At 39.4% G+C, this 576,716-nt stretch overlaps 17 protein-coding genes and 1 long non-coding RNA gene across 28 annotated transcripts in view; 8 read left to right on the top strand and 10 right to left on the bottom strand.

The window, feature by feature from the left end:
* The first annotated feature begins 2,414 nt into the window (after nucleotides 1–2,414).
* Nucleotides 2,415–129,203, top strand: srcin1b (SRC kinase signaling inhibitor 1b). 7 transcript variants are annotated; one of them, XM_067575962.1, is made up of 21 exons: nucleotides 2,415–2,636; nucleotides 11,403–11,555; nucleotides 56,997–57,307; nucleotides 70,652–70,678; nucleotides 88,268–88,469; nucleotides 92,900–93,029; nucleotides 93,789–93,960; nucleotides 99,696–100,621; nucleotides 101,867–101,956; nucleotides 103,307–103,347; nucleotides 105,345–105,505; nucleotides 106,211–106,386; nucleotides 107,437–107,567; nucleotides 109,676–109,823; nucleotides 112,756–113,080; nucleotides 113,424–113,757; nucleotides 114,233–114,375; nucleotides 116,278–116,427; nucleotides 116,569–116,676; nucleotides 118,913–119,050; nucleotides 125,734–129,203. In XM_067575962.1, exons 3-21 carry the CDS (start codon nucleotides 57,020–57,022, stop codon nucleotides 125,737–125,739), a joined length of 3,696 nt encoding a protein of 1,231 aa, XP_067432063.1. In that variant the 5' UTR covers nucleotides 2,415–2,636; nucleotides 11,403–11,555; nucleotides 56,997–57,019; the 3' UTR covers nucleotides 125,740–129,203. The 7 variants fall into 7 exon arrangements, with proteins under 7 accessions (XP_067432063.1, XP_067432065.1, XP_067432066.1 ...); XM_067575964.1 differs by having other exon boundaries at nucleotides 112,783–113,080; XM_067575965.1 differs by lacking the exon at nucleotides 70,652–70,678.
* Nucleotides 129,204–137,733: 8,530 nt separating this feature from the next.
* Nucleotides 137,734–141,212, top strand: LOC137171892 (uncharacterized). The gene is made up of 2 exons (XM_067576078.1): nucleotides 137,734–138,139; nucleotides 139,608–141,212. Exon 2 carries the CDS (start codon nucleotides 139,782–139,784, stop codon nucleotides 140,781–140,783), a length of 1,002 nt encoding a protein of 333 aa, XP_067432179.1. The 5' UTR covers nucleotides 137,734–138,139; nucleotides 139,608–139,781; the 3' UTR covers nucleotides 140,784–141,212.
* A 4,196-nt stretch (nucleotides 141,213–145,408) lies between these two features.
* On the bottom strand, nucleotides 145,409–193,317 carry LOC137172101 (formin-like protein 1). The gene is made up of 26 exons (XM_067576363.1): nucleotides 192,435–193,317; nucleotides 177,600–177,683; nucleotides 176,554–176,637; nucleotides 174,204–174,277; nucleotides 173,741–173,824; nucleotides 173,405–173,548; nucleotides 170,728–170,815; nucleotides 169,568–169,644; nucleotides 169,362–169,455; nucleotides 165,647–165,721; nucleotides 164,194–164,304; nucleotides 163,692–163,841; nucleotides 163,489–163,590; nucleotides 161,209–161,452; nucleotides 159,994–160,269; nucleotides 159,094–159,218; nucleotides 157,842–158,044; nucleotides 157,496–157,730; nucleotides 155,994–156,062; nucleotides 154,918–154,998; nucleotides 154,674–154,803; nucleotides 152,504–152,667; nucleotides 150,900–151,001; nucleotides 150,591–150,683; nucleotides 149,278–149,392; nucleotides 145,409–146,233 (listed from the first exon to the last, which is right to left on the bottom strand). Exons 1-26 carry the CDS (start codon nucleotides 192,591–192,593, stop codon nucleotides 146,133–146,135), a joined length of 3,264 nt encoding a protein of 1,087 aa, XP_067432464.1. The 5' UTR covers nucleotides 192,594–193,317; the 3' UTR covers nucleotides 145,409–146,132.
* An 8,440-nt stretch (nucleotides 193,318–201,757) lies between these two features.
* ccr10 (chemokine (C-C motif) receptor 10) lies at nucleotides 201,758–203,967 on the bottom strand. Its single transcript, XM_067576091.1, has one exon. The coding sequence runs from the start codon at nucleotides 203,962–203,964 to the stop codon at nucleotides 202,828–202,830; it is 1,137 nt and encodes a 378-aa protein (XP_067432192.1). The 5' UTR covers nucleotides 203,965–203,967; the 3' UTR covers nucleotides 201,758–202,827.
* Nucleotides 203,968–219,012: 15,045 nt separating this feature from the next.
* On the top strand, nucleotides 219,013–224,803 carry LOC137172231 (receptor activity-modifying protein 3-like). The gene is made up of 5 exons (XM_067576532.1): nucleotides 219,013–219,221; nucleotides 219,495–219,587; nucleotides 219,973–220,074; nucleotides 220,444–220,597; nucleotides 223,042–224,803. The coding sequence occupies exons 1-5, from the start codon at nucleotides 219,107–219,109 to the stop codon at nucleotides 223,286–223,288; spliced, it is 711 nt and encodes a 236-aa protein (XP_067432633.1). The 5' UTR covers nucleotides 219,013–219,106; the 3' UTR covers nucleotides 223,289–224,803.
* An 11,459-nt stretch (nucleotides 224,804–236,262) lies between these two features.
* Nucleotides 236,263–243,132, bottom strand: LOC137172151 (UDP-glucuronosyltransferase 1A5-like). Its single transcript, XM_067576438.1, has 2 exons — nucleotides 242,916–243,132; nucleotides 236,263–240,590 (listed from the first exon to the last, which is right to left on the bottom strand). The coding sequence occupies exons 1-2, from the start codon at nucleotides 242,964–242,966 to the stop codon at nucleotides 238,977–238,979; spliced, it is 1,665 nt and encodes a 554-aa protein (XP_067432539.1). The 5' UTR covers nucleotides 242,967–243,132; the 3' UTR covers nucleotides 236,263–238,976.
* A 1,700-nt stretch (nucleotides 243,133–244,832) lies between these two features.
* Nucleotides 244,833–248,350, top strand: LOC137172160 (endonuclease domain-containing 1 protein-like). The gene is made up of 2 exons (XM_067576449.1): nucleotides 244,833–245,181; nucleotides 246,891–248,350. The coding sequence occupies exons 1-2, from the start codon at nucleotides 244,906–244,908 to the stop codon at nucleotides 247,506–247,508; spliced, it is 894 nt and encodes a 297-aa protein (XP_067432550.1). The 5' UTR covers nucleotides 244,833–244,905; the 3' UTR covers nucleotides 247,509–248,350.
* A 960-nt stretch (nucleotides 248,351–249,310) lies between these two features.
* Nucleotides 249,311–250,258, bottom strand: LOC137172600 (DELTA-actitoxin-Afr1a-like). Its single transcript, XM_067577106.1, has 3 exons — nucleotides 250,203–250,258; nucleotides 249,933–250,053; nucleotides 249,311–249,764 (listed from the first exon to the last, which is right to left on the bottom strand). The coding sequence occupies exons 2-3, from the start codon at nucleotides 250,034–250,036 to the stop codon at nucleotides 249,311–249,313; spliced, it is 558 nt and encodes a 185-aa protein (XP_067433207.1). The 5' UTR covers nucleotides 250,037–250,053; nucleotides 250,203–250,258.
* A 484-nt stretch (nucleotides 250,259–250,742) lies between these two features.
* LOC137172161 (DELTA-sagatoxin-Srs1a-like) lies at nucleotides 250,743–256,378 on the bottom strand. 2 transcript variants are annotated; one of them, XM_067576450.1, is made up of 4 exons: nucleotides 256,049–256,378; nucleotides 251,986–252,149; nucleotides 251,469–251,583; nucleotides 250,743–251,315 (listed from the first exon to the last, which is right to left on the bottom strand). In XM_067576450.1, the coding sequence occupies exons 3-4, from the start codon at nucleotides 251,570–251,572 to the stop codon at nucleotides 250,886–250,888; spliced, it is 534 nt and encodes a 177-aa protein (XP_067432551.1). In that variant the 5' UTR covers nucleotides 251,573–251,583; nucleotides 251,986–252,149; nucleotides 256,049–256,378; the 3' UTR covers nucleotides 250,743–250,885. The 2 variants fall into 2 exon arrangements, with proteins under 2 accessions (XP_067432551.1, XP_067432552.1); XM_067576451.1 differs by having other exon boundaries at nucleotides 251,469–251,611.
* Nucleotides 256,379–259,602: 3,224 nt separating this feature from the next.
* psmd11b (proteasome 26S subunit, non-ATPase 11b) lies at nucleotides 259,603–271,162 on the bottom strand. 2 transcript variants are annotated; one of them, XM_067576040.1, is made up of 13 exons: nucleotides 271,028–271,162; nucleotides 268,084–268,185; nucleotides 267,756–267,952; nucleotides 265,540–265,597; nucleotides 264,987–265,181; nucleotides 263,188–263,332; nucleotides 263,042–263,102; nucleotides 262,547–262,609; nucleotides 262,316–262,441; nucleotides 261,257–261,292; nucleotides 261,119–261,170; nucleotides 260,865–261,007; nucleotides 259,603–260,697 (listed from the first exon to the last, which is right to left on the bottom strand). In XM_067576040.1, the coding sequence occupies exons 1-12, from the start codon at nucleotides 271,116–271,118 to the stop codon at nucleotides 260,865–260,867; spliced, it is 1,269 nt and encodes a 422-aa protein (XP_067432141.1). In that variant the 5' UTR covers nucleotides 271,119–271,162; the 3' UTR covers nucleotides 259,603–260,697. The 2 variants fall into 2 exon arrangements, with proteins under 2 accessions (XP_067432141.1, XP_067432139.1); XM_067576038.1 differs by having other exon boundaries at nucleotides 259,603–260,702.
* Nucleotides 271,163–272,643: 1,481 nt separating this feature from the next.
* Nucleotides 272,644–275,539, top strand: cdk5r1b (cyclin dependent kinase 5, regulatory subunit 1b (p35)). The gene is made up of 2 exons (XM_067576719.1): nucleotides 272,644–273,089; nucleotides 274,369–275,539. The coding sequence occupies exon 2, from the start codon at nucleotides 274,611–274,613 to the stop codon at nucleotides 275,517–275,519; it is 909 nt and encodes a 302-aa protein (XP_067432820.1). The 5' UTR covers nucleotides 272,644–273,089; nucleotides 274,369–274,610; the 3' UTR covers nucleotides 275,520–275,539.
* Nucleotides 275,540–280,562: 5,023 nt separating this feature from the next.
* Nucleotides 280,563–390,978, bottom strand: myo1d (myosin 1D). Its single transcript, XM_067575533.1, has 22 exons — nucleotides 390,395–390,978; nucleotides 368,643–368,851; nucleotides 367,876–367,969; nucleotides 364,516–364,681; nucleotides 363,819–363,872; nucleotides 363,370–363,465; nucleotides 361,914–362,030; nucleotides 360,734–360,937; nucleotides 360,170–360,315; nucleotides 359,856–359,970; nucleotides 359,493–359,663; nucleotides 343,672–343,742; nucleotides 342,362–342,436; nucleotides 341,501–341,633; nucleotides 340,320–340,486; nucleotides 335,112–335,319; nucleotides 323,425–323,648; nucleotides 322,443–322,581; nucleotides 321,838–321,942; nucleotides 321,524–321,637; nucleotides 310,399–310,553; nucleotides 280,563–284,626 (listed from the first exon to the last, which is right to left on the bottom strand). The coding sequence occupies exons 1-22, from the start codon at nucleotides 390,487–390,489 to the stop codon at nucleotides 284,470–284,472; spliced, it is 3,015 nt and encodes a 1,004-aa protein (XP_067431634.1). The 5' UTR covers nucleotides 390,490–390,978; the 3' UTR covers nucleotides 280,563–284,469.
* On the bottom strand, nucleotides 390,824–395,797 carry LOC137172601 (uncharacterized). The gene is given in 5 exon segments (XM_067577107.1): nucleotides 390,824–390,994; nucleotides 394,440–394,479; nucleotides 394,481–394,640; nucleotides 395,444–395,560; nucleotides 395,563–395,797. Coding segments are annotated over 5 exon segments (684 nt in total). The 5' UTR covers nucleotides 395,759–395,797.
* A 6,377-nt stretch (nucleotides 395,798–402,174) lies between these two features.
* On the bottom strand, nucleotides 402,175–409,952 carry pdk2a (pyruvate dehydrogenase kinase 2a). Its single transcript, XM_067576067.1, has 11 exons — nucleotides 409,757–409,952; nucleotides 408,691–408,832; nucleotides 408,112–408,183; nucleotides 407,693–407,877; nucleotides 406,435–406,524; nucleotides 406,159–406,236; nucleotides 405,672–405,748; nucleotides 405,480–405,578; nucleotides 404,267–404,377; nucleotides 403,796–403,909; nucleotides 402,175–403,629 (listed from the first exon to the last, which is right to left on the bottom strand). Exons 1-11 carry the CDS (start codon nucleotides 409,872–409,874, stop codon nucleotides 403,486–403,488), a joined length of 1,230 nt encoding a protein of 409 aa, XP_067432168.1. The 5' UTR covers nucleotides 409,875–409,952; the 3' UTR covers nucleotides 402,175–403,485.
* A 48,320-nt stretch (nucleotides 409,953–458,272) lies between these two features.
* Nucleotides 458,273–494,267, top strand: tbkbp1 (TBK1 binding protein 1). The gene is made up of 9 exons (XM_067576251.1): nucleotides 458,273–459,709; nucleotides 465,372–465,497; nucleotides 469,662–469,766; nucleotides 473,258–473,405; nucleotides 475,178–475,380; nucleotides 476,717–476,778; nucleotides 482,431–482,546; nucleotides 485,809–486,593; nucleotides 488,992–494,267. Exons 1-9 carry the CDS (start codon nucleotides 459,467–459,469, stop codon nucleotides 489,118–489,120), a joined length of 1,917 nt encoding a protein of 638 aa, XP_067432352.1. The 5' UTR covers nucleotides 458,273–459,466; the 3' UTR covers nucleotides 489,121–494,267.
* A 39,941-nt stretch (nucleotides 494,268–534,208) lies between these two features.
* On the top strand, nucleotides 534,209–536,287 carry LOC137172038 (uncharacterized). 2 transcript variants are annotated; one of them, XR_010924866.1, is made up of 2 exons: nucleotides 534,209–534,614; nucleotides 535,754–536,287. It is a non-coding gene; the product is annotated as an uncharacterized lncRNA (long non-coding RNA). The 2 variants fall into 2 exon arrangements; XR_010924865.1 differs by having other exon boundaries at nucleotides 535,757–536,287.
* A 1,004-nt stretch (nucleotides 536,288–537,291) lies between these two features.
* tbx21 (T-box transcription factor 21) lies at nucleotides 537,292–557,080 on the top strand. Its single transcript, XM_067575615.1, has 6 exons — nucleotides 537,292–538,413; nucleotides 549,775–549,929; nucleotides 553,880–554,001; nucleotides 554,246–554,404; nucleotides 555,233–555,294; nucleotides 555,628–557,080. The coding sequence occupies exons 1-6, from the start codon at nucleotides 537,866–537,868 to the stop codon at nucleotides 556,439–556,441; spliced, it is 1,860 nt and encodes a 619-aa protein (XP_067431716.1). The 5' UTR covers nucleotides 537,292–537,865; the 3' UTR covers nucleotides 556,442–557,080.
* Nucleotides 557,081–563,626: 6,546 nt separating this feature from the next.
* Nucleotides 563,627–576,716, bottom strand: part of osbpl7 (oxysterol binding protein-like 7) — an 18,728-nt gene continuing 5,638 nt past the window's right edge. For both annotated transcript variants that reach the window (XM_067575695.1, XM_067575696.1), the window contains 13 exons: nucleotides 575,646–575,796; nucleotides 575,338–575,441; nucleotides 575,071–575,239; nucleotides 571,959–572,105; nucleotides 571,651–571,787; nucleotides 570,845–570,982; nucleotides 569,796–569,859; nucleotides 569,556–569,634; nucleotides 568,719–568,863; nucleotides 568,430–568,580; nucleotides 567,373–567,499; nucleotides 567,132–567,254; nucleotides 563,627–565,626 (listed from right to left, as the gene is read on the bottom strand). In XM_067575695.1, the coding sequence (XP_067431796.1) occupies nucleotides 565,518–565,626; nucleotides 567,132–567,254; nucleotides 567,373–567,499; nucleotides 568,430–568,580; nucleotides 568,719–568,863; nucleotides 569,556–569,634; nucleotides 569,796–569,859; nucleotides 570,845–570,982; nucleotides 571,651–571,787; nucleotides 571,959–572,105; nucleotides 575,071–575,239; nucleotides 575,338–575,441; nucleotides 575,646–575,796 (1,644 nt within the window). In that variant the 3' untranslated portion in view covers nucleotides 563,627–565,517. The remainder of the gene's footprint in view (nucleotides 565,627–567,131; nucleotides 567,255–567,372; nucleotides 567,500–568,429; nucleotides 568,581–568,718; nucleotides 568,864–569,555; nucleotides 569,635–569,795; nucleotides 569,860–570,844; nucleotides 570,983–571,650; nucleotides 571,788–571,958; nucleotides 572,106–575,070; nucleotides 575,240–575,337; nucleotides 575,442–575,645; nucleotides 575,797–576,716) is intronic.

The raw sequence follows: 576,716 nt of genomic DNA on the forward strand, positions 1-576,716 counted from the left end.
AACACGATAAGCTTATAAATTATCGCACATTTTTTTGACTTTTTGGCTTGTGAGCACAACAACACGGACGTCTTGTCATGTTTCAAATGCCTTCGAGTTGTTTGCAGTTCCACTGAACACATTCACTTTCTAAACTTCTCACATGGTTTTGTTTAAATACATTTTTTTGAATTGAGGCCCAAAGAGGTAAAACTCTCCAATATTTCTCAAAAAGTCTAAAGACGGAGTGCATATGTAAGAAACAAGACTTTGTTTTTTCTTCTTTTCTCCTTTTCTCTCCCATGAATCATCTCACGACCCCTCAGATTTATCGTGTGACCCTTCAAGGGGGCTGACCCCTATGTTGGGAACCACCTGACTTGCTACCAAACTGTGTATAAAGTAGTTAAACTGGCTGTATCAGTCACAGGGGCTATTTTAGTTTTACTTTTGATCCTTTAAGTACATTTTGGTGATAATACATCTGTACTTTTACTTAAATAGTATTTTGCAGTACTTTTACTTGTTATGGAGATTTTTTTTATATTGTTGTATTGGTGCTTTTACTTTAATACAGAATCTGAATATTGCTGTAACATAAATCCAGTGAGGTAAAAAGTAAAATCATTTCCTCTTTCTGAAATGTGAATAAGTTTAAAGTAGAATAAAATGCAAATACTCAAGTGAAGTATAAGTACCTTAAAACCATACATATGTGCATTACTTGAGTACCTGCTTGAGTTTTCAAACATTTTTATGGAATTATTCACTCAACACAGCGTCTAGCCGAGCAGACAGAGTGAAGCTTTTCCTGATTGAAACTGAATTTGGAACGAAATTATTTAAAAACCTTTATCAGCCCCAAAACTAGATCAACTGGAAAAAAAGAAAAAAAGAGAGAAACCTGGATTGAGTCCCGACGAAACCATTGGTGGAGCAACATAAAAGGCTGCCTCAAGGTTATTGTGGAGTTCCTGGCAGCCTGCACAGATCACAGATCCTCTGCTGGAAGGCTCCGAGCTCTGCAATGTGGCTTCAGAAGCTAAAGAGCTGATTTCTGCCCTGACCCACTCTGTCTGTTAGCGTGTGTGTGTCTGTGTGTGTCTGTGTGTGTAGTTAAATACCAGTGTGCTCTGGTAACCCTTCCTCTCCACTGCAGCCCTCCTGAGGGGTTGCTATGGTAACAAATTTTTCCTCTGTTGGCCTAGATGGGCAGGTAAATTAAGGGGTAAAAAAGAGCGAGCAGAGATGGGTCAGGAAACGGCTTCAAAGAGAACTCGTAAACGTGCGTCACAATTAGGGATGTCTGATCATTGATCACTGATTTAATTTCTTTGGGTGCAGGAGCGGAAAGACTGAGCCATCCGAATATGACCGTCCTCTGTTAAATGTGATAAAAATTCAACCCTTCTTCAAACAGAGAGGGCAGAGTAGGTTTTGTTAATCTTTGAGGGTTTTTTTCATGAAGTGAAAATATTTGATATAAAAGCAGAATGGTTCTTTCATTTTGTAGATCACATGTCCTGTCCCCAGTAATATTTCAATTATCACTCTATTTTAACATATAAATAGTGTCCCCACACCCACTACACCCATCTCTGGAATAAAAGATATTATAATACACACAGACATGAGGAAAAGCAAAACAGAGTGAAGCATTTAAAGAAAAGAAGAAAAAGAATTACAGTGTTTCTGGGAATTTGGGGAGATTTGATGATATGAAAAGCTATTTTAGAAACAGGTTGCATTATTATTTTTTATTCCTAAGTAAAATACCCCATCATTTTATTATCACCAGTGATGAAACAATCTCACTGATGATGAAACACTGACTGATGTTACAAGGAAATGTGGCTTTTGTAATATAGAAACTGAGTTTCATAAGAGATATTTAGGCGACTATTTGTCAGAGAAAGAAGTCAGTATCTTATTCTGCTGCTGTCTAAACAACTCCAGACTTCATTTCTTTGTATATTTTTACATTATTCTCCAAATAAATTCTACATTAATAAGATCAGATGCTTCAAACAGGGTCTATTATGATAATTCTTCTGAAGGACGTGGCTTATCTTACCTCTAAACATTTCAGAAAATGACAAAATATGGATGGATGCATGAGATATTCACTTTAATAGTCAGTTAGAATCATCTTTTATTGCAAATGAAAATCTGGCTTAAAAAACAAACCAAAACGAATAGTACTATTTTTTGTATGAGTTTCCCATCTTTATTTTTTTTAATTTACATTAATTATTTTTTATTTTCACTTATTTTTACTATAGTATATTATAGCATAATATTTGCTCTCATTTGCGATTTAAATAACAAAACAAACGAACAAACAAGCAAAATAAAACTTTATTCATCAGTAAATTTAAACACCGCCCGGCTAGACGTACAAGTGAGACAAATCGAACACTCCCCCAACAGCCATAATTGCGCGGCAGACAGGTGTTTGGAAGAAAATGTGTAGGTTAAATGTGATACAGTTTAATAACCATTAACGTGGCGCTGAAAAACGGAGAGAAGGGCAAGAATTGGTGCAAAAAGTTCCAAAGTCAAGACATTTGTTTGTTTTGTTGTTTCTGCGTCATAGTCTGGATGGAAGATGAACGAGCTAACAACAGGATCCAACGGCTAACGGCTAACAGCTAACGGTAAAATGAGTAAAACATCCCGCCTTCTATTCTGTGAGCTTGTTGTCAGTCAGCACTTTTTTTAGACATATAACATAAATGATTACTCAGTTATCATTTGTTGCTGATTGCTTTTATTTTTCAGTTGACTAATTGATTAATTGACAAATTGCTTTTGTATGTTTTGTATGTTGATGGCTGTTGGCTGCCAACAAGTGCCCATCTAGCCCCAGTTTGTGCCTCCAATTTTTTTAAAATCACATTCATAGGGGTGTGTTTATCTTCATTAATACTGCTATCAATTTTCTTCTATTTTCATATATAATAATCTTTTAATCTTCTGTAGTACAAGACAAAGAAAGAGTCTTGATATGTCATTTCCTGCTATATCTTTGTTTGGATAAGAAAGTAAGATTAGAAACTCAATTAACTTTTCATCTGATGACTTCTCAACCTTTTGTAACTTAAGGCTCATTTCTGATTGTTAATAAATTCCTAAGGACCAACTTCTCAAATAAATGGGAAAAAAAACATGAGAAAAAAAGCAGAAAAATAAACCGTAAATATGTGATATGCCACTGACAGCTGTAATAACCAAAATAAATATTGTGTTCACCCTCAGTGAGACACTTAGGTTTGCTTCTGGGAAATAATGAGATCAAGTCAGATGAAAGGCTGACACGCAGAGTAGCATTCAAAGTTGCGTTCAGTTTGTTCCTTGCCTTTGATTTTGTGACAGTCACAATGGAAAAAACCTGACTCACATAAATAGGTGGTGGTGAAAGTCAACAGAAATTGATTGCCCGTTTTGACAGAGAGGCATATTGACTGGCAGGCGGCATCCAGCATCCAGAATGAAGCAAGGTCAACTTGTGTGAACTGAAGCTTCAGGCTGTTGTCTGCTCGTTGTTCCATTAGCTCATTTTCCAACACAGTGGACAGAGCCGTGTCTTCTGAAGCAGGATCCACAGAGAAAGTGTCCAAAATCCAAAAGGTTTCAGAGTTGAGGGTCCTCTGGGAAGTAGTCTGCAAACTTTCATGACAACTGAGTCAGATGTTGAGTTATAGCACCAGATATTTTGACATGAGGAGAAGCTTCCAAAGTTTCACTTAGGAGTGAAAACATGTCAAATCGTCCGTCCTTGACTCTTCTGTTCCAAAAAAGTTTTTTCTTGAAGCCTTCAGTTTCATCTGAAACCAAAAACCCTGTTTCTGCCTTGCATTGATATACTGAGCTGATTAAACTAGTCAAACATATCTGATAAGTAGGCCAGTTTTGCATAAAAGTTACCATTAGTGTAATGCTCAGCAAGAGGGGAGTGCTTCTCTTCCAGAAATATGTGCATTTCTTTTATCAGTTCAAAAAGGTGATTAAGTGCGCGTCCTCTTGAAAGACACTTTACTTCACTGTGGTACAAGAGCTGCAAATGATCTACATCAAGTCTTTCACACAGAGCAGCAAAACACCTTGAGTTGAGTGCATTTTTCTTAATATGTTGAATAGTTTTCACAGCCATGCAGTTGTGGTGACATCTGCTTTGTTGCTAGACTTTCCCTGTGTAAGGAACAGCGTGTCCACTTGGCGTCTGGCGCCCTCTCTTGCATCTGTTTGACAACACCACGATGTATTCCTGTCATTGATGCAAACACTTGTCCAATCAAGACCTTTTTTTGTTGAAGTAATCATCAAGGCAGCGCATTACATAATCTGCCATTGTTCTTGTGAGAAGCTTTTTGCAGAATAGTAGATCCTTGTGAAGATTACTGTCCCTGCTGTACAATAAAGCAGTGTTGCTAACGTCAGTCAACTCATCCAGCTGTATGGCAAAGTGTGGGCTCGCCTTTATTCTCTCCACAAGTTGGCATTCAATATCATCACTCATGTCAACAATTCTTCTGCTCACGGTGTTATTGCAGAGTGGTGTTGACTGAATTTTTTTTGCAGCTGCCTCCTCCAGTAACTCTCGGCACATATCCACAGCAATAGGCAAAAAAAGCTCCTCTGTGATCATAAAGAAATTCTTGCTATGAGCTACATGAGCAGCAATCATATAGCTAGCTTTCAAAGTGGCTTTTGACTGAGTTGTTAATGTTGCAATGACTTTCTGTTGTGACTGAAGCTCGTCCCTTTTCCTTAGGAAATATTCTTCTGGCTTCCCAACACATCATGGTTGCTTTGTGTTTAAGTGTCTCTGGAGCTTTGATGGTTTTAATGCCTCATTTGACAGGATTTCACCACATTCAACTGCCTGACATCATAAATCCAAATTTTATGTATTTAGGATCATATTTCCTTGCCACATACTTTGGAGTTTTTACTGGGGCAGGCTTGTCTCCCACATCACTTTTTTGCTTCAAAAACCGATCCAGTTTGTGTCACTGCGTCTGAGGGAACGTTAGCTAGCGTGGTGATTATCAAATGTAACTGGTCATTAAACTTATGCATTTTAATATGACGTTTGTTATTTATGTGAATTCTTGAGCACATTTAGATATAAAAATAACTAGCTTTGTAAATTACAATTAATTAATTGAGAAAATATTTAACACATTAATTGACAATGAAAATAATCGTTAGTTGCAGCCCTAATCACAACTCATAACACCAGAAAGTGGCAAAGTGAAATTCCTCAACACATCTTTGTAAAATATTTGGTTTTAGGATCTTGATGGTGTAGCTGGTGAGCTAACGCTAACATGCTAGCCAGCCAGGAAAATGCCAACGCTAACCAGTCACAATAGCTCCCTGAGCTTCTTTCTGTTTTCTCTGCACTGTGTCCTTCTCAGGATTGAACATAATTTAATTTAATAAAAATTCATTGAAGAGGGGCAAAGGCTCTTAAATGCCAACAGGTCATTATGTTCACACAGCCATCGACTTCTGTCTCGCAACTGTCTGAAAACCATGTGGAGCAGTTCATACTCTGACAGAGGATGTTAAATAGAAACGGATGGTGACACACAGATAATGAATGATGATAGCTTCTTCCTTCTTGGACCCTCTGGCGCTCTGTTCCGCCAAAGGTCAGCTCTGTCACAACAGCTTGCATGTCATAGTTCATCAAATTTGACTGCAAAAAAATGCACAGATTTATCCCTGCGAGCACCTTGTATACTGCCAACTGTTTGAACAACAACAAAGAAGAAGAAAAATGAGCTTTTAAATGATAGTTAGCAATCTCCAACTTTTCTTTCATGTGGATCGAAGGGTTATTAAGATGTCAGGAAAGACAGACTTCACATTTAAGCAATGCAAAACCATTGCAGCACCAGCTGTGTCTGAACATATTTTAGCAAACATTAATACTAGTCCTAAATGTTTGACTTCAGATGTGTAGACAGGGAGAACTGAATAAACAGTTTATTTTTCATTGGCAGCCTAATGAGAAATTCTACCTCCGCAATCAGGAGCAACATCTTCAGCACACTTGCAGTCTCTAAGCTAACTGGGGCACTTTTGGCAGTTACTGGAAACTAGAGTTGCAACTAACAATTATTTTCATTATCAATGAATCTGTCAATTATTTTCTTGTTTAATCAATTTGATCCATAAAATGTCAAAAAATGGTGAAAAATGTCGATCACTGTTTCCCAGTGCACAAGATGACGCCCCCATTGTTTTTCCACAACAGAAGATATTCAGTTTACTGTCATAGAAGACTAAAGAAACCAGAAAATATTCACATTTAAGAAGCTGGAACTCAAAACGATAAATCGATTATCAAAATAGCTGCAGATTTTCTCTTGAGCGACTAATTGATTGTTTGACTAATCATTGTGGCTCTACATGCAATGAATACATCTTTGGCCTTTAATGTTCCTTAATAAGTCTGGACCCTTAGTTCATTATTCAACAATAATAACTCTGATCAGTGCATTACAGTATGTTTCTGGAATCAGAGATTTTGGACATTTTCTTCTTAAAAAAATGTCTCAAACAATGAATCGATTATCTAACTGGGTGGCAGTTAATTCAAGTAAGTACTTGATTACTTAATACTACAAGTGTAGGTATTCAGACAAACCCTAATAGTGTTTAAAATAAGTGGTCGGTGTCTATGTTGATGGCTGTTTCTCTTATGTTTAGTAGTGACCAGTTGAACAGAACATTACATTACTGGGCTCTGTGGAGTAAAAGTGCATCTTTCCAGGTTGTTTGAGTTTTTTCTGGTTTGTGGCCACCTTTATCCAACCAACCGGGAACAAAATGTGATGATATTATGCCTTTGACAACTTATCTAGGCTGCTTATGAACTTTTCTTTGGACCAAAAATGTAAAATTGATAATGGCATACTGTCAGATGATTACTGTTGAAAACAAAGCACACAGAGCAATCAGTTACCAACAAATGCCTAAATCATTTATGTGGTTCATATTGACTTTTTGTTTTTTACCCTCGGGGGGCATTTCAACAACCCATCATGAACAGTAAGAGGAAAACTTTTAACAATCATGTCAAACATGTTTGGAAAGATGGCCAAAAATAAAGAAATGGATACCATTAAACATGATAAAGTCACAGTCCTTTCAAGTTTATATTCCAGTGAAAATGAGGATGCTGGATTTTTAGTAGAGAAGCAATATTTCAGTTTCACTTGCATAGCAGAACTTGTAGATAATGACATTACTGCTTTGAGTCCTTTGAAAGAAAAAGTCAGAATATTGCAATGAACGTGTCTCTCCCAACAATGATGAAACCAACAGAAACAAGCATAATCCACAAACCACTGACATTTATTTTTGTGGAACAACAATAGTTTAATAAAATAAAAATTGTAATAAAAATATAAAGAGCTGCAATGATTTAGTCGATTAATTGATTAGTTGGTGGGCAGAAAATGAATCGCGAACTACTCTGATAATCGAGTAATCATCTAAGTCTTTTTTTTTAAAGCAGAAATGACAAACATTACCCAAATGTGATGATTTAGTGCTTTTCTTTGTCATACAGGACAGTAAACTGAATATTTTGGGGTTTTGGACTGTTGGTTAGATAGGCTATATGAAGACATCACCTTTGGCTCTGGGTAATTATAACAGACTTTTTGACTATTTTTGGATATTTTACAGACAAAACGAATCATCTATTATTGAGCAAATGTTCAGCAGATCAATCAATAATGAAAATAAGCGTTAATTGCAGCCCCAGCTGAAACAGTGTCCCTGGCTGAAAGTGTTTTAAAGTAGTGTCAATAAGTTAGTCGAGAACATAAATACAAAGAAACAGTACAGCAGCTTTCAGCTCATCACTCAAGGAACTCCTTCATCTTTTGTGCCAGCATCTTTCCAGTCCTGATTGATCGGAGAGTCAATATATAACCTCTGCTGCGGCTCTGTACTTTCCAGCGTTACTGTGACTACAAAGTGCTTGGTCATCTCTTGTACATCTTGTCGAATCGTCTTTTTAAATAATGTCCAGCGGCGCCATTCAGAAATCTGTCCGCTCAGTCCAGAACTCGATTGAAAATAGCAGCGAGGACTGTTTACCTGACCCATTTTGTTGGCATGATAATTCACATTCAGGCAAAGATCAAAGTGTCTGTCTGGATCTAAATATAGTTCTGCTTAATTAAAACCAAACCAATGACAAACAATAGGTGTGTTGAGCCACTTAACAGAAGAATCCAGGCAAACAACAGCTAATTTAAAGGCAGTCGGAGCCCAGGTCACTTCTTTCATCTTGTATGAAAGGGTTGATGCCCAAAAAACAATATGTTGTTAACAGACTGATATGATAATATGAGTTTAATGTTTTAATGACAAGGTGTGCTTCCTTAAGTCTGGCTGCATATTGTTTTTCAGCAAGAGATCAAGGCTTTAGATGCTGTACTGTCAAAGTAATTAAACCCATCAAGCTGTGAATTCAATTACTATGAAACATGCTTTAATTTGTGTTACTTTGATGTGCTCTGCTCCTCTGTTGCGCTCTATCTACAGTATCTATCCAACTGTCTGTGCAGAAATGCTTTAAGTCTATTAGACACTTATCCCGGTCCTTTATTCCTCTTTTTTCCCACCACAAAAGTCCTGCATGTCTTCCTTCTGCCAAGCTAATTGGGAGATGGAAACCCTTTAGTGAATCCTCGCTCTACTTCGGGGTCTCCTGAGTCCAGCACACAAGTCCAGTTTTGCAAACCTGTACCCACCCCTGCACCGGCAAACAAGCATTAAAGATTGATTGAAATCTGATCACTTGAACCACCTCCATGTTCTAGCCAGATGTTAAAAAGGTGTAAATGCATCCATCTCTCCCTCCTCAAGATGCTTACGTAATCTTTACTCCTTCCAACTGTAACTATGTAAGCGATCTGTGGTTAATAGCTAATAAAAGGTCAGTCCTCTGTGATAGTGGCAGCTGAAATTACACTGAAGTCATCCGATGTGATATGTTTGGGTGTGAAGATGATTAAATTTTCGTCTCGCTCTTACTCCATTGTGAGGATTCATCCATGTGTTGGTGCTAGATCATGGATGGCTGTTTGCTGCTTGTCCTGCTAAACTGTTATTGTTGTAACTAAATGGCTAATATGTGCAATTTATTCTTATTCTGGTGCTTTTTGCAGTTACCAAACAGATTGAGGTGCATTATGTAATTAGATTTGTGGCTAATTGTAAATGGAAGCGTCTTAAATCTCATCTGGATTTGATCCGGACACTGGAAAATGACGATCGTAAGTGAATCTTCTGAACTGATCCCAGATCCGACCCCTTAATGTAAGACCTGTGACCTGATCTGTACCTATAATCAAACTGAGCTGGCTGCTGGCACAGACAGTAAAAGGCGAGGGCAAGGGGCACATAATGGCCAAGGGAAATGAATAAATGGAAAAAAAAATCGATGCGGTGCTCCATGCAAATTGCAAATTGTGGAGGCTGATGTGCCCTCCGTTGTTCACTCGCGTTCACCAGTGCTCAGACCAGCTAGTTGGCAGACCTCTCCAAAATTAATCAAAAGCAGCGCTCAGGTCAAGTAGCACCAAAACTGAATTTTAATGGCCATCTAGATTTATTCTAATATCAGCTACTACTTTTACCAGAGCTGTCTGCACATTGATAAAACCAGAAAACCAGACTGAAAAATTGTGAACCTGTCCTACAAGCAGAGTCTTAAATGCTGAGAGCGTTATTAATAAATGTTAGGATACTGAATTAAAAATGTTTTTGAAGGGGAGGTAGGAATTGGGTCAAGTGTGCGAGTGTAAGACTTTCATTTTAGTTAAGACCTTCCCGAGCATTTCAGCATCAACCTGGTCAAAGAGTTCCAGCGAGGCATCTTACTGTCTACTGGATGTTTGTGCAACTGTTGTGGCATTATATAGCTGACGGATACTAGACCTAATGGAGGTGCTCCTCTTTCTGGAGTGGTCTAGTAGTAGTAGAAGCATTTTAATCAAAAACTGAACCTCCATGTAGGTAGGATTTATTGGATAAAATGGCCACTGAGTGTCTATTACAAGTCCTTTTTGGTGGTTACCCAGGATTCCCTTTCAGTCAGTTGTGCCCTGAACTCCTCATCTCAACTACTTGTGTTTATGATCTCATCTTTTGCTTCACAATCTGAAACTTAATTACCAGAAGTGAGGGAATGGGAAGGGCGACCCCTGCTGGTTTTGTTTTGAGTGCAGAAGAGACATTAATCAGAACATAAAACATTAGTCAGGAGCCCAAATGAATATTGAAACAGGTTTTGCTTGCAGTTATCATTCCTCCTGTTCATATTGACCATAAGAAGATCCCTTCTCCAGCTGCCATAGAAGGTTAATAACAAAAACAAGGAAATTTGTACTAAAATGGTGGCAACTTTGATTTGACTAATTTGGACGACTGAAGCCTCATATTAGCTTTAGATGACATTTTTGGTACATTTTTGTGGATTTTGTCCCCCATCAAATTTGAACTAACAATTCGTTCGAACAAATTACTGAATGAATTAATTGGAACTCAACCCATATACTTTAATGTGTCTCTGATACAATTTCCTGTGACTTTTGTAAGCATATATGGCCAGTGATGTCCATCCGTCAGCAGTCAGAGAGAGCATCTCACCGTTCAGTATAGTCTTATATATATATATATATATATATATATAGTCTTATATATTTTTCCGTGTGGTGTCGCACAACTGCACCATATGTCTTGAGACTGACAGATTTCTTGAGCAGGCAGTCAGATGAAGTTGTGGATGCCTTCATCACAAATCCTCAGATTTGTTATGGTTGTAGAGTAAAGCAGCCGCAACAAACTGCTTCTCAGATACTTTCTGACAGGTTAAAGAACGTGCAATAGGCTAAGCTGATAGTGAATTTTAAGATCATCCTCTGCTAGATCACAAAGCAAAACTACTTCAAACGGTCTGTTGCACTTATAGACTGTAAATTTTGGATTCAAACAGGTCATTACAGTTCCAATATGTTTAGACTAAAAAGTGACGGCCCTACATCACTTTCATTATAAGTGCATTAGGAAGGGATCTTTTAATAGCCAGTATTAAAGGCTATGGCGCTTGAAAAACCATCCTTTAATCTTATCAGGATGTGTCTATGCTGTAGTTGGACTCCATTTTTGCCCTAATGTGACACATAAATGGGAGCCTGAAAGTTGAACAGTGATCATGACGGGGTTCCCCCCTTGTTATTGTCGCCCCCTGACCCTCGAGAGTCTACGCACGTCTCTGCTGTCACCTAACGTGAACTTGTGCTTCTCTTTCTGACATCTGTCAGTCTTCAGGAACACCGCATCAGTCTGTTTGAAGTGCTCTACACCTGTCTTCTCCTCTCCGTCTGTAGGTAATTGCTGCGGCTCTATGTGATGTATGCGGTGTTACCGTATGTGTCTGCAACATCGGCGGCACCCCGATTCATTATTCAGCTCCCCTGGCCAGACGTAGCGAGAAAGCAGCTGCTCCTGCTGTCACCGGTCAAGCAGGAATCCATGAATCTGTAATTATCCTGTCATCTCTGTTCGTCCAACCCCCCCCCCCCCCCCCCCCTCCACCCCTCCTTTCCCCCCTTCATGCTCTGTATTTATTTCTTCTATCTCCATCTGTCTTTCTACTGTCTGTTTCTCTGCTTAGTCTGTCATTCACTCTCTCACTTGTCCACCTGTCACCTCTCAGTCTCCCGTCCTACTCCTGGTGTTTCCACATTGTTTTTATTTATCTCCGTCTTCTCCTTTATGTCCTCTCTGTTTTTCCATGTTAGTGCTCCACATCTGAAAGGGAGATGAATATTTAGATTCCGTGTTTATGAGGTTAAAACATATGAAAGATTTATGTAAATTCAGGTAATTATACAGCAAATTCTTCTTTTCTCCTTCCCGTCACCTGTCCCACATCTCTGTAATTACATTACCTCTCTTCTATCTCTTCAGCGTGCAGTTTGTCTCTCGCTGAACTGTGACTTAGTGTGTTAATTACTTCAGCGTCTACAGGAGGGTGCCGTGGATGTCGCGGTCACAAAACGGTTCTTGATGAGATTTCAGGAGAGAGAGAAACCAAGGCTGAGCATACATCATACTGATATATTTTTCTATTACCTACCTGTAGCATGGCGCGTGTGTGTGTGTGTGTGTGTGTGTGTGTGCGTGTGTGGGTAGCAAAGTGAGGGCAAGTAACTCAAGGGCAAAGAGAAAACACTCAAGAGCAATATGACGAACATGGGAAGCTTCAGCGTTCAAGGTCCAGCAAGCGCTATCTTTAATTTAACGCTATGTTTTATTTACTAGCAAGTCAATTCAGGCCACCAAGCAACAAACAAGGTGTGCAGCTGCCACTTTTCTCTTGTGTTTCAGTATGCAGAGCTGAACTCCATTTTATTTATTTTTATTTATTTATACAGGATAGTTTGATGAGATGAGATTTTCTTTCTCGCTTCTTCTCTTCGATGCTGTTTCGTGGTGGCCAAACATTTCCTTCCTCCCCTCCCCGGAGATGTTATTATCAGATGTCATAGCGTTCATGACATACAGCCCTTCTGACCCTGAACACACACACACACACACACACACACACACACACACACTCCGTCTCATTAATTCATGGCCTTCAACTCAGGATTGAATTACAGCCGGTGCTAGAGTAGAATTTACTTTGACAGTATCCTTTTGTTGCAGGCACACCCATGCACACACACACACACACACACACACACACACTCTGCATCTGCAGCGTTTCATCACAAACACAAGCATACACATCATGATATGCTATCAGTGTTTGCTATGCCACACTACGCTTGCTTGTATTCATTATTCATTGGCACCATTAGTCTGCTGAAAGTGTCAGAAAACATCTGCAGTCACTTTTTTTCCTTTACCTGGATCCCCTTGATCAATCGCTTCCTCTTCTTCTTCTTCTTCTTCTTCTTCTTCTTCAGCAGCACAGGAAAAAAAGTGTGAAACCCTCGCAGTGATATTGAATCACTTATACACACTATATTCCCACAGACACATACGAGCACATGATTCAAATCAAATGCGTTATGATGACAGCGCTAAGATCAAAGGCACCTAGAAATGGGGTGCAGGCCCTTTAAGAGAGACAGAACGGGGAGGGCTCAGCATCCATAAAACATGAGTTTATTCAGTGGCCATGCTAAGACATGGTTAGGAGCGCCTCTGCACTCCACAGCATGCTCTCATACCCATCACACACACACACAGACACACATGCACAGAGGGAGCACCCCGGTCCTACCGAACACCCTCGCGCACACACACTCATGCTGACACAGCTCCTCCAGAAGCCGAGAGATGGACGCGCAGAGAAGAAAGGGATAAAACCGGAGCGCGAGAAACAACTACAGTAGAAGAAGAGAGCGGATGGGGGAAGAAAGAAGAGGTTAGAAGATAAGAAAGGAAAAAAAAAAAAGAAGATAAGAGACAAAGTGAACGGCGCGGTAGAGGACGCTGAACAGGTGCATCGAGGCGGAGAATGGGCAATTCCTCCTTCCCAGGCATGTCCCCTCTCTCTCCGTCCATTCTGTAGTTGCAGGTATTTCTAACTTGAGTGCCTTTCTCTGATGCGCTGGGGGTGCTGGGAAAACTACCGCTGTTTACCTCCCGCTTCTTCAGTGTCATGTTGTCTTGTCTTTGCCGCACATCTTTCTCTACCTGCATGTGTTTTTTTTTTTAAGAAGATGGTTTTTACTTTAAGGAGTTTAAAGTACATCTTTTCTTACTCGGTACTTCATCTTCAGTAGTACTGCAGCGTATGGATGTGATGTTAAATCTGGGACACTGGTGAAGCGTTTGTGTTGAAGTTATTTTATTCGAGTAAAGCTTCTTGATTTGATCAGCTGTATCTTGTTCTAATAATCAGTTTTGAAATACATTAGAAATGCATTTCAGAGCAGATATTGACAGCGCTGAGTGTCTGAGAGGATGGGGGGGGGGGGGGGTTGTGTGAGTGTCTGCTGGTGTCGGTTGCGTCTGGCATCAGTACTTGTTTACCGCCTGTGCGGATGGGAGACTGTTGATGTTCTGGCTCTCTGTGGTTGGCATCTGGAGCGAGCCTGAAAGAGGGCTATTGATGGTTTTCCACTGGCTGCTGTTAGTCAGAGATGGAAAGTGCGATACAGACAACGCTGCTAGTTTGTGGGCAAATTGCTGGATGTTAATGCGGCGGTTTCAAAAATATAGAAGCAGTGATCTCTCACTTGGAGAGCTTTCTAAGACACACAGCCAGCTGGAAAGACAAAAAAACTCATTTGCATCCAGAACATGTTTGCCTCGAAATGAGCTCCTGTTTTTATTCTTCCAAATATGAAAGTGGGAACAACATTCAGCTGGCTTTACCCTCCTTCACATCTGCTGCTGACTTAGCTCCAGTTTGTGCCTCTGATGCGTTGTCATTACATTCAAGTCATGGAGCAAAGCATCAGTTTTTTTCTGACATAGAAATCCCAGACTCAGGCTTTGGTGATATGGCCAAAATACCAAATCTGTTCCCCTCAAAGATGTAATTAGATTCACAAGCCTTCAGCAGTCACAACAGTCCTGTAAACTGTGTTTGATGCAAATGTAGTGTAACTGTTAATCACAGTTTATGGGAATGTCACGACTCAAGACAACATATCTACTAATGGGCATGTTGTAACATTTGATTCCTGCTGTATCTCAACCCAGAACATCGGCTGATACAGATTCTGGACCTGATGCCTGAGCTCTTTTTTCTCCCCAAATTTAAAATCAGAAAACCTCACTCTGCGTGGAGCTGATTGGGGTGATTTTTATGTAAGTTAACATGGGTCCAGGGATTGCTGTGGCAGTCGGAAGCCCGCCGTGACTGAATGTCACTGAGAGCAGAAACACTATGACACTGACAAAGAAACCATGTTTAATTTAGGATGAGACAAAAACTGGAGCACGCTGATTGATTTGCTGCCTTTTAATAGTGCAAACAGACCAATGTTTCAACATCAGTCATCAGTCAAAGGAGGACAAAGAGCAAAAGACAAAAACATATATAGTCAACAATGACAGGTGTACTAGGTTAGAGAACTATATTTAATGTGGACCAATATGTGTTTCTGATCACAGCTGCATGCATAATTTTCACGTTGTTTCCACAAATATTGTGATGAGTAAGCTGTTTAAGATGCATAACTTATCACATTAACATTTCCAGTAGGGCTACATCTAACAGTTATTTAGTCTGTCGATCACTTTCAACGACTTTGATTAGTCGTTTAGTCAATAAAATGTCAGTAAAAGGTGAATAATGTGGATCACTGTTTCCCAAAGCCCTTTTGTCCCGACCAACACATTCAGTTTATCAAAGAAGACTAAAGAAACCAGAAAATATTGACATTTAGGAATCTGGAACCAGAGAAATTTGACATATTTTGTTAGAAGAAAAAGACTCAAAATGATCAAAATAGATGGTGAATAATTTGCTGATGACTAATCGTTGCTGCTCTCTGGTCTGATTCCTTTGCCTTGTGATGTTATCAGCCTCTCTCTCTCTCTCTCTCTCTCTCTCTCTCTCTCTCTCTCTCTCTCTCTCTCTCTCTCTCTCTCTCTCTCAGTGTTTCCTGACTCTTTATACTGTCCTAGTTTTAAATCAAAGCTATAACACCATAGAAACTGCATGAAAAACCGCAGGAACCTTCCAAAGTTGAAGTTAATTCCTAAATCTCTCTCTAAATTTACCAACACTTGCTGGGCTTTAAATATTTAATTAATATTCTGCTAAATATCTAATAAATATTTGGTCCATTGCATGATTAAAAATAAATTTTTGTTGCATTTATTTGTCAATAACCGCTACTTTTTATGTCTCTCTTGTCATACATAATTAGAAAGGATAAATGTGTTTATCAGCTACCCTCTTTGTTTGGATTAAAAATTAGTTTTCATTTTCATATCTATTTAATCGGACGGTTTCAAGAGTCTTTAAGGATTCAGTGAATATTTTCAAAGCGGTAAATGTTGCTGGACGACCTTGTAGGTTTTTTACATCATCAAGTATTTATCTTCTAGAAAAAACAAAACAACAAACCTTATCTCCGTGATTTGAATCTAATGATAACACATGAGAGGCAGGAACTTAGCCGACTGTAGGCTGGTAGAGTGCAAAATGAAGGTCTTCACTATCTTTAATCAGTATTGATTTACATGATACACTCCTCTCTTTGCACCCTCTTACTGCACAAATCCTTGTCAGAGCAAGAAAAGACTCCAGTCTCTTGAACGTGTCGGGGAGCTGGGACTGGAAAAATACCAGCTATCTTCAAATTTTAACGCGGTTTAACATAAGGCCCGTCAGAGCATCTCGAAACAGACTATATATTCACCTCAAACTTATCTCTTTGTGCCGCAAAGACTATGTGAGTCATGTCACCTCAATGACATCGCAGAGCCCTCCTCAACTCCCCAGGAGGGTTGAGGAGGGGCGGGGGTGGGCGGATGGTGGTGGTGGTGGTGGTGGGTAGCAGATCAAGCGTGTTGGAATCACAAGTGACTGGGGGGAAGCAAAAAGAGAAGAGACGGCGTAGAGGATCTGTCAGAGAACCGAGGAGCGGCAGCCAAACAGCAGTTTTCCCATGTCAGCCTGATCAAACTTGTTGACATCTGGAAGGAGATGGAAGAGAGACAGAAAGAGAGAGAGATAGATAGAGAGAGAGAGAGAGAGAGAGAGAGAGAGAGAGAGAGAGAGAGAGAGAGAGAGAGAGAGAGAGAGAGAGAGAGAAGATGAAGGGCAGAGAGAGGAAGAAGCAGAGCAGAGGGTGTCGACATCATAGGGACTGATTGATGCGGTTGCCACGGAGCCACCAGGTGAGGGTGAGCTGACTGTAATATTGACTCAGGGATGTCTGTTCTCCCAAGAGCTGATTTGCACTCAGACATTTAGAGACTCTGTTGCTGTTTCATCCTTGATGCTGCTGCACCCTTTGACTTCTTTTATGAGTCAAAACAACATTTTTGAGACTACAAATACCAAAAATGCAACTTTCAACACCAGAGACTTCATCATGTTAGTAAGAATATGGTGAAGCTGATGTCTTCAGCATATTAGAAAAGTTGAATGTCTGCTAGAAGCTGATACTGACACACGAAGAGGACATAACATGTTTGTCGTGATTTTATATACTATTATAATGCTTCATGTTAAACAATGTAAAAATGCTCCTTTGTCTGTGATGTGTTGTCTTTAACTGGTTTGTAATCTTTGTTGTTGAGGTCGTTTCGTTGTCCGCTCTCATATTTCAGATCTTATTTCGGCTCCAGTATGTACGCATGTATTTGAGAAGCCGTTTCGAGTAAAGAACGAGGAAATTAAGTGAATTCGTGCTACTATCGTTTGCTCACGTAGCTTCCTGAGCCGGCCAATCAGAACAGAGTGGGCTCATCGGGAGGCGGGCCTTAAAGAGACAGCCTGTTTCAGACGGAGGCTGAACTGAGCGGCTGCATAAAGGGCCAGTATGAGATAAAAAAGTTTTTTTTTTAACTGTAATTCATGCAAAGATATTCCAGTAGAGCCCCAGAATATAAATATAGATCTGGAAATGTGCAGCATATGTCTCCTTTAATCCGCTGACAGTTAAGATATCATCCATATCCTTGGATAAAATCTAACTCACACAGCAGATATAGATTATTTACATCATCAGGTATTACAATTAATTAATCATGTTATCTACAAAATGTCCAAAAATGATTACAGATGCCCACACCGTAGATTAACATTGTAATTAAAAAATGGCCAGTGCTCATTCCTTTCTATAATCAGAGCATAATTGTGTAATTTCAGCCCATTATAGAAATATAGAAATGATACAATATGGGCGCTGTCAATCAAACTGCATCAAATAATTGCAATTATTGTTGTAATTGTTTTCTGAGATCTGTCTGTAGCTGTTTCATCTCCATCTTTAATTAAGCTATGAGTAGAGTCTCCATTTGCATTGTGGAAGAACAGTATCTATCAAGAGCACGATTACAATTAAAACATTTTAGCATGCATACTAACTTTTTAAAATATACTTAATCGTGTCACTTTTCCAGTGTGAACCCGCTACAGACTGAAAACCTGCTTCAGGATGAGTATGCAGTATCTCCTAATGTCTTCATGAAGTAAAGCCTCTTGTGTGATTTGAAGGGGACGTAACACGGCTGCCTCGTGAGCGGAGTGCAGGCTGAGAGCAGCACCTGTGGAGCTGGCAGACAGTCAGATTCACTGTTCAAGGACATTTCCTTCATTTGAAAGGCTGCAACTCTGCTCGCCGCCCATTCATGTTGCCTCTTTAGCAAAGACTGTTCAAATGTGATGACAAGGAAACTCACTGATATAAAATGAGTGATACTGCAGAAGTAGTTCTTTTTTTTTTGGACAATATTGTCAGAGAGGACTATGAGGGCTGCTTTGTTGCTGCAGCCTCAGGTGAGAGCTGAGAGCTTTTAACCTACAAAAGTGTATAATTGAACAACTCTGGCCTTCCCTTTCAGAGGAGGCAATAAAATATTGACCACATATCACAGCCCAGAGAGTTATTAACAATAAATCTCAGTTAATTTGGCTCTGCCGCCTCTGTAAAGCTGACCCAGGATAGATTTGGCAGTCTGTCTGCACATGTCCTGTAATTTATGCGGTGGAGCTTTAGAAAATGAAAGAAATTAATCAAAAGCTCCACTGCAAGGTGCAAGATGTTTGAGTATCGCACTTATAATAAAAAAATGCACTCCCGGTTTTGCAAGTTGTGTGTCGGGTAAAAAGCATGTAAGAATCTCTCCACACTTATTTTCTGGGACACACTCAGAACATCTTTCCATCCACTTTACAATTCAATTACTCACTCTACCTGCTGCAGCCCCGCGGCACATCTGACTTTTATCTCTTCTCCTGTAAATTGCCACCACCTTTTTCCCTTAAACTCAAAATTCCTTTGGGAGATTCAAGCATTAGACAAACTCACTGACACAGAGAAAGAGAGAGAGAGAGAGAGAGATATGTGAGGACTTTGGAGAGATAATTTGTATTGGAGAATGTGTCTATTATTGTTGCAGGACACATGCTGATAACTCTCATAGAGCATCTCTTGCCACAGGGAGATACATTTAAAATAAGAAAAAGGTTTCTATATTGGCAAATCCCCCCTTTATATGAACACAAATGGATGGAAAAAAAGATGAAAAAGGCTAAAAAAAAAAAAACTATGAAAACTGGTGATGAAAAGTAGGAAAGTGAAGTAAGAAAAGTGAAGCAGCCTTTTATATTTTTTGTCAGGTTTTATGTCATCAGTATATTTGCATTTCCAGCCTCCAGAAGCTGTGTACAAGTGGAAGAAAAATGGAGGAATAATCAGTGAGAAACCCTCACTGGCAGGGACGGCGGTTGCTTTTCAGTGATAAATCAGCTTAATTGCAAACTACCGCTTCACATTTTTCTCTGTAGCTGTCATTTCCATTTTTCCTCAACGATTGACAGTCACTGGACACAAAGTGCTGATAATGACCTGTTATGTTCCCTATTAAACTCCTCCGCACACCACACAACATATCTATCACAGTGTTCACACCAATTATACGTTATTTTGTATGGTTCGACTTTTTAAAATGATTAACACACACATGGAGTCCACATCGTCGGCCAGTAGGATGCATCATAGATCCCTGCAGTGGTGCGTGTGTGACCCTGAGCTGAGCAGATGTGGTGCAGCTTTCTGATGGTTCTCCACATGTATGTTTATATCGCTGAGTGTTCTGTGTTCATATTTTTTATTTTTCAACACATTAGAGTAGGCGTCTTTGTCCGCTGACATGTAACGTTACTGCATTTCTGCTTTATTTGGCAGAAAGAATGAATAAGGGAAAATTCTGACATCTCACGTATAATTAAAAGGTCAAGTGTAGCAGACAGAAGAAGTAATTAAGGTACGGTAGCCAGGATGTGCCAATCTTAGGGGTGACTTTGATAAAATTTTGGCTTTCTTGGAGATTTGATGCGAGTTGATGCTGGGAAATAGGACAGTGGCATATATTAGGGCTGCAACTACCAATTGATTTTCTGGATTAATCGATCGTTTTGTCTATAAAATGTCAGAAAATAGTGAAAATGCCCGTTATAACTTCCCAGAGTCAATGGTTACATCTTTAAATGTCTCATTTTGTCAGAACAACAGTCCAAAACCAAAAGATATTCAGTTTACTATCATATATGACAAATAAAAGCATTAAATCCTCACATTTGAGAAGCTAAAACCAGCAGATTTTTGGCTTTCCTGCTTAAAAAAAATTACTGAAATGATTATTCGGTGATGATTTGGGTTAAATGAGAAAAAACATTGGGCCCCAACTTTCTGGGGACATATTTTGGCAGGAAGAAATTAAATACATTTCACTCATATGCTCAGCATCAACATTTTTGTGACTTGCCAGATATGTTAATTAAGTAAATTTTCTCATCATGCTGACAGGAGACATAATTTGGGTACCTTGCTTTTCCTTTAGCTGTTACAAACTAGTCATGTATTAGTAGTATAGAAACATAATATCTGGGATTCAGGTTAATGCAAGACGTAGCTGGTGTGTGTTGCTTTGTAGTCCATTGATGTTTGTGTTATTTATTTTCATGGTGTTTCTGCTTTATCGGGTAGAAACGATGGGTTAGAGAGAGGCTTAGAGGTGTGAGATGTGACAAAGGTGACAGGTTAAACTCTACCGCAGGACATGATAAGTACATGTTGTGCCCTGCAGGCTCGCTGCTGCCGGGAGACATAAAGGATATTTAAAGGATATTTAAAGGTGCAGTGTGCAGAATTTAGTGGCATCTAGCATAATGGACTTGGCAGAAATGGAATATAATACTCATAAGTGTGTTTTAATTAGTGTATAATCACCTGAAAATAAGAATCGTTGTGTTTTCGTTATCTTAAAATGAGCCTTGAGCCATGTTTCTACAGTAGCCCAGAACGGACAAACCAAACACTGGCTCTACAGAGGGGCTTTTGCATTTTTCACGAGTTTTGCGGTGACCATAGGTTGTCCTACATGCTTGGAAGGGGAGGGTGAGGGGTATTCAGTTGGCTGCAACCTCAAAGCTAGATGCCACTAAATCCTACACACTGGTCCTTTAATTTAAAGTCCTCTAAATACTACTCCAGCGATTTCGTAATGCCTCTGAGATATTTAGTCCCTAAATCCAACACTTTCTATAATCAAAGCCTCCAACACATAGAATCTCTGGTATACGTGTGCAGTCGTTCAAACTCTACACATCCTGTTTGTAACTCAGCAGAAACAACCCCGCTCACATCACTACGTTAAGTTATTTTCTCAGACATGACAAAGCTCCTTCAGAACCACGGAGGATATATTTAAACTGTTTTCACAGTCTGAGTAGCACTCATCATCACGAGTAAATTGACTTTGACGTGTCAAATTGTTGAAGTGCCCCTTAAGTCCCTCCAGGAATGTGTTAAAATTGTAAAACCAACAGAGCTTTCTCACCACAGAGAGTTTAAATTGTCAAACACAGGTGTAACTAATAACATTAATAATGGCCCGCTTTCCCTTTCAGTTCAGAGCTCTGCTATTGTGCACGCTGGCTTACTGCAGCAGCTTAGTAATTGGGACAGAGTCATCGTTAATGATATTAATTACACCTGTGATTTTCCTGCTTTGTAAGGTCAAACTGTCTTCACTGAAAAAAGGTCCGTTAGTTTAACAGATCAGTGAACCTGAATGAAGATATCCATGATTTTCTGGTTACTTTTGTTTGTATTAAAGCTCATTAAAATGTTCTATGTATCTTGTCTAAAATGAACAGTTGTTACTGCGGACAGTCTGCAAGAGACGCCTTTATAGTTAAAAGGTTCCTCTGAAGCAGGGGTGTGCCCGAATACAAATACATTATTCGGCAAAGCACAAATAATGTTTTTTTTATGAATATTTGTTTCATACAAATATTTTTAAAAATATTTGTTAGTCAGAGGTCTGTCTGCAATGAAGCTATGAGTAAAGTTTTAGCTCAGTAGTCAGCGCAGTCGTCTATGACTTTAATTTTCTAAAATTAAAAGCGTAATAAAAACAAAAACAGAATACAAATACAAATAATTTTGCTGCCTCAACAAATACAGATACAAATACAAATACTGGGATCTCTGCACATCTCTACTCTGAAGCAGGTTCTTGGTCCCAGTTTTGTATGTTCGTTGAAGTTATGTCAAAAATTCTTTGCTTTCTGTCTCAGTCAGACTCTGAAATGCTTGTTTATGCTTTTGTCACCAGCAGAATAGATTATTATAATTTCCTTTTTGCTTGCTTTTGCTTCCTCTAAAAGCCAATCAAACGGCTTTAGCTCATTCAACATGCTCAACTCAACAACAGCTCCGCTTGCCACCTGTTCATTACAGGATTGACTTTTAAGACTTTGCTCCTAGTCGAAAGAACTAAATGTTCTGTTTCCAGACTGTCCAACATGCTGCCTGTTAATCAACCGGGCAGATTTCTCAGATCACAGAACAGACGTTTACTCGTTTATGCGTCTAAAGCTTGGAACGTCCTACCTGCTGAATCGAGTTTTGCACCAACACAAAATAAGCTGAAGATATTTTTATGTAATTCAGCTTTTAATTAATTTTGTGTGTGTGTGTGTGTGTGTGTTTCTGTATGCATGCTGTATTTATGCTATAACTTATTTTCTACTGTCTTATCACTCAGTAAAGCACTTGTGAAGTTTGATTCCCAGTTAGTTGGAAACACCAGTAAATGTTCCCTCCCCCTCAACAGACTGGAGTTGCTATGACCTTTACTAAGGCTGCTTTCATCATCGATACCCCGTTTTGTATTCCCATTTCAGAAGTTTCTTTAAATTACATCTTTATTGAACATAGAAACTCAGGACTCTCCTGGATAATGTAATGATCCTGTAGGTTTATATTATGACCACCAGTAAAGAATACTTCAGTACCCATGATCCTTGGCGGCCGTTGCTATGGAGAAGAAGCCGGTCAGAGACTCAAATCACAGTTGCTGAAATTGTAAACAAAACATTGCGCCATAGTAGCTGAATTCTCTCAGAAGTGGCCCAGAAATTAAAAGTAAACTGATTTAATCTGCAAATTGTAAAATCAGTTTTCCCAGCATTGTAATCTTTAGCTTCTGCCTGCTGTTAACGACGCACATGACTAAATTTTAAACTCTGTTTCTTGCAAAAAGGCACCCTGGGAGTCGTAGTTAACTTCTACCCTGAAATCTTTACACAGTCGACTTTGAACCAGATATTTTCTAAAGCAGCTGTTCATCTTTTGTACTGATGGTTTAATTGGGGGAATTTCATGTTGATCGAAGCCGTAGAAAACCTCAAACTGTGAGTCACGTAACATCGTCTGTAGGAAGAATGAATGAGTCTGGAACCAGGGGAGCCCAAAATGTCTCCTCTTACTTTGAAACTCTATAAAACCTCAAAAAAAGGTAAAAACGTGCATCAAATTTCCCTTGTTTTGTCTGATCCTGAAGATATTCTATTTGCTACACATTTGAAAACCTGGAGCCATCAAATGTTAAATGACCACCAATTAATCAATTATCAAAGCAGTCGTCGATTCATTTACCGCCAGTTGATGCATGTGTCCGTCAGCTTCCTGAGCTTGTTTGATGTCATAAGAAGAAGTCTCCGGATGACTTTTATGGTTGTGCAACATAAAAGCAGGGATTGATTTTTTTTTACACTTTTTATCACAAAAGGAATATATCAAATGTAGCCTTTGAGACACGACAGGAAAGGCATTTATAAATCGTCATGGGGATGTGGATTTTTACAGTGTGTACTTGTGTGTGTGTGTGTAATGTGTGAGAAGAGGTTACTTCAAGGTCTTCCTGCTGCTGCCATCATATATTCTGGCATTTCTAATGCAGCGTGAAATACATTCAGAGTCTTTGACAACTTTACCTGAAAAGACTGAATCACAGATTTTCATCTCTAGAGTTTTTTTTTTTTGTCTAACAGCTGTAACGTTTTGTCCTTGATAAGAGGTTGCTATTTCAGTGACATCTCTGATAGAGGACAGACTATCAGATAGTATTACTGTCACACATCAGGGCACAAAAAGCAAGAGAGGGAATCAACCTCCAGAGCGCAACCTGTCATAGGTAAAAAAAAAAAAAAAAAAAAAAAGGGGGTATTCTGGTGACACAGGAAGAGAGCTGCAGGATGGAAACCTCTGTGCATGTGTTTGTGGTGTTTAGTTTGTTTTAGTCAGACGAATTTCATAATGTCTGCAGATTTAATGGTGTGTGATCGGTTTTAGGCTGCAGGCACAGCAACACACATTGTTTCACCTATTCTTTTTTCATTTTTTATTGTGAATTGTGCATTCTGGATGTGTAGCTCCAACAACTCCACACACCAGCGGGGACATCAAGTCTTATTTGCTTATATTACAGGATTATATTGCACGGATGGGACTACAGGTTGTAACTTGAATCATGTACAAATCGACTTCAGACATGACATTGAGTCTAGATTCGTGACCCAGGACCAATAAGTTTCTATAAAGCAGCGGTATACCTGAGCTGAATGAAATGATTGGATTTTTCTCTTTTTCAGAACTTGGTAGAGGTTCAACTTGTACGCGATGTTATAGAGAGAAATAGTGAGTGTGAACAGAACAAAAGGTTAAAAGTGTTTCGCTGCCCTCTCGCTGGAAGTTAAACAAGTTCTCCAGATTAAATGTCAAAATACAGTGTGTTGTTATTGATCCACGTACTCCTGAATGACTCATAGTTAGAGTTTTCTGATCCGACAGTTATCAGCAGGACGACATCTGTCTGTCGTCCAAAACAGCTGCATTACTTGATTAATCGATCAGTTGCTAACTACTAAGTAAGGAAGCATCAAGTGGAGCTTCTTCACCTTTATTCTTCATCTTTATTCTTCATCAAAAGTGACATTGGACAAGAGTACAAGAATTTCTCCATCAATCATCAACTATTTTGATAATCCATTAATCGTTAATCGTCCAAATTCTCTCTCAGCTTCTCAAATGTGAATATTTTCTTTATTCTCATTTGACAGTAAACTGAATATCTTTATGTTGTGGATTGTTGGTCGGGACAAACCAGATATTTGAGGAGGTAACTTTGTGCTGTGGGAAACATGTTTCAGTATTTTATAAACCAAACAACTAATAGTTTAATCAAGAAAGATCAATCAATAATGAGAAGGATGGTTAATCGCAGCCCTACTGTGGTGAAGGTTTACTGCTTGGTGAGGTTTAGGATGGCGCAATGAGATGTCCAACAGTCCAAAACCCAAAGTTATTCAATTAACTATCATATATAAGAGAAAAAAACATCCAACCCTCATATTCGAGATGATAGAATCATTTTCCCTCAAAAGTAGTCGACCACTAATTTCCTGTTAATCGTCTTAATTAATTGACGTCTTGTTCTCCTGCCGGGTGGATTAAGTGACTTGTGAGAACGTCATATGGTCGTCTATTGTTTGAGGAAATCTTTATCACTCTCAGGCTAAACTTATTGTGAAATGTGTTGCTCTAAATATAAAATTCTCCTTCTTCTGAGAGTTTTACAGTCTGAGCTCCTGCATCGTGCATCGTGTGTGTCGGCTGCTTGTATTTCTACATATGCTGTGTGACAGCTCTGATCTCCCCCCCCCCCCCCCCCCCTTTGTTCTTTGTTATCTCTGGAGCTGGCGTGACAGCTCTGACACGTGTCCTCTGAGAAGCAAAACACAACAAACGCCGCTTGACCGCGTTGATGAGTAAAGTGCAGTGAGCAACATTTAAACAAGCTCCTCATTTGCTGATTACACACAGCACGGCCCTTCTGAAACCCTGATCAAATGAAAAGCTCCCGTCCAGAGGAATAAGAGGTTATCTGAAATGAGGAGAGAGGAGGCAGAGAGAGAGAGAGGAGGAAATAATTGTATTACTGTTGTTGTAGATCTGCAAAACTTTTATCAATAGTTTTTTTTCCCCTCCATATCAGTCAATATTAACATAATGTATCTTATTATAAGTCCATTCAATATTTCTGATTTCCTAGAAGTGGATTCAGAAGGTGAAAAAATGGCTGCAAACAGATAAAAACTTAAATTTTATGATTCCTTAAAAATCCCACAATATGGGATTTCAACAACTAGTGAGCTCATATTACAGCAACTACATTCATCAGTTTATTTTCCTCGTTTTCTATCGTTTACATCGGCACATCATTTCTTCTGGAGTATAAAAATCAACAGCATGTGTGTTTCCTTTAGTGTTCATGGGTTGTAAAACCGTAACAGTTTATTGCTGTTGTTTGTCAGAGTGCCTCTCTGCTGAGACTGTAAGCGTCTGCACTCTCTGTGTTTTAGTGGATGGTGACGTTTCAGGTAATAAACTGAAGTTTGTGGTGTTTAGTAGTAAACATTACTGATCTGTGGCCTGTGCAACAAAACCACTGAATTCTTGTTTCCTTGTTTACTCACAACTGTAGTTCAAGTTACTGTTGCTCTGAGCTTTTTCTGAGGGATCAATCATCTCTAGAGCTGCAACTAACAGTTATTTTCATTATTTAACCAAATGATCTTCTCGATTAGTCGTTTGATCTATGAAATGTCAGAAAATAATGAAAAATGTTTCCCAGAGCTCAAGTTGACGTCCTCAAATATCTTGTTTAGTCCCGACGAACAGTCCATAACTCAAAGATATTCAGTTTATTGTCATAAAAGAATAAAAAAATTTGAAAATATTCAGATTTGAGAGGCTGAAATCAGAGAATTTGTACATTTTTTCTTAGAAATTTACTTAAAACAATCAATTCAACTAATCGTTGCAGCTCTACTCATCTCCCATCTTTCGTTCAAACTTTTGATCCCGAAACAAAAGCACATGGTTTGATCAGCTGTGCAGTTTTTGAAAAAGTATACTGTCTGTTTTTCTGTGCTGTGGTCAGAATTGCAGGTCACATGACACCAACTGGCCCTAAAAGCCTTGCCCCCCCCCCCATAAACCATTATTATAAAAGGAAAAATGATTTATAACGTCTGTGATGTGCATCTGCGTCACTATGATTAGATGTTACCAGTGATTATGAATCATACTGGAAACAGCTGTTGCCAATCAGCTAATACAAGCACGACTTTAGTGAACAATATGCTAGTTTTTCTTTTCTTTTTTTTTTTTTAAGCACTTTGAGCTGAACTTTTTGTATGAAAGCTGCCTTATAAATCAAGTTTATTAAGTGTATTATTAGTATATGATTGATTGGAACATAATGGTCACTATATTGAGCATGAATTTACACAATAATAACTAATAAATAAGGAGTGATTTCAGACACAACTAAAGACTTTAATGCTTTATGATCCTCAAACCTGGAAGCTTGAAAAACCTTTTGGACGGATGTGCCCACTGTGAGCGTCTTTATAATTTGGATAAGTATAGACTGTATATCTCCGCTGTGACCCAGCTCTTTATTCTAGAAATCGCTTTTCACAAATGGCTTCTAACATAAAGAATCTATTCATCAAATGTCATTTTCCCTTTTAGACTCGATGAAAGCTACTTTGGATAAAAACCTTAGATTTTGACCACGTAATAACAGATTTCACTGTAATGAAATGATTGATTTCAATGGATCAGCGGAGCAAACGTTGACATTATATGACGACAGGAATCATGTCGTGCTGTTTGTGCTGTTGAGAGAAGAGAAAGCAGATTTTTGGAAGAAGATAAAAAAGTCTTGTGTAGAAAAGACACAGAAGCATAATCAGCAAACAGAATTGTTTTGGGTCGTACATCTCTTTCAGTCGTCTCGCTTTTATTTCACACACACAGACATACACACAGTTGCATTCCCTCCCCTCCACAACACAAACACACACACACACACACACACACACACACACTGTAGGATCTCATCTCTGTGCGGCTCTCGCTTCCCTCAGCAGCCTTGGAGAATGATTTCATTGGGATGACAAGTGTGCCTCTCCCTCCATATTTCTACCACCCGGGCCCTCAGCCTGGATCCAAAGACAGTCTGCAATAATACAGGCCCTATTTTTTGCCTCTCTCCTCCTTCTATCTCCGTCTACCCGATCTGATTTTAGCTGTGCTGAAAGTAGCATTTTCTTCCTATCATAACATAGCTAATGCTTTCTTTTCCTTTCTCCCCTCTTCTCTTCCCTCCTCCTTTCTTTTTTTTTCATTCCTCTCTGTCCACTAAGCGGAAAATGGGTCCGAGCGCCGTTTCGGGCTATTATCTGTTTGAGCTATCTATCTTGATAATTGACTAGCGAGGGTAAATGTGTCGGTGATCGGTGTGTGACGCTAATACATTCTGCCAATTTGACACGCTCATAATCCGCCGGGGCTCGCCGCGTTTTTTCCCCAACCCCGCAGCCATCAGGAAAGGGGAGGCGAGAGGGTTTGACGTGTCGGAGAGTACTGTAGATCATGGATATAACATCGCAGTAGGCCTGAGCGTGTGGGTGGGGAGAAACACTCGGGCTAAATTAGGAATCGGGAGCATTTGAGTGGGCATGTAAGGATGCATAGACGCACACCTTATAGAAACAGACATACAGATGGATATAACTGTCACAATCTGGATACCAAGCTGCAGGCTAAAAACGCATCTCAACATCCAAACCAATTTGCTCTGTATGCTGCTGATCGCTCTCGCAGCAGTGAGAGTGAATGACATGAATAGAAGGAATACTGTATATCCGGAGCACGAGGGGAGGGATGAGATCTCAAACTAATTCCACCTGGCATGACATCCTATTTTGGCGACTGTAACAAATAACATCCTGGTATATATTTATAGGAATACCTGAGGACCTTACAAGGTTAGTTTGAAATATTCTTTTTTTTTTTCTTTTGAAACTTCTGCTGCTTCTCAAGTACAAAGGAGGTCAACGGAAATCTGGAACTGATGAAGCAAAAAAATCACTGTTTCCAGTTTCTCAAGTATGAATATTTTATGGTTTTCCTTGTCTTCCATGACAGTAAAACTGAACATCTTTTGGGTTTTGGGGCTGCTAATCAAACAAGATAAAACAAGTAATTTGAAGACTTCACAATGGATTCTGGGAAAAATGTGATGAGCATTTTATACATAAAGCAATTAGACAGTTTCAATTAATTGATTAGTTGTGTTCTCTATAAAATATAAGATCAAAAGTCCAAACAGGATATTCAGTTGATTGTCATGTATGACACAAAAAAGCTTCAAATCATCCCGAGAACCTGGTCTCCTAGAAATCACATTTATATCAAGGCTGCAACTACTGATTACTTTCTGGATTAAATTATAAAAAGATAAATCGTTTTGTCTATAAAATGTAATAAAATAGTGAAAACGCCAAATCAGATGTCTTATTTTGTCCTAACAACAGTCCAGAATCAAAAGAGAATCCGTTTATTATCATGCATTAAATCCTCACAGCAAACGTTTGGCATTTTTGCTTAAAAAATGACTAATACGGTTACGACTAACCGATAAATTGACTAACTGTTGCTGCTTTAAATGATAATAATTCTTAGTTGCAGCTCTACTGACATTAATTTAAAAAATGTATCTATGGATGCTGTACTGAGCTCGCTGTGGTCTCTTTCCTTGGTAGAAACTAGTTCCACTCCAGTGAAAAACCGCCTTTACGCTTCTGGTTTCAGGCTTTGCAACCAGGCTGCAGGGATTTTCTCCCTTTCTGCCACATGAGCATTAGTGTGATCCAGCATCCACCATATAGCTCAAAACCTCAGCAGATAAAACCAAAACTATCTGCACTAAAAGAGTTAACTGGGAAAATATACCCTTTCTATAATTTGAGTTAACTTTTTGGGGAGTACTACTGCATATGTTTAAAAAAAAAAAGTAACATAATGCCTTTTAGGTCTCCAGAGGCAGCTGCTGTGTCAAAACTGATAAATTGCCTCGAGTGATGTCACTTGAGTCAGCATCGGTTGAAGACTACAAGTTTGAAAATGTTAAACATCTGGGGATGTGTGCAGTTAGAGAGAAGTGAGGTCTGCTGGAAGCTAACAGCTCCAGGCTACATTAGCCGCTACTAGCATAACACACCACAATCTCTGACCAAACTGTTCACAGTTAAGTTGCATTATGGGTAATGTAGGCATGTAGTTGTTATCACAAAAAGACATTATCTCTAGTAGCAATGCTAAATCGGTGGAGAACTCTTTAAACATTAGACAACTGAACACTTTATCAGAAATATTCAGTTAAATACATAATATGCAAAACGCCAGGCAGCCGAGTTCTTTCTGACTTCAACTTAAAGAGAATCACAGTCTCTTCAAAACATGCAGCATACGGGCTGTTTTGATGTATTTCCAGACATTTCCAGATGGGATAAAGGACAGTCTGAGTCACTGACAACATTTGCATAGTGCATCTTAAAAGTGTTACCAGAAACGAGCACACAACTTCAAATGAGGCTGAAGCCGCCGCACAAACAAGCCCGACTTAAAGCCGGCGTCAGCGTGGATATGACACCGAGGTATTATCGCATCCTAAGTGCTTGTGTAAACAATAAACACGCATGTCTAAATAGTACAGCTGGAGTGACGGTCTAATCGCACAGAGGCGTCACTGCGACACGAGTGTGGACGCGATGGCGTTTTTTTTTTTTTTTTTTTTAGACCTTTAGTGGAGGGGAAAAAAGAGAGGTGGGGGAAAAAAGGGGGTGATAGAGTTGTAGCAGTCATTAAGGGCAAGACTGCTCTCTGCAATTCTGGCTTATCTACTGCAAGGTGGAAGCACGGGGAGGGTAATTCTGCTCGGGGCTCATGTGCAAAGCTGAGATACAGAACAAGAGGGAAGTGGAGGGAGAGAGGGAGAGATAGAGCTGGTTCATTTGCAGCTCGTCCCCGTAGACTGTGGAAAGGATTATACTCACACACTGAGAGAGAGAGAGAGAGAGAGAGAGAGGAGAAGAGGGAGGAAGAGAGGGAGGGAGATGCACAGGCTCTGTCTTAGCACACACTGAGTACCCAGCCTCCAATCTTCTACACTGCACTGTGCACTCTCCCCGTCTCCTCAATAGGACTCTCTCTTTTTCTCCTTCACACACACACACACACACACACACACACACACGTGCAGACACAAACACACCAGTGCCATGTAGAATCTCGGCCAGAGGGGGACACCAACCTGCTCAGGACCACGAGAGCCAGGTACGCTTCATTCATTCATTCATTCCTTCCTTTTCTGCTCAAAGTGCCACATTATGCACCAGCAGATTTTTCTTTTTTTTTGGAGGGGGGGCGGGGGGGGGGGGGGGGGATGTTTGTCGCTGTAGTGATCCAGCCACTCATTCACTCTCTGCAGAAGACTCTTGCACACTGCATGCACCAAGATTATCCGGCTTCTTTGCATAGCCCCAAGAGAACCAAAAAAATAAAAAGAAGAAGAAGAAGATAGCAGAGAGAGGGAGAGGAGCCAGAGAAGAGAGAGAAGCCAAACTGAGCAGTGTTTTCTCATGTAGGGCAAAGAAAAGTATACAGCAGGCAGCCAGTCTAACCTGTCTTGACCTTCACGTGCTTCAACTTGAGAGCTCCTTACTCAACAGTATGTGGGACACTGTCCACAAAGACTTTATCAAAAACCTGTTCTTAAAAGGCACATTTATCACTCCCAACTCCTTCTACTGTATCCTCTCTCTCTCTCTCCTGAGGGCCGTATTAATAATCATATGTGCTGAGCATGCTCAGGGGACTTGCTGCAGTTGGTTGAAATTTAAATGCAAATGGACATGCACGCTGATTATTCATTCTAGTGAAATTAATTTGTATTTGTCACAGAACCAGCGTGCAGAAGAGAGAGGGGGGGGCAAATCACAGTGTGGCTGCAGCTGACTGTCTGTTCTCTGGTGGTAACACATGCTGTCAGTGCTTTTCTGGGCTTTCATCTAAGAGAATAGTGTTTTTTTTTTGTTTTTTTTTAAGGTGTGTCAAGTTTGTACTCTAACCTCCCATGAGAGCAACATCACTGACTCGCAATCAATTTCAGGCTTTTTGAAGTGGATGTAGCACTCTTTTTTTTTTTTTCTGGAGGATCTAGTGACTCAGAATCTGGGGGCTTCAGAATTCACTTTGATGCCGGCTTGATATCGGTTTGTACATCTCGAGACTGCAGGGGCCTTTCTCTTTCTGGAATATGTTGGAATGAAGTTGTGCTGGCCTGGAGAGAAAAAGCAAAGCAGCTCCGAATGAAGTTTTTAATCTGAGTCACTGCTGACATTTTCCCTCCTAGTTCTTTGATCTAGCTCACACTTTGCCAAAGAGGCAGGGCTGCCTTAATAGCTTCAAGATCAGAAACAAATCCCTGTGTTCTTATGGAGCCTTAAAAAACAACTGCAATATTATTTTGTCCTTGCATTACAGTTATATCACCGGTCTTGTTAGCATCATAGGATTGCCAAAAATGTAGATTGGCAGCACACCAAAAAAGTTATTGTAGTTTAGACTGAAGTTGACCATGTCCTTCATTGGGATTTTGTTTTGTTTATAAGGCCAACAAACCATAAACCTGCAGTATAACCTCCTCTAGTTGCTAAGACACCACCCAGCATCATCACTTTTATATAAAACAAAGTGCTAGCTCGATATATATTCTTTAGAGTTAAGATAGGACTGTGCAATATGACGATATATATCATGTGACGATAGAAAAACATCTATTGTTTCATAGTAGTGTTGCAAATCACACTCTTTACAGCAATATTTTTCATCATTTGGACTCGATGGACAGACGGACCAGCAAACCGTCCTTTGCAAATTATGCAATTTTATTGAATTTAGAGAAATGTGCTATATTGTGCTATATATCGTTATCTGGATATGAAATGACCTATCGGGATATGAGACACACAGCCCTAAGTTAAGGTATTTGTGCATGTTCTGCATGCCTTTTACCCAGACTATTAATGACTTTTTTGATCTTTTTAGAATCACAATCATTTAATTGGAAATAGACCATTGATGCAGATAATCACGACCACAGCAAGACCTTCTTCCTGCCCGCAATAAGAATCTATGTAAAGAGCACAACCCACACAAATGACGTCACATAATTATATAATTTTCAGTCAATCAGTTTATCAGTCAAAACATCCACCTCATCGCCAGATAAGAATAGATCGACCACCAACTCAGTAAAGTCAGTACCAGACAGAATAATCAGAAACCACATACACACCTGCACAGACGCTCGGTGATACATTAGAGGCTCTTTAAACAAACAAAGTAATGCAATCAACCATAAAGCACGTTAGATCACGACGATAATCAACAGCTACAATTATGGGCTCAGTCACCACGGTGTCGGCAGCGCTGATGTCTCGGTGAGAGAGAGAGAGAGAAAATTGTTTAACAAGCATTTCCTTCGGCTAATTAGGTCAAAATGACCAGTTCGCAGGATGATGCAAGGTGATGCACTTTGTATCACAGTATGAAACCACTGAGTGTTCACAACGTGTAGAGGCAGAGGCGTCAAACTCAATTTCATCCCGCGCCACATCAGCATTAACGGTTGCCCTCAAAGGGCCTGCTGTAAATGAGGACTATATAAATGTGTCTAGTTATCATGTTACATAATTGCCTCTGCATTGCATTATTATTGGTTTTAGTAATAAATTAATAATTGATAACTAGCTCTGCAAGCAGAATTCTAGGAAAAATAATGGCAAGCAGACACTCAAGTGTACAACTATTATACAGTTTATTTAAAAAATGAAATATACAAAGTAGTTTAAGTTATAAATAAATAATAAGGGTTGTTTCAGTTTATGAACTTGCATTAAAGGCCTACACATCTGGTAAAGTAAAAGCAACAATAAGGTTTGTTTCAGCCTTATTAAATCGCCTGTTGAAATTGTTATTTTAACGTGTACATAAGGATACTGGTCAGGTTCTGGTTCAGGTTACTCAAACACGATGTGGATGAAGTTGGATGTGAGAGTGATGCTCTCCAGGTGATCACACACCATCCTAATCAATGGATCAATCCCTGCACATAATAACAAATACAAAACATACAAAACACAAGCACGACCATTAGAATGAACGCATATAACATTGTACCTAGCTTGATTGAAAATGATTTCATGATATTGTCTTTGTGAAGGTTTTTGAAACGCTCACCAGTTTGTTTCTGTCCAGATGACAGACGTTGTTTCCCTGAGGTCAGTAGGTCTGTGAAACAGCGTGGAAGTTGCTAATGCCTGATCTGTTCTCGGTCTTGTAGATTCATGATTGAAAACATTTGTTCGCACAGGTTGGTGCTTCCAGGACACAAGCTGCTTGAAGGTGAAGCCGTGGCATCAAAGCAGGCGGGAGGAGGGGACGGTAAAAGTCCCCCCGACCGCAGCATCCTGGAACTTTGCTCTCAGGCTACTGTTGAATTGCAGCTGAAGGTGATGTGGTGCACTGTGGTGAAGAGGATTGGCAAAGATGGCAAAGGTTGAGTGCTTTGCTTTGAAGTCAGGGAAGCGCTGATCTGATTCATTAATCAGCAAGTTTACTTTGGTAGCCGATCAAGTACATTAAAAAAGCACCTTGGACTGAAGTTGAGATGCTTTGACAGACAGGAAAGTGGGCGAGACTGTCCTGTTGGAGTTGAGACTTCCATAGACTGCGACTGCGTCGTACATCCTCGTTATGACATGTTTGCGGCCCTGCAGCCTCTGGTTCAGTTGGGCGAGATGCTCTGTGATGTTGCACAACAAGGTAAAATCACACAGCCAGTGTGGATCTGACAGTTCAGGCAAGGATTTTCCTTTACTTTGCATGAAAAGAGAAATTTCTTCCCGAAGCTCAAAAAAATCGCTTGAGGACTGCGCTCCGACTCAGTCAACTTTCTTCTGTATGTTACGGCACATCTCCATGTTCTGTGTCCTTCAAAAATAGTTGGAAGTGACGATGGTTCAGCTCCGTGCCCAGATGAAGTTCACTGTTTTCGTGACTGTGGTCGTTACGTTATTCAGTTCCAGGATCTTGCCCACAGAGCTTCTTGGTGGACAATGTGTGGATAACAAGATCAACATTATGGACACCATACTTCCATAATGCAGACTAAAATTGTGCACAAATTATATTATTTGCAAGCTCTCATTGGCCACATAAATTGAGGTGCCTGTCCAGATTCGGGGCAAGTTATGAATTATTCAGAGATGGACAAACACATTGTTAGTTTTGGTCTTTTTCATGGGATTTGTTGACAGTAAGAAAAACAGAGAATAACACCATCCTTAAAATCTAGGAATGGACGCTGTGTCGACACACTGACCAATACAAATACAATAAATATTTATCTGTATTGGATGACGTTACTATTCTAACGATACCCTCACAATATAATATGATTTTCCTGTCTGTGTTGGTGCATACACTGCAACAAACACTGCAATATACCTCATACACAGTACAGATTACATATTTAATATAGCTGCTCTGCGTGCATTTAAGCAGCATTGCACACACTGCAGTAGATGAATTTTTAGTAACCACTAGTGCATCTGTTGAGTGTGTTTTATTAGCTGTACACCGTGGCAGGGAGGTTGTGAGGGGGAGAGAAAGAGGAAGACATATGACACCCACAGTGCTGCAAGAACATGACCCTCAGAGCCACCAGGGCACGGCCTCGTGTTAACCGTATTGTGATTGTGTGTTTGCCCCCCCCCCAGAGGGAGACTGACCTACAACAGAGAGTAGTATCAGCTCTGGCTGGGAGCCCACTGAGCTGTCAAGCTCACATGCCAAGGGCTAAGAGGAGACGGGGGACATGAACAGTACGGAGGAGATCAGGGATAACGAGCAGAGAAGGAGGTAGACTGCAGTCTGTCTGAGTCTGGCTCCATTAGTGATGCTAGAGGGAGCTGAGAAGTCACTGATCTGAATCTTTGGGTTGGAGATGGTAAAGTGAGAGGAGCTGAGCATTTAGAGTTTGCAACACATGAAACGGTGAGAAGGTTTCCTCTCATGTAGGGCTGTTGCAGTGAAGGAATTTCCCTTGCAGTGATTCAGGTTGGCTCAACAGCGCGGTATGTGGTTTATGTGTTTTGTTTTGTTTTTTTTGGTGAAAATCAAGGTATGTTCATCTGATTATGTGTTGGCTGGATGGAGCAGCAGTGCCTGATGAACACGTTGGGATTTATGAATGGAGTCTGGCTGGACACACCTTTAGGTTGTATGATTGGTGGAAAACTACTTTACCTCGCAGGTTAAATGACAGCCTGCTCAGCCGCGTGGTGGTGAGTTTAGACATATAACCAAGAAAAAATGTTCACACAGATGTGTTTATAACTACCAACCCCCGGTCTGCTCACCCCGAGCCTGGTTCTACTATAAGAGGCTGCACACCAGGGAAGCTGGAGCTCAGCATGCAAGATGCTGCGCACGGCAGGTGGGATCCTCTGGAGCTGGCGGACTAGACCGGGAGAGCCGCTGAACATTGAGTACATAGTCATTGAAGTGGTAAACAAGAAGGGGCCTAGCCTCATGAAAAGAAAGAAAAAACGAGAACATAGCATGGTTGTGATGATTGTGGCGGTTGTGATGATTGTGGCGGTTGTGACGATTGTGGTGGTTGTGACGATTGTGGCGGTTGTGACGATTGTGGTGGTTGTGGTGGTTGTAATGATTGTGATGATTGTGGTTGTTGTGGTGATTGTGGTGGTTGTGGCGGTTGTGATGATTGTGATGATTGTGGTTGTTGTGGTGATTATGGCGGTTGTGACGATTGTGGCGGTTGTGACGATTGTGGCGGTTGTGACGATTGTGGTGGTTGTGGTGGTTGTAATGATTGTGATGATTGTGGTTGTTGTGGTGATTGTGGTGGTTGTGGCGGTTGTGGAGGTTGTGATGACTGTGGTGGTTGTGACGGTTGTGATGATTGTGATGATTGTGGTTGTTGTGGTGATTATGGCGGTTGTGACGATTGTGGTGGTTGTGGTGATTGTGGTGGTTGTGGCAGTTGTGATGATTGTGGTGGTTGTGATGATTGTGATGATTGTGGTGGTTGTGATGATTGTGATGATTGTGGCAGCTGTGATGATTGTGGAGGTTGTGATGATCATGGTGGTTGTGGAGGTTGTGATGATTGTGGTGGTTGTGATGATTGTGGTGGTTGTGGCAGTTGTGATGATCATGGTGGTTTTGGAGGTTGTGATGATCATGGTGGTTGTGGAGGTTGTGATGATTGTGGTCGTTGTGGAGGTTGTGATGATCATGGTGGTTGTGGCGGTTGCTTGCTATCCACCGCGGTTGGCTTTTCTATAACGCGGTATTACAATATTGCGGTTATTGTGACAATATCCCTGCTAGACCCTGCGAGGCTGTAGCATGGGCCGATTTCAGGAAGGAAGTTGTTGTTCTGTAAATTGACATCACACATCCGTTGGGTCACACTTCCCGGGTTTAAATTGACTCTACGCATTACGTACAGGGTTTGACAGATGAAAGGCTTTTTGAAATGCCAGGTAGAGAATTCCCAGTAAGTATCGGAATGAGTTTTCAGATATCAGGGCTCATGGTTATTTCTGGATTTGTGTATTATTTGTACAAGCAGTCATGGTGGTGGGATTTCGTTATCAGCAAGGCAACTTTGAGCTTTGAAATTCTGAAATATGCATATATACAGACAGACAAGCAGAGGCAGACACACACTCCTTTGAAACTGCCTTCTAAGCTGAGTGGATTTCCCTCCTGCTTTACTTTTCCTCCGAGCACATCAGTCTCGTTAATTGCTTGGCCCACTCCGTTTTTCCCACACCGGTTGACTTATGACCATTAATGTAACGTGCTGCCAGTTAGGAACTGGCTAATGTGCAAATCATGCTAGCACATCATCATCAGACAAAGCATATTTTTCAATAGCATGCTGGGAAACAACCAGTTAAAATGATTTGATGGAGAATATCAACATATTCATACAGTCAAAAGTTCACACTGCTTTAATTTAATATTATTTATGTATTTAATTATTGGTTTATTACTATTATAACAGTGGCGTAAATGTGCCAGAGTTTAAGGCTGCAACTAACAAGCAGTTTTCAGTTTAGATTTATCTGTCAGTTATTTCCTCGATGAATCGTCTTTTATAAAATGTCAGAAAATGGTGAAAAAAATGTCGATCACTGTACCGTTTTTTCCACAACCCAAAGATATTCAGTTTACTATCACGGAGGACTAAATAAAGAAGAAAATATTCACATTTGAGATGCTGAAATCAGAGAATTTGGACATTTTTTCTTAAAAAATAGTTGGCGATTAATTTTCTGTTAATCAGCTAATCGATTAATGGACTGATCATTGCAGCTCTACCAGACTTGGCCTCAAGTCAAGTCAATTTTATTTGTATAGCATCTTTTATACACAATAATAACTCAAAGTGCTGAACATCAGGATAAAAACCACTGATCAACATAAAATACAGCCATCCTTAAAAACTTAAATCTAACATGATAATACAATGGAATATAAGCAGAATCATACAACACACAGCATGCAGTACAACCAATATTCATGTACAGAAATATACAAGATGATGCTAATATTTAACATATTAAAATCATGTTTTCCTCAATTATTTCCCCTTAAGTAGCTTTAAAATCACTTTTCGTCCTATCTGACAGTGTTAGTATTAAGGCTGTTTTCATTATCGATTAATCTGCACACTATTATTTTCTCAATTAATCAGTTTTTCCATAAAAAGTCTGGAAAAATACCTGCTTATAATTTCCTAGAATCAAAAATAATGTTTTCAAATGTAAAAAAGATCATCAGTTTACCATCCAGTATGACAAAGTAAAGCATTGAATCATCCCATTTAGAAGCATTTTTATTTTAAAAAATGACTAAAACAATTATTCGATCATTAATCGACTAATCGTTACAGCTCTGATTTAGTGTATCCAGCTCTTCATTGAAGCTGTTTTTACACTGAGTGAAATATTCAAACATGAGACTCACAAGTTGTTGTTTTTTATCTAATGTACACATTTCATCAAAATTCAGCCTGACATATTTGGCATCTTTGAAAACTTTGAGTTCTCTGTTAGATAGAATTTGAAATAAAGTTCTGTGACCTTAAAAACCAGTTATGCTGCACAGCATGAGCTCATAACGACAGACAGAGGTTAAAACATGCGAGACAGAAGCATCTGATACACAGAGTGAGCAACATATGCATAAAGAAACATGAATCTAAATGAGTGTATATATATTACTGCAGTCTGCCAACTAAATGTCAACAGTAAAAAGTGTAACTTCAAGTCATCCATCCTCAGATCTGTTTATTCTGTCTGAGTCAATGAGTCAAATCGACGTATCACCTTCCTGCAGAACGACAACTTTTAAGTCGGCATGTCGTGTTGTGTCTGAAAAGAGACCCCCCCCCCCCAAAGGATTTTTTTTTTCCTCCTCTCTACCTGAATATTGAACACAACAGTTATGCAGTAGTTCATTTAATCTTTCTTTGCAGCAGTGATTTGGCGCCTTCATTGATATTTATACACAAGCTGCTGATGTTCTGTTCCAGTATTTATTTCATAAATGAATCATTGCTCGTCAGATTTCAAAGAGTCAGACTTGCCCCAGTTGCGGCTCAAATGTTTCGTGTTGCATATATTAATACTGAGGAGTTTCTTTTTTAAAAAAAAATGTGATTCCACGATTTTGAGAAGAATGACAGTTAAGAGTTGCGACATTTAAACATTTCCACACCAGACTGTCTTGACTTTACACACACACAATCTTACAGTACAGTACAGTCAGTGCTGATGCAAGGATTACTGTCTTACCAGCGTTGTGACGCAGCACAAAGCAGTGCCAACAGTCACCCAGATGGCTGACTCCCAGAGCCCACTGTGAGACACTGATTAGTGGCCACTAATAGATCTCGATCCCTGACTCATCTCGTCCCCACTGTTCACTCAATGATACCAATTACTCACCTTCAGGACGTTTCCTGGGCCTCAGACAAGCTGAAATATCACTTTCTAATTACCAGAACTTCCTCTCTGAGTTGAAATTGATGTCTGGCCTCAAACCAGGTTTTCGTCCTGTCGTTGGCTGAGAAGTTGGGGGAAAGGATAAGCCTGAGTAGGTGCAGCAATTTAGTTGTGTAACTAAAAAAAAAAGGAGGATGTATTAGCTACACTTGAGGGGCTGAATTCAATCATACACCGGTGATGGTAGGTGGCTGCCTGATAACCTCGCTCGCACCCTCTTTTCATCTAACATCCTAATCAGACAGCCTCTCATCCTGGTTTAATGGGCACTGGAGATGGACCACATCTTGAGTGTTGGTAAATTGATGCACTGAGTGTCGTACAGAAATGATCTGATGTGAAGTTTTTGAAAAAAAACGAGCAGATTCACTGAGTATAGATCCAGTTAGAGGATCAGAGAGGAGGGTAAAGTGAGAGTCCCCCACTCCTCGTCATGAAGGCATGTCACTTTTTTTTTCCCTCACTGACTGCCCTAAATTCTCTTTGAAGATGGATCTTGAGATTGAAGATCTTCTCCCAGTGATGTTAGGGATATCTGCATGGCGGTTTGTTCTCGGGTTGGCACAGATTCTCAGTGATGACACCCGAAAGAAAGCGGCGTGACGTGCGTTAGGCTAATGTTGATACAGTGATAAATGTCAATGTTTACTGACCGTGTAACAGCATCTACGGTGGATAAATGTCACATGGATGTATCATGTGGGATTATTTATGCTATAAATGTACCTGGCTTTATTAAAGCTTTCCCTTCTCATCACGTCAGTCCTCAGCATGCAAGAAGACGCAAATACACTCAGAAAAACTTTAATAAATAGCTTCAGATCAGAAGTTAATTAACTGTTTGAAGAGGAAGCACGTCATTTATTTCCCTTCCACCATATTTAAAAAAAGTTTAGCTTATAGTGGCTACGTGGTGTATGATGACTGTAACCGCTCGGTGTAGTTAGCGTGCACAGTGACGTACATGTCTGCAGTCGGAGGCTGGCCAGCTGTGAGCAGCCGCTTACAGGCTTTCTGAGTCACTGCTGGAAAGACACACAGGCTGGCGGGGCTTTGGCAGCAAATGAAAGCATGTTAATGACCCGCTGCTGAGTTGAAAGAGCAACAAAGATGGTAAAGGGACTGATACAGGTTCAGCCTGGACAGTTTAAAAGGAAAATATTAGTGATTTTCTAAATGGGTCTTAATATTCTCCTAATTGTGTCCATTCTGGGGTCATATAACAACTCTGTCTCCTAGAAATCATGTTTATATACTAAGAAATTGCAACATTAAATATGTTTAGTTGGAAATGTGATGTTGCCAGAATGTTTTCTATCAACATAATGAGAAAATGTTGATACTCACCATACAAATAAAATGTTCAGTGACATTTCTTTTTCCTCCAAAATATCCAATTTTGTTTTACAATACGTCCACTCGTGATGACTAAAGCATTTTTATTATTTTTTATGGTTATGTTTAGACTCTGGCAGCACCTGGTTAAGTAGTTTTGCTTTAATACAGAAACAAGTCTGCAAGGATTTGCAGCCCAACATGTTTATTAACAGTTAACTGAAACCTAAATATGTCACCAACCTAAACAAAAGTGCTTTTGTCGCTTCAACGTGACCACAAATGGGTCTCATGATGTGAACCTTCAGTGGCTTCAGTGATGTCAATAAATGTGAAGGTCATTCATTCAAAAAAAGGTCGCCTGTGAACAGAAGTGAGGCAGTTATTATGTTTGTCAAATCAACTTACATGAGAAAACAATTTAGACGTAACATATAAATCATTTTCTAGGAGAAACGGTTGAAAATAAGCTTCAGTCTGACCTATTCTAAAAAAATGTATCTGAATCCGACCTGAAGTAAACACAGTAATTAACCTGCTGGATTAGCTGCTGTAGCTAAATGCACAGGGGTCTACTTCTGGGGCAATTTGCTAGCTAACCAAACTAGTTGCCTATTAATCTGCAGTAATAACAAATTACTGATGCAATGTTCTCAACAGGAAGTCAGCCAGAGAGGAACCTAATGTGCCTGATCTATAGGCCCAAAGCCTGAGGAAGCTTGAATGACTTCTTCGGTGTATGTGGTAGTGTTTTCTGTAGTTGTTTCATGTGTATGTTGAAAGTGCCTGTCTGTAGTCATAGTCTAAATGTCTACAGAAGTTTGGGATACAGCAACACAATTATCAGTCGAGCGATGTGTACAAAACTCTTGTTGAGAGTGTTTTGACTTTTCATCTTCCCTTAACTTAAATTGCAAACCTGAGAATAATCTCTCCAGGATCGTCCTAATGTTTAGCAGAATAGTTGGCAAACCCAGAAAGTTATTGATTCAACTTTTTCCAGAAAGGATGAAGAAGAAAGCGAGGAGTATCCTAGCAGAGAGCTGCCATCCTCTATTTTGAGCTCCAGGAGGCGCTACAGAGTGACTCTGACACCCAAAAATATATTTAAGAATATAATATTATTAACTCTGCTGAGTGACTGATGAGATTTAAACCACAGACATGAACTGATTTTAATCCAGATGTGTGTTATACTGACTGCCTCACTGTCTCTTATAAGAATCAGGTGAAGTGCATCTTCATGTGTTTGGTGAGCCGAAGACAATTTTCCACCCTGGTGCACATTAAAGAACTCTTATATTTGATTCTATTTGATTCTATTGCTCTAAAAGAGTAATAAATCTCTTAAAATGTCTGTAAAGGCTTAATATTACCAGATACAAGCCAGGTTATATTAAATTATCTTAAAGAGGGTCACCAGCACCACCAGCACCACTTTTTGAGTCACAGTTCTGGGAATCTAAGAGAATATAAACCCCACTGGAAAGCTTCTAGTGTTTTCCATAAATCATTTACCGTTTACTGACGCTTTAGGCTCTCCTGCTCAAAACCTGATCCCACTCACTGTGAAAATTAAAAACCAGAGCAGATCATGATCTCATCAATCTGAGCACACAACGTTCTCCCCTAAAAGACGAAGATCCATACTGTCGCTCTATAGACACAAGCGTCTCAAAATGACCTTTTGCTCGTTGACCAGATTGCGCAACGAGCCAGACTGAATATTTCTATACCATCAAATATTGTATTTGCTCATCTGACATTTTTTTGCTTTGCTCTCTCTTTGTTTTGTAGCTTTCAAAGATAAGAAACCTTGAAAGCTGAAGACACTCAGGCGCTCTGGGAAACTATCAAACCTCAGTATTGTCATCAAGGTTATTTTTCCGCTCAAATTCACATGTGAGTGGTCATTGAATGAGTCATTTATTCCTATAGGAACAGAAATGTAACGCTTAAAACATCCAAGCGTGCTTTCACACCATTGTGTCATCTCATTCACTCCCTCGTGATTCACGCTAACGCTGTATGTATGTCGGCTCCAGGCTCGGGATTTTAACCACGGGGAGTTGAATATTTATGCCATAATTAGCTCTGTATTGAAATTCATATGTAGTGTTATGTAAGACGTAGTGGCGGTTATACACATTGTGCTTTTTTTTTTTGCGGGTAGAAGAGGGACGGGGAAGCGGAGGCGTGGGAGGAGAGAGAGAGAGAGAGAGAGAGAGAGAGAGAGAGATATATGAGAGGATGGAGTGATGAACTGGGCATGCTTTCCCAGAAGAGCAGAGGACATTAAGTTTCCATGGTGCACTGATGTTTATCCAGTGTGTCTGGGATGCACACACACTGGGTTGAGAGGGTGGGAGCACTTTAAATAATCTGACTCCAGCATTGAATCCATTTATTGATTCTAAATCCTTATCAAATCCACATCATTCGACATCTTTCAGTCACTAAACTTGAACTAAAACTCGCCTGTAATCAGCTTTTGTTTGCTGATAAACTAGAAAAACTACAGTTTTTTTTTTGTGGCAACTTAAATGATCAGAGCTGCAACAATTAGTCGGTTAATCCATCCAACTATTCAACTATTTTTTAATCAATTAATCGTTTTGAGTCATTTTTAAAGAAAATTCTCTGATTGATTTAATCTTCCTTGTTAATAAACTGAATATCTTTGCATCAGGACATCATCCTGGGCTTTGAGAGACAGTGATCAACATTTTTCACCATTTCCTAACATTTTCTAGACCGAATGACTAATTGATTAAAAGAGAAAATAATCGTTAGCTCTATAATTGATGACCACAACCCATTGATTCAACCTGAAAATGAGATGAGCAGCATAAGACATGAAATAAATATACTGAGATGACCGCTGCAGCCTGCTTACTTCTGAATAATTTACTCTTCATGAGCTGCTTGTTCTAAATACTGCAGGTTTTGATGCAGAACAGTTTATTTGGAAAGTTTAAAGTCTTGGTATGATATGCATGGAAGTCTTGGACCACTAAAAAATGACAAGACTCACCACTGTTGGTCCTTCTGAATTGCAAAAACACCGTCACGCTCACTATAGTCGAATGACATCAGAGATTTGTTTTATCCTTCAACAAACGATCTTCACCTGACATCAACTCTACAGAGCAGTCAGACATTAGCTGAGCTTTAAGTTACTTTTAGAATTAGTGTTAATTACAGCTCATATAACCTGTGACTGCTGACATTTCTCATTTCAACTAGGCTGCATTTACAGTTATTTTCATTATCGATTAATCGGTTGATTGTTTTCTCAATTTATCGATTAGTCTATAAAATGTCAGAAAATGGTGAAAAATATTGATCCCTGTTTCCCAAAGTCCAAGATGACGTCCTCAAATGTCTGGTTTTGTCCGACAAACAGTCCACAACCCAAAGATATTCAGTTTACTATCAGAGAGGACTAAAGACACCAGAAAATCTAATTACTAACTGATTAAATGACTAATTTTTGCAGCTCTAATTTCAACCAATGAGCAAGGCAGTCAGTACTGGATAAAACCAAGACGTCGTCTTTTGCTAATAAAAAAGAGAAATAAAAGATTCAGTATGAGATTTGTTGACCAATAGAAGCAGAATCAACTGAGAAATACAGATCAAATAGTTTTATATTGTCATATTGTACATAGAAACTGTTAATGGATCACACTGGAAGGGCTCTTTTTGTCATATACGTACAACACAGTGAATAAAATAGCAGACAAATTGAGAAATGTGTCACATTAATGCTAATTTCCTATTATACTCAAATATCACCCACAATCATTTGCAATTTTTATTGGCCACAATTACCTGATAGACCAGGAAATATTAAAAGATGCAGCTATCACAGAATAGATGAAATGGAAAAATCTCAGACACCTTTACATTGTATCATCTCGCGCTATAAACTGTACACTTAATCAAGTACTTCAGTACAAATTTGAGGTACTTGTACTTTGTATTTCTACGCCACTACATTTCAGAGGGAAATGTTGTACTTTTTACTCCACTACATTTATTTATTTGCCACTTAGTTACTTTTCAGATGAAGATTTTACATAAAATAATATATTTTAATATTCTAACACTTTTCTTTTTAAAAATGCGTTTTGCACTTTGAGCTGCGTTATTGTGTGAAAGGTGCTGTACATTTTATAAATAGTGTATTATTATTATTTTTATAATAAAAAAACGATACACCTATATAACATGATGCACCATTAATCTACCCCACGTATATAAAATTGGCTCTACATTGATGAACTATGATATTAAAAGGCTCTTACATGGATTTGTTAGTTATTAAAAACAAACACTAGAATATACTAGAATAATAAAACACTGTAAAAGAAGCCAATCTGCATAATGAGAACTTTTGATACTTTTAAGTACAAATTGCTGATTGACTTCTTCCACTGCTGGTTATGCATCATCATCACGTACATGTAGACATGGATAAGATAAATACTTTTTATATTCTGACATATTCTGACTGTTACTCAGTATTCAGACTCGCTCTGACTTTTTCCCTAACCTCTTACCCTCCCCCTCGATCGGCGCTTATCACTGGATCAGTGAGAGCCGACGTTGCCCGAGGCTTTTTGAGAAGACAAGATGTCGGGAGTTAAGTGTCCTTCAGGCCTGTTTATGCTGCAGCTGTAGGCTGAAGATTGACAACACACTCTTGAGCCGGACAAAGCAGAACCGGCTGGTGTTATGAGCTCAAAACTATGGACTGACCCTGGTATTTTGAGACGGGCTATAACTTTTTCTTTTTTTTTAATCAATCTTCCAGCTATAAATTAATTATGAAGCTCTCAAAAATTGAACTAGAGGTCAAAGAGAGATAAGAATTCTACATCCAAGAGTTAAATCAGTATCATTACACAACATATTACAGGGATACTACTGCTATTACTACTAGGGGTGTGCCCGAATACAAATATGTTATTCGGCAAAGCACAAATAGTGTTTTTTTTTTTTTTTTTTTTACAAATATTTGTTTCATACAAATATTTTAAAAATTATTTGTTTTCGGGAAGGGGAAAAAAAACCATGTTAAATACCAGCGCACAGGTAGGTTGCATCACTATCTCAGTGTCTCTCCTCTGCTCCGCTGTTACGTCTATTAGCAGGTCTCAACGAGGGGAGTCACATCCACCTGCTACATGACGCACATTTCCTAATTTGGACATCACTCCCACAGTTGGGGGTGTTCCCCAGAGATAAAGCTAAAACTACTGACACAAATGAAGTGCTCCTAAAGGAACACTTCATGAACACTTATTGTAACATTTTAATTTTCTAAAATTAAAAGCGTTATAAAAACAAAAACAGGATTTTTAAACCTCTTTCCACTTTTATTCAAATACAAATACAAATAATTTTGCTGCCTCAACAAATACAAATACAGATACAAATACAAATACTGAGCCCTCTGCACATCGCTAGTCCAAACGTTCATGAAAAACGAGTCTTGTGGTCTATAAAATGTCAAAAAATGGTGAAAAGTGTCGATCACTGTTTCCCAAAGACGAAGATGCAACCTAAAACGTTTTGTTTTGTGTCAATCAACAATCTATAGCCCAAAGATATCCAGTTTACTATCACAGAGAACTAAGGAAACATGAAAATATTCATGAACACTTATTGTAACTCTTTAATTTTCTAAAATTAAAAGCGTAATAAAAACAAAAACAGGATTTTTAAGCCTCCACTTTTATTGAAATACAAATACAAATAATTTTGCTGCCTCAACAAATATAGATACAAATACAAATACTGAGCCCTCTGCACATCCCTAATTACTACCAATAATCACTGTAATTATAAATCTGTGCTCCAAGAGATACAACCATGTGAATAGTGAGGCTGTTAAACGTAGGAGAGGCTGATGTGCATGTTATCTAAAGGGAAGGAACAGGCTGTTCTTAATATGGTTGATTGTAGGGTTGATGTATGAGGCTTTTTAAGTATAACAACAGCACGCCGCTTCTCTGTGATCCTCAACCAGCGTCTCCCTGCCGGCAACAGTTTGGAGAAATTTTGTATTCAGCAAAGGCAGACCTTGTTCCAAATATAGCCCCGCTCGGCGTTGGTGTTCTGATCTTGTTTGGGTTTTATTTTAATTTTCGAGTGCCCCGGAGAGCTGGATATTATAATTTGTGGATGGAGGAGCACCGTTTTTTTTTTTATTTCATTTATTTTTTTTGTATTCCTTTCACTCACTCCTACCGCAGTGCCTTGCTTCGTAATTAGCGGTCTCTGGTGAATAGAGAATCTATGATGGAGAGGCTGAGAGAGAGAGAAGAGAGAGAAGGCAGTGATAGAATTGGAGTCAGTTCCAGCTGGTGGGAGGACGCCGCTGACTGGAACTTGGAATATGATTGAGATCATGAAAAAAATGAAAGCATGAATAAATGGATGATTCAGTGGCAACAGGAGGGGGGGGGGGGCAGAGGAGGCAGAGGGACAGGGAGGCATATAGGAGGACAGAAGGGAGGAAATCTTTAAAAAAAAAAAACTTCACATTTCAGGACAGAAATATCAATAACAGAAGGGCTGCAGATGATGATTATTTTAACTGTTTATCTTATGATTATTTTCTCAACTAATTGTAAAATGACAATAAACGTTTCCAAGATTCCAAGGTGATGTCTTCAAATTTTTAGTTTTGACTAAGAAAACCAGAATATATACACATTTATGAAGCTGAAACTGGATTAATCGATTATCAAAATTGCTGCTAATTAACTTTAATTGATTTTATTTAAGCAGATAAGTCCCACTGAGGTGGGAAACCAAGTTTTGCAAGGGAGACCTGACCAGGACCGAAGCAGACAGGACAGTAAAACATCAGACACACAAATAAAATGCAGTCAGGACACTCATATCCAGATTTTAACCGTTACTGTAACAAAATGCATCTTAGTTTAGGGGTTTGACTCTGCTCATGTGAGGCTCAAGCTGAACAAGCTTGACACAGACTGTCGCTGAGCTCACAAACACTCCTATGAGCAGAAATATATCACTAGAAACTGAATTTGAATTGCATTAAAAAGCTGAATTTGAAACACATAGTTTGAATTTGTATTGTTTAACTTGAGTAATTGCATTGAAAAACTCTGAGTCTGAATAGCATCATTTGAAATGTATTAGTTTGGAACTGAATTCCAATAAACTTGAATCTGAATCTAATATTATTACGTTGAATTATTTGCTCTGAAACTGTATTTGATCCTCACTGAAAATTCAACTCTATATATACTTCCACATTCAGTTCTTGCAATTCAAATTTCAATATAAATGATTCAGATTCTGTTTCTAGTGGCACATATTTCTGCCCTAAACCCTCCCAGCAGAGCCTTAGATACTCAACAATTGACGAACGTGAACACATATTAAATAGAAACATTCAACATCACAAACAACTGAATGCTAATATAGGAGGAGGCTGGGGAGGCGGAGGAGGTTAAATTGTGATGCAGGCAGCTGTGTGTGTAGCAGCGAGGGCAGAGCTCAGTGTTGATGCAGGCAGATTAAATTGAGCACTAGATGTTTATAAAGACCGTCTATTAAGAGAGGTGGATACTGATGATTGGAGGGTGTATGGAACATGTGATGAGACTATTAACTGACCGCCTGAAATACAACGAGGCTCCATCAATGCTGAAAAACCAGGTAACAATGTTATGAAAGTCAAAATAAGATAAGAATAGAAAAAAAATCATTGATAAATAGTACTTAGAAGGCTGAAATGAGTGAAAAACAATGAAATAGTTAATCATTGCAGGTCTAAAAAACATTATTAATAAGCAAACTGAGGACTGATGAACTGTATAACCAGACTGATACTGAGGTTTTGATCACTATCAATATCAGTATATGAGTTTAAAAAATACAATAACAGTATATCAGCTGATATCCTTGTTTTATAATAATGTTTTATAATTTATGATACAACATTAAAGGGGACATATTATGCTTTTTGTGGTTTTCTGTTATTTACTGTATATACTGTCATGAATTCAGATGTTAAACATGGTCAAAGTTACTTATAACTTGAGGTTAACGTATGTAAAAATGCTCCCTGCAAGTCAAAAGTAAGGGCTTCAGCCTGCTTTGAACATTTTGTTGCAACGTTTTTTCTATGTCATCGCACATGCCCATAAATGGCCGTCCGTTGTTGCTAAGGTTGTTGCTAAGGTTGTTGCTAAGGTTGTTGCTAGGGTTTTTCCCTGTGTTGTTCACATTGTCCACTCTCATATTTCGGATTGTATTTCAGCTCAAAAATGTCCAGATGTATTTGAGAAGTTGACATTTTGAGTAAAAAATTAGATAAAGTTGTGAAATCCAACTACTGTAGTTTGTTTAATGGTTTGTTGATGTAGCCTCTCGAGCCGCCGGAAGTCGGCTGAGATGCAGCTTCCAAAAGTTGGCCAATCAGAACAGAGTGGGCTCATCAGGAGGCGGGTCTTAAAGAGACAGGAGCTAAAATAGCCTGTTTCAGACAGAGGTTGAACTGAGGGGCTGCATAAAGGGCCAGTATATGATAAATAAAGAGTTTGTTTGAGCAGTAAATCATGCAAAAATATTCCAGTAGAGCCCCAGGATATAAATATAGACCTGGAAATGTACAGAATATGTGCTTGTTAACCTCTTCCACTCCCCAAGGACATGGTGTCTGCGGGTGACATTACTGTATTTCAGAGGCTGTAGTGGGCTCACTTTTAAAGCTACAGTGATACTGGTATCTCATGAAACTAGGCGACCTAAGGAATCAACTGGTACCAGCCATGTCATGCTATCTTGTTGGGAAAGGGGCTAAATAACACCCCAAAGGCGAGGGAAAAACTGGCACAGCCATTTTCAAAGGGGACCCTTGACCTCTGACCTCAAGATATCTGAACATAAATGGGTTTTATGCTTACCAACAAGTCTCCCCTTTACACACATGCTCACTTTATGCTAATCCTATGCAGTTTTGTGCAAAAAACATGCAGTTTTTTCCATGCAGTATGAATGTGTTATTTTCGCCTATTCTAAAAATGGTGTACTTGAATATTTCTGCACACTGGGGTCCCTAAACAGTCGTGGAATTGCATAAATTTGGTCTGACTGGAAAGCTGAGGCTCTTGTGGATTCAATGAGCCCATTGTATTCATGTGTGATGATGTTAGTCCCCACAGTAGCCATTTCATTGTAGTGAGACTGTTTTCTGAGACTTGACCTCGCTGTTTAAAATGACCTATTGTGACCTCTAGGATAATCACAGCCTTATGAAACTTTACAACCACAAACTAGAGACTGAGGGCATTCAGAGGATGTATATTGAGGTATATTGACAATAAGGAGGTTTCTGAGCAGAAGTGCTTGCTATCCAGTCGCTGAAAATGCAATTATTACAGAAATCTTCAAAGTTAAAAGTTTTTGATACCAAATCACAGCATGACTTTTTCCATCCTAATGTTCTAAGCCTTTATACACACCAAAACACAATGTTCATTACAGATTTATTACTAGAAATACTTGACACACACGGCATCTCAAATTAATCTTCAGGCTCCCAGCTTTCAGATGATGTTTCAGTATATCTCACTTCTATGTGAGATATACTGTTGACCTCTTATTTCCCCCTAAACATCCCCTGTCCCCCCCCAAAAATGGGTCTATGGTAGGCGGGCAGGAGTGGAAGAGATTAAGGAACGTTTTTAATGAAGTAGTTTCAGCATTAAATACAATAAATTTACATGAATTTGTCTAAGTAATTCTGCAGCCAGCATGTTGGGGACTATCTGGATTCACAATGTGTTGTAACATTGGACCACAGCTTCTGTCTCATGGTTAATTCAAGGACCACTATAGAAAGGACGATATACACTATGCAGTATCATACATGCAGCCATCAGCAGTGTGCGTACTCTGTTCTCCTGCATCCACCCTCCGACAAACCACCTTCGCTTCCAAATCAAACACTCAAGAAGAAAATAATTTGAAGTCAATCTGAGTTGAGGCACAGACGAGTATAAATGATTAGACCTCAGCCCGATGAAACCATAAAACTAACAAATGGCCTCTGTCAGACCCTGGCCAACAGTGGCTGGGGTTGTACCACCATCACACACACACACACACACACACTCTCAGCCTTGTAATGAGAAATGTTTGGACGTGGTCGTCAGCAGCCTTTTGGACTGTGTCCCGGACAGCTGAAATATGGTATCAGTGGCACAATGACCATCACTCACTTGGTTTTTAGTCTCCCCTCAGCTATAATGAACACAGAATAATGAATCATGTGGATAGGCCAGCGTGGTGCATTTTACAAGTGTGTGTGACTGTGAGAGGGACGAACACACATTTTATTTTATGTGTTTGAGTTATTAACACCTGGAGGCAGTGATTGAAACTGCAGATTTTTTCCGCATTAGATTCAGGTTATAATTTTGATACAAGTCTGCAATTAAATTGTTTCATTATGCCTGAGTTTTAGCCACCATATGACCCTTACAAGTAGTCTAGAGTAGCATTATTCAGGCTTATTCACATGTTTGCAGGCGGTATTCGTGTGCAAAAGTGCCCACGTACACACGAGTGAAGCTGAAATCTTCCTGATGGCGACAACATCACGGTTAAAGATTCAACAGTGCGAGTTAAATATGAAAATTAAAAGGTAATTCATCAGCTGGACTAGTAGCGCTGTTAGCAGTGGCAGAGCTATAATAACAGAGGGGGAGCCAGGAGCAAACTGGGAGGAGGTGGCAGCCCATTAACTACCACCAGGAGCAATAATGACATGGTGGAGTTAAGAGGAAAAAAAAAACACACACAAGACATGTAATATTCGCTGGTTTGGGCTTTGTGTGCAGTAAGAGCCTCAAGTCGAGTATATACAAAGAAGATTAGAGTAGACATTCAAGGCCAGAATAGGTTAGTATGAAATAAACAGATTTAAGTATGTAAAGTGTTACATGTCAGGAGACGCTATTATTTTAAAAAAGTGACTCTAGGAGCAAAGTTGAATTATTTAAATCTGTGATCAAAAAATGTCCCAAAAACATAGGAAGCAACATCCTCTTTATACACAAGCCACAGGTCTAAACAACCAATCAAAAAAAAGGGTTCAAATCACACCTGACACAGTTAGAGAAGGATTTATTTTAAGGGTCAGTCCTCTATAATTTGCTGAACAACAACTAGTCCAAACTAGGGGTGTACCCCAATACAAATACGTTATTCAGCAAAGCACAAATAGTGGTTTTTTTTTTACGAATATTTGTTTCATTCAAATATTTTAAAAATGATTTGTTTTCGGGAAGAAAAAAAAAACATGTTAAATACCAGCGCACAGGTCGGTTACATCGCTATCTCAGTGTCTCTCCTCTGCTCCGCTGTTACATCTATCAGCAGGTCTCAACGAGGGGAGTCACATCCACCTGCTACATGACGCACATTTGGACATCATCACTCCCACAGTTGGGGGTGTTCCCCAGAGATAAAGCTAAAACTACTGACACAAATGAAGTGCTCCTAAAGGAACACTTCATGAACACTTATTGTAACACTTTAATTTTCCAAAATTAAAAGCATAATAAAAACAAAAACAGGATTTTTAAACCTCTTTCCACTTTTATTCGAATACAAATACAAATAATTTTGCTGCCTCAACAAATACAGATACAAATACAAATACTGAGCCCTCTGCTCATCCCTAGTCCAAACGTCCGTGAAAAACGAGTCTTGTTGTCTATAAAATGTCAGAAAATGGTGAAAAGTATCAACCTCTGTTTCCCAAAGATGAGGATACCACCTAAAATGTTTTGTTTTGTGTCAGTCAACAATCTATAACCCAAAGATATCCAGTTTACTATCATAGAGAACTAAGGAAATGCGAGAATATTCACATGTAAGAAGCTGGAACCAAAAAATTTTAGCATTTTTTTTCTTTAAAAGATTATAAATAATCAAAATAGTGGCCGATTAAGTTCCCATTGATCGAGTAATGGATTAATCAACTAATCTTTGCAGCTCTAATGAAGACAAATACTAAAGCAATGGATTTATTAAGGAAATATTGAGTAGATACCCCAATATTACACAATATATTGGGCCAATATTTCATAGTTTAGTAATAAAGTCAAATGAAGAATATCTCCGCTAGACAAAAAGGTAATAATCTATCAATTATTAGGGAGCTCCCACTGAGCAAGATGTCATTTAGTTCATAGTTGAGGGAAAATCTAATGAGACTGTAGGATGGATGTTTTTTGCAGACATCATCACAGTAGTTTTTAAGAAGACCTGAACAGTAAAACCCAGCAGGTATTGCATCAGATGACCAGCAGCGCTTCTCATGGTAAAATATAGCTTCTCTTTGTCCCACATACATACTCGCCCACCCCCCCCCCCCCTCCCACATTGTAGGGGTTTGCTTGAGGCTTCACATAAATTAAAGTGACAAGCCCTTGTCTAGATGTTCCTTCCGTCTGTCCCAGTCCCCCTCTTCTGTTTTATAACTCTCCTTTTTTTTTTACCCCCCCCCTACCATGGATACACACCAGCATGCAGCTTCACTCCTTTCAGAATATTTACATCTGTGACCAACTCAAACACCTCTTCTTCTATCGCTGAGCGAGACTTTGCCGCCGCCGCAAATATTGCTGTTGTTAGGCTGAATCCTCAAAGGAGCAACATTTCAGCTTCTCGGGAGCGAATAAAAACGAATGTATGTTGTTCATGCTGCTGTTTTTTAAAATGAAATGAATGAAACTCTGGTTGGTGAAAAACCTTTGATTTCATTTCGCACCCCCGCACATCTGAAAACAAAGCTACTCTCTTGCTTTTTATAAATATACCGTATAAATGTATCCACATATACATGCAATTCAAGAACCAGTTTCTCATTAGATAATTAAATATATCAATGGCAATAAAGACTAGTGCTCATCCAGTGCAGTGTGCTGTTATTATATGCTGACTTTGATAAATTTCTAATAAAAAATATAGTGTATTCTGTAACTTGTTGTGCACATTTTATAAAGTTTCTTAACTGCAAACTAATGAGTTTAAGGTCTTGCTTCAGTGCTCCTTATAGGACCTTTACTGCACAGATCAATAATGACTGTAGACTCTTTCTGCCGAACACTACAGGTCATGTAATTTATAGTTTGCAACTAAAAGAAACAACCAACAGAAATGTGAACGGGAAATAAGAAGCTTGTTGTACACAGCATGTGAGAGTATACGCTATATGTACTGTGTCTGGGTGTCTATATGTACATTATTTCTATTCTAGTTATAACTGTGTAGTGAAGGTTAAGTACCTGAGAAGTGTCTCTGATGTCAGTGTCTTATCTGCTGTATTCTAGACCGAGAAAATTAAGTTAGAGACACTGATGATGTCAAAAAAAGTAATTAAATATATAGGTATAGTGACATATCTTTTCTCATATCATCTGCTTACTTTTTATACTGCAACATAGAAAGTACAAACCTTCAGAAAGTTCTTCAAAAATTACTTTTATATCAGAAACTTGTTCAGAAACAATTAAAGATATTAATGCTTTCCAAAAGTCTACTTTAATCTACAAGATAGAATTCAGTCTTATTTTCAACCAGATTCAACAGTCAGTCGTCTAATCTGCATCCTCAGCATCTCACTAACAATATGGAATATTACAGGGTTCAGAAAGCTGTGCTTGAAAACAGGGTTTTTTTATGTCTTACTGTATGTTTGTACCTCTAAATTCTGTGCTGCAACCTTGCACATATTCATACTTACAGGCTGAACATTTCAGTGTCTGCCTGCAAATCTGTTTTGCAGGTCTGTGCATTCAATTACAGGCTACAAGCCTGTATTCACAACCTGTGAGGCAAAAATACCAGAGCGGGTCTGTGTGTGCACGCATACACTGTTGACATATTACCTTCTTTATATGAAGAAGGTAATAAAGTCCTACAGAGCATGTAAAAAACACAAATAAGTTAGTGATTTTTATGTTTTAACCTATAGAACAGAAAGCTCTTCAGGGGGTTTTATCCTCTCGCTGCAGGTTCCTTTCCACTGTTATTTCTATCTGTCATTTGTATGATTTTAATTTGTGCAAATAAGTAAAGCTTTTTCTGTAACTTGATCACATTTCCTGATGCACCTTCACCAAGTTGGCTGTGCTTTATGTGTCAGTGGTCACAAGGGGGCAGTAAACCATTCCCCATACAAGAGGACATCTTTTCAGTTCATGTCACTGCTCCTTGAATGATTTTGACACATATGTGAGACAGCTCTGCTGTCATAAGCTGTAACAACAGGGGATGTTGCTGTTCAACTGTTTTTTTTTCTTTCCTCAGGGTTTCCAGAGTAGTTGCAATTGTTGGAATAGACAGATGTTACAGCTGTTCTCACAGGGGGTTTATTGCTAGAGGTGTGTTTGTGTTTTTGTATTGTCCTCATATGCGTGTGTGTTTGTGTAGAGAACAATAGGACTGTGTCACTGTGCGTATGCGTGTTTAGGGAGAAACAAGAGACAAACAAGGAGAACAGTGTTCTTTCTAGACATTAATATACTGTGCAAGGATGCTCAAGGACAGAATCAGTGCAGGGATGTTACTGCTGGAGCATTGTTGTCACACTCTCACTGCTGCTCACTTCACATGCCTCAAGGTCTAACCTATTAACTCCTGTGTGTTTACACAATACAGTGTGCTGTATTAGCACTCAACCTATCTCTTATTTACAGTGTAATGAACAAGTTAAAGCACCACAACACATCTGGTTATCCATTCTATCTCCTGTTGACTATAAATCATGTATACTTAACATTATTGCTGACCATTTTTTTATGTTTCTACATTGATTTTCCATCTTTCAGGCGGCCATTGCTTCTGTTTGTTTCAGTAAGCTATGGAAATGAACTTGCAGTGACTTGAAGCATACTGATATGTGTAATCCATCACAATGAACAATTTGTTGCCTTGAGTGTTTATTCGGGAGACTTTAAATTGTCGTGGTTGCAAGCAGGAACCATTTCCACTCCTCGGAGGTGCATTTTATGATGCTTTGAGAATTTATATTTATCTGTCAAAAAGTTCTGCATTGAATCAAATCTAAGAGACAAACAATAAGCAAACAAGGTTGTTAAAAAGATATAATGTGAGTTTGGTTGTATCTTGGATTAAAAATGTTGCTGTTCGCCAGTCGATTTTAATCTTAAGGTGATATTTAACTATTCTCATAAACTTCTTCTCTTGAAAGTCCTGCTCTGACTATAACTAAATGTTATTTTTTAGTTGTTGGAATATTGTCTAATGTTGTGTGTCCTCCTGTAACTGTTACTGTTAATGTAAAACAGGCACAATGCTATTTTCCAATAAACTCACTATAATAAACCTGCTATAAACTCAAATATTTTAATATTTGATCATCTGATATGACATAGTTGATATATGTTATAGTTATCTCACTGCTAACTCCTCCACTTCTTATCCGGCCCTCTCTCTTGTCTTTAAATCCTCCCCCCCGCCCCCCGTCCCTACACCCCCACTGCAGGTCGAGAGAAGAGAAAGGGTCCCATGATCTCTGCCGGTGATGCCGAGTTCCCGCGGGATTACCACACCCTGGCTGCCGGCGGCGGCGGCCGCGGGGCCCGGCGGTTCCCCGACAACAGCAACGGGGGGTTCACGTCATCCTCGCTGGACCGCCGGCACAACTCCGTGGCTGCCAAGAGCCTGGAGGCCCTGAACAGCATCCACAAGGCCGACATCGAGCGCCAACGAGACGCCCTCATGGATCTCCAGAAAAACAAGTACTCCAACAGCCCCGGCAGCATGTCGCAAGGCTCGGCCGCTGCTGGACGACAGGTAACTTCACAGTCCTGCAGCCGAGATGCTCTAATGTTTTGATATGGTAACATGAGTATTATTACAACTGAACCACTGGTGGTCGACTCCACACAACAAGCAACATACAGTATCTCACACTCAGTCAGTTAATTTACATAAAAACAGATCAAGGTTGGATTATTTTGATTATTTCCTCTCTTGAGAGCCAGCAGATATGTAGGACACCCCTGCAGCATTCCTTAATGTATGTATGTATGATGATATTGTTTATCATGGTGAGCACAAAGATTAGTTATTATTCATTATCAAAAATAAACTATAGTTTATGCATGGTTTGTTTGACAGTTAGTCACTACACAGTCCTTTGGGAATATAAAGAGAAAAAAAACGATGCACACTGATGGTTTTATCATTTAAACTGGCAACAAGGTGTCAGTCTGAACTGGCAATATACAGGATAATACATCATATAAGCTGTTATCATCATAGAAATACTGACGCTAAAACAAATAAAATATAAACTGTGTGTATAACAGACACACTAAGACAGTAAAGGATCAAACTAAGTCTTTTTATGCTTCATTATCCTGACTTTATGATGGAGTTTCATCATTCAGATATTAGCTTCGTTGGCAGCGAGGTGATGCTTTTTGTCGTTGTTTGTCTGTCTGGTTTTTTTTATGTTTCTCTCCACCAGTTTTTAAGTGAATTTTGAATATGTGCATAACAAGAGCTGAGTGGAAGTGTCTGAAAAGAAGGAAAAACATTGCAAAAAAAAAAAATGTTTATACTTGGATGTGATAAAGGCTGTTGTGAAACAAATGTCTTAAATACAGACAATCGCACATTCCTGGTGGATTACTCTGTAACTTGAACACTGAATTTCTACTGTCTATGCTGCAATCATCAGAAAAAAAGATAAAACGATTACTGCGGTGAAAACTTTCCACATTTCGATTCCAGATTAGGGTCCTTGTTGCACGTCAGACTTTCACAATCACAGTAGTGACTGAGTAAAAAGCACAATAGTGCTGGTTGTAGGTAGGAGATTTTACTCCTCCGTTCATAACGTGGTAACTCTCCTTTAATATCTCAGACCATTGTGGGTATGAAGTTAAATAAATAAATCAGGACATTTATGGGTATTAGTTGGAGTTTTTATGATTTCTTCACCAGTTTTATAAAGTATCTTGATTTGTCAGGTATTTAATTTGTTGGATTAGCTGAAAAAACACATCTGTATGTTTATTCTATCCATCCCAAAATGTTTTAAATTGACTTTCCAGAAAATGTACCTCATCAGGATATAAAACAATATTGCAATATAAAATCACATATACTGTAATAGATGATTTTATCCATGTTGTCCACTCCTACACTGGACACATGTGGATCAGAGGAGACAAATTAATTCATTAAAAAACACAAATTGATTTGTGGTTGGAAGCAACAATAAAAGTTTGTGATGTACCTGAATAACTGATGTTTAATTCTTGAATATATTTGCATAAAGGTTGTTAATGGAAAGCTCAGAAATTCACTTAAAACCTGTAAAACATTCAAATGGAAACGTAACTATTGTTAGCAGGATATATCAAAAACCTCAATAGAATTCAATCCTCTGTAAAGAGCCACACTGTTAGCTAAATCCTAATGGTGTGAAAATGGGTATTTTTTGAAAATGCACTCTCATATTTGAATAATCTTGCAGATACTCAAAGATGGTCTATAACTAGATGTGGTTAGATGCGGATCCAGACACACATTTCTATACAATAACAAATCTAGATGAGAGTGCAGCCTTGAGGGAGATATGAGCTCTCTGAGTGCTTTTTATTTCCACATGTGAACATTTTCTTCCTGGGGTACAATAACAGCACATTGGTAGACTTGGAAACCCACACAAGCACATTATGTGGCGAGATGCCTCCGGGGCATTACACAAACACACACACACACACACACACACACACACACACACACACACACACAGACACACACACACACACAGGCACAGTGGAGGTATTTTCACAACCAGCTCGCTGGGTCAGTAATGGGCACTTTTTTTATTGTTTATTCTCTGGCATACGGAGGAAAGGATTTAACCGAGACAGTGAGAAAAATGTCAGAATGTGAAATATTAAACTCTTCACTCCATCAAATCCTTTACCTCTCTGCTGTCTCTGCTGTTCATATTCTCTCTTTCATTCTGCCATCAATCACCACAGGCTCTGACTTGATACCTGAGACAGATGGTCACAACAGAACAGGCTGCTTCAGCTTCTCTCTGTGTTGCTCAAAGGAATAGTTTTGGAAAAAAATATGTTTATTTGCTTTCTTTTACCAGAGTGAGGCGAACTCATGTCTGTGCATTTTTAATTATGAAGCTGAGTCAGGATGTGTTTAGCTTAGCTTAGCATGAAGACTGCGGAAAAAGACACCTACTAATACCTCTGAGGCTGCATCTCAGCAGCAACAGTAAGCTGTAAGCATCAATAGGTTTCATCCGAGTGATTAACTGATATTTAATCAATACACAAACTAGAACTCATTGGTAGACAACAGTTTATCCCTCCATGGCGAGTCCCTGAACACAGGTTTTGGTCTCTGATGTTAGAGTTGTAATCAGACTCAATTTCCATTTTGTTTTCATTATTTAGTCTGAAGTTCAGTTTTCCTCTGAAAACAGCTGCCTGCTTCTGGAAATGATGCTGATGAGAGCGGCGAGAGTGAAAACAGTGAAGATGCTGCCAACAATGAGCTGAAAGATGTTAAAATGCTCAGTAGAGCTGAAGGGAAACTGCAGAGTCAGCTGATAATTCTGTTGGTTTGTCATTACAAGCTAAATCTTTCACATACATGTGATCATTGGATCCTTTTTTATGATGAAAAATATAGATCTTGAGCTTTAACATTTTTGGTTGGTCAAAGAAATATTGTTTACCGATTTCAAGAGCTTTAATTTCTATAAGTACAACAACCTGAACAGCTGCATTGATCTCATTCATGCTTGTTCCCAGTTATTTTGAAGACGACTCCATTCTTAATAGGTCAAAACTCCAGCAACACTTGTAGAATAATCTCTCTCTAGTGTTTTTAAAGTATGCCACATCAAATATAGTAATCAGTGACACCTCTTAGTTGCACTTTTCCGGTTTATGGACCAGATATGGTGTCACCCATGTCCCTTACTGGACACTCCCCTCACCTCTCTGCCAGTATGAAGCCACATGATCATATACTAGGGTTGTGACCGAATACAAATACGTTATTCAGCAAAGCACGAATAGGGTTTTTTTTTTTTTTTTTTTACAAATATTTGTTTCATACAAATATTTTAAAAATTATTTGTTTTTGGGAAAGAAAAAAAAACATGTCAAATAACAGCACACAGGTCAGTTACATCACTATCTCAGTCTCTCTGTTACGTCCATCAGCAGTTCTCAACGAGGGGAGTCACATCCATCTGCTACATGACGCACATTTCCTAATTTGGACATCACTTCCGGAGTTGGGGGTGTTCCCCAGAGGTAAAGCTGAGCTACTGACACATGCAAAGTCCTCCCGAGGGATAACCTGTTGTTCCACTTCTCCTTTCCACAAAGTTAGGTTGCAAAAAATAGGCAATAAATGAAAATTGTAAAGCAATAATCGCCTTTAATGTTCTTCCCTACACATTAAACGGTGTGCTTTTCATTTTTAAGCCTGTTTGTTCAAATACAAATACAAATACAAATAATTTTCCTGCCTTAACAAATACAGATACAAATACAAATAATACTGGGCCCTCTGCATCCCTATAACCTACCCATTTCTGTTGGTGCCCCACTGGCTGATATGTGTGTAGATGTATATGATTGGTTGTCCTTTATATTTTTTTTACCTTTTTGAATTTTTTTCTGCGTCATACCTACCCTATTTAAACCCTGATGAAGGCCACGAGCCGAAACACTTTGGTCTAAAAAATAAAGTTGTTCTATATTCTACAAGTGTTGCTGGAGTTTTGACCTCTTTAGACTTTCTTCCCTTCTCCGTGCACTTTGGAAGTAGGTGCCAGAGTTGTGCCAGAAACCCTTTCTCTGACCCCATTCTTGATGCCATAAAGTTCTGATTGGGTCGGTTGTTTTCCCAGCCAGGGACCCAGCGGTCAGTGAGCACAACGCCAGAACTATTTTAATCAACGGAAGAAACTGTGATTTGGGCATCGATTTAGAGGTCTGGAACCAGGAGAACATGACATTTCTGTCCATGTACAGATAAATCAAACAAAATATGTGCTAGAGATTTTAGAGGTGTTGGTCGGTATTACTTTTTACTTTAAAGAGTCAGACTAGCTGCTTCCACTCTTTATGCTGAGACTCCAGCTCTGTACTTAACACAGACATGACATTAATATTTATCTTCTCATCTCGCCAAAGGAAAGAAAGCAAACACATTCCCCCAAAATGTTGAGCTATTCCTTTAAGTCTGTCTCCCTTCTTGGTTCTCCCTCCAAACATTAGTCAGCTCTCTCTCTCTCTCTCTCTCCCCTCTCATCTCACCCGTCAAACTCCTCCTTCCTCTCCTCCCACTCTTTGCTTTCCATGTGCTGTGTCTATTTACCCACACGAGACCATCTATCTCCTGATGGAAAAGGGTGGACATAGAGAGAGAGAGAGAGCGAGAGAGAGAGATAGATAGAAACAGGTGGAGTCTGCTGTCGTCATGGTAACCCACCGTTTCCCATATAAGGCAACTGAGTGATATCATATGGTTGGCAATTTGGGCTTCGGAGGGAGGCACACGCTGTACTGAGTGAGAGGCAACAGCAGCGGGAGAGAGAACGAGCGACAGGGAGAGAGAGAAGGAAGGAGGGAGGTTTTTTTTTTTTAGCGTTTATGTCAGGGACGAGGGGCGAGAGAGAGTGGCAGAGGAAGTGAGAGAGAGAGAGAGAGAGAGAGAGAGAGAGGGAACAGGAGGAAGAGGAGGAGGGGCAGGAAGAGATGCTAACTGCCTCTTAGGCGCTACTACGGGTACCAGCGAGGGGGGACTCTAGCAGATCCTCAGGGCGCGGGAAAGACACCGAGCCGCAGTGAAAAAAAAGAAAAAAAAAAAAAAAAAAATGGACAGGGGGGAGGAGGAAGAGGGAGGCGTGTGGAGCGGGAGGATGCACCAGGCGGCCGATGTGCTCATTAAGTAGCAACGGTAAACTCTCTCTATCTCCCTGTCCTTGCATCCTCAGCTGAGACATTTCGCCGTCGCTCTGTGACTCTGCCATGACTGCGTGTGATGCTTCTGTCGCTGTGTGAGAGATGAACGAGCAGAGGCTGATGGAGTGATGTAAAGTGCAGGATTGTGTGTGTGTGTGTGTGTGTGTGTGTGTGTGTCTTCTTAATGTATGTAGAGTTTAGTACATATGATGTAAAGACAAGTAGACCTGATGAGCACACAACTCATCTCATCCTCTGTTTCTGTTTTAATGTGAGTGTGTATAACTAAGTGTGTGTGTGTGTGTGTGTGGTTTTTTTTTTAGGGGAGGGTCTGTTTCCTCCCGTGCAGTCAGGTGTTGTCCAGGTGTGTCTGTGCTGCCGCAGTGATGTGTGTTGTTCACGCACTGCATGTATGTGAGTGGTGCACATGTATGTGTGTGACAGCCTGTGTCAGGGTGAGAGGAAACACGGGGAGAAAAAAAAATGTTTGTGAACGCAATTAAAACTGTGTGAGTGAATGCACATGTGTTGGTGTGTGTTTGTGTGTGTGTGTTTTGGGGGGCTGGAGAGGAAGGAAGACAGACTCTGTAAGTGAGAGGAAAGGGAAAAAAAAAAAAAAGAGGGTGGGTACAAAGATGGCTACTTGGCATGCAGGTCAGGCATGCATGTCTCTCTGCTCATCCCTCTCTCTCTCTTGCTTTTTCTCTTTTTCTTTCCCCTTCTTTCTCCCCCTCTTCTCTCATAAGCCCTGTCTGTATCTGTGCATATGTGCACCTTGGGATTTCAGCTCAAGTGATTGAGAAATATTGCAGGCAGTAATCACTGAGTCACGGTGCATAGGGGGCCTGTTTGTGTTAGATGAGACAGGTTTTATGTTCTAAAAAATGTCCGCTTGTTGGTGCATTAAATTATTTGTGGAGTGACTTGGCGGTAGATTTTGCCATTTCCAATTTAAGGTGAATAAATGAAGCGGGTGGGTGATTACACAGTGCGCAGCGCTGTGAATGGTGAGATATATTAGGGATTATAACACAGTGGGTGCTTGACGTTCAGAATTATCAGCTGTTTGTTTCTGTCTCAACAGTTCTGACAGGAACCTGTGAGAAGGGTGATAATATAAACGCATTTTTCCCAGCTGTCAACTCAGAATGACAAAGCCGCAGCTTGCGAGTGCTTCAAATTTACAGGAGGTTACAGAGGTTGTTGGCTCTGTATCTTGAGAAATTATTACTGACGGGATTCTTATTCTTTTGCAAGGTTTAGGCAAAAAACTAAACTGGTGAGAAATTAATGCAAATAGGGCATTTATTTATTGGAAACTGTCAATTATAGGAAGGCAAATGGACAGTCTGCAGAAGTTCAGACAAATGTCAAACCTCGTGCGTCAAAATCTTTTCCAATATGTCAGAAAGCAGAATATGATGACAAATTAAAGGAAAAAACAACTATAATTGTCTTAGTGTGATGTTGGACCACCAGAACAGCTTAAGTGCTCCTTGGCATTGATACTACAGCCTCTGAACTCTTCTAGAGGGATGAACACCAGTCTTCCAAAAGATATTCCCTCATTTGGTGTTTTGATGATGGTGGTGGAGAGCGCTGTCTAAGACGTCGGTCCAAAATCTCCCATAGGTGTTCAACTGGGTTGAGATCTGGTGACTGTGAAGGCCATAGCATATGATTCATTTTCATACTCATCAAACCATTCAGTGAATTGGGGAATTGTCATCCTGCAGGAGACCACTTCCATCAGGATAGAAATGTTTCATCATAGGATAAAGGTGATCACTCAGAACTACTTGGCATTGATTTGTAGTGACCCTTCCCTCTAAGGGGACAAGTGGACCCAGACCATGCCAGTAAAATGCCCCCCAGAGCATAACAGATCCCCCACTGTAGGGGTCAAGCATTCAGACCTGTATTGTTCTCTTGGCATTCGCCTCACATCCACTCGCCCACTTGTAGAGAATATGGTGAAGGATGACTCATCTGACTATATCACTTTTTTTTCTCTGTAGACTAATGCTTATGGTTTTTGTACCACTGAACTCTCAAATGTGCACTCATCTTTGTAATGAGGGGTTTTTGCACTGCAATGCTACTATAATATTCCTACATAATTGTTGACAGACTGTTGTTGCTGACAGTCTGATCACGTCCTGCATTGACATTCTCAGTCACCTGAGGAAGAGTTGCTCTTAAGTTTGTCCTTACATATCACACTAATTGATCATGGCCATCAAATGTGCGCTGTTGTCCATGATTTCCAACCCTATTTGCTAACGTCTTCCCCATAGATCTAAATGCAGATTTCACTTTAGTCACTGGTCCTATTGTGACTGAAGCTCCTGCCTTCCGAGCCCCAACAATGAAACCTCTTTCAAAGTCATTTAGATATTTCTCTCTTGCCTTCTTGATACAAAATCAGAATAAACTGCGCCCGCTCAGCATTTAAATACATGCCACAGAGCGTGATTGGATGTTAATTGCTTAATTGTACCATGCAGTGCACCTGTGTAGAAGCATCTGCATTCGTTATGTTTCTCCACTCATTTATTCAGGTTTTTGCTTTAATCTGTAATCCGTCTGTTTATTTCTTTTGCCCTTCTGTCTGTAATTTACCTGTTGCAGACTAATGCATAGACTTTCATAACTACACCATAGCTAGAAGCACTTGTACAAACAGATTTGTTCTTAAGTGGCACATATGAGTTATTTAAGAGAATTTGTGGTATTTGTTAATTTCTCGCAATTAGAATTATGTTAGTATGAACAAAATTTATTCCAGAGCTGTCGTACGAGTCATGAACAGATGATCTGACTTTCTTAATCTGAGTAAATTTAGTTTAAATATGATATGATACTCTGTTCAGCATATTATCATCATCATGGCTGCCAATTTGAGTTTTGTTAGTTTTCGATTTGAAATGTTACAGATTCAGAGGCGTTGATTATGCTAATTATCTAATCTCAGGAACGTTGACTTCCTGGTGCAGATAAGAAAGTTTATTGAATCTCAGTTGGAATATTTGTTTGAGCAAATCTGACAGAAGCAAGAACGAGAAGTTTAGGATGAGAATACGGAAATGTTCTTGCATGAGGCTCAATCTCCGTTAAAGAGAGGGAGACATTGAGGAAGAGAAAAAGAAAACAAAACAGTGTCACACATCCTCGTTCGGCTTTATCAACAAATTGCCAATTTTCATTAGAGTCATCAAACCCTCCTAATTAAACTCTCTTTAATGAATCATTTCTTCAGTGTCGTTCTGCAGGGATTTCAACGCAAGATCAGCCAGAATTATCTATAACCTGCACATCTGTGTCAGAACAGACAGTCAAAAGTCACAAAAATAGTTAAAAAAAAAGGCCTGAATAGATTGAAATATGGCTCAGTATTATTGTTATGTAGCATGATGGTGTAAGATGTTAAGGAAACTGTAACATAAACGTAAAATAAACAGAAGCTTGATTATTTTGTTTCAGTTGTAGCGCAGTCGAGGTTAGTTTGGACACCGGTCTTTGGACGGGGGCCTACAAACCACACGGAGCTCCAAAATCTGGGTCACATCAGCCCACAGGGTTGTCGGTCTTTCTTTCCCAAAGTGTGTTTCTTCTATCCTGCTTCCTCTACTCCATATTCAAAAGAAAGTGAGATGAATTTCAGAAGTTTCTACTGAGATTTCCGGAGAGAGAGAGCGGAGGAAATATTGGGGATCCAGGCAGCTCCCAGAACAGCTGCTCAGACACATTAATTAAGAGTTCCACCTATGCCTTAGTTTAATTATGGAGGGAATATGTATTTTCAGAAGCTCTCACAGCGTATGTGGTGGAATTTAAGCAACATTAAGACACCTATGCTCTCCTTTTAAGAGCGAGACTTAAAAGTGCAAGTCAGTGTTTGACAGTGGTTTGACACTTTTTGCTTAAATGGTTGCGAAGCATTTGTTGTGACATTTATTTGAGGATTTGTTGACGCTCTTTGGTTCAAGACACTGCAACCAAATAACAGCTGCGAGTGAAACGGTGGCTTGCAAACAATCCACTCGCATCCCTTCAACATTTTTTTATATGAGTTTTACATGATAAATGTTTTTTGGTTGCCACAAGAAAAAAAAAGTGTTGCGAAACTATGATTCTTAGTATGGAAAGCATCAGTTCTCTCTGTGATGTGATGGGTCAGACTCAGAGGTTTCTTTGTGATAATGTAGACTGTAGTTGGTGGTTGGAGAACTTCTCAGCTGCTCCTCACTTCTGTCCCTTCCTTTTCATACCGATAAGCTCACGATGGAGCTTCATCGTTTGTTCCTTTAACCTTTTATTTGTCATCATGTGTCAGATGTGATATCAGACTCTGCTACGAGGCAAATTGGCCGCGATGAGATCTATACATCATTCGATTACCGTTGACTCAACCTCTAACAGATGTCTGCGTTCATTCAAATACTGTAGACAGATCTGTTGTCAGGCTATCGACAGTACATAAGTTATATTCATACCTGACATAAGCTGTGATGTATAGAAGCAGCCATCTTGTTATAAATAGGAGCAGCCAGATCCAAACATCCTCTTCTTTCTAGAGGCAAATCCTGCACCATCATGTCTGGTTAATTGATTGGTTTTAAGATTACTGTTGCCTCTTGTTTTGAAGCATAGATCTTTAATAAAAACAGACTCGGGGTGTTTTTATTTGTCAATAGCAGGCTAGTTTTGTATTTTAGCTTTGCACGTCTTCAACTAGATCATGAAATTATGATGTGCCTACAACATCAGACGTTACTGACATGATTTGAACAGGCAGTAATGATGAGTGGTGTAGAGTTATTACTGCTGTTGATAATGAAACTTTAAAGGGGACATATTATGCTATTTTCATCCTGTTATGATGTCAGATGTTAAACATGGTTAAAGTCCTAAAACTTGAGGTGACAGTTTGTAAAAATGAAAAGTCAAAAGGCCAAGTTTCAGCCTGTTCTGAACGCTTCGTTTGCAGTGGGTTTTTTTATACTTTCCCATCTCGTCAAGCATAAACAGCTGTCTGTTTTACAATCTTTGTTGCTGAGGTTACTGGTATTGTTTACTCTGATATTTCAGATCTGATTCTGGCTCGAACATGTACGGATGTATATGACAAGTTGACATTTCAAGCAAAGAATGAGACTGCTGCTGTAGTTTGTTTATGTAGCCTCTGAAGCTTCCTGAGGCTGACCAATCAGAACAGAGGGGGCTCATCGGGAGGCGGGTCTTAAAGAGACAGGAGCTAAAACAGCCTGTTTCAGACAGAGGCTGAACCGAGGGGCTGCTTAAAGCCAGGTTAAGATAAATAAGGAGTTTTTCACTGTAAATCATGCAAAGATATTCTAGTTGACCCCCAGAATATAAATATGGACCTGGAAATGTGCATGATATGTCCCCTTTAACTACAAAATCAAATTTTTAATAGAAGTGTCAGTTGTCATTGACGGTATCATCTTGCTGCTTTAACATGAAGGACCACAATGGAAACAATTTGACCAATAGTTTGGTTCATGGCCATACCTAGATACAGTCTCACTGAGCTGCAGGCATGGCTGTAGATTCACAGTCTTTAGTCTTTTTATAATGCATCTGGATCTGCATCAAAGTACACATAGTGAAGAGAATCATAGGACGCAATTATTTTTTTTTATTCAAATGGTGCAGTAAGTTCAGTAGTTCACAAAACTGTGAAATATCTTTTAATGATAATTAAACCGTTGACAGGTCTTAGAGATATTTTGCTAAATAAACAAATGGGGCTGAAAACTAAACTAAACTAAAGTAGAAAGAAATCTGAAGAATAACTGCATTGCACACTACAATAAAGCCTTGTATGGGCCACGCAAGGCCACCTCTCTTGGAGTACAGCCGTCCATTATGTCTCTTTCACACCTTTTTTTTCTCACTGGTGTCAGGATTTAAAGACTCTGAATGGAAGCATGCAGAGACCTTGTGTTCAGATCCGCTTCAATACATTCATCGAAGATGAGTGGAAATCACTCAGGAAATAGTGTTGCTGTTTTCAGTTTTACACAAGATAACCTTTCATTCAGGAGAAATTGAAAGAATCTGGAGCAGGTTGCAAACCAGTCATGACTAAAGGTGAACCTGAAAGTGCAACATAGTTTAAGAGTATGTGGATGAAACCACAAGCATTAATCTGCTGCTCTAACAGCCTCCACTCCTCCAGTTTCAGACTTTCCACCAGATCTCTGAATCTGGCTGCAGGGATTTGCTCTTGTTCAGCCACAAGAGCATTAGTGAGATCCAACACTGATGTCGGGTGATGAGTCCTGACTCGTAATCGGTGTTCCGTTTCATCCCAAAGGTGGTGGATTGGATTGAGGTCAGGACTCTGTCTGTGCAGGCCAGTCAAGTTGGGGAAAAAACATTCCCTTTGAACCTGGCTGTCACAAAATATCATTGTACTGTCTGCTGAAGCATTAAGATTTACCTTCATTGACCGATTATAAGCGTTACTTTCCTAGCTACCACAGTCAATAATTGGTGATTTCTTTAAATCAGGGAAAGTGTCACAAGGACTTCAGGATGGTGAGACTTTATTTGAAGATAATTGATAAGTATGTGAGAAGCCCAATCATCTCACAGTGAAGGCTGTTCAGCTTCCTGCTGCATGATAAACTTACAAAACAACACTGCTCCTGCTCCTCTCTATAGCTTATAATGTTTGTAAGCATTAAAAAATTCACTCTATATTTAAGAATTTCCATTAAAAGACCAAAAAACAACAATGAACTGATCCACTAACAAGTATTGTCTGTATATCCAAAGCCTGATACATGTTATTCCTCTGTTGTTGTCCAAAAACAAATCAATCAAAAACATGATGGCATGACATATTACCATAAACACACACTGTAGTTTTTATTCTGACTCAATCCCACACACACCGTCCTGCTGTTGCACATAATCACTGGTTCACCGAATGTGGATTAATCTGCAACTGAAAACAGTCTCAAACAAATGCACTTTTTCCTCCTGTTTGAGTAACGTTTGCTAAAATCTACAGTGCCCAGCTGTTGTATGACACTATATATTTGTGACCTGTTTTTCAAAGATTTACATCTGGCTGAAAGCCACAGGCTGGATAAGTTGGAAATATAGAGAGAATGGCAAACTCATTGTCGGTTTTGGCGTTTTTTATGGGATTTGCATATTGCCAGCTTTATCCTTTAATGTAGGCATTTGGCAGCTGAGGCATTAGAAGGGAAATAAGTTTGAGTTTATGCTGAGTATATTAAGGAAAAGGGTCAGTGCTTTGAATCAGTCAATCATAACAAACCAAACCATGAAAAACAGCCCCAAACCAAAAGTATACAAGTATATGAATAGTGTTGTCCACATACTTTTGGCCACAAAGTGGATGAACATATTAATTACGGGGCATCAACTGAATGTCACGGATGAGCACGCATGCAGCTTCAGTAGCTGTATCTTAAAGAATCAGAGGAACATTGACCTGAATGTTGGCTTCCTCCCAGATAAAGTGAAAATGGCAGCGTCTTAATCCAGTGTCTGTGCATCGCTTTAATCCCGCTGCTGGGTCCACGCCAGCCAACTCTGCATTTAGGGAGAGTGTGAGGCTGAATTTAGGAGGCTGCCTGCATCATTAGTGTGTTAGAAGTCACTGTAAACATTTGATTAACTGCCGAGAAGCAATTACAAGCAATTAAAGTCCTATTATGATGGCAGTGAAGGACAACGTAAATTAATCTGGCTATCATCACAATAATTATCATCAATTATCATTTTCTCACCGAGCTTAATGTATAAAAAAGTAGACCATTCATTGGTTTGTTTGCTTAAGCTTTGCTATGATTTGTGGGTCATTTTAAGCATAGTAGTGTAGACGTTTTGGGGCGTACCGCACTTGCTGCTTAAAATAACGTAAGCATTAAAGCTCTTAAACTTTATTAGTCACACTTTGTGGTATCGCTTACATATCTCCACATGGGAGTTCAGTGACAAAGCATTTTCCTCTCAGTGCTGTTTCTATCCAGTCTTTTATACTGTGGTGTTTTGCAGCTTAACACATGAGCAAAATGTCTCACACTCGGTCTTTTTTCCCCTTCTTTTACCCTCCCCGTCCCTTTTCTGTCTCCTTTGCTCTTTGTTTTTCTCCCCCCACCCCTCCTAGCAACAACCAAACTACTGGAGCTTCAAGGTCAGTGCCAATATTGTGTTTGTGTTTCAGCGTAAATCTGTGCCTCTGTGTGGATTTGTCTCTAATAGGATAACTCTCCATTGTGTCTTTGCATGCCCGCTTGCCTCTTCTCCATTGCATTTAGTGTTGGTCACATGTTGGCACACACATTTTGTGTTTAACTCTGCACCAAGGTTGGATTGCTCTTGTACTGCATGCTGTGACATTTCTGTCTCAGCAAGTTAACCGAATTCTTGACTACAAATGGAGATTAACCAGTGGCAGGCAGGAAAATCCCCCTTTTTTTCTGTCTTGGGGTTAGTGTAAATGCTGTTTGAATTGGGTAACATTTCTGTCCAACTGACTACTGTTACAGTACTAATAACTCAGTACAGCCACTTTCTAATGACTGTACTCATAGTGTGGTTATTGTAATTATTGAACAAAATATGCTGGTTTCCTGCACAAAGTTCAGTTTAGCCAGAAAGCTGCTGGTTGGAGCTCAGATTTCTGTTGCTGTTTCCAAAATCCTCTGTCTATAAAGAAGCTGCACAGAGCTCATCATAACCTGTTTCCAGACCTCTGGATCACTGCCCACATCTCCAATCTTGTCAGTGATTCAAATAGGTCTGATATTGTGCTCATTGACTACTGTTTCCCTGGTTGTAAAAAGTATACTAAGCTAATCAGAGCTTTGTAGGCAGGATGCACAGTGGGAACATTATCTTCATGTGCCATAGTGAGATTGATGCAGGTGTGCAGGTTGTTACAAGTCAACTTACATAAAACAACAATTCTTAAATTGGCATATTTCTTTGATTGCTGAGGAAAAAGTTAATCGCTCCTTGCAATCACTACCACAGCTTCTGTGTCGACTCTATAATTACGCTGTTGCGATGAATATGTCACTCATGATTGATTGTTTGGATGACTGAAACAAGATTAAATAATGCTCTCTTACCAAACAGAAATGTGCTAACATCAATATGAACTGAATAAAAAAAGAAATGGCCAAGTCTGATTATCAGGCTGAGCTCAGCAAGTGTTCAGTCATGCTAGCAGCAATGGTCATTGGGTTGTTTGGTCCACCATTTGAGTCCAGACTCAAATATCTCAACAACTCTCAGACATATTTCCATTAAACTTAGCACAGACTTTCATGGCCCTGAGAAGCTGAAATACTAGTGACTTTGGTGATTTTGTGTCTTTTCCTCTAGCGCCACCACTAGCTCAAATGTTTCACTTATCCTGTGAAATATCTCAAAATGTTCTTGATAAGTAGGATCAAAGTTTTGTACACACAAATTCACATTCATGGTTCCCAGACGACGAATCCTAAAGACTTTGATGATCTGCTGACATTTCCTCCAGTGCTACCATGAGGTTGACATTTTTGGTTTTGAGTGATCTGTCTCAACAACTGTTGGTTGAATTGCCATGAAATTTGGTACAGATGTTCATTTCTCTCACAGGATGAATTGTGATGCCTGACGTTTCATCTAGCGCCATCATCCATTTCTTCCCCCAAGTACTGCATATGCTTGCTGTGCAATATGTACATTTTTTACTCCAATTCAAGCACAGCAGAGGTGTTAAGTTGTACTTACTTTGCTTCACTTGCAAGTTTGACTGCTTTCAGCCTTCAGGGCAGTTACACCTGGTTTATTTGATTAGCTAAAGAAGAGCTTCTGAGCAGTCCCAAGTGTAGTTATGGAGACAGCTGTGAAAGTGATGTGTGTGTCAGTGGTGAAAGATTATCCATGCCCTCTTATTTCTTACGGTAATATTAATGTAATCCATACTGTATGACAACGTTTACTTTACCTAGTGACAGAAAATACGGGAGATGGGATTAGCTGACGTGAAGCAAACAAACCTGAGCCAAATTTTAAGCCCACGTTGTTGCAAACACATGGTCTGCCTCCAGGATTTTTTTTGAACCACTCGGGTACCTCTGATGGTGTGCCCACATTGAATCAAAATGAAACCTAATTTTCAGTTGGAGTCAGATTTTTTTTTACTAAGCACTGGCAAGGCTGGGATGTAAATAGTGTGAAATGTGAAATGCACAAGTTAATCTGAAAATGGGGCCATTAGTGGTCATCAGTCAGTGCCAGCTTCAAGTTATCTCTTTTTAATAGTTTGTGGTTACAGCTTTAGCTCTACTGACTGGTTTCAAGTTTCCAAATTGCAGAGCTTGAATCTATTTATGTGAAAATAGTAACGCAAACAGAAATTGCTGAGTGAGTCCACACCAGGTGTGCTTGGACTACATTTAGTAAAGTCAGGAGTGTTTACTCCTTCAGTTGTGTTATTTGGGCATGTGAGAGATTTTGAGTGTGAACCAATTAACGGGCAAGCTGCTGTGTGGTTTATTACGAGTGAGAATGTAATCCTACCAATTACAGGGAGGAATGTATGTTTGTTTGTCATGGCTGGTCTGTGTGGTTTTATGGGTATACGGAGTATAATGAGCATCTGAGCTCATGTGAATTTGTTTATGGAGTCGGTTCATCCAACTGATGAGAAAATACATATTTTCTCATTTACTGCTGGTTGTGTCTTGCCGTGCAGATTGTCGCCATCACAGTACAATGGAGGTAAATGGAATCTTGTTTGGTGTCCTCGCAGCGTTGAAAAGTTACATTTAAAGAACAGAAACGATGTACTTGTTACTCTGGAGGATCCACAGTCCTAACTATCAACCATTTTCATGGGGACTATTTCTTTGCTAGAAAGTAGTTCCTGTGAAAATTTATAATTCAAAACCAGAGCAAATGAAACCAAAAGTATCTGTGTGGCTAAATACCACTACAGGTATGTGAGAATTTATGTAATCTGTATTCAACAATCCTTTAAAATAAAAAAAAAAATTAAATATTTTCAACTGGCTCAGTTAAGAGAAGCAAAACGTGGATTTCAACCTAAAATGTAATATCAGTGTTTCCCTCTCAGCTTAACAAACTAATACCAAGGCTCAGTTGTGAGCAACAAATTGCCACACTGCATCATTAGACTTTAGTACATTAAGCTCATTGAACAGACCCTTCTGACCCTTACCTCACTGTAGCGTGAGGAAGATTGTAGTGTTGTGCATCTGCAGACCTTGAGCACTTACCACAGCTTACATCATCTTAAACCATAAAATTACTTGATATTCTGGATCCTTGCATGCTCATTGCTGATGCAGCGAATATAAACACTGCCAAGGATTCTCTGAAACGGAACAATAGAAGTGCTGCTTCTGTAGAAGCAAATGAAACACAACATGATTCATAGATATTTTACAGTTTGCACTATTAAAATGTTAAAATATTAACATATATTGGATACAGTGATGTATCTTATTCCTCTGTGCCATAGAGCTCCATTAGAAACACATCAATGAGTCACACTGTTCCACTGGGTGACATGTTCCTTCATTACCATGAACATAGACTGTAGTTTATTTATAACATATAAGCATCTCGCTGAATAAGGTTACAAATTTAAACATTTAAGCATTTTAACAGCTATCCAAATAAAAGGCTAGTGACTAAGTAAACTAAGTAAAAATGTAAGATGACGCTACACCAATAAAAAATCTATGCAGTTAAATTTAAAAGAACATTAAATATACATGCAAGGATGAAAAGTATCAATTAAAAAAAAATTTTATACTATGGGTTTTCAAAAAACAGTTACAGAGCTGGCTAACCTGTAAAACTAGCACCCTAAATGTGTATTAATCCACAGCTGAAAATAGTCCCAGTTTCCTCTTGTTTGAGTAACACCTACTAAAAACTACAGTGACAAGCTGCTGTAGGAAATCACTGAGCCCTTTTTAAAAAATTAAATAACATATTTGACAACTATTTTATTTTTTCAGTAGGAACAAATGAATTCTGACTGAGCTTCACATACAGAGAAGAGAAGTTATAATGTATTGAGAGACGGACTAACATATTGTTGTCGTTGGTCTTTTCATCGGATTTTTTAACGATTTACAGGTTTATATTTTTAATCTGGGACTCTCTAATATCTTTGCATGATTTACAGTTTAAAAAACTAAATTTTAACTCATACTGGGAACATATTCTGCACATTTCCAGGTCCATATTTATATTCTGGGGGTCAACTAGAATATCTTTGCATGATTTACAGTTAAAAACTCCTTATTTATCTTATACTGGTTCTTTATGCAGCCCCTCAGTTCAGCCTCCGTCTGAAACAGGCCGGTTTAGCTCCTGTCTCTTTTAGGCCCCCCTCCTGATGAACCCACTCTGTTCTGATTGGCCAGCTTCAGGAAGCTGCCCCTCAGGAAACAACTTCAACAAACCCTGAAACAAACTAGTATCAGGATTTCACTACTTTTTCTTGTTCTTTACTAGAAATGTCAACCTCTCTAATCCAGTACCAGTTTGAGCCAAAATCCAAGAGTGGACAAGGCAACCAAAACAAAAACATTAGCAACAAAGGCTACGAAACAGACTGCTGTTTATGGGCATGTGAGCCGACATCAGCTCACCAGCAAGGTAGAAAAAACCATTGCAAACGAAGCGTGCAGAGCAGGATGAAGCCCTGAGTTTTGACTTGCAGGGAACATTTCTACATACAGATGGGTGACAAATTCAAGGAAAAACCAACATGATGTGTTTCAGTAAAGAGTCAGTCCAGCCTCCAGAACAGCTTCAGCACTCCTCGCCAAGTCTGTGGAACTCTATTGGAGGGATGAACAACATTCCTCCACAAGATATTTTTGCATTTATATATACAACCTTTATTTTATCAGCTACTCTCACTGAGATTGCAAGAGAGACCTGAGTACAGCAGATAGAAAAAAAAACAAACATAGCCAGACGTAACAAAGGTCATGTGTTCCTTTTTGTTATATACAGTAGCAGCAATTTTCTCAGTACCTTCTCAGTTTAGCTGGTGACAGACACACACACACACACGCTGGCTTTTTTTCAATTCACCCCATTTGTTGCTGGTCTGCAGCTCGTACAGGATTGGTTATCGCTCCCCTTCCTCTCAGGGAGTCGGGGAGTCTCGCCTCCTCTTCTGATGCAATAGAAACCCCTGCAGCAGTGCACTGCTGTGCTCATGTGTGTGAGGGTGTGTGTGTGTTTAATACCGTAGTCCCCCCGCTGCTCCACTTTGATGTTTCATTGGTTTGCCAGCTCACTAAATGCACACACAGGCATGGCTGATACCCACATTGCAAAAACACATCATAGATTAGCAAACAATTATGTTAGACACAGGCACGCAGGCATTTTCATGCACACATGGACTTCCAATGCAGTGGTCATGGAAACTGTAAATATGGATGAAATGTGTGTGTGTGTATATTTACTCACATTTCCCTCTCGCATGTTCCCCAACATCCTCAAACCAAACAAAAAGAAGGGATTGTGCGCTTGCCCATGGGGGTGAACATAGATTCATACACCAGCCTGCTGCTGCTGCTGTTGCCACTGACAGTGTCAAAAATACAATGGAGCCGAGTGCTGCATAATTATCTCCTTTTCATTGCTCCCAGCCTCACTTATACAAATATTAATACTCCATTTTTGCGTCTCTTGTGCTCTTGTCTTTTTGTCTGGAGTGGCCAAAGTAATCACGGTCTATTGTCTTCGCTGTTCGCCTCAGTGCTGAATTTGGATGAATGTACCATACTGTGGGTTTAGACTTGGGAAAGGGGATCCTATTGAAGTTGTCTCCAGTTTTCCAATTATTCACCAGCCATCTTCATTTCCGAGGGCATTATAATGGAGCCTATTGCTTGTAGGATTTTTTCTTGTTTGTTAATGTAACCATAGTGACAAAGCAGATAGAGGGTTAATTAAAGGGGGGTATCACTGGGTTGTAGTTTGTAAGGGGTATCCCCTCTCCTTATAATGTAATATACCACCATACACAGCACTGCTTTACATTACACATTAACATATTATATCATAGCCAGGATAAGAGCTTTGTCTTCTTGACATGTAATGACACAGAGGTGTGATGACTTAGAAATATGAGACAGATGATTGAGCAGTGGCAGATTTAGAATGAGTATAATAGTTTTTTAAAGCAAAAAAGCCAAATATTTTGTAGCTTCAGCTTTCCAATTAAGAGGATTTGCAGCTTTCCTTTGTCTTTTGTAATAATAAACTTTACTTTATTGGCTCGAACATAAGACAACTCTGACCATAAGATGAGCTCCGTACTTTCTGTACGGCTCAAACGACATGTTTTAAAAGGCTCAGTTATTTCCTTAAACAGCTGGGCACTGTAGCTTTTTACAGACATTACTCAAACAAGAGGAAACTATTCATTTGTTAGTGACTATTTTCAGCTGTTGGGAAAGTTTCCCTAAGATACTATTTATTCAAGGAGAAGCAAGTCCTCATCATTGAAACATTTTCTCTTGTAAAAGTACATAAATGTAAGTGTGTAGCTGTATCAGTCACACACTCTCAGCAGTAATTCTTGACATATCGGTCCGCAATTTATTTCTGCAGTAAAGATGTCGAGAAACATTTCGGCATCATTCTCACCCATTATGAATTTATTTCCTCAGTGGCAGGAAAAACACGATAAACAAGCCTTCAGAAACTGCAGGTTAAACTGAGCTAACCAAACAAGTTAGTGCTGACTGCCTCTAACAGACTCACTATAAACAGACTTGAAGAAACTCACTAGCCTAGCAATATTAAGGCTACAAACAACCCATAATGCATCACTCTCTGTAGGAGCTGGTGTTACAGCACTACTCACATAACATGTAAACACGTAATTGTCTCCTCCTCGAATATACTAAGGTGATATCTTTAGTCTGGAAGTGTTGATCGGACAAAACAAGCAATCTCATACCATCATGGTCACTACTTTCTTACATTTTATGGACAAAACAGTTGATTAATTAATCAAGAAGATGCTGTGAATGAAAGTAATCATTAGCTGCAGCCTAAAGAGGATTGATTTTCCTGGTTCATAACACAGTTGTATGCAAAAGTTTGGGCACCCCTTGACAAATAACATATTTGGTGATTTTTTAACTGGAGAGATGTATCAGCTCATTAGGCCTGAGGCATGTCAACAGTTGTCATTAGGAAATGTCAGCCGGTGCCAATTTCAAAACTTTACAAATACTCTGACTCTTCAAACCGTGTGCAAACACTCAGCAACCGTGAGTTCCTCTAAATAGATAAGAATCTGAAAATTAAAGTTATTGATGCTCACAATGCAGGGGAAGGGTACAAGAAGATAGCAAAGCGTTGTCAGCCTGCGGTTTCCACAGGACGAAATTTAATGAAGAGACGGCAGTTTAGGGGAACTGTAGAGGTCAAGATGAGATCTGGAAGACCAAGAAACCTCTCGGAGAGAACTGCTCATATGCTGGTCAGAAAGGTAAATCAAAACCTCCGTTTGACTGTAAAAAACCTGCAGGACTCAGGAGTGAGGGTGCAGCGTTCCACTGTGCAGCGATGTTCCCACAAACAAGACGTTCATTGAAGAGTCAGTAGAAGAAAACCTTACGTGCGTCCTCATCATAAAATCCAACGTCAGAAGTTTGCAACGGAACATCTGCAGAAGCCTGACGGGTTTTGGAAACAAGCGCTGTGGGTGATGAAGTTAAAATAGAATCTTTGGCCACAATCAGCAAAGGTATGTTGTTTGTAGAAAAAAGGAGCAGCATTTCATGATAAGAACACCTTGCCAACTGTTAAACATAGAGGTGGATCTATCATGCTTTGGGGTTGTTTTGCAGTCAGTGGCACAGGAAATTTCGCGCGGGTGGAGGGAAGAATGGATTCCACTAAATACCAGCAAATTCTGGAAGCAAACATCACACCGTTTGTAAAAAAAAAAAAAAAAAAAAAAAAAGCTGAAGCTGAAAAGAGGATGGCTTCTATAACAGGATAATGATCCTAAACATACCTCGAAATTCACCATGGACTACCTCAAGAGACAAAGGTTTTGGAATGGCCCTCACAGTCCCCCCTGACTTTAGCATAATTGAAAATCTGTGGGTAGATCTTAAAAGAGCTGTGCATTAAAGTCGACCCAATATTATTGCAGAAATAGAAGCCTCTTGAAAAGAGGAATGGGAGAAAATCCCAAATACAAGAACTGAAAGACTTCTAGCTGGCAACAGAATGTGTTTATAAGCTGATATCTGCCAGAGGGGATGTTACTAAGTACCAACTATGTAGGCTGCCCAATTTTTTTCACATGCCATAATGATGTTTTTATTTAATTTTTTTTTTGTTCAGTACATGACATAAAAAGTATCTATTCATTAATGTTTGCTGAAAATATTGTTTTTTCCCCCCATATCCTAGAGAAGCTGTGTTTACAGTTTTTCAATTAAAAAAATCACCAAAATATGTTATTTGTCAAGGGGTTGCATACAACTACATGTATATAGTTATGTATATATGTATATATCTTTATATATTTATCAGTCTGACTCTAGTCCAACTCTAAAACAACAGTTTTTTATATGTGCGCTGTTGCTGCAGGAAAATTAACAAAATTAAAGTTTCTTTATGACAGTGAAGACAAAATCAAAGTACTGTTTTATGTTTATGGATCAAACAATCTACCAAAAATCAGTGTCCTAGTCATTTATTCCTAAAATGCTTGAGATCTATTGAATGACAGATTAATCATTTGATTAGAGCCTGATTGATAATACATTTTTGGGGCCGATACCGATATATCAGCTAATAATCTTTTATATACAGAATATATTTATAAACACACATTTTTGCAATGATCCTTCAAATGTGGATATCAAACACTTGTTTGATATGAGATGTAATGGAGGCATCATATTTTACAGTTTAAAAATAAACTATCGTATAAAAAGAAATCAGTGCACTGAAACAGTAAACTTCACTGGGAATTTAATAATAAATATAAAAAGAAGAAGAAGGAAAAGGATCAAATATACATAATATGCTTCCTATATAACATGTATATATTGGCACATATCAGACAACATATACGCCAATACTGATAAATCTCTGATAGGCCAATATCGGCTGATAATATCAGCTGACCGATATATTAGTCGGGCTCTACATTTGATAAAATGATACATTTTTGCTCCAATTTTGGGATCTTGTATGTTACAATTAACTCTTTTCTCTAAACTTTACAGTAAAAACTGTTACTATGTGATTCTTTACTCAGCTATCTTGGACAGGATGGAAAGATGATGATGATGATGATGAAAAGAGTTATCTGCAAATATCCATGACAAAACTTTTTTCAGAAAGGATTATTATTATTTTTTTATTTTATTTTACTTTTACAAAGGATTTGTGTCACATCAGGGAGCCTTTAAGCTCTGCAAGGCACTCATCTGTGGTTCACGTGTCTCACGTCCAGACTGTGACCAGGACATTTTCTATACAGAGCGGCTTCCCCAGACTTCCCCCGCCATATTTGTCCCAGTGAGCTAGCTCAACTCTAACCCATTCAGACAGCTGCTTTTGTCGCCCTTGTGCTGTTTGGCTGTTGATATGATGCACGGTGGAAAATCGCTATTCCCCAATCTGACTGGGAGAATAGCCCGAGTGTTTTTCACCACTAAAAGGCTTAGGAGGACGACTGCTGCAGTGGTCCCCCGACTGGCTAGTCGGGCTGGCACTGCGCTTAGGCACGTGCCCAGAATCACTTATTGACATTTCACTGCCATCTGCCAAGACTGCAAGGTTTGCTTGGCAGGCTACACGTTAATAAGGTTGAATTTGGTGAAAACCAATAATAGAAAGAAGAGTTCCCACTTGATTTCATGTGAGAGACAATTATCTTTCACTGGAGGCTGTATTTACACTGTGGACTTGGCTTTAATGGTCTGTGGTGGTTTTCTTTGTGTTTTTTCTTTAAATAAATACAGTTAAAAAAAAAAAAAAAAACAGGAGGTCACAGAGGTCACACACACTGCCTGGAGATATCAAGGTCAAAACCCATCATTGCACAGTGACCCACAAGTGTAAGACGACATCTTATCAAAATACTCCAACTCTGCCTGACACCAGTTCAGCAGGGACTGTTTGGGCAGGAAAGTGAACAAGAGGGTTCCCTCCTTTCTTTCTAAAACAAGTGCCCTTGTTCAAGACAATTAACCCCCAGCTGTTCCTCTGGAGCTGCTCAGTGGGAAATGGAACAAGACTGTGGCTATATCGGGCAGCTCCCGAGCGAACGTGTCATGTGCTCCTCACCTCCCTCACCTGCCTCTCCTCCCTCAGGTTATTGTTGTCTGTTGACGTTTCTCATTCAGTGACGGCTGTGTTGTCGATGCCAATTCATATTATGTAACACAGGATTTTATAAGCGAAATATGTCTATAAACAGATGCTCTCTCAATTTTAAGTCTCACTGGAAAGGAATGCCACGGTTTTGTCGTGATAATGCCCATGAAATCTCACAGTTCAGGGGGGTGTGGCAGCTGTGTGAGTGGGGGGGGGGGGCGTATACAGCTGCGCACAGCTGCCTCATCAGTCAAGACCCTGTGTGTTATCTGGTGGGAAATCAGCGTCGAAGTAGCCAATCGGTGCTTGAAAGGTGGAGTCATAACACTCAGCGAAGGACGAGTCTGCTGTCGAAGATTTGAAAGAGAGATGTGAAAGATGCAGGTTTGAGTTAAAAAAGCAATAGAGAGAGCTGTGGATTTATACGCAACAAGCCTCTAAAGATGTTTCATATCACGGTGTCAAGCAGAGGAGCTAATGGAACCAAAGAGTAAATGAAGCTGTTTTCATGCTTCTAAATAAGATCCAGGAGGTAGAGGTAAGGGTCAACTGTACATAATGGAAGATGATATTTAATATTAATCTGCAGAATCTCCTCAAAGGCATCAGCTGTTCATAATTCACTGCCGCTTTCTAATGGATTCAGCCAGAGGATATTTATATCATTTATTTATATTATTAAACAATATTAATAATAATATCACCTTGTCTGACTTCATGGTGGTTTATCCGTTAGCTACATGTGACATTGTTTATGATTATTCTCACTATGTATTAATCTGTTGAATATTTGTTTGTGTAATTAATTAATCTTTTTATTCTGTACAATTTCAGAAAATAGTGAAAACGCCCATCACAATGTCTCCAAATCTGATGTCTTCAAGATATTCATTTATTTAAGATTATATAAAACAGAGAAAAGCAGCAAATCATCACATCTGAGAAGCTGGAATAAGAGCATTTTTGGCACTTTTACTTCATAAATGACTGCGTAAATTTAATGGATTGTCAAAAAAGTCAATTTTATTTTTGTTGAACGGCTGTGGTTATGCTCTCATTTTAGTGCCTCCACTTCACCAACCCTCTCCACATAATGTGTCCGTACTCCAGTAGCCGCCACTCACTCATGACACATCTGCCAGATGTTAGAAGCTACTTATAATGATGTAATTAGAACCGAGGTGTTTTCCAGTCTCCCGTTTAAAAAAAGGATTGTGCTGCTTTGTTGGCTCAAGGTTGTTGCTGTTGAGGTTGTTTGCACTGATTATCATCAGTGCAGCAGCAGCTCTGCCAGACTGGATGATATTTGAACTGCTCTCTGTGTTTGTTCTAGGAAGAGGCCGCTAATGTATGCAGCCATCTGTTTAATTGTTACGGTTAAAAAAAAAAAAAAGACTAGTTGAGTAAAATCTCATTTGAATTATTATATCGAATTTCATGTACATAATAAAACCGCATTTGATTCGGTGTCGCACTCAGCAGAAGCATTCTTGGCTATCTGTTTGAATCTTGTAATTACAGTCTGTGATGTTGAAATGAAAAAACAGAAATTGAATGCGTTTTTCACTTTTCACATCTTACCAAAACAATATTGCAATTACTGTACAACACCATCTCGGTTGTGATGATTTTGTGAGATAGGACGCTGCTTATGTACTCAAATATATAAAAGGATGGGAGTCAGGAGCCCAAATAAACATTGAAACATGTTTTTCTTGCTGTAATCATTCCTCCTGTTCATACTGACCATTAGAAGATCCCTTCATAATACACTTACAATGGAAGTGATGGGGGACAAAATCCACAGTCCTCCTTCTCTTAAAAATGTATTTAAAAGTTTATCTGAAGCTAATATGAAGCTTCAGCGTCCAAATGAGTCAAATCAAGTAGATATCTTTCAACGTTACAGTCTTTTTAGTGCCAAAGTCCCTCTTTTTGTTACTATACTTCCACCTGCAGCTCAACAGGGAAACACAAAGAGGGAATTTGATGCTAAAAAGACTGTAAATGTGTCAGATAATCACTTGATATGACTAACTCAGACTGCTGAAGCCTCATATAAGCTTCACATAAACTTTTAAATGACTTTGTGGACACACTATGGATTTTGACCTCCATCACTTACATTGAAAGTAGGGGTGTGCCTGAATACAAATACATTATTCGACAAAGCACAAATGTGTGTTTTACAAATATTTGTTTCATACAAATATGTAGAGGTCTGTCTGCAATGAGGCGATGAATAAAGTTTTAGCTCAGTAATCAGCGCAGTCGTCTATGATCTGGGAGACTCCAGTTCAAGACCCAGTGTGGGGACCTCCTTCATAAGGTAGTTTACTTATGAACACTTATTGTAACACTTTAATTTTCTAAAATTAAAAGTGTAATAAAAACAAAAATAGGATTTTTAAACCTTTTTCCACTTTTCTTCAAATACAAATACAAATAATTTCGCTGCCTCAACAAATACAGATACAAATACAAATACTGGGCTCTCTGCACATCTCTAATTGAAAGCACATTTAAAGGATCTTTTAATAGCCAGTGTGAACAGGAGGAATGACCACAGCGAGGAAAACCTCTTTCACTGTTCATATGGACACCTGACTGATGTTTTAAGACTCACTTGAAAAATTGTGAACTTGTCCTTTAAAATAAAAACATGAAATCACACTCAATGATGAACCCAACAAACAAAATAAATGTTTGTTGGCAGTACAATGTAATAATGCCAAATGGACTCATGCATGTTTTCTATATTAATGGAAACTTTCAGTTCTATTGTTGAACAATCAGACAGAAAGCTGGAACAAGTGATTTTATACAATTATACACCTCTTTTCATTGCCATCCACTGATTACAATTCAATTTCAAGCCTCAGAATTCAATGGGATGTAGATTTTTTATTTTTTTATCACAGTCTTTCATGACTGTTCAGCCCTCATGAAATTCACTGAAGCTTTTATGCAAGAAAATATAAATAGACATTTTCCAGAGTGAATTTACTCAGCACTTCCCAATTGCAGAGGAAACTGATGTTTTATGCACACTTTGTAGCAGTTGGTTCAACTTCAGAGACCTTTGTGGCATCCATTATTTGGTATGATGACTGCATGAGTGTGCTTTGTGCTGTAGACACACACATTCCCTCGAGATATTAAAATCAAACACAGGTGTGATGCTTTGCACTGAAAAGAATAGAAATTTGTCACTTTGGACTCAGAGATTCCTTTATGTTTGGATATGTACTTATTTTACTGAGTTGTCACATGTTGCTATGATGCATCTAAGTTGACTGTACAATACATGTTGTCTGGAGCTGAAATGTTTAGTGTATATAATGATATAAATAATTGGCTACTATTTTTGTAATTGAGTAATTGCTTGTCATTTTTCTTTGTCACTGCCTCTCAAAAGTGAGAATTAGCTGCTTTTCTTGGTCTGATAGTAAATTGGGTCAGTTTATGGTTTATGGGTCAGTTTTGGTCAGAATAAACATTAGACTCATGCTGTAGGGATTTGTGATACACATTTATCACTGTTTTCTGACGTTTTTAAAGACTATATGATTAATTGATTGAGAAAATTATTGGCAGATTAATCAATAATGACAATAATAGTTAGTTGAAGCCTTAATTTTGACTCTACTGATGTATGATGTTAAAGTAATCCAGACATTTGTAGGTTTGCTTTACAGTATAATATTAATGGTCACATCATAAAGTTCCTTCCCCTTTAATTAATTTGCTGCGTCTGTCAAGCTTTGCATTTTAGCGTCACATTTAGATTTATCACTTGAATATTGTAGAAAACAGGTCCTGGGTTTTTGCTGCTAAAATGACAACTCTAGCTGACAGATTTTATCAGCTGTAGCTTATTAACGTTACCTCTCATGGGTTGGTTAGAAACTCATCCTGTAGCTGACTTTTTAAATGCTCTCCGGCTGACTGACTCATTTTAAAATGAGAAGCATGCAAAAGGATCTTGGCCACATTCATGATATCATACTGACTCAGCGTGAGTCACCCTCACGCAAAAACACTGAGACTCCCTCTTTATCCTCACCCACTGGATACTTGTTTACCAATGGAAATTATATTTTTAGCCTCTAAATGCGACCTAAAGATCATGGTTTGACCTAACACCTCTGTAGTTTGTGTTCCAGGGTTGAGCTAGTTAGCACAAACCCCACATTAGGGTTGAATACTGGGGATTGAGATCATCCGGGTTTCTCACCAAAACCTGCTCCTGTTTCCTGGGAACAGTACTGGCAGTATGCTGGGATTTTAGGCATCTGTGTGTCTGTGAGACACTTTCTCCAAACCTCATTGATGTCATAGCGCTATAACCCGACCTATAATGCTTTTATTAGCCCAAAGTAATATAAATGGATCAACCTTTCACCTGCAACTTTCACTGATTTTCTAATTACTTTCCATTCTATAGTGAGAGGAGCATCAAGTGTGGAAGATCTCCCTCACATTAAATCTGTTCCTCAAATCTAAATAATTACACTGAAATGACCGCTGGCACTGCAAAGTAATAACATGAGGTCAACTTTATAAAGATGGTCAGACGCTCACACATAAATCATAACAGAAATATGCTGAAAAATTAGAATCAAATGAAGGTGTTGGCATAGTGTTTTGTTTTTTACCCCAGAGACAGTGTATTTATACTACATGATATGGAAAGACAGCATCAGAAAATTAGATTGATGTATATTCGTAGGAAGTAATACTTTGAAAATCATGAGAAGAGCAAACACACCTTCATAAAAAAATAATAAAAAGATCATTAGCTTCATGTCTTTCTAACGTTAATTAATTGGGATGATTGCTATCGGAAAAACTTTGACAAGCAACAAGACTAACCATCTAACTCAGGTAAACTTACCGAATCCAATAAAGAGCAGAACACAGATAACAACAGATAAAATATCTAATTTCAACAGCAGTAGTGTTGGACGTGATTAGAGGTGGGGTCTCACATCGATAACAACAAGGCTGTTGTATAAAATAATCGACTCCTCCGGGATACCGTCTGATGAATTTACCACAACCAGAACATCTCACTTCATTAGCAACAGTGACATTGTAATGTGGAGGGTTTCCACAGTCTGCTCTCATTAAAACTCCCTCTGATGTTATCTCTCAGTATTCAGACAGCACCTTTTCCTTCAGGACTTAAAGATGATTATTGAGTGTTTGATGCTACGTTTATACGCCAGAAATCATTTTTCTATCAGTCAAATAAGGTAAGATGAATGGAGTAGGGAAGATATAGCATTACTGAACTTTTACACGGATGCAATGCAAACAATACAAACCTCTTTGACATTTTCTAGCTTTCATGAGACTTTGACGTTACTCAAAATCAATTTCATTTACTTCAGTCATCACATATTCACACTATATTCCATTAAATTTATGAATTAAATCAATGTACGAGTGTTCTCGTGGTGATTTTTATTGACTATTTCCCTGCAACCCAAGTCTCTTATAATATGATAACTGCAATGACCGACTTCTGAATGATCGCTTGGAGAGAGTGTGAGACGAAGGAGGTCCACCGAGAGATTCTGTGGGAAGGTTTATTGACCGTTTCTGTGGAAAATAAAATAGTCTCGTTAAGCGTGCAGCCAACTTTGCCTCCTCTCTCTCTCTCTCTCTCTCTCTCTCTCTCTCTCTCTCTCTCTCTCTCTCTCTTTTAACATCCTGCAGCAGATCTGAGAGAAAATGGAAACTAGTTAGAGAATCTGTTCCTTCATCCATCTTTGAGCTGCTCTCCTCTGTCCTGCCCTGTTTATCTCTTCTTCCTCCATGTTTCATTTCTCCTGCGTGTATGAGCTTCTCTTCCTAACTCTCTGTCTGCTCTCTCTTTCTTTTTTTTTTTCCTCCTTTTCTTCACAGTCCACTAAACACAAACCTTTTAATTCCTGGTTTCTGCATCCTTTTCTCTTCAGTAGCTCGGTTCTCGCTTCTTCTTCTTCGCGGTTGAAAGGCAGAAGGTGTGTGGCTTCTGGCTGACAGGCGCGCTCCGAGGCATAAATCTCCAAACATATGAGAGGCAGCACACATAATCTTTCAGGCTGTTGTGAGCATTGAGAGATGTGTGTGTGTGTGTGTGTGTGTGTGGGTGCATGTGTATGTTTTCAAAACAACTATTAATGTAGAAGGAGCAAAAAAAAACCCCGAGAGATAAGTAAGTGCGACAGATTGTATGCGTGCATGCATGTGTGTCTGCTGTGCAATTTTATCCCTCATATTTATCTGTCTTTTGACGTGAACGTTAGCGTTTCTTACATGTTTGCGTACACATGCATGGCTGAGTGCCGTGCCTGCATGCTCTCGGCTTGTCGTAGCCTCAAGAAATCAAACGGCAGCGATATATAGCGTTTGTGAGGACTAAGCAAAGACCACAGATGCATAAGGCAATCGGAGCTGGCTTCACATAGCACTGTGGGAGCTCATTACTGTATTCTTTGGGCTGGAAAATGTCTGTCAGTAAGGATTCATTAAAAGCTAACCTGTTGCAGCAGCTCCTGCTAGAGCTGTAATGAGAGGTCCTTTGCAATTTGGGCTCCCCAGCGGTTCAAATTGGACAGGTGAAATATCAGTGGTAATCTGCATTTACAGAGACAGAGACTGTCGAGATTGAGATTGAGGCTTTATTGTGGTCATTAGCATCACAGCGCTCGCATTTGCTCAATTTACGGAACAGTTGAAACCAGCTCGTTGTCGTCTGCTCGGGCCACTGCGCTTCCTCCACGCTGCAGGATAACAACCGTTTATTTTATCTTTCTTCAGAGACGTTTCCCTCTGCAGCCGCTGCCGCTTGCCCACTTTCTGTCATCGCTTCTACACACTCCACTCTCCACTTCTGAAAATTTAATTAAACCATTGTTCGATAGTTTTTGTGTCTCCGTCAGTGTTAATGCAGGTGGACATTCTGAGGACATTCAGAGCTTATTTTGACTCTGATGTTGGTTGGAGTTGCTTTGTTTAACCTGGCGGGCTGTGCTGCTCTGCTCTGTCTGCAGTGCTCTTATTTTATTCTCGGGACTCAGCTTCCTTTTTCTTGAGCTTCTGTTGGTAAAGGAAGATGGTAAAGGCTGCTTCGTCTGAGGTAAACTGTGTATTTTGTCTGTGCCCGTGTGCAAAAGCTTTCTTTTTTAGTCGCTTTGTCTCTTTCATTGATTTCCCGAAGCCATTTTCTTTGCCTTTGTTTATGTGTTCTATGTTTTTTTTATGTGCCAGCTCATTGATTACTGTATTGTCATCACAGTAAAGATAAATGTTTGTTTTCTTTCTTTATCAGTGCCTCTACCTGTTTGTTTTTCTCCCCTCTAACTTCTAATCTTGTGTCTCACAGACTCGCACGCCACGTGTGACACGACTCAGCCCAACACAGCCGGCTCTTGCTGACCAGGCCAGCAGGGTATCCTTTGCGTCAGCTGAAAATCTGGAGACCATGTCAGAGCCTGATATCCCCATCGGCTTTAACCGGATGAACCGGCTTCGCCAGAGCCTGCCTCTGGCCCGTTCGTCCAGCCAGGCCAAGCTGCGGGCGCCAGGTCAGACCACTGTCTCTATAGTCCATTTATTTTTTTGCCCTGTTCACATAATCACTTTGATTGTTGTTGGCATGGGTTAGCTGAATCTTCCTGCCCTCCCTGATGGCAATGTAATAGGGAAGACCCAAGATGTATATCGTACCATTGATCCCCCCCCCCACACACACCTCCACCCTCACCACAACTGCAGTAGCGGCTGCTGCAGTACAGAGCAGTAACATTACCTTAACTGTGATAAAGCAGCAGGGCTATAACTACGTGTGACACCAAACACATCAGGAGATCGTAGCCCAGCTGCAACACAGAAACTCTCTCAAATAGACATAAATGTGCTTCTAGTGAGTCTGACAGTAGCTCGCTGACTACCAGCACCGCAGAAATACACACTATCAATTGTACACTGTGCAGTGGTCAGTCAGTGTCCCCACAACCCCAACATCATCACACGGTGCAAAAACTACTTAAAACTGGTTAACTACTGGCCTGCTGCAGGGTGCCCAGTAAGAACTTAACCAGAGATGTCTGACTTTACCATCCACAGGAATGTTTATTGAATGTGTATGTGGTTGTTCTGGCGGTATCTCCTCTTCTGCTGCCAGAGAGCATGTGATGAGCTCGAGGGCCCGATGCATCGACTCTCGACTCTGACAGGCGTCTCAAGAGGGAGAGACTGATTGATTCAGCGAAAGGAACACATGTACATCAGTATTCATAAAAGCTTTTGCATCGACCATTTATGGTTGAATGTTGGCGTGTGGAGGGCGGCATATGAGGCTAATTCATGTGTGCACATTTTGGACTGTGATTTATAAAGAGAAAAATACATACATTCATGCATACACATGTGCAGTCTGGATCCTACGCACTGTTTTATAAATGAGACCTCAGGTTTGTCGTTGATATGTCAGTTAAGAAATCAGCTCACTGTAGAAAGCATGTAAACACACTGACACAGCTCTGAGGGAGGTTCCAGCAGAATTTGAGTGTATATCAGCTACAGTAGGACTGCCAGGATTTGATTCATAAGTTGAGCGGTCTTGGCTAGAATTTAGGACCAGAGCAGAAATGAAGATGGAGGAACAGGATGCACATCACAACTGCTCTGCCTTCCTTTTCCATCAACCTTCTATATCTGTCAAAATTAGGATGTAGTCAGGTTGTTCTTACACAAAGCTTAGTTTGTTTTCAATCAGTCAATCAAGTATATTTGTCACATGTAATCATATAAGGTACAGAGTGAAATGTAATCCTGCCAGTTCCTTCAATTTGTGCAATAAAAAGAGTTTAAATAGAACAGAAGCTGTTTAAGTAGATGATCCTTGTGGCCTGAGGGTAGAAGCTCTTCTTGAGCCTCTCAGGGGAGGGAGAAAAGGCCATTATCCAGGTGTTTTGGATATTTTGCCTTATTCTTGCAGCGCCTGGTGTAAATATGCTTTAGGCAGGGTAGAACACCTCCTATTGTATGTTTGGCCAAATGAACCACTCTCTGCAGGGCTTTGTGGTCCTGTTTGGTGCTGTGATGTTCCCCGTCAAGACGCTCTCAATGATGTGAACAGCAAGGTACTTGAAGCTGTCCACCCTCTCCACAGAGGAGACGTTGATGTTAAGGGGGCGTTGTTCCTTCCCTGTTTCTTCCCAAAGTCCACCCTCTTAAGGTTGATTGAAGTCTCCAGCAACAATGAGCGCAGCATCAGGATTACCAGTCTGTGAGCAGTTCAGGTCTTTTCAAAGATCCGACAGGGCAGCCTCTGTACTCGCCTGCAGCGGGATTTAGACCGCTGTGATAATGACCAGAACTCCAGATCAGCTGAGCAGGGACTGGATAGCATTTTAACATTCCCACTGTCACGCCAATCCTTATTCACCATAAAGCACCTCCTCCTTCTTTCTTGCCAGAGTCCTCTGTGCTGTCAGATTGGGATACAGAAAAATACGGGATTTAGGCAAAGGACATACTGATACTGATATCCCGTCGGAAACTGATGCGGGCAGGGAGGTCTTCCAGTTTATTATCCAGTGCCTGTACGTTAGCTAGCAGGATGCTTGGCAGAGAAGATCAATGTCACCGGGATGGCAGCTTGTGTTTAATCCCTCCACGTTTACCTTGGATTTATCCTCCGATGTTGAGATGGACACAGATGGTCTTGCTTGCTTGCTTGCTTGTCTTGGTTGGGATCATAGCTTGTTTCCTCGATGTCTACTCCAATTTTTACTCCAGCGTTTACTCCAATGTTTACATTTGACCTCGACCAGCCAGGTAGCGGACTTGGCAGGAGGAGGGTTTTCAAAACGGCAGTGTGGGAAAAAGACGGGAGGATCATACGATTGACAACATCGGAGACTCTTGGACTGAAGTTTTGAATCAAATGTAAGCTCATTTTTCAGTCTGCCTATAGAAAAGTCTGATCAGTTCACAACATTGCTTTGATTGACAAGTGGAGAGCAAATCACATGCTGGACGTGTCCATACATGTAATTTATTAATCTTGTCCGATGTTTCTGACAGGAAGTAGCAAACATCTGGTGTCTTGATCGCTGTGTCTTCTTACAGGGAATCACTTACTTACTCGAGTTGCCTGAAGGTATCAAGCGTTAATCTAGTAAACCTGCCACAGTCCTCCAAGTGTCACGTCAAAGTCAGACTTCAGCTCACTTCCTATAGGAGCTCTGAATATAAACAGAGCTCTCTAATGCTTCCAGATGATGGTGCCAAGCTACCTTTCATGTTTCATTAATGGTTTTGGCAGGAAGCAAAATCATCTGCTCTTTTTAGAAGCAGCTCTCTAGGATATGGAAGGAGGCTGATGCATTTGAGTGAGAAAAGGTGGGACAAAATGCAACTAAGGATTAGCTATAAGCCTTGAACATATGTGAAGAATTTCACCTTTTTCAAAGCCAATTCTGTAACTAATAGGAAGCTGTTGAGACTTTGGCAATAATCTATTAATCTACAATAATACAAACCTGATGTCTACTCATGACAAATACATTTTAACCATATAAAAAGATTAAAATACATATATTTATTCCAATGGAAAGGGTTTTAAGCGCCATGCAACAGACTTGCTTCGGTGTTTAAACTGTTCTCCAACATAAAACCTTCTATAACACATCTATCACCAAGCTGGTGAGATTTTTCACTTTGTTTACATCTCTGTTGCAGCTTCCAGCTAATGAGAGGATGATAATGATGCGTTGTCTCGCAGGACTTTATTTGTTTCGATGCAATATTTATCAAGGCACAGAAGAGACTACATGTTCGAAGCTGTAGATAGCAGAAGATAGAAGAAATATTTACAGTCTGATGTTGTTTTTTTTATTTTACATGCTAATGACTCAAAATGTAGATACATTTATGCAAATCTGAGGTAAACAATGTGGCCTGAAATAGTGTCTTAAAGAGTGACTTAACAATAAATCCCCTTTGAGTCATTGACTGATATAGATTCAGGTCCTAGTCTATAGTCCTAGTCCTAGCAGTTTGCCTCTTACGCCTGGCTGAGATGGAAAAGTTGATGTATTGATAAAAGCAAAATGAATGAAAACAGATTTATCAAATTAATAATGAAGTATCTCCATTCAAAGCATTCTCCTTGAGATGTGATACACTTATCCCAGAGCTTCTTCCATTCCTGGAAACATTTCCTGTGGTCATCTTTTGTCACCGTGTCCAGAGACTCCCGCGTTTTCTTCCCGGATTTCTACCATGGTGGCGAATCTTCTCCGTTTCACTCCCAATTTTGATTGGATTTTGTCACCAAGCTGTAGGCAGTCCTGTAATTGCACCCTGTGCTATCACTGGCATCAGGGAATGAAGCATACATGACTTAATCGTCCACTGAATCTTCAGCTGCAATGAAGAGACTAAACATGGTGGCAGACGAAGAATGAATACATGAAACTAACAGAAACATCATATATTTCCATCATGTTATCTACATTGTTTTAGGTTTAACTGGCGCTCTTTTAATGATGCCTTCTTGTTGTGACTGCTTCTTCTGCAATTGTTTAAATGGTCCAGAGTGTTTCTATGACTTCTAGATGACCACCAGGGATCAATGCGGCTGAAATACATCAGTGTTGACAATCCAAGTAAAGATAAAGGGATGCTCCTGCAACTGTCTGACAGCTATAAAGGGGGCTGAGGGTCATTGGGTTGACCGTGGGTCGAGATGTGTCAGGGTTTGAATGTTTTTAATATGTGATGGAGCATGTTCAAGCTAAAATGGGTGTCAAGTTGCTTCTCTTGCACTCTCAACAGGCACAAAAGAAACAATATTTTGAGGTGAAAATTGTCCCTTCACTTTCTCTCTCTCTCTATCTCCATCCCTGACTCTAAACATCATCACACCCCCCTCCCCTCCCCTTCTACCCAACCCTTTAAACCATCTCGGCTCTCCCTCATTGATCCTCTCCATCCATAAATACAGGGATCTTGTTCCTCCAGCTTGGGGAGGAGACTCGCAGGGTGCACCTGACCCACGAGCTCACCAGCCTGGATACTCTGAGGGCCCTCATTGTGCACATGTTCCCCCAGAGGCTCACCATGGCCATGCTCAGGTACACTTGGATCACATTTAATTGACTCTAAACAAAAAAAAATGTATGAGTGTGTGTATGTATGTGTGTGCTGTGGCTATATTTTAATTGGTTTATCTGTTGATTGGTTTTTACGATTCATCATTTAGCCAATTAAATCCAAGGCGACGTCTTTAACTGTCTGATTTGCAGCGCTGCATTTACTCTTCATTTAGTTTTAAGTTTTAGAAATGAATCACAAAGATGAGCAGTGTGAGTGATGTTGCTACTTCAACCTCAGACACAAAAGTAAACAGATGGAAGAAGGAAAGCCTCGATGTTACATGCTTAAATAAAATCTCATCTTTTGGGTCAAAGCTCATAAAAATCACATTGCAATGATAAATTTCAGACCTGGTGTTACATTACAAAGTGTCTATGAAAGCATATTTTTCCACAGTTGGTTCAAAAAATTCAGTTTCCATCAAACTGTTGTCGAGTCTTAATAATAGATTACTGTATAATCTGCTCTGAAACTACTGTCAATACAAACAGTTCACGTTGCTGCTCCAAACTCACTGAATAATAGATTCATGATGAGTTCAATATCAAACTGCGTCCAGTTGATTCTCTCATTATAGGCGCCTCACGCAGTTAAAGATCCTCCAATTCTCCTCCGCGTCTGTAAATGACTTTACATCTCTGCTTATTATCGAGTAATAGGAGCTGAAATTATCTTTATATGGACTATCTTGTTCTCTTTTTTTTGTTGTTTTTGTTTTGATGACTATTGATGTTCAGGTCTCCCAGCACGGCTCTGCTGATCAAAGATGAGACCCGTAACGTCTTCTATGAGCTGGAGGACCCGCGGGACGTTCAGGACCGCTGCGTTATTAAGATTTACTGCAAAGAGCCCGTCTACGGCACCTACCCCGGACACCACAACCCACACCTGGCTAACGGAGACCTGCGGGTAAGTGTGTGTGTGTAAATAATGTAGAAAGGTCCGACTGCGGTTCCTCAGAGAAGAAGATAATGATTGAGACGTTATACAGTATTTGTGACTTTCATCCATATTAGCTTTGTATTATCGTGGTGCCAAAATGTAAACTGATGCCAAGAAAATGATCCTTCTTCAGTCACAGTCACCTTTTTCTTTCATTACCAATTCATTTTCGGTGCAGCTGGCTTATGATTCATAGATTAGGGAGCGAGACAAACACTCGTCTCATTCTGGCAGTGGAAGATAGCAGCAAACCAAATAATGCTACGAATAATACATTTTGTAATTCCCCTGGAAAATTGTTATTTATTTACCCCCACGCCAATATCCATCTCCCACGTAACTCTGATATTATGTCTCGTGTGTTTACAAACATTAATTTGTGTTACATAATGTGTCCAAGCATAAGTTACTTTCATCTACTCTCTGAGAGGGTTTGAGTGAGTCATGTGACCTTAACTCCAGCGCTCCAGTCCTTCACATCAGCGCTGCTGACGAGGCTGGATGTAGACAGACTGTAAAATTGCATAAACACTGTTCCAAGATGATGGACCGCCGCGGTCCGGTTCATCTGAGGACCGGGTCATGGATGCAGACTCGTGTTTAGGCGTATCGTAAATTTCACTCAATAGCGGAACAAAACGCTTCACGGTGACTCGACGTGGCGCTAATGCACACTCAGGAGGAGCCGCCAACGCTGTGACTACCACCTCAGTCTTATTTTGAACGGGTAAAAATAAAAAAAACAGATAAAAAGAAAACAAGAATAACAATAAAATGAAATGAAACCTATACAACAAACTCAATAAACAAAATCTCATAAACAACAAAAATTAAATGTTACATGTTTGAAAAGGAGTAGGAGGAAGTATACAGTTATTTATATACATAAACCCCATAAACTCATATATACAATTTTATAAAAAAATATCCAAATTCTATGTACAATCTGATACTAATATCACCATCACATGCAGTGTTACCTCTAACAAACTGATCAAGAGCTCTAAACATGAGCTCATACAGACTGTAGAAGATGGATGCAGCGAGGTGTGATGTCACCGTCGGTTTGAGTCGCTGCTTATGGTCCGCGTCATCTTTTCCATTTGGTGACGGGATCTTCCAACTAAGGCGTGCAGGGTGTTTCCTCTCATGTTGCCTCGAGCACAGTAATAGTTTCCGCTTGATAGGGACTGACAGGTTTCTCATTGATTGGACTGTTTTGGCAACTGTCGTCCTGTATTATCATTTACTACATGGACCCACGTGGGGGAAATCCAAGTTTTTTGTGACTGACAGCATCATGCAGCACTTTCATCCTGCTGCGTGTGTGTATATTTATGTTCTCTGGAGTCACAAAGAGCTCACTAATAAATAACTGATGATGCAACATTATTATCAGTTATTTATTAGACTGTAAATCAACCATGTGTTATGAATAATGGAAAACAGGTGTCTTGTACTAAGATATCATTGTGGGATCACTATGACGCACAGTTTTTAATGGATTTAATGAACTGTAAAAGTACATGGAGGAGGATACAAGCGATACAGTCTTTGAATGTCAGATTGATGGGGGGAAATCCCGGCACTCCCCTGCTGCTGTGCACACATGTATGTTACCATGGTTATCAAATGATTTGTGTAAATATATGCAGATCAGTAATGAAACCGCCCTGAACAGTTTGCAATCAGCTGATAGATTTAATAGAAGTTAAGGTTTAGAAACACATTTCTACTGTCATATAATCCTGTAGTTGTTCACTTTCAGACCACAAACCAATTGCATCAGTCTGCTTCAAAGTGAACGAAAACCCTCTTTTCAAGTTGTTTCCTTCTGCACCTGAGTGTGACTGACAGTTTATACACCAGCTCAAATGGACTGTACCCAACCGGAGAACACACCAGAGTTTGTTTTAACTGAACCAAACAGGTTAGGTGTGAAATCCCCTTATGGGCGTTCTCTCATGTGGACCAAAACAACCGTACCGAGGTTAACCTCAGTTATTTTTGGGGTGGAAACATGATCCAACCTGAACTAGCACAATGAAGTTTGTGCCTAGTTTATAAAGTTTTAAATGGATTTGGCTCTTCCTCCACTATGTGACTTTGTGTACACTCGCTCAAATTAGCTTTGGGCTAACAGTGCATCTTTAATGTTGAAAACTGTACACCGTCCCAATAAATAAATACAATCAAAATTGAATTTAGAATTTAGCTTCTTCAGGACCTTCTTCCTGTGTTCACGTTCTTGCTCCCGCCCCAGACACAACCGACCAATGAGCGCTCTTTCATGGCTTGTAGTGAAACATTTTGGTTTGACTTGATTATTTTCTGTGTGAAAAGAAACTGAACCAAGTGGAAAAAGCACAAAAGTTTGCCAACTCATCCATAGATTTGGACCAAACTATAGGTTTGAAGACAGAGAGCCTGACGGTTTCTCTGCAGGAGATAAAATGTGTTTGATGTATCCGAACATCCTTAGAGTCCAACCTTTATTTTGGCTGTGAAACCACCACCTGCTAGCTGACTCACACCCAAGTTATCCGTATAAAAACTGTCTGTGTTGCAAAAACAGGTTTGAAACTTCTCATTCAAACAACTCAAATAGTCTCATCTTAGTCACAGCGAATGGATACATGTAGCTGCAACGTTTGAAAATGACTTACAGCTGTGTTCTTTCCCTCCTCGTTACCCTCGCTGTATCCCCAATACCTGTAACATCCCTCCTGCTCAGTAGCTCTGCTCTTATTGATGAGCCACAATGGGATTTATCTTAATTCATCAGTCAGCTGCTGGCAAAATAAATGTGGCATCAGCCTGATTAGCATGATTACTAATCCTTTATGCATTTGGTTACAGCTGGAGCAAAATAAACCATTGCCAACAGATAGACAGACAGAGCGCCTGATGTCATTCAATTCTGCAACGTTAGTGTTTTCTGTTATGAGGCCTTGTCTTTTTTTTTTGTCTCTGTCTAATTACGCTCTGATTATGGAAATGAGAAATCGGTAATTCAGAATGCTGCTTTTATAGAATAAAACAAACTATAAACTTGATAAATTACATTTCAGAGAAGCGGGCACTGAAAAATGAATCTGCATATTAAACAGTTGAAGTGAAGTGAGTGTTGGAGACAGCGGGGCATTTTTGACACATTTGTTGCTGTCAATCAAACACCTCTGGGGCAATTATTGTTTACACGCTCGTGTGTATGACTCACAGCTGATGTTTTGGAGGTCAACCGCTCCGGGATCGGTCACCGTCTCCAGTTTCTGTGTGCCTCTGAAACCTTCCTAGCGTTTTAAAGCCTTATCAAACCAGCCGGCTAACCTTGAGTTTTATGTGTGTGTGTGTGTGTGTGTGTGGGCTGCATCTACCGTTGCCAAGGTGAGTGACTAGGACGTTTTTGTGTGTTTGTGTGTTTGTGTGTATGTGTGTGTGTGAGCTTATTGAACCCTACCCCAGCAGAGCCAAGATTATTCCCTGATTGCAGATCACAAAAGCATGACCAGGATTACTGGACTCCATCCAAGTCAGAGTCAGGAGCACAGAATATGGTTAAGGATGAGATTGATTGGCAGATTTTCCACAGCGGGAGAACGGTCAGTTATGAACGGCGCAGACAGGACGAATCTTTCAGGAGTTTACCTGCCATTGACATCTGGTGACTTCAGGGAGTCTTAAAGGGGGGAATGAAACGATTGTGTGCCTTCAGGAAAATGATGGTGTCGATACAAGGCTGTTGCTAAGATACAAGATGGAAGATGATGGCACTAGAGTCATTAGTCTGCTGTGAGGATGTCCACAGGGTGTTGTTCTAAAAGGCCTAAGGGTTACTGTGGGGAAATATTGGTTTTTCAATTTGCATCATCTCCAGGAGATAGCCTTGTGCATCGTAAGCAATTACATAGTTGTCTTTTTTTGTGTCTCCTCGCTATATATCTGATACTCCTGACTGGCACCCTCCTGATGCAGGGCTTTCGCTTACACCACGCTCCGCTGCTCTGCATTCTGCTCCACTTTGTGTCGCCTTTCTCTGTGACATTTAGGATTGATGATAACAGATAATCTTTTCATGCTGAGTCCGTCAATAAGCTATCAAGTGCAACTTAAAACACACTTAAGGGAACTTAGAGTGTTTCCAGTCAGTTTTGAAGCAGCATCTGAATTGTTGTAAAATGTTACGGTAAACAGCACCGGTGTACTGTCACATAAAGATTCTTATAATCACGAGTTTCCAGGCCGTTTCTCACTGCTTAAAAATATAAAATAGACGAAATTGGATACAATTTCAAAGATAAAGTGAAGCTTCCTGCTCTGACTTCCAGCAAGGAGAAGAATAACTCCTGGTAGAGATGATGTTGTTGTTCTATGACACTCAGAGCAGCAAAGTACAGCTGCAGGTTAAAATATTTGATAATCATCTCCATTAATCATATGTATATATGAAAATATGCCATTTTAAAAAAATATATACTTAGACAAAGATATAAAAGCACAAACAACAGAATAATAGGTACAAAGATTAACAAAGAAGAACAATAACAAAAACCAAACTATAAAAAGTCATTGTTTCCATAGATACTTCATTTGACATTTAGTCAGAAAAAACATTAAAATAAGGATGACACTCTGTGTGTATATGGTTATAATAAAATATAAATACATTTCCCAGTAGAAACTTCACTTAATTATGACGATGCCAGATTTAATAAGCAGCTTAAATCTCACAATGATATTTTCCAATAAGCCATTAGGCTGTGGGTAAACATTGTTTACACTGCTAGTGGAGCTTAAACAAAAATTGTATGTTCAGTTTTAAAAATACGGTAGTATAATTTTAACCCAGGTGACATTTCCTAGTCAACTCTATCCAATCACATTGTCTTACAGTGTCTATATTAGCACCACATCTTGCTTGTATTGACAAATGACAAACACCATCGAAAACACATCATTTATCTTTTCTTCCACTGTCCAGTTTCCCCTCTAAAGTTTCTGTTTACATTCAGCAAACGTCATGTGTATTTCCTAAGCCTAAAAAATGTCCTGTAAACATTAACTTCTTCATAAAATGTTTAATAAATAAATAAAATGTGAGCTGATTTTTGATCATTTTGAAACCTGTATGTTTACTTGTTTACTAGATATCATCTTCTCTGCTGTCTTTTGCTGGATTGTGTGAGATCCACTCATAATATACTCCTCCATAGTCAAAAATGACTCAATATTAATTTATGTGTTCTTACAGGTGGGGAAATTACTTCTGTAATGTCACCCAGTGTTAGAAAAAACACCATAAAATATATATATATAGCTCCTCCATCATTTATTTAAAATCTGAGTCATTACTGCTGAAGTTATTGGCTCTAACAGTCTCAAATAATCACTGTTGCAAAGCTACATTTTCCTTAGAGAGCGTTTGTTCTCTTTCGCATCCTGCACAAAGTTTGAAATTCCAATAACAATCTTTTAATAAGTTTATTGTCATCAATTAATATTTCTCCTCCCACAGAATATGAAACAAGAGAGAGAGAGAGAGAGAGAGAGAGAGAGAGAGAAGTCATTTTCTAGGTTAAGAAAGTCAATAAAACCCTTTTACTCCGGGCCTAAAAGCCAGTTGAGACTTATTTCCTGCTCTGAAATGCTGGGGATATATACGGGCTCAGTTGTGTATCTCTTCTTCTTTTATTTATTCATAGAGGGAGATGGTTTATGCACCTCAGGACTCTTCACCTAACCGCCGCCTCAGCAACCCGCCCATGTCATCCCAGCATTCATCTGCCTCTGCCTCGCCTCCCCAAGGCTCACCATCCCGCGCCCGCCTCCTCTACAGCGGCGGCAGGCCTTCCTCTTACGCGGGGCCGCCCCACCACACCCACTCCCTGCCGCACCCGCACTCCCAGTCCCACCACTCCTCTCCCCACCAGCAACCGCAGCTCCACCAGCCCCCTCAACCTCAGCAGGCCTTCTGCGCCTCCTCCAGCGCCATCCTGGAGCGCAGGGATGTGAAGCCCGACGACGAAGTGGGGGGATCCAGGAGCATAATGCTGCTACGGGGAGACGACCGCGGGGGAGGGGGGATCTACGCGGACCCCTACTCTCTGGGTCCCGAGACGAGCCGGCTGAGTCTTGCTGGAGGGCCTCACTCCCCTCTTCCATCCAGAGCAGACCCCTACGGCTCCTTATACCGGCGTGGAGGGGGAGGTGGAGGAGGAGCTGGATCAGTGCGTTCACTCACCTCCTATTCAGCAGCCGCTTTACAAGGAGAGCTGATCGAAAGCGGCGCTCTCTACAGACCAGGAGGACCGCTCTATAACGACGCCTACGCCGCGTCTATGTTGGCCATGGGGCTGCGGGTGCCGCCGCCCTCCTCCCCGCAAAAGATACCCGACATGAGGGATTCCTACGGGGGCACCATGCCCGGTCGGGGCTCCCCCGGGAGGCAGAGTTTGCGAAGGGACTCCGTGACCTCCTCTGTGTTTGGGGACAGTCCCAAAGCCAGGGGCCAGGGCTCAGGGTTGGGTCTCACCTCAGAGCAGCTCTGCTTGATGGCCATGCCTGGAGGGGAGGGAGGGAGCTCCGGAGGCTTCGGGTCACCTCTGCTGGGGAACGAGACGGAGACCAGGTAGGACACTCTCACCTCATATTTCTTTATACATGCTGGTGTTCACAGGAGGTGAGCTGTGATATACATATTCAGCTCACATCTACTGTAGTTACAAGTACAGAATATACTTATTTAGTATGCTAGATGTTTAGCACTTTACAGTATTTAACCATTAAATTAAACTATGTAACTGTTAAAGGAAATAGCTCATTTATTCTCTTATGAATGAAAAGCTGAACTCATTGAACATGCAGTACTCTTCCTTACACCAAGTAAGACTGAAGGTGACTGATGTTCACAAACTTTACTGATATGAACTTTAAAAAATGCATGCTCGCAAACCAGGAGGTTACGGACGCTTGGTGACAGAAACATATTTGTATCATCAGTTCCAGCTCGCGACTGGCTGCAGACCATGTTGAAGCAGTTTACACTCCAGTAGAGCCGGTTTATATAAAATTAGATGTTTTGACACAGTGAACATGGTGAACACAAATTTTCCTGTTTATAAATGTTGTTGTGACCGAGCTCTAATACAAATGTTGAATGGGCTGCATTTATACATCACCTCGCTAGTCCTCTGACCACTCGATGCGCTTTACACTACATGCCAACATTCATACACCGATGGCAGACGCTGCCATTGCAAGGAGCCAATCTGCTCATCAGGAGGAGCTTCTAGTGCTCACATACACTCACACACCGATGGCGCAGCCTTCGGGAGCAATTTGGGGTTCAGTATCTTGCCAAAGGACAATCTGACACGCGGACTGGAGGAGCCGGGGATCAAACTAACCTTCCGATTGGTGGAACACTTGCTTTACCCCATAAAACAACTATTGAGAGTAAAACTATAATTTTGCTTGATTCTTCAGTGCTGGCCGGTGTTTAAAACTGTTATTAAAAGGGGAAACTGGTAGCCTGCTGATTAAGATGCATATAATGTAACTGCAGTGTCCGCTGTTTGATTCTGGCTGTGGACCTTTATTGCATTTCTCACCTCTTTTTGCCGCTGTTTTCTGTCTCTCTGCAAATTCAGCTTTTGAATAAAGGCAAAAATGCAAAAAATGTTATAACAATAACTGATTGTTCATGAACAGTTTTATCAATACAGACTTTCACCTACAAATGCGGCAAAAAAGAGGGAAATTATGGTAAAAAATAACAAAAAAAAGATGCAGTATGTTTTAAAAATGTGTAAAACAGTTATCAGTTATGGTATTAAGACTAACTGTACAGTTAATCTTTGGTGTGTGAATCCAGGGAGCGTATGGAGGCGATGGAGAAGCAGATAGCCAGCCTGACCGGGCTGCTGCAGAGAGTACTGAGCAGAGCTCCTGAGGCAGAAAGCCCGTAAGACACACACACACACACACACACACATTTATCTTTCTATAGCTGTTTGACATAATGCATTCCCTACTCCCCATACCTTAACATAAACATGCTTGTCATTTATATACTCTTATGATTTTGAACAAGGTTTAGTTGCAAAACTATGTAAAAATGCTCCCTGAAAGTCAAAAGCCAGGGCTTCAACCTGCTCTGAACACGCCGTTTGCAAAGTCACCTCTACTTCCTCCTGGTGATGATGTCAGATTGTTCGCAGATGCGTTGTCCACTTGCATATTTCAGATCGGATTCGGGCTCCAACATATACGGATGTATTTGAGAAGTTTCCATCTGAGTAAAGAATGAGAAAAAGAAGTGAAATCCTACTACTACTGTTTGTTGACGTAGCCTCCATAGCTGGCTGAAGCTGACCAATCAGAACAGAGTGGCGGTCATTGGGAGGCGGGCCTTAAAGAGACAGGAGCTAAAATGGTCTGATTCAGACAGAAGCTGTACTGAGGGGCTGCATAAAGAATCAGTAAAAGCTAAATAAGGAGTTTTTAACTATAAATGATGCAAAGATATTCCAGTAGAGCCCCAGAATATAAATATAGACCTGGAAATGTGCATGATGTCCTCTTTAAAACCAAATCTTAACCCTCATACAGACCTTTGAGGTAGTGAGCCAGAATGCACTCACAATGCAGAAATGTCCTCATTACGATGCTTTCAAAATAAAATTCCTCCTCAAAAAGATAGAAAAGAGGAGCCCAAACATACAATCTTGTTTCCATCACTTTAGAGGACATTACACTGACATGCATTGATTTCCTGGAGACTAACCCGAACCTTAGCCAGCAATTAGCTGACCCCACAACATGAGTAATACAATTAAACACAAAGACATGTACATGTATGCTAAAAAGAGACACACAGGCTTTGTCTGAAATCACTTCCGATTTCCTACATTATATATATATTTATACGCTTTATGCTTTAATATTTATGAGTCCAAAATCCAAGTTCATTATTTATTCCCTGTATACATTGCGCCCTCAAAAACCGAAGTGTCAATAACAAGTACATCACTCGTAATTTAATGACAGCATCTGTCAGCGATGGCAGTAAACGACGATGATTCACGTCCGAAAACGTCCTCGCAGCAGTTTATTATTTTGAGAATAATGAATGAGCGAACGAGGAAGTGATTTCAGGCACATCCTCCGTACGCAGCAGAAAGCACATTCTTTGAACGCAGCAGCAAGCAGCACATATATTTTCCACATTTCCCATCATATATCAATAGCTTCTCAGTAGCTAAGTCGATAGTGTGTTCTGGCTTGTAAGTACTTTAACGCTTGCCTCTTCCAGGGAGAAGATTGAGTCAGCCAGTGACTGCTCAGCAACTGACAGTAAGTGCTCTCACTACCCCAAAAAAAAAAAAAAAAAAAAAAAAAGAGACAAACTATTCCCTATCACTGCCTGTCACTGCTCCCCTCTGCTGCTTGTTTGATAGCCACATAAATTGCCTCCTCTTCCTCTCACAGAGCTGCCGCTATTTCATTTTTTTCTGCATAATTCTTAAAGTGCCTCATACGTGATGGTAATGGCCGACTCTGCAGGCTTCTTCATACTGTATGCGCCGGCTTTTTGCTGCTGCTCCTGCTGCTGCTGCTGCTGTGTAACTGGTTGTCCGTGCTTCTTGTTTTAGCTGGACGAACTAAAAAAAAGAAAGGTAGCTATGTGTTCCTGAAGTGTCTGGTAACCTGTTCCCTCGTCTACCCCTCTGTGTTCTTTATTCTTTATTTGGATCCCCCTTCACTTTTCCCTTCCCTTGTTTCTTTTTTATGAGTTAGAAACCATGTGAGTTGCATTAAAATCAGAATGAGAAAATGTTGGTTTTCTTCTTTTCGTTGCTCTGAGTGAAGCGTTGGTGGGAGCTAGAAATATCTCATGTTCAAAATAAAAAAACGTCTGGTGAGCAATTTGTCTGCGCTCTGGGAAAATAATCTTCCGTGTGTGCACACCTCTGCAATCATGAAACATCAAACTGCTGCGGCGACAGCGAGCGCTCATGAAACTGCACGTTTTGGAGGCAAAATGGATAGATTTCTTTTGATAAAAGTGCTGCTGGTTTTTTTGATGTGAATTAGCCAAAGAGGAAGAGATTTTAACGATTTAAATGAATGTCTTCTTATCTGATATCATATAAAAATACAGATAAGCCTGAATATTTTTGAATCTGTTGCAACTTAAAACAGATTTTTTTCTTGAGTTGTTTTTGTTTTTTTTGACCATTAATTCCTATTTAAATTACAGTGAAGCTTCACAGATCCTCTTCTCAACTTTAAAACCTGTGACCTCAGCGCTTTCAACATTTTCTATCTCTCCTCTGTAAAGATCTGTCAGATACTTATCTGTCTGACTGCCAGAATGATGAAAGTGTGTATTTTTCCCTCAGTCAGTAATAGTCTAATTGACTCACGCTGTTATCTGCACCGGTCCGTCTTTGTGCTTGCAGTTAAAAATCTTATTCTTCTAAACTGGTGAAGCTGCAGAAAAGACATTCGGGTAACAACGGCTGCAGAGAGTTTCAGAGGTGCTGCTCGGTCATATATAGGACTCGCTTTGCAGCTAAAGTTGGAAGTCGTCACCTCGTCTGTAGAGGTGTTGACGCTGGGGTGTTGGAGATATTACTGGAGCAAATGTGTTGGTCTGGCGGCGCTGCTTTTTCACAGCTCTCAGTTTTTTTAGTGGGTGAAAATAGCTTTAAAATGCAACCAAATCACTATCTGTTATCAATCGATTGTCTTCTAGTTACTCTCCCTTTTGTCTTGTTCTGCATGATGCGTGTGACTCAACACCCTAATTATTCTCAGAACATAGCATTCGTTATCATTTCAAAGGAGTTGGAAACACTCATACATTCGGGCTGCCTGGGGTTTTTTTTAATTTATTTTTTTGTATAATGAGAAACTTGGATTTAGTGAAAATGCTGTTTTCACTCCTGACCCTGTTTGTCCTCAAAGCCTTCCCATGCTGTTTATCATTAAGTCTATGTAAGACTGTAATCTCCACCCTTGACCCCTTACAGCACAGATAGAACTTGTCCTGAATTACTGTTGCCAAATCCTCATAACCTGAAAAAATTAATATTCTGCATCCAGTCAGACAAATTGTTGTTTCACTGGATGAAGATTTTTTTGAGGGCATGAGAGATAAACCTTTGAGGATTTGGCTACCCAAGAGTCATAGTTTCTCTCAGGCTCTATGCACAGTTTACTTTTTCTTTGATTTGCTCACAGTGTTTTGAGACAACTTCTATCACTTCCCGTGTGCTCTAAAGGAAGCCAAAACCAAGCGTAGAGAAAATCTCCTGTATTAAAATCCTGTTTTTTGTGATGGGCAGCTTTGACACCGTCTGCTCCCTTGGCCCTGATGCCACCTCCACCCTCAGGGGGCAATCAGCCGGTGACGGTGTCCAGACTGCAGATGCAGCTCCACCTACAAGGCCTGCAGCAAAACACCAACGCACTGCGCAAACAACTCTCTCAGCTGCGCAACATGCAGGTGTGTACACATGGTCACGTTATGCAGTTTAACTTTGTTGTTTGGCTTTGTTTTATGTGTGTATTTATGACTGTATCTGTGTGTGTGTGCAGTGTACAAGTGTACTATATACTGTGCACTCAGTCGGCAGCTTAAACGAATGCAACAGCCCTGCAGTAAACTCTGAATGTATGGAGGTTATAATCAGGTTTTGTTGACTCTAAACCTTTTTTATGAACAATTATATATTAAGTTTAGATCACAGAGCCTCCTGTCAGACAAACATTTTGAGAATATCAATAAGAATGTCAGAAAAACAAACAAATAGATAAATAAAATAATAATGACAAGCAACAGCAGCAATAATGATAATAATTACTGTAATAATAATAATTGAAAATGTTTTTAGAGAGGTTTTGATTCAACTTCATGGTGATTTTATTTAAAGCATTTTGAGCTGCATCCTATGTATGAAAGATGCTGTACAAGTAGAGATTATTATTATTATATGAACACCTCTTTTAAACACTTTCAACAAAAACTGAACATTATAATCTTCATAAAAGTAGGAATTATTGCAGGGCTGTTGAACTGGACTGCATTAGTTTAACTACAGCAGGTAAACTGAGTGTATTATTCAACGTTTGTGCTCATACATCAGTGTAAAAACAGTGTAAAATGTAAATGAACGACAGGTAAAAATAACCGTGTGACTCGGTGTCCCAGCTGGAGAACCAGGACTCAGTCCTGTCCCTGCTGAAGCAGACGGAGTCGGAGCTGAGCCTCATGATGCTGGACGCCACGCGTACCCAGGAGGACCCGCTCCAGAGACAGCGCCTCCTAGTGGAGGAGGAGAGACTCAAGTACCTCAACCAGGAGGAGCTGCTTATCCAGCAGCTGCAGTGAGTTCACAGAACAATTGATTTATTCGACAAGGACGAGCCTTACAGGGAGTAATCTGTCTCGGTTGCACTGATGTAAGTGGAACACACAGGGACTGCAGGACCTCACACGGTGACAGTGGACATCGAAAGACTGAGGCTGGGTATCGAAACCCAATACTTTTGGTATCTACCAGAATGTGGCTGTAGCAGCACTGGAAGTTGCCATCAGTCCAGTCAGATGTGTAGTCTTATTTACTTAATATTTAATTATTTAGTTCCCGGTTTAAATCAGATTTGTGCAAGTTTTACTTTGACAACTTAACATGTTTCTTTTGTCAAATGAAACATAATTTGTTGTTATCTGTTCTGAAACTCAAGTACTGCAATATGCCAAAAAGTACCCAGACCTACAGACAACAGATGTACAGAAGAGTAGCTTCTTGTAACTATAGTCACCGTCCAAAAACGAGTTTTGTTGCAGCTGCAATCAGAGGTTGTATTCAGAAAGGACTTTGGTATTGGAGTGCAGATCTAGAAAATTAGGAAAATATATGTTTTGTAAATGTAATGTTTGTAATGTTTATGGTAAAATTTATCAGCCTAGTTGTTTTCTTAGAGTCTATATAGATGCTCCATAGTGCCGACAGTGCATGTGATTCCCAAAATTGCAGATATTCACTTTTAGATAATGTTTACTCACAGACTCTGTTTACAGTTATGATTTATTCATGGATTATTCCACAAAAACAAAATCCAATAGATAAAACGTTAAAGTGAAAACTCTTATTTCCAACATTGTCCTACGAAGTTAAAAAACAACATAAAACCAAACAATAAAATCCTGAAATTCAAAAACACATCAATGCAATTTAAATAAAACATAAAAACACCTCCATTAAAGTGCTGAAAGCTCTGCAACAGACCCCAAAAGAAAGTTCCAGTGGTTTGACAAGCAGTCATACAACATGGTGATAATGATGTATTTAAACAGCATGAAGGTGCTGGATGTAACGTTGTTTGGCTCCTGTGGTGTTGAGTGATGTGAATCCGTGACCTGGTCCTCCACAGTGACCTGGAGAAGTCAGTGGAGGAGCTGCAGAGGAACTCTTCAGTCAACCACGGCCTGGTGACCGAGCAGGACGTGGAGCAGAAGAGCAAAGAGCTGAGGATGCTGGGAGAGACGCTCACTGAGCTCAAAAGTAGGTATTCTGTTAATGAGCACCTGTATGTGTTGTTTGGAGGTGCGCTGTGACTGCTGCGGCGTTTCAAGTGTTCATGTAGTTCCCTGAAACACTCACTGGTGTCTCCTGCAGTGCGGTCGGTGTGCTTCCTCCTTATCTGCAGTCCATGAGTAGCCTTCCCTGCTGTCTCAGCCGTAGCTTTAACTGCTTTTACTCTTAAATCACAATAAATGTAAGGATAATTAGTTTCAAAAAGTACCACTACTGTCAGGCTTCCTGTCAGTTTCCAACCCTGCAGCTGCACCTCAGCATACCAAAGCATGTTCCTTTCTATACTGTGTATTTTTATTATTGTAACAAATCCCACAAAAAGACCGAAAACCAACCAAGAACTGATCATACAAACAAGTTGATCCAAAGCCAAAGATATATCACAGAGCTCCACCGCTGTCCAAAAACTATTTAGTAGCTCCCTAAAGTAAAAAATATCAAAAACTTCTCCACATACAGGAAAGCTGAATCCTAATATCCTCTGTAATACTCGACTGAACATGATGTTGAAATCTCTGAAGTATTTCACAGGTGACTTACTGCACATTACTGGTTATCCAGCACTCTATAGCAATGCTTCCCCTCTTCTCCCTGCAACCATAGACTGTATATAAAGATGGATGTAGCGAGGTGTGACGTCATCCATTAGTTTCACTGTAGCCGGTTTGAAGCGAGCTGTCAATCAACGCCAACATACACAATAAGTTCCAAAATGACCACCTGCACACTTATTAGAAGGCCTGAAATTAGCGATTGACACCATAATGATTGACTTGGTATTTCTAGAGAGATGTTGAGGCTTGTTGAATAACAGTTGGAAACAGTACCTAGAGGCTGTCGATGGCGTTGCTCTTAAAGGTGCTTTTACATCAGCTTCAAGCTCAAGTCGTGGTAGTCGCCGCTTGCTTGCCACCACATGTCGAAGTTTGATTTTCCCTTCTCAGATTGTTTCATTTCAATAATGTTACAAATTCTGATACAAAGAGAGCAAACTATAAAGTATTTCACAAAAAAGAAGCAAAGATTAGAGAAAAATCAAAAACATAAAGACAATTTCTGTATCAGAATTGATTTGTTTCTTATTTCTTACCCAGCAATCATCTCATGACCCACTAGATTTATCTTGTGACCCCTTGTGGGGGTCTCGATCCCCAGGTTGGGAACCCCTGCTCTAAGTACATACTATACCTTAAAGTAATGAACGATATTTCAGTTTTTGAACACAAGATATAAAACTCCATTATCCTTTTTATTGGTTGTACATTTTCATCCATGTGGTCTTTTTGCTGCATATCTTCTAAAGAACTTTCTAAAGTAAAGCTACTGAATGGTGTAAATATTTATCTCTATATCTTCAATCTCTCAAATACCAACAATAACACATTTGTATTACTCATGAAACCAGCAGCTGTTTGTGTGGTCGCAGGTCACAGTTCAAGTACTTGAACTGCAACAACAGAATATGAACCGTATGTCAAGGTGATGTTATACAAAATCTCAGATGAATATTCATGAACCGTCTTTGACTTGAATCTATATTCATGAAGTTGTAGTTGTAGCCTCTTGTCCTGCTACTCTGACCTGTGCACCTCTTCTCTCCATCTTGAATATTAATGGATAAACCCTAAACTCTGGTGGGGGGGGGGGGCCTCATTGTAATAATGTGAAGAATGACAATTATTAGTTTACACGTCCAGCTACATGTAGAGCCTACAAATGCAAAAACTGTGCTGTGATTCAGTATTTGAGTGGCAGGTAACATTTAAAGTAGTGGCTATAGTTTAACATCTAGCGCGTCCTTTCCTTTCATTTGAACGACCTTCGCTGATCCTCCTCACTGAAGCCGTCTCTATATGACAGGAAAATCCAGTTCCTTCAAAATAGCAGCATTCTGTTTTCCCTTTATATCTTCTTTCCTGTAATCTCCCCTTTCCTCCGTCACTCTCCACCTCCATTCTTCCTCATATATCAACAACTCAACACATCCCTCTCGACACGCCACTTTCTCTATTCATCCGTCTGTCTCCTCCCCTCCTGATCCCCTTTTCCTCTCTCTCTCTCTGCCTCCCATACAGACCAGTTCCCCAGCCTGCAGAGTAAGATGCGAGTGGTGCTGAGGGTGGAGGTGGAGGCTGTTAAGTTCCTGAAAGAGGAGCCTCACCGCCTGGACGCCCTGCTGAAGCGCTGCAACACCATGACTGATGCGCTCAGCACTCTCCGCAGGTACGCATATCAAACGCTTCTCAGTTAGCTCACATAACACTTCTTATTACCGTATTTCCTCAAATAAAAGATCATTTAAAAGCCAGGAAAAAAAACAAAGGTGTATAAACTCCTGGTGGTAGCAAGGTAGAGAGGGGAGGGGGATGGAGGAGACGTGATATTGTTTAATTACTGGATATAACGTTGCATATTTTAATCATAATGATGACAGCGACGCTACATTAACATGGGTAACCAGGGTAACTTGGCTAAGCCAGTGAGCATACATCCATGAGCATGTTATCTGCATGCTACGGCTAAGTGGTGCACTGCCAAAACGTTCCGGGTGGAACTCAAGTGCTGGAATAATCGCTCCGCATGTCGGAGTAAGTGGATTACTGGTAATGAAGTAGCAAACATTTTACAGAGCAAACAGAAGCAGATGAGAAAACAAAAAGGCTTCGTACTAATATATGAGCAAATATACCTTACAAACAGAGAGAATTAGAAATAAAAGCCTCTCTCTGATATAAGCCTGCTTCGATAAAGGCCTGGTTCACGCTGCAGCTGAGGTAAATAAAGGCCTCGGTCACTATTTGAGGAAATACAAAAAACCAGCCCAGCTCATACATTGTAGAGCCGTCGCAGCTTCACTGTGCTTCGCTTTTTATTGTGATTTTCTGTTAGTCTGCTGTTAGATTTAAGATTCAAACTTGTGCCAAACAATAAACTCAATGGGCCTCGTGCAAGAAACAATCATTTTAACAGATTTGTTGTTCAGAAAATTTGTGGCACTCATCAATTTTCTCTCATTCTTAGAATTTTCTCTACAAATACGGACGAATGAAATTTACGAGTTCAGAGTGGAGAAACAGTTGGTTGTCTAAGAATTATAAAGTCTTAATCTGGATGAATTTGGAGTTTAAATATGATTCTGAAATCAACTAAAATAAAATATATAACTTGAACAAAGTTAATGCAGAATTAACATTCTGTTCATTATTATCATCATGGCTGACACTTTACTGACAGGTTTTTTAGAGGTTTTTTATTGGAATATTTTGGCACAGCAGCTTCTGTTTCTGTTTCAAACTCTATTTTACTGGAATTTACTGACTCTGGATATGAGTGACAACATGACAGGCTGCAAACTTTTACAATCTTGTCTCTAAATTACCTAAATACATCACTGTGAGGGAAACAGAGGACACACAGAGTGACTGTTTCCTGCTCCGACCTCTCAGCTCCGGTGTTAAATACAGTGAATTCGGCTAAACTCCTGTTTAAACAGACGCGTAGCAACGTCTCTGCGTCTCCTCCTCTACCGCCAGTGTGATCGACTCTCCGGCTGGCAGCGCTGTCAGCAGCCGGCGGGAGAGGCGCCCCGCGGTGTGTGTTTGGGTTTTATAACTGAACTAATACCAGGACACACACTTTTTATTTCTTTTGATTTTTTCACATCACAAACGATGGGCAACAGCATTAAAACACGAGTCTTGCAGGTAGAATATGAGACTCGTGTATAGTTTAGGTGCACTTGTAACTGCAGTAACTGGATAGATATGAGCCTCCTGAATTTGCACCCAATGCTGTTAAAACTTTCATTGATAATTTCCACCGCAGCCTCCAGATGAACATTTAATAAGCAGGAATTCACATTATAGACACAATCACTGACTATCCCTGTAACATATTGGCCACAGTTTTGTCCAGCCATATAGAAGGTTTCCACCTTGTTGTAAATGAAACTCACCCACAAACAGAGCAGAACAGGTCACCTTATATGGTCATTTTAGGGGTGTTGATTATGTTAATGATGAACTTTGAGGAACGTTCACCTCCTCATGAACAGCTGACGTTCATCAGACTGAAACGAGCGCAAGTTTGTTGAATCCGACTTGGAACTTTTTAGTTTTTGTAGATTTAGCACAAGAATACGAAAATGTTCTTGCATGAGGCCCAGTACACTGAATAACAGGTCTCGGTATTGTTTCACTATTATGGACACTATAGGCAATATAATATTTGAGTTTCAGTACAGATACCAAAACAATATTTCTTTTGAAACATAAACATGTTTTTCTCTGTAAAACTATTTCCTTCATGTCTTATCTGAAATAAAGATCTCTCAAAACAAATTCTTAAGGATAAATTTCACATTAAAGAGATTGAAAGCAGACATTTTGCTCTTCCGTACTCTACTCAACTTCTCTTTTATTTGACTGATGATATAATCATGACCTACTGTAAATAATCATCTTGAAAGTCCTGAAGGAGGAGGTTTCGTCTGAATACTGAGAGATAAAATCAGAGGAGCTTTACCAAGAGCAAACCGGAGCGACGCTGCCTCCATAATAACACGGCTGATGCTGTTAATGTTGAGGTGTTCTGGTCAGGATGAGTTCAGTTCTCAGAAGAGATGATTATTTCATCAACGCAGGTTAACAGTGTTGTTGAGAATCCATTTCTGTGTCTATACTTTACAGTTTTCTGTTTTCTTTTTCACTGTATTGTTTGCATTATGTATATTATTATGTCTCACAATGTAGTAGCCTGTGGATAAAGTACTTTTGTATAAGTTTTGGCATTGAAATAATTAGTTGTTTGATTAATTGATTAGTTTATTTAAAAAAAAATATATCAACAATGACTTGGATAATTGTCATTTATCAAACAAAAACACTGAACATTTGCTGGTTCAAGCCTCTATAATGCAGCAATGTCCCGCTCTATTTTATATTATTTTGAATTGTATATATTTGGGTTTTGGACTGTTGGTCAAACAAGACATTTGAAGACGTCACTTTGGGCTCCGGGAAATATTCTTCACTATTTCCTGACCATTAAAAGTAATTGTCAGATTAACTGACACCCAAACTTGAACTTGTTGTAGTTTCCTGATTGTTTCTGTAACGCAGTCTAGGAACTTCATGGTGTCCTGTGTGTATTGTAGTCTTTTGTATCCCTCCTACATGTGCAGACAAGTCACCGAGGGCGTCTGGAAAGGCCCTGAAGACGTCTCCGGCCAACCGCAGAAGAGAGCGGAGGACCTGAGCCGCAGCTCTGACCTGGATATCCTCAACAGTCCTCCTCTTAGTCTCACTGACCTGAACACCAGCGCCGGCCTGGCCAACTGGATGCCCGTGTCCGCCGGTGACGTGGACGCCTCGGGCCCCGAGCAGGACATCCAGCCTTCGATGACCTTCAGAAACCGGGTTCTCGATGATCTGCCAAGCCGGCGTCCTGCAGATAAAGCTGTGTCGGCTGAAGTCAGACTGGTAATCAGCTGATGATTAAGGACGGTGTTTGATTGTGTTTTAAATGTTTTTTCTTCATTTTTTAATGCTCAATGCTCATTATGCAACACTGTGTGGGAATATTTCAGGGAAAGCCAGATGGCAAACATCCATTTACATTTGAAATTGCATCTGAAGGTAGTTACATTTCTTACTGAGACCCTGTGCACACACTAGCAGCAGCAGTCGCCTGATAATCCCATTTGTCCATGTAATATTAGTAAACACAATGCATGAATGTGTCTCCATTATGTTTTTGCAGCTGCGCCTGTTAGCAGTTTGCATGTCACAGCCCGTTATTTGTCTATATCTGTTTATATGTTAGGCGGCAGAGCGGGACTGGGAGGAGAAGCGTGCCAGCTTGACCCAGTTCAGCGCCCAGGACATCAATCGCTTGCTGGAAGAGACCCAGGCTGAGCTGATGAAGGCCATCCCGGACCTCGACTACGCTGCCAGGCACATCAACAAACCGGCGGTGCCCCCCAAGCCCCATATCACCATCCCAATAACCTCCACCACAGTCACTTCTCCTGCAGCTGGGACCACTGGGACCACAGCCACTACCACCACACCCAGCGGGGACCAGCAGCCCAGTAAAGTGCAGCTGGCTGCCCAGAAGCTCAACAGCATGGAGGGGGGTGGTTCACATCGAGGGTCTGGTGAGAAATAGCTTGCAGATTTATGGATAATTTAGATGAATCATAACAAAACTCTGGTCAGTCTCTGTTGTCTTAAAAGTACTTAAATTCTGGGTCCAGGAAGCAGTTGTACACTGAATGCTGTAGATACAAATCTGTTTAAAGATAAACATCCAAAGTCTTCTCTTATTTCCTGATGCTGAGAACAACAAGGTCATGAACTGACGCAAACAGCTGCCCCACTTATCTCTTGGCCGGTCGCCCCATGCACACTCTAAAGAGACGAGCGTAACAAGGTCCTCTCTAATCTTAACGACTGCTTAATCAGGCATGTCTGAGCGGGACGGGGGGTATCAACGCATCCTAGACATTCTTGACCTAACGATAATTCAGCGTTTCAGTACAAATTATCTGTACGTTTCTACAACACAAGACTGTGTTCATGTTGCAGTGATTTAGTTCTTAAGTTCTGAGGTGTTGTTCTTTCCGTTTACAGTCGACCTCAACGTGGCCAGGTACCGTACGGAAAAGCCCTCCAAGTCTCCGCCTCCGCCGCCACCTCGCCGAAGCTTCCCGTCGGTACACGGCATCACCACCAACCGCACCGGGGAGGTCATAGTCACCAATAAGAATCTGAAGGTGAGACGCCATTTTTTTATAATGGATTTCAGACGCTCAGTGTTCTTTTATGTGCATCTCATGGTTAAATAAAGCTCAACCGGAGTCACGTCGAGGTTAATCGAAAATAAGAAATACTGATGAATGATGAAATCAGAGATCAGGGCCAAGTCAGACGTCAACTCTGACTACAAAGCCAGATGTTTGCTGCTGGAATGACAGCTGACAAAACCCCCCACTGTGCTCCGTTGAAACACTGACCAGGTTCATAAGCAACAAAATAAACAAGCAGCCAGTAATTTCAATGTATACGACAGCGAGTTGGTTGAAATCTTCACTCTTTCATTAGGTTGTAGTGTGTCTCTCTATGGATTTTATACAATATACTACAAGGCATTATATAGAATATAATAGGAAGCCAGTACAGAATGTTTTGAACCCTGGATATTTTCAGCAGAGCCTCTCGGAGCCTCTGGACTATGCAGCTTCTTGAAGGAACATTTTTCGGGAGACAAATTGGATTCTGACCCACATAAATAAGAAAGCAGACACACTCTCATGTACGACAGAGTGAGATTCCTGTCGTCTAGGGGCAGTTTTAGGTTTGGTTGTCAGGCAAGAACAGGCTAGCGCTGCTCTAAACCCCCACTGATCTCTCTCTGTGGAGAAACTCGCCGAGCAGAATTCACATTTCTTCTCTCCAGAAGAGTCTGAATTCTTCAAAGCACTGATTCAACAAGGTGCTGAAAACCTCCACAGAGACCTTTTGATTGAAGGCAGGGCAAGTTTATTTGTATAGCACCTTTCAACTACAAGGCATTTTCAAAGTGCTTTACATAAAACATGGAACACATGTTGAAACATTTCAACAGCATTTAAGAGTCAGATAAAATAGAAAAGATAAAACAAGTGGATATAAAAGTGTTGTGTCGTCCTTCTTGCAGATAATTCATACAAAAATCAGTATCTCTTGGCCGTGAACCAACACGCTACCATCTTGATTGAAGTATTCTGTTAAAATTACACATTTAATCTCAAAGAAAACATACTGGTGGTGGGATGGATGGATGTTTGGATGGATAATTCTCATTCCTGCGATTCATATCTTTTATTTTTGTTTGTTAAACCCCAGTATTGTCATTTACTGAGAGATTATGGTTGTTTTAGCCATGCTTGCACAATGTCAGTCGGTTGGTCCTCCCCTTTGGTTCAGACTGAAACTGTCAACAACTATCGGATGGATTCACATGAACTTTAGCACACAACATTCTTGTCTCCCCCCAGGAGGATTTATAATAACTTCAATGATCCCTTGACTTTTTTTGTAGCACCATGAACTCGTCAAATTTAGTTAAGTACAGCCTCTCAGAGCCGCTAGCATGGCTCTTTGTCTTATTAGTAGTTGCTTCATGTCTCACCGTTCATGACCTCGATGTTGAAGTTGTGCTTTTTTCAGCCGTCATTCTGCACGTTGTCGCTACAATAATCTCTTCTTGTTTACTTCTCTGTCAGCTCAAATAAGCCAGTCCATTGTCCTGTGACCTTTATCGTTAATACACCCACAGTGAGTGCACTGATTGAAGTTTCTGTTGTTATTGTTGAGCCGTTCTTGGTAAACTAGGGACACTGAAGTACATGAAAACTCTACAAGAGGCTGTCAGCCATCTGCACAATCTTTGAACAGAGATGGAAAAACAGTGCAATTTGCTTTTAGTTTGACATTTTACCAAAAATATTAAAGATAACTGACTCTCTTGGCTCGGTCTGCATGGAGTCACAGGAAACATGAGTCACCAGAAAGGTTTTTCTGATACAAGTTTGGTGCTGCAAACTTTCCTTTACTTGTAACCATGAAATATGATCCCTGATGTACTGTAACAGCTCGGTCTGTAGAGGCGTAATGTCTTTATTTTGTCTTTCAAGATGGAAGAAGATGGTGACATGCCTAAAACTCTTGTGAAGCTGAGGCGGACCCCCTCTGACACCCCTCGACCCGCCTCGACCCCGCCTGTGATCGCAGCGTCGGCCATTCAAGACGAGGACGACGAAGAGAAGATTATCGCTGAGCTAGAGGTATGACAGTTTGGACGTAGTAGTGAAACAGCGCCGTACATTCCTGATTTTTGTTTTTATGTACATTTATCATCATCATCATCATCATCAGTGTGATAACATGTCTTTGTCACACTCTTCCACAACAACCGTGGATCAAAGATATTTCAGAGAACGCCTGTAAAAGATTCCCCTTGTAATAAACGGTACTGCACCCTACAAAAGGCCACCCCCGACCCTCCCTGCGTCTTGGGGTCCTTGGGCAGAAAGGTAAATTTAAAAGTCCTCTGCCTCTGCCACACCTGTGGACTGTGCTTTTATTTCTTCTACCTGTCCCTTTGCCGATCTCTTCCCCTTTTTTTATTCACAACTTTGCTTACCGTAAAGCTTTATACCTACTAACACAGTGTTATCACCTCTATTCAGGGTAAAAATCAAATGAAAAACTCTCAACAAAAGTGTTCTGACCTTGATTTATCAAAGACCAGCATATCCGACACATACAAACCTTTTCATACACATTCCTTCATTCACAACGTCAGAGCGTAAAGTTCAGTTTGTCATTTTGAGAAACATGTCATTTTAAAATGTGCTCCATTTCAGTTCATCAGATGTCACTGACTTTAATGAAAATAACCCAAAACACCAAATACATTAAACGGTTGAATCTTAGTAGTTAGGTTAAATATTTTGAGCCTGTCCGACATGGAATTTCAAGACGCTATTTATGAAACACCAAAAAATATGTACAAGTGGGAGCCCAAAAGTTTCCTAGGACTGTTAAAATAAACTGTATCTGTATGTATCTATACATCTGTCAGTATTACCTTTCTAATCCCCTTCAAAGTTCTCTCCTTGAGATGTGATACACTTGTCCTGCCACTGGAAACGTTGTTTCCTGTGGTCATCTTTTGTCACCGTATCCAGAGCTTCCTGCGTTTCTTCTTGGATTTCTTCCACGGTGGTGAATCTTCTCCCTTTCTGCCCCAAATTTCAGTTTCACAAAGCTGTAGGCATGTACACTTCCTGGCAGCAAATCCAATACCTGCATCGTGCTCTTGTGCTATCGATTGCTTCCTGGAATTTTTGGGCTCCCCCTCGTATCTTCTAGGATCTCATATACAAAAAAAATACATGCACTTCTATATACTTTCAAATAACATATTGATTTCAAGTAAATTCTGCACCAAATAAGCAGGAGAAAGAAAGAAAAACATACAAATAATGTATATTAGATCACATAGCAAGCAGCGTGATCGCAGCTGTACTGAACTTCTATTTCTAACCTTGTTAATAGTTCCTCTCTGCTGACTCAGCCTCCTGCTTCCTCTCAACACTTCACATATGATCTTTGTTTGTGAAACTTTTTTTCTTTTCTTTGTTTCATTTTCTCAGTTAACCACTGCTGTAGCTTTGTAAACACACAACCTTGTAATTGATGGTGTGAGTTGCGGTGAGTCAGCGCGGACTGAGGCGGATGATTAGTTTTGCCTCGCAGACTGTGAGCGGCGAGGGCACATCTTGACAGCTCCGGCGACACATTTAGCTGAGTACAGAGGTCTTGTTTTTGTTGGAATTATCTCACAACGGCACTAAGCAGGTACCTGTCAAAACAAAGGAGAGCGATGGGGGGGAGGGAGGGTTAGAGTGGGGACTTCAGGTTCAGAGCTGCAGACAGAAAATGTTTCTCAGAGACAATCTATTTAAATTCAGATCCTTTTTATACTCACTGAAGGCATTTAGGGCACCGCGCTATCTTTAAAGTTCCTGCCAACAGTAATTAATGTCAGCAGAATGAAGAGGAAAGATAAGATCCTAATGTTGGTCATTAAAATGATATTTGCCGTGGTAGAGCATTTTTATTTTCAGTGCACAAGCTGATTAAGAATTCATGAGTGGTTAAAAGCTAAAACTGGACACTATAGAGATTGTCTGTGACATTTATTCACTTTGTTTATTTGCTTGACATAAACTTAAACTTTAAAAAAACAACAAATGTGGAAAATAAAGAGCACAATTTAAATCACACAGTAACAAAAGAAACGCAGGTTGAACCATAAAGCCAAGAGGTTTATTGAAGAAAATACATCATATTTCAAAAGCAACAAACAACAATCATGTGCAAACCTGATTGTACGATACTGTTATGGATGTAAAAACAGTTGGCAATGAGGAACCTTTTACAAAGTTTTTAAAAAGCTCTACAGAAACATTATCAAAATTCTCAGAATTTGGCATTTGAGTCCTTGCAGGCCAAAGCTGATGACTGTTCCTAGAGTGTTATTCAGATACATTGATTTTGAAAACATATCTACAAACATTCAACGCATATCTAGCAGGTGTTTCCCTCAACTGGAACTGGTTTTAGAAGTCAACAATCACGTATACTTGGGCGTCCACATACTTTTGTACCATGTAGTGACCATTTACAGTACTGGTTACTGTAAAATAACTCATATTCTGAAGGCAGTTCTGTTAATTTCTGTTAATCTTTTTGCTCCTACAGAACAGCAGTAACTCTCCGGGGCCGACGAAGGGTCCCACCGTGGCAGCCAGGCTCAAACACCTTCAACAAGGCAGCCTGGAGAGGCCCAAAACCCGCAAACAGAAAGAGGATTTCCCCAAAGTCCAGGGCCAGCAGCAGGTATTCCACTTCTAAAACCTCCACCTCTGATGCTTCGTCTGCCTCTGACTCTCCTCTCTGCTGTCACTTCAAAGGAGGTTCCCCCCCACCCCCATCCCCCACCCCCTGCGACTTGGCCCTACCAGCAGACAATATGAGATTACACAAAACCAGAAGGGGGAACTATCTACAAAAACCTTGATTTTTACCAGTTCTTGATGTGTGTTTTGACATTTGAGTTACTGGATCTAAACTAGCTTGCTTAGAGAACAAGTTTTTGTCGTGCGAGTTATGTCGATGTTTTGATTTCCCCGAGGAAGGTCTTGGTGGTGCTTGTGACTGATTGAACAAGCTTTATTATGATAATAATAATAGTCAGATCACTTCGGATACATCCTTTGCCTCCAATGTGTGACATAATCTTCAATAATGCCACGGAACGATTTCATATCTCAAGGTCGAAGTGATATTTCACCATGATCCAGCCATGTATTCTCTCCCTCTCATCTCTCTCTCTCTCTCTCTCTGTTCATCCGGTAATTACCTCATGCTGCTCTTTTTGTATCACCCATCTTTTAAATATGGAGGTTAGCAGGCGCTGCTGCAGCAGTTGCACAGTATTTTATTATGACGATGTGGCTCGTATTCAACAGCCTGAAAGGTTCACATTCCAGCCAAGAGGCCAATCCATTAAGCTACAGTAGCTCTCTTAGAATTGCCTTTTAATAGCTCTGATGCTACAACTTATTATGCAAAATGACAAGAGTGAAGCACAAAGTGCAAGGTTACCTGAAAAAGCTGTTTTTTTTGTTTTTTTTTAAATTCTTTTTAGACAAGCGTCTCAGTTTGTGATAAACTATAAATTTAAAGGAAAAAGAGACAAAAGGAGACGGACTCAGTTTGTGGATGGAAAAGGAAAAACTAAATGGAAGCAATGAAACGCAGAAGAGTTGAATCTTTTAAGCAACTAAGGTTCATTTTTTTTTAATTGTCATTATACAATATAGGACTGCAGTATGAAATTCAGTTGTAGCCCCGTTAACGCTACACACATAGACGCAAATATTAAAATATTTTAAAGTAGAATAGACTAGAACAAAGAATATAAAAGTAGCACTAAAGAAGAAATTAAAAAGGAAAAACTATATTTTATATACAGGGAATATACAGTTATGTGTATACATACAAATATGTACAAAATAAACATAATATGCAAGTTGTAATGCAAAGAAATCTTGAGATAACACGAGTGCAGGAAGTGCAAATGTGTGTAATGTGCATGAGAAGACAAAAAGTTACTATTTATATAGTTATATTTCAATGTAAATTTCAAAGATGTTTATCTAGTTGTGCAATTTAGAACTTAATGGATTTATAGCGTTGAAATATTTAATATTTTCTTTATTTATGTTGTTTCAATTCCCCTCTTTGATATTTCCAGTAATTTCAGGTTGTTGTACAAAATTTGAGCGTCTTGGCTCTGAGGATAAATAGTCGAATCAAACATCTGTCATTTCTATCTGACTTTGTGAACCTGAAATTACACAATTCTCACCACACAAATTCAGACAGATGGTTTTCATTTATTTATTCCAACATTAAGTATTCAGGAGTGATTACATTTCAGAATTAGGCATTCAGTTGCTTATAAAATTCAAATTTATGACCTTTCTTTGCTTCCGAACCCGCGTCCACACATACAAATTCAAATACTGGATGCTATTCTTTGTGGATTTAATCTCATGACATCTCGGTGCTGACGACCTCGACTTGAGACGTGTGGAGGTTGAGAAAAGTTTGATTCAAGGCGAATGTACACCTTGAGAAAATCAATTGTTTTCTACGTAAAAGTGCGAAGCTGCTTCTTCATTCAATATGATAAAACTTCAACTAGCTACTTGGAGAATAAATAAGAAAAAACACATCCAGACATCTCTCAGGAAAAAGAACTACTTTGTACGCTAGTCTGATGGCAAAGGGAGAAAATAAACGCCCAATCAGAGCTCAGTATGTAAATTACCGGCTCAACTCTAAATGCCTGCAAGCTTCAGGCTGATGAGAGGCGAGAGAGAGTCTGAATGTGTGAACAGGAGGTTAAACTCAGTACTTGGCCGATGAACTCTGAGGCACAGCCTTTAAATGTGAAGCTCCACTCGTCTTATCTGTTCCTGCAGACACTCCAAGCTGCCCCTGACCTGCTGAGTGGAGCAGCCTTGACCCATCCTTGGCCACGGTCCTCTTAAAAAAGCGCTTTCAGAAAACGATAACAGTCAGTCAGTCAGTCTCAGCCAGAGAGCACCTCAGCCGCTCACACAATGCACGTCTTCTCATCCTCTCTCCGTTACTTATCTCCGAGACTGCATTTGGGGCAGATGCAGGAATCTGTTCTGATTAATTGATAAACTGAAAGGGGTTATTTTTCTTTTTTTTACCCATTAAAAATGCATTACCTCATCTTTATGAAATGCGTATAAATATGCCTTTTTAAGAGTTTATTTTTCCAAACACACTCTGTAAGCAGCTTCTCCACAGCAGCTCAGACTTCACTCTGTATCAGGTTATAACTTCCCAGAGAGGACGGTGTCTTTGACAATACCTCCCATTAGCAGTTACACCAATTAGCGCATTGCTAACATGGTTGACCTGGACTTGACACGGAGACACAATCCGGGCGAACGTGGCACTCCTTCTGCAAAGAGACGGCCAGCATTAGTATTCACAGCCGGTCGTATCTTGTGCTGATCTGAATATCAACTCTAATGTGCGGTATTATTTTTTTTTTTTGCACCATTTCCCTTGGTGCTTTTTAAATATTAATTATATTTTATACCTACAGTACAGGAAGTGAACTTGTGGCTTTAGATAATGTCATTCAGTGTTATCTAACACGGTGCAGAACTGTCTATACAAACAATTACCTGCAGAGTATCTGTTGTAATTTAACAAATGGATAAAGTGTTACTTTTTGCTTCAGCATCAGTAGATGTAAATGCATCTCTGTCACCCTGATGAAGGATGCTGTAAACTTCACATGATGCCTGTTTGAAAATCAGCAGAAGGGGTTTAATTAGTGACCTTGACTTTGATTGTGAAAAGTGTTTGTTAACCAGCTGCTATTAGAGGACGACATCAATCGCTAAGAGCTGTCAAAAGTCTGAACAAATGTGACATATTCTATCTGAAAAAACAACACTTTTTTTTTTTTTTTGACATGTGTAGGCATTTTTCTTTCCATCAGTAAGTAGCATTTGCTGCATTTGCAGAACGCCTCCAGTTTATTCCCGAGGTTGATGGAAATGTAGCTGCTCCTCTGCATAAAAAGAGGCGGTGCACTTTCTAATACCTTTTCAAGCCTGGGTGGTGCACCTGTCTTTGCTAGTCCTTTTGTTCCTGAGAGCAGTGAGAGCACCACAGATGCACCGGTGTCCCTCCTGAGGCACCGAGCAGCACCACAGCACTGCAAACTGTTTTTCTTTCATTGTTGAACTTAAGCTGTTGTCAAGCTTGGATTCTTCCCCCGTGTAGTCCCTGTTCTAACACAGTTACACACAATATGTGCATTCATGAGATGTGAAAAGCTGTTTAAGAGTATTTTATTCAGCCAGCCGTTTCTCCTGTTATCGCAGGCGGGTGTTTATCCTCATGAGGACAGGAAGAATCTGTTTTCATCTGAATACTTGCAGACAAAACTGTGGTTTTACTTTGACTTTGTCCCCTTGAGGATTCTATACTTTAAATGATAATTCTGGTTTATTACAACTTCAGTCCTGTTTTTGTAGCTTCGGTCATAATTCCTTGGGTAATAATAAGTTGCACTGATGAAATTAATTGCTAAAATCTAAAAACCATGACCTACTGACTTACCATAACTGTGTGCACATAGTTTTCATTTATAGTGAGGGATTATTACAGATAATTTTGAAGTTTTCATCCAAATAAAGTGGTTTAGATAATCTGATTAAAAATTTTCTGTTCAAAAAAAAAAAAATTAAAATAACTTTTTAAAAAAAGAGTGAGGAGAGACAACAAGGTCATTGGCGCTTAAAGCAGCATTCATTTATTTATGTTTTTGCCACTTTTGCAGCGGAACAAGCTGAAAAAACACATATTATCATCTTATAAAGTTATGGAAAACATGTTCATTCATTATCATTCATTCTGAGTCATGTTTCTGTCCTCCTCATGAACAGAAGTCCAATATTCACTCTCCTTTTAGCTCCGTTTTTGGTCTCCACCACCTCCCCTAGGGAAATATCTGGCTCTTTACCTTCCTAGAAGCTCTTCTCTCTCTACTAAACTGTGTCTGCTGTTTGATGGGTTCATCAGAGCTTTTCCCACTGAAAACAGCTGCATTTTGCCCACTGGAAACACAGTTGATGAGAGCTGCAAGACTGAACCAAAGTTTCGGGAGGTAAAACCAAAACAATGAGCTGAAAGACACTAAAACACTCTGTAGAGCTGAAGGCGGCTGCAGAGCGACTCCTTTCACATTACAACAGTCAGTTGATTGGTTGTTAATATAACATTTTGATCAGTGCAACTTTAATGAAGCTCCTGTCAACCCGGAGCTGCTGATGTCTCTGTGTTTCCAGATCTCTACAGTGTCATAACTGAAAGAAATGACGGACTAAACAAGATGTAATAAACCAGATTTATCCTTCAAGCTTTCTTGGCAGCCTGTAGGCGGACATTCCCGCAGTGGCACGTCTGTCTCTACACGCTCGTTGCAGTAAATGTTGTCACTCATTAATCTCGCTAAATGAAACTTGTTTGTTCTCGCACACCCTTTTGCCTCACTGAACATTTGGATGGACGAACCGTCACCGGCCATGTGTGTGTGTGTGGCCCCCCCCCCCCGTTCACATCTAATCGTAGGGAAAACTTCTGTTCCGCTAATGTGCGGAGCCGTTCATTAACGCTGGCAGCAGAGGGAGACGAGGGGACGGCCAGGTTCTGGTTGTTTTTTCCAGTCGGTTTATTTATTTGGCACATAAAGGAGCCTCTGAGACTCCTGCTGCTGCTGAGCTGTTAAAGAAGGATCAGTTCAGATAGAAGCAAATGTTTTCTCAGCAGCACCCAAGAGCCTCGGCTGATAGAGAGGTGCAGTCAGGGAAGCGATCCTCTGCTCCTCCCCTCTCCTCTCCTTTCATTCCCTCTCTTCTCCTGTCTTTTCACACAGTCTTCTTCCTCCTCCACATCTCCTTTTCTTGTCTCCTCTTTTAATCTCCTTTCCTAATTTGTCCTCTTAATTTCCTCCACCTACTCTCTTCTTCTCTCCTTAGTTTCCTCTCCTCTTCTTGTATCCTTTCTCTCTTCCACCTCCTCTTCTCTCCTTGTCTTCTCTCCTCTTCTGCATCCTCCCCATCCTTCTCTACCTCCTCTCTTTGATTCCTCTCCTAACCTTTACTTTCCTTCCCTCTCTTTTCCTCTCCTCTTCCTCCTCCTCTACCTCCTCTTCTTTCCTTGTCTCCTCCTTTTCTGATCTCCTACTGTCTTCTCCATCTTTCCAATCCTTGTTTCTTTCCCTCTCTTCTCCTTTCTGCTCCACTTCCTCTCCTTTTCTCACCTCCTCTCCTCTTTTGTGCCTCCTTTCCTCTCCTCTTCCTGAATTCTCTCCTCTCTTAGTTTTCTCTCCTCTTCTTCCTCCACCACCTCCTCCTCTCTCCTTGTCTCTTCTCATCTCCTCGCCTCTCTTCTTCCTTCCTCATCTTCCCTCTCCGCCTCCTCTCCTCAATTCCTATCCTCACCTTTACTTTCCTTGTCTTTTCGTCTCCTCTCCTTGTTTCCTCTCATCTGCTCATCTCTCCTTTCTTGTCTCCTCTCCTTGTTTCCTTGCTTCACTCATCTCTCCTTTCCTCCCCTCTCCTTCTCTCCCCTTTCATGTTTCCTCTCCTCTCCTTGTTTCTACACCTCATTTCCTTTCCTCCTCCCTTGATTTCCTTCCTTCCCCTCTCCTCTGCCTCTCCTCTCGCCTCCTCACCTCTCTCTTCTCTCCTCTCCTTCTTTCCACACCTCACAGTTCCTTCCTCTCCTCTCTTTTTTTCCTCTCCTCTCCTCTCTTCTTCTTTTTCTCATCTGGTTTCCCATCTCTCATTTTCTCTCCTCTCTTCTCCTCCCATCAAACTTGTCCTCTGTCCTCTCTGACATCTCCTATTGTGCATGACATTTATTATCCCACCTCTCCTGCCTTATATTTCATCCCTCTCTCCATCCATCCCCTCCTCCCTGCGTCACACAGAGAAGAAGGAGCTGAATAAGGACACATTTTCAGTCCCAGAGTCCCTGACAGCAGAGCAGCTCTGATCACAGCGTCATGTCTGCCTGTGCGCACATCTCTCCTCGCTCTCTGATCTACACACAAGCACGAGGACTGTCACGCTGATGCACCAAAACCTGACGTCCCCGGCGGCCAATCAGGAAATCGAAGCAGAGAGTAGCGGTAGCGCTGGAGGAAGGAGGGGGGGGGCTGGCGGGCGGGATGGGGGTGGAGGGCGGAGGGATGGAGGGAGGGAGGGAGGGTGGAGTGTTCACACAGCTGATCACAGATGAAAGATTTAAGAAAAAAAACTTGAATTACATTTGTCTGTTTGTAAATTTTGATTTTTTGTCTTTTTTTTCCCTCCCTTTCACTGCTTCTTGTTTCCATTCAAAATTTTTCTTGTTTTTTGTCTTTTTTTGCCCTTCTCGCTTGCTTGGTGGGGCAGCGCTGAGCTTTTGTGATTGACTCGCTGCTTCTTGTGCTACAGCAGACAACGCCGCTCTCATCCCTCTGGCCAATCATCAACAAAGCCTCTCTGACGTTTTCTCCCCTTCTCGCTGCTTTTTCTCGCATCAGTTTGGTCTGTGAGCCAGTTCTTCCTTTCTTTTTTTCGCTCTTCTTCTTCTTTTGCTTTCTTTCCATTCTCTGTCTGCTTCTCAGGTCTCAGCCGGACTAATTACGTGAGGAGTGAGTACTCGGATCGTTCTGGTTTTGGACTCAATCCTAGTTAAGATCGTGAAGGCGTGAGATTTTGTCATTTGAACAATTTGTCCGACTCGATCAGCTAGAGGTCACCAAATTACAGTATTACACAAAGGGGGACGTTCATAACACACCATTAGATAAAGGTTTATATACATCAGGAGGTAAATCTGCTCTGGACCTGCAGTATGAAGCAGCGAGGAGACGTCACGTCTAACATCGATGTTGTTAATCCATCTTCCACCACATCTAACAACCAAACACAATATCTGTGTCCCAATTCCATATTACACACAAATACTCAGCAGGTTTAGAGTCTGATGTGTGTGAAAGAAAATATGAATACACTGACATTTATAAGCAATATATTAACATTTAATAAATTATTAAAAATGCATTATAATGTAGCTGTAAACAGATATGAGTATTAATGTATTTCCTGTGGGCTGGTATATAAACAGATAATGAATGACAATATAGTAAAAAACAGTTGTAATAATGTTCACAGGAGAAGCTGTACATTAATAAACACTTATATCTGCTCATAACTACATTATAATGTTATAAACTATTAAATGTTTATATGCTGCTTATAATATCTAAATTGGGGGACTTAAAGTGAAGTATTAATGAAAAAATTAAAGATTCCTTCAGTGTTTTAGTACGAAGCTTTCATAAAGTTGTTTGACTCACAAGAGAGATTTTTTTTTAAAGTCAAAATGAAAGCAGCCGTGGTCGAGCCATCTTGACTTTTAGTCTTTTAGAGTAAAGTTGTCAAGCTCCAAAAATGATGCTTCCTCTGGAAAGTTACCACAGCGACAAATATTTTATGTTTTGTCACAACAATTGGGAGATAAAGGGTAGAAATACTGCGTTCACAGATCAAAGTGATCTACCGGAAACCTGCCATGATTGCTGTGGCCTAGACACTTTCATCCGGCCCACATACCGCGTGGAAGGATGACACATGGGCTCCCGTTTCCCAGATCTGGGCCACAAGCAAACCGTATGTCAACCAAGAACAAACCAGATAAACTAGAACTGGCCCACATCCAGAATACACACACCTGAGAGCGCCGCATCTTTACCAAAAAACGCCCACATTTGATTTATTTGGGCCGTATTTACTATTTTACATGTGGGACATGTCAGGCTCACATCCATTTTGTGCCGCATCATTGCCTGAAGTGGCGCACCTCTGTGTGGTATCTGGGATTTGATTGGCCAACGCCAAATGATGTCACATTGCAGTGTGACCTTGCATCTGAGAATCTGTTGAATTAGGGAGCTGCGTTTGTTTTGTTTTATTTTGAACATGTCTGGGCTCCTCACGACAAGTAAACTGATCTCTTTGTCCAAAATCGGGGAAGTTCTCCTTTAAAACAAACTGCGGATGGTGATGAGACAGTTCAGGAAGAACTTGGAAAACAAAAAATGTCAAATCTTTGGAAAATTTGCTTCTTTTTTTTGGTAAAATTTACTTAACAAAGCTACAGTTTGATTTCCTTGTATTTCATTATTTCTTGTTTGTACAAAATGTTAAAGTACATTGATTACTGCGTACTAACAGCACTAACATTAACAGTATATTATAAAGGACATAATGTGTACAACTAGTGTGTTATATGGAATTGGGACATGGCTGAGTTTTACCCCTCTAACATTGCTGTGTTGAAGAATCAAAGCATCGAAGTATTAAACCCTGATGTGACATGTTACACAGGCTAAATCTTACAAATGTGGAGAGTTGAGATGAAAGATTTTTTTTAGGGTGAAACATTAAAAACTGTGAAACAAATCTAAAATAACAAGATAAATAACCCTGCACACACAGGCTCTGTGCCGCTTGACATTTCGCTGGAGGGAAATCTGAATCTCACACTGAGAGTGTGTATTTATACCACTGGCAAAAATCAAATTACAAGATGTTTCAGTATATAGTTAATACATTTATGGGATGTATTAGTATTCAGAAATAGCATTTAAAAGCTAGCACGAAAAAGAGGAATACACAGTTCAAATATAACCTAAACCACTTCAGATATATTGTATGTATATTATATGACCATTTAGTTTTTGTTTGGAGAGATCGCTTTATTAACATGTAAAAAAGAAAAAAGTGTCATCTATGTTTTATATAATCAAGCTTTTTTTGTATTTTTATACTTGAAGAGGATTCATAAGCATGTAACACATTGATTCTGTAAATTATTATTTTTCTGTTTTTGAAGATTTTTTATTTTTTCTGCTATAACCATGACCACACTTTGTTGTAGAAATCACAGAGACGCAGTACGCAGTGGTGGGAGAGAGAGGGGGGGGGGTGACGGTTGTGATGGACTGAACGGTGTAGTACCACCACATTTATTTTGAAAAAAAAAAAAAGCCAAAAAAAAAAAAAAAGCACATATCCTCCTCCTTCGTCTAAAACGATCACCTCACTGATAGGACGCCCCATTTTGTAGCTGTTTTCCTCTATTATAACCAACAGTTGTACGTACACTACACACACTATACAGTTTAAACTCTATCGATGGTTTCTTGATGAATGTGTGATTGTTCAAAACATTTGTGGATGTTGGAATCATGTATATAAACCCAAAATAATATATATTACAAAACTGATTTTATGTGGATTTTTTTTTTTTTTTTTTTTTTTTTAAAATCGGAAAAAAAAATAATAATCCAAAATGGCATGCATACTGTATACATTCCTGAAAATCTGCACGCTGGGTCAACAGAGGTCTCATTTTATTGTCAATAATTCTGTGTATACTTGTGAGTGTATGATAGGATAAACAAATTGTACAGTAACATAGATTTTTTGTATTATGTTCAAAATGGGTAGGTAAAGCCCCTTTTACTGTCAGAATAAAGAAAAAAAAAGATAATTATACCTACTTGAGAAAGATATTTGAATGATATTGTATATCAACTAAAATACTGTTTCTCCAGTCTGAGAGTGATGCTTGCTGTGTGGGGTAAGTGTTGTTTGTGACTCGTGAAGAAGAATGAATAACCTACTACAAAGTCAGTATAACTAAAGACCAAGTTTAACAGTGCAAAAACAACACGCAACTTTGTGTATGGAAAGTAAAAGTTGCTGCTTCGTGTGAGAAAAATTATCAACCGAACAAAAAAAAAAAAAAAGGTTGCTGCTTTTGTACGTTCCTGTTGTGTTTTTGTGACAATAAAAGTGACCCTCTTATACATGACGGTTGTAAACGTCTCATCTGTTCACGGTTCGGTCGTTCGGTACATTTTCAAGAACATTTTCTTCTCTGAATTTCTTTTATTGTTTTCTGTTTGTTAAATTGTTTATTCCAAATTTTTCCCCCAAAACCTAACTGCATAAACTTGTCATAAAGTGCTACTTTCAAATTGATGGTGGGATATGATCGTTAGCATAATTAACACCCAAGCAAACCTGCCAACCTTTATGCATTTTGACATCAAAATATGCTGGTGCAAGTTGTTACTTTAAGGTACACAAAAAGAGGCTAGTTGTCTTTTTTTTACACCTAGTAATGGATAAATATAGCCGAGCCAATAGAGACATTAAGCTGGTATGATTGTTTCTTCTCCTACCAATAAAAAAAAGATGGTTTATCTTGTATAATAGTTTAAATGTCAGTCGTGCTACACAGTGTAGACCTAGAAGTTGCTGCAGGAAACCTCTCAAATCAGTAAAGTTCATGTATTTCTGTTTCACCTGCTATGCCCTCAGATATGTCTGCTTACTTATGAGATTATATTAACTGGAAAGTCCTGATTTTTTTTTAAGGAAATGAGCTGTAACACTCACAGACTGATATAACGTGTTGCTGTCTTTTCAACCGCTGAACTGCTGACACAGATGTTTTCATTATTTTAACTTCACCAGTATGCTGAGTAGGCTGCACAATAGCCAGCAGTAAACTCAGGGAAAACTAAAAGCTTCTCTAGCCTGACTTACATTACCCGTTGCCCCTGGTTACATGTACACACGAGAGGTAAACTGGCCCAACTTTTCACTGAGGACACTTTGAAGTGAGGAGAGGAAGAAAAGAAAAAGTCACCGTGAGATACTGAGGCAGAATGGGCCTGTGGCCAACTAGGTGTGTGTGTGTGTGTGTGTGTGTGTGTGTGTGTGTGTGTTGGCACTGTGTAGTCTATAACTTTGCCTACTCTAGGAAAACTTCAAGGAAGAGAAACACGCCCCGTACAATAATTCATTGTGTGAACAGCAGTGATCCACGTCTCACACATCCAGGTCACTGAAGATGTACTCAGAAAATTCATCCAGGTTTAGCAGGTCTGAGTCTGGTCACGCTGGCGTTTAAAATGATGAAATTCTGCAGCAAATCAATTCGTTTCTATGGATTTACTGTGATCAGAGGTGAAGTAAATGCTTGCAAATTTTTCACGTCGTGTTGAACTTTTGTGAACTATGACAAATGAAATTGAAAGCTTTCTTTACAGAGCTGGAGAGTCCAGAATGGAGGAAACTATCGCTGTTCATTAGCTGTGTAATTATCCGGTTTTATTTAACCTTCTCTGTCTGAGTATAAACTGCTCCAATAAAGAGACAGTAATGAGACAGGAGTAAACTGGAATAATCTGTGTGAATTTATTGTTCCTTTAGCATCAGAGCTAACGCTGCTAAGGCTGCAACCAACAATTATTGTCATTAATAAGTCAATAGGACCGTTGTTTTCTTTAATAGCCTAATCGATTTACAGTGAAATGTCAGGAAATGCTGAAAAATGATGTTGATTATTCCCTGAAGCTCAAGTTAACATATTAATATGATTTGATTTGTCTGAACAACAGTCAAAAACCCCAAAGATGTTTATTATCATGGAAAACTGATGTTGAGTTTATTATGGGGAAACTAGCAAACGTTATTATATAAGAAAGAAGCTGGTACTTAGGGGTTTTTTTCTTTTTTTGCTTGAAGAAAAATTACTAAAATAATTAATCAATTATCAAACATGAGTACAACCATGAATAATGGAGCCCCAGACAAACTCCAGGGCCCCATAGGAGGTTAATCTAATATATATCTATCTCATTATAAGTGATGTTACACTGTTGGGCAGAGCTACATAAAGACTGACACCAACAATATCTAAAAAAGTCAAACATCTCAGTAAATTTGCAGCTATTATGCACATCTGACACACTAACAGAATATTAATTTTTGTAAGTTTTAGTTTCATTTTAATTGCTTGAAAACATTGAGAAGAACTCCCGCACACTGTCTCAGTTACTGCTCAGGTGACATTAATTCTAATAACCGCTCGTTACAACCGAGGTTTGAAGAAGAGCATCTCTGACACGTAACACTTCAAACCTTGAAGCAGATGTGCTACAGCAGCAGAAGACCACACTGAGCACCGCTCCTGTCAGCTAAGAACAGGAAACTGAGGCTGTAATTGGCACTGACTCACCAAAATTGTACAATAAAAGATTTGAAAAATGATTTCTGATACAACATTCAGGTAGTCGGGTCAGAATTTGGCGTAAACAACATGACAGCATAGATCCATCCTGCCTTGTATCAGCGCCTCAGGCTGCTGGTGATGTAATGGCGTGGGCGATATTTTCTTGGCACAGTTTGGGCTCCTTAGTACCAACTGAGCATCGTTTAAACGCCACAGCCTACCTGAGTATTATTGCTGATCATGTCCATCCCTTTATGACCACACTGTACCCACCTTTTAATGGCTACTTCCAGCAGGATAACACACCAAGTCACAAAGCTCAAATCATCTCAAACTGGTCTCAACGGCCTCAACAGTCACCAGATCTCAGTCCGATGGGATGTGATGCAACAGGAGATTCACATCATGGATCAACTGTGTGATGTTATCATGTCAATATGGACCAAAATCTCTGAGGAACATTATTAACCCATTATTTTTATTGGATGTATGCCAAAGAATTAGCAGCCAACATGAAAGTTTGAGGTTTATAATAGTTGAAATAAAAGAATCTCTCAGCAGCGATGCTTTATAACCTTCCTTAATAAATCAGAAATGTATCATCATTTAATACTGAGTGCATCAGTTTTAATCATGTTGACTCTGAAGCCCTCCCCACAGACAAATAAATGTCACAGATTAGTTTGAACCAGGCAACGCTGAAATTAAGCAAATATGGGCTCAATTAGATTCAAACTGCGGTGTGATGAGGTCGGGCATCATTCATTTAGACGAGATGAAAGTTTAATGATTCATGAGGAGAAGAGGATTCGTTGCATTTAGCAGGAGGAGAGAAGAAGAGAAGACCAGGAGAAAGGTACGGAGAAGTATAAATAAATGTTTCCCTGCAGATAATATATGGCTGTGGCCTTCACAGTCACCATATCTCAACCCAAACAAACACCTGTGGGACATTTTGGAGCTTCGTCTCAATCAACATCATTAAAATCCCAAATGAGGGAGAATCTTTTGGAGAAACGTGTTCATCCCTCCAGTAGAGTTCAGGCTTGTTGTGAAACACCGTACAAAGACACTTTTTATTGGGTTTTATTATGATAGAAAGTTACTGAAAACATATTTATGTTTAGAAACGGGAGGATCTTTTCTGAAATTGAGGTGAGAGTGCAGTCCAGTTCTGTTTAACGTAATATTTCAGCATTTTGGGAAATACTTATTTGCTTTCTTTGTGAAAAGAGATCAATATCAGCCACATGTGTTAAGTATAGAGTAACTCCCATGAAGCAATAGCTCTAGCTTAGCATAAAGACAGGAAGCAGTGCCTGACTCTTTCTGAAGTTCAAGAATCCAAGTGTCCAAGTGTAAAATCACAAACGTCTCAGTTCACGTTATAGATAAATAGATCAGTTCTATGCTTCTGTTGTGGCACCAGAGGAAGGTGACTGGCCGGGCATTTGGTTTTTATGGGTGAGTGTAACAAGTGTAACCGGTTGACTCTTGCATTGTGTCGTAAGGATGAGGCTCAGACGAGTGTTTCATTGGAGGCCACCATTTATTCCGGCAACTGACAGAAGTAAACGAAAAGAAAATATCCTCCAGTCAATTATGACGCTAACTCAGGCTCCTACACAAATTAAATAACAGAATTGTGTTACCATACTGTACAATAAGTCCAAACTGATAAACAAACTTCAAAATGGAGTGCACAATATCGCTTACCTCCCCCATGAAGTATGACAACAAAAGGGGAGAGGTAAAGGCGGGGGACATCATTTATAGGCGGGGGGTAGCAGTTCAGGATTTAACTATTTACAAATTTTGTGTAATTATAATACATACACTGCACAGTTGACCCTGATACACGGGCCCGCAGCCACATTGAAGGCTTGTAGGAGGACACCTACATGTTCTGTTCGTGGTTTCAACAGCTGCTGTCACAACTACGACATGTTCCCCTGAAAGTCACCAGATAACACGGTCAGTGGTTAAACTGAAACAGTTTCAGTTTAACCACTGATTGTGTTAACTGGTGACTTTCAGCTGAAAGCATCGTGGTTGCTTGTAGTGATGGCAGCAGGCTCCTAAACGCCTTATCAATTTTACTTTAATCAATCAGTCCATCAATGTGTTTATTATTTAACCATTTACAGAAGTTAAACTGTGCTCAGCAAGAAGCATTCAGCTCATAACGTTTCTTATAATGTGGGAAACAAAACGTAGCTTATAAATTGGCGGTGCAGCTGTTGTCCATCTTGCGATTTTATATTCTTATCTTCAATTGGAAAGTGGCTCATATTCAAGCAAGTAACCTGCTTTGTCATTGAGCACACACCAAAAGTAGAATTTGTGGCTAAAGATTGTGTAAACTTTAGTCACACAGCCAGTGTTCACCAGGTTTGACCAGCCTACCGTCTGTTTAAGTTGTGACCATCAGTGTGATACTGCAACATGATTCAGCATTTCATCTCGAGCAAGCCATTTAAAAAGATTAATTTCAGAAAAATAAGTGAGGAAATGTGAATGCTTTTTGTTGGCAACACCATTTAATTTACATAATGTAACACAAAAAGTACCGGACGATTATATACTGTGTTGAACATACGATAATTTAAGGCTTGTAGGAGGACACCTACATGTTCTGTTCGTGTTTTCAACAGCTGCAGTCACCACGACAACCACAACACATTCACCTGAAAGTCACCACATAACACGGTCACTGGTTAAACCGAAACACCAGCCAGCATGCTAACCTCAGCTATCCGTTTTAACATCCCGCTCCTGCGTCACACACCAACAAAAACTCTAATAACAGTAACTGCCGCGACCTGAAGTTCAGAAGGTTAAACAAGCTTCTTAGAAACAGAAAGATAAAAAAAAAGAATGAAACTAAAATTATAAATGTGACAACTGTTGTTGACAACAACACCAACACACTCATACATTAAAACCATAAAACATCTTTTTTTCTCTGGTAAATTAACAGGACGTTTTGGGATGCTTTTCAATATTGGATAAGCTATAATAATATTAATAATAGTATTCTGATTCTAACTTATGAAAACATAAAGTTTGGTCTCCAGCTGGAGGACAAGAAAACAGAATTTGGGAATAATAATTTAATTATTTTGGCAAAATATTTCATACACAAATGTCGATTTTGTGTGTCATGCTAACTGTGACTGCTATGCTAAGCTAAAATAGTGGTTGCTCCCAGTTCCTCTTTAGTCCCACTTAAAAAACAGACATGATCACGTGGTATCGATCTTCTCATCTAATTCTTGGAAAGAAAGTCAATAAGTGTAAAAATTACCAATTTTTATTTTGGATGTAGTATTGTGTTAGTTTATTATAATTAGCATTTATTCATACCTAGTTTGCACAACTGTAACTTGTGGCATAGTTGTTATATCTATGCTTGCAGCTCAGGCATCAGCAAGAAATACACCGTAATAAATTGCTGTAAAAATACAGCCAAATTCTAACAGCAAGTTACTGTTCTTTCTAAATACGGTAAAATACTGTAAATTTTGATGCTTTTTGGAGCCAAAACCAAGAACAGACAGTAGGCTACTGTAAGATTTGACGGTAAAATACAGTATTTTCATTTTTACTGCTGCAGTAATGGAGGGACAGAAGCAACATGTAACCATCAATATCATCCAGATCAAAATCAAACAGAATTACATTTGTGAATCTTGTTACTCAATTAGTGATTACATTTAATTGTAGCTAACATCAAACTGATATAATCCTAGCAAACACCTGGCAGGCACAAGAGAGCATTTTCAGATAGTTTTCTTCGGTTGGAAGTTTGAATTACTGGTATTTAAACATTATTCTCACTGCTGCTTGCGAGTCTAGTTTAAAGATTATTTTTGGATGACTGTTTTCTCTTGAACTACACGTCTGTGAATGCTAACGATAGTCCAGCCTGGTCTATACCTACACCTTGTTTATCCCACTTGCATTTCATAATTAATAATATCCTTCTATGTAAAGTACATAACAATTGAAGTTCATTCAAATATGTAGCCAAATTGATTAAGATAATGTTTGCTGCTGAGACCCAAAAGACAGAATATTGGTTATTTTAGCTCAGGTTGCTACAAATATACTGTAGTTTGTTGGCAAGCTGTACTAAAACCTGGGACATAATGGGTGATTTTTTTACATGTTGTTTTCATTGTGACTAATCCCGAGAGGGAAACGAAGGCCAGCCGGGGAAAATAATTCCTAAGAAGACAGACAAGCTCACAGTGAATCTTCATCATCACTTTTCTGAAGGACTTGACGCCACTTCATAAAGGGAAGTCAGGTTTCTCTCTTGTGTAAAAGATTTCTTTCTGCCTTTCACTTGTTTCATTTTTCTTTCTCTCACTCTGTATTTGATTTTCATTCTTGTTTCTTTCTCGCTCAGTGAGCTGTGAGCCTGGAGGCCGACTATCTGCCAGTTATAACAGAGGACATTTAAAGGTATTATAAATTGTTTATCCTTCTGTTTATTTGTGCTTTTATATTTTTTTAAACAGTAGTTTGACTCATGACTAAGTTTTGTTGACAACTCAGGATATTATAAATAACAGATTTACATTGACCCGCTTTTAAAGGGCATGAACCTTGAGAATTACTTTTTCAAACATACTTGAATATACATATTTGAAAGCCTTTGAATAAATGTTCAGTTCCATAAAGCTGCATTGTCCTCTTTTATGCTATAATTGTTAAGGTTTATGTGTTTTTAAATGTAAAACTGAGCTGATTTCAATACTGGATCATTATGGTTGACGACACATTGTTATTTGCAGTATATGTCTGCAATTTATAGTTGTTTTTATTAATATGAATAAGAAGAAAACTTTTCATTTGTTTACTGTAACATTTACAGTAAAAAACTGTTCATCACATTCTACAGCAGAATACTGTTATAATTTTTACAGCAATTAACTATTAAAGTAAATTACGTTAGTGACACTGTAAAAAAACAGTAAAATGCTGGCAACTACAGCTGCCAGTAGTTTCCTATAATTTTACAGAGAAATTTGTGACAGTGTACTGTATTAGTTGCCTGTTGACTTTGAGATTTTTAGACATCCTAAATGTTAATTAAGAGGTCTGAGACCTGCTGTATTTTGCACACAAGCCTGATCAAGTTTATACATATGATCTATACACTTGAACATGCAGAAATGTTCTGTGCAGCAAGAAATCAAACTGCAAATGTTCTTCATTAACATTTACATTTAAATGACCAGTCTGTAGGATTTAGTTGTATCTAGCAGTGAGGTTGCAGATTGAAACCAACTGAATACCTACCCCCCCCCCCCCCCTTCCAAGCCTCTAGGAGATCCTACGGTGGTCATGAAACTTGTGAAAAAGGTGAAAGGCCCTCTCTAGAACCAGTGTTTGGTTTGTTCATTCTGGGCTACTGTAGAAAAACACAGCAATTCTTATTTTCAGGTGATTATACACTAATTAAAACATTTTATGAATATTATATTCCATTTCTGTCAAATCCGTTCCACTAGATGGCACTAAATTCTGCACACTGCACCTTTGATGTCAAATGTTCCCAATTTATAAACCTGCTCACATACTGTATATGTTTAAATCACACCCCAGGATGAAGATCAGATGAGGGCATGTGAACAGAGCATTGCATCAGTGAGCGAACTACAACCAGACATCAGCAGCTCTCTCATTAACTCAGGCTTGGATCACCATGGCAATGGACAATAATTAGTGTTAAAGTGCTCCTTTGTTTACCTTGGGGAAATAAGCCAGAGGCTAAAGGTGATCCACGGCTGAATCAGCTCTTAAATGGAAGAGTGTGAGTTGTTACGCAAAATAGAGTTCAGGTTGACCCTCACCCTCTCCTCTGCTCTGAAGCTTTGTCATTTTTTTTTTGTTGTTTGTTTTGTTTGTTTTACTTCCTTAAAGCTGTGTTGATTGTTTTTTGGCCACTAGGGGGCAAAGAAACATCGCAACTATAGACTGTATATCAAGATGGATGTAGCAAGGTGTGAGGTCACCTACTGGTTTCATTGAAGCTGGTTTGAAGCCCAGAGTTGTAGCTTATGGTCGGCAATATCTTTTCCGTTTGAAGCCAGGATCTTCATAATAAGGAGTGTTGCCTTTCACAATCTGGAAACATATCTCGCTACGTCGGACCGAAGCCTCCACTCACACTTGAGCTAGAAACACCCTCAAACTGTCATTTTAGTATTTATTTTATATTTACTTGAGTCTGGGTCTTAACATCTTTTAAAATAGACATAAAACACATGAAGGTGAAGACTAACCTTCTGAAGTTTAATTAATTATCCAAGTCCAACATTTGCTGTGAAAGTGCTGTTCTCCGTGATGCATGTGGTTTTTAGCATTTTGGCATGAGCAGTATAAATTTAAAAATGTGACTGATGAACAGATGGGAGCGTCTTAAATGGCTTAAATCAGGATACTTTTTAAGTTGTGATTCTAATACAAATCAGGCAGTTTAACAGTTGTTTGATGCGCCCTTTTTTTCCCCTCAAGGCACCTGGAAGTGAAACAGAGTTTTACTGTCAGCAGCTCCGCCCTCCACTGCTCCACTTCCTGCTCTTTCTCCACTAAACACATCAGCCTCACACTCTACAGATGTCTTTACTTACTTCTGTGTGAACATGTGCAAACCATCTACAGAGAAAATGAGACCAAAGGCATTCGAACAAGCAGAACAGACGACAGACTGTAAGTACAAATGAAACTCTCAGACGCTGAATCTGCCGCAACAAGTTCAAACAGCAGCTTTACTTACTTTTAACAAAGTAAGGATCTATCTGATACAGAGTTTTTCATAACATGATCTTGTTCTACTTAAAAATTCTTGTTGACAGTAGTGTCACAGCAGCTTGTCGGCTCACTGCCACAGATTGACACAGAAACAGATTTTGATGTCATCATTGGTATGTTAAAACTTGTTACGGCAAAAGACAGAATTAGGATAAAGAAATGATCACTGCCGTCTTTACTTTGGATTACGACCTACCCAGATCAGAACTACAGGTGGCTGCAGGCAAAAATAAGAGCACAGCAGCACCCATTTCAGAACCTGCCCTACCACAAATTGTATGGAGTGTCTAATGTGCCAAAAAATGATTGACTTTTATAGTTACTTTTTAGAGCTGCTACGATTTGTCCATTAATTGATTAGTTGCCAACTATTTTTATAATCAATTAATCACTTTGAGTCTTTTTGTTTTTTGAAAGTTAATGTAAGAAATGTAAAAAAAAAAAAAAAAAAGTTAAATTCTTTGATTCCAGCCTCTCAGATGTGAATATTTTCTGGTTTCTTTAGTCCTCTATGACAGTAAACTGAATATCTTTGGGTTGTGGATAAAACAAAACATTTGAGGATGTTGTCACCTTGGGCTTTGGGAAACAGTGATCAACATTTTTTACCATTTTACTGACATTAAGTGAACCAATCAAGAAAACAATCAACAGATTAATCGGTAATGATAATATTGTTAGTTGCACCCCTGAGACTTTTATAGTGTTCAATTGTGATGCATGAAAAAGTCATACTTTAAAAAAAATCCATTAGGTATTAATTATTTAAATTAGCATTTAAGGTTATAATCCTTAAGATTTTATAAAATCAAACCCCATTTTTTTATACTATTTACGGACTGTATTTTTTCAGTGGCAGCCATTGATTCAGTAGATTTCATTGTTTGTGGCAGAGTCCAGCATTCCCCAGCTCATTGCTATCATCCTCATATAGCTCCTGTATCACAGCCGTATTAAGTCACTGCTAATGCTAAACCAACATTTCCCATTGCTGCTGCTGCTTCACACATGTATTCAACTGGCAAACCAACAAGTGTGTTTACAGCTTGTTTCTTCTGCCCTCTAAGTGTCCAAAAAAATCTGTTGATGCAGGTTTAAGTTTATTAATGCAAATTAAATTAATACACCCACATGACATTCAAATGAGCTTTTTAAAATTGATCCAATGACAGTTCAGCCTCCATAAATTTGAAGCTACTCTATTGCTTTTACTACTTTAGTAAAAGCGATTAAAAAAAAGTGACAAATAGAGGATGTTTTTTCTTTCTATGCACATTTCTCGTCAGGAGTTGTTTTTTTTCCTAATATCTCTAGCATATGCAGAATGTCCTTGGCAAGTTTCAAATCCTTTGTTTTTCATTCGCAGGAAGAAAAATAAGAACCTCAGCTTCTTCAAGGACAAGCACTCCTGGTTCTGTGTTTGAAAATTCTCCATTGATTTATGGATCCTAAGCTGCTTCAAACACTTGAATGCTCAACTTTCAAGTAGACTTCTCATAAATATCAGTTGCATTATTGTGAAGAAGGAGAAAAAAGAAAAATGGAAAATTTATTTGATTTTGAAGGGGGCTATGTGGACTACAGACTATTTACCACTCCTACTGACCTAAAAGATGAACTCATAACACATTTAACATCTTACATCCCGCTCTACGATCAACACCGAGACCGTCTACAAAGAACTTCAGAGAACTTCACTCAGGCAGCTGTCCGAGTTCATGAAATGGACGACGACAGCTCTGAGAACACGGTGGTCCAAGGTCTGCTCTGTGTGTTTGGGGGAGTGCTTGGTGCATCTTGTGGGGCTGTTGCTGGTGGCATCATTGGGGCCTTGGGGGCAGTTAGCGCAGCAACTTGCAGCAGGTTTTGCGGAAATGTTAATGCACTTGGTGCAACTGTCGGCTTTGTTGGCGGTGTATTCGGTGGTGCAGTTGGGGGCTCATTTTCTGGCGTTGTTGGTGGTGCAGCCAGCGCTGTAGCTGCAGCAACAGGATGTTCAATTAATGGTATAGTCAGTGATGTAACATGGTTCACCATTGGCTTTGCAACTGGTGGTGCAATTGGAGGTATTTTTGGTGGGACAGTTGGAGCAGCAGGAGGTGCAGTTGGTGGTGCTTTTGGTGGGTTGTACGCTACAAGATTTGCAGTTAGTGTAGTTGGATTTGTAATTCATCATTTCTGTGACAACAAAGATTCAAAAGAACAGAAAAAGGAGACAAAGAAAGTGGACATTATACAGAAAGCTGGACGAGATTTCCATGAAGTGATCGAACCGCTGGTGATGGAGCTAAAAACAATCAAAATGATTAGTGACAAAATGGCCTCCAGTGATGCTGTTCTCGGTGTGTCTGAACAAACTGCAAAGACTCTGACTGCTGTGACGGTGATGGAGAGAGCAGAGATCAGTGAGTCTCTCAAAGATCTGACAAACTGTGTGTCCAGTGCTGAAGAGGTAGCGATGCAATGCAGGCAAGTCACTGTGGAACTGGAGAAAACGAGAGCAGAAGTGGAAAAACTTTTGGTTTCATTGAGGAAACCTTGAGGCTTCCTGATGTGAAACTGCTAATACATCAGAATTGCTTAAAACAGAATATTTACTTGTGTTCTTCCAACTTCAAAGGAACAGTTTTATAGTTTGGGCAATATACTTATTCACTTCCTTCCCGAAAGAGCTACAGTTATTTGTCAGACTACTTCTTAAGAAATAGTGTGGCACATAATGTCCCATAAAACCAAAAATTTTCATTTTTAAACTTCACTTTTTGTACAACTAAACAAACAAGATAAAACATGTTATTTACTGAGCTTTAGAGGTGCTAGTAGGTGGGTTCCGTTACCATTGGACAGAGCCAGGCTAGCTGTTTCCTCCCAGCGGCAACCTCCAGGGCTGAAAAATGAAGCCAATGCGGAAGTGCCAAAAACTGCAGTTCCTTGAATGGCCACTTGAGGCTCCAAAAGCGAGTCAATCCCCATAGACCCCCATGTTACAGTTTGTGATAATTAAATAAAAAAGACCCAAGGAAGAACAAGTCCAAATACAAGTTCTACCGTCAAAAACACTGTGGATCTACACTGTTCTTAAAAGTGTTTTGATTATTAGTCCAGGATGAAATCAAGTGTAAATTAGAATATATTTGACATATTTTTTATTGTAAATTTATTTTTCTTTTTTATATTATTCACGATTACTTCATTTTGTCTATATTTTGACTGTTAAGGCTAGTAGGTTTACACACACAAGGAATTTCCTAGTACTGTATGTGTGAAAGTACTTGACAATAAACCCGTTTTTGATTTTCATTATCGATTGTCTGTAAAATGCCCAACTTCACAGCAGAAATAAACATGTTAACAGCCTGGTACAAAAAACGGTTTTGGTCTCTATAGCTAATTCCCTCTTTCATGACAACTGTACGGGGGTGAATTTTTTTATAACTCACCCGTTTAAATTTTATTAAGTCATAAAGTTATGCATAATGAATGACTTGGCTGCTTTGAGTGACAGGTCTGCCAGCCGCTAGGTGGCCTGTTTCAGCCATTCGGCCCGCCTCTTAGCCCATTTTTGATTGGCTGGGAGTTAGGCAGTCATGTACTGCCAAGATGGCGACGGCCAAAGTGGCTTGAGCTTCAAAACCGCTCTTCAGAAACCAACGGGTGACGTCATAGTAACTACGTCCATATTTTTATGCAGTCTATGGTTTCCCACTGTTTCCAGTCTTTATGCTAAGCTAAGCTAATCAGCTGCTGGCTGTAGCTTCATATTTACTGTACAGACAATCAATCTTATTTTTGGCAAGAATGCGATATTTATATATATATATACATATATATATTTGTGTATTCCCTAATATGTTGAACTGTTCCTTAAATAATACAAAGAAACACAGCTAAATTATCAGGACATTTACAGATTTCAGGATAAAGTCATAAACAGGCAGTAATCATTTAACTGGATGGATGTTAACGAGGATATTTGATTGATAGTTACTCCAGTAGATTTTATTATTCACATATGTTGATTACTTCTGATTTTTTGTTGTTGTTGTTGTTGTTGTTGATCTTTGGTCTCTGTTCAGTATTTGGAGTGATTAATGTTTTATCATTTCCTTTCGCATGATATGAAATCTGATATGAAAGCCATTTTAGATAGATCAGTGTCTTACTGATATCCTTATGTAGTTCATTTATGTGAAAATTCTTTTTTTACATTCCTGATTTTTCCTGATTTTATCCATTTACCAATATTTATACTTTTCCTTATCTTCTTTTAATTGATATTAAAGTTGAGTTAACTGTATTAATGTATGTTGTCGTGTTTTGTTATTAAATGTGTTGTAGATCATTGTATGCTTGCAGGACAGAAAGACAGTTGAACTATTTATTGTATTACTTTGTGTGTGTTCTGTTCAGTTGTGTCCCTGTGATCTATGACAGCAGCCATGGTTGCAATAATTATCTTTTTTAATTAACATTATCTCAAGATCACAAATTATGTTTTCATTATCATCTCATAACAGGAAAAGACCACAGGACAGTGGGTTAGTTGAGTCTGCATTACATTACATTACATACATTTGGCATCTTTGTCCAAAACAATTTACATTTGGTAGTAATTTGGGGTTCAGTGTGTAGTTCAAGGGCACTGCAGCATGTATCCAGGAGGGGAGAGGAATGGTAATCTCAGCTGTAATAGCCGACCTGCTCGACAGCTACAGCTGCCTTTTGTTATGCTGAAAATGAGATATTCAACCTGGCCTCACGAGAAAATTACTTGTTATCTTCTATATCTATATCTATAGTAGAGATATCAGGAAAATTATTGCACAGTCTCAAGATCTCAAGGAATTAACAAGAATAACTGAGTGGTCTTTTTTATTTGTTATTTAGCACTGGATAGATAACATCATAACCCATGAGGACACAATGACACAGTGGGTCCTGTCTTTTAAGGATGAAACAGCTAAATGAAACCTGCTCACACCTACAGTTTGTGATAATTAAATAAAAAAGACCCAAGGAAGAACAAGTCCAAATACAAGTTCTACCGTCAAAAACACTGTGGATCTACACTGTTCTTAAAAGTGTTTTGATTATTAGTCCAGGATGAAATCAAGTGTAAATTAGAATATATTTGACATATTTTTTATTGTAAATTTATTTTTCTTTTTTATATTATTCACGATTACTTCATTTTGTCTATATTTTGACTGTTAAGGCTAGTAGGTTTACACACACAAGGAATTTCCTAGTACTGTATGTGTGAAAGTACTTGACAATAAACCCGTTTTTGATTTTCATTATCGATTGTCTGTAAAATGTTTGTAAAAACTATGAAAAATTCACTTATTTATCACATAACATTCACAAGTCCATGATGATGTATTTTAAATGTCTTAATGTCTGAAACCACAAAATCATCTCTTAACTATAATGTATGACTAAGAAAAGGAGCAACTCATCACATTTTCTTAGAAAAGAGAGAAATTATTCATTATCATCATAGTTATCCCTTCTGAATCATCTGTGATAACTTTCAAGTTAGATTTGAGTAGCTGGGGAAAATATCTTCAGTACAAACTGATAAAGCAAGTACTCAGAGTCCAGAGTTTAACAGTAAGCGGTTGGATAAACCAGATTAATTGGCCACATAAGAGTAGCTCTCGGGAGAAAAACTCAACCCTTCTGCCTGTCTGTTGTTTTTTTTTTTTTTCATCTTCGATCGATTACAGATCTGCAAAGAGCAAAGGTCACGAGTAGAGAAGCACACACTGTTCTCCTACCACATTTTCCAACCTCTAAGCTCCCTGAAAGAGGCAGAACATCACAGAAAACCTTTTATATTCTGTGCTCTCAGAAAGTCTTCCTCTCCTCCTCTGCATCTGTTACACTCTATTTAATCATCTACTACAGTAATAATGTTATGGAAATAAAAGTGTTTTTTTCTTCACTGCTGCAGTTCTTGTGGTTGTCGTTCGTTATGTATAATGGCGTGTGTGTGCTCAACTGCATCTGTTGCCTTTATTAGAAGAAAGAAGTACATTTAGGCTCCTTTCAACAAACGGTAACATCTGGCAGCTTTAAACATTTTCAGTGCAAATTAACTCTAAAACTGGAAATTGCAACAGATGGCCATTTAAAACACAAACAGGAGAATAACTCAGAAACTGCAGCGAGTCATATAATAGACCAAAATATATTTACAACATTTATCCCACCATTCAAATTTACAACAAATTTAAAAAAGTATAGTATTATTAGTATTAGTAAAAGTAAGCCCACTGCTGGGATTTTGAGAAGACAATAAATTTGTAATATCATATAAAAAAAGTAAAATTAAAATTAAATTAAATTAAAATAAAGAAAAAAGTTATACATTATGGGAAAGGATTGTGATTTTACCAGCAAGATTTAACATTTTAAGAAAAATATGCAATTTTGAAGAGAAAAGTTGTGATTTTACAAGAAAAAGTTGAAAAGTCTTCATTTTACAACTTAAGATATAATTTATGTTTGAGGATTGAGAATTTACAAGAAAATTTTAATATTTGATAATACTTCTCAAAATAAAGATGAAAAAGTTGTAATTTTATTGGAAACTATTTGTAGATGCAGTTTTAATATTTTGAGAAAACATTGTTTTCTTAGTAAACTTGTAACATTTGAATAAAAATATGTAATTTTCATGAGAAAAGTTGTAATGTTTTTCAGGATAAAATCATAATTTTATGAGAAAAATGTAAATGTATGGCAGCATATTGCATTTTCTCAGTTTCTTGTTATAACAAGAAACTTTTTGTTTTAATGAGATTGATCTTTCATGTTTTTCTGAGATATTTTTCTTATTATTACTAGAATAATTACCAAATTATTCTGTTTTTACAAGAAACTTGTCTTGTAATAACATATCATTTTCTAGTTATATTACAGAACTTCACAAAATGAACTTATGTCATTAAAACAAACTTTTCTCATTATAACGTGATAGGTTGGTATGTCAAAACAAGGAAAAGACACTCAGTGCCTAAACAGACAATATTGGCACCTAAAAAAGCTAAAAATAAAAAAGTGAAAATTGCAACGTTCTCGTGAACAGATCAGGGCGGCAGTGTGATGCAGTTGGGATTAACTGAGACCTTTATACTCTGCAAAAACACACTTTAGCAAGAATAATATAGGTATAAAATGCTTTATTTGTTGAAATGCAGAAGCAAAGTAGAAGTTACTCATTCGTACACTTCAGTATTAAAAATAATTTAAATATATTACAAATCTTGAGTGTAATTGTTGAGACCTACTAAAAGACAGAAAGATGGACAGAGGCAATTAATGTTCTATTTAAACGATAACCAATTAAAAAATCATGTCTGCAGCTTTTTTTAAGAGAACTATCAAAATGATTTATGTGTTCTGTCTGTCAGAGTTTCTTTTAATGCCTTTGAAGAGTCACTTTTAGCAGAGACCCTGATGTCTGAGCAATATTAAATGAAGAGCTCTTGTCTCATATTAGCTGAATGGCTCACTCTTCCATGTAATCGTTTTAATTAGCTCATGACATCCAGTGTCATTAGCATCAAGTACAGCTAATATTCACTCTCTTTAACATTTTTCTTATTCAAATCACAGAACATCTCTGAAATCATCCAGGTTTTTCTATTCAGAAAGGTCTTAATGTTATAAAATAGTGTGTGTGTGTGTTGTGTAAATATAGTGTAATCTATGAAATGATGTTAAGTGTGACAGATGTGAACAGGACGTGTTTGTGCTGTTGATCTCTCTCTCTGGGAAACATGCAACATCACCTCTGCAGCCTTAAACATGCAGTGGAGGATAAGATTGTGGCCACAGTGAGTTATAAATCTGATCTCTTGTGCTTTTGTAGCTGTAGTGTTTTTCACAGGGAGATGTCTGAGGAGACGTGGAGCTGTTGTCCTGGTTTCCACTTGGCGCTGCGCCGGCCGCTGTCTGCCCGTCTGTAGGGCTGATTCCTCAAGTCTGAGGAGAAGGAACAAACAGGAGCATGATCAGAGACATGACTGGTGAGCATTTGATAAAATTCACTTCATTTGAGCAGCAGATCAAAAGCTCTGGAGTTACAATACTTCATCTTTGTCTCTGGTACTTAATTATCAAAGTTTAAATGTCCTCGGTGTGTAGAAGCAGTTTATAAGATGAAGCCAAAGATTTATATGCACTCTTATATCACAGTCAGACTCACGATGGACATTTTTATTTAAAAGGATCTAAATTTATGCAGCAGAACCAGAGATATACTTTTTTTTTATTATTACATGCATTCTTCCTTGTTAAAACCTGGCGCCTACATTACCCACAATGCAACTCTACAGCTCACAGTTTTGTTGGAGATTCCGGTGTGTTACCGTATGCTAGTAGCGGCTAATGTAGCCTGGAGCTGCTGCGGCGGCGTATCGCTGCTGTGTGACAAAAAATGTTTTGCTCAGTTTCTTGTTATAACATGATCCTTTTCTCGTTATTACTGGATACTAAATTATTCTGTTTTTACAAGAAACTTTTCTTGTAATAACTAATGATATAAAGTGATGTCTTATTTTTTGACAAAATTAAATTATTGTCTCTTTAGGTACTGACTGGATCATTTTCTTTTTTTTTTTTTTAGAGCTGTAGCTAATGATCATTTTCATTATCAATTAATCTGCCGATTACTTCCTTGATTAATCGATTAATCGTTTTGTCTATAAGATGTCAGAAAATAGTGAAAAATGCGTGTTATAATGTCTTAGAGGCTCATGGTGACGTCTTCAAATGTCGTTTTGTCTGATCAACAGTTCAAACCTCAGATATTTAGTTTACTATCATATATGACAGAAAAGCTTTAAATCGTCATATTTGAGAAGCTGCAACCAGCAAATATTTGGCATTTCTCGTTAAGAAAATAACTAAAATGATTATTCAATTAGCAAAATGCCGATCATTTTTCTGCTGATTGACAAATTGATTAATCGACTAATCTGAAGTTTCTTGATATAACAAAAATGTAATAACGAAAAAGTTTGTTTTAATGACACATATGCAGTATACACAGTAGTACTCCTTCCCTCAGTGGAGTTCTCCTTTAAGGCATCAACACAGTGTGATAATAATCTTGCATGTTCTTTTTATGTCACGATGTGCAAGACGTGTCAAATAAAACTTATAACTTGCAAAATATTCTTTCAAGGGCAGACAATGTCCTGTTCTAAGTTTTAAATGTATATTTCAGGGTAAAAACACAATATTTGTGCATCTCTGTGTTATCTAGAGACATGCTGTTTTAACTTCATGCTGTGGTAAAACACTCTGATGATAAAAATACTGCCAACCATTTCAATTATCATCATTACTGTGATTATCGCTGTTTTCAGAGCAGACTGTGAACACAGAGCAGTGTGTTTATTAGCTATGTGATTTTGATAAACCACAAGACAAAAACCTTTTTACCAGTCAGACAGAGACACAGCAAGACCAGAGAACCAGTCTGGTTCACGTCAGTTCCTGTGGCCGTGATTTGATACGCTAACAAGCAAGAAGTTGCACAACAGCAGGATGTTTGTGTACTGTCACAACTATTAAAACCAAAACAAATCAGAATATGCAAAGAATCTATAGGAAGAGACACTGAGCTGCATTTAAGATAATTTCCAGTCAACTGTCTTAAACTTTAAACTGCTTTTGTTTGTGGTGTTTTTAGTGTTTTAGCTTAGTTTTAGTTTTAGTTTTAGTTTTAGGTAGTTTGGATTTCAGGATTTCAGGTCGAATTTGCAGGATACAGCGATAAACACCGTTCAGTTTGTTCGGTTTGATTAAAACCAAGACGATCATGATGTGAGGTAATTTTACGATATGATAGTATTTCAGAAAGGTTTGATAATACCATTAATTAATCAATAATTACTGTGATATTTTGGGCCACAATAATTCCAGAATGAAAATATGATACCAGTACATCCTAGTGTTATATACAACAGTAAAGTAATTTTACTATAATAAAATATTTTCATTATTACTTGTGTGTTCCCTGTAATGTTGTTGTTTTAAGTTCAGTCATTTCTGGGTAAATTTAAATGTCTGCAGCAGACAAAAAGAATACTGCACTACATTCAACATTAGTAATCATATCTTATGTTTCTCATAACACTTCCTCTAACCAGAGCGGTTCATATTTTGTGCATAAATTACTTGATAATACTGTGAAAGTCTCATCCTGTAATATCACATTAACACGGCCAGTGAGTCTTATTAATAACCTCTATAATTAAAGCAGCACTGTTGTGAGATGTCCCATAAAAGATGAAGCGTATGTTATAGGAGCACTGAGAGGAGAAGAAGAGCTCTGTTCCTGCTTAGAAAACACAACATTAGCACAGCCAGCAGAGCGGAAGAGAGACACAGACCCACAGAGCACCAGGGGATCTAAGAAGGACTGTCGTCACTGAAGACGGAGTCGCAGAGGAGACGAGAGGAGCGCTTGCCAGAGCGAGCCGTGAAGGGCACGGACTTTAGAGCTGAAGACACCAGAGAGACAGAGGAGAGGAAGAGAGGAGGGACAAACAAGTGAAAAAGAGAGAGCAAGGACAAATAAAAGTGAGATAAGCCTCAAAGAAACTGTCATATTGAGAACAAACAGCTGAAAGAGTGAACAGGATGAAAGGTTTAGTAATGCAGACGTATAAAATTGACTGCAGATTGAATATGAAAGAGTGAAAAGACTGAGTCAGGAAGATTAAGGTGCAACACAGGTAATAAATATACTCATGTGGTTTACAGCCAGGATGTTTAGCCTGGAAAAAAGTATTGAATTCGGAGAAATTCAATACAGTTCCTTTCATTTTCCCCTTAAAGGAATAGTTCAACATTTTCCAAAATGCTGAACTATTCCTTTAATCCAGAGGAAAAAAAAAAAATATATGCAAACTGTTTTCTTTGATAGTTATCTCTGACTTATCTCTCTTGAACTGACTCCAACCATCAAGCTTTGACTATTAAAGCTGCAGTTAATGATACATTCAGTGTTCGTGTACCTGTGATGATGTCCTCGATCGCCCCGTCCTTCCCCTCTCTCACCAGAGGAGACACCTGCCTCTTCTTCAGCTCCGCTATCAGGTCCACCTGTTGCACTTTGGACGTCACGGGAGCCTGAAACATGGAATGTAGGTTAAACATCGATCAATTAATAGATATAATCTTGACAGATATTGGATGCATTTCCATGAAGTTTTGTAGAAACATTCATGTTCCTCAGAGGATGAATCCTGCTGAGTTTGATGGTCGTCACACTTTTCTTCTAGCGCCAGCAGCAGGTTTGTGATTCAGAGTGAATCTGCAGAGTGTATCAAATCCATACTAATTGTTTAGAGAATGTACTATATACTAATTATCTTAGTACAGTGTTTTTGCAGTTAGTTACAGTTAGCATACTTAGCTGTTTTATACTAAGAGGAAATGATACAAACATGCTGATTCATGTCAATCAAACTGTGACTTTGGGATGTTTCTGCCAAATAAACTTCACAAACAAACAGCAAATGTTTTTTTTTTTTATGATTTGATAGTATTTTGTGTTCACAAAGCTGTTTTATCACTATTCAAACTTAGTTAGAGCAGCACATCCATTTTCTTTGTGCAGCTATCGTAGGGAAAGTCTCCATTCTCCATCACGCTCATAATTATGTTTTTATGGTCTTATTTTTAACTCTTATTCCTGTGAAGCACTTTGTGAATTTCATTTCTGTGAAAGGTGCTATACTAAATACACTTATTATTATTATTATTATCATTAAATCAAGTGCCTTTTAGTCTGCATACTGACTTTTTTGAGTATATTTCTCCAGTGTCGACACACTACAAACTCAAAGTCTGCTCAGAGTTAATGTGTAGTTTGTAATATTAAGACGCAGCTTTAGTCTTGTTGTAGTTTTGTCCATCATTCCTATCAATAATAAAAAACATTGTACTCTTCATCTTAATTGCTGAGATGTGGGAACATGGTGACATTAACAGAAGATCATCACTTAAACTGTAGTCTAGTTATTTAACATAGTTGTGCTCTTTTAAATTTTGGTGGTTTAGATAATTTGCATAAACTGTTGGCTTCTTTACAACTTCTCTGATCATCTGACTGCTCACAGATTTCACCAATAAACTCGACGAGCACAAAGTTATCAAAACTGATATAATGATGGTCGAAATACAAAATTAAGAAATAAATCTGAATTATCCTCTTGAGTGGGAGGCACCCACTCAGAGAACGATTCAGTTTTCCTGCTCAAGTTGTGTCAACATGAATTATATTCTGGCTGTTTAGATTATATTAAAGAGGACACTTGGAAACGACCTTGTTCCCCATGAGATCAGACTTGTTTGGAGTCGATGGAGCTTCACATCTCAGCAGGTGTGTCCTCCTCTGCCTGTTCTCCTGCTCAGCTTGCTGTCACAGAACAAAAACAAAAAGTATTTTAACAGTATTTACTGTACTAAGTAATATTTCTGGGTATCATGAGAGTCCATTTACATCTGAAGGTCAAATAACGTCAGCTCACTGCAGCAGAGTGATGCGGCTGCTTCACTGATAATGAAAAAAACAGATATCTGCCCTGTCAGTTCATTCATTGGAGGAACTGATAGAAGTAATGTTTTATCTGACCTTGTACGCTTTGATGAATCTGACAAAAACGGGGAAGAACACGGAGGGTGGAGTGATTTTAGGGTTCTCGCCAAAGTACTCCACAGCTGAGTCGTACACGTCCTGTAAAACAGACAGAAAACAAGCATCAGCTCATGACCCAAATACTTCTGTGAATACTATAAATATATACGGCCATCAGGGTTTCAGCAAGTTTCATTTAAGACCATTTTAAGACCATATAGACCACAATGATATACATTTATCACAGTAACAGTAGCTAAAAACAATAAGGACAATAAGGCTTATAATTATTTATTAAATAGATGAATTTACTGTAATTTATATCACATTTTTGTCATTTTCCAGCTTTTTATAACAACATTCCCTAGAAATATAATTAATCAATTAACGAGATATGGACTTGGATAAGTTGCAGAAAATGTTTGGATGGATTAACCAATTAAGAATGATAAATTAATTTAAGTTTTTGTTAAAGCCTTAAAAGGGAGAAGTTGTGTCCTGGTTCCCAACATTACCAGTGATTTGTGTTAAGTCCACTAATTTCAGTCCAATGTTTCTGTTAATTGATCAGTCCTGTTACACTAATAATGGGATAAAGGTTCCAGTTGAGTAGTTTGTTTCACAATGTTATATTTTGTCGAACGGCTGCTGTGATGTTTGTTCTTTTGAGAGTTTTGTGATGGTGGGCAGATCGTCAGTGCTATAATGACAACAGTTGTGCATCATTAGCTGCAATAAGCAGTGAGTCACTCGGTTCTGTCAAGTTGAGGGAGGAAGAATAAAACTGTTCTGTAGTAAATGACATTCTGTATAATTTGATGCATTCGTGGCTGTACGTGTGTGACCAGAGGAAACTGGGGTTGTCAGCAGTAACAGAGAAATTCTACAGAGAAATTCTGTTGTTTTATATTTTACATATTTTGAAAGTTTTGCATCAGTCCAGTTCACCCTGCGGTAACCTGAGTAGATGGTACGTTCCAGTTAGGTGATGCTGGGAAGGTAAAAGGTCAGTCACTGGTCAACTTTAATGAGTAGGGAAGACAACAGGCTTGTTGTGAGGCTGCAGATTTTATTTGTTTGCTTCAGCTTAAGTTATTTTGTTGAATTTCCTCTTGGATCTTTTTTTTTTGCCTTTGTCCTTAATATGTTTAGCAATAAATATCCCCTTTTGTTTTGCACATACTCCTCCTTGTTGACCTGCTTCTTTAACGTCCCTTTTAAAGTTTCCAGTGCTGAATAACATCATCTGCCCTTAATATCACCTGCCCATTACGAGACAATGAGCTTCCTAGTTACTGTAGCTAGCAACAGTGTTTGCTGACTGAAACCCCACAAAAAAAGGATTAAACAGCCTCCTGCAGCACAATCAAATCAATCGCCAGAGTGAACCAAAGTAGTCAGACAGCTAAACAATGAGCTGAAACTCACTATAAAGCTCCGTAAAGCCGAGGGGAGCTGCAGAGTCACTGATAGTTCTCAGTAGGTTCATCACTACGAGCCACAACCAACACATTACACACACTGACAGCTCATATGTTGTTATTATAGAAATATTGATTCCAGCCACTTTAAGGTTTATTTTGGGGGTAATTAAAGCGGACCTGTGCAGTTTTTCCATCAGCTATAAGAGAGTTGAGCAGCTCTGCGTTGTTGGTGAGAAAAGTCTGCAGAACAGGATTATCTTTTTCTACGGAGAACTCCCTCCTGGTCAGCTCCATGCCTCTCTCCAGACCTCGCACATCCTGCAGAATGCTGTCAAGCGAAACTGAAAGACACAAGAGACGAAGATAAAGCACAGAAAAAAAAAAAGAGTTCATTCAGTTTCAAGTCAGGACTTTAAATTTTACGTTCCTATCATTGGTGATAGTATGGTAATTAGATTATATGGTATTAGTGCTGATTTAGGGGTCAAACTGTGCGGTCAGGGTGAACGGAAAGATAAAATTATGAATCAAGGGATCATAGAGTTGAACAACAGTCGTACTGTCATTACTTCCTATTTAAAGATGACATTTAACACACTCAAATCTGCTAAAGTGTCTTACCGCCTTTAATTTTACTTTACAAACCACTGATCCATTCATATCAACACAAAAGTATATTAAGAGTAAAAGAAGCTGTTAAACCCTCTTAAGGGAAGAAATATTTGTATTATCACTGTTCTTGAAAAACCAATTAATCAGATCAAATTAGGAAACATATTTTAAAAACATCCTCTAATCTGGGCCCTGCAGTGTGTGAACGGTGTAATCAGCTTCTTGTACTATTAAGACAAGAGCTAGTTTTATGTTGTCACAATAATGTTTAAGCTGAAATGTTCCTACAGTCGTCACTACATGACAGAAAATATGTCACAGAACTATGACCAGATAGAGCTGAAAACCTCCTGCAAATGTGGGCAAAACAAGGAATAATCAAATCTAATGTCATCTATATGTTTAGATTAAATGTATGTGTAAAATATAGGATAGTATTTGTTGAAAAATGCTGATGTTACAGAACGTTTATACTATGATTACCAGCAACATATTGTGCTTTTGGTATTTTGGAAGAGATTCATGAATCGTAGTTCTTTGAAGTCCTACAGAAAATTCCTCATGTGGTCCATATTGCCATTAAAGGATGAGGCTGAGACTCTCTTATTGTCAACACATCTCAAGAAACCAACAATAAATTGATCTGCTAACAAGTATTGTGTGTGTGTGTGTGTGTCCAAAGACTGATATATCTTTGTTCTCTGTGCGGTAGAGCTCCATTATTGTCCAAAAACTGTTAAAAACACGTCAATGAGCCGCACCGCTGCACTGGCTGACATGTTCCTTCATCATCATGAACACACACACACACACTGTAGTTTACTTTGACTCAATCACACACACACACACACACACACACACACACACACACACACACACACACACCGTCCCGCTGCCAGAAATACTCACCAGAGCATCAGATGCAGATTCATCCACCACTGAAAATAGTGCTGAACATATGCAGTATTTCCTCCTGTTCTAAATACTACAGCAACCAGCTGTTTTAGTGAAATACTGACTAAAAAACAAGAGACTATATATCTGTGAGCTGTTCTTAAAAACATCTTACAGCTTTAAACCAGTGGAGCCACTGACAGAGTAGAGAAGTCAGAAAGTACTGAGAGATTAAATAACACATTGTTGGTTTTGGTCTTTTCATGACGTTTGTTAATAATAATAACATATAGATTATTGACAGACTTATCATTTCTCTCCTTGTAAGAGTTTTGGTGACATGGAAAAGGATGCAAATGCAGACACAGACAGAGCAGGTAGAATTAAAAGGATTTAAATCACTGATCGACACACAGCTGACAGTCTGAACGGAGAAACAAACCCAACAGAGCAAAGACAGGAAGAAGATGTGAAAGACAACGGTGAGAAACTCTCTGAAGGCGACTGAGAGACAGATGGAAAATGACAAGTTCAGGAACTTGAAGGAAGAAGAAAGTCTGAGGCTGAAGAAGGAGACGATGTTATCATGACAACCCTCCTGCTATAAACTACTGCTGCTACAACGCTGATCACCACTTCAGTTCTGTAATCTTATGCACTTTTCTCCTGCTTGTATTTTATATATTTGAAAAAAAATCAGTCTAGCGCTCGTTCTCATCGCACTTGTACTCGGTCAGCTACTTGAGATTTGGAACCCCGGTTCTTTCAGAGTCACTCTCCTCTAACGCTTGATTGTCTGCCAAATGACAAATACTGTTAAATGTAGTGACAGCGTGCATACCGAGCGCCGCCTTATCCAGGAAGTGAAGTTCTGTGTGGAAGCTCTGGACTTCTGGGTATTTCTCCTGGATGATGTTGACGATGAAGTGGAGCAACGTCTGCTTGCGGTCTGTAGATTTAGTGTCTAACAGCTTGGAGAACGAAAAAGAAAGAGTCAATAATGAGACTTTTGTGTTCATATTTTGGTTGTAATTTCATAAAGGAAATACTGATCGATCGTAGGATTTTAAATTTGTTTCGCTCACCAAATCTAAACTCTGCAGGCGGAAGCCGTACGCCGCCCCTCGCTTGCTGCTGTTCATGTAGTTTCCGAACGCTAAGATGATCTTTATACCAGAAACAGAGACAAAAAACTTTATTGTGTCAAATGTGCAACAGTCAAAATCATTTGTAACAAGGCAACAATTACAAGATGATGTGATGCAACAAGCACACGTGGATTCATAAAAACTAGTTGGAACAGTTGGAAGTGTTGAAACTGTAGAAAGCACAGAAACACTCGTTGAAAAAAAAACTCATAACATTAAATTGCAACTAAAGAATGTGTCTCATAAAAAAAATGCTCCTTTCCTTTAAAAGAAACAACTCAAGTCTGTTAAAATATTCCAACAAGTATTTAGAAAGGAAGGACATTTTCAAAAAAGTATATTCCTTAAATTACAATATAATGAGCAATAAAACATAAAATTTGATGTATTATATTGTATAATATTGATGATACAGCTGCCTGTTTTTATAGCTTTAGTTTTTAAATAATGTGCCTGACTGTAACTGTGAAGACAGAAATCTTTGACTTTTGGTCAAATCTTCCTCTACTAAAAGTTCTACACTACAGTCATCTTTTATCACACAATATGTTTGTGATTTAGCTTTTGTAAACATCTTCAGACTGTGTTTCCTTATATATGAGGAATAATTGACTATTACTTATATAATTTGAACTGAACAAATCTGATTCTTTCATGTTTATCACTGCAGAATCAAATTGATAAAATAATATTTACTTTTAAAGAAATAAGACTGAAAAGACTGAAAACAACTTGAAACTGACATCTTAACTATAAAGTACATTTTCTCCTTTCAGGTTCCTGCTAAAAGGATTATTCAACCTCAAGCAGATGCAATTAGTATCCAACTGTGCAATTTTATTCCACAATTAACTCTGCATCCAGCACAGCGCCGAGACACAAAAACACAATATAAAATCAAGAGAACGCATGAAGTGCAAAGACGAGAAAAAGTACCACAGCAGTCGTTAATGTTGACCATTATTCAGTCATTTCTCCGTGTGCTATTTTTATGACAATGAAAAAGCACTTACCTCAAGGATTTTCCTCAGCTTGCTGGAGGATTTGATTGACATTGAGGCGGCGATGATTGCATTGAGTTGCTGTCAGAAACATTGTTGGAATTATTATTTGTTTCCATATCCGAGCTGTAGAGGACTACATGGTAATAACATCCTGCCACAATTAACTTGCACATACTTATTTTTAAATCTGTTTTAAAGAACTGTTTGACACTTTTGGGAAACACGCTTATTCGCTTTCTTGCAGTGATGAGACAGAACTCTCATGTCTGTACGATAAATATGAAGCTACAACCAGCAGCTAATTAGCTTAGCTTAGCATAAAGACTGGAAACAAGGGGAAACAGCATTTTGGCGCTAGCGTCATATTTACCATACAGACGTGAGAGCGGTGTCAGTCTTCACATCTAACTCTTGACAGGTAAGTGTATTTTGCAAAGTTTGAAGTATGAAACTGCAGTAATTATTGTCAAAACAGATGCAGTTTTACAAAAAGACGCATCAGAATTTGCTTGAGAATCGTCACATTATTAACCCATAAGAACCCACAGTGACACAGGTGTCATCCACCCTTTCAATGTTCTGGAAAATTGCTTATAACAGCTTTATCCTTGATTTTAACTCATGAAGTCCCTCAGTGACATCTACTGAACATCCTGGTCATGTGACAATGTGTGAATCTGTGTACCCATGACATCACTTCCAAAATGGCGGCGGTGTGCCTGGTCAGCAAATGTGACAGAACTAGCTAATTTTAAAAAGCTTGTTTTTTTGTTACTAAAGGTAGATTTCAACCCATTTAACAATTCTGATGCTTTAATAAGATGTCCTGTATTACATTTAACCTGTTCTGACCACATTTCTTCAACAAATTGATATAAAACAAGTTATGACATATATGTTACATTACAGATCTTTGACACTGAAGGTAGAATTTAAAAAAAAAGTTCAGAAATGTGTTCCTTGTGGTCTGTTGGTCTGTTTTATATTCCCCATAATTTTCCTTTAAGGAGAACTGGGTTCTTATGGGTTAAGTTTTCTTCAGTATCAGTGATAGTTGTCTGTACATCAATGGCTGCATTGCAAACAGGAGCTGCTAATAGCTAATTCTTCATACTTTTAATGGTGCCAATTTGCTAAAATGTAAACAAATATAAGCAAGTTGTAGCCCACAGCTAACTCACTGAATCCATACACTTCTGTTAACATCATAAAAAACATTATGGAGGCTGTATTTCCAAAACTGAGAGCCTGATTATCCCCCAAAACGAAGTAATACTTCAATATTTTTATGACATTACTGATCAGAATCTTATATTTCTAAACCCTGTTACTCTCCTCCATCTGCTCATATACAGATATTATACTGTGTTGAAAGCCAGAGCACACACAAGCCCACAGTGTCAGACTTGCTGTGAACTAGCAGACAGGGTGCTTCCTGACTTATTGCGGTCTCGTCTGTGAAATACAGTTCAGGTTATATAAAGCCAAAGATCCCTCCCTTGTGAACTCACAGGCTGTATTAGCTGGACACTGTCGGGGAAATTGCCCATGAAGGTGAGAGTGCTGATACGCTGGGAAAGCCGCGGGATCTTGCTGAAGCGCACCATGAAGCGGTCCTCCTCGCTGAGCTCGTCCAGGGGCCTGCCCTCACATTCATAGTTGTGGATGAGCTTCATTTCATACTCTGTGGGGATGAAACGCTCCAGGAGCTCGAGGAAGTCCAGGCTCAGAGCTTTCTGGTCGTACCTGTGGGGGATGGCAAAGAGTTCAACTCAAAGTTTGTCACTTTTATAATGTAATATAATCCATTCCAGTCATTTTATTTAGATGATGACAGACTACAGGTTTGATACGTACGTCTCAATGGTGCGGCAAATATCAGATGCAGCCATTCCTTCTTTGCGCAGGGTGATAGCCAGGTTTTTGGCCCTGTTGGGCTCCATTAGGGACACTTTACTGGGGATCTTGTGGGCCAGTTTCATCTTGAGGGTACCTATTTCTACAGGGGGGGACTGAGCCTTCGTCTTGAACTTCTCCTCAAATGCAGCCATGTTTAGTTCCTGATAAAAAATGACAAATGAAGAAATGAAGATAAATATGGAACTGAAACCCCTGGATGTCTTTTTTTTTTTGGTGGTAAAATGAGAGATTCACACACTAATTAGGGAAATGATCCTTTCAGACAAACAAACTCTGGATAAACAAAGTGCTAAGTGAAATAAAAGATCTGTTATTTCCTTTCAAACTACTTTTGAACCCCCGCTGTCTTCCACCGAACAACATACTTATGATTCTCCTGCATGACAGAGATTAATTATCTGTGTTTTATGATGTATTACAAAAAGGATCTGAAGAAAACTCTCTTTCATATGATGAGACTGTCACGGTACCAGTGGTTGCTGAGGATTTACATCACACCTGTTTAATTACTCTATTTTAATCCTAATATTCCTGATAACTGTGTTAAATATAACAAAGAAATTAGAATCAGAGGCTTCAAATATTTTCAAAAGACTTTCTCAAATAGATTTTTTCAAATAAATAAATAGATGTTCCTTTAGATGTTTATCACATACAGTATATTCTGCAAACTGCACACAGATAATCTTCCAGTAAATTAAAGTAAATGTAAATTAATTGATTTTTGATTGCTGCAGGCCGATATGGAACAATTTTCAAAGACCTAATTCTAGTCAATAGATTAAAGAAATGTCTCTTGAAAAAATAACAGTTGAGGATTTCTAGAAGATATAAGCTTAAAGTTTCACGACAAACCTGATTATGTATGTTCAGATAACTGCTGGAGCTGCTGCTTTTATTATAAAGTTGTCACTAACGCAGCAGAGGAACATGGTTTCTTTTTTGTCATGAACATATTGTATTATTTGGGAATAAGAGAAGGTTTTTCTGTTGAACATAGTGTTGAAAAAACAAACATATAAATACATTTGGAGACAAAACTGATCTAGGAGAAGAGATTCATGTGCAGTGGACTCTCTGATGACAGGTTTACTGTATGTTACTGAAACAGAGACATCTAGAGGCCGTGACAGAAACTAACAGCTGCTGTAGACGGTGAACAGCACAAAGAACATAAAACTGGTCAAACCTCCAACACGTGTTCGTCGTCTAGCTCGTTGAAGACGGTTCCTGCCACCTGGTTGGATTTGAGAGCCTGCCAGTTGAGCAGCGGCATCCGGTACTTGGTCTGAATAGGCTTCTTTTTTTTACAACCTAGAAGAAAGAATGAAAAAAAAACCCAACATTTTCCTTTCCTGAGATGGATTTCCTTCTATTGAATGTGACTCATTATGACTGCAAAATATCAAGAGAAGTTCTTGCTTTTTGCAAGAAGCAGAGGTACTTTTAGTAGCACAGTAATAGCAGTATAGTGGGCATCTTTTGTGGAGTAGCTCAGCCAATATGAAAAAATTGAAATTTCATGATTTGATTACAAAAAACCCAACATATTTGAAGTTGCTGTGATTCTAATCTTTATATTTATGGTCACAGTAACCAGTAAACTACCAGCTGAGAGTTTCCTACTGACATGAGTTAGAACAAGAGCAGTAAAGTGAAAATATATATATATATGAAAGTGATGAGTAAATGGTTGAAAGTTGTGGTGCAAACCTGAACCTATTGAAAAAACAAACCGATTCTACCCACAAAACATTCACAAACATTGTTTATTTTTCAGACTTTTTTCTAATCTTTGCTTTTTGTTTGTGAATAGTATATGTTTAGTTTCATTACATAATGTGTTTATTGTTATTTTCTGTCACTTATATATGGTTTTAATGTTGGATGTTTATGTTAAACATAGTAAAAGTATGAAAATGTCGCCTTCAAGTCAAAACCCAGGGCTTCAGCCTGCTTTTAACACTTCGTTTTGCAAAGTTGCCTCTACTCCCCATCGACCAGCACTGGCATGCCTGATGTGCACATTTCCAGTTCTGTCACAGCAGCACCAGTATTCCTGCTCAGCCTGTTCTACTGGTGAACTCACCCGAGCTCCCGTCAGACACACTCCCCAAAGGCGTGGATGTCCCACCTCCAGGAGGCAGCAGGGGTGGTGGAGGGGCCGCTGGTGGTGGTGGTGGAGGAGGAGGAGGAGGAGGAGCTCCGGTTGTGCTTGGAGGTGGAGGTGGAGGAGGAGGAGGAGGAGGAGGAGGAGGAGGAGGAGGGGGAGGAGGTGCTTGTACTGACTGCGCAGGACCCTCAGAGAGGTGAGGGAGGGACTCTGAGGCCTCACAGTCTTTACTTGTACTTTCTTCTTCTTTAGCTATCAGGGAAAGAATGATATTTATGATATTTATATTGATGATATTTATTTTCCTGCAGTTTCTCAAATAGTTTCATTTAGTGGACATTTTTCACTCAGACAGACCTGCATTTGTATTTGCACTGCTCTCTACCAACTCCTGAGGGAAATATCTGGCTCTTTAGCTGCTAAATGCTCCACTATGTTCACCAGCTAGTCTACAGCTACAGTTTGGTGCTGAGCAGGTAGTGTACAGTGGCTTTTTAAGAGCTTCTCTGAAAACAGCTGCCTGCTGTCACCGAAAACAACGCTATGAACAGGAAAACAGTAAAGTCGCAGCCGGACAGATAAACAATGAGATGAAACTCACTATAGAGCTCCGTAAAGCAGAGAGGAGCTGCAGAGTCTCTGATTACTCTCTGTAGGTTCATCACTACGAGCCACAACCAACACATTACACACACTGACAGCTCAAACATTGTTATTATACAAAATACCAATTATAGCCACTTTAAAGTCTGTTCCACATGTAAACAAAACCAACAGTGATGTCACAGTGCACTCACATATCCTGGAGTACATTTCTCCATTGTTGCGTTAAGGTGAGGTCAACAAAAACAAGCTGAGTTTAAATTTAACATCATCCTGAATACTTTTGGCCAGTTGATGACACTTAATTTAACTGATCATAGTTGAGAGATGCAGAATGATACACTGATCAGGGTGCAATACAGTTTCATAATGCCATGAACATTTAGAGAATTTAATGTTAAATCCTGCTTTTTAAAAAAAAAATGTTTTCGCTTTTAGACTTCTCCCAGTTTTTATCATTCATTTCTCTAGGAAGGCTCTAAAATCAGCTTTTTATTTCACATTTAACATTTATCAATAAGAATGTAAAAACTGAAGTTTGAGACCTCTGCTGAAATTCAGATGTGTCACCAGACACCAGACTCTGACCTTTCTGTATCTCCTGCTGGACGACGGGGACCACCTGGACGTCCAGCTGTCCAGAGGGGGAGCGCTCCATCCGGACCAGACCCTGCTCCACCAGAGCCTGAACTTTGACCTCGAGCTCCTTCAGGGCCTGGGTGGCTCTGTCCTTGTCTCTCTCTCTTTCTCTCTCCCTCTCTCGTTCAAGCTCGCTCTCTCGTTCCCGCTGCTGCAGCAGGGTCACCTGGGAGCAAGATTCACGTAGACTCTCCTACAATCAGAGACAGTCAGGAAACGTCAGCGTGAGACGATTCTGTACTGGAAGACTTTGCACTTAATATACAAACATGTACTTTAAACATCAGAAGGACGTCGTTTGATCAATTACATCGTATCGTATTGTATCATATTATGTTGTATGTGTGTGTGATTCAAACTAGATACAATAAAATAAGATAAAAAAGAACTTTATTCATCTTGAAGGAAATTTTTGTGCCCAAAATGCTCATCATACATAATAAAATAAATACATAAATATTATAAATATACCAAATACAGTAGAACCAAACACATAGTATAATCCAGGTGATATGTGAAAATTATGTTCACTTTTTCATAAAAGCATGAAACTTGGCACACTTGTACAGTTTGTGAACATTTTCAGAAATGGAGCCATTGCAAAAACACCTTGTGGTGGCCATGGCGACCAATTTACTTTCCACCATAACCGAATTATGTATATTGCATCATATCTCCTGAACCAAACATGATAACGCAGAAAAAGTGATGTCTACCCCTATGTTTTGATGGCCAAGGATTACAATGATACCATATACAACATCATAAACTGTTCAGGTTAATAGTTAATGGTGAATTCATTAATGCTGTGAGAAGGAAATCACAGTATAGGAATACCTAGGCTAGACTTTATAATATCATGTCTGTTGCATGCATAGTGTGTAAAGTTTTAAAAGCTTGAATGTCCAATATATGACAATTTGAACATCAATATAGCAGCAAACAAGTATTTGCTATGTAAAGATATAATGGAGTGAAGGCGTCCTGAGCAGAGAATGAAGTCACACTCCCTCTGTATGTGTTGTTATTCGAGCTTCTATGTTCTTTGTTCAGATAGCCGGTCCTGCTGCACGTGCATGTTAGCGCATGTGAGTGTGCATGTTAGTGCATGTGAGTGTGCATGTCAGTGCATTTGAGTCCGTCCGTGTCCTCCCCGTGTTCAAAATGGCAGCTGGGTTACAAACTTTCTCATAGTACAGCTTTGTATTAGGTTAATGCAGATGTACGGCTGTACATTTGAGATAAGTCAGAAGAAATATAAAATATGTTTGAGGTCATTTAGAAATAGCATCTCTATTACATTGTGTATCTTCTTGAGAGCAATGATGAGATCTTTTACAAATGTAGATTGTTGCATGAATATTTAAGGCCTTGATGTTTGTTGTATTTAGTGGAGGCTTCTAAGTAAATGTATCATTAGTGTTGACTTTTTCTAAATGCTGTTAGGTTCATCCACACATAACCTGCTAAATATGTGCATTTTTTGACTGCAGGTACCCCTTGTGAACTGTAGGATCTATTTATAGGGACCTGCTTAATTTAATGTATGCAGTCTTGACAGGGTAGAGGTAAATCCGATTATTGTTACTTCAAATATTTATGTATTGTCATAGTGTTTGTGAGGCATTGTTGTATTTATTATGAAGGGTTCTATTTATTTATTGATGCTGTTTTTTTTCCACATGACATGTAAATGTGTCCCTACAGGTTCATCTACAAATGTAACCTGCAACACACTTTACTGGCCACTTTATTAGGAACACCTGTTCAATCTAATGTAAACCAACACAACAGCTCTGCCATAAATTCTACTTTATGTTTATTATTGAGGATGTAGTGGGTGTATATATTGAAAAGTGTTCCCATTTCCATTCCCATTTTGCCTCCCTCATGTGTGTTAATGGAGTGGACAAAATATTAGGAACACCATTCAGTCTAATGCACCCCAGAACATACAGATGTTTTAAAGATGAAACAACTAATCGATTAATGGAGAAAATAATCGTCAGATACTGTAATGAACAATAATGAAAACAACCCTTGACAAAACTGCACACAAATGGGGACCTGTGTTGTGAATGTCACAATTAAAAGCATAGAGATATAAAGTTTTAATACATAGTGAAAAAAGAAAAGAAATGCATGAAGTGATTTTGAGGTATATGATAACTGTGCATCATATCATAAGATCGGTGTAGCACCCACACTTTAGAGAATGGTGTATTTTACCTTTAGCAGCTCCACTTCTTTCGTGGTCTGAATCAGCTTCTTTTCCAACTCTGACACTTTCTCCACTGCTTCCTTCTCACTCTCCTGAAGCCTGGTGTTCAGCTGTGACACCAAAACAAAAGCCTCAATGTCTTAATGAAGTACATATATATATTTCTTTAAACCTGTGTGCACGGCTGGGTAGAGCGTGTCGGTCTATGCACCTGTGTGTTGTGTTCCTGCAGCTCCTCCATGTGCTCCAGCAGAGCGTTCTTGGTCTCTGCATCCTCCAGCAGAGCTCCGACATCAAACACGTTGTCAAGATAGGCCTGAATCTGCACCAGCAGCCTGTCGCTCTCTGTGAACTTCAGCTGCTACACGCAGACAGAAGAGATTTAAAAGAATCAATCAGTCATCATCTTACAACTCATAAAAAGGTTAGAAAATCCCAAACTGAATGTTACATTTTGTCAAATTTAGATAAAACAAATGTTTTCTTTCTTTTTAATTGTATACTGAGTCTAAACTGCATGATAACTGCTTTCATCTGTAGACTATATACTACATACACATAGCATCTATAGTTACTCTAATGTTGATGCACAAATGACTGATAAAGTTATAAATGATAAATAACTACAAACAAATGTAAACATCTACATTTTATGATCTACTTTTAGAGGTCAAACTGTGGGGTCAAAGGTCATAATGTATCCTAGGACTTGCCTCGAGGTAGTCATCCAGCCCGTGACGAGTGAACTCGTACTGGAGGTGGACTCTGAAGTTCATGTTTTCCACCGAGTGGACCACGATGTTGATGAACTGCATACAGGCCACCTGACGGGCGAACAGTATAGAAACTTATTATTCATTTTTTACATGAAGCTGCTGTCTGAAAGAACTTCTACAAAAGGAACAAATGTCCAACTGAAGGTGTGATTATTATGAGCTGTAATTATTACGTGAGTCAGATCAGGATGTGTGGGAGAGCTGAGAAGGATTTAACTGCAGGGTGCTGAATAGAACATAAAGAACCAGACGATCATTTCTACTTTTGACAGAAAAACGAACTGAATTTGTCAAAACTTGATTCTCTAACGAGCGTTTCTTCTTACATGTGACCTGAGCAGCTTCACCTCTTCTGTAGCTGTATGTTTATGATTGATCTGACAGCTCAGAAACAACAACCTTGAAATGCTGGTTTGAAACCATTAAACGTAAAGCTGTAAGTTTTCTGTGGACGTTGGTTTATTGTGATTGTTATTCTAAACTTCTTCACACAGAAACACGTTCGCTTACAGCTGTGATCTCAGTTAAAGCAAACATTAAAAATATTCAGTTGTGTGTCTCTTACTCACTGCACTCTGCCTATTTTACATAATTACACACAATCTGCTTAATGAAAAGGAAGACTGCCATTTTGTTAATGGCCTCGTCTAAGTGCTTTCTATTATGAGAGCTAATTACTCCTGTTCTTTCCTCTTTTTATTTTTTTATTATTTTTAAATATTTTTTACAAACAGGCAAAATTAAAATGTTCATGATGTGTTTTTCACATTTTTCACAGAACAATTTATTTTCAGACAAGAATCAAACACATGAACACACAATAGTCATGAAATAAATATTCATTATTTTAAATAATAGATAATAAGTTGGTCATTATATAGAATTCCTCATCTACGGCTTTATAATGTTACATTACAATATGATTTTAGTATTAGATTAAACTCCTTTCTTTAATATTATTCACATAAAATCAAATGCAGTCTATTGGATGGTTGATTAAAGACACATCTACCAGCATCACAGCTGTATAACACTTTATTTAAACCTCTCCTTATTTAGCATTTATAAACAGCATATATATATATATGTTTATAAATCTATATCTAAGAACACTAATGTAGTTGTAAGCAGATATAAGGATTTTCTTTAGTATTTTGAATGTATTGTATGGACAATAATGTGCTTTCAAATTTGTGTCAACAGTTTAGGGAACGTGAACCTGTTCACAAAGCCACGTCTGTAAAGACATTATTCTCCCTCATGACGAAAAGCCTTCACAGATTCATGCGTGTAATGTTTAGGTGTCCACATACTTTTGGTCACGTGTAACCGGAGAGGCAATGAGGGGCATTTTCTGTGCATATGTCAGTACACTCAGTCACAGCTTTACCATGAAGTCGATGTTGCTGTCTTCATTGCGGAAATACTCCATGAGCTTCTCAAATCGACTTTTCTCTCCACAAACCTGAAAAAAAAAAACAATAAAAGAGGTGAAAATTAACGTCAGATCACAGCAGAGTGGGACTGCAGATGATTATTCCTTCTGCTCTTTTTTATTGTGTTTTGTAATTAATTATTGCTGAGTTAAATCTAGGTAAAGACCTTTGAGACGAGCCTCTGATGACAGGATAAACAGACTTTGAAATATTCCTGCAACATGCAGTCTGAACACACATGGGGGCAGTGTGCTCACACACAAACTATCCATCTCAGTTTGTAGATGACTTTGTATTCCATTATATTCATTATGCGTACGGATACTGATCAATGTATAAATGTTAATCAATAAAACATTCATTCCAAACATACAATAATGTACTACTGTCTACTTAGAAAGTTAGACTACTTTATTAATCCTAAAGGGAAATAACATATGTTATGTTATTTACATATGTTAATATGTTACAGCAGCAACTTAACATAAATCACTAAACACGAAAATAATGATATAGGTAAAAAAACAAATACAATTAGAGGCTAAATTATATACAATAACTAACTCAAATATACAAATAAATAAAATAAAATAGAATAGAGACTGTTCAGTTATATAAATATACTATAATACACTGTACATTAGTAAATCAGGTGGATATCATGAAGGCATTTATCTATTGTACCACTTTGATCTGGATTTAAGAAATTTGCATGATTGGATTTGCACATACTGTACATGTATGTTCACTTTTTAGGATAATATACTGTATATAGTGCCTTAATTTGATATTTTTTGTCATATGCAGTACCAGTATCATTCACCTGTATGTGAAAATGTGTCCAAACTTTTGACGGGTACTGTATTTATTATTGTTATCACTTTTTTCCCCCCCTCTATTTATCTGTGTTGTGTTCCTATCTATCTCTTTAGTTTCCTCTTGTGCTGCAATAAAAATTCAATCTGATCTTATCTTATTCTTCTGCACACAAAACATGCAGCATGTCAGTTTCTCCAATCTAATTAAACAGCACAGTTCTGAATAGACAGAGGAGGAGAATTAGTTTTTCTGGGTGTGGAGAATCTGTTGTCGTGAATTTAATTTGAGATTCAGGCCAGTTTGGGGCAAACAGTTGAAATAATGGCGATACTAAAACCAGTGTGATGCTTTGCATTGTGCAGGATAATTGTTGGTTTCAGTTTGTTGCACCATAGGGAAACTATTATATAAACAAGGCCTGAGTGTGTCTGTGTGTGTTGCATGTTTGTTTGGAAGAGAAAGAGAGAGAAAAATGTGGCTAAATTATAATTGTGTTTTCTTACAGCTCAGCAGATTCCCTATCTCGTCCATTAGCTGCAGTCTGTGCATGTGTGTGTGTGTGTGCAGTCCTTTACTCTGCCTCCCCCTTTTTGCCCACTCATGTCTGCTAAATAATGCAGCACGCCAACCTGACAGCCTGCACCACCCAAAACAAAGCCCACGTTCTGCTACTAAGGGACACACAAGCCAGCTCCTGGCTCGGTGCCCACCTGCCTCTACTTTACGACTACAAGCGCTCTATCGCTTTCTCCATCTTTGTCTGTCCCCCTCACCCCCCCTCACCCCCCCCCCCCCCCTCCCCGCTCTGGCTCTCGCCCACACACACACGCCGGCACTGCTGCAACACCACAACAAGTGCCACTCACTGTGATACTTGAGTTGCTGCTGCGGTAACTGACGCTGTGCTGATCAGCCAGGCGAAGGGATGGCTGATGTTGACAGAGGATTTTACAAATTTTACAGGTTTTTAGTTTGATCACTTGATTGTTTTCTTTTTTTTCTCAGTTAAAGGATAAGTCTGGCGATATTCTATCAGCAAATCCCATGAAAAGACCAAAAATAGAGGACTAAAGAAAGCAGAAAATACCAGAACTTTAGCATTTGTGTATTAATCCACCACTGAAAATAGTCCCCCCCAAAAATGCTCTATTTCCTCCTGTTTGAATAACATTCTCTAAAACCTACAGTGCCCAGATCTTTCATCTTGTTGCAGGGCAGGTTTCTACCATCCGTGACATCCACTAATAATAGACGTTCCTGGTTCAGGTTCACGCTCCGTTCTGTCTGCGTTGTTGTAGCCACGGGAGGCGATCTGTTGGCAACAGTTGCTGCTTTCTCAGGCAAAGATGAGAGAAGGCCAAGGAGAGGTCAGAGGCAGCTCGACAAGTGTTTCACATATTTACGTCTCTTCAGTCAGTTTCGTCTGGCGGCGGGACAACTGGACAGAACAGCTGACGGAGGAGGGGGGAGGGAGAGGGGGGGCAGGTGGGTCTGGGGTTCCCCTTAACCTGCTTTTCAAAGTAAAGGACAGACTGGTATGTGGGTGCTGTAACACTAATAGCACCTCTATGTTGAGCTTCAGATCAGTTTAAAATAATACGTGAATGTGGGTTGAGTCATCTCTGCTGATGCTTTTAAAAAATTAGGTCAATCTTGGAAACTAACTGAAGCATAAAAAGGAGATAGTGAACTTTGAGGATGATGATGGACAATGTGTTTGTGTCCTTCCTGGTTAAAGCTAGTGTTGAACCTCAATATTGTTTTGGTTTTGACTAATTCAGCTCAATTCAAAGAGTTTATTGTCATACGCAGAGCGACAGGTTACACCAAGTGATGAAATTCTTCTGACTTTGCAGTCTCTCTGTATTGCCATTAAAGTATATTAAAGAGAGGAAGTAACATAATATCTGGGAAGTCACAGGTTAAGAAGTTTGAAAGCAGTTATACACAAAAAAATAGATATATAATGATAAAGATGTATTCTGACTGTTCAGGTAATATGTGCAAAGAAAGAGCGATCTGTGCAAACTTGCCATGTAAAAGTATTAAAGGAGCAGTGTGTAGAATTTAGTGCCATCTAGTTGAACAGACTTGACATTAATGGAATATAATATTCATAAGTATGTTTTCATTAGTGTATAATCCCATGAAAATAAGAATCTGTGTGTTTTTGTTACCTTATAATGAGCCCTTTATATCTACATAGAGAGCGAGTCCTCTTCCACGGAGCCCGCCATTTTACACCGCCATGTTTCTACGGTAGCCCAGAATGGACAAACCAAACACTGGCTCTAGAGAGGTCCTTTCACATTTTTTGTGGCCACTGTAGGTTCTCCTACACGCGACTAGATGCTACTAAATCCTACACACTATATAGTATACATACCATACTGTACTGTATACTGTATATATACTATACAGTACAGCACAATACAAGTGAGGTATAGACCGAAAATATCTGTAGAATTGAGTATCAAATGCTTTCAAGTACCAAAACTTGGCGTTAAATGTCTGATCAGATTCATAATCTTCTTTACTTATTTGATCTTCTTTCTTTGATTTAATATTACTTCCTTCAGATAGAAAATGTGCCAGTTTTTCACTATTTTATGTCGACAAAATTCTTGTAAGGTTGCTTTTATTTAACATTTGACAACTTTGCTAAGAATGTAGAGAAAAACATTGTTTATATCTCTCAAAGTAAGGTATCAAAATAGGTAACAAAACTCTCTATATATTTGGATTTGGATACCAGAGCTCCAGGTAAACATGAGTAACAACCGTTGTTTTTGACTGAATCGACAGTATCTCATCTCACATATTTCTTTAGAAAGCTGTGACCTTTCTGACCTCTTTGAAGTTGTCAAACGCAGACAGGATGATGTCATGGCCTCCTCTCACCAAACACACGGCAGCCAGAAGCTCCAGCACCAGAGCCTTGGTCCTGAGAAGTAGAATATACACAAACATGCGTCTATTCTTGGTATTTTGTCATGATTAAATCATGATATCAGAGGTCAGTCTGTATGCAGCTTGTTAGCTTGCAGTAAACACACCTCGGGTTTCTGTTGTTGAGGCTGAGCGTGATCTCGTTGACACAGCAGGGATGCTTCATCACCAGGTTGAACCCAGACTGACACACACAGAAACACACACACACACACACACACACACACACACACACACACACACACACACACACACACACACACACTACAGTGAGCTACAAGACTGACTGTAATCACGTTTAATTTCCTCTTCTTATCATTATTAATTTAACCTCATCAAATGTTTTATATTATATGGAAGCCCATTTCTACCACAAAAAGAAGACATGAAATGTTAGAAAACGACACGTCACATTTTTTGACTTACTTAAACCAGATTTGAAGATCTGCTGTACAAAGTCAAGATTATGAGACAGTAAATCAAAATAATGACACACAAAGTCAATATTTAGACTTTTGAAGTCAGAATTATGAGCTACAATAGAAAGAAAGTCAAAATTTTGATCTTATAACTTCTATTAATGTTGATCAGGAAAGTCAAAACACTGAATGTGTATCTCATAATCTTGACTCATAATTATGACTCATTATCTCTTAGATGTGACTTGACTTTGACTTAGAATAAAACATTTTGATTTAGTATTTCTTCATTTTGATTGAGAAAGTAAAAATTGTGAATTTGGATCTCATAATCTTGATTTTGAAAGCCAATTTTTGTCTTCTCATAATGTTGAGTTAAACTGGGTTATAACACACTATGATGTGGTTTTAATCAGATATAAGAACATTTTTAAGGGTTTATTAAGGTACAGCATTTGTCAACAATAATAACTTATGCTATGAAGACTTATTTTATATTATTACAACTGTGTTTTACTATATTTTCATTCACGTTTATACACCAGCCTCCACTATGGATGCCCACAGGAGGAATTATATTTAACAAATACATTAATAAACACTTTTATCTGGTTATAGTGTGTTATAATAAATATTCAATGTTAATATACTGTTTATAAATGCTAAAACTGTTCCCAAAAGTCAAAAGTTTGACTTAATATCTCATTAGATTTCCATTTTTTTTCTTCTCCCGGCAGAAATGGGCTTCCATACATTTCTGTCAAACATGACAAATAAATTATAGGCTATGACAATAAAAACATTTAAAAAAAAAAGATTACATAATGAGTAGGTGGTTGTAAAAATACCTGGTAGTTCATGATGGCACGTAAACACATGATGCCGAGATGAACGTCGTCTTTCTGGCTCACGGCACGTGAGTGTCTCAGGGCCTTCCTGTTTTTTTTTGGACATTTACAGTCAGTTACAGTTGTGTTGTCTGTAAATCTACACTAAAATATCAACCTCAGGGCACTTTTCACATAGAGCAGGTCTACACTGTACTCTTTAATTTACAGAGACCCGACATTCCCCCATGAACAAGCGCTTGGCGACAGCAGCGAGGAAGAAAACTCCCCTTTAATGGGAAGAAACCTCAAGCAGAACTGAGCTCTAGGTGGGCGGCCATCTGCCTTGACCGGTTGGGTTGAGAGAGAAAGAAGGAGGGGGAGACATATCTACAGTATCAGTCGGCTTGCACATTATCTTGTATAACTATATCTGTTTGTCGCAAAGTGGTGGCTGCAAAGATTGTAAGTGCTTAAATTAGATTACATACATATATCAATAATCAATTCACTGATTGCAATATGGCAACTGGGAAGTTGTAGATCAAATAAGTGCTGCAGGGCTAAATATAGACGCCCAGGTGTGTAATGATAGGTTTGAGTGTCTGTTGATTTGTTTCAGTCAGACATTTCTCACATTCATGCTTAAACAAGTCATACTTAAACACACACACACTTAGTCTGTGAGCATCACGTTACTGAACGAGAGGCCGCCGCACACACACACACAGACACACACACAGAAGTATTCGCTATGACAAGAATGCAGTCGCTTCAGATGAGGAAGATTAAGTGTCTGAGTCTGTGAGCTACATGTTCATTTGCAGCGTGACGTCAACACAAGAGCTCGTTTTCCCTCGAGAGTTCGTTTCAACGAACTGCATGTTCTTAGAGCGTCTTGACGACTGCGACGCTGCTGTCAGAAATTATTCAGTGATTGTCAGACTGAAAGCAGAGCTCAGGGCTAAACAGCTCTGCAAAACAACATTTTTTTCTTTGACAGTTCAGACATCAAATTTGTAAAATTTGACATGATGCACCATAATAACAATATATTAACAGGAGTGCATCAATATTAATATCACATATAAATCTTTTATAAATCATACTATTTTTTATAATTTAGTAAATTATGTAGTAAGGTAATAAATATTTTTATGTGCTCAGGTCTCCCTCTTAGTCTCAATGGGACCTGTTTAAATAAAAGTTATGAATAAAGTTATACCCGATTTTTGTTTATTTGATTTATTATTTGTTGAACGTTAATTAAAAAAATATCTGTATACATGTGTGTGTGAGCAACATGAGCCACTACTTAATTTTGTGTGTCTGTCTGCTCTCTGTATTGATCCTATTGTATTTGAATATCAAATACAAACCACTATACTGTACAACTGTGTAATCTGTCGAGAGTGATGAAGAGTGGTTTGTCAGAAACAATATTTGTTTGCACTGAACTTAATCTTTGCAGCAGAGGAAGGATTTGTGTGCGTGTGTGCATGTCTGTGAAACATAAGTGTGTGTGTGAGTGAAGACAGAAGGTCACATATATGCACTAAATGTCCAGTATTTCATATTAAAGTACCAGCTTTATTAATGGTTTAATATAATATATTCATGTTTTTGTTTGCTTAAAACGATTTTAGCAATTGGCCTAATCAATAATTGTATGTTTTTATACTTGACGTCTCATATAGTTTTATACACTGTACATCTTTTCAGGTTATGACTGTTATTGATGTGCTACTGACAGCTGACATATTATTCTGGTTTTCTGTTATTTATATACTGTTATGATGTTGGATGTTAAACATGGTTCCAAATCTTGAGGTGAATTTATGTAGAAATGCTGCCTGTAAGTCAAAAGTCAGGGCTTCAACCTGCTCTGAAAGCTTAGTTTGCAAGGGTTTTTTCTACCTTTTTTCTGCTGATGTCAGCTGCCCATTCTGTAGCCTTGGTTGCTAAGGTTGTTGCTAAGGCTTTTCCATGTGTTGTTTGCATTTTCCACTCTCATATTTCAGATCGGATTTCAGCTTAAACTTGTACAGATGTATTTGAGAGGGTGACATTTCAGGTAAAGAACGAATACAGAAGTCAGCCGTGTCGCAGCTTCCTAAAGCTGACCAATCAGAACAGAGTTAGCTCATTGGGAGGCGGGCCTTTAAGAGACAGGAGCTAAAATGGCCTGTTTCAGACAGAGGCTGAACTGAGGGGCTGCATAAAGGGGACAGTATAAGATAAATAAGGAGTTTTTTAATTGTAAATCATGCAAAGATATTCCAGTTGAGCCACAGATTAAAAATGTAGATCTGGAGATGTGCAGAATCCGTCCCCTTCATTTGTTATTATTATCATCACAGAACAGTGATAAGATATTTAATAAGAGCAAGTTTTGGGTTCCTCGTCTGGCATTACTACCTCTGTCTTTTTAGCTACTTCTTTAAAAGACATTGGTGGCGTATTAGAAAGTAAGAAACCAATAACCCTTCAATTAATGACTTTCTAACATTAAATTTTTAGAACTTAATTAGCTAATTATTAAAAACTGAGTGAGCCCTTTCTCAGTTTTGACCTTAGAAAAGAAAGTTAGAGAGTGGAACCTACATTATATACCTGTAAATATTGATATGTGCAGTATCTGCATAGAAACATCAGTGGTCATTATCGTACTGGGACATTCAGTCCACAGCGTCCTCACCTGACCGTGAAGGCCTTACTGGCCTTCGAGACACCGTGAGTCGGTGAGTTACTGGCACTTCTGCTCAGATCTTCCACTGACATGTCCATAGTTCTGCTTTTGTCTGCGGGCAGCGTGCCGTTGTCCAGACTGTCGGCATCATACCTGCGAGTCACAACCATGCAGGCAGATGTAATAAACTTTCATGACTTTCTTTATATAGACTAGAATGTTAAACTGATAAAGTGTCCTCACTTTATCAATTGGCTTGTGTGAGGGAGATAAGACAAACATACCTAAGCAGTGACTATTAGAGGAATGAAAATACCGGTAATAGTATTTCAAGCTGATACCTACACGACAGCACTGTGGGCAAAGGACAGATAATCCACAAGAACATCTAAGCCTTGATTCTCCTCGTTGAGGAACTCCTGAGCCCAGCTGGAAGGAGGAAAATATGTTTAAAGTTATTGATGCAGCTGTAAATGGTAACAGATTCTACATCTCTAATATTATACCATTTCAAAATTGTGCTAATATATTAGCAAAACAATAATGTGAATGGATAAAACATGTGGTTCGCTAAACTTCCTCCAAACAACAATTGTACACTCATAGTAACCCAGAGTCTGAAGTATTGAAAGTGAATATAGAAAAAGTTGTCTGTCCGTTGATAGAATGGAATAAAATACTTTATTTTAAGCTTTTGTCAGAATTTATTGGCTCAAGGTATTTTACTTCTAATTTGTAGGATACATTCGTCCATGTTTTAAACAATACGAAACATTTTTCCTCACATGGGAACTAGAGTGAAACTCACCCGATATGATTGGTCCTCAGGGAGATCTCCAGCTCTCTCAGGACCTGCGTGGATTCCTGGACGCGTCTCTTAAACTGACAAAACACATGCAAGGTGGTAAATGCTTAATTAATTAGAAAATGTAAAAAAAAAATACCATGATATTTCAGTGTAATGACTTGTAACATGGACTTAATAAGCAAGCAAGATTTCTGCCGGTGAAACAAGCTGTATATTCATAAAACACACTGATTTAATAGTGCAACACATCCCAATAAATAAATATAAATACTATCTTATCTTCTGATTCAAATCAGTCACACACATACATGGATTAATTGCAGGGAGGGAAATTAAAAAGTGAACCATCAGGCCAGGATGTAAAATTACACTTTTCACTGTAATCTTTATTTAATATTTCTGCTAAAATCAATGTTTCCATCAGCAAAGTATCTTTTAGAAACAACTATAAACATTTGAACACTGTAGTGATGTCTGAATGTAGGAACAGTAAGAGTTTTTCACAGAATACAGTTTGGACTCCTGAATGACATTATTTATATATTTTACTATTTATGTATTTTTGTTTTGATGCTTTGCTCTGATTGTGTAGAAAGAGCGATGATAAACCAGTTGTACATTTATAATTTTTAAAATTCTATTCTAAACAGTCCTTTCCATGACAAACAGGACATAAAACATAGCTGAGGGTAGAAAGGCAAAATCAGTGAAGTTGAGAGAGAAAGGTGGAAAGTTTTCAGGCTAGCTAGCTTGAAATTAACATCTCTGTCTTGCTTTAGTTGTCTAGCTGACTGTCCGTTTTGTAGTTTTTACAAATATGTGGTCTGCATCTGGCTGTTTTACTTCTTGACAAGTGTAAAAGGCACCACCAGTTAGTGTGTGCTCCTTGCCATTAGCAACCAATGCTAATAGGCTAACTGGACAGGTTCACATATTTGAAGTCTTCTTAAAACAACAGTCAGGAGCCAAAATAAACACTGAAACAGGTTTTTCTTGCTGTAATCATTCCTCCTGTTCATACTGACCATTAGAAGATCCCTTCATAATGTACTTATAATGTAAGTGATGGAGGACAAAATCCACAGTCCTCCTTCTGTCAAAAATGTATTTAAAAGTTTGTCTGAAGCTAATATGAAGCTTCAGTGTCCAAATGAGTCAAATCAAGTAGATATCTTTCAACGTTACAGTCTTTTTAGTGCCAAAGTCCCTCTTTTTGTTACTATACTTCCACCACAGCTCAACAGGGAAACACAAAGAGGGAATTTGATGCTAAAAAGACTGTAAATGTGTCAGATATCCACTTGATATGACTAACTCAGACTGTTGAAGCCTCATATAAGCTTCACATCTACTTTTAAATGACTGTGTGGACACTGGGGATGTGCAGAGAGCCCAGTATTTGTATTTGTATTTGTTGAGGCAGCAAAATTATTTGTATTTGTATTTGAATAAAAGTGGAAAGGGGCTTATAAATCCTGTTTTTGTATTTATTATGCTTTTAATTTTAGAAAATTAAAGTGTTACAATGAATGTTCATGAATAAACTACCTTACGAAGGAGGTCCCCACACCGGGTCTCAAACTGGAGTCTCCCAGATCATAGACGACTGCGTTGATTACTGAGCTAAAACTTTATTCATCGACTCATTGCAGGCAGACCTCTACCTATTTATACACCCATAACACAGAGACAGCACAGCGTGTAACATGTAGAAGAACTTCAAAGGTGATTCTTGCTTTGCACTTTTCATTTATTGCCTATTTTTTACAACCTAACTTTGTGGAAAGAAGAAGGGGAACAACAGGTTATGGCGAGTCCCTTGGGAACTGGCATTTGACATGTTTTTGTTTTTTTTTCTTCCCAAAAACAAATAATTTTTAAAATATTTGTAAGAAACAAATATTCGTATAAAACCCACTATTTGTGCTTTGCCGAATAATGTATTTGTATTCGGGCACACCCCTAGTGGACACACAGTGGATTTTGGCCTCCATCACTTACATTGAAAGCACATTTGAAGGGGATCTTTTAATATCCAGTATGAACAGGAGGAATGATTACAGCGAGGAAAACCTCTTTCACTGTTCATATAGACACCTGACTGCTGTTTTAAGACACACTTGAAAAATTGTGAAACTGTCCTTTAATCTCTTTCAAATATTTGTGTAAACAGTAAATCTCAAAGATCAGATTTGACAGGTTGAAATATTTCCAGTATTTATTTTTCTGCCACAAAAAGCTAAAGAATTTTATCAACTACATTTTTCAGGAAATAAGATGATAAAAGTCTTTTTAATAATGAGTTTTTATATCAAAACTTATCAAACTGAAGGCGGATGTGAGTTTGTACCTTTCGACTGACACCTCCGTGGTCAAGGTGACTTTTCAGTTTCTCCAAATAAGCAGATGGAGGATTCTTCACTTGGAACCGCTCCTGTGGATGAAACACACACACACACACACACACACACACACACACAGAGAGACCTCTAATTATATCTGATTGCAGTACTGCAGCGTGGGGAAAGGGGACCAGAGTGCAGTTTGATTGCACAGCTTCTCTTATGCAAATGGGTTTGATCTTAACAAGCCTAACGAAATTATTCCACAGTGTGCAGCAGTTATATTCACACACACATCAGCTGTACCAGTCCCACTTGTGTCCTTTAGTTAAACAATCTGACAAATCTTTACATTAATATTTATAGTTAATTGCATTTTATCCATCTTTGAAATTGGTCAGGGCTTCCATTTTTGTCCAGTTATAATTATCTTTCAATTAGGAAAAGCTGTATGAGTCACTGTATCACAGAGGCAGGTGTCCTCTGTCACTCTCCCATCGGGACGCAGGTTGTTATGGACCTCCCTGTGGTTGCTATGGTGATGTACAATATTGATGAGCTTTCCCGTATGTGTTCGGGAGAACTGAGGTGCTTGGCATTATATGTTTATGTTACATGTATCATTAGCTGCAGAGCTGTAATGATTAGTCGATTGATAGAACATGAATCAGCATCTACAGTATTTTGATAATCAATTAATTTTTTAAGTCAATTTACAAGTGAAAATGCCAAACACTTAATGGTTCTAGCTTCTCAAATGTGAAAACTTGCTGCATTTTCTTGTCTTACAAGACAGTAAACTGAATATTTTTGGGGTTTTTGGATGGTTAATTGGACAAAACAAGATTTTGCCTTGAGTTCTAGGAAACCGTGATGGGAATTTTTCACAATTTTCTTATGTTTTATATAACAAATAATTAAACAAGAAAAAAAATGGAATAATCGTCATTTGCAACCCTAATTAACTGCACTCATTCAAAATACCCACAGAGATAAACTTATGACAAGTTGGGATGCATCAGTAGTTTCGGTGGAAAACATAATTGTGACCCACCTGGTCACAGATCAGGTCCCACTTCTTCTCGTTGTCATACTGACTGAGGATCTTCACCTTGTCGGGAGGAAGATTCATCGTGTTCTGGAAGTAGAAATGAAGAAAGCTTTTGTGTAAAAGGGCAGAATGTTTATTATGGAAAATACCAAACTGCTGCATGACAGAAGAAGATAATTTAGCAAAACAATTTAGCTTTTTGCAATTTCTGGAAAGCTTCTTATTTTGCAAAAAGAAATGAGAGGCTCAGTTTCCTAAAATGTTGTGTCAGTAAATAATGTTATGCATCCAAACCTACTTTTTGTGGCCAAAACTATATGGACACCTTAGTCACCTTAGTATGTGGATTAGACTGATATCTGATTGTTGTATCATGAGCATTAAACTGCTGCTGTAACAGCCTTCATTCATCTGGGAAAACTTCCCAGCAGATATTTGAACCTGTCTGCAGAGATTTGATCTCATTCAGCCTCAAGAACATTAGTGATGTCCAACACTGATGCTGGGTGATAAAACCTGGATCCCAGTCGGTGTTCCAGTTCATCCCAAACGTGGATGGGGTCAGGATCAGAGCTCTTCCACACCAAACTGGGGAAAACTATAAGTATACACTTTATTTTTATTCATTTTATACAAATTTCATGTTCTGGAAATTAGTATGAAATGTAAAACAAAGTGTTACCAAAATTGTTCAAAGATGTGTTTAAGCAAAAACCAAATACACTAAAATATCATTCAACACATAAAACTAGACACTGACAGGTATGTTTTTTTTGTGTGTGAAAGGATTGGTAGGAATCAAATTTACTAAGAATTGCAAAAAAACATATGAATCCACATATAAACCGACTTTTTAAAAACATTTTTCTTATAATTTGGACCAAATTGCACCACAATGTTTTGCAAAAATGAACAGTTACATACCTGCTAATTAGTACTAAAAATGTCCATGAAATTAGTATAAAATGAATCGACCGTATAAACATAAAGTATTACGAAACTATTTCTTTATGAATCTGGCTTTGTGCAGGGGGGTATTGTTGAAACAGGAAAGTGCAAACTTTCCCCCAAAAAGTTGGAAGAACACTATTGTCTAAAATATCATCGTATGTTGCAGCATTAAGATTTCCCTTCACAACAAACACTGGACCCCCTCAAGGCCCCTGGACGCTTCTTCAATCATTCATGGCTCCAGCGTAAATGATTACATGTCACTCAGAGGGACATCGCCATCCTCTTTGACTCACTAGTCCTGTACTGAGTCACTCTGTGAGTCAGAGGTCTTTGTCTGTGCTCCTTGGTGCATCATTATGACTGATAAGTTACTATTGTCACAACAGACCTGCTGCTACTGATGCACCAAGTTGTCACATTAGCATTTTTTGCATGCTTTATCTATATTTAAGCCAGGATTTGCAAAATACAAGCAGATACTGTACTTTGATAACAATGCTCACTAACAAACCAGTCATCCTGAACTCTTGGTGTCAGCTGTTTTTTAAATCGAGCTGATGTGGTCGCAGACAAGTTTCTTTATGCGGATGATAGCATACATACAGCAGACTGCAAAATCTCCCCGCTGTACATAAAGTTTCGGAAGCTGCACCGCACACATGCACCAATTTTCACACCCGTTAATGCACTGTTGGTGTCCCATATAATAAACAGATTCCAGCTCTCAGACACGTCAGCCGCACTAATTATAACTCACACACATGAAACTGGGCTAGTCGACAGGAGACTCACACAGCTACACCATCTCCCCTCTTTGCTTAAATGCTTATTATCCTCCTCATATGACTTATCTGCTGCAGCTTATTGTTCGACCTCACACCTCCTGTGTGACTGACGCTGAGCAACTTGAGCTTCCGTCACAAGGTCACCGAGAGTGTGGAGTCATCAACACTGACTCAGTCTGCTGAGGAATGTCCAGCAGTAGTTACTTACTGGTGATTTGCTGCGTGCCTCAGAGCTCAGACTTAAGCCTCAGTTGCAACAGATTCACAGTTTGTGAATATAAGTTTTGTTGTTTTATAGTATGGAATAATTAGATTATACATTATTTTTGTATCATTGTTTTTAAAGGACATGGCTGGCGGTGACAAGTTCCTTCATTATGAAGAGTTAAGTCAAGTTAGTTTGTTTAGGGCTCCAAAGACTAATAACAGCAATCACGTTTTCAGTCTCCAGAGAGTAGTTCTGTGTAACAGCCGATCCACATAGAAAGTGTTTTTAGAAGCGTTTTTGATGTCCATCATTCACACGTCTCACAGAACAGATACTGTACACTTTCATGTTGAAAGCTACTGTGTAGACGTCATGCGTGCCATGCTGAAAAACAGGGGCACAGCAGATAGCAAACAGCACAGTAAATCAATGGCGTCGTGCGCTGGGTGTGAATCTGATAAATGAGGCTTGATGAATTCTGCTGGTGGGTCAATAAGTGCAGGTTAGATTTGGCCGTCTGGATTGCTCTTAAACAGCACAAACTGATAAACTGAGAAAACAACTGTACTGTTAGTTCACTACACAAAATCAACAATATTACTGAGTAATTTTATTCTTTGTGTTGTTTTGTTCTTGGGAGATATCACTCTTTAAAATTGATCAACAAGAAATGCAACACACATGTTACTGTGAGAAAGTGACTGAGCCTTATTCTACACCAATAACACCAATTCTTAGTATCAAATTTATCTGTCTTTGTGTAAACCTGCATAGTAAGCAGACAGCATGCACAGAGAGAGGGAGATGTGTGCACCAACACATGTACAAACTGTAGAAAAAAAACCACTTGCATCCAGCCAAGAAACCACAAGGTTTAACTCAATCCTGCAGCTTTGACCTTTAGACTGAGACTATTTTGTTGCAGTTTGAAATTTCTTCACAAAACTTGATAATCTGTATCTTCATTAATCACACTACTGGAGAGATTTGACATTTGATTTTTGAGTATCAGCTGGTTTATTTGTGTGTTAAGCACAGAATGTTCTTCATGTTTATCTTAATACTTAAAGGGGAAGTAACATGCACATTTCAAGGTGTATATTTATATTCTGGGGCTCTACTGGAATATCTTTGAATGATTTACAGTTAAAAACTCCTTATTTATCTCGTACTGCTTCTTTATGCAGCCCCTCAGTTCAGCCTCTGTCTGAAACAGGCCGTTTTAGCTCCTGTCTCTTTAAGGCCCGCCTCCCTCCTGATTGGTCAGCTTTAAGAAACTTCCTCCTGCGTAAACAAACTATAGTTACAAGATTTCACCTCTTTTTTCTCATTTTTTACTCAAAATATAAACTTCTCAAATACATTCATACGTGTTGGAGCCTGAATCAGTTCCAAAATATGCGAGTGGACAACGTGAACAACACATGGAACAACCATAGCAACAACCATAGCAACAAACACTACGGAACATTTGTGGGCATGTGTGAAAAATCGGAACCCCCTCACGAGGAGGAAGTAGAGGTAACTTTGGAAACAGAGCGTTCAGAGCATAGACTATATAAAAATATGGACGTAGTTACCGTGACGTCACCCGTTGGTTTCTGAAGAGCGGTTTTGAAGCTCAAAGCAAGCCGGCCGTCACCATCTTGGCAGTGTGTGACGAAGCCTAACTCCCAGCCAATGAAAAATGGGCAAAGAGGCAGGCTGAATGGCTGAAACAAGACACCTAGCAGCTGGAGGACCTGTCACTCAAAGCAGCCATGTCCTTCATTATACATAACTTTACAGCTTAATAAAATTTAAATGGGTGAGTTATGAAAAAAATTCACCCCCCTGTACAGTTGTCATGATAGAGGAAATTAGCTACAGAGACCAAAACTGTTTTTTGTACCAGGCCGTAAACATGTTTATTTCTGCTGTAAAGTTGGGCATTTTAACATGGGAGTCTATGGAGATTGACTCGCTTTTGGAGCCTCAAGTGGCCATTCAAGGAACTGCAGTTTTTGACACTTCCGCATTGGCTTCATTTTACGGCCCCAGAGGTTGCCACTTGGTTCAGAGCAGGCTGAAGCCCTGATTTTTGAATTTCAGGAAATGTTTTTACGTATGTTCCTTTCAAGTTTTGGACCATGTTTAGCATAGACATCCAACATCATATGAGTATATAAATGACAGAAAATCACAACAAGCAGGATATGTCCCATTTAAACTTTTATCGCTTAATGATTTGAGATAATCAAATCAAAATAAGGACGCGGTTTAGATGTACAGGTCAATACATTTACTATGTAGTCAGGTCAGTCAGCAGTATACGGTATGTGATCTTTCATCCATCTCATAATAGATTTTTGGGCATTTAATTGTAAGTATTGTACCATTAAAATACCTGCTTGTAACTTTACCTAAAAAGGCACAATGGAAAAACACAAGTAAACTATGAAACCATTATAGAAAATGATTTGTATTGTATATTCAGAAAGCAGTGTGACAGGTGTGTTTCATGTTTATAAATAAACATGATGTGTAAATGTGCACTGTTTGTTCTTCAGAAGGCTACAGATGGACATACATATGTATGAAAAGTTTGACCATGAAAGCATCCTTAAGAATATGTCACATTATGTTGGGATAATACAAACAGCAGAGATCAAGCTTCCTGCTAACGTCCACCAACATGGATGATACATTTAATCACTTTCTTTAAAAGATACGGCTGATGTTATACTATATTTGTCTTTTTGCCCTTGTCAGCAAAAGATCAAGCCAACAATGCCGTAGTTTCTCTGTCAATACTTTAAGACTTTCCTGCCCTCTCTGTGTCACTTGTCAGATATAAATGTTTAAAAATGGCTCAAAAATGTATATTGTTTTATTTTTTAAAAACACAGTTTGGTGCTGTAGTTTTAACGTGACTGAAACAGGAGGAAATAGTGTATTTGCTTTGTGGACTATTTTCAGTGGTGGATTAATACACACTTGTTGCTCTAGTGAGTATTTCTGGCAGCAGGATGGTGTGTGTTTGGAACTGAATCAAAATGGTGATGAAGAAACATGCCATCCAGTGTCACATGTGGCTAATTGTGTTTTTAATAGTTTTTGGACAACAATGGAGCTTTATGGCACAGAGGAATTAAATATATGAGGCTTTGAATTCACGTACAACATTTGGTAGTAGGATCAATTTGTTGACAAGAAGAGAAGTAAAATATAATTGCGTTATTCAACAATATCAGCACCAGCAGATTAGCCCAGCTGGCAGCTGGCACTAAGCTCAGCTAGTTTGCTAAAAAAACATTTTTGTGTGTTCTCCACTGAATGTTGTTTTTTTTCACATGAACCTTGACAGGAAGAGTGTGCTTCAGTGTCAAATGTCAGCGTCTAATCAGATAATCATTCACTGAACTGTTGAGGATAGATACACCGGAAGGTAATGTGGTCAGCAGGGAGTTGTCTTCGTGACATTACTGTAAAACACAACCTGTGAGGCACAAGTTTCAAATTCTGATGATTTTCTATTTTTTTTATTATCATCAACAAATCTCGTGTGCAGAGCCAAACCAACAATGAATTGATCTACTAACAAGTTTTGTGTCTGTATCCAAAGCTTGAATATATCTTATCCTGTGTGCTGTAGATCTCCGTCCTAAAACTGTTAAAAACAAGTCAGTGAGCCACACTGCTGCACTGGGTGACATGTTCCTTCATTATGAAGAGTTTGATCACGTAAGTTTGTTTAGAAATAACCCCAAAGACTAATAACAGCGATCATGTTTTCGGTCTCCAGAGAGTAGTTCTGTGTAAGACACCACTGAGCATGTGCAGGAACACGGTTCTGTTTACAGCTTTACTAGCTTGTTGTGCTACATATCACAACCTCTTGACTTTGTCCTCAAGTTCTTTGAGAAAGTAACAATGTAGTGTACACTGATGTGTTTTTAATAGTTTTGGTACAACAGCAGAGGTCTACGGCACAGAGGAATGGGATATGACAGACTATGGATACACACACAATATTTGTTAGTAGATCAGTTCATTGGTGGTTTGGCTCTGCACATGATATTTGTTGACAATAAGCAAAATATAGAAAATTGCCAGCCTTATCCTTTAATGAGCCTTAATCACCTCAAACTTGCTGATGGTTGTGTGTCCTTCTTCGGACCATTTTATTCACACTAAGTCATGTGAAGTGTGAAAGTATGCAGATGCTCTTGTCACACTCAAATTGGCAACTCCTCCTTGGCAACCTGCACGGTTTTCTGTGCTTACAAATCCATCTAACTCTTTTTGCTTTAATTATGCAGATTCAAGAGGCATTAATTAGTAAATTCAATGACCTTTACACCTGGTATTAGCATGCATGCTGAGTGACTGGACAGTATAAGGCACAAGGTTAATTTCAACAAGAAGTATAATGTGATGCATTTCCAAATCCATGTAAAACTGGAAACAGGAGCAGGAGGAGTAACAGTGGGTTAAATTCAGCAGACAGAAGAAGGCTTTTTCATGAATCATGCATGATGATGCATTGCTGAATTTGCTGATTACCTCAAAAGGATGGATCAATGAAATGATCATGTTCATAGAAACAAGCTGTGTTGTATACTGCTAAATCTATGATCTTCTAAATCACCCCGTTTCCACTCTCTCATAGAAGGCTGCCATTGTTTTGCATGTAATCTGATTACACTGAATCATATGTAATCTCATGAAGCAATGTGTCATTTAATTAATAACATTATAGGATCAATTCATTAATTTGAGAGGAAATAGTTTTGAATAGTTAGTCACTTTAACTTTTATGATTCCCAGCCGTTGTTAAACGCACTATGACGTTTGTGAAAGGAAAACCAGTGAGACACTTTCTTATTAAAATGGTGACTGGTGACCATATGTGACTGGTGAGCATGTCATTCCAGTACCATGGGCATTAATTGCTGCTATAACAGCCTCCACTCTTCTGGTTTCAAACTGGGGAGCAAGGGGTGTCCACATACTTTTGGACATATAGTTCACTCAGTAGAGGAGATATAAATCACTCTCTGGTGTAAATGTAATCCTAATAAATCATGCAAAAAAAATTAAACGTAGTATAAAAACAGAGAATATGGCAAGAAACAACTTAAGTGGATTGTGTCCCTTATATTCTGTTCATTCAGACCAGGTTGAATATGAAATTTGCAAATAAACTATTAAATAATGTTAAAATGTCAACCTGCTAAAAATACAGATCTGCCAACAAGATGGTAAATGTTATCTCCCCTCTTCTTTCTCCATCTTTCTCCATCTCTGTCTGTAAATACAGTACACAAATCCACAGATGTACATTTACAATTCCACCCACTGCCGCATTCCCTGTTGGGAAATATGCAAAGTGTTATGTAAAACACTGAGGAACAAGTACTCAACGTAAATTTGGATAGGAGATGAGTGAGTGGCGCCACTATCAGAATCACAAAGTGTGCAGATTTCTGCGGCTTTAATGTTGATTCTTTCAGTCTTTGAAAACACTGCAGTGACATCAGACGCAGACATCATAATATGATGAATAAAGCATCAATAAAAGCTGCCCGCAGAGAAGGACTGGCTTATATCACACAGAGATGCTGCCAGCAAACATGTGAATGTGTAAACACGCTGGCTCTCTACCATTATCCACAGTTTAAATCCACACCTATGAAGAAAGTCTGACACTTTTTCTCCCTCTTGCCCCTTTGAGCCTCTGCAAAATGAGAGTGTTTGAAGCATCCCTCACTTCCACCTCTTCACACACACACACACAGGCTGGCCGCATGAAGCCGACTGGTTTGTATGCAGACAGAGTATCTTCTCCAGTTAGCACACTCAGCAGAAGATATGGAGGGAGATATAGGATATGGCTGAGACGTGATCTATATTTGGTGTGATACAAAAGCAAATGTGTTCAGCACAGGAAGTGGAAGTGATTTTAGATGCAGCGTACAGTTCAACTGCTGCAGAGTGATGCCTTTTTGGGTTTTTTTTTTTTTCCACATGAAACATTCATACAAACACACACTGCTGCAGCTATACACATGCACAAGCAACAAAACCTGCAGCAGTTGTCACATTAATTCATTGCAGTGGACACCACACGACCCCGCCGCATCCATCACACACTAATCCTTCCACTGCAACACAGATTAAAGATGTGTACAACATGGATACACACTGTAAATAAGAACATCATATGCAAACATCCAACTCCAGTCCATGCAAAACAAGAGAGTCTGCAGTCTCTGTACTAGATTTGAAGATACAGTGTATGGTTCTGGATCATAGAAAGTGATAAGAGATGAGATCATTCAAAAGATAGTTTATCACTTATTCAATATGTCTAATAAAAATGGTTTGCTAACCACATGTGGAAAGTTATATAAATGCAGCCCATTTACTGATTAGCAGTCTGATGACTCAACAGATCTCTACAGCAGAGGACTGTATGTGAGGTCTCGCTTTCCTGGTTTTGTAACTTAGGTATAATTCATGTAGAGTACCTCTACTTTGCTAATGTTAAGTAAGTTTTAACAATTCACTATTGAAGTTTTACTAATGTTAATGTTAACTAGATATCTCAAGATGCAGCTTTGAGAAGAAGCTTGTCATTTTAAGGAAAACCAGAGATTCTGCTTTCTTTCATGTCCAGAAACTAGAGCGGTATCATCTGTAAAAGCTCTAAAATGAGATGTTGGCATCGGCAAATTCTGGCAAATTCTGCCAAATTCTGCCAAATTCTGCCAAATTCTGCCAAATTCTGCAGAGTATGAGAGGCCGATATGACGCCATCTCCTCCGCCACCTGACTGTGCTTCCCTTGATGGACTGTTTCACCCTGACGGTCCCGGTGCTTCCTCCGCAGGCTCCACTTCACTCAAGCTGCCCGTCAGACCCACTGCTTCTTCCCACTTTTACCTGAATAACAAACCGGGACTCGGTGGTCCAGTTGGATCCACATAGAGAGCCGGGACTGCGGAGGAAGCACCAGGACCGTCAAGGAGAAACAGTCCTTCGAGGTGCTGTGGTGTTCGGCTGCACAGATAGGAAATCCCTCGGCTAACAGGATGTACCACTCTGTTTGAAAAATAAAAAAACTTTTTCTTCTTCTTTTTGGTTCATAGCAGTTGGCAACCAGCGTATTAGGTACATTACCGCCACCTTCTGCTCTGGAGTGTGGACCAGAGATTAAATCCTACACATTAATCCTGTCTGTCTAATGAACTCAAAGAAAACTCTACTGCTCCTCCCACTTGGCAGGTTCATTTTTAACACTGAGCTCCTGAACTCCAGTCTTCCTAAGTTCTTCCTTCATATATTGTCTTTCTTGATCACACTTAGTACAATCTATGCTTGCAGGCATAATACTCTCCTCAGCCAGCTGGAAAAAAATATGTGCATATATCGGCATCGGCAATCAGCCACAATGAGTTGGAAATATCGGCGTATCGGATATCAGCAAAAAATCCAATATCGTGCATCCCTATAATATACCATAATATTAATACACAACTGATGTACCTGCACATACAGAATGACTGGGATGAATTGTCAGAGAGAGCAGTTGTAACTGGGAGATTAAAAGAAAGATAATTCTCAGTATTTTCAGCTCCAAGTTGTGCATTATTATAACTCTGTAAACTAAAAATCTCTCTTGGAGAACATAAACCTCTTTCAGAGCTGAACTATTGTCAACCTCAACGCTAAAGCTACCAGTGACGCAGCCCTTCCTCAAAAGAAAAATGACAGTAGAGGTCGACCTATGCTTATGTTTGAGTGACAGACGCCATCCAGTGGCCATAGTAATTATGACCTGCAGAGGTGACGGAGTTCAGATGACGTCAATATAAGGTGACAAATTTCTATAATCAGAGATGGCGGGCTGGGTGGCTGGTTAGATAGATAGATGGCAAAAAATGTCCGCAGACCTGTTCGATATTCAATCTGAAAAGGAATAATGATAAAACGAATCGGCAAAAACCAAAAACGGACTGGGTTTGATTGGTTTTTCATTATTTGATTCTGACATCAAAAACGGTTTTCCGTTTTTTGTTTTGAAACAAATAACAGATTTACCGTTTTTTGGTTTTTGAATCACAAATGAATTACGAATTATCCGATGATACCCGGACCTGTTTGCTTCCTGTTTCCAACTGCGAGTCAGGACAATTTTTTTTAAAAACGTAACTACGATTGTTGTGGTGTTTTTACTGAAATAGTAACTTTAACCAATACCATGTTTCAAGTGATCATTTTAACCCAAACCATGATCTTTCTCTAACCCTAACCAAGTGGATTTTGTGCCTAAACTTAACCAGACCTCAACCGCAGCGCTGTCACACCATAAAACATCATTATATTATAAACCGGTCCTGTGGGTCATTCGTCTGGTCCCCATCCCTCCTCTAGAGGAAAAATGCTTCCATGAGTCGTTGTGGAGTTCATGGAACAATCGACCTATGGGGTTGTTTAATTATGAGTGTTGATTGACGAAACTGACGTCATGTCTTCTGTGTCGTGTTGTTTTGGAACTTTTTAATTACCTGCGGAGGAGCTTACAGCCCACAATTACTCACAAATTACACACATGACAGGGTTTGTAAGTGTAGTTCATGATGACGTTATATTTTTATACTCAACATATTCAGAGTTTGAGTTATATTCCTGGAAGTGTGGCCCTCCAAAAAGCACATCTGAAATTCATGTTTTTACATGTAAAAACTGATATTTCATACGTGAGGTGACCACGTGCGCTTATGTGAATTTATCACATCTGGAGTGCTGTTTCACATGTGATTTCTAGCTTTCTACATGTGAAATATCTGAAAATCTTCAACATTTTTAGGTCATTATAGAGAAGGATACAAATACACCTATACAGGAAATATACTGTAATTTAATGGTTAAATGAATCATTAAATGTGATGTGACTTTCTTGGTCGCAAGTCAAACATTTCTTAAAGAAGTTTTGCTCAGTATTTGCAAAAATATAAGTATAAATACTCAGTACTCTATATAGCATAAAGTATAATAGTATAAATACTGAGCAAAACCCCGGGTGGACCAGTATAAATCCTGGCAATTGCTCTGCTCCAACTTGCTGACATAAATCCTAAAATTAGATTTTACGGTAAGCTAATTTGAACATAATTCTAGTAATTAAATCTCTCTTTCTGTTAAGTTTCATTATGGTGGCTGAAAAATCAATAATAGTACCTTAGTTCACCCTGCAGATTTTATAACTTTATCTTTAATCCTAACAGGTTCAGCAAATATCATAAAAATCGGCATTAATGTTTCGACCGAAAAGAAAGAACAGAGGGGTTTCGCCCTCACAGCGAGTGTTTTATGCTCACACACATTGATTAAACCGCCTCAGTGGAAGGGAAAAGCATTTATCAGGACTTTAATTGATCACCATTCACCTTCAGGAGGATAAGAAGGAAGGCCGTTTCTGTAAGTATGCTCACTGACAACAAGCCTCGGGCCTGTTTGTTTATGTTTCATGCTATCAAATCACAGTTCAGCTCAACATGATGTCACACATCATTATGCACCTCAGAGATTGAGATGATAAGACTGAGAGGAGAATAAACAAAGGAATGCAGCTAATCACACAGCAAGCCGTCTGGCCACATATCGAACATAGCTGCGCTGTCAGACTCAAATCTATCTCTCCCTTGTTTTATTGTTTTTTTTGGGTTTTTTTTGCAACTGTCACTGCATAGGCATGAGTTCAACATGCCACTGCTCGTATTCTTGTAAACAGGAGACAACTAACAGCTCAGTGAAGGAAGTAATGAAAAGAAAATTGAGTTACGGTCGAGGAATGCAGGTTGTCGAAGGAGTTGAGATAATGATTTTGTCGTAGTGGCTTTGACTCTAAGTGGTAGGGAAAGCCAAGCAATTAAAAGAATGTGTATCCAGTTACACTACATGGCCATATGTAGTAACCCAAACATTGCACTCATATATTTTTGTTGAAAATCTTTTTCCAAAACCATGAGCTTTAATCTGCTGCTATAACTGCCTCTACTCTTCTGGGAAGGTTTCCCAGCAGATTTTGGAAGCTGGCTGCAGGGATTTGCTCACATTCAGCCACAAGAGCATTAGTGAGGTTGGGCACGAGACTTCCCGTCTAGGGACGAAGGTCGAAGTAGTGTGAAGTTGTTATTAGCATTGCAAAGCTGACATGGATGAATGGGGACAACAAAATGTGTGACTTGGACACATGAGGCTGAGTCTATGTTTTTTAACCATTAACCTTAACCAAATCTTAAAGGACAAGTTCACAATTTTTCAAGTCTGTTTGTGTCCATATGAACAGAGGTTTTCCTTGCTGTAATCATTCCTCCTGATCATACTGGATATTAAAAGATCCCCTTCAAATGTGCTTTCAATGTTAGTGATGGAGGCCAAAATCCACAGTGTGTCCACACAGTCATAAAGTTGATGTGAAGCTTATATGAGGCTTCATCAGTCCGAGTTAGTCATATCAAGTGGATATCTGACACATTTACAGTCTTTTTAAGCATCAAATTCCCTCTTTGTGTTTCCTCAGACAGTGTTTCCCCGTTGAGCTGCAGTGGAAGTATAGTAACAAAAAGATGGACCTTGGCACTAAAAAGACTGTAAAGTTGAAAGATATCTACTTGATTTGATTCATTTTGATGGCGAAAGTTTCATACTAGCTTCAGATAAACTTTTAAATACATTCTTGCACGGAGCGAGGACTGCTGATTTTGTTTGAAGTTGTGTTGATGTTGTCTTAAGACGGACTTGAAAAACTGTGAACTCGTCCTTTAACCATGGCTGTAGAAGCTCAGCTTTGGAAGACACTGACAGATAAAGTCTTACTGCTGACAGCGGCATCAGATCGGAAAACGCTCATGTATGGCGTATTGGAAGACAATGAAACCCTATTCATATTTTGTTTAGTTTGGAGGACGAGTTGTCAGCCACTGATGTTAAGTGATAAGATCTGAGTCAAAGTCGGCTTTCCAGTTCATCTCAAAGGCGTTGGATGGGGTTGAGGTCAGGGTTCTTTTCAGGCCAGTCAGGTTATTCCACACCAAACCGGAAAAAACATTTCTTTATGGAGATGACTTTGTGCACAAAGAAAATGTCATGTTGAAAGAGAAAAGGCTCTTCACCAAACAGCTGTAAGCTGACTGTTGTCTAAACTATCATTGTATGCTGTAGCATTAAGATTTCTGTTAACTGGACTGATGGTTATGCTAGAGAAGAAGTAGTTTATGTGTCCGTTAACGTCAGAAATCAGTCATCAATCAGTGTTTATGGCTGGTCCGAACAGTCAGCCATCATAGACGAGGGGGAGATGCAATAATTGTTAAAGATCCCCTCCAGACATGTTTAAAGACATATAAAAAATACTCTGCTTTTCATAATAATTTGTGTCTGAGATGGTTTCTCCATAAAGTTCAACTAGAAATTGGAAATGCTTAAAATGAGATGTACTCTTTCTACCTCATTAAATATAATATTAAATATTAAATATCATTTCAATAGTTTAACTACTGGATACAAGACACAAGACTGGAACATGACTGACGCCAAACTAGTTGTGATGTCACAAATCATGCTCATAGGTACATCCCTTAAACTCAGATTTTCTGTAAATATGGAGGAACTTTCCCACTTTCAGCATGCATGGATGTGAAAACTCTGCACATGCATCATTCTGAAGTACAGTGAAGCTCAAACATTCAAGGGAAGTAACAATGAGCAAAACGAGAATGAAGGATAGTCATGTCAAGAATGAAAAAAGAGAGCGAGAGAGAGAAGTTTAAACCCTGGCTCCTTCTCATCTCCCCACTACCAGCCAGACAGTGTGAAGTGGGTGTGAACGTCTGGTTATTGGTTATGGACAATCGCAGACAATGGTCGGAAATCTGACGTCGGAAAAGGTGTGGGAGGGGGAGGAGCTTTTCAAACATCTGACAAGCACTTCTTTGATGCATAAAGGCAGCTTGTGGGGCCAAACCCAAACCATAAAAAGCAAAAATTTCCACTAAAGTATGCGGTCGGGGGTGTCCACATAGTTTTGACTGAGACTCAGACTGGTGTATAACTCTTTGTGACATTTAACCTTCACTGACAGGTAAATTAAAGGTGCAGTATGTAGAATTTAGTGGCATCTAGCAGAATGGGCCTAGCATTAATTCAATATAATATTCATAAGTATGTTTTAATTAGTGTATAATCACCTGAAAATAAGAACTGTTGTGTTTTTGTTCCCTCAGAATGAGCCCTTTATATCTACAGAGGGAGCAGGTCCTCTTCCATGGAGGCCACCATGTTGCACCGCCATGTTTCTACAGTAGCCCAGAGTGGACAAACCAAACACTGGAGAGGGCCTTTGACGTTTTTTGCAAGTTTTGCGGCCACCTTAGTTTGTCCTAAATGCCTGGAAGGGGGAGGGGGAGGTGAGGGGACGGGGGTATTGCATTGGTTGCAATCTGCAGCCTCACCACTAGATGCCACTACATCTTACACACTGGTCCTTTAATGAAACATAAGAGTGATTCTTTGTAAATGAGATTTTCTAAATAGATTTCAACATGTGAAGATGAGAAAGTAAAGTTTATTTGCACCTTTTATTAACCTGTAAACAGATCTGACCTGCTCCAGCAGAGCATGGAGGGAGCCTAATGCTGCAGTAAGCCCCAGTATAAAGGACCTCTTATGTATCTTTCCACAGTGGCATTGTGTACCTGGCACTGTGATAAGCTTGTTCTGAGGACGTGCACATTTCCAACATATTCCAAATTCTTTGTTTCTTTACATTGTTTGGCTGCTGCTCACTTCTGCGTGAAACATGTGCCCTGACCTGCTGCACGACGCCGTGCACATCACAACTCACCAGCACCGCACTGAAGCGCTCCTCCAGCTCTTCTTCAGGTGGCATGGGAAGTTTCAGTCCGGTGGATTGTTTCTGACAGGCTGCGGGGCCCGGAGGGGCCGACACCGTCTTGCCCTCCTTCCCCTGTGGTACGTCTATGCTCCCTGCTGCGTTTCCCATGATTGTATATCCAATTAGATCCGAAAGACACACACATACACAAAAACCCTTCTGCTACAGCAAAAGACAGTACTAGAGGGTTGACAATAAAAAAAAAAACAGGCTGGATCTAGTTATTCAAACTTATGTTCAAGGCTGTGTGTGGCTCTGGCCTGTGACCTCTATTTATTTCCATGACCCCCGTCTGTTGAACCATGCTGAAGCAGCATTCATTACTCGTCCATATTCTCAAACGAGGAGAAAACAGCAGGATGAAATCCACCCCTGCCTCTGAATGAGAGTCAGACCTCGCACAGATCCCGATGCATTATGAAACCCTAGAAAGAGGGAAGGGGATATCCTGAGAGTGACAGACAGAGTGACAGCTGAGCGAGTGAAAGAGAAAAGGGGAGGAGAGAGAGAGAGAGCAGTGGCTGTAGCTACGGCACAGGTCCAGGCTGCAATAAGAAAAAGAAAAGAAGTGTCAGTTCTGTAGTTCCCCTCTACACAGGTGAGGAGGAAACTACTCCAAAAGCTGCAGTGCTCGCAGGTAAAGAGACTTAGTTGGGCTTGCAGGTAATCTATGGAAGCCCTCCATCTGCCGTTGGATGCTGGGAGTCTCTGGGCCTTTGATGTTTATATCCAGAGGAAAAAAAAAGAGGAGAAGAGAAGGGAGGCAGAGATCCAGCAGGCAGCTACTCTGTTTAACTGAGACAGGGACACAGAGAGACAGACGGCAGCAGTGGCATTAGTTCTAACAGCAAGGCAGAGAGGAGAGCAGAGGGATCCCTGGGTCCTAATGCCTCCAGGTAACAGGTTTTGTTGACACTGATGGTGAGGAACAAATGTAGGGCTCCAACTAGTAATTATTTCCATTATTGATTCATCATCTTCAGCATTTTCAAATGTCTTGTTTTGTCTGATCAGCTGTCCATATTCCAAAGATACTCAGTTTATTATCATATATGACAAATAAAAGCTTCAAATCCTCACATTTGAGAGGCATTTTTTTGTGTTTTATGATGATTTTTATTGATTAATCTGATAATTATTTCCTTGATTAATTGTTTGGTCTATGAAAAAATTTTAGAGCCCTCTACGATGCCTTCAATTCAGTTGTTTTGTCTGAATGAGAATCCAGAACATCAAGATTTTGAAATTACTTTCATACATCCAGTGTATGTTGAAAGGAAAAACAGCAAATCCTCACATATAAGAAGCTGTAAGCAGAGAATTTTTGGCATTTTTCCTAAAAAATAAATGACTTAAATGAATAACTGATTATCAAAATAGATTAATTTTCTTTCTATCAACTAATCATTGCAGCGCTAAACAGAATTAGACCTTGTAGATTATGGGTAAAAAACACATATTTCTCCAGTAATCAACAGAAAGCTATTCAGGAGTTAAAAGTCTAAGGCTAGTGACATTTTTATTACTGTTTAATTAATTAATGACTCTATCTACTAATAAGTATTGTCTGGTATAATTAATAAAAATAATGATGGCTGAACAGGGTCCTGGTGTTGCACATACTGGCTCACTGTTATGGTTTACTGGGACACAGAACACAGAACAGAACTTTTCCTACGATGACGAGTCAAAATGTGAAAAATGGCCATTACATTTATGTATTGAATATGGAATACTGTAGGGCTGCAACTAACTATTATTTTCATTTACGATGAACTCTTTGTCAATAAAATGTTAGAAAATAGTGAAAACTGTCACATCATCACATTTTCCTGTATGCTAGGAGATGACATCATTTTGACTGACTAACCATCCAAACCAAAAAGATATTCAGTTTACAATTAGAGCTGTGATGATTAGTTGATTAATCGATTACTTGCCGACCAATAAATTAATCGCCAACTATTTTAATAATCAATTTGTTGTTTGAAGTCATTCTTTAAGAAAAAATGTCCAAATTCTCTGATTCCAGCTTCTCCAATGTAAATATTTTCTGGTTTCTTTAGTCCTCTATGACAGTAAACTGAATATCTTAAGGTCTGGACTGGACTGGACTGTTGGTTGGGACAAAACAAGACATTTGAGGACGTCATCTTGGGCTTTGCGAAACAGTGATCAACATTTTTCACCATTTTCTGACATTTTGTTGAGAAAAAAACAGATTAATCGATAATGAAAATAACCGGTAGTCTCAGTCCTATTTACAGTGATATAAAATAAAGAAAAGCAGCAAGTCCTGACATTGGAGATGCTCGAACCAAAGGATGTTTGATTTTTTAGTTTAAAAATAAATTGAACAAATAATCAAGCCAATAATCAACCAAAATAGTTGCTGATTAATTTTCTGGAATATTTTCTGGAACCTAATATTTGTATTTCATCATATTATCAGTTATTTTATACATTTGTATTGTTTATACACAGCTTTAAGTTAGAGACACTCGTTCCTCTGAATGACTTTAAAGTTTGTTTTAATGGAATTATTATATCTAAAGTTCAGGAACAAGACCACACCCCTCTCTCTCTCACTAATCCATCATCTGTGTATACCTATATAAGTGTGTCTTACCCTTTTCTCTCCCATTTGTCTCAGTTCTCACGACACCTCACCCCCCAAACCACCATTCTTCTCCTCTCTCTCCTCTCAGTGGGTGGTTCAGTGGTTAATACTGTAGCCTCAGAAGCAAGAAGGCCCTGGGTTCGAACTCCTGCTGTCTCAGTTTCTCTCTGTGGAACCACTGGGGGATGATGAAGCAGAAGGCTCACTTAGACGTGCCCCCACCCTGAGTCTCAACCCCCGGATTTCTAGATGCTCACATCACAACTCCAACTGGCCTCGTTCATCCCCAGTCAATCAACCCCTTTCATCCCACGACCTCAACCAACCTTCAGCTCCTGTTCATCCCCCCCGGCAATCAACCCTCTTCATCCCTCTCCTCTACCCCAATCATCCCACTGCAATCGACCCTCATCCAATTCTTCCGAATCTTCTGGCCAATCCCTATAAACTATTCTTTTTATAAACTGCAAAAATGGCGTCATCTTTGTTGGTGAAGTGGCTGATGGATTAAAAATATTCATGTTTGTGACTGTTTCAATTAGTGTGTCTGTGAGTGTTCATGATGGTGACGTCTAGTTGTGATCCTGTGTTTATCACTTGTTGTCAGGTGTCTTTTGCAGAAGAGATCTTGATCTCAACTAGCTAACTAACTAACTATAGTGATATTTAAGTCAATAAACAAACGAAGTGTCCTTGGGTTCCGAGAAAGTTAACGTTTCAAATGTATCATTGTTATCCGTCTTCAGCTCAACACACAAAGTATTAGATGTGCATTTTCATTTAGTTACATTATAAAAAGCACTGAGCTGCAGTTACAATGTGTAAATGGAAGCCTGAGTGGGTGTTTCACATTCTTCCGAAGGATAGATTTGCCTTTCCAAAAGAAACAAACAGGCAAACGTTGGCAACTCACTGAACCAGATCAAAGCCTCATTCATACTAACATCTTGCATCATCGAACATTCTCATAACACCCTGGGTGCTAACAAACAATAGTCCTAATGCGGCTGCCAAAGAGGATCACACACTTAATCACAATCATAAGTTGTGCAGCAGAGATGACATAACTTTTTACTCAGACGGGGTCAAAGGACTCTGCTAGTAAGCAAGTTGTTGGCTGTAATGTTACTGGAAGGTGGAAGCGGGTGTTAATAAATAATGAGCGTCACACTGATACCTGTGTGTCTGGCTGCACCTGGTCAGCAGCTCACAGGACAGAAGGTATATGACAGGTAACGAAGCGCAACTTTGTTCACTGCGTTAACTAAGTTTAAAATTTAGCTAAAAGTGATTTTCATATGGAACAGAATGAACAACTACTTTTCCCCACAGGCCATTAGACTCCTCAACTCCCTTTAATATTCACACTCACTTTAATGGTCAGTGATTCTTTCACATACAAACACTTTTGTTAACTTTGCAATAATGCTATTTTTATATACAGTATGTGCAATAACTCAGTCTTCTTTGATGCTATTCTTGTTGCACTTTATGTCATGTTTACTTACTGTTTGTTACACTTTTTATTCCTTTTCATTGTTGCACATTGAGCTGTGAGAAACACTCTGAACGGCCTGCTTGAATGACAATAAAAATCACTTGAACTTTTCTGAACTTGAAACTGGTTTCAAGTCACTGTGAGTGAAATCTTCTGAAGTCTTGCATGCTCTTTTCTGACTTCCTGACAATAAATAATTTTATACACACATTAAGGAATTCTATTTTCCCTAACCCTAACCCCTAACCCTAACCCCTAACCCTAAACCCTAAACCCTAACCACTAACCCCTAACCCTAAACCCTAACCTTAACCCTAACCCTAAACCCTAACCACTAACCCCTAACCCTAAACCCTAACCTTAACCCTAACCCTAACCACTAACCCTAAACCCTAACCACTAACCCTAAACCCTAACCTTAACCCTAACCCCTAACCCTAAACCCTAACCACTAACCCCTAACCCTAAACCCTAACCTTAACCCTAACCCCTAACCCTAAACCCTAACCCCTAACCCTAAACCCTAACCTTAACCCTAACCCCTAACCCTAAACCCTAACCACTAACCCTAAACCCTAACCACTAACCCTAACCCTAATTCCTAACCCTAATCCTAACCCCTAACCCTGAACCCTAACCACTAACCCTAAACCCTAACCCTAACTCTAATTCCTAACCCTAATCCTAACCCCTAACCACTAACCCTAAACCCTAACCTCTAACCCCTAACCCTAATTCCTAACCCTAAACCCTAACCCTAACCCCTAACCCTAAATCCTAACCACTAATCCTAAACCCTAACCCCTAACCCTAAACCCTAATCCTAATTCCTAACCCTAAACCCTAACCACTAACCCTAACCCTAAACCCTAACCCTAATTCCTAACCCTGAACCCTAACCACTAACCCTAACCCCTAACCCTAACCACTAACCCCTAACCCTAAACCCTAACCCTAATTCCTAACCCTGAACCCTAACCACTAACCCCTAACCCTAACCACTAACCCCTAACCCTAAACCCTAACCCCTAACCCTAAACCCTAACCCCTAACCCTAATCCCTAACCCCTAACCCTAAACCCTAACCACTAACCCTAAACCCTAATCCTAATTCCTAACCCTAACCCTAAACCCTAACCACTAACCCTAATTCCTAACCCTAATCCTAACCCCTAACCCTAAACCCTAACCACTAACCCTAACCCCTAACCCTAAACCCTAACCCTAATTCCTAACCCTAACCCCTAACCCTAACCCCTAACCCTAATTCCTAACCCTAATCCTAACCCCTAACCCTAACCCCTAACCCTTCGTCTGATATATTTTATCATACAGCCATGCAGTCAATTTACATTCCCTAATTGCAAAACCTAAAAGGATATAATAAGAGCTGAAATGCCAATTAATTGATTAGTCAATCAACAGAAAATGAATCAGAAGCTATTTTGATAATTTCCTAATTGTTGACCTAGTTTCAACCTTTCAATTGTGAGGATTTCCTGCTTTTCTTTGTCTTATATATTAAATTGAATATCTTTGGACTCTCAGTCGGACAAAACAAACAGCTTGACTCTCTGGGAAAGTGTTATGGGCAATTTTCACTATTTTCTGACTTTTTTTTTTTTGGACAAAACAACTCATCAGTTAATTGAGAAAAGAATCAGCAGATGAATCAATAATGAAAATAATCATTTAGTTGCAGCCCTATCTCAAAAGTGTTGATTCAGGTTTGTACCATGTGTCAGAATGGAAGTGAGAGTGTGTGTTGGTACAGTTTATGTGGATGGAAAGCAGAAGTGTGTTCTGCTGTCTTTACAACTGTAAAATGATTAAAAAGCATGTTATAGATGTACAACTTGCTGTGAAGTCAAACTGTATTACTGTTTCTGTGAACTTCAAAGAATAGAGTCCTATCATAAGGACGGACTAGTAAACAGGGCCTCTGCATCAGGCTGACCTCTAGTGGTCAAAACATCACAATACAGCTGGAGAGCCCAGTCATTTCATCCCTGATCTCATTCTTGACCTTTTTGCATTAAAAACAATAAACAGGTTACAAAATCCTTTAAATTGTTTAAAATGTTATGATCATAAACTAAAAAACAAGAGAGTCACTTTTCTTGGTTCACAATTCATCTCACTCTACTCTAAGGCCAAATGTCAAATGTTGTATTTAAAAATTGTGCTTAATTGTACAGATTTTTTTCACATTTTGTACATTTTTTTATGTCTGAAAACTTCTGTTGCGTGTGAGAACTATGTGTGGGTACATCTGATTTTCATGCAAATCTTTGTCTGCATTTTCAAGTGGAGAGAGGCAGCGCAAGAGTGAGACCACAACACACACTCTATTTGTCTTTGCTGGAGAGAGACGCCTCAGAAGCTGCCCAACAACTCTCTGCGAAAACCTCTGCATTGCTATATAACACATGGTGACAGATACAGAGGTGGCAATACCACATAAGCCTGAGAGTCTAACAACGTCTACACGTGCTGTTTTGTGCGGCAAGTTTATTACAGATGCAGAGTTATTGGAAATTTAAGTACCAAAGTGTGGAAGTTCAATACCACCAAGTAGCAATACCACAATGTAAAAATACTCCATCACAAGTAAAAGTCCTGCATTTAAAATACAATGTAAGTAAAAGTACAGAAGTATTATGAACTAAATTTACTTAAAAGTATTCAAAGTAACAGTACTCATTTTGCAGAAAAAACATCTGACTTTATTAGATTATTAATAGTGAAGCATCAGTGTTAGAGCAGCATGTTACTGTTGTAGCTGCTGGAGGTGGAGCTAGTTTCAACTACTTTATATACAGTTAGCTAGTTTAGTCCAGTGGTTCCCAACTTAGGGGTCGGGCCCCTCCTAAGGGTCACCAGATAAATCTGAGGGGTCGTGAGATGATTAATGGGAGAGGAAAGAAGAAAAAACAAAGTTCTGATACACAAATCTGTTTTCAGTTTATGGATTTTGCTCTAATCTTTGTTTTTGTTTTGTTTGTTTTTTTTTGTTTGTTTTTTTAACAGTTTCTGGAAAGAAACCATATGAGAAGTTTAGAGGGGAAATGTCTGCTAACAACTCATAAACATCTGAAATGTGACCAAGAGACAACCGCACAGATTTCATGTAAGATATCAGCACTAAATGTTTGGGGACTACTGCTTTAATCTTTAATACTGAAAAGTTAAAAGTAACTAAAACTGTCAAGTAAATGTAGTAGAGTAAAAAATACAATATTTCTCTCCGAAGAGTAGTGGAGAAGCATAAAAAGCCTCAAAATTGTTCTTAAGTACAGTAGTTGAATAGATGGATGTACAGTAATATTCCACCACTTCATTCTCAGTTGAGAAAACAATCTGACCTTAAAGCCCATTTAAAAAGATTTATGGAGCTACAGACAGTAGGCAAATTTTTTAAAATGCTGTGAGGAAAACTGTCTTCATAAACAACGGCCAAACTCCATTTCATCATGTGATATGATCAAATGATATGAAACAGGAAGTGGATGGACCTTGAGGTGCGATTGTTTTGCCAAGTGAAAGAGATCAGTTTGCATTGATGTTAAAGACATGCGTCACATGACTGTGCTGCTGGTTTGACATTTCTGTGGGTAACTCATCGCCTACGCAAGCCTAGATCACTGCCGGGATAGTGTGTGTGTGTGTGTGTGTGTGTGTGTGTATGTGTGTGTGTATGTGTGGGTTTATGAAATGCATTTTGGTTGCCACTTGTTAAAGAAAATCTCAAGTGTGATACGATAATCAAAATGCAAGTCTAAAAAGTAAGTCTTTTAAAATATTATATGCATCAAAGTTTAATCACACAAACAAGTGAGTGGAGAAAAATATACAAACAATCCTTATTTAAGTCTTTGAGAAAACAATAAGCAATTGAACAAAAAAAACAAATAAATACCAGAAATGTAATGTATCTACACAATATATAGTTTCAAGTGATACAAAAGTGTGGAGAGCATTCTAGTTGTGTTTGTGGGTCAGGGTTAAGGTTAGAGTTTGGTTAGAATGAAGGTCAGGTTATGGTTGAGGTTAAAGTCTCTCTTAAAATAACAATCAGGAGCCCAAATGAATACTAAAACAGGTTTTTCTTGCTGTAATCATTCCTCCTGTTCATACTGCATATCAGTCTTTTTAGTGCCAAAATCTTTTTGTTACTTTACTTCCACCACTGCAACACTGTCCGAGGAAACACAAAGAGGGAATTTGATGGTAAAAAGACTGTAAATGTGTCAGATATCCACTTGATATGACTAACTCAGACTGCTGAAGCCTCATATAAGCTTCACATCAACTTTTAAATGACTGTGTGGACACATTGTGGATTTTGGCCTCCGTCACTTACATTTAAAGCACATTTGAAGGGTCTTTTAATATCCAGTATGATCAGGAGGAATGATTACAATGAGGAAAACCTCTTTCACTGTTCATATGGACACCTGACTGTTGTTTTAAGACACACTTGAAAAATTATGAACCTATCCTTTAAGATTTAAAATATAGTTAGCCCACTAGAAATTCAGAGATACAGCAAAAAGCCATGTGGAACATCTGTTGTTTATAAGCTGATAGTATAGACACTCAAACACTGGTTAAATAAAGTAGTATCCAATTAAAGATATGTACTTCAACTATACTATCTACTCTAACTCTGAGCCTCTCAGCCCCTTATCAAAGTTGTCAAAGTGTGAAATATTTCTATAAACTCTCAGTTCCGTGAAATAAACATATAGTGCTGCTGTCTTCATGACCACATATGAGGTTGTGGTTAGAGTTGCGAAAAGCTGAGATGCGTCAAAAGCTGAAGGGACTCTTGACTTGACCATCTGCTTTTTGTCATCTGATTGTTCAAAACCACCCTGGACTTGCCAGAGTGTGACCACATACTGCCTATGTGACTATTTTTGGCTCCGTTGGCATTGTGACTGACCATAACTCGAGATGGGTATCAAACCTCAAGACTTTTTGAGGATCTGCTAGTGTGTCAATAGCAATAAGTATTAAAAAAAACTGACAACTACTGCAAGTTTACATTTTGTTTGCTCTGATATTTCCTGATTTAAGCCAAAACATGTGAAAAGAGGATGACTGCACACTAAGGTTAAATGATTTTATTGTCAAGATTTTCACCACAACATTAATTTTGACAACAAGAGAAACAACATGAGAACCACACCATCCTACAAAGCCAAAAATGCAGCAACAACATATTTATTCAAAACTGAGTAAAGATCACATTCTGACTTTTTGACATTTTGTTTTACCATTTTTAAAAAAAAGAAAATATTATAAAAATGTATCATTTCTACCTTGACAGCTAAAGCAAGAGAACTATGTTTATTTAAAGCCAGCAAGGAAGATGGCCATGGCTAGCCTTTGCTGAAGGTAAATGTACTTATTCCATCAGAAAGACCAGAATCAGACTCTTTTTTTAACCATATGAAAAAAAAGAAAACAGCTCTACACAGCTAAATCAAGACAGCTGCAGTATGTAGGAGTCCAACATCTATACAATCATCAAAAAGGCCAAGCAGAGGATTTACATCCTGCCTAACTCAGGAAGTTCAACCTGCCTCCGGAGCTGCTGATCCAGTTGTACACTGCAGTCACGGAGTCTGTTTTCTGCATGTCTATCACTTTCTGGTTTGGGTCGGCCACCAAACAGGACAGGAAGAGACTACAACGGACAGTCAGGTCTGTAGAAAAGATTAACAGTGCAGACCAGGACCTGTACACCTCCAGAGTCAGGAAACAGGCAGACCTCTCACACCCTGGACATTACCTATTCCAACTTCTCCTCTCTGGTAGGCGTTACAGAGCACTTTACACCAAAACCACCGGACACAGGAACACTTTCTTCACCCTCGCTGTCACACTAATGAACAGTTAACTCACTGTGTCACCGTGCGATGACACTAAAATACCAACTGCACCTACAAATCATACATATTTATTTAGTTTAAAATACAAAATGTGCAATACATTTCACTCATGACTGTATATTTGAACAGGCTATATGTACTGTACACAACCACCTACATATATTGTATAATGAATTTAACCATTCAGTATTTATCTCAGCACTCTGTGCATTCTTTGCACCATTTTATGCACTATTTGATTGATTTGATTTGCATGAGTCTGATTTTAATGTATGTGTTTGTACCATTTTGTAAAAAAAACAAAACAAAACGTATAATTTCTCTTTAGAAAGCAAAGGCTGGAGTGTTGGGGAATGTCGGCGAGCAGGCTGAGAGCATGGTGAGCGCAGGTGAGGAGGGGGAGATGGAGGTGGAGCTCACAGTTTGTGGTACCAGATGCCGCTCACAGGGGCAGCCTGAATCATGGATGAGCCTCAGCACGTCGTTCCTGAAGCGCACACCTACCAGGGCGTACAGGATTGGGTTAAGGCAACAACGGGTGTACGCCAAGGTGCAGGTGATGTACTCCAACAGGAGGCCACAGAACTGCCCCGCCATTTTACGTGACAGCACCACGGTGTACGGCAACTGGAAGATCAGAAATATCAGCACCAGAGCCACCATCAGCTTCAAAGTACGCTGCCGATGCCACTGCTTCCCCCGCCGATGTGCATTTCCTTCCCACAGCACTTGAGCGATCAAAGAGTAGCATGTCGCCATCACTAGGAAGGACAGGCAGAAGACAGCAATGATGGTGCCATTGGTGGCCATTTTGACATTTCTAGGCGCTAGCATGCCACAGTATGCATTAATTCCTGATACCGAAACCCCTGAGAAGAGGATTTCAGGCAGGCTGAGGAGCACTGCAACAAACCACACACCTACAGCAGAGATCTTCCCCGCTGTCAAGATCTGGCTGCGCAGCCTAAGCATCACTTGGGCTTGTGCCACCACCATGTAGCGGTCAACACTGATGCAGGCCAGCAGCAGCAGTCCACTATATGTGTTGATAGCATAGCATGCACGCGTGGCCTTGCAGAGGGGAGTGGAGAAGATCCAACCCAGGTTAGTGTCCACCGCCTGTAATGGGAGCGTGAGGAGCAAGAGGAGGTCAGCCAGCGCCAGGTGGAACAGGAAGACATCGGTCATGGAGCGAAGCCTGAGGCGGCGGTAGAGAGCGAAGGTGGCGATCACCAGGCAGTTTCCCATCACACCCAGCAGGAAGATCAGGCAGAAAACACAGGTCTGGAACATTTTGATGGTGAACTCCTGCTCACCAGCCTCACACCAGTCAGAAGTGTGGTAGTAATCACTGAGGTCTGTGATGTTACTTGAGTAGTTTGAGTAGTTTGGGTAGTTTGGGTAGTCATCGTAATCAACGTTGCCCTGGTAGCTGGAACCCATTGCTGGTGGAGAATACATGAAGACCAGTCAGTTTTATGTGTAAACAAGTGAGCGTACATTTTGTGAGTCCAGGAAAAATTATAATGTTACAGCTAAGGTCAGTGTTAAAGGACAGGTCTGTCTCAAAACAACAGTCAGATGTCCATATAAACACTGAAAGAGGTTTTCCTCACTGCAATCATTCCTCCTGTTCATAATAACAATTAAAAGATCCCCTTCAAATGTGCTTTCAGTGTGAGTGATGGGGGCCCAAAAGCCACAGTGTGTCATTAAGTGCTTTCAACACACAGTCACAGTCATTTTGTGTGCACACAAAATGACTGTGTCCCCATCATGCGATGACACGCACTGTCTGAGTTAGTCATATCAAGTGGATATCTGATCCATTTACAGTCTTTTTAGCATGAAATTCCCTCTTTGTGTTTCCTCAGACAGCGTTTCCCTGTTGAGCTGCGGTGGAAGTATAGTAACAAAAAGAGGGACTTTGGCATTAAAAAGACTGTAATAATGAAAGATATCTACTTGATTTGACTCATTTGGATGGCTGAAGCTTCCAATCCAATAATTCTCTAATAATTTGTATAATGAGTGTGTTCAGATTAGTTTTTTAAACTTTCTAGTACATTTAAAGGAGAAACATGTGATGCAGTCTACCTGAAATAAACAGTTGATTAAAACTCAATTTTCATACTGCACATACTGCATGGCATGTTTTTTAATCAGTTTACAACTTATTGTCATTAAATGTAGTCAGTTCGGGCCAAATGAAGCCTAGTTTGCATGTTAAGAGTTTCTGTAGCGTGTATTAGATGTTATGCTGAGAATATTCTGAGTCATTCTGGAAAATGGCATAGGCAGACTAACTTGGGTGAGAACCAGTTATTGCTCCAAAACATGTTGTGCACTCTGGGTTGATTTAGAGCAGAATACTGTACTTCACATCATTATATCAGGAAATACTTACTCTTCTACAATCAGGTTGAAAGTGACAAACCCGCAGTTATGTTCCTCAGTCTGAGTGAGCACCTGTGATATTTTAGTCATTTTGCACCAGGTTGCGTGACACTGGCACCAGGTCGTTGGCACAAGGGAAGTCGTGGGTACCGAGAAGGTCTACAGATCAGTCACTGTCGCGTGCTAACAGCTCTTATAGGCAGTTTCCACAATCATCCTTTATCATTTCATCTTTCACTGTGTTACTCTGTTACTGCTGTGACTACTCACAATATTAAATTATGCTCCTTCCTTCTCATATGCTTTTAAATTCCTCTCTAACTTCTTTATTTAATGTTGGATACAGACATTAAGGAGTTTCCCTTAAAGGTAAGAGGAACAACAGTCTAGAAAGTCTCATGAGCAGAGCAGCGTAGTATGTCTGAGAGCTGTAAAACTTACATCTTTGAAATTGATGTTCTGGACAAACAGCGAGGTGTGAGAGTAATTGTGATTAAGTGTGATTGTAATGTTTTAGTCTAAGTGCAGTAATGAACAGAAATGATCTGCAGTAATTTAGTTTGCAGTTCCATGTAGACTCCAAAATGAAAGCCATATTATACAGGTTGTGTTCATTTCAATGTACACTATGCCGCTTTACACAGTCAAACAATAAAGTTGAAAATTAACAAATTTAACCAAAAAAAGGTGGGAGATTTGTTGGTTTATTGTTCAGGCAGCTGAAGGACATGTCTCCTCACAGAGAATATATATTCGAGTGATAGTTGGTTTATGATTTCTAATGAGCCACAACCCAAACTACCAAAAAGTTTTCATGTTATAGTTACACTGAAAAGCTGCTTTATGTGCATTACGAGTTACAACAAGGCAATATTTTTACAGTGAAATTTCAACAAAAACTACCAGAATCTTCAATTAGTTCACAACTCTGCACCTTGCATGTTGCAGCTGCAGTTTGCGTAAAATATGATACCATCTCCTAGCATAGCAGCACTTTCTCAACCGGCCTCTCAAAACTTAAACCTCGCTCTCTTATGATCAGTAAAGGAGTGCCACAAGGATCTATTATTGGTCCACTATTATTTGAACAATTGCAAATAAGCATTACAAACTAAAATAACTAAGACTATGTATTTTAATGTCCATTATTATGTTGATGACAATGTCTTTTACGCGGCTGCCTCTACGCCTTCTCAGGCTCTGACTCATCTTCCGTGTGCCTTTGATGATTTCCATCACACACTCTTCCGAAATAGAGAAAGATAAAATATATGGTCTTCTCCACATATATCTCTGACTATCGTGAAAATTTAAATTGTCACAAATCGCACCCCTTCTTCTCGGATTCATAACTTAGTCAAACCGGACTTCAAACTTCAAAAGAAACGGGCGGCGGAGTACGGCACGAAGACTGTCATTCAAGATTCAGCATTTAACCTCAAAATACTTACTCAAAATATTTTCTGTCTTTTGATAGTTGTAAAACTATTACTTAGTCTACTGTTATATTTGCTCTTGACCATAAAAACATTGGGCTCTATTTTCGAAAATAGAGCCCAAGGCATACTTTCACACCCTCCCATCTTCACTCAAGTTGTTAAGTCTATTATTATCGCTTTTATCACTAACACCAAGTTTCACAACCAATTGCTCTCTGTATTGCAATATCAGATCACTATAATTACTTACAAGACAGTATACACATCTCATGATATTTACTGCATATTAAAAGCTTTCAACGTTCCCAAACTACTAGGCCTGCACATTTCAACGTTAAATCATTACTTTACATTTGATATTCCTAATCATGTCAAGACTGGATGCGGCTATTGTGCACTTTTTTAAATGGAATAACCTGCGAACAGCTCTGTATGTAGATTTTTAAACTTTATTATCAATTTAATTCCATTCAATTTTATTTATATAGTGCCAAATCACACCAGAAGTTGTCTCAGGGCACTTTCCACATAGAACAGGTCTAGACTGTACTCTTTAATTTTCCCAACATCCCCCCATGAACGAGCACTTGTCGACAGCGGCAAGAAAAAACTTAAAGACAGATTTCTAACTCTTTTGATTGTTACCATTAATTATTTTTTTTTAAAATTTAATGTTGGTTGTCTGACTTTGTATTTGTTAGGCTGTTATTGTTTCTTGTATGCAGGCAGTCTGGCTGTTTTTAAGAATATTAAGAGTTGCAAATGTTATTTGTTCTCAGGTCTCTCTTGAAAAGACCTACATCTGATACCCTTTTTAAAAAAAAATATTAGTTATTAATCAATTAGCATTTATTACATTTAGTGCATTTAATGAGTTATCACAGCCCACAGTTCTGCATATTTCCCATTCCATATTATTTATTAAAAACTACACAGCACTTTACATCACTGTACCAGGAAATATTAACTCAGTTACAACCAAGTTGAAAATGAGATCCTCCTGAGCAACCACACTTGTATTTTTACAGTTTGAGTAGGCAGCAGTTATAGATTTCAGTCATGTCAGGTTGTTGGTATGTGGGATCTGTGTCACATGCCATCACAGCATAATGACAATATTTCTTTTTTCTTGTGACACACATGGCTTTATGCCAGATGAGGCTTTTGTTTAGTGACAGTAGTCAGAAAAAATATAATGTGTTATGTCTGAAAGTTTGAGATTTATTCTCTACAGAATGTCAAAGAAATTTCATTATTTTATTTTCTGTCAACATTCAAAGTCTGCAAATCCCAGGTTGTACACTTTGCAATTTACAGTCGTTACTTGACACTATAATTTGAAATAAATTGAAAGAATTTTGACAAATGTATAAAGAATTTGTAAGTGTGGCACTCAGGCAGCTGAAAGGATAGTTGCATAATATAACACAAATCATATGATTATGAGTCACATGTGGGCTTTGATTTGTGATGATCTACAACACACTGCCAGACAGTTTGTGCGAAGCACAAATGCCATAACTTATAATCAGTTATTTATGTTATAATAGTCAATTAAATATGTGCAAATGCATATGAATGTAGAGGTACATGTAAGCTCAGTCATGGTTATAAAAAGGTATAAAACATGATTAATTTAAGGAAAATTAGCTCAGTTTTTGAATTTTTCTATTTATACAATATATATATTTTCTATTTTATTTAATTAATTAATTTATTTATTTATTTTTAATTTCAACACGTATGCAGACTTTATTGTACTCCATATCATACTCAGTATATCTCCTAATCTAGAAACATTCAAATCATATCTGACATTTTTAAAATCTTAAATTATATTATATAACTGCCCAGATTTTCTGAAATGACCTTACCAGTGCTGTTTGAGGTGTTAAACATGTCACAAGTTGTCCTCCTGTGTCTGTAGTAGAGACCTGAGAAGCTGGCACTCTAAGAAAACAAAAAAGCCTGCAAGCTCAACCTAAACCTCCTCCAGCCAATGAAATTAGCTCTATGCTTTGCTGACCTTGCCATACCCGTGTGAAGTCACTCAAGAATCTGAAACTTTGCTGCTCCAGATTTGGCTCTTTCATTTTCCTGAGACATACTCTGTGGGTGATATGTAATCTCACACCTATTAATTCAAAAAAGAAAAGGTTCAGCTGCATCCTGCAAAATGTTCCCTCCAGCCAACAGACAGTTATATATCACCATCACTGCATATATCTGCCACTCTAACTGCACATAGATATTCTCTATTAAATATGTACATTTTTAAATTCATCGCATTTTTGACATACTGTATATTTGCCAATATTTTCTTTTTTGACAAATCCAATCTTTGTCTTGATAAACTCAGTGAAATGCACTGGCATCAAGCTGTAGGTTCAACAGGCGGGCAAAATGTGCAAACACACATTTGGGTGTAACTGACTCGTGCAAATCCAACTCACAACCTTTGCCTGACCTCCTTTGAGGTTATGGTTGTTTGTGGAGTAATCTAGCCACATGAGGGTCTAACCGAAAAACCTAACGCCTCCAGCAGAGCCATAGCCTGAGAAGGCGTGCATTACCAAGTTAGGAAGTATTATTGAGATTAAGATATTTTTTTACAAGAGAGACCTGACAACAAATTACATAGAAACATCAAACCAAGACAAGTCAGTCATAAAGTTACAGCAGTCATCACACATAAAGACAAGTCCCTCCGAATAATGATCATCTAATTTCAGTTTATCTGTTTTGTAGTAAAGTGCAAAGTACGTCTTCTCCAGTTCAGAACTGATATGAGGAACTTTCTGGTGTTATCGTTGTTTTTTCACTTAGAACTCAGTAAAGGTTGTTAAATATGTACTTATCAATGAAAAGGCAAGTACGCTGATGCTTTCTAGATGTCAGTGACAACCATCTTGTAAGGACCATATCTGTCTCATGTGATGAATCGCAGGGCACTGTGATAAAATGGCGGTCAATGGTTAAATGGCAGTGATGCCACCTGAGAATGCAGTATATCTCCATAATCCAGTGTAGATAGTATGGTGGATTGTATATATTGCATGTATGTATTCTTCAGCGAGATTTTCAGTGTGAGTTTTGTAGAACTAAGCATTCCTAAGCATATATAATGCAGCACTAATTTCATTTTATTTCCTGTGTATTATATTGTTATATTTCCTGTGAGAGCATGGATTGGAGCGGGAACATCTGAGCTTTTGCATGCATTTTGTCTTTTAGTAATTTAAAACAAGCTTTAAATTATCAGGAGAGATCTGTAGGTTGTCAAAAGCACACTGTAATCTGGAGAAGGCCCGGTTTGCCGATGGCATGCACGATGGTATTGTCAACATTAAAATGGAAATTGCAATGAAAATAAATATTATTATATTATTATAGAGTAAAAAGCAGGGGGCCCAATACTGATCCTTGTGGGACACCTTTATCGACCATCTGCTGACTTGATTTGAAACTATTGGCAGCAACAATCTGAACTCTAGCAGAAATATTTGACCTGACTAATATGTAAGCATACTCACAAAAACCAATGGAAAACCTCTTAATTACCAAAATTTGTGTTCAAAAGCCCCAGACATATCTACAATGATTGTAGCACAATGTTGCATTTTATTTATAACAAAAATGTATACAAAGATGAAAGGAATCATACAGTTCTTGGTAATAGTGGGTTGGGGGGACAACCCACTATTAATAAACTAGTGTTCAAAAAGGGCCTGTTCGGAACAGGCCGATTGCTTATTATTTATCAAGAACCACATATGTATGTATATCAATTGACAAATGTATCAATTAAAATGATAAGGAATTAATAAATTAAATGGTTTAAATCCAGACAGAAACTTCACCAGTGAGACTAAACTGAGGTTGAACCATAGTAGCAGTTTATGGCCTTCAATTGGTCGATTCAGCTGCCAATCAAACGTGTCTGTGTTCCTTTTGGCTAGTTTTACTGCCTCTGCTTCTGTTTTTTTCTCCTGTGTGTGCTGGTTCTTCACTCTCAGGCAGTTTAACTGAGCATGGCATGTGTCTTTATCACACTCGGTGTTTATGTCAAACAGTCCCCGCTGCACTCAGACACAGAGCTGAGCGGCTCGCTGTTCGCTTGTTTATTCATAGTTTATTAATATTAAACATGTCGTCCATGAGTGTCCAAATTGCACCAAATTCGACACTGCACATTCTTGGGTTCCCAGCAATACACCGGCCAAGTGTGAAGCAAATCAGATGAACGGTTCTCGAGATACGCAAAGGACAAACATACAGAGAGACAGACAGAGATTACTGGCTTTTTAATTAGTTGAACTGCAGTGCCATTGAAAACGTGTCTGAGACATCCTGCAGTTAGTCTTGAATGTATATGCCAACTTTCGTTCACAGTAGACATTTCAACAGTAGAGCTTAAGTCTCTTTAACTTTTTCAAGTCATTAACATTATGGATTTAATCCCACCTCTGACCACAATGTGGGTTGTAATGGCAGAGTGGCACTGTCTGTATTTCAGGTCATTGACGCCACAGGCAGAAGACGAAGCAGACTGCAATTGTTTATGAGGTATTTTTATATATGTCTCGAAAACCACTCATCCAAACAAATTCACATTTCGTTTCCTTGAGTCCCCAGCAATGCTTCCACCTGGTATGAAGCAGATCGGATGAGCGATTCTCGAGATATGCAAAGGTCGGACATACATACAGACAGACAGACAGACAGCCAGACAGAGATTGCTTGCTTTATAATTAGATAAGCGCGGTGAAAGTGGGGGTTAATGTCTGATTAGCCCAGTTGCACTATTTTGCAAACGTGCAGTCTGATCACTGCAGCGACGATGGTGAGCATCAAACCACAATGTTTCACATCAGAGCATGAGAAAAATGAACAATGGGACGATGTAAACTGATTCTGTTGATGGGAACTGTTTGGCAGATTGAAAGCTGGGCTGAGGTGTTGACAATTCTTTATCCACAGTGTGGTTTTGTTAACCTATGATTTCTACCCTACATACTTGTTTATATATGTGGTTTTAGCAAACTTATGTGAAACTGGTGACCTGCTATTCAACCTGTGAACACATGTTCAAGTAAAATAGTGATTGGCTCCTTGGCATGACAGCTACTGACAAGATGGTTCCTCTTACTCACATCTAGCTTGTCTTATTAGAGTGATCTACTTTGTTTTTAAAAATGAATTACTTAAAAAACACTGGATTTTGTAGATATCTATTTCACAAACACCTTAATGACATACAGTGAACTCATCTTAAATATATTCTGTTCACATTAAGATGCTTATTTTATAAAAGGTTTAAATAGTTGTAAATAATGTGTTTTTAAAGGTTAAAGGTCAGTAAATAATTCATCAATGCTTTACAGATGGCTCAAAGGCCATTAATCACTTTTGGATCATAATAAGACAGCTATAGATTCAAAGGGTTATTGCACTACGATCATACATTAAATCTGAATTTGTGTTCTTAAGTTGTTAAAAGGGGTATAAATCATTAAAAATGATTTGTTAACCATTAATAACACTATTAATTACAACTAACATGTATAAAGTTAGTTATTTAAGTTGTTAGACTTTGGCATTTACCTTTCAATTCCAAAAACTCCAAAAAAGTGTCAAAGCTCGAGCCCCAAAAATCTGAATCGTCTTTTAAATATGTTTGAAAAAAAAAAAAGCAAAAAAAACCCAAAACACCGATCAAACAAAAGACATTTCTTTCAAAATGCACAGTTCTGTAAGTGTCACCGTAGTTTGAATTGTCTTTTTTAGTCAGTTTCATATTTTTAGTTTTTTTATGTTTCCTGTTTTTTGACATTTTTGTGCAATTCTAATTAATGAATTCAATTTTGCTCTTCATATTTTGACCATTTAGTACATTCTGACATACCTTTTAACATACTACTACTGTATGTTTAACAGATTTGTAATTTATTATATAATATATTATTATGTGGTATAATACAAATTTACCATTATTATTATATTATTATAAGTAGTAGTGGTAAGTATCAACAGTTTAAGTATTGATATGTAAAATTTTGAAATATGGAAAGGTAATGGTTCTTTAATGAGCTATTACAGGGCTGAACATATATACTCCACTACTTTAATCACTTAAGTGGCTCCCAGTAAAACACAGCATTCAATGGTTTGTCTTCCCAGTTCACTTCTGGCCTGCTCGCTGACTTTAGGTGCTGGTTTTCTATCTGTGCCTCAAAAAAGATCCAGATCTGGTGAGGATGCTTTTAGTTACTTTGGTCCTGTTCTCTGCAGAGCTGCAAGGATTACTTGATTAACTGATCATTCTGACTGACAGAAAATTATTAGTAGTAATTTTTAAAGCAAAAGTGCAAAAAAAATTTCTGGTTCAAAGCTCTCAAATATGAGAATTTGTTGCTTTTCTTGATGTTACATCAGTGTAAATGGAATATTTTGGGGTTTTGGACTGTCGGTTTGACACATTAATACACTTGAGGACGTTAGGGCTCATTAGTTGCAGCGCTCGTTCTCTGGAAACTACCTGATGACGTGAGATCAGTCACCACTGTGTCTATATTCAAAAGCACCTGACAGCGTTTCTATTTTCTCAGGTTTATAATCACTTACTTGTATGCACGTGTGTGTGAGGTAGATGCACCGTTTGTCAGTTGTTTGTTTGTTCTTCTTCTTTTTCTCTTTGTCTCTGTTCCTTGTATTTTATTTATTGTATATTCTTCTGTACAAGTTACTTGTTGCTTTATGTATGAATGAATTGAGCTATATGAATAAAACTGCTTTGCATTTACATTCCCTTTATACAATCAGTATAACTGATAATATTCAAGAGAGGGTCATATATTATTCATTTAGTTTTTTATTTCTTAGAATAAAATATTAATTTTCAAAATATTCATAGTGAGTTATATCATAATCCTTTGCTGATTTTTTTATTTAGCATTGTAATGTAGAGAGTAATGTAATAACAATTATGTACCATAATTGTTGTTTTATGTACCATAGTACCAATTATTTACCATAATTGTTGTTTTATGTACCATAGTACCAATTATTTACCATAATTGTTGTTTTATGTACCATAGTACCAATTATTTACCATAATTGTTGCTTAAATAAAACTATATGTGCAAGGATCATTGTAATTTTTTTTTTTAAGTAAAAGTAAAGTTTAAAAACAAAACCATTTTTGTTACTCATCAAACTTAAAGTCTTGCATATTACAAAACAAATTTTTTAAAAAACAGTAATTAGGTGATTGAACACGACAGATTCTGTCTGTTGCTGGAAAGTTGACAGAGGCTTTTTCTAAGATGTCATGTGTAATGTAGGTAAAGGGACACAGTTATAACAGATTCATTATAGTTTATTTTATTTCTGAAATTTAAAACAAATAAAATCTTTCTTACAGGAGCCGTTTTTCTTCAGGACAGCTTGTTCAGAGCATTACGGGCGTTTACAAATGTGGCAAATGAACGTAAAACCAACAGGTGAGACCAGACGAGACAAGGTTTTACAACATGTATTCTTCATCAGAAAGAAACTTTGCAGTGAGGTTGAGCCTCTTACACATGTCCTAATGTGTGATTGCGAAACAAGAGATACTGAAAGTGTGACGAGAGGCAGGTAGTTTGTGTTTAGGCAGAGAAAGTGAGAAAACAAAGTGTGTGAATTTTGAGATCTTGTGGAGTGGGCGATATACACACACACACACACACACACACACACACAGACAACATATATGTATATATATGTATGTACGTAAATATTATATGTATATAAATATATATGTATATATATATATATACTTACCTACACAGGCCTCGTAATTCAACCTACATACTGAAATACTTACAAAATTGTAATATTATGATATTTATATTCAGTCATATTTTATAATTCTGTCACACTGTATTGTCTTTTTTCTTGTAGTTTCAAATGCTTGCAATCTATTTAATGGTCCAGTGTGTAGAATTTAGTGGCTTCTAGTGGAACGGATGTGGTAGAAATGGAATATAATATTCATAAGTATGTTTTAATTACTGTATAATCACCTGTAAATAAGATTTGTTGTGTTTTTGTTACCTTAGAATGAGCCCTTTATATCTACATGGGAAGTGGGTCCTCTTTCATGGAGACCACCATGTTGCACTGCCATGTTTCTACAGTAGCCCAGAATGGACAAACCAAACACTGGCTGTAGAGAGGGCCTCCAGCGTTTTTTGTGAGTTTTGTGGTCACCGTAGGTTCTCCCACATGCTTGGAGGGGGAGGAGGAGGGATATTCAGCTGGTTGCAATCTGCGACCTCACCACTAGATGCCACTAAATCCTACACACTGGTCCTTTAAGGAAGCTTTCTTTCTTAGTATGTCACATCTGCGTTTGCAGTGGAGTAAGTAATTTTGGTTTTTGTTCTTTCATCCGTGTGTTATAAATCAGCCTGTCTCTCAAGTCTCCTACAGTCTTTCTCTGGCAGGAGCAGTGGAGGAAATGTGTTTGTAAAATTGTAATTGATTTTATTCTAACTGGAAATGAGATTACTGGATTTAATCACATGTCTAACACTAAAAAGCATAATAAAGGAAGTTTCAAGACAAAGAACAGTGTCTGTCCTAAATTCTTAAAACAAACAAAATTGGGAATTTTACGACGTCGAGGTCTTACTTGTGTAGAAATGCAAAACTGACATTTCTATGTGAACAGTTCAGGGACTGATTGGCTTGGTTGATTGCGATTAGGAAATATAACAACAACTTACTGTAAGAATTCATTGTCACTCTTGTATTTAGGGCTGCAACAATCTAACTTATTTTATCGACTGACCTGTCAGTTACTTTGTCGATTAAGCGATTTGTTGTTTGGTCCATAAAATGTCAGAAAATGGTGAAACATGTTGATCACTGTTTCCAAAAGCACAAGGTGACATCTTCAAATGTCTTCTTTGTCCCGACCAACAGTTCATAACACAAAAGTATTTTGTTTAATATCATAGAGGACTAAAGAAACCAGAAAACATTCACACTTGAGAAGCTGGAATCAGAGAATTTGAACATTTTTTCTTAAAATATGACTCAAAATGATTAATCAATTATCAAAATAGTTGGTGATTAATTTATAACACAGCAGAAAACACAGAACCTCTTAATAACAAACCAACATACATAAACCACTCCAAGAATATACATGAATATAAACTTAATTACACAACACTATAAGCTAAATTATTATGCCAGACAGTCCTTTAAAGACACAACCCAAATCATATGAACAAGCAAAACCATATGATCAAAAGGACAGAACTGCACAGAAGTGTTTAACCTTTATATATTCAGGGAAACTTCACTGAGAGTAATGCTCTCTTTTTCAACCCTGGTTGCGGAAGCTACCCAATATAACCACAGTCTGATCTGCTGGCCACTGAGCAGCTCCACTGGAGCAGTTGGGGTTTAGGGCCTTGGACCTCAGTGGTGGTAATGAGGGAGGGTCAAGCTGCTTCTTCACTTTCCCCACCCAGATTTATCCTGCAGGTCCAGAGGATTGAACCGGCTACCCTCCGGTCACGAGCTCGCATCTCTAACCTTTAGGCCACCACTGCCCCAAAGTGTTTCCCCAAGTGTAACCAAGCAGCAACCCCTGGGGCTGAAAAATTAAGGTAACATGGAAGTGCCAAAACCTACAGTTCCTCAAATGGCCACTTGAGGCTCTAAAAGCAAGTCAATCCCTATAGACCCCCATGTTAAAATGCCCAACTTTACAACAGAAATAAACATGTTTACAGCCTGGTAAAAAAAAAAAACAGTGTTGGTCTCTATAGCTAATTTCCCCTGTCATGACAACTGTATAACTCACCTGTTTAAATTTCATTAAGCTGTAAAGTTATGCATAATGAAGGACGCGGCTGCTTTGAGTAACAGGTCGCTAGTTGTTTCAGCAGCCAGGCGTCATTCGGCCGTCTCAGCTCCACCTCTTTGCCATTTTGGATTAGCCGGGAGTTAGGCAGAGTCAGGCACTGCCAAGATGGCGACAGCCGGAGTGGCTCACTTTGAGCTTCAAAACTGCTCTTCAGAAACCAGTGGCTGACGCCATGGTGGCTACATCCATATTTTTTTTACAGTCTATGAGTGTAACACAGGAAACAAAAAGAACAAAAACACAGAGTCCAAAAGCTCTGAGTCCATGACAACTATATCTCCTTTATACAGAAACAGCAGTCAGTGTAGTAGACAGCATCATGGCTTTATCATTATACATCCTTTACTGGCATCCCAGTAATCCCAACAATGTTCCTAAATTCTTTCAACATGCAGTAAGCCCCTGAATACCAGAACATGGCTTCCTGCCTCTGCTGGCAAAGGTGTAGACAGAAGGCATTACAAAAGTCTCTGACATCCTGTACATTAAAAAACCACAAAGCACAGGAAGTTGTTGCTTTTTAGTGGTGTGTGTGTGTTTGTGTGTGTGTGTGTGTGTGTGTGTGTTACTTTTCTGTCACATTTTTGCACAAAATACAGGACAACTTGGCTGTTTCAGAGGCTATTGTGTCTGCATGGTTATAGCTGCAGACATGTCAGAGTGTTCTGTGAGCCAACTGAGATATTGTTTATGTGTTTTTGAGGGTCTGCCTATCAGCTCCTGCGTCTGTCCAGGCAGCCGCCTTTGCTGCCGCTAAATGAAGGAGGAAATCCCTTAAGAGCTTTTTCACCGTCTATCTGAAGAACAGCAGGAAACTGGTCCCCTTCGCTCACTTCACCACTAACATCAGGACAGTCCCTCTCCAATTAGGAGACATGTATCACTGTGTGTTTATGTCAGTCTGCCCACAGGAGAGAAGTGAGAACATACCAGAACTTCCCCTTATTTACTACATACTGATGGAATCATAGCTTTCTCTGGTAAACATGAAGTTGTACTTTGACTCATGAAATGTGCATAAACCTGGCCTATACCTTATACAAACAGGTGCCCTCCATGAGTAACGAGCAGAGGAAACAAAGGTCAAGGCAGGTGTTATTCTATAATTTTCTTATTGTCAACAAATCTGACAAAAAGGACCAAAACTAACAATGTGTTAGTCTCTTAATACTCTCTGGTTTCTCTACCCTGCCTGTGGCTCTCAGCCCCAACTACTGAAGACAGATATTTTTACAAATGGGTCACAAATACATTTTTTTTTAAAAAGCTCAGTCGTTTCATAGAACAACTGGCCACCGTACATTTGGGGGACCATTTTAAGCTGTGGATTAACACATATTTGACGCTCTTGTGCTCTTACCAGAAACCAGAAAAACATCACACACTTCACTCCAAAAATGTTTAATATTAGGACATTAAAAAACATGTGGACACAAAGAGGAAGCATACTGGACTTCATACTGGAGATTAAGCATAAATGTGTGCAACAATTAGTTGATTAACTGTTTAGTCGACCGGCATATAACTGATCTGCAAATACTTTGATAACCAATTCATTAATTCAGTCATTTATAAAGAAAAATCCAAAACATTCTCTGGCTCCAGCTTCCCAGATGTTATCTAACTTGTCATGACGTGATCAGCTTGATCATTTCTTTCAGTCTGTCGGTCGCTGTTAAGGCACCTTTAGACTGTGTGATGACAATCGTGTAACGAGAGACGCCTGTGATAAATTCTTGGTCAGAGGAAACATGTCATCACCTTCATTGTTTTAGTTTTTGTGTGCCGTTTTAAGGAGAGTGAGTGTGTTTTCCCTGTAATACTAATTTAAGAAATGTCACGCCAGCTGGTGTATTCTGCATAATTTCATGTCATATTCTCTTAAATTTCTGACATGGTCAGAATTTTGCCTCAGGCTGTTTTGGTCTCAAATCTGCACAGTGAGATCTAGAGGCACCTTTTTTGGATCGATGACCAAAGATTTCACCACGTTTGTCTCACAACTGTCAGCTTTTGCCTCAGACAGCCCAAATATGGTACAGAGTAAAGGGGCCTTTAAAAAACAACACAGTCGTCCAGTACAGTCATACAGAGTTTTGTTTCTTCACTCACAAACAATCTTTGTCTGTATACAGACACCAGCTGCAGAAAACAGACAAAGTTTTAGCAGTTACAGAATTAACGTTAATTAGCTCCAGCTGATCTTATCTGTTGCTTGTGATTACAAGCATTTTAAGCAGAGACAGTTAAATAATAACAGGAACCTTCTATATTTATGTTTTCCATTGCTTTTGCTAATAAAAAGAATGAGAATAGATGGTTTGATAAGAGTTTTGTTAGCATCAGCAACTACCTTGATAATGTACTAAATGTCCCAGTTTAAGCAAAAATACCACAACATACTCTAGTTTCAGTCTCTCTATAATGGTTTAAGTTTCAGACAAATATTGTCTAATAATAGTAAAATCTGCTCAGTAATATAGAGCAGGTTTATGGGGCAGGTTCCACCTCAGTACCAGCAACTTTTCAGCAGCTGTCAGACCTAAAAGTCTTTTCTAAGATAAAATAAGGCTAATTGGTGTAAAGTAAAACATTAAAAGTGAAACAGATAAAATGTTTTTCTCAAGTACTTTTATTCCTCCCTGTTTATCTCAATCTTCACACATGAACTCCTGATAAGATAATTATCCCTCCTTCATCCGCTGCCCCTCTCTCACTCTGGATTTATCGAGCATGCTTCAGCGTGACACACTCACATACTCATGGACATACCCGCACACACCGGTCAGCTGTGCTAAGATAAAGAGGGCTGGGCTTCTTCCTTAACCCCCTCAGCTCTCAGATGTTGAGCTTAAGAATGACACCTCAGGTCACCGACCGGCCTCGCAGGTTACCGCTGCTCCCCTCACCGCTCTCCACCATGATCCTGTACCTGCTCTTCTCTGCTCTGATCATCGGTATGTATCCATCTTCACACACACATTTCATTTCGTGTTTTCTGTGGGTTTTAGGTTAGTGAATGATGTTTTACTCTATTGGTATTTCCTGTTTTTTTTGGCTTTACTGCATGTTTCCACCAGTGTCTATTGTTTTCCCCGTGTGTGGGATTGATGGAGGAAAAGGCTGGAGACATGTTTGTCTTACAGGCTGGTGTGACAGTATTTTAAAACATGCGGGAACTGTTCATGTGATGTTTAATATAATATATAGTATTGAATCTGTGTTTGCAGGTATTGTTGAATCACAATTAGCCAACAGGACAGAGGAAGAGTTCAGCAAAGTTGATGTGAACCAAACATTCAGTGTATCCACCAAGAATCACAGTAAGACCTCTTGTTTTTTCACTTTTTGCATACGAGCTGAGCTAAAACCAACAATTGTTTTCAATACTGATTAATCTGCAGATTTTTTTCTCTATTAAATGATGAATCTTTGGTCAGTAAAATGTTGAATAGTAGAAAATGTCCACCATAGTTTCCCTGAACCCAAGTTGACGTCTTCAAATTGCCTGTTTTGTTTGACCAACAGTCCAAAATATTCAATTTATTATCACAGAAGACGAAGAGGGAATGACTTTAGTCAAATCAGTCATGATAGATTATCAAAATATGTGGTTCTTACACTCGTATTGGTATCAATGTATGATTCTGACATGGCAGCAGTCGAAATACCAGTATGTGTGTGGATAAATAAAACATTCGTCTGCAGGTGTGATTAAATCAGAAAATGGGACATCCAGCTGGGACAAACACAAGCTGAGGACAATTGAGGATGAACTGCAAAATCAAACTGTTATCACAGAGGATGATGGTGAGTTTTTCTACTTATTCTGCATGAGGAAAGGAAACTCCCGTTCTTATCAGTGTCGTTACATTTCCTGCACTTGAATAAATGCTTACTAACAAGCTGAAACACTACCAAACTCTGTGGCGAGTGATCAGCAATTTAGTTTCATGTGTGGGCAGGAACCAAGATAAAGAAACATGCTCTACTGAGTTACTTTATAAGTAGGCAGTTTAATGAAACTGGAGGAAATTCAAACAAAGACACTGCATAATAATATAAGTTAATAATATAATGTAATAATATATCTCAACATTTGTCTGCCTTGGTGTATGTGTTACTGGTGTTGTGTCCCTAGTCGATGTTCGTCAGAAGTGTTTTGTTGTTACGCTGCAGAGAGTTTCCAGGACCAGGAAAAGATGTTTCCCATGAGGGAGTGCCATGAGGGAGAACTGATAAAATACATTCGCCAAATTTGTGGGGAAGATTTTCACCAGAAAATGCTGACAATCAGCACAGAAGACTGGTGTGTCCTGGAGAATATCATCAGGTATTTTTTAAGCAAAAATGCCAAAAAAAAAAAAAAAGTGCTAGTTTCAGCTTCTAAAATGCGATGATGTAATGCTTTTCTTTGTCATACATGATAGTAAACTGATTATTTTTCGGTTTTGGACGGTTGGTCAGATAAAACATGACATGTAAAGATGTAACCTTTGACCTTTGTGGGAACATGTAACAGTAATTTTTCAGTAATTTTACAGACAAAACGATCAGTTGAGAAAAGATCTAGAAAATAATCAGCAGATTAACTGAAAGGGCCACATAAATTAAGTTTATGCTAAAATTAGTAGTAGTAATACCAGTAGTAGTAGTAGTATTGAGAAATGAGTAATTACTTCTCACATATTCTCATCTCAAAGAAAAATGAATCCTGCATAATTATACTTAACAATTAACTAACTACAGTTGGTTATTTACACTCACTGAGCACTTTATTAGGAACACCTGTGTAATCTAATGCAATCTGATACAACAGCTCTGCCATAAATTCTCCTTTTTGAAATCTTTTATACATTTCCAGTTTTAGGCTACTTGTGTAAAGTTTAATATGTAAAAACTACAATTTTATATTTAATTCCACTGGCAGCCAATGGACAGAAGTCAAGTATTAAATGTTTTTATATGTTTTGCCTTAGTTCCTGAAAAAAAACCACCGCTGCATTTTTGACGAGCCACAAGGGGGTCCAGGCTTGTTACCACAAGACCACTGGCCCCCTTTGTGCCTCCCCAAAGCGTTGGTAGGAGACAGAATGCAAACCACAATCTTCGGTGTTTCTCTCATACTTTATATGTCCAACCGTCTTTTTCTTCGTTTTGCAGCAGTGTAACATCACGCCACTTCCATCTTTGCAGTATAGACATAACAGTCATTATTTGCATGACCACAAGAGATCACTAAAGCACCAAATGAACCATTTACTCATGTGCTCAAGTGCCCAGCTGTTGCTTTTTTTTTTTGGAAAAAATGTGTGTTTGTGACTGTTTTTTTAAAAATTTTCTCTGGTCTGAGTACCACAGACAGGTTAGAGAAGTCAGGAAGTATTGAGATATGGTCTAACACATTGTTGGTATTGGGATGTGTTAATACAGTATAATACCAGCTTTGTCCTTTAATCAGCAGTAAACCTCTAAATAGCCATGTCAAAAGTATTTTATGTGAAATGTCGAATGTTAAACTCAATAATAATTGTAAGCAGCACTGGGAAATATCCATCATCAAGCCTGAGCTCTACAGATGGCTGCACTCTAAAATCTGTGCCGAGAAACTTCAGGTTTAAATGTGACCGATGGCAGCTTCCTTCGACCCACCCTTCCATAGCTTCAATCATCTCTGCTCTGTTAATGTTCAAACAGGAAGTAGTTTAACCACAAACACTCTCAGTTTTAGTTAGAGTGCATCTCACTTTTCGGGCTGCTTCATGGTCCAACTGAAGAGCTTTGTTTCAAAAGTGAGGTATCCAGTTTCACAAAAACAAAATCCCCTCCAACGAAATCATACCCGGTTTCACATAAAGTATCACGTGAATGATGTTACCTTACCTTGCTTAACCATATTAATGTCAAAATATGGGAAAATATCAGATGAAACCCAGAATACTGTAAATTAAAATTTATGAAACATGTCAACTATGTATTTTAATGATTAAATGACAGTTATTTTCATAATTAATCGATTAATCAGTTGGTCAAAAGGGAGTAAAAATATACCCCAGGTGTATTCATTGTACAGTGATATAAAACCGAGAAAAACAGCAAATCCTCACATTTTATGGGCTGGAATAAGCAAGTTTTGTTACAAATTCAACTCTTGACAGGTTTTCCATCCTCCATCCTCTGGTCCTGGTCTTGAAGACGGACTCTGTTTCAGAATCTAGTTTGAAGACATTCATTGTTTTAGTTTACATCGAGGTCATTTGTTGTAAAGTCACGTTTTATCAAATTGAGCAAAACTTAGGTCAAGGTACAAATAATCCATCACTGTAAGGTTGCAAATGACAATTATTTAAATGATCAATTATTTTCTTTTAGAATCAATTGATTGTTCAGTGTATAAAATGTCAGAAAATAGTGAAATATGCAGATCATTATTCCCTTAAGTCCAAGTTAATATATTCAGACGACTTGTATTGTCTGACTAACAGTCAAAAACCCAAACATGTTGAGTTTACTATCATGGAAAACTGGGGAAACTAGAAAATATTCACATTTGAGAAGCTGCTACCAGTGAATTTTTGGCATTTTTTCTGTAAAAAAGGCATCAATATGGGCCCAACGACAAACCTTTGCCCCATAGGAGGTTAATCCAGCAGTAAATAAAATTACTTGGTTATCAAATCAATCAACTTTTAATCAACTAACTGTTTAATCTCTATAAACTGTTAAATTCCCTCAGTGTGTTCTTCATGACACAATTATCTATCCATCTTTTTGCAGACCGTACAATGGTATGACATTATGCGTGGAGGCACTGTCCAGAATGCTCGGCTGCTACTACCCGAGCTATGACATTCAAGACTTCTTCATACAAATCCACTCGTACTACTTCAGCAACTGTTCTAAAGAGGAGCTGTTTTTCGAGGATGCACCTCACGGGCTGGTGGTCGTCCTCACTCTCATCCCTGTCAGCCTCATCCCCGTCCTGGTTTATCTGGTGGTGTGGAAAAGTAAGTTTCAAGACTGAGCCGGAGCCGCTACAGCAAACCTCATAATAAACCTAAACTCACAGTACATATCGTATCCGAGAATATCCACCAGAAACCGCTATATAAATAGTTATATAAATAAGGACATAAACTACCAATCTACTGTAAATGTAATTCACTAAATCTCAATTAGGAATGTGTTTCAATACAGTACACTCAGAAATTATGACATATTTATGTAGTTTTGGCTCTGTACTGTCAGTGTTTTTCCTCATTCTGTGTTCTCATTTCAATTTTCTCTTTAAACTATATCCAGAATATGACTAAACATAGAAACACAGGACTCTCCAGGCTAATGTAACGATCCTTTATCTTTATATTATGACCACCAGTTTCAATTATTTGAACTGTGTTTCTGATTGATGTTGCTATGGAGCAGAAGCGCCAGGCAACACCGTAGCTGCTGAATTCAACTCAAAGGTGACTCAAAGGGAGAGTCGGCGTATTTTGAATGCTAAAAAAAATTGTAAGCATTGTTTTATTTTATTAGTATTACAAAGGTTTCAACCTCTAGAACATGCAAAGTAAACTGATGACAGAAATGCTGACTGAGAGATTTCATTGAACACTGAGTTACAGAAGCTTGTGGAACAGAGACTAAACAGGATTTGACGTCATGACTTCGGCTCTGTATGTGATTGTCCAACATTTTATTTCAAAACTATGGGCATTAATCTGCAGCTATATGTAACAGTGGTTAAATTCAGGTCTTTGTTCTTTACGGAGCTGATTTTGTGCAAAGGGGGCATTAACATTTAGAAACAAGAAAGACAAAAACACAAACTGTTGCCATAAAGTTAAAAGCACTCTATTGTCTAACATGTCTTTGTACACTGTAGCATTATTTCCTTTCACTGGAACATCACAGACACAGCTTTTCAAATCACAGTACGCTGGAGAAAAAGAGACTAAACAGGGTGAAATACGTCATTGTCCCTGCTGAATAGAATATACTGTAAATGTACTGGAGACTGACTGGTTCAATCACCTCATTAAAATACTTATTGATACTGTATGATTATTGTGAATTGCTGATTTTAGTTAATAAAGTCTGGAATATGCCGCGTGGTGTTGATTTCACATTACAGCATGTTTAAAAGGCTGATAATACCGACACAGTCTCAAAGTTCTTTCTTTACATCTGTGAATGAGGTCCTTTTATTGATATCTACACACACAATACTCTGCACGTGAGATTTGTTGATGAAGATGGTTAAGGTTGGTGTTAGGTTTGGGGTCCTCACATGTAAAGAAGCACAGACTGATCTTCTGTCACAAAGACCCTGTGTGATGCTTCCTGCCGGGTCGTAAAAGACGCTGAAGATAAGAAGAGGAGGGATCGTTGAGTCGAACCAACGGCAGCTCTGCTCAACCTCTGTATGCACTCGAGGTAAATAAGAGGTGAACAACTTGATCCAGGTTAACCGAACGCAAAATCAAAATTTCCTACTTCACACCTACACCACCCAACGCCGCGCACCCGATGAGCCCTCCAGTTTCAGATCAACCAAAACGGATTTTTCCATCCTGTGTGCCACAGTGAAACTTGGTTGCAATTATAACAGACGTTACTGACCCTCAACAGAAACTTCCTCTCAAAAAAATACCTCTTTTTACTCATATTTGCACCAGATTTCTATTCTTATTTTGTGTTATCATGTTATTTGATGTTTTTACTTATTTATTTGTTACTTTTTCTCAATTTATCTGTACGTAGGTCTCTGTGTTTGTGCTGAATGTCTCCCCTGCAGATCAATAAAGTCATATCTTATCTTATGATGACTGTGCTTTCTTTATCGGTAGATTAACTGCAGCAGCATAAATCAATAATTACCAGATGAGTCACACAGAATGTATTAGCTGTGCACACTTTTAACACACTGAGGACAAACTGTTTGTTTATCTGTGATTTAAAGGTAATATTTGTGATTTAATTCAGTAGTTTAAGTTAAAACTGTGTTGTGAAGGGTCAGTTTATGTACAAAGGGACCAAGATGCATATTTAGTTCTAGAAAAGTTCATTATTGTCTTTTTTATCTTTATGCTTTTACTGTTTTTGTGGATGTCAATCCCCTTTGTGCTATACCTATAAAATAATCTCTTTAGAACAAGATGATAGATTAAACACCTGATTGCAAAGTGTCACTGAAGATGGAAAAAGAGAAGGTGGTAAAGTTTGTCTCGTGGAACTGTAAGGGCTTAAACGTAGCAGTAAAACGAAACAATATATTAACACACGTTGAACGTTTGGGGTGGATAGCGTGTTCCTATTGGAGACACACCTTAAAAGATCATAGTCACTTGAACGAGAGTTGGGTAGGGCATGTATTTCGTTCCAAATCAGTTTGAATCTGAAACCGCAAGGAGCAGCTGTTTACGAGCTAAAACAAAAATACACCTTTTATAGATCCATCTGGCTGATATATCATAGTTACTGGGAGGTGTAAACATCTGTTCTCCTAACCACAACGATGAGGGATTTATATTCTCAGTATTATACTCTATACCAAACCCTCCGTGGGGACATCTGCATCCATCTCAATGCAAATACTCTTCTATTTGTCACAAGTGCACAATTAATTTTCCAGGACTGATTATTACTACTAATTACTAATAGACTCTAAGTTACTACCAGCAGTAAAAAGTGTCCAAGTGTCCACCATCTTCACTTCTAGTTTCCCACTTTGTCTTTAGTCACATTTGATTATACTTGATTATAGAAACAGGATACAAACAGACTCTCTATAGATACACCAATTTGTTCATTGACAAGGGTTATAGACATCCACCATTTTTACTTTATTTATTTTTTACATTTCATTTTATTTTTTTACTCTGTTGTAAGACTCAAAAACTCTTCTTTGGCCTCTCATGTGGAGAATTGTGTTTTACAAACTGTTAAAAAAAAACTATGTGCTGTTAGACTGTGGAGGAGATTACGGCCGTTAAAACAATGATGGTCTGCATTTCCTTTCACACAGATATCAGTGACAGTATGTTTGTTTAGTGCGAGCTCTGTGCAACTTCCCGGGAATGATTCTCCCTGCAGAGAAAGAGCATTGTTTCTCTTATCTCTACTGTTGTCACTAGATAACCTGCTGATAGGAGCATTTTTTGGAACTTTTAATGTATCAAAAAATGTTGAGTCATACAATTAGATGTAGTAAACATTCACAATTTTAGGAACTTCTTGTGAACACCGCCTGCACATTTGGGTTGGTTTTTTTTTAATCCTTACATACTGATCAGGTCAAATTTGACCCATATTTTCATTTGAGACCAGTAAAAACACCCTTAACAACTTTCTTTTAACTTAAAATCTCTGATGTTTTCCATAGTGAATCAGTATATACAAAAATGTTTAAACTTTTTCTTTATTTTTGTGCAGCTGATACACATTTTTATACTGTATATAGCGAATGTTTCAGGTTCAAAAGTTCAAAAATATAGGGTAAAACCTGAAGAATACACTCTCTGCTCTCTGATAATCACTTAATCACATATTTATTTATGATTGATGCAGTATTTATGGATAAAAAAATAGATTTGTGGTTCAGAAATTTCATATCGACTAATTATAAGGGGATACTGTAAAAGGCCCATTTAGCTTCTTGATATATTCATACAATAGATGGCAACAAACATAAGTAAAGTGTTTTGTGGACGATCAAACATTACACATAAATGTGATTTTTGAACATTTTATTCCTGCTGCTTCTACTCTTCTGGGAAGACTTTACAGCAGATGTTGGAACCTGGTTGCAGAGGTTTGCTCCCATTCAGCCATGAGAGCATTATTGAGGTCCAACACTGATGTTGGTTGATGAGGTCGGACTCACAGTTCATCCCAAAGGTGTTGGATGGGGTTGAGGTCAGGGTTCTGTGAAAACCAGTCAAGTTGGAGTGGGAAAACCATTTCTTTATGGAGCTGGCTTTGCGTACAGGGCAAACTGTTGCCACAAAGTTTTAAAAAACTGGCTGTTCACTAAATATCAGCATCGGTCATTGAAAAACCCATATCGGTCGACCACTACCCCAGACCAAAAGTTCACAAAAGTAGGCTCCTGTATGACGACACCTCTGTCCACATACTTTTGGCCACTTAGGATATGTGCCACTTTAAACAAGCAGCAAACTGCATTGTGCAAAGGGAAATATTGCCACCTGCTGGCGCAAAGAGGGAAAAGGAAATTATTGCTCTTTATGTGAACAATAACAGACTTTTTCTCCTTCTGTTCAACTAGTTGTTGAAACTTTTAACTCTTACACACTGTTCATATTCTGACCTTTCATGGTATCCCCTTATAATTAGTCTCTATATCAAATTTCTGCACCACAAATATATATTTTTTTATCCATAAAAACCTCTTCAATCATTAATAAATGGGTGATTAATCCTTAATTAGGCTTTCAGAGAGCAGAGAGTGTATTCTTTAGGTAAGGAGAAAAAAAAACACTCACAATCACACTATATTATGATCTTATGTTACATCAAACAGGAGAACATAACAGCCATCATGATTTCAAAGAATTTTATTGAATGTAAAGAATGAAATAACATTTTTGAGTGCTGATTTTTGAATTACGACGGGTCAAATTTAACCTGGGACACGCTCTATAAACAAAAAAGTGTAACAGCTGAACAAAAATAAAGAACTTTGGGAATTTAAATTTTAAGTTAAATTATTATTGAATTAAATGTCAAGCTAATAGAACGGTGTTCAGGGTTTTACTGCTCTTTACTAGGTTAAATGTGCCACATAGGAGCATCCAACAAGTCAGGAAAGTAAGTAAGAAATCCAGCTTGTTGTTTAAAAGCCAAACAATGACACACACACACAGTCGAACCCTCAGTGACTATTGTTACGTGAGAGATAAGGTAACATCAAACACAAGTGGTCATTAGAGTTTCTCCTCTGTGTTATTTGAAGTTAAACAACAGGAGGTGAGGATGCTATAAATGAGTTTCAACCAGAATCTTCACAACAGTCCTGCTGCTTCTTCTATCAAACCAGAAACAGAGGTTTTACAGATAGTTTGAGCTCCCGTTTATCTTTACAGACAACACAACTGACTGAGAGACATTAACTGAGGTAAGTGTGATCATTTTATGGTTATATGTGCAGTAACACTAACAGTAAAATGCTGCTTATACATTCATTCATCAGTATTTCATTATATCAGTCACAGGGGCTGATTTTCTGGAAAAACATGTGCTTCCATCTGCTTTTAATACTTTTAATTAAAATTTAGCTGACAATTCTTAAGCATGATTTTAAATGCATGGCTTTGACTTGTAACAGAGTTTGTTTTTTTTTTACATTGTGATATTGCCACTGTTGCTTGAGAGATTAATGTCTTTGATGATGCATAACAGGAAAACCACAGAAAAATGTCAGTTTTAAAAAAATAAGCCTTTATAATGTGTGTTTCTTTCTGTATTCTGTCTGTGTTTGATGTTCAGACACACAATCTGTCTCAGGATGTGTGGGCTGATTTAGAATGAGTGGGGGTATTTAAGGTTTCTGAATAAACCTGACAAAGAAAATCACTACACCTGAGGTCCAAACATACATCAGACACAATGCATCCTTATTTTAATTCTTTGTTTCTCTCGTCCCTGACATTAGGAAGCTTTTTTTTCTCCTGTTGTTGTCCCTCTCTGAAGGTTCTGATTCTGTGCAGGTAAAATGGTTGGGCATCAGTGGCTGCCGTGGATCAATAACCCAACATCAGGAACAATCTCAATGACTTCAATCAAGCAGGAGCAGGAAATATGTGAGTAATGCAACAAATAGATTCATCCTTACTTGGGCATACAGTACTGTGCAAAAGTTTTAGGCACCAAAATTAAAGTGAGGACGGTTTCAAAAATAATGCTATATATAGTTTTTATTTATCACTTATAACTAAATCAAATCAGTATTTGGTGTGATCACACCAGTTCTCCTCGGTTCGCTTGTGCACAATATTTCAAGGTTCTTGGCAGGTCGGTTGTTCCGAGCATCTTGGAGAAGAAGTTTCTGTTCTTCTGTGGATTTAGGTGTCTCAATTGGTTCTATCTTCATGTAATCCCGGACAGACTCGTTGATGTGGGGGGGGGGCATACCATCTGTTGCAGGACTCCTTGCTCTTCTTGTCACTGCAAATAGTTCTTTATGACTCTGGCTGTATGTTTGGGGTCGATGTCACGCTGCAGAATAAATTCAGAAGTGATCAGACGCCTCTCTGATGGCATTTCATGATGGACAAGAATTTAAACATCTAAAGTGCCTAAAACTTTTGCACAGTACTTTACATAAACTCTCAATATTATCAAGTTATTTTGACCTTATCAAGTCCTAAAGTCTTATTTTCAAGTGAGAAAAAAATCAGCCAGCGAGGTAGAAAAATTTTAACTTTAAAGGAGACATAATATGCTTTCTGTGATTTTCTGTCATTTATATACTGTTATAATGTCGGATATCTATTTTAAACATGGTCAAAGTTCCTCCAAGTTCTTCCAGAGCCTGAGGAAGCTTCCTGAAGCTGTCCAATCAGAACAGAGTGGGCTCATCGAGAGGAAGGTCTTAAAGAAACAGGAGCTAAAAATGTGCATGATACGTCCCCTTTAACTGCATTAACCAAAGAAATAAATAACTTTCTATCTTGGAGCAGCTAACAGTAGGATACGGGATGCTTCACTGATACAAAGTCACGCATCTGAAATGCATCCAAGCTATCAAAATGTGTGACCCTCTCTAAAAACGGTGGTACCATTTGGTAAAAGTTCTCAAAATAAAGCATGAGATTAAGTATGATAGAAATGTTTGTAATGACTGAAGTTACTGATCAGGTCACACAATCTGATGGGTCATAAGATATGGTGTAACAACTGTTAACTCTTAATTATGAGATCCGGATCCCATAGTTATGAGATATTCAGTCATAATTAGGAGATAAAATCTTTTTCTTTGGTGAATGCGCTTCAGCAGAAATAATAAAGAATAAGAATAAAGAATAATAATTTAGAAAAATGAGACTTGGAATTAGAAAATACCTGATGTGCATTGGAAATAAGTTATCATGTAATCTTACAGCAAGAAAATATAAGATGTAGGATTTAAAGCTAAATCCTGAATTACTCCTGATATCTGTATGTCACTTTGGATAAATAATCTACTGGACATAATAAATCTTGAATTAACTTTATATCTCAGAGGAACTGAAAATTTAAATTTATCTGTAGAATAAACAGTTTTCAGCAAGAACATCTGTTAATAATCCGTATCCATGTGAAATGTACAACATCTACTACTACTAAAAGTAATATGAATACATCTGTTTGTTATTTGTTTGTTTCAGCTTCAGATTTCCTCAGTACGAGAAAGAAAGTGACCTGTCATTGTCTTTGTCCAGTGGTCGGACTCTCAACACTCTGTTTGTTGCTGCTTGTGACCTGTGTAGCGCTTTCTATCTTGTGTAAGTATGGATGGGTAACTCAAAGTGGAGTCCACTCTCAAATTAGTTACCACAAAAAAAAAGAAAAATCTCTTCAAAAAGTTTAAGGTAAATGGTTAAAAAATAAAACAGGAAGTAAAAAAAAACATTGTGCTCAACCAAAAAGACTTAGATTGTTCCCTTTTCCTTTGCACTTCCAACATTAAATCCCCAAATACAAAACCATACATACATTTACAGAACTATATACAGATACACAATAAACATTAATGTGGGTCATATCGCCAATTCCTTAACAACTTCCAACCACCATAGATTACAAAAAAAACCCCAAAATAACTACATAATGTCATGAGTTATTGTAGTTTCAAACAAAAAAAGGTTTAAGAAAATGTCCTACAAGTTGTTACGATAGTTAGTTTGACAGAGAAAACTAAATAAAAGGAACAATCTAACTGATTTGGATGTGTTAACGCTTTTAAACACTACCTTAAACAGCAAACAGACACAGTTAGCTGTAGACTAGCTGGTGAACATAGTGGAGCATTTAGCAGCTAAAGAGCCAGAAAACTGTCTCCAGTTTTTATGCTAAGCTAAGCTAAGCTAACCACACCAACCTCGATCTTCTCATATCACTCCTATAAAATGTCGAACTATTCCTGAAGGTCCCTTTATAACCAATAATCTGTGCTGAAATTAGCTTAAGAAGAATGTTGTGTTGTCTTTTTATCTAACAAAAGTAACGATTGTTAATCTTTATCTTTCAGATAACGAGTCAGAAAGCAAACCAGAGTGGAAAAGCCTCCTGTTTGACAACCAGAACATCAGTGACAGCTACCTCACTCTCTCTAAAGCAAACAATGAGCTGAAAGGAGACAATGAAATCTTAAACAAGCGCAGCGTCTGGCTGCAAGAACAGACCGAACTCCTCAACAGGACTTCAGCTGAACTCATGTCCATGAATCTTGCTTTGAGTTTGGAAAACAACCGGCAGATGGAGCAAATTGTGAATCTAACGTCTACAAACTTACAACTCACACAAGAGCGTGACCAGCTGGTTCAGTACACATCTGAGGTGGAGGAAAAGAAGCTCAACATGTCTCAAACCATCAAACATCTGCTCAGCTCTAGCACTCAGCTACAGGAGGAGAAACAGCGACTCTCTGAGATGAGCAGCCTTCTGACGGACGAGCTGTTTCAAGTGAAGGAAAGGAATCAAGAACTTCTGGAGATCAACGACAGGTTTCAAAGAGAAATCCAAAATCTGAGTGAGAAAGTGGGGGCGTTTCTGAGAGACGACTGCGAGAAGGAGTCAAAACACAACATGCAGCTGCAGGAGGCAGTGAGAGAGCTGCAAGAAGAGAAGCAGAACCTGAGCGTGATGCTGGTAGCAGAGAGGCAGGAGGCAGCAGAGCGGCAGAGAAACAGGAGAAAGGAGATGGACCAGATGGTGGCAGATATGCATTCAGTGAACGAGGCGTACCGGTCTTTAGACCTGTACTGTCCGGTGGTTAATCAGAAGACGGAAGGTACAGCAGCAGTTTATTTTCAGTCTTAAAAGTAGCTTTGATGAGGTAAAAACTCCAGAAACACTTATAGTAGTATAAAGAACAACTTCATTGTTAGATCAAGGCAATGAATGAATGGAGGGATTCTGCAGATTTGTAGATTTCAAGTTCAATTTTATTTTTTAAAAATGTAGTTCAAAGTGCTTTACAGGGTCATTTTTACAAGGTAAGATAAAAAAAAAAGATAACATTGGCATCGTTGTTTTTTTGTTTTTTTTTTCCTGGTGAACTAATCCCAACAGTCCATCTTTCAATACTTTCAGACTTCCCTATCCTGTCTGCGGCTGTCAGTCCCAAACTTATTGGGTCCTACTGAAGATAAATTACTCAGTAATTTCTTAAAACAGCTGTGTACTATAGATTTTAGCAAATATTAATCAAACACAAGGACATAATGCATTTTTAGGGACTATTTTCAGCTGTGGATTAATATACTTTTGGTGCTCAAGTGAGTATTTCCCACAGCAGTGTGTTGAAGGTGATGAAGGAACATGTCACATGCACAGAACATCTAGAATATTTCCATTTGATGAATGCATGATGCAGCCATAAAAATGCCTTAGATTTGAATATTTCACTCAGTGTAAACATCATAAAGCCTCAATAAAGAGCTTGAACAATATGAAGAATATATATGACAGTCAGTGTTGGATAAGATGAATTTTTCAAACTTGAAGCTGCTGAAGTGTAAATTGAACTTATTGCAGTAACATGATGACTGAAAAATAAAGAATAATTTCTCATTTTTAATCATTTTTCCATAGAGCGGATTTGCAAAAAATGTCCCGACAGCTGGAGACTATTTCAGACTAAATGCTACTACTTCTCCTCTCGCCTGCTCTCCTGGAGCTCCAGCAGAGCCTGGTGCCAGACACACGGAGGTGACCTGCTCGTTATTAACAGTGAGCCAGAACAGGTGGGACACTAAAAGAGGAGAAAAATGTGACGACTGCAGCACAAAGTTTCAAAATTCTTATTGGAAATAATCTCTCTTTGTCTTTTTAGACGTTTATTTTTGATACGAGCCAGGCGGTGGAGCAGGACGGCAGGCTGTGGATCGGTATGACAGATGCGGAGAAGGAGGGTGAATGGCGCTGGGTGGACGGCAGCACAGTCACTTTAGATGTACAGTAAGTCACAGCACAGGAGCACTGTGATAGTGGTTGACATCTGGAAAAAATGCTTATCAGGTTGATTTGATTTGACTCACTGTTGTCACTATATTATTAGTAATGTTTCAGCATCAGCATCCAGCTTGAATCAACCCACCTCATGCCCACAAGTGTCATGATTGATGACCAACTAACCTTTAAGGTTCACGTGGCCTCAGTCGCTCGATCATGTCGATTCACCCTGTACAACATCAGGAAGATCAGACCCTACCTGTCTGAGCAAGCAGCACAACTCCTGGTACAGGCTTTCGTTATATCACGCATCGACTACTGCAACTCCTTACTGGCAGGCCTCCCTGCATGTACACTTAAACCTCTGCAGATGATCCAGAACGCAGCAGCGCATCTGGTCTTCAATCAGCCCAAAACAGCACATGTCACCCCGCTGTTGATATCCCTCCACTGGCTTCCAGTTGCTGCCCGCATCAAATTCAAAACCCTGACACTTGCTTACAAAATAGCAACTAAAACAGCTCCTGCCTACCTGAACTCTCTCATTCAGGTCTACGCTCCCTCCCGCCCACTACGTTCTGCCGATGCAAGACGCCTGGTACCACCACCACAACAGGGCCCTAAGTCACTAGCTAGACTCTTCTCCTCTGGAGTTCCTCTGTGTGGTGGAATGAGTTACCAAACTCTGTTCAATCTGCAGAGTCCCTCTAAATCTTTAAGAAAACACCATGAAACACCTCTGCACTTGATGAACTGCAGGGAGAGAAAAAAAAACAAACATACTTCTATGCACGCTATGCACTCTAATCATTGCCTCGTTGCACTGCCTGTTGGCATCTACGTCCTATCAGGCCCAAACTTAAGCTTTATGGCACTTACTGACTAGATCCTTGCTTGTGTTGTATCAGTCTCATATGTACGTCGTTTGGATAAAAGCGTCTGCTAAATGAAAAATGTAATGTATGTAATTTCTATTATTAGTATTGTTTTTATTATTGTTGTTGTTGCTGTGCTTCTGTGTCTCTCTCTGCCCTCTCCCCCTCCTTCTCTCTCTCCCACCTGGAGCCCAGTTCTGCTCAGTTAAGTTCAGATCTTTATTGTCCCTCGAGGGGAAATTTGATTTGCAGTAGAAGATAAAAACACAATCACAACATACAAGAGGACATAGGACATTAATCACGACAGTTACAGCAGACCATCAAAAGATAAATAAATAAATAAAGTGCTGCTTAGCACAGCTGCTTTTTGCTTTTTACCCATGAGTACCTGTATCTCCGCCCAGAAGGGAGAAGAACGAAGGGTGGACGGTCAGAGCTGCAGCCAAGATCAACTGTGCCTTCTGTAAAACTTGTCTGTCATAGATATCTACTAAAGAAAGCAGTGGTGTGCCAATTATTTTACTGGCTTCTTTAACAATATTCAACAAGCTCAAGGTTTCTTCCCATTAAAGGGGAGTTTTTTTTCTTGCTGCTCGAGGGGGAATGTAAGTCTCTGTAAAACAAAGAGTACAGTCTAGATCTGCTCTATGTGAAAAGTGCTCTGAGATAACTGTTGTGACTAGGTGCTATATAAATAAAATTGACTTGACTTGACAACTTAGTTGGCAACCAAGCTTGACAATACAAGGTTTTGTTGCCACCACTAAGGGAATTTCTCTTAGCAGTTTTGAGTGGTAACTAATAGAGGGGATAACTAGCTAGATATGTCAATATATTAAGCAGCTTATTTTCATGTTATTTCTTTGAAAATGAGTTATATTTCCAAAGTACTCTAAAAATTTATAAGGATTAAGAGTGGTTTGGATTTAGAAATATAAATGATTTGCATTTCTAAGATAGTTTAGTAAATTCATAAAGATAAATTACAAATTACTTGAAAAGTCAAGTCACCTGAACCTAAAGTGGCTATAATAGATATTTTTTATAATAACTATGCTTGATCTGTCAGTGTGTAATATGTTGGTTGTGGCTCATAGTGATGAAGCTACAGAGAATTATCAGCGACTCTGCAGCTCCTCTCAGCTTTACGGAGCTTTATAGTGAGTTTCAGCTCTTTGTTTATCTGTCCGGCTGCAACTTTACTGTTTTGGTTCACTCTCAGTGCTCTCATAGCGACGTTTTCGGCCACAGCAGGCAGCTGTTTTCACAGAAAAATCTCTAAAAAGCCACTGTACACTACCTGCTCAGCATCAAACGGCAAACAGACACAATTATCTGTAGACTAGCTGGTGAACATAGTGGAGCATTTAGCAGCTAAAGAGCCAGATATTTCACTCAGGAGCTGATAGAGAGCAAAAACAGAGCTAAAAGAGAGTGAATATTGGACTTACATTCACCAGGTGGACAGAAACATGACTCCAAATGAATGATAAGGTTCCTCCATAACTGCTGGATGTGGAAATAAGCAACTGTTTGCTTATTTCTTGCTTATTATTTATTTATGCTAAGGTGATGATGTGTCAATGTTGTGTTCACAACTTGTTTCTGCTGCCCCCAAGTGGCCAAAATAAAAAGTTAATTCAAGTTTAAGATAATAAGTAAACTAATAAGACAAACTCAAAATAAACAAAGTAGAAGATAATTGAGTAGAAAACTAGTGGGCATGCAATTTTTGACACTTAATTAATTAATTCAATTAGGAGAAGACTGTAGTGGATGTAAAATCTTTTATAGGACGCTGTTGTAAAACCAAGACAGCATGTACGCTCACCAACCCACAGTAACTGTTTAATTAATGTACTACAGTTTTAAGAATTATTGTGTTTTAATTCACCCAACTTCTCATAAGAAAATAAATGTTATTAATGTGTAATTTTTTGAAAAGTTATATGAAAGTAAGCACATAGTATTCTGCTTCACACCATACATAAAACAGTTCAACCAAAGAACAAACTGTGTCTTACAAGACAATGTGAAGATTATATAACACAGCTGCTTCAACTCTCTCTCCAGATACTGGCTGAGCAGACCAGGAATGGTTAGTGAGCCTGATGACTGGAAGATGGATGACCCTCTGGGAGAAGACTGCGGACACATTGATACAAGTGAAAACACACTCAAGTCCTGGATGGATGGTTCCTGTAAGATTCCTTATAGATGGATCTGTGAAAAGAATGTTTAGACTATCCAAGAACATTTTTAGTTCTCATTTCATGATGTAAATATGCTGACAAATTTTACATTTTTATATATACTGTAGGAAATTACAGGAATATACAGTGGTTGAAGATGTTTTCAGATCTCCCACTCAAGTAAAAGTACCAATAGAGCAATGTAAAAATACTCCATTACAATTAAAAGTCCTGCATAAAAAATCCTACTGGAGTAAAAGTACATAAGTATTATGAGCTTGATGTAGTTAAAGTATTGCAGCAAAAGTAGTGGTTTGGTCCCTCTGACTGATATATTATTATATATGACATCATTAGATTATTAATACTGAAGAATCAGTGTTAGAGCAGCATGTTACTGTTGTAGCTGCTGGAGGTGGAGCTAGTTTCAACTACTTTATATACAGTTAGCTTGTTTAGTCCAGTGGTTCCCAACCTAGGGGTCAGGCCCCTCCAAAGGGTCAGCAGATAAATCTGAGGGGTTGTGAGATGATTAATGGGAGAGGAAACACAAATGATACAAAAATCTGTTTTCAGTTTTTGGAATTTTTCTCTAATCTTTGATTTTTGGTGAAATATTGGATCTCTTGAACATTTATTGAAATGAAACCATCTGAGCTAAAGCTGTCAAATAAATGTAGTGGAGTGGAAGTATAAAGTAGCATAAAATGAAGAGGTACTTGTAAAGAACAAGTACCTCAAAACTGTAATGTGCTTGAGTAAATGTATTTAGTTACTGTCCACCACTGGGAATATATATGATGTTATCAGTTACTGCCATGTATTGAAATGACATATTATCTTTCAGAATAAAACATTATTAGCTCTTCAGAGTACTACATTTCATTGCTCTATTGCAGGAAATAAAGATATTTGTGAATTTATTATCGATTTATTTACATTACTTATACATTTAAAAAAAAACATATTCATTGAATGGTTGAAATGTTAATCTTAATATTACAAAAATATAAATGTAAATGAAATAAGGCACATTGTTAAATTTCAGATCCATTTCAGAGAATTTCCTCTTGCCATTGTATGGGACTGGCAGCTCCAAGTCGACCTAGGAAGGCAGCTAGAGTTCCCAGAAGACATTGCAACCACACCGCTCTGCCCAGACATGGTGTTCACATCGAACTCTACAAAACAAGTGGTCCTGTTGGAACTTGCTGTCCTCTGGGAAGACCAGTTTGAAGAAGTCAACGAGTGCAAAAGGGCTAAATATGCAGATCTTGTTACAGAGTACTGGAGCAATGGCTGGAGAGCCCGCTGTGAGCCAGTTGTAGGGCGCCAGGGCTTTGCTGGCCATTCATTACAGCAAACTCTCAAACTCCTTGAAGTAAAAGGACTGCAGTGCAGAAGATCCACCAAGAACATTCTGGAGGCTGTTGAGAAGGCCTTGCGGTGGCTGTGGATCCGTGGAGCTGGGTCGCCCTGGCGAGGGTGTCTGATGATTACAGATCTGAAATACCCTATGACCCGGAGTTCATCACTGAAGATGTGCTCAGGTAGCATCAGAAGGTGTATTCTCAAACCAGATGCACACCATAATTAGCATTCAAATATTTTTTAACAGCCAGTGCAACTAAAAATAGGCTCAGTGTTGGAAATAACTATGGACACAGAAATTAGAGTATCCACCTATATTTTTTTCCATTTGGTGTATGCTAAAAGTTTGGATTTATTTGCACCTTCAAGATTCTGATATTGAGAAGCTCCCAAAATTTTCACATTTTGTCTACTGAAAATATTGAGCATCTTGAGCTTAGTCACATTTTTCTTTGTGTGTATGTGTGTCAGGATGCATTAGCTGTAAGGCTAGTGTTATTCTATATTTTTCCTACTGTCAACAAATCCCATAAAAGACCAAAAACAACAATGTCTTTAGTCCATCTGTCAGTACTCTCTGACTACTCCACCCTGTCTGTGGCACTCAGCCCCAGGCTTATAGTTTCATTTTTTTAAGAGGCTCAGTAATTTCCTAAAACATCTGGGCACTGTAGTTTTTGGCAAATTTTACTCAAACAGGAGGAAATTGTGCATTTGTTGGGGACTTCTATTCGTCATGGATTAATACACATTTGGTGCTCTAGTGAGTATTTCTGACTGTAGGCAATGTGGGATTGAATCAAATTAAACCACAGTGTGTGTGTTCACAGTAATGAATGTCACCCAGTGCAGCAGTGTGGCTCATTGACGCGTTTTTAATAGTTTTTGGACAGCAATGAGTGTCTATGGCACAGAGGAATAAAATATATCAGGCTTTGAATACACACACAATACTTGTAAGCAAGATCAAAGATTTTTTGTTCTTGTCATGGGATTTGTTGACAATCAGAAATAATATACATAAGAATATCACCTGCCTTTTCTTTTAAGATGACATTTTAATGAGCACTAATCTCATTTGAGGAGACAGTAACTATTCCTGCTTGGTTTTTCTCCTCCTGCACAGTCGAAAGCACACAAACCGTATTGATCCCACTACAATGGCTGTCAGCATCAACATGACTGCTAACAAAAAGCATATAACATCCACAGAATGATAGGTGTACCACGGCATCTTATAAGACTCAGTGCATAAATGTGAAGCTCCTCTGTGCCTTATAACATACTCAATCCAGTAGAGGGCAGTGTCCAGAGGATGCATTGGCTTATCCCGATGGAGAGCAGAAAGATGCTCCATGTTAGCTCTGTAGGATGGGTTGTGAAGAACTTCTTGTATTGCTTCCAGAAAGTTCTGGCGGGTGAGTTTTGTTGCATCCAGCACTTTAGCAGCTCCCCGTATTTCCAATCTTAAAACGTTCTCAAACTGGTCAAACAGAAGGGGAATGCCGATTATTGGCACTCCATGGTAAATTGACTCATAGATCCCATTAGTGCCACCATGAGCTACAAAGGCTTTGATCTTTGGGTGACCCAAGAGATCATTCTGGGGTATCCACTTCAACAGTAGTGTGTTGTTGCCCAAATTGTTGGGGCGCTCACCTGCATGCCTCCATATGACCTTTTGAGGAATTTGGGCAAAGGCAGCTGCGATTTCCGAAGTAATTTCTATAGGTAGGCCTTCCACTAGCGTACCCAGAGACATCAGGATGCACCCATGCTCTCCTGAACTTTGGACAAACTCCTCCAGCTCTGATGATAAAGGCTCAGAAGGCTTACACTGAAATCCACCAATGTAGACAATGTTTGGCATGGTGGGCCTGGGGAATTCAAAAACAAAGTCCACCCTCATCAGCCAGATGTCTGCTCCTTGTAGGAGGTGATAAAAGTTCACATCTGGACCAAAGTACCTGTCTACCAGTCTATCATAGTGACAGCAAACAATAAACTTATCAATGAACGTGTTCATGAGATAGTGGAATAAGTTCTTGACCCTTTGCCAAAAGGTCATTTTATCGGACACAGCATATCCATCGGTTGGAACATAGGATGGTGGAGATGGAGCTACCACAAAATGGCCTTCTCCGCTGGTGACCCATCTCACGTTAAAAACAGTTGGTAGGTTAAGTTTGTGGGCCACCAGAACCCCCACAGGCAATCCAGGGTCCAAAAGAACCATGTCAAACTGAGAATCATGAAGACTCTGCATCAGAGTCTTGTTCTCAAATATTTCTACCCCCAACAGGCTGGCTTGTTGGTGAATTTTTGATAGTGCACCAAGCATTTCCCAGTAGAATTGCACAAAGCCCACAAAAGATGCCCCCTGTTTCTGGATCGCTAGCATCTTCACCAGGAAAGTTACAAAGAAGTCCTGCTCCTCTATGTCGATGGCCTCTGGTAGGGTGACAGTGATGGAGCGGTAATGTGGTGAATTTTCTTTGATGTACCAGCTAGTGGCTGTGCGGACCACAGTGACCTCGTGACCCCTGGTATGGAGGCTCTGGATCAGCAGGTTCATGTTGACCCAGTGGCTGCCATCCACTGGAAACACCAGGATCTTTCCACCCTGGACGCTGAGATTTGCCATGAGGGACAAACTCACCACCAGAAGCAGAAGAGAAACTCCTGGGATGCTCCCCATGGATAAAATCTGAGGAAAGAACATTACATGTCAATTTTCATGTTTGACGTTAATTATCTCTATTATCTCAAAGTTATTCAACCCAATAGGGATCGCAACCTGCCCTAACAAATATTGACATAGACCTAAGGCTGTAGGTATGAGGACACTGAAGTCATGTCCAATATTTGTTGGGGAATTTGGGGGGTTACACATAAGGACTCAAACATTGGAGATGCGACAAGATGCAATTAATTGCAAAGTGATGCTCAAAAAGTATGCTAGCACTATAGTCAAGTCAATTTTATTCATATAGCCTCATATCACAAATCACAAATTTGCCTCATAGGGCTTTACAGTCTGTACAGCATATGACACCCATTATGTTTAGATTCTTGATTCAAATAAGAAAAAACTACCCCCAAAAAACCCTTTAATGGGGAAAAAGTGGAAGAAACCTCAGCAACAGAGGAGGATGGACAAAGAGACCAAGAAAGGAACAGTACAGGGAAGTTGAGAAAGGTTCTTCTTAATAGGATATTCCACTGATTTAGCATTGCCAGACTCACACTGGACAGTTTTTTTTTTTTAATTATCAAAATTGATGCAGCAGAACCCTAGATATTGTGTTTTTAATTCTTTATCCTTTTTTAATTGCTTTTCAAAACCTGATACCTACTTTATCTTCGATACAACTTGACTTGATTACTTGACTGAATGGATTTGTGTGTGTTAGGCTAGTAGCAGCTAATGTAGCCTGGAGCTGTTAGCCTCCAGCAGAGATGAGGAGCGGGCTACAGAGGTCTGGTAACCTCACTTCTTTCTAACTCCATACCCCCAGATTTTTTTCATTGTCAAACTTGTAGTCTTCAGCTCCAACCAAAGCTCACTCAAGTGACATCACTTCAGGCAATTAATCAGATTTCACACAGCAGCTCCCTCTGGAGACACAAAAGATTTTATACTTTTTTTACACATATGCAGTGGTACTCCCCAACACCTGCAAACACACTTTGATGTGTAAAATCAGTGGAGTTCCCCTTTGATACAAATGTTCTCTGATGCACAGGAGGCCCATTTTGATTCACAGTCAACTGCATAAAAGTACTTCAAACTAAAGGGATGAAAGTTGATTGTCAACAGCTTCTCAATCTCAACAATAGAACTTTAAGGAGCAAGTCACATTTGAATAGGAAAAACACTTTAGCTGAAATGATGGTTTCCACGTCCGCGAGGGTCCGCCAGGGTCCATGTGATGTCATCAGAGGGTGTACGCATAGGCTGTGTGCGGACATCCACGTACCTGCAATTTGTTGTGTCCATGCGGACCTGTCCACACCAGTCCGCATGGTCACAATGCTGTCTTCCTGTAGACAGCGATCTACTGTGCATATGTGGAAAGCATCATCCAAGCGGACCCCAGAAGGTGGTATAAACAGAACAACTACTGTGTTGTCCGCAGCTGTCCGTGTACGTGTCCACTCGGGAGTATAAATGAAGCTTTAGAAACACATCACTTAGGAAATAAACTACTATGTGAGAAAACAATTGTCCAACAATCAGAGCTATGAAAGGTTAATCAAGTGCACGACTCGCCCACAAACTTCAGGCACATGAGATACAACAGAAAGAATAAATAAACTGTAAGAAAAATCCAAATGTTTTTTGAAATTTTACAGCCCTTTTCATGCATGGCCATGGGGTGATGGTGCAATGGAAGGACTTTGAGTCATGACCTCTATTTCTAAACTCTTGGCTACAGGCCTGTGTGGACTTTTCCAGCATGACCATTGCAATAGGTTTCAAAAACACATTTGATCATTTGATGTAATGAAGAAACACTTCAATGAGAAGTTCTTCAATTTTAAAAAGAACGAGTTTGTCCCATTCTGCTTCTTCTTCTTCTAAAACCTCATTTCCCTCATTTGCAAATTCCAGACCTGTGTTTAGGATTTACAGATGAATACCCAGAGTGCCTGTCCTAAAACAAACCCTGAAGTGTTGCTTTAACAAATCACAGTCCAGAGGAATGCATGTACTTACCAAAGCCTGGTGTTACTATGGTCTCTAATCTCACCAGCTGCATTGAGCAGGGCTAACAAGCTAAAACACAGCAGAGTTTCCATTCATAACATACAGAAGAGCATGCCCTCGAGTGTCTACTTTCCTTTCTGCATGTTTATTGTTGAGAACACCATGCAGTCTTTCCTGCAAATGAGCCACTTGCTAGAATTACAATGAGTTATTTAAAGTCCTGCACAAGTTTGCCCCAGAAAAACAGCCTCATCTTTTCAGTAATGCAGTCTAACAGAGTTGGTTTATGTATTGTAGGAAAAGGAAAAGTGTTTTACTCACCTTAAATCCCTGAAACACTGGAGAAATATACTTTGAGCTCTCTCTGGACATGTGAAGTCCAGTGTCTGCAGGCAAAAGAACTCAAACTCCAAACCCGATTACCGTGTTACATAAGGAAAAAAGTGGGGGAGGGAGAGTGGAATAGGGGATAGCAAACGGACTTCAGATGTATGTGAGTGTGAGGGGAGGAGAAGAAGGAAAACAATTTTCCCACAAAGCCCACCCTCTGTCTCTGTGCTGCATATAGACAGGAAAGCACAGGGACATGCACACACACACACATACTGCAGTAACATAATATTTTCCTAAAATAGTTTTACTTTTCTCTGTCATTATAAAGAGTAAGAAAATGTGGCCTGCTGTGACTCACTCCATGAGGTTTTCTAGACAAAATTTTTTTCCATGAAGAGAGTACTTTATATTTTCATGTTAAGACCATTAAAGAAATGTTGTACAAGACAAGAAAAAGCTTCAGATTTTCACTCATATGAAGTTTAAATTTACATTTGTTCCTTGTTTCTGTCACTTGGGGGCAACACAAGAGGCTGTAAACACAGCATTGACATATTTTCACCATATAAAATTGTTATGGTGAACATGTTAGCAAACTGTTTCCTATTTACACATCCAGCAGACAAAGAGCAATATAAGCATTAATTTTGGAGTCGTGTTTGTGGTTACATGGTTTCTTCACCAGCTCGCTGCTTTGCCTGTCTGCTGTTTGGTGCTGGGCAGGCAGTGCACAGTGGGTTTATCTAAGCTTTCTCACTGAAAACTGGAAAAGCTGCTGGAAACGACACGGACCAGAGCGCTAGACTGAAGTAAAGCAGTAACCATCATCATCATCATCATCATCATCATCATCATATCATATACTTTTCACAACCCTTCCTAATGTGGAGCTTATTTTCTAGACTCCACCTCGTTTAACCTTGTAATAATCCAAGTATGATTTATCTCAGGAACAATGGTGTCTCAAACTTCTCTAACATGTATCAATTGCACCCGGCTTAGAAATAACACTGTCTCAGCATTTTCCACATTTCTCACAATAAAAATGGGCCTAGCTGCCTTCAATCATCGAAAGTGGCAAAGTGGTCCTGTGGCCTCTGTTATTTTCTATATTTTCTATATTTTCATTTTCTATGCCTATGAAAGGCAACATCCCGCACTCCTTATTTGGAAGATCCTGGCTCCAAATGGAAAAGTGGACACCGACCATAAGCTGCAACTCTGGGCTTCACACCATCTTTATTACAGTCTATGGATAATACCATAAAGTGCCATAAAGTCACTGAACTGATTCTGTAATGTTATCTAGACAGCAATAACTATATAAAAACTTTGCTAACACCATAACTTGTCACACCAGACCAAGAAAGCTAGTTGCAAAATGCCTGAGTGTTTTGAAATACATAAGGAGGAAGGTTTTTCTCAATTATTTTCTCAATTAGTTGATTAATTGTTTAGTCTATGAAATGTTAAAAAATAGTGACACAGTTTCTCAGAGTCCGTGGTGATGTACTCAGTTTGCTTATTTTGTCTGACTAACAGTCTAAAATGTTAAAATATTCAATTATCTGTCAAATATGGCAAAGAAAAACACTGAATCTTCATTTTTGAGAGGCTGGAACCATCAAATGTTTGAAATTTTTGCTTGAAAAATGATTTAAACCAATAATTAATTATCAAAATAGTGGCAATTAATTTTCTCACAACTGACTAATCACTGCAGCTCTGTGTAAGAGGAACAATGAGTTTAAGTAGTTTCTCGAAAGTCACATTGTCAGGTTTGAAGTGAACTGCGCTGAAAGGCAACAGTAAGCAAATTCAGTGTATTTGTTTCCTGTAATGTGACACGCCGCTGAAACTAATGTTGAAACTGCTTCCACTTTCACACAAAAGTCATGTGTTAATGAAAAGGGAACAGCTCTAAATTAACTCACACTCACTTGACTGCTGGATTTAACTGTTATAGTCGCTTATCAAAATGTCAGTTTTCTATGCTGTGGCTCTCTTGGTGTTTACTGCAGGATGGTGTCCTTGTGCAGCTGATGTTGGAGATTTCACTTCATGCTTGCAGTTCTTCTACAAGTCTTGGCCTCCTAAAGGTTTGGCAGGGACTCCGATCTGCCAGCGTTATTACAACCAGTACCGCTTCGCCACATTGTACAGTCGACCCCGCCGCTCTCCTTGGTTCTCAGCCTATATGTACGGTGTACCGACAGGAAAGAGGCCCACAGCATCTTGGAAGTTTGAACCACAGGTAAGGATATTTTAAAATATGGTGTAGTCTGATTGATAAATTTGAAGCATGATTTTATATAAAGTGATGGCAAACTCAGCATCATATAAAATGAGTGTTAGTTGAATGGCGAGAGGTCTGATTTCTCTTTCTATTTAGAGGTTGAGTTTAACTTGCTGGTTTATTCAAATGTGGTTTTAACTGCACATTGGCTTTCTCACTTTTTCTTAACTTAACTGAAACACTTGACACTGTGATAGGCACAGCTGTGGTGTTCTCAGTAAATAACAAGAAAATGAGGAAATGAGCCCCAGTATAGAAGAACTGTCCTGTGTATTCATGATGTGTCAGCTCTACATAGTGCAAAACATGCTTTCACATTTAGCCAGCAGTCTGTCACACTACACGGCCAAACGCATGAAGACACTGAAATTTTACACCGATATATGATTGTTAAACATCTCCCTCTAAAATATAACGGTGTTCCAGTTCATCCCAAAAGTGTTGGATAGGGCTTGTTCTTGGGAATACAGGGGTTTCACATCACACATTAAACATGATTTTGAAGACTGCTTTTTACACTCAGCGTGGATGATTTTTACCAAAAAATTCATTCATTAAATTACAATAAAATAGATTGATTTGGTATTTGTCCCACCAGAATGATATTACTGGCAGTTAATCAGTTGAATAAATAAGTACATGTGGAAAAAAATAAAAGTAAATTTCACTTCTTTGGTGCCTAGTTTAAATTTACTAGAGGGTTGAAGTTTCATGCTATGCTAGCTGCATCCAGACTGATATATTTCAACAACTAGTGGTTTTCTTGTGCTGGTTTTCTGTTATTTATATACTGTTATGATGTCAGATATCAGCCAGGGCTTCAACCTGCTCTAAATGCTTTGTTTGTTTGCTCTACCTCACACATAACAACAAATGGCCATCCGTTCTGTAGCCTTTATCCCTAAGGTTGTTGTTAAGGTTTTTCCATGGGTTGTTCGAATTGTCCACTCTCATATTTCGTATCGGATTCCAGCTCAAACTTGTGTGGATGTATTCGAGAAGAACAAAAAAAAGTAGTGAAACCCTACTGCTACTGTTTGCTTCATGGTTTGTTCATACATGGCCTCCTGAGCGGCCGGAAGTCGACCGTGAAGCAGCTTCCTGAAGCTAACCAATCAGAACAGAGGGGGCCTTAAAGAGACGGGAGCTAAAACAGCCTGTTTCTGACAAATGCTGGACTGAGGTTCATAAAGAGTCAGTCTAAGATAAATAAGGAGTTTTTAACTGTTAATCATGCAAAGATGTTCCAGTAGAGCACCAGAATATGAATATAGACCTGGAAATGTTATAAGTCCCCCTTAGAGTTAGAACAGATATTCATAGAGCGTAGACAATGAATGCTTAAGGTTTTGGTGATCTCCAGACTTTTCCTCAAGCCAAAGTTATCTCTTATCCAGTGAAATAGCTCAACATCTTCCAGATGGATCAGCAAAAAGCTTTGTACAGACATTTATGGTTGCCAAACAATGTATAAATGATTTTGGTGATCTGCTGAGTTTTCATCTAATGCTGTACTTTATGTTAAGTGCAAGTGTGTGTTGGCATGAAAGACTCTTAAGCAGTTTAATTTATTCTTCCTCTGATTAAATAATGAAGCATAAAGTCTGTAAGACATGATATCAACTTTAAAACTACATTAATGTTTTCTTCCACCCTCCAATGAACAGTTAGCGTACCCAGGAGCTGATGGCAACATGATCCCCTTCCCTCCGGGCCCTCTGGACCAGAACGTGGTGGACAGCCAGGCAGTGGAGCCAGACTACATTAACTCCACCTACGGTCGCGGCCACTTGAACCCCAGCCTTCACCACAACACCCGTGAGGACCGCTACTCCACCTTCACCCTCACAAATGTGGTTCCTCAGAAGAAAGGCTCTAATAGCGGGCCCTGGGAAGTCCTGGAGTGGAATGTCAACAAAACCTTGGGGGACTACTGTCTCGGAGAGGCTCATGTAGTGACCGGCATCATCCCTTACCAGAAAGACGATCGCTGGCTCAGAAATCGTGTCGCTGTGCCTGAGTACCTTTGGTCAGCTTACTGCTGCCCAAAGTACAACAACAGTCTTCCAGAGGAACTGAAGGATGCCTTCCCCACATATGCAGCGATCGGCCGCAATGACCGCACCAGCACTGAGGAGATTGTGCCTATTAACCAGACGGCAAAGAAACAGTTCAGGGGATATGATGTAAGACAAATGCCACTGGCAACACTTGAGATGTATCTGAAGGACAGGTTCAGCACTGTTGTCAGTGTTTTTTATGAGCAATGCTCTGGATCGGACTGATCCTGCACAGATGCTTTGCTAAAGTTATTCAGTTATGTTGATGCTGATTTCATTTGATTCAGACTAAGTAAAAGTACAAACCTTTTCAGTAAGTCCTCCAAATTTAAATGACAAAATACATAATTTGTAATTGCCCTCCAAAATGACTGATAGGCTGATAGATTTTCTGATCTGAGGCCTCTATCGAAAGGACGACGTTGCTCGTCAGTGCCTTACAAAACTATTAAAAATTACCATTACAAAAGATATCCATATGATAAGTGAGGTGAAGGTCTGGTATGACTTAGGCACAGTAACTACTTGGTTAATATTGAAAAAGATTGTGGTCATGGTTAATAGAAACCAACATTAACTTCATAAGAGGAAACAGGTGCACTTCTGCACTGAACTTCTGTTGGATGCTTTGCCTTAAAGGGGACATATCATGCTTTTGTGATTTTCTGTCATTTATATACTGTTATAATGTCAGATATTAAACATGGTTAAAGACTTGAGGTGAATATATATAGAAATGCTCCCTGAAAGTCAAAGCCTGGGCTTCAGCCTGCTCTGAACGCAGGCTGAATTGTAAATCAGGCAAAGATATTCCAGTAGAGCCCCAGAATAAAAATATAGACCTGGAAATATGCATGATACGTCCCCTTTAGGAATGGGAAAGATTGTGGTTATGGTTTAAAGAGACCAACATTGACTTCAAAAGAGGAAACAGGTGCACTTCTCATGTACTGACCTTCTATTGGATGCTCTGCCTTCAAAAAAAAGGACAGCAATGTGTTTCCTCAAAAGAAACTTAAAAAAAAGGCGGTACTCAAGTGGTAAAAAAAAAAAAAAAAAAAGCAAAAGACTCAGCTAATGTCTTGATCATTTTGGTGAATTTAATTTACAACTGACTAACAAAACTTTCTTTTCTGAATTTCTTTTGTGGAAACACATTGCAAACAAACACTGACTGTTGATAGGAGATCGAATGGAAAACGTGGTCTCTTTTGTCAAAGTCACACAGTTTTTACTCAGCTTAGTAAAAACTCAGCCACATACAGAAAAGTGATCTATATATCTCCACATATAAAGAATCAATTGATTTAAGAGTAGAATTGATCATGTTAGTCTAAAAACTGACCTTGTAAAAATATAGATATAATGGTTCTCTTTTTGTTAATTTACTGTCATTGTTTGAAAATCAATCAGCTGCAGATTTTCAGCCGTACATGCACCAAATACTTTTGACCACTAGATGGTGTCCTTGTGCAATATATGTAGCTGCTGAGTGACGGCCAGCCTCTGTTGCCTGAACTCTGCAGCTGGAGGGATTTTACCATCAAGTTTCAGCTTTTCAGATATGTTGTTGCCTCCGAGAAACACCGGACCTCATTATCTTGTAATTTATTGTATATCAGCATGTATTTTATCTTATGATTCACTAAATAATGTCAATAATCTTTCTTTTGATTTATATACAAAACAGAAACCTCACTAAAATCTATTTTCTATCGCAATAATTTGCATAAGGCACTGGTTGTGGAGTCTGAACAAGTAGAAAATAAGTAAAAATTATATCAGTGGTTCATATCAAGAACAAATACAAGTTCAGACAAACATTAACTTGTTCTGAAGCTTTACCAAGACGCTTATTTTTTGTAAGGATCACTAAGACACATGTTTTGTCATATCAGACTTGTTAAGGATTTATTCAGTGAACAGATGGCACAAAAGCACTAGTGTTCAAAGGTTTAAACATATCAACACTACACATCGGTGTGTCAGGCAGGATTATGTTGGCAAAGATGAATCTGCATAACAGCTCAGTAATGGCTTTGTGTCATTTGTGGGGTGAAGAGCTTGTCCCACAGCTCCACCTTCATAATGGCCCTGCCCATCGGGGACATGGTGGCCTTGATGTCCAGCTGCCTGCCCTCAAACGTGAGCCCGGAGCCATGGGCCTCCTCTCGAATGAAACCCTTCTGCTCTTTGTTGTAATACATCTCTTTGAACAGGCTCTCGTCGCACTCTTTGCCCTTGGCATAGATCCCCACGGCGAACCAGTTCTTGTACATGTTATAGTCGTAGGGCACAGAGAACATTATCGCTACTGTCTCTTTAGCAGAGTTGCTTTGCCTCTCAAACAGGTCGTAGGTCAGAACACCCACTGCACCGGATGCTTTGGCGCTGGTTTTGCTGAAGTTGCACACCTCGGTTTTCAGTGGTCGCACGGTGGGTTGGGGCGGGCTGTGGCAGTTGCCATTGTCCAGGAAAACCCTTTTGTTTAAAAAAAAAAAAGGCAAAAACACAAAAAAGATTAAAAGTAAGAGCAAAGATTTAATAATAGAAAGGTACACTTATTTGGATAAAGATTTAGTTAAGCTGCACAAGTTATTTCTTACAGCCCTCCACTGTTGGGTCTTCTCATTTAAATTTTGCACTTACTTGGGGTCAATCAGGCAGTAGTTATTAGTGAGGTTGGTGATCTCGATGATGACATTTCTTCGGCTTGTGAGGTTAGCCGCCAAAGCCTCTGCTGATTCACTCATGTTGTTGCTCGTAAAGGCTGTGACAGCACAAGAGGTGTAAAGAAGTGTTAACTGTAGATCTTTATCACAATGCAGACAGTGCCTATAATAATCAGAGATGCACAGTTTTAAATCAGTTGAATCACCCAGTAAAACCCAAATACAGCACAGGAACAAAGTGGCTTACCTGCCCGGATCACAGATGTGTTGCTCGCTCGGGTGATGCCTGAATTGAGACACTGAGTTCTCTCTTGTCGGGGAATGTGTGACACCTAAATTCCACCCAAACCTGTACCCGCCCACATCCACACACCCTGTCGCTCATGCCTCAAACTTTTTGTCCTGTCTTCACATCAGGTATGTTCTGTATGACGAGGCATGAAGATAGGGTGTAGCCAACAATAACAACATTTTTTTTGTTGTTTTCATACTATTATTTGCCAAGCTTGAAGCAAGTTTGTTCACCTTTATGTAACGTTTTCTCATACCTCAGTGCTTCCTTATGCACCACACCTTCTGTCTCTGTGATTGTGACATTGCTTTTGCTGTCTGCATGTGGAAACGAACATGCAATACCTCCATATAACATGCTGTTGGTAATTTTAACCAAAGTATGATTCATGTTATGTACACTGAAAAGATGTACAACTTGATTTTGTTTTACACTGTCATGATAATTTGTGATGTTTTCTGCTCAAATTAAATAAAAAACGTCAAAGACAAGAAATCAATTATATTGTTTATTTGTTTAAAGCACCCATATATGACATGAATGACAGACATTGTAAGTTTTCAGGAATATCTGCATCAACTGTGTTCTCACAACAACAACAATGCATCCATTTTTATTGTCACTCAGTACAAACAGATTCATCTGCCCATCTTATCATACACCTCCAGTTTAACAATAGCCCTGCCCTCATCAGACATGCAGGCCCTCACGTCCACCACCCTTCCCTTGTAAGCCACACCTGAGCCATCGGCCTCGTGGCGCTCAAAGTTGGTGAAATCCTTATCATTGTACATTAGCTTATACAGCTTCTCGTCGCAGGCTCGCGTGTGCTCAAAGACGCCCACCCCCAACCAGTTCTTGTAGAAGTTATAATCAAACGGCACCGAGAACATGACGGCAATCAGCTCGTTGCAGTGGCGCCTGTGCATGTCAAACAGCTCGTAGGTCAAGACACCCACAGCACCCGATGCCGTGTTGTCGTCCTTGGTGAAGGAACACACCTCGGTCTTGTTGGTGCGCACGGTGGGTTGAGGAGGGCTGAAGCAGAAGCCACTTTCCATGTAGACCCTGGAGGGTAGAGGAGAGTAGATGCAGTCATGCTTTTATGGATTCAAGAATATTTCAGTTTTTATTGGTTCAGACACAAAAAAAGAAAATCAATATGTCATCAAGCAAAGCAGCTTTGCATTTGAATAAAGTCCCACATTGTCTGAATCTTACTTTGGGTTGACGAGACAGTAGGTAGTGCTGACATTAGTGATCTCTATGGTGCAGTTGCGGTTGGTGGTAAGGATGACGGCATGCGACTCTGCAGTCTCAGGCATGGTGATGGCAGCTGGAAGTGACAGAGGGAAAGGAAAGAGCTGTGAACAACAGAAATTGATCAAAGTCTGTTATCATTATCGTAGATTTTATAGTTTCAGTAGAAACTGCTATGAAGGTTCTTCATTAAATAGCATCAGGTAGAATTATATCTCATCTTGTCGACATATGATGTGAAAAGGCATGCAGACAACCTTTCTAGACACATGTACGATACATCCAGGACACCAAACATTACATCATTACATAGCTGCAGCACAGTATTTAATCTCAACACAAAATAAAGTGCTAAAGACATCTCTACTGTCAGTTATTACACACAATTATCCTCTATATAACTATTAGATGTTTGTTTTTCAAAATGATTCTAGCTTTGATGAATCCTGCCTGATTAGCTCAAAATAAATGCACTTACTTTGCTTTATGTCACACACACACAGGAAGGCAGATAGTCCTCTGAAACCAGCTCGGAGTTTGGTTTGGAGACAAGTATGAAGTCACACCCTCCCAGAGACACACCGTCACACCTCACTGAGGAGGTTACAGTAGGTGTGTCTGTGCTCTGTTTTCAAGAGTTACCTGCAGGAAGATGTAATGTCATAGTTTTCACTTTTAATTTGATAGTTACAGTAAAATAAACTGAGATACAGAAATATTTTTGTTTAATGTGATGTTAAAATGTGAAGTTCTGATGATCACTTTGGCAGAAGATGGAAAAGTACTCCTTGCACCCACAGTTGGGTGTTGTTGGGTGAAATACCTGAATATCTGGTAAGATCTGAAAAGTAAAGAATAGCAGCCACAGACACCTGTCAGACAGTCCATATGTCTTCTGATCATGACTCATTTTAGATGAAGCCCAAACCTCCCACACTTGTTCATCTGAAAGAACTCTTCATGGCAGTTGGTAATAAATATCCAATTCATTACACAGTCTTTTCACTATAGGCTTAAGAGAGACCTTTTGAGTTATGATGTATGATGTCTGAGCACATTTAAAATGTGACAAATGAGCACAACTTGATGAAACAGGCTTTCTTTTTATGGTCTGGATGTATTAACCCTTAACATACATTAACACATAAGAGAAATCTGTCATGACAGAATATACAAATAAAGACTGCAGGAAAAAACTGTGAACAATAAAGCAGTGTCTGGTATTTGTGTACAAAATGAAGTGACAGAATGCTGTTGGCGGGTGATTATTTTTAATCTTATACTATTTTATTGTACTTCATTTTAATTGTCTGAATTTACTTCCTAATTGTAGTACTTACTGTATAAATAAAGTTAGTTATTATTATTGTACTGATTTTTAAAAATGTATTTACTCATTTTTCATTTTTAATAACAAAATATAACAATAATAATAATAATAACAATCAAAAGCTGGCCATCCTGAACAGCCTTCATGTGGGACGGAGCCTGTTCATTTGAGGTTACAATAAAATCAGTTTTGGATAATCCCCAAATTTCTTTGGGTGCCAGTAGCTGGAGGCCGGTATGCCAAGTCAACGCATCCAGAATCCCATCAGATTTCTTAGCAGAAAACAATTAGTAGATAATTAAATGAAAAATGATAGAAAATGATATTAGTAAGTTAAATATCCATCAAAGGGAACAGCTTTAGCAGCATTTTATACTTCTACTCCACTACACTGCAGAGGGAAATGTACTTTTTTACATTTATCTTACAGCTTTAGTTATTAGTTACTTTTCAGATTAAGATTTTACATAAAAAACACAAGTTTATAAAATGTAATATATTGTATCTGTCAGTAGTTCCCAACCTTGACAGATGGAGAAAGTTATTCATTCCTTTATTTCATCCCGTGTAGATTACTGTCTCTCTACCAACAGACACCAACACTAAATTATCTGTAATTGGTCCGAAATGCAGCTGCCCAGATCTTAACTGGAACCACAAACACACATTAACCCTGATTTTAGCATCTGTTTATTAGCTTCCCGTTGCTTCCAGAGTACACACACAAAATTTGTTAAATGGATTAGCTTCAAGTTAATTTTCTGACCTGCTAAGCCTATTAGGTCAGCAGAACAAGCTCTTCTCACAAGTCAAGACTTGTTACAAAGGTAACTCTGCATTTGCTGTCATGGCACTGAAACTGTGGAATGAATGACCGTTAACAATCACAGATACTTGTGTCTTTTCTTTTAACAGTCAGTTAAAAACCACACCTTTTTAAACCTGATTTTAACTGACTTGTGTGATTTTATCTCTCCTAGACTATAATTATATTACTTTCTTTATTATCTTTATGTCATTACACTACAGCTCAACCTGTTTCACTGCAACAGAACTTAAACACTTTGTTGAGTATTTCAGTGCTTCATTTCCATCTCAATCAAGGGAGGTGACTCAATTTCACAGTTTCATCCAATGTCAGAACGAATATCCATAATGTGCAGTATCTCTTGCTTTATTTTTTTTGGAGAGTCACCATCATATTTGCAGTCAAAGACCAGTAGAGGGAACTCTAGGTCCAGTAAGTACAGTTCAAGCCTGGTCACAGACTGACAGAATGGAAACAGATAAATTATCATGCTTGCCAACTTCCTTTCTGGTATCAAAATGTTTATAATGTGTAACTTTTATACCACACGTTATATGAAAAGTAGTTATGATCCTAGAGGCCTTCGCCGATACGTGCATGAAGTATAATTAATTTGCAGTTGTTCACGTTGTATAATGAAAAACCCCATTTTTCGGGGTATTTCCAGATTTCATTGTCTTAAGAAGTAAAATACAATTCAGCGCGCTAAAGTGTCCGCTTTCTCCATTGTCCAACTTGTACAAAGAAAATTGAAACAAGAGAGTCGAGAGCCGGAAACAGAGACAGCGCGCCTTCAAAGTAAAAGTTACGTGTTTTGTATGGTTTTGAAGCGTGTTGGCCGCAGCTCAATTTAAGGAGAGCCATACTAAATAAATAAACAAATAGCCGGCCTAAATAATGAACATAACTCATAACTTCTTTTACACACTTTCGAGATAAAACTATGTTAAAAGAAAAACGGAAAGGCAGCGGAACCAACCCAGGGATTTTCAAAGTAAACGCAGCGTGTGTTACAGAGACGCACTGAGCCGCTGCAGACATCGACGTCATGTACAGGTGAGTCCAACTTCATTTCAAAGCCAATGTGCTGAAGTACAGATAAATTACAACACAACTAACAAATATAGTCTTTTTTGAACAGTTTTAGCAGCCGTATTACAGTTCTCTTATTTAACCTTTGCTGGTGCACAATCTAGCATTACATATGTGGCTCTACTAGACTAGACAGACAATATTTTTGGGACTTTTTCAGGGAATTTTGCCTCAGTGTTTTTCAGGTTTACTCACTCGCACCACCACACCGGCTTCTGTGAAGGATGTGTAGCAAAAGTTTAAGTTAATAGATTCATACTGAATTTACTTAATTTATTTAAGACATCTGTTTTAAACTTAACAAAACATTTTCTTTTATTACAGAGTTTCCAGAGGACCAGAGTAGAGAGCTTGTGAGACAGCAGGGAAGACAGCTGTGGATGGAGTGTCGCTCACCTCGAATGCTTTTGCTGGGTTTCATGTCTGCTGTCTGAGCCACTAACTGTACCAAGACACACATGGAGCTGGGTCTTTACAGTTATTGGAAATTTAAAAATAAATGAATTTGAGAATTTATATTAATCAGTGATTACATACACAGTCTGGCCTAATTCATCTGTTTGAAAGAATGCAGCGATCAACAGAGACACCACGCGGTTAAATGCCAGATGTCTGATCAAAGCATGACAAGATATGTGTACTTATAGTAAACAATAAGTTAAAAAAAAATCCAAGACATTTTGAGACCTGAGTGTATTAAATACATGTTTTCCTGTGGATGATTAGAAGAGATGGTTAATCTTTGTACAGTGCACACATGAAACATGTACAGTAGCTCATACTGGTCCCATAAATTGAATTCTACATCATAAATCATTGTGGTATTGTTTTGTTGGATTTGTATTCACCAGTGATGACGTACACAACATGATCAAATTCTGTCAGTAAAAAATGCAACAATTCATGAAATAAAGTTAATTTTACTTGTGTATTGTGCCTCCTTTCTGCCATTTTTAAAAGTCTATTAAAATGCTAAATGTCTGGGAGTTATAAAAACCCGCTAACTTAAAGAAATAATGTGTTAAATGATATTTTTCCCCCTTAAAATCAAATAAGGGATGTGTATTGTTATCATGTTATCATGGGTGGTAATTAAATGCAACACATTTGCAATAAGTACACAAATTATTTATTGTAATTTGTAATTTTCACTAAATTAGCTCAGTATCACATTAAGGCATTTTGAAACTCTTGTAAAGGAACTTTAGGTTATCAATGTGCTTTCTAATATTTCATTTTGAGGCGACACTCACAATATGAAACCATATCTAGGTCTTCAATTCACAGTACAGTCACAGTGAGGTTGTTTACCTGCTTTCAGCATTCCTTGTATCACATGTCATCACGTTGTTTAGGTGTTATCAAACTGGTCATTTATAAATACAACTCAATGAAAATGACCAGAAGTAAGATTTAAAGTATTTTCATGTATAACAATAAGTGATAAGATGCTAAGAATTTGAATTTGGTCAGTCTTTATTATTAAAATTCTAGTTTTATAACTCTGTTTCTCCCCTTGTCTACTCATCTTTGACTACTTGCCCATCAACATTTCGAATTGCAAGGCTCTCGGGGACACCATTTGGTTTGATATGTAGCCCCAACACCAATATGTTGTGCATCAAGACCTACAGTGGTGTGAAAAAGTGTTTGTTAGAACATAACTGGTTTATCACACCTGAGTTCAATTTCTCTAGCCACATCCAGGCCTGATTACTGCCACACCTGCTCTCAATCAAGAAATCACTTAAATAGGACCTGCCTGACAAAGTGAAGTAGACCAAAAGATCCTCAAAAGCTGGACATCATGCCGAGATCCAAAGAAATTCAGGAACAAATGAGAAAGAAAGTAATTGAGATCTATCAGTCTGGAAAAGGTTATAAAGCCATTTCTAAAGCTTTGGGACTCCAGCGAACCACAGTGAGAGCCATTATCCACATATGGCGAAAACATGAGTGGTGAACCTTCCCAGGAGTGGCCGGCCGACCAAAATTACCCCAAAAACGCAGCAACAACTCATCCAAGAGGTCCCAAAAGACCCCACAACAACATCCAAATAACTGCAGGCCTCACTTGCCTCAGTTAAGGTCAGTGTTCATGACTCCACCATAAGAAAGAGACTGGGCAAAAATGGCCTGCATGGCAGAGTTCCAAGACGAAAACCACTGCTGAGCAAAAAGAACATAAAGGCTCGTCTCATTTTTGCCAGAAAACATCTTGATGATCCCCAAGACTTTTGGGAAAATACTCTGTGGACTGACGAGACAAAAGTTGAACTTTTTGGAAGATGTGTGTCCCATTACATCTGGTGTAAAAGTAACATCATACCAACAGTAAAATATGGTGGTGGTAGTGTGATGGTCTGGGGCTGTTTTGCTGCTTCAGGACCTGGAAGATAAATGGAACCATGAATTCTGCTGTCTACCAAAAAAATCCTGAAGGAAAATGTCCGGCCATCTGTTCGTGACCTCAAGCTGAAGCGATCGTTGGTTCTGCAGCAGAACAATGATCCAAAACACACCAGCAAGTCCACCACTTCTGAATGGCTGAAGGAAAAACAAGATGAAGACTTTGGAGTGGCTTAGTCAAAGTCCTGACCTGAATCCTATTAAGATGCTGTGGCATGACCTTTTTTAAAAAGGCGATTCATGCTCGAAAACCCTCCAATGTGGCTGAATTACAACAATTCTGCAAAGATGAGTGGGCCAAAATTCCTCCACAGCGCTGTAAAAAAAACTCATTGCAAGTTATCGCAAACGCTTGATTGCAGTTGTTGCTGCTAAGGGAGGCCCAACCAGTTATTAGGTTTAGGGGGCAATCACTTTTTCACACAGGGTCATGTAGGTTTAGATTTTGTTTTTCCCTTAATGATAAAAACCTTCATTTAAAAACAGCATTTTGTGTTGTCTTTGTCTTATATTTAAATTTGTTTTGATCTTAAACATTTAGGTGACAAACATGCAAAAAAAATAAAATCAGAAAGGGGGCAAACATTTTTTCATACCATTGTAAATACAATAGCTGTTTTTAGCCTCAAAAAGCCTATAAGTGGCAGGTTCTGAAGAATGATGGCAGTGTACACACAATATATAAAAAATATCCCTCTGTAGAAGAGTGTCAGACAGATATATTTCATAGTTGCTTGCAATTACCATCAAATACTGTTAATATACAGTAAATCTCATACATTAATTGGAAAAGTCTGTAGATATATTGGATAGTTGCGTGTAATTACTTTGAAATGTTTATATGAAGTAAGATTATGAAATTCTGTTTTTAAGCCATTTTTACATGATCCTATTTTTTTTGTACGGTATAAAACCAATATTTACCAGAAATTTACTGTAAATAGATAAGATAATCACATACAATTAAAGCTCTCAAGATATGTTTAATGGGTGTTGAAGGAGGGTAATTTGAACATAATTTTATGTAATTTTTCTGTGTTTTACATCCAGAAATCTGTGCTTTGATTGGGTAGCCTTAAAGATAAACTGAATAATTCTATAAATTTACACAAGAATACTGTATAAAACAAGCCTTTATTTAAATTAGGTAATTTTAAGGTATTTCCGCAATGTTTTTCATGTTTTTGTGCAGATTTATATATTTGTTTAACATTCTAGCAATATTTTATATATTTTTTTATTTTTATTTTACAACCGTTGGACTGTAAAAATCCAGATAATGTCTACAGTAAATATCTTTTTTTTTTGTTTTTTTTAAATTTTCGTAGAAAGGTGTCAAGACATGTGTCTTTTTTACCTAACACATGAACACATACAGTAGGCCTCTGTTTCTGTTTTCATAGTCAAATTAGATGAGATGCTTAAAAGAAACATTTTAACTCAGTTGAACATCAGATAACGATACCAGTCTGTCAGCAATGAACATTTGCACATTTGATATTAATCTATACTGAAAAAATGAAGCATGTGAATGGCTGAGATCTATATTGAAATGTTTTTTTAAAAAGGAACATGCAATTATAATAATAGAAAAACATTTAGTTTGAATTAGAGACAAATTAATCTCTTTATTGTGGATGTTGAAAGAGTCACAGTAAAAGCTGTACCTCTGTAAACAAGTGAAGGTCATGAAATCTAAAAAGTTCCTCTTCGTGATAGAATATTTAGATTTGAATATTTGGAAATGCTTCTTCTTCTTCTTCTGCACGAGCACGGCAGCTACAGTTAAAATGACACAATTGTGCTTATCATAAAAAAAAATCTTGAGAGGAAAAGAAGGAGAAATCCTGCAGATGTGGTTGTTCTTTGAACACTGATATGAGGAAATCTGATAAATGGGAAGGAAAGAGGGTTGTAAAACTAAACCTTCCTTGTATCTCTTGTGATGAGACCCAACCCAAACCAGAGAAAGTGTTTCACAGTAAAAATCATGTCTGCACCCAAGGCTGACACATCAAGTAAACATTACACCGCTTGTGTAAAAAATAAAAAAATAAAAAAAACAATCCAAAGCTGTCAGTTAAACTGATTTAATGCCCTTTGATGTGAAGTTGGTTTTTTTTCCAAATTAGTCACAAATATAGCAGCAGAAGGAAGAGACTCATGTGGGTATTTTCTGTATTTTATAGCGTTAACATCCATATACCTGTTGGCCAATTTCCAGGTTAAAAGAACTACTGCTGACTGCCTGAACACCCACACTTTCTCCTAAATAGTGTTTACATTTTCTGGGCCACATTCTCATTATTTAAGTGCATTTCAAATACCCGTCTTCTCACCCTGATACTGTAAAACTGAAATACTATAACTGACCAATGAAACAGTTGCCAGGTCAAATCTGATTTTTTTTTGTTTGTTTGTTTTTGGGTTTTTTTGCAAGAGACAAGACAAAATCCTTAAAATACAAAATATTTATTTTTGAAAATGTCTTTATAAGAGTAAAACAAAACAAAACAAAACAAAACAAAAAAAATCAAAAAACCCAAATCAAAACCATACAAATTGTTTGGTTACTAGCATACCACACTAGTGCTAGGAACTAACAATGGATCAATGCTCACTCAGGGATAGTTCACAGACGCTCAGAGGCAATGAATACATCTCCGTCTCTGCCTTCTGGTTTCATATTGCACCCAAATGCTGAGGCAAACAAGCGCCGAAAAAAGTGGCACTGGTGGTGAAATGGCATCCTGTCTGTTCTATAAACGTACATAAGCAGGGAAGTGTGGGGGAGAGGAGGGGGGGGGCAGACATGTGGCAACCATCTGATTCTTTTTTTTTTTTTTTTTTTCTTAAAACAAAAACACAAAACCAAAACCAAATAAAGTGAGTTTAATACATATCTGAAATACAGTGGGGACTTAACTGTTGGCATTGATATGGTGAAGAAAAAAAAAAAAAAAGTAAAAGAAAAAAAAAGAGCTAGAGGGAGCTCTTTGACCAAAATTCAGAATCCCAAGGAGCATCCCAACCTTCCAAAAACTGAACAGTGTGCTTCTGAAAGATATGGACAAGAAGAAGGAGAACGCCTCTTTTCTGCGTACGCGGTTCGGTAGCAGAGTCCGAGGCTGCAGAGGTCAATGTTGCACCTTTGAGGTTGCAGTGGAGAGACAGCTTAAGGCTCGGTAAGCCCAACCTTATAGCAGATATAAACATATATGTATTCTAAATCCTTTTAATCTTTTTATTGTGGTTGTACAATATTCCCTGATGGCCTGATTTGGCCGCTGAGTGTTATACAGAATCCTGAAGAGATATCAAAATTAAGAGGAAAAAAGAAAAACAAACAAAAAAAAAAAAGAAGAAGAGAGAGAAGTGATTAAATTGTCCGTTGAGGGAGAGAAGGAGGGGGGGGATGGGGGGAGTTTGATGGGGGAATCCTGTTTGTTGCAGTTTGTGGGACTATTCTTTGCTCTCCCTTGTCCCCTTCTTAAAATGTTACACACGCTGGTCAAACACACACAGTTCCTCCATCGCACTGCCGTGGCAATCTGTTCTGAGGATGAACAAAGACAAAAAAAAGGAGCATGAAAGCCATGTTTCAAAATAAATTACATACTGTACATATAAGCTAATAGGCCAACTAGAAGAATCTCATTAATCTTGACCTCTGAGTAGCTAAAAGGCAGTTTGTGTTCACTTCCTAAAGTATTCTCACCTATGTCAGCTTCTTGGCTTTGTTGTAAAGTGAATCCACGACTTTGCTCATGTTCTGAATTGTTTCCAAGGCTGCTTCGTATGTTTTGTCCACTGGAGGCTCTTCAAAAATGATCAAGACACCTTCACCCTGGTCAAGGATTCCTGCAGCAGAGTCAGAAAAATACATTTCAGTTTACACTTCAGGCTTTTGTTCTTCCCCATACAGCTCGTATTTCTGATATCTGTTTTACAGGAGGAGATGATTCCACTGACCGTGAAACTTTTTGTCCAGAATCATCTGTGATAATTTCCTCTCAACATCCCCCTGCAAAGAAAAACACATTTGTAAAGAACACGCGTTTTAAGAGATGATGGTGATTTTAACACTCATAATACACTCTAAATACATACCTTTGAGAGTTTGATTAGACCTGATATGTGTTCTATCTGAAAACAGAAAGAGAGGGAAATTAAAAAGTTTCAAACCACACATTAACAAAGTTGTCCAGTCCTGCTTTCTCCACATCAGAACCATCTCCAGAATTAAGCCGATGCTCCACCATTCAAACCTTGAAAAAAATCATCCACACTTTTATTTTCTCGAGATTAGATTACTGCAACTCCCTCCTTTCCGGTACAACACAAAAATCCCTGTTCCGCCTCCAACTAGTCCAGAACGCAGCAGTTCGGCTTCTTACTGGTTTTAACAGACAACATCACATCACCCTGATCCTGGCTTCTCTCCGTTGGCTCCCTGTTGGTTTTAGAATTGATTTTAAGATTTTACTGATCACGTTTAAAGCACGTCTGGGTCTGAAGCTCCAAGCTACAACCCGCCTGAGGAGATGAGGCTCCGCAGAATCAGTAGCTTCTTTTAAATCACTTCTTAAAACCCATTCTTACAGACTTGCTTTTATGTAACGTTGTCTTTAGATCATCTTTCTTTTAAACTTTTTATCATCTCTTTATTGTCTTTCTTCGCCTTTGGCCACCATCTTTTGAAAGGTCAGATCTGTTATTGTTTTCTGTTTCATGTCTTTGCTTTGCGTTGTACTGCTTTTTGCTTTGTCTGTCAAAGCACTTTGTAAACTTTGTTTTTAAAAAGGTGTTATATCAATAAAGATATTATAAAAAAAAATACAAGATATAAAAATTATTTTATCTTACTAAAACTTGAGCGCCATCATTTCAACAAACAAGTACAGTAGTAGATACACATTTAACTTAGAATATGGACATAATGCAACACTGTTATGTTTCACCTTTTCAAAAACCATACAAGGTAAAATACGGTGTGGACCAAAACACATTAATGGTAACAGCAAGTAAACACTGATTAGCCAACGTTTAAATTACTGACTGAATAATATGGTTGTCTTAAGGACAAGGTCACAAAACAACTGACACCACACTGAGGTACAAGAAAAGATTGTGGTAAGTTCCGTACAATAAGCCTCGGAGCTCCTTTACCTGTACTCTGGAAAAAGGTTCAATGACTCGGATGAGGTTTTGTTCCAGCAGGCTGTCGTACAGCTTGGCCAGGTGAGTGTTGATAATCGGGTCGTCCCTCAGCTCCGCTCTGTACTCTGTGAGGGCCTGGAAGACGCAAAACTTTCACTTAAAAAAAACAACAACAAACAACAAAAAAACTCAACAGCGAAGCAATCTGTGCAGAAAAAATACTGCAAAAAGGGTTCGTACCTTTTCAAAGTCTGCTAATGATCTGTTCTTGCTGGCCTGGGCAACACATTTCAGTGCATCTGTCTGGAGGGATAAACACAAAAAAAGAAGTGTCATAAAAAAGCTTAATTGTTTACCTGTCCAACACAGAGATGTCTATCAAATAGTTGTTTTACTTCTTGAATGATTTAGTCAGTTTTAAATATTGATACTGATATTCCTAAACATTGAAATACCTACAAAAATCTTTCAATGTTCACAAAATGTCAACCAAACTGCAAGACGCAGTAGTTTATTTACTATCACAGGGTGTTTCAGGAGGTCTTCTAAACAAACCAGGGCTGTTAAACACTAGAAGCTGCTCATTTACTTCAAACAAAACTAATAGTTTGAACAGTCATTTGGGTTTCAACCACTTTCAACAGCAGCATTTTCCAGGAAAAAAAAAAATGTTGTCAATATTTAACACTGCTGCTCTGCCCGATCTGCTACCAGTAGAAAATGACTGGTCCTTGCCTGGCGGCCGGCGTATCGCAGGGCCAGTTTACCGCTGATCAGGGCTTGTACCTCCTCTGGTCTGAAAGAGAAATGAACAATGCCAGGCCATGCTATAGAAGTTCAAACTGTAAAACATTGTACACCGAGTTTTGAGTGCTACTTACAAGTTGAGAACAATTTTGCAGAGAAGCATGTATTTGAGCGCTGTGATGGCTCGGGGGCTGTCAATGGAGTCGTAGCCCTCAAAGGCCTCGAAGAAGTAGGAGTAGGCCGTCTTCCAGTCCTTCTCTTCTGCTGCATGGATGATCCCTGCAACAACAGAGACGACACGGCGTGATAGTTACCGTCTACGGCCAAAAACAAACTGTGTCAGTCACCTTGAAAGCTGAAAGCGTCGACACAAACTGGAGAAACTTGCAGGGCTGAAATTAAAACACTGTAGCTATAGAGTGTTCAGTCTATTAAACGTCTCGCTTATCTACACAACAGTCATTTAGAAACTTTGGTGCTGTGTTGATTTCATTGAGCGTTGCCTGACAAGGACAACTTACTCATAATAAAATTGAACATTACTGCAGTATTAAACATAAGCTTGTGTTTCCAGTTCATGCTGTTGTTAAGTCACTACAAGATTCTATCAAAGCCTCACAGCTCTTCCACCTCCAGACTGGTGAACACAAACTGTGTGACTTTGAGATGGTTATCATTGTGAAATGAGCTGAGTCACACTCACTGTTGAGGAAAGTTACTTTATGAATGGTTCTGACTGAGTTGTATGAATCATAATGTTATTATACGGTTTTTTTGTAAAGGTAAGACCTACTGATGGTGCAGCAATGTGTCACATGATGGCCACAAAAATGTGATAATTAACCGCCATAAAACTGATCATAAGTTTAAATCAGATTAACCAAAAGATCACAACACTGAGATCAAACTCTTTAAACAGTAAAACGCCATTATCCAGTGTGTAATGCTATGTGTGTATTTCACACTTTAGCACCCCCCAGTGGTAGCATTAAAAACCTACTGTGGCAGATAATACATGCACACACACACACCACCAGTTTTCACTGGGATTTTCTACTTTTTCTGCCGACATAAATGCAAGCAATCAGAATAATGTGAAAGAAGTCATCGCATGAATATTCTACACAGATAATCCTCTCTGTTCTTCTGCTCTGACTGCTGGTAGATGGTAAAGACAACGCGGTCTGGCAGATTCAGGGGTGAAGACAGGCGTTTGGGTGTCGACTGTACAGTTCTCTCCTCAACTAAGACAGGAAAATGAACCCTTGGATGAATACGCCGCTCTCTCTCTCTGTTGTTCAGTACAGGATGTCTTTGTTTTAATAGTTGTTAACAAGGTTAAGATGTTTGGAGTGGTAGCGAATAATCTCTGCAGAGTCGATGCTTCATAAACTACACGTACGACCAAGCTGAATTAAATCATTTCCAGACGAGTCTTGTATCAAAAACGGAGACCGTAAGACGAGTCATTGCTACTTCCCTGACCCATGAACCTGGGAAGCATAACTTGACCCAGCAGTAGCACAAACCTAATAAGACTTTTTCACACAGAAGACATTTTGACATGTCATAAAAAAGAGAAGCACAGGTGTAACTAATAACAGTAACAATGCCTGTATTCCTTTTAAGGGAGCCAGTTGCAGGTCTGTGTTACTGTGAACGCTCGTCGCTCACTGGACAATGGAACTGAGCCATCGTTAAGTTTATTAATCACATCTGTCGGCCTTTTAAATGCATTGTGTGGTTTCTTTTATCCTACTAAGGTGTCTGATGGTAGAGCTTCTCAAACGGCAATAAAGTCAATGCAAAAACTGAGAATCACTGTATCTGAAAGTTATTTTTACTCTGTTTTAATATGCTCTGTGATACTACTAAACCCCAGCTATCTGGTAACGCACGCATCATGTGAGTACAGACAGTGAAGACCTCTGACCTGACTGCATGTCCAGCGCTGCCTGGAGTTTTGGAGGACAGTAGATGGCGTTGGCGGTGGTCCTGGCTGAGGTGAGGGCTGCGCGGGCCTTGGGCAGGTTACTGAGAGCGTGGTACGTCTTACTTTCAAGCAACTGAACCTCTACCAGCAGAGCTTTGTCATCCATCTTTTTCAGTTCCTGGAGCAACTGGGAGCCTGAGGGAAAGAGTTATGAGGGAGAGTTAACGACATGCGTGTTAACTGTTGCAATAACGGTTTGTAAACAGCTAGAAGGTAAATGTACAATTATAGTCCTGATGTGTGCCGTTATTTCTCACCAGGCGGCACAAATGTCCATAAAAGCAACTTGGCATGAGATTGCAAGAATAAAATACATCTCTTGAAAGTGTTGTGCTGCGTGGACTAGAAGACATCTGTGTGGTATTCATGTTTGATAAACAAGTCGGGGGCCAATAGTCGTGTCAGCCTTTTTGTTATGTCTGTGAAGTTAGAACACAGATGCTGAAATATACCAAAAGAAAAAAAAAAAGTCTCTCAGTCTCTAAGCACTCACCGAGCGCCAAGGCCTCCTGGTATCTTTTGGTGTCAAAATAGAGTGAAATCAGTCGTGCCTGAGGGAGAGAGAAGAGTGCTGTTAGACAGTCGGAGAGCAGCTGTGCTTCATCTTTTGCCTTATACAAGAGCTCCTACAGGTATCAGAGACAGGATATAAATTATGATCATATAATCAATAAAATCAAAAGGACATAAACCTTAGATTGGACTTATTCCGTTGTATTGACCTATTTCAACTGCATTTCTGATCATGAAGCCGTCTGATGGAAGACATGTGTGACATGTGTGTGACAGATGCATTTCTGTGCTTTAGAGTTTTACAGTCAGCATTAGCAAGCTCGGCCACGGCTCTTTGTTTCAGGTTTCTTACACAATAACTGTGACAAAACATAACGTATATTATAACTTTCATGAACAATCTTTGCAGGAAACTTTCCACCTTTATGAAATCTGGCTTAATATCCCATAAACTTCTATTTTTGTAATCGTTTTCCAGGTATGATGGAACATTGGGTTATTAGTCCCGATACAATGAATGTAGATGAGGTCATTTAATAAATACAGTGTGAAAAGGTGACGCCATTTAACTGGTTACATGGTTCTTTAAAATGTCAGTCATCATGAGCAATTCATGGCAAACAGCGAGATGTTGAAACACCACCCACACACGTCTTGGAAGAACACGCCAAATTACAGAGAAAGCTTCTTCATTTCCTAGAAATACTTGTTGACATTAAGTGCCAGATAGAGGAGGTGAACTAACTGTTCTCAAAGGTGGAATTTAACTCTAAAGCTTCATTTATACTCCCAAGCGGTCGCGCACACGGACGGCTTCGGACACCACAGACCGGGTAGTTGATGTGTTTATACTACCTTCTGGGGTCCGCTCGGGGAATGTGTTCCACACAGGCGCAGTAGATCGCCGTCTACAGGAACACAACTAATTGCAGATACACGGATGTCCGCAAAGAGCCCACGCGCACACCCTCTAATGACGAACTATAATTTCAGCTTAACACACATCAAAATGCAGTATCCTGGAGCATTGCGTTATTACAATATAAGACATCTTCAACATGATGTTATGTTGTCTAAATTGTCAAAGACGGATTTAACACAAACATGGGCCTAGAAATACAAAGTACATTCTTAATAGCTGCTCCTAAAAATGGTGTTTGAGTGTTTTCAGGTTGATCTCGTCTGCATACATCAGGTCTCCTCTCACAGCTTGAGCTCATAGTGCACACAGTCCTGTGATGAGCGTCTCAGAGCAAACTAGGGCCTGTCAGAAGAGCGTCTGTCTTCTCAGCTTTCACTCCAGTTCACGCCAGTTTCATTATGATGATTTTTGTTGTCTGAGTTCTCAGAGCCAATATGAAATCTTGTGTTGATCCTGTATATTGTAATTCTGCCAAAATCTCCAGATATTCCTGGCTGTGAGTGTGAACCTGCTGGCAGTTCTTTGGCCACAAAGCAGCATTTTGGCTGCAATAGCAGGGTGATGTCATCATAGATCTCAGCATGTGGAGGATCATCAGTATTAGCATTATTATTATTATTATTATTAGCATTAGCACCTCGTTTTGTCACTTTCTTCAGGCAAACTACACACATTTGCTCCATTATATTTATCAAGCTTCCTATTTTCATTTGGTTTTAACCCAAAGTACGGCCACAGTGCTACACTGTGTTATATATCTCCTGGCATGTGGATCAAATCACAGCATCTCCCACTTCATGAGTCACAACTTGTTAAATTTGATACGACTCCCTTGAAGCAACTATTTATGTTTAACGATATCGCTTTTGTTTCCACTATCATTAATCACAAACTGTGCTGATGAGTGGGGTTCTGTGAGAGGACGGGTGCATCAGCTGTTGGCCATGTGGATAATTATTGGCTGATTTAACCCTAACCCTAACCCTCTTCAGCAATCAAGGTGTCGAACATAATGCAATAATTCACCTCTAAAAGCACAATGGTGCTATAAGTTACTGCAATGGATCCAGCAATATGGGGCTCTATTCTATTTACAAACAGGCTGTTGCCAGTTGATGATAGTGACCAGTAAAAATGCTGCCATGTTGCCGAATCCCAGCAGTGAAGCTTGCTGATATTTAAGTCTTTTCAGAAAACACTGATGGAATTAATTATATTCTGCAGTCTTAATGCTGCTGCAAAAGCACCCACAAGCCTGTTCTAATCCTCCTTACCTCCAGAGCCTGTCGTAGGAAGGTCCTCTTCTCAGCCTTGGCCCACTCAATGCATTCAAGACACAGCTCGACCTCCTGCCCTGTTGCTGCCTCCATGTCGAGGAAGAGGTCCAGCAGAGAACGGACCAGCCGGGCCGCCTTAGCCTTGCTGATAGAGATCAGGAAAGGCCTGACGAATTTCAGCAGACCCCCCAGCTCTGGAAACAGCCATGAAAGGAAATGTATCAGAAATACTTCAGAGATTTATAGTATAAGTAGTAAGAGACGGTTCAAGTAGATCTGGGGCTTAGATGAAAACTTCATTTATACTGTTGAGTTGAAACGTTACCTGCTGCCTGTCCTGTCTTGGCCAGGAGAGTCCCGAGCTCCAGGATGCTCTGTTCTTTAACCCTGACAGCTTCCTCATCGTTCTCTTGAACATCTCTCCTCACTGTTACAGAAAGACAACAAGTTCACATTAGAAACTTTTTATTCTTCTAAATCCTCCAATATGATGCAACCTGTGAATTTTATACTTGGCAGAGAACTATAGTGAGACATTAATTCAACATACCAAGTATGGTTTCTGGACTTTTAAACTTTGGAAACCATTATTTTACTTCTCATATTTATTTTTAAACCCACACATAAATATTACAGCTACAGATTAGAGCTGCAATGATTACTTTATAAAGCAATTAGTCAACTGACAGATAATTAATCATCAAATATCTTAATAATTGTTTAATCATTTTTAGTCATTTTTAAAGAAAAAGTTCTCTGATTCCAGCTTCTCAAATGTTAATTTAGTCTTCTATGATAGTAAACTAAATATCAGGGTTGTGGACTGTCAGTCGGGACAAAAGAAGACATTTGAGGATGTCATGTTGGGCTTTGGGAAACAGTGATCAACACTTTTCACCATTTTCTGATATTCTACAGACCAGGTGACTAATCGTGTAATTGAGAAAATAACCAACAAATTCATTGCTAATGAAAATAATCATTAGTTGTAGCCGTACTAAGGCTTATTCACATTATTGATGAATCATATGCCTTACTTTATAAAATGCCAGGAAACGGGTGAATGATGGCAATAACAATGTCCCAAAGTCCAAAGTTAGGTCTTAAAATAGCTTTTTAGTCAAACAAACAGTCCAAAACCCAAATATGTTCAATTTACAAGACTGTAAAACAGAGTGAAGCAGCTAATCCTCACATCTGAGAGGCTAGAAGCAGTGAATGTTTGGCTTTATGCCTGATAAATGATCTACACCACTTAAAATTTTTGTGGAGTGACTTTCTGTCGAATGTCTCATAAAAGTGTGTTTTTTTGGCACACACACGGTTTTATCATTTCAATATGTATAAACATAGTCCACTCCACAGAATCTTTGTCATTTTCTGTCCCTTTCTTACTGTTATGTTTGTGTTTATTGCTTAAAGTTCATGTTTATCTTGCTCTCTGTTGACATCTGGACCACACTGAATTCCTTATACTTGCTACTTACCCAATAAATATAATAAATAAATCTGATTTAAAAAATAGATTTATCAAATAATCACTGTGACAAAGAACTAAATGTTAGGTTAAAGATTATTTACATCTGGGAGAAAAAACCGTGTAGCAGGACCAGCGATGGAAAGTAACTAAGTACATTTATTCAAGTACAATTTTGAGGTACTTGTACTTGATGCTACTACCACTTCACTACATTTCAGAGGGAAATATTGTACTTTCTCCACTACATGTATTTGACAGCTTTAGTTAAAATTCAGATTAACATTTTACATAAAATAATATCTTCTAATAGTCTAACTTATCTTCTCTTTTCTGTTTTAAAAATTGTTTGGGCAGTTTGTGTGAAAGGTGCTATATAAATAAAGTATGATACTCTTATATAATATGATGCAGTACTATTACTATAAATCTACCCAAAGTATCTAAAATTGGCTCCACATTGATAAACTACAACATTAAAATACTCTCACATGTGTTTGTTAGTGATAAAAACAAACAATATAATATACTGGAATAATATAACACTCTAAAATAAGCCATTCTGCATAAACAGTACTTTTACTTTTGATACTTTAAGTACATTTTTCTGATAATACTTCTGTCCTTTTACTTAAAGTAACATTTTAAATTCAGGAATTTTACTTATAATGGAGATTTTGTTAGATGACAGTATTTCTGATTTTACTTGAAGTGAAACTTTTTTAAAAATGTTTTTCTTCTCATTCCTACAGTTGGATGTTTTTGAGGCTCCCTGTGTAGAGTTTGACACTTTAAGGCTGTTTTCATGTTCAACTGCTGGAAGTGGAAAGTTTCTTGTTGCTCGTTGAAAATCTGACTTTAAAGCTTGTGTCTACAGGAAGGATTTGTGATATCATAACTAGTTTGAAAGCCAATCCTGGTCCAATATTCAACTTGGACAAGTGTGATGTGGAAACTCGAAGCCTCCAGTGTACAAAACACTAAGAATTGACTTTACAGTGAAGTAGGAGACATCTTGAGTCCAGCTGTTAAACTTTTGAAATGAAACATATTCATAGCGAGAAGCGGCAGATATAATTTTAAAGGATTTTTATATTGTAATTGTCCTTTTTTGTGTCTGTGGGGAAAAAAACATTGTTGTTCCACGCAGAGTATTTCTATATTTCCTAATAAATGTCTGGAGGGGATCTTTAAGTAAAGGGTCAGAATACTTCTTCCACCACTGACAGCTACTGGACTAGTGTGACAAGGCAGTTTGAGGACAGTGATGTCTGTGGGAACTGTTTACAGTTCATAGTAAGGAAATTCTCATTTGTCATTAGTATACGCAGACATAAACACACGAGAAAACCTTGGCCAACCACTTATATTTTGTCCCGTTGTCAGTAAAACATAAAGTTTTCTTCGCTTTTCTCACTGTGGTACTAAGATGGTTAGAGGCTTTTGACAACAAGCTAATGACGTTAGCCACAATAGTAACTATGCTAACGTGAGTGTCTCGAGTAGAGCTAATAGCAGTTAGCTATTACAAAGACACAGCATCACAAGATCCAAATACATTGTCCAAAACATAATATTACTGATAGCTGTAACACATTTCACGGCCCGGCCTAAAGTTAGCACAGGAGCTAACGAGCTAACAAGCTAACATCCAGTTACCGTTACATTCAACAGTGAGTCAGCACGGAGCACCGCCGGCTCCGGCTAGCACGCACACCTCGCCAGCTAGCACCGACCGAGAAATAACAAACCCCGGTGGACAGAGGAAAAATGTCCGTTTCAAAACACCTACCTATTGAGTGGAGAATGTCGATAGAGGCGTTGCGGTCCGTGCTAATGAGAGACTGAGCTCTCTGAAACTCAACCACTGCTGCAGCCGCCATCTTCCTTATTCAAATGCTGCTTGAATGAGAATTACGTGCGGGCACTACGTTACTTAGCGTATGTGACGTCACTGTGCCGCTTGCATGTCGGGATTGAGGCTTTTGGGGAAATGTAGTCCTACCGAAAATAGGTCGTTCAAATTAGACTCTCTTTATTGTCAGTCCATCCACATGCAAGTATTACATATGGGATGTATGATTGCCTGCATGTTAAACAGGTAGACAGTGCGAGACATAAAACACACGACATAAAACGTTAAGGACATAAACTGAACAATCTGTGCATAACAAAATTGTGCAAGAGATGAAGACTGTAGTGCAAAAAACAATATAGACTATAAGACAGGACATTAGTGCAAAGACACCGTAAAATGCAGGTAAAACAGAGTAAACAGATTTAAAATGTATCAAAAGTCCCCTTTTCTACGCATCTGATTACAGAGTTTGTATCATGGAAGTATTAAGAGAGTAAAATGTATTCTTCTTCTTCTTCTTCTTCTTCTTCTTCTTATTATTATTATTATTATTATCATTATTATTATTATTATTATTATTATTAGTAGTAGTAGTAGTAGTAGTAGTAGTAGTAGTAACATATTTTATTGTTAGAAGTAGTAGTAGTAGAGGTAGTAGTAGTATTGTTATTATTATCCCATGCAATGTTATTCATCGCAGAAGATGTAGGCTATTTAAAAACACCAATTTAGTTGTACTGAATCTACGTAGGCTAATACACCAAGAATCACCACATTAAAACAATTGTTTCTAATATTCTTTTTTTAAAAAAACCCAGCTAGAATCGACACATAAATTCTCTACTTGGACGGATGGAATCAAAATCATAGTCCTCAAAGCTTTATCTAACAGCACAAACATGCCAGCACAACTCATAATAAAAAACCCCAAATGTGACTAAAATAAGGTTGTAAATATCAGCATCACTATTGCACAGATCATACTGTAGCCTGTGACTCATATAGGTTACAGGTAGAGGCTGTTATCATAGAGCAGGTCACCCACGCGTTCCCACAGCCAATATTTAGTACCAGTATTTAAAAAAAAAAAAAAAAAAGATTCAAATGAAACAAATTTGAATTTCAATTTGTGCAATGTTTTGTGCAGAACTGTATTCTTGGTGGGAAAGCAGGACACAATCCTGTGAAACCATATAGGCTAAAATAATTTAACTGCAGCGGAGTTTATATAGAAAGAGCACATGGTAGAACTCTGATTTAGGCTATTTTCGTTTATAGCTAATATATGTGGTCAAAGGGGATTATTTTCCCAAAAGGAAAAAAATATATCATTGAGGTTCACATGCACACTGGAGAGTAATTTAAGAATACACCTTATTAGCTAGGGGATTCAAATAGGACAAACACAAAGATCCAAACAACCGGGGTGCTTATAGAAACCTATGACTACCAGCTCACTTCATATTTAAGTGTTTACAAATGAATGTTGGTGGTTTGGTGGGGATGATGCCATATGTTATGTAGAAAAACATCCTCTGAGTTCACTGGGTTCAGTGTGCTCGAGTGCCTGCTGTGTGTGGCTATAGGCGGAGTTGTTTCCCAAGCAGAAACAGCACCGCGTACAGAGCGCAGAGCGGCGCCCCACCACCGCCTTTGCGTCAACCATCCTCTCACACAGTCAGTGTGACACAACACAACATCAGCCCCTCGCAGCATCCGCATCTCACGGCCAGGAGGACCAGGAGCACATCTTCATCCAAGCATCCATTCCACAACTGCCCACCATCGTCTGCGCACCGCCGACACCAGGCGTGTTCATCCACAAGCTTGTGTTTTTATCGTGCGTGTGCCTCGCCTCGGATTATTCTCTCTATTGCATTTATATTCTCTGGGATGATTTTATGTTTTAATCGCGTTTTATAAGGAAAAACAGGCTTGAGACGCGGAGCATCATCGTTACAGCGCGATTATTTTTCCTCATTGAGCTGGAAATCTGGTAAGTTTGTTTTATTTTTTTGGAACACATTCGTGCTGAATGTGCAGCAGTTTAGATCGGAGCTGCAGATTTTTGGTGGATTCATTATATGTGAAATGGGAAGAGAGTGATGCGCAGCTGCGTCTTAACTGGAAAATATGAGAATAAATTGGCATAAATGAGGACGTGAAACTATAGGCAGCCATATTCACCGAGATATTGAGAGATATTAACGGATAAAAGGGGATTTTTTTTCTTCATTTTTAAGCCACCGCCTATTATGGGCAGCGTTCTCATTTCGACGCAGACGCTCAGTTTCAGCACCATGGAGAGCACCCGATGTACACAACTCCTCATCACAGAAGAAGAAGATCAATAAATCCTTTAATTTTACTCCACTGGTGTCACATTCAAAGCTGATATTTTGTATTTTCGCCTCCACAATTGAGGGATCAGACATCAGATTGATAGAGGGTGATGGAATGAAGGATTGAACACGCTCGGATCCTGCGCAAGTGAGCAATGTCGATCTATCGACCGTCTTTATATGGATAATGTAGCTGCTGCAGTGAGGAAGAAAACACGTCGAGCACATAAAGAATCATATATCTCTGTTTATTTTTTAGAGGGAGGTAAACAAGATCTTGGCTTTGTGTTTTAATATGCTGAGTCCTATAGGCGTCAAACCCGACCTTCACCTGTTATTATGGTGTTTACGTTGCTGGCGTCCATTTTAGCGAGATGGTGGCGCGTGGTTCATTCTGGTATATCGGTCATTTCTCATAAAATATGGATCTCTCATTATGAAATGTTTATGAATTCACCATATAGGACCCATTAACAATCAGATATGCGATAGAATTCCTGATAAACAATCATACATATGATTTTTTTTTCTTGCTCTGTAATCTACTGCAGATGAATGAAAGCTGGAGGACAATTTCACACTTGATTCTTTATAACGTTTGTGTGATTTTCCCGCTAATTACATCGATCTTTTGCAGCAAGGAGGAATCTATACTGTTTGAATTAATGAGAATAAGCTATAGGCTGATCCATTCCACCATTTACTGAGTCAAATCAATGCTGCTAATAAGCCTGAGGTATCCTGCTGATAAACCGCTCACATTATGGGAAGATTACACCAGAAACTGATCTGATGTAAGCTGAATAATAATAATAGATCTAATATGAGATCGAATACATTTCATTTGCTATTTGGAAATATCCGTGATTGATTTAAAGGCATGGGATTTTTCTACCAATTATTTTTCTGATTATTGATTTGTTCTGCTTCCAGCGGTGCCCACCCGGAGACGCAGACGGAGAGCTGAAATACAACAGAGACCGTCTCAGTCAAGGTGATCGTTATCCCATCAGAGAGCTCTTTACAGGACAATCTCCTCCTATAGGCTTTAGATGCCCAACAGCAGCTTGTAGCCCGGGACTCCCCGCTCCCAGAAGCTTTGAGACCCTCAGGATCTCCTCTGGCAGACACTCTTCTGACCCAGCGAGGCTAAAGCCCCTGGACGAGCAGTCACCATGGGAACCGTGCTGTCTTTGTCACCTAGCTACCGAAAGGCGGCTCTCTTTGAGGATGGACCGGCCACTGTGGGCCACTACACAGCTGTCCAGAACAGCAAGAACGCCAAAGACAAGAACCTGAAGCGCCACTCGCTCATCAACGTCCTCCCATGGAAGCGGATTGTAGCAGTGTCAGCCAAGAAGAAGGGCTCCAAGAAGGTGCAGCCCAACGGCAACTACCAGAACAATGTCACCCACCTGAACAACGAAAACCTGAAGAAGTCGCAGTCCTGCGCCAACCTGTCCACCTTCACCCAGGATCAGAGCACTCCAGCTCTCACCAAGAGCTCCAACAACACAGCATCGTCTGTCAAGAAGGCCCCTCTGGCTAACTCCAATGTGGCCCCCGGGACCCCAAAGAGAGTGATTGTCCAGGCCTCCACCAGTGAGCTGCTGCGCTGCCTGGGGGAGTTTCTGTGCCGGCGTTGTTACCGGCTGAAACACCTGTCACCCACTGATCCTGTGCTGTGGCTGCGCAGCGTGGACCGCTCCCTGCTGCTGCAAGGCTGGCAGGACCAGGGATTCATCACCCCTGCGAACGTGGTCTTTGTCTACATGCTGTGCCGTGACGTGGTCTCCTCCGAGGTGGCCACGGAGCACGAGCTGCAGGCCGTGCTGCTCACCTGCCTCTACCTGTCTTACTCCTACATGGGCAACGAGATCTCCTACCCACTCAAGCCCTTCTTGGTGGAGAGCTCCAAGGAGACCTTCTGGGACCGCTGCCTGTCCATCATCAACCTGATGAGCGCCAAAATGCTCCAGATCAACTCTGACCCGCACTACTTCACTCAGGTGTTCGCCGACCTGAAGAATGAGAGCCAGAAGGAGGAGGAGAGGAGCCGCTTGCTCATCGGCCTGGACCGGTGAGGGGATGCTAGGGGGAGGGGGAGGGGGAGGGAGGGGGGAGCAGAGGGGTCAGGGGGAGGTGGGGCCTACTCCAGTCTGGCATTTTGACAAGTTTGAAAGCTGATGCTATTTATTTATTATTGTCCAAACGGTGCAGTGGAGGCTTTGCCAAGTAGGAAGTATTTGACATTAATGACACCTGAGCTTTTTATCTCGTCAGACTGACAACATAATCTTCAACTCTGGATATATTTTGACTGAAATGTCAGTTTTGATTGTGTTTGAGGGGAAACAAGTTGCAATGGTCTCCAAATATGAGGCATTGAGTTTTCCTCTTCTGCCTTTAGATGTATGTATCAGGCCAAATTCTATTTTCAAACAAGCAAAGGATGGATTTTCTGTGAGAACCTGAGAATGAAAGCTTTTTTGACAATGATATATAAACACATACACACAGACACACACACACACACATATACAAAAAAAATGCCAGACTTGGGTAAATCCTTTGCTAACATACAGATATATATCTATATGAAATACTGGAAAAAACAATTCAGACAAAAAGACAAAAAAAAAAAAAAAAACCAAGAGAAAACATTAGAAACGGAAGCATACATCTACAGCAATGAATGTGGACAGGACTGAGGCTGCAGCAGCCTGCCAGTGACCTTCTGACTGTTTGACGATGATGATGTGCACTGCCTACTGCAGGAGGGTGAGGGCCATCGCCTGACTGGCTTTCTTCATGCATCAAGGATGAACAGGCGTCCCCCCCCCCACCCCCGGCTGCAAACCCTGGCTCTTTGGAATGCCAACAACCCCTCGTCTCCTCCATTAATATGGATACGACTGGACTTTTTCTTTTTTTTTTTTTTTTTTTGCTGCAATGCATATCTGGCCATCTAGGATAGAACAGCAGAGGCCCGTCAATGCTGGATCCATATTTTTGTGGGTTTCTGTTTGTGGCTCTATTACAGCAGGACATATACAGAACTGGATGGACTATAAGCAAGCATTGCATTGTGGGACTTTTGATAAATAAAAAAAAAAAGACAACAGTCAGAGGATGTATGGCCTTTGATGAATGGTCATACTGTGTGTGTTCAGAAATACCTACTTTATTTTCATCTAGAAAAAAAATAAAACAAGTTAATGGATGTTTTACTCCCCAGAGGTTTTACACCTATGGAGGCTTATTTATTGCTTTTCTGGAACAAGTTTTCTTTCATTTTTTTTTTCTTTTTTTTACCTAGAAAAATGTAATGTTTTGCACGTGTGCCATGCAATTTTACAGAGTTTCCAGGAGGGCAGGAGCAATGATTACTTTCCTTTCTTTTTACTTGATTTGTAAACCAACTGCATCTGCATTAGAGAATGCTGTGAACAAAGTGACACTAGTTTATTTAGCTATGCTTGCTAAAATAGGCTATTTGTTTACCAGGGAATTCTTTTTGTACTTTTGTCGATAGGTTGTGTTGCAACCACTTTGGAATGATGTTTGATTTTGTGCTTATGATTCAGCATAGAAAATGTTAAAACAGTGCCATATCTTTGATGAAAATCCCACAGGACACTCTGAAATACTGCAGCGTATGTCCGGTTGTTGAATGATGGGGTGGATTTTCATCTACTAATAACTACTTACTGACACCTAATTTATTGCCATTTGCATATTTATTATTTTTGGCACATTCAATGTAAATGAAAGATCATGATGAAAAGACTTTGGAGAAGGGAAGGACATGAGAAGGGGTTTTGTTGGTATAGCAGGTGTGCTTATCTTTGGTGGGAATGAAGATTGATTCTGGTTTATGCAAATGAATGTTGCAGGGATTTTATCGATGAATATCTAATTAAAGCCCTTAGATCAAAACCAATGTTAAATCTGACCATCACCAAAGTGACATCATCAAGGACACCTTGACAGAACAACACATCACTGGCCTTATATGGACCTTAAGAAAAAAATGCCCTGAAAACATCTTTTTTGTCCTGCACGAGGAGCCAAAACCAACCTGCTGTCCCACATATCAGAGAGAGAGAGAGAGAAAGCACAGACATTTTTTTCAATGACACTCGTTCAGCATCAATGCAGAAAAGCACAGCTTACCTTGAGGATAATCCATCAGCATCGCCTCGGTGTAAATCAAACGTGAGGTGACGTCACATTCATCCGTGGGCTGGAAGGAGATGAGTTAGATTGCATTTGACCTTCATAGGAATCATTTCAATCAGAGGAGCCGCCAGACTTAAATGACAGACTCCAACAGACACCATGACAACCAAAAGCTAGAAAGCATGCAGGACATTTGAGATATGCGGCTTTTTATTTTCATATGTAGGGAAATAGTTAAAGCTATCTCTGTAATGACTGCAATCACTGCTGAGGGGAAAATGAAGTCAGTGTTACGATCAAACACAGCCACAGTATAGATAACAGTAAGGAAAACGTGTTTACTGGTTCTCACATCTCATCTCAATGCAGACAAATTGTGCACACTCTATCAGAGAAAAATGAGCAGCTCTGACGGTCACAATCTGTGGCCTCCTCTGCTGTGGGACTGCGGCTGCCATATGGAGTTAGTTTGGAGCATTTGTACCGGCACAATAGGGGGGGGGGACATGCACTTTGGATGGGCTTCTGTTCTGGCAGAAAAAAAAACAAAGAAAAGCAGGGCATCAAAACGAGACCACGTATCTTTTTTCTCTGTGTCCACTTGCCCCCCGACTTCACTTGAAATGTGCCATTTTTTTTGTTTTTTTTTCCCACTTGCATCATTGAGTAGTCGTTTGAGAAAAATACTTTCAAAAGCTTATAAAATATGAAAAAAGACTCAAAAGTGATAGTTAAAAGATTTCTGTCAAATTCATTTTTCTGTATCTTGTTGCGTACTTTGTAGATAAAAAAAACAAAAAAACGAAACAGTGGTTATGAACTTTGAAAAAGAGGCATTCGATGGCTGCATGTGTGCGTGAATGTGTGAATGCACGTGTGTGTGTGTGTGTGTGTGTGTATGTGTGAATGGCAGCGTTTTATTTGTACAGAAGAATGTGTGACATGTTTTCTTATGGAAAAGGAACATACACCAACCACACTGGTACTAGGACTCGGTTTTTCCCTTGGTGGGTGAGGGAGGGGTGTCGACGCTGTTCAATAAAAATGTTCTTTTTTTTTGAAAAATACAAAAAAGCTGTTGCTGTAATTGAGACTTTTTTCAGTTCGTTTATGCTTATTTTAATTTATTTTTGTACTGTGATGGAAAATAAAAATGCACTGATCGTTCAAGACGGCTATTTGTGTTTTTATACATCCGGCTTTGGACTGAATCTACTTAGATATCTTCTTAAAATACCTTTATCTCAGTGAGAACATCGTTCTCTTGTCATGAACATCCTGTTTGTACTCACACAGTTACACACATTAAAACCTGGAAGCTGCAGTACAACCACAGTCACTGAGCACCACCATTGGAGCAGTAGGAAGGGGGTTAAGGGCCTTACTCAAGGGCACCTCAGTCTTCATTCATCCCTCGACTGGCAATTTATGGCATCAGGGGAGAAAAAAGCCTGAACTTCCAAACATCTTTGCATTTCATTCTTTGTCTGGGTTTCACTGTTTTGGCTCAATACCAAGTCAGTGAAACAATCAACAATCACTTCTTGTTGAATCACTCCTGAAGTGTAGGCCATCAGTTGTAGGATTTTTGGTTTGATGCCAAACTCCTGCTGTCTACATGTTGAAGTGTCCTTAAGCAAGACTCTGAAGCCCACATGGCTCCCAATCAGTGTTCAGGATAAAAAAAGCAAGATGCTTCAGACAAAAGCGGCTCCCGATTTCATTCGACATCGAGTGAATTGTAAAACAGGAAGGAGTACAGTAAAGAAATATGATTTCTTGTTCTGCTCAATCAACAGTAATAGATCAAGGTTCTCATTCTAACTAAAGAGTGCACTGATTAGTGTCTCCTCGCTGGTTGCTCTGGTGCAGCAACCTTCAAACATCTTTACACATTAGAGCAGCCCAGCAGCCAAATGGTTACTCTGCATGCCTCATAAGCTCAATATCACTGATTCGATTCCAGCCGGAGACCTTTGATGCACGTCATAGCAGCCATCTCTCTGGCCTTGTTTACTCTCTGCCACTTCACTATCAACTGTCCCATAAAGGCAAAATGCCAAGAAAAGTCTTTGTACATGATATTGGATGGCACATTGGCTGGAGACCACCATCTTTAGTGCTGCTGATCAAAGCTGCGTCTCAGTTCCAACATCATCCAACATGTTCAAAGTGTGTAGCTTTGACATAATTTAAAACTGGATTTTATTTAACATTATTAGCTATATAGAAGTGGATATTTTTACAATAATGTTTTCAACCCAGACATAATGATTGTTAATGTTTGGTCTCCCATTTTTGTATCTTTTTCATTAGATTTGCATTTGCAGGTGTTATAATGGACTGAGGTTGGTGGGAAGTTCCCACTGTGCCAAATCATAAGTTCTTTTTTATTATAACTTCTTGAACTAGTCCACAATCTTTCCATTCCCCAACAGCAACTGCACAAGTACAAAAGAATCACTGCTGTAACTCCAAATAAACCGAATGCCCCCAACATAGATTAGCTTGGGTCAGTTCACTCTGCACACATCACTCACCGTCCATTAATTCCCATTCATTTAACCACCAGGTCAGTCAGTCAGTCGTGTTTTACATAGTCACTGCCCTTGAGGACAGAGAAGTCATCCCAGTCTCTGAGGCGAGAAAAGTCATCCATCAGCCGGCGGATTATAAACCCCTCCTGAGGTAGCTGGTGATGGCTGACACGGTGGTAAAGGGAAGCGGCGGCGTCATGCCAACTGCAGAGGTTTTAACCATCACCGACGTCACTCGGTGAAACAGCTGTTAGTGGGTGGATTAACGTAGAGATTTACCCAGATATTACCACATCACACGTTACAGACAAACAGCTGGCCTCAGGAAACATTTGAATCAACACACCATCAGTCTTTGCATGCAGATGACACACAACACAAGCTTAAAAAATGACAGAAAAGCAGATATTGAAGCAAATAAATTTATTAATAAAATGATTAATGAAATAACTTTCATCATGGAACATTGCTGAATGCATAATTTGCATTTATACAGAATGCATTTGCACAAAACAGTATAATGGTGAAAAGATCCCTTAAGACTCGGTCTGGATATTACAGTATATGTATGGTATGTAATATTGAAATATTACATAAATATGCAAAATATAAACTTAATATAAAATTAGGCACATACTGAATGACTGGTGTATACATATACATACAGATTTTTTTGCTCAAAGCCTCAGAGGACGGAATAAATTATGGAAGAGAAAATGGAATTTGTTGCCCTTTGGCTAAAACAGACGGGCTTGATAATGATGTCTTGTGTAAAATGTGTCTGGAACAAAAAAAACACACTGACAACTAGAGGAATGTACTTGTTAAGATCCCACTATGGAGAACAGTGAAGGGAAGGACACAATGGCACAAGTCACTTATTGTTAAAATTCATATCTGACATTCTTTGAAACTCTAGAGGAGTGATTAATTAGAAAAAGCCTGTGATTTTTTATTATTTTTTTAAAATTTTTTTTACACTTGCTGTATAGCTGCTTCCATTAGAGCCTCATTCCATAGCAGAGATAATCAATACAATGGAGAAGTGATCATTGGTGATTGGGTTTGCACACCATAAACAAATCAGAGCATATTAAAGGACATGGCTGGTAATTTTCTTTATTCTTCTTATTGTCCAAAAATCCCATAAACAGATGAATTCATCACTAACACATATTGTTTGGTTGATGTTTTCCTCTCTGGCAAAGAGATGCATGTTGTAACAACAGAGAGCGACTAATGCATTGTTGTTGTTGTTGTTGTTTTTTAAGGGATTTTTTTGACAATAGAAATAAAGAATATCATCAGCGTTACCCTTTAATAGATTTTAGATCCACAGTATTTTACATTTCTGGTTAAACACAAGCGTTCTCTCATATTTTGTTGTTGTTGCTGCATGATATTCCTATTGTTCAACATGTCTTGTCGTTGGTGTGGTTTCCTTTTTTATTTCCTCGCCTCCTGGATACAGGTCGGCTGAGGGAAAAAGACAACAAAAAAAAAACAAAAACAGGAGAACCTTCACTGCCCCGCAGGACGGTAAAATCAGCCCAACCGGGCGATGAGCCAAGCGATTTCACAAGAGGAAGGAAAGTGTAAAAGGAAGGAGGAGGGGATGGAGAGCAAGAGAAAGGGGGGGGGGGGGGGAGAAAAGAAAGCAGAGGGAGTAGAGGAAGGAGAGGAGGCCAGGAGAGGCTTTTGTTCACCGACTCCTCCTTTTGCCTTAAGAAAAGCAAAGAGAGAGAAGTGCTGAAGTGAGACGTGACATGGAGTCCATCCTAATGATGAGCGGTGAATAGCAGAGCAGAGAGGAGGAGAGGAGAGGAGAAGCCCTGTGGGAGATTACCATGCTGGAGGATATGGAGAGAGCTGCAGTGTTATGAGTTATACCCACACACACACACACACACACACACACACACATACACACTCATCACAGAACCCTGTGGCTGAGCTCCATTGAGAAGCACCTATTAACGCCACCAATGTCACTTCCTTAATCCCCCACTACGAATGCACCATTTTCCCCCCCAAACAGCTCTTTCCTGCATCAAAGTGTCTTATCAAACGCCGGGACAAGGTCACCCACCACAAAGCTGCGAGGTAGAGTGGAAGATTTGCTTCATCACAAGACAGGGGGCACTCACAAACTAATTAAGATAAACGGCTCGTTCAGACAACACTCGGGCACAATTAGGAGACGGCGGGTAGAGTGACTGCTAACGAGTTTGCCTTCCTGTTGAAGTAAAAGTTGACATGAACGCCTCTTCAGCTAGGACAGACGCAGAGGGAGCCGTCGATTCATAACCTTGGGCTGTCGCTCCTCAGCCGCCAGTCAGTATTCTTTACCGAGACATGACTGACACAATACAGCTGAGTCAGACAGGTGATGCAGTGTTGGTTTGACATTTGCTGTCAACACGACCCTTATATCAAAATCTCATATTTTCAGAAAGAGAGTTTAAGTAGATAACAAACATTTTAGCATTATAGTCTTTCCATATCCAATGATGTGGATGTTCTATGCAAAAAGGCAATAAAATGAAGTTGTTCTTGAGCTTTTGATCATATCAACAGATGTTTGCCTCGCTGTCGTAGAATTGTAAATGTGAAGACTCAACTTTAAGCTGCGGCCACACAATCGTGAAGAGCTTGTGTGAAAATATCATAATGTTATATGCTAACATATCAATGATGAAAAACAGAGTGAAAACTTTAAACATGGCCGACGTTCTTGCAAGAACAGTACGAACCAAACTCCGAGTCGTCAAGCGCTGATGATTTTGGTTATTGTGATTTGGCTTTCCACGCTGAGATCAGACACAAAACCGAGTCTTGAAATAGTCTAGCGTTGATACAAACATCATTAGATAAGGGAGATAAAGTAGGACAGCAGTCTGATTACAGATTTCACACCCCCGTGTCCTTCGCTGTGGCCACTAGCCAGGCTCTCAAGTCTCGGAGCCAAAGAAGAAGAGCTAATCAACACACATACAGTACACACTCCCACAGTCACACACACTCTTTCTCTCTGATGAAGGGGATATTTGTCAAGTAGCAGCCTATTGAAAAGGACTAAAGACCACTACAAGTCATTAGGCTATTCACCCGACACAAAGACAACAAACGAGACTATGTTCAGGGGCTGGAGTTCACATGGGATTATACAGTACTGGCCAGCAACACTCTGTTACTAAGCTAGAGCATTAAGTCTTGAGTTTGATATAATATTAACTGCTCTTTAAATGAAAAAATACTCTTGAAAAAAAGTAATGCTTTGGTTATAATCTTCATATTTGCCTTATTATTCAGGTTTAGTCATAAAATCCTCCAAAGGGAGTATAAGTGCTGTGCATAAACATATGTAATCTGATGCTGTTCACATATATTCTAACTTTTAATATATATATAAGCATATTATAAAAGTACAGATATTGCAGTAGAGAGTATAAGATTTAAATTAATAGATTTTAACGCTTTTGCATGTAGGGTGAGATGTTCAGGATATGCTCAACACATCCGACTCAACATCCTGTGACTAACAAACTAACGATGGATTAGTTTTGGGATTTGAGTGTCAGACACTGACTGACTCACTTGCTGTAAACATTTAAATGAACTAAAAATTGGACGCTGCAGTTTCCTTTTCATTTACCGTGTAAGGTAAACCTTCCATCAAGGTCATCATCGCTATTATTTCCCCTCTTCTGTTTTAAAGAAGATGATCAAAGCTGCTTGAATATCTTTGAAAAATCAGAGTCATACGTGAATCTCATCTTTGATGTGGCTCCGACGCAGGGAGCTGCAGGGATTATACATTCCTGCAAAGCTTTTGGGTTTTTATTTCCTATTATGCAACACGAGTGGTTCTGAGAACATTTGCTGCATAATCTCCTCTCACCTTTACTACCACAATACTCCATCTATGATAAACTAAATATTGCACAAAGCAAATCATTTGAAATTTGGATTTAAAAAAAAAAGAACAAACACCATTTTGGTGGATTATCCTGTAGTGCATTTAAACCTGTGTTATTAATAGCATTTTTGCTTGTAGGCGTTTTATACACTTTCTGTTTATAGTAACAATGCATAGAAATCTACAAAACAAGGGCAAATTTGGCATGGCTTTGCATTTTCTGAGGATTCAATTACCCCGATCCTCCTCCAGAGCTGCTATCTACATTGTCACATTATCAGCAGCTCTGCAAAAAAAACAAAAACACGAGAAGTGAATCATCATCATCGTCGTCATTCCGGCTTGGTGTGAAATCCGATGTCACTGTTTTTTTTTTTTTTTCATCATCGGCCCATTTTAGTTTCCAGGAACAGCCAGGATGTAACCGGATCGGCTCTTAGTGAAGTCTGGCTGCGATTGGTTGATCTTGGGCTCGACGATGACCGTGCACTTCCTCCCGTTCATGCTGCACTGGATGGGACTTGTGATGTTCACCTGCAGCTTCCTCTTCTCACTGCAGGAAGGGAAATAGAAGAAGAAGAAAGAGAGAGAGAGAGAGAGAGAGAGGTTACTGGATGCTGGCAGGTATAAAGTTGCACTTTCTCTAAAGCAAACATCAGGAAATTAACATGTACGGATATAATTTAACATATAGGCAGCCTGCCTCAGTGGCTTCATATTACACTCTGTCATACAGTAATAGTGACCTGTGTGTGTGTGTGTGTGTGTGTGTGTGTGTGTGTGAGAGAGAGTAAAAAAGTATGAGGACTGTTTCGTTCATCAATCATACTTACTCTCACACACAGCATAATGATCCCACTAATACCTTCTTACCCCAACATACACACCACTACTGTACACATTCTTACATGCATACTCACACACACACACACACACACACACACACACACACACACTAGTGATTGGGCCATTAATCATACAGACACAAGTCTCTTATATGCACAATTATAATTATATACAAGAGAGAATGATTTTGTGGCTGTGGATGAGAGTTAGGATACATTTTTTTTGTTGATCTCAGACAAACGGAAAGCGTTCAAAACAAACAGCCCAACATACCCGTGATCCACCTACACAGGTGTTTTCACTTATTTGGCCTGATTAAGCCTCTTCTCAGGACTGTGTGGGTGTTTACAGACTGTGGTGCAACATGAAAAAGTGAGAACGATGTCAGTGAATCGACAGGACAACTCACATGTGTCTTTATGATTCTTATGGGTGGAGTAAAAGTAAACTAAAGTAGCAGTATATATATGTATAGTGTATGTAGGAAATTAGGACGCTGTTTCACAAGGTATAGTCGTGGAGTTTGTGGTGTTGTAGTATCATGATGCCTTGCATGAGAGCAAATACAATTTACGGTCTGAAAAACCTCCTCTCACGCAGGACGGATTGTGTATGCGCGCATGTTTCAGCGCACAGACTAAGAAAATTAAGATGAATAACAGAAGAAATCACATCGCATCGCTGCTGAAGGAATGATCCATATGGCACTGCTGGACTGGAGAGCAGCAGCGAATTGGCTTTTAGTGGCTGTCACATCTCGTTAGACCCTTTCTGCCGTGAACGGGTGCTTTGCCCCGTTTGCTCTTAAACAGGATCGATGACGGGAATCAAAGAGCGAGAAGAGAGGAAAAAAAGGCGTAAATTGCGCAGGCCGAGGAGAGAGAGAGAGAGAGAGAGGGGGGGGGGTTGAATGTAATGTAATGTAAATGTGAGGGTGAATGAGAAGATGAGTGTGATAATCGTTCTCTGGTAGAGGAGGGGGGGGGGGGGGGTGAGAGGAAGATGAAATTCAATGTAAATGTAAAGGGGGGGCTCAGGGAGGAGGGGATGATAAATAGACACAGTCGAGTAGTAGTGATGACACACTTTCTCACTGGCACAGTTACTGACTATTCATAAACAAATCAATTATCCGCGGTTACCGTCTGATCTGACACAAAGCCGCCTATCTGTCCTTCGAATCTAAACATGTGTAAGACAAGTCGTGAACCCGATAACGCCAACTTGTTGCGCAACAACAATAAGTCATAAACAACGGTGAAAGGCTTGTGCTGCCCACGCCACACTCCTCTGCAAAGTGTGTGCTTCTCTCTCTCTCTCTCCCTCTCGGCTTATGCAGAGCGCAGAAGCTCAGGGTAGCACACTGATGCTGGTTTCCATGGCAACCCCCGTGAACTGAACTCCCCCATCTGTCATGGCTGCCAGCCAATGGTACAGTGTGTGTGTGTGTGTGTGAGTTTCTGTGTGTGTTGTGATATGTCTCTTTCTCTCATCCCATTAATTCTCCATCTCACTGTCTTGCTTGAAATGCCAGAGGGGATGTTGCACTGTGCTACTCGTGAAGGGCAAACAAGGTTATGCTCACATAGCATGTACACACACACACACACACACACACACACACACACACACACACACAGATATAGTACATGGCAACAAAGCTTCCACTGGGGGTCTTTAACACCTTTCTAATCTGTCAGCGCCAAAGCTCGCCTTTGGAAAAAAAACACTCTGGCTTCCAAATAAAAGGTGACGAAACACTTCATCGTTGAGTAGAAAAACATGATCAGAAGAGTCTTAAGGTCATTGGCTGGCCTTTCCCATCAGGAGTTGGCCTGAGCCGGTCAAAGCCCCCGAGGGCAGACTTAGTCCTTCACTGGATGGCCTCTCCGACTGGAAAATCAATTCTTTCCTCCCCCCCCTGCCCCACGGTTCCCTTTGTGTGTCTTTGCCCTTCATGCCATGTGAGTCCAAGCTCAGTTGCTCCCAAAAGTATATATCTTTGTTTGGAAGGATGGAGGATAAGAGGAGAAGGGATAAGAGGAGGACAGGATTTTAGGTGAAATAGGAGTGAAAATAAAAAAAAAAATCTTGAAAGCTCAAGAAAAAGTTGAGGAGGCTGCAGAGTTCAAGGGTGATAAGAAAGGGTAAGAGGTGCAGAGACAGAATAAACAGGAAGCACAGAGTTATAAAGTAAGGGTACTGAAAGGTGGAGACTAGAAATATTGCCTTGCAGTTGTGTGCAGTTTAAATCCAAGTCTGTTCAGACTCATATAATATTTGTAGTGAAGACTGAAAGAATTTAATAAAAGGTATTAAGTGTATTTTCCTTGTATGTGTTCACATGTTTGGCCAATAAAGCTGATTCTGTCAGAACACATAGTTGTTTCCATGACAGCAGATGATGCTTCAGATACGGATGCTGCTGCAAAGAAGCTACAAATTCTAAAACATGGATGTTTCACACACAGAAGATCTAAACAAGATTAGTAAATGTGAAACATGGTCACAATCTCTGCTTCTGTTCCTGAATAACGGCCAGAAAAGTGTTTTTGCAGAACATAATGATGTCATTGTGAAGTTGACCTTTGACCTATTTGATATAAAATGTCATCATTTTATCCTATTAAGACATTTGCGTGATGCTTTGTCATAATTAGCGTATGAATTCCTGAGTTATGGCCCTTTGTGAGGTCATGGTGACCTTTGACCTTTGACCACCAAAATCTAATCAGTTCATCCTTGAATCCAAAGTGGACGTTTGAGCCAGATGTAATGAAATTCCCTCCAGGCGTTCCTGAGATATCGTGTTCACGAGAAGGAGACGGACATGAGGTCACAGCGACCTTGACCTTTGACCACTAAAATCTAATAAGTTCATCCTTGAGTCCAAGTGGACGTTTGCGCCAAATTTGAAGAAATTCCCTCGAGATATCATGTTCATGAGAACAGGACGGACAGACGGACAACCCCGAAAACATAAAGCCTCTGGCCACGGACGCATAAAGTGTTGCAGAATGAGAACGAGAGAAGAGAACGATCCGAGCTATTTTCAGGTCGAGGAGCCAGGATTACCTCCAGTCTGTGAAACCATCTAGTCCCACTTCTGAGTCATCCCTCTAATAGTGTACCTGGCTCTCCCCCAAAGCTCTCTGCTGCTGAAAAATATATGAGCGTTGCAGGTGGGGAGGAGGAGGAGGGAGGAGGAGGGGAGAGGAGCGCTCTGCAAAGCTGACTTGCTATAAAGACTCAGGAGTTTTGAGTAGGTGATTAAAGTTGGATCTTCTCCTCACTTCTGACTATGATGACAGTCATTTAAGACTAGGAAAAAAAATCACAGCTCATTACACCAGCTACTGCAGGAGCTAAAATGTTAATGCTGATTCCTGCTCTTATAAAGTCAGTGAACTCACTGTGTTATTACTGAAGATTAAACACAGCTTCAACTAAGTTTTTATAATATGCTGCATAATATTAATACATGATCATCATAAATTTATCCTGTTTTATTTAAAGGGGACATGCAGTATCATGATTTTCTGTTATCTATAGAGTGTTATTATGTCATATTTCTATGTTAAACATGCTTAAAGGTCCAAAACGTGAGGTGAATGTATGTAAAAATGCTCCCTGACAGTCTAAAGCTTCAGCTGCAGGGAGCTAAAACAGCCTGTTTCAGACTGAGGCTGCATAAATGTCCACCACAAGATAAATAAGAGTTTTTTTTTAAAACTGTAAATCATGCAAAGACATTCCCAGAATATAAATATACACCTGGAAATGTGCATGATATGTCCCCTTTAAAACACTTACAATAAACATCAACTACACTTCAGTGTCCAACTCTCTCTGTCTTATAATTAGAGATTTCTATTCTTGGCATTAAATCAATTATTAAGGAGACGGTAACGCAGGAGGCAAATATTTGCAGCAGTATCAGGGGAACATAATTAGTTATTAGGCAAGATAAATGACTAAGTTAAGAAAATGTTACAAAACAGAGCCAGACAGTGAAAATCCGAGACCAGTGATTAATAAGACTCTGTGCCAAGAGAATAATATCTAGAGCAGGACCAGTCTAAACAAAAGGATATGTGGACACACTAGAGGTCGTCCACAAACAAAACACCCAACTGCACACAAATAAAAAATGTAGAAACTGTCAGACATCTTCTCTCCAGCGGGTTGATGTATATGGGAGCAGGAATAGAAACCATACTGATGATCTGTCGAAGACTAAGCTCTGATCTCCCTCTCTCCGAGGCGGCATTGACCAACCACAGTCTCCTCACATCAATATTTCAGTTTGTGAGACCACACTGAGATCAAGAGAGAAAATGCAGGGAGTGAGCAGAAAGCATGCACACACGTATTGTATGTGTGTGTGTGTGTGTTGAGCAGGTCAGACAGCATGGGTCACACACACACACACACACACACACACACACACTGCAGACAGAACCATGCTGCCTTTATAACTGATGGAAAGCTTTTTTCCTCCAGAATCCTTTACTGCAAAAATCTCAGCATTTCTTCAGTCACAGCAGGATCAGATACAATCTTCAGACAATCAAACAGCACTTTGTAGACTGTGTTTGCTGCAAACCGCTCAGTATGAGAGCGAAAACATTATTACATTTATACATTTCAGGAAAAACTCCCACAGCTATTTTATGGTAAGGTAACAAAACGTTTATATCAAGGTATTGTGTTGTTGTTTAGATTCTGCCTTTATTTCATAGTTGACAGCAGCGACAGAAAGGAAATATTTACTACAGAGCCGCACCGGTGTTTTGTGCCGGTTAAACAGAAGAAAAGTGACACCGCTGATCTTTTTTCTGAGCCGACAACATCGGGATATTTAACTAATATTTCCAGCGTTCTTGCAGGATAAATACAAAGTTGCAGTTTCAACCAGGTTCAACACTCCACTCCTCTCCGCAACGCATGTCAAAACACCAGCTCTCAATTAGCAGCATTTTATGTTAATAAGATGAACTGAACTGGGCTTAATTTGACGATAATTTGTGACCGGCCTGGTAAATATCATCTAAGAGTCTGAAGCCACACTAGCGACTCTGTGAGGTTGTACTTACTCTTTTTGGGGGCATTTTACGCCTTTACTGACAGGAAGACAGATGAAGCAAAGGTCCCCGGCTAGATTTGAACTTTGGACGTTGTTTATAGTCGGTGTCTTAACCCTAAACCACAGCAGTGCCCTGGGGACGGTGCTGCCTTTTTAATAAAAAGGCAGCAGTAAACAGAAAAAAGTCTTGATTTAAAAGAACTGAGAGTTGCAGCAGACCTGCAGTCCCAGATATGTGGAGCATGAAAATTGAACTCTGCTGCTTCATGTTTAGTTTTGACTCTGGGGGACAGAAAGCAGACCTGTTCCAGACGACCTGATGGTTCATAATGTAGCAGCAGATCAGAAATGTATTTTGGCCCTATACCATTCAGTGCTTTATAAATCAATAGCAGTATTTTAAAAAATCGGGAAGCCGGTGTAAAGATCTGAGAACTGGAGTGAGACAAAATGAAAGTAGTTGAATCTACTGAAGATAAATGAAGTTTTTCCAAATCCTGCTGAGACATAAGTCCTTTTACTGCTTGATATATTCCTCAGGTGATCGTAGGTCGACTTTGTAATTGTCTTAATGTGGCTGTTGAAATTCAGGTCTGAGGCCGTTTCTGGCTTGTTGTTTTTAACATTATCGATTGAAGCTGCGCGCTGACTTCTAATCGTTTTTCCTTGGCTCCAAAAAACAATTACTTCACTTTTATCTTTGTTTAATGGAAGAAAATTCTGGCACATCCAATCGTTGATGTGTTCAATGCACTTTACTCAGTGATTGTATTGGACCACAGTCCCCTGGTGATACGGTTATGTAAATCGGTGTGTCATCTGCATAATTACGGTAACATATTTTGTTGTTTTCCATAATCTGAGTCAGTGGGAGTATGTAGATGTTGTCTAAGACAAAATCTGTATCCAGTAGTAGAGAATGGAGAAGTTATTATTGAAAGCCCACATTTCTGTATCCTGTCTCTCTCTTTTTCTGTATTTCTCTCTTCCTTCGCAGCCGCCCACTCGACTACATGGATTTGCATTTAACACTAGACCTGACACAGCATCTCTTCCTCTCACTGTCACACTCTTCTCGCTGTCTCACATGGCTGCATCACACTCCTCACGTGCTTCGCGCTACGATCCCGCGGGAGAGGAAACGGAAAGATGCACAAACAAACAAAAGACGTGCACGTGAATCAGATAGAAAAATCATCAGGAAATGCAGGAATCAATACGAAGCAGCTTCACAACTTTGAACAGATGCGACACAAATGGCCTCATCTGCCCCAGTTTACAGTGGCCGGGGGTTTGGACTGGTTTAAAGTGTGAAAACTGCCTAAGAGGCTTTCTGAGTGCGGTTTCTTTAATTAGCATCACTGAGCCAAAGTTATGCAGTTTTGCTAGTACTGCAACTGCAGATGATACATGAATAATAGAGAGATGCAGAGGGAGACGCAGGACTGAGGCAGCTTTGTCGGCGTGCTGATGTTTCTGAGATTGAGTTGCAATATGATACAGATGCTTTAGCTAAGTGCTAAAAGAAAGCTGGGAGGATATCTCAAGAGTGCAGATATTATATCAGTAAAAGTCAAGGTTAACAAGTCAGAACCAGTTTCCCCAGTAGGTAATGTCTGCTTTTACAGTGGTGTCTCTTCTCCTCTGAAGATACTACTTATTCCTCAAACTTCTGACTCTCTTACCTTGCTTCTAGGTAATTTACATCACATTTTCACATTTCCAGTTTCTCCTCCTGGTTTGCAAACAGCACTTTTTTTTGTACGGCTCGATAAAACCGCTGCAACAACAGAGAATAAAATGCTCATAAGAATAAAAAAACCCCAGAACTCATCAAATGCAGCACTGAAAACCTTCAGCAACAACCGTTTTTGGGTTATTTCAGCAGGTTTATAGCATCCAATTGTAACATAATGCAGCCTTTGCCTGCCGTACTCACTAAGCTGTGAAAGTGTGGCAAATTCGGAGAATGGATATCTCTCCTTTTGTCATTTTTTGTACCTCTCTTTAATGGTGCTTTCCCCCTTTTCTCAGTTGTTATCTTTTCTTCCTGCTACAGTAGAAGAAGAGCTGTACTCATATGGGAAGAGATTACTAAGTAGGTCATTAAAAAAAAAAAAAAAACGGGGTGAAAATGCACTGGCAGCAAAAACGGTATTCATGAAAGATATGTATAGAGGGGGAAAAGAAAGAGAGAAAACAGGAAGGAAGAAAAGAGGGGTTAGTCTTTAGTGTGCACAGAGAAGTGGAGTTCAGAGGTGAAGATGCCAGAGCGAGGCTTACATCAAAGGGGGGTTTGTACAGCGACTGAGCATCAGTCGTGCTCCAGGCCTCTGCACGAGACAAAAAAAAGGAGGAGAAAGGTCAGGAGCTGTAAACCTACTGGTTCATCACACGCTCGAAACACGTGAGCCGCTGTTCTATTCTTGTACCGATATTAATAACAGTTCTATAAGACACATTAGACTTTACAATGTTGTGAGAGTTCATCTCCAGAACTCCCAGGAGGCTGCATTTGAAGCTGGATCATACATGAACAGCTTTCTTCTTAATATGCTGAAGTTATTTCTGCTTCTTTGTGCACCGTAAGCGAGATGTGAGGTGCTGTAGCGTAGGAATAGAAACCCTGATTATCAAAGCCCCCCCCCCCCCAGGCCCCCCGAGGGCCCCTGATGTGTCTGGAATAAAATGCCCTTTAACGATCCATAAGAGTGAAATTATGAATATTTCATACATTTATTTCCCAGTTCTCTGAAATCTCTAAAAATGGAAACTATCGTAACGTAGCTTTTTTTATAAAAGTGATTCAGCAACAGCCGTGTTATCTGATGAAAAACGCTAACAAGCAGCTCTGATTGTTTGGCGGAGAGCTGATGAAAAACTGAGAGAGATTCTGAACAGAAGACCGCTGATGAGATCACAGCAGCTACACAATTATTATCAGACAAACGCCCCGAATCTATGATTTCAATCAGGGGTTATAATCCTGTAAATGACTGTGTGGAAGTGTGTTTGATGGTTAGATGAAGATATTTTTACTCCATTTAAAGGGGTATTCCAGTGATATTTTAAAACTATATTGACTTTTTATTGTTTAATGTGTGTTGATGTAGTTTGAGATAATAAGGATACAGTTTTCTTTCTATAACTTCTGTGATTTATATGAACAAATACAGTAGAATGGGTTGAAGTCTCTATAGTAGGGCTGATTAATCTGTTAATTGTTTCCTCTATTAATCGATTAGTTGTTTGGTCCAATGTCAGAAAATTGTGAAAAATGAGGATCATTGTTTCCCAAATGGCCAAGATGACGTCCTCAGATGTCTTCTTTGTCCCGACCAACAGCTGGAGGACTAAAGAAACCAGAAAATATTCACATTTGAGAAGCTGAAACAAGAGAATTTGGATGTAAATGTTCTTTAAAATGGCTCAAAATGATCAAATGATTATCAAAATAGTTGGCAACTAACAGATTAATCATCTAATCGTTGCACCTCTACAGATAGCAGTTGGTAACATCACTACTAGTGAATAGTATAATGCAGTTGAGATGCTGTCATTGAGGTGGAGTCCAGACTCACTTCCTGCACCCTGAGGAGAACAGAAGAAGGAGTTGAGGGCAACATGTGGACTGACCACTGCTAGGCTGTCCACATAGCATCTGGAGATACACTCCCCTTTATTCCCGCAGGACAGCGGGTGAATGACAGCTATCAATAACAGCTACTCATGCAAGCTGTTCAGAGGAGTCCGCCGTTCACAGATGCTTCGGTTAAACAAAAAAGGACACACGTCTCACCTTTACATCCCTCTATTTAAGGAATCAGCAGGAGATGAAACAGAACCGGAAATGTACAAAGCAAAGGCCTCCGTCTCCGGGGGATACCGTTGTACCTCCACAGATGGTGAAGGCTATCTCCCACTGCAGAGCTATTATAGCCGCACAGCAGGAGGGTTAAATAAGCTTGTGTGTGTGTGTATGGGAGGTCAACCCTGTGCCGTCACTCTCATTGTTCTTCTCTATACCGTGAGAGCGCTGAGCTTTAACATTACTCACTGATCAGCTGCATCATTTCGCCTCTCAGAAGGACTCTCCACCGTCTTAACACTCAATGGAGTTGGCTTAAAAACACATTAGGTGAATCAATAAGCTGGCACACAGTGAGTCAAAACAGAAAAAAAAAAAGAAAAGAAAGAAAGACAGGCAGCCTCGACTGGTCGCTCATTACTGAAGGGAGACTGCTCTCTCTTCAAGTGGCGACGCCTCCGATTCTGTTCATTAAAGGCAATCAATACATCAATCAAAGGTTCATCTGTTTTTCATCTTCTGACTCGTTTTCCATTCAGTGGTAGGAAGGTTTAAAATGAATCTCCCTCAGGGACCGGTCGCACAGAATTACATTATCTAACAGAGTGATGCTGGCGTAACATTTGATCTCATAGTTTAAAGTGAGTTAGACGGTTTAAAAGAGATCAATTAAAACCTTTCACCGCCCACTATGCACCACTGCTATAAGACTTATATGAACATGTGATACATGTATCAGTAAATTATACTTGTCTTTTCCGTCTTTGTGGTCATTTTTTTAAAGAACGCTGTCGTAAAAATAATCCAGGTACAATGTTTACAACTAAAAGATTAAAAAATATACATTCTCCAGGAGTGTTCAAAGGTTTATTTTAGGCTGAACCTTCCAGCTACCTCAGCACTAATAATAAGGAATGAATCAACATAATTATCCTGCGTAACCTTCTGTTAACTGGTTTTTTCTCTCTTAGTCATTCACTCATCACTGAATTTGTGGAGTAAAAATGTCCTTGTGAGCAAACAGTGTTTTATACATTGAACTGAAAGCTCTTTCTGCCATGTCTTATAGTTTAAAAATAATGTGATTTTACTGAGATATATTAATATATTGAGGAATCAGAAAGGTTTGTTGCATGTATCATCATTTCTTATTTCCTTCAGACAAAAATAAAACTTTAGGAGATTTTTGAAATGACTAAACTAACTACATTATCCATTTAAAGTCATCCTGTAATGGTTTCTGAACTCTTCTGTGCGTTATTTGATGTGGACAGTTTTGTATTACTGTCTTTGTGCGAGCGACCCCCGGGTCAGTAAGAGTTGATTTGCTCGGGGCTGGACGTGATGTACGGAAGGATGAAAGGTTAACGGATAAAACGGAAGGACGTAGGAAGGGAAAAGGAGCACGAGGTACGACGAATGAGATTTAAGTAGTGAAAGGGAGGACGAGATGAAGGGATAAAGGGGCACGGAGATGGAATGAAAAAGACGTATGATGAAAAGACGTTAGAGCGGGGACGTTAATGGCAGGTGGGGAGAAGAAAAGGGAGGCGACATGACCGTGAGATGGAAAGGGTGATAGAAGAATACATAGAGGAGGTGAAGGAGGATGAGGAGGGATGGGAGAGTGTGCTGAAGCTAATCATAATTGGCCTGACAGTGGGAGATGGTGCTGTTGCTGGGTGGAACATGTGTGTTTGGGGGGTTGGGGGGATAAATGTGGAGGTCACTGAAGACATGGAGTCTATAAAATATCACACATCAAACAGTATAGCACTTAAGTAATGCTTTTATGTGAAGTGACAGTAAGATGCGAGAGTACAGTAAGTGCATACATTATATACTGTACAAGAGAGAGAGGAAACTCCTGCGGGAATACTGAGGCACTCCAATCTCTGCAGCAAAGGCTGAACTGCTACTGAGCGGCCAAGAAGCAGATTGAATATAGCTCACACTGATATGTTGTGCAACAGATGTACGTACAGTATATCCCTTCCCATTTGAACTATTGTATATATATACTGGTTGAATTGGAGCAAAAAAGATGCCACTATTCTTAATCAACGTCATGAACTCGCAGCATTTTGAAGCACAAATCAAGAGGATTATCAATCTGAGGGTAAAAATGACTGATTTGTGATAGGATAACAGTAATTCAGCTACATAAATTATTACATGCACAGACGATTTATGGACAGAGGAGTTGGAGGATTTTGTAGCAAATTACCTCAAATAGCAGCTGAATTTTTGCTTCCTCTTGTGGCTCATTTGAGCAGGAAAAAGGTCTATTTTGTGCAAAATTGGCCATAATAATATAATTGGTTTCTACATTCATTTAAAAAAAAATGTTGCTATAAAATTATACTGTAAGTAACAAACTAAAAATCATTTTCATTATCAGTTAATGTGCCGGTAATTTTTATCTACTAATTGATGTCAGAAAACAGTGAAAAAAACAAACAAACAGAAAAGAAACAGTCCCAAACCCAAAGATGTTCAGTTTATCGTCATATAAGACAAATAAATCTGTAAAACCTCTCAAATGTTTGTCATTTGACCAATTAAGAAGCGACTAAACAAAAACTACCTAAACTACGGCTACAATGATACAATATACTGTACATATATGTTTGTTTGTATGCAAAAAAAACATTTCATGTCATGTTTAATTATTTATGCAAAATCAAGTTTAAATTTAATGATGTAATTGTTTAAAAAACAACAAAGGGCCAAATTCATGTGCATGAAAGTGCAGAGAGAAAATTTGCACTGAGCCATCATTCAATTTGCATTCGCAATCTGTCAGTAATTAAGGGTCTGATTTACTACGGCAGAAAGTAATTATGTAATCAAGGACTGGAACTGTGTGTTTAGACGCGTTTTGCATTTGACGGGGAGCCTAAAAGGCAAAGTTCAGTAGCGGGATTTGTCTCAGATCAACACGCTCGAATAAAAAAAAATAAATCACAGTGATCCTTAAATAGAAATGATCGTTAATGAAGTAACGGCGTTCCCCGATAATTTACCGAGGCGGCAATTAAACTTCAGAGGCAGGCACCAATTTTTCCATGCAAAACTGATCCTCGCAAAACAGCGTGAACTTTAGTAAATCCGGCGACACTTTTATCTCTTTTCCCATTAGAAAGCGTTTGAATGGAGGCTTAATAAATCCGTCCCTGAGTGCTGCGTATGTCTGAGGGTCAGAGCTAATTACATCTGTGCCGTTTTGTTCACACGTATCAGGAGATTTTATGCATTATTGCAACGTAATGATCTTCAGAACAGCTGCAGATGCAGAGCGTTTCTGTTTTAACACTCTTTTGTTTTAATTAATCAATTAATTGCCTAGTTTATATTTATAGAAGAGTTAAAGAAGCTCAAGGTGATGTCTGCAGATTGTTTGTTTTGTTTCACAAAACCTGAATGCAAAGATGATATATCCTCATATCTGAGAAGCTTAAGATGTATCATGCACGTTCCCAGGTTCATGTTGATATTCTGGGGCTCTACTGGAATATCTCTGCATGATTTACTGGTAAGAGAAATCAGAAATATTTATCTTAAACTGACCCTTTATGCAGCCCCCGTTAGCTCAGCCTCAGTTTTAGCTCCTCGGGCCTTCAGTCAACGAGCCCATTCTGATTCTGATTGCTTAAACTTCCTGAAGCTGCCTCTCGGCTACGTAAACAAACATTAGTAGTCAGATTCTGCTCGTTCTTTACTCGGAATATAAACTTCTCAAATACGTCTGTGCATGAATCTGAATCTGATCCGTGGACCATTGGAAAAACCTACCAAAGGCTACGGAACGGACGGCCATTCGTACGTACGTGCAAACAATCTGACGTCATCACGAGGCTTTTGACTTTCGGGGAGCATTTTTACATATGTTCACCTCAAGTTTCGGACATTTGTCTTTGTTTACCATAGATATCCGATATTATAACAGTATATAAATGACAGAAAATCACAAAAAGCACGATATGTCCCCTTTAACTGGTTCATGTATGTTTGAGCCAGTTGCCTTTTGTGCTCGTTCCAGTTTCTGTGCTTCTGCTTCACAATGAAAACACAACGTGGTACAGTACTCTTATCAACTGTGTGTATTTGTCCTTGTGTGTGTGTGAGAGAGAGAAAAAAAAAAAAAACAACCCCGGCAGAGACAGAGAGGTTTTTGGCAATGATTTGGGGGCTGGCTGCAGTGGAAAAGTAGGTCAGACCAACTCGCACAGTCACACACTTTTCTTTCATTCATACACAACCTCTGACACGTACTGTACGTTTTTACACCTTTCTGTATTATCAACACCCCCTTTCAGTCACAAACAAGCACACACACACACACACACACGCACACAAAAACACAAACACACACACTCTAGCCTGGCCACTTGCCATCCATCACTCCACCCAGCCAGTCTCCTCCCTCAGGCTGCAGCACTGTGCCAATGAGACGAGCAGGACTCCCCACTGGCCCACATAACAATGACTCTGAGTGTGTGTGTGTGTTTGAGTCTCTTTTATGTGTGTGAGAGAATTTGTGAACTTGCATGCAATTTCACTTTGCAAACTGTAAGTCATATAACGACTATCCAGATAGATGATCCTGAATAAACAGAAAGCTGCACAAGGTTTGCACCAAGAAAATGACTTTTGTCTATACGATACCTGAGTTTCAACATCAAAATGACACTGTTTTGATGCATTTTTTTAAAGAAATATAAAGGTTTTCAACATTTTTTTTTAAGTTCTCAAAACAGACAGCTGTACAAGAACTTTTCCTAAATAAAAGTGGAAGAATATTGATTTAGTCAGGAACTATCTGATCAAAGAATCAGTTAAGATGATTATGAATCTGATCGGATATTCAGTGCAGATTTTGGTGCTCGATAGCTTTTGATACTCGATGACAAAGACACTTTTGACTTGTAACAAAAAAAGTATCTTGCTGATTTCCTCTGACACATAATCCTCCTGTCTCTCCATCCTCTTTTGTATCTTTCTTTCTCTCTCTCGTCTTTATTTTCCTCGTCTATTTATCCTCTTTTATACTATTTGGTTTTGTTCGAGCGTCTCTCTCTGCCTCTCTATTCCTCTCTCTGTGGTCTGGGACTAGATGTACCGTTATTATCTCCAGCCAGCAGGGTTATTAATGGATCACATACGTATCAGACAAACATGGATCCAATGGTTACCATGGGAACTGCATCCGCAGCGCCCCAGAAAGGAGGGAGAGAAATAGGGAGGAGGAGGAGGAGGAGGAGGAGGAGAAGTGGAATGTGAAGTGAAAAACAAGAGGGGGGAGAGAGAGGGGGGAAGAGAGCGGTTGTGCGGCGGGTGATGGATGGAGAAAGAGGAAATAGAGAAGGAGGGATGGAGGGAAAGAGGAGAAGAGAGAAGCCCACTTCTATCAGTCTGAAATATATTTGATTCAGCAGAAAGGGTGACCTTGGCGAGGAAGACAAAAGCAGTTTGGCTTTCTCTCTCATTCTCTCTCCCTCTCTGTCTTATCACTTCTCTCGGCTACTCTCTCTCTCTCTCTCTCTCTCTCTCTCTCTCTCTCTCTCTCTCATCCTCCTTTTATCTCACTATTATAAATGATGTTACTGCCATCTCTAGATACGACAGAAAATACAATTTGGCACATTTATTTAACAGCAGGTTTTTGTTCTTAAATATTCAACACAATATTCAACAGATCTGATTCCTGCGAGATGAAAAACAACGTGAATGAATGTCTTTGTTTTAATTAACTGATAAGACCCGTAGTGTTGTGTGTTTTAAGCCCATTTAACTACAAATCACATCTACAATGAACCATTTTACAAACCAAGCTGCTGTGTTTCAGATATTTGTATATATTTTCCTCTCGTTTCAGTCAAACACTGGTTTCGGTTCATTTGTGCACAATAAGAAAATCTCATTTATTTGAGTGAGTTATTCATCACACTGATCATCAGGTCTGTATTCATTTTTGACAAGTTTGCATTATTGTTGTTCAGTAAATGAGAAATTTAACTGTCTTTAAGCTAAAAATGCCTCATCCAATAACTAAAAAATGTATTAAAATACTTTAAACTGCTACTAACGTTACTACTACTTCTGTTCTTGCACACTCTACATCTCAATCTTGCAATCTCTTTACTAATTAGTACCCTGATTAGAGTAACTATGACTCTGTATGACCACCAGAGACTAGATACATCAGCCGATATTAGCTTATTGCATATATATCTGTATTGATGTATATTTCTAAAACAAGAAATTGCAACGATATTTATGAGATCATTTAGAATAAGTGTCACTGTTACATAGATTTTACTCCCAGAAAGCACTGACAGGTTATTTTTTCAACTGTTCAAAAAAAAATGAAATTTGGTCATAATTCTTTAAAAAAAAAATCAATTCATCAATTGAAAACATTTATTTAAGTTATGTTTTTATGTAAAAAAAGAATATCAGCTGATGTAGAATTAGCCAGAAAATTCTTTCAAATATTTACATTAGTATCAACCTAAATAATCCAGAAAAGGTATCTGTTACATGAATATCGCCAATTTCTGTTTGTCTTGACAGAGAGGACGGATATGAGCAGACATGACATCGCCTTGTGCTTGTGTGGAAGAGACGGCGATGTAGATAAGAATGATTTGATTTTCTATGGAAAAGACCAAACAAAATCCAGTTACAATGAACCTTTTATATGTGATCAGAATCAACTGATAGTATAATATGTCTCTGTGCAGTGACTGTACATATTATTTACTCACTTCAAAAGGTGGATTAAGAGTTTAATTATTCTTTAAGTGCTGATAGGTTTGCACTCCATCCACCTCACAGAAATTATGTAACAGTTACATAAATTAATGGAAAAAAAATCTATAACTGCACATTTGAAAACAGTCCACAAAAAATGTCAAGTGTATGATTTATAGTCAAGGAGCTAAAATCTGCAAAAGTGCTGTTAAAATTTGACATGTAAATAGAGGAAGATGATAAAACCTTACTGAGCTAATATGATTAAAACATCCATCTTTGTCAATTACAACACAGCGAAAAGGAAAATAATGAAGAAAGCACGTTGACGCCGACATGTCTGCAGTGAGTCTGATGACAGCGGCTCACTATTGCAGACTAATGTGCTTCCTGATAGGTTACCTGAACCGAGAACACATGAATAAATGTATAAATCAGATTTGAGTTTAGCGGATCGATACAACCGTACTTCTTTTTCGTACTCAACGCCCTCGATATCTTATCTCCGTATCCTCCGCCTTTTAGTTTTTCCATTTTGCATCCCCTGCGGTCTCTTTCCTTCCACCTTGATCTCACTATTCCTTACACTGTCTCACTAATACTTTCTGTGTTTCCCCTTCTGTTCACCCCCCCACCTCCTGAAGCAGTTCAGCTTAGCACTTCCCCAAATCCCTTCTGCTGTGTCAAAAGTAGACAGGAGGAGGCTAAACGTTCAGGTCTTTAGGGAAGGGAGCAGCAGCAAGGGCAGTAAAAGAATATGACCACATCGCTCTGACAGATCAATAAAGGGCTGTGCGCTGCATGCTACTGCTGACTCATACTGTTGGGTGGGTGAGGAGGAGGAGGGGGGAGGTGAAGGAGAGGGAGACAGAATGAGAGCGAGTAGGCAGGAGACAGAGAAGGACAAATGGTGGTGGTAGAGGTTACAAGAGAGTATGAAAAGAAAGAAAGTATGAATGGGAGTAACTAGTCTTGAAGACAGATATGAAGGAAGTAAATCTATAACCAGCTGTCACAGAGACAGATCTGGACAGTTTAGAGGGAGGGAGGAGGGAGGAGGGAGGAAGAGAAGAAAGAAGAAGAGGAGGAGGACGCTCACTGAAGGCCATAAACTCTAGAATAAATCATCTAAGGCTGCAACCAACAATCATTTTAGTGGTTGCCAACCTGGGGGGTCGGGATCCTCCAGGAGGTCACAAGATGAATCTGACATGTCGCAAAAAGATTACTGGAGTAAAAAAACAAGAAGAAAATAATTCTGCTACTCAGACTTCTGTTTATTTTTCAGATTTTTTTTTGTATTTTAACTTCTTGTGAGCACATTTTCCCCGAATCCAAGGTGACATTTCTTTAATTGCTTGTTTTGTCCGACCAACAGTTCAAAATCCAAAGATATTGAATCTACAATGCTAAAAAACAAAAAAGTCATAGACTGTATAAAGACGGACATAACGAGATGTGACGTCACCCATCGGTTTGCATCGGAGCCTGTTTGAAGCCCAGAGATGCTGCTCCTTGTCGGCGCCGTCTTTTCTGTTTGGAGACAAGGTGGGTGTTGCCTTTCACGCCCCGCTGCCTACGTTAGCTATTTTAGCTAAATAGTGCTAACAGGGCAGGTATCTTAATCAATTAACATTAAGTCCCGGAGTCGAGGAGAGCAGCAGGTGAGCCAGCTGTCAATCACAGCTGTCAATCAACACCCACACAGCAGACATCAGAGCTACTTTAAGTCTTCAAATCTTATTAAAAGGGCAATAATTTCCATAATGACCACCGGGACACTTATTAGAGGACCTGAATTTAGTGATTGAGATCTTAATGACTCTTTGAAAAAGAATATTGGCTTAGTATTTCTAGAGAGAAGTTGATGCTTTTTGAATGGGAGTCAGTTGGAGCAGGGATTTTGTTGGATCCAGCATCTAGTGGCCGTCGGTGGTATTGCACTTTAAGGTAATTTCACACTGGCTTCAATCTCAAGCTGTGGTTGTTGTTTCTTGAGAAAAATCAGCAAATCCTGCAAATGTTTTAGCATTTTTGCTTAGTGAATAACTTTAATTAATTATCAGATTGCAGCTGGATTTTGAATCTTTTTGTTGACAACTGGAATGAGGATCTGGCAAGTAATAAAAGCCGGCATCAAATGTCTGGTAAGATTCTCCGTGTTGTTTATTTATTCTTTAATGAAATTTCCTGATTTAAATCAAAATCCTGCCAATGTTTAACCGTTTCATTTAGGCAAAATTTCTGTACGGCTGCTTGTGATTAGATTTCATTTAACATTTGAAAAATGTGACCTTTTTGTTAAATAAAAAAAAAGGTTTTTGTAGAAAGAAATGTTTATATTTCTCAAAGTATGGAAAAAAAGTGCAGTTTTAGTATCTGGTACTGGTATTGAAAATTTTAAAATTGCTCTTCAATTTTCTATCGACTAATCAATTAATTGACTAATCATTGCAGCACTAAAAACATCAATCTCCTCGCAGCACCGACACTCCCGGAGAGGACAGAAGGCTCGGTTTAATGAAGTCCTGTCAATGACTCCCCTGCCCCCCCCCCACCCCCCCCCCCCACACACACACACACATATACACACACATATACACACACACACAATCAATCTACCGCACAAGGTTTTTCATTAGTCACTGTGGACTCTGACAGCGGTGGTCGCAGTGGGTGAAGCAAAAAGCAAGCTGTTGCTACAGAAACAATCCACTGTGCTTTTCTAAGAAACCAATTCCAGCTGCTTACACAACACAGGAAGTACAGTGACACAAAGACAGTGGAGATTATGTGAATCAGGGATTTACAAGAATCGGTCATGGGGCAACTTTGTCATTAGGTCATGAGTGACGCACATATACACAGAGAGAGACAGTAAGAGAGAGAGAAAATGTGCTGCAAAACATGATCTGAACACATCTAACGTCACTTTCACCTGCCAAAATATTATTTTCTCGCTTGTAAGTAACGAGAATATTTTTGCCTGAGTATGATATGTTGTGTTTGACGGAGCGGAATCTTTAAACTGCAGTTTCCCACCTGTTATAATCCAGGATGTGGATGAATAATTAAACACAAAGCTATTTTTACGTTGTGATCTCAGCGGGCAAAGTGTGAGGCAGAGTGGAAGTGTGTGACGCCGCAGCACTGACTGAGAAACAAGCAGCTAGAAATGTCGGAAAAGTGAATAGTAACGAAGTAAAAGACATTCAGGAGATACAGTTAGAAATATTGATTAATACACCTGAAATCTATTCAGTATTCTATTCAACTTTGGTTGTCTTCTGAGGCTCATTGTGCAAGTCTGTTGCAGTGATATGAGGTTAAACATCCTGTTCAAGGGCACAGCAGTTGTTTAAAAGATATTAATTTTCCCTGTTTGACTTCAGAGTTAAACTGGCAACTGTTAATGATGACTGATAATGCTGTCACGGCTTTATTCAACTCTATCACGCTCAGTGTTGTAATTAAATCCTGTGACTCGACCTGAAAACCTTTTAAAGTGCCTAACCCCGGGTCAATATGCTTGTTTTTGAGGCCATCTGAAAGAAAAACGAGTCCTCACAGTGTTAATTATCTGACGTTCAGACACCAGTTCAAACAAGATTGATGACAAAGAAATAAGGTCAAGCAATGTCACGACGGCAGACATCTACAATTTTAAGAAAACTTTCTAACCTTTCATCCAATCTCTGTAAACGAATAACACTCATTCTGCATTTGGCGACCACTATCTCAAATCCCGAAGCTTATATCTATTGTTTTTGTTCTGAATGGTTTGCACAGAGATGGGAAAGGTTAATGTTTTCTGGTCCATCCACTTTGAATAGTCTGAAGAAGGAAATTCAATTAGGGAAGCTTATAATTCTGGCTAAATTTAAAATAACTGTAAATTTTATGGTAAATTACCTTTTAGTCTGGCTTTGTCTGTTTGTCTGGTTTTATACTGTTTTGTTTGTAACATTTATGCTTCTGTCTCGGCCGAGGCTCCCCTGCAAAGAACGTCTCAGACATTGACAAGACTTGCCAGGTGCAATAAACGTCAAATAAAAAAAAATACAGATCTTTAAAACCCCAAATAAATTCATGGGATGTGGCAGCTGCAGTTTGTGTTCGTATTATAATAGACGTTCCTGAGTGTGTATGAGTGGTAAATAAGAAAAAAATTAAATTTGGTACATAAAAAGAGAGAAAAAATAAAAAAGAGGAAGAATTTTCAAAATAAAATGGGTAGAAAAGTGAAAAATTTCTGTAATTTCTCAAAGAAAATTGAACTGAAATATTTGCTGGAGATATGACTGGCACAAACAAATCAAGACTTGGTAAAAAAAACATTGTACAATGACAGATTTGTGTCAAACTCACCACTCTACTGCTCTGCTCTCTATTTCCAGTCGCTTCTACTTTGCCGTTTTTTTGATCAGTTTTAAGCTACTGTCAATAAAAAAAACAACTTCCTGCACATATTTCACTTCAAAAGCCTTTTAAGCCACTAGAAGGTTTTCATTATGAAACAACCGGCCAGGAAGTGTTGAGTTTTCTTTGACAGTAGCTTAAAAAGCGACGGAAAAAACGTCAAAGTAGACGCAACCGGACCGGATGTACTGTGATGAGCGAATGGAAACAGCTTTCACTGCACTAGAGTGGTGAGAGAGACATAGATCTGTTGATGCGCTGATGTAATTAGTGATGTGGAAATGCAGATGAGCCTAAATTAACAGATGAACACGGAGGAGCGGTCGAGTTTGCATGAACAGCAAATTAAAAGAGAAACAGATTAGAAAACCGGGAGAAATCATGATCAAACATACTTCAAAAAAATCTAGGTCGACTGGGAATAAAGCTCCATCTTTAATATAATCCTCCTCTCGCTTTTCAGAATTTACTGTAATCAATAGAAAAGGGTGGAGCGTACAGTTTTTTGGATTGCCTGAATCTCTTATTGATTTTGCAGATAGTTTAGTGTATGACAAATGCATGAATGTCTGCTCTGCTATCCTGGCAGCTGATGGTGGTGGGAGTACTGCAGTCACTGCTGCTGCTGCTGCTGCTGCTGCGTGGGGTGCATGTCAACACACAAAACACACAAGAGAGAGACAGGGAGGAAAGGGTGGGGGTGGAGGGGAGGGGGTGGCGGCTCTGTCTCATCTAAAAATAGGCCTCAACAGCAGCACAGCCTTAAATATTTCATTGCCTCCTCTCCAGAAATGAAGAAAGTGGAGGGGGGGGGAGAGAAAGATTGAGAGAGAGAGAGTGAGACAGAGAGAGGTGAGGAAGTAGAAGGGGGGCGCCACGAGGGGTTGGTAAGAGACTGAGATCAGTACAAAAGGGGATGGAGTCAAAAATAGGAAGCAGAAAAAAAGGCATGAAAAGAGGGAGAGGGGCAAAGGAGGATAGAGGGAGAGAGGGAGGAGGGGATGCTGGAGGCATGGGAATCTAATCCCCCCCTTCTTTTTTATGCAAAATAAGAACAAAGTATTTCTGAATTTCTCTAGACAACTGGTGCGTCATAGCTGATAAGAGGGTTATCTTCTTATGTCTGCCAAACTGAAATCTCCAAATCACTTCAGTTTGAGGCAACTTGCTGTAGTATTGATAAGTTTTTGTTTTTTTAAGAGAAAGATATCTGAAATATGGCAGCTTTAACATTATCTAAAAAAATAAACCCACTTCAGTAACTCAGCAAAATCAAAAATTCATAATATCATGCAAAAAAAAAAAAAAAACAGATTAATGCCAAGCAGATTTGGAAACTGTCAAAAACAAAAATCATGCCTCATGGAAACTCAAGTATCCAGACGCAGCTCTGACATGAAGAGGGTTTATTCCCAGAGGCGGTGTCATTCTGTTTTGGCCTCGCTGTCACTTTGAGGAGGATAAAGTGTTGCTTTGTTGCTGCTGTAAGCTGCCCTGCTCCCTACTCGCTATTGTGCATATTGTGCACTGTGCAGCATGTTGAAGGAGAGATAAAGGTTAAAGCCACATCTACAGGGAGCTGCAGTGTTGGGACTCAGCATGCAAAATATCATACAGCAGCGTGCTCTCAGGAATTACTTCTCCTGCAGACACACACATGAATATGAATACAGTCACACACTCGCGTATTTGTACATGCCGGTGTGTGCCCTTTTGTTCTGTCAGTGTTTCACGGTGATGGATGAGTCGGCAAGCAAAGCACATGGAGGGTCATTACATGAGGCCCAGCGGAGGCCTTTCTCAGCCCAACACCTATAAAGAAATGGGTCCCACAATGAAACAAGATACCATCACAGAATGGCAATGATGGAGCACGTGCTCACCTCCCCGACACACGGGTAAAGCTGCACACACACACACACACACACACACACAGCAAGATAAGCAGATGCAAGCACATCTGTCTGCATGCACGAGTTCTCTCTCTGTCCCTCTCTCTCTCTCTCTCACACACACACAATCATACATACACAAAAAAGAGACAAACATGAACACACAAATCAATACATGTGCCCAGACTATTGTGGAGGAATCAATTCAATAATCAGTGAGATGAGAAGGGTTGTCAGCGATCTAAAAAACCCACACAGCAGCACAAGTGGCCAAATTAACTGGAAATGTCAAATATCAACACAAATTACTTCTTGTTTTTTTTTTTTTTATTTCCTGATCTGATTTTCAACAATGTTTTGGTAGAAATCTTCCAGAGTTTATTACAAGATTGATTGTTGGCATTTTCTCCTTCTGCTGCACAGTGTAAAACATAGATTGTAGACAAATATGGACACAACTGTGATGCCACCTAGATATTATTGAAGGTATGATCTGAAGCTCGGATTTTAATTTTTTTAACTAGAGTCAGAAAATCAAAATTTTGGCAAAGATGGGTGGAGCTGTGTAGAGCTGAGGATCAAGCAAACATGTTCATCTCTTTTTAAGTCTAAATATATCTTTATTGCCAAGCTAGCGACATGACTCTTTGGTTTGGACTTAAATATCTCATCAACTATAGGATGGATTCTCATAAAATTTTGTACAAATATTCATTATCCCCAGAGGATTAATCCTAATGACTTTGGTAATAGGCTAACTTTCCTTCTAGCGCCACCACAAGGTTGACATTTGAATAAAATGTTGCATTTTATGGATGGACATCCGTAAAACATTGTTCCCCTTGTATTAACTTTGAAATTGTGCCTCCATAAGTTCATTTTAATTTGTTTGGTAGTTTTTTAATGACCTTTTTTATAACATCATATCTGCAGAACGAATGAAAGTCCCATCAACTCACATGGTTTGCGTTTAGTGCTGGTTAGAAAATATTAGAATGCTTCCATGATCAGATTTTATACCTGTTAATCATCAGCATGTTAGCAAGTTAGTCTAGCTGTGCTTAAGTACAACCTCACAGGGCTGCTAGCATGGCTGTGGACTCTTACATCTTGTTAATAAAACTGTATTTTTATCCATCGATCCACATTAGGGGAGTTTAAATTAGCTATAGAGACCATAAAATCCTGTGGGATATGTTCCTCAGACACTTTAATATACTGTAGTCAGAGCATCTTGCAGCTATTATAGAGGAACTGCAGTTTAAGACACTTCTGCACTGGCTTAAGTAGTCATATTGCTGTTTGGTGCAAACACAATCCAAAACTACAGGTTGCATTTTCTGGTGCACACCACATTTTAATTCCCACAACGGATGAGAAAGAATCACAAGGTCATAAGGTCTAAAAAAAAAAAAATCATGTATGGCCTACAGAACAACTGACAGAAACAGGAAGAAGGTGCAATGTCAGGAACAGGTACATCCAATTATGTCTGTGCGAGGGGATTTAATGACAAATCCAATCCAGTGAGTCAAATTAAGTGCACAAGGTTTAAGTAGTGAAAAAAAACAGCCAATTAATGCAAAAGCTTCTTCTGTAAGCAGTAAATAGAGGAAAGCTAGGTGGCCATTTCAGTCAACGAACATGGCCCTAAAGAATTAATGCAGCACTTACAGTACTATAAAATACATCAGATAGGCCCCATAGCTTTTAAATGCCACATGATTTTCAGCAGCATTTTCTTTTAATTTTTCCCCAAAATGCAAAGAGGAATCAGAGAGGATTCCTGAAATCACTTTATTCACACAGTTTTTTGCTGGGATTACTCTTTTAAATCACTTTTTTTTGAAGGTTGTTGGAAGAAGAACAAGTAAGTAAGCTGCTCGTAATGATAATAGGGAAAATATGGATGAATATTTGTGGTTAACAGTCGGTTGTAACAGCATCTTTCCTTGTTACGTAACAAAATCACCCTTAACTTGCACTACAGGGTCATTTTAACTGTCCTCATAAAACTTACAAACAAAGAGTGATCTGAGGACAGCTTGTCTTCAGTCTGATGTTAAAGGAAGCGGGTGGGTGTCTGAATTTCCTGATGATGAGTGGAAAAGACAGGCAGACCTACAGCAGTAAGACTAACCTCAGCTGAACTGAACATAAATAAATTGAGCTCAAGGAAGAGATACCCAGCTCATGTACGTCATAACCACAACCTCATATCCAAGTTTAAACACCCTTTTCATAAGTTTAACCTTGAACAAAGAGTATTCTAGCAGTTTGTAAACAGGATCTGTGATAGAAAATATTCAATAGCTTCTGATCTGTTCCTACTCTTCAATGACTGTAAGTGACAAAGGCATGCCGTGCGTTTTGTATGCTAATCCTGTATTGTAGTTTTGGAGAGCGATATGAATAGGGACTGTCCTCAAGTGAACCTCTGTGAATTGAAAGGTAAGATAAAGCAGCTGCAGGATTCAGGGTTTTAATTCCAGCGTGTAATACATATCTGTGTTTTTATCTGCTCTGCAGGATGGGAACAAAATTGATGGTAGGTTTTTATAGTATCCTGTCCTAAAGAGAGCTCAGATTAAATGAACATCTGGGTTCAAGTCAGGACAGACTGTGCTTTCTATCTGCTCCTTAATCCTGCTGCCACAGCTCATATCAGTCAATACCAAACATCTGGACCAATACTACTGGATATGATATGTTTGCACTTTATTAGTCTGGTTGAACTGGACACAGAACTTGGGTGCGGACCAAAACAACTGGTCTGGTCTGAAATGAACTCTGGAGTGATTCGTTTGTACACGTAGTACACGTACTCCGCAAGTTTGAGCTAAACGGCTCTGGTAGACAGGTGTGCTTTGCATACTGGGATGTAGACGAGGAAATTTAACAGTTGCAAGCAACTAGCCGGAGAATTCATTGAGGTCCAACCTGGACTAGCGCAACGAAGAGCGTTGCATTTGGCCAGAAGACCTTCTTCCTGTGTTCATGCTCTTGCGCCCACCCCAGACACATCTGACCAATGAACATTCTTACGTGGCTTGTATTGATGCATTTTGGGTCACTTGGATTTTCCAAGTATGTGTTTAAAGAAGCTGAACCAAGGGGGAAAAGTTTACCAACTGATTTGGACCAGAGCAAAGAAACTATAGGTTTGAAAACACCCTCAGATTATGGAAAGCAAATTAATTTGAGGGAAGAGACAGAGAAGGTTATTTCACCTTTTTAAAAAAATCCAATTGTCATTTTAGACTCCATCTTGTACTGCAATAACTCAATGGGTGTACCTGTGGACAATGTGCCAATTGTTGAATGAAAGTACAGTAAAAAGAAGAAATAAGTTGGTCTTTACCTTCACCTCCGTGTGATCCACAGCTTAGTTTGATCAGCAAACTTTAGTCCATGTTTTAAAGCATTTTAGGACATTTAACAGATCACATCACTGCAGATACACTAATTATTCAGCTTCCACCACCACTTGTTGCCACACGTTTTCCTTCACCACTCACCTCTTGAAGTGGCTAAGCAGGGTCCCGACCAGCTCTCCGATGCGGCTCTCATTGGCAGGCACCATGCCCTGCAGGCACACCACGAGATCCCTGCTGTCCTTGGTGTGGAACACCACCAGCTGGTCCTTCCCGGGGGACACGCTCATTCCCGTCACCTGGGACAGCATGAGAGGGAGGACACATACAATTAAACAAGGAAACATGAACATAAAGCCAACAGAGAAACACACAAGGCTGCTGAGAAACATCCTGTAACCATCTGTACTGTAGATAAACACTAAAACAGCACATCTACAGACACAGATGCATACCAGTGAATTTGAGTTTGCTCATCCAAAAGCACATAAATTCAGTGGAGTTGTTGCAAATTCATTTGTATATACAACCTTTTTGTGCCTTTGATTCTGTCTTTATATATATATTCTATAGCTTTTTATATTCTGTTATTATATTTTTGTCTTTTTGTATATATTAATTTACTCTTTTTCTGTAATGGAGCCTCCCAGTGAAAGTATTTCAAATGATTGTACTTGTATAAATCAATTCATTATCTCTCACTTCAACAGGATGTAAAGGCAAGAGACCTGAGGAATTCTACATTTTCAGCAGATCTATTATTTCCATGGGAAGACAAAACCTTCACAATAACAGCTTATACTGAGGTTTTTTCAAGAGGAGGTCCTTCCTGCTTGGTCTCTCCCACTTAATGGATGGATTTGGCCTCATCCAGTTGCGAGTCTATACCCAGATAGCACATTTGCTGTGGCTCAGATCCGGCTCACAACCAACACTTGTTACTTTCATCCGGCCAACATACCGCATGGAATGATGGCACTTGGGCGGTCCGCTCCCGTTTCCCAGATCTGGGCCACAAGCAAGCCATATGTCTACCAAGGACAAACCAGATAAACCAGAACTGGCCCAAATCCAGAATACACATACCTGAGAGCACCACATCTTTACCAAAAAAGGCCCACATTTTATATATTTGGGCCATGTTTGCTTTTTTACATGTGGGACATTTCAGGCTCACATCTATTTTGTCGGGGCCAGAAGAAGGCCAGCAGTGCTGTATCATTGCCTGAAGTGGCCCACTTCTGTATGCTGTCTGGGTATAAGCCTTGTGGCTCCCAAGATGGCTCCCTCCCTCCCTCCTCTCTCTCTCTATCTCTCTCTCTCTCTCCTGGAAGGTTGGCGCCTCCCTGACGCCCACCTCGGTTTTGTTTGTTTTAGACTTTGTTCATATCAGATATCATTTTAGGATTATCACCTACAGTTTTCATAGCATTCAACACCCATCTCACACCACTGATTCTACATATCATGTTTAACTTATTTTGAGTTATCTTCAATAAACTATTTATTTAATTGTTAGTGTGTGGACCTCCCTCCTTTGTTATGGCCTGAACGAGCTGCATTCACAGTATTTTACCATTACTGTGGCTTATTTTTTTACAATTTCAATATCTAAAATGCAAAGAACCAAACAGATTTGCTAAATTCTTGCCGTTAAACACAAAATGCAAAACACTAAATCACATGATCAGTCCTTATATGAAACCTCTCATATTAGCAATTCAAATGCTTATTACTTGACATACATATCACTAAATCAATGTGTGTGTGTGTGCGCAAACGTAATTGCTGATCCCTTCATACATTTCCTCTTGATAACTGTAGTAATGTTATGTTAATGATTTTCAGAATAATAGTTCACTGTATTTTCGACATATAAACTAAACTGATGCAATAAGTAAAGAATGTAGGATTTACTGTTAAGACAGACTCTAGACTTTATTATCTTACTATTATCTATAGTTACAGTGACACAATAAATACAATTTCAAATAATTATATGTAAGTTGCACATTTTATTTACTGCAAGAAAAAGGTCAGTATCTGGTGTGTATCAGCGTACGGGACGTACCCACTTAAGACTTAGATCAACACATGAGTAGTAAAGATTTATCGATCCCAAAGGAGTATATTAATTTTTTAAGTCCTCAAAACTACATACTGACGAGGAGCAGCAGAGCTAAAAGGGGAAACCCAGTTTTGCAGTTGGATTTTTTTAGCTTTACAGGTGTTCAAAGCAAACACAACAGGAAGGAAACAATATCTTCACTGGTAAACACATCACAGGAGGAGGAGGAGCTCAGCCTTACGTCTCATTAACTCCCCCGTTACTTTCTCTTTCATCCCTGTTTTCACTTTTGTGGAATTATCTCTCTTCCTTTTTTTTTGCCAACCTCTCCTTTGTCTTTCCCTCCCTCAAGTTTTTTAGCCATTTATTTCTCTCTTAATCTGTCTTTCCAAGCTGAACTGAGGCGGCGCATGTTGAGGAAACAGCCTCGGGGCAGCCAGTCAGGCACATTAATATCTTCTCAGTAATGTGAGCGCAATGCTCAGACAAATTCTCCATGAGGGGAAGACAGACAGAGACAGGTTGCTACCGGCGGCTAAACAACCAGCTAGCCCGTTTAGCTCCAACATGACGCCTGTGACTTCAGAAACAAACACTTCACGTAATCACGGCGAATTAAAGCCTATAGCCATGCCTCTCTGTCTAGCAATCCACCCGTAGTTAATTACATGGAGCCGATTACATTTACATTTATATTAAAGGCTTAATTGATTGGAACGACAGTCGGTGTTCTAATGAGTTGGGTAATGATACATTCTGATTCGTTTCCTTGTCTAATTTTTAGTCTTGATTTCACCAATCAGTATCACACGGAGTATGAAATCTGTGAGAGCCATTTATCTGCCGGCCATCTGCTCAATTGTTCATCGACCCACAAAAATCTGACAAAACTTTGGGACGGGGACACATTTCATTATTGCATTACAACATTTGGTCAAGACAAAGAATGGTGGCTGCATTATGGAATGGTTGGGTTGCTCTTCTTTGTTGGTAAATAAGATATAATAAGATTATACGGCCAAAAGTATCTGTACTGTTGACGTACTTTTGAGTACTTTTGGCCTGAGGTCTTCTTTGTGGTTTGGGTGCCAAATCGGATCCAATCACGGGAAATCTTAATGCTAAAGAATACAATGATACTTTAAACAATTGCATGCTTTCAACTTCCTGTTTCAACATGACAATGCCTCAGCGCATAAAGCCGGGTCCACAAAGAAATGGTTTTCCCAGTTTGGTGTTGAAGAACTTCAACCCAGTCCGACAACTTTAGAATGAACTGGAACGCCGACTGTGTGCCGGGTCTTAAAGCCCAACTAGAGCTGAAACGATTAGTCGAGTAATAGATGAGATGATTGACTATTTGGTCATTTATTAATCATGAAAGTAATTTTTCAAGCGTAATATGTGACAGCAAACTGAGTATCTGTTGGTTTTGGACTGTTGGTCAGATAAAACAAACCATTTGGAGACATTCCTTTGAACTTCAGGAAATTGTGGTTGGCATTTTTTACTATTTCCTGACAATTTATAGAACAAATGATCAATCAATTAATCAAGAAAATAATCGTCATCTTCATGTTTTGAAAACCTATTTTAAAAATCAGCCAGCATATTCTGTATCAGTTTGGTTTATTCCAGTTGTTTGGTTTGTAGCTGTCAGTCGAAGCAGCGGTCGTATGGTGAGAATTAGGTTCTCATGAATTGACTCAGTATTTTGACAAAGGCGGTTGCGAAGCTTTAAATAAATCGTTGGTTCACGTGTCTCACAGCTCGATCTACGACCACTGTTTGGATTGTCGACCAAAGATTGCACCGCGTTTCTCTCACAAATGTCAACCTTCGTCTGATACGACAACAAAGAAAACAGTGTATGAGGGCCCTTTTGACACTACTAAATATGTTTTGGAGAAATTATACAACACACTACATCATTACATATTTAAAATGGACATATGATGCACATTTCCATTTCTAAAAAAACTCATTTTGTATCTTATCCAGGTCCTTTAAGCAGACCAATAGTTCAGCCTCTGTCTAAAGTAGCAGGATTTCATTTCTTTTTCTTGCTCTACACTCAAAATACATTCATACACGTTTGAGCCCGAATCCAATCTGAAAAATGCGAGTGGACAACACGAATAACCCAAGGAACAACCTGAGCAACAAGGGCTAAAGAATGGGTAAGGAGGAAATAGAGGTAATATTGTAAATGGAGCATTCAGAACAGACTGAAGCCCTGGCTTTTGACTTTCAGGGAGCATTTTTACATACGTTCGCCTCAAATTTTGGAACTTTGACGATGTTTAACATAGACATCCAACATTATAACAGTATATAACTGAACAGATAATCACAAAAAGCATGTGATGCCCCCAGTACAAACAAGGCGACACACTGCCTGTACCGTACAAAGTGGACAGTACACTGATCCCCTCTGTTCCACCGTTGTCAAGAGGACATAATTTGAACAGCAGGTTCACCCAGTCTGTTCTTATGGGAGTAACATATTGGTTATATAACACATCTCGACAGTCGTACAAAGATTGAAAGGGGAGAAAAAAAAAGCAGTGAGAGAGTGTAGGGTGGGGGCTCTGTGATTAAATGAATATAATATAATAAACTAAGCTCTGCTGTCTTTCATGTCGTGAGGCTGTGAGGGCATCACTGAGACAGACGGCTCCTGCAAGCTGATTCTGAGATGTATGAAATGAATTAACACATATACAATTTATACTTGATCATCTTCTCAGCCTGATCTGATGTGTTGATAGATTTACATTATTTGAGAGCTACTTACAGAAAGCAGCCATTTCTTTTGATTAATGCTTTGCATTCTTTCCGCCATCTGATTAAAAATAACACAACACAGCTGCACGTTTATTTGAGTTCATAAACAAAGTCTATATGTTCACACCGCAGCTGTAGGGGTTGGTAGGTTAGAGAGAGAGAAAAAAAAAGACTGAAATGAAGGGATCAACAGGTAGATTTAAAAAAAAATAAATAAAAAAACAGAGGAGAGAAAGCTTTAGGAGAACGTGAGCCGGAGGGATCACAAATAATCCTCGCTGGGAAAACAGGAGGAAAAGAGCGCACATACAGCAGGCCGATTTGTGCACATGCCTGAGCGACACCAGACATCAGCTGATCTGCCCTGCCGCTCGGTATCCATGACAACACTGTCTCCTGGGAAGTTGGCATGACAACAACAGGAAGGGAGAAGCAGCAGCAGCGGCGGCGGCAGCGAGAGGGGAAAGACAGCACTAGATAGGGAGGAGAGGAGAGGAGAGGGGGGGGTGAGGTGGGGGATAGAGGAGGGGGAGGAAGAGGCAGGAATAAAATGACAAAAAAAAAGATGGGTAATGGGAATGTGAAAAGGAGAGAAAAGCTAGTAAAAAGCAGTGAGATGAGTCACTGATGCAGAGTGGATACTTCACCATTTCTTCAACAGTATTTGTTTTATTCAACGAGAGATAAAGTGTAATGATCTCACTTTTGCAGCACAGGCATTAATTGGCGTATAAATCCTTTGGCAGACAGTTGTTGGCTCCTCACTAGCACTGGCCATCTATCAGCCCCGGCTATTCCCCCCTTTTGCTGCCCTGCAGGAGCAGCAGTAAATACACAGCGCAGGGCAGCCAAGGGGATGCTGTGGTGTTAGCCTATCAGTGCTAATCAACAGTGAGCTAACTGCTTTCCCCTCTGTTTGACCTGCTCCGATCGATAGCTCAGCGTCACGCTCCTGTGGCTCTCAGCCTACAGTACATCTCTATCTTTATCTCTTCCTCTTCACCCGTCATTCTCTCTACACCTCTTCTCACCCGGCCTTTGCACTTTTTCACCTTGACCAATTCAGTCACCCTTAAAGCTTGACATTTTCTGCGTATAAATGTCCGGTGTTAAGTATAAAGCAGGACAGCTGTTTTAATCAGTGATGCAGTAATGACTAAAAAGACCAAAATACATGAAGAATTGATTCTAACAAGCATTAGCCATTTAAAAAAAATAACAAACAAACAACATATAAAAGAAAGAAGTAATAGGAGTGCTGCTGGTGTCCCTCAAATCACTGGTGCTCATTGAAGGGAATAATATTGAAGAAGGTTCAGGTCCGGCACTCAAGGTAGGTTTGAAAAATAAAAGGCTTTCATTTAAGTGGGCTTGAGTCATTAAAAAACACACCAACCCATGTCAGCTTGCGTCTTCTTTTTCAAACTTTCAAAACCATTTTTTGGTCATAATTCTTCCGCTCTTCAAACAATATACTTGTGATCTGGAACCAATGGGCTTCAGGCTGAGTAGACAGGGTAGGAAAGGATTGAGAGATGGACAAAAACGTTGGCTGCGTCCAAAACTCCATATTAACACGCTATTTAGTACGCTAATACAGTATAAGTATGTCCTAAACCTTAGTATGAAACCAGTAGTACATGAAGTGCAAACTATTTCTGGGGAAATATTACAGTATGCAAGCACTGGACACTATGCTGGCATAAATATCCCACAATGCAATGCAGTAGTGACAATGACAACAATAACATAATAGACATAGTGCACAGTGACCAAGGCAGCTCTGGCTACATGTCAATAACGCTTCAATACAAGTAAGGTTTCACTTTTCAAGGGGTAAAATATTTTTTAAATTAGTTCAGACTTTATGGTTGGCACAGGTTACCATGGTTACCTGTCTCCAACCGGCAAGGAGGCTCTCAGGAAGTGATGTGATAATTACAGATCAGTGTGTCCGAACAAATCGATTCACACAAAAGTACATTGAACGATAGTACACATACTGAGTATGTAGTGCGTAGGATGCGGACGCAGAGATTGTTGGCTTTAAATCTTTTCACAGGATTTGATTATATTATGAAAAATATAAAATATTCTTATCTTTTAAAAGCTCAGGACAAACAGGGATCTAAGGGGGTCAAGATTATTTATTGATATTTATTTATTAAGATTTATTTTCTTTTAAAAAGCTTTAAAATGCATCTATATACACTGTATCTGACTGTTGTTTTGTTATATTTTACAGTATTGTCTTTTACGGGTACTTGTGAAACATGTAACTGTGGTATTAAAAGGTGCTACTGAGATAAAGTTTACTTAATTACTCATGTGATTGTCAAAGAATCTCATGAAAAGACCAAAAACCAACAATATGTGAGTTTGTCTCTCTGTACATTATGACTCCTCTGTCCTGTCTCCGGCTCATTTGTTTCATATTGAGGATGTAAATCTTGAAAAACTGGTCACAAATATAAAGTGTCATTTTATAAAAAGGGTTCAGTAGTTTCCTAAAACAGCTGGGCACTGTAGCTTTTAGCAGACGTTACTCAAACAGGAGTAAATAGTGCATTAATCAGGGACTATTTTCAGCAGCGGATTAATACATTCTTGTTTTACTGAGTATTTCTGGCAGCAGGTCAACGTATGTGGGATTGAACTAAAATAAATGGTGATGACAAACATGTCACCCACTGACACGGTGCGGCTCATCGATGCGCTTTTAATAGTTTTTAGATATATCAGGCTTTGGATACACAAACAATACATGTTAGGAAATATTTGTTTATTTTGGTCTTTTCATTAGATTTGCTGAAAATAATAAAAAAAAATTCAGAACATCTCCAGCATTATCCTGTAAGAATAAAACCTAATCTCTGTATTAACATGTATTCATAGCTCTCAGCGTGTGTGCTGCGCTAATCTTGTGTCACTGTCGATGTGCGAAAGCTGCAAACCATACTGTGCGCCCCCTTGTCCTGGTACAACACTGATGGCTCGCCATATGTCTCGTGTATAAGACTGAGCCTCATCTATCAACTCAGAGTGTGTGTGTGTGTGTGATAGAGAGCAAGAGAAAGAGAGAGAGAGAGAGAGAGAGAGAGAGAGAGAGAGAGAGAGAGAGACTATCTCTAAATGAACAATAACTAAAAATCTCCTTAACTTCCTGCTGCTCTCTCTCCGCCGCCATCTGTCTCAACCTCAATCTCCTCATTTCACTTCCAGATGCAGTGATACGGGCTTTGGGTGTCCATCTCCGAGCTCTCTAATTCCTTCCTGTCACCTTTTCGGATTGAACGCTGCGGGTGTCTTGTCACACTTGTCATTGCCCACAGGCCTCATATCTCACTCATTTCACCAGACGACGGGAGCATATCCGCACCTCGGAGATTAATGTATTACACCTTCACTTCCTGTCTCATTTTAACGTCACCTCAAAAGGTCAGTGGTCCAAATAATTCAGGTTATTTTTTTTCCCATAGCAGAACATAATAGAAGAGACGGCTGAATTTGAAACATGATGGGTTTGTTTACATGTTCATCAAAATGTTGCCGTCTTTTCTGTATTGGTTTTCTTGCAGCTAACACACAAAGTTCACAAAGTTCTTGCACTCCAGAGAATCTTGCAGGCATGTTCATCACATCATCAACTATGTAATGTTTCCAGATGGCGCTAGGTTTGTTTACATTCACTGACCTTAATTTTCATGGCGGGAGCTACTACTGACAACTTCTGATTGGTGTTTTTTTTTTTTTACCAGGCTATGTTTTACATTTACATATATATAGCAGCGGTGCCCTTTGCCTGTATGAACATTACCCGATGAAGGTCTGACAACCAAAATGTCGTTAATAAATTGAGTAGAAGTGGTCGACAGCATGCAGGATTTTTTTGGTCCTTTCATGTCTTTATATTCTTAAAAAAGGGAGACTCGGCTGTCCGCTCAACTACATCTGTATGAGTCTCTTGTAGTTCTGTCTGTCTGAATTTGAGATTTAGACCCTGAAAGAGAGGACGTTTTTCCTCAATAAGAGAACTAGCGTTATGTTAAAGGTTAGAATTAGGTTACGGTGAGGAATAATGTGTTTTACTTCTTATTGCTTCTCTTGGATGTTTTGAGCTTCACTTGGTGCAGAATGATGTATGAGCAGAGTTTGACAGTAGAAGACTGTTTTCACATTCATCTGCAGAGAAGTGGAAAGTTTCTCTCTGTGCTCATCTTAAATCTGAGAACTAGTTTGGAGCGTGTGTATGAGTGTGTGTGTGATATGGAAACTTGAAACTTTAATGGACTTTTTAGTGAAGTAGGAGACATCCTGTGTCAAGTAGTTAAAGTTTTGAAACGAAAAAGAATATTTGCATATTTACAGATTCTGGTATTTTTTTCAGTGAAGGGAGAAGGAGTAGATGTCATTTAAGGTTTAGAAGTATAGAAACACAAACGTATATGTGTGTCTCAGTATTATTATTATTATTATTTAACCAGGTCACAAAAAAGGTCAAAAATAAAATGTAAATGAGAAGAAAGAAAGAACAAAGGAAAAGAAATTTAAATGCAACTGTTTTTTCAGTGCTCATGAAAAAAAAAGCATGAAGTCAACACACAAACACACAAACACACACACAAACACAAACACAGATACAGGCCACTTTTACCATGGAAACAGCCTCATGTGCTGTGTGCATGTAGCAGCCTTTAAAAAGGACCTATCACAGTGTGAATATGAATTAAAACCAGCCAATTGTAGAGCTGAATGAGAGTTTTGCATATTGACATGTTGCCATGTTGATAACAGGCTGGTGTGAAATCAGAGATAACACACCGTCACCTCTGCCACAGCTGCAGGAGGACGCTCAGATTCCCTCCCTGCTGTGTGTGTTTCACATACAGCAGGATATACAGTACCGATCAAACTCACCACTAGAAGTGCATGAATATTACAGCTATTACAGCTGTTATGAAACCTCTCATCTAAAATCTTTTAAGAGCTGAGGATTGTCTCTTTTAAAAAAACAACGTGTAGCGCTCTGTAACTTCTGTAAATACATGGAAATTTGAGCTAATGAACAGCATGAGAAGAATGTTAAACATAATCCTGTCGCTGCACTCGGTCTTCAATAATTAAACTCTGGAGCTCATCTATTTTATTCCATTGACTCTGACAGCACTCATTTTCTGATATACAGCATGGTCTCTGTATAATGAGGTAGCCACTGTAATTACACTTGGCCAGCTGTAGTATAGTCCAAATCAAACCCGTTAATTAGAATAGAGTTGAAATGACTTCTGCTCATCTGTACATCTATCTCTCGCTGGTTTAGAATTAATCTCTGACTGTCTTTTATGATATGAATACTCTCGGCCTCTCAGGTCATTTAGTAGTGATCTTGTACTATATATGTTCCCAAGAAGAAGAAGAGGGTGTTTAGTTACTCTACTTCCACATGATATAAGAGAAAACCCTTTAAATCCATGTGAAATGCATTAAATGACACATCACACACTTAAATCTTGCATTTATTTCTCTGTTTTTCATTTTTTTTCAATTTAAAACAATGTTTTCTATCCTTTTGATTTGTGTTTTGATGTTATCAGTGCATTATGTAAAGAACCTTGAACTGCTTTAGTGTATGAAATGTGCCTCATGTATAAATATGCCTTGCCTGAATAAACAGCAGCTTAAAAGGTATCACCATGATGAGTCTTTTCTCTTAATGTCTCTTCTGTAGTTTAACGAGGGGCTGAGATGTAAAAGCTCACAGATCTGCTTTGCATTCATAGATTTTGATGTGAAATTCACGTCAGGCTTTTGACGCCTTGTTATCGTGCTGTTCTGTGATTTATGACAATTCATTTCGAGGCTGTTCTGAGTGTATAACATGTGATTCAATTCAATCCAAAAAGCAATAAACCGTTCTGAATCTGAACACATTGATTAACTACACGAGGAGTGTTTTGTGAATTTGCATCTAAAAGATCTCAGCTTCTATTAGGCTGATATATGAGTTCTTGTCTGCACTAAAATACTATTTCCTGAGTGTCTCATGAGTCGTCCTGTTTTTTTTTTTAAATTAGAGCTAAAACAATTTATGGATGAGTCAATTAACAGAAAATTAAGCTGCAACTATTTTGATAATGGATTTATCGTTTTAGTTGCATTTTCTAGCCAAACATTCACTAGTTCCAGCTTCTTCATTGTGAGTATTTTCTGCTGTTGGTCTCTGTTTATTAACTGTAAACTGAATATATTTGGGTTTTTGATTGTTGGACGAACAAAACAAGACTATTTTTTGACATTTTATAAAGTCATTAATCAAGAAAATAATCTGCAGACTAACTGATATCGTTAACTGCAGCTCTACTTGTAATAAAGGAGGCTGTAACAGAAGTGGTATTGTAACGGGGGGTGTCATACGTTGTACAGGGGGATGCTCTTCATGGGTTTGTACTGCTTCAGGGGGTCCATCTTGTACAGGTGGCGGTCAGTGATGAGCACAGCCCGGTCCTCTGCCTTGTGGAAACGGTTGATCTGAGAAACACACAGCTCCTCATTAGTCACCCCGCAGGGTACACACACACACACATATATACACATATACACACCTAAAACACCCTGCAGGGAGATGGTGCGAAACAGAAGCAGTTGGGTTTATTTGTTGGTATAGACAGACACATGTTGTGGGTGTTACGGTGCATGTGGTTAGAAGTGGATGAGTGCTCTTAAAGTACCTTGCGCACGTTGCAGGAGAATAAAACTCTCATGAATTTGTCCTTCCGCTGCAGCTCGCTGGAGACCAATGTGAACGATGAAGCTGTGTCAGGGCTGTCTCGCTTCTATAGGACACACAAAAAACACCCCAAACACCCCCCCACCGGAAACCAGTTAAAAAGACTCCGTTCAAACAAATTCAAAAAGACACGATGTTGGCTTTTATCAAGTTGAGATTCGGTCTTTGAAAAAGAGCTCTCACCTTGAACATACTGTCTAAGGCAGGACAATAACTTATAGAATTACTGACATTACTCATTCACTGAATGAATTCATATATAGTGAAACTGTGAAGAGCTACAACTTACAAAGACATCCAACATGTTCAGTCCAGAATAACTAACTGGATTTACTGAATTAGTAGTATTAGTATTAGTTTTTGGAGAGATAACAGTGCCAGCAAGATAACAGATACCATTTTTGTTTTGCTGTATTGATCATATGTGATGTGTAATACTGTCTGCATCCTTTGTCTTTCTTTCTTTCATTCTATCACTATGTTTAGTTGAAGCCACACATATCGCTGTACTCTTCCTCCACCCGCGCTGCCATCCCACCTACTCACCAGGTAGTTTCCTTCCCAGGCTCTTTGTAGCCCCAAGTCGGCCCTCTGGCCCTTCAGGGCCTCCAGGCTGGCTACTTTGGCCCTCACCTGCAGGGCCTCCTCTGGAGAGAGTCCTTTGATCAGTGTCCATGCCCACCACCTGGAGGTAAACACACACAAACAAAGAGCAAACTAAGAGCAGAGGAAATCGACTTTCTCCATCGGGGAAACCACACAAGACCTTGATTGTCGGATTAGTGGGGTGCAACAGCAGGACTGCAGCAGACCCCCGCTGTACTGTACTTATTAGCCCTTCACTCACAGATCCTGACAGCCAACATCATTCTCTAGGAAGGCTATTTTCCTTTGCTTTTTTTTTTGGTGACATACAACAAAGATCCCCCAACTGGGAATCAAACTGTGGACGCTGCGGTTGGTATATGGTATGTGCCTGAACCATTAGGCCACCAGGGAGCCTTAGAGAGGCTATTGTCTTACTGTGGCTGGCTTAAAATAGAAAAAAAAAGCAAACAAACAGATGTCGGGATGAAAGGCAGTGATGAGTCTTTGATGGAGGAAGAAAAATCAATACTCGGTGTGAGCCAAAGGCAGAAGGAAAAATGTGTAAGTTGCTTCAAATAGGACTCATCTGGATGTAAAATTACTCTCGGGGCCATGCAGTTGTGGTCGACTCCACTTTTATTGCAGCCAATTTAGGAAAGTGATTTTCCTCAAAAGACAGCAATTTAAGAATCTTTTATATTGAAACTCTTCATCCTCTGTCTCTGATGTAAATGGCAGAACTGGGACCATACTGTAGTGTCCATTGTTGAACATTTAAAAGCAGTTTTACTTTATATTTTTCAACAGCGATCTGAGCCAAAACCTTCTCCGTAATAGGACCTACTTGGCACAAATAGAAGCAGCCTGTTGTGCTTGTTTATCTGGAGCAGATCCACAGTAGTGACATTTAGAGATAAAAGGTGTTATTTTGTCTGAGTACCTGTTGTAGATGCTCCTGAGTGCCTCTTCAAACTTGCGCAGGACTTTGGGGGGTGTGGGCCACTTCACATGTCTGCCGTAGTCCTTCATGGATCGGACGTTTTTGAAGCGACGGTTGACCTCGCGGATGTAGGACTTGACCTTGTAGCGTCGGTAAGCCCGCAGGATGACGAGGGCCGCCCGCATCCGCCGGTATCGCATCCTGGCTATGGTGCCCCTCCACACCTGGATGATGAAAATTCATGAAAATGTAGAAAACACAATCAGCACTTTAACATGTTTGCTGCACAGATGGTACTCCAGTGGTTTGTTTTGCAATCCATAAAATTGGAAGGCTGACAAGATAAGAGACAGATTTTTTTAAAAAATGGTTAAAAAAATGGTCTAATTGAAGAAACAGAGGCCAAGATATCCTGATTTCCAGTCAGTAACAAACAGCATCTTTCCATTAGACCCTCCCTGCCAAGTAACTGTCTATGTCTCTCAAACTCCAGTTGGCTCCGAGCTCAAACTGAGATTACCCGTGATGACATCATCGGGGTTTATTTTTTCAGACTTGACAAAGCTCCTCCAGAGCGTGACACAACTGTTCTCTCTGAAGTCTTTAAGGGTCTAAAATCTTGGAGTAGATCTGAAACAGACCAGTAGAAATGTACCTAAACCTGGCGTGCATACATAATTTAAAAGAAAAAGCGACCTGAAGACAGTCTGATCCGAAATAGACCCGAAGAAAATGGACCTGAAGATCCAACACCGGCAGCAGCACGATGCTCCACCAAATAACTACAACTTATATTCACACCCTCATGATGCACCACATGGTCACAGCGAGTCCACTTGGATCTACATACTGACACACAGACCTGAGACCCTACTGCAATAGAACGGGATCCTACCAGACGGAACATAATTTGGATCGCGCCCAATTTAGGTCTCTCAAGGAGACAAACTGACCCTTATGTGTAAGATCAGTTAAGTGCCCCTTTAAATACAGGAGGAACTTTACTAATGCATAAAGGATGAAGGAGAAATTTAGAACGGCTGTGTCTAGATTTTATTTATTTAGTAGAATATCCGCCACTCACTGGGCTATTTTTAGATTTTATGCACTGGTGGTAAAAAGCTGACCATAAAGAGACACAGACTCATGAAGAGTGATAGCATGGAACGTATTTATTTGTTATACTGTAATGCTTGCAGTGTTTGAATAGCTTGGACTACAATAAAGGCTAAAATAAGAAGCTCTAAGCCCGCCTGTAACCAAACATAGGTTGAGTGGCTATCAGACCCTCTAAAACATGAATAATAGATGCAAGTGGGACCCCAGGGAGCCATAACTCCTGATCCGCCCTCGCTAAAATCACCACCATATGCTCCCCTTTTACTGTATTCTCCCTCTCTCCCCCTCCCTCTCTCTCTCTCCTTCTCTCTCACACACTTTCCCAATTATTTACACACATACTCGACAACATTATAACTAAATAATCAGTAACAGAGTGCATTTACTGTCACAATTTCAAAAGGTAATACTGCAGACTGCACTTGAGGCTCCTGGATATAATCTAACTGTAATGCACAGTAATCACGGGGATCATGAATATTTAATCTTTCAAAGTGTGGGGGTGGCCGACGGCAAAGAACAGGATTTTCTTGCATTTGCATATTAAAACTGTGGAGGAGGCAGTTTTCACCTGATGAGACCGGCGGTGTAATAATTGGCAGGAAGAGGAAGATAAGTCATGCAACACTGGAATACGACATGGCGAGATGATAACCTCTTAACCATATCAGCTGCAAATATATGTGTTTTAGCTGTACTTTGACATCATTTCTCCAATGTGAAATGTCACTTTTGAACTAAAAGAATGTCCGCAACGCTGAACCGGAAAAAGCCGACGGCCTTCTAAAGAAGCTGAATCACGCCCAGATCAATGACAGAAGGCCAGTCAGCCGTCTAATCGCCAGCCAAGTCGGCCTCGTCACACAGCCTTTCTCAGAAAAGGAGGGTTTAATTTGGGGTTGTGTAAGCCCTGAAGTTACATAATCATGTCCAGTGTGTCCAGTAATCTGAGATCAGAGCTATCAGCCTGAAAAGTTAAGAAGTCTGTACTCAGGATGTCGACTGATACGGCCTAAAGCCCGCCGGTCTGCGTCTTAAATCTCTGATTCTTCAAATATTGTCTGTATTATATGTATCTGCGATGTATTTTTACATCTCTATGCAAAAGCAAACATCATCTATTAAAAAAAGGGGACAAAAATAACTCCTCTAATCCTGTTACTATAAGTCTCCGATGGTGCTTCTCTGGCAAAATGGTAGTTGACCTTATCCTCCGTTTCCTCCATGCTGCACTGTCTCTAATACATAATGTATGAGAGTGAGAAAAAAGAGGAGTGACTACATATTCATCACTAATCGACCTCTGAGATGACTCCTCCACATGCTCAGGGTGACGGCGGTGGGAGGAATGAACGGGGGTTTCACTGACTGCTCTGACTGTACTTACGTTCATTTAAATTCAGAGTGTTACAGTAAATTAGGCAGACTTTTGACTTTTGAGAGCAGGCATCGGGTCAAACATTACTGTTAAAATCACCATGGGGTGGAAGTTATACTATGAGTGCGTTTAAGCAGGAATTTGAACCTGCAAAATTAAGTAAATACATATTATTTAGGGATATCTGTCTACATGTTTGATCTCCATTTGACATTCATAAAACTACTTCATTCAATTTCCAATATGTGCGGCATTTTTTTGGTGACAATTTGTACCAGGATTTTCTTTACAAAGTCATTTCCTGTTTATGCCAATAAATCAGACAAAAGTGGGCGATTTCATTTCATATAAATAAAACCTTCACCGTTCAGGAAGTCGGTTCTTGCCAGAATACAGGAAATAAAATATAATCCAATTTCCACTTTGCTGACCAGACGATTTCAATTATGGATCGTGACTCGGAAGGAGGAGGAAGAACAGGGTCATCGTAGGTGCTTTGAGGGTGACGTGACTTAAGGTGGAACTGCGGCTTCGAGGCAGCAGGAAGTGATTTATAGTTCGGCGTCACCCGCTGACAGCACCGACCCGGCATTAGACGGATGTGTCATTCGTTATCCGGCTGTACTGTGCTTTGATATATAATACACCCTGCGGTAATTATGTAATATATAACAACGATGGGTTTGCCTTGTCTCATTACTGAATATGAGACTATTGCTGTGCAATCGATAGCTGAAGTGATTGTGTTTACATTCTTTCATTCACCGTGACGGTCAGCAGCGATCGCTTTGAGCAGAAGGGATTTACTTGATGTCTTTTACTGAAAATTAGAAGATTACTGAGCCTTTTCTTCAACTTGCTTCAAGTTGTCTCTGCTGTCAACATCTGACATCTCCACCGGCGACAGAAACTTGTTCTCGAAACTCATCTTGTTGAGCAGGCCGAGCTGACCAATCACAGTTCTTGCTGCCTCTATTGTATGAAGCCTCAAAACTTTGTTTCACCAATATCAATATCGATCCAGACACTTTTTTTTTTACTATTAAAAGCAGCCGATGCATCTCTTAATACATTTTCACTACTTTTTAAAAACATGCATGTTAAAACACAAGAATGGTAAATAATAAAAAGGTTTATTGTGTGAATTCTATGTGCCCATAAAGTTATGTTCTCTAAGTATTGCAACTCAAAACACTTTATATCGGTGGCATCTAGGCCTGCAGCTAAGGATTATTTTCATTATCGATTAATCTGCGGATGAGATGTTTGGTCTGTAAAATGTCAGAAAATTATGAAAAATGTCAATCATCATTTCCTAAAGCCCGGGATGTAGCTTAAAATGTCTTGTTTTGTCCAGACAAGACATAGAAGACTAAAAAAACTGTCAATCTTCTGTCAATCAACTCAATTAATCAACTAATTGTTGTAGCTCTAGCTGTATTAATACCTCAAGTATGGATCCCCCCATAAACACCCGACATGTAGTTACAGTTTTTGTTGTATGAACAGGTCACACAAGTGAAAAGCCGCAAAATATAGACGATCACAGGAAAGCACTTGCTCATCTAAGTGTTCACAAAGGCCATTTCATTTTTTCTGCCTGGCTGCTCTGCATGTCAAATACCCTGATTTGCCAAAAAGCTGCTTGTCTAGACGGCGTCTGTCTGCGATCTGTGAAAATATAATGACACATCGTCCAAATTCAACATTTATCGGATTATATCTGAACCTCTATAATTCACTTTTTTTTTCTTTATTCATTCTACAATAATCCATCAGCATATAAATCACACCCCCCCCCCCCACACACACACACACAGTGTCAACCCATATGTGCTCAGAAGATACACCAAGTATCAAAGCAGAGCAGCCAAACTAGCTTTTCAGCGAGAGCTCAGTCTCAATGTTGCCTGCATAATATCCACATGGTGCACGTGCCTCTGCCAGATCAACAACTGTGTTTATTTAAGCTACAAATCACTAATTAAATCGTCGGGTTGGAGGTGAGAAAAATAGCAGGAGGAGGGGGGGGGGTGAAAGACCATAAAGCAACAATGAATCAGATAATTGCAGACATAAACTATCTCCACTGTCTTTGGAGGCTCATTAAAGTGTGTGACAGGTGGAAAGCGGAGAGAGAGGGTAGAGTTATGATGCCACCCACCCACCCGTATACACACACACAAACACACAAACACCGTAAACACATTTTCTGCACCTCAAAACAGCAAAGGAAGCAGACCGGCCTGCGACGACGCTGGAGAGCTGATGAAGATGACACTCGTGGGGACGGCGGATAAATCAGGCCAATAACAAGGCCCCTGACGGTCTGCCCCCCTTATACTCCAGGCCAATAAAGCCATCTGATCATCCTTTTAGAGACTCTGCCATCGTGGTGCCTGCCCTCATCACGCTCTGGGGCCTTGGATTTACGAGCTCATCAAAGCCAGATTGGGGATCTTTCGTCACAACAAAGCAGGACGGATTGCTGGAGGTTTTTATTCGGGAGGAGGGGCCGGCTGGTTTAAAATGCTTTCTGAGTAAAAACATTCACAAATCAGCAGAATGACTGGTGAGAGTTTTCAGTTGAGATGTTGAGCATGAAGACAGGACCCATTACTGGCTACTGAATATCTTTAATCTAAAAGTATCGGGACTGCCGCTCTAATAAAAGGCCGTTAACTGAACTGCAGTGTTGGCGATTTAAAAAGGTTCAATCCAAAACACACAAACAACCGTGTCCCTTGCTGTCACCTAAAGGGGGGGGGGGGGGGGGGGGGGGGGGGAGCCCAGATTCCGACATGGAAAGACAGATAGGCCGGTCTGCACCATTGACACACTTGACTGCAATCTGCTGCTGAACGCCTGAGTTTCCACGTCCTCTGGGGATATCGAGCTGGTTTTCCAGTGACGTGCTCGATACACACGGTGGGGCGGAGGGAGGTGGAATCAAGAGTGTGTGACACAATTTAGTGAGGCTGCAACGTGCTCTGACCACGGGGCTGTCACACGGAGACATCGGGCCAAGGCACAGGTCAGCAGTCATTACCATAAATCAATAAAGTGCTCCGGTGAGCGGCGCACACCCACCAGTAACGCCAACGCTGTGATGTCATTAAAGCGAGTCCACATTCCTTCAATCATCCCAGCAGTATGTCATTTTACATTTTTTGCTCTGGGCTAATTCACTCAAACGATGTGAAACAAATGTGTTCAAACTGATCTTGAACAATACGGTCTAATTAGAAAGGACAGTATTGAAGATCAGATTGAACGGCTCTGGACGGTCCATCCATCAATTAAATGGGACGGGCCAAATAAATTGGCAGAAAATTGCCCGTGGTCAGCAGTATGAGCTTCAAATAACACACGTTATTCCAACATGTTTGAAGGACACGCAATAAAATCAACTGATTAAAGAACTACTGTATTGATTACACTGAACCATCCATCCACTAATGACAAATGTAAATATTTCTAACACTAAATGACTCCAATGAGTTACTAGTTGATTTGTTTTTCTTTTATTTTTTTTTAAATTATAGTTTTCTTGAGCTGAAACAATTAGTTGGATTTTCAACATGAATTTAATAAAGCTATTTTGATAATGAGTTGATCATTTAAGTACTTTTTCAAGCAAACAACAGCATTTGTTGGTTTCAGCTTCTTAAAAATGTGATAATTAGCTGCTTTTCCTCGTCTTAGATTATAATAAATGGAATATATTTTGGTTTTGGACTGTTGGTTGGACAGAAATAAGCTATTTGTTATTTTGTTGTCTAGAAAATGTTTTTTTCACAATTTTCTGGCAATTTACAGACTAAATGAACCAAATTTAGTATTTGAGAAAATTACCTTTAATCAATAATCATTAGTTGGCCCCCTATCACTTATTTATAGCTGATATATTTCTGTGAGGTTGTTTGTTGTTTTATTTTTCAGGTGGGAAGTGGAATTAAAATATATATTAAAAAAAAATCTGTTCACTTTGGCTCTGAGCCACTCGTTAGTTGCCATGGAGATGGTCCAGAGTTAGTTTTTGTACCTGCTTGTTTACTGTGGGATATTTTTAGGCTAATGGATCAAAAGAAAGAGCAACATTAGTCGATTTTATAGCCTTTATATAATTGTTCAGATTTTTTTTTCTTGAAAATCATAAGGAACGGCTGCGAGGTGTAAAAGAAAACTGAATAACAGGTTATCATTTAAATATATCATACACGTTTCAGATAGTGTTTAAGTTCAGTTTAGTGTTAGTTTGTGTTTCACATGTTCTAAATTCCTCTGTGCCATGTCTATTCTAAACTTAGTTCTTCGCTGTGTAAGATGAGGCAGTTGTGTGTTTAACAGTTTATTCTGTTATACCCTTACCTGAGCCAGTGAGAAGATAAACTGTAGTTATGTAGATGTTTATGTGTAAAACTGATTAGCCTTTAGAGGATAGTGTGGTTTGTCCTTAATTTAATATGGTAGTAATGTTATTTTATGATGCTGCTTGGTGCATGCTTATGTACTGTCATATATGGTCGTTCCTAGGTTAGCTGAACTTTTGACTTATGTTTCTATGTGAGGGTTGCTGACCTGTAAGGTTAGTAAACAGATGTCTTAAATTCCGTACAAGTAGTATTTAAGAGACTGGTTAAGTACCAACCTTTCAGACAAAGAAAAGATAGCTAGGTGGTATCTTTGTCTCCAGAACTATGATGCATTATACTTCTGATTGTATTATTTGATTACATTATTTCATAACTTGACAATGCTCTCTTTGTGTGTTTATTGAGTGATCAGCAATTTCCCATTACAGAGGTCAAGATAATACAAATAAACACAAAATATACCGGAGGCTTTTGAATTAAGCTTCGAACAAGATATAACAAAGGAGAATATGGAAGTTTCTGCAACACAGCTCTCTATGAAAACTGAAGAAACATTTCTTTTCTTCAAAATCCAGCACTATGACTGTAACAAAAAAAACAGTGAAACCATCCTCCTTTGATCTGCTTCAGTGTTCTCACCAGCACCAGCAAGTTACAGCTTCTAACTAGGTGCCGGGCTTTGGATGATAACTAAAACACTTTGCAGGTTCAGAGGGGATCAGAAGGATTAGAGATCATGTTCCTGCTGAGGTCTAGCAGGAGACAGATCAGTTCTGGACATTTAAGCAGAGGCAGGAGGCGGTGCTAGACCCTGCAATAAGTAGCCTGCTATTCACAAGAGAGCTGCACAGAGCGAGCACCAGATTACTCTTTTCATGTCTCCCAAAACAAGATTTCAGTTGTTATTACTGCACAATTTATTGCCTCAAGACACGACTTTACCCACTGGGAAACAATACAAAATAATAAAATAAGGTTTCTTTATCCTTTAAAAGACATTTGTATGTAGCTCCTGCTCAGACAACCCCCCCCCCCCCCCCCTGTGGCCACACTGTGAGAGCTGACTACTCAAGACATAACGCTCTCCACATCTGATAAACCTACTGTTACACAGAGACTATGTAAAGCTTTGGAAAGCAATTAAGGGCTGCGGCTCAGAATACACGAGGGGAGTCTCTATTCTCGTTGCTCTGACAAGCGTCGACAGTTACTGTGATGTGGATGGCTGAGCTTGAATTGATGAAATATTCATTTTAACACAGAGGGAAGGTGGGGGAGGCCTATGTTTAATTTATAACATCTGTATTTATGTCGGACTGTGTGCTTTCTTTTTTTTTGGGGGGGGGGGGGGTAATTTCTTAAAGTGGTAATGATTGGATTGCTCTGAACCAGGTAGCGAATTGAACGTTGTCGATGCACGATTGTGCGCAGGAAGATGTGGAGCAATCACCGGTAATGCACCCGGGCCTGATTGCTATAAATTTCAGGCCGAGGTGGATTGAGTGGATATAAAGAACGTATCTCAACGAGAGCTGAGATGAGGTGAGCGTGAAGAGAAGGTTTGAAGGATGGAGACAACCCGCAAGATTAAATGGAGCTGTAAAGCAGCCCTCCTCCTCCTCCTCCCGCCCCCATCCTCTCTTGCAGCTACTCCCCCCCCCCCCCTCCTCAAAGGAAGAGACATTATGGTGATTTAAAGGGGTAAAGTGAGAGGGGCAGCTACAGAAAAACACAACGCTCACCCAATTTGGACAGCTCAACCTGACCGCGGACTGTTTCATGTGGCAAACGGAGGGACAAGAAGTGTGTCTGAGCCTCAGCAATAGCCTGACAGCCCTGGCACTGTGGTCCCGACTGGCATAAGGCAGTGTGGTGTGCCAGGTGCTGATAAGGGGATTGCTTGGCGCAGCAGATCAGACTCAGGCTGGGATGTTTGTTTGAGTAACAGCATGATAGATACAGGAGTCAATTCTGCTGTCACACCACTATTTGATCCTGTGTATCAGTGCGTGCGTGTAGCATGTGTGTGTGTGTGTGTGTGTGTGTGTGTGTGTGAAGCGCAGGCTCATTACCACATACCGCATGCCTAACCTTAACATTGACAGAGGGCACGATTAAATAAGCCTGCTCCGACATCTCCGCCGCGCTGTGATGTTTGTTTTGGTGGAAAAGCTGCAATACCTCTGGGCTTTCCCTTCATTATCAAAAGCCTGCTTATCCTGGGAGATACAAGATAGGGTCCTCCTGAGGGAGAAGTGGAAGGAACGCTCATCTGGCACGTCTGTGGGAAGAGCCCGCAAAGGGTCACGAGGATCGATTTAAAGGTCAACCAATCAATCGTCTGCAGAAGTTAATTTGGCTGGAGAACCTCCGAGAGCTCGGAGATACTCCTCGAGAAAAGTAGAGCGAGACGGTGTGGAGGAATCTGCTCGCATTATTCTAAAACGTTTAAGTGTCAATCTTTCCGCTCCGTTCACATGGCAACCAGGTGTACGCTACAGCTTCACATGCCCAAGTGATGTATGCAGAGTGATGCATGCACACTTTTTCTACACGCTTACACCGACAGTGTTGACAGACTGTTGAGCTGCCTGCCTGTCAGTCAGTCAGTCAAAGAAATGGCATTTGGAAGCATCCAGGCGATTTGCACAGCATGTCCTTAATTTGACAGCCAGTCAGAGCAATACAGCACACTCACAAACCAATCTATCAAAGTAACAAAGTTTTTCCTCGCGTACTGATCCGACACATGTCAGTGAATGCACCATAATCACACCGAGATACTGGCGTTCTCAGCTGAACCTGTCATCACAACCGCTGACACGTGATACTTACCAACTACTGAATTCAGAGACGCAGTGATCAATATTCATAGCAGATCAGTTGAAGGAATAACTAATATACTGGTCAAACAGAAACAATGGTCTACATAAAAAGACAGAACATGCTGCTAAACCCAAGCGAACACAAGATTTAGTCAGAGAAAAATAAAAGTAATGAGTCAACACCGATACATAATGGATGCAGCTGCTTCCGTACAAGGAATGATGGGCCGTTAAGTGGTTTAAATGTTAATTATATGCAACTGTATGTCTTTCATAGTCATAATGTTCATCCCTCCAGTAGAGTTCAGAGACTTTTAGAATCAATGAGTAGTGAAGCTGTTCTGGAGGCTCGTGGAGGTTTAACACCTTACAAAAGGCACTTTATGTTGGTTTTTACTTTTTTGGGGGGATTTTGCCTTTATTTGAGAGAGACAATAGAGACAGACAAGAAAGGTGAAAACTAGGAACATTGGGGTTATATTTTGGATGCATCATAACCAGGATATTGGATTTTTTGCCGATATCCGATATGCCGATATTTCCAACTCATTGTGGCCGATTGCTGATGCCGATACCAATATAAGCACATATTTTTTTCCAGCTGGCTGAGGAGACTATTATGCATGCACGTATAGATTGTACTAAGTATGATCAAGAAAGACAATATATGAAGGAAGAATTTAGGAAGACTGGACTTCAGGAGCTCAGCGTTAAAACTTTAATGAACCTGCTAAGTGGGTGGAGCAGTAGAGTTTTCTTTGAGTTCATTAGACAGACGGGATTAATGTGCAGGATTTAATCTCTGGTCCACACTCCGGAGCAGAAGGTGGCGGTAAGGTACCTAATACACTGGTTGCCAACCGCCGTTATAGAGCAAGCTGCTTCTTCCCATTCATTCCTTTCATTCCTTTCATTCGATCAACCAATTTGTGCCTTGCTGAGCTTTTTTTGATAACATTTAGTTCCTACAGAGGTTGAGTGCGCTTATTGTAAGTCACTTTGGATAAAAGCGTCTGCAAAATCTATGAAATATAATAAATATATCAAAAAGTAATTGATTTAATCATATTGAGATCTAGAATAATACAGATAATCAGCATATACACTGCTGTACATCCACTTTGGCTCTCTAGACACAGCTGGCTCACTAGTCATGCAACAATACCGCATAATGCACTTCTAACAGCTTAAAAATTAGCTAATTATCTATTCCAATAGTTTTTACAGCCCATTGACACTGGAAACAGCAAATGGTTATGTTGGAGTGGTAAGCTTTATGACCAGAAAACCACATTTAAGTTTAAAGACAATGACAAAGACAAATCTATAAAGAAAAACGGTTTCAAACCAGATACAAAAAGCTTCTGATTTACTGCCCAAAACTCTGAAACATCTTCAATTATAAATCTGAGATCCACTCGTTCAATGTCATAACTTAATGGAGTCGAGTGGGTGAAAACTCAGCTGAAGAGAAGACGCAGAGACGTTCACCTTAAGACACAGAGAATGACGCTAATAATGCATCATCAGCTCCAAAAATACCTCAGCACTTGTATAACTTGTACAAAATAATTTGAGTGGAAACTGTTTTTCTGGTCTCCGAGGTTTGTCATATGCAGAACAATGGCTGCTGAATTTCAATGAGAACACGACTTGGGCAACTAATCAAGGGTAATCACAATGACAGATGTTCATCAAAAACACTCTATCATTTTCATCAAATACTGAAAATGATATACGTTTATTTCTTTCATCAGTTTAAATTGAAGGCAAAAGTGGGGAAATGAAAAAGATTATTAAAAACAAAAGGAGGAAATATAATGATTCAGTGACAACCGAGGGCTTCTCAAAAGGTTTTCCAGTAGCATTTGTTTAAAAAAAAAGGAAAAATCCTTCACTGATCGCGATAATGCATCAGTAATTCACAGTTCCAGGCTGTCACGTCAGTATCTGAGCTCGTGAAGTACCTCGAGGGAGCCAGACACTCACCTTTTGGAGGAAGAGGACGATTCTCTGGACCATCTCGGCCCTCTGCTCCTCCAGGCTGAAGAGGGTGCGCGGCGTGCGGATGAAGACCTTGGTTTTGCCGTAGGCCACGTCGTGGTCGAACCCGCATCCCTGCAAGAGCCTCTTCACCGCATCCTTGTCTGATGGCAGGTCGTGGTTCGGCCACGTGAACTCTGAGATCATCTTGTATCTGGCGGAGGGAGGAAGACAGAATGAGAGGGGAAGGAGCAGTTTATACAGACACAGTAATGTTTTGTACACTTGTTACCAGTGTTTCAATATGTTGTTAACTGTATAGATCTTCTAAACTAGTAAAAAGGATAGATTTTCTATATTTTCTTATTGTCAACAGATCTCATGTGCAGAGCCAAACCACAAGAAAACAGCTCCAAGGACTAATAACAGCCATCACGTTTTAGTCTCAAGAGAGCAGTTGCGTTTACAGACCTTCGCTAGCTTATTGTGCTTCATATCAAAACATCTTGACATTTTTCTGAAGTTCTTTGAGGAATGTACAGTCAAGAGTCTAGCGAGGCTCTGTAAATGGAGCTGTGTTCCCTCACATGCACAGTGGCCTTACAGAGAATTATTCTCCGAGACTGAAAACGTGATCGCTGTTATTAGTCTTTGGAGCCGTTTCTTAACAAACTAATGTGCCAAAAGTCTTCGTGACATAAGGATCAAGGCTCATCTACAGTAGAGCACAGAGGTGTAAGATATATCAAGCTTTGGATATAGAAACAATATTTGTTAGTAGATCAATTCCATGTTGGTTTGGCTCTTGAGATTTGTTGACAATAAGAAAAATATAGAAAATCATCCTCAGCCGCATCCTTTAATAGCACAGGACTTTGCTCTTAGCATGGTTCCATGGAAATATCATTAAGTTCATGAAAAAAGGGGATTAATTATTCAAACATGCATCTACAGCCCAACATATTGAGAAAGTGGCCACTTAAGAGTCTTTTCAGTTCGACCGTTTTATTGAAAAAACTGAACCTTGAAGGCTTTTAAGGCTTTATTTTCTTTTTCTCAACAGCAGCCTGTTGAACAGGAAGAGTTCAAGCATCAGTAAGACTAAAACAAATGAATTTATTGCAAGTCTTGATGGATGATCTCCAGGGCTGTCATGCACTAAAACTCCATCCTGTATTTGTATGCATGTCAACAACAATAAGGTTCTTATTTAAGAAGATTTATGTGGGTTGTTTTGACATTGAGAAACACTCCACTGCTACTGGGCTGAAAATATACATTTTCAAAAAAGGTGACATCTTAATGACCATGGATTTATACCATTTTATGTACTTTTAATGTGTTTCAAGAAACTTTTCACACGTCAAGAAACAAGAAACCGTCTCGGAAAAGATCACAGAAAAAAAACTTGAGATAATCGAGATTATGAGACAGCAGTGATTCTCTCTGCCAAGATCCAAAGATCCCTGCGCTTGTTAACAGACTGCATCGCGTGCAGTGATGTAATACAAAGTCCAGACACATCAGTGAGGGAGATTGGCAGTGAGAGAGTTAGCATGTAATGCAAAAAATTCATTACCTAATCCTCTGTTCACCATGGTATCCAGGGTGCAATTTGTGAAAAAAATCAGAGGGGGAGGGGGATGTTTTTGAAATGTTTTTATTCATGAACCACAATGGGCCTGAATAGACTATAAAGCATATTAGACTCCTTCTTGCAGCTGTTACAGTAACATTTAATCACTAAAAACTTAAATAAACAATTCAGAAACTTGAACTTGACCATGACATTTACAGGAATATTGTAATTAATCATGCGGCGTGATATTTTCACTCTCACTGGTGTGATGTCAAGTTCACGCCTCGTCCTTTCCTCATGCGGACACACGGGGGATGTGATCAAACACAACAAAACAAAAAGGTTAAATGCTAATTTCACAAGCCAGAATGAAATCCACCCCCCCCCCGACGCTCCTTCCAGGACTGTGGATGGCGGCACTCGGCCAGACATGTCAATACACTTAATGTCATCCTTGCAGGAGACTGTTTGATTCAACTCTGTGTGCAGCAAACTTTAGTACTGAATAGCACAGCGTTCTGGTATCATATAAATAAATAAACTACAGTACATTGCTCATTAGACTGTCTTCTTTTTATGCTTTCCTGCGGAGGGGTCATCTGTAGCATCGCCCCTCTTTTACCCACATCTCTGAAAAACCTCTGGTCCATTTACTGTCATCACGTAGTCTAGTCATCTCTATTGTCACAAGACCGCTGACGGTGAAAGTCCATTTCAGATTTCGTTGTTGTTTGCACTAATGACTGTTCTTGTGTTGCAGTGCTTCACTCGGTCTGCGGGCGAAGCAGCATAAATCACTATGAGGTGGATACATTTTTGGGATAAAAATAACTCAGCAGAGTCAGGGATATATAGACCAGAGGAGGGGAAATCCCCATCATCCCCTGCGGCAAATCACACCCTGGTAGTATCTAGCATGGAGGGCAGCGGGCAAATGTGACAGATGGGAAATAAGGGCAAAGCCTCAACGAGTGTGTGTTGGTTAGTATTACAGTAACATTTCTGTGTGAGGTTGTTTACGGACTAATCTTGAGCTCATAGCTAAAAGTGTCATCAAGAGATCTTTCACACGATAGGCGTACAGTAGCATGCCTGCAGATATAATACGTGTGTGAATCTTTCTGGGTTACATCTGATGTGAGAGACTTGATGCCGTGACAACAGCGCCGTCAGTCCCGCTCAGCGAGAAAACTTGAGGTGACGTCTGAGACTCCCGAGGATCCACGTCTGTCCACTGCAAGACTCTAAAGTCTAACCCTGATCTGACCGGATCCATCAGCTCTTTTCCTTTTGTCTCTTTTTGTGAGGAGCTCAGGCTGAAACAGAACATTCTTATGTGTTTGAGACTTTACATAGTCAAGATCAGAGTTATTTAGGGCTGCATATAATGACTATTTTCATTTATTAATTCTTCAGCTTATGAAATGTCACAAAAATTGTGTCTGACAGTCCAACGTGAAGTCTTAAGTCATCTTGTTTTGTCCAAAAACCCAAATATAGTTAATTTAACATAATATGAAACAGAAAATCAGCAAAATGTCACACATGAGGAGCTGGAACCAGAGAATAATTGATGATTGTTTTCTTGATTGAACATCTGTAAGGCTTAAAAGATTCTGATCAATTAATTGACTAACAGAGATATTAGCAGCCGATTTTAGCATATTACAGATTTGTCAGAATCAGTGTTTCTGTTGGCAACAACCACCATAGTAGTTTAGTAGCAAAATAAATCTCTGACTGTCTTTTATCATATAAACACTTTAAACTACCTTTAAATCCAACTTAACTTCTTTTAACCAATAAGAACCCATTTCTCCTTAAAGGAAAATTATGGAGAATATAAAACAGACCAAATGGACCACAAGGAACACATTTCTGAACTTTTTGTTTGAAATTCTACCTTCAGTGTCAAAGATCTGTAATGTAACATTTATGTCATAACTTGTTTTATATCAATTTGTTGAAGAAATGTGGTCAGAACAGGTTAAATGTAATACAGGACGTCTTATTAAATGGGTTGAAATCTACCTTTAGTAACAAAAAAAACAAGCTTTTTAATATTAGCTAGTTCTGTCACATTTGCTGACCAGACACACCGCCGCCATGTTGGAAGTGATGTCATGGGTACACAGATTCACACATTGTCACATGACTGCACCAGGATGTTCAGTAGACGTCACTTAAAGACTTCATGAGTTAAAATCAAGGATAAAAGCTGTATAAAGGAATTTCCCAGGACATTGAAAGGGTTGGAGACACCTGTGTCATCATGGGTTCTTATGGGTTAAATGTCTTTTAAAATTGTATATATATATATATATATATTTAAAGCACTTTGAATTGCCTTTGTGTGAGAAATGTGTTAAAGATAAATTTGAGTCTAATTTTTAAAACTCAACTTTAATACATTTCTGAGTATTTGTGTCGTTGTTTATAGCGTAGTTTATAGTTATTCATTACTTTGTTCTGTAGTTGACAAGTTTATTCTTAAATCTTGGTCACAACTCATTAATAACCAAATTTAAGGGATCCTAATCAAAATTTTTTGTCTATGTTGACTATTACTCTTAAAAATATTGGTAACAACCTAAAAATCTCGTATCTTTTGAATGTATATGTGAATAGATAAGTATACAGTAGTGTGTAATGCTCGTCCTTAGATACATAAAATACATATTGAAATGCTCAGCAATACATACAAACAATGATACAATAAAAATATCAATTATTTTATATTACTCATCATGCAAACAGATTAGTGCTAATTGGAATGTAAACAGGCTTGTAATGTCAGTTGTTTGAGCTTGTGTATGAATAAAACATGAGCTATTAATGCAGGTCATTGACTAATAGTTGTTTGTTACTGTAGCACATTAAAGCAGGGTCATTTTATCAAAACGTCTCACATCAACGTCTCTCTCTAGCAATTACAATCCAATCTGAGAGTTTAAAAAGCTGCTTTTAATCAAGGTCAGAGGACAAGATTATTATGCTTGTGGGAAACTGACTAAACCGCTGCGATGATGAAGGGGGTTATTTGTGATGGTTGCTGGAGATGCGACTGATTAGCTGCAAGATTAGATTGGATGCGAGCTGATTAGGGTTACACAACACATATTTACACCCCTGCAGTTAGGACTTGTCGTGTAATATCCTTCACAGCTGACCGGTGCGCAGCTTCAAGGGGGTTTCGGCATGTTTGTGCAGTTAATGTAGAGTGTGAGCTGAAGTAAGATGTGTTTATTTAATTACTTCTTCTGGCCAGATTTTAAAACTAGACCCATGAGCAAACATTTAACCTTCGTTTCACACATTCACTGCACTCAGCTTCAGTCTACCACACCTCTGACTGAATGTAGGAGACTTAATAATTCATTTTGTAAAGGTTTTTTAGTAGCTCCTACTGTATTATCTAGAGTCTGGCTTGACTAATTACACCTGTGGGAGAGACTATGACTATTTCTTTCATGATACACACCTGAATTTATTTAATTCTTCTGTATCTTTGTATCTAATTCTGGCTCAAAGTATTTCAGGTGAGCAGATGAAAGTCATGTGGGAGATATAATTCACTGAAACAAGCTTCATCACATTGCTCAGGTGTTGAGAATGATTATTAAAGTGTAGGGTACCTCTGTAGGAATCGGGGGTATGTTTGTCTGTAGGCGAAGCCAGCGCGGCGCACTCTGACGTTCTCCAGCAGTCCAAGGTACTCCACCTGATGGCGGCAGCGCTCCTGCTCGAAGAGCAGAGGGGACTTGACATCGTTGGGCTTGATGCAGCGGACGTAGTACGGCTCCTACGGAGGGCGACATGGAGCAACTGTGACTTATGACAGTACATGTAATTAATCTGTATCAGGCTACAATGCTGATCTATAACAATCTTATTCACATCGACACCTCAGGAAGCACATACGTACAAGGAAAGCTGTGTGCATTTGCAGCCTGGAGTTACTGGTAATGACCCAGATTTACAGAGTGTAGGCGTAACTGCCACTAATTCAGTGTGTTTTCAGTTCATGAAAGTTAATTGTTACATTTTGTTCTCCTTAAAAAGTCTTCTTTAGTGTTTGGTTGTACTGAAAGACCCTCTAAGGAGTCGGATGTTCAGTTTTTCCAGTAAGCATATTTTGTTTTAATGGCTTTAAGCCTATTTTTCACTAGCAAAAATTAGCATTAGCATTATCACAGTTAACCATAGACTGTAAATGCACATTGCTAACCACGCTAGCAGCTAGCATTAGCGTCAGCTCCAACTTCTCGTCCAAATATGGTCAATTCTGGCTCCAAAAATCAAATATGGCGCTGGTCAAAGAGCGAAACTCGAGACTTCAAAATGGTGGTCCACAAACCAATGGGTGACATCAAGGTGACTATGTTATTTTTTTTTTTACAGTCTATGGTCCATAATGGAAGTTTCACAGGGGAGAATACTGTTAATTTAACTCCAGATTGTTTTCAGCATGTCGACATTAAAACGTGTAACCTCTGAGATCACATGCCAGCCTCTCATTGACATTGAGGCAACCACTTCACAGACATATGAGGTCACATACAACATGACTGAGTACAGGGTTCATTAAGATCAAATTTAAGTCTAGAAATGTCACAGAAGGAATCTGCGTTCAGGTCAGTATTGTAATCAAGAGTTTGTACTGTTAAAATTTAAATGCATGGACTAGTGGTCTGAAATCTTACTTTTTACTTTCATACAGTAATTCCCTTCTAAGAGCATGTGCAGTGATGTCATGTGGTCTAATAATGAATATTGGATGTTATTGTCAAACCGTTTATCAGTCCTGACTGCTCACCTTGCAGGCCAGGTTGTCCACCAATGAGATCATGGAGTTTTTGAAGAGCGTTGCAGCTGTCAGCGGCCGTTTGGTGACTTCAGTGATGCTCAGTTTGCCCTCAGGCCACATCCCCTTCAGTACTGGGTTAGAACTGGACGGAGACAAGAGAAACATGAACACAGGGTTGTTTTAGATTAGTTTAGTTTAGTTTAGTTTGTTATACCAGATTTAGCTACTAACAAATGTCCATCTGCAGTTCCTGAGCAGGTAGGCACAAATACAAACACAAGTTTAATTGACTATTACTATACTTATATGATTACTGAGTAAGAACAGATAACAATCACAACACAGTTCAGTGTTTTTGACCAGCCAGCATTCATCAGGTTGAAGAGCTCAGATCATTTACTCTGTTATTATATTTTAATGACTCCCGCTGTAAAAAAATTTTCCATTTGAATGTAGAATCTGGATACAAGACCGAGCCAGAGAAGCCGCTTCCATTATGTAATTTGCATCTGTGTTAAAACTTTTTTGGCTGCGTGCCCAAATATATTATGTTTTTGACCTGAATGAAGAGCATCATCATAAAATGCACATTAGATCAGGTCAGGAATTACTAGACCTCACATTTATATTCAGTGAGCGAGCAGCACCAGAGGAGAAGAAGAAGAGGAGGAGGAGGAGGAGGAGGAGGATAAGACCGAGCTGACAGGAGATTAGTTGTACCAGTCATGTGCTGTTCGCTCTAGAGGGGTGTCATGTAATCAAAGTGCTGCAAGGAATACAGTGAAGAGTGCGTGGAGGTGACTGAAGCAGTGTGTGTTACTCAGTGTGTGTGTGTGTGTGTGTGTGTGTGTGTGTGTGTGTGTGTGTCACCTGTTGTACAGCAGTCTCTTGAAATCCTGGAACAGAGTGTCTTTGTTCTTATCAATGAAACCCACCACTGAGTACCTGTGAAAAGAGACAGAAAGGTTAACGCCTAACATCTTTACCTAAAATCTATCATCAACTCACCTTGAAAGAAGCAAATTATATAATTTCATCCTATTCGGTTACAGAGCCAGTAATTCCCTCTAATATACGCTTAAGTTAATGTGTACTTTTAGTTATGAACCTGCTATGAGTAACTTAGTAATTACACACCATGCTGTGAGATGTGAGGTGCGCTCTGCCTCCTGCCTGGTCTAAGTGGCTCAATCAAGTCTGCCATTCAGGCCCTGCTCCCCTGCCTGAGTCCTCCCTCAGACGGGTGGCGGACACTTAGCCGCCGCAAATGGGCTTGACGCATTTCCCTTAGCGTGTGTGATTTATTCATTTGAACGGTGTCCGAGTGCTTTAGCGATCGGGGAAAGCGGTGCTGTCATTTTTTTTAGGGGACGTCATGCGATGAAGATGTTGTTTAAATGTTCAAGAGTGTGCGCACCACTGTGTCTCAGAAAAAGTCATGTTCACAAAAGAAAAATTCACATTAACAAAGATCAATCTATATTTTCCTTTTGAGCCATTTGATGTGCTTCGTTTTTGCAGAAAGAAGAGTTTAAATTATCAAACTAAATTGTCAAATGAAGTTGTTATGGGTTGTGAGATCCAGGTACTGTCAATACCTGCTATTTTCACATTGATTCAGCAAAGATAAAAAAGAACAGACAGTGTAAAGGTTGCACATGTTCTGGGTCAGCCATGTTCTTGAAGCTACAGCAGCTCCTATTAACATCTTTCATTCATCATTACATGCAAATATACTGCAGATCACACGTTCTGCACAACATAAATAAGATTTTAATAAAACCTTTAAAGCAGCACAGAGTAAAATCTTTACAACTGTGTCTTTCAAAAGGAAGAGACATTAAATTTCTTGCACTTGTACACGATGAGCTGTGTCTCTGGTATTATTCATCACATAATAACGGAAATCAGTTTATTGTAATTAATATGAATGGATAAAAGGTCAACGAGGAACCTGTGTGTGTGTATATTTAGGCTATGAAACATAATATCAAACTCAAGTCATTAAGTGTGCATGACTGGTGTTCTTGTTTTCAGCCAGAACCAAAGTGCTCCAGAAATGTCACAGTTTCAGCGGGCAGCTCTGAGACATGAATATATAAAAACCCTACAAACGCAGAAAGCAGCATGAATCATCGGTAAAAGCTTTTCCTGAATAAGTAAAACTTTAAGATACTTACACCACATCTCCTGCATAGTGCCTGATGCGGAAGTCTCTGTCAAACTCTAAGCTCTTGTCGGTCGGTGAAAGCTGCAGAGAGACAGAGAGACAGAGAGACAGAGCGGTGAGTCAGCAAATAATAAAGTGGAAGATGTTTGTCTCAGAAAGACTGTTAGTTTTAGTATTACATTGATATTTACTTTGATATTACTGTAGGTTTTACTTTGATTCACAGCTGTTTTAAGTCTTTCGGGACATGTTCAAAGAGAAAACTGCAAAAGTCAACCACAAGTCCTTCTGGTGTCTGAATACTGACTTTTAAAATTCTTTCAAAGCTGAGCTATTAGTGATTATTGCAATGTTGAGACAAATAATCAAGATCTGTCAAAACTCCAGACTTGAACACTTTTGAATTTCAGTCTCAAGTTAATTCAAGTCTCACAACATTCAAGACATTATCATCATCATTACATATTTCTGACTTAAGCTCCTTTTACAATGGGCACTTTTGGGTTGTCTGAGTTGAAAATTGTGAGAGAAACGTGGTGAAATCTTTGGTGACCAAAGACAACCTGAGTCTCACAATGTGACCGCTGCTACGACCCACAACTACAAACAAACCAATCAGAATACGACACAGAATACACTGGCCTGCGTAACATTTTGTAAGTGCAGTTTTTTTAAATAAAGGTTAAGGGTTTTAAGGGTTTTAAAACAAAAAATGGAGTTTTTTGTGACTTTACTGCACTTTCAAAACATCAGAGCGGAGCAGACGGATGATGAGCTGATGATGGTTGTACAGTCTGACACAGATTGTGATCGAGATTTCATTACTGTCATCTCACACAATTTGAATTGTGATAAACTTACACAATCGTTGTTGTGGCACAGTCTAAAAGTGCCTTTAAGTCAATAATAGCTCTGCATATTACATAAAAATTTTAAGCAGGCAGCAGATTTTAATCTAATGTGAGGAATTATACAGCTGTCCTGCAGCAGGGAGGAGGGGGAGGTATCTATTCCTGTTGGCTGCACATCTGGCTAAAAATGATTTGCATATAACAGTTTGTTTGAACGTCTCTGAGGTTGCAGATGTACTTTATGGCTTTCTCACACTAGGAGAGTAAATTACCCATCATGAAAATAAATGATACATTTAATTTCAACTGTTCAGACTGTTAATAATCCCTTTTGTTACGACTCTATTCAAGTCAAACTATGCAGGTTAAACAAAATGTTCCTGAATTGTTGAAGCTACTGCAATAGCAGATGCACTGGTGCAGAAAACACCAACACTGTCAGGGTGGATAATGTCTTATAGAGAAGAGGTAGGATGGAACGAGAGCGAGCAAGACAGAAAAAAAAAAAAAATGTGCAAGACGGTGATGAATAAAACTCAGGAACGGGGGCAGGAGAGAGATGGTGAGACGAGCACTGAGGAGGAGGAAGAGAAATAAATGTGGCGTGATGAAAAGAGACAGTGCAAGCAAAAAAAAAAAAAAAAAAGGAGGAGGAGTGTGATACTGATGCCTGTATGTAGGCCAGTTAGCAGGAGAGCAGGGAGAGAAGAAGCATGAATGAAAAAAGCAGAGGAGTCTACCGCAGCTTTCCAACAGTCTCTGATGAGCATCTCTTCTTTCATCCACAGCAGCCTGTGATGAGTAACTTTGTAACGTGCTGCACAGGAGAGTAAATTTGTGTTTGTGTGTTTGTGTGTGTGTAAGAGTGAGAGTGGTTAGTGATTCACTAAAAGTATTATGCTGACATCAGAGATTAGAGGGAGAGGGAAGCGGAGGGAAGGTATCCTGCGCTTGCATCTCAATCCCAAGGAGAGAGGAGTGATCAGCATATAAGAACAGAAGGCCGAGGAAGCAGGAAGCAGCGATAATAAAGCTACGGAACGAAGGAGGAAAGAAAACTCGGTACGCCCATCGGACACACATCAAAACAGTAAAAATACAGAAGAAAAGTACAGACAGATACACAAAATGACCAAAAGTACAGTGGTCTGACTGTTTTTCATGGTTTGATTCAAGCCAATTAAGGGAAATCTTAAAGGAAAAGTTCAACATTTTTAGTGTAAACAGCAGAGGCAGGGGGGAAACCGCCTTGCCATTTTTGTTTGTTTGTTGTATGTAAAAATGAAACTTTGTACAGGTTATAGCCTGAGCAGCATCAGTCGGTGAGCGCAGGTTTCAGGTTTTCTTCTCTGCAACCTCACACAGTTAAGACCAAACTCTCGGATGCTGCAGCAGTTGTTTGTCAAGAAACCCAACACGTTCCTACACGTAACTAACCAGAAACCACACAGTCATTTTCATATTTCTGTTAGTCTACAAATTAAACAAACCAGATATGTGTCTATTAGTCAGCTTTAGAGATGCTTATAGTGGACTATATGCTAAGCTAGGCTAACAACATCCTGACTACAGCTACATACTTAACACATGATCTTCTCATCTCACTATCAAAAAGAAAGTAAACAAGCATATTTCTGAAAAAAAAAAAAGTTTAGGTATTTCTTTAATTCTACAGCATAAAATGATATGAACGACAAGCCAAGTTGATAAAGAAACAGTTCTCCCAGTCTGGTGTGGAAGAACTTTAGCTTCAGGCTTAAGGATGAACTGGAACGCCGACTCCAGGCCTTATTACCCAGCATCAGCAGGCGACCAAATCCTTGTAACCAGCTTCCCAGAAGAACGGAGGCTGGTTATAGCAGCAGATTCCTGCTCATTGTTTTGGATTGAGATGTTCAACTATCACATATGGGAGCAATTTTTTGCTGTCCACATACTTTTGGGCATTTAGTGTAGTGTACACAGAGACACTGAGGAGCACCAGAAGGAAAAAGTAAAAAAGAAAGAAAAACACAGCAAATAAACAAACATTTACAGCTGCGTTGCCTTCTATGTAGATGCTATTTCTGTCAGCCACACCATCTTGGTATGTTCCAGTACTTTGGGTACTTTGTGGAAATGTTGAATGACTCATCGGAGTGCTCAATACGCTCAGACAGACACAAACAAACACACACAAACTCTAAGACAATCAAACAAAAAAAGTATGGGAGGAAACAGTGCAAACATAATAAAAACCTCACAGACACAGAGAGATTTACATCTGAGAAATGAATGAAACAGTCGGCCTTGATTTAGGTCCAACGCACGAATTGAAACCCACGAAGGTTCCCTCAGTAAATCTCTGACGGGTCCAAGTGAAATTCCTCAGTGAAATCATGAAACTATTTACCTCGCTGGCACTTTCTAAATCCACTGAAGCATTTGAAGTGCTTCCAATAATAATTCTCAGAAGTTTTTATTGCCAACAGTAATGTGCTCAGCAAACAAGGAGAAGAAAATGCTATTAAAAAGATTAAAAATTGAATGTACATAGCTAATAACACTTTGAACTGAAATACTATGCTGCATCATTTAGTGACTCGGAAGAAATTTCAATAAGGTCTTAAAGGGGACGTATCAAGCACGCTTCCAGATCTATATTTATATTCTGGGGCTCTACTGGAATATCTTTGCATGATTTACAAATTAAAAAAAAAAACTCTTTATTTATCTTATACTGGCTCTTTATTCAGCTCCTCAGTTCAGCCTCTGTCTGAAACAGGCCTTTTTAGCTCCTGTCTCTTTAAGGCCCCGCCTCCTGACGAGTCAACTCAGCTCTGATTGGCCAGTTCCTGAGCCTACGTAAACAAACAATAGTATTATATTAATATTATACTTCTTATACGATACTTCTCCAAATCCAATCTGAAAATTGAGATCAGGCGACTTGAACACTCCTTGGAACGACCTTAGCAACAAAGACTACCAACAGACAGCCGTTTGTGGGCATGTGCGAACAATCTGATGTCATCACAATCAGGAAGTGGAGGAAACTTTGCAAAGAAAGCATTTTTACATAAATTCTCCTGAAGTTTTGAACCTTTAACCATGTTTTACAGACATAAGAGTATAAAAATAACAAATCACAAAAATGTCCCCTTTAATGCTCAAGATCTTAATTTCAAGCCTGTGTGGACTCAAAACTCAAGTTATTCTTAAATCTTAAACGTAATCTATTTGAATATTCAGAGCACACACACACACATATTTTTAAGGTGTAAATACGACGACGCAACGCTTGCAGGAAAAAACACAAATGTATCCATACAAACACACAGAGCAGACAGAAAAACAGATGCACCATCAGACAGACAGCCTGCATCTGCTGGAAGCCACACTGTGCCTCATCCATCACAATCAGTCACACCCCAACACACACACACACACACACACACACACACACACACACACACACACACACAAGCACCATGCACACACACATAACACACATCTTGGCAGCTTTATTATTAGCACCTCCTCTGTGTTTGGGATTCAGCCGAATGTTAAGAACGATGGTGTGATGGTGTGATGGCAGTGGCGGCGGCGGTGTGGTGGTGTGTTTGTATGTTTGTATGTGTGTGTTTGTGTGTGTGTGTGTGTGTGTGGACAGAACAAGGTCAGAATAATAATGAAAATAATGAGAGGAGGAAGTGGGGACTGTGAGCGAGAGCCAAAAGGCAAGAGAGGGACACTTCTAATCAAGAAGAAACAACGGACAGAAAATGAGTCAACAGCAGTTTTGATAATTGATTAATTGTTTAAGTCATTTATGAAGCAAAAGTGCCAAAAATTCACTAGTTGCAGCTTCTCAAATGCTTCTTTTCTGTGTTTTAGATCATGGTAAATTGAATATCTTTGGGTTTTGGACAGTTGGTTGGACAAAGGCTCAGGGAAACTAACATTTTTACTATTTGTTGACATTTCATAGACTCAAAATCTATCCATCTATTGAAAAAATAAAATACTGATTAGTTATCAATGAAATCAGTGGTTGTAGCATTAATTGTGTTTAGATAGATAGAAAGATGCAATGACTAAAAGTGATGATGCTATTAGTAAAAAACTGTAAAGTATTGACAATAAGTATCCAAGATAAATAGATTAATTAAAAGAAAAACACAAGATACCCAACAGGTAAGAAAAATGTGCAGAAAACTGTGCAAAAAAGGCTGATGTGGATAAACAATATGGATATGGACAGAGCACGCCATTATTACTATTTGTGCAGATAAGAATTATGTAAAATATAAATATAAATATAGACGAGAATGAAATTTCAACAGATTACAGTTATGAGCAATGAGCAGGTAGTATAGTTTAGGAAATAACATAGTGCAAAAGTTAATTATGTTCCTATAATACATCTGTTTGTAATAGTGTTTATTTTGATGAAATGTACACTGGATTCTTATTTTTTATTACAGTATTTCACTTTTACTCAGTTTATCTTCCATTAAGAACAATTCTAAAAGTAATCAAAACAAAAATACATAATATATTTTGCAGCTACTGTATATTAATTCTGAATGTTTGGTATTAATATCTGAAATAATTATAAGCTGCTAATTGCGGCATAAAGATTAGTTAGACAGTGTGGAAACTGCACGGTGGCCGATTGAAAACCTCGACACCAGCAGCTAAAATCTGTGCAGAGAGAAAACATTTAAACGGTTCCCCCTTTAGGATTTACTGTAGAGCGATGCACTTAACCCTCCACTTGTTCCAGTAGAAATGCTAAGGATGCTAAATCAGGCAGTAAAAGACAGTGATTATTCTGAGCAGCTTCAGGCATGCAACTCCATGAATGTAAAGCAGGGAAACTGGCGGGAAAAGAGCAAAGTCAGCACGCTTTCTGTGGACAAACAAAGGTTACAAAGCAAAACAACATTAGCATGTGCTAGACTCAAATTCAATGAAGCTGTGAAGATGCATCAGCAAAATAATAATTCAACCTTCAGCAGCAACATTATTCTTCACATCAGCCTCTTCTCTCTTTGAAAAAATGGATTGTCTGTATAGTAGAAATGAATGACACAGAAACTGGCTTGAGATAAAGGAGAGAAAGGTGCAAGGACAGGAAGAAAAGAAGAGCTTGAATAGGAGCAGCAGAGGTGAAGGGAAGTTGGTTTTAATTTAAATTACTATAATAAAGAGAAAGGCAGGTTGGAGCAGGTAGGGAAGAGAAACAGAAACAGCTGCTGAGAAAAACAGGCAGGAGAACTGTGAACAGAGGAAGAGCTGAGGTGAGAAGGCGAGAGACGGAGAGAAAAATAACAAGAACACAACAGGTACACACTGTAGCTGCGCCGACTCGTGATAGGAAGCCACGATAAGATGCATCCGCACAACTTTTTTCCCCTTTAGCTGTCTTAAAGATTTTGTTTGCAGAGAAAAGATACCACAAGCACTGCACACTTTAACTATAGGTACAAAATATATGTTCTCTGCCTCATATTCCTTCTTTTGTGGAAAATATACAGCAGAAGGCCCTCAGTATTGTGGCGGAACAACACCTTACTAAGACACTTTGTTTGTTTTTAATGTGATTTGTTACCCATCTGTAGCTCTCTGTTTACATCTGATACATGACTACATTGTAGGCCAAGCAGAATGATAATTTTGGCAACATATCTTGACCTTCTTAAAGAGTCAGTTCACCCAAATCTAGCTGATGGTTTTTGGTTTTATGAGTCTAGACGAAGCGATAAAGAGTCGAGCTGGTTGATTGACAGCTTTCTGTTCCTTTCATTGTCTTCATACATTTATTGCTTTTTCACTCCCAGTAAAAGAGAACTCCTTTATCAATCTGACCCTCCTTGACTCTTGTCCAGTTCCCCTCCTCTTGCAATCACTTTTCCAGCAATCCTGTTTGCCACCTGTGCCCTCTAGCTCTCCAGCCCCTGGACCAAAGCAGCCATCTACAAGGGCACGAGCCAGACCTCCCGATGAGCAGCGTCTGACTGTCTCCAAAACCTGTCAAGAACTCACAGTGGGTACCGCAGGAACGAATCCAGGCGGCAGATGAGGAGATGGATTTTGTATTTCATGCCCACTACACTGTGTGAGTGGCAGCTGTCAGGGTATTAAAACACTGAGTATCGAGCTACATCCTCATTCTAGAGAGACGTACGGTATATTTTTGAATACGACGCCTGAGCCGCTCATCAAACTGTGCTGATCTGCTGTCAACGACGTCAACTCCTTCATAATCTCATCGACATCTATTAGACTCCTTTATGTCCTTGCTGCTACTGCTGACCTTCTGCCTCCCTGGAGCTAACGACCAGAGCGTCTCAGTGATTAGCATCAGCAACACATGGCCCATGAAAGCTTTACCACTTAGCACAGCCCCCCTTCATGCATTCATACATGTGGCAGCAGGCGGAGGACACACACGCCTATCATATCCTATTAGTATGCAGCACCTGTACATGCCACACACACTGAGGAGCTTGTGAAAAGTGATGATGTGGGGGTGAAAAAAAAAGTGATAAAGGAGGAGAGCTGGAGAGGAAGGGAGTGTGAAAGAGAAAATGATCCAGAAAAATTAGAAGGAGAGGCGGGAAAGAAAGCTGCCGTGATGTCTGCTCGAGCAGAAACTAATGTGTCAGCAAATAATAAAAAGTGAAAAAAAAAAAAGCATATCTTGGAAGATCAAAGCGGCACACAGTGAGAGGAGAAGGAGCAGAGGAAGAGGAGGAAGAGAAGGGGAGTATCTTCTAGCACAGCGAATCACAGAGAAAAGCATGACCGAGCAGAGGACTGACCTCCACTAGTGGTAGGGAGCAGAAATTAAAGCTTTAATTTAAATATTACTCCAACAGCAGCCGCGCTATGTCCAAAATCACTCTCTACTTACTTTAAAGGGCACTATATTCACCCTCCACCATTATATTCAAGTGTCCAGATTGAATTTATCCACTATGTAGTGCACTCAAAACTAACAGTGTGGAACAAAAAAAGGAGTGTCCATGGTATGTTTACGACTTTCTGTTAACAATTGAAAATTATTAGATGTGAAAAATATTATTGTTGTGACTCAACAGCTGTCAGTGATGATGCAAAATGACTTAATCCATGCATGCATTACTCCTTGGACCTGATGCATGTGTAGATTCATGACTGTGTACACACAAATGCTTTCTTTTTGTCAGATTTATAAAGTTGTGCGTACTCATTTATAAATCTCAGTCATTGTAGAACTAAGCACACATGCACAAGCCTTATTTCCACCCCTACAATTATCCATAAATGGATGAAAACACTCCCTTTAACCAGCCTGCTCCAACCATCTTTACACCTGTCAGTGAAACAAAGAAGAAGTGCAGTTTCACTGATTGTGTTGCACCAGTGAGCTGTCATTTCACAACTGCCTCCAGTAAAAACTTAGAGGGTCGACTCTTGTCCTCTTGTGTGTTTAGTTTGCTGCGTACAGTATGAATCTAAAGTTTGGACACACCCGTCCATCCTTGAATAAGAAAGTGTGTCCAAACTTTTGACTGGTACTGTTGGTTGTGCACCTACGTGCACAGTGAGAGCAGAAGATATTGTTTTATTAGTTTTTGGACAACAGTGAAGGTTATGACACAGAGGTTTGGCCTAATTGTCTTTTAATGTGATTTATTGACATTAATGAATACATATAGAACCGCTCGCTAGTTTGGTTGTGGTGCAATGACCTAAAAATAGCATAAACAAGTACGCAGTTTGCTGGCAGCAGGTCAACAAAAGCAAAAGTCAGTGAGAAGAATCTGTAGAGTCAAACACAACCTGGAGAAAACCTCTGGAGACAGACAGATTTTACTGCACCGACACACCAGCAAACGTTACACTGAAGCATCATCCGCAGCACGTCTCAAGTGTTCTCCTTTAGGTAAGACATCTCTGTAAACAAGCCTGTGGCTCGCGTGCATCAAACACGCCTGATTAATTCATAACGAGACTGAGAAGCCTGGAAGCCAGTAAAAAGAATTTCTCATCAGCAGACTGCAGAGAGACATGACATGTTGAGATGTGGAGGCGCATTTTAGAACAGAGTGCATTTGTTACTCATCTGAACTTTCTCTTACTGCCTTTGCCCTTCTCCTTCTGATCTGTTATCAGGTCTGTTCAGGACTGTGGCAACATGTGCCTCTATGTGCATGTTTTCTGTACACTGTGACAGCCATGTGTCATTAAATGTGGATCTGTGATGTAAATCTACTGTGCACGTGCAGTATCATATGAATAAATGAGTGGACAGAGTGGACAGCCAGGACAGGGTGTATGTATTTGTGCGTCAGAGAGAGTGTGTGTGTGTGTGTGTGTTATTGACAGGTCGTAAGCAGAGTCTAGCATCATTCAGCGCTGGAAGGAAGGTGATATATAACTGCAGATTAGCATCACCGACACATGGCCCATGAAAGCTTTACTACATAGCGCAGCCTCCCTTCATGCATTCATACATGTGACAGCAGGCACAGGACACAAATGCTTTTTATTCTTTTTAGTGTGCTGCACCTGTACGTGCCGCACACTGAGAAGCTTGTGAAAAGTACATTTATATAAAATAGTGGAAACAGATGAGGGGAAAAAAGTGGTAAAGGAAGAGGAGACAACTGAGAGTTGGAGAGGAAGGGATTGTGAAAGAGAAAACGCTCCAGAAAAAGTAGGGAGAGGCAGGAAAAGAAGCTGTCACGATGTCTGCTTCAGCAGATACTAACGTGTCAGCAAATCATAAAAAGTTATAAAAAAAAAAAAAAAAAAGCATATCTTGGAAGATCAAAGCAGCACACAGTGAGAGGAGAAGGAGCAGAGGAAGAGGAGGACCAGAGGGGGAAGTATCTTCTAGCACAGCTAATCACAGAGAAAAGCATGACCGAACAGAGGACTGACCATCTGCTAGCGGCAGGGAGCAGAAATTAAAGCTTTTATTTAACCAGCTAAAGGAAGCATTGTTGATGCTGCATTAAAACATACATACTCTCATTCTTTAAAAAAAAAAAGCCTCAGTAATTTACAATGAAAGCTGGACGCTGCAGGTTTTACTGTGTTCAGACAGAGCACAAAGCAAATTTTAGAAAGTCAATGCCACCTCGGGCCGAGCGCATTGACACGAAGACTCATCTGTGCGAGCTGAAAATGTTTCAACTCGAGTGAAAAACTTGCACGTATCCCTGAGCTTTATGCTTCTGCTTCATAAACATACAGAGAACAAGAAGGAAAAGGAGACAGACTGGAGGAAAATGACAAAGAACCACAGTTTTCAGAAAGTTCTCACTTCAAACAGAAGCTGAACTGACACACTCCGGCAGACTCATCAGTGCGTCTGTTGCTAGCTAGCTTAAAGCTAACGTACTGTTGACTGTTTGGGGTGAAAAAACACAAAACGGTCCAGCGGTCAAACTTGTACAAAATGACGCAAAGTGAAAATTTGCTTCTTGTTCTGTCTGAACACACAGTTGCTACAGTAACAAATATGATTCAAACAGGAGTCAGTGGTGTACATGCTGGAAACTAGTTTCAGCTGTGTATTAATACACATTTAGCATTATAATGAGTATTTACAGCAGCAGGGCTACATCCAAAATCACTCTCTATTTATTTTAAAGGGCACTATATTTATCCTCCACCATTATATTTGAGTGTCCCAATTGAATTTATCCACTATGTAGTGCATTCAAAAACGACAGAGTGTCCATGGCATGTACATGACTTTTTGTTAACAATCCCACAATGCAATGCGCTGCATTTTAGATGCCGAAAATATTGTTGCGACTCCACAGCTGTCAGTGATGACACAGAGGTTGGTCTTTTAATGTGATTTATTGACATCAATTAATACAAATAGAACCGCTAGCTAGTTTGGTTGTGGTGCAATGATCTAAAAATAGCATAAAAAGCTGTATGACTGTATGAATACGCAGCAGAACTATGACTGGCACCTCTGAGGATGACTTGACTCAAGTAAACAAGTACACAGCTTGCTAGAAGCAGGTCAACAAGAGCAAAACATTTAGGGAACTAAGTGTCAGCGTGAAGATTCTTGTAGAGTCAAACACAACCTGAAGAAAACCTCTGGAGACAGACAGATTTTACTGCACAGACACACCAGCAAAAGTTACACTGAAGCATCATCCTCAGCACATCAGACTCAAGTGTTCTCCTTTAGGTAAGACATCTCTGTAAACAAGCCCGTGGCTCGCGTGCATCAAACACGCCTGATTAATTCATAACGAGACTGAGAAGCCTGGAAGCCAGTAAAAAGAATTTCTCATCAGCAGACTGCAGAGCGACATGACATGTTGAGATGTGGAGGCGAATTTTAGAACAGAGTGCATTTGTTACTCATCTGAACTTTCTCTTACTTCCTGTGCCCTTCTCCTTTCGATCTGTTATCAGGTCTTTTCATGACTGTGGCAACATGTGCCTCTATGTGCATGTTTTCTGCACACTGTGACAGCCATGTGTCATTAAATGTGGATCTGTGATTTAAATCTACTGTGCACGTGCAGTATCATATGAATAAATGAGTGGACAGCCAGGACAGGGTGTATGTATTTGTGCGTCAGAGAGTGTGTGTGTGTTATTGACAGGTTGTCAACAAGCCGAAAGCAGAGTCTAGCATCATTGAGCGCTGGAAGGAGGGTGATATATAACTGCAGAGACACAGCACAGATCATGTAACAGGAACACGTCCTGGAATAGATCTCTGACTCAGTCTCTTCTTATGCTGCATCCTTCTTTTATATCTCCTCAAGTCTTGGGCGATAAAGCCTCCATGAAAATGTTGATCACTGTGAAGCACTGAAAATATACATACATATTGTTTGTTTTCTGGCGGCGGTGGCGGTGAGAGACGAGTGTTGGCAGGACTTGTGATTCGTATATGACCTAAAAAACAGCAGCTTGGCAAAAAAATAAAATAAATATTCTCAGCCCAAGGTCCAACTCGCTTGTTGTTTCCAAAGCTTTTTAACACTCGGCAGATGGAGTTGCTCAGCAACTGAGTTGGACCTTGTACTGAGATTTTATTTTTTTTTGTCAAGCTACAGAACTTTGCTTTATAAGTAACACAGACTGCTTTAACTTTGAGCTACTTTATCATTTTATAAGAGCAGATTAGATTTTTTACATTTTCTCTAAATGTCTAATATCTCACTTTGGATCAAAATTCTTGTTTTTTATTGAACTTGATGTTTTTTCCTCCCACATATCCTTCGTCTACATACATTCATGTAGGCTTTTTCTTTTTCTTTAAAGCCAGTATGCAAACATTTTTTATCTCATTATAGCTTCTTTTAAATTGTTTTGATGCTATACATTCTGGTTGCAGTGTAAACAGGTGCATCTTTTTGATACTACTACTAGGGAAGCTTTCTATACATAGTGCAGTATCTTTAAGCCTGCCAGCATAAAGTTGCAACAATATTTAGATAATCTACATCTTCATATAATTTAACTGAGTCAGCTGGGTGCTCATGGCTTCAAGACCAAATATTGTACTAAATAGAGGGATGGTTTATTAAAGTCACAAGCTGATTTTTTTTACGACTTGGCGCCAGCGGATCAAGCAGAAAACACAAAATCTGAGATATTATCATCTTGTTAATGTGTTAAAGCAAAACTGTTAGCAAACAACTGCCAATTTATACATCCAGCAGACACGGAGCAACATTCATTTAGACTTTTGTCTCTGGTGTCCTGATGAATGCAAGTCCAATATTCACTCTTCTAATGGCTCTATTTTTGGTCTCCATTAACCCCTGACGGAAACATGCAGCTCTTTAGTTGCTAGGATGCTTGAGTAGTTAGTTTGGAGGGTTTTGTCTTAACTTTTTCACTGAAAATTGATGATTGCTGCTGCTGGAAATGAGGTTGGTGAGAGCATTCGTGGGCTGGAAAACCAAAACAACCGGTCTAAGAGTCTAAAACGAGGGAACAGGAGCTGCAGAGTCGAGTTCTCTGTGGTTCTGTTCACTTTAAAACATAGTGATTTGATCTATTGTTAATCTAAAAATATCGATTAACGAAGCACAAGTGGAATATCAAAAATCATGCACCGTATATCTAGTACTCGTTTTCATTCTCTCTTTCTTCATGCCGCATATAGCACTTCCTCTCACATTTTAATTCCCAGTCTTTCGCTGTACACCTCTCCTCTTCTCTCATCCTTCTCTCTCTCATTCTCACACATCTTTTTTTCTACCTTCACACTTTTATCACAGCAGACAGTCTTGAAGGGAAGTGAGCTAGGAGGGCTAGAGAGCCACGGCGAGTCTTTAAAGTCTGCAGAGCTCGTGCACACTTCATACCCTCAAAGCCTTGAAATTTTAAAAAACTTTCCCCAAGAGCTAATTTGCATGATGAGTGTGGGTTAGGATGTCTATTTTGGGTCACACTAATATGCAGAGAAAGTATTTCAGTGATCTCAAGGCTCTATTCCACTCTTGAAATGAAAGAAACAATCTCAAAATCCACTAGAAAGAATAATAAGTATCAAGACTATGAATTAAAGCTGTTTCAGAAAACTTACTGATGAAATATAAAGTCTAGATCTGAAAACAGAAATATGAGTATAATAATACAAATAATACATATGAAATAAAGCAGATCATGTCACACTGGGACTTTGCTTTACAATAAATAATCTCGATCGAGCCTTGCAGCTGCATCAAGCAATAATCGCTCCATTAATCTCTATCAGAATATCAAAGGGTGGAAAAGACTGCAGTTATTACTCTGACCACCGAGTGGCGCTGAGAGCAAAATTCAATTAACATCCATACTGGTCACAATCAGGTGATCAACCAGTACGAAAACATCTGTCAATACACATATATACCAGTCAACAGACAATAACGAATCACCATAAACCACAAACAAGAAATTACCAGTTGTAGTGGTCAAATAAAGGAGTCTAAGAGGAACAGAATGAAATATAATGCACTATAGAAAATAGTTTAATTCCATGGTTGAGTTAAACCGATGTGGCTTCACTGCATTCACTGGATAAATCTCTCTCTCGCCTCCCTCTGCAGAAGTCATCAAACCAAAAATCTCCCTCTGATGCTCTGAGATCGCTGGCAGCAGAACCACTTATATAAGCATGTACCCCTATACATTCTTCTGGGACTTATCATGCTTTTTATGATTTTCTGTCATTTCTATACTGTCAGATATTTATGTTAAACATTCCAAAACTTGAGGTGAACGTATGTAAAAACGCTCCTTGGAAGTCTATTTAAAAGCCAGGTTCTTTTTACTGACAACATTTACAGTTATGTGGAAGCCATCTGAAATTAACTTTTATAACTGTTAATTTAAATGGTAACACACACTGTCTGCCTGCCAAAACACCTTGGAGATCTACTAAAGCCCCTTTCACACTACTTCCTGACAAAAAAAACTCCTCCATTTTTTGTTAATGTTGCCTGGCAACACTGCTCCACACAGTACAGAAAAAGAAAGATCTCTGGCTAATATTGATTCATACCAACACCGGGTTCCAGGAAGTAACAGCTGGATCACTGTATGTTTCAAAAACCTTCATTTCAGGTCTTTTAAACTCAGGAGTCTGCTGGAGGAGGAGGAACGGGTCAGAGAGCAGCAGAAGGGTGACGGCGGCGGCGGCGGCGGGGGGGGCGTATTGACTCCAAGATGATATGAGGAAGGGAAGCTTCATGAATCAATACACCCTGCAGCACAGTGTAATCTTTACCTCATCTTGACTCAGCTGGCTTTATTCACAGTTTCCTTGTCTTTGTGTGCTTTTTTTTTCACATTGAACTTTAGTGAGTAACGGTGTCTGCAGGGTTCGGTGCCCATTGAGTCTGAGGCTGAATATTCTGTCTTTGTGTCGCATGGGAACATCTAGTTGCCAGGAAGCCTTTGAATAGGCTTTCTGACACAGTGCCTCACTTTGTAGCTTGTTGCTTCAAGTGTTTTTATCTCTACAGTCCAGCCAGAGACATATAGAGAGTGTTTACCTTCCACTTGTCACCATTCATTTTCACTGCATCATCATCTCACTCCCTCTCTTCTTCCTCCTCCTCCTCCCAGTTCTCTAGTGTCTCTTCTTGGTTCTCCTCATAAATTTGTAAATACCCCCCCCCCCCCCAACCTCACCCCGCTTTTCTCTCTCTTTCTCCAACACCCATTCTAACACACTAAAGCACCAACTCTACACGCTCCCCATTGGCTAGCAGTGACATCACTGGAGCAAAGTGTCGAGTCAGGCACCTCCACGCTCTTTCTCTGACAGCTGATGCCCCCTTGTGTCCGCAGAGAGAAACGCAGGTGTTTAAAAAGTACTTATCACCCTTTTTACATGTTCAACATGAAGAAAAAAACCTCCGTCCCCCCTCGTCTAAGTCACCTGATCCCAAACAGGAGCCGCGGATGTTAACAAAGTAAATTGGCTTACGTTTGGCGGGTCGTGCAGACCGTTAGAGTGAATTAGACTGTAAGCCTTCCTGATTATCTCAATCTCAATCTCTTCCTCTGGAGCTAATGGTTACATACTGAATGGTGTAATCGCTCCTCTGGTTTTCTCGGGTTACTACGACCACATCCTGCATCATCAAAATTTGATATATTGCTTGACTTTGTTTTTGCTCGTGTAATTTTATTTGCAGGAAATCTGTGGTTAAGATTCATTATGCTGCGCTGTAATACCCTCCATAAATTCAACTGTAGAAGAGTGACACAACCTCTTTTATGTTAATGTTTTCTGATTTAAGAAGCTTATGTTCTGTTATTATTGGTCACCAGTGTTAAAATAATAAATCAGAGTTCAGTAACATTAGCATTAAAGGTATATAAAGCTATAGATTAGAGAGTAAGATGCATATTAGAGGACTAAAGAAGAAGAAACTTTGCAGCTAAAGTCTAAATATGTAATCTAAATGAGTTCCTGCCAAAGTAATACTAAGTAAGATCTGTATTTAATGTTTCCTACCTTGCGGCTGGTGTAGTGGGCGTGTTTGGCCAGTTTGCCGTTGAGTCCTTGGAGGAAAACCTCATCAGTGACTTTGCCCACGTTCATACAGGCTTCATCCAGCACGGAGATGATGCCCTTATGCTGCTGCTCCACCAGGTCCACAATGATCTGGTTATTGAAGTAATCAATCTAACAACATAAAGACACAGAGGATTTAAGAGCAAGTATGTGGATCAGAGAATATCCAATCAATTGATAATCAAAAATCTGTGAAACTAAAAGGTAGAAGCAAATGAAGATATTTTAATACTGTATGTGCATCCTGTTACGTTACAAATTGAATTCAAACACAGTCAGACCAAAAAAAACAATCCTACATACATGTTTCCAGGGGATGCCCTCTCTCTGATACTCTTCCTGTTCCTGCCTTAACACCAGCTGGATAAACAGCTGCTGCAGCTTTTCATTGCAGTAGTTGATGCAGAACTGTTCAAAGCTACAGAACAACAAACGAAAAAAAACAGACAGGATGACACATATTGAGATTTAAACAGATGTAATTCTTGCTGTGTGTTACAACCAACAAAATCAAATGATAGAACAGTTAACATGCACACAACAGTATTATCTTATATAAAGATGCAGATTTGTTGATGCTTTTTTAATTTTCATGGCGTGTTCTGTCTCAAACGAACCTGTTGTTCTGGAAAATCTCAAAACCGTAGATGTCTAGCACCCCGATGACTGTGTTCTTCCCGTGGATCCTGGCATCATAGTTTTTCACCTCAATTATGTCATTGATTCTTCCCACAATCCAGCAGAACAGACGCTCATACATGGCCTGAGGATGACAAAACGGTCGATGTGAGAAGTTTGTGACAGACTGTGAAAACTGTGATTATTGGCTGCGAGCCGGTCAGCAAAATGCCTTGCTCGAGGGCACAGAGAGGAGTCTAGCGAACAGACAATTCACAGTTACAGATGGGTGTCTGAGAGCAAAATGTCAAAATATCAGTGAGTCAGATGTTTGTTCACAGCCCACAGCGCTGGTCATGCCTACATACATTGCTTCCTCTCCGGTCTCCTGCTTCTGTCTAGAGTCATAACATTGTGACTCACGCTTGTGTGAATCAGTGTGATTCCCAGTAAAAAATATCATCAAGTACTTAGTGAAATGTCACAACCCTCTGGGCATCAGCGGGCCAGAAGAGTATAACAGATGACCAACAACATGTAATTTTCTATCTTCCAGCTCTAACCTTGGCTAGAGCGTCCCGTCCGTAGCTGGCCTCTTGTACCGTGTGCTGTTTTTCAATGACGTCGCGGCCCGTTGCCACGGTGCGGTACAGCAGGGCCTTCTCCACATTTTCCTCTTTGGTGGACAGCAGTTCCCTGATCACAGACACCAGCTTCGAGTTCTCTATCAAGGTCACATCACCGTCCACCCCAAATGTCATGTTCCCCTAGGAGAGAGGCCAGAGCGAGAGAGAAGACGGCTTATTCTTTAGCTCACAACAGCTTGGTTAAAGGAATAGTTTGACATTTTGGGAAATTAGCTCATTATCGCCAAAAGTGAGATGAGAACATTGACACCAATCTCATGTTTGTACACTAAATATGAAGCTAGAGCCAGCAGGCAATTAGCTTAGCTTAGCATTGAGACTGGACTCAGGGGGAGAACAGGTAGCCTGACTCTGGCTAGCTCTGATGTGCAACTCTCCATTTTTTACATTTCTTTTTGTGCACAGATTTGGAAAAAAAAAGAAATAAAATGTGTTAATCAGTAAAATTTAGAGGTGCTGGCAGCTGCTTTTTAGCTTTAGACAGAGCCAGATTAGCTGTTTCTCCTCTGCTTTCAGGCTTAATGCTAAAATAAACTGTACATGCTAGCTGAAGCTTCATATTTAGAGTACAAGTATAGGACTGGTATCTATCTGTTGGACTTTTTCTTTAATACTTTATTTTATGAATTTTGATAGAATTGTCATCTTAGTTTAGTTTTAAGCAGGATAGCTGAGCATACAAACGTGAAAATTGTTAACAGGCAAGCATACAATTCAACATTTATGGAGAATAATGTTTCTAATGCTAAATGAATAATAGGTTAATATTTTCTTGGGTTTAAATGGAGGAAATTCCTCTGAAAATCAACAACTGTTAATAAACTCAATACATCTAACAATTAACTACTAGTTATCAATACACAGTGAAATGTGCCAGTCATATAGCTCCTTCCAAGAGGCTTTAAAAAGGAAATTATTAGGGAATCACGACTAAAAATAAACATTTACATTTTCAAACCCTTGAACTCAAATTTATCTTGACAGACATACTGGTTCACTTTGCCAATACGTCTGAAAATCTGAGCATTAAACCCCTACATACTGGGACGCAGCTGGCACAGGAAATGAGCCGGGATTTGGTATTATCGAGTATTACCAGATGTAGGATGGTGGCCAGGATCTTGTAAACAGTCTGAACCTCGTCCCCTGTGAACCCGATCACTTTCATGGCGTCGGCGACAGCTTTGAAATCAGCACTATCGTTGATGCTAGACTGGAGAGAGAGGGGAGAAATGTTGGAGACAGATGACATAAAAATGACTAAAAGTAAACAAAGTTAATTGGATCAATCAGGGCGGTGTTTGAAAATGGTTTTCTCTCAGTCAGCTTTTCTAAAATTGGACTGTTGATTTCCTGGAACAAATACACATGTTGATATTCCTTAGAAAGTTATTTTCAATGTGTGTTTTGTTTCAGAGTCCTGGTCTTTCCCTTCTTCTTCCAATGAATCCAGACAGAGTATTAAACTCCCACAGTTAATTAAATTACAACCTGGTGCTGAACTGTGATGCCCGGCTATAGAAAATAGAAGTCTGTGGGACACACAATGTACAAACCGCCACCTCAGCTGTTTGGTTGTACTGTGTTCCATGACGTCAGGCTGTTTGTTGCAGTCAAGTGGTTTCGTTCCTACTCATTAATCTCGGGCAAAGACTGCAGCACACAGCAGAGGCCTAAATTACAACACCTTTCTAAAAAAAAAAAAGTACAGTAACTCAGAGCTGGTAATCACTGAAATCCTTTTTCTAAACATGTGATTTGTGCGGTCACTTGTAAACAGTGGCAAGGAAACCCACATCTGTTAAGCTGTGTTATTCACTCTATTCACCCTTCTGAAAACAAACTGCATGTCAGACTGACACTCCTCCAGACTTCTGTTTGAGTTTTCATGCTCTGCCGCTTTCATAAACAACACACAGTACTCTACTGTTTTACTAACCGGTCACTTACAAGTGAAAAGACACTTATACCAATAGAATTGCTCTTCAAGAAAGAAATCATTGTAACATCCTGGAAAAATATCATTTATTGAGCTTTGAGAACTTTTTAAACATGCTTGTTGTACGTATAAGGCTTTGCATGGACTCGCCCCACCTCCTTTAAATGAATTCATTAAGCAGAGGACTGACAGTGACAATAGCACCAAGGTCACCACTAGAGGGGACTTTGTGGTGCCTTATAGACGCACCACATTTGGACAAAATGCACCGTCAATAATGGGAACTAAATATTGGAATGGCCTATCACGATGGCTCAAGGCAAATCAGAGCTGTGATCACTTTTAACCGGACATGTGTACAATGTATTTTGTCTTTTTCTATTTCTGTATTGTGTATTTGCATATTTGTATTTGCATATTTGCATATTGTTTGTTGTGTTTCTGTTATTGTTACCTGCCTAGGGACGACGGATGTAAATTAGCATTTTTGCTAACTCCGGCATGTTTACATCTTGTATTTTATACTGATGTTCATTAATGTACAAATAAACAAATTAACATGTTCTGAACCACAATATTCTCTATAGGAGGAGAATTCTATGCTATATACTACCTTAATCTGGCCTCCAACTTTGATGTAGTTGTAGGCTGTTGGGTCCTTCTGGATGTGAAGAGAGCGTAACAGAGAATCCGGAGCTCCTTTGAGCAACTGGAAGACCAAAAAAAACACACAAACCTTACTGACAACACTTTATACAGAATCTTTATTGTGTTTTTGCTTCATCACATAGGCTATTACGTAGACAAGTGTGTCGTATATGCAGCTTTTCCAATTCTGTGACTGTTATTTCTGATACATTTTGTCATACATAATATGCGTACTGCATCCTGAGTCATTAGCATGACCACCATGTTTATATTTATTACATCTATGGAAAAGATCTCTACACTCTTTCACACAAAACATCCGATACAAAGAGTGGCCTCATTGTTAATTCACAATACTCCTACATGTAGGAACAAAAGGTCTCTTCACACGCAAATACACACACACACACTTACCTGGTAGTATGAGTGGAAGCTCCTCTCTCCTTCCTGTTGGAAAATTACCCTGGACTGTTGGGGAAAAAAGCGACATAAGGGCAGTGTCATTGAACAGCTGGCTTAAAGTGAGGAAAGTTTAGTCACTGCAGCTTTCTGCCATCTGAATGTAAAAATTGTACTGCAATCTAGGCCAGATGTTCCAAAGATTTTTGGCTTGTGAACCTATAAAACTACCCGGTATTCCACATGAAAAAAAAGGCAAATGACAGAAAAAAGTCTGAAAAATAGACAGAAAATTGGTAGGATAATGTGTTTTTCTTAATTTCTATTTTGCTTATCATCCTGCAACTTCTTGAAAGGTCCCAACTTCCATGCCGGGAACAACTTATCTAAGCAGTGGAGGAACAAAGAGCCATGGCTGACAGTAGAGTACGGGAATTATCAGCACAGTTGGAACACATTTTTAAGCAGATGCTTGGCCGAAACAACCTACTGTATAAAACAATGTATTAAACCATTTCCCTTTATTATGATAAAAAGACAAGATACTGACTGTGATGTAAAATTCAGCACCAGTCAAAAGTTTGGACACACTTTCTCATTCAAGGTGTGTCGAAACGTTTGACTGTTACTGTACATCTGGAGACTTTTTATTATACTAACTCAGGGATAAATCACTTTGTTTAATCTCTGAGACCACATGACACGCCTTTACCTTCTCCAGCAGGTAGTTGTTGATGTGACCGCCGATGGGATCTCCCTTGAAGTCAAAGTTGATGTCCATGTACTTGCCGAAGCGGCTGGAGTTGTCGTTGCGGTTGGTCTTGGCGTTCCCGAAGGCTTCCAAGACGCAGTTGGATTTTAGCAGCATGTTTTTTACCCTGTGGGAAAGCAGGATGGTATTAAAGTTAAAGTGGTCGACAAAGTGCAACCAGCTTAGAAAGAGTGACTCATTCTGTTTAAGTTGCATAACCATGAACTCCCACCTATGAACCCGACCATGTTTGTTTTATTAGCTTCAAATCCCCTCCAATATTTCTACTTTTTCAGCAATAAAATGAGACGAGAAAGCAAAAAGCTGCATTTTGTTGTGAGATTTACTTTTATGTGAATGTGTGAGTGTATTGATGATGTGCTGTGTTGCTCCTCAGGCTCTGTGGGCCTCCAAACTAGATCCTCCTTCCTCGTGCTATTAGCTGGTGCGTTTGGGGACCTGGAGCCAATCAGCCCATCTAAGGATACATAAAGAACTTTTTGCTGCCTGCTTATACCCAAGTGTTTGTATAGTTAGAGCTATTTGTCAGGATTTAGTCCGTAGCTCTGACAGTTTAATCTTCAGTTAAACAATTCGCTATCTTGATTTATTGTTTTTTTAAGTCTTAATTCCTATCTTTCAGTCCTTGCCAGGAGAGCTGTCATTTGTGTCTCTTTTCTCCTGTTTTTCTGTGTTGTATTAGTTTTTAGAATTGTAACTTTGTGAAAGTAGTATTGTGGTTTTGTTTCTATTTCGAGCCGGCTGGTTTGTTATTTTGGCCGGGGCTCTCCCTAAAGTCAAACTCGTGCTTCCATATCTGGCAATTAAAAGATCAAAAACAAACCGGCTCATTTCCTTCATCTGGTTTTCTGTTCCTCCCCTCTCTCCTAGACCACCTCGGGGTCGTAACATCTACGTTTGTGATATTATTTTCCCTCTGCAGTCATCAAAAACAAAGTAAAGTGACCTGGTATAGCTTGAGTTTTGCAATATGTGTTTCCATTATCGGTTCCCCTGACACCCAAGCAGGAAGAAGGCCAGTCTTAGCTGATAACTAACCCACATACTATAGATAACAGACAATAATCTGCAGAGATCAGTCAATAACCATCATTGAGTTGGAAGTTCGGCCTCCTAGTACATCATGTCTGTTTGAGACTTTACTGCTGTTCTTGCTCACTGACTTCTACATGCTCGCTGTAGTGTTAATTCATCAAATAAGTTTTATGACTTGAAGGCTAATATAATATTATCTTATCTCACTTATCTTACTACGGTAACTCAACTTAGATTGCAGCTTTTTGGAAGTAATACAGCTTTATGTTAGTTATAAAACTGTGGTCCCCAAAGTCAGCAGCCAAGCAAATTTACAAGTCCATTTTTATGTTTTTTTATAGAGATATTGTGGTGAAATCTGACGCTGCCATGGCTGAACACACAAAGGTTTTGGGCACTTTAAGATATTTAGATTCTTATTAATGATGCAATATCATAAGGGAGGCGTCTGATCGCTTGCAAATCTATTCTGCAGCGTGACATGGAGCCCCAAACATGCAGCCAGAGTCATAAATAACTTTTTTGATTAACAAAGAGTCTTATAACAGATGGTTTGGCCCCCACGGAGCCCCAATCTCAACGTCATGGAGTCAGTCCGGGGTTACAAGACGAGACAGAAGCAGCTGAGACGCCTGAATCCACAGACGAACTGCAGCAACCTCTCCAAGATCATACCGGCCAACATTTAGGTTTCAAAAATCGGGAGGCTTTTTCTGAAGGGTGAAAGACGTGATGTGAGGTGACGATACATTTGTAACTGTAAGTGCAACAAAACCTTTGCGAATAGAAAACCAATATGTACTTAAGGCAGGAATAAACATGTAGAAAGGAGATATTTTCAACTGCTTTGCCCGCAGTGTCCCATCCACTGCCAGTAGGTTTTACACAACCACAGCGCACCACATATCCTAACATTTGTCAAATTCTTGTAAACTTAGTTACTGTCTGAGACAAACCAGTAGCTCCTCTCTCTACCGGCGGTACCATGAAGGACTGCCATACACTGCCAGAAACAGGTTGTGATAACGAAAAGGAAAAAACTATGAAATCAGGAGATTAACGGGAATAATTACCAATCAGTAGCACAGTGGGAGGAAAGGTTAAAAATAGTGAGACTCTTGCGAAAATCAGGAGTGTTGGCAGGTTTGCAAAATGCTTGAACAACCTGCCTGCCAAATACCTTGAAAAACTGTGTGCCTCAGTATACCGAGGAGAACTGTTGCTGAACTTTGTATGAAGTTAATTTATAAATAAAAACTATTCATGGCATTATTCTTGAAAGCATCCCAACTTTATTTTTAGTGCCTAAAACTTTTGCACAGTACTTTATAAAACCATTTATACAGTATGTGACAGGACTAGGTGCATCCTGTGACCCAAACTAGGTCCTGATGAGCTATATTCTATGAAATCATCAATCCTTCATTGTTATGTCCTGTGCTGTGTTTAAAGTGTGTTTAATGTGTGTTTAGTTTGTGCACATTTGCAGATAAGAAACCCTACATTGCACAGTAACGGTTTGTGCTCAATATGATTCTATATGTTCAAATGTATCACTAACGGTTTGTATTCACCAATATGTAATCCATAAAGCTGACTCTTCCCGCATTATCTCTACTCTTTATCTCTAACCTACATTTTGTTTACTTTACTTCAAAGCTGACCTCTTTCTTCCTTCTTAAAGTCTACAATACAGCTCTGTGATATTACTATATGATGAAATTCCTCCTCTGTGTAACGGCCCACACCCGCTCACTTATCAGTGATACTGACTATAGCCTGGTTGAGGTGTAACTACGTCTCACTATGATCTAAGAGCCTTTGACTAACGGCAGTATTTATTCCTGGACTATGACTTAATCAAACTACAATAGCTGTGATAAGATATTATAAAACACTTCACTGCACTATCTGATAGAATACATAATCATTAGAAATGAGAACTAAAGCACTTAAATGAGGTATGAAGGTAGAAACCCTTATTTGGAAAAGAGGAAGTCATTTTGAGTATTTATTGTATACTTTTACAGCATGGTGGCGTTTTGACACAGTTGGCATCTTACCTTAAAATGTGCATCTGTGGTATCTCATTTGGATCAGGAAAACACTATTTGCGCTATAAATGTGGTTTTTGTGATAAAGTTTCCAGTGAAAAGAAAAATGGAAACAGAAAAAACCCTCCCTGTCCGATAATATTTGCTGTTTTAGACACCAAACCCAGCCTGTGTTCAGGTTCATGATGTGTCAATAGCAGCAGCAGCTCACCTTTCAACTTCAGCCCTCTGATTAGGATTGGTGATAGCAGCAATGTATTGCATTATATACTTGCTGGCTTCCGTCTTTCCTGCTCCACTTTCCCCTGTAATAAAAGACACAGTGTAAGGAGTCTTTAAAAATAACGATAAATATTTTTGGTGTCTATAATTTTGGGGTGGTTTGCTTGCCTGCTAAATTAAAACAACCAAACCTCAAGTGGTTTAAATAACTTTCAAATGAAGTCAAAACTTTAAACACTGAGTCTTTTTGTATTCTTGTGATTTAAGACATGACATATTGTCAGCTAAGAGCCATAACCAAAGCCTAATTGATTTTGAAATATAGCACAAAAACATTTCAGTCCACTAACTTTTATCTTTTGGTGACATTATTAGATTAAATTGCCTTGGTGTGGATTTATAATCAGGGTTTAGAGGGATGCAGTTCCCCCTTTGACCACTGAGTGGTGCTTCTTCCTCCACATGCTTTCTCCACACTGCCACTCAGCTTGTGACCACATGAAATATTTGTTGTTGAAAAATGAAGGTGAATTGTTTGTTATTTTCAACTTAACAGAGGTTATATCAATATTTTTCCATCTCTCAGGGGAGAAACATCTGAGTATGAGAGGAAACAATGGACTTTTACAACAAGAAAATAGGACAAAATTGGCCTGAAACAAACTATAATCACAAAAATGTAAATTGTAAAATATCAAATGAAACATTTTGGGGTTTTAAAGTCTGGCCCGTGCAGAGGGGGGTTTCCCGTGTTACCTGAGATGACAATACAAGTGTCTTTGTTCCTCCTCTTCATGGCTTTGTAAGCGGCGTCAGCGATGGCAAAGAGATGGGGTGGCCTCTCGTACAGCTCACGGCCTTTGTACTGCTCTACGATTTCACGGCCGTAGATGTTCATGGCACGGTAAGGATTGACGGACACAACCACCTCTCCGATGTAGCTGTAGATCCTCCCCTTCTCAAACCTGAGGACACACAAACAGTGAATTTTAGAAATATAAAAATATCTGAATTTTTCGGCTCATGTCTGTTGTGTTTTTTTCTTGTGTTCAAAGCAGGTAAAAGAACATAGAAATAGCTGAAACACCATGTTCATTTTCTTGCAAGACTGAAAGCACAAACAACTCTGTCAAGGTCAAATTCAAACGTCTGGCAATATTTTGGATTTAATGTGATGAGGCAAAGATATGTTCTGATTATTCAATATAATAAAGCACAAATGTCTTGTTTTCTCTGAAAAGATATTTGTCAGAAATCCGAAATCCAAAGATATTCAGTTTACTATCATATATGACACAGAAAAGCTTCCAAATCCTCACAGTTGAGAAGCCGCTACACCACATTTTTGTCATTTTTTTCTTAAAAATGACTAAAACAATTATTCAATTATCAAATTAGCCGATGATTTATTTTCTGTTGTTCGATTATTCGACTAATTGTTGCGGCTCTACTTTAAAGACACACCTACTGTAATTAAACACATTGATATCTAAAACTATCAACAGAATATCTTTTTTTAGTTCCCATCCCTACAAACTACACTGCAGTTCATTATGAATCAGATATTGTATCTTTCAGAAACCAGTAAATCTGATGCAGGTGCACCTGGATGAAGACCTTCTCTCAGGGTTATTCACGGACATTCAACATGCAGGAAACTCAAAGAGGAGAAAGTAAACATTAACCTGTATCAACAGTATATCACACTTTACTACTTTATAACAAGTAAATAAATCATACCCATTATAAATAAGTTTATCAGATATTGACAATGTTGAAATGTCAATAAGCCATAAATATTATGACACCTAATGTTTCCCATCTGTCCAAATGCCCAAGTTAGCATTTAACAGCCTCCCAGAGGGCTGATTTTTCACACTTCTTATCACTGTCAATAAAGAAGGTACTTTTAGACACAAATAATGTGTTAACAGTTAGATCCTGTTCCTGCTTCTCTCCTCAGCACTGGTAGCTCCCACAAGTATTTATATATACACCGTTCTGTCCACATGCTTTTGTTTTAATTCTACAACATACAATGATATTTGAAACAATAGTGCTTCCAACTTTTTAGAGACACTTATGGGAAGGCCCTTTCCTGTTTATGTCCCCGTGCACAGAGCTGCACCAGCTGTTCAGCCTAGTTATAATTTAAATGTTTCCTTAGTGGAGATCTACGCATCACTAAATTAGAACCAGTTGCACCACACAAACTAGTTCTTACGCAGAGCTTAGTTATTATAAATACTTACAGAGTTACTAGGTGGAACTGTCAGTGTAAACTAGCTGAATGAACTGACTGACAAAGCTAACGTTTAGCTTGCTAATATCTTGAGTTGTTCAGACTGAAGCATAAAAGGGGTCATATGAAATATGGTTTGACCTGACAATTTATATTTCATAGAAAAACACACTGAACCTCAAATTACAAAACTTTATTCCAATAAAGTTAGACTAAATGACCAAATAATAACACTTAGCTCAGCATAATCTGACATTTTGCCCTCACTGTGAACTACATGAATACTACTAATTCTAAAACACACAGGGCTGCAACTAATGATTACTTTCATCATTGATTAATTAATCATTTATTATTGACAAATATTCATCACAATATCCCAGAGCCAAAGCTGATGTCTTCAAATTTCTTGTTTTGTCCAACCAAAAGTCCAAAACTCAGTCCTCCAGGTGTCTAGTAGAGCTGCAACTAATGCTGATTTTGATGATTGATCAATCTATCCATTACTTTCTCAATCAATCAATAAGTTGTTTGGTCCATAAAATAACTGTCTCTAAAGCCCAAGATGACGTCCTCAGATGTTTTCTTTCAATCCGACCAACAGTCCACAATCCAAAGATATTCAGTTTACTATCACAGAAGACTAAAGAAACCAGAAAATATTCACAATTAAAAGCTAGAATCAGATAATTTGTCAGTTTTCTTCTTAAATGATTAATCAATTATCAAAACAGTTGGTGATTAATTTAAAGTCCAGATGAGACGAGATTTCAAGAGTGTCTAACCTCCGTATCATGACGTATTTCTGAGTGAAACAGGACAGACGGGTAGGACTTAATGTTGGGAGGAACTGAATTTGAACGTTGAAAAGTGGGTGTGTTGTAATGAATCTAAGCTCTGTGCTGCTAAAAGTTGAAGATTGATTGATGGGTGGATGTCATGATATTATTGGTTGAAATTGGTTGGTTCAAGCCAACGTAAGCACTGGGGATGTGCAGAGGGCCCAGTATTTGTATTTGTATCTGTATTTGTATTCGAATAAAAGTGGGAAGAGGCTTAAAAATCCTGTTTTTGTTTTTAATAATCTAGAATTAAAAGTGTCATAAAGTGTTACAATAAGTGTTCATGAATAAACTACCTTATGATGGAGGTCCCCACATGTTATACACCCATAACAAAGAGACAGCACACCATGTAACGTGTAGCGAGGAACTTCAAAGGCGATTATTGCTTTGCACTTGTCATTTATTGCCTATTTTTTACAACCTAACTTTGTGGGAAGGAGAAGGGGAACAGCAGGTTATGAAGAGTCCCTCGGGAGCACTTTGCTTGTGTCAGTAGCTCAGCTTTATCTCTGGGGAACACCCCCAACAAATAACTTTTTAAATATTTGTATGAAACAAATATTTGTATAAAACCCACTATTTGTGCTTTGTCAAATAATGTATTTGTATTCGGGCACACCCCTAGTAATCACACGTCATATTTTGTTTAACAAGAAGAAAACATGATTGAAATTTGATGAAAGAATTTATGTGATGAAGTTATGCTGCACCTTGACTTCCTGTTTACATAGTTGGATGCTTCTTATTGGACAGATGTTTCCTTGCAAACAACTTGAGTGTTTACTAGCTCAGACATTACATAAGTATTAATGGTGCAACCTGATTTAGTAAAACAATAGTTTGAAATTAGCTAGTAATTAATAAGTACTTAGCAGGGACTTTATGCACAAACTTCTCGCCCAACATCAGCTCAGTGAGTTTGGCCTCACTAATGCCTTTGTGGCTGCATGAGAACAAATCTTTGCAGCCAGATTCCAAAATTCTTGTGGAAAGTCTTCCTAGAAGAGGCTGTTATAGGAGCAGTTTAATGCTCATGGTTTTGGAAAGAGATGTTCAGCAATCACATGGGTGTAATGTTCAGGTGTCCACATACTCTTCATAGCATAGCTCTGTCTCACTCTCTTTCTCTCACACTTCGTCTCTCACTTTTTTGTGCCTTTCTCTCTCATAATCTCTCTCTCTCTCTTTGCCTGAGGCCGCCTGTCTGACTTCCTTCCTCTCCAAAGACGACTAAGAACCCAGTTTCTCCTCATAGAAGAATGGCCTCTTTCTTCACAGCTGCCAAACCTCTGATGCTTCCTTGCAAACAGGGCCAACTCCATATTATTCCAAAACAGATCTAATGGGTCTGTGTGAAGCATCTGATTGTGGGTTTGAATCAGTTGCAATAAAAACTCAATCAAGCACTCGAGTTTTTTTTTTTTTTTAATGAAAATGCTGGCTCGCTGGCATAAGTACAAATCAAGCACTGAAGAGTGTTGCATAGATGTCAACACTTTGATGTTGTGATGACAATATTTGCCTTGAGCGTCAACCAAAACATGAAGGGTAAGACTGTTGGCAGACGCCCATGACACTCTTCGCGTTGGTCAGGGTTTCCTAAACCTTGAATCTTTAAATGGATGTGAGTGTGGCCTTTTTAATCCATCCTCTCTTCTCTACATTTTGAAATGGTAGCAGTATTGCATTCAGATGCATGAATTAAAGAAGGTGAGTAAACATTACATTCATGCAGTGGCTAGGAACAATAATGCTTTATGACAACTGTATGTACTACACCAACTACTCACACAACAGCACATGCTCAGATTAGCTCATCCCTGTGTGTTCAGATTTGCGTGTGAGTATTCATACTGTACGTCAGCACCGTTCACAAACTGGCACAAATGCGTAACAATGAGACAGGATGCTCATGTGTCATGGACAGGGTGGGATGACGGGAAATGCACTTTAGCAGGCTTCAGTATAAAATGAAGCTAATTTCTTTCCGAGGATTAAAATCACATTTCTCTAAGTATAAATGGCTATTAAAAGAGATACTATGCAGGATTTTACGAAAAAAAACAATGTACAAAACTCAGACAAAAGCAATCATCACTTATGACCCACTAGAAGTGTGTGGCGGTGTATTTATCCACAGAGACTCTGCCCTCTGCCTGTAATTTATTATTTTCTTATTATTTTGCTTTGTTCAAGATGCTTCTGGGCTGCAACATTTGGGCAGCGGGTCTGTAGCACCAGCCAATAACAGCATGCAGGGTGTATTGGTACTCGAAGGTTTCAACTGAAATAACCCAGTACCAAGTAGTATGGGAAACCCCCCAGTCAGACAATACCTACGTCCGATCCTTTTTGTACCCAGATCTAGGAAAAAAACAACTATTTGTATGGTTTTGCTGGCAGCCAATCACCTCAAGCGTTCTTCAATTTAATGCAACGTGTGATTGGCCCGTTACCACAGCAGCTACAACCTATACAGTCTATGGAGGTGAAGTCGAGCGCGGTATATTTGACAGAGTTGGCTGTTCAGCATGCCGAGATGCCACCAAAACGTTCATAAGTATGAATATACTACACATCTGTCGAATGAAGTAGAAAAAATAAAAGGTATCGAATGAAGTACTCTATTGGTATCGGTATCACTTTAAGGGTACTGGTATTGGTACTGGTATCGTTATTTTGTAAATGATACTCAGGCCTAGCAGGATGTGATCTTGGGACTCGTAGCGTAGCAACCAGATTACACCGCTTATTTGATTTTATTTGATTCAGTGCTTCTCTTCAGTCTCCCTCCTCTGTTGCATGCAGAGTGCTGCTGCTGCTCCTCTGATGCCGGTGTGTCTGTTTGACTGACACACACACACATACACACACACACACACATGCAAAGCAGAGAGTGGATGTGTTTATTTGTGCTTTAGAATGTAACCGCGGTGAAATAATCAGAAAATAACGTTTTATTACTCTGGCCTAGTATCGTAAAGTCTACAACTATGTACCACATATTCAAAACACTATACATGATTTGCATTTTAAGAGCTAAACAAACTGGTTTGGTCCTGTAAGTTCCCTGCTCCTATGCAAACTGTGTACTCTAAAATGTGTATAAATAACAAAATAGAGCAAATATATAAAAGCAATTTCAACATGAACTGACTCGGCGAAAACTTAAAGCCATTTAATTACACAGGACTAGAGGCTTCGCTATCATATCTCAAAACAGCAGTGGTATTGCTAAGCTAACATGCCAGCTCTTCCTCCCCTGGTGCAACAGAAAAAGACCCATTGTGCCCCCCCCTCCTCTCCATCAGGAGGCTGCTGTGTGCCGGCTCCATTGTTCAGATGTCAATCGGAGGCCTTTGTCTGAGACAGGCCCTCCGTCTCCCCCAACACGGGCCGACAGCGAGCTGCCCACTTAACGTACATGTACAATAGGTTCTGGGGGATTGTCAACAAGGGTAAACATGATGGGGGGAGGGCTATCTGAGGTCCCAGCTGGGCATGCACTGACAGAAGGTGATGGGATCTGTCATCCATAATGACAACATCTACAGGTATTTTACATATTGGACATTGAGCTGAATCCAACCTGTGCACCGACCTAAATGACAGATGGGTTGTACTGCAATATATTAATTCCTTCCACTACACAGACATTTTGCTATACTGTTAATAACTCACTTTAGAGTATCTGCTTGTATTCTACCATTGAGGCTAATGCTGTAAAAATAAAAAAAAAAGTCCAAATTCTCTGATTTCAGCCTCTCAACTCTGAATATTTTCTGGTTTCTTTAGTCTTCTGTGATATAAAACTGAATATATGTGGGTTGTGGACTGTTGGTCAGGACAAAACAAGACATTTGAGGACATTAACTTGGACTTTGGGAAACAGTGATTGACATGTTTCACCACTTCCTGACATTTTATAGACCAAACAACTGATAAATTAACTGAGAAAATAATCTGACAGATTAATCAATAATGAAAATAATCACTAGCCCACGAGGTTTGTGCCTGTCAGCATTAAGGCCGGTCAAACTGATTCAAATCACACTCCAGATCAAGGTGACAGGTGGAGATTTACACTCTAGGACACTAGAGTGGAGATATCACTGTACGATTGGCAAACTCGTTATATCCCTATTTATCAAGTCTGTGAAACAGCACAATGAAAGTGTAATGAGGGATTCAAATGTAATATTTATATAAATATTACAATGGGGAGTGTCAGTCTTGCATAATGGTTTTCATTTTCCCACCCGATAGCAAAACATTACACACAAGACAAAGAAACCACAATCAAACCAGCCAAGATCATCACTCAATTCTTTGATAAGCTGCACAGTTAGTCTGAAATCACATTCAATCATCCCTATTTCCAGTCAAAAATAATGTCAACAGGCTATTTTAAATGTACTGTTAAAAGTTTTTGTTTTATATAATAAAGGTGAAGAGAAAGAGGTCTTTGAAAAAATATCAGAAATGTTCCTTTTTGTCTCAGCCAGCTGAGGGTGTGTGTTGGTGTCTGTGATTAATTGTAAGCAGTTGGCAGGTTACCGCTGTTCAACCGTAAAGAACGGAGACAAAGTAAACAAACTGGTCAGACAGCTAGTTGCTAACAGGGATTATGAGGAGCAATGACCAAACCAGCATCTAATGGGAACAAAGTGACATTTACAAGTACATTAACATGCTGTTTAATGTGCTGCAGTTGGCTCATTGGTTATCTAGCCTGCTAACTGATGTTAGCGGTGCATTTTTCCCTGCTGAATGTTTGTTTAGTGGTTTGTTCAAAAAGTTAAGGTGCAGGGCAAGACGTGTGTTCATGTTTGTAAGTTAGATAAGAAAGAGACTTTGGCAGGAAAGCTAATATTTGCTGTTTAGAGTCTGAGGTTCTTGTGTTGCGTAGCAGGATGCAATCAGGCTCAGTGTGACCGTCTGCTCTGCTTATGATAGAACATCATGTTATCGCTTTATTCAAGATTTGATTTGATGTACTGAAATAAGGTCTCCAGATATATAAACAGATGGCAGAACTGTATTTATTCCAAATAATGTAAAACTAAAGGACACGATCCTGAAATCAAAGAATTTAAAATACTTTTTGCTAATTTTGGTTTCTGCTTTTTTTCTCAAAGGAGGCAAGTGATTTACAGAGCAGATATGTAGCTGTAGCAGACAAAAAAGGCAGTTTAATTTCAGTTGGACTGTAAGATCAATAGAGGCAGGGTTTAAATCAGTAAAAGGCCCAATCTGGGTTTATAAATAGCATCTAAAAGTCATGTTTGTGTCTATTGTCGAGAGGAGAGGAGGGAGGGAGGAAAGAGGAGGGAGGAGAGAGGAGAGCCACATTAATCAGTTGGAGCGTGTCAGCCGAGATACAGTGTTGTCTGATCCATCTGTTACTCTCATTTAGATGGATTTAAATGACACACAGGAAAAAGATTAGAGAACCTTATGGGTCATAATAGTCTCCGAGAAATGTTATTTAGAGAAGACATGGAAACTGAGTCAGATTTAAATTTGGTAGCACAGTCATCTGTTCCTTTGTTTTTTAATTTTCTCATTTTTGACATCTTTCATGGCAGAGTGATTTGGGCAGTGACCCAGTTGAAAGCAAAGGCTCGAGCAGGGTTGAGATACGGGTATGAATCTGGTTTTAAAAAAAGAGTTTTCAGAGTTTGGCTTTCAGCAAAGCTGGAAGGGAGGGTTGATAGAACATAAATCCTCATCAGGTGTGATAGCACAACTCCCTCTACATCATCTTTATTTTTTTCCAATTCACATATTTTTTTCCTCAGTCTATCCAGCTGTGAAGGGAAGTGTGTCTGAACTGGTCTGACCTGTGGCCATGTGATCTCTTTCCAAAAAGGACCCCTCCCATGAGCTGCCAGGAAACGAGCAGCGAGACAGACAGACAGACAGAGAGAGAGGAGGAAGACAGATCATACTTGCAAGCAGCATCATGAATTGTGAGACTTACTTATGATTCATGTGTAGTCTATGTCCACCTACCACCTTTTGACGTAAACACACAAAAAACACAAATGGACGACTGTGCAAAGATGTTAAAACGTGATTCAAAAGATTTGTCTTGCAAACAAACGCAGAAGAGAAAATGTGATCTATGTTTTTTGCTCTACTGAGGAACTTTTGTCTGCCTTAAAAATACCAGGGGAACCCTAATGCCACACACACTGACACACACGCCTCAGATGTGAATTACAGAGCGAAGCCAAGCACAACCACTGTCTCCAATCTTGTTTGGGTGGGTCTTTTTTATGGTTAACTCTGGGAGGAGCGCAAGCAATTTATGACATTTTCTCACCCAGAATCCCCTCCCCTCTCCCCAAAAGAGAAGAAACTGAAAAGAATTAAGAGGTAAACGTGACTAAAATAATGTCTGTGAGAACGCCAACCTAATTATAACGTTTCATAAGATTATCTGTGTCTACTTAGGCCTAACACTCGAAAAGAAGCTTACTGTGTCTTTCAGCAAGATTTTCAGCAATTGGAGCAAGTTATGAAGGTACATATGTTGAGCAATCCCAAAAGGGAAAGTACTGTATGTTATGATGCATTGTAAAAACTTTATCAGCCTGTTAGCTTCTGCTAGTAAAGTTCAGTTCAAGCAGGTGCAGATATGCTCTAAAAAGCAGAATTTCAACACTACAGAAAAACTGTCCACACTTGAATAAACGATTTGTGTATTTTTTACATTATAAAAGTTGTAGTAATGAAGCAATCTGTGGTTCATATTGGCCTGTGCAGAGCCAGCACGTGTTGTCATCATGGTTGAACTTCAGGGTCACTCTAGGAATTATGAAGGGTAGGGAGATAATCTGTGTCTGTTCCACTTTTATCTCCGAGTTCACTGTTTAAAGTAATAGCAGTATGCTTTAGGGCTTATCCCTGTGGATGCTGGGTAAGGGATGCCTTGTCTGTAAAAACTGGTTTTCTTACACAGCGGCACGCAGTTATATCTACTGATTATCTCGTCTGCATACCTGGAGTCTATTTCTCAAGTCTTGCTACGCAAAGCTGATGACAGTTTGCACATAAAATTTAAAACTGCAATGATTAGTCAATAGACTGAGTAATCCAACTGTTTTGATTAAAACATTTTCCGGTTTCAGCTTCTTGAATGTGAGAACCTGATGCTTTTAATTGTCATATATGATAATAAACTGATTATCTTTGGCTTTTGGACTGTTCTGATAAGATAAAACAAAGTCATTTGAAGATGTCACCTTTGGCTGCAAGAGGTCAAAAATCTTTTCACTACTGTCTGACATTTTATAGACAACACAATTAACGTAGACAATAATCAGCAGATTCATTGATAATGAAACAGGGCTGCAACTAACGATTATTTTAATTATCAGTTATTCTGCTGATTACTTTGTTGATTAATCGTGTCTTTGTCTATAAAATGCCAGAAAATACTGGAAAATGCCTGTTACGATTTTCCACAACCCAGTGTGGCGTATTCAGGTGTCTTGTTTTGTCCGACCAACAGTCCAAAACCAAAAGATATTCAGTTTATTATCATGTATGACAAAGAAAAGCATAAAATCCTCACATTTCAGAAGCTGGAACTATGTTTGGCAGTTTTGCTTAAATATGACTAAAATGATTAATTTTTTGTTGATCAACTAATTGTTGCAACTTCACAATGAAAATAATCTTTAACTGCATCCCTAGTTCTTATAGAGCAGCAGGTACTTTGTGTCACTGGTCATCTGGTTATATTCTTTCTCAACATTTTGTGCAAGAGATTCCATGCAACCGATGAAAAACAAACAAAAACAAAGACTTGATTCTCACTTATCATACGCCCAAAATTATTTCATAATCATTAGTTTGACTCTTCATTCTGGTGTAACTGAATTATTCTCCACCCTCTGCAGTTTAAAGGGGTCAACAGTTCACACACAGCGAGTAAAGTCACTGAGGATGAGAAAGCTAAGTTGAGTCCAGATGCTGCTGGATTGGGCAGTTCAGCAGATGGATGCAATGATAAGTGAGGAGAAAAACAACAACAACAACACTAATCTAGAATCAGTTCTCAGCAAACATGTAACTGACTTAGACCCGAAAGGCAAAACTGATCTAAAGCTCTCTCAGAGGGGATTATCAAATACTTCGGATCAAAGTCAGATTACTGCTTCTACAGTGACAAAGCAAACATAGCCTTGAACCAGGACACAATTATTATCATATACTGAGTAGTATTTATTACTGACCTTTGTACCCAACCTTCTACACCATGGTCAAAGTATAGAAAGTAAGTAAGTTATCATCCAAAAACCATAAATCTGCTGCTGCACCAGATCTCGGAACCTATCTGCAGGGATTTACTCCTGTTTAGCCACAAGAGCATTAGTGAGATCCAGTTCTGATTTTGGGCGAGAAGATCTGGCTCGCAGTCGGCGTTCCAGTTCATCCCAAAGGCGTTGGACAGAGTTGAGGTCAAGTTTTTCCACACTAAACTAGGAAAACCTTTTTTTTTTTTTTTTTTTTTTTTCAAGTGGACCTGGCTTTGAGCACCGGGATTCTCTTGTTGAAACAGGAAATGGCCTTCCCCAAACTGTGACCACAAAGTTAGAAGCACATTATTGTCTAAAACAGAGGTTCCCAAACTTTTACCCTTATGACCCCTTGAAATATACGTCTATGACTTGTGAACAGTTCCACCAAAAAGTGATTTTCCTTTTGTTAGATTGTTTCATTTGAGTATTTTCAGAGGTCTCAAGGGGTAAAACTATCCAGTATTGCACTATCCTGTAAATAATCTCACAACCTTTTTGGATTTATCATGAGAGGTTAGCAACCATTGGTCTAACATATTACTGTTTGCTATAGCCTTAAGATTTTCCATCATTGGAACTAAGAGGTCCGGCCCAATAAGAACCCCAAAAAGCATCTGTATCTGTGGAAAGGGGTGTCCACATACTTTTGACCATGCAGTGTGTTTTACCACTCGTATTAAATGATTGACAGAACTTATGTGCAGGTTTATGATGCTGATTGTGAGTAAATTTGGCATGTCATTATGTATTATGTCATCAACTCTCTATTAAAACTATTGCTCCTTTGTGGCTAGTAAACATCTACTCTGCTTCAGGGCAAGGTTGAGGTTCTTAAGCTTCTTTAACAGCCAGCATCAGTTCAATATCACATTAGATCCTTGTCTCAGATGTACAAGGGTAGTTTAAATTTCGGAGACCCACCAGAAATGAGTAAAAAGTGTTGCTCTACTCCACCTACCACCCCTCTACTCCACTCTTTTATGTACAGTGCGACGCGGGCCTCCGTCACGGTCTGCAGCCGTCAGACATCTGGGCTCTGCATTAGGGGATTTTCCGCTGCTTTGTAAAGCCTGCTTAGTGCTAAACAGCAGCTCCCAGACTGTCTGTAGGAGACGCAGCCCATCAACACATAACACATCCACCCTCCCTCAGGCCCACATCAATCTTTCTCCAAAATCAGAAGAGGTAGTTTCAGCGCTACCGGCACAGCTGGGCCTGCATCCGGACTGGAACAGGAGATACTTTATGTAAGGCTTTTTTATTTCTTATGTTCACACTCAAGATCCACAAATCTTGAATTGTGCGTTTTCACTACAAAAAGATGTTTCCCCAACCTAAAAATAAAGATAACAAAACTGAGAGCTTCACTGTTACATCATCCTTATATGTACCGATGACGTAGATCTTCTTGACAAAATCTTGGCTCTTATGACATAATGCCTCTGGTTTGAACACATGAGCAAAACTCTGTGTCCCACTTTCCTGCCCTCAAATGATGCAATGTCTGTCTGTGAGTGAATGATATAATGTTATCAAACTGGAAAAACAAAGAGAGAGAGGGAGAGAGGGAGAGAGAGAGAGAAGGGCACATCTCCCATCTGTCACCACAACAAAAAGCCAAAACATGAGGGTGTGCAGGACGGGATGGACAATTCTAGTAATGTTCCCACTCTCTCCATTACTGCAATAAACCCAACACCTGCTGTTACTTTACAGCAAACTTATTTTAATGCATCTTTACCTTGAAACACACTGGGCTACAAATGTAACAGTATAACTGTACCATATAGTGGATTCGAGCAGGGTTAGGTGATGACTCAAAGTTATTAGAAGTGGAAAAAGTGGAATTTCTGTGATGCATATAATCGTGTGGTCTGGACATTTCCATAACCGGGCACAGAGCACTTAATGTTCTAACTTCATACAGGTTTAATAGACATGGAAAAACATCAGTTGTTTACAGCACAAACTATGTGCAGCCTTGTCTGCCTTACATGGAACTCTTACTGTTAGGAGCCGTTTCTAAACAAGCTACTGTAACTATGCTGTTTGTAATGAAGGAAGATTTCAACCAGTGCAACAGTGTGGCTTAATGACATGTTTTTAATCGTTTTTTGGACGACAACAGAGGTCTATATGCATGTGCTCCTCCCATTCACGCTGCAGGATGTTCCCAGGAGGCCATCAGGTTTGGATACTTAGGGGGAAATGGGAGCCATGTGTAAACAGCCTGGCTACAGATCAGGTGGCTGACCCTCCTTTCTTTGCTGACTGGGATCAGGGCCATCCACCACACCTGTTTACACACACACATGAATACCACCACCAAGCTATTACTGTAATATGCATTTCCAGAGTGAGAAGAGGATTTCAATGTGATTAAATTTCCAAAATTCAATAAAAAGAGCCTTCTGGTGAAAGCAGGAGACATGAAGGGAGGAGGAGGTTGGGGTGGGGGGTGTGGGGTGGGGGGTTTCTAGCCCTGGCTCTTAGCCTGATGTACTTTAACACACTGGCCAGCAGCGACAGATGTAAAATCACAGTGGGCTTGGCTATGAGAGGGGATGACTGGATGGATGGGAGAAAAAGAGAAAGGAGCATTTCCTAAAGAACCAGACATTACTCAACATGCTAATTCAGGACAGCAACTATGATTTCCCTCGGGGTTAAAACGAGAGCAGAGAAGAGCACAAAAACAGACAGATGAACAAAAAATAACATGTCAGGCAGAGGTAAAAAGGGACAGGGATATATATATATATTAAACAGGGTCAAAACTTTTAAAAATGCTCCCTGAAAGTCAAAAGCCAGGGCTTCAACCTGCTCTGAACTGCAAATTTACCTCTACTTCCTGTTCGTGCTGACATCAGATTGTTTGCACATGGCCTCAAATGGACGTCTGCTCCATGGTCTTTGTTGTTAAGGTTGATCCATGTGTTGTTCTTGTTGTCTGCTCGCATGTTTTGGATCAGATTCGGGCTCCAACATGTGCGGATGTAGTTGAGAAGTTTTCATTTCAAGTAAAGAGAAAAATAAGTGAAATCCTGCTATTACTATTTGTTTATGTTGTCTCCAGAACCACCGGAAGTCTGTTGAGGAGCTAAAACAGCCTGTTTCAGACAGAGGCTGAACTGCATAAAGGGCCAGTATAAGATAAATAAAAGAGTTTTTTGAACTGTGAATCATGACAAGATATTCCAATAGGTCCCCAGAATAAAAACATAAACCTGTATTTGTGCATGGTACATCTCCCTTAACAATGTGAAAGAGAATAAAACGTGTAATAAATAGTGGCAGTAAATAATCCAGCTGAGTGTGTATGCGTATTGTGTCACACAGAGGCTGCGAAGTGATGTGAGGCGCTGGCCGTGAAAGTGAGTAAGCTGTTCCACCCCCACAGTGGCTCAGAGCACAGCTTCAACAGGTGGACGAGAGAACAATACAACACTGGAGGAAACAGAGAATGACATCACAGCCAGAGAAAATGAGTAATATGTTCACTTAAACGTGTAACATCAGCCGCCTGAGTCATACGCACCATTAGCTGTTGCAAAACACTCCATGCAAGCTGATTCTTGAAAAACATAGCACTCATTACTTCGGTGAATGAGGCTCAGATAGTAGATAAGAGTGTTGCATGAATGCATTATGTCTCATGTGTGTGTGTGTGTGTGTGTGTTGCCCAGAGAACAAGGCTTCTGGGAAGTTGTGTCTGAGGGTAATGTTGCAGACAGAGGATGCGGTTGTTTGTTAAATCATGAGCCAGACAGCTTTAATGGGAAACTTACCAACATTAAATCCTCTATTGAGGCTGTACCAATGACGAGGGTCACGATGGTCATCATTTTAAATCCCAGGATATTAAAGAATGATTCAAGATAACCAGAATTTAAGTAGAATTTAAGAGAGATTGAAACCTTAAATTTGCTTACTAACGTACAGGGTCATGAAAATCATTTATGTGACCACATTCAACATCAGTAATGTATGTGCTGTTCAAAAAACAGCAGCATACGAGGCGCATGAACATAATATTTCAATGAAACTACTTTTATTGTCATTATAGCTCCAACAATAAGTTGATTCATGAATTGACAAATAATAAATTGGCAGCTAGTCAATTAAACAAAAATGCTAAATCTTTGACAATTCCAGCTTCTCAAATATGAATATTGGCTATTACCTGTTGCTTGGACGAAACATTGGACAATGTCACCTTGAGCTCTAGAAAAGTTTACACTGTCATTTAAAGGCAATTTAAAACACTGTTTTCAGGTGTTTTATAGACCAAACAATTCATTGATTAATCAAGAAATGAATCTGAAGATTAATCAGTAACAGCTATACAAGTTATACAAAAACTGCTGCCTAAATAAAATACAATTTTACAACAAAGCTTGTGAAAGTAGCTTTTCCTGAGCTCTTAAACCAACATGAAGCCGACATGGGGCCGACATGGGGCCGACATGGCGCAAATATAGCGCCAATATGGTGCCAACATGGAGCTAACATGGAGCCAATATGGAGCTAACATGGAGCCAACATGGAGCCAACATGGAGCCAACATGGGCATTCCTTTAAGTCTTTGGAAAAAAAGGGAAATTTGAACATTTACAGATCAATGACAACTAGAGGAATCTGCATCTGCTAATGAAGATCACAGGATATGATCAAAAGCTCCAGACTAGCTTCTAAATGAATGTTTTCTCAACTGCTGTTTCCGAGGTCAAGAATTAAAGTTGAGCCTGAGCTAGCAAACTTAATTTTTTAGATTCTAAGACATTTTGTCAAAGAATATGTAAAATATAATCTGGCCAAGCATTTCAACACTTGACAGTTTTCGATAATTTATGCAGTGGACACATTTCTTTTGGTGCTCAACACTCAGCCCTACACCTCAAACCTCAGACCGACACAAGACATGCACATGGCATGGCACAGTGTAATTATATGAGTAAACGGTGAAAGGCAGAGCCCAGATAAAATGTCAAAAAAAAGTATGACACAAAGACACTAAAAAAAGAATAAAAACTGGTCTTGGAAGCAGTGTTAGCTTGTGCTAAACGACCTGCTCCCGACCCTGCCTGCCAACTCAGGCAGTCCACAAATGAGACGTCTCTTAGAGCTGGTGAACTTATTTTAGAGGGGAATAAAGCTACACAAGCACAGCCCCTGTTTATGTAAGGATGGTAATGTGTTTCAGATTACAGACGGTTGTATGGAAATACTTGTGGCGAGACTGGACTTTTCGCTGCTAGGGTTGCAGGGGAGCAGGCCTACGAGGCATTTCTTAAAAAGTCCTTCTATGAATCCGTCTCGTTCGGGGGAGGGTGGGGGAATACGCTTTTTCTTCATGATTAGAAATCTCCTGGCAAGGCTGTCAGTCTGAGACACCGAGGAAACACTTGCATGAGGACTTTTTATGACTTCAACATAAAAGCAACATATTTCATCAGAGCAACGGAGAGCCTATCATCTGTCTTACGATTGCAATTGACATCGCGCTCCGTCACAGCTGGTCTTGGCAAGGGTTGGCAAAAGCTACCGGGCAAATGAGAAGGAAGCTAACTAGAGAACACTGTCTATCTCAAGAGTTCATCTATAAATATTTCTCTTCCAGTCACTGAACACCGCTAAGAGGGAAAAAACTTTAATAAGCGGGTTGGGATTAAATATTCTTAGAGGCATCTGCTGCACACTATCACGCGTTTTCATCTGTGCTGCAGGGTACAGACATGTCGGCCAGGACTGTGTGTTCTGCACATGGACTTTGGTTTTATTGCTGAGGAATGAACAAAGGCATGAAAAAAGTAAACAGATATGCCAGATCAAGCTAAGGAAAAGAACCTGAGCTAAAAATATTTCTACGCCAAATACCAATTCTTTTATCTTCACTGAAGCATTCACAAAAACAAAAAAGTTATGACATAAAAACACAGCGATTTGAAACATTTGAATGTTTTCAGGATAGCTTTTACTTTTATAGAAAAGACTGTAATCTCACAGGAGGAAGAGTACAAAGTGTGAGCCTTGATCCTGGGTTTCTCTCCTTTATTCCACCTGAGCCACAGAGGTACTTTGATCCCTTTTGTTTATTCTGCAGGAGTAGGAGGGAAAGAGTCGGGTTGTCCTTTTTTTCTGCACCACACCTCTTCTATTCTACCTGCAGTTACAGAACTTTGAACAGGAGAACCATTGTTCCACTGACAGCAGATGAAAATAATTTGCCGGATAATTTTACGGTCACATACCTGGGAACACCAGAAATGCAGTGACGATTTGAACTTGTGCGTTATGTAACTTTAAGAGCCTCTGCAACCAAAGAATAAAAAGACACCGCAATTTTGAATCTCAAATATACTGTATTAGCCTGTCTGCACATATGATTTCCAACTAAGCTGAGAAGAGAAGCTGCAGGAAACAATGAAATCTGAGGAGCAATGGAAGGGGAAATGCCAGCTTTCCTGCTTCGCTGTCCTGCTCCATATTATTGGAGCCTTCCTGTTCAAAGTCCTCTTTAACTCCCCATAGAAGGGTTCAAAGGTCAAACCACTCGGAGCAGTTCTTTTAGTCAAACAAACAGGAGCTTTCTGAATCTCTGCACGATGTTATCACTTATTTAGACACAATATTCAGTGTGATATTATCAGTCTTGAAAACCAGCATCTCTAGCCGACTGGAAAAACAGGAGGAAAGTGCAGTCCTGAGCCAGAAAGTGTTTACAAAGCTGCTTGAACATATTTGTAGCAGATAGTGCTAATATTTACCACATTTGGGCAATTCAGACAGGGTTATGTACTATGCTGACTTTCTAATGGTGCACATATTTGGGCAGTGATTGCCCCACCCATCATGTACTCCAACAAGACTAACACAAACATGACTTGAACCAGTTCTGGTACTGTAAGCTCAGGCGCTATCAAGTTACTCTAGAGCAATTTTATTTCACTTGTTTGCACAAAAATGAATAAAATTTAGCAAGTTTACATGAGTACAGCTTTTCATTTTTTTACACTGATTAGACAAAGAATTCAAAAAATACCTCTATAAATATTTGGAAAACACAGTTTTGCAGGAATGTTTTTTCCTGGATTCCAACGGAGAGACAAAACAAGCTGCCTTATAAAGACATTAAGAGTAGCAGCAGTTTTAGAAAAGTGCCCAGAGGGTGGATTACGTACGCTGTAAACAAAATGTTGGTCTGAAATAGCTTCCTGTAATCATTATTTTGTCTATAGTTCACCTTTATTTAGACAGGTTTATACATCCAAGCCCTCACGTCATCCATCTCGCTAGAAGACATCTCCAGCAAAACACTGAATCACTATCATTTGTATGGGACCTGCTCTGTAGTTTTGCCTGACCTGTAGCATCCACATGAGCATCAATTTAAATATCAACTAAGTGAGAGAACAACCACAGTTAAAAACATATTCTGGTACTATAATTCCCATCTTTAACCCCCTGTTTTCAGTCATATATGAGCTCATGTCACTTGACACTCCTACATAAACAAACTCTTGGTCCAGCAAGTCTTATCTGCTGACTGGTCGATTCAAGGCAAAACTCCCAAGACCCTACAGGAATTTGGCTTGAACTTATCTTACCAGACATCTCTACAAAAAGACTGGGCATCTGCTGGGCTTTATTTAGAGACTGGGAGGCTCTGTGGAACAGGCCACACAGTTCAGCCTCAAATCAAACAAAGTAAATGTCAACTTGTACAACCATGTCTGGCCACACTGAGGGGGAAACAAGAAGTCTTTTCCAAATCACGCCTCTCATGCAGTAACCGGGGGGACTTGATTACTTATTTGCAAGCATTTAATGACATAAGTAGAAATCCCCTGCTCAGCAGAGTACTTCAGTCAGTCGCTGGTTAATCTCAGGCACTGTGAAAGTCACTAAATGAGGGTTGGACGCACACAGCAAAGCTTGACTTTTGGCCTACTTCAAATAAAAATATTTGGGGATTTTTTGAAGTTCTGTACAAGCAAAAAAATGCGTGGTTTCCGATGCTCGATGAGCGCATTCATGGCTCGTTTGCTCATCCAGTACTAAATGTTCAAATAAATTAATTTTCCTTAAGTGGGGTTATTGTTGAGCTTTGGTGTGCAGCAGACCTTTTTCTTATGCAAGGCATTTAACTCTGAGGCCAAGTTCCCACACGTAGAGTAAAATGCACCCAGACGTGATCTGGCTCTTCTTGCATTGGATAACTGCACGGGGACAAATGGAGACCATTAGATGCCTCATGCCCTCTGGATCCACTCCTAGTCAGGCAAACACACTTGCACATGCATGCATGCACGCACCCTCAGACTACGGAAAAAGGAGCAAAAAGGAAGCACTCCTGGCTGGACACACCCTCTACAAATAACAATCTGCACACGCCATCTCCGGACCGAGCTGTCTAGCTGGAGGGAAAACAAACCGACAGAAAATGGGAGAGAGTTGGAAAAATGAGGCCCAGTGTCAACTGGTTGCTCTCAGGTCCTCTCGCCCAGCTGCCAGCGCTACTGTGCACACCACAGCAGCTCATCTGATTTAGGAGGCATGACTAGTAAGAAAGTGTTAACCATAACTGCCATGTTCTCTATGAAACATATCCACTTCTGCACCTGGCACGCTGTTGTTTTTTCAGCTTCACATTCATGCAGCTACACAGATGTGCGCAGTGTGATGGTGTGAGTTATCTAAGGTTGGGTATCGAACCTCAATGCTTAATATCAAAAGCTGAATAAGGTGGAAATGTTTGAATTGAATGTTTTGTCAGGTCTTTATTACATATTCCAAACAGAATGAAGTTATAACTTTGGCATTTCTAAGTGTCATTTTGATATAATGAAAGCTATTGTACTGACAACAGTATTGATACGTGTCAAGTGATACTCAGCCCTAGATTTAAGTCACTGTGATAACTTTTTTCAGCTCATCTATTCACCAGTGGAAACTCTAAACTCGTCCTAGTAAATGAGGAAAACTGGAAGGAAACCTGTTGAAAGGTCCAACAAACGGGACTGTTGTGTCAAGTGAAATACAAGAATATCTCGAAAAGTTATTGTTATTGAGAAGTATTATTTCCTGTGTTCATTTAGGTCTGTTGACAAATCATTTCTTGTGACACTTAACAGAAACCCCCCTTTTCTGTTGTGATATATTACCAAACAGATTACAACAGACTTGGAGCTTAAAGCAGACTTAAGAACAGCACGAATGTTCGGAAATGCTGATACAAACTATGAAGAAGCAGAAGAAAGACAGTGGATTAGACTTTTACATAACAATAACACACAGGGCCAAGTGGCTCTTGATAATTCCACAGTACATTAAACTCGCTAATAACAAGTGGATGAAAATAGCCATTGTCTACATTTATCATCCTGCTGGCAGAAAATAGGAAACACTTTGGTTTAGGGGCGTTTTTTTTTTTCTTGTAAGTAAGCTATGTGGCTTGCTCTAGTTGGCCATAGAAGGGAAAGCAGCCTACTAACGCAGAGGAGAAAAGACCTTCCAACCTGCGTCCTTAAAATCCCCCCAAATATTTATTCTAGGAGTCATCAGTGACAGTGAGTCTGAGTGGAGTGGAGTGGGACTGGCATGACATTTTAGTTTATAAACCACTAGAGAGGTCAGCACTCAGAAACTATAACAAGTTAGATAATGATAATGATGAAGTTTTTACTGTTGTGTCATGCATTCAGCTTTAGCCTGCATGAATGCATACGTTTTTAAATGATACAGAGTCCAAATATAAATAACAGTTCATATAAAGTTACATAATCAGATTTTTAGACATTCAAGCTAGTAGTTTTTCAGGCTTTTTGCCTTTATGTGACTGACAGTGTAGAGACAGTCAACTAGGGAGAGAGAGGGCCCCCCTGCCAGGAGTTGAACCGTGGATGTTGCGGTCAGGTTGTATGGACTTTAACCATTAGAGCGCCCAAGTACAGTAGATACCTGATAGTACATGGCTTCTACATAAGCATGATGCAACATATGTGTCAGGACAATGTGTTAAATGTGCATTAGAGCTCCAACGATTAGTCGATGACAATCAATTAATTGTTTTGAGTCTCTTTTTCATCTTTCCAGCCTCTCAAATTTGAATATTTTCTGGTTTCTTAAGTCCTCTATGACTGTAAGCTGAATATCTTTGGGTTGTAGACTGTTGGACGGGACAAAACAAGACATTTTAGGTTACATCTTGAGCTTTGGGACATTTTTCACCATTTTATAGAGCATTTCTTCAATTATTTTCCTGTTCTATCACCTGCCATTGTGCTTGGTTTACTACAGCAGAGATCTGAACTGATGATCTGCTTTTGTCACCTAATGTAACCGTCTACAACCAGCAAGTGCTGCTGGGTAAACTCACTAAAAGCTCTCTCAAACTGACATTAGGGATCAGTTTGCACTTTCTCAGATGGCAGAGGTGAGGAAAGGAGATTAGGGGGGAAACTGATTCCAAGCCACAGCCCATCTGAAAACGTACCCACACTGCTCTCTCTCTCTCTCTGTCTCTCTCTCTCTCTCTTCATTCACAGCTTGACATCATGCTTGACACTGAGCCACTGACAACACAGCTGATAGAAACCGGGCCCCTGCACGAGAATCCGTGCAGCTTTGGGTGGAGTCACACACACAGCATAGTTTATGTGGTATTACCGGTTTGATACGAGGACGGAACGGAAAGGAATGCAGCCCCCCTCCAACAATAACAACACACAATGACTTATTGTTGCACTGCATCAAAGAACTGATCGAAACACACACAGAGATTTTAACACGTGGGAGTCAAAATTCAAACACAGGTGCGGTGACAGTATTTGCATAGATAACATGCTGGGTTGTTTGGCAAGTTCTGTTCATTCATACTCCTTAAGTGGTGAACAATACTGAACAATATATCGCCAACAAGAAGAAACACTGTGAATGAGCTTGTAGCACCTGTTGAGCTGACAGCAAGAGTGTTTTTACGACATATTTCTGGCTTAAAATGGTGATATAAGCTTTTTCACCGTCTATTCTCTGGAGCTTGAGTGCTTAAAGGTGCCTCAGTGGTTTTTACAAAAGGTGAATGGCCGCGGTCGCTGCAGGCAGACTTACCTGAGTTTTAGGTTAGCCATGAATTCTTCCATAGACACGTTGTCCAAAAGCACAAAATCTGCTTTTCCATACTCCAGGCTCTCGTGCTCTGCCATCCTTTTTTACCTGGTTCTTCTTCAAGCGCGAGGAAATGTTGTTTTTTTTTTCTTTTTTTAACAACTTGTTTTGAAGTGCCGACAGAAGGTGAACATTGGCGGGCTTTGTTGAGCACCTCCTCTAATGGACAGCTGTGTAGTCAATACGCATTTTCATTCTGGTGCTAAATTGTATTTTTACTCATGTTTAATTAAAGTCGCAAGTAAAAAAACAAAACCCTTATATAAACAGTAAAAGTAATGTTATCTCTGTTTTAAATTCCCTTAAACGTCTTTTCTGTTAGAAAAAGGAAATTATCCCAAAATATCTTCATGTCCATACAAAGTTTCTCCTTCAGGCAGAAATGTATCCTTGTCCCGTTACATCGTGAGCCAGCTCCGACCGTTTTTCCTGGTGTTTCTCTCCTGTCGTCCAGACCGACTCTCCACCAATAGGATTGTAGCTGCCTCTGCAAGCACCGCCCCCCACCACTGGTAAGAGGTGTTGGTCAGACTGGTCCTGTCTCTAAGTTGAAAAGCATTACAAAAATGTCTGAAGACCACTGCTCCACTGCTCCTGATACATATTCCAGCGATGACGAGGCCACCTCTAAGTTGTAAAACACTCGGACGAAAACCATAATGTTTTTGGCCTGACATTTATGGTGCCCTCTGTTACCATAAAAGGAAAAATTCCAGCCCTTCATAATTTTCTCAATGGGATATGAATGAAAATTGCAGTTGTGTTTATTGAGAGGGATTCTTCAGAAGCTGTAGCGTTCTCAAATCTACATAATGACTCTGAACTATCATCAAGTGAACACGCAGGTCTAAAACACATCATTATCTTTGATTTACTCGTGTTGTTGCTGAATGAGGCCTCCAGCTCGAAAACTCCTTCTCAAGGAGGTTGTTGTTGAATACAAAGCCTGCCGCCGGTTATTCACCAGGAGTACACTGATGCAAGTGCGCCACCTTGTGTATAAATGAGGCAAATGCATTTTCTAGGTAGACTTGGATAAATAGGGGCCATAGTCACAAAACACCTTAAGTCTAAAAGCCTACAGCTGCAACGATTTTCCTAATCGATTAATCGCCAACTATTTTGTTCATCATTTTCAGTCATTTTTTAAAGAAAAATTCTCTGATTCCAGCTCCTCAAATGTGTATATTTTCTGGTTTCTTTGGTCTTATATGACAGTAAACTCAACATTTTTGGGTTGTGGACTGTTGGTCAAGACAAAACAAGACATTTGAGGATGTCATCTTGGGCTTTTGGAAACAGTGATCGATATTTTTCACCATATATTACATAGATAGATATTTTATGGACCAAACAACTAATCAATTCTATATCTAGATTTTTCTATAATGAAAATAATTTTGGTTTTTGGTCTAAGACTAATTCACAAAGCATTTTAACACTAAAAGTAGCTCCTAAGTCTGAGAGAAGTTAAAGAGGACTCTTAAGTCATTATGACCTGCTCACAAGGTGCAAGTAATGTGCCTCTTTACATCAGGATTTTGGAAAAACTCAACAATAATGAACTTTGTAAAGTATATCTTGATGGCAGGATTAAGGATTCAATCAGTGTAACAAAATATTAAAACAATTGAATAACACCAGAAACAACAGTTTACACGGTTCTCCACCAGGAAAAGAAGTTGTACAAAACTTCATCTGAAACTTAAACAAAGCACACAAACACTTGCAGGTTGTTAAAAGAATGACTATATTGTACAAAATGTAGATTACAGGATTCTTCCAGCATCTCACAGATGGGACACAAGGGAGCAATTTTTATAAGAAACTAGACAAAAGAAGCTCTTATCCATTGATCAGTCATCACATCATCCGATGAATTAAACTTCTAAAATTCTTTGTCGCTATGACAACACAACATCCTGACAACGTAATAATAACACATCATCAGACTCTGAACCGTCTTCACATAAACAAAGACCATAGTATTAACACACATACATGTGATATATCCATCAACAAAGAACCACTGTTTCTCTGAAGGAATATGATGATCACAATACACATTATGCTAAGAGTTGGCCTACATTTACAGTGACCAATCATATATGAAAGTACATCTAATTAAATTAATATATAGACAAATGATAATTAATAAATGATTAACATAAAAATAAATGATAAACTATAAGCATGCAACTGAGTTTTCTCTCACAGGTGCTGATGAACTTATAATATAACCACCGTCTGTCAGAATCATACATCACTTACTCTCGGCAGCTTTGTGAATTGATCTTAAGAGGAGAACTTTTTTATCAGGAACTTTTAGTGCCACTTAGGAGGACCCCTAATGGTAAAATAAGACTTTGTAGATATGTCCCCAGAAGTATATCAAATACTTATAACCAGCGCTGCCTTCACCAACAACAGTATTAAAATGCTTCTTACTCCATATGCATTTTTAATAATAATCCAATAATATGATATATGTTGATATAACACTTGCAGGGATCATTCATTCTTTTGATACTTTAAAGGATTGGTTACAATTTTTCAAGTCTTTCTTAAAGCAGAAGTCAGGATAGCCATATAATGATTAAAATATGTTTTTCTTGCTGTAATCATTCCTCCTGTTTATACTGGCCATTAAAAGATCCTTTCATAATGTTCTTTTATGATTGGGGGCAAAATCCACAGCCCTCATTTTGTGCAAAAATGTATTCAAAAGTTTATGAATTTTGTATGAGGCTTCAGCTGTCTGAATTAGTCAGATGGATACCTTCTGAAGTTACAGTCTTTTTAGTACAAACTTCCCTCTTTTTGTTTCCCTGGACAGTGTTTTCCTGTTGAGCTGCAGTGGAGGGATGGTAACAAAAAGAAGTTTTGTTCTAAAAAGACTAACTCAGACTGCTGAAACCTCATATCAGCTTCTGGTAAACTTTTAAATACATTTCTACACAAAATGAGGGCTGTAAATTTTGTCTCCCATCCCCCATAACATAGAAAGCATATTGGGAAGGAATCCGTATGAAGAGAAATGATGATTGTAGCAAGAAAAAACTGTTTCAGTGTTCACTGTTGTTTTAAGACCGACTTGGAAAACTGTAAGCCTATCCTTCAGATAGGTAAGTAATTAATTAAGTAAGTAAGTAAGTAAGTGGGTAGGTAGGTGGGTAGGTAGATAAGGGAGTAAGAAAGTAAGTATGTAGGTAAGTAAGTAAGTTAGTGAGTAGTAGGCAGGTAGGTAGGTAGGTAAGTAAGTAAGTAAGTAAACAGGTAGGTAGGTAGGTAGGTAAGTAAGTAAGTAAGTAAGTAAGAAAGGAAGTAGGTAAGTAAGTAGGTAGGTAGATAGGTAGGTAGGTAAGTAAGTAATTAAATCAGTAACCAGATAGGTAGGTAGGTAGGTAGGTAGGTAAGTAAGTAAGTAAGTAAGTAAGTAAACAGGTAGGTAGGTAGGTAGGTAGGTAATTAAGTCAGTAACCAGGTAGGTAGGTAGGTAGGTAGGTAGGTAAGTAAGTAAGTAAGTAAGTAAACAGGTAGGTAGGTAGGTAGGTAGGTAAGTAAGTAAGTATTAAGTAAACAGGTAGGTAGGTAAGTAAGTAAGTAAGTAAGTAAACAGGTAGGTAGGTAGGTAAGTAAGTAATTAAGTCAGTAACCAGGTAGGTAGGTAGGTAGGTAGGTAGGTAAGTAAGTAAGTAAGTAAGTAAACAGGTAGGTAGGTAGGTAGGTAGGTAAGTAAGTAAGTATTAAGTAAACAGGTAGGTAGGTAAGTAAGTAAGTAAGTAAGTAAACAGGTAGGTAGGTAGGTAAGTAAGTAAGTAAGAAAGTAAGTAGGTAAGTAAGTTAGTAGGTAGGTGGATAGGTACGTAGGTAAGTAAGTAATTAAGTCAGCAACCAGGTAGGTAGGTAGGTAGGTAGGTAGGTAGGTAGGGAGGGAGGGAGGTAAGTAAGTAATTAAGTGATTAAGTAAGTAGAGACAAGCTTCCACCAGCCACAGATCAGTCTTCAGGCTGGTGTTTGCTGTTTGAGAAGAACTGGTGGACTTCTTTGACTGGAGCCCTGAACACACTGGTCCTCCTGTTGAAGGCTTGGCCCACTTTCATCAGCACCTTGCTGTACTTGATTCTGTTCACTTCACCTGAGAGCTGGCCAGGGTAGGAAGCAAAGAAGCGTATTTTTCTGGAAGACTCTGGAAAAAGGGAAGATATTATTATCCAAAATATAAAGTGTTACTGCATTATTTTGGCACTTGTTCAGGATGATTACTACAGATCATTTTACTGAAAACAAACACAAATCAGCTTTAACCAAAAGAAACTTAAAGGAATAGTCCCAAATTTTGGAAAATATGCTTTCTTGCAGAGAGTTAGATAACAGAGTAGCCACTCTCATATCTGTGATAAATATGAAACTACAGCCAGGAGACGGTTAGCTTTGAAAAGAAAAAGACAGAAAAGAGGGGAAAGTAACAGCTGGCCTTGCTCTGTCCAAAGGAGAGAAAAAAGACCTTTTCATACTTGAAGGAAGGGGAGGTTATGTTAGGTTAGGTTCTCTTATTTATACTCTCTTTTTAAACGATAAATGTCATTTCAGTTTCATTAAATTTTTTCATTGTTTGAAACCAAAAGCTTGGCAATTAACATATAAGATTTAGTGGCTTCGTAGAGAGAGCACATTTTATGTAACATAACTTTCACTGACAGTTAATTAAGGCAGTGAAAACAAAATAACTCAATGTATTGTGTGTTCAAATCTGGCTCTACTTTAAAGTTAGTACAGTTACATAACTTCGCAGTCAAAGAGAACATCCTGTTTTTACCATCTGAAGCCCTTGTCCTTCATGCCAAAAACAGGTTTGCACCATTTCAAAAGACACCTACTGTTAGACTAACACAATCATCTGCAGTTTAAAGTGGTTAATTAATTCATGGCAGCAATATTTTTCCAAACATGTACACATTTTTTGGAAATTAGACAATCCTGATTTAATACCTGCACAGTAAGCCAAATAACAGGGTGACAGCTTTGTGAACTTATAGACACAGAAGTTGCTGAGACACTTCTTGACCTGGATGGGGGTCAATCGGAAAGCGTGGCAGTTCCTCGTCAGTGGCCGTGGATCTTGAGGGTCACGATGCCCTCCCTTCTCTTCAAATGAGGCCCTGCCAGCCACAGGGGGGAGTGGGTGTCACATTTGTTCACAGGCACACACCTCTCAGGCATCAGCAGACTCTTACTGTTGTAGAAAAGGCAGCACCAGCCTTTGGTTATAAACAAAAAAAGAAAATGAGAAATTACCATCATCATAAAAGTAAAGACCAAATACAGAAAATCTAGTTACCTTTGCTGTGGCAGTCACACATCTTGTACTAGGCCTGATCCAGGACTGCGTGGTAGAACTGGGGGGGATGGAGTTTGCTTTCCTACTAATCATTTGTACCATAAGGAGGACGTTTGTTCAGCTTGACAAATGAGATTTTGCACCAGTTTAGACTCAAACTTTGCCCAAATTCAGGTCTACAGAGCACAGCGGTTTGCATCACATAAAGAATTGAGAATGAATGTTGTAAATCATTCTATTTTATATAAAGAATGTTATTTTATCAACTGACTGGCTTTCATTTGTGCATTTCTCTGATGGTTCTTGTTATGTGCATCTGTGAATGGAGAAACTGACACATTCAGTAGCTGATTCTGTGCAGTATGGAGATATTGTGGGGGAAATTATTAACAGGTTACCTGAGGCAGAGCATCCTGCTGCTGCTGAAGTGTTGTTTGTTCACACCTTAGATTCTCCATCTCCCACAACACAGCATGGTGAGCAATTTGTACATACTGATTGACATGTTGTAGCGTCATTTGAAAGCAAGTAAATTCTTGCAGATTCATAATTATGAGTGATTCAGACGCTCCAGCTCATGTCCAAAATACACAAAGACCAGACTGAAGTATTTCTGGAATTTTGGGGTGGGTAAATGACATTAGGAGGAGTTTTCTTAAACTAAATAACTTGTAATTTATCTGCTTTTAGGTAAAAAAAAAAAAAAAAAAAACTAAAGAAGTTCAACTAACTTGAATTTAAAAGGATTTAGTATTGTCCACTTTGCATGGCAGTGTAAATTCAAAGAATGAACAATTAATTAATTTTACATTTTTGTGATTTCATTAAGGCTCAGGGTTTGCGCTGGGGGACTTTTGGTTTCTCTAAGTTACATATTTCCAAAATTTTGGCTGCAGCCCAGGGCAGAAGTGCTGTGAAGGTCTGATGTACCTGATAAAATATGTCAAATATAATTTAAATTCAACATCCAACACTCAATTTTGCATGTAATATTATGGGTAGGACTGCAACTTATAATTATCTGTTATTATCAATAATCTCTTGATTATTTTCTCAATTAACTGATTTTGTTGGTTTGGTGTAGAAAATGTCCAAAACTAGTTAAAAGTCTAAAGTTATGTCTTCAAATGTCTCACTTTGTCTGACCAACAGTCCTAAACACAAAGATATTCAGTTTCCAGTCACATAAGGTGAATTTCTATTTAGTATTATTCCTTAAAAATGACTAAAACGTTCAAAGTAGTTGATTTTCTGTTGATTCACTTATTGATTTATCAACTAATTGTCTCATCTCTAGTTACAGGTAACATGTGCAGTACATCACATCACCTTAAACACAGCAGCAAGTTGCACATCTTCAGCTAAGTCGGGAAAAAAACTGGAATAACATGTCAACAACTTGAGTTTGTCACACTTCTTTGTCAGTTATTGATTTTAATATAATATAATGTTCTATTCTCTTTACAAGTTCAGAGTGACTGAAGCTCAGCGCAGTTTCTTTCTCTGCTAAACAACATCTGGGAAAATGAAGAACTTTTGTTGCATAATGTATGACTTTTATGCTCCATCTGCCTTGTAGCTTTGTAACATCAGTGAACAAAGCTCATACTCACAGAATATGTGTTCCCCAGGCAGCCAACTGCACAGGATGACAACGTTACGAACACAGCCACGACTAAGACAACCATCTGGGGACAGTTGCACAATAGTTATGTAAAAAATGACATTTATATCATTTCTCACTCACTCACTGAATAATCACATGGAATCACTGTTGGATATCTGTGATTTTGGAGGAACTTGCAGTGATTAAAGATTTGTAGAATTATTATCATATGCTGAAACTGGGCATATAATTTGAATGATTTCAGCAAAGAATTTAATATTTTTACCGTCCTGAGACAAAATATTCCGATGATCTGCACAATTTATGGCACTTGTAATGCTTCTTCACAGGTGTTGATAGGCTCATTTAGTTTCAGGCACATTAATCATTTGAAACACTTGGAAAAAAAAGTGGCAAAAAAGCTAAATTTAACAGCAGACATTACCAGTAACATCTGTGATATAAAGACAGAGTATACTAGAAGTAAATGTACCTTGAACTATGTATTCAGCTTGCTGTTCTGACAAAGATCAGATCGCCAGACAACAGAGGTCATGTGTGTTTTAAAAGAAGAATTAAACATCAACATTGTTAACCAAATATTAACATTATTACCATATTTACAACTCTGAATGTTTATGACCTTATATACTCATTAGTAGATGACAGTAAAGCACAAAAGTTAAATAACAAATGTGGGCATGAAATTAAAACTGTGTTGGCACCTTTTCAGGTTGTATGGTCAGCAGAGAATTGTGATACTTTAAAAGCAGAGCAGAGTAACTGCAGTTTTGTTAAATAAATCATTAAAACATGTACTATCTACACTTGTATTATTGTTAGACTATATTGTATTCTATGACAAACTGTACACCTTCAAACAGCGTTGACATCGATGTAAAATTTGCTGTTTACTGTCAATTAAATTGGAGAAAGGTGTTTAAGATATCATTTAGATGACCTCAAAATGATTTTCCAGGAAAGCAAAACTGTGATTTTGCTGAAGAGACTAGGCTATATTTTCTTTTAATGAGTGTCTCTGTGATCTCTGAGATCAGAATGTATAACATCATAGATTTAATAGGCTGAATATACGCTGCAAATGTCAGTCATGTTTGATAAGAGCAGTAACAAACAGTACATTTCAAATCCACATCCTCATTTTCCTCAGTTGAGTAAATTCTGCTCGTTTGAGTTTTAATAGTAAGCACTTATGCTGCTTGTAATCTGTTCAACTAATTCATCCAGGATGTTTCTACCAAATAGACCACAAGGGGGTAACAGCGGCAATCCAATTTGAGCACCATTACCTCATCAGTATAACAATCTCATAGTTTCCTTTAGTTGAAAAGGAAATGTTTCAGCACTTCGGTGGGGTTGTCATGACAGAAAGACTGGCAGAAATTAAAGTAGAGGAAAATTGCTGCATTACAACATATTCAGACACTTGCTACACATGAAGGCATTCACAAAAAAAAAATGGTATGTGAAAGCAACCAGAGCGCTCCAACTACCTAACTTTTGCTGAAATCACAACACGTTCTTCATGAAGCTACATGTCATAGCAGCATAGTCTCTGTTGACAGCTATTATGTTGACATGACACTTTCACACATGCAGGCTTGGATGTTTGGCAGTTGTGATGTTGTGATCTGTTGCAGGGCACCAGGCCATAGGTCACTGTATGATTTGACTGAGCTGAGCCAGGTTGTTTATCCTCATACATCAGCGTACATTTATTATTTGTTGTCTTTAGTGGTTCCAACCTTTTTTGTCAGACAGATGATCTCACTGACACCATTATATTCTAAATATGCTAATGTTATACTATCAATTATATCAAAGTAGACATTGTTACAGTATTTTTTCATAGAAATTAACTGTCAATGTTATGGCCACTTTTGTCAAATTTGCATTTGTTCCACTACTTCGAGTGGCACAAGCAGGACATTTCAACCATGTAGCCTATATGTTACTTTTAGCTAATTAAACATTTCTCCATGTAATTGTTCACCCATTTATCCATTTAGTTAAGTATTTAAAATGTTTTTTCATTACTTCCATATATCCATTACAATATATCAATTACTTTTAGCAAACTATTTCAACTGTTTATCCATTAAAACTATTCGACAACATAGTCATTACTTTTAGCTAACTATATCAAATGCTTATCCATTACTTTTAGCTAACTATTTCAGCTCTTTATGGATTAAAACTATTTCAACAATATATCCATTGCTGTTTATCCATTACTTTTAGCTAACTATTTCAACAATATATCCATTAGTTTAACCGTTTTTTTAGCACTCTATTTCTAACAGTTTTTCCATTACCTGTAGCTAACTATTTCAAGCTTTTAGCTATATGCATTAATTTCTTTTAGCTATACTATTTCAACTACTGAACTATTAGCTATCTAGTTCAACCATACATGACATTTAGCACTATTTAAACTTCTCTGCTATCCCACTAACAAGTTTTAATGCACTTTCTATCCCAATAATACATGGTGTTCAGGTGCAACAGCTTGCTCAATTGGATATATCTTTTTTATTCAAATTGTAGTTTTTGTTTTTTATTAGTTGAGCTCCACAATCTTTCCACGTACCCCCTGACAAGTGCCAGTAGGATGCATATATATCCCCTGGGGTACAAGTACGCTTAGTCGGGAGTGACTATCTGAATGATTTGACTTGATTTTCCTCCATTTGTTCCATTTCTATTTGCACACCTTATTTACAAAAGAGATTATTGGTAAGAACACACTGACATGCAGATATTGGATGTTTGCGTGTGTCACCGTGCTGTAGCAGTTGTTCTTGTTGCTATGGAGAGTTTATCAGCCTTTTGTTTGTATGAGATAAGGACAAGGGCACAGTGGGATTCTTTCCACACTTCGATGTGGTTGCCGTGGCCTGGGCGTAAACATCGTCATTGGCCATATTTAGCTTATCAGCTGCTGTTGGCCTGTTGGCTCATATAAACATGAGACTGACTGTAAAATGAGCCTTGCTTGACATCTGCCACCTGCAGGATCTTTCATTCATCGACAAAAACAGATGGGCATCCCTAGAAAGAACATGTACCAGATTAAATGTAAGACCAGCGTGTTCAGGCAAACCTTCCTGTAAACAATGCATTAAAATTGTTTAATTTTTATTTAAAGAAGAAAACGGAGACCTTGCAGCTCTAAATTCAAACCGGATATCTTTTTCTTGTGTTGATCGTTTTGATATATCACATAATTTTTAAGTATTTCAGGTCACAGCACACAATAATAGTGGAAGAAGTATTCAGAAACTTTACTTTACTTTAAAAAGCAAAACCACAGAGAAGAAAATACTAAATTATATTTAAATTTTACTTGAAGAATATATGTAGCATTGCAAAAGGTGCTTAAGTACAAAACTAAAAGTACTCAATGGCACCTTTCAGAATGTTATGCTATATATATATTATTGGTTAATTATAGATATTACTGATTTATTGTTAGCAGTATATTAATGTAGCTGGTTGAGGTGAAGGTAATTTAAGTTCCTTTATGTACAGTTTTTCTAATGAACAGTCATTAAAGCAAATCAACTAATTATATTCCACCACAGACACACACACACACACACTTGCAAAAGGTCCCCAGTGAATATACAGTGCCAGACAATTTGTTTACAAAAGCCAGGTTGAATCATTTTTGTTCTAACCTCGGAGTTGTCCAGATGGGCAAGAACAGCCCAAAATTTCAGCCATCCCAGTTCGGAGACATGGGGGCAGGGAGGATTTTCTGGTCCATTACAATTAGTCTGTTGGCTGTGATTGACTCAAGCATCAGAGATTGTTGTAAGACTTCTATGGACATAGATTCTGCAAGTTCAGCTCAGGCTTTACAAAACACTTGAGAGCACCAACTACAAATTTCTGACTTGTACTTTGTCAATGTGCAACAGACCAAAACGTATGTGAGGAGTGCTGAGTGGTATACAGTATTTTGTGTAATCTGGGTTTGAACTGTTGTGAAATTTAATCTAGAACAACACATCGTATTTTATGAATTTATCATGCTTTGTTTTATAAAATTTCAACCCCAAATCCCTTTGAAATGTACAGTGTAGGATATTTATGAAGAAAAACTAACATTACCAACATGTAAATTGTAAGCTGCCTGTTTCTTTTCATGTATGGAAATAATGTGACATAAAACACCAACAGAAGCCAGCTATTATTAGAACTGCCTTTAGGCTCTTACCCTTTGGCTGCATGAGTCTCACGTGCCCCATGATCTCAAACAAGCTCAAGTTGACGCTGACTTACTAGGCTCTGGGCCAAAATAAGGCAAGCGTCATAAGACAGTGTGATCTACTTTTACTATCATAAATATTTTTCCTTTTCTGGCACAACTCTCTGTACCCACAGGCAGACAAACACCAGTGGAGTGGAAACTTTTGCAGACATAAATCTGACTGTGTGGTCATGTACGCAGTAAAGATTTTTTTTTGTTTGTTTGTTTGAGGGTCTGGTGATGGAATGGCTGCAGGGTTGAGTTGCTGAACTTAATCTCATCACCAGTTTAAGAATAGATCCTTTAACACTGATGCAAAAGCTCTCCACACTTTGTTTACTTCTCTCATCATTTCCCTTTTTTGTCCCACTCATCTGCTATCCAAACTGAAGAGAAAACAACACTACAGGGATCCTCAACTGGCAGATATAATCAATCACCTAATCAACTATCTAATCTTACACACACAGGACGCAGGATAAAACAACACAGGAGGAGCGTTTTGTACTGAACTTGTTCTAATTTATTATTTGGATTGTATTTACAGTATTTACAGTCATTTCAGTCACAAAAACTGTAGCTATAAAAATAACCTTTCACATACTGTATGATTAAAGATCAATTTACAAAAGAAAATGTTCATATTTTTAACACATGGACCCAATGGACATTTTTTTTCTTCATATGGCACAGTATAATAAATGATGTGAGACTGGCCTTACCTTAATGGATCACAAACCAGTAGAGAACTCAAACATGACATGCACTGCCTTCTTGTGGTTTAATAATAACACCGGCCTCCACTGAACTCACCAAACAAGCCAGACAGACGGACGCTTTGCCGGCTGCGGTATATCAGATAGAACTTGGGCCCTATGATACTGTAATTTCAGGACTCTTTATCTTTATAATTTATGCAAATGAATGCACAGAAAAGAGCAGATTACATTCAGCCTGGTCCAGAAAACTGATATTAAAGATAACACTGTATCTTATCAGTCAATACTGTAAATACTGTGGTAACATTTTTAAGGCTGAAATTTCAAAAACCTGAACAAACATCCATGCAGACAAAACCACTCAACTTCAAAGTCCTACATTTGTTCAGATCTGTAGATCCGACAGTCTATAAAAATCAAACGAGGAGCACCACTGGCGTCATTTTAAATAGTTCAAGTATTTTAATGAAATGATCCTTTGGGTGAGGTTGCTACTGTAAGGCCTGGGTGACATTTCTGGGTCACTTTCAATTGTTCAACAACAGGTCCTCCCCTGTTCCGCTGACTACCTCCATATCTCCCTTTTTCAAACATCTGCTATAACATTATAGCATGTCTTAAACTGGAAAACTGAAACCCTCCTCTGTTACTCTTCACCTGTCATCTCATATTCCCTCATATTTTTTTTTTTTAAAACACCCATAACATGTCGGGTGCTGCCTCTGTGTCTCCCTACCTGCACATGACTCCGGGCTGCTTGTCCACACACACACACACACTCCCAACTGAAGCTAAGTGTATTTCAACCACCTGTCCAAAGGTCTCAGAGGTGAGTATTCTCTGTTAGTAGCTGTTTTCTATTTGTATATTTTCTTATTAACAACCCAAAAAAGACAACAGGGAATGAAAACAACATGCTACTGCTAAAACTGAAATGTAAGAGGACACTTTGTCTGCTCCGGTCTGGAGATGATTCTCAGTGGTAAGAGCTTCGGTGCCTGTCTGCCTTGGTAGATGATGACATGGGAATACAAAGATATTCTGGAGGCTTCATGTTATGTAGGCTCGAAGCACCAGGCCTAGAGGACATTTTCACTTGGCCACCTTATAGTTGCGCAGATCCAGGGGCTCTTTACTGGGTATGCACCAGTCGTCAGCCTCTTGGCTCACTTTGTAGTTCTTCAGAGCAGTTTTGTTGTACACCGGCAGCCTCTCGATGGAGTCTGTAGACAGCGCCTGGGGGGGGGGGATGAAAAGACATAATTACAAATGGCCTGCCACACTTGGCTCCACAGGTCTGCAGAGTTCGGTAACATGTCATAAAGCATTTTTATGTGGCGCAGACTTCCAAACTCTCGTTGTCTTGTCACAGTCTCATGCATCATCACTATGTTTGGCTCACCTTCAAGTAGATTACAGCATCTGTGCCGTAGCCCTCCATGGAGTAGAGCTGCAGGTCCCCCTGGAAGTACTTGGCGTAGAGACGAGAGATGGGCAGACCGTAGCCAAAGCCAGCCTGCACAGACAGAGGATGATCAAGGGTTTAAGAAGGCTTTGTTCTCTGTCGCACTGCAAGCAGCAGCAGCGCTCTTCCATGGAACAAACAGGTCTTTTGTCAAGTTTGCTTTGTTTATTGTAGGTCACTCATTTAGAAAAAAAAAAGGATGCCAGGATTTCAGTCTTTAAATAGAAAACAGAGGCTAAATAAAAGTTTTAATGAGCGTTTATTTTGGTTCTTGTGGGCTGTGCAGAAATGCAACCAAATGACATATGGTGCAATTAACGGTCTTTTTGCCTCTGCCATTTGTTTGTCAATACACGTAGGAGTGCATAAATGAAATCCCACCATCTCACCGCCTGTATCTCTACTTACCAACGGAGGTCGTGTGTGCTGTCCAATCTGTGGAGCGGGAGCGGTGGAGTACATGTAGCTGAAAAGGTTTTCAATCCGACGAAATGGGACACCGCCACCCTTGTCACTCACCTACAGTCAGGAGGGCAGAAATAGAGTGGTACAGTCAGGAGAGAGACATAGAGAGAGGGTGATGTGAGGTCCTCGAACATTGCTGAGCCATAAAAAGGTAGAGATGATGCCTGCCTGTCGTCAACACTTAAGCTCAACTGAGGGGTGGAAGCTAACGGGGCTTCTGTTTGTTTACTCCACATATAGTCGTGATAAAGGTGAAGAGGGCCTGTCCGAGTGCGGTAGAGGAGGTACACCAGAGGAAAAATAACAGGGGGAATCTAGTACCACACTGACACAAGTTCAGACATAAAAGATGTACGGAAAATAACAGCTATTTTTGTCATTTTAACTATACTAACTAACTAATTGCTGCTGAGGGTGGTGAAAGTGAACCAAAAACAGTAAAGTTGAGGGCTGTAAATACCAAAACAATTAGCTGAAAGACGCTTAAATACTCTGTAGCGCTGAAGACTCATTGATCCATTGTCATCTCAGATTCTGATCAGTGCAGCTATAAGTCTTAAATTTCAGGTGTGAAAGTGACAACAAGAAGACTTGTCTTGGTAAGACGTGAGTAGGTTTAAAGGGCTCTCTGAGCATTAAGTCACACACACACTTCTCATCTAGTTTATCTTATCAGAGATTAGTAGCTTTGCTTGCCAGAAGGCGCTGTGCTTAATTGAGGGAGAAGTTGTTACATAACTCGGTTTATAGGAAGATACGGGTGGCGATGGTGGGGAAAAAAAGACGATACCTTCAGCTTTAAAAGCAAAGGCATACAATATTTTGTGTGCAATGAATGAATGGCTGTATAATGGATTTATTTAATAGTAAACTCGTGCGACGCTTGACATGTGCTGGTTCACCGAGGGCTTACAAACATAAAAACGCACCTACGTTCCCATTCGCTCCTACAGGCAATTTTAAAGCTGCTATTTTTAAGTATGTGAACATTATGTGAGGGAACTCCTGGGAGCAACCTGCACAGACACAAACACAACATGCAAAAACAAAATCACATAAGGACCTCGCTGTTTTGGTGACAACCGCTGAGTCACTCTTTCAGCATTTACTGAAATAACCGCTGCGATTTTTCCAAAAGCTGTAATTTGCAACCCACCTTAATTGACATGTCCTCTCCTCCGAGAGACACCATGACTTGAATGGGCGGGAGATTGTTGCTGCTCTCGTGGGTCTCGATGGTAGCCCTCATAGCATTCTGTAAGGAAGATGTAACATAGTCTTTTAAAGCATTTTCAGTTTTATTTGAGTTTAATCTGTATATGATTCAGAATTATAGGGTATGTCGTACCTTAAAGAGCTCAAACAGCATGTGATAAAGGTGAGAGGGCACGTACACGATGCTTATTGGATGGTTGTTCTTCTTGTCTGCACAGAGACAACAAAGTGTGAGTGCCTCTTAATTCCATCCACTTCATTTATAATTCATTATCCTCGCCCACTTGTAGATGTTTCCCATCAAAAGGTAAGTTTTCTGTTCTGCACTTGTTTCACGATTGGGGAAAATGGAAAGAGTCTATGTGTCAATATTGTCTGATGCAGTCAGCCGGGTCCACTTAGCCATTACTTCAGCTTCAGTGCTATAATTAGAGGCCCCCCTCAGGTCCATCTGGCTGAAAGTGCTCATACTGTACGTACAAACACAAGGACTCGGTTTCCATTTTTTAATTTATCGTTCCTTAACAGTTTCTGAGGACTTCGGCCCCTTTGACACACTGGCATTAAAAGTGAAATTGTGTTTGTATTTAACCTGTCAGATTAAATCAATAAAAGCTTACTGTTCCTCTCTTGTACAATCAGATCAGGGGAGCAGAGATAGTACTGGTCACACAGCATCTTGGCACTCTGGAAGGCATCTAAAGGAGAACAATAAGCAATATGGATTACAGTGTAAGTAGTTCTCTCTATGCCTTGAGTAAGCCAAAAAATACTGTACAATGTTGGGTATAAAGGGTTAATTAATAGAATACGAGGATTATAAAAAAATTAGCCAAGAAAAGCAAAGAAAGTTCTTCCAAAACAAATTCTCTAAACATCCAACATTTCATATTTACCCTGAACTACATCTCCGACTTCACAGTGAGGGTCGATGCTTCCAATGGGGTTGGGCTGGATAGGGTTGGTGGCGCCATCAAAAATAAGAGCTGCAGAGAGATAAAAATGTCAAACTAAGATGATCAGAAAGCAGCATGTCATCTGTAATGAACGGATAATAAAAATTTAAGCAATAATTAGGGCCGGGTATCATTTAAAAATCAGTGCCAATATGATACAGGTTTTTGTATGAATACCAACATTATACTATTTTCAAAATCTCTCATTGAATTACTTCAAAAAAATCAGTGTATAATTTTGTATTAACATTATGTCGTTGTATAAGAATAACAAAACCATGAATTTGACAAAGCGTTCGATGCCAACTTTTGGTATTGGTAAATTTCAGCTGATGCCAAGAAAGTATTTAAATTTCTAATCTGCTGTATGTTCATAACAGAAAATAACTTCTCCTCCATGCAGCCGTAGTTTTAAAACACTACATTATCACAACGGTGATAAAATCTTTGTTCTACATGACTGATGATACTTTATCAACTCTGATTAGACACAACATCATCTGAAAGTCTTTGAGTCTATTCAGCACTACATTTCAGGATCATATAAACTAATAGAAAAAAAGGAAATGAATGCATTGGTATTGTATTGTTTTAAGCCAAATCAGATATTAGTCATTACATTGATAACTTCAGCATCAGCATCGACTATCTACATTTGTTTACATTCCCCAATTGAATGAATGTTGTACAGACTTTGTTTTTCTAACACTTCCTCACTGTCACATTTTCTAAGTATAAATTCTACGATGTGCAGTCTAATGTGACTTTAACTGCTCCCCTGGCCAGCAGCAATAACCCACATACAAATCTGTAATGGATGTGACAATAACATTTGTGAGGTGACATGTTTTGAAGGATTATTTCAGCGCAGAGATGTATTTTTCCCCGTGCTTGCCAAGAAAATAATAATGTGTGTGCACTGTATTGTAACCTCGCCTGGTCTGAAAATACTCTTCTCAGACACAATGCAGGAGCAATAAAAACTATGGTCTTATGTTTAATTTAGCTTGGAAATTTTCCAAATTTAGGGAGCAAATAGATTTGTATGTGTAGGTACAATATTCAGGAAAAGATTAAGATCTTACAGACTAGATTATCTACACAATAAATAATGAACGTCAGCTAACGACAACCATTGTTAATTTAGAAACAGAACTGTCCATTCAAGATCACCCTGAAGGTTCTGAAGGTTACTCACTGTGCTGGTTGATGAGCATGCGGATAGAGATGCGGCTCATGTAGAAGCGGTCCAGAAAGTACTGGATGTTCTGGTTGGTTACCAGATCCTGGGGGAAGGCTTCTTTGTATTCTATGATACCCTGGGCCATGGTTGGCACCACATCGTTATGTCTGTTTCTGATGGTAACCAAGGCGTCAACAAACCTGGGGAGGGAGGATATAAAGACACATTCAAAAAAGGACACAAACATAGTACATATGGGCATGAAAACAGCAGTTAAACTTCCTTTTCCTACATTAACACAATAAAATAATGAGGCTTCATTTAAATATAATAGTAAGTGCCTGATGTCTTGACTGCTGTGTCTCTCCAAAACATGAAAACTGACAAAAGTTTTGAATGAATGTGAGACTATCCAGAAAAAATTAGACACTTACTCTCCCAGGACTTTATGGTCATCAGGATTCTTGTCTAGAAATTCAAGGATTTCCATTAAACTCTGGATGTACCTGACAGAATCATAAATAAACACACACAACATTAACATATGTTATTAAATGCAAGACGACAGATAAGTGAAAGCCTGAAGAAATCTTGTCTTTTAGTCTTGGCGTGCATATTTTACTCATATTGCATTTTCACAAAGGAAGGAAAAGCAGAAACGAGGTCACGTGACACTTGCGATGAGAAACTAGGGCAAAGTTCAGAGCTGAGAGACTCCCCCGCTGCACACAGCTAGCTGGAAGGAGTACAACTTGGTCAAAGGGTGCTTTTGTGATTCCGAGCATGACGTCGGGGAAATAAAACTGTGCGACAGCATTGCAATAAACAAGTCAACAGCTGTGACTGTGAACTCGTTAGTGGTCAGAGGGTGCAAGCTGGCATCAAATGTGGTTTTATGAATGGCCACAAAGGCTGAGAGAGACACATTTGAATGTTTTGTTCTTGGTTTTGGGATAACGTTTCCATTAAACCCCGGTCACAGCAGAGTAAATAAATGATATCATTGAACTTACCAGCCCTGCACCATTTGCACAGACGGTGTTGTGACCAGTTTATCGGGCAAAAGGTTGATTTCCTTCATGATGTTTGAAAGTCTAACAGGGAGTTCTTGTCTCAAAAACACAAAGGAAGTCTTCTCGCAGGCATTGATAGAACCTAAACCAACACAGACAATAATAACTAGAGTTATTAGTTGATTAACCGATTATCAAATGTGCAGAAGATTACCTGATTAATCATTTTTTAAGGCAAAAACACCAAAGAATGTTTTCCAGTTTCTGAATTGCGAGAATCTGTGGCTTATATTGATTTGTCAAAACAAACTGAAATTTCATAGACAAAGTTCACTAAAAGAAGAAGGAAATTGATTGATAATAAGCATAATCATTAGTTGCAGCCCTACTACACTGATAAACCTGGAGGACTGAGTTTTGGACTTTTGGTCAGACAAAACAAGATATTTGAAGACATCATCTTGAACTCTGGGAAACTGTGATTGTGACATTTAGACCACAATTCCCACAAATAATGGAAAGAATAATCCTCAGATAATGAAAATAACAATTTGTTTCAATTCCAATGGCGATAATAATGATATTTTTACAATATAAACTGGATATTTGCCTTATTTTTAGCATGATATTTCTTTTTCTCAACCTTCTAAATCCCTGCATGCATGTTACAACCCTTTCAAACAAACACTTGTGTTGAATGTTTCCTCTGCACAATTTGCATGATATGATATATAATTTGCAAGCTGTTGAATTGACTTCTATTACAAATCATTAGTAAATACTGGTATGCAAAACATTTTCTCCTTCATGGTATGCAGCCTACAGATCTGACGCAATACTCTTAACTATGAGTAGTATGCTACTGCAGGCAGCCTCAGCATAACCTCCACAGAGCAGCTGTTCAATTCAAAATAATAATTCTACAAATATGCATTGCCTCGGGATGTTTTGTCACTACATCCTTTTACATTTATGTTCATATTCAAGCAGGTAAAACTGTCAGTTTCCACGTAGCTAGCTTGTTACATCAAAAAAATAGCCCATCTGAACGGAGATCAATACTCACCGAAATCGAGAAACTGCTTCATGGAGAGCGGCGAAGGAGAGAATTTAGAGAAATGCTCGATATGTTTGGGCACACTTGCCAAAGCGGCATTTTTCATAATGAACCTAACGAACTTCATTATTACTGTGGATGGTCGCTGCTCTTGTGTGGCCAATGCTCCAACTGATCAAACCTGAACCTGTTAGCAGGCTGTTAAAAACAAGGGAGGCCACTGTGAGAAAGTAGCCCGAACCAGCCAATAGGAGGACAGGATTTTTATTTACGTTTCAGACTGGCCAATAGAAATCTCCAGGGGGCGGGATTAGTGATGTTTAGGTGCTGCCTGTCTAGAATCTCCTTCAGAGAGGGGCATCTTTTTTTCCACCTTTCATTATGTAAAGGGTGATTAACTGATTAGTCATCAAACAAACATCCACCTAAATGTACAAACATGCTAATTAGAGGTGCTAACGACCATGTTTACCGTCCATTACCAGGAATATCAGAGATGCAGCAAGGAATATATACATTCTGATGTCTGGAGACTCTGCAGTCATGTGATCAGTGGTGGAAGAAGTATTCAGATCCTTTACTTAAGTAAAAGTACCAATACAGCTATGTAAAAATACTCCATTACAAGTAAAAGTCCTGCATAAAAAATCCTACTTAAGTAAAAGTCTATAAGTATTATGAGCTTGATGTAGTTAAAGTATTGCAGTAAAAGTAGTGGTTTGGTCCCTCTGACTGATATATTATTATATATGACATCATTAGATTATTAATACTGAGGCATCAGTGTTAGAGCAGCATGTTACTGTTGTAGCTGCTGGAGGTGGAGCTAGTTTCAACTACTTTATAAACAGTTAGCTAGTTAAGTCCAGTTCCCAACCTAGGGGTCAGGCACCTCCAAAGAGTCACCAGATAAATCTGAGGGGTCGTGAGATGATTAATGGGAGAGGAAAGAAGAAAAACAAAGTTCTGATGCATAAATCTGTTTTCAGTTTTTGAACTTTTTCTCTAATCTTTGATTTTTGGTGAAATATTGGATCATTTGAACATTTATTGAAATGAAAGCATGTGAGAAGTTTAGAGGGAAAAATCACTATTTGGTGGAGCTGTTAACAACTCATAGACATGTGAAATGTGACCCCAACTACACACTGCTTTTTGTAGGACGTTAAAAGCCAAAAAGGTTGGAAACCACTGGTTTCATCTTTAACACTGTGTTGTATTTTAAAAGCTTGTTATATTATCCATTGTGTCAAATCTTCATCTGAAAAGTAACTAAAGCTGTCAAATAAATGTAGTGGAGTAGAAAGTACAATATTTCCCTCTGATATGTAGTAGAGTAGAAGTATAAAGTAGCATCACATGAAAATACTCAAGTGCAGTACAAGAACCTCAAATTGTACTTAAGTACTTAAATTGTACTTAAGTACAGTTTTGCTTGGTACAGGTTAACATTGCTGAGGTAGCTTTCCAGTCACCTCTAATCTGCCACGTCCAACATATCACTAACGTTATCACTCCAGTCAAGACCATAGGTTATATCTTACATAAGCTCAGGTCATATTCACAGTCATATGGCACATGCATACAGATGCATACATACTTCTGAGTCAGGTTATTATTCTATTATTCATGTATACTGTAATGAGAGCCCATGGGGCACCTAGTACATTATCATAGTCTTTAAGGGTTGAGGCTGCACTGTCCATTTATAATAAGTCCAAGAAGTCCTTCAGCCAGTTATGTTTATTATAGCAGTCTGGTTTATGAATTATCCAGTTCATTAGTATCGTCCTCTTTACAAAGAGAAAGGCTAGTGCAACAATACTTCATGTAGTTCTTGCATGTATATTTTCCACTCTGTTCCCCAATATGCATACAACAGGACATTGAGGAATATGAATATTCATTATCACCTGTAAAACATCAATTACCTGAGTCCAGAATCTTTCTACCATTGGACAGAACCACAGTAAGTGCATGAGTCTACCAATCCTACCACAGCTATGCCAGCACAATGTGGTGGAAACTGCCATCCCATGATCAAACGAATGTGCCAGTGAATGTGCAAAGATAACATTTCTGTCAATAAGAGACAGATCCCAGGGGAGTTAGACAGAAGGCTAATCAGTAGTGTAATATTTTGGTTCTCTGTGTAAGATGATTAAAGGCTGCTAGGCCCGTTTTTATTTCGAGAAATGTTGAAGATACTGAGACAGTGTTATTTCTGAACCAGATACAACTGATACATTTTAGAGAAGTCTGAGACACCATTGTTTCTAAGATGAATCACACTTAGATCATTACCAAAGCATCAAGGTCACTAATGACGGTTAAAAAATGAGGTGGAGTCTAGAAAATAAGCTCCACAACAGGATAGGTTAAGGTCTAAAATATGATGTTTTATGATTTTGCATTAGGTTTTTTCTTTATCCCGGGATAAAGGCCTCAGTTTGCTTTGTATTGCTCTTTATGCACAGTAAACCTGTTTACATTGAACCAGCTTCAAGTGTATTTTTTGAGTCTTTTTCTTATAAGTTTTGAGTTTAATGCTAAGTTGTGGGTGACCTGAAGATTTATCGGCCCATCAACAACAATTCAGAAGCATTTCGGTCATATAAGCCCTATGTATGACTTTCATTTGGACAATTTTATATCTCACACACTTGTACATAGATGTTGAACGCTTCAATATTGAGTCCCACTGATCTACAGTGAGGGGTGAACCAATGTCTCATTTGCATAAAATGGAAATACTCAAAGTCCCCAAAATTGTTCTTAACACTTGAGTAAATGTACTTAGTTACTTTCCACCACCGCATATGGGTTAAACTGGGTTATCTCTTTTTTGTCTTTGAATTTGTAATTCAAATGAGAATGATTTTAGGAAATTAATGCCTCTAGAAGATGATTAATCTTGTGGGGAAAACATTATGCCATTTATTTATCGCCAACTAAATGAGCTGCAGCTGAGTAAAAAGATTAAATGGATATGAAAACAGGCAGAAGACGTGACCTCCTCATTAGATGTTCCTGTTAGAGAAAGTAAAAAATTGAAATATGGAATTTAAAAAGTGAGTTTACTATTCGGCTCCATGCCCGGATCTAATTTAAAATTAGAACTTCTACCGAACTGTTGATCATCATTAAACTTTCGTGACCTTTGTGCACCACAGTGATTCATTTTCAGCATCACTGATGTGTGTATTTGCATGTCAGTATGCAAACAGATTAAATACAAGACACTATTCTCAATAATCTCTCACAGTGTGTTCTCTTTCATGTGTATTTTTAGATTAAAGTTGCCACTGCTCTCTTGTATTTTAACCCTTTCATCCAGAGGCATCGACCTGTGAAAAAAGCTGTGTTTACTGTTGGTGTGAATGTCAAAAAGCGTTATCTTGCAGGCGTTTTTCACACCATAGAGTGGAAAAGCTTTTTCAAAAACATTCTTCAGAGTGGATAAATGTGTAAACACTTATCTCATGTTTTCTGTGTAGGGGGGAAACAGAGGTTTTGGAAATGAATGACATATATCTGAAGCTTTTTGGTATTAAAAGTGATGCATTCCGGGTGTTGCCATTAACCTGCATTTATATTCATTTTATCTGAAGACTTTGCAGTTAGAAAATGTTTTTTTTAATGACATGTCAGTGCAGCATTGAAGGAGATATCAGGTAATATCTGCTGCGATCAAATCACTGTATGCTTGTTCAGCTGTCTGAACGACAAAAACAGAAAAAGTTAGTAAATGTGAACTAAATCATGAGTTTAGATGCATGAAAACAAGTGTTGATGAGAAGGTTTAACCAGCTGAGACTCAACAGAGTAGTCAAACTGTCCCTTTACCAGATGCCGGTTGTGATATCACAGGTTTGTTACCAACCAAAGTAGGACAAAGGATAAATTTAGCTTTTAGCCACGTCTTTCTATCGTTCAGGCATTTTAGTGTGAATGGAGATCTTTTCAAGGACTTGTATATCTTAATGTGAGTGAAAGTCATTTTCACAAAATGTAGATGGCTAGTGTAGTGTGACGCTGCTCGGTCTGGATGAAACGGTGGACATACGGTAGGCTTCTCCATGCAGTTAGCTTTAGTATTATACACACAAGAGGCCGATCTGCTCCCACACAACTAGAAGAAATTCTACTGGCCAAAAAGTATCTGAGCTCATCTGGTCTTGGGCATGGATAGGGATTTTTAAAATTCAAATTCAAGGGGTGACGGGCTTATTCAGGAATCATTTTCACTCATGATGTTATCATTAAAGCTGTGATCCATATTGAAGCTGCTTATAAACCAAGAGTTAGTTTATAAGTCGCTTAAGAACTCAGGTAGCGAGTACCAACCGACTCCATCCTCATCTTCTTCCACCCAGAATACATCTGGGCAATAATCTGTTTATTTCCTCTCCTGATGGACAGAAGTTCACACTCGGTGGATGATTCTCTGGAAGCTCGCCACCCATGGTTTTGAATAGAAATGCCTTTGTCAGGGAACACAGTGTCCTGGTCAAATCTCCCATTACATAAGCGACGGCTGTGTCTGTACAGTCGGGATTGTCCTTATAAAGCCGGCCTGTCCTGCCCTTTCTGTCAAAACGTTACACATTTTATAGCTGCATGTGGAAAGACATCAAATAAAAATCTGAAAGTAATATTATGGTGAGAAATCTGCACCACACACACACACAAAAAAACCCCCACACAACTCATTTCAGCTTCGCCAGCTCACAGCAGATAATGAGATGTTTCTACTGGACTTTATCAAAACAAGTATACGTCACCTTGTTTTCAAATGTCAGTTGTTTGGCTGTTTAGTGGTTGTTGTATTATATCAGCTACATCGATGCTCTAACAGGATTTCAGCTCAAGGTCCTTTGAGCTTCATTCAACTGAAACCAGTGATGGAAAAAACCCAGTTGATGAAGACGAAATGCTAGCACTATCAATGTCTTTTCTATCTGTTTTTATGTTTTGCTTGCAGTAATAGTCAAGATTCAGATACCTTAACTTGTGATTTGTCGCACGACACATTTAAATCGAAATATGTTGTCCTTCAGGCCTTTGAAAGAGAGCACAGGAGGCCTGATAGAGCTCCTGCTGGGAAAGAAAAGTGGCATAAAAGGTGTTGGTCAGCAGTAGATTTATTACCTATTAAACATTTTTCTACATTTTAACAAGTTATTTCAGACAGTTCATTCTTATATTTGTCTACAGGACCATCCTTCTCACTGTAATTTCTAATCACCATTGTTAAAAGTAGGATTTGTAACAGCTGCATGTCAAAAAATGTTTCTAGACACCCTTATTCTAAACATCCTTACATATTTTGACTGGTTTTTTATCCTCCAAAGTGCCGTGTAATACCAGTGGGAGATTTGATTTATGTTTCTATCACTTGATGCTTTGTTTAATTTCATTTGAGAGGACATTTAAAGCTTTTAAGTGGTAAACTGTGAAATTTCTTGCATCTATTTTTGTGGCACCAGAGCTAAGGTGTAAACTATGGTGTTACTGCATGCACTGCAATTCCCAGGAGGCCTCACAAGTGTCGATACGTCTGGTTAGTACTGTGATTTTCTTTTCTTGGGTTTTCTAATGTTAACATTTAGGTTTTTGTGTTGACCTTTTTTTAAAAAAAAATTCTAGTGTATTCCTCAAAGTCCAAAGACATTGGAGCAGCTTTTCCAAAAAGGCACCTCAGACTGTATGTCTCAATATAATTAAGTACAATTTTAGGTGCTTGAGGTGCTTATATGTCTACTTTGTGCTACTTTATACTTCTCCACTGCATTTCAGAGGTAGATATTGGATAGCTATACTTTCCAGATTAAGATTTTACATACAAATCATATGATGCATTGTTATACTGTAGATTTAAGTACATGATATACTCAATATATGAGCTAGTTAAAATTAGTTCCACCTTGGCCAACGACAACATTAAAACAGGACTTACACATGAATGCATCAGAAACAACAAGTGCTGTAACAGTCCAATACTGACCTAATTAAGCTGATTGGCCAGATCCGCATTAACAGTACAGTTCCATCAGTTTCATATAATCCAATATTTCCATCATCAGTTACATTCATGAAGTCAATGTGTCACAGTGACTCAGATTTTAGTGCTACATCGGTCTTTGACCTCATGTTACTTTACATAAAAGTGATTCCAATGAGTTCCACCCAGTGTGAGATAGATTTTAAATAATAGAAAGCGAAAGGACTTGTACCAGATCAATACTCTACACTACACTTTCAAGGGCAGTTTTATTGTCTGTTTAATGACTACTTTTACTTTTATGGTATGGTAATACCTACCAGACAAACTATGCTTACAAGAGCAACTATAAAAGCTTCCCTGTGCCCAATTTAACTTGAACTGTGGCTTATCAGTTGCCAGTTAAGAGTATCAACACATTATAACTTTAACTAATTCTTTCTAGTCTGTAAACTTTAGTTCAGTTTTATTCTGTAGCCTGAAACTTCAGGCTGTCCTTATTTAAAACTGGCCCAGGAGACACATCTAGTGGAGAGTGCTTAACTGGTCAGGGGTGGAGGTGCTGGGGGCTGGGGGTTGGGGGGGGCGGGGGTTGTTACTGCCTACCCCCAGTACTTTTCCGCTCTCCATCAGCCTACATTCCTGCCGGTAGTCAGCTCCTATTCCCCACTGTCAACAAACACCCGCGCATATCAGGGATAAATGTTTGGGCATTCTGTCAGTGCTTTATTGGTTGAAGAGTGCGCAACTGGACAACAACAACTCCAGTGGAAATTTCCGCTCGCTGCCGGCCTGTGGGAGCTGCTGATGGCCCATTAGGCACAACTGAGTTCAGTGAAGTTAGAAACTGCATTTAAATTCCATTGATTCACTTCATAGGGTGCCACTTCTTCATAACAAAAGATTTCCCCATGTTGAAGTTTAAATCAATCACTTCTCACTAAACTCTATTCTCAGTCATTACCCACTAAATTTTTCAATCTGCTTTGAAAGACATAAGCATTTAATAATTAATCAAGACTGTTGTATTTTTACGATTTGTCTGGCCGGTGTAATCATAACATTCATTCACAGTGTGTTTAATTCCTATTCATGAAACAACTGATAATGGCAGTGCTACGTGAATACAGACTTGAGAAACGTTCCACTAATCAAGCATATGAATAGAGCCTTTATCATGGTCATTATAATCAATTGAAAGGAAGTGCTGATAGTGAACAGTGAAAAAAAAGTAGAGGGGGAAGTATTAACGACTGAGAGAAAACTTAAAGGGGAGGTTTGGGTTTTTCTTCATTCATATTTTGTCCACAACACATTTGAAAACACAATTTCTGTGTGAAAATGACCACACTGAAATGCTAAAACAACAGGAAAACTGCTAAATGTCCCCCCCTGCTCTCTCCTAATTCAGTCAAACTTAATTAAGTTGCTTTGATTTACCTTAATTTCCTGCTTCTGTTGGCAGACAACTTAACGAGCAGGAAACAGTGATTTAATTGTTCCTGTTAACCAGCAGAGGTAGATTAATTCCTGTGGTGCTGCAATGAAATGTCAGTCAAATCACTAGGCTATATACAATAACTATAAATAAACACAAATGCAAATTAACGACAGCAGCTGTGTTGTGTGATTGACTGTATTGATATTTAAAGTAAGTGATGACAGACCTTTACAGCTACACAGACCCCACAGACTCAGTCCAGACAGGCTTATATCATTATTTTATTATTGTTATGGTAATTTTATGTTATTTATGTTTATTTTAAACTGTATTTTAATATTTCATCTATCTTCTCCCTTCTTTTTCTGTTTTGTAAAGCCCTTTCAGCTGTACTGGGGATAAAAGGTGCTTTATAAATGAACTTAATCAATATTTTTATTTTCCCAAAGCTAAGTTTCCCTCGTCCACACTAAAACACAAGGCCAGTGTTTTCTGAATAATGTGTGAGAAAACCAAATAACAACCTCCAGGACTGAAAAATGAAACCAAGGCTGAAGTACCCCCATAGACCCCCATGTTAAAATGCCAAACTTTACAGCAGAAATAAACATGTTTACAGACTGGTACAAAAACGGTTTTGGTCTCTATAACTGATTTCCACGTTCATGATAACTGTATGGGGAGTGAATTTTTATATAACTCACCCGTTTAAATTTCATTAAAGCTCAAATTTATGCATAATTAACGATGTCTCTACCACGGCAACAACATTGGTTAGGTAACGTAACCATGGCGTAGCCCCAGATTCACAAAGTATAGGCGTAGCTACTTCAGTGTGTTTCCAGTTCATGAAAGTTAACATTTTTGTTGCCTAAATAAATCTTGTTCAGCGTTTGGTCAGATGTTAGATTTTTTCTGGTAAGTACATTTTGTTTTAAGTCTATTTTTCGCTATTGAAAATTAGCATTAGAATTTGTGTTATCACAATTAACCATAGACTGTAAATGCACCATGCTAACTAAGCTAGCAGCGAGCAACTAGCGATAGGGTCAGCTCCACTGTCCAAATATGGTCACTTCTGGCTCCAAAAATCCAAGATGGTGACGTTCAAAATACAAACTTGAAGCTTCAAAACAGAAATCCACAAACCAGTGGGTGACGTCATGGTGGCTACATCCATTATTTTTTAGTCTATGGAGAAAACACAGGTTTAGGGTGGGTGAAGGTTCCAAAACGAAGGTACTCTGAGTTTATGGTTATTCACATCCAGTGTCACATGAGATCTGTTGAGGTCATCAAGATGATTGACATCTAATTAATAATTTGTCAAATGTGAAGCAATCTGAAAGCAGACTTGCTTATGAGGAAGTAAAACAAAGTTGTTCACATGATTTTTGATGTCAGTTGCAGGATTTTAATGTATTTCTTGATTAACAGCACATGTTTGAAATGTCTGCTTGTAACAATGTTGTAGTGTTGTGTTGTGATCCATAGATGCCTCCCTGTCACACTGTCAGTCCACGGAGGTGAATTCCTCTGACTATTGCAGTGTTTCTTCAATGACTGTTAGAGATATTACTTATATTACTGACCGGTGCAGTTTTGTATCTTTGTAACTCTCATGATTAATTTATCTTTCAGAATTTTCTATGGTTTTCAGTGGAGCAAAATGTTTGTCTGTGTTGTATTAAAGTGCATGTTGAAAATAATAAAATTATATATATTATATATATATGTTTGAAATACTACAAATGTGTTGCTGCGATAGTGTGATTTTTAAAAGAGGCTGCAGTGGATTTAGTTCCATTAATTGATAACATCTCATAACCTCTAAACAGCAGACTTGACAGAAACATCAGGTTTGAGTTCTCGTGTTCAAATAAAATTCTCAGTAAAGTAAAAATGTTGGAATTTAAAAGGAACTTTTTGTTAAATATATGTATTATACGTGTATAATATATCTGTATACGTCTTTGTTTGGGAAGAAAGTTGCAGTTATTTTTTTTAATTATTTTTCATTTGAATATACTGAATAATGAATTGATCTACTTACAAGTATTGTGTGTGTATCCAAAGTCTGATATATCTTATTCTGCAGACCTCCATTGTACTTCAAAAACACGTTTTTAATACACTGTGTCTACGGCACAGAGGAGAGAGAAGATATATGAGGCTTTGGATACACACAAAGCAGGATTACTTCGTTGTTGGTTTGGTTCCACGCATGAAATTTTGTTGACAATAAGAGAAATATACTGTAGAAAATCACCAGCCATATCATTTAAAGCTGGAAAGCATGTAATATATACTATTCACATGTGGAATAATTGTTCTATAACATCTCACTGAAGGGCTGGTTCTTCTGCCTGCTGTATGTCGGATTGGTTTCAGCCCCTTGTGAGAGCAAATGAATGAAGAAAATGAATGAATCAGGCTATTCCATCAGAACATAATAAATAGCCTCTTTATATGTAGGGTATGTTACATAAGAAACACCCACAAGTATGTTATTTATTTGTTATGCACCCTGGGAGAGGATGATGGTTGTTTGTTCGGCCCCTGAAGAAAAATCACTATAATATTCCTGTAATCAGTGACATGTAGAGAAATCTGAAATGTGCAGAGCCAGAGCAATGTACTTTGATTTGAATTTTACATGGAAGCTTTGTTTTTTGTTCTCATTTTTTCTGGTTTATTAAGTAAGAGGAAGAAGCAAAAGCTATCTATTTTTATTTTTTTTTAAGGGTGCTTCCTCAGAAGTGCACATCCAGGACTTGATGTTCTGCCAGGAAGTAATTCCTAAAAGTCTATTTTTCAAAAACGAATTTCGGGGGTTTTGCACAGCGGCATACAGTGGCATGGAACAAAATTAAGAAAATGCAATATACTTTCTATACACAACCTCTCGATGAGATTAATAGCAAATACAATCTGAATTTTAACAGCAAAAACTGAAATACCAAACATGAAATTGAACAATATCAAACGGGATCGTGTCCAAGCAGTTTCCAAGAACAATATTCAAGGTTAAATCCTACAATTTTACTTTGTTAACAAGTTTTTATTCATTTTCTATATCATCTTATAAAGTTACAGTGGTCCAGTACATGCCATGAAATGGTTGAAAAGGAAAAATGGGTGAAGACATAGAAAACATAAATAACTGAAGTAATAAAAAAAGATGAATAAGTAGAGAGTAAATTGATTAAAATTAAGACAAAACATGAAATAATTTAAATTAATTACAGTAATTGTAACAAAAGTTGTGGAAACCAGATACTGGATCTACACACTGAATGTCTCATTAAGCATCACATGCCAACTAGCACAGTTGGGAAATACACATTCATTATTATGTTACAGTCATATCTCACACAATGTAAATACTTAAGATAAATATACATACGTACATACATATACTACATACTAGGGATGTGCAGAGAGCCCAGTTTTTGCATTTGTATCTATATTTGTTGAGGCAGCAAAATTATTTGTATTTGTATTCAAATAAAAGTGGAAAAAGGCTTAAAAATCCTGTTTTATGTTTTTATTATGCTTTTAATTTTAAATTAAAGTGTTACAATAAGTGTTTATGGATAAACTACCTTATGAAGGAGGTCCCCACACCGGGTCTAAAACTGGAGTCTCCCAGATCATAGACGACTGCGCTGACTACTGAACTAAAACTTTACTCATCACCTCATTGCAGACAGACCTCTACCTATTTATACACCCATAACACAGAGACAGCACAGCTTGTAACGTGTAGAAAGGAGCTTCAAAGACAATTCATGCTTTGCACTTTTCATTTATTGCCTATTTTTTACAACCTAACTTTGTGGAAAGGTGAAGTGGAACAACAGGTTATGGAGAGTCCCTCGGGAGCACTTCGCTTGTGTCAGTAGTTCAACTCTGGGGAACACCCCCAACTCCAGGAGTGATGTCCGAATTAGGAAATGTGCATCATGTAGCAGGTGGATGTGACTCCCCTCGTTGAGACCTGCTGATAACGATGTAACCGACCATGCTATTTTCTTCCCAAAAACAAATAATTTTTAAAACATTTGTATGAAACAAATATTCATAAAAAACCCACTATTTGTGCTTTGTACATACATACATACATAAAGGGACAGGCATTTGGGGGGGTCCTTTCCTAGGATGTTTTGTGGGATACTATGAGGATAATATGTGTGCAGAACCAAAACATACAGTATGCCTGACTCAGTTTGTTTTATTATGTGTGTCCAAGTAGATGTCATATAGTGTCTATGAACAAATTAAGCATTTGATGTGTCTAGAGTTTGTTATTCAGTAATGCAAAACATGGTATTATACTTAAATATACAGTACATCCAAAAACTGCACAGTTCCAAAAATAAAATTAAGCACACAACTGTTTGTGCCCTTCAGTGTTCAGATGAAACAGCATGATGCTGCTGAACACAAAAAGGTATTTTAAACCATTTTATTGATCATGATATTTGAACCTGAAGTAAATAAAAGGCAGGTGAAAATGCATTTAGATGAGCCTCTGAACAGGTGATTCTACTCTTCTCTTCTCTTCTAATAAATAAATCCCCATCTTGTGATCTAGAATAGTCCGTTGTCAGTGTTTGCTCTCCTGTCCTACTCCGGTTACATACACGAACTGCAGAGGCAGGAAACCTTATAATTGTGTCATCGAATTCTCAGATGAAGCAGCTATATTGGGCTTGATTGCACAAGAATAGCACCTCATCAGTAAAAGGGGAGAGTCGTGAAATGGTGTGATGAGAACCATCTCACACTGAAAGTAGAAAAGATGTGGAGGGGATGGTTTTTGATCCCAGAGGCAAAAAGCTTCTTTTTCTTTTACGCCAGCTTGGAAGACTTATTTTGAGAGATTGCATTTTAAGCGTGTTGTCCTGGAGAGTATCAAGATTTCAGCTGGTTTGGTGAATGTCTTGTGCAACCGAAAGCCTAAATCCCTTTATGCAAGTAACACCTTCCATGAATAGGCTCTTTTATGAAGTTTTCTGACCAAGCACATATTCTGCACTCAGAATATCACCTTCTTCCACCAGGCTGCAAAACAGTCCCTACTGATTCAGTGAAATTAAAGGTGATATGGGGTGTTATAATATGTGGAACAAAAGACTTTGTGTTCTGTGTAAAATGATGTAACATGACTGTGGACTGTGTGTAATCTAGGGCTGCAACTAATGATTATGTTCATGACTGATCAATCTGCCAATTATTCTCTCGATTAATTATTTGTACACTTTAAAATGTTAAGAAAAAAATAGTAAAAAAAAAAAAAAAGTCTGTTGTACGATTTCTCAAAGGCCACAGTGATGTCTTCAAATTGCTTGTTTTGTTTGATCGTCTGTCTAAAATGTTGATATATTCAATTAAGTGTCATATATGACGAGGAAAAACAGCAAATATTCACATTTGAGAAGCTGAAACCATCAAATATTTGGCATTTTTGCTTGAAAAAAAACAAACAATTAATCGATCAAATATCAAATTGTTGCTGATTAAGTTTTTGACGATCGACTAATCAATTAATCGACTAATTGTAGTAGCTCTAATGTAATCTGCAATTGTATTTGTATTAATTCAGGTTCACAATGAATTGGGGTATGTTTTTGTCTATAGTATCTTTCATATTATTTACACTACATGGTCAAAAGTATGTGGACGCCCTTGTCTTTTGTGTACTTTTGGTCTTGTGTTGGTTTCATAGTTTAGCCTGAATCCCAATTAAAGGAAATGTTAACTCTACAGGACAAATTATATTTTAGACAATAGTGTGATTCCAACTTTGTGTCACTAGTTTGGGGAAGACCTGCTTCAACATGCCAGGTCCACAAAGAAATGGTTTTCCAGTTTGATTCAGATATATTTGACTGGTCCATACAGAGTCCTGACCTCAACCCCGTCCATCACCTTTGGGATGAACTGGAATGCAAATTGCAAGCCAGGCCTCATCTGCAAACATCGTTGAAAACAGAAGAGTGGAGGCTGCTATAGCAGCAGATTAATGCACATTTGGAAATGCATGCTCAACAATCACATATGGGTGTAATATTTTAGTGTCCACATACTTTATCCATGTACTATACGTATTGGTTAGAAAATCTGTTCTGCAAATAAAGCCAAATATAGGTCACAATGAAGTTTGTGTTGAAATTATTCATTGAAATATGAAAAAGGTGTTAAACAAGTGTAGAAAATATGGCTGCGGATCAGGCTACAAGTCCCAAAAGTAACAAAATCCATACTAAATGTATCAGTCATCTGGAGTAGTTATACAAAAATATGTGGAAACAGCAATGATTCCTGTACATTAAAATGAATTAGCAACGTAACTGATTAAATATTAAATGGTGAAAGTCAATAACCATTTCTCATCCTTGACTTAGGTTATGTGCACCACTCAGATGATTCATATATGGGTCAAAGCTGCAAAACGCACATTTAAAATATGTTTCCAGCCCCTGACACTCTTCCTCATGTTAATTCTAGCCATATACAGACACTTTTCCTTCACAGTCTGGATGACAGAAGGTGTGAGGAGCTTTCATGTATAGAGGATATATCCACTGGTGGAGCCATGTGGCTTTAAATGTAAGCTGTTGAATTGTTTGCATAAAGCATGAGCTATAAATACACTTCAAACTGATTATTGTGATCTCCTCTCCTGTTCAGAAACTCTGTAAGGACTTGGGGTAGGGTGTTAGTACAATTCCTGGTGGGCAAATGTCAAAAATAATAACATCAAAGACACATAAATCTTTCTCCAGGTTGCTGTTGCCTTGGCTCTCCCTCTAAGATGTAGGGTGACTCAGGCAGAAGACATAGATGTTCTCGTTAAAAGGAGAGACTGACGCTCCTATTCCCGCGACATCATCATCCCACACCAGCGGGGCTCCACGGTGTAACGATGTGATGCTCAGTCCTGCACAGTAGCAGCTACAGGAGGCGTGCTTGTCCGTGCCACAGGAGCAACGGCAGGAGGAGGAGGAGGACTGGAGCAGCGGCCAGCAGGCTACCACCACCGGGGTATTGGACACACAGTGGTAGAGAGCGCTTTTTTGGGGGGGGTGCTCTGTCCCCCCCACCCCCCCTCCACCACCACCACCACCCCGCCTCCCATCCTCCCGATGGCATCTATGGATCGATCAACCGGAGCGCGTGAGTTATCCTCTTTATGCAATCCGTGCGGGGTCTTTCATGTGACGGATACAGAGAAAACTGGATGTGTGAGCGCACATCACAGCCATGTTGCATCGCGCCAGCAGAGGACAGTCTCATTTTGAACTGGGCCAAATACGGAGATGTAAGATCAGAAAATCAGCATCTGCTGTGTTTATTTATCAGTAACCACAGCTGATGCGTACATCTCCTTAAAGGAGACGCGCGCGTGTGTGTGTGTGTGTGGTCACTGCTTTGGCAACATCAGCATCACACAGAGAGCGATGACCTGGTGCATGCAACCTGCAACTTCAGCTCAGTGCTGATGGACAGCAGAAGTAGCCCACATCTGTCAGGGGGTAGTTTTTTTGTTTGTTTGTTTGTTTTTTTGGCCTGTTTTAATCACTGCATGTTAATATCCAACACAGAAAAACAGCCTTCTAGACAGATGAACTTGCATGGTTTATTCACTCGGAATATCAATTGATTGTTAGCTTATAGTAATGCCAAAAATAGCAAATATAGATCTGATTGTAATAATTTAAATACACAAACTCACTTTTCAGAGCAGCAAAAACTGTAGTCTAGTAGAATAAATTTTAAGCCAATAGTTACTTTTCAATCTAAAAAAAAAAAATGTAATTATTCTGTGCAAAAAACACAGAAAACTAAAGCTGTCTTTTTTTTCTGTTGTTAGACAATGATAGTGGAAGCGAAGGGTGCTCATGGGGCTGTTTGAACATGTCGTGGAAATAAACAAACACCTTACATCAGGCTTAGAAAATGGAAGACACTGCTCACCTTTCTCCTTAAAAAGATTGCATGTGGATGCAGCCGTACGGGATATGTGGTTAATGTTTTAGATTATACCTGCTAGAAGTCACAGACTGTTCTCAGAGTGGTTTTCTTACAGTAAGACATGACAGCTGAACTCCCACTGTATTATCCCCTTTGAATATCATTTTAATGTTATAGTCTACAGCCATGATAGCAGCTCTTTGATGCTGCACAGCAGTGCTTTGAGCAAAAATGATAATCAGCATGACAACATGCTCACAAGGACGATGTTAACATGCTGATGTGTAGCGAGTGCCACCATCTTAGTTTAGCATGAAAACATTAGCTAATTGGCACTAAAAATAATCTGAAGCTGATGGGAATGTCAACATTATTTTTACAGGATTTTTTTTTTTTTTTTGCTGGTATTTGGTCATAAAACAAAAGTATTGGGCAAATTAAAATTTTGACCTGATGATGGCGCCAGTGGATCACTAAAATGATTGCAGTTTATCCTGAGGTGAACATGAATGGACAGTTTGTACCAAATTTAATGGCAACCCATCCAATGGTTGTCTATAGGAACCATGAATGTCTGTAAAAAAAATAGCGTCTCAAGCCATCTAGTCAACAAGTCCTCCAAATTAAATGACCAAATATGTTATTTGACCGTGTGACTCCAGAACAACACATAGGCAGTAATCAGTAGGACAACATTATTTGTCTGTGCTTTCCAAAACTGTTAGACATCACTGTTAAAAAATGATGATGTTTTATGATGTGACAACGCTGTGGTTAAACCTGCAGTGTGGAACTTTTACATATAAATGAACATCAGTTACATTCAAGGCCTTGCCAAACCATTTTACACAATGCTGATTAAGCCTATCCACTGCCAGATAAATCTCTTTGTATTTCACAGCATACTTAATTTTTAAATCTGGTGTTGGTGCAGGGCATGCACACCAGAGACGTCCACCGTCTGAGTGGCTAACTTGTGGTTAGCTCTCTGCTAACTTGAATGGAGATAAAATAATTTAAATCGTGCAGTTGTTCTAGACTAAATGTTATCAGACTGCATGGATCAAATTCTGATTCTGTCATTTCGCAGGGGTCGTGTGACACTATGTTTTACAGCCACAACAGTAGCGACAGACTAGGCTACGGCTATGACGTAAGCACGTGTCGACAGTGTTCTTGTAATTACTCTCACTGCAACCCAGTCGCCAGAAGAAAACGTTGGCATTGAACGTTTCTGCAAACCACAGAAACATTGAATGTATACGTTTCAACATGTGAATTACGTATCATATCAACATTTCTACAAACGTAGCATATTGACATTTCTACCAGTTGAATAATGATGTTTTATGGTGTGACAACGCTGTGGTAAGGTCTGGTTAGGTTTAGTCACAAAGACTACTTGGTTAGGGTTAGGGAAAGATCATGGTTTGGGTTAAAATAAAAATAAAAAATAAAATAAAAATGGCTGATGTTTCACTTAAAAAAAGCCGGTTTTCTCGCCAGAAAAATGGCTGCAAATGTCCTGACGTCTCGCTAAAAACACCCACTTTTGTCGGTTGAAATGGGAAGCTGACATTGGTTTCTGTTTCGAGGTGGTCTCGAACTGTACTCTCTGCTGATTTCCAACTTGGATTTCCAACTTCAAACTTACTAACCATCCACCTGCCCCTCCTCCTCCTGTATAGGAAAGATCAACTCAAGTAGATCACATGTGAACTACGTCACTTTAGAAATGCTGAGATGATACGTTTTGTTGACATTTCGATATGATACGTATTGTTGAAATGTTAATATAGTACGTATTTCACGTGTTGAAACATAGATATTCAACGTTTCTGTGGTTTGCAGAAATGTACAGTGCCAACGTTTTATTCTGGCAACCCGGCACACTGCCAGAAGGGAGAGATGAAAGTCCCGTACTCCAGCTTTAAGGTCTAGTTAGGTTCAGGTACAAAAACCACTTGGTTACGTTTAGGGAAAGATCATGATTTGGGTTAAAATGATCATTTTAAGGTTAAAGAAACATATGGTGTGGGTTAAAGTTACTACGTCCTTAAAGTTAGGCGACCTTCGCCATCATGGATGATTGTAGCTTTTAAAAAACTGTCCCAACTCACGGCTAGAAACAAGAAATGAACAGCAGTCTGCTGTGACAGAGTTGGGTTGCTGGTTGATTATGCCTCCATCCACCCCTCCTCTTTTTTTGACATATGAATTGTTGACATATATAGATGTCAACTGTGCCACTGCTCCAGGTCATAATTACTACAGTCACTAGATGACAACTGTCACTCAAATGTAACTGTATTCTGTGCTGACATTATGACCTACTGTGTCGTTTTTCTTGTTATGACAGTCTTTAGGATAGGCTGCATCCTCAGGGGACGTATGCTTTATCAGTTTTCATCCTCTACAATATTCTGACAAAAATGGTGATACTAGAGGTAAAGTCATTAAACTCAGGAGCTTCATCCTCTGAGAACCATGAATGTCTTTAAATTCATGGCATCCATCCACCAGTTGAGATATTTCGGTCTGGAGCAAAGAGGTGGATCGACTGACCAAACGACCAACATTGCCATCCCTAGAGCCATGGGTATTAGAAATAAAGTAATAGATAAATATTCAGAGGGCTGTTTAAACACTTTATAGAATATTCTAGCTTGGAAATACAAACACTGTACAAGCGGGCGAAGCATAAATGCAAGAAAAGACCAAAATGGGAGACACTGCTTGCCTTCCTCCTTGTGTTTACAGAGCTTGCATGTGGATGGAGCTGCACTGAATATCTGATTATATAGTGAATCTGAAGTCCTACCTCGATAACAAACACACATAAGGATTCTTGTGTGAGGAGAGGCTTTAAGTGGATCTGTTATTATCCTTAGAGAAAGCCTGGAGTGGATTAAGAGTGGACAACGACGTGGTTCTGAAATGCAGCTGACACTGAGCAACGTGAATCTATCCTCACTGATCTCTTAGAGGCAAAGAGGAAATGTGGAGAGCTGATAACTTGTAGCCATGAAAGAGGAGTGTCTACACAGAAAAAAAAAAAACGCCCATGAATACTTACTCACTCTATTGGCAATCAGATCTCTGATCCAAATCATTATTTCACATGCTCAGACAGGCCCGACAATTAGCTTCGAGCCAGAGTCTGCCAGTCACTGTCAGTGTCGCTGCAGTGCCTATAAGAAGGGTCAGTAGGTTACATTAAGAACTACATTTGTCCCTTCCTCATTCATTTATCCAGCTATCTGCAGGTCTTGATCTTATCACTTGTCTTCAAACTTCAGTTGATTACACCACTTGATTTAAAGTATTCAGCCCACCACTCTTCCCAGTCAGTTCCCAGGAGGTCCTGTCTGAAGGCGCTAAGGATGAGAATCATGATTTTAGCCTAAACGCTAATCACCAATCACAGCTACTGTACTGCTGTACAGTCTCTCATGGGTCTGGGATTGTTTTTCTGTTTTTCTGCCATCGTTAATCCCCCCCCCCTTGAACCCCCTCCCAAATTTCAAACTGGATCGCAGCAAGCTCCTCCATGCTTGAAGCTGTTGTATAATGTACTTTGTTATGTGCTGATGAGTGCTGTTGATGCTGTTTTTCTGCAACATGATGCTCTGTGAAGTGAGGTTATAAGGTATGTGAGGACTCTCAGATTGATTTTGTTTTGAACAATCATTCAGTTTACATTGAAGGCAGTTTAAACTATACGTCATATCAGTTTTATTTTGTTTGAAAGATGGCAACACAACACACAACCAGAGAACACATCACAGATCCAACAGTTTGCATTCAGCTCTGTCATTATGTATGATTCATAACCAGAAACACGCCCTTCAAGTGTTTGTTTCATTTGTGGATTTAATTAGAGCGTTTTTTTTGTTTTTTTTTGGAGCTGCATTGTGACAGCTGACCTTGCAATGTGTCAGTGTGTGTCAGTGTGTGTGTGTGTGTTTGTGTGTCTGGTGGAAGGGGGGGGGTCACTGACACAATCAGACTGAGAACATTGCTACCTTGGAGTTGAACAGAGGAAGTGTTTTTCTCTGTTGAATGAATTAACTAGCAGGAGCAAATGGGAATCACAGCTGAAACAGTTGCTGTATAAACACGACTTGTTCAATGTTCTGGATAATGTCACGCAATCTAAAATAATCCCATCCTTACATTAAACCATGTTGACCTTATTTTAAAGGTACAGTGTGTAGAATTTAGTAGCATCTGCTGGAAGAGACTTAAGTATTTTTAATTAGTGTATAATCACCTGAAAATAAGAGTCATTGTGTTTTTGTTACCTTAGAATGAGCCCTTTATATCCACAGAGGGAGCAGGTCCTCTTCCATGGAGGCTGCCATGTTTCTTCAGTAGCCCTAAACAGACAAACCAAACACTGGCTCTAGAGAGGACCTTTTGCATTTTTCACAAGTTTCGTGACCACCGTAGGTTCTCCTACACGCTCGGAAGAGGAGTTCAGTTCAGTTGGTTGCAATCTGCAACCTCACTGCTAGATGCCACTACGTCTTAAGGCGACACTGGTCCTTTAAGAACAAAATTGCACTGTAGACACACATTTGTACATTATATGGTGTCATTCAAATCAAAATAATCTAAACAAAAACTTTTTTTAATTGTTGCAAAGCAATATTGCTCAATATTGCAAGGTCAAGAAAACCTGCAGATTGTTAAATCTATTTCAGCTTTTTTAATAAAATAAAAATTAAAAAAAAAACCCTGCAGATCCCTGAAATAGTTTTTCTGCAAATTACACATTAAATTCTGACAAGCATGTAAATATAAACTTTTTTCAGTTATAATAATTTGCAGTTGTCTTCTCCCAAACTTCTTAACTAAATTTATAAATGATGCAAATTTCTGTTCTTGGTTTCTTTCCTTTATAGATATTTACATTGACACTTAAATATAAATATACTTAAGTATACCTGTAGTGTGCAGCCTTAAAATTGATGCATACATTACAGGTGTATCTCAGGACAGATGATATCCTATAAGACAGACTCTTTGCAGCTGTGAGCCCAATAAATCATCCAAACTAAATGACAAAATACATCATCTATCTCTGCCGTCCAAAAGCTCTCAGAAGAAGAGCTGTCAACATGCTGAGAGCATCACGATGTAACAACGCTGAACACATTGTTTCCCTGATACAAACTGTAATTGTCTTCATGTTCTTCAGCTAACAAGGTCTTTTTAGGGACAGCTCTGACGTAACGATACACTGAAACCTTTATAAATCCTATGAAAGACTGAAGTCAACCAACAAAACAAAGTGTAGAATATAATAAAAATCTATCAGATTTGTCGCTTGCTTTCAAAAAAAATATGAAAAGATTTCCACCAAGGCACGTATAATGGATTTCTACATGTTTTGAAACCTTGGCCTTGGCATTTTTCAGCACTGAGTGACTGAGACGCTTGTGTTTTTCAGACTGGCTTTTAAAGCAGGATTGGATTTAAAATACCACAAGTTACTGAACATCAGGAAGGCACGAACAGCGAGTACTTTAACTCCTTCAGGTTTCTGAATCAGATGTTCCTTACAGCTCCTTCGATGGCGTTAATGATTATTCTCACCTTTGTCACAGGGAGACGGGTTGAGCATAAATTAATAAACCTCTGACGAATCAGTACTGAATTAAGCGTCACGTTGAAATAATTACATAAAATTGATCTAAATAGAGATTACGTCAGAGGCTCAGTGGCCTGTCGGTAAGAGAACAAACATTTTTATGATCAAATGAAACACTGAAAGAATAATTGCAGCTCTTAGTTTACTTCTCTCTCATTTTTGCTGTAATGTCAATTGATTGCAATCAAATCTTTGCTCCTGCTGTTTTTTGTAAAGTTATGTGTCCCTCGGTTTGCAGAGGATGCAGAACCAATTAAATTAACTCCTCAACATGTAGGTTTACCCTTTTATTTCCCTTCAATTAGCTTTACAGCTGTTAAAATCATCTTATTTCACATTGAGACTACCATATACATTCTGTATCGACTTCTAAAGCTTCGTCCAGTTTACACCTAGTTAAATATTCAAACCTAAGACTCCACAGTTTTTATGGCTGCATCTTTCCATCAAATATAATTATTCTAAATTATATTTAAAAAGTCCAACTTATCTTTGGCATAAATGAAGACTACAAATAGCTCAAAACTAGAAAATTTTGCTTCAATAAAGGTGAGTAAGTCCTGTTTATTCACAATCTTGAGCTCATTATAAAGTGACAAAGTTGTGTTCTTAAGTTGTGGAACCATTTCAGAACTAAGACAAGCAGAAGGAGAGAAATATCTGGCTCTTTATCTGCTAAATGCTCCACTATGTTCACGAGCTCGTCTACAGCTAACTGTCTGTTTGCTGTTTGGTGCTTAGCAGGTAGTGCACAGTGAGTTTTTAGAGGTTTTTCTCTGAAAACAGCTGCCTTCTGCAGCTGAAAACAATGCTATGAGAGCGCTGAGAGTGAACTATAACAGTAAAATCGAATTAGAAAGCTAAATAATGAGCTGAAACAAGCTGAGGGGAGCTGCAGAATCACTGATAATTCTCTGTAGGTTCATCACTATAAGCCAGGCCCAACACATTACACACTGTCATTTGATACATAGGTAATATAAAAATATATTGATTATAGGCCTATAAACTGAGTTGACACCACTAGCGGGTCCTAAAGTTGAGTAAACTCAAACTAGAGTTGCAGCTAGTTGCCTTGTTTCTCTAGCTTTCTCAGCTTTTCTTCACTAGAATTTAAAAGAAAGTTATGTGAGACTGAATAATCTTTGGCTGCACTAGTTTTTCAAATTTCAATTTTTTCAACCCCTACTTAAGTTTGATTTTTAGTACCACAACCAGCTTTTACTGTGAAAGGTGCAGAAGTTATACAATAACTATCTCTATTCACTCCACAAGCTTGATGATGCTGTACTTTGCTCTGAGCACTTGAGAGTCAGGTTTAGAGATGAGAATATGAGGTAATTTATCTCACTCTGCAGTATCATCACCGGTGGACAGCGCACATTATACCAGATACACACACACACACACACACACACTGAGGAAATATCCTGCCTGGAAACAGCACTGAAATAATTCACAGATAGTTAATTTATGCAAAACCTATTCCATTTTCCTCCAATGTCTTTGCTGCTCTTTCATACTCATTTTCTACGTTTCCTACCCCTGGGTCTGCTCTCTCTGTGAATTTACACACTTGTGCTATGATTATGTTCATATACATAAATATGGACGTTTATGTAAGCTACTTACAGACTGACTGAATCACTAAATGAAGTAGAGCAGCGGCCCTGCTGTCTGATGGAATATTCATAGGCGGTTTTTAAGGGTCACAAGGGGTAAAGGAATGATGTACTGCTGTCTGTCAGTGTATTGTACAGTTTTTTTTTCCATTTAGCGCAGCCTCTTGAATAAGAAAAAAAGATTGCAATTAGATTGTGTCAGACGTTTTGTTTCATAAGTCAGTTTCTGTGTCCTATGTCTGCAAAGTTTGAATATTTCAAACAATCATCAGTTCAGACAAAGACAGGAGATGATGATTGTTTTCAAAATATGCAAACCAGTCACAACTGGTGACTAAACGTTAATCATTTTAATACAGCAAGTGCCGAAATCCAATTAACCATAATATGTCTTCAGGCTCACCGGCTTAAAAATAGAGATGAGAGACTCTTTTTGAAGTGTGGTTTTATAATGTGTTTTGGTTCCAGAGCACACACACACACAGACAGAGTGTCAATCCCCTCTCATTTTTAATCCAAAAGAGAGCAAACAGCAGCTATTGTCCAGCCATTGATACACAGGCGTCTCCCTGGACGTGGACGTAATGTCCAGACAGCACGAGCCAGGTTTCAGTAATCAGGTTTATGGCACAATGCAAAACGCTGCACGACCGGTTACACCTGGAGGACGTTTCTCTGCCAAACCGAGGCTTTGATAATTTCAGGAAACAAATCCTCCTCCATCACCTTCAGGAGATAACATGGTTGAGAACCCCAGAGGTGGGAGGACACACACATATGAACACACAGCTCATATGTTGCCGCCTCTCCATGTTTTTTTTCTCCGTTTTTTTGCTTTCACTTTGTCCTCTCTTTGATGTTACTGCCATTCAGTGTGGATCCTGTAGCTTGAGTTTACATTATTTTTAGATTTCTCTGTGGAACTGAAGGTTTAAGGGAAATCCCAGTTTCTTACAACCTTTATCTTATTTTCGTAGGTTTGGTCATTATTTCTATGGGCAATAACGTACTCGCGGAAGTTGATATTTGGGAACACGTTGCTAAAAAGAAACTGTCAACGAGGCAAGAAACACAAGCAGTCAGATAATCAGACAGGCTGTTAACCAATCAACAGAGAACGAAGGAGAACGGTGAAATAATTACTAATATTACTGGCTACTTTGACTTGCTCTTGTTCAGGTTTGCCTCTAAACTAAAGGATAGATTCACAATATTTCAGATCTGTCTTAAAACAACAGTCAGGAGCCCAAATGAACATTGACACATGTTTTTCTTGCTGTCATCATTCCTCCTATTCATACTGACCATTAGAAGATCCCTTCATAATGCACTTACAATGTAAGTGATGGGGAACAAAACCCACAATCCTCCTTCTGTGCAAAAATGTATTTATTTATCATCAAAATTAGTCAAATCAAGTCAATGTTTCAGTCTTTTTAGTGACAAATTCTCTTCAAATCCTCTTCTTAACTAAAAAGACTGTATCAGTGGAAGATTTCCAGTTTATTTGACTAACTCGGACATCTGAAGCCTCACACTATCTTCAGATAAACTTTTTTTTTACTAAAAATGAGGCATTTTGTCCCCCCATCACTTACGTTGTGAGCGCAGCTGAAGGCCAGTATTACAACAGGAGGAACGATTACATTAAAAACCGTAATGACTCAGAACCTCAGAACCCAAAAGCATGACCTCAGAGACAGGAGCAGAGTCTGATATTCTTTAATCAGTCCAAAAAAAAACAAGCAGGGGTCACAAACCAAGCAGACAACTCCAAGGGACTAGGCAAATCTCAAGATCAGGTAGCAGGCGAGCAGACAGATAGATAAAGAAATGCTGGAAAGCTAGACAAACACACTAGACAATCTGGCAAGGAGCATGTAAATGTGGACCAGTATATATAAGGAGTGACTGATGAGCCTAATGGGATCCAGGTGAGGAGATGGATGTGTCAGGATCTGCAATGACAGGAGAGTTAGTGATCAGGCAGGTGAACAACATGAAAAATAGTCACTAAGACGGTGAATCCGTGACAAAAAAAACCTGTTTCAATGATTATTTGGTCGCCTGACTTGAAACCTGTCTTTGAAGTCGTTTAGATAATCTGGCGACATTGTGTGACTGTCAGTATGTACAGTATTATCATAACTCATAGAAATGATGGCTAAAACTACAAAAATAGGACCAGAGTTTTAATGTACCAGGATTTTCCTTTACTGTGGTCCTTCGGGAGTAAAAACAAGACACTGGGAACCAAAAAAACAACACACAAAAGCTTTTAAGAATATTTAGAGGAATACACTCTGATGACAAGCTGAAATCTTCCATCATGCTTATTCTATAACAGTCATGGTTTACTATCTCTGTCTTCTTTTCTCTCCATATTTTCTGTCTTCTTTTTTTTTTTACGTAACTGTGGTGTAATATCTGTGGGCCAAGGCAGTGACCGCTGATTTTCTTTTTTCTCTTGCTTCTGAAAAATCGACGGCCGGCCCACCTGCATCAAGTCTCTCCTCTATCAGAGTTTTGGCTTCAGATGAGTTACTTCGCCATATTCTTTCAGGGAAGAAAAGCCATGCCTCTTTCCAAACTCTACTTCACTGCTCTCAGAAACTCACACCTCCCACTGGCCTGTCCAGGCTGTTTTCATTGTCTAAGAGCAGCCCCGCCGACTGCACCAAACACCGCTAAGCCCTTGCACGGCGTTACACTAGAACTGAGATGTCGTGAAATGTGTTTTTTTTTTGATATGGAAGCTTGAACATTGTGTGACAACTGGAGGATGACATAACAGGGTCACAGTTGTGTTTCTTTGGTTTGTGTGTTAGGACACCTGGTTGCTTAGGAGACTGAAGGAATGTGATGTAACCGCAGTGTAATGTGACCACTCACTCTCTCTGCCCACTCAAGGCAACGTGCCGACCATGGAGGCATAGCGTAGTGTAATATGCACAGTACAGTATATACAGTATGTGTGTGTGAGCAGCTAGAAGTGACAGAAGGGCTTTTAAAGTGCCTGCTGATAATTATAGTAGAACAAGAGGAAAATAGATAGAGACACTATGTGTGTGACGTGGAGATATCCTGTTTGGAGAAGGAGGGAGAGAGTCCGTTTTGGGCCTGGAGTCTTCATGCTCGCTGGGGATTCACATGATTCTTTTTATGTCTCAGAAAAACCAGGTTACCCACTTGCTTGTCACTCGTTACTGGACTGCCTAAACTCCCTCTGGTGCACCTAAAAATATCTACTCACACACTCTGAGAATGTCCCAGCAGTGCTTTGTAAGAAAAAACGTCCTGTTGTTGACGTTTCAGTTTTATTAAATGAAATTAAACACACAGAGGAAAAAAAGAGAGCAGAGTCAGGAATATTGACGACACAGTTACATCCTCTGTCTGGACCGACCTAACGAACTGTCATCATATTGACTCCGAGGATACGTAGAATAGATTCATGTGTGAGATAATCTTTATGTTTGCAGCAGGGTGCAGGCACAGCGTATAGATTTCCGATAAATATGTATTTGAAATACAGCTTCCATCAGAGAGGGTGACGAGGAGGCTGCTAGGCAAGACTTGAGAGGGAGAACTCAATATCAGTTTGTATTGTGTTTGCTGCATCTTTTTGGTTTTGAAGAGCAGAGGGAACATTAACTTTTACTTCAGTGACTTTGAGAGAACCCAGCTGCTTTATATTTACAACTTTGTAGTCTTTGATGTTGTGCTTTTTGTGGGTCAACCACAGTGTAGTTGCTATCAGATAAGAAACCAGAAAACTGCATGTCAGCTTACCGCTGCAGGTCAGGAGGACACAAATATCAGGTTTATATTTTAACCACAGCGATGTTTAAAGGTAATCGGTGGAATTTTTGACCACTAGGGAGCGATGTTTTGATGGGTCGGTCCATGCTTTGTAGTTCATGCTTCATACTTGCACACACACGAGGTGATGTGATACACATTAGAGCTGGAGCGATTAGTTGAATCATCAATTTTTTGATCAACAGAAAATTAAATCGACAACTATTTTGATAACCGTTTTAGTTTTGCTGGTTTCAGACTCACAAATGTGAGGGTATGAAGCTTGTCTGTGTCATACATAATAGTAAATTGAATATCTTTGGCATAGGCTCAGGCATTTTTCAGAGCAAACAATCAAGAAAACAATCAGCAGATTAATTGATAATGAAAATAATGGTTAATTGCAGCCTTAATACACATTCCTGTTGACGGCAAAGGGTAGTAATTCACCCTTAAACTTCTAAAGGCGTACTAAGGCGGGACGCAAGGTGAATTTATATGAATTTTAAATGCAAATTCAGCCGGGATGTCACAAACCGACCGCTCACACAGTCTGTTCGTACATTGTTAGCTAAAACCTGACTGAACAAACGATCCAGAAGTGTAAATTCTCGCAAATAACACAAGGCTAAAAGTCACTTTGCTTTCAGTCTGAACACACTTTAACAAAGACAACAAAGAGATAGTCAAAGAGACAGAGCTTCAGACTAAAGTTATTTTAAATACAGCATGTACCAAAACCCAATTAACTGTAATATGTCCTTGGGCTCACTGGCATAAAAACAGAGATGAGAGACTCTTTTTGAAGTACGCCTGGTTGATGTACAGTATTTGTCTCCAGAGCACACAGAAACCTGGACTGCCAACTACTGAGGAAATACTTATGCACGTAACCTGTTTGTGTTTACTGTAGCCACTAGCCAATAATACAATATTGATATTTTCAGTCATTACTGTATAAACCTGAAAAATGTTTAGACTCTAGCATTAGCCAGCAAGCTAATACTGTATATTCATTGTTTTGTCTGAACTTCCTGATCGCATAAAAATTGTTTTAAATGGCAAATGCTAATGTTTTTATTGTTTGTTTTTCAGACAAAGTATGTATGGATGGCTATAGCTGCATGTTGTCATGGTTTCTGGGATAGATATTGGGTATTGAAGGAATAAAAAATGTTGCCTGCTTCCTTGTTATTTTAATGGCTAATTTAACATCTAGACAAATGATGACGGTGGAAAATTAGCCACTTACAGTATATAACATTGGCACATTTACAGTGATCGTATTGATCCCCGTTGTCCCTGTGAAACTCTTTAGCAAGTATTGGGTCTATTTGAAAAAACAGATTGTCAGACTGAATATTCAAGGCTAACCAAACATCCACAAGAAATGCATGAAAATGTCTTTCTAATTATCCAAAAAGTAAGACATTTCTTGGTATCACCGGAGGCCGAGCACTGTCTGAGAAACTCAGTGAAAAGCTCCATCCATGAATCCAGAGAAATAGACTTTAAAGTCTCATTCAGACAGTATCAGATCTCTTCAGGGTCCAAGAACGTGTACAAGCACATTGTGTGTCCTGCAGGAAAACCTTGGTAATATTGTTGCTTGCGTGGGCAGCTGTCCATGGTGCTGAAAGCCAATAACCAGATGAACTGTGCACAAAGGACGGAGACAATGAATTCACGGTTCTTTGTGCAAATCAATGCAATGCTATCGATAATTCAGGACAATCTATCTCCCTCCCCACCACTCTCCCACTCTGGGACAACATGTCTTAACCTTGTAAAAATACAGCCAGAATCACCATCATCTCACATTAATTTTTAAGAAAAAGACTTGCCACTTAATTTAACAGTAAAATTTTATATCTGTGTATTTCCTACTAACACAGTCTTGTATAAATGAGGCCATTTGGCAGAATCACCATCATTTGACTTAGACCTGTCACTTTTGTGGCATTAAAGGCCCCAATCACAATGTCCACAATCATGGACTCACGGACTTTGAGGCGCGTTCCCGCTAAGTCTACGAGGGCTTAGTGCTGTCTCACTGTCAAATCATCAAGTGCATGAGGGCTCTCTCGTAGACATTTTGAGCCCTTTATGCACACGTTCTGTAAGTCTTCATGTCTGCAGACTTTGCCTGAGGGAATTACCCACAGTTCATAGCATTATGACATTAAATACGAGGTTACCAGGGGAAGCCCAGAAACGCGAAAAAACAAAACAAAACAGTAAACAAACATGGAAGGAGCAACTAGGCTACAAGACATATCTCGCTGGGGATTCACAGCCAGAACCGTTTGTAGTTGTTTGTCATATGATGACATGATGAGGATTTCTAAATATGTGTGTGTGTGTGTGTGTGTGTGTGTGTGTGTGTGTATAAAATCATAAAATAAAAAGTTCCAAACCCACAGTCCTGCATAACATGTTTTAGTGTTGTCAAGGTAACATGATACCATTTCAAGCCCTTGCAGCCTCTCGCACTCAAGCACTTACCAAGTGACGTCAATTAAGTCTATGAGGGTTCAGGGCCAAAGGATTTACTCATAATATTCAACTTTTAAAGTATTTTAACTAACACAACCTTGTAAAACACATTCATGTTGCACAATCACTGGCATTGGCCAGTTTGCAACAGAAAGCCATTATTCTTTCATTATGAAATATGACTGTAAAATGTATTTTTTGGTGCGTTTTTACTAATAAAACCTTGTAAAATTATACAAGATCAGTCATGCTGTAGAAAAACAAGTGTTGACTTTATTTTTAAAAGACAGATTGGTTGTATTTAGGAGTTAATTAGAATTTAATTGTAAATCAATGGCAGAAAATCTAAAATCAGCCATTAACTGTTAATTTATAGACATTCAGAAATGTGAAATATGTATAAAATGAGGTGAAATTTTCCTGCATATTGTATGCAAATGTACTCTTTTTTTACAGTGTAAATAACACTCCTCAAAAACAATGTTTTTTTCTCCCCTGATTTGTGCTATCAGTATCACAGGTGCTATAATATGCTGTACAGTTAATCCTGCAGGTTAAAAATGAGTGAAGATGAGCTCAAGAGAAAAAAAAAATATAGTACACACAGCACCTTGTTATCCTGCATGACTAAGGAAAACAGATCCCAGACTTCAAGAGCCATGTTAAAAACAATCCTCCATGCTCTCATGTATCACCTTCTTATATTGTGTGGTTGATGTTGCAGTCAAAGACCTTTTTTTTCCAACACCTCCCTCTACATCTTTTATTTGGCGCCAAGACGATTAAAGATAGAGAGGTGATACATGTGTGCAGAAGCTTACTTGATATGGGCGAAGAACAAGTGAGCCTCTCTGTGTGAGGATGTTTCTTCAGTTAATGAGGAAGGTAGTGCAGGTCTGTACTGTACGTGTGAAGTGTGCAGAGACACGTGAACTGGAACATATGGGTTCAATGCCCTAACAAGTGTGTTGTTGTTTCTGTGTCTGTTTGTAATAATTGGCCGTCGAATGCAGCCTTTTCTACCTGTTCCTCCAGCACAGCCTCTTCAGCCTCCCTGCCTCCATTCATCTCTCCTTCTCGTTCGTTCCCTCTTTCATTCCCCCCCTTCGTTCGTTCTCTGTTCTATCTTTGTTCTTCCCATCAGCTGTGCTGTAATCTACTGTCGCTGTTTGCTTTATCCTCCACAAGTGTTGCATGTCCCCAACTCCCTCAGGTCCCTTGGATACAGTAAATTGCTCTCTCTCTCCTGTCATTCGTCTGTTTCTTTCTCTCCTTTTTGTCACTCCGCTGGCAGCTTCATACGTCTGTTCTTAGCAAACCAAGTGTGTGATGACTGCTGATGCATGCGTTCCTCCTTCATTAACCGCTGTGTGTCTGTATGTGTGTTTGTGTGTAGGTGTGTAGAGAGAGCGAAGAAGAGAGACGTGCCCCCCCATTTAGAAATTAAAACAGTCTAAACAGCCTTAGATTTACACAGAGATGGTATGAACACGTCTCTACCAACTTGCAGGAAAGCTGAAATATGTCTTCCAACATTTTTGTCATTGCAAGGCTGAAAATAATTTTAGTTTAGTTTCCATCGCATCCTCAGCAGCTTGTATTTCAGTCTGTGAGGATTATTCAGAAATAGACTGAAAAAAATGCAACTTCAACCACTAATTTGACTCAGCCCAACATTTACCACCAACTTCTCAATAATGTCACAAAAATATCCTTTTATTTAAAAACAGCAAGACTTTAAAAAAAGCATTTTGATGAGCCTGGGCTCGAGCACTAGCTGAGAAGTCAGTCCCCTACAGCAAGACAAATGTTTTGCTCAGCATCAACAAACAAAACTGACAGAAGTGTTTTCTTCCACAGACCAATTACTGGCATTGTTCCAGTTTAGGCAGAGTAAAGATTACATGTGTGGCTTGTTACGTGGGGGCGGAGCAGATGAACCAAAGTGCAGAAACACAGAGGCGAGGAGACAGAGATGTTGTAGGACAAGGTGTTTATTAAAGCAGGCCAGGGGAAACTAATAGTGGTAGCTGGGAAAAACTGGGGCTGATGCAGGCTGGGGGAAAGGAGAGCAGCTCCGGAGCAGAATCAGTGGAAACGGGGCTGACGAGACAAGGGACAGCAGACGGGGGACGGGAGACGGAGCAGAAGGGACTGCAGGGAACAAGAGAAACAGCATGAGAACAGAATACAGGCAACAACAAACCCCTCAGGATAAATACAGGCATAAATGAGTTGAAGCATAGACTGACTGGTGCAGAGGCTACAATTTGGAAGGGCTGAGTATGAGTAGAGGTCTTGATTATGGAACTGGATGCAGCTGGTGGGGCTCTGCTCCGACTGCAGCACACCTGTCTCCACTCACACAATCACACATGGATGATAGATAGAGAGAGAGGTAGAGAATCACCGGGGAAGTAACAACAGGTAGGGAGACGCAGGACTTAGGCAGGAATTGTGACATGGCTTAGAGACACAGATGCATTTTTTTTTTTTACTTTTAAACATCTGGTTTGTCTCAAACCGGCTCCCGAGGTGGTTTGAACAACTGGACCGCAATCTGTGTCTAATCCTTCTTGGCTGCGTTTACGTACATCTGTCTTTTTGATATCAGGTAATAGTTATGAGACTTGCCTAAGATGCATGTGTAAAAAAATGGAACAGAATCCGTGTGTGTGTACATACAGTGCTTGAATGAATTCGGGCTGAGTGTTGAACCCTAAATGAGTTTTTGGTACCAAATGAAAAGTGTCTGTTGCACCAAACATCAAAAATACTAAAGTCTGGTCAAATTCATCATTTTGTTGATGGATTATTTGCTCAAATAGTATTTTTTTGGGGGGGGGAGGGTGCAGGTTGGGACTTTATTTAGGAAAACTTGCATTGCTCTTTGTGTTGTTTTTTTTTTTTGTCAAATGCAAAAATAGATTTTGTTTGTTTGTTTGCAAAATATACATGCAAGAGTTGTGCAGGCAGAGCCAAAAAGCCAAAAGGGTTTATTGTTTGTCTTCCCTAGAAGAGTATTAAATTTCATCATCACAACAACAACATTTTTAAATATTATTGATAACATTGATGTGCTCATCTGAGCAAACCAGAATCTATATAGTTTGGTTGAAAAAGATGTTCATATTTCTCAAAGTAAGGTTTCAATATCATCTTGGTATAACTGATGTATCACATTGGTTCAGATGATAACTAGTCAGGATATAAAGAAATGAAAACTAGAGCAAAACCAATTCATTAGTCACTCAGTTACTCTATTGACAGAATCGTGTTGGGAACATTTTTGATCTTGCTTGGAAACAGTTTGACAAAAACTTATCAACATAGTCAAACTGAGCAAATCCATCCACCAATGAAGCCTCTAAATGTGGTTGAAAGCAAGTAAGTTTATATTCCTCAAGCTAAGATATAAAAAACCCTCAACTATCAGTACAGTATGAAACTGGAGTATTATATCAGCACTAAAACTGAAAAATTGTCCCGATATTTCTGTGTCTAAATAGTATTTTCACACACTGTTCTCTCATTATTTCTGCGTTCGTATGTTTGTTCCTGTGTGTCTAAATATCTCTCAGACTCACAGCAGAGTCAATGTCACATTCAGATTTACTCCAGTCTGCCTCCCAGGATCCGTCCCCTCCCCTCTCCGACTCAGACTTCAATACAGTTCCTCGACTACATTTCTTATGCCCCTTACTCCTTCCTCAACCCCCTCACTGTCTTTTGATTGCACCCCCCCCCCCACACACCCACACCCCACCTCCACACACACACACACACACACGCTCTCCCCTTCATCCTTTAACACTCTCAGTCTCTGAGAGAAGATGAGCATCACAGGAAAGCAAAGGGCGGAGGGTTTAATATATGTGTGTGTGTGTGTGTGTGTGTGTATGTGTGTAAAGGACTGGGGGAAAGCAGAGCTGCCTTCAGTGTCTGAACAGTTGTGTCCTTCGCCAAGGACAGTGACTTTCATTAAAGTAATGTACTAACACCTTGACACACGTGCAACTGCAGCACACACACACACATTCAGAGGACGCACAGGTGCACACAGACTCGCTGTTGTTTTTCAACTGACATCAGGATGTGCAGAGAGGTATATCCACTGTGTATAGATGATTTCACACGTGCACACATCATGAGTACACACGCTGTGCTTCCCACAATGCACCGCTCATCTCTATCATATATTCTTTCTGATCCAAGCTAGTGCTTTTTTTTTTTTTTTTTTTTTTTCCTCCCCACACACATATCATCTTGTCTCTGGACTCATCCGACAAGCAGCAGCAGCAGCAGCAGCAGCAGCAGCAGCAGCATGCACTATTAATTAATCAACAGCCACAGATTGTCATATCAGCACCGGGAGCCAATTAAACACATTTTTCTCTTAAGCAAGTTCTCATAGATCTTTATTTCTTAAAATAAAGGAGCTCAGATTTTGGAATTACACTTCGTTTAAGCCATCATGGTTCTTGCATGATTGCGTTTCATCCAAAGAAATATGCGGTAGTTTGGGTCATTTCGACTGGTTATGATTGGATTTGAATTTGTTGAATAATTTCAGTATAGACTAAAGATTTATTTTATATAATGACAAGCTACAGCTCTGATTGGATTGTCTGCATCAAACCGTGTTTTGTGTCGTATTTTAAGACGCATCTGTGTGGGTATGTAGGTTACGTATGCTTTTGTTTTGTGCATTTTTCATGCATCTGGGGTCCCAATAAATTCGAGAGCAGTTAATTTGACTTGAATGGGGTTTGAAATTGAAATCTAAAAATAATTAACTACGACCTTAATGAGGTTTTCATGTTTAATGGTGTAACAGAAGTGTTTCTACATTATTTTTCATTTCATGCATCTGTGGTATACTATCATTTTTTTCTGTATATTCATTTTTAGCATATTTATATGTGTGTGAGTGTGTGCCAAAACCCCGTGTGTCTGACTATCAGTCTGTCTTTTAGTCAGTGCATGACAGCAGAACAGACACATTGGAGGAGGATGTGATGTTCTGTGAAGCACACAAGCCTTTTAGATGCCGGGGGAACAAGACAAAAGTGAGAGCCAAGTACAAGTCAGGGCCACTGGCGCTGGAATGATTCGAACTGCTCCAGCTGTCAAGGTCTCCGGCTGGCATTTATGTATGAATTTACTGTGAGGTGTAAGCTCACGGTATGTGTGTGTGTGTGTGTGTGTGTGTGTGTGTGTGTGTGATGTAATCTGACTTATTGCTTTCCACTTCAAGGCTGTGAAGTCATAGCGTGCTTTACCGTTTTGCATTACCACGTGTTCCTCGCCACCTGATCCTCCCTCGCAGCAGGTTATGAAAACACAGTCGATGGCTGAGCGTCACTAAACGAAACCATAAAACCTGTGCGATGCATAATTACAACCATTAATTAATATGCCATAAAACTGGCTTTAGACTCTCCAGTGAAGCTCATTGCACAGTAGGGCCAAGTTAGGGCTATAATATTTTCACTATTGATTTATATGTTGATTATTTTTTTATATAATCAATTAATTGTGTAGTCACAGTGTTTCAGAGGCCAAAGTGAAGTCTTCAAATTCCTTCTTTTGTCTGACCAGTGATCCAAAGCTCAAATATATTCAATTTACAGCTATATAAACAGAGAAAATCAGCAACTCCTCATATAATTTGAACATTTTTCCTCTCACAAATAAAAAAGTGGAATTCATAAGCAGTAAAACTCGTCCTTGCTTCATTCAATACACTCAAGTGTTCTGCAAATGTTGTATATGATGGTTTGCTAATGTTAGCAAACTTTGTTGTGTAACTGATACTGACTGAACTGAGTCAGATTCAACTGATTTAATGACTTTTCTGGTGCTACTGTCATTATTATCCAGTAATCTGGTAATTCCTGTGAATTATAGCCACAGTGGCAGCTGTTCAGTGACAGTTATAACTAGTCAATTATTTTACTAATCATTTAAACATTATACAAAATTATAATCTCGTCTACTTCTTACAGCCACAATAAAATCACAACATTAATACTAAAAAGTAAAGATATGTACAGCCTAGAATACATATACTGTATATATACACATATACATGGTCATTATAAATTTTTCAGTTGTTCCTGTCCAAAGGATTCTCATTGAGATGCGAAACGTTTGTCCCAGCGCTTCTCTCATTCCTGGAAACATTTCCTGTAGTCATCTTTTGTCACTCCTGGTGAGGAATCTTCTCCCTTTCAGTCCCAGTTTTAGTGTCAGGTATTTCCCGTGGCTTCTGTGAATTTTTGGGCCCCCCCCCCCCCCCCCTTGTATGTACAGCATATCATACACACACATACAGTATATATAGCAGACATGGAGCAACAGTAAATGGTAGATGGACTGTACTTGTATAACGTCTTTCAATTCTTCTGACCACACATTCATACGCTGAATGGGTACAGGGGCTACCATACAAGGTCCCAACCATTCACACACATTCGAAACCAAGCAATTTGGGGTTCAGTATCTTGCTCAAGGACACTTCAACACACAGACTGGAGGAGCCGGTAATCGAACCGCTGATCTTCCAATCAGTGGACGACCTGCTCTACCTCCTGAGCCACAGCCGCCACAGTAGCATGTTTAGGAGCATGTTTTGGTTTTTACCAACAACTAAAGGAAATATCTGGCTCATTAGCAGCTAAATGCTTCACTATGTTCAACAGCTAGTCAGTAACTGTGTGTACTGTGGGTTCATCAGAGGTTTTTCACTAAAAACAGCTGGAGCTGCAGCTGGAAATGACGTTGATAAGAGCAGAGTTGGAAATACCAAAACAACGAGATGAGTGATAATTCTCTGTGACACCTGTCATACTGCAATCAGTGTTTGATCTATTGTTGATATAAAAAAATATTGAATAGTGCAGCTTTAAATATCTCCATCTGACCTTTTGTAAGGCTAACTGGCTAACCAAACCGTGCATGTTGTTTATCCTGAGCAGCCGTTGTTCACTCCAGCCTGCTGGCATGCCAACTGTGCACCGAGAGAAAGCATCACACTCTCTTTCTTAATGTAAGAGCCCGAGAACAAATTACAGGCTCGTTTCACTGGGAAACACACCAGTGCTCATGAGTCATCCAACTCGCTCACCCCGTCGGCATCTACGTATGTACTGTATATATGCGTTTGTGACTGTGTGTGGCCGTGGTTAACTGGAGAGGCAAAGAGAAGTCGGTAAAAAAAAAAAAAAAGGATGAGCTTTAATTGCAGCCTCAGATAAAAGAAGTCATTCTTATCTTGCCTCGCTGTCGTTTTTCCTGCCTGGTCGTCGCTCATGGGCTGCAGCTAAGCTCGACTTTGACTCAGATTTCACAGCGAGGGAATCCAAGTATTGGATTGGTTGTAGTAATAATGAAGAGATTAATGTCTTTTATGGGGAAAGTTCTCATTCAAAGTCAAGATAGACTTTTTTTTTTTTTTGTCCTGTGATGAACTTTGCTGCTGAATACCAAGATGGATGAATGACAGAGAGAAAGAGCAAAAGGAGGAGGGGAGAGGGGGTGGTTGGAAAGAAGAAGAAGAAGAAGGGGAAGGAACTGACGGTTTGCTACAGCTCTAGTGGAAAAAAAAAAAAAGATGAGGGGAGCTACACAGAAAGAGAGAAAAGAGCGATAGACCAGACAGAAAGCAGAGAACAGAGAAGAAAAAAAAAACAAAAAAAACGGCAACACAGCTCATTGTCTCCATCCTGCCCCTGCCATCAATCTCCCAAATGGCAGCTGCCTTACTCACACACACACACACACACACACGCACACTCACACACACTCACACACACACTCACACACACACGCACACTCACACACACACACACACAAACACACACACTCACACTCACACGGCACTCTGCCTGGCTGCCTACATGGCTGATTCCCCAGGTGATGAATCATGGCACGGTATGGCATAGCACAGCACGGAATTTGTTAGAGGTAGTGTTTTTCCTCCTGTACTGACAAGCTGTATAAGTGTTCTGTATCATGTGTGTGTGTACACGTATAAGTGTGCGTGTCTGTGTGGGTGTGTGTACTGTAGATATGGGCAGTAGTGGCACGTGGCGTGGGCTGCTGAGATCTGTGTATGTGTGTGTATGTATAGTATGCATGTGTTTAGATGTGAGTACAGCTCTGAAGTCATGTGTCTTCTAGGTAACCGAGTCTGAACGCCACACAGCAACAACAGCTTGATTAACAGAGCAGAACGGACACGAAAGCTGCTGCTATTCAGCTTTTAGGTAATAAAACTCACTGGCAACAGACTCTGTGCTTTAGTGTACAAGGATTCAAAAACAAATCAGGACTGTTGTGTATTTATTAGCTGTAATTCATTAGTTTATTGCATTATTCTGTAATTAAGCGCAGTGTCATTTTATGTAATACTGATGGGAGAAAATGAACCAGGCTAAAACAACCGCAGTTGAGTCAGCCAACTCACATGGAGTAGATTATTATTTCAATGTAGAATCTGTACAGCATTAGTGTTCGGTGTCAAGGCTCTGGGCTCATCGCTCCCCACAAGGAAACATTGATCTCACACAGCAGGGAGTGGGGAGCGCCGATACTCACTTCCCCTCTAGTTGAAGATAGACTCAGAGCCTAAAGGTGGATGCTGGGGTGGAGGTTGGGCTTGGCAGCACACATGCAGGAAAGTGTGAGCAGAGCACTGACGGCTTAAATACGCCGCCATGATTAAAAGACTGCGTTGGATGTATGTTACAGTGAGGGGAGTGCAGGCGTTGCTTCTTTTGGTGAATTACAATGATCTTTTATTAAACATCAGCTATATGTATGCGTATTAGAGGACGATAGAGATAGACAGAGATGGATGTATCATGCGCATTTCCAGGTCCACATTTTTGTTCTGGGGCTCTACTGGAATAAATTTGCAGTGATTTACAGTTCAAAAAACTCCTTATTTATCTCATACTGACCCTTTATGTAGCCCCTCAGTTCAGCCTCTGTCTGAAACAGGCAGTTTTGTCTCCTGTCTCTTTAAGGCCCAACTCTGTTCTGATTGGTTAACTCCCTGAAGCTGCCCCTCGGCAGACTTCCTCCGGTTCTGGAGGCTACGTAACCAAAAAGGGTTGTATAAGGATTTTTTTTTTTTTTCTCTACGTAATTTTTTACGTAAAATGGAAACTTCTCAAATACATCCCCATCATACACTGAGATGCTGAATGAGTCTTGTTTGAACATCCAATCAAAATGTTTCCAAAATGGAAGTTGTGCCGACGTCCTGGGCGTTACCAGGCCAACAGCTGGAGGTCCTTCCTGGGCGTTCCAGCAACATGGAAATATGTCATTATCATCATCAACAGGCCTATTTAGCTATTGTGCTAAAGTTTATGTACACAGTGTGCGTTCAGCAGCTTTATACATCTATGGTTCAGATGATGAAGCCCTGGTTTTTGACTTGCAGGGAGCAAGTTACATTATAATATTTAGTATTTTTAGGTTGTTTTTATTTGTGTGAATTGATATTTTTAATTGTATTGAACTGATTTCAGTATTTTTAAAATACTGACTAATGTACAGGCCCTGTTACAGATTGCTAAATGGTAATATGAAATAATCAATGTGTGTACAAATTGTGATAAGATGTACTCCTGATACCTGCCACACTCTGTAAAGATAACTTATGGAGCAGAAATGTAAACTAATCTACTAATCGACAGAACTAGACTACATATTGTACTCCACACAGCAGCTGAACGTCTTCGCCTCGTCTCGCAGCTTATTTGAGCAGGAAATGGACTTATTTTTTCCCAGACACTTACAATAACTACGCTATTGATTAGAAAGCGGTGCTACTGTATAATAAATCACGGTACTCATTTGCATAAATCTGACATGCTGGTACTCTGCACTAATTCAAGCATGGAGGTGGTTACTCTGTATAGCTGACACATGTGGGCAGGTGAGAATGACAGTTTCTCAAGGTACCTGACTCAAATAGTATTTGTTAACATATCTCGGTGTTTGTTTGAACCAGTCTGGAGAACCAGATGGTTGAGTTTTATCACATCAGGTTGGAGTTAAAGTTATTAGGTTTATTACCAAAAATTTAAAAGCTCACTGGTTGTGCCCACGAATCATTTTATTCTGTCTGAACTTTTACTTTGTTGTGTGTTTGTTTTATTTTAGATTCACGTTGCACATCATGTAAAACAATTCCTGCTTTATTTAGTCTTTTTGGCACTTTCTATCATCACCAGCACAGTATGCCTGTCTGAGTTTGACACTTTCATGGAGCGTTGCATGTGCTTATTTATGTTAACCTGAATTTAATGACATTTCTCAGCTGCCAAATGAAACTGAATGAAAGGAGCGAACGCCTCCGAGTTTAAATAAATTGAGTAAATATTTAATAGAGTGCTCGCCACTGTTATGTTAATAGAAGTCCAGAAAAAAATCCATATAAAATATACATTTACATGATCAAACAAGAACTTAAATAATTAAAATGCAAGACTCTCTCTTCTGTGACTGTCGCATATGACTAGTACTCTCCTCCTGGCACTTCAGGTAGGTTGACACAGATGCTATTATTTCCATTTGACCCGAGTCTGACAGCCTTCAGAGGTGTTTACCCAACAAGCTATCTCAAAGAGACTCAACTGTCCATTATCATCAATATATGAACACTTGAGCTGATTATAATGCTGGCGTTTCCCCGAGACAATTACTTAGCCAAAGTGTTAAAGCCACGCAGATCTCGATGCATCTTGTCTCATGTTTAGTCAGTAGAAAACTTAATAGATATGCTGAATATAACGGGGTTTTTCTGTGTGAAGCAGAACCTCTGCTGTTTTTCCTTGAAGGTTAATATTTCAGGGTGAATTTATTTTTGGACGTTAGCGGAGGTTGATTTTGGTTTCATGTGAGGTGCCACTGTGGGACACCTTGTTTAATCAGCTTACTGTTTTTACAGCACAGTAACAAACAATCACAAGCCTGCAGAGCTGAAACACAAGTCAATTAATTAATCAGTTGATTGGCAGAAAATTAATGAGCAATTTTATAATCAATTACTAGTTTCAGTCATTAATCAAATGTTTGGTTTTGTTGGTTGAACACTGGGATTTATCTATGTTGTCCAGCTGTTATTCTATATAATATTCTATATGTTTATGTTTGCTTATCTTATCTTATCCTGTGTGTAATTATATTGGAAGCTACTGACCGCAATACTTGGTCAATAAAGTTGATTCTGACTCGGACATTTCAACAGTGACATTAGTACCGTGGCAGATAGAGCTCAACGTAGTGAGTGCTGCAACTCCAGAAAGAACATGCAAATAGATGAAAGTCATGAAGAAAAATAATCTCCATCACCAATTTAACAACAGAAACAAATAAAACTGCACAAAGAAACATGCTGTTGAAGAAAAAACAAACAAATACAGATGCACACAAAATTTCCAGGGTAAACTAAAAACTGATGAATATTGACTGTTCTCCTACTAGAATAGCCTTTTACTAATTATTACCATGTTAACTTTTTATGGAGCTGTATCTTAGTTCTGTTGTGAATGACTCGCAGCACTTTTGTATTTGCTTTTATCTGTATTTGGGGCACATTTTGTTATGCTGCATATGTGTTGTCATACAGGTAAATGTGCTTCTGTTTTAATTTCAGTGCATGTGCAACATTTCTGCTAAATGTGATGTATGTGTTTTCAAAGCAGTTTTTATTGATTTATTTAATCCTTTATTCAAACAGATAGTCTCGTTAATATCTGGATCTCATTTTTCAAGCGAGATCTGTGTACAAAAATAAACAGTTTAAACAGACAGACACACAGTTAATTCATAGACACACATTATACATTTTTCACATTTAAGAAAAGCAATTACAAGTGTGATTTCAAGTACATAAGTACAACCTTTTAAAATATTCAAGTGAAATAAGAGAATATAACTCCATTCCATTTGTATGCAGCAGTATTTGAATCCACTTTTACCAAGTTCAGTATGAATAAGAGCTTCAGCTAATGTTAAAATGTTCTGACATTGTAGGTATTGTATTTAAATGTAACCAGAGAGCAGTGATAACAAGGCAGTAGAGCCTTATGAATACAATAAACATATACAACGCTGCTCCCTTTTGTTTGTTAAGGAGGAGCATCCCTCCTTTTCATATAAGATGCAATGGTGAGCGAGAAATATATCACCTGTGATGATACACAGAGTCAAGAGACTGTAAGGTGGAGGGAGAAGCATTCGTATATACAATATCACTACAGTCAAGCACAGACAGGATTGTAGTTTGCACAATGGTCTTTTGACTAGCAGAGGAGAAACATGATTTATTTCTATACAAAAATCCAATTTTGACCTTCAGTGCTCTCAGACCGGGACGCCAATCTGCAGCTGGCATCTGGTTGCTTGGATGCAGGGGACTGACAGACTAATGGGGGGAATTCCTGCAAATCCAGGATGTCGAATTTATTTTGGAGCTGGATCTCCTGAGGTTTTTGAGAGCGGTAAGACCACTTGCCACCATGTTTACCCCCTGCTAAAGACAGACCAGCCTTCAGCAGGCTAAATACGGGGGTCAGAGCTGGCCGGGACTTTGGGTTTAGCTCCCAGGAGGATCCAGGTTAAAAAGGGGCAGCCTCCGGAGCTCCGGCGGTGACCGCTAACCTACTATTGGACATGCTCTGATCACACCTTTTCGCACATATCAGTCTGTGCTCTTTTTACTTAATTGTGTGCACGCAGCTGAGAAACAGTATTTGATGTAGATCAGCCTTGTCCGGCTTGATAGCTGATCCGTTTAATAAGGTCAGAGAACAGCGTCGATACGGATCCAGCACATTGGATTAGTTCATCAATACTGTACTTTCTACCCGTCTCTCTCTCTCTATGTGCCGCCGCTGCTTTGTCCTTGTACAGAAACTCTCTTTGCACAAGCTAATTTCCAACACTTCTTGTACACGTGTCACATGTACCTACACACACTCACTCACACACACACACAAAGACACACAATCAAACCCTACCTGCCGGCATGTTAATGGGTTCTCAGTGTGTGTCGTACCATATAGCTCTGGCCTTGGTCATTGCGAAAAGGAGACTTTAACAGAGGAAACAGGTGCAGTCGAGTGTAGCAAGGCATTAAGGGAGCATTTGGCGGATAAGCGCGGGGCAGAACAGCCACACCACTTCTCTGCCCTGGACTTTCCATTCACGGACATAATGTCTGAGTCAGAGGTGCCAAATGTCCAGCCTGTGGGGATCACAGGGTGGCATTGAGAGGAGTTGAGCTGTTTAGCACTGCCAGACGGGGGAGGAGTGAGAGAATAAAGAGGGAGGGAGGGATGAAAAGAGAAAGAAGGTATGAGAGAGGTACAGAGAGGGTGGGTGAAAGAGAGAGAGGAACAGAGTGAAATACATTAACAGCTGGGGGAAGGAAGAGGAGGGGATAGAGAGAGGATCCACTGTGGGGGCTCACTCTGTTACAGGTCTAGCCTGTCTCTTCAACAGCATTGCATTGTGGGGGGTTACGGGGATTCTGGGAAGAGAAGTGAATTGAAGTGAGGCGGCGACGGGAGGTGTACGCAGCTAGAAACGTGGGTTAGCAGTAAAGTTAGTGTTAAACTGTATGTGTTGCTGCAATAAAACAACAGCCACAAGGAAATGGTTTCAAGAAAAGCTGATATTCTGTCACTATTCCCTGGACCAGCCTAACTACGGTCGGGAAGCATTGACCTGAATGCAATAACTTCCCCAGCTTCCTCTTTGATCCTGGTTCTGTTCTGTTGGAAATCCAGCCTTGACACAGCTGGCGTAGTTTCTACCGCTCTCATATATTTACGCACAGACACAGAAATACAAACACATCCTTGTATATATGGATGCACAGGCTTCATGGAAGAGAAGTAAATTATTCTATACTGGAGTTTTATTTTCTTCTGTGGCAATTTAACCAGGAACCAGAACAGAATCGATCCATATTAACATCTCTAAAGGTGAGATTTGCCCCCATTACAGTCCACGATAAGACGTCTCCCGTTGAGAGAAAAATCAGCTGGTGCTTTTTGCTACTTGAAGTGTTTTCATATCACTGCAAATGGATGAGGCCTGCATGAGGTTTCTTTTATCTTGTCTTGGGGTGCCCTGCTGAGACTCTGGAAAGCTCAGGTTATTGTATGTCATGTTAAATTTGGGATACATCAAGTGTTTGCAGTGTTACAGTTTCCCCCTTTTGAAGTTATATGCATGGTGCTGAATGTAAGGGTAAGGATGAAGGATGAAAAGAAATACCATTTTGGAAAATCAAGGTCATCAGATTGTGAATTAATTAATATTCTGCACTGAAATGATGATTTTCTCAAATAGGGAAACAAACACGTTGTTTCTGTGAGACAAAACTCCTTATTTTCTATTAAATGAAGGCAAAAGAAACAGCTAATCCAGATAGATGGATAAATAAGTTTTCAGACATGGAACATTGCTGGCTTCATCTAGCTGTTAAAGCAACAGCTTTTTAGTAATTATACACAGGTCTCCTTTATGTCAAAGTTATGGCTTCACTTGAACGTGGCAGAATCATTATGATAGTGCTCATGCAATATTTAGTACGTTTTATTTTAAGTGGTTCTGTGATAGAGAATAATATGAATGTGACGTGATGGAAGAAGAGTGTTCTCAGATATCTCACAAGCTGCATCAGTGATAGATTTTAAAACTTGTTTTGCAGTTGAATGACTCGCCATCCCCACGGCGTAATTTATAACCATCGCTCATCCCAGTCATCGCACCAGTCTAACAGATACCATAATATATTTTCTCATGAATCTCATCGGTTATCAGGTAGAATATAGAATTCTGCTGCCTATTATATACAAGCTGACAGTGTGCAAGTTTAGTTAACAAGCCACATTCATGCATCGACAGGCTGCATACAAATCTTCATTCATCTTCATTTTACACTTTACTTAAGACTATTTTATAAATAGCGGGAGACATGTCAACAGAGAGTGTGTGAAAATAAAGACAAGAATATTAAAAAACAGGATTGTGAAGCTTGTCAAATATACAATTTAAAAAAAACATATGGAGTCTCTACTTTCAGCATTTTAAAATGATTACAACAACAAGAAAATCTAATAAACCTACAAAATAATTACAGAAGAAAGGCTCAACTTTGATTTATTATATCAGCTTGCTGTTACTTTGCACTTAACAGAAGCATGAAAGTATGAAAGCCATCAGTTTTATCAACTCAGTATTCTGTATTACACATAAATTTCTGGCATTTTGTGAACCCAAACCGCTGAAAATTTGTGTGAGTTATGATGTTGCTGTGAGAGCCAATAGACCTTTTTCTACAATATACTGCATTCAGAGGGGCGACTACCCCGTTCCAATATGGTGGCCGACGTCTGACTAGCAGCGCCCAGTGCGGTATCTATATGTATACATCTATGGATGGTTGTGTACAGCTGAGGCTGATGGGAATGTCATTAGTTTTGCATGTATTCTGCTTGGACAAAGTGACATTTTGACCGGATGATGGCGCGAGGTAAAAAGGTCAGAGGATCCCCAAAGTTATACAATTCACCCTGAGAGGGACATGAATGCCTGTACAAAATGTAATCCATCCAATCGCTGTCAAGCATTCGAGTCAGACTTGTTGGAAAATGTCACTAGGTCCGACCTCATGAGATTGTTGTCGTGACATTTATGGAAAAGCTTCCTGAAACACAAGACCTACATGTAAAATTGCACAATTAGGTAATGAACACGATACCTTCTCAGAGTCAATCCACTGTTTACGGCTTTAGACTTTCAGGTCCGCTGATGACGGCAGCAGTGCTTGGCCCTTACAGTGACATAAAGGGAAGGAATTGGTGCTTTAATCTCTGGAGAGAGAGAGAGAGGAGAGAAAGGGAACAAGGGGAGGGGGGGGAGAGAGGCAGAGGAAGAGAATGGGAGAAAGTCTCAGAGGAACAGCGTATGCCATGTGGGCCCCAGGTAATGTATGACTTCTTGTAGTAATCGCTATAATGAAGCAGGGAACTGGTTGGGAAAGAAGTGTCCGCTTTCACTTCTACAGATGCAGCGGGGCCATGAGAGCCTCAGCAAATGAGCCCTGGGGTCTAGGAGATAGAGTGGATTGTGTGTTATTGGGGAAGGAGGGAGGGGAGCGGATTGGATGAAGCTGGAGGAGGGATATTTTGGGTAGAGGAGCAGAGAGCGAGAGAGGCGTAGGGGAAGGGGAGGCTTAGCAGGAGCTGTGCGAGTGTGTGTGTGTGTGTGTGTGTGTGTGTGTGTGTGTGTGTGTGTGTGTGTGTGTGTGATAAATGCCTCATTTCTTTGCTGCCAATGAGAGGAGCACAGACAAAATGGATGTTCCTGTGTCCCTGTCTTTTATTTTATCCAGTCTGAAGCCACATTTGGCACATCTATCAGTAGCCACTGCACCGTCTTCACCGGAGCCAGTGAGCTGGTCGATAGTGGAGATCTAGGTGTTTTTTATGCAAATATCTTGTAGGCATGTAGACGGTGAATAGGTACTCCACAGACTATTGAATCATAATATCTACTTGGCAATTTTATCAGATTTTCAGTCTATAGATAATTATGTCCTCGAGCCTGAGTGTTGGCAGATGCTGGTGTATCATAGATTGTTATGGAAATTAGGTCACTAGATACAACAAGGTGAAGGTTCAGCCCTTTAATATCCATTTTCATGTGCAGTATGCATCCAAATTGAAACAAAAAGTCTATCTAGCAACTCTTCTGTTTTTGAAATATTGAGCATATTACTTTTATACTTTCCAGACTTCCAAAGTGACTCATGTGACTTTTTTTAAAAAAAGATTGTGGTTAAAGCTGCATAAACTATTTATTTTTTTTACCCATTGGTGGCAGCAGAGGAATGTAATGTTTAATGACCAGATGGTGCGAGTATTCTCAGTTTTCAAGCTTTAATAGGAGCCATGTTGGGGATGTACATATATTGCTGCTGCTGTGCTGTTGTCATGCATGCTCCCACTGCTGGCAGACTACCCTCGAGTCTCTCATCACTACGCAGCATTAACTAGTCCCTATTATTTACTAGACTCGCTACATTACACTGCCCACACAACACTGACATATTATCACCTCATAGAGCAACATTCATCTTTTTTGTGTCCACTCAACAAATTTAAGTCCAACATTCATTCTTCCTTTAGCTCTGTGTTGCTCTCCAACAACTCCTGAGAAATATATCTGACTCTTTAGCTGCTAAATGCTCCACTATGTCCACCAGTTTTTTCATGAAAAGCAGCTGCCTGCTACAGATGTAAACCAGGTTGATGAGAGCAGAATTGTGGTAGAATTTGCAAAACAGGTCTCTGTAGGTTCAAATGCTTTCACATTACACATATTAATTTCATCTATTGTTAATATAAGAACATTGCAGCTTTAAGGTTAGGAAAGCATTGCCGTCATTGTTAAAAGAAACCAGTGTTTACTGTTAGGCAAGCTGAGGTAAGGTAATCTATATAGCAGCTTTCAACAACAATGCAAGTGCTTTACACTGCAATATAAAAAGACAATAAAGAGACACATAAAAGTAGGATTTGAAAGGAGTAAAATAAAATTGATTGATTGAATTAAAACGGATTAAAAACAAGAATAAAAATTATAGTGCAGCTGCAGTGCACATTTAATTTGATTGGCTCATATTTAATTTAATAAAAGGCAGAACAAGAACAAGCAAACAGAAAAAGTCTTCAGCCTTGATGTAACAGAGCTGAGAGTCGGAGCATGTACCTTGTTGGTATGAGAGGGGACATGAACATGCACCCGGAAAGGATGCTAATAAATAATCTCATGACCACATGACGTCGCTCGACATGAAGCTTGTTTTAAGAACAAACCCACCAGTGCAGTCAGTTCTCTAGCGAGGACAGACTCACCTCATCATATATTTCCATTCTTTTATCCCTTCTCAGTAACTCCTCTTCCAATTTTTTTTTTTTAATATAACTTAAATCTCTTTTGCTCAGATATGATATGCAGTTTGTACAGATATGACATTAGAATGACAGCACGTGTGCCAGAAAAAAACTGCACCAGACTCGACAGCATAATGTCAACGCTGAACACATCACAGGACCTTAATATCTTCCCAGTGTAAACACCAGTCTTCAGGCAGCTGGCAGGTGACTGGCGCAGTTCATCTGTGTGTGTGTGTGTGTGTGTGTGTATCGTCTGTTTGATCAACCAGGGCCTTTTTTTGTCCACACATGCATTTTCTCTCTGCGACTGTTCCTCTGTGGTTTTTTTGTTGTTTTTTTTTGGCTGCATGTGCACAGACGTGTGTGTGTGTGTGTGTTTGTGTGCGCGCCTGTGCGTGTGGGAGTGCTTTTGGATCATCCTGTAGACCAGCTAGGAAAAGAGCCGTAGATTGGCTGAGGCTTTATTCCCCCCCCCTCTCTCTCTTGAAACACAAGGAAAATAGCACCATGGAGGAAGGGAGCAGATGAAAATAGCTCAGTAGGCAATAGCTGACTCACAAGGCAACGCTGGGAGTCAGGAAGGCATCCATTCCAGTATACATCAAATCAACTAGCTGTTGTGTAACTCCCTCAGCACCCGTAAATCAAACTGTTCCTGGTTTGCCTGGCCATGTCTAGTATGACTTTTGTCCATATGTCCCCTCTGTGGCTGCAGAAAAAAAGAGGGCGGTGACATCGCAGGTGCCATTTATCATTTTTGACAGCGTTGCCCAGAGTCATCGGAGCAGGCGAGGGAGCCCGAGGCCGGTTGGCTGTGGTCAGCTAACTACGCAGCTCATTCATCATGCCACTCAAGGAGCGTAGGCTAGCTCATGTTTTTTTAAGTGCTGTGAAATGGAACAAGAGCACGAATCAGACTCATGTAAATCAGAGTCTGATTAACATATCAGCTACAGCACATGCTCTGGTTACTCATACACCCGTAGGGGATGTCTCACCAAAAAAATATATGCAAAGAGAGACACAGACAGAGTGTAATGGCTTTGAACTTCTTAAGTCTGAGGGGTATGATCAGGGTTTAAGGGTATCTTGGTGATGTGTTTGCACATTAAAGCATCATATCCTGGCATGTAAACACCGTATCTGACTGCTGACTGACATGTGTGCATCCACAACTCCATTATATAGCAATTAGTACATGATGAGAAATAATCTACAGCACATGTTGGAATGAAAGTAAAAGTCTGACACTGGTGATGCAGAGGATAAGTTTTCCATTACAAATACAGCTGCTGAGGTAATGTATTCAGTCCAGAAATTATTTGTTATATGTGCAGGAGTCAAAGACAGGTCTACACCGCTGCAGTCAATCAGGATAATCTTAAGATGTGTTCAGATGGAGCTCAAATGTTTCACCTTTCACTATTTGTGAAAATTAGACTGTTTGACGAATGGTTTCCAAACTGGGTGCTGCAAAATTTGTCCAATATTTCATTTTTCATCGTATATTTTATTAATGCTTCACAACATACAAGAAAAACAACATGCTCAAACAGAAGCTATAATCAATAAACATCAAAGTCACAATATTAAAAACTCTGCTAAATATACAGTTTTTCTGCACTCAAAGTGAATGAGTTGCAGGTTGTCATAGTAACGCAACACACTTTCCTGCTTATGAGTTTTTCAGGTGCACAACAGTAATAAATAGCAATCGTCAGATGGAAAATGTGCCGCTGGAAACAAGGCTCAAAGAAACACTGATACATCTCAGCCCTCCAGAGACCTAAAATCTGAGTGTGCACTGAAAGCTAAGTGCCCTAAAAAATCTGTATGGAGGAGTGTCGTGGTTTAAAAATATTTGGGATCCACAGTGCTAGACAGTTGTGTAATCTGTGTGGTTTGTTTTTTTTTTGGGGGGGGGGGGGGGCCTATAGCTAGCTAGCAACATATACACCGACTGTGTGTGCTGATCTCTGATCTCAAAACTTACCACTGCAGTTCTTTCTGTTATTCGCCTCCAGAAGTTTCTCCTTTTCCTGTTTTTTTATATTTCTGTACATTCCTGAATTGGAGTCATAAAGCCTCAGGTTAAAGTTAAAACATTTTCGATTCTTGTGTCACACTTATGGCTACCCTGCTAGATCTATTTACATCTGCTGCATGCGTCTGTGCACTGACTAAAGTTTGCTAAACGCTCAGTCAGAACAAAACTTCACATTCATGTATAATCAGGTTTCATTTTTAATGTAACTGTATCCCAAACATGATCAAAACCAGGATACCACAGTAAAGCTTAAATGTAAACGTGCATATTCAGTGTGATAATGCAACTAACTGGATAATCGTACCTGCTGCACATCTGACAGCATCAGACGTGGTAAAACACTGAGTCATCGTTAAATTTCACCTGGAGTGACATTCCTTCTTCCCGTGTCTGTCTCTGAACCCATTTCGCTTTTAAATATTTTACATTGTCTGTGCCAGCAATCCGACCGGTCTCGGTTGAATACTGCTTTGTTCTCTCGTGTTAGTTGTGAGTAGCTGCCTGCTTGATGTTTTTAGCATTTCTGCAGTTGTACCAATAGTTAGTCAGCCTCTGCTAGAATAATGAAATGCTGTTATTTTTGGCTGGTACATTTAATTGAATGGAAACAATCTGGCGGTTTTAATAATTAACGAGCAAATAACTGTCTGTGTCTGTCCTCAGGTTGAGGCTCTGAGTGATGCAGTCTCTGTTCGGCGGAGGGGAGCTGGGGCTGCTGGGAGGAGGCGGCGACGCAGGGGGTCTTAAGGAGGATGGCTGTGGCAGCGTGGCGTGGCGTCCCTCGCCCCTGCCCCCCGATGATGTCTACTCAGCCTCCCACATTGCCCTTATCACAGCTTATCAGGACATCAAGATGAGGCTGGCCTGCCTGGAGCGAGAGAACACCGGTATCAAGAGGAAGCTCAAGATCTATGAGATCAAGGTGAAGGATTTTCACTTCATAGCTGGATTTTTTTTTTTTTTTTTTTTTGAAAATCACAGGTGTTTTTGTCCTTGTTGGTATCAGACAGAGGGTCTCCAGTACTAACAAGGATAAGGCTGGTTTGTTGATTTATTGGAAAGGGGGAGCGAGCTGTCCCCTCATCCTAAGAATTTTCCATTTTTACTGTGGCAGTGAGATTGTACACAAAGATGAAAGGAGAGAAAGCTTTAGTGGGCTTTGATCCTGGACCAGAGGGAGGAAGATAAACATCCCAAAAGTGGATAATTCTTCTACTATATCTAGGCAGAACCCCACTGAAATTTTAACAAGTATGAGACCTGGTAGCCATGTAGTAAAAGGGATATAAAGGGGGTTTGCACATCTTTATAACCCTTGCTAAAGCAGAATTAATAGCTCACATGAGCTGGTGTAACTGTAGATTTTAAGCAACCAAGCTTGTCAGGTATCTGGGCAGTGACATCTGATTATATGCATCTGCTTGCTGGGAAGCAATGCTGCTATATGGGATCTACTTATTTAAATTTTTGCCAATGATGCCTTGGCTGCAGCTTTTTCTCTTGGCAGCTTGTGATAGCAGGAAGATGTGGAGATAGGTCACCTTTCAGCTTGTTGGGTGGATTATTTTCTTTAGAAAGTGGCCAAATTTTACAGATAGATATTTACAACTGGCTCAGATTCAGAATTTCTACGCGAGCCGATCCAATAGCGTTCCCATCACAATGCATTCTGAGTACATTTACACCCTGCAGCCCTGTCGCCAGACAACAAAGTCAATATTAGATGACTCTGCAAAACCCTTAGATTACGTTCAGTGCCATGTTTTTTTTGTTGTTTTTTTTTTACATCCAGTGCCAGCATTTTTAAAATTCTTGCTCTCTACAATATCTGCCCATGGCAATTATGGTACGGTCAAAGTTAGAAGAAAAAAGATTATGGTTGCGGTTAATGAAAAGACAGACACTACTGCAAAGGTAATTTCATTTTAATGTGCAGAGACGTGTACTGATAATCATTACTTCTCTCCTTTGCTAATATGTGCATGTTCCTGAGAGAAGGAATGTGTCTTAGGAGGCCGACACTGTGTCTTGCAGTAAACAGGACATGTTGAGGGGTCGAAGGCCACATATGACTTGATTTGTGTCTTTAGGTGATGTGGTTCCTAGTTAACATACATGTGCATGCAAGTATATCTCACGACTGTTTGTCATCGGCTATAATCCATAAGATAATATACATTGACCAATCACAGATCATTTCTTTGTTCCTTCTCCAACTATAATAGAACGGGGTTTGCTTTTTGCTCGTTGAGACCAACTGATGCAAATCTTTGTGTGTTCTGTCTCCTTATGTTTTGTGTATTATTTTATATGTGTGTTTAGTGTTTTCAGACAATTTCCACGACACCACAACGTTGCAGGGCATGGCTCACTTTCTGGCTCCCTACGAATACAGCACGACACGCTACTTCCTGCATTGGCAGCAAATGTTGGAACTGGATGTAAAAATCGTGAGGTGTGGTCCAATATGGATGTAATTCCTCGAGATACTAGGCAGGATATCTGGATACAGATCACATATTAATAGAAGGTGTAAATTGGGTCATGTAGTCCAAATGTTACTGATTTATTTAAAGGTTTTGGGGTATTGATTGTTGAGTAGTGGGGTGTTAGAGTTAATTCAAGGACTCCCACAACATACAATTTGTAAATATATTTTTTACCCAGAATCCGGCTTATTCACTGATTCTATCTTACTACTGTCAATATTGGTTTGATTAATTGGGTCAATATACATAAAGATTATTGGTGAAATCGATCGGGAGTCAGCAGGGAAATGTCTACAGAATATTAAGAATGGTGACATGTCAAAGGGCTGAGCAGAGAGTTCATAAGGGCTCGTACTGTAGGTCATGAGAGTTCAGGTATCGGGAAATGTGCATACGGCTCTGCATGTTTAGTTGTTTTTCTTAGAGAATAGAACAGAAAATAAAGTCTGAGTCTACCCGGATCACCCAAGAATCTCAGCTTTTCTTTATAGCCAGGCCTTTAAGTTGGGTGGTGGGAATCTAAACAGCTTGTCGGTCGGATGAGAAAGCTGTTGAGGCAGAAATCCACCTCTCTAGCAGTAGCTGGGCCAACGGGGGGGAAGGTAGGGTGAGTGAGGAATAGCGTGGGAGGACAGAAAGTGAAGAAAAGTGAAAAGAGAAGTGGAGAGAGAGAGAGAGAGAGCTAAACGGGCGGAAGGATGTATCAGAAAGACACGGAACAGGAAGAGAGATGAGGGAGTAAAGGGAGGGATGAATTGCCGAAATTAGGAACAAAGGAAGGATTAAGAAAAACACGCCTGGATATTCTTCTTATTATCATTACCCTGTGGTGCTCTACTTATTCTAGCAATTGTACGGTGAAGAAGCTGTAATATACCCATTTATCCCTCAGCTTTGTGTTGCCTGGTTTTACTGCAGGTACTTCAGGATTTTTCAACAAGCTGTACTGTTTACAACATGTGGAGAGAGAAGTATCAGTAGCTTAGTGCTTTTTTTTTGTCTGGGAGTAGAGAGAACGAAATATTTCCAATGACAAAAAGTTATCAAAGAAGCTGCTGAACTTGAAATGCTGAAGGACACAATCCCAAAAAGATGTGAGTTGTTGAAACATTATGGTCTTACTAGGGATACTGTTGGTTGGGAAACTGAAACTTTGAATCTTCTGTGATGTTAGAGTTGAACATCTGTGGAAATGGTTGCTCTGGAAAGCTTTGATACTAAGGGAATGACGTCAAAACTCACGCTTACTGCTCATGTTTTTAATGTATTTCTATGTACTTGTTGGAATCAGAAAGGTGTTTTAGGACTGTTGGATGGAAATTAGTCCAGGTTGCCGTTTGACTTTATCGTTCCTCTCTTGACATACAGTATGTGTCTGCAGATATCCTGCATCCTTTTAGGGAGCAGCTGTTCCTGAAACCTGCAGGCTGCCGCATCGCTGTTGACTTACTCACAAACGGCAGTTTGCTCAGGACCCATTCCCAGAGAGGCAGGTGTTGATTTTCGGAGAGCAGGTGCAGATGTTGGCTGTTTGGAGTAGGAGTTGTCACATCAGTACCTTTGTACATACAGCATGTGCCTTTTTTTCAGATTCGGATAATCAATCAAAACAATACAGCCATCACAATATTGACTCCTGGAATTACTAAATCTCCATGTAGAGTGACCTATTTACCAGCTGCAAAATTCTGGATTATTAACTTTTTTTTTAGCCTTTTTTTCCTTTTTAAAGCAAGATAAGTGTTGCTGCAGGCTTTTCTCTAAATACAAGATGCACGCAGCTGCTGTAATGATGCAGATGGAAGTGCTTCCGGTTGCTTTGAACATGGGTTGAATCGAGGTTGTTCTCCGGCTTAGAGTGAGAACTCTCGGGTCTCCTGGGGGGAGTTTGGCCATGTTGCGAACATTTACTGTTAAACTGAGCAGAGAAAGGTGTTCTGCTAAATGGAAAAGGGTTGTTTGCTCCTCAAATAGACATTACATCAGCGGCAATGACTTCACACAGAAAATTAAAAGCCCTCCCTTCTTATTGCAGACATTTTTAAATGTAAGCGTGTTCATTTAGGTTGAACCGCATCCAGTTATATAACTTGTCTCATGTGTTTTTATCACAGGAATCTGCTAATTAACAACAGTTTAGCACTGCAACATTTTAATTCTTCTGTAACTAGTCAAAGTGCTTACTTCATAGTAAAACAACAAGCTCATTAACGCATATTCTACAGGATTACGTAATCAGTCATATCTGTATAACCGTAGCTGCATATAATGAAATTATTTCTGCACATTTTACATGTTTTCATGAAATGCTGTCACATCATTTGTACACCTCTGCTTCCTGTATAGTAAACAGTAAATATTTCATGAGTGATGAGTTCTAGCAGATATAACATGGAATAACATGGAAACATGTTTCTTAAAGGATAATGTTGTTAATATTCTATATTTTTCTTATTGTCAACAAATCCCATAGACCAGAATCAACAATGATTGATCCTATTTACAAGTATTGAGTGTGAAGCTAAAGCCTGATAAACCTACTTCCTCTGTGCTGTAGAGCTCAGTTGTTATTAAAAAACTATAAACTTTTAACTAAACTGTTAAAAACAGTAAGTCTGAAACTAATCAATTAATCTGCCAATTATTTTCTTGATTAATTGATTAACTACTTAATTCATGAACATCAGAAGGAAGCGGAAAAACAGGCACAACAACCTCCCAGAGCCCAAAGTGATTCCTTAAGTCCTAAAGTTGCTTTTTTTTTTTTTTAACCAACCAACCATCCAAAACCAAAAAATATTTAATTTATCATTGATGATAAAAACAAGCAGCAAATCCTCATATTTGAGAAGCTGGAACCAGAAAAAATTGCATTTTTGTTTGATAAATGACTGAAACGATGAATAGATTATCAGAACACACACTATATTTTATTTTGAGTCAATCCCATAAACACCATCTTGCTACCTGAAACACTCACTAGAGCACCAAATGCGTATTAATCCGCCATGAAAACAGTCCCCAACAAATACACTATTTACTCCTGTTTGAGTAACGTTTGCTAAAAAACCACAGAGTTAAGCAGTTTTAGGAAATTACTAAGACTTTTTTTTTTTTTAAATGAAACTATATATTTTTGACCCTCTTTTAAAGATTTACGTCTTCAGTAGTGGCCACAGACCACTAGACCAGGTAGGGAAGTGTTGAGAGATGGTCTTTTCATGGGATTTGTCAACTACAACAAAAATGTAGAATATCAGCAGCCTTATGTTAAAAGTGTGAGAGAAATGGAAATAAATAATACTAAGACTTAAACATTGAAGTGCCTCCATTTGCCCGATGTAAGTACAATTTTAATCCATTCATTGAACTAAATATATCAAAATGTAATCCAACATATTGTGAATCAAAGTCAATATCCTCCATGAAATCCAATCTGCAGCATTTCAAATCATTTGCAGGTTGTACAGTTGATTAAAAAATAGCGCCCCCTTTTGGCTGATCGGAGTGATTTTGAGAATGACAGTGGAGGGATGAGACTACAGTTTGTGAAAAATCTGATGAGCAGCGTCTGAGATATCATGGTTGACATAAAAATAATAACTTGGACACTGCAGCACCTTCCATTAGACCAATGCAATGTTGAAACAGCGTGTAAGTACTATTCTCCAGAGCCGCGTCAACAAATACAGACAGATGGACGAACAGAACAGCTGATAGATGCACTAACAAACAGCAGCTGAAGCTCGGTCCCTCCCCAGATTTCATTGTACTCGCTATATAAATTCAATAGATTAGTTTAGGAGAGCTGAAAAATAAAATCTAGTTCAAGGAAAAGGAAGAAAAAACACATGATATTAGTTAAAACACCATGATCCTCTGAGTGATATCTGGGCCAAACAGAAGTTGCAGATGATGCAAAATGAATTTTTAATGATCCCAGTGTGAAATCATCAGCAGGAAAAAAGGGGAATATAAGCAAACAAACAAAAATAAGAAATATAAATAAGCAAAGAGGTGCACTGACTTTGCTTTATCTTAGTAACGGTATACATATATTATGTTTCAGTAATGTTCTTCTCGTTGTTTCTGCAGTTCCCCATGATCAGCGAATTTGGGGAAGACACAAACTCATACTGCTCCTTCGAGAGCAAGGAGACGGCGCTGCTGCACTCAGAAAACGGCAACCTGCAGCAGAGAGTCAACATCCTGACCCACGAGGTAAGAAAAGAGAGATGAGAGAAGGAAAAAAAAAAGGAAAGTAGAGGGAGGGATTGGATAGAGGAAACTCACTTATAGTCTTTTTTTTTTTTTTTAATAAACTGGATTGAATAAAACTCTTATCACACCAAAGGGGGGTTTTTTTTCTCAGTGCTTGAATTCTGCAGAAATCCCTCCCTGCATGTGAATTAATTAAATCAAAAGTGAATTGAGGCCAACCCTCGTGGACATACGCTGAAAGATGTCCAGAACTAATTAAGCACTAAAGCTGCCGTCCAAGCAAAAATTACTGAGATTGGGTGTTTTTAAGAAACTGTCCAAGGGACACTGTGACATGGGATTTCCACGCTAGTGTTCTATTTTTGAGACGCGGTATATAATTGAGACTGAACCTGGCCAAGATTTTGCTGAATGTGTACGCCTTAAAATAAAAATATATGGGGGGGGTTTCACACATCTTGCAGTGTACAGTATTTTTAGGTAGCACATCTTTAAATTAATTGCTATTAACACATCTATAAGGTGTTTTAAAATATAAAAACAAGGTGTATGCATGCTAAGAATCACTTTACTACTTCTCTGTTGTATATTTGAGTTTTACTCCCATCCAAAAGTGAGCTGGAATGAGAAAGGTGAACGGCAGCGCCTGTAATGTGTTTGGACTATTCATTCCCTTTGCTTTTAACTCTGCTATTTCTACGACATGTGAGAAAGAGAGCTTGGGGGAAAGAGAAATGAGAAACGACTGGCACAGGAAGGCAGCGGTAAAACTGGTAGCGGCAGCGGTAAAAAAATAAAAAAAAACAGCTAGAGAGCAAAAAAAAAAAGAGGAAGGAAATGGTTGATGGGAGCAGCAGAAATGATTAGCGTGGGATATACACAAGGTCACATGGGGTCTGACAGCGGGCATTCAGAGTGATGAAATGTGCCACAGCTCACTGAGCATGCTCTATTGGGACCGTCCCCCCCCCCACCACCACCCACCCACACACACACACACACACACACACACACACACACACACACCTTCTTCCTTTTATAACACTGTGGCTTTTAGTTATCAATGAGAAGTAGAGAAAAGTGACATATTTTCTGTCAAAGAAGGTCTGAGAGGAATTAGAGAAAGGTCACAGTGCATGTGGAATGGAAAATGCTGTCAATGTTTTTCATATAGAAGGTGCATTAAATATCACCTGTGCAGTTACTCCTCACATCCTACCTGATTCAACCAAGGTAAGACTGACAAAACACGACCCCCGAAAGGTCAGGCCATAAATGAATAAGCACCACAAAAAGCACAATACCAACCGATATGATAAGGAACCTAAAGTGCTTTATTAGTTGATCTTCAGGCCATGCCTTGAATTTTATACATATTATTTTATGTTTTGTGCTTACATGTTGCATATTCCTAAATTAAAGTTAACACATGCACAGAGAGAAGAAGAAGAAACCATGAGGCCATGATGACTTTATTTGCTTTAATTGGTGCCGTCTATTCAATTAAAGGCAACACAGATGGAAATAACTTTAAAGACGTCCTCCAGACCTGTTTTAGAACATATAAAAACCATAAGCTTGGAATAATAAATTGTGTCTGACATGTTTTCTCGTGAAAAATGTTCAGTTATCTTTTTAAAAAATCCTTAAAATGGACATGAAAAGATGCTGAATACTTCACTGTTAAGTCCATTCTCAGTGTTTGTGCACTGCAGGCTTTGCAAGTTTCCATGTCACACTTGTGTAAATGGTATACTGTCCCACGATTGATCCAAACTAGTTGTGATGTCACAAATCATACTCCTAAGTACACATCTTAATCACAGATTTAAGGTGAGAACAGAGAAACTTTACCCAAACTCTGCACACGTATCATTCTGCACAGTGAAGCTCAAACATCCAACTGAAGGAATAATAAAGGAATAGGAACTTTAGGTCTTCACAGGATCAAAATTATAGACCTGATCTGAAATGGACCCGAAGACAATCAAAGCTCATCCAAAGGATAATTAGAATGATTAATTCGAATGAATAATTAGATCAAAATACAGTCTACATGATCAAACTCAAATAGAGAGCACACCGACGCTGTTGCTCCAACAGCTAACGAGCAGCAGAACACGTCATGTTTCCCCACATTTCACAGTTCACACTCCTCGTCTCGCCTCTGAAAACACATTTTTCTCCTGCGACGATCATGACGCACTATGCGATCAGAGCTGATGGAGCTTGGATCCACTCGGGTATTACATATATTTACACACAGACCCGAGACTCTACCTGATTGATTAAATGTAATTTCAACCAGGCCCAATGCCTTCCTAGTAAAGGACCTCTACTTGGAGGAAAATGCAGCAACATCACTCAAATGAAGTCAGCAGACTACTTGCTAATGTGGCCACGAATGAGAACTGCAGGATAATGATTTTGTTTGGTTTTATTTGTTTATTTGTCTCAGGGATTGTGCTATTCTCATTGTAACAGAAAGAGAAAAACTGTAAATGAACTAGAGTTAGCTTTTAAGGCTAATTTTCATCCGTAGTTCCTAGCTAGGTACTTCAAAGAATATTATTAAAATGATAAATGCCAAAACTGACATGACTGACTGACTGACTGACCAACATGGAGAGAAATAATAACAGACAAGTCATAAAGTCAGCAAACTGACTCAGAAAAGTCACTTTCACAGCAATAGCTATCTAAACTTTGCTAACTTTAGCATCATTAGCCGTCTTAGCAGACCAAGTACACCTGTAGCAGCAAAACCCTTGAATGTGTGTGTGTTGAATGGAGCAAATGTTTTATTACTTATAAATTCAACTTTTTATTCCTATCAGGAAGGTTGTGTTATTTCTTCTTTCAAGATTTACATATTCTCATTAGAAGCAACCCCCAGGTTAGTCAGACTTATTTGCAAGAAAAATGTAATGTTAACGGGAAATAACAGATTTTATCTGTCTGTGGTAAAGATTCAGTTTCTTGGTTAAAATCTGACTCATATAATCAGCATAGTTGTGGTTTTATAAGTGATTTGAACCAGAATTATCCTTAAAATTGTTCTGTTTTAGCGATCCTCCCTGTCTCTCTCCCTCCTCTCTGATGCATTTAAAATGATGCAACCTTCACAGATGCATCATTACACTGCGGAGAAGGTGGGAAAGCCATGCTCTGTCATGTGGTTCTGTTTGAAAAAGACTAATTGGATTAAAAATACTCTCCAACAAACTAGAACAAAACCCAGACAGCTTTGAACCTTAGAGGCCATTTAACACAACAAACCAATCCCACGAACATTATCAAGACCGGAGTGGAAATTTAAAAGGTGATAATGAGAACATCTTCACAATTTAGATGTTTTTTTGTTGTTTTTTTAAATCTTCTTGTGTGTGCGCATCCTTTTATACAAATGTGAGTAATCTTCCTCAGTCACGATGCTGTTGACGAGCCGTCCCCACCTTGGTGCCACTTTTCTACAGCATATGTTACCATAGACACAGCTGAATAGACCTCGCTGCTCCCGCGCACAGCAGCGACATATACGTAGTTCTTTTTCCTCGCCGGTTCTCTTTGTTTATCTCACTCCCTTGCTGCTGCTCCCACTCTCATTCTCCCGGTTGTCTAAAGTGACCATATTCTCCATTAAAAATCTTCTGTATCCTCGTCTGCTTTGAAAAATCTCCTCCTTATTTCTAAGTTATGCACTCAAACTTGCTGCATGTCAACTTTCCTCAGATCTGTCAAACAGTATATGATTATGGCATCCAGTGACATTCACCCGCTCATTATTCCACATTGTGAGGAGAATAAATCAGTAAGACATCAAGAAATTCTTTATTTTTTTTCTTTCTTATAGTGTTGAACATTATGATTTATCCCTTTGTCAAGATGAGGGAGGCGTTGCTATGTACGTGCTGAGGTGTCAGAATTTTACTGTCCTAAATTTGCTTGGTTACACAACACTTTCTTAAGAGACACATTTGATGACTTTCACAATGGAGGTTTTTCGTGCGTTTTTTTTTTTTTTTTCTTTCCCCGCCTCTCTCTCTCTCTGTGTGTCTTTGTGAGGAAGTTTGAAAACTGACAAAAAAAAAAGTGGAGAAAAAAAAAAAAAAGTAAATGTATGTCAAGCCTCAGCTTCTCTTTCTCTGTTTCCCCTCGCTTCAGCTCCAGAAGAGAAAGGAGAGAGAGGAGCAGCTGGAGGATGTGATCCAGGCCTACGAGAAGATTCACATGGAGAAGAGCAACCTCCAGAGGGATCTCGACAAGATGGTAGATCACTGCGCTGTGTATTCGATATTTTACAGTAGCTTTACATGTGAGCCATATGGCCTATATATCAATTCATATACATATTCAAACTCAGCTGATGAGAGATGTATATGAAATGTAAAACGTGGCGCGGTTGGCATCAAAACATGTTTAGATTGAATTCAGTATGTGAACCAATACTTTTCTGTGTAACACGAGTGAATCTGCAGGTGTCCGCATACTTTCGGCCATATAGTGCGAACATCCGTCAACATTAATATTTCTACATGGCTCTTTAAATCACGTGCTCATAACCTGCTTTCAAATTAAATACAGTATGCTTCTCACACACAACGCTGCGCACTGGGGGTGGTGTGATGGGAAAGAATGCTAATTGCATCCCTGCCTGTTTTTCTGACATTGTGTTTGTCCTCTGAATGAGTAATTCTTCTAATGAGCCTCCTCTTCCACAAGGAGGTTAAAAGTCTGGGTCAGACACCAAACAGCTGGTGAGGACAAAAGAAGAGAACTTCCTGTCACAAAGGCTTGAATGCAGGTTTACTATTTAAAGGATGAGGCTGGAGATTTTCTGTATTTGTGCAGAGCCAAACTAACAATGAATTGATCCATTTAGAAGCAGTGTTGGACAGTAATGCATTACAAAGTAATTACTTTTTTTCAGTAGTGTATGGGATTACAGTTACTAATCTGTGCGTTCAGTTGACAGATGCTCTGTAGGAGGAGAAATGTGACTCACAGTAACTCCAAAGTTTCTTAGCTGGCTTGCTAAGGTACGCCCACATTCAGGAGTCACCTGACGCTCTACTTACCCTAAAGGTCATGTCTAGATGGCAACTCTACTGTGAAAACTCTCGTCATATTTGTAAGGAAGTAATAACTTTAACTCACACCATGTTCCAAGTGATCATTTTAATCTAAACAATGATCTTTCCTGAACCCTAACCAAGTTGTTTTTGTGCCTAAACCTAACCAGACGTTATACTTAGCGTTGTCACATCATAAAACAGCCAGACAAGGGTATTTTGAAGCAGCTCACAAGGGTTTTGCAAATCTAGGGGTTGCCATCTAGACACAACTCCTAAATTGTGCAGCTGAGGTCGGGACCTCTGAAGTTCTGTGTGCAGTCACTGAGGCTACGCTAACGCTAGCTGCTGGATGGTCCGTAAATCCTTCCAAACTGTATCCATCCTGCTTGTTAAACCACAAATCTCTCATTTTCTATTTTGACATGTATTGAATACAAAAGATGCAGCATGCGGTATTTATAGTAACTCTGATATGACGTGGAGTATTTTGAGTTGTTTAAAGGCAACTTTGGTGGAGCAACAATAAAGTAATAAGTAATCTAATGCATCACTTTTGCTTCTGAGTAACTGATAATAAGGAAGGTAATGTAGTTGTTTTTACAATGAGTAATGTGTAGTCAGTGATTGATTAATTTAAATTTTCAAGTAACTTGCTCAACAAGTAAATAAGTAAGTAAGTAGATCAGTTCATTGTTGGTTTGGCTCTGCACATGAGATTTGTTGACAATAAGAAAAATATAGAAAATTACATCCTTATCTTTTAAAGCAGCACTCCACAGATTTTATACATGAAGCTTAGTTTACTCGTCATGAGGAGTAAAACTCAGCCTGTGAAGACATTTGTATATTCTGTAGCTCTGAATGGAGCTTTGTTAAGTCAGAGAAAAGACCTTTGATGATGTTATCAAGGGTCTAATGCAAGTTGCATTATGGGAAGTGTTACTGAAGCTTCACTCATAGTAGCGACAAAAAAAAAAAAGAACAGGATATGTCAGACCCTGCTGCTTCAATTTTTGAACATTCTTTGTTAAATCAAGTCTCTTAACTTTATGGCAGTACAATACTAAATCACTAGAGTACCTCTACTAAATCATGACTTTTATAGGACAAGTCCAAATTTGAATTTGTTTGTCCCTCCTCACATCGCTTTTACATCTGTCATCCTGATGGGATGTGTAAGAAAATGCTTTGGGTCACTTTGATTGTGCACTTCAGACTTTGCTGCTCATTTCAGAGTATTTGCCTTCTGAGAAAACTTTTTTCATTACTTCTTACCTTGACTGGAGTCCTTAAGACAGAGGAGTCCTTTTAGAGTCATTGAGTGACAAAAACACACACTTGATTGAGCTGTTTTGTGCTGCTGCACTGCAAAAGTACAAAGATTGTTGCCAAAAGATTTCAAAAAGACAAAAAAAGGTTTCAATTTGCAGTTTGTTTTGATTGTTTTAGTCCATTATTCTGCAAGTTCCTATTATTTAAATACTGCTTACATACTAAAACTAGCTCCTACTGTAACTTTATCCTGTAACAAATTTTTTTTTGGCAGATGGTATACATTTTTCAAACACTGAGAATCACATTTTTGGACAAATTTCTGTAACTAGTTACAAATCAAAGCCAATCCGGACCCATGTAGAAGCTTCCAACTGAACAGATTGGCTGGCTGGTCTTTCCCAGATCCCCTCTGTGATAATAAACCATCTCATATGAGAGTGAAGTCCATTGAGCAGCCTATGCCGAGCAGCCTCAGCAGTTTTATGTGGTCGGAGTGATTAAGGGTCGAGTTGCGCCAAATATGTCAGAACAGCCACCTGCCGAGGACTGACACAGTGTCAATGTCACCTGAAGTTGTGGCTGCCATCATTAATGCGGCTCCATCTGCCTACTGTGCCTCATTGACCTTTACCCTTCCAGCTTCGCACTCACTCACTAATCTGCATAATGTTTCTATATACTGCATATATGATTGTGTTTGTGTGTGTGTGCATGTTCCTGCTTTTCCTTTTTATTAGATTTTTTTGCTCTCTCTTATGCATTTATATCAAAAGACTTTAAAAAAGCAATATAAAAAATGAAAATTATTCTCCACCCTTTTCCCCTACTGGTTGTCAACCTGCCGAAATCAATGAAAAATGCATGAACACTGGCGTTGATCTGTCCTGATCGATCAGCATCAGCGCAGCAGATGAACAACAACATCGAAATGAATCATCCCTGTCTTCTTAAACCACCATGTAAACAACTATGTGTTTGCGTGAGCTGCTGCTGTCAGAGACGCGTTACCAAGAGATGTTATTATGTACAAACATTCCCACGTGATGTCAAGATGGTTTAATATCTCTCACGATCTACTCTGTAAAATCCCCAAACTTGTTTTTTGTAGATGAAAGTCAAGTAGATGAAGCCTGTGCATGAATTTAGCTTTTTCTGATCAACTGATGTGCTGGGATATGAACATAGATTAGTGATACAGATATTTAGCATCGTTGGACACACAAATGGACTGTTAGTTCATTAGACTCAACAAAAAAGAGAAAGAATTTACTTCTATCTTACCTGTAAGAGGCAGCCCGGCTATGTGGCAGAAACAATCAAAGGATATAAATACTTGTATCCTTTATACTTCAAATAAAACACTGAAAACGTTGCGTGTGTGTGTGTGTGTGTGTGTGTGTGTGATTTCAGACCAGTCTGGTGGAGAAGCACGTCGAGCGTATCCTCAGCCTGGAGTCCGCTCTGAGGCAGAGGGACAACTCTCTGCAGAAAATCAACATGCAGCTGCACAGCAAAGACATGCAATACCTGCAGCTCCACGCCGGCCCAGACGCACACAGTAAGTGACTGTCAGATCTCACAACAACTTCCTTTAGCTGGCACCCGAATCTCTTATATAATCTAACTTTAAAGGATATAGGTGGCAATTTTCTATATTTTTTTTATTGTCAACAAATCTCATGTGCAGAGCCAAAGCAACAATGAATTGATCTATTTAAGTATTATGTGTGTATCCAAAGCCTGATATATCTTATTCCTCTGTGCTGCAGACCTCCACTGTTGTCCAAAAACTATTAACTATTATTATACACACACACAATACTTGTAAGTAGATCAATTTATTGTTGGTTTGGCTCTGCATATGAGATTTTGTTTGACAATAAGAAAAACAGAAAATCAGCAGCTATATCCTTTAAAATAAATGCTGTATTTCAGATAATTTGTCAATTGTTAAATTATAATAATTACTGTATAATTAGACAGTTTAACATTTGGTAAACACACTGATCTCCGTTGACCATAAATGCGTTTTTTAAAAAGCCTGGACCCCGGTTATCTCTGTTAATCACTTCTCATCATCTCTCTGTTACTCGGTCTTTAACCAAATCCAAAAATCTGTCTGAAAAGCATTTTAATTGAGGTCAGGTTAATGCTCGGGCTGTTGGGGAGAATCAGCGTGGACATTTTGTTCCTACTCCTCAGTCACAGTCACAGAAAAAGAGACCTATCTACAGCATGCGGGTGCTAGCGATTGAAATTCAATCATCCTGGCTTCAAAAACAATTTCGAGTGGAGCGGCTGAGACTGTAAATTTGAGAAATTCTCTGTATTATTCAGCCTGTTGCTTCCATCTGTACTGCTGAGTGATCTCTACTGTGAGTAGTCTGCATTACCAAATGTTAGAAAACCTGTGGGATAATTTGACTTGTCAAAATGCAAATTACCTCCTGTATCATAAATGAAAAGTTTCGAGGCTTAAAACAAAGCAGGTCACTTCTTTTACTGTATTATCGAGAGAGAAAGCATGTGAATAAATTCCTAACTCTGCAAAGTCAGCAGATTCTCTCATTCTGAGTGTGCAGAGCTGAATTCAAGCTATAATATGGAGTCCACTACTGCTGTAGAGATTCTGTTAAACTTCAGCTGCAGTTGCTCAACTCTGCCCTCTTCAACGATGTGGGTGGATGATGGAAAAAAGGAAGAAATGTGTCACCACCACCTCAACAGATGCCTCTTCTGCGGGCATACTTTGATAAAGAGGATGTATGATTTTGCATCGAAACCATCTCATTTAAAAACATATGCATGAGCTGTTTTGTTCCTTAAATTTGTGTTGTGCAGTCAGAGTTTGCAAGTTAGAGATGTAAAGTTTTGATTAATTGCTGTTTGCATATGTATGAGAGTGCATGTGATGTGAGGAAAAAGCCTCGCGGTGCCTCGCAGAACAGTATGTTTGCACCTGTGAATACATACGAGGGTGCTGGTGGTGAGGAGGCAGGAGGAGCCGGGATACAAGATGATAGTGATGCGCTGTTACAGTGTCTTCTGGCTCAAGGACTGAGTCTGTGTGAGCGGAGCTGAATCACTAACATGCCCACGCTGATCACATCACCCAGGTACACGCTGAAAGACGCTGCCCTTGGAAAAAGTCAGCTTTTTTACTCTGTTATACTCATCTATTGTACAACAGCTGCGGACGGAAGAAGACTGCATCAGTCAGGGAGAAAAAGCAATGAAAATGTTGTGTTTTGTCTCTACATTTTCTCTCTCTCTCTCCTTTTCAACTCTCTCTCTGTCTCCCCGCCTCCCCCCACCACCCGTCCCCTCAAGTGCTGGACTGTCCAGGCCTGACCCTTCAAAGCTCCCGCAGCCTTGACGCCTTGTCGGATTTAAAGCTGCAGCAGCTGGAGGCGGAGCTAGAGGGGGCGCGGCACGAGGCCCAAGGGGCGTGTCAGCGGGAAGAGGAGCTGAAGGCTGAGTGCGAGAGACTGAAGGAGGAGATGAGACAGCTGCAGAACAGCCAGAGGGAGAGGGTCAGTGTTAGTTTGTTTTAGTCTGTTGTCACATGGGAGGAGTTTGCTGCATTGGGAGAATTTAAATTATGTCAAGGACACTGTCAGAGAAACAGCTCACCCCAATACTTTCTCATGATGCATTCCTTAAATTGTCTGATTGATTTGTGAGAAGTAATCAGAGACTTATCAATGTCAAACCTGATGCCTGGAAGTTGATATTGATCGATTCTGCAAAACCCCAGATTACTTTCAATTATAACCTTTTTAAAATGATTTATTTCTGCAATATGGTCAAGGCAATGCTCACGTCATATAGGATGGATGGTAGAGAGGGGGTTAGAGTTGTTTACAACTTGTGAGCGTTCATGTCATCGGACAACTCTAGGCGGTTATATGATTGCAGAGTTGGTCATGTGAAGGTTGAAAATACTGTGCTTTGACAATGTATCACTGTGTCTTTTAAATTTGGGTTAAATGACCTTAAACAAAACTTTGGCTGAAGTGAAGAGACACTGTTGTATTATTAAAGGTCAAGTCGGAGATATCAGGGCTTTAAAAAATCAAGTTTTCAAGTCATGATTATGTCAAAAACTGGTATTTACAGTAACTCTGATATGATATGAACAGTAGGCAAATAAAACACTTAAGGTTAGCAAAAGATCTTGATACGGTTGAAAAAAGCCAACATCAATCCTTTGTGTTGAGATGCAAACTAACTATGAACAAGATACACACCCATCCACCACCCCAACAGGTCATCCTGTAACACAACAGATGATAGACAGTGTTATTACAGCTTCACAGCCCCAGGTGCAACACATATTTTTGGCATGGGTGTCTCCAGTGGGAAACAAAACCCTGCCCTTGCCAGTTTAGTGTCAAGCTTTAGGCGATGAACTTCACAGGGACAAAGAAATCCCAAAACAGCAGTGTCAGAGTGAGACTCTACCCAGGAAGTTACACTGGACTGCATTTAATCTGCAGCTACAGTATTTTCCATTAGTGCTGCTCTGAATATTCCACTTAAGTTCTTCTTCTTTAATCACCTAAAAAGAGACAAAATCTCAACTTTCTAAATAGAGCAGCTCCTTTCTTTGTTGGCCCAGTATTGCTAAAAAAAAATTGATTCTTTGCAGTACACACCTACACATAAAGCCATCACAGGTGCACACACATAAACATACAGCCCTTGAGTAATAATTATCAATTGCAGACCTGTTTTCATCCACAACCACTTTTTTTCCAATGATGTTACCTCCTAACATGTTGCCTCGATAGTCTCTTGCTGTCAGATTTTGTCCAATATTCTTACAGCACCTGCATACTAATCTAATTTCACGCTCTACTTCGGCAGGAAATGACTTCTCCGTGCAAGCAGTGTGATGTGGAGTGGATAAAGAAGGTGGGAGATGAGCAGTAAGTGACCACAGCAGATCGCTGGGTGGTGGGAGAAGGAACGGAGAGAGGGAGGGGGGGGGGGGGGGGGGAGAAATAAAATAAGGAGTGATCAGGGATAAATGTAATCATGTCAGGAAGGGGGTAAATATGGAAGGAGGTGTAGAGATATTGGAGCATCGGTGAGGCAACAGTGGAGAACAAAAAGAACAAGAGCGAAAGGAGAAATGTTTCTCCAGCAGCCCCTGCTGATCTGTATTTTCACTCTCCTGCTGTGATGTGCTCAGGCCGACCTCCAGGGGCCTCATTAGAAACTAGACAAGCTCTTTCCAACGCAGGCTAACTGGGTTCAAACATAGCATTAATAAAGGAGTATTTTTGTTTCGGCACAAAAGCTGTTTGTACTGTATACTCTACTATATGTGCATTCAACTGTAACACCACAGTTTTCTGTTGTGAACATTTGCTCAAGGAGGTTTTGGCAAGAGATTGGTCTGAGCAGTAGGGGGCAGTGTAAGCACAGAGTAGGACGCCTTCCTGTCCATTTCCTCATGTCTGTTTACTTGTTTGACATCTTTTTTGAGGCATGATGTCCACATACTTCTATCTGTGCATGCGTTCACTCATTCGTCCACACCAGAAGCTAATAGAATAAGACCAATAGTGAGTATTCAAGCTGTTGTCTTTCCTTTAATTTCTTAATCATCTATATAGCCAATAAGAGAAACGGGTTCAACTTGTATTGAGAGGAATGAAAGTAACTTATTTTCATACCGCTGTCAAATTGCCCCGAGTGTTGTATGACTGTTTACAAGGTGTCACAGGTATCATAAAAAGAAAAAGAAGAAACCACAGCAAGGTTGGGCAAATGACTCCCACACAATGAAACCCCAGAAGTGTTTCGATGGGGAGCAAACTGAAAGCACATGCAGCTAAGAGAGGCTGCGTTTTAGTGAATGTGTGGTGGAAGCCTACTACTTTTTTCCAGACCTTGGTCACCTTTTGGTTTTACTCAACAATATCACTCCTACTGAGAACCCACAATGCCTATGCTGTATACCCTGGTGCTTTTTCTTGTAATTGGGTTCATTTAGTGTAAACAGCACAGATTCATATGTATGTGTTGTGGAGTATATTCACAAACAACCTTTGCCCTAATAAGCATCAGCACTTTTGCGGGGGGGGGGTCTTACTCTGATATGTTTAAAGCTTCTCTATTATGTATATCACTACCTCTATAAGGATATGGCTGGCAATTTTCTTTATTTTTCTTATTGCCAACAGATCTCATGTGCAGAGCCGAACTAACGATGAACTGATCTACTTACAATTATCCAAAGCCTGATATATCTTATTCCTCTGTGCTGTAGACCTCATTGTTGTCCAAAAACTATTAAAAATACATCACTGGGGTGCATTTACAGTGCTTCGCTAGCTTAATTCTTGACTTTATGCGACATTGTACACTGTAAATAACTTTATTATAAAGTCAAGAGGTTGTGATATGTAGTACAACAAGCTAGTGAAGCCACATGCTTGTTTGCCATACAAAGAACTACTCTCCGGAGACTAAAAACATGACCACTGTTATTAGTCTTTGGATCAGTTTCTAAACAAACTACCATCAGGAAACTCTTTGTGGTAAAGAAACATGTCACCCAGTGCAGCGATGCGGCTCAGTGACGTGTTTTTATTAGTTTTTTGACAACAACGGAGGCTCAGAGGAATAAAATATATCAGGATTTGGATACACACACGCAATACCTGCAAATAGATAAATTCATTGTTGGTTCGGCTCTTCACATGAGATTTGTTGACAGTAAGAAAAATACAGAAAATCATCATCCATGTCCTTTAAAATTGTTGAAAGCAGGAATTGATTTGATGAAAGATAACATTTACCATTTAACTTAACTATCTTACATTAGTCAGGAAATATTCTTATTTATTTGAAGTTTTTCTTTTTTACCACTTCTCTCCTTGTTTGGTGAGTTTGTGACAAATTCTACTACCACACATGTTTTTGTGATGACATTTCTGCACCTTTGTCTGCATATAACTCATAACTAATCATAACTGGGGGAATGGGCTGACCTCACCAACCACAGTGCTGTTAACGTTGGCAGCCACCTGGCAACACGTACACCTACCCCTCCACCCTCCACCCTCCTCTCTATACATCAGTATGCTCAGTGACTGACTAATTCCTCCTTTCCTTTCAGAAAGTGAGACTAGTTTCCAATAAATCACGACATGATGATTTTTAGTCGAAGTGGAATTCCCATTTCTTGTTGGAAATTCAAAAAAATCACCACTGAGGTAACGGCAGACTTATTAGATTCAATTCAGCCGAAAATCAAACCACAAAGAGCATCTTTTGGAAATCCACTTTTATATTTTAATTGCCCCCAAAAACATCACTTAACATTTTAAGACACACTTCATTGCCTACACTACACATTCAAAAGCTTATAACTGAATGTTTTGGGCTCTGTGGCTTGCCTGAGAACTGTTTGACACCTTTCTGTGTTCAGCTGAAAGTGCCTCATGCAGATTGCAGAAGTAGAGGTTAACAAAATATGAACTGCAGAGTGTGAAAAGCCCCCACCGTGATCTGATAGCTGTTTAACACCTGCCCCCCACTCATGAGGCTGAAGGCAAGCAGTGGAGACCCAAACTCAGTTCCTGCATTTGTTATAGTATCACTCATATCTACTCTTTCCAGATAACAGAACCACGCAGTGACCACACACAGTTAAGCCGAAAATTTATCACAGCCACGTCATGCTGACCGTCATGCATTCAAGTGACACGCTCCCCTCCCCGAGGTCATGTCCTGAATGTGAGTGAATGAGCCCCAGGAGATTTTAAAAAATAACATTGATTATTACTCTTGAGCATAAGCCAACAAAGAGAAGCTCAGATCTCAAAGGCAGCTGCGTTTCTTTGAAATGTCTGATCAGATCGCAGGTCAGATTTCAAGCCCACGCTCTCTCCCACACACACACACACACACATACTGTTGCACCTGATCGATTCACTGGCTCAAGTCTTTCATCGATGCTGCATCAACATCATCACACCCCTCCTACGCACTTGTACTGTACATTCTAAAGTATGTGCGCACAGTTACGGGCAAACATAAAGGAAGCAAACCAAAAATAAGCGTAAAAGGGTAGATGCATGCTTGCAAATGTGCAAAGTATTTTTAGACACACAGAGATGAAAACAACTCAGGGACCCTTTTTCACAGCCTTTCTGAAACAAGTGATGTTTGAGAAGCCCTGTAAAATTAGTGCGTGCATGCAGTGCACTCGTGCAGGTGTTCACACGTCGACTTTACTACTAAATGGCACCATGAGTGAGAGGTGTTACTGTGTGACCGGGATGTTTCGCACAGATTATCAAAACACACCGGTAAAATTAAAAAGGGGACAGTACAAGTGTGAAAAGGAAGAGGTGCATGAATCTAAACACATTTAGAGAGAAAGCGCACAATGTAGAGCTGTAGCTGGCAGTCACCTTAGAGTAATGAGGGAGAAATTATACGAATTATATTTTTTGGGTGCTTCGGTGATGTCAATATTATACTCTATTCTCCACCCACCATGCCAGTAAGTAACCTGAATGATTGTAATTTTCCTACTGATGAATCAAATGAATTTATATGTTTGCAGGAGGTTTCTATTCAAAGCTACATACAATACAGTACAGGGAGAGTGTGCGTTTTTAGCTTTGATGACCTGTTTCTTTTCAATGTTACTGTCACGTTCCACCAACTCCACAAAGAGGGGTTTTGTTTGTTGTAGGTGGAAGATGAAAGGGGGCTCAATACCCCTCTCTGTCTGAGTCATAGCGGGTTGGCGGAAAACTAGGTGGGCTAGGCACAAAAGCCAACTAACCACTGGAAGTTATGACTTATTTTCAGTTTTTTTTTTAAATTGTGAGCTTCCCTGAAACAGGGTCTTAGACTTTATTTTAAATTAAATTGGGGTGATATACTTATAGTGGTGTTAGTGTTTAAGAAGAACTGTTCAATTACTGCTAATAACACAACACTGGAACGGTAAACATACTTTTCAGTGCATGTCTTTGCAGATATCTGAAAATGTAAAAAGGGTAAAAACTGTTATTTGTACAAACAAAAATGCAGATATGCAAGGTCCTCTGATAGGTACCCAAGTATCACGCTTACAAACACAAGTGGGAAGACTTAATTGAGTGGGTGTCCCAAGGAAGATATTTTTAATTTGACAGTATGTTTTATTTGCTGTGTGGGCCGGATACTTTTTTTTTTTTATGGCTTTTTTTGGCGCTGGTGATGCAGTGGAAGTTTATATCTATTCCTATTTCTGCAGTAGAAATCCCCAGGATATTCATAAACGTTGTTTGTAATTTCTTATCTGCCACGATCTGTATGGAGGAACGAGCTGAGTCAAGTTCTCATCAACAAAGAGGTTAAATTGGTTATCCGCAGTGCTTCATCAGATATGTGTCTGGCAGAAAACCTTGTGATACTCGTGCACAGCGTCTTTCCGTTAATTAACAGTGACTGGCGCTCATGTTGTCTGCGCTTACAGTTAACCTCATATAAGGTTGTTGGTTTTTTTTCTTTAAACCTAAAAAGGTGCCACTTTGCTGTACATTTGTTACTGCATTTATGAAACTAATGAAACGTTTCATTTTTGGAAAATGCTGCTCTTTACAAGAAATTACTCAAACTGGCACGATAAACTTATTATCTTCAAGATTTCAGGTTTGATTTCAAGGTTTCTAACATGCCACATTCTGTAATTAACCTTACAATCTACCACTAATTGGTGCTGGAATGAGTCAATTTCAGGTCAAGACTGAGGAGTTTATAAAAATTGGTTAGACATTTGAGATAAGCCAATTGAAACTAGATATGAAGGCAGCTGGCACCAGCAGTGACTAACTACTAAAGTAGCTTCTTTCTATCTGAACCTGATCCTCTGCTGTAATGCAGCCTACACTACCTCTATCTCTTTGCTTTTAACCACATATAGTAAATATCTCTCTTTATGCCATCTTTATCAAATGAATGCTTAGAGATCAACAGTGTGCTGACAGATTATTCCTCATATCTACTTGTAGAACGCTTGCCTCACAGTAATTTATGTTTGCAGGATTCAGATCAGTTTCAATCCGTAAGCTAATGAGCTGAGACAAAGTCAGCTTGTTGCCATGGTTAAAGACACAGAAGCCTGTAAGCCAACCATCCTTGTTTACGGTTCTTGAAATAGAGTTGCTCTGTCAGTACGGCCCCTGAGAGAGTCATGACACATCTTGCATGGAATGGTGTGATTTTATGCACTTCAATCATATGCCCTGCGACTTGCACTCTAAAAATATGAGCTTCTAAAGCCTCTCAATTAGCCAGCCTGATATGTGAGGCTGTGTCAGTACTGCAGAAGTCATTCAGTTTAAAGAGGAGAGGAAGATCAGCTCCACACATCTTAAGTACCTGATTAACACCCATCACTTGTATACAGTGTGAGTTTTAAAGATTAAACAGATTACAGTGTTTGTATAATCAGTTGTAATACATTAACATTTCACCAACATTATAATACTCTGTAATGACAATGATTATGATAATTACATAATTGCCTCTCCTCCTCCTCCTCCTCCTCCTCCTCCTCCTTCCTCCAGGGTGAATTTGGCTCTGGCCTACACAGAGTTAACAGAAGAGCTGGGTCGCCTCCAAGCGCTGAGCTCCAAGCAGACGGAGATCCTGAGGAAAGCCTCGCAGGAGCAGGCTAGTCCAGGTTAGCATCCTGCCATGTGAAATACTGTAAGTGTATGATGTGGAAAACCTCTCAGTCCTGCAGTGATGGGGAGAGTTTATACACTGTAAGTAGGATGTAGTATGTAAGTATCATGAAAAATGTACATAAAATATGAAAAGTACAAATAAATGGCCCCTGTGACTGTACAGTTATATCACTGAATCATTATTAGGCTACTGAAGTACAGTTTTGATGTTGTAGTTACTTGTGGTAGAGAACATTTAACCCACAGGTGCCTAATCTAACATTGCATCATATGTTTTGTATGTAAAATCCTACTTTGTAACGTAACTATAGTAACAATAGCGGTCAAATAAATGTAGTGGAGTACAGCAGCATAAAATGGAAATACCCAGTTCCTCAAATGTGTACTTAAGTACAGTACTTGATTAAATGCTCTGCTGGAGGATAACCTCTGTTGACAACCAAATTTACACGTAACATTTTGTAAATTTATCATAAAAATTAGATTTTTTTTAGATAGATGCTGGTACTTTAAGAAAATTAAGTGTCATTTAAATAAAATACTATCAATGCATCAGGTTTCAAAATTTCTGCCAGGGCCATTCTAATGACAGCATTGTAACAGTTTTCTCACTTAAAGCTGATAACACAGATAGAAACTAACACAAGCATGTTGTAGAGTACAACTTACAACTGCTAAGTAGTAGCAACACCTTTCTCTTCCTGCTCACAAAGTCACACGCATAGCTAATGTCTCACAACTGTGCATCTTTTACCTACCACAAACCAAAAGGCACCACATGCAGTGCCTCTACAGAGCAGTAGATAGTGCAAACTGGAAAACAATGTTGCATAAATTAACAAATAACTGTGTTTTAAGTATGGAGAAAGTTATGGAGTTTTATCACATTAATCTAAAAAATATGACTTGAATGGCACTTCTGTTTAATTAGCCCAAATAATATGATTGCCTCTTTGATATCTTTAACAACACTTAAAATCTTTAAAAACACATACTTGAATATTTTATATTTTATATTGTTGAAATAGTCAGTGAGAATTTGGGTGGAGCCATAAAAAATTCTTCTGGGTGTTATACCATAAGACTAAGTGTGAACTGAGTGTCATTTGACTGTTTCGTCCTTATTTGAAGGCTCAGAGAGCAGCATTAACACCCCCTCCCTTTTAACACCTTTACCAACTGGCCATAAATGATGTTTCCTCTTTGATATGGGAAGTAGAGGTTCTACACAATGGTGACTACAGAGGTGACTGACTCATCAACATATCCTGTAATTACAGGAAACTGTACTTGTACAGATATAAATATTTTTATGAAAGCATAGAGGAACTTAATGTACATTTATATTGACTGAACATCCTGATGTAGTGTCTGTAGGAGGGTTTATTTTATACAAACTGCCACCAGCCTCTTCTGACAAAATGCATATAAGCATTTTCAGCCAACTGAACAATTGATACCAAAGGGGGCAGCAAAGATCTGAGAAAATATTTGAGCATAATAATAATAATAATAATAATAATAATAATAATAATAATACATTTCATGACACTCATGACACAGGTCACCTTACAATATGTTATTTAAGATCAGTAATACAATAATCAATCAGCAGTAATAAACATCAGTACAATCATCAATAAAACATGTAATAAACAACAGAGCATAGCTCAGTAACAGGTTAAGATTGACATTAAAAATAAGAAGCAGTTAATGCAGTCAAAAAGCTAGTTTAAAAAGATGGGTTTTTAGAGTCCAGTATGCAGATGTGAGGGGAAAGGGAGTTCCAAGGTTTGGGTGCAGCATAGGAGAAGGCCCTGGCACCCATTGTCGTGAGGTTGATGGCTGGTAGTACCAGTAGACCTGCTGATGAAGACCGTAGGGAGCAAGAGGGAGTGTAAGTCTGAAGGGGGTCTGCAAGATAAGCAGGGGATAGATTATGAAGAGCTTTAAATTTTAATAATAAGATTTGAAAGTTAATCCGTTGTGACACAGGGAGCAAGTGTAATTGAATCAGCAGGGGAGTGACATGTTTAGTGGACTTTGAGCGTCTTATAATCTGTGTTGCAGAGTTCTGGATGAGTTGAAGTTGGTGAATCTGTTTGTCAGGGATGCCAGGATCAATATCAGGATCAGGATGCAGTAGTTGATGCATGACGTGACCAAGGCGTTGACTAAGACATCCATGGAGCGTTGCGTTAAAGCAGTCTGGAGATGTTTTGCAAGTGGAAAAAGGCAATCTGGGACACATTGTTTATATGACTGGAGAAAGAGAAGGTACTGTCCAGGGTAACACTAAGGCTCTTAACCTGTGTGGAGAAGAGTATGGTGGCTCGATGGGGAGTGAGCAAATATTAGTTTTAGCAAGTGTGAATTTAGTGCCAATGAGGAGTAGCTCAGTTTGACTACTGTTGAATTTTAGGTCGTTTTTTGTCATTCATATGTGTAAATCATAGAGACAAGCAGTGAAGGTACTGGAGAGGAGAGTAGAAGTGGGTTTAGTGGACACATATAGCTGTGTATCATCAGCATAACAGTAAAAATGGATACCTTAGTGCCGGAAGATGTAGCCAAGAGGGAAGAGGTAAATAATAAACAGGACTGGCCCCAACACTGAACCCTGTGGAACTCCTTGGTAGACTATGGAGCTTTCTGACCGGTAATTCTGAATCTGTACAAAATGTGTCCTGTCTGCAAGGTAGGAGGCAAACCATTGATATAAAATGCCCCCAAACCCAATGTGATCCATGAGGAATTGATTCCACAACCATGGGCATTAATCTGCTGCTATAACAGCCTCCACTCTTGAACCCCGGCTGCAGGGATTTGTTCCCATTCAGCCACAAGAGCATTAGTGAGGTCCACCATTGTTGGACAAGGCCCAGCTTGCAGTCAGAGTTCAAGTTCAATAAAACCTCAAGGTTGAAGCTACGGCTCTGTGCAGGCCAGTCAAATTCTTTCCCAACAAATTAGGAAACCCATATGGACCTGGCTTTGTGCACAGGGCTATTGTCATGAAGCTGGATTTGAAACAGGAAAGGGCCTTCCCTAAAGCACAATTTTGCCTAAAATCTCATTGAATGTTGTAGCATAAAGATTTCCTGTAAATGGCAACAGGGCCGAGACCAAAGTCAAAGTATGTGGTATGTGTGCTTTTGGTCATATAATATAATACGAGTTGCATAAATTTTTTTGTTGTTGTTGCTTTTTCAAATGTGTTTTTATAATGTGTGTTTTTCCCATGTGTTCCCTCAGTTCAGCGTCACTCTCCTATCCACCACCAGCGCCACTCTCCAGTATCTCAGCGCCATTCACCCATCTCGCAGCGCCATTCTCCAGTCCCACCTCCGCCGCACCACTCCCCAATCCCACAGAGACGCTCCCCGGTGTTGCAGCGCCTCTCCCCAGACATGCACCGCCGCTCACCCCTGCTGGACATTAATGACGGACCGGCCTCTTACTCCTGCCGGCCGCCCACCCAGCACCTGCGGGCCAGCTTCCAGGGCCGTCGCAGTTACTCCGAGGTTGCTGACCCCTCAGCTTACCAGTGCCCGCCCCGCTTCTCCCTGGACCCTGTCTCCACCCTGCCTAAGCCCCGGCCCTACGTTGAGGGCTACGTAAAACAGCAGCCACAACATGTGGGCTCTCCTCATGGTGGACTGCAGCACAGAGGATCCCCGTCTCCACATCAAGGTGGTGGAGGAGACGGGGGCCTCGGGGAGAGCTCCATGCGCCACTCAAGAGAGATGCCATTCCCGCTGTCTGAAGTGGCCCACCTTCATTTTGAGCCCCCTCCACCTCCCACACCGGCCCCCCAGCCCCCACAATCCTCTGAAGACGAGGAGGAGTGGACCTGCCCGCATCCTATCAGCCCACCGCGGACGCTGGGCGTGCTCTCTGCTGCGGTGCCCAGCGGTGTCATGAGAGGCCCGGCGTCCTGCTCAGCCTTCCCCATCCCTCAGCGGCCTAACACCCTCAGCTGCCACCCGCAGCCTGGGTACTTGTCTGCAGAGCATGCACAGTCCTGGCCTTCAATCAACGTGAGTTGAAGTTAATTAAAATCTGTGTGAAAAAGTTTGTGCAGCTGCGTATTTATGAGTTTGATACATAAATTTGCAGCAATTAACATTTTGAAAAAGCGTCAAGTGTCACTTTCTCACAAATGTAGTTACTGTAGGAGTGATGAACAAGAAACTTAGAAATAATTTGTAGTCTCTTTGTCATTCCTAGTGCCTCTACAGGAATATTACAGTATTTGCTTTCTTTGATATCAGTCTCACGTCTGGTGTCAAGTATGGTGTCAGAATGTGTTTAGCCTAGCCTAGCATAAATACTGGAGGCAGGGGCAAACAGCTCGTCTGGCTCTTGCTATGTAAAGTTTAAATATATGCCTGACAACAACTGCAAAGCTCACTAATTAACATGTATCTCAATGTTTAACTCAGGCATAAAAAGAATATAAAAAAAGACAGCACAGTATGTGGTTTTAGACTGGGTGATTTAATAGATGTTAGGGTTGTTCTTGGCAAACAAGATCCGGATGCAGGGACTGTGCACAACTTCCTCAAAGCGAGGTTGCCAGGTTTGGTACATAGTTAGACCAAAACCGAAACCTGTGATCACTGACCAAAACTCAGCACAGAGTGTATGGATGAAGTATTGTCAAGGAATTACTCCAACAGATGACTCCTTAAATCACAAATTGTTGCTTTTACATTTCCGTTCATCCGTCCATTCTCAGATAAACAAGTGAGATACATCATGTAAATAAAACAGCTTTAGAGGTGCTGGTAGTGGTATTTTTGAACTTTTAACAGAGTCAGGCTCTCTGTTTCCCCCTGCTTTTAGTCTTTATGCTAAGTAAAACTCTTCCTGCAAGAAAAATAACAGCATCAGTTGTTTCAGCCTAATACTGACATGTTTACATTAAAGTGACAAAGACCTGTAGCAGCTAGTGTGACGTTGTTATGGAGCCACAGAGTCTGCAGTGGATGTGGTCAGGGTGGGAGGCTTTTTTAATGATTATTTTTGGTGATTGGTTGCTTTTATTTGATAGGTGAAAGTGAAGAGAGACAGGAAACAGAGTAGGGAGATGAGGTATAACATGCAACAAAGGTCCACACCCAGAATTTAACAGTAGATGTGGTTTTGTGGTATACATTTTAACCAATAGGCTACAGGTGTACCCCTGATCTAGTTTAACCCAAACCATGATGTTTCCCTTAACTTTGTTGAGGCACTTATTCTCAATGGCTTCTCCCTGATCTATAATAATTAATAAATGTAAACCTAACCTAACCAAGTTGTTTTTGCATCTAAATCTAACCAAAAATGAACCATAGCTGTGTCAGATTAGTTTTAGAAGGCACTAACAAATGATACAACCTGCAATCAGATCAGAAAAAGCTTATATGTAAGGTTAGGCTAAACATGTCCTGACTCCAGTTTCATATTCAAAGGATAGGCTCATAATTTTCACAAATAATGTTTATGTTAAAACAACAGTCAGGAGCCCAAATGAACACTGACACATGTTTTTTCTTGCTGTAATCATTCATCCTGTTCATACTGACCATTAAGAGATCTCTTCATGAAGCCCTTTTAATGTAAGTGATGGGGGACAAAATCCACAGCTGCGCAAAAATGTATTTAAAAGTTTATTTGAAGCTAATATGAGGCTTCAGCCGTCCAAATTAGTCAAATCAAGTCAACATCTTTCAAAGTTTAGTGCCTCTTTTTGTTACTGTCATTCCACTGCAGCTGAACAGGAATACACTGTCAGTCGAGACATATATATATAAAGACTGTAACTGTGGAAAATATCTACTCAGTGTGACTAACTCTGACGTCTGAAGCATCATATTATCTTCAGAAAAACTTTTAAATACAGTTTTCTCAAAACAAGGACTGTGGATTTTGTCCTCCATCACTTACATTGTAAGCACATTTGGAGGAGATCTTCTAATGGTCAGTATGAACAGGAATGATTGCAGCAAGCGAAATTTCAACAGACTTGAAAAATTATATAAACCTGTTTTTTAATGCACAAACATGAGAAGAGCTTCTCATCTCACTCTTGGAAAGAAAGTGAGTAAGTACATTTCCTAAGTGGCTGAACCAGTCCTCTAAATGGTCCTCTTCACTCTAAACTGAACTGGATAAAACAATGAATCAGTAATTGGATGAGCGTTTCCACCTGGATTTACTACTAGTCAGTCTATTTCATGGCAAGACCAAGTGGTCCCTGTTGTGTGAGTGTGAAGTGATCACTCACCAAGTGATGTAATTTTATTGCCTCCCACAGAATGACTCATACAATCCAGTGTAGTGAGTAAGTTTAAGACCACATGCAATTGATGCTGTTGTCTAATCATGTGTGTACCTGCTTGTGTGTGTGTGTGTGTGTGTGTGTGTGTGTGTGTGTGTGTTGATCTGCAGCTCTGGATGGAGACCGAGGAGAGTGACATGCGGAGCTGCCCTCTCTGCCAGCTGATATTCCCTGTCGGTTACCCTGACGATGCCCTCATCAAGCACATTGACTCCCACCTGGAGAACAGCAAGATCTGATCGCCATGGCAACCCGGCCTGCACACATATGCGCTCTCCTCTTATAGATTATGTAAGAGATCGGCAGACCTGGCCAAATGGAAAGTCAAACGTAGAATCACAGGCGATCCACGGCGTCAGCTATAATGTATACAGCAGGTGGGGATGCAAAATGGCGCAGGGACCTGTTTTGATTTGGGAGCCTGCTTGACAAAAGTATTAAACACGGGTCCGTCTTGGATTTGTGAGTCTACATGCGGAGTCCTTTACCGATCGCCCTTGAGACAGCTCTGCCTGTATAATCACTGGCTCTGGTTGCTGCTGTTTTGTTATGAGTCTTGTTGTGTGGTTTCAGACAGTTTCAGGTATCGTGTTGTTTTTCGCTTCACAATGTAGTTCACTTTGATTTAGCAAAAGAATGCTGAAGACGATGTATGAGAGAGGGGCTGGGGGGTTCGGGGGCTCTGCATGTGAGTGTTAGTTTCAGTGTTGATCAGTAAATGATCAGGGAGACCTGAGACATCTTTGAATAGCTCTATTTTGACAAACTACTCTCACCACTTAGCTTTAAATACTGTACACCTGCTTTGAAATTTTCTATCTCACACATGTACAACAGTATATTTTGCAGAAGAGTCTGTGCAGTAAATGCCAAGGACAGTGATCTGGTAGAAGCTGGCTTATGGAAATGATCCAACTGGACAGAAAAACAAAAGACATAAGGGAGCGTGATTAGTTTGAGTTTGAGTAAAGATTTTAAGGTTTTGATGAGGAGAGAATGTCCGTGTGAGGGATGCCAGTTCACTTTCACTTCTCTTAAACAAGGAACTATGTTTCCATGGCAGTTAAGAAAGTATAAAACATTCCAGTCTCACATTTCATTTACTGATAAATCAACTGGAGAATATGAATGTGAAAGTATGTTCGAATTAGCCCGAAGGCGGTTTTACCCTAACGGAGCGTTGATGGTGCCCTGCAGGGCGGGGCACTGATGTTGATGCATCTTCTCTACAAGTGGAGGGAAAATTTTAGTCAGAATATACCTTTATGCTTGCGGCCTGTTCAAAAATCTAAGTATCTTAGCACTTTAAGTTAGCATAGCCTATACAATGTATCTGTTTTCAGTCCCCATATATATTTTCCATGTATAATTTACTATTTATATTGTCAATCTGTAAGGCAAAAAAAAATATGATATATTTTTGCAAATGTTAATGCACCACATGTCTCATGTTGGTGTTTCTCTTATGTGCTCACGCACACCACTGTACATACCGTAGAGGAGTCGAAGGTCAAAGTCCCGCTGCATGGGATAACTTTCTGTACAAAGACTTTAAATTATCAACTGGGATTCTCCTCGGTCTTCCTAAAGATCTGACCTTCAAAACAGTTTGATGTCACGACTGCCCAGACCACCCAACAAAAAAACCAAAAAAAAAAAGACAAAAAAATAACACACACACACACTCAGCCGGCTGCATGAGATCAAGACTTCTTACCTGCTTTGGAGGGAAGGTTGCAGGCTTTTTAGTGTACTGTATTTTTATCTCGGAGATGTGAAACCAGAAACATCATCTCCAATCAGCAACGTTATCTCTGCAGGGGTTTAAGCAAAGACGATACTCTTCTTTTGATACATGGGTTTAATTTTTATCACAAGTGGAATCTTAACTTGAGATCTGCTTGTGGGACTTTTTTTTTTTTTTTTTTTGGAAAAAAAAAAAAGAAAAAACAACAAAGTTACACTGATGTCAGCTAATCTGAGGCTTTCAGTTATATGTGCAGTTTCTAATGTAGGGGATGTCCCTACGCAGCCACCCATGCATTTCAACTGGTTTGAAGTTACTAAAAAGATGAAATGTGGTAGATTAGAGCACACTGGGCAGCAGGATGATGTAGGTCAAATGATTAAGTCCTTGTGTTGGCTAACATCAACACGCTGAATCCTCTGGAGGCTTTACTCCTTGCTCTGACTTTCCTGCGAAGGTTTAAAGAAAAGAGAATTTTCCAGTGGGGGTCAAGGAAATATTAGTTTAAAGGATCATTCTGGTTTATTAACACTTGGACCTTATTTTCATAGGTTAAGCTTTTGATGATATTAGTCATAACAAAAAAAAAAACCTCAACAAAAGAGTTGCTGAACGTGGCAACATTGCTAAAATAAGTCAGATTCGGCAAGAAATCCAGGTTATCCAAACATATTTGGAAGAGAAGTTAAAATGGTAAATTATTATCAAAAAATTTCCAAAAATGTCTGTTGTAAACATCCATGACAGTTCACAGACAGACTTCTTGGTACAAATTTGACCAACCAAACTTGCCACAGTTTTCTTGTGCAATAAAAGATCATTACTGACATTTCAGCTGCGCTCACTTTTGATTTTTCATCCTAATAAAATGAGGGGATTTTTTTGTGACCTCTTGATAGAAGCATCATCTACTTTGAACCCCTCATCAGGGGGCGGGTTGCGTATCTGGAGATGTCAGCGGTTAAATTGAAGTGGGATTTTTTCTTTATTGCACAGTGTCATTTAAATAATTCTTTAAGCCCTAAAAGAGTGAAACCAGGGTTTCCCGCAACGTATTACAGTGAAGGCGTCTTGCCTGAAACGAATAGCAACGACAGTAAAATCAGAAGTTTGGGTTTTAGGGAAAACACGCAAGGGCCAAATATTCAAGGGATGAGCCTAATAAGTGAATTTGAGATGAGATGCATCAGGATGTCTGATTCAGTTCAGTAGGTGGCATTGATTGATTAATCACGGTGTGCATTGCTTTGCAGCAACCAGTCAGAGCAGCATGTGGAAATGTTGGGGATTAAGTTTTTTTTTACAAGTCGAGATAAACAGCTCAGTCAGTTGGTGATGTTACAGGAAAAATCCACCGCTGCTCTGCCAGTCAAACACCACACTGAAGTTTAATCAACAACTGGATGCATGTTTTACCCAAAAAAAAGTCAGCATCAAGTTGAAATAAGTGTGATGGACTATTGCCAGTAGTTCTGTGTCTTGTAGTTTTATTTTCTGCCTTTGGGGGGTAAGCACCTCTTGTCACCTCTGCTAACCAATTTCCTGGGGGAAACCCTGAAGACTACTCAGTATTTCACAAGAAAAAAAACAAAGATCAAAGAAGAAAACATTTTTTTTTTTTTAATACAATATTTTTTTATTTACTACCCAGTTAATCATCTGGCAACCTTGTCAATACATCTCACAACTCTGCGCTTCTTGCCCTGTCTGACTTGTCTTTACTGATGTTTTTGATGCTTTGAGATCTTAACGATTCACTTTGCGAGCACAATGTTACCATAAGCGATAAAACCGATGTCCAAAGCTGTGAAAATAAACCAGAATAATCCTTTAACATCCTGAGTTGTACAATAAAAACTATAAGGCAGTATGGAGATACTTTGGCAGTAAATCAAAGAGGGCTTTAATGACTCCCAATTATTCTATACTATATGTATGTTCCTATATCACTCTGTGTAAAAAAAAAAAAAATATTTAAAGCTGTGTACAGACAGATATTTTGCAAGTGTGTAAGGCTAATGCAACATGTACTCTATTATTCAACAACTTCAAATTGGAGTGTCTGTAAATCAGTATATAATCTTTGCCACCACCACACTAAATATGAATTATACACAAGTTATATACAAGTACTACCCTACACTTTTCCTCTCTTACTCACTATATAGTGGTACGTCCTTCTGGTCAACTAATACCCAATTGCAGTCGCAGCCTGCAGATAAAAATCTGTTTTAAGCTGCCGGGTGTGTGACATCATTAAAGACAGATTAAGAGCAGTCTGTGCTACTACTTCAGGCCGTGGCGTGTGTTTGATACCGGACTGATTTTAAAACCACAAGTGTACTGGGTTTCAAGAAAAATGAAAACCGAATGTTTTGTCTGAAGGTTTCAGTCATTATACAGAAATATGTCTCTGACGGCGTGTTTCTTCTGGTGTGATTCATGATGCAGCAAAGAAAGAAAGTAGCACAGCACTCACAATGTGCACAGTTGTTTGTTTGCACTGCTGCTGCTGCTGATGATGATGATGATGTAATGTTGCATCATAAACCAGTCGGTCACTATTATAAAATTAAAAGCCGCAAGAAATTAAACCACATTTGCACACTTAAAGTTATAACTTTATCATTTGATTCGACTCGAATTCTAACTGATGCTGATTTTTTTTTTTTTAAATAGAGGAAATGCAGAAGTTTAAGATTTCAAAAACAATGTGTAGTCTCCCCTTCCTCCCCCCTCCTCCCACCTCTCAGTCAGAAGACCTATGTCAGTTCATAACCAAAGACGACAAATTATTTCCTGTATTTTGATAAAAAAAGAGGACTTGGGTAGTGCTTGTTTGTGTCAGAAGACGCTGCGCTGTGGTTACCGGTGCTGCGATGTTCACAACCACAAACCTGTTGGCCAGCAGCAATGTAGAGTGATCACACCCCATATGAGCTTACAATGTGATGCACACACATGTTCATACTGCAACACATTCGCACGTACACAAGCTGTGCTGAGGTCCATCACATAAAGGTTACAATCTCTAGTTCAGGTTTCCTGTGTTTTGTTGGGTTTTTTTTGTGCCGACTCACTGTCAAGATGGAAAAGAAAGTTTAAAATCTGAAATCATCTCATCTGTTCTTCTTCTTCTTCTTCTTCTTTTTTTGTGTCCAAACGGCAAACCGACTCCTTGGTTTACTCAGGAGATTTCCACAATCCAGCAGTGGAAAGATCAGATCTGTCAGATTCAAATTGAATATTTCTTTAACATGAAACTCCACCCTGAAGACAAATTTCCCTCAGATTTACTCAGGAGATAAATGGCTAGGTCCAACAAAGAATTACAGTTGAAATAAAAGGCAGATTTTTCATTCTTGTACAGCTCCGCTCTCCTATGAGTAACGGCGAGTCAGGTTGCTCTCTTGGGTAACATTAAGCGCACATGGAGACCTCAGCACTAATGAACTCTCCACAACACTTATGAGAAGTGATGTCTACGGCATTTGTGTGGTGGATTAACACTGCTGGCATTCAAGGACTTTACGATATGATAAACAAAACCACAGCAGAGGTATATAAAGAGTCACTTTTTCTTTTTCTCTCTCTGTCTCTGTAAATATTCTAATAAATAAACTGGAACTTGCACTGAAACGCTACATGAACTGGCTTTTTTATGCGCAAGTGATGAGCGGTGGTTCTCAAAGTGGGGTCCGGGGACCCCCGGTGGTCTTTGAGGGGGTCCCAGAGGGTCCCCAGCAAAAAGCAAAATGGAGATTCATTTATTTTCACTACAATTACATCCATAAGTAACACAACGACAGAATTTATGACTATTTTGGTCATTTGTTTCAAACACTTTCTGTAATAAAACATCTACAAGTAAAAATCTTATCAGATAAGGGACCCTGGGACAAAATCTTATCAAATAGGGGTCTAATTTGTCACAGTTTAGAGGTCCTCGATGTGAAAAAGTTTGAGAACCGCCGCTTTAGAGCACACATGACTAGAAATACTCACTTATTGAGTCACATAGTTTCTGTAAAGTTGAAAATGTGGCGATATTTCAACCACTAGAAGAGTGTTTTAGAGCTTTCTGAAGGTTTATAATTATAAATACAATTAAATAATCAACAACACTTCAATAACAATGTGCTGCTGTACATCCTCACAGCTGCTGTTTTCTGCAGAAATAAGTGTGAACACAAGAGGGTAAAGGAAGTTTGGTTTGGTGAGATCAAGAGCTCAGAGATGTGATATTTCAAATTGAATATGAACTGATTTCACTACTACACAGAACAATATCACAGAACAATAATATGTTTTTACATATTTTAATTGATTATTGCACATGTAAACAAGCTTTAAAACTATTGAATAGAAAACCATTTTGGAAAATTTATATTAAAACATTTACTTTATTGCAGTAAAATATTTTCAATTCATTATTTGGACTGACAACCACCTGTGTTGTTTTTTTAGTTTGTTTAGTTGTTTCATCTTGTTGCTAATAAAAATGTGTATAAAACATTGTATTAATTTAGGGTTTTATTACATTACACTACTTTTTACAAAAAGTTACAGATTACAATTTTAATAATGAAAAACACCATCTAATGGGATGTTTGACCTCCTTTTATTAATGGAGAAACTACATATAACATATACATATACTTATAACAGCAGGCTTGATAGCTGTTTGAAAGCCTCATAACTATTTATTAATGACTGACTGTCATTAATAAGTGAAACTAGAAACCTTCGATAAATGAAACTGAAATGTGTTTCCAAATCCTGAAAATTAAAATATAGTTTTGTTAGGTTTTATAACACATTACTGACATATCAAAACATTCATAAATATGTGTTAATCATTTAAAAGATGCCATTAGTGATGGCTTATAATCTGTGTAAGTGGGTCTTTTAATAAAGTTGTACAAACATTTTCTTTTTTTCTTTTCTTTTTTTTAATCATCCAGCAATTCACATTTTCGACTGTTTTTTCTTTGATCTGTACAAGAAGCGTGTGAGGCAACGTTTTTTTCAAGAGTTCACTGAAAGTGCTTCTGTCATAAATACGTAGAAAATTTTAACATTTTCAGGATGTTTAGCGTTGGTGTGCGTACAAAGTAATCAAAAAGCAGACCGAAAAAAGAAATCCCCGGACTCGTTTTGTATGAAGTCAAGGCCGTTTTGTTTACCTCAAATCATGGCCTCCCTTCTTCAGCTGCCAGCTTCTCACTAAGCTTGTTTCCTACATCTTTAGCTTTGTGCCGCTAACCTCAATACATAGCCTACCTCAGGAAAAAGAAAAATGCACCCACCCATCCGGGGCCACAAAACCACAAACCTAGGTAGACTTGCGTATATGAGAAGCAAGCAGTAAAAAACTCGCAGTGAAAACTAACATAGAAAAACCACAGGAACTCAGTCAATAAGTGATGAAAAGCTGCACTTTCTGCCTATTGATCAAAAACATTTCTGTACTTACAGAAACACAAGCACAGCTAGAATACTGTAAATACACACCAGCACGCATGCATCACTCAGGCCTAAATGCATACGCACAAAGACATGAACATACAGGCAATTCTTAGAAGTTTCTGTTCTGCTTTGTTTTTTTACATTTCCAATAATCCTCACCACTTTATGTCTTACCTGTTTGCTTTTGGCGATGAGGGCACTGTTTAAAATACTGTGATTCATTGTAAAGTTTGTTGTTTTAAAGATCACTTTTAACAAATGTGCATATTCAAAATGAATTTATTATTACCTTAATTTATCTATATAACCTCAGATGGGGAAATAATTAAAAATGATCCATTTTTAAAAATTAATTTACAGGAGTAACCAACTCAAGAAGCTCATTGAGAGGTGAAATGTAACTTTGTTTTTCTATGCGGGTCAAAAAGAAACAGGAAGTTAACGCTGGTGAGTTCTCTTTTTATTTTTTTTGCGGCCATTCAGTATTACTGTTGACAGCTGCAACTGCTAATAAGCAACAGGAAGCATCACGTGGTTCATTACTTTCATAGTTTTCTTTGAACTTGTGATGTACCACGTTGACTACAATCACTTTATTGACTGTTTTTGTTTGTTTGCAGAGTGACAGTTTTCTTAACTGGGACAGAAATCGTGTCTTGGATAATACCAGCGGTGAGGGGGTTTTGGTGTTTGGATTCTGAACCACATAGTTCAGAGAAGTGGTGAAAAATCAGGGGAGAGAAAATAAAGATGAAAGTGTCGTTCTACCCTCAGCGAGCAACACTGAGGCACTTTGAGCGCAGCTGCAGAACTGTTGAGCTCTGATGAATGAAATGTATTTTACATATCAGCCACCCATGCACTCAGCAATAGAAAATTAATCAAATTTAAGGAAAGGATTGAATAAGTGAATTAATTTGAATTAAGTGGAAGTTATGGCATCGCGAATGTTTATGAGTTTCACTTCATCGAGAAAGGTCAAAGGTCCTTAGACAAATAATTATTAGAGAGTTTAGAGGAACTGAGTGTACTCATTTTAGAGTTGGGAGTGGGAGGGGGGGGGTAGGGTTTAACTGTTGCATTACAAAGCAAAACTCCATGTAACTTCATGAGTCATGTAAGAGTCAAGTATCATGTCAGCCATTGAGGAAGTTTCTCTCTGCTTCTTTTTTTTTTTGCATATTTGTATACTAGAAGCCTTAGTCATAAGACTGTAGTCTTACAGTAAATACATATACAGTTTAACTAGAATTTTAGTTGTTTATAGTTGTTTGTAAAACTGTATTGATTTTTTAAAATATGTTTCACATTTTAGTTCAGACAGAAAGTGGAAACCATTCTGTAACTCTCTGCAGCTTTTTATAAGAAAAAAAATATCTCTTGTTAGAAATGTGTAAGAAAGCATTTCAGTTTTTTCCATTTGCAGGTAAAGAAAATTTTCCATTCAGTGTTTTTGTTTCCACGTTGAGAAGTGTTGCACCAGCCCACTAGATGGCCACATAAACCACATAAACCACAGAACACAGTTGACAAAACATCACTTCACACCCACAGCAAACTCTGATCATATGCGCATGTTGTTTGTCTTAACATTTATTGAAAAACAAAGAAAAGAACAAGCTCTACCCATTACCTTTGTATCAAAGACAGAAAACAAACAAATGTCCATTTATTTCACATAAAGGAAGGAAAGCAGAGGCCACGTGGAAGTGAATTGTTGCTAATAACTTGTTAAAAAAGAGAAATACAAGGAAATGAGCTTTACTTTTGTTATATGTGAATTCAATTGATATCATTAATATCTGTACTTTGCACACTGTCTAAAAATGACCTCATTTCATTCATTTTACAGCCGTTTTCTTACTTTTGATAAGCTGTTCTCCCTTTTGAAAAAAAATGTCCTTGTCTTAAATAACCAATAATGACCTCACTGTCCAAGTGCTCTTACTTTGAAAAATGTCCTTCATAAGCAATTATGTCCACAATATGTTCTCTATGTCCAAAAAAAAATCCTCACTTTCTAAAAGATGTCCTCATTGTCCAAAAAAGCTTTCTCAATTCCGAAAATCATTTTGACCAAAATGGACTCACTCAATGTCCTTTTCCAGGAGATGTTCTCACTCTCCAAATATGTCCTCACTGTCCAACAGTGTCATCACTTTCAAAAAGTGCCCTGATTTCCAAAAATGTCCTTAATAAGCAATAATGTCCATAAAATGTTCTCTATGTCCAAAAAGTTACTCACTTTCTAAAAGATGTTCTCACTATCCAAAAAAGCTTTCTGAATTCAGGAAATCATTTTGACCAAAATGGGCTCACTCAATGTCCTTTTCCAAGAGATGTTCTCACTCTCCAAATATGTCCTCACTGTCCAACAGTGTCCTCATTTTCCTAGTGAAAAGATTGCCTCACTTTCAAAAAGTGCCCTCACTACAAACATGTCCTTAATTAGTAATAATGTCCTCATTGTCCACAAAATGTTCTCACTTTCTAAAAGATGTCTTGACTTCCAAAACTTAGCATCATCATCAGCATTAATGTCCTTAACGTCTAAATGTTTATATTCAAAGTATCCCTACGTTTGAAAAGATGTCCTCACTGTCCAAAATGTCCTCACTAAACGTCCTTGTCCAAAAACGTTCTCACTCTCAAAAAATCTCCTCACTGTCCGAAAGATGTTCTCATGTTCCAAAAGTGTACCTACTTTTGAAAAGATGTCTATTTTCAAAATAATGTCCTCATCAATAATGACCTCACTGTCCAAGTGTTCTCACTATCTGAAAGTTTCAAAATATTTTCAATGTCCAAATTTGTACTCACTTTCTAAAAGATGTCCTCACTGTCCTGAAATGACCTTGTGGTCTAAAAAAAAAACTCCAAAGCATCAAAAGTGTTCTTACTGTTGAAAAGATGTCTATATTTTCAAAATAATGTCCTCACTGTCTAAAAATAGCTCTCATTTTTGAAAAGACGCCCTCGCTTTCAAAAAGAAAATGTCCTGACCTTCAAAACTTAGCAATAATTAGCAATGATGTCCTCAATGTCCAAAAATGTCTTCACTGTCTCAGAGATGTGCTCAATCTCTAAAAATGTTCTAATTTTCCAAGAGCATCCTTACTTTCAGAAAGATTTCCCCACTTTCCTGAAATGTCCGTACTTAGCTATAATGTAAATTCCACTTTGACAGTCCAGTTTTTCGCCACCTTTTAGACTGGTTCCACACTATAAACTTGCTAAATTTAATAAAATGCATTTTCACTTTGTTGTCTGACACTCAAAGCAAAATGAAATATGTGAATAAGAACAACTGAAACGGGGATTTGTCTGTATTAAAACACAATATAGGTGATAACAGAAAGTTTAACCAGCTGAGATTCAGGAGTGTAACTGACTGTCTGTCCCACTGCTTACTAGATAAACATACTGACGATATTACTACTACCAGTATTGATTGTTCCGTGACATTTTCCTTTCAGTGACTGAACTATATAGAGCGATACAGCTGATCAGACGCGGATTCACCACCTGCAGTTCCAGCAGGAACCCGTGCTCATGTCCCTCACATCCCAGTGACAACATGTTCATTATGTCGGCTGGCAGAAGGCCCAGGACAGAGATCGAACCCCCCTCCCCAGTGGTGTGGTGGAGTGAGTAAACATGCAAAATAAAAAAACATAGACAGTACGATGACACACATACACACATACACTCCTGCAAGGACAAAGACGTAAAAAGCAAAAAAAAAAAACACACACATGCCACAAAGCCACACACGTATCCGTCCCAACACACACACCTTCACGCTCCGACACTCCAACACACGTAATCTGCTCGGGTAGAGGCACAACTAGTGTCGGCGTGAAGCGGTGAACTGCGTTTGAACCGGTGACCTCTGTAACTCACCCATATTGATGGCTGGCAGCGCACTCGCTCACAGCGCAGCGCTTCAGCAGGCATAGCATGGCCCCAGGGACGGTAGGCATCAATGGGGGAGGAGAGGAGGAGGGGGGGGGGTAGACGGACGGATGGATGGATGGATGGATGGATGGAGGGGGTTGACAGACGAGTGAAAAATATTGCCAGAGTTTATTTGTTAAGGTGTTATGGTGGAATATCAAAGTGACAGACGGATGAGGGTGAGACATTTACATGCAGTATGTTATGTCTAGTAGGGAGGTTTAGTACATGGTGCTGCAGAAAAAACACTGTTTGTTTTACTCTTCATCCTCTGAGAAGAAGAGGAAATATATATATATATACTGTCAAACACTACAAATGAGTGAACACAATATTCGGTTAATATACAATACAAGGTCAAGGACAAAAATCCAGTCATGCTGAATAAACAGGTACAATTTTCTGAGATGATTTCAGTGAAAATTTAGGATCAATCACATTTACTATTAGTATTATTAGTACTGTTGGTACTATTTCCTTGATCCTTTAAAATTGACTTGAATTCCCTCACACTAATTATCTCTGACAATTTCAGGTCCTTCTGTACATTATTCCAGGAGGAAGGGGCGGCATATTTAAAAGCTTTTTTGCCTAATTCTGCTCTAACTCTGGAGACCAACATCTGTAGAATATCGTGAGAGCGCAGACCGTATTAATTTTGTTTTTTACATATGTATGTACTGATAAGGAGGAACCAGCCCAAGGAGAGATTTATATATAAAATCCAACCAATGCAAAAGTCTGCAGACATACAGAGATATCCACTGTGCAGCAGCGGCGTTATGGTCGATGCCATCTTTTCCATTTGGAGCCAGACCTTCCAAATAAGGAAGGGTGTTGCCTTTCACACCAATGCAAAATTAACTAAATTGTGCTGACAGGGTAGGTGTCATAGTTAAGTAACATTAAACTTAAGGAAATATTGCAAAAATAGTCTGACTCATGTGTGTGTGTAGTGTAGTGCGAGTGTCAATCAACACCCACATGGTAGACATCAAAGCTGCTTTAAATCTTCAGATCTTATTAATGAAGCAATCATTTCCTCAATGAGCATTGGCACATTTATCAGAGGGGCTGAATTTAGCGATTCAGACCATAATGACTCACTAAATAAAGTTAGAGACTCAATATTTCTAGGGAGAAGTTGACACTTTTTGAAGGGAAGTTGAGTGGAGCCAGGGACTTTTTGTCGTCAACATCTAGTGGGTGGTTGTGGCATTGTGCTTTAAGGTACTTTCACACTAGCTTCAGCTTCAAGCCATGGTAGCTGCCGCTTGGGTTGAGCCTCTAACATGTGAGTCACAAAGAGTCAATATGCCAGCAATCAATGAATTGAACCCAAGGATAGGGGTCTCACAAAGGGGTCTCAGGATAAATCTGAAGGTCACAACATGATGAAAAACACACAAAAATATATATATTTCAGTCACACAAAGTCATATATTGATATTTTCTGATTTTTCTATAACTTTTGCTTTTTCTTGTCAAATACTGGATACTTTAAAGGAGAATTCTGTTTTGTTTTTTTCAACCTTGCATTGTGGCCTTATATGTCATGCAAACTTTTCACTCATCAACTCCATTATGGTGATTCAGCGGAAATTAGGACTCACTCAAAACAATGCATACTGGGGCAAGCTGCGTGATCCTCCAAATAAATGTTATTTTTAATGTTTAACATCTGTGTTAATGAAAGTAAACACAGGAACTAACCATCTGGAATGGTCATTATGGCTAACTGCATAAGGATATCTTCAGATATAACAATCTGAGAGGGAAAAATCACACTACTACCTTGACCTGTGACGAGGACAAGCAGCTATTGCTTCATTTTCACACAAGGTCATGAGGCAAAAAAAAAGAGGAACCATTGGTAGATATGACTGCGCAAGTCCCATTTGAAACTATTCGTGTGTGTCAGCAACTGAGCCAAAACTAAAGTATGTGTGGTGGGTTGCGATATGTTTCAGGCTATATAATGTAGTATATTATAATAAAGCACTGGCATTACAAAGACATCCTTTCCGTTTGTGTCTGTTTGTACATAAAACATATACATGAGTAAAGCTATTCTGTTGAGCATATATGTTTATATGTGTGACCCCCAGTTGTAGAAATGTGACTGATTTTCATTTTTTTCACCAGTCATGTGACATCTGCAGGACCACACAGATTTGTCCCCCCCGACAAGCATTAGGGGTGACACAGAGGTGAGCCACCATCTCCATTAATCATTTATTTCATTTTCATGTATGATTGTCTAATTTTGCATTAGCATCACACTATACAGCCCGACATCCTCTAGAATCCTGTATGAAACATTTAGCTTCATGCAGTGTTTCTATACATAGCAGTCATTCATGTTAGCATGTTGTTATCCACAACATATGATCCATTATGGATGTTAGAAGGTAAGCACAGTCTGTATTAGGAGGCTCTTCCAAGAGGTGCCAGTTTTTACTGTCAGCACTGCCTCCTACTTTAATAATTCATCAAGAACAGACAGCCACTGACGTATCACAGGGGTCTTCACCAGAGTATCTACCAAGAAAAAATGGCTTTCAGATGCCTGACACAGTACTAGTGAGTTCATCTTTGTCCCACTGACATGGAAAAAATGACCTTTTAAAGGAGAGAGGATGAGTTTGCATCATACCTGCTGAGATCCCGCTGGCTAAAAAAAGAACATATTTAGAGCATTGTGAAAATTATTGTAAAGGTTGGCAAAAGGTTTTCAAGTACTACAGACACTTTTAAATATTCAGGTGTTAAAGTATAAAGCTGGCAATTTTGTGTCTTATTGTAAACAAATCACCAAACCAACAATGAATTGATCTACCTACAAGTATTGCATGTGCATCCAAAACCTGATATATCTTTTTCCTCTGTGCCGTTGACCACCATTGTAGTGTATAATCTATTAAAAACATGTCAGTGAGCCACACCGCTGCAATGCCCCTTGGCCCTAAAGAGTTTTGGGCACATCAGTTTGTGCAGCGATCACTTTTTCAGTCTCCGGAAAGCAGTTCTGTATAATTCTTTGTGGAGCTGGCTTTGTGCATGGGGGCATTGTCATGTTGAAATAAGAAAGAGCTTTCCCTAAATTGTTGCCATAAAGTTAGAAGTACATAATCGTTTCAGATACTATTGTATGTTGTAGCATTAAAGGGGACATGTTATGCACATTTCTAGATCTCTGTTTATATTCTGGGGCTCTACTGGAATATTTTTGATTAAACTCCTTATTTATCTTCTACTGGCCCTTAATGCAGCCCCTCAGTTCAGCTTCTGTCTGAAACAGGCCGTTTTAGCTCCTGTCTCTTTAAGACCTCCCTCACAACGAGCCCACTCTGTCCTGATTGGCTGATTGACTTCTGGCAGCTCTGGAGGCTACGTCAACAAACAATAGTCGTAGAATTTCACTTCTTTTTCTCATTCTTTACTTGAAATGGAAACTTCTCAAATACATCCGAGCCCAAATCCAAAACATGCGAGTGGACAATGTGAACAACACAATCTTAGCAATAAAAGCTACCAACAGACACCTGTTTGTGGGCATGTATGAACAATATGATGTCATTACAAGGAGGAAGTAGAGACAATATTGCAAACAGTTTTCAGAGCAGACTGAAGCCCTGGCTTTTGACTTGCAGGCAGCATTTTTACATACATTCAGCTCAAGGTTTAACATGTTTAACATAGACATCTGGCGTCATAACAGTGTAAAAATAACAGAAAATCTCAAAAAGCATGATATTTGCCCTTTATAATTTCCCATCATTGGGAGTAAGGGGTCTAGACCAAACATGAAAAACAGCCACAGACCAGAGGTAAACAAAAGAAACCCCTGTGGACCCCTGGTCTGCATACTTTAGGTCTACAGTATTAAAATCTCCTGATTTTGCTTTATAAAGTTATAATAAAGGCCTGGATTAAAACAGTGTGAAGGCTATTTCATTTTGTTCCAAGTATTCTTCACCATTTTTGCATCCACCATCAGCTAAATGTGCCAAGCTTCCAAAAATAGGAGTATTGATCTGCCATCAGTGGCAGAAGCGTTGTGTTTTAAATACCAATGTATGGTATTAAATATGACTGAAGCAGTAAACTGGACTCAAATCTTTCTTTCTGCTGTTCCAACATACTCGATACAAACCGTTCCAAATAATCTTTGAGGCAAATAAATGGAGGCAGGTGCTTGAGAATCTGCCAAATCAACCATATGGCCCCTAAGGTGGAAGTAACAAGAGTGAGTGCACAGGAGCTCTCGTTTCTTCTCCACAGTCAAACATACAGCTCAACAGAGTACATCCAAGCTGTGGGTTCTGGTAACAGATGTGACAAAGGTGTTGTAGCCCAGAGCAGCCCACTTGACCTTGGCCGCTTTGGGTGAGAACGTGGACGTCTTTCCTGGAAAAGTGTTGATCCCGTTTCAACACTTGTAGCTTTATTGTCAGTTACAATATGGAGTTGAGCATCACTCTGGTGAGGAGTGAGGCCACGGTGGTCTCTAGTCTGTGATGCGACAGAGATGGAGATATGTCTGTCTGGAAACATATCAACTCAATGATTGGTGGGCATATTGCTCGACTCGGGGAGGTTTCATCATTAGCCTGCGCTGCATGGCAAACGGGTGGTGTGGCCCCTTTTTTTTTTTTTCCTTACAGGCGGCAGTATCACAGCTCTGATCTGTCACCCTTCGCTTGCCTTAATGTGTGAAAGCAAGACGTGTTGCGCCTATTAGCACTTCTTGGCAAGGCTGGCATGCTGATCCCTCATCCCCGGGGAGCCCGGCAATATGGTGCCGCATGGTGACCGCCCGCCAGCCCTGGCTCCCGCTGTCACAACACATCACACATCCCCAACAACCACCACCACCACCTCCTCTTCCACCACACCTCCATCACTGAGGCTGGATGAGTGACAGGAGCGCCAAACAGCCAGAGCCAGGGGTCCTCTGGGTGGACTAAAAACAAAAACTTTTAAAGAGAGGGGGCAGCTCAAGAGGACTAATTTTTTTAATTAGTAAGAACGTAGCAGTCGTGTTTGGTTCAATGGAGAGAGTGTTGTTTAAATATAACTTAAATTAGGGACTGTAGGTGAGATCACACATACTAGATATGTTACAGTGTATGTATCCATCAGTTAGACTGTTAGTTTTTGGTGTAAGCTTAAGGCTCATGTTCTTTGTCTGGTAAAGATGGCATGAAAGATTATAGGGGAAGCCCATACCCCTTAGGCTACAAGACAGTTGTTGGCATTTTGCCTTTATTAGCTGACAGGAAATGAGGGGAGATAGAGAGATGGGGACTCGAATCGGGGGATGTTGCAGCAAGTGTGCTTTTACTGAGTTTTTATTAGCTGGGATTCTATTGTGCTATGTCTTTTTTTATTTGCATTAGAGACAAGACCACTAGGTCAGAGTTTTTGGTGTTAGCTTAAGGCAGGTTGACTTGTATTATGCTGTACAGAGTATGCAAGGAATTTAGAAATAGCGGTTAATGACAAACTGGAGACAAATTTATGTGTAGATTTGATCTAATCCAGCAGGAGCACATATACTGTACAGTTGAATATTTCAATTTTGTATCCAATTTTTCCCAATGTATCTCATCCAGGTTCTGAAAATAGGAAATAAGACCGTATGTTGCATCTTTGAAGAAAAAAAATCAATGATATACCATACAAGACTGGCACTTTTCTTTATTTTGCTTACTGTCAACAAACCAACAATGGACGGATCCTACTACAAGTATTGTGTGTGTATCCAAAGCCTGATATATCTTATTCCTCTGTGCCGTCGACCACTGTAGTAAGAGGTTGTGATATGTAGCACGACAAGCTTGTGCAGCTCTGTAAACAGAACCATGTTCCTGTGCATGCAGCGGTGTCTGCCTTACACAGAACTACTCTCCGGAGACTGAAAACATGATCTCTGTTATTAGTCTTTGGAGCTCTTTTCAAACATACTAATGTGACCAAACACTTTGTGGAGAAGGAACATGTCACCCAGTGCAACAGTGTGACTCAATAACATGTTTTTAATAGTTTTTAGACAACAACAAAGGTCTACAGCACAGAGGAATAAGATATATCAGGCTTTGGATACAATATTTGTTAGTAGTAGTTGTTTTGGCTCTGCACATGAGATTTGTTGACACTAAGAAAAAAAAATTACCAGCCTTACCCTTTAAAGGCTTGAGACACATTTCACCAGCCAGCTCTAAAGCAGTGTCTCGTAAGGCCGGGTGTTGATTCTCAACATTTTTTTGGTACCAACTAAATCTGTCTATAGAGTATTGAACACAGCCAAGTACCAAAAGTTGGGATTAAATGCCTGGTCGAATTCAAATCAAGTTTACGCTGACTAGATTCAGTTCCAGATTCAAGTCTGAATTTTACCTTTTTTTTGACAATTTTGTTTTGGTTAAGTTCTTGTAATGAAGCTTTAAGTTAAAGAAGGAAGACAATTAACTATCTATTGTCTATTGTGTTATCACTGTGGGGTTCCACCCTCCATTTATTATCCATTGATCTCTCCTGAACCTGTTAGTGGTTCTTATCAAGCTCTTATTGTATTTAGACAACTTATTTTTCTTTCATTAAATGAAAAAAGGAGAAACGGTTTTGGTGAAAAACATTGTATTTCTTTACAAAATTACCTTTTTTTGGTATCAGTACCCCGAAACTCAGGTATTTATCAGCATTAGTAATGAAAACATATCAAACAACATTGAGCCTCAGATAGAGGAGAAGCTGAGGTCGAGGTTTAGTGGAAGTTTAGGTTCAGATCTGTAAATGGTCACGTTGCAGCTATGTGAACAGCATGACTGGCACTAATGTGGTTGACATACACCCTCCTCACAATGGTGAGATTCATGCAACTACTGTACCACCATGAGTCTTTATTTTTTTATCATAATCTCAATAATCTAATAGAACTTTGATAGTAGCCAAACAAAAGTGCCTCCTTTTCTGAGGACGAAACAATTCACAACCGAAATACCCCAAAGACGTGGACACCTACAATGCTCTGTTTTCCACAATGTGGGCTTATTCGTGGGATGATGGAAAAATAGTTCATTTAGAGAGTTACATATACCAGCTACCAGTGAAACGAAAAAACATCCAAAGTGGAAACATAAGGCCACCACACAGGATATCAACAATATGTGCAAGTAATAGTTTCCATTCTGTACAGTCAATGACTGTGTTGCCTGGATTTGGATCTGATGATGAGTGGTCTCTGCCTTTCAGTTAGTAAAGATAATGTCGACCCTGTGAGTCATGAGACTCCCACTGACTAAGTTTGTGTATCGCAGACCACGAGCTCGCCTTGCATGTGTGTGTGGGATCCGCCCACAATGTCTGTGTTTTTGTGGTGAGTAGATAATTTACAGTAAGAGGAAGCGAGACCATATTAAATTTTGAACGCTGGTTACTTACAATTTATTTTTTTCAATTGAAGCTGTAATCTTGTAAACTTGAGATACTGTTTCATTATAATAACCTAATCAGTATGTGTCAATTTGTGCTCTATTTCTGCAAGTGCATGCACAGTATACATCATTGCTTCTTATAAACACAGATATCATTTAGATACCACATGCATTGCAGTGTTCAAAATGCACTTGAAGATATTTAACATTTTGTTTGTTTTAAAGGGCTCAACATCAATCGTTTCGTGACTCGCAGATTTTACTTGTAGATGAGCAGAGGCAGACAGATTTCCATCATTGATCAACTCAAAATACAGCCCCCATTTTCTCAGATTCAAGTCATAAAAATCTAACATGTTTAATACAACATGACAGCTCAGATAGGTCTGAGACCCAAGCAAGAGGTGGGAGTTTTGAACCCTTTACTCCTGCACACTACAAGACTGCTGACATTCATGGTGCCATATTTAGACCAATGTAAACTCTATCTCTTCGAAATCTGTTATCATGGCGAAATCTGAGGTTTGTATCTGCTCTTGCTTTGAAACATTTTCACATTTCAGCATCACAAACAACACTGCACAGTCTTAGCCACAAAGTCACGGGGTTTACTGTGTACATGGTGCTTTGCACACAACTGTGTAATGAAAAGGTCAGCTTAATTGAGGAGCTTCCTACATAGTCTGACAGCACCAGCACAATTTACCTGCCTGTCACAACCATACATACCAACGGCATCTATATCCGTTATATATGTGCTGTTGTAAGAGTTCATGCCACAGGTTAAAGCTGCAGAGCTGCTGTGACACTATTGCTCTCAGCCATGAGTACTACGGTGCCTGTTGTGCACAGCTATCACCGCTGATCCTCTCTGCCACCCCAGCGGTGCCCACCAGGCATAATGTGGCGCTATGATGCATCATAGCCCCGGCACCAGTGACGGACAGGTTCTGACCTGAAATTAAATAAAAATTCCATATGCCAGAGGTGATGCCTGGACAGTAAAGGATATTTAATCCCTGTGCTGGAAGCAGGGGAGCGAGAGGGGAACTATGGGAGGAAATAAGGGTGAGGGAAGGTGAGGTAGCAGGGGTTCATCTGCTGATCTGTCGCAGCTCCACGGCTGGCTGGCCATGCTCACATTAACACTGACAAGACAAAGAGGTGACACATCCCGGCCTGCAGGGGCCCGTGGGTACGGACACGTTCATGCACATGCACGTGCAGGCTTTTATTCACATTCACATGCGCACACATGCATTTACAGTATATGTCAGGGTGCAGCGGCAGGAGCATGAAAACTCTTTGTGCATCAGAACACCTTTGTTTTCACACACAGTCCATTCTGTGTGAGCCTCCCTCTTCTTTATCCTGCTCATCTTTTTCTTCTTACTAACAGATTTGCTGCCGTAACCATGATTCACATGATCACTCGTTCTGAGTGTAAATTTCTGAACATATCAAATTAAAAACCAGAGCGTACTTACACTATGTGCAAAGATTACCACAACAGAAAACACCCATGTTGACAAGCACATTGTTTTAAATGTCATGCTCTCCCAGGATGAAGCACAGATCACACATGAAGCACACACAGGAACACATTATGGTTTACAAATGGTTTGGCTGACAGATGAGGGGTGGCAGAAAGCGATGCCAAAGCAGATTGAACTTTGGGACATCTCTGCTTTGGACAGCTTCAACAAGCAGAGGGCACGCGGCGGTCACCGGGGGCAAGGCTCCGGTCAATGGGGGCTGGCACAACATCCCGAGGAGGGTGTCAGGCAGGGAGAGGAAGGGGAGGGGAGGTGTGTGTGGGGGGAGGGTGAGCAGGGGTGCACGAGGCGTTGTGGTGTCACTGTAATGTCAGCCCGTGTCAAATGCAATCATCGTTAGCTGTAATTTTCTGAGCAATTAGAGTGCTTATATCGAGAATGCTCGCCAGCTGACAAACACGAGGACTGGCTGAAGGAGTTCCTCACAGCTACGTTGGACACACACACATACGATCTCAAAGTGCTACACACACACACACACACAAACATACATGCATTCATCGTTGAACAACTGACAGCAACATTAACAATCTGTCATATAAACACTTAACAACTGTTTTCTAAGACAACAAAGAGAACTCTAATTCATGTATGCTATAATATTTGTGTAATAATCTATAATCCTGAATTTGAAGTTGCACAGAATCAAATATGAACTCAAAAATGCTCTTTACCTGTTTTATTTATATACTGTTCATTCATTTCATTTGGAGAAGTTACAAAAATTAAAAATATTATTATATTTTTGTGAGAATATGTCACTGTTAGCCTCATTTCAGGTTGTTGGGAATAATAAACTAGTACATCGATTAATTTAAGGGGAAAAAAACAACTAGAATATGACCATTTCTGCAGAAAGAAACAAAGTTAAGGTTCTGCTTAAAGTGCATGATGTCCTGTGATGTGATGGAAATGAATGGAGGTGCATACGGTGCAGTGCTGCTGGTTTGTGACAGGGATGTGATTTGGAAAGGCCGCCTCGATCTGACACAGTTAAAAGAGGGGCATGTGGTCCCAGTCCTCTCACTAACAAACTGGGTGATGACTGACTGACCCCCCCCCCCTCCCCCCCATCATCACTTCACACACACACACACACACACACACACACACACACAAGGTCACATACACCTACTGTACGCGTGAACAGATGCGCACACAAACATACTGGCATCTGCAGAATTTGCACACTTGCAGAATCAAACGTGCATCGTTTTACGTCATGACAGTTTATGCTTTCTGACGAGACATAAAATTAAAGTCTTCATGGTGTAAAACAGCTTTTGGAAGATTTTCTTTGAATGTAAAGAGTTTAAGGTCAAAAACTCTTGACTTGAAAAGAAAAAACAAAAAATCCTGCACACTGTCCATCACCTTAATAACACAACTCCTCAGACCTTCATCAGGCAAAGTTCATACAGACAAACAAGCACCAGAGGCCAATCAGAGGCCACCAGTCTCACCTGATTTACCAGGAACATATCACTTTGTTATTTTCAGTTATTTATATACTGTTATGATGTCAAATGTCTAAACTAAACATGGTCAAAGTTCCAAAACTTGAAGTGAACATATGTAGAAATGCTCCATGCAAGATCAGTTTTTTTCTACCTTGCCGATGAGCTGACATCAGCTTGTCGTGCATGACCGTAAACAGCCGTCCGCTCCATGACTTTGGTTGCTAAGGTTCAATCATGTGTTGCATCATCCACTCCCATATTTTGGATCAGATTTCAACTCGAACACGTATGGATGTATATGAGATGTTTCCGTTTTGAGTAAACAACAAGACAAAGTACAGTTTGTTTTATGGTTTGTTGACATAGCCTCTGGAGCGTGGAGAGGTTTCCCGAGGGGACAGCTTCCAAGAGCTGACCAATCAGAACAGAGCGGGCTCATCAAGAGGGGGGCCTTAAAGAGACAGGAGCTAAAACGGCCTGTTTCAGACAGAGGCTGAACTGAGGGGCTGCGTAAAGGTGTATGAGATAAATAATGAGTTTCTAATTGTAAATTATACAAAGATATTCCAGTAGAGCCCCCACATGATCAATATAAACACAAAGCATGTATCTTAGTCAGTGCTAAAGATAAGAAAGATTTAATTTGCTTCTAGAAAGCCAACTATAGTCCATCAAAATTAAATCAGCATTCTTCTCCAGTATATCATGTTTTATTCTCCAGATGTTTTCAGCTATAATATCTTCATCATTAGTTTTTTATTGGACAAAATTAGCAATACGAAAAACCTCAGGATACAGATTTCATATCATGGACGAAATTGCATGTACCGTGGCACCTGATGTGGAATTTGACAGGTTAAAGATGGTATGAATTCTCATCCTCCAGACAAAACTGAACAAATGCTGGTATTTCATTTACCAGAACAGAAAGAGACCACAAGAGGAAAAAGAGGAACAATAAACTGAGCAGAGATGCAAAGTTGGAGAGTTGTGAACCTGTGTGAACCTAATTTTATATATATATAATATGTATATATACGTTATGTGTACGTATGGATCATCCAGCAACCTATAAGAGAAACACACTTGCTGTCTTTCTTGCGTGTGACTTGCTGTGGATTAAAACATACATTTCAGTCTCGCCCACCACCTTGCTCTCAGTTTCTCTCTTCCTCACACATACCCTCTCCTTCTAAGACTTTCAAAAAGCTTTAACATCTTCCACCACATGGGCGTCTTCCCATGTCACCCATTGTTTTACTGACACACGTCTGTCTGGGACGAGTCGCTGCCCACATCCTGTCTGTTCACGTTGGCTGGTCCCTCATCACCAGCGGCAGCCCGAACACGAGCATCTGTCTCCACCGACCCCAGCAAGTGAGGGGGATCAGGATATGACACCAGCCTGGGACCCAGGCCGAGCCACCAGCCCTGTCAAATGCCTCAGAGAGTAAAGTGTGACTGTGCTACAGTTGTGGTTTTGCACAATGGAGATGGGCAGGAGACCACGCATCGGGCAGCACCTACAGAATATGAGTCAAAGATCTGTCAAAATGAGTGTATGTGTAAGTGAACTGGGCATGGAGGAAGCTTTTGTGAGGCTAAATTTAGCAATACTAATTCCATTTACTGGGGTGGGTTTATCTTACCAGCCCGAGGAAAAACCCAGCCCAGTAAAACTGCCAAGAGTCAAAAGTTGACATTGAATGTCTGGTCAGAATAATAACGTTGTTTACTTATTTTTTATCTTTATTTTTGATATGTACTAATTTAAATCATACATTTGCCTTTCATTTTTTCTGCTTGTGTTTAGACAACGTTGAAAATATTTAAACTTTGGCTTCTTTTGTTAAATATTAAAAACGTTTCTGTAGAAAAAACATTTCTGAAAGTAAGAATTTGAATTATTCCAACTGTGAGATTTGGTGTAACCTCGATACAATAGTGTAAACGTAAATGGAAATCAATATGTAAAAACCATCAACCAGCAGTATAGAGTGAATCTCTATACTTTTGTTTAACAGTGGCCACTGTGGCTACAACTAGGAATAACAAGAACAAATGCACAGTGAATTTCCATTTACTTCTCAGTTTCTCCTGAGTTAGTTGGTTTGAAAGGGAACATTTTATGCTTTTTTGTGATTTTCTGTTATTTGATGTATACAGTATATTGTTTAAGTGTTGGATATCTATGCTAAACATGATCAAAGTTCCAAAACTTGAGGTGAATGTATGTAAAAATGCTCCTTGCAAGTCAAAAGCCAGGGCCTCAACCTGCTTTGAACACTCTGCAGTGTTTTTTTTTCTAACTTGCCAACAAGTTGACGCCCATTAACAGCCGCCAAATCCGTAGCCTTTGTTGCTAAGGTTGTTCACATTGTCTACTCGCATATTTTGCATCGGATCATGGCTTGAAAATGTACAGATGTATTTGAGAAATTTCCATTTCAAGTAAAGAACAAGAAGAAAAAGTCATCCTACCACTATAGTTTGTTTCATGGTTTGTTGACATAGCCTCTGGTCTCCTGAGGGGAAGCTGACCAATCAGAACAGAGTGGGCTCATCGGGAGGGAGGCCTTAAAGAGACAGGAGCTAAAACGGCCTGTTTCAGACAGAGGCTGAACTGCATAAAGGGCCTGTATAAGATAAATAAGTGTAACTGTAAATCAGGCAAATATATTCTAGTAGAGCCCCAGAATATAAATCTAGGCCTGTAAATAAATAGGCAGGAATAATCAAATAGAGAGACCAGAGGGAGATAAATAGAGAAAGAGAAAGAGAAAGAGAGAGGATGTAACAGAAACAGAGAAAGACCCCCCCCCCCCCCCCCACCTCCACCCACCCATCATGTTTAGGTGCTGGATGTATAAATACCCCACTTCCCCCCAGGGTCAATTCAGCCCAGCAGGACCCTCTCTGCCCCCCTGCTCAGAGCCCCCCTCTCTTCTCTACTCCTTGTCCAGCTCCCTCTTACCCGCCACCCCTCCCCACCATCACCACCACTCACCTCCCTCTTACATCGTCTAATTAGGATCTTGGGCCTCGTTAGGGCCAGCAGCCCCCGGGGGCCCACTGATACAAAAGCTGATTCTATCTGACGTAACAAGTCAATGCCAAGGGGACAGATGCTAATTTTAATTAATTAAATGGAAGGGTCAGCTCGTGACAAACAAGGGCCAGAGGGAGGGTCGGTCGCCGGTGTGCTTGGACCAGCCAGACCCCCGTTCCTCTGGAGGGGAAGATCAGCCCAGTTGTTGTTATTGCTGCTGTTGTTCATCTCACAATGCCAGACCCCGCGCTCCCAGATGAGAACTTTACAGGCAAGTCATGGCTGGTAGGCAGAAGGTGATTGGAGGGGGAAAGAAAGAAGTTGGCATTCCACCTTGTTAGCACAAATTACAACATGCATGACGTTCATTTCAGGGTGAAATTATCGAGAAAACGATGCTTTACCTTGCAAGAATCTCCCCTGCTAATTTTCATTAAAATGACAACTGTAGCCAATTATATTTGTCTTTTTTATGCATCAGTACAGTCAACTAATGCAAGGAGAAATCTATACTGCTACTACAAAAATAGAAAGTATGAGGGCCTTTATCAGTTAATCTTTCAAGTATTTATTTATTAATTGGTCAGAAATGTAACCATCATTCTATTCCAGGCACCGAGGTGATGTCTTCAATTTGCTGCCATCCGAAACCCAAAAATATTCCATATATGATGATATAAAACAGAGAGAAACTTCATAAATAATGAATCAATAAATCAATAATGTTGTTTACCCAATTTCTGTTGATTGACTACTTGATTAATCGTTTCAGTTTGAGTTTCTATATCTCTCTGTGGTGAACTGTACTAGAACTTTTGACTCTAGTGCTGATACTTGAGTTTCAGTACTGAAATTATAATTAAGTCTGAGAAAAATAACATATATTTCTAAGAAAACTTGTTCAGTTAATGAAAGAAGGCAAAATTCTCAAATATTAAATATTGTTCCAACACAGGCAGCCGTACGTAAGACCTTCACCAAAATAAACTAAAATCGCCTCAAAATGACATTTTATACTACTTACGTGCAACAGAAAATATATTTTTAAGAAACATAATGTTGTCCAGATTATGGTTTTATCAAAATAATGAGGAAATGTTTATGATCTTCTACTCTTGCAATACAATATCCACTCATACCAACTAAAGTGTGATTATTTTTTAACATTTAGGAACTCAAAGCACTTAGTTAAGTTTAGGGAAACACTGTAGTCTTGGTTAAGTTTTGAAAAAGTCAACTTGAGGCAAAAGACTGGAGGTTTTTACTTTATTAACATTTAACCAAAACCAACTTTAACCAACTTTAACCTTTGTGCTTTCGTCACCCAACCCCACACAGACTGGTTGAACTCTAACAGCTCTTTTCAGTTAGAATATATTTTACATATTTTTATTGTGAATTCCTTTATCATATCATTCATGATTAGTTGACTTGTGGTACTTGTATGTTGACTTTGTACTGGTACTTGTACTCTTTCTTAACTTGTATATTTTGATTATTATGCACCACAACACCGAGCTAAAATCCTTGTATGTGCAAACCTACTTTGCAATAAACTGGATTCTGATTCTGATTCTCCCTATAGGTTGCTTGCAGTACAAAAACATTCATGAAAAATATGATACAATGTGCTAAACTCAAAGTAATATAATGAAAACTGGATGCTGGGTCCTTAAAGTAGTCAATAATGTAAAAGAAAAGCTAGGATAGTACTCCAAATGTACTTTTTTAATTGCCACTAAAATGTTTCAATATGGCAATTATGTTTCCTCTCAAAACATCCAGACCAGCCTTAAATTCAACCCTCCTTGGAGAACCGTGACCTGGATGAAAATCTTCACAGTCACCTCTCAAAACATATTTGGCAAAACAAAGTAGTAACACATAAATGCACTTTCTAGATTTAAATCAGGAACTATTTGATCGAAGAACACGTAAACATGATTACATAGATAACCAGACATTTGATTCCAGATACTTGTCAGTTTTCTATTTGTGGTGTCACAGACACTTTTGTTGGAGATGTTGTTGTGGAGCACTATGCAGTCCTCGTATTTGTCTGACAATCACCACACACAAAAAAGAAAGTGCCAAAAGGACAGTGAACAAAACAGTTGATACCAAAGTACTGAGGTTTAAAACCCAACCCGAGAAGTAACAGCTGCTCCTTGTGACTATTTTCAAAACTTTCCGTTTATTTCTGCAAAACATCTCAATTATAACACTCTTAAAAGTCGATTTGCTGCTGTTGTTAGTGTCACTTGCCTTTTGTGTTCAAGTGTGTGGAGGACCTGTGGTGACAACCACAGGTGTCTTCTCAACAATACAGACCAAACCAACGCTGACAATGAAAGGCAAACCACAAGTCTGCCATTGTCTACTGGCTACTGATGTCTTCTATCGGAAAGCTTTGTGTCTCGTATCAAATGTCTGAAAGGTGTAGATGAATGGATGATAATGGTGCATTTGAAAGACTGTATAGCCTATTCTGGTGAAGGTGTTGAACACTAAAATAAACTGCCACATTTTTTTCTTAATATTAAGAATCCCCCCCCCTCCCTGTCTCTCTCTTTCTCTCTTCCCCCTGACCTAGTTTTGGCATTTGATCCTGACTGGAAGATCAACCCCTAGAGGGTGCACAGTGTCAGCCTTGTACCATGTCAATTCCCACACAAAGGGCACCCTTTGTCACTTCATATTTTCAAGGCTCCAAAACCCTGGCTTTTTCATTGTTGTTTCTGTGGCAGGGGTCACTTCCTGGTGGTGGCCCTCCCTCCCTGTTGTTCTTCCTTGTGGTGCACCTGCTGCCGTTGTTGACCATCATGGATTCACACACAACAGGGGAGCGAATGTCTCCGTTCACAGATTATAGATGTACAACCTTTATTTAATCAGGTAATCTCATTGAGATCTTTTACGAGAGAGAGAGAGAGAGAGAGATGAGTACAGCAGAGAGAAGGAAAACAAGCATGGACAGACAAATAATAGCACATGAAACTTCAAGACCAACCACAGACATCACTAAATAGACTTGAGGTTAAAGGTTGGCTACTAATTCAGTCCTTTTATAAGGTGCAGAGAAGAGGAAGTCAGCCCTCCTAAGTTCAGTATTTACCCCAGAGAGGGGTCGTGTTAGTAGATCTGCTCTAGTGAGCTGTGGTTTTGATTTTGAGAAGTGATACAGTGAGGCAGCTTTTGCACGAGCCATTTATAAATAAAAATGATAGAACGTTGTTCATTTTGCTGCTGGTGAGAACCGGCTTACTTTTTCACATAGAACACAATAATGTGTACGATATTTATATCCTGTAATGAAACAAAAAGCACATGATAAGCTGCATAGATCTGCTCTAATATACCTTCTGTTCCATGTAGAAAATTAGTTATATTACAACAATATACAGTATATATCTTTAATATGTGATATTATCACCACAAGAAACCAGAAAGAGTAAACTTACCACAAAAGAAGAGTTTCAGTAGGCTAATTAGCTAGTTTTGAAGGTTAATTCCAGTTTCTTACAACTTCTACCATATTTTTACTGGTCAGATAACATTGTCCTTCACAAAGTAGTTGTTTAGACCTGCGAACTCTGCAACATTTCTGCCGATTAAGTCCAAAAGGGCAAGAAACCTCACTGTCAGATGATCAGACAAGTCATAAACAAACCAGAACTTTATTTGGAGGTGAAACTGAGGGTTAGCAGACCAGAAAGGTCCATCGCTCAGGAAAACTGTGCACACAACTGCTGTGAGTACGATAGCTCAAAGTCGGTTTGTGAATCTTTGGCTAACCTGGAAGTTTGTTAATCTGACCGCTCATGTTTCTTTTTAGCCTCAGAATTTAACTTGGTGACCAGAATTATTACTTCCAATTAAACCAAACACACAAAATATAAGATCCAATTTATAATTAACCTGAATCATCTTTTAATTCTCTCTTGAAAGCGGAGAAAGTTTTGTTTGAAATACTTTCCCGACACTCCCCTCCTCTCATCCGTCTCCACCACGGTCTGTGACTCAGAGACACGGGGCATTTTAACAGGGTGTCCTTGATGAAGCCCAGCACAAATTACCCAAGGTGCCATTTTTGCCATCGCCACTTACTATTTGACGGCAGGAGAGTGAGGGCTGCTCCTGGCAGGAAGTGAGCCCAGAACCTGGCGTTATTGGTGCCCAACACCGGCCGACCGTCACGGCCAACGCTCCGCCGGGGGTCAGCAGCCATCACGCACGGTGGCCTAATGCTGCTGATGAGAGAGAGCCCGCCTCGCAGGCCTGCACACCCCCGAGGTGTGGCCACTCAGCGTCAGGTTAACCTGAGCTGACAGACCGTCCACCACGCTGCACTCACACAGGCGTGCACGCACTCACACATGCACTGATTCATAAAAATACACACATGCACGCATGAAGACACACATAAAAATTCATAAAAATAACCATCGCCACACATAACCTCCTTCTTTTACACACAAAAGAAAACCAGTGCAACCGTTTAAAAAGACTAAAGCACATAATGGTCTGATATCACTTTAATATATTTAAATTAAATTCTCTCCTTGTAGCTTCTGAAAAGCACAAAGACACATTAAAAATGGTTCTGTATGAAGTTCGATTAACACAAATACATTAAAAATCAACTGATAAATTTACTCAAGTAATGTAATTAAGTACAAATTGAAAGTATTTCCATGTTATGCTACTTTTCAAAGGGAAATACAAGACTTTTTACTTCATTTATTTATTCTATTTGTAGTTATGAGTCTTCAGATTAAGATTTTACATAAAATATTTTAATATTCTACCTGTTGTTCAGTGTCTGCTCTTTTCTTTTCTGTTTTATTAATTCATTTTATCAATGAAATGTGTTATGCACTTTGTGTGAAAGGTGCTATATTAATAAAGTGTATTATTATTATTATTAAACATATGATGCACTTATATTATATGATGCAGTACCATTACTATTAATCTACCCAAAGTTTGTAAAATTGGCTCCACATTCATAAACTACAACATTTAAAATGCTTTTAAACGTATCTGTTAGTGATAAAAAACAAACAGTATAATATACTATAAGACTCTAAAAGAAGCTAGCTACTAGCTATTAGCTACTTTTGATGCTTTAATTAAACTTTGCTGATAATACATACATACTTTTACTTACATATAAGTAACATCTTGAATTCAGGAGTATTTTTAAATGACATGATGATATGTCTACTTTTACTTAAGTAAATGATCTGAATACTTCTTCCACCACCGAGAGAATCTACAGTATATTTGCTTTTACCTTCTGTTTTATTACTCACACTGACAGTAAAAATGCACCACACGTTCACACAAATATCTGAAAGGCAAAGGTCTGAGGGGATGTGATGGTTTTCACACCCTGTATGTTCACGTGAGCATTATAGTGTGGTTAGAAACCAGATTAGAAACACAGAGTGGAAACTGTTTCAGGTCACCTGTAACTGTAGTGAACTGCATCGTATTGTTTTTATGTGAAAGGTTACAATGATTCCTCAAAGGTCAGTACAGTATCTCACCTGTTGTGTGCAAATATTACAGCAGATGATTTGGCAGGAGGTGAGATGTAATTATCTTCTTTTGGAAATAAAGACTGCGTTTAACATCTTTTATGGGAGGATTTTAATTCCTCTCGCTACAAACTCCTGCTGACGGCACACGGATAATATTCCCTCACGTACACCGCTTACGTACCCCGCAGCAGTTTGGGATTCAGTGCTTTGCTCAAGGGCACTTACAAGGCAGCGATGACGGTGGGAGGCCAAGATGTAATACCAGACACATGGAGCATAATGTTCCCTGAAGTTTAAAATGTCACTTCAAAATGTCACTTCAGATCTTGCCATCTGAGTCATTAGAAAGCATCGATGTTCCAGATGAAAAAAAATTCAAGTCTGAACGTGAAATTTCAATGACGTTGGCGGCGTTTTACAGCTTGTTACACAGCAGTCGCTGCTCTGTTACAACAGCTTGTGTGATTTCCATCAGTCATCTCAAGTAGAATTGATGTATATCTGTGAATATATAAACGTACAGGATGTGGTTTTTTATGTCTAGACGCTGACGTTGTCACTTCCCACCAGATTAGCAGATCAGGAAAATCACATTAGATACAGAGCTGGTCATCCCATCGTAGGGAACAAACCCGAAAAATATCCAGTGAGGCGATATGGACGCAGACCAAACAACCCACCAGCAGTTAATCAGTTTCTTACGCATATTGAAATCACAAGAATTAATGTCCTGCATTTAGTGTTGATGAGCAGCTGATGACTGTCAGTATCTAAGTGTAAATTTGGCATTAAGTGTGTTTGAGTGTAACGGTAGCGTAATCCTTAGAACAGATGTTCGAGAGAAAACAGTGCCACTGTGAGACGCGTCCCCCGCCGACCGATTTAAGGCTTTGGAGACCAAAGACAGTCAGAAATTTAAGACCTAATTTTCACAATGTGACTGCTGTTTCAACCCACAACTACAAACCAACCACGAGTTCATCAGCAGGGGGGCGGTCTATTTCAGACTGAACTGAAACAGACCCTCTTTAACACAACCATGACTCACACAAACCAAAATGATTGAGGTGAAACGAAAAAGAAGTTTTCTGTGACTGCTGCATTTCCAAAACACCACATGGCTGATGAGCCGGTGACTTGTCTCTGCTTTCATATGCTTATTTTCTATTTACACTATAGCGCTGTGATTCACCACGCGTTCAGCGTACAATCTGACAGCCTCAAACTGATATCGTCTGACACAGATTGAGGCTTAGATTGTATTAGACTCTTCTGGCGCAACAAGACATGCGGTAAACTTACACAATTGTTGTTGTCTCGCAGTCAAAACTCTTACAAGATAATGATAAAACATGATGTAACACTAGCACCAGAAGATAAGAGTCATTAAGTCAGTGAAAGTAGTCAGTGATGTCAGTTACACAACAATAATAAACCTAAATTTTGTCTTACGAGACCACAAAACCTCCTGAGTAAAATGAATTGAGGAAGGGTGCGTTCCTCAAATATCATTTCCCATTTTTAATTTCTAGGAGAAAGAGCTGCAGCATCTGTGCCACAATAATTATGATGCTTTAGATATTTATTTTTAAATTTTTAGATTCTCCACCGCTGTGATATGTATTTGTTGTTCATACGATAACACATTATTGCTTTATTTTTCTTGTTCGATAAAGATTTATTGGAGGAAAACGGTGCTTGGGATTGTGGTGGACTGCAGTGTGGTGGATGTGGGTTGGGGGTGAAAGGAAATACCATGGTGTTGATCTCCTGGAATGTGGCATGCCAGAGAGCTGGCTCGACTGGCACCAAACCAAATGCCTTCAGCCCCCTCCCAACACCACCACCACCACTCTCTTAGTCTCTCTCCCCTCTCTTTTGAGCGTCATGTCCCCAGTCCAACTCCCTCTCTCTCTCTCTCTCTCGCTCTCTCTCTTCCACGAGCCATGAAACAGGAGAGCCGCCATCTCCACTTCCTCCGACAGGATCAGCGATCACTCTGCCCAGGCCTCCGGACAGACAGCATTCCTTCCCCCTGCTGCTGCTGCTGTTGCTGGCCGGCTGTCGCACCGGGCATCCAGAATAGATCTCTGACGTCCGCCTGGTTACTAGAATACGCCAACATCCCGGGAATCAAAGGGACACCGAGGATAGACACACACACACATTGTACTGGCTTAAAACACAGGCAAATTAATATGAGACAAAGGCACATTCACACGCACAAAAAACGCTGATACTTACCGCATGTTGCTGTCATGACAAAACAGAGTTGTCAAGGTTCAAACCATTATGACTACATAACATAGATGGAGGTTTTTCAAATAGTCATATCAGGCGTGCAAACTGAGTGTTACAAGAGGGAAGAGCTGTGGTCTCAATTGTGACCGGACTCTGACCCCAAACGCTAACTGCACATATCAATAATGTCGATTTAAAAAACAGCAGCACAGAACTTGAACTACAGCAGCCGAGGTCCTCCACAGCTGATAAATCGATTTTTTTTAATGCCTGACGTATATGTCCAAACCGTAATCTACGAGGAAAGGATGGCAAAATCTATGTTTCTATAATTGTACCCTCTTTTTTTTCTGCCTTGCTAGCAGCATGGCTCCAGGGAAGGCAATGTGGGTCTATCAGTCAGTCAACAATCACAATCACTGTGGTACAGGCTGAAATATCTCAACTATTACACTTATTCACCTTCTTGTAGAGAGTTAGATGTGAAGATTCATACCACTCTTACGTTTATATGCTAAACATGAAGCAGAAGATGGTTAGCTTAGCTTAGCATAAACACTAGAAGCAGGGGTTGTCCAAAGGTTTAAAAAAAATTGCCTTCCAGCACCTCTAAAGCTCAACAATAAACACATTAAATTGTGTTTGTTTAATATATCTGAAACCTGATGTGTAAAAATGACAAGTTGGGGTTTTATGAGGAAACGGGACTATTTCTTGGCTGTTTTGGTAGCTTTACAGGAGGAACAGACATGCATATTTCCCAGAAGATGAACCCTAAATTTTGGTGATCCCCTAACTTTTCTTTTAGCACCATCATCAAGTCTACATAAATACCATCTAAATATTAATTTTCCCAACACTAAGGTTTATGATGAAATACCTACAAAGCATCCTCAACTGAACTTTGTGTTTAGTGCTAATTAGCAAGTGTTAGCATGCTGTCACACTAAAGTATAAAGGAGAACATGATAAACATTATACGTGCGAAGGATAAGCATGTTAGCGCTGACATTTAGAGCATCTTAGCATGCTGACATTAGCTTTGAGGTTTAATACAGACTCATTTCTCGTAATCTATGTCTATCTATGTCACCCCCCCCCCCCCGTTCACTCATTCATGATATTACTCACCATTACGTGAGTAATGTCATGACAGTAAATTGAGATTGCGGACACCTATGAATCACATAATTTTGCACCATAACTAACATGTGTCGTGTCACATGATTGTAATTTTTCCATCTTTTAGATTATTAGCAGTAACTGAAAGTAGTGTGTATGCCATAAACCAGTGGGCCGAATCTAGCCCCCAGTTGAGAGCTGATGGTTCCCCTTTTATAGATTACATCAAATCTTTTACGACTCTTCATAAATCCACAGTAAATAACAATGTAAACACAAAGCTCATGTAAATCCCAATAAATATGACCTTGTAACATCTTTAAAGCTGCATAACACAGGCACATAACATAATTTGTTAATAATCTGACTAGAACAGATTTTTGCTTGAACCATAAATGAAACAGGCCACTTTTAACTGCATGTGGATACATATCAGTTACATTTCTAGTCTCATGTACTTTCATGTTTATGAGTCATTTTTTTTTGTCAAATGAGTGTTAACATAAGCTGCTTTAACTCTGTTAGGCCTCATTTAATAATGGAGTTTATTACATCTGCCCTCAGATAAACAACCCTGAAACTGTTTATATATATAAATCAATTTTATTCTTGAATGAATTAAAAGAAATAAACAAACAAAACATATTTAAAACATACTGAGCTGTTCTCTCCATGCTTGTACAATGTCAGCCCCCCAGTAAACAGTGCTGAAAAAAACTGACCCACGTTTGAACCTACCTGCTGATCCCTGCATACATTATAGTTCCATTATGGGCTGTATTGTGCATGAATTTAAAACTCAAATAAAATGGCAGACAGCAAAAGCAGTATAAAGTTTTTTCTTTTAAAAAAAGGGGGATTTTCTAATACACATTTAATTTTGTTAAAACTGCATCCAGCAGGAATCAAAAGAAGAACAAAGAAGATGTTCTGGCTTCTGTGAACAAACTTTTAAAAGGCTGGGGAGGAAACGAGGGAAGGGCTTGGCGGCGGATGGCACGGTTGTCACTTTTGCTGGCGTCCATTTGTATGATTCATGTTGACTGAAGCCCTGCGTTTGTCAGGGGAGGTGTCTGCAGTAAAAGTGCCACAGCCCTCCAGATTGACACTCATTAGTGAGGGGCTCCGAGGCACGGGGGGGCCCGCAGGGGGCAAGAGGGCAGCGAGGAGGGCGAGAGGCCACATCCCACTAAAAATAAATGATTTCTAATGATTGATACAGATAGCAGTGGACTGATAGGGCCAGATGAATCAGAGGGCTTAGGTGGTGGCGGTGGCAGGCAAGACCTCTGGTTGGCAAGCTGTTGTCAGCTGAAACGCCGCTTAAAGCCACCGTGCCCAGCTAAACGTGTCTGATCTGGATCCACACACACACACACATACACACACCACCTCAGTACCAGTACACCTCCCCCTCCCCCTCCTCCTCCTCCTTCACTTGGTGTGTTGGACCACCCCTAGCAATGCCCCCTCTATCTCCTGCCACTCAAGCCATATACACAAATACACACACTCACATTACACACATTGCACACAAATGCCAGCGCTCGCCCAGCAGCAAGTGAAGCAAACAGGGGCTACCGGACTCCAGCTTATGCTTAGATACACACACACACACACACACATGCATGCATGCACACACACATGCACACTTCGGCTTCTTGTGCTTTAACCCTGTTGCACTCTCCATGGCTTCACATACCCCAGAACATTGTGTCCATCACTGTGTTTGTGCATTAAATCCGCAGCTCAGGTCATTCATGGCACATGTCTCAAGCTGCCAATCATTCAATCAATCCAGGCTTCATTACAGTGATTGTAATATCAAGGCCCGCAGCATCAAGCTTGCAGGGCGTTAAGGAGCAAAGGGGGCAGGATTATTTTAATACAGCGTTCAGATCAGATTTCCTTCAAAAGTAATTTTCTGCTGCACCTTCTCAGGCGGTGTTCTTCAAAGACTCGGTTAGCGTGCGAGGAGGGGGGCGGGGTCTAAAGTTTTCACCTCATGGACCTTCATTTAGGAGGCGATAAAGTTACTGAAGAAAAAAGTTTGGATCTGATTTTATGTGTTTTGCCAACCAATCATCTATCTATCATGTCTGTGGTTTTGTCTTCCTCCCTTTGAGTTTTATTTGTTTGCAGAAATTAAAATCAAATGATAGAAACAACAATAGAATAAATGTATGAGAGGAAAAAATTCATTACCATTACCTAAATAATGTGAATTATATTCACAATGTCAAAGATAAATGTAGATTATAGAAAAAGGATCATATTTTAAAAAGATCATGTTTAAACATGACCTGTTGAACTTTCAGGAACGTATCGTTTTAACTGAATGAGTTTAAAAAATCCATAAGTTAAGAAGTTTGAAGTTAAAACCTCTGTGTCACAATTCTGGCAAAAGCAGAACACTTAAGCAGAGCAGGTAAGATAAAAGTAGAGTTTACTGTACTTAAAGTCACTGTACACGTTGGTGAAAGTTGAGAATCATGAGAGAAATGTGGTGAAGTCTTTGGTCGTCATTCACAAAGGCTCGTCTTTCATCATACTGTGACGTCTGATTTAGAGTTTCAGCGACAAATGACGAGCTTCTTCAGAATTCTGACAGTAAAATTTAGGACCAAGAAAACAAAAGAATCACTTGTTTCAGCCCCAAAACAACATATATTCATGTTCAAGTGACGAACCCCCTTTTAGCAGCCGTAGTAATTATGATGAGAATAAAGGAGGAAACCAGGTGAAATTATAGAGCGACAAACTATGCGTAAGGTGCTTGGATGAGTCAGCAAAACATCGGCCTTTAACACAGGAGTCTGCCGTCCGTTTCCTGTTTCTAACCGCAAGTCAAGATTGTTTGAATCCATGACCACAATCATCCCTCTAAGCTAAACCACATGGTTATCATTGTGACCATGATGATGAAGGTACCTTAATCTTAAATTGTTAAATTGTGTTGAACCTAACCAAACATTAACCATAGCAGTGTCACATCATAAAATGTTTTTATTTTCCAACAGTGATTTTTAGCAGTTTTGAAAGTTTTGGGGGCGTCAGAAATACTCATGTCTATGTGACTGTGTGTCATTTTGGAGTGCATGAACCATCAATGTATATTGTAGGTACATTTATTAACAACTGACAATGTGACTGCTGACACAACCCATGATTACAAATATGTAATGAGAGCAGATGGATGATATGAGTTGATGGCATGTATCTTCCTTGTTGATTCTTTGGTTTTCACTGCACCATGTAACATAACTCAAAAGTGATCAAAAGCACAAGTCAACAACAGTCAGTCAGTCAGCAACAGCAACCAAAGTCAAATGGGAAGCAGGCCAACATGCAACCTTACAGCTGCAAGCTTACAGGAAGGCAGAACAAGAGCAAGAAGAGAGAGCTGGTACGCAATGTCAGAAACTACAATGACAACCTGGCGGATGCTTGTGGGCGGATATGTATACTGTGTGACTGATAAGAAGAAATTAGGTGCAGGTGAGGATCAGGTGATGTGGAACGGTGGGAGCACGCTGGGGATAACAGCTGGACAAGGAGGGAACAGAAGGACTGATATTGATAATAGCAGGGAAAGCACAGAGATAATAAGATAAAGCTGTTGCTGTCACACTCTGCTGGAGAGATGTTTTAGAAGATGGAGATTAGATGACTGTCTAGTTGAGTGAGAGTGGATCTGTTAAGACTCACCAAGTCCTCCCCCGCCCCCCCTCTAACAGACCGCTGTCAGCTCTGTCAGCAGGGTTGGACCACGGTGACCCAGGCCCCTCCGAGCCCCTCTGAGCCACACTTAACTGTCTGCAAGAGGAGAAGAAAAATGGCAAGAGGACAGAAAAAAAAAAACTGGATGCGTCATTACATGGTTTTTTCTTTGCTTCTCCCTTCATGGGCCCCAGTGAAGCACTCTTTTCCAACAGTGTTCCTTCTTAGCTGCAACTAAATATACCAGGCGCCTGACAGTGGTGTCAGAGGTAGACAGTAGGGAAACGGGGTAAGGCAAGGATAGGTGGCCAAGTGGGTCAATGTGAATGTAAGGACTGCTGGATGGCAGCTTTGACAATGAGAAGCTAATGTGTTCCAACTCACTGCTCCTATTTAAACAGACTTATCAGAGGTATAGCAGAAGGCATTTGTTTGAGCTTGAAATTAAGTTAAAGTCAGCAGAAACTCTTTTTTTTTTTTTTTTTTTTTTTTACTTCAGGAAATGTGGCGTAAATCAACAAATATTTGACTGCAGGAGTTCAACATCTCATATTTCTGCTGCATTCTTGTGAACATCCTCTAAATTCCAAGTTACGGTGATTTTAAGGATAATAAAGTCATTTCTCAAGTGTCAGTTTGGGATTAAGAGGGCACGGCAGACACTGCCATACGACAGAAACCATGTGAGGGCTCCGAGCCCGTATGAGGGTCGATAAATTATTAAATAAAGAGACTGTGCCTTTGTCTTAATAGGTGACACAGACCCATGGAAATCCTTGGCTGAATTGGTACCACCTGACACCTTGTCCAGCGGGATTTATGACCTGATAACTAGGCATTAGAACAAGAGCCTATCCAAAGAAGCAGCTGACATACAGCTGCCACTCTGGATAGGCAAAGACAACAGAGCTTGTCACTGAAGAGAAAACATACTGTCCTGTGTGTCCTAATTAAGTTATTAAAGGACGGGTTCACAATTTTTCAAGCCTGCCTAAAACAACAGACAAGGTGCCAAAATGAACATCGAAGGAGGTTTAGCTTTCTGTAATAATTCATCCTGTTCTGACCGTTAAAAGATTTAAATGTTTTAAATTTGCTTACAGTGGAAGTGATGGGGGACAAAATCCACAGTCCTTTAGTTTAAAGTTTATCTGAAGTTAATATGAAGCATCAGCCGTCCTAGTTAGACAGATCAAGTGGATATATTCCTGAGCTGCAGTGGAAGGACAGTAAGAAAAAAGAAGGAATTTGGCACTAAAAAAAGACAATAACTGTGACATATATCCATTTTATTTGACTAATTTGGCTAACTGAAGTCTCATAAAAGCTTCAGATAAACTTTTAAATACATTGAAAGCACAGAGAGGTTATTTGGAGAGGATATGTATTTTGGGGCATTTGCAATTAGCCAACTAAGGTTCACAGTTAGATTAGATGATTAGCCAATAATCATAGAATAAGCACACAGTCATACCAATAAAGAAAAGTGGAATGTCTCTAGACTCCGAAATTAAATTTATTGGCTTTTCTTTTTTTAATTATGTTTTCTCTTAACAGAATAGTTTGACCTTTTGGCAAATATATTTACCTTTGTGCCAAGAGTTGGATAAAAAGACTGATACAACTCTCATATCTGTACACTAAATATGAAGCTACAGCCAGAGGACGTTTAGCTTAGCTTAACTGGTTAATTGTTTGTTTAATCCAAACAAAACCCCTCATGAAAAAATGACAAGTTGTGTTTTCATGAGGGGACCGGACTGTTTCTTGGCCGTTTTGGTAGCTTTGTGCTGGTATGAGTGGATTTTGTTACCGTTGGACAGAAGCAGGCTAGCTGTTTCCCCCTGCCTCCAGTCTGCTAAGCTACGCTAACCCTCTCCTGGCTCCTGAGTCTTCTCATATAACTCTCCCTTTTCCCCCAAATGTCAAATCATTCCCTTAAAAATTTATCTCTCTCACCTCCTTTCTTTTATAAACTATCCCGGATTTAAAGAGGTTGATCGAATCGATACTGTACGGTTGAGTTCTGCTTGTGTAAATCATGAGTGCATTCAGTCTCACTTCCATATTCTCTCTCTTACTCATCTGAAAACATACTATGAGAACATGGCAACATGTCAAGTACATTCTCTGGGCCCCCCGCCAATAAAAACATAACCACACAACCACAACCAGTCATTCGCAATTTTCAGTCATACACAGAAAATGTTTAAGTGAGGAAACTCAAGCCTTTAATAGTCATTAAGTCTGCTCTTTATACTCGACCTTCTATAAGCTCCTCATTTGCTTGTAATCAAATCCTAAACAGTAGCGGCAGCCGCGGCGCTCGCCCTGGACCAGCTGACCTTGACAGTAGCACTTAGTATAGCAGGGTCAGCTTGGACCTGACAAGGGTGATGATTTCTTAATGTAGTCAAAGGGCACAGCGAGTGGACGGCCGCTGAGCTGGGGAGCCCGTCTACATACGAGGTGGGGGTTAGGGAATCGAGGGGGGATGGTTTGGTGCCTGTAAGGGAAGCCTGGTAATGTTTTTGGAGGGTTGGTGGGGAACCGCGTTCATGGAGCAGACCGGAGGAATGTGGGGAAATGCACAGCTGCCCTGTTTTGTCATAGCTGTGCACTGTGCTGTCTGTCTGAGTAACATAAAGCTGCCAGTGTTGTGTGTTCAAGTGCAGGACCTCCCATGGATGTGCAGGCCACAGATGCACAACTCAGCATGAATGAACCTTCATGGCCAGCCACTATGTAGTACAGCTAAGGCAGGGCTTGAAAGCAACACTATCCATCAGTCAGAGTCTAGTTTATTTTAGTTTAGCTCATCAGTCTGTCAAATCTATTGTGTGTTTACCAATGTGAACAGCGTGATGTATCCTCTGACTAATGCACCTCTTTTGTCTGAGCAGATAACTTGCGTTCCTGGCAAAGATCCATTTCAGAAGTTAAGAGTGTTTCCCAACAAACGCTCTTAAATCTGAAGATCATGTTGAATTATTGAAATCTTAAATAAAACATGAAGTCTTTGGTTCTTCCTGCAAGTTGCAGTGCTTCTAAAAAAACTGGTTACTACGGTTTTCTGGAAAATTTAGCTGCCTGAGAGTCATAGTGAAAGCTTTGACGCGAGCCACATCGAAGCCACAGTCTGTGCTGTCCTGAGTCAGACCCCTGCAGACTCACACTCACAATAAAGCTGTAACGTTGAGATGGTAAGCCACATGTTGACGCATTGGAAAACTGCAAAACCTCTATGGAACAACTGTAGTGAAGAAATGAAAACATAGAACATAAAGTAAGTTGAAACAAATCTTCAAAAAATAACATATTGAACAGATATAGAATGAATGAACAAAGAGGTGGAATAATATGATCTGGTACAGTGTGTCTTTTTGACTTGTGTTGTTTTTGTTTCTATGCAAGTTTTATATGATTTTCTGAGGTGAAAGTGTGTAAAAATGCTTCCTGCAAGTCAAAAGTGAGGGATTCAACCTGTTCTGAACGCTACGCTTCCAAAGTTACCTTGACTTCCTCCTCCTGATGACATCAGATTGCATGTGGATGCTCACAAACGACCGTCCGCTCCGACTGTCCGTGGGTTGTTCATGTTTTCCTCTTGCTTATTTCGGATTGGATTCGGGCTCGAACACTTATGGATGCATTCAAGAAGCTTATATTTCGAGTAAGGAACGAGAATAAGAAGCGCAATCTGACTACGGCCTGTTTCAGACAGAGGCTGAACTGAGGGGCTGCATAGAAAGCCAGTATAATATAAATAAGGAGTTTTTTGTCACTGGAAATCATGCAGAGATATTCCAGTGGAGCCCCAGAATATAAATATAGACCTGGGTGTATGTGCATATGTCTCCTTCAAGGTGAAGTAGAATTAGTATCTGCCAGAAAGTTGTCCAGAAAACCCAAACTTTTAACTTCAACCAGGCCATTGGAGCTCAAAGTAATTAGGAATATGCGTTGACCTTAGAGGTCACATCTGTAGCAGTGAAGTGTCAGTCCATGGCTGAGTTCCCTTAAGCTTACACGTCCCCTCTGTGTTTATGAGGGTTAGCGAGGGTTCAAAGGCCAACTGGAGAGTGCACACTGTCCCATTACTCTCCCACCGCAGCGCTCCCCCTGCTCCTTAAACAAGCTCTTGGTGAAAGTGGTAAGTGTCTGGGGGGGTCACACCACAACATGTGCCAATGGAGATGTCTATGAAAGTTAAACTCCACAGAGAATCGGGGAGGCGATGTCTCTTTTGAGTTTTTTCCTCAAGATTTATGCGAAATATCCTTGAACGTTCACAGTAGAAAATGAAGCCGCATCGCTCTACTTGAACTTGTTTTCAATCCTTTTCCCATGTTTTTTCAGGCCTCTCTGATAAGCAGCGAACACTTTCCGAAAACACGGCTTAATATTCTTTATGTTGGATTGTCATCTGAGACCTGAGAGTACAGCTGCAGGTCTAGTGTTGCCCCACCATGGCTGGGGATGTCTGACAGGACAGAAACCCACCCAGCATTGATTACCAGCTAATTATAGGCTAAGGAAGTGGCAGCTTGTTTGTTTCTGGGTTGCTGAGGAATATATTTGCACTTCACCAAGAGTTCATAACCTATCGAGTGCGAATTCCGCTGAGCACTAAGTGCTATCTTTTCTATCTCACTCTGTCTGGAGCTCACAAGATCTCTCCATTCTCTCTTTCCTCACTTAATTCCACCACCCTCTGTTTTCACAGCCTCTGTGGGTGGTGCCTCCTGAAGCCCTCTTTCACACCCCGTGCGGAGATTTGAATAAACATATGTTGCGTTAATTATGAATCGGTGCCATGGTGCGCCTCAAACAGGAAGGCGTTCTTCGGGAGCCACTTTGGAGAGTCTGAGCTCCAGCTAAGTCGGTCTAATGAGAAACGTTTTACATGGTGATTATGGGGGGGACGTCTTCACTCCTGCGTCTCACAGCTCACAAACACCTGCTCCCAGAAATGTCTCGCAAACACACCCAAACTAAAGCCAGGCTTCATCACATTTTTACCACGGTCTTTAATAAACTTGTCAACGCCTCAGCAATGTGTAGCAAAAGAACTGCATATCATCATGTCGTCTTTATAATGTATATGATGCAGATGTTCTACGGTATGTGCTGATGTGTCTATGTCAGTCCAGTTCATACATTTAAAGATTAAAAACACACTCCTAATAAATATATTCTTTTTATTGATGTTGAGTAATAAGAGCTCTATAGAAAATGATTGGAAATGTTTGAGTATTTACAGCCAGACAGCAAAAAAACACAACACTTATTCCCCAAAATATTTTCCCGTGTATAATCTGAACTGCAGTTTTTCCAAATACATTCCCTGCAACTGATATTACATACCTGATTACCGTGTTTCCCAAGGGGTCACAGGATAAACTGGAGGGTATTTCAGTATCAGATTTTTCTGATACACAAATTATGTTTATTTTTTTGGCTTTTTCATTGTGTAATCTTGGATAGTTTTACCTCTTGAGGCTTTTAAAAACTATTCAAATTAAATAATGTGAAGGATGTGAATGTGAAAGGAACATCACTTTTACACTAAACATGTTTCATGTATTTTTTCAATGTTTTAAATGTTTTTTGCATGTTTTATACACCTTAATCCAAGTGCTTAAAGGTATACTAAGCAGGATTTCCCTAAGAAGCAATGTAAGGACTCATACTTAAATAATCCCTCTCAATCATCACTAATGACCCACTATAAGTGTGTGGAGGTGGCATTTATCCACAGAGACTCTGCCCTCTGCTTGTATTTTCTCATTTTCTTATTATTTTGCTGAATTCAGGAAGTTTCTGGACGTCAACCTTTGGGCAGTGGCTGTGTTGCTCCCGGCCAATAACAGCACGCAGGTGTGAGGTCGGGACTCGTAGCGCAGCAACTAGGTTACGTCACTGTCTCTGTCTCTCTTTTCTGCTCTGCTCTCTGTCTCTGTGTCATGGACGTATAAAGAGCTGCAGGTCTGTGTGTCTGTTTGACTGGGGGGGGGGGGGCTGAGCTGCACACACACACAGAGCAGAGAGGCCACAGAGGACAGGATGAAGCTCTGCATTACCCAAAGCCAGGCCCGCTCATCCAGGAATTGGCCCTCCCAGGAGAAATCAGCATCAATGCCGTTTTAATGCACAGGCTTACTGGGGCTCAAGCCCCGGGCCCGATGACGTGACAGGGCCCCTGAGGCTCGGAGGAAAAAAATAAAAATAAAAATACTAAATAAAAAAACTCCTGTCTCGTTGGTACGTTTTTTTTGTCCATTTGCGGTGTCTAGATTTAGAGCAAAGTGAGACATCCGTCTACGTGTTTAGTATCTCTGCCACTGCTGAGCGGAAACTGGAAGTGTGGTGTTTGTTTTGTTGTCTGCAACAGCTGCTATTTATGGCCTTTACACTTTTGTTTTCACTCTTTATAAATCTTTCTATCGTCTCTTTCTGTTTCTAATAAGCTTATTCAAACCTCTGAGCAGGAGGTCTGAAAGTGGCTAGCTGTTAGCATGCCAGCCGGCTAACAATCACAACATTAAATTAAAACATTAAATTAACACAGAATTACGCTTGACTTAACATTGATGTCATTGGAAAATGACTTTGTAAGAGCCCTGGACTACCACACTAATCAAGGACTTTGCTACTCATAAAACCAGGAGGAAGATGTTTTGAAGGTAGCAACGGACCTCAGTTGTTTCATCTGTTAAGTGTGTGTGTGTGTGTGTGCGTGTGCATGTGTGTGTGTAAGCACACATATGTGTGTATTATGTGTGAGAGAGATGACCTTTGTTGTTTTACCCTACCTACCTGCGAGACAAATTTTCCTTTGGTGACAATAAAGTTAAAATTGAAGTTGAAACTTGCAACTCAAAGATATATTCAACCTGAGACAAAGGCATAGTGAATAAAAAATGGTCACAAACCACAATGTTTGGGACAAATTCTGCCTGGTATTGTAGTCTTTGAGCCACAGTTAGTCAAGGTTGGGAACAACACAAAATTGTATTGATATTGGAACTGCGAGTGATACATATCTCATTCTACGTGATGATAACATCATATTTTTTCATTGGCTTGTTTGCTACAAGCACCAAACTGGTGTTCGAGTGAAATGAATGCCACGGCTCAGCCTGTGCATTGGGTTTGATTTGTGAACTCTGTGACAGGCGTGCCATGCCCACCCACATCGGCGCGATGTCAAGACACGGATATTTATGGCCGAGAGGTTATGCACCCAAAAGGCACAGTTGACTTAAAACATGAGCGAGGAAGATGGCAGAAAAAAAGACAAAAAGCGACAGTAATTATTACTCTGAAGGAACGAGGACGCTCCATTTCAGACGCTTGTGGCTGAAATACAGTGAAACTGCATATTAACGACAAGCATATATGAGTTTGACATAGTGAACATTGTGGTCATGAGTTAGAGCAACATGTAGCCTCCTCAGGTTTCAAATGGGGGTTGGTGGGCCTTTCCAGTGCAGATTCAGCGGGAACAAGCTGTAAACTAAGTGCTGTCAACCTGCAAACGTTATACCTGCCATACTGTAAGGCTTCAGTGTGCTTCAAATGAACTAGTTCACACAAAGTGTCGTCCAAACCAGTCTTAAAGTGTTTATACCTGTTCTGAAAAGCCACAGTCGAAGGCCTGCTGTCATAGGGTAAAATGTGATGAATCATACAACGGGAATAACAGCACACACTTTGGGACAGTCTCAAAGACATTTATAGTGTTGTACCAGTTGTACCGTGCTGCAACTACCACGGCTTGAGGCTGAAGCCAATGTGGAAGTAAATTAAAGTTCAATGCCAGTAGCGGCCACTAGATGCTGGATGCTGACTCCAAAAAATGTCTGGCTCCAACTGACTCTGATTCAAAAAGTGTAAAAATATTGCTCCGTTAAAAAGATTTGAAGATTTATAGTAGCTTTGATGTCTGTCGTGTGGGTGTTGATTGACAGCTGTGATTGACAGTTGGCTCACCTGCTGCTCTCCTCGGCTCTGGGACTACTGTTGCTATATTTTGATAAGTTTAATGTTACTTGATAATTATACCTGCCCTGTTAGTACAATTTAGCTAACGTAGCTAACCTTAGCCCATGTGTGCACCGCTCGGTGTTCCCAGTAAGCTAACGTTAGCTTGGGTCTGAGGTAGCGGGGCATGTTTCACCTCTCACTCCTTATTTGGAAGGTCATGTCTCCGAACGGAAAAGATGACGACCGACTGTAAGCAGCAACTCTGGGCTTCAAACCAGCTGCAATGCAAACCAAAAGGTGAGAACACACCTCACTATGTCAACGGGTTGTACACAAAAACACTGACAGAAGTAGTTGTATCAAGTTTCCAAAAATGGAGCTGGAGAGAGAAGTTCAAAATGTTGCTTACCTTCACATCTTTGCACACCTGAAAGTTGGGTAAGTTGTCAAATACAGGCCTGAAATTCCAACATCGGAAACGTGGTTTTAGTCGCTGTTCGACCATCCAAAAAGCACTTTATCTGAAGCGTACTGAGATCCTTAATGTCAGCCGGGGATTAACAGTGTCATTCATTACACACCAAATAGAACCTGGCTCATTTTTTTATATTTTATCATCAGTCATGTTCTTTAAGCCAGCTAATGATTTAACAGTGTAATCTCATAATCACCGCCACCTCTTCCCTTTCACAAAATATCATCTGCTTCAATTGAGAGCTCTGGTGATACCGTTAATGAAGACATGTTAAGACATCCGCTGATGTGCCCGTCTATCACGTCTAAATCTGTCGGCCCACAGAAGCCGTGTACAAGCCAACTGCACTTGCTTTTACTACATTCTTTTACAGTCATCAAGATTTTACATCAGTATCCAGTTGCAGCACAGGTCATGTCTACAAGTTTGAAGGAGATTATAATTCACTATTTATAACTTCTGCTCGCCCAGACTGACTTAAAGGCAGCAGCAGAAAGTTTAAATTGGTTCCTGAGACATCATAAGATAATCACAAATGTTCATGTTCTTCATCAGAAAGGTTCGGACATGCAGATTAAAAATGCTTCACGCTGCTCAGAATATCTGCATCCCCCCCACCCCCCGACCCCCCGCGTGTTTAGCTTCATGCCTGACCACATGAAAACCACCTGATCTGCTAATAACAGTCTCAGGAGAAAATGAAAGCTGATTGTGCTTCAACAAGGTGATGGCTTGGGGGCTCTAACCGGAAGCAAGGGAGAGCAGAGCAGCAGAGGAAGTGGTGACTCCAGCCGGGGGTGTATAGGGGGGGGAGTGGGCACGCCTGGCTGGCCGTGGCGGCCGCGGTGTCGCTCACACTGTGGCCCTCTCGCCACCGGTGTCAACACTGATGACTTCAGCGCGTGCCCTTGTTAGCTCACCTTGCTAGGAGAAACACAGGAAGTGGGATTAGAGCAATGACAGTGTCGAGGGGGGGATAACTGTGTCATACCTGCACTGGAGGGGCTTTCATCTATTAATGTGTGTGTGTGTGTGTGTGTATCTTCACACACGTGCAGCTGCTAATACCTCAGGGTCATCTGTTTCATTTGTGTTTATGAAGCAGATCCTCCGTCCAGGCTGGTTGACCGGTGACGGACAAACAATCCACTAAAAGGTCTTCAAGAGCAGAGACTTGTGCATGACGGCAAACCAGTTTCTGTTTCATGCAGAGTCGGAGCAAATGAGCTGTGATTTGTCACGACGGCACAACGGGAAGCTTTAGCAATCGCAGCGAACATTTGTGAAAGTTAATTTTGCATATTTGACTGGAACTGAAACCTTACCTGACCTGTTTCTGAGGTGTTCTGCTGCCACAAATGCTGACTTCAAACACCAAGCAGGTCAAAATAAGTTAAATCACATCTGGTTTGATATGTAAAGTGTTATGAAACTTATTAATTTTGTCTTAACTTGCTAACACACAAGGCCTAATAACTCCAGGCTTGTGCTGGGAGATTGTGTAACGTCTTAAAGGAAAATTCTGGTATTTTTCAACTTGCTTCCTCTTTGTGTTCCCATTAAAACTTTTAACAACTTCATTGTAGAGTTTTAGGAATCAGGTCCTGACCTTTCATAAAGTAAAAAATCTGCTTCACTGTTGAGATTCTGTTTCCTTTATTGTATTATTGTGACAGACTTGCTAACCTCTAGATAAGCATGTTATTACTAGATATTATATACTTTTTTAATTGGTTATAATTAACAACAGCAACAAAAAAAAGAAAGCAACAAATACATTATCAGTTACACACATAAACAGCAAATCAGAACATGTTTTCTTGATGGATAATCACATCCTGAATCAATTTTAGAAAAGTCAAGTTGAAGTTTTATGTCCTAAAAACACATTTATTTTGTTTTATTGATTAACATCCATTTTAAAGACACAATTATAACAACCATAATAGCACAAAAAGGTCGTTAATCTTGACCTCACACAAGCAGCGCTTATTATACAAGTATAAAAAAAACCCCAAAACGTTGAACGGGTTTCAGTGATTTAAATGGGGAATGAAAAATGATTCAACCTGCCAACTGGTTTATAGTAACGAAGAACTGAGAAAGTAAAAAAACGGATTTCCCTCCTCTCGAAATGTCCTGCGACACAAAGAGTTAACAATGTTTTACGTAGGTTTTGACCAAATTACAAAAAAATCACCATTTCTTTAACGAATAAGCTTTAACTTCAGAGAGAACTGGCGAATAAATGTTTACAAGTCGACCAATGAATCAGACAGAAAAAATAATTCAAACCTCCTTAAAAATGTGGTTTACAAGCTGAAAGAACTTCTTATAAATCCTATGTGCAAAATATAAATGTATTGATAAATTATAAAGTCAATTTAATATCCAACATGCGCAGTCTGTAAAATATTTGTCAGATTTACAGTGTTATAGTTAAATTATCGCCTAATTAATTAGTTTCATTTCAGCCCCTCGCAGATCACTTTACTAACTCTGCATCATATAATTGCATTAATTATACATAATGTGCAGATTACTAAACGAAAATGCACACAGATATTTCCAACAGGGACCTTTATACTATTTATTTGTCAATTTATTACACTTATTTTTTACTGATTTTCATTTCTTGTGGAGTCGTTTTTAAAAAAAAGAAAAAAAAATATTATCGATATTTTTAAATATCCTTTAAAAGCAATTACCACATTCCTTTTTTTGGTGCGTGTGATTTGTGTTGAGCGACTCAGTGAGAAGGGGGATGTCTCCTTCATATCTGGAGCCTATCACGTCCTGCCTCTTCATCAGACACACCTCCAAAGTCGCTAAATGTATATATCATAGGTTAGAAAACTGAGCATGTGTTCGAGTCACTGGTAGCGACTCCACACGTCAAAAAAAAAAGACAAGACAATCATCCCACTCGGGTAATAAAAAAAAAAGTTTGGTGAATAGTCTAATGAGTGAGTGTGAGGGAGGATATGTTTATATTTTTGATTTAAAGGCTTTGAAGACGAGACATTCAAAGTTGATGTTATGTCAGTGCGCAGCGAGAGACTAAAGCATTAAAGTCATAGGTGAGGATAAAGTCCAGACTGTGCTGTTTTTTGTGATATTTTTTTTTCTTTTTTCTTTGTACATGCTGTTATTCAGTTGGACGTGAGAGCGGGGGACTTATGACATTACGCACAGACCGGGAGCGGGGCTGCAAATGGGCGGCATAGGTGGCAACCTCTACCTCAGCATGTTGAATGGGACTGAAACGCAAACTTTCGCTAAGAGCACCGACATCACTAGTCACCTCCACCGCGGCAGCAAGGAGCTCGCCGAGTTTAAAATGGGGATTCAGGACGCGAGGTTTTACTACACGGACTCAGTTCAAAGCGGGCAGGACGCTCTGGCTCTGCCGTACCACTCGGAGCAGACGGTCGGAGGGTACGGAGCGCAGCCCGGCAGGTTTTACGCACAGACCCTCAGCAGCTGTCCGTACGGCGGCGTGAGGTCGCCGCCGAGAAGTGGGGCCGGGCAGGGTTACATCCCTACGGCGGGAGACGGCTTTCCCACGGGCGCTAAAGACGTATATTCTCCTTCTCCGGAGAATTACCCTGCGAGCTTTCAGCACGGTTACCAGCGCCCGCCTCTCTACCCTTTACCTGGGCTACAGGTGTGCGGGAAGACTCAGGCTCTGCTCAATAACTACCCGCTGTGGGCCAAGTTCCACAAGTTCCAAACCGAGATGATCATAACCAAACAGGGGAGGTAAGTCTGACACACAAACATTACATCCCCCTCTTATCATCCCACGCTGATAAAAAGATATTGATTGAATATCACTTTTATGTTCAGAAAGAATGAGAGGTGGGTTAAACCGCGGGTCCCTTTAGCTCGTAGTTTTTACTCACTTTCTGCTTTACTCAAACTACATGACAGAATTGTGCCACAATTCCAGTTAAAGAACAGTTTTCCTGACAATTAAATAACACTTTACGGCCTTGTTGTGCTCTGATCGCCAATTGGAGGTTATAGTTTACTCAAAGCTCTTGTTTGACTTCGCATCAGTGGTCAGGTGATGAAGGTGTTAGCGACTTTTTATTTTAGGACGATGAGAATAACATCTGGACTAAATGCATAATAGATTTCCCACTTTTACTGTTTTTTATTTTGCGCATAAATTGGTGAGCGGAATCACCAGTTAATAGAAATTAAATTGACAAGAAAATATACAGGATACAGTAAATTATTTCAAGGATAAACAATATAATCTGCAGTTTTAATTGGCGTACAGAATTTGCTCTCAACTTTCCTTCTTGACAAATTGCACGAAATCTAAAATTTGCTCAGGGCAACAGTTGTTCAGCAGCCAAAGAAATGATGAAGTGGAGCCAACATCAGTTGCTGGAAAACATTTTGACACCTCTGCTTGACCTCAAGAGGCACTGGGGCCCCTTCATTTTAACACAGCAGGCATTTAACGCCAACAAGCGGGCAAATCAATTAAGTTTGACCCCTTTTGTAATTGGAAAAAAGTTCACATTATCACTACTTTCCTCAGTCACTGGACGCACTTCAAAATGAATCTTTCCTCGCCATTAATTTGGAAAACACACACTCTCCCCTCCTGTAATTATAACACTGGTGTTCTTTTGTTCGACAAGATCAAATCAGTGACAGATCAAGTTATCTATCACACTGAGAGGATGACATATAAAAGCAGAGGTGATGAAGTGAGACATAAACTTTTTCGATAATTCAACCTCAGCGTGTAGGCGGATTTAGAAACGGCGATACTGAAATTGAGAGTAAAACACATCTTTTTTTTAAAAAAGCATTTTTGTTGGGGCAGGTTTCTGCACAGCACAGAGCTCCTTGATCTTAGAAATGGGGGGGAAGAGACGGCGCTGCCGGGGCTCTGCTGATGGGTCACCGAGCATTAAGATGCAGCCACGTCGATGAGGATTAAATATGCGACACTTGTGTTTGACAGAAGGTTTCAGGCCATAAGTTTCTCATGGCTCGGATCTGTGCACAGAAAACAAGTGCGCTGTCATATAATAGGACACTGATATTTCCCAATGATTTTACTCGGCTTGTCAGCTGAAGCCCCATTTTTTTTTATGAAATCGACTTGAGTAAATATTATAATTCAAAAATAAGCTCATAATGATTTCCTGGTGACATTTTCGTTGTTGTTTTGACACATTTTTGTGTGTTTTGGAATTAACAGATTAACAGTTTTGGAATATGAATTTCAATTTGTAAGCTGCGTGTTACAAGTCCTGCGAAATATTCCCCTTTGACCTTCATGGCTTCTTTACTCTCTGGTTGACTGCTGTAGGTACACCTGCTGTCAGAGCTATTTCCAGTGCAGTTAAAAATTCATTTTTGAAAGCCAGAACTACTTTGAAGTAGATTCTTGAGAAGATTTCTGACTTTTTTTTAAAAAAAATTTCCAATTAGACTTGTGCAAAAATAAAAAAAAAAATACCCTGCATATGTAAGAAACTTAGTTTCTATATTAGTTCAATACATTTCCGTTGTTGCATATGTTTAAACCTGTTACAAACTTTAGAGTGTGTGCAGATTTTATGAGTAATAGGAATCATTTTAGGAGTCAGGTGTTGGCGAAAGCAGATATAGATAGTTTCAGGTGTTTATGGTGTAAATTTGTATTTAATTCACTTATTATTTTTCTCAGTGTGTGTGTGTGTGTGTGTGTGTGTGTGTGTGTAACCTGGCAGACTGGTGTCTAGACTGTGTCCGTGTCAGCTCATGTAATTAAAATACTCGATACAGTTTTCATTTTAAATCCCCTCATTTCAACATATCCTCAGAGCAAAGACTGTAGGGAAACATACAAACACACACATTTGTTCCCTTTTCTACACAAAAGTGTCAGCTCTACCCGCAATAACATGGGCGCGGAGGTGTTTTCCTTCCACTTCTGACAAAAAGAAAATTTTCATGTTATGCAAAAACCACAAACCTCATATTAGCAAAATTTCAAATCCTGCCAAAGAATATGCCTTTTATCTTATCTCCCCCCCCCCGACATGTGCATCTGCAAGCACCCAACGCACCAAGCGATGAAGGTGCCAGATAACAAATAATAGTGATAATAAACATATATTAATACTAAAAAAACAAAACAAAAACTCCTGACAGATTTTTGGAGGAGTTAAGAAGAGGATACGGATGGTTTTTCAATATCAGAGGCACTGTCCTTCTTAAATTTTCATCTTGGGTTTGGGCTCCCACAATAATTTTGCAGTGATTTCATGAGCGAAGTCTGAGGGTCTGCAATGTTAATCAAAACCCCGGCATCTAGAAGAAAGAGTGAAAGAAACTCTAGAGAAAAGTAGAGAGAAGGGTCAAACACCACTGAGGCTTTAGATGGCCATGCTGAGAGGGGTGAGGCGGCTTTGAAGTTCAGGAAGTAAAAGACTAGATTCTCTTTTTTTTTTTTTTTTTTTTCTGCTGCTTTCTTCAGCCTGCACTCTGTAGCTGGTAGACGCCGGGTGTACAGCCTGACAGATCTCTCAGAAGTTTTGCTCATGTACCACACCTGGGGCTTTGAAATCTAGAGACATTTTCATGGCCTGTAGCAAAGGGAAAGGCGCGCAGGGTGGTGGTGGTGGTGGTGGTGTGGGGGGGTGAGGGGGGCGAATTCATCTCCACCTCTCATGAGCTAAATTCAGATCACCAACACTATAGTCGATGCCATTTCAGAGTCCTCTCGGCCTACGTTTGACTCGCGTATGAAGGCAAAGTTCATCGAGACAGCGCGCAGCAGGATGTGGAGGTAAATAAAAACACAGCGCGGTTATTGTTGTCTAGAGCTCAAACAAATGAAAGAAGAAGAGAAGCAGAGAGAGGCCTTTCAGCTGCAAAATTAATGGGATTTTCTGATATAGTAAAAAAAGAATCAAGTGAGTAAAGTTGAAAAGAGAAAGTGAAGCTTTTTCCTTCATTCATTTGTTTCACCAAAGTACAGATCCTACACACCTGGCATGGTCTTAGTTGAGATATGAGTCAAGAGGATGTACTTTTCCCTGCCGTGGTTTCCAAGAAGCATATACTTTTTCTTTTATTTGGCCAGAAAAGTGCCACACACTTAATATTTCACAAGTCATGGGAATGTGGTTGTGCGTGTGATTCTCGCTGACCATATATGTTCGAGGAAGGAGATAGGACTGACTAAGTTCTTACCACACAAACACCTTTCAGGGAAATAATGCAGAGTTAAACATCAGACTCAGAGGAACCATGCTCATCTGCTCTCTCTGCTCCACTGAGTCCACATCATGACATGTAGCAGTCTGATGTCTGGTGGTAGTTTTTCACAGAGGAAATTATCCTTTGATTTTTTTTAAAACATTTTTTTTTTGGCTTCCTAAGAAGAGTAGGTACTTATTACATGCTAATGCTATGAGTGAAGCAATCGCAGAAAAGCAGAACTGCACAATTATTAGCATATATGAGCATTTTTACATCCCCAGATTTGTAGATAGTGACATTTTTTTCTTACAAAACATGTATTACAACATCTACTCTATGAAATCACGACCAGCGCATCATTTAAAAAAGATTTAGTATTTTTTAAATGGCGTGCAGCTGCTCAGGTAAGTCATACAAAGTGAAAAATGCTCAACGTTCATGTATAGCGATGAAGAATCAAGTTTCTTTCCAAAGTACATATGTCATATTTTGGAAATGATCGCTTCACATTACCAAGGAAATTAGAGTGGGCGTCTTTTCTACTGTGCCTGGCTTCAGACATTTTAATACTCAATAAAACAGTAATGTTAAATATGTTAATGATCATGTCAGTGGAAAAAAAATCATCATCACACACGCTGTAAGGTGCCGTTTTTAGGAATATTTGGAAGTGCTGTATATTAATTATCTTTCTGTGTGTGTGTGTGTGTCTCTATCTGAAAGCAGAAGTGGGACTATTTCAAGGTTTTGACAGTATGACTCGTCGCTTCCTGTTCAGCTGTTTATGTGTGCATATGCAGCTTTTCGCAGAAACATCTAGTACCAATATTTTCAGATAGCTAAACAAGAGCTTCCTCTTATCGTGCAAATAACTTATTCTAATAAATGAGCGGTGAAGTCCACCACGTTTTCGAGCCGCAGGCCAGACCCTGCTGCCCCCAAGGGGTTATTTTTCACTGGTGTTTCTCTATATTTGGTTTCTTATAGGGTTAATAAAAAACTCTGAGGCTGAGTGAAAAACGTGCTGCTGATTTGTGTTTGATTCATTAGATGCAAACTATGAAGGCTTTCGTCTTGCCTGCAAGCTTTTAGCGTCAAGAAGTCCCATGAAAAGACCAAAACTAACAATTAATTGATCCCACTAAGAAATAATGTCTGTGTATCCAAAGCCTGATGTGTCTTCAAGCTTCATTTTGTCCAAAAACTATTAAAAACACATCAGTGAGCCACACCGTTGCACTGAGTGGAATGTTCCTTCATTACCATGAACACAGACACTGAAGTTTAATTTTAAATCAATCCCACACACACACTGTCATGCTGCCAGAAATACTCACTACAGCACCAAATATGAGTTAATCTGCTGCTGAAAATAGTCCCCAACAAATGCACCTTTTCCTCTGGTTTGAGTAATGTTTGCTACAAATCTACAGAATCCGGCTGTTTTATGAGATAACTGAGCATTTTCAAACATTTATTTATATATTTGTGCGCCATTTTTAAAAATGTCTTCAGTAGGAACCAACCGGCATGAGGTTGAGTAGGGAAGTTGGAAAATATAAAGAGACGGACTAACATGTTGTTGGTTTCGGTTTTTTTTCATTTGGATTTGTTGTCATTAATAAATATATAGCCAGCCTGGCTCTACATAAGGCATGAAGCATGGAATCAATCCCACGGTGCAACGGTATCAGATGACATTCTGCACTACAAAAAAGAAATTTCAACATCTCTAGTCCATGAGTCCTACAGTGTCCTCCAAGACATGCAAATAAACAAAACACGTCTTCATCAATGTTACAGCACATGTGCAGCATTTACAAAAAAACACGTTGCATATACAGATAACACAACGTAAGTCTTTCCAGGGGACACTTTAAAGGTGCAGTGTGTAGGATTTAGTGGTATCTAGCAGTGAGTTTGCAGATTGCAACCAACTGAATACCCCTCCCCCTCCCTTTCCACGTGTAGGAGAACCTACAGTGGCCGTAAAACTCGCAAAAACCATGAAAGGCCCTCTGTAGAGCCAGTGTTTGGTTTGTCCCTTCTGGGCAACTGTAGAAACATGGCTGGCTGCGTGGAAGAGGACCTGCTCCCTGTGTAGATATAAAGGCCTCGTTCTAAGGTAACAAAAACACAACGATTCTTATTCTCAGGTGATTGTACACTAATTAAAACACACTTATGAATGTTATATTCCATTTCTGCCAAGTCTGTTCCACTAGATGCTGCTAAATTCTCCACACTGCACCTTTAAAAGCGGCGAACACGTCTGGACACGCTTGTTGTTGCCACAGTTTGTGTCTCATGACGTTATTGAGGTTAACTGTCTGTCAGTGGTTTTGGAAGGAGCTAAGATGCAAGTGTTATTGGTTTATTTTGACGTTGTGATCGCACGTCAAGATGTGATGATAATTTTTAAGCATCCTCTGGAGACACTTCTGCGGTGCATGTGTTGTCAAACTGATGAATTTGCTTTTCTCTATTTGTTTGTTATTCGTTGAGCTCTCAGGGCCACCGTACAATTCCTCTGCAGTGAGTCAATACAGGAGCAGGGATTGTCCGTGTTAAAGAGTGCTTGTGTCCGGCAGCAGCTGTAGACTGGCATGTTTTCGTCACAGATGATCAAGCGTACGCACGGTGACAAAAACTGGACCTGAACTCCTGTCCAGATGAATCAGCGGGTGCGCTCATGTAGAAAAGTCCTCTCCCTGGTGAATAACCAGTTCCTCTCCTCTCAAGCTTCTGCCTTGCATCCCCAGGACAACCCCTCCACCCCTCCCTCCCTACACTCCACCCTCTGCTCTTTCCTTTTCCCTTTCTCTAACCTCTGTTTCCCCCCCGCGGTTTCCCCTCCCGCGCCCTATGTCTACACAACCCCCCTCCTCTCTCTGCAACATCCACACAGTTTATTTTGATTTTTTTAAATGTCACCACCACTGGCACTGTCTCTGTATTACTGGCTGGTACACCACACTCGTCTGTTTCTATGGTATTTAGTCTGAAAAAGGACTACAGTTATGAGTATTCATGTGCGTATACACCTGGATCAGAGACTGCCAGCCGTTTGTCATTACTATCATGTTTCTGGTGAATCAGAGTGGAGCACTGGCAAGTTGGTCTGTCTGATAGCTGTAGAGTTGCAGGTTTGATTCCAACTGGTGCCCAAGCAAGTCCATGTATTTGTATATCAGCCTGCTGCTAAAGAATTTGCTAAAACAATAGAAAAATACAGCAAAAGAAGATTGAGCTGTTTTTCTTGTGGTTGTAACAGCCTCATAGAAATAAAATGCTGCATGCGTCAAACTGTAGTCAGAAAGCAGCTACTGTACCCTTTCCTTACCACACCGCCACCGCACACACAATAACTGCACGCTAACTTGATGTTGTCTGATGTGTTTTGTGTTTTTCAGCTTCTCCTGGTGAACTCTATAGTTACCGCCCTCGCATGCAAATACCACTCTGTGTTGTGTTTTCTATGGTTTCGCCCCCCCCTCTCCTCCCCTCCCCCCCCGGCAAGTTTTGATTTCCCATAAAAGGCTGTAGTATAAGTGAATCGACAATATCAGTGGAGCAAAAACGATAACTACTCATCAACTTTCTAGATTACTCTCGTCAAGTGTAGGTGGATTCATTTTCATTTGCAGAACAGCCTCTTTCTGTTTTCACTTGTATTAAAACACCAATGGAAGAAGAGCCCTCTCACCTGTTCTTTGCAAGCCACTAAAGAGCCGCTGCCACGATCATGTTTCACCAAGAACTATGATTGATTGTTAAACTGGACTCGCCATGTAGCCAAAAAGACCCAACTGGGACCTATCAAGGCAGGGTTTTGTCTTACCACTGGAGGGTAAGAAGAGTGTGTGTGCTCAGTCCACAAGCATAAAGAGTATATTTGATCATGCGTAATATATTTTCAAAGAATGCAAATGCAAGCATTTGTTGACATTTGAAATCAAATTTATTCAACCAGTCAATCAAGGAGGGTAAAGATTTTTTAAAGAGGACATATCATGACCATTACCAGGTCTGTATTTATATTCTGGGGCTCTACTGGAATATCTTTGCATGATTTACAGTTCAACAAAACTCCTTATTTATCATATACTGACCATTTTATTCAGCCCCTCAGTTCAGCCTCTGTCTGAAACAGGCCGTTTGAGCTCATGTCTCTTTAAGACCCTGCTCCACTCTGTTCTGATTGGTTAGCTGCCTCTCAGCAGACTTCCTCCAGCCCCTGGAGGCTATGTAAACAAACAGTAGTAGTGGGATTTTGCTTCTTTTTGTGTGTTCTTTAATCAAAATATAAACCTCTCAGATACATCCACGCATTCCAGCTGATATCAGATACAAAATATGTGAGCAAACGTCATGTAATACGGAGCATGTACGAACAATCTGATGTCATTTTGATGGGGAAGTAACAGTAACATTGCAAACAGAGTGTCCAAGGGGGATGAAGCCCTGGCTTTTGACTTTAAGGCAGCATTTTTACATACGTTCACTCCAGATTTTGGACCTATAGACATCCAACATTATAACAATATGTAAATGACAGAAAATCTCAAAAAGCATGTTATTTTTCCTTTAAACTATTAGTATGTAGTAACACAGTCTATATACAATATGAGTATATGTATATGAGAAGTGTAATATTGTTTAAAATTTTTGTACTGGCTCCAACACCAACATGAAACTTTTTGATTTCAGGAATTTTAAAAGCTTTTTCTACAAAACTCTTTTTTTCATTTAGAGCTAAAGTCTTCAAATTTCAAACGTTGTCTGACAAGAACATTTCCTAGTCTTTTTAACTAGTCAAGCTATCAGCAAAATTATGATTAAAATCAGAAACTAGATTAAAGAAATAGTATGAATTTGAGCAAGTATTTGATGCTAGCTTTTGATACTTTGCTACTGAAAGATTTCGATCAGTATCAAGTACCAATATCTTATAGAAATAAAGAATAAACTATTCCAATATGACAGCTTGTAACGAACATATGACATCCAACTTCGAGGATTAATTGTGTCTTTAAATTGGTACTTTTGATGTATAGACACAAGCATGCACACAGTTTCAGGCAACACATACACAAAATATCTCATCAACACGGACATACCCTCCAGGTGCCTTACTAGCCTGCTAACAGTAGCCTCAAACACTTTCTCTCTTTACACACCTCACTTGTTTTTACACCACTAAATGACCAAAACGCTCCAGGGAGGAGGACACACTGAATCTAAATGAGATGAATTTCCATACAGACGAGTTAACAGTTTTTGTAGTTTATCTAGACAGCACTGCCAACATGTAGGGTTATCTTTTCTTGACATGCTCTATGTCTAACAAGCTGAATTATCATCATATGTTTAACCCTTGTTTATGATCAAGAGAACAGCATTAGCGTATTGAGAGCGATGATGAAATAGAGAAGATCTTATCTATTTGTTCCACCCACACCAAAACGTTTTAGAAAAGAGCGAAGGTGTTTCTGTAAGGGAAGGTGTTTTTCCTTTTTTTCATGACCAGTTGTTGCACTTTTACAATGACTAATTTAAGTCATGCCTGATAGAACATAGTTATATCTGTAATGACTCTTGAAAGGACTGGAGAACACTTACTAATACTAACAAAGTCTTTCAACTGATTTACGCTGAAACAGAGCGTTTCTAAGCAAATCCCTCATTCTGATTTTACAATCTAGCAACACACTTTAATCCAGCTTGGATTCAAAATGTACTCAAGGCAGGATGAGTAGTTTAAAATTAAAACTGATTGAACACAGCAATGGGATGGATGGATGGATGGAGGGTGGTGCCGGTTGCCTATCACTCATTACAGATGCTCCATAGCCTCAGGTGCTGTTCGCCAGTGAAAAAAAGCAGCTGGGCAAAATGTCAAACATGTTGCCCTGATTTATTAACACCAACTACACTCTCGTGACCTTATATAGACCCAGAGTGCAGCACAGATCCACATACAAGCAACGACTGCCTCAGTCCTCATTCAGTGGATCATTATTTGCTGTTCAGATACTGTGGACTGTTTACATTTAAACAAACAGTCCAACATAAAGAGAATGTGCTTATTTTTACAAGAGTTAGATGAGAAGATGGATACCACTCTCATGTCTGTCTGTTAAATATGAAATTACAGCCAGCAGCCACTTAGCTTAGCTTAGCTTAGCATGAAGACTGGAAGCAGGTGGAAACAGCTAGCCTGGCTCTGTCCTAAGACAATAAAATCCACCAATCAAAACCTCTAAAGCTAATTAACACATTATGTATCATTTGTTTAATCCATACAACAACCAAAGTGTAAAAAGGACAATTCATGGTTTTATGGGAGGTTATGTATGTGTCAAACTGTTTCTTGATGAGTCAATCTAGCTATTGCCTCCTACTTAGCTTGGCATAAAGGCTAGAAACAGGAAGTAACAGCTAGCCTGGCTCTTTCTGAACACATAGCCTAACTTTGCTGTCATTTTTACACTTCAGTTTTTGTATGGGTTAAACAAACAAGATATAATGTGTTCATTAGTGAGCTTTAGAGTTGCTGGTAGGTGGATTTTTTACTATGGGACAGAGCCAGGCTAGCTGTTCCCCCCAGCTTCCAGTCTTTATGCTAAGCTAAGCTAACCGGCTGCTGGCTGTAGCTTCATATTTAGCCTACAAAAGTGAAAGTGGCATCATTCTTCTCTAACTCATAAGTATAAATTAATAAGTATATCCGCTTTCTTGCTCCCAAAATGTTAAACTATTGCATTAACTTGGAAAGATGATGCAACTCGGTAATGTCTTACATCTTTTATGGGATGAAAAACAGTCAAAACAAGGTGGCAAATATGTGACTGGCTGACCCAGAGAATGTATTTACTGCTCATTTATTCTGTATAATGTAAAATGGGAACTAGTCAACATGGTTAGTAATGCTGAGGCAGTTTGAATGTTTCTCTGTAGATTGAATGTCAAGCGTAGACATGAATGAGCCACTGTAAAATGCCAGAAGTGTGTGTCCATTGTGGTTTTGTGTATTTGGTGCGTGTCTGTATTATGTGTGTGTGTGAGAGAGAGAGACAGAGAGAGAGAGAGAGAGAGAGAGAGAGAGTTTTTCTCTTGGTTTAACCCAGCCTCTCCTTCTCCTTCCCTGGGCCGTGGTGCCCAGGGACGGTATGACCTCCCGGTTACCTCGTCTCACTGAAGCCCTCCGTGATCAAAATAAGTTCAAGATGCAAAGCCCCGGCAAACAGGAGCAGCTTTAGAGGCATCTTTTATTAACAGCAACATTAAAAATTCACCTTCACTCGCCCCCTCTGTCAGCCATCCCCTCCACCTCACGTCTATTACTCACTACTCTGATTCTTTAGCTAGTGAAGCAAAGACAAACAGGGTCACCTCCCTGCTTTACTTACATTGCTGTCCTTAAAGAGCACTTCTTATACATCTGAAGTCACATCTATTTGTTCTTTTTGCATTTACTTTCATGTATAAGTTACTTTTCACTGATGTTTTGGAAAAAAATTAGTTTGCTTAGAAAGATATAGCTGGTTGGGGGAAGGGCTGTGGTCATTAATAATACTTTATGCTGGTAAAATGCTGCACAATCTCACTTGTACCTATATTTTATATCCCCTAAAATACAAAATACTTGTTTTTCTGCTGGCACTTGTCCAACTGTGAAAGAAAATGGTGTCTACATTTGTTCTTCATCTTTTTAGCAACAACTTACATGAAATTTTTTTGAGGTAACACAAAAATTAACGCTTTTGTTGAAACATCAAGGTATCTAAATTTAATGTAAATTTCAGCTTTACAGTGATGTTTGTCTTTGCAGTTCCAAAATATGCAGATATATGTGTACAAAAGGATAATGAATAATGGTTAAATGCTTTTTTACTTATCCAGGAGGATGTTCCCCTTTCTGAGCTTCAACATCAGCGTTCTGGACCCTTCTGCGCACTATAACGTCTACGTGGACGTGATTTTGGCTGATCAGCACCACTGGAGGTACCAGGGCGGCAAGTGGGTCCAGTGTGGGAAAGCGGAGGGTAACATGCCAGGTACGTTTCAAACTGTAACACATAACAAAACCCAAAGTAATGTGCTGTAATGAGGAATGGATTGACATTTTGATTTCTATTGCTGCTGTGTTTATGGCTATTAGAAACATTTCCATGATCAGAGAACATCATGCAAATATAAAACACAACTAAAGAGTGATACAGTAGGTAATATCTAGAATATGACTTGTATAGGGCTGCAACTAACAATTATTTTTATTATTGATTAGTCGTTTGGTTTCTAAAATGGCAGAATATGGTGAAAAATGTTTATCACGTTCTCCCAAAGTTCATGGTGACGTCCTCGAATGTCTTGTTTTGTCCACAACAACAAAGATATTCAGTTTACTGTCATAGAGGACTAAAGAAACCAGAAAATATTCACATTAAAGAGGCTGGAACCAGAGAATTTTAGCATTTTTACTTGAAAATCACTCAAAACAATTAATCGATTACAAAACAGCTGCAGATTAATTTAATGTTGATCGATTAATTGACTTGTCAATTAACTGACATTAATTTTTGCAGCTCTAAAAACTGTTTCCTACTCACCAATAGCAGATTTTTTCCTCTGTCATTCCTTTGATTTGAAGCTGAACATGCAGTTTGCAGTTTATTAGCATCACATCACTTGGAATTTGAGTTTTTCAGTCACCTCTCTCTGATATTTGGAGCCACCGAGTTGCTCAGTTTGTTTCTCAAGTGTTTTACTTCGAACCAACGTTATAAGTTTTTTTCCTAAACATTTCTAAACTTACCCTCAGTAGCCAGGAATAAAACAAACAAAAAGTATATCCTAATGTGTCCTCTTGGGGCTTCCAAAAGCACTGAACAGATGATCGAAGACTGATGGCTAATGTGTGAGAACCTGGACAGTCGGTGAGCTTCAGTGCACGCAACATGGAAGATCTTGAGGAAGTGGTTTCTTAAGCAATATCGTAGCAAACCTACACTCACACAGTAGGGAAACCAAGATGTGCATCATAATGCACAGTCGTCTGAGTCTAGAGGTTTTTGTGGACATTTTAATATTGCTTTTGCAGCTTCACTTTACAGACTGCAGGTTCTGGTTAAGTATTCCCCCAATGCTGTATGAGCCACAGCTCAAGTTTAGTGACAGAGTGTGTGAACTTGTTTATGTCTAGGAGAAACAGCACATTTACTTTATAGTAGATATCTGTTCACTAATGTCCACGTCTTTTATCTGTGTGTGCAGCCAATCCTCAGCTTTACTCAAACACTCACTTTAATTCATTTGGGAGTACGCCAGAAAAATATTTATTGGCTCCCAAATTCACAAGACCTGCACTTGTTTTAACTTATTTTGATTTCAGTATCTAATACAGTTCAAAGAAAACAGAAAACGCACAAAAATGTGAGATTATGTGTGCCTGTAGGTGTCAGATAAGCAGGAAGAGAGTAAAGAGTGTAAATTATGAGAAAATGTGGTTCATGTAAACAGTTTAAGAGAGTGTAAGATTGCTTAACTAACTTGATCCTAAGGCTGCAATATTTTCATCATTGATTGTACTGGGGTTTTTTTATTTTTTTGATGAATCTTTCAGTCTGTAAAACGTCAAAACGTCATCAGTCCGAAACCAAAAGATGTTCAAAGATGTAATGATATAAAACTGAGAAAAGCAGCACATTTTAAATAACAGGAACTTTTGGGTGTTTTTGCTTGAAAACCATTGAAACAATCAATTAACTGACTAATTGTTTCAGCTCTAATAACCTCATTGCAGCCTTAAGGCAGATGTTATTTGCTCCATCTCATAAAAACTCCAAACGCTCTGGTTCCATATGATGTAATACATTTAATAGCGAAAACTAGTAGGATTAAATCAGTTTTACCACCTTCATCGAAGCCTTTTGGAAAAACTTTGAGACTCTGAAACACTGAGAAAGACTAAATTGGGATATTTGTGAATATCATGATTGAGCACTTTCAGTACTTCAACTTCAGATTGATCACAGTTTCTCCAGCAAGTGTCTGAGCTGGTCGGGCACCACTTTCCCATAATCCACAGTGTCCAGAAGTATCTTTTTATTACTTAACATTTGAGCTCTCTTCAAGCACCATGTTTGCCTCCCACACACTGCTCCCTGAGTATATTGTATTCATTTCAGCCTCATATTTCTGCTTTATTTATACAGTGTTCAGATTCATGGACAGAAATATTAGATCTGTGATTACGTTTCTATCCTTATTTCCAGTTTGCAGCTACGTAAGAAACATGGAAATCTTTTTTTACGTCTGTTTCCATCTATGTGTCTCACTCCTTGTGCTGCTTTCCTTTATTCATTCATTCATTATTTCTTCCTGTTCACACCTCAGAAAGAAAAAAAAAAAAAAACTTAACAAAAGTAAGCCAACCAAAACGACATTTTGTGTGTGTGATTGATGATAACTAAACCACAATTATCTAAATGAGAGAGACTGTAAAGTGTTGTCACACATGTGCCAGGTGTTGTGGAAAGGTGACTGCTGATGTGCTAAAGTTGTGGAAACTGTGGTGAAACAACTTTACTGAATTAGATTTAATAGTGCAGTTATGTGGTGTGCTCATATAAGGTTACCAGGTCGTTGTGGTGACGCTGTGAAAAATCATGGTGCTGAGATTATATCCTGTAAGAAGAATGCATCAATTGTAAAAAAGAATGAGAACAATATTGTCTCTGTTGGCAGAAAATAGCCAGTCATCAACCAAATGTATGGTTTTTTTTTGTAATGAAAAAGTGTTACAGCTTCTCGCCGTCCTACTTATTAAGCTGAATCAACCACATGAAAGTGATTTTTACAGTCACTTGCATTGTGAAATGAATTTAAGATGAAGAATGTCGTCAAAGTCGTCTCATTGATGTGTGAAAATAAAAAAAATTAATAAATAACTGTGAAACTCAACCAGAGATAACAAGTTCAGTCAACTTGAGATATGTTCAATCACACTGACATCAGGTCGCAGTCAGATTTGCTTCCTATTTACATCTTCAAAGTCTGAAGAATCTTTAACATTAAGAATTTGTAACAGAGTCAAACCACCAATATGCAACAATATGCTATTAACAGAGACTTTGCTGTGACTCAGGAGGTAAAGCGGGTTGTCCGCCAATCAGAAGGTTGGTGGTTCCTCCAGACCGCATGTCAAAGTGTCCTTAAGCAAGATACTGAACCCTAAATGTGATTGTGTGTGTGTGAATGGGTGAGCATAGAAACATTGTGGCGTGCTTTGGGTAGGAAGTATCGCTCCTGAAGAGCAAGTTGGCACCTCGCATGGCAGCCTCTGCCATCAGCGTATGAATGAGTGAATGTTGGCAGGTATTGTAAAGCGCTTTGAATGGTCGATAACGGACGATATAAATGCAGTTACATTTACCATTCATGGAAGTAGGGACTGAATTCGATACAAACCTCCATCATGGTTTAAATTGTTTTTATTGCTATGAAAAGAAACAACCATGATTTATCTTAACATGTATTAAAGACACACAGCAAGTTTCCATCATGTATGTTGTCTTCAAACTACAGAAACAAAGCTCTCAAACAATGCATGCTGGGAAGTCTAATCATGTTTCTTGAGAAACTTAATTTAACGAGTTGAGCCGTACGTTCATGCAACTCCTTTCAAGTTAATTCATGCTTATCAGCTCTTAAGTGGCTGTTTTAAGTTGAATGAACTAGAAATTAGTAAAACTTACATGTTTAAATTAATGACAAAGGATCAGTTGATGCTGCTAAACTCCTGTATGATGTTTTATTCAGCTCTGACATTTTAATAAACATGCAGATTTACAGATTAGATTTATGCTTGTTTAAGTGACCACAAAATTCAACAATACTGTTTGTTTGTTTGTTTTAGATGTGACAGGAAATGTTTTAACACTTTAAATATCAATTGTAAGGTCATGGAGTCATGGTTATAAGTGTATCTTTGCTTTGTTCCCTGCAGGGAACAGGATGTACATGCACCCCGACTCTCCCAACACCGGAGCTCACTGGATGAGACAAGAAGTGTCGTTCAGCAAACTCAAGCTCACCAACAACAAAGGCAGCACCAACAACGTGGCACAGGTACTTTATCCTGCTCTTTGTCTTCTACTTGTGTTTTTTCTCTGTTTTCTCTAATATCTCTATCTATTTTAACAAAATCCAAACATCATCTTAACCCTGAGTCTAAGAGATTTATTCTCCCCTGATTCCAAAAATACCCAACACCATACACAGTCAAAGTGAATCACATTATTATATCAGATATTTGATATTATCAGTAAGCGACCTGTCTTTCCGGATGTCCTGACCTTCAATTCACCTTCAGATGATCGTGCTCCAGTCCCTTCATAAGTACCAGCCTCGTCTTCACATCGTGGAGGTGAAGGAGGACGGCACGGAGGACCCCTTCCTCTCATCCAAAGCTCAGACCTTCGTCTTCCCGGAGACTCAATTCATCGCTGTCACCGCTTATCAGAACGCAGATGTAAGTCACGTCGAGTGCATGAAACGCATTCTCTGAAAAGGGGGATGAGTTTTGAATGTGGAAAAATAGATTTTAAATGCATAAATACAGCATCAAGAGTGAAACCGTGACCGACTTCTTGGAAGGTTGGACTTGGAAAAAGCCTGAAAATAAATAAGTCTTGTTTTAAAGTCCTGTTTCACTAATTTGTTACATTTTCAAGTGATGATTTAGCATCTGTTACTTTATTTTCTTTTATTTACCGTCTTGATTTGGCACAATGGGGTCATAACACCATAACGACACCTCTTATAACCTCTATAACACCATATTAATGAGGTCTAGAGTTCAATCATTCATGTCAGAGCCATGTTTGAGATAGAAGCTTTGGTTAATGCATGCATGCATCAAAAATGCATACACACTAATTTACATTCCTACAGCTTACTGTAAGCGTTAGCATGGCTTATTATACAGTAGCTAAGTTCAACTAAGAGTCACCTCACCTCGACTGACCTGCGTGCTGCTCACCCCTCCCCAGTAGGTGCTGTAAACAGTATATCTTCGACAGCTGTTCACATACATTGTTTAAGCGTTGCTGTATGCCAAGATGAGATCCGCACTGTGTTGTATGCTATACTGTGTATGCCGTGAGTACTTATACTAGTGCCCAGTCTCAGGTTCTAAAGATGAACTCTTTCCAACAACAAGAAATTGCATGTTATCCTCATTAATTATTAGTCTCTGACCTCACTCTTTCTGCTCTCTTGTTTCTCTTACGTGGCCGCTCACTCCTTCTTTTTCCTATGCCTGCATTCTCTCATTGCCCTCCTCCTATTCCCCACACAGATCACTCAGCTGAAAATAGACCATAACCCCTTCGCTAAAGGTTTCCGCGACAATTACGACACGTAAGTAATGTGGAGAACAACTGTGTTTTATAAAGAGAAAATCATACAGTAGTAAATCTCCTTTTAAAGAGGGTAAAAGAACACATCACTTCATTTGAACCTTGAACCATAAATAGTGAGACTGCATCACTGCTGGTGCTTAAATGCCCCCGGCTGCTCACATCACCCTTTCAATATTGGCATAGATGCAATTACTGCGCAGCTCGAGCATGCAGCAGTGAAAGGGTGTGAGGGGCTGCTAGATGTTTGATAGATAGTTTGAGGTTTCAGCAGGAAATAACACCTTTTTTTTCTTCTTCTTCTCACACTCTCTTCTCTTCCCCTCCTGCCTAGGCTGTACGCTCCTCCCGACTCTGATCGCCTCACCCCCTCCCCTACAGAGAGCCAGCAGCTGCTGCCAGGGAGTTGCTACCCCCAAGGCTACCTCTCTGAGCAGTACATGAGCCCCCTGCCCCAGAGCCGCTTCTATGGCCGGGAGCCCATCGGTATGGGCCAGCAACACAAAGACCCATCCTCCAGCCCTGGTCCTCACAGCCGCTGGTACCTGCCTCCTCAGCAGGGTGTAGCCCCCAACCGGCTTGACTTCACTTCCTCCTATGAAGGGGACTTCTCGGGAAATGGTTTCTACAAGCCTTTCCCTTTGCAGACATCCGCTCACCATGCCCTTAGCTACTATCCAGACCATCCCTTTGCATCTACTAGTGTGTCTGTATCAGGGGCCACCTCGGCGGGCTGGAGTACCAGCCGGCCCACCCCTCAGTACCTCAGCCACCCCAGTAAACCCGGCCCTAGTCTGGGCTGGTTTAGACCCCTATCCTCCTCTTCTTCATCCTCGACGTCACCCGGCAACCCTAGGCTGAATCCTCCTTCGCTTCTAGAGTCTCTCCAGCCGCCCCTGCTGCAGGACAAGCCCAAAGACACTGGAGCTGTGGTGGGAGAGGAGCCCTGGCTCGAACCGCCTTCTGTGAAATCAGCAGACTCTGCAGACTCAGGCCTGTTTGAAGGCGGAAGCGTGGGGGACAACAAGAAGAGGAGAGTGTCACCATACACGTCCAGCACCGAAAACTCCCCGCCTCCGCGCAGTGGAGACATCTGCGAGAAAGACAGCAACAGCGATGCAGACTACTATGGCTATTACACCCACTGAAGACCTCACACATCACCAACCGCCACAATCTCTCCCAATGTCTTCCCACACCTCCCTCGTGGACGCATCAGTCTGTCCAGTCAGGTCATGATCATCATCCCAATTTTTGTTTTTTTGTTTTTTTTGTGCTGCAGACAATTACCAGAACCACATAACAGAACGTGCAACCTCATCTACTTTCACATCACAGCGTGGGGAGCCTATCTTTAAAGTCAAAGTGTCAAATGATTACAGAAGGAAGTTTCAAGGTTACTGTCAAAGTTAGTGTTGAACAGGAGGCCAAATGGATGTGACTGGTCCGGCGACAGCTGCCCTAGAGTCACATAAACACCAAATAGACATACAGACCTGTGACTTAAGCCTTTGAAACATCTGGATATTTCAAAAAAAACAAAAAAGATCTGCATATCTGCTTGCTGACAGATGCCTGCAGGGATTGTCTGTTCTTTCTGCATCAAACACTCTTTCTGTCTCTTTAGCTCTGTCTTGTCTCTTCCTTCTCACCCTCAACCATTCACACATCCTCTCACAGTATGCTCACGTTCATTTCCCCCTGATGATTCTCAGGGGAAATTATATTTCTCACACACACACACACACACACACACACACACACACACACACACACACACACACACATACACCTCTTCTCTTCAATCCGCCCCAGAGAGCTCCCACTAGTGGCGACAGAGAAGCATTACAGGTTGACAGTGCAGAGGCCACAGTGTCTGAGTAAAGTTATGTCAGGGTGTTAAGAGAGCTTAGCAAGCACATGTTCTGAAGTAAGGCCGCTAATCTGTTTCAACCCTGCTAGGACAACCTTTTCTGTGTAGGTTGCTGATAAGTAAATCAGCAACCACAGCAGAAATAGCAAGTCCTTACAGCTGGACGCAATCCAACATATCTCACATGTGTAAAGGAACAATTGTGGAATTAACGGATGGTTAATTTGATGAAATGTGGATTAATCATAACAAACCAACAAATGTTTAAAGAGAGGGTATTATAGAAGACAAAAAAAAAATTCTCAACACAAGGTTTCAACCACATCTCATGGTCCTCTTCAGTGGATGGAGTTGCTCAGTTGTCATGGAGATGGTTTAGTTGTCATCACCTGACCCAAGTGTGGAATTTCGGTCAAGTGATAACAAGTAGTTGTATAAGGAGGAGAGATGGTAACCCCTGTCGCTCTGGCATCTTTGTCCTACTTGATCTTCCTCCAGCTGCGCACTGACTCCTGGTTGATGACCTTTGACCCCTGCCCAGTCGATGCTGTGACCGGTTTTGGTCTTGTGTTCACAGACGGCTAATGTCTGTTTCTGGTTTTCAGTCAGTGTCTTGTCATTTCACTATTGTAGTGTCCCCAACAGCTATCACATTATTGTCATACACCACTGCAGTCTTCCTGTTTTAAGGGTGTACATTTAAAGATGTTGAACGACTTGTGTAGGTGTTGACATCTTGTAACTTTACGACCCAGTGGGTTGCTGCTGATGGTCCCCGTTAAGTTAGCAGCGTCCATCTTGTTCATACTGTCTCCTAGAATTTACGTTTACATACTACTAAATCATGTTGCATTGACAAATGTGTACTTGCAGATATTGTGCTGCAAGAACAGATATTTTGAAGGGAAGCATTAATTTTCTAGCAAAACATACATGTATTTGCTGTTGCAATTTAGTTGTATATAAATGTAATTTCTAAGAGACAGGGTTGCACTGTAGAGAATTGTCTAGTAGTTGGGTGTATTTTGGTGTTAAGGCAAGTAAATTTCACTTTCTATAGCCCAAAAGTATTTGTCACAGGAGACATAAGAAACTGTAGAACATGCCCTACTTATGGAAAAAGTGTAAGCTCCACAAAAAAAAACCCTTTAACTGGGACAAAAGATAGAAACCTCAGGAAGAGCAACAGAAAAGGTCTGACAGTGACAGCTCGGACCACTCGCTGCTTCACCAACCTTTCCAAATAAGTCGTTTTGAACTGCCCCTCGCTGTGGTGTAACACATGGAAAAAAGTAATCACATTCAGTATTTAATTGTTCAAACTGAGGGTCTGAATCTGTGCTGTAGACTGCTAGATATAGTATTATGATTAAAATATGTAAGATCGGATGTAATGCTCCTAAGTTTATGGACCCACACAGCTTGTTTCATTAAAGGTGAATGTGGAGCAAAAGATGTACATTTTTCATGAAAAAAATGTACCAATATGTTATATAAACATGCAGTAGTCACATCATTGTGTCATAAAAATAAGAAAATACCCCCGATTAAATTACTAGCTCAATGTCGGTTGATTATATTGCTTTATTTTACAGGTCCTATCATTTTATATTAGTTTCTTGGAAATTTCATGAGTAATTTGCATGTATTTAATGGTTAATTTATTTTACATATTGCAAGTTGGTGCATTTTGGTATGAATTTAGAAAAAAGGGAAAAAGTGTTAAGTTGGTAAGTGCCCATTTAATACTTTTGAGTTCATATGTAGTTGTTAATTTGCAAAAAAAGTTTATCTGACAGAAAATACTTAAGTTTTCAGTGTGTAGTTTTGTGTGTCAAATTACATGTTAGCATATTAGATTCTTTCCTAAAAACTCTATAATGAGTGCATTTCCCATATATTACCAGATGACATAACCCTGTTAAAGAAATATCCTAATATTTAACAGTTACACAGCAGCTACTTTTAGTAAATTGTTGAAAGGATGTACTGGAAATTAATAGGTTAAGTGTTAAGTGTTACTGAAATTGTTGATAGACGCTCACTCAGTATAGCAGTTTTAAGAAACAACTTAATATGTTAATGTATTGTTTGACACACAAAACTACAACTGAAAAGTAAGTTGTTTCTAAGAATTTTAAAGAATTTAATCTATTAAGAATGTTTGCAAATTAAGAACGACATGAGAACCCATTTTTCTTATAATTTGTACCGAATGTGCACCACCCTTTTTGTAAAATGTCCTTAAAATTAACCGTTATGTCACTGAAAATTTCCAGGAAATTAATATTAAAGGACCTGTAAAATAAAATGTTACCTCAATCTCTTCTTTTTCTCATCAACTTAAAGACGATTTACCAGATGACACAGATGAGCAATATATCAAGGTTTTACGTCTTGACACCAGACGTGAAAAAGTCACACGTGCTTTGATAGAGTGAAAAATAATTATAGCAAAAACCCCGCGCCTCTGCTACAATCAGTCGATGTGAAAACGCCACACATGAATAAAGCCTGCGATCAATAAGGGCATTGATAACGACATACAACTGGAAAACAGTATTGGCAGAGTGAAGTGTGACAGCTTAAAGCACAAACTGTACATGAACACGTTTAACACATTGCATTATTTAGGTGACCATATGTTTACTATGAGCTTGTTTTCAGTCTGAGTCATTTTCACACTGTGACTTTAACTCTACAACATCTTAATCTTGTTTGTTTAAATAAGAGAAAGGATATCAGCTCAGTGCACGTGGGGACTCGTCAATGAAATTATGCAGCATTAGGCTTATTTGACTCTCTAATCCTGCATCTATTCAGCAGTAGTGCTGCACGTTTTCCCAAATACAGTAGGAGCAGAGCAAAGTGGGTCATTCAGATTGGCCACATACACCTGTAGATAAACGGACGAGGCACTGTCACCCTCTGACCATGATAAACAGGAAGCACAAAGTGACCAGACAGACACTCTGAATTTCCCCCCTAGTCTTCGGGCCCTATCATGTGCTGACACTGGTTGACAGAGGTCCGGCTTCCAGCCTGGTGACAGAAATGAAGAGTGAGGCTGCAGCCAGCGCTCATCAGAGGTCTGCTCCTCATTCCTCACCAGGTGTGCTAATGGCTTCAGACAACACTGGGGGCGACAGGCAGGCACTCACCCAGTGCAGAGAGGGGTTACTTAAGTCGTTTCTTAAGGAGAAATGAAATTATTTATAGTTTTGTGCATTTTCACACAATTGAAATGTCTAAAATGAGCTGAAGAAAGTCATCAGTGGTCTACAAACAGTACTCTATATAGTATTTTACATTTAATATGCTCTGATTTTTCTACTATAGTGCAACGATTAGTCAATTAGCCAACTGTTAAATTAACCACCAACTATTTTGATAATCAATTAATCATTTTAAGTAATTTTTTAAGTAAAAATATCCGAATTCTCTCATTCCAGCTTCTTAAATGTGAATATTTTCTGGTTTCTTTTGTCTTCTGTGACAGTAAACTAAATATCTTTGGGTTGTGGACTGTTGGTTCAGACAAAACATTTTAGGTTGCATCTTGATCTTTGGGAAATTGGGATATTGGACATTTTTCACCATTTTCTGCCATTTTATAGACCAAACAAGCGATGGATTAATCGAGAAAAAAATCAACAGATTAATCGATAGTGAAAATAATCACTCTACTATCATGAGAACAACCAGACAAAAAAAAATTCATTCAGTCATCTTGAAGGAATAGTTTGACATTTTGGGAAATTTGCTTTATCACTTTCTCGCTGAGTTAGATGAGTGAATCTTTACCACTTTAATGTCTGTATGCTAAAAATGGAGCTAGAGCCAGGAGACAGTTAGCTTAGCCTAGCATAAAGGGTTGAAACAAGGGAAACAAGCTAGCCCGGCTAGCTAAGAAATAGTCCGGCTAATATACCCTCATGCAGCCACAAATTGTTTGTTTACACTTACAGAGCCACATAGCTTTAGAGATGTTGGCAGGCGTATTTTGTAACCACTATCATATTCAATGGACACATATAAAAGTGGTGTTACTCTTCTCATCTAAGTTGTGGCAAAAAGGCAATTAAGCATATCTAAAATGTCAAACTATTTATTATAACTTGTTTTTGTTTTTTTACTACAAAGAAAAAACAACTGGGTCATAGCTACCACTGAGGACATTAAAGTCAGAGAAGTCAGATAATTTGGTGGTTTTAGGGACCTGGACGAAGTTAACATTGAACAATTTTCCAGGATTTGCATATTTGATGGATTTAAGGCCATCTTCCTCCTGGAGGTGTGGACAGGACTTTGAAATAGCATTTAGACCTTTGTGTTGAGAAATTACATTTACAGAAAAGTATAGATGCACCATTAACTACATAAAAAATATTAAAAATCCAAATAACACATACAATAGCACAGTTTTATAGACTGTCTTTACGGTGTGCATTGGGGTAACTTGGACTCTTGACCTCTATGTTCTTTCTTGGCGACACACTCATTTTAACAAAATTTTTACTCTTTTATGAGCTAGGTTGATTTTATACAAGCTTACGAGTATCTGTACAAACACTGGGACTAACACTGGAGCCGCTTGAAGTTAAAGACAATCACAAACATGATGCATATGATGTAAAATCTCTTTTTTACTGTGCTCATTAAAATAATGTTAACATTGATGTTGATGCAAAAAGGGATAAACTGGTCCTGTACCTAAACATTTAAAAAAATAATGTTAAATGGGCTGAAAACAGAATGGATATATTGTATGATCAACTGATGAAAAATATGCTTGTTGCAAAGGAAGTAATTTTAGTATTTAATGTTTATCTGTCAGAGAAAAGGATGATTATTCTTAAATTACCTGCATCAAGGGGTTCAACAGACAATTCTTATTTTAAGTGCAATTAACAGAAAAGTACTTTTAGTTTAGGATTAAAGATGGCAGTGCAAAAAACAAAGAGAGCAAACTTTTATGTGACCACCGGCCTGTGGACGATGTCAGTTATTTATTTTACGTGCTGTGGTTTGTTAAGTGTTATACTGTCAATGAATCTGCACCGACATGAGTGCAAAGTCTCACATCATCAAAAAGCAGCAGAAAAAAATGCTTTCAGACACCTCAGGAATGACCCCTGCTGGATATCTCAGCTATTACAACCAACTTCAGCCAATGAACCCAAATGAATCCCTGTTAAACCTCTAATACCTCCGTTTCCCGCCTGTTTCCCTCAGTAAGAGAAGAAGACTGTGTGCAGGAAGTGTATTTCCAGAGAGTTTACTGTATAATATGGAGGTATGAAGAGTCAGGGAGGGAGATACGGCAGGTTGAGCTACAAGCATGTTATTTTTTTGTGTGTGTGTTATCCATGTGCACTGTTTATGTCAAAGGAGCAATGATGCTCTTTTGAGTCCTTCATTAAAAGCTTATAAATAAATTGCGATGCATAAATGAATAAAAGAAGAAGATTTTTGAAGGGGAAAACTTATTTATTAAAAAAAAAAGGTGGCATACTTGTGTATTGTACTGTTCTTTTTTTATTCATGAAATTAAAGCTTAAACATGTTAAATCTTTGTTTGATGTGTTCATTTAATTTAATTATGTTGTTCTGAAGGCTGAATGACTGAAAGCAATTATGGAAGCAAATAATTACCATAATATTTTTTTGAATTATATCAGCAACTGAATGCCAAAATTTGACATTTAATCACTACTGAATACTCAGTGGTAAAAATTTAATTGCATAGAATTTATTGCACCGAAATATTTGACTTTGAAAACCATCTTTCTGTGTGTATGTGGTCTGAGTTTCACTTTGTGGAATTCACCAGATTCACTTTCAATTTGTGCAATTTCAAAAACTTTATTTCCAGTTTATATTTATTTTAAGGTTCTCAAATTCAGATTCCCTTATGTGTGTCCCTTATGTTCAGATCTGAATATCTTGAATCTTAACGTCTTAATTAATTTGAGAAACCAGTTTTTGACTTGATTTTTATGAATTTTTAGATCTGACATGTGCTAACTGAAATAGAGAATACAGCTTTTGGATATTAGGCACATGAATTTTCTGTCTTAATTTATGAATCCTATAAGAAATATATACTGGAAATAAAGTTTTTGAAATTTCACAACTTGAAAGTGACTATTGAGAATTTCAACATTAAGTCTTCAGTACTGATTCAATTTCAAATTTTGGTATTCAGTTGCTTATATATTTCAAATTATAATGGAAATGATTTGCTTCTAGGGCAAATTACTTTTAAATAACTTGTGAATACATTTTAAAATGTTATATATATAATAATTCATTAGTGCCACCATTTATTTTCAGTTAAATATTTTGGGTAATAATAATTTTGTTTTAAGAATGTCAATATCATTTTCAAACAAAAGTCCTATTTAGTCTATTGCAGTTTCAATAAATTCAATTCCTCTCAGAAATAAAAACACAACTGTGACGTCAACAGTTTAATGTCCTGTATAAATACAGAGTGTACATGTTTCCAACCAGCTGGATACTTCTTTCACTATTAATACAGCATTATATCTTCTTTCCTCTTTTAAATATGCGTACGTGTCTATAATGAATGTTAATTGTTATTTTTATATAGTTACATGTTCAGAAAAATCAAATAAAAACAATAAAATATTGTTTTTATCGATGTTGCACCACCACATGACCAAAGTATTTAGACAGATGCTGTCTTAAATTTCATCAACGGGTCCCGTCTCGATAACAATCATCTTCAGCATCATACTCGGTTCTTAGTAATGTGAAGGCTACAGATACCAAGTCGGAGTACTTCATATGCGGTACGTTAGTATTGGTGCACATCTAGTTCACTGATGTCTAGTTATTGTAAATATATAGTAGCCATGGGTGGATTAGCACGGAAGGGGATCTGTCTTTAAAGGACAAGGCTGGAGATTTTCTATATTTTTCTAATTGTGAACAAATATCAAAGTCAAACCAACAATGAACTGATCCACTTACAAGTATTGTGTGTGTATCGAAAGCCTGATATATCTTATTCCAAAAACACATTCATGAGCCAAACTGCTGCACTGGGTGACATGTTTCTTCATCACAAAGATTATGGTGACAGTCGTTTGTTTAGAAATGGCTCCAAAGAGTAATAACAGCAATCATGTTTTCAGTCTCCGGAGAGTAGTTCTGTGTGCACCATATCACCTGCTCTTGACTTTGTACAACACTGTAAATTTCTCAAAGAATTTCAGTACAAAGTCAAGACGTTGTGATATGTAGCACAACAAGCTAGCAAAGCTGTAAACAGAACCGCGCTCCCCCACATCCTCCTCACATTAGTTTGTCTGCCTTGCACAGAACTACTCTCCTGAGACTGATAACGTGATTAGTTTCTAAACAAACTAACATGACCAAACTCTTTGTGATATAAGGAACATGTGACCCAGTGCGGTGGCGTGGCTCGTTGGTGTGTTTTTAATAGTTTTACAGAGGTCAACGGCACAGAAGAATAAGATATATCAGGCTTTGGATACACACACAATACTTGTGAGTAGATTAGTTCATTGTTGGTTTGACTGCACATGATTTGTTGACAATAAGAAAAAAAATTTTAAAAAACGCCAGCATTATCCTTTAAGGTAATTTAGCTATGAATATTCCTAAACAAATTTGCAATAAATCAAATTACCACAGAGCAGTTGTGCCCCCTTCGTAGGTCAGGGGCCTTTGGGCAGTTGGCCGCTTTGCTAGATTGGTAATCCAGCCCTGACTACAGTACATGTATACAGTTAAATATTTGTACTCATTATAAAACGCAGTAAGCTGGTTAAGAGGAGACATTATTCGATTGAAAGTTTACATTTAATACACTAATACAGTCGGCCTCTTTCTAACCTGACAGACAAATGCAATTTTGATAGCTTAAAAAGGGTTTTCATTTCAAGTAATCAGTTCATTTCAAGTCCTGGTCTGCCGAGTGCGCGTCACAAGTAGAGTCTCAGAAAACTGTGAAATTCTCAAAAATGAAAACTTAAATATGTTCATTAAAGTCATCTAAAAAAAATAATAATAAAATGCATTAAAAAATGTCTCTTGATAAGAGTGGTCGTTCTGTTTTTCTTCACCTGAGTATAATGCATACTGGATACCTTCACTGGTGACTTTCTAGTAGGACTAAGGGGTCATGAGGGTTCCCATGAGCCAGTCATGGGTGTACAGAAAGGACGAGAAGAGATCAGCACGATCTCCGCTCTGCTAATGATCCCCAGAGCGGTTCATATATGCTGTCCAAATATCCACAACTGATATTTTTTCCATCTCTCTCTCATGGTTTTGTCTCGTAGTTTTGTCTGTTGTCCTCACCACAGAATTATGTTTTCAGTATTTGCAAAACCTGGATTCTCTCTGAGCTTCCAGTATGTCCCATTTGTCAACCAGACATCACGTCCACAGGAATCTTTGGCTTTCCTAAAGAAGAAGGAAACAATTATTTACTAACTTGCTATAATTCAAGTATTTGCACAAGAACATGGTGAGAAAACCAACAAAGAAGAAACATGTTTTTTCCAGCTAAACTACTATATAAATTCAATGGGTTTTGAACCATTTCAGATGTTGTCACTATAGTCACAGTTGTGTGTAAATTAGGTTCCTTCTTGAAGAATGTTTTAGCTTTGTTTAAGTCATTTATGCTGCATTTTATTTCTACTGAGTGCCATTGTTTTATTGTGACTGTATTGCATATTTTGTTTGTATTCTCAAGTCAATGAAAAACAAATAAACAATCCAGACTCAGATAAATAACCTGACCAAGTATTTTGAATATATGGACACATTCATGCAATCAAACATTTACGTTTAACATTTAGTATTTAGCACTGCCTGCTACAAATATCAACAGTGAAACAGTTGAAATGGTCACAACATACAAATACCTCAGAGTTGAAATAGACAATAAACTTAACTTTGGGAACTGTGCCGGAAGAGGGAAACTGCAGCAGAGAACGTACTTTTTACGCAAATTAACCATTTTGATGTAAACTGTCGGATTTTACAAATGTTTTACACATCGGTACTTCAGAGTTTTCTGTCTTTTGGTCTCATGCGCAAAAAGGACCAAGCTAGGCTGCGATGACATATCCGGAAAAACATAAGCACTGACCAAGAAACAACCACCAAACACCAAACACATCCTCCAAAAACTAGAAACAATTTTACAGGATTGTATCCATCCCCTTCACTGACTCGGGGAAAGAAAATTTTATAAAGAAGACTCAAAACATTTAGATACAAGAATTTTTTTATCCTTAAAGCAATCAGCCTGTATGACATGCAGGTTTAATCGACAGGTCTCTCTGCTGGTCACTTGCACTTTTATATCAAATTTGATTTTACTGTTTTTTGGGTATTCTATTGTTTTTACTGTGGTTGTTTTTATGATGTTTTTATGTTTAATCTAGTATTAATAACAAAGTTCATAAAGAATTATTGCTTTATGGTCTTTATTACTAATTACTAATTATTATTAGTTAGAAAGTGTATACCTTGTATGATGATAGATACAGTATATAATAGTTAGTTAATATCCTTCTATAAACAGGATTATAAAGAAGTGAACTAGAGCAGCAATGATTAGTCAATTAGTCGATCAATGGAAGATTAATTGACAACAAATCGTTTGAAGCATTTTTCAAGCAATAAGATCAAATATTCTCTGGTTTCAGCTTCTCAGATGTGATGATTTTGTCTTTGTCACGTGACAGTAAGTTAAAAATATTAAGGTTTTGGACTTTTGGTCTGACAAAACCAGCAAACTGCAAACATCACTGCGAGCTCTGAGAAGTGTTGAATGCCATTTTTTTTCACAATTTTATCACATTTTATAGACTAAACAATCAATAAATCGAGAGAACAATCAGCAGATTTATAGATGATGAAAATAATCGCTCTTTGCAACCTTTAAATGAACTTACTTGAAAAAACGTGGAGTATGCTCTTCACCCTTTTTGGCGAGCTCTTTTCTCCTCTCCCTCTGAAATTCCTCTAATTCATCTTTTTTATTGTCTGCTCCTTCCACGTTCCCCTCCTCCAGCATCCTGCAAGAGGGTGGAGAAAAAATGTAATAAATAAAAAGATATTCATCACTTTCTGTATCATCTTGTTTTGGTTTTTTTCTTGCACATTTGAAGATTTCACATGTCCGGTTCTGCTCACCGCTGGTCTGGGCGCAGGCGGCTGTCTGTAGGAGGCAGGAAAGGCCTCAGGTCTGAGGTGAGTTCATTCAGCTCCATGGCGAAGGTGGAGAAGCCGTAGTACAGCAGGTGATCCTTCGGCTGGGGATCTGCGGGGTGACAGAAGCTTCTCAGATGAGCTGCTGTACAAATGTGACGCTTGGCTTTATGCTGATCAGGAGTTTTGGCAACAGGAGCGCTTAAACATCTCACCTCTATTTAAAACTTCCACGTCAAGAGTAGATAACTTTGAGTCTCGGCAGTCAGTCTTATTACATCAACACGTGACACAGAGGGCAAACTAAATCAATAAAGTTCATTGTATCATTGAAAAAAGCATAAAAGTGTGAAGGTCTGATTCCATTTAAGCTGTCGATAAACCGCAAGAGTAACTGTGAAGGGAATTATGATAATTAGAAGTGTATGATCGGAGAAAACACTGTATTATGATATTAATGTTTTAATGATGATCAGTCTTGTCTTCAAAGAACATGATGTACTCTTGACTTGTCTATTTGATCTTTATATGTTGTAATCACATTGTTCTGTTTTTAAGTGAGATGTCTCGCCGAGATGTCTCAAACCTTGTTTGTGTGCTGAAGGTTATATCTGAAGGTTACATCTAAAGCGCATATTACACGGTGACCCCGATTCTAAGAGGTGATTGTTAGAAAAGGGGGAACTAAATGCAAGAACTGGAAGTTGTGCAAGACAGGAATGACACCATATATTAATTATCTTGCAGGAAACAGGTGTCTGCAGACAGAGAAGAATGACACAACACAAGCATTGTGTGTCTGTGTTGACGGTTGTGTTGAGAGAAGGCCGAAAGTGTAAAATGTTTGTGTGAGTTGATCAATGTGCTTCTCCTTTGCTACAGAGATTAGGAGGCCGATATGTGTATATTTTATTAAATGCAGTTGGACTGCAGGAAAACAGTATGTCTCTGGTATTTAATTGCCTTCGTCACCTAACTAGAGAAGCTGATATTTAGCTGCAACAACGTAACAAACATGTCCTAAGTCTTGTTTTGGACTCACTTGGCTTCCAGACACATTTCGGAGTGGGCAGAGTGTCACAGAAGATGCCTTCATGCCACAGACCTCCGAACCGGTGAATGACACTCCCGCTTTGGTCCAGCACCGTTCCCTGCACCTCGTTCTTGTTCGTTTCGGAACCCCAATAACGAGACTACGACAAAACAAAAACTTTATCGATCAAATCTTTGTAACCAAAACACAACAAAGTCACGTGCAAACCAAAAAGAAAAGGACAGAGCAGAAAGATTTAAACTCAGAGTGTAAAGTAGCATCTAAATATTTAACTCACCTTGACGAAGGTGATCTTGCAGGTGCAGATGTTGCTTTTGAGGTTGCGGATGGTGACCTCTCCGTAATGCTCCAGATAGCGCTGCTGACTGAGGACGTTATGGATGCAGGTCACCACTTTGTTCCACTCGTAGTGGTCTCCATACCTGCATAAGGACACCACGGTTCAGCAAATTTAGTCAGTGCTGAAATCATTAGTCAATTAATTGATTAGTTAATGGACAAAGCATTAACGCACAACCATTGGCTGCGGCTTCTCGAATGTGAGGATTTGAGGCTTTTCTCTGTTTTATATTATTGTAAACTGAATATTTTTCAAATTTGGACTGTTGGTTGGACAAAACAAACAATTTGAAGACGTCACTTTGGGCACTGGGATATTATGATTGTGACATTTTACACCATATTCTGACAAAAAAAAGTAAACGACTGAAATTAATGATGAGATTAAATCATAAATTGCAGCTTTAAATTCAAGTGATTCTTCCAAAATATATCACAAGTCACATCAATTTTATTAGGCATAAATTATGACATGACGTCATTAAGTATACATAGTCTAATGAAGTGGATCTGTCCGGTATCATGAGCAGATAGTTTAAGTTTGTTCGGTTTGTGGCTCCAGAGACTGAAAATGGTGATATTCATAGAAAGTATTTCATGCCTCATTATTCCAAACTGACTTCTAACACAGATATTCTTTATCATTTCACATAAAATATGATTTGCAGTTACACTTAATGACTAGAGTCACGCCTCATCAAGCAGAGACATCACTGGAAATGTGCAAATACGAACTGTGCAATGTGAAAATAAAGCTCAATTTTTTTTTTTTTACCTCGGAAGAGTCACATTCACCATCCCTGTTGGCAGAATCTCCAGCGATTTCCCCCAGAACTTATTTTTCCATCGCTGGTCTGTTATACAAATGACAAAATACATTACCTGCATGTCAAGAAGCAGCTTTTCTTTACATTTTAAAAAAAGTAAAGTCGGGAGGCTGACACACCAGAATTCAAGATTATTAACTGAAGCATCAAAAAGACAGACTTTGATAGAAGAAGAGGAGAAGTCTCACCTTGCCAGAAGGAGAAGTTATCTGAGTCTGCATGACAGGCGGAGATCGGAGGATGGTGACAGACCTGGTTAAGTAAAAGACAAAGAGGAAATGAAAAAAAACACCAAAATCACAACTTTCAACAACTTCACAAATAGTTTTTAACTATTTAATCTTAAACAAAGAGACTGTACCTGCATTTATGTGCCTTTCCTTGAGCGTTACATAGCAACTCTCTTCCATAGCTGTACGCTTAGATGTGCAGGACTCTTTATGTTTTAAAGATCATATAGGAAACTTTGCCATGACTTAAATAATTTACTTTAAGATCCCTTCTAGAAATATTTTAAGACATAAAAATCCTCTGCTTGGAGAAAGAAAAACATCTCCTCCACTATCGCATTTAAAAATCCAGAATCTATTAATCAGTTTACTGTCCTCATACTATGACTTTAAATCAATTACTTTATTAGAAGTCACTGTATCATGATTCTTAATAATAATTATAATTATTGTCTTACTCTTGAATTCTGACTTTTATCTAAAATACAACATAAATAAATGTCTTTCTTTGATAAGCTGACTTGCAAATCTGCATAACAAGCTGCTGAAAAACACCAAATAAACACACAGTTAACTAAATAATAATCATATAATTAATATCCTAAATATCAATGTGCCTTCCAAAAACAATATGTTACTTAGGAACTACGGTACACTGCTGAGCAACTGTTTAAGTAATTAATTGCTCTGTGGAGAAATGACATTTAATTATTTTCCCTTAATTGCTGTCACTTCTAAATAAACGATATAGGCATTTTTGTTCATTTTTAATAACATGATTAGTTGCAGTGATTTTATTAGAGCAATAAATCATTCAGTGTTGACTTGTGCAGCTCGGTGTGGCCAAGCTGCTCAATGAAACCGCTCTGTAATTAATCTTGATATTGCAAGACAGGATTATGGAGGCTAAACTGTAATCCCCATCACTTTTTCACAGTTTTAAAGAACATTTCTATGGATGACAAACCGAACCAAAGATATTGTGTGATGAGTTTTCTGCTGGTTACCTGCTCACTGATGAGGCGGAAGCCCCGATCCTCTCTGATGCACTCATAGGTCTCCCCCAGCACCGGGTTAAAGGGCTTGTAGCGGTTTCTGAACGTCGCAGTGGAGTAACCAGAGATGGCAAAGGCAGCAATGTAAACCTGCAAGACACATCATACAAAAAATCATTTATTTCCAGTTGTTTTGCAGATAACATGGACAAATTGGTGAAATCTTTATCTATATTATTTATTTGCCAATTTCACACTATTCCGCTGATCAACAGTTGGCAGGATAGTGTGTAAAGAAGTGCAGCAAAGCTCCAATAAAGGCGGGGAAGAAGAAGACTGCAAGCTAGCAAACATGGATGTAAAAAATGCAATGATTAGCCGATTAATCAATCAGTTGCCAACTATAAAATTAATCTCCAACTATTTTAATAACCGATTAATCATTTTTAGTCATTTTTTAACAAGAAAATGTCCAAATTCTCTGAGTCCAGCTTCTCAAATGTGAATATTTTCTGGTTTCTTTAGTCCTCTCTGACAGTAAACTGAATATCTTTGTGTTGTGGACTGTCACCTTGAGCTTCGGAAAACAGTGATTGATATTTTCCGCCATTTTTTGACATTTTATGGACCTTTTACTTCACTCCTTTACTGTTACTGCACAGATGCAAAACTTTTTAGGGAATTTAATCAACATCTAAGCAGGCGCAGATTCATCAGGATTTCTTCTGCATCATCAGCAACAACAAATCTGCTCAGTAGTTTGACACTCTTTCCCATCTGTCTAACAGATATGTGTACATCTGTTTGGACGGTCTCACCATTCTCTGGTAGGGGTCCGATGTGTTGTTGGCAGTATCCAGTAGCTCACTGTACTCCAGCTCCTCACACAGCCTCTGCAGCAGGTTAACGGGCTCATTAAGAGCTGCGGGCATGGACACTCGAGCCAAGTCTTTACCTGAGCAGAAACAGCATGGCAGCCTCAGAAAACTTCAGTGTGTTGAAAATGAACATGTTTTGGAAACTTTTTCACGTTAATTAGGACTCTAACAAAATTTTGCTGCACATTTTTCCTGTGTAAATGCAGAGGAGTATGGCTATATCAACACCAGTTTTACTAAGTCCATACCTATGTTATTGTAGAGGATAGCCATGAGGCCCACATGGCTGTTGTCTGGACAGTGAGCAGCCAGTGTGGTTCGGCGTCCAGTGCTCTGGGGAACAACGCTGTTAGGAGACCTGGAAATGCTAGCATGGTACTTCCGGGTGGCTGATGCTGTAATGTTGATGAAATGAGACATAATATTGATATTATAATTATTAGTCAGGCCTTACTCTGATCTTAATAAACACCAAAACAAGGGTTAGGGATTAGGGTTAGGGGTTAGGGTTAGGGTAGGGTTAGGGTTAAGAGTTAAGGTTAGGGTTGGGTTAGGGGTTAGAGTTAGGGGTTAGGGTTAGGGTAGGGTTAGGGTTAAGAATTAAGGTTAGGGTTGGGTTAGGGGTTAGAGTTAGGGTTAGGGGTAAGGGTAGGGTTAGGGTAAGGTTAGGGTTAGGGTTATGGTTAAGGGTTAGGGTAGGTTAGGGGTTAGAGTTAGGGGTTAGAGTTAGGGTTAGGGGTTAGGGTAGGGTTAGGGTAAAGTTAGGGGTTAGGGTTATGGTTAGGGGTTAGGGTAGGTTAGGGGTTAGGATTAGGGATTAGGGTTAGGGTAGGGTTAGGAGTTAAGGTTAAGGTTAGGGGTTATAGTTAAGGGTTAGGGGTTAAGGTTAGGGTTAGGGGTTAGGGTTATGGTAGGGTTAGGGGTTAGGGTAGGGTTAGGGTTTAAGGTTAGGGGTTAAGGTTAGGGTTAGGGTTAGGGGTTAGAATTAGGGTTAGGGGTTAGGGTTAGGGGTTATGGTTAGGGGTTAAGGTTAAGGTTAGGGGTTATGGTTAAGGGTTAGGGTAGGGTTAGGGGTTAAGGTTAGGGTTATGGTAGGGTTAGGGGTTAGGGTTAGGGTAGGGTTAGGGGTTAGAATTAGGGTTAGGGGTTAAGATTAGGGTTAGGGTAGGGTTAGGGGTTAAGATTAGGGTTAGGGGTTAGAGTTAGGGTTAGGGTAAAGTTAGGGGCTAGGGTTATGGTTAGGGATTAGGATTAGGGGTTAGGGTAGGATTAGGGGTTAAAATTAGGGTTAGGAGTTAGGGTAGGGTTAGGGGTTAAGGTTAGGGGTTAAGGTAGGGGTTAGGGTAGGGTTAGGGGTTAGAATTAGGATTAGGGGTTAAGATTAGGGGTTAGGGTAGGGTTAGGGGTTAAGGTTAGGGTAGGGTTAGGGGTTAGAATTAGGGTTAGGGTTAGGGGTTAAGATTAGGGTTATGGTAGGGTTAGGGGTTAGAGTTAGGGTTAGGGTAAAGTTAGGGGCTAGGGTTATGGTTAGGGATTAGGATTAGGAGTTAGGGTAGGATTAGGGGTTAAAATTAGGGTTAGGAGTTAGGGTAGGGTTAGGGGTTAAGGTTAGGGGTTAAGGTTAGGGTAGGGGTTAGGGTAGGGTTAGGGGTTAGAATTAGGATTAGGGGTTAAGATTAGGGTTAGGGTAGGGTTGGGGTTATGGTAGGGATTAGGGTAGGGTTAGAGTTAGGGCTAGGGTAAAGTTAGGGGTTAGGGTTATGGTTAGGGGTTAGGGATTAGGGTTAGGGGTTAAGATTAGGGTTAGGAGTTAGGGTAGGGTTAGGGGTTAAGGTTAGGGTAGAGTTAGTGTAAGGTTAGGGGTTAGGGTTATGGTTAGGGGTTATTGTAGGTTGGGGTTAGGGGTTAAGATTAGGGTTAGGAGTTAGGTTAGGGGTTAGGGTTATGGTTAGGGGTTAAGATTAGGGTTAGGAGTTAGGTTAGGGTTATGGTTAGGGGTTAGGGTAGGGTTAGGGGTTAGTATTGGGTTAAGGTTAGGGTAGGGTTAGGGGTTAGGGTAGGGTTAGGGGTTAAGATTAGGATTAGGAGTTAGGGTAGGATTAGGGGTTAAGATTAGGGTTAGGGTAGGGTTAGGGGTTAGGGTAGGATTAGGGGTTAAGATTAGGGTTAGGGGTTAGGATAGGATTAGGAGTTAAAATTATGGTTAGGAGTTAGGGTAGGGTTAGGGGTTAAGGCTAGGGTAGAGTTAGTGTAAGATTAGGGATAGGGGTTAGGGTTATGGTAGGGTTAGGGGTTAGGGTAGGGTAAGGGTTAGGGGTTAAGATTAGGGGTTAAGGTTAGGGTAGGGGTTAGGGTAGGGTTAGGGGTTAGAATTAGGGTTGGGGTTAAGATTAGGGTTAGGGTAGGGTTAGGGGTTAAGGTTAGGGGTTAGGGTGGGGTTAGGGTTAGAATTAGGGTTAGGAGTTAGGGTAGGGTTAGGAGTTAGGGTAGGATTAGGGGTTAAAATTAGGGTTAGGAGTTAGGGTAGGGTTGGGGGTTAAGGTTAGGGTAGAGTTAGTGTAAGGTTAGGGTTAGGGGTTAGGGTTATGGTTAGGGGTTATTGTAGGTTGGGGTTAGGGATTAGGGTTAGGGATTAGGGTAGGGTTAGGGGTTAAGATTAGGGTTAGGAGTTAGGTTAGGGGTTAGGGTTTAGGGTTATGGTTAGGGGTTAGAGTTAGGGTTAGGGGTTAAGGTTAGGGGTTATGGTTAGGGGTTAGGGTGGAGTTAGGGTTAGGGGTTAGAATTAGGGTTAGGGTAGGGTTAGGGGTTAAGATTAGGGTTAGGGGTTAGGGTAGGATTAGGGATTAAAATTAGGGTTAGGGTTAGGGTAGGGTTAGGGGTTAAGGTTAGGGTAGTTAGTGTAAGGTTAGGGTTGGGTTAGGGTTATGGTTAGGGGTTATTGTCGGTTGGGGTTAGGGATTAGGGTTAGGGGTTAGGTTAGGGTTAGGGGTTAGGGTTATGGTTAGGGGTTAGGGTAGGTTAGGGTTAGGGGTTAGAGTTAGGGTTAGGGGTTAAGGTTAGGATTAGGGTTAGAGTTAGGGTTAGGAGTTAGGGTAGGGTTAGGGTTAGGGTATTTTTTTTGAGGTTATATATCTGTTTTCGACCTTGGTAAGTTTATCTTTTTGTTAAAAGGTCATCCATGATGTGTACTGATACAACTAGCAGTCAGAGTAGATGAAACTATTACAGCATATGTTTAAAAATAAGATATTTCATTACATTTGTGCCATTTTTCTGCCTCCCATATCCAACTCTATTTTTCACAGTTGTGGTCCATGTAACAGCATGTCTTTGCATGGACGAGGTTTCTGATGTACCCACCATGTCCTTCCTCCGGCTCCGAGTTGGTGGTGCTTCCATCACTAAGTCCAGATTCGTCAGACACCTCAGATGAACTACCGCAAAGGACATCATCGCTGGCATCAAAATACTCTGCTGCCGAGTCTGTTACCGAGGGAGGCCCATGGGATGGATGTGTCGCTGCTGCGGGCTACAGAAGGGAGAACAAATAAAGCTCAGCATCAAAAACAACAAAGTTTTTATATGTGCCAGAGAATCTGAAGATGACAGGTGTAGCATGAAGCTCACCTCAGTTAACGTGTTTGACTGGGGGACGTTAGTTTCCCAGACTTCCTGCAGCTTCTGCCTCTCCTGCGACAGAGTTTCATGCACCGACTTCAGAGATGCCAGCACTGAGAGGGAAATATGGATACGTATTAATTTCAGTTGTCTTTGAATATTGACTTATACATGAACGTTTTTATCTCTGAGGACTTCTCCCTCTGATCTTATACTCTATCTCCAGTACTATTTCCCACCATCTCTCCTTAGCACTGAACTCTTCATTGTTCACCTGTTTGTAGAGTATATACTGTATGCATGACAGTGTCTCTGACCTCGTAGCGACATGGTGCAGATATCCTGCTGGATTTTCTTGCCCTCGGGTGATGTGGCGACCGGAGGGGACAGCTGAGAGTAGACGTAGTCGGGGATGGAGGGGACTGATGCACCGAGGTGAGACGAGCTGCTCAGGTGGCTGGAGGACAGCTGTGGAGTGAACGGAAGAGGGTGAAGAACATTTGTTTCACTGGTTGATTAAACAGGTTTTCTATCAGTTGAAGTGTAAAGATGTAAAAGTGAAAGTGTCACTGTTTAGTCAATATTTTGTACACTCCATTCTCTTCATTTTTTTTAAATATGTATGATTACTTGACTTTTGAGGTACTTGTATTTTCTCTTAGTTATGCACCACAAAATCAAGGCAAATTCACTGCATGTGAAAATCTACTTGGTAGTAAACAAGTAAGTTTCTGATTCTGTAACTCATCACAAAAGGTTATTACATTCTACTCTTTAATGAAAAATGTAATTAAAGTGCATAAAATCCAATATGTACAAAGCAGTATCGGCCTCAGACTATGTGCAAAACAAGCATACATTTGATTTTGAACATTAGAACAGATTGCAGTACATTTTGCATTAACAGGAAATGATGCAAGGCCTGTTCTGACAGATATCAACCAAACGAAAAGTTCAGAGTCCTGTCCTCACTTTCAAAATGACAAATTACTGTAGCTGTATTAGTTTACTGTGAGTAGCTCATCATTAACATTTAGTGTGAAACTGATGGGCTAAGAACAAGGTGCAAAGAATGAATGATTTTGGTCATGCAGTGATCATGACTAAACATTTCCTTCTATGTTGTATGCACAGTCCTATCTTTCAAGTTACTACATTTGCAAAAAAAATTAATAATATTAATTTAAATGAGCCAGGATCAGAGCTCATGTGTCGGATGGATATGAAGCATTCATCCGATAACTCAGGAAAGTTGCATAATAACTGAGTTGAATTACATTATATATACATCCATTAAAGTTGGGTTTAATCACACTGAATGACTTCGGCTGATGTGAGGCGTCCATGATTGCTTGGTTTTCAGACATGTCCATATTATTAAGTGCCAA

The sequence above is a fragment of the Thunnus thynnus genome, chromosome 20 (genome assembly GCF_963924715.1).
Source record: "Thunnus thynnus chromosome 20, fThuThy2.1, whole genome shotgun sequence".
Lineage (NCBI taxonomy): Eukaryota > Metazoa > Chordata > Actinopteri > Scombriformes > Scombridae > Thunnus > Thunnus thynnus.

Bases quoted from the DNA above. Each gene is read 5' to 3' on its own strand.
- srcin1b (XM_067575962.1), top strand. From the start codon at position 57,020: ATGATCTCTGCCGGTGATGCCGAGTTCCCGCGGGATTACCACACCCTG. The intron at 57,308-70,651 runs GTAACTTCACAG...CACCCCTCCTAG, and splicing joins CGGCCGCTGCTGGACGACAG to CAACAACCAAACTACTGGAG. The intron at 116,428-116,568 runs GTATGACAGTTT...CGTGGATCAAAG, and splicing joins AGATTATCGCTGAGCTAGAG to ATATTTCAGAGAACGCCTGT.
- LOC137171892 (XM_067576078.1), top strand. From the start codon at position 139,782: ATGGAAAATTTATTTGATTTTGAAGGGGGCTATGTGGACTACAGACTA.
- LOC137172101 (XM_067576363.1), bottom strand. From the start codon at position 192,593: ATGGGAAACGCAGCAGGGAGCATAGACGTACCACAGGGGAAGGAGGGC. The intron at 165,722-169,361 runs GTCAGAAAGGTC...TTTTTTTTTCAG, and splicing joins CGTTTGACAACTTCAAAGAG to GTTTGTGGAGAGAAAAGTCG. The intron at 158,045-159,093 runs GTTTGACCAGTT...ATTTTTTATCAG, and splicing joins ACGACGAACACGTGTTGGAG to GAACTAAACATGGCTGCATT.
- ccr10 (XM_067576091.1), bottom strand. From the start codon at position 203,964: ATGTATTCTCCACCAGCAATGGGTTCCAGCTACCAGGGCAACGTTGAT.
- LOC137172231 (XM_067576532.1), top strand. From the start codon at position 219,107: ATGTTGAGCTTAAGAATGACACCTCAGGTCACCGACCGGCCTCGCAGG. The intron at 219,222-219,494 runs GTATGTATCCAT...CTGTGTTTGCAG, and splicing joins CTTCTCTGCTCTGATCATCG to GTATTGTTGAATCACAATTA. The intron at 220,075-220,443 runs GTGAGTTTTTCT...GTTACGCTGCAG, and splicing joins TGTTATCACAGAGGATGATG to AGAGTTTCCAGGACCAGGAA.
- LOC137172151 (XM_067576438.1), bottom strand. From the start codon at position 242,966: ATGTCCAGAGAGAGCTCAAAGTATATTTCTCCAGTGTTTCAGGGATTT. The intron at 240,591-242,915 runs GTGAGTAAAACA...TTCTTTCCTCAG, and splicing joins CAGTGTTTCAGGGATTTAAG to ATTTTATCCATGGGGAGCAT.
- LOC137172160 (XM_067576449.1), top strand. From the start codon at position 244,906: ATGTCAGTTTTCTATGCTGTGGCTCTCTTGGTGTTTACTGCAGGATGG. The intron at 245,182-246,890 runs GTAAGGATATTT...TCCAATGAACAG, and splicing joins CTTGGAAGTTTGAACCACAG to TTAGCGTACCCAGGAGCTGA.
- LOC137172600 (XM_067577106.1), bottom strand. From the start codon at position 250,036: ATGAGTGAATCAGCAGAGGCTTTGGCGGCTAACCTCACAAGCCGAAGA. The intron at 249,765-249,932 runs GTAAGTGCAAAA...TTTAAACAAAAG, and splicing joins TACTGCCTGATTGACCCCAA to GGTTTTCCTGGACAATGGCA.
- LOC137172161 (XM_067576450.1), bottom strand. From the start codon at position 251,572: ATGCCTGAGACTGCAGAGTCGCATGCCGTCATCCTTACCACCAACCGC. The intron at 251,316-251,468 runs GTAAGATTCAGA...TCTACCCTCCAG, and splicing joins TACTGTCTCGTCAACCCAAA to GGTCTACATGGAAAGTGGCT.
- psmd11b (XM_067576040.1), bottom strand. From the start codon at position 271,118: ATGGCGGCTGCAGCAGTGGTTGAGTTTCAGAGAGCTCAGTCTCTCATT. The intron at 267,953-268,083 runs GTAACGTTTCAA...GGCTGTTTCCAG, and splicing joins CAAGACAGGACAGGCAGCAG to AGCTGGGGGGTCTGCTGAAA. The intron at 263,333-264,986 runs GTCAGAGGTCTT...CTGTTGTTGCAG, and splicing joins AGCGCTGGACATGCAGTCAG to GGATCATCCATGCAGCAGAA.
- cdk5r1b (XM_067576719.1), top strand. From the start codon at position 274,611: ATGGGAACCGTGCTGTCTTTGTCACCTAGCTACCGAAAGGCGGCTCTC.
- myo1d (XM_067575533.1), bottom strand. From the start codon at position 390,489: ATGGCAGAGCACGAGAGCCTGGAGTATGGAAAAGCAGATTTTGTGCTT. The intron at 359,971-360,169 runs GTTCGTTTGAGA...GTTGTTCTGTAG, and splicing joins GAGATTTTCCAGAACAACAG to CTTTGAACAGTTCTGCATCA. The intron at 310,554-321,523 runs GTATGACACCCC...ATGCTGTCCCAG, and splicing joins AGAGCATCCCCCTGTACAAC to GTGACGGGAATGAGCGTGTC.
- pdk2a (XM_067576067.1), bottom strand. From the start codon at position 409,874: ATGAAGTTCGTTAGGTTCATTATGAAAAATGCCGCTTTGGCAAGTGTG. The intron at 406,237-406,434 runs GTAAATATGAAA...GTTCTCCTTTAG, and splicing joins AGTCGGAGATGTAGTTCAGG to ATGCCTTCCAGAGTGCCAAG. The intron at 405,749-406,158 runs GTAAGCTTTTAT...GTCTCTGTGCAG, and splicing joins GATTGTACAAGAGAGGAACA to ACAAGAAGAACAACCATCCA.
- tbkbp1 (XM_067576251.1), top strand. From the start codon at position 459,467: ATGCAGTCTCTGTTCGGCGGAGGGGAGCTGGGGCTGCTGGGAGGAGGC. The intron at 465,498-469,661 runs GTAAGAAAAGAG...CCCTCGCTTCAG, and splicing joins TCAACATCCTGACCCACGAG to CTCCAGAAGAGAAAGGAGAG. The intron at 473,406-475,177 runs GTAAGTGACTGT...CGTCCCCTCAAG, and splicing joins CGCCGGCCCAGACGCACACA to TGCTGGACTGTCCAGGCCTG.
- tbx21 (XM_067575615.1), top strand. From the start codon at position 537,866: ATGGGCGGCATAGGTGGCAACCTCTACCTCAGCATGTTGAATGGGACT. The intron at 554,002-554,245 runs GTACTTTATCCT...ATTCACCTTCAG, and splicing joins GCACCAACAACGTGGCACAG to ATGATCGTGCTCCAGTCCCT. The intron at 554,405-555,232 runs GTAAGTCACGTC...TTCCCCACACAG, and splicing joins CCGCTTATCAGAACGCAGAT to ATCACTCAGCTGAAAATAGA.